Source organism: Macaca mulatta, chromosome 13, assembly GCF_049350105.2.
Source record: "Macaca mulatta isolate MMU2019108-1 chromosome 13, T2T-MMU8v2.0, whole genome shotgun sequence".
NCBI classification, from domain to species: domain Eukaryota; kingdom Metazoa; phylum Chordata; class Mammalia; order Primates; family Cercopithecidae; genus Macaca; species Macaca mulatta.
This window is the reverse complement of record NC_133418.1, coordinates 6545512-7118218: the sequence shown is the minus strand read 5'-3', so window position 1 is coordinate 7118218 and position 572707 is coordinate 6545512. Positions and strand designations below refer to the sequence as shown.

The 572707-nt window shown below is 45.1% G+C and overlaps 5 protein-coding genes, 2 long non-coding RNA genes, 2 other non-coding genes and 1 pseudogene across 66 annotated transcripts; 5 read left to right on the top strand and 5 right to left on the bottom strand.

The window, feature by feature from the left end:
* The first annotated feature begins 50375 nt into the window (after positions 1-50375).
* Positions 50376-197217, top strand: CRACDL (CRACD like). Of its 6 annotated transcripts, none has more exons than XM_077958833.1 (10): positions 50376-50632; positions 141922-142001; positions 151066-151234; positions 156652-156787; positions 157132-157296; positions 162460-162654; positions 166108-167959; positions 193479-193648; positions 194763-194907; positions 196392-197217. In XM_077958833.1, exons 2-10 carry the CDS (start codon positions 141932-141934, stop codon positions 196529-196531), a joined length of 3042 nt encoding a protein of 1013 aa, XP_077814959.1. In that variant the 5' UTR covers positions 50376-50632; positions 141922-141931; the 3' UTR covers positions 196532-197217. The 6 variants fall into 6 exon arrangements, with proteins under 6 accessions (XP_077814959.1, XP_028688038.2, XP_077814961.1 ...); XM_028832205.2 differs by having other exon boundaries at positions 196389-197217; XM_028832204.2 differs by lacking the exon at positions 50376-50632 and adding an exon at positions 120406-120739.
* Positions 148257-148318, top strand: LOC114672000 (U7 small nuclear RNA). Its single transcript, XR_003722203.1, has one exon. It is a non-coding gene; the product is annotated as a U7 small nuclear RNA (small nuclear RNA).
* Positions 197218-209193: 11976 nt separating the features above from the next.
* Positions 209194-209332, bottom strand: LOC114672068 (U4 spliceosomal RNA). The gene has a single exon (XR_003722258.1). It is a non-coding gene; the product is annotated as a U4 spliceosomal RNA (small nuclear RNA).
* A 3131-nt stretch (positions 209333-212463) lies between these two features.
* On the bottom strand, positions 212464-230685 carry LOC144333674 (uncharacterized). The gene is made up of 6 exons (XR_013402594.1): positions 230040-230685; positions 229361-229569; positions 224869-225522; positions 222641-224256; positions 216193-220614; positions 212464-212599 (listed from the first exon to the last, which is right to left on the bottom strand). It is a non-coding gene; the product is annotated as an uncharacterized LOC144333674 (long non-coding RNA).
* Positions 230686-261596: 30911 nt separating this feature from the next.
* Positions 261597-389936, top strand: MGAT4A (alpha-1,3-mannosyl-glycoprotein 4-beta-N-acetylglucosaminyltransferase A). 3 transcript variants are annotated; one of them, NM_001194224.2, is given in 17 exon segments: positions 265877-265992; positions 266140-266468; positions 315833-316000; positions 319409-319549; positions 331421-331554; positions 351853-351899; positions 353653-353766; positions 354608-354683; positions 365510-365624; positions 367004-367134; positions 371134-371241; positions 371361-371554; positions 374901-374979; positions 376210-376276; positions 383230-383342; positions 383473-384705; positions 386156-386405. In NM_001194224.2, coding segments are annotated over 15 exon segments (1608 nt in total). In that variant the 5' UTR covers positions 265877-265992; positions 266140-266374; the 3' UTR covers positions 383500-384705; positions 386156-386405.
* On the bottom strand, positions 346095-351147 carry LOC144333974 (DNA topoisomerase 2-alpha pseudogene; annotated as a pseudogene). The gene is made up of 2 exons (XR_013403114.1): positions 351130-351147; positions 346095-350804 (listed from the first exon to the last, which is right to left on the bottom strand). The product of XR_013403114.1 is annotated as a DNA topoisomerase 2-alpha pseudogene (transcript).
* Positions 389937-390760: 824 nt separating the features above from the next.
* Positions 390761-406381, bottom strand: UNC50 (unc-50 inner nuclear membrane RNA binding protein). Of its 2 annotated transcripts, XM_077958229.1 has the most exons (7): positions 406279-406379; positions 404971-405254; positions 404115-404235; positions 395510-395587; positions 392695-392834; positions 392508-392609; positions 391976-392151 (listed from the first exon to the last, which is right to left on the bottom strand). In XM_077958229.1, the coding sequence occupies exons 2-7, from the start codon at positions 405248-405250 to the stop codon at positions 392126-392128; spliced, it is 747 nt and encodes a 248-aa protein (XP_077814355.1). In that variant the 5' UTR covers positions 405251-405254; positions 406279-406379; the 3' UTR covers positions 391976-392125.
* A 124-nt stretch (positions 406382-406505) lies between these two features.
* COA5 (cytochrome c oxidase assembly factor 5) lies at positions 406506-413718 on the top strand. The gene is given in 3 exon segments (NM_001267542.1): positions 406506-406697; positions 411307-411390; positions 412468-413718. Coding segments are annotated over 3 exon segments (225 nt in total). The 5' UTR covers positions 406506-406598; the 3' UTR covers positions 412510-413718.
* INPP4A (inositol polyphosphate-4-phosphatase type I A) lies at positions 407865-572018 on the bottom strand. 49 transcript variants are annotated; one of them, XM_028831540.2, is made up of 26 exons: positions 571798-572018; positions 493519-493580; positions 492412-492602; positions 491816-491860; positions 477964-478082; positions 475456-475572; positions 475093-475172; positions 473328-473439; positions 472315-472405; positions 471623-471770; positions 467824-467954; positions 465773-465877; positions 465184-465292; positions 462884-462901; positions 458893-459076; positions 457367-457585; positions 456031-456286; positions 452415-452447; positions 447657-447829; positions 446623-446746; positions 445619-445745; positions 445213-445353; positions 442763-442860; positions 438513-438625; positions 434298-434452; positions 407865-408737 (listed from the first exon to the last, which is right to left on the bottom strand). In XM_028831540.2, exons 3-26 carry the CDS (start codon positions 492515-492517, stop codon positions 408584-408586), a joined length of 2958 nt encoding a protein of 985 aa, XP_028687373.2. In that variant the 5' UTR covers positions 492518-492602; positions 493519-493580; positions 571798-572018; the 3' UTR covers positions 407865-408583. The 49 variants fall into 49 exon arrangements, with proteins under 49 accessions (XP_028687373.2, XP_077814644.1, XP_077814635.1 ...); XM_077958518.1 differs by having other exon boundaries at positions 456148-456286; XM_028831535.2 differs by lacking the exon at positions 407865-408737 and adding an exon at positions 420943-424245.
* LOC144333673 (uncharacterized) lies at positions 428309-432285 on the top strand. The gene is made up of 2 exons (XR_013402593.1): positions 428309-428767; positions 428828-432285. It is a non-coding gene; the product is annotated as an uncharacterized LOC144333673 (long non-coding RNA).
* Positions 572019-572707: the final 689 nt, after the last annotated feature.

Here is a 572707-nt window from a genome sequence, read left to right as displayed (position 1 = left end):
GCAGGCGGATTTGAGCTCAGGAGTTCAAGACCAGCCTGGTCAACATGGTGAAACCCGATACTAAAAATACAAAAATCAACCAGGCGTGGTGGCAGGTGCCTGTAATCCCAGCTACTTGGGAGGCTGAGGCAGGAGAATGGCTTGAACCCAAGAGGTGAAGGTTGCAGTGAGCTGAGATCGTGCCACTGCACTCCAGCCTGGGCAACAGAACAAGACTCTGTCTCAAAAAAAAAAAGAGAAACTGGTAATTTTGTATTTTATAACAGTATAGATTATTTTTTTAAATTCTCCATTGTTTGCCTGATGTTTTGATTGGGAGTGAAAGGTATCCAGATTACTTGAAAAGTTACTTGAACTTGTTTTGCACTGTTGTTTTATGAGGCCTGTAAACTTTCTCCTCTTTTGATATGTTTGTTTATTCCTGTGTAACGTAGCACTGCTTTAAATTTCACTACCTGCTAATGAAAACAGCCTCAAAATGAAGCTGAAGATGTGATGTACATTGACTCACCCTAGTTTTTTTCTCAAGAATAGTTAAACTGACTTGAACATTTTTTATTGCAGTAGAATCATGAGTGGTTTGAAAGTTGTTCCTTGCCAAGAATCCTTAAAACTAGTGTATTAATAAAAAGCTCAGGATCCTAAACGACGAGAGAATTGTGAGTGACTGTCATTCACCAAAAATATCTCACATATGATATTAATAACACAGTCCAGGACTTCTGAATATTTTTTCCAGGTGAAAGTAGTAGTTTAAGATGTAATATTTACAAATCTTCATATACCCCCAAGTCAGTTTGAAATATATTTACCTAATTTGCATGATGTACATATCAGTCTGTGGCTGCTTTTAACTTTTGTGTTTAATGTCAAATATTTAAATTTTTTGAAATAAGTTCACAGCTTCTAAATCCAAGTGCTTAGAATGGTGCTAAGCACATAGTAAGTTTTCAATATATGCTAACATCCTTATAGTATCATTCCCTTACTTATTCTGTAGAGAAATTGAAAAGGACACAGAGAAGATCCATACCCCTTTTCATTAGTACTTTCTGATATTAAGACTATTTAAGGCCGGGCACAGTGGCTCACGCCTATAATCCCAGGCAGGTGGATCACTTGAGGTCAGGAGTTTGAGACCAGCCTGGCCAACATGGTGAAACCCCGTCTTTAATAAAAATACAAAAAATTAGCTGAGCATAGTGGCAGGCACTGGTAATCCCAGCTACTCGAAAGGCTGAGGCAGGAGGATCGCTTGAACCCGGGAGGTGGAGGTTGCGGTGAGCTGAGATCACACCACTGCACTCCAGACTGGGCAACAGAACAAGAATCAATCTCAAGAAAAAAAAAAAAAAGACTATTTAAAATTATTAAAATAATTAATTTACCAAGCACAGCAGGGCTGCAAATTCACTACTGTTAAGAATTCTAATATGTCTTAAATAGTATATTTTAAATCAGTTTAAATCTTTATGTGTGCTAAAATATAAATGCCTTCTCTTTATTTTTAGTGGACAACTGAATACCAGATTTTATTTTACTTTTTTCAACTTAACTTTAGGGGTATATGTGCAGGATGTGTAGGTTGGTTACACAGGTAAACATGTGCCATGGTGATTTACTACACAGGTCATCCCATCGCCCAAGTATTAAGCCCAGCGTCCACTGGCTATTCTTCCTGATGCTCTCCCTCCATCCCCAACAGGTGCCCAATGTGTACTGTTCCTCCCCATGTGTCCATGTGTTCTCATCAATCAACTCCCACTTGTAAGTGAGAAAATTCATTGTTTGGTTTTCTGTTCCTGCGTTAGTTTGCTGAGGATAGTGGCTTCCAACTCTATCCATGTCCCTGCAAAGGACAGGATCTCATTTCTTGTTATGGCTGCATAGTATTCTATGGTATATATATACCATATTTTCTTTATCTAGTCTATCATTGACAGACATTTAGGTTGATTCCTTTAGGCTGATGACTTTGCTATTGTTAATAGTGCCACAATGAACTTATGTGTGCATATATCTTTATAACAGATGGATTTATATTCGTTTGAGTATATACCCAGTATTGGGATTGCTGGGCCAAATGTATTTCTGCCTCTAGGTCTCTGAGGAATCACCACACTGTCTTTCACAATGGTTGAACTCATTTACACTCCCACCAGCAGTGTAAAAGTTGAACATCAGATTTTTAAAACCTTCAAATCTCTCACAGTAGAAAAGGCAATGATTTTGAGCAAAATTCTTATATATTAGTATTATCTCTTTACTGTGCTTATCCATATTTCTTGGCTCAGTACCACAGCATTTGTTGAGTGAGGGAGGTTCAGCCAGATTGATACTTGTAAGCACAACATGTGAAATATTATTTCCTGAAATGATATCGTCACTAAATGACATAATGCTGAAACTCAGACATTCTGAGAGGTAAGTCAGACTGTAGTGTGCTGTTTTAATATGGATTGACATTTTCTTCATAGCCCTGCTTTTTTAATAGTCTACTCATCACTTCCTTCTGTGCATTTTCTTATGTGGAATGGTTTGGTCTATTATTACTGAATCTGTACTTATTCTTCTGTATAAATTAAATAACTAAATAAATTATACCATGAAATTAATGTGTCCCTCTCAAAATCAGTACCATGCTGTCTCCAGATTGGAAGCATTTTGTTTAACATTTTCAGATACAATCCAGGGGCTTTGAGGCCAACTGAGAAGACAAGGGGAAATGAGTCCCAGTTGAATCCCAGAATCCTTTGCATTTATACCTTGGAAAGCGGAGAGGCTGGTTAGAGGAACCTGAAGAGAGGTTCCCCATGCATATGAGATAAGGAGTTTTTGGAGAACTAAGATGACTAATAATTATAGCTAACAGCAGGAATACATATATAATTATATTCACACACAATGTATATTTGTATGTACATATATATACACATCTATAAATATACATAAATACTCATTTTTGCTTTAAAGATATAGTATTTAAACTTATTCTTGTTTAGATATTTGCTCATCTTCAAATAATTAACAGAGGTTAACATTCAAAGTGAAAAATGACCTAGACATTCCAATAGATGACAAGTTAATAAAAGCCAGTACAAATGTGACTCCTTAAAAATTAATACCAAAAAAGTTAATACTATGGCTTATTAAAGTAGAAGTAAAATGCTCAGTTCAAGAATGGTTATAACTATGCTGTGATCAGTTAATCTCTCTGAAGACAATGGGGTCAAGCTACAATTATGCCAATTTTGTTGATATTTTGTAAGAACCGCCTTTTGCTTTTGTTGTTTTTCTCTACTATTGTTCTGTTCTCTATTTCATTTATTTCCACTGTGATCTTTATTAGTTCTTTCATTCTGCTTGCTTTGGATTTAATTTTCTCCTCCTTTTTACAGTTTCTTAAAATGTTATGTTATTTATTTAAGATTTTTTTTTACTTAAATGCCTGTAGCTATAAATTTTCCTCTACTAAATAAATTTTTTAAATTCCCTTTATTGCTTTAGCTCCATACCACAAATTTTAATATGTTGTATTTTTCTCTTACATTTATCTCAAAACATTGTCTGATTTCCCTTGTGATTTCTTCTTTGCCCTATTGATTCAGGAGTAATCAATAAATAATCTTATTTAATTTTTACATAGTTTTGAATTTCCTAAATTTCCTTCTGTTACCAATTTCTAATTTATTTTCATTTTGGCTGGAGAACATACTTTATAAAATTTAAATCTTTTAAAAATCTATCGAGGTTTGTGTCATAGCCCAACACTTTGTCTGTCCTGAATAATCTTCCATGTACACTTGAGAACACTGTGTACTAAACTGTTTTTGTGTGGAGTGTTCTGTAGATGTCAGTTATGTCTTGTTGATTTATAGTATTATTCATATTTTTGTGTTTCCTTGTCTACTGCCAATTGTTCTATCCATTATTGAAAGTGGAATATTGGTCTTCAACTATTATTATTACTGAATTGTGTATTTCTCACTCCAAATCCATCAGTTTTTGCCTTATGTATTTTAGGGCTCCATTGTTAGGTGGTGCATATATGTTTATAATTGTTATGTCTTCCTGATGTATTGATTCTTTCATAATTATAAAATGTCTCTCTTTGCCTCTGGTAGCATTTTTTATTTTAATTTGTATGTTTTCTGATACTTCATAGCCATTCAAGTTCTCTTATGGTTGCTGTTTGCATAGTATGTTTTTTCAGTCTTTTTGCCTTCAATCTTTTATATATATATATATATATATATCTTTTTATATATATATAAAAGATTGAGTGTGTGTGTGTGTGTGTGTGTGTATACTTTTTTTTTTTTGAGATGGAGTTTTGCTCTTGTTGCCCAGGCTGGAGTAAAATGGCATGATCTCACTGCAACATCTGCCTCCTGGGTTCACGCAAGTCTCCTGCCTCAACCTCCTGAGTAGCTGAGATTACAGGTGCCTGCCACCACACCCAGCTAAGTTTTTGTATTTTTGGTAGAGATGGGGTTTCACCATGTTGGCCAGGCTGGTCTCGAACTCCTGGCCTCAGGTGAGACACCTGCCTTGGCCTAATCTATTATATTTTTTAATCTAAAGTGTATTCAGTAGATAACATATAGTTGGATCATTTTTTCACATTCAGTCTCTCTCTGTTTTTTGATTGAATTGTTTGATCTATATTCACACTTAATATTATTATTGATATTGTTAGATTTACCTCTGCTATTTAATATTTTGTCTTCTATATATCTCATATTTTGTTTTCCCTGCGTTGTTCCTTGAGTATTTTTTTTGCATTAAGTGAATACTTTCTAGTTAACATGTTAATTGACCTAATTTTTACATGATATTTTAAAAGTTATTTCCTTAGTGGTTGCCCTAGGACTTACAGTACACATTTTAACTTATTAGAATCTACTTCAGGTTTTTACTAACCTAAGTCTAATGACTTATAGAAGTGTCACCCCTATATAACTCTTTGCCCTTCCCTCTGTGTATATATGTGTATATATAGTATTTATATGTTACAAACCCAGTAATACACAGTTATAATTCTTACTTCTTATAAGTTTATGTCTTTTAAATAAGCTCAAGGAAAAAAGAAAAGCACAAGTCTTATAGAGGGCTTTTAAAAATTAACCTTATTTTTTATTTTTGGTTCTCCTTATTTCTTCTTTTGACTTCAAATTACAAACTAGTGTTATTTCCTTATTCCAATAAAGTTCTGTTCCCACACACCTCTTTTGTGATATTACAGTAGTCCCTTGATATCTGCAATTTTGCTTTCTGTGGTTTGCTACCCATGGTTACCCATGGTCAAACACGGTCTGAAAATATTAAATGGAAAATTCCAGAAATAAGCAATTCATAAGCTTTAAGTTGCATGCCATTCTGAATAGTGTAATGAAAACTCACATCATTCCTTTGCCTAGCATATCCATGCTATGTAGGCAACCCACCCATTAGTCACTTAGTAGCCATCTTGGTTACCATGTCAAAAAAAACATGGTATATACGGTTTGGTACTGTGTCTGATTTCAGGCATCCACTGGTAGTCTTGGAATGTATCCCCTCCCTCCTGATATGGGAGGACTACTGTTTCTTCAAATAGATTATATTTCTGTATGTTATAAACCCAATAATGCAATTATGTACATATTGTTTTATTTATTTATTTATTTTTTGAGACGGAGTCTCGCTCTGTCGCCCAGGCTGGAGTGCAGTGGCCGGATCTCAGCTCACTGCAAGCTCCGCCTCCCGGGTTCACACCATTCTCCTGCCTCAGCCTCCCGAATAGCTGGGACCACAGGCGCCCGCCACCTCGCCCGGCTAGTTTTTTGTATTTCCTAATAGAGACGGGGTTTCACCGTGTTAGCCAGGATGGTCTCGATCTCCTGACCTCGTGATCCACCCGACTCGGCCTCCCAAAGTGCTGGGATTACAGGCTTGAGCCACCGCGCCCGGCCACATAATGCAATTATATACCTATTGTTTTATATAATTGCTTTATAAATCAGAGAAGGAAGGAGAAGAACTCTACAGTTATACCATCTTTTGTAATTAATTAATTACATAATTACTTTTACTGGAACTCTTTTTCTGTGTGATTTAAATTACTGTCTGGCATCACATTTTTTTCAGGGTAAAGAACTTCCTACAGTATCTCTTTTAAAGCTGGTTTGCCACCAACAAATTCTCTTCATTTTGGGGTAGCTGAAATGTATTTATTTCTCTTTCATTTTTGAGAGATAGTTTTCCTGGATATGGGAATCTTGTTTGTCAGGATTTTTTTTTCAGCATTTTGAATTTTTTATCTCACTGCCTTCTGGCTTCCATTACTTCTGACGAGAAATAAGCTATTAGTCTTTTGGGGCTTCCTATAATGGCCTAGGAGTCAACTGTTAATCTTATCAGAGTATGTAATGAGTAATTTTTCTTTTGCTGCTTTCAAGTTTTTCTTTTTGTATTTAGTTTGAATATTCTATGTTGTGTCTGGGTATGTATCTCTTTGTATTTATCTTTTAGTTGGTTGACATTATTGGATATATATAGATTAATGTTTTCCATCAAATTTTTTACTTTTCAGCTATTATTTCTTCAAATCTATTTTCTGCTTCTTTCTCTCCTGTTCTTTCTTGGCAGTCCCCTTACACATATGTTTTTGAGATTAATGGTGTCCCACATTTCTCTGAGATTTTGCTTACTTTTCTTCATTCTTTATTCACCCTACTCTTCAGATTGCATACTCTATTGATCTGTCTTTATGTTTACTGATTCTTTCTTCTGCCAGCTCAAATCTACCATTGAGTCCCTCTAGCAGTTTTTCATTGTGGTTATTGTAATTTTCAACACCAGAATTTCCAGTTAGTTCTTTTTTAAAAAATACAACTTCTACCTATTGTTGATATTCTTTATTTTGTGAAACATCGTCATCATACCTTATGTAAATTCTTTAAACATGATTTCATTTAGTTCTTTGAACATATTTTCAATAGCTGCTTTGAAGTCTTTGCCTTCTAAGTCCAACGTCTAGGAACCCTAAAAAGCTGTCTTATTGCCTGCTCTCCCCCACCCCCACGAAATGGTCAAGCTGCTCACACTCCCATTCTGGAAGTCCTGCCCCAATTATTTTTTAATTGGTTTTTTAAAGTCACCACTTTTTAGGACTTGGATTTAATAAACTCCCAGAGTATGTCAAAGTAGATTTTTCTCTTTTTTAAGAAAAGGATTGGCCGGGCGCGGTGGCTCAAGCCTGTAATCCCAGCACTTTGGGAGGCCGAGATGGGCGGATCACGAGGTCAGGAGATCGAGACCATCCTGGCTAACACAGTGAAACCCCGTCTCTACTAAAAATACAAAAAACTAGCCGGGCGAGGTGGTGGGCGCCTGTAGTCCCAGCTACTCAGGAGGCTGAGGCAGGAGAATGGCGTAAACCCGGGAGGCGGAGCTTGCAGTGAGCTGAGATCCGGCCACTGCACTCCAGCCTGGGCGACAGAGCGAGACTCCGTCTCAAAAAAAAAAAAAAAAAAAGAAAAGGATTGTATTTTATTCTTTTTGCTACAACTACTGATGAAAGTTGTGTGGGGGGGTTTGTTCGTTTGTTGCAGTTTTTTTTTTAAATGGTAGCAAGATGGCAGAATAGAAGATCCCTGGCATCATTACCCTCACAAAAATACAATTAGAAATTATTCAAAGATAAGAATGCCACTCTGAATTCACCAAAACTTAGGGGAGAAGTAGAGAAACCCCCTAGGCCTACATAATCTAGAGAAACCATGATCAGCAAGAGAAATAGTCATTTCAGACTGTGCCACCTCTTCCCCCAAACTGGCACAATGCCACTCACAGAGAATTTCCCTAGGCTCACAGTTTCTGAGATAAGAGGAGGGAATTGAAGGTGAACATTCACTATCCCCATCAGTCTGGGAATCTTCCAAGGAAACCCATCCTGGTCTCATTCCAAAGGAACCATTGGAAGTGTCAGAAGGGCTGAACCACCTGGTGTGAATTAGGAACACAGAGTGGGGCACTGACTGCAGTGACTGGGGCATTGATCTTGGTGGCTACTGTGTGCTTTGATCAGCAGGGATGCCACATTGAAGAGATTGGCTGATGTCATAGAGCTGCAGGGGGTACAAACTGTGGGAAGTCTTGAGTAGCTGGCCAGATTTTTCCACAAAGCTCAGGTGCTCATGTGGAGTTTCTAACTGACCTGGAAACAACTAAAAGGTGAGGATTCAGTTCTCATGCCCACTTAAGTCTGCCCCCAGACTGTGAAACAATGGCAAAGCAGCAATATAGTTCCTGGATAATTTTTAACTTCGGGCACTCACTGTAAGTCTTCCTCAGACCGGGAAACAATGGCAGGCAATGAGTTAGTTCTAGGGCAGTGTTTTAGTTCTGGAGCTCATTATAAGTCCTCCCCAGAATGTGAAGAAACACCAGGCTGGTATTTAAGTTCTGTTACTCGGTAGGAAAGGTCTGACATTACCAAAGAACACCTGCAAAAGCTGGAAGAGGTGGATGTCTTCTCAAATGTGCAGGCATCATGAAAGATTTTGAAGGGATCAAGACAGAAAGATTTTGAAAACTCAGGGAAATATGACCAAAAGACACCAACAAAGCTCCACCAATGGACCCAGAAGATTTGAAGATCTATGAAATGTCAGAGAATTCAGAATAATCCCCCTAAAGAAGTTAAGGGAATCACAAGCAAATATGAGGAGAAAACTAAATGAAATTTGCAAAACAATCCAGGAACAAAATGAGAAATTTGACAAAGAAATAGAAACAATTTAAAAACCAAGTAGAAATCCTACAAATAAAGAATGCAATAACTAAACTGAAAAACTCAGTAGAAAGCTTCGACAGCAGACTTGATCAAACAGAGGAAAGAATTAGTGAGTTTTATAACCCAATCAGAGGAGCAAAAATAAAAATAAAAAGAGTGAACAAGGCCTACAAGAATTATGATGCACTACCAAGCCAATTAATGTCTACCTAATAGGAATTTCTGAAGGCAATGAGAGAGAAAAATGCCTAGAAAGCATATTTAAGGAAATGATGGCTGAAAATTTCCTGAATCTGGAGAAAAATGACACCATTTAGGTACAGGAAGCTCAGATATTACCGATGAAATTCAACCCAAAGAGGAAATCTCGAAGGCATATTATTATCAAATTAGCGAAAGATAAAAGATGCATAATACTCAAACCAGCAAGAGAAAAGAAACATACCACATTCAATGGAGCCCTAATACAGCTTTCAGTGGATTTCTCAGTGGAAACCCTGCAGGCCAGGAGAAAATGGGATGCTATATTAAAAGTGCTGAAGGAAAAAAGGACTGCTAGCCAAGATTACTGTACCCAGCAAAGCAATCCTTTAAACATGAAGGAGCAATAAAGACTCTGCTTCTTAGTGAATTTATCAACACCATCCCTGTATTAGAGGAAGTGCTAAAAGGATTTCTTCAATCAATCTGAAAAGAAAGAATGCTAACATATAACAAGAACACATCTGAAGATATTAAACTCACTGGTAAAAGAAAGAAAATAGGCAAATTCAGAATACTCTAATACTGTGAGTAAACCATTTATATATTAAGTGTGAAGAATTAAAACTATTAAAAACAGTAACTACGATAATTAGTTAAGAGATAGGCAATACAGAGATATGTAACAAGGATAACCCATGCAAATAGAAACCAAAAGAGATCAGGAGTAGCTATACATATATCACTTAAAATGGACTTAAGAACAGTTTTAAAAAGACAGAGAAGGCAAGTATATAATGATAAAGAGGTCAATACAAAAAAAAAGGATATAACAATTGTAAATATATATGCACTCAACACCAGAGCACCCAAATATATAAAACAAATACTAATAGACCTAAAGGGAGATATTGTCTGGGATACAGTAATAGAAGGGGTCTTTAACATCCCATCTTCAACAATGAACACATCATCCAAACAAAAAATCAACGAAGAGACATTAAACTGCACTGTAGATCAAATGAAGCTAACAGATGCTTACAGAACATTCCATTCAACAGTGGCAGAATACACATTCTTCTCATCAGCACATAGAACAGTCTTCAGGATAGTCCATATGTTATGTCACAAAACAAGTCTTAATACATTTTTAAAAATTGAAATCAGGTATTCAAAGAACATACAGCTGAACAACAAATGGGTCAATGGAGAATTTTAAAAGAAAATTTAAAAATTCCTTGAGACAAATGAAAACGGAAACACAATATACCAAAACCTATGGGATAAAGCACAAGTAGTTCTAAGAGGGAATTTTATAAAAATAAATGCCTATGTCAAAAAAGTAGGAAGATCTCAAATAAACAACTTAGTGATACACCTCAAGGAACTAGAGAAACAAGAACAAACCCAACCCAAAAGTAGTAGAAGGAAACAAATAATAAAAACTAAAAATAATACAAAAGATCAATGAAAAGAAAGTTATTTTTTGAAAAATAAAATTGACAAAACTTTAGCAAGACAAAGAAAAAAAAAGAGAGAAGGCCCAAATAATTCAGAGATGAAAAAGGAGACATTAAAACTGATACCACATATACACAAAGGATCACTAGAGACTATTCTGAACAATTACATGCCAACAAATTGGTAAGCCTAGAATAAACAGAAAAATTCCTGTACACATACAACCTAGCAAGATTGAACCATGAAGAAATAGAAAACCAGAGCAGACCAATAAGTAACAAGATTGAAACAGTAATAAAATGTATCCTACCAAAGAAAAGCCCAGGATCTGACAGCTTCACTGCTGAATTCTCCCAAACATTTAAAGAACTAATATAAATTCTACTCAAAATATCCCAAAAAATTGAAGAGGAGAGAAAACTTCCAAACTCATTCTACAAGACCAGCATTACTATGGTACCAAAATCGGACAAGGACACACACACAAAAAGAAAACTACGGTTTTATATCCATGATGAACATAGATGCAAAAATCCCCAACAAAATACTAGCAAGTCAGATTCAACAACACATTAAAAAGATCATTCATTGTGATCAAATGGGATTCATCCCAGGAATGCAAGGATAGTTCCAAATACACAAATCAATAAACATGGTATATCATAGTAACAGAATCAAGAACAAAAACAAATTACCATTTCAATAGATGCTGAAAACCATTTGATAAAATTCAACATCCCTTTATGATAAAAAATTTCTTCAACAAACTGAGTATAGAAGGTACATACTTCAGAACAATAGAGGTCATATATGACAAATTCACAGCTAACATCATACTGAATTGGGAGAAATTGAAAGCCTTTCCTGTAAGATTGGGAACAACACAAGGATGCCCATTTTCACCAACTTTATTTAACACATTTTTGGAAGTTCTAGCCAGAACAATTATGCAAGAGATAGAAATAAAAGGCATCCAAATTGGAAAACAAGAAGTCACATTATCCTTGTTCACAGATGACATGATCATATATTTAGAAAAACCTAAAGACTCCATTAAAAAACTGTTAGATCTGATAAATTCAGTAAAGTTTCAGGATACAAAATCAACATACAAAAATTAGTAGCATTTCTTTACACCAACAGCAGATAACCTGAAAAAGAAATGAAGAAAGCAATCCCATTTATAATAGCTTGTAAAGAAAAAAAAAAACTGGAAATATACTTAACCAAAGAAGTGAAAAATTTATACAGTGAAAACTATAAAACACTGATGAAAGAAGTTAAAGAGGACACAAAAAATGGAAAAACATTTCATGGTCATCGATTGGAAAAATTAATATTGTTAAAATGTCTGTACTACCCATAGTGATCTACAGATTCAGTGCCACCGCTATCAAAATACCAATGACATTCTTCACAGAACTAGAAAAAGCAATTCTAAAATTAGTATGGAACCACAAAAGAGCCCAAATAGCCAAAACAATCCCAACCAAAAGTAACAAAGCTGGGGACATCAAACTATGTACTTCAAGATATACTACAAAGCTATAATAACCAAAACAGCATAGTATTGGCATAAAAACAGACACATAGAACAATGGATCAGAATAGAGAACCCAGAAATAAATCTATGCATTTACAGCCAACTCATTTTCAACAAAGACACCAAAAACATACACTGGGGAAAAGACAATCTCTTCAATAAATGGTGCTGGGAAAACTGGATATTCATATGCAGAAGAATGAAACTAGACCTTTGTCTCTCACTGTATACAAAAATGAATTAAAGTGAATTAAAGACTTAAACGTAAGACCTGAAACTATGAAACTACTAGGAGAAAACACTGGAGAAACACTTCAGGTCATTGGTCTGGGAAAATATTTTATTAAGACTTCAAAAGGTCTTATAAAATATAACACAAAAGTGCAAAAGTACAAATAGACAAATGGCATTACATCAAGTTACAAAGCTTTTACATGGCAAAGGAAACAATCAGCAGAGTGAAGAGACAACCTACAGAATGGGAGAAAATATTTGCAAACTATTCTTCTGATAAGGGATTAATAACCAGAATATATAGGGGAACTCATTAGCAAAAAAAAAAAAATTGATTAAAAAATGGGCAAATGATCTGAATACACATTTCACCAAGAAGACCTACAAATGACCAACAGAGATAGGAAAAAATGTTCATCTCTAAGTATCAGGAAAATGCAAATTGAAACCACGATGAGATATCATCTCACTGCAGTTAAACTGGCTATTATCAAAAAGACAAAAAATATGCCGGTGAGGATATGGAGAAAGGGAAACTCTTATACACTTGATAAAAAATAAAAAACTTCAGATAAATTTAACAGAGTTTAATTGAGCAAGAAAAAAAATGATTTACAAATCAGGCAGCCCCCAGAATCACAGCAGATTCAGAGGGACTCCAGGGATTCCTTATGGTCGGAACAAGTTTATAGACAAAAAAAGGAACATGATGTACAGAAGTTAGAAGTGAAGTACAGAAACACCTGGATTGGTTACCAGTTGGTGTTTGTCTTATTTGAACACAGTTTGAACCCTGAGCAGTATATGAGTGGTTGAAGTATGGCTGCTAGGATTGGCCAGGACTCAGCTATTGTTACAGGCACATACTGCTAAGTTAGGTTTTCAATCGTGTCTACCTACTAAATTACGTTACAGTTCATCCACAAGGACTCAAATATAGAAGTACATAGTCCTCAGACCATATTTAGTTTGCTTTAACATACTGTTGGTAGGAATGTAAATTAGTATGGCCACTATGGAAAACAATATGGAGGCTCCTCAAAAAAATGAAAAAAAAAAAAAAATAGCTCTACCATATGATCCAGCAGTCCCACTATTGGGTGTATATTCAAAAGAAAAGAAATCACTATGTGGAAGAGATGTCTGTGGAAGAGATATCCCTTGTTTATTGCAGCATTATTCACAGTAGCCAAGTTATGGAATCAACATTAAGTGTCCATCAGCAGATGAATGGATAAAGAAAGTGCAGTACTTATATACAGTGAAATATTATTCAGCCATAAAAAGTGATGAAATTCTGTCATTTGCAGCAACATGGATGGAACTAGAAGACATGTTAAGTGAAACAAGCCAGACACCAAAATACAAATATCACATGTTCTCACTTATATAGAAACTAAAAAAGTTGATCTCATGAAAGTAGAGAGTAGAATGGCAGTTACCAGAGGCTGGGAATGGTACAGGGGAAGAGGGAAAGAAGAGAGGTTGGTTAGTGAGTACAAAAACACAAACAGAAGGAACAAGTTATAGTGTTCAACAGCATAGCAGAGTGATTATAATTAACAATAATTTCTTGTATATCTCAAAATACCTGGAGAGGAAGATTTGGAATGTTCCCAACATCATGAAATGATAAATGTTTGACGTGTTGAATATACTAATTACCCTTAATTTGATCATTACACATTATATGGATGTATCAAAGTATAACATGTGCCCCCATAAATATGTACAATTATATATAAATTTAAAATGTCAAATACCAAAAACAAATATTCCATCTAATCATTACCAACAAAAAAGATAGAGATAAATCTAATAATGGTGAGAACAGGTTGCTGATGAGGAGTCAAAAGGATCAGGCAGCCTGCCTGTACCCTCCCTCCCCTGCAGCCATGCCATGCCACCTTTGCCTGTAAGTACTCACCCACAGCCACCCACCACATTGCTTTGCTGGTGCATGTGTGCACAGATGGACCTAGCCTTCCCTTCCCTGCCAGTGCGCCTGTGTGCACCATGCCATGCTATTGCTGCTAGTGTGAGTGCAGCCCGCCACACTGTCATTGTCATGGAAGCATTGGTGGGCATGGAATCCACCAGTCCCGGCCCACCAGCACCCCAGCCCTGCACCAGGGAGGCTGGCACAAAACTAGGCACAGAAAACAGCAGACCTGACCCCAGCTCTGAGCAGCCACTGCCGCAAAAGTGAACATGCACAGAAAGCGTACATAGGTCTGTGCTCACCAGCACTCCACCCCCATGCTAACACCACCATCAGTGCAAATGTGCACACAATTTCTGGCAGGGACTCCCATCCCCCTGAGCCATACTGGCACTATCACTGCTGCAAACGCCTGCACAGAGGCCAGCACCCACTGGCACCCTGCTGCAGCTGATGAGTGAGCACCCCAGTGTGCTGCTGCTGCCACTGCTGCTAGCACATGCAAACGAGGGCAGATCCTGCTGCCACTGCCCTGTGAAGTACTTTGGCTGGCACCAGCCATTGTAGTGTTGTGACCAGCCATCTGGGAGCACCTCTGCTCTCAGCACAGCACATTCCTAACCTCAAGGAGCCAGAGATCGGAGCCGAGGCCTAATACCAGTCCCGCAGAGTTAGAGCACACAGTCCAGAAGTCCTCAGCTAAGCCTTGGTCCCCTAAAGTCTTCTAGTAACAAAGCCAGTAGACTGAACTCACCTTATGTGATGATCAAACCCCCATGGTCATCAGATAAGATTAAAAAAAAAAAACCCATCCAAACAACAGCAACTTCAAAGATGGAGGGAACATCAGCCCACAAAGATAAGAAAGAACGAGCTCAAGAACTCTGATAACTCAAAAAGCCAGAGTTTCTTCTTTCCTTTAACTAACTGCACTAGTTCTCCAGCAAAGATTCTTAACTGCGCTAAGATGACTGAAATGACAAATAGAATTCAGAATATGGGTAGGAATGAAGATCATCAAGATCCAGGAGAACATTGAAACATAATCTAAGAAAGCTAAGAATCATAATAAAATGATATAGGAGCTGACAGACAAAATAGCCAATATAGAAAAGAATGTAACCGACCTGATAGAGCTAAAAAACACTCCTCAAGAATTTTGTAATGCAATCACAAGTATTAACAGAAGAATAGACCAAGCCAAGGAAAGAATCTCAGAGCTTTAAGACTGGCTTTCTGAAATAAGACAGTCAGTGAAGAATAAAGAAAAAAGAATGAAAAGGAACAAACAAAACCTCCAAGAAATATGGGATTATATAAAGAGACTAAATCTACAACTCATTAGCATCCCTGAAAGGGATGGAGAAAATGGAAGCAACTTGGAAAACATATTTCAGGATATCATCCATGAAAACTTCCCAATCTAGCTAGAGAGGCCAACATTCAAATTCAGGAAATGCAGAGAATCCCTGCAAAATACTTCACAAGAAGATAATCCCCAAGACCATAATCCTTTGGTAGGATACATTTTATTACTGTGATTATGGCAAAATACTTCACAAGAAGATAATCCCCAAGTCACATTATGGCCAAGACACATAATGACTGTGGGTGAGACACATAATCATCAGATTCTCCAAGGTCAAAATGAAAAAAAGCAGCTAGAGAGAAAGGATAAGTCACCTACAAAGGTAAGTCCATCGGACTAACAGTGGACCTCTCAGCAGAAACCCTACAAGCCAGAAGTGACTGGGAGCCTATGTTCAGCATTCTTAGAGAAAAGAAATTTCAACCAAGAATTTCATATCCAGCCAAACTAAGCTTCATAAGCAAAGAAGAAATGAAATCCTTTTCAGACAAGCAAATGTTGAGGGAATTTGTTGCCACCAGGCCTGCCTTACAAGAGCTCCTGAAAGAATCACTAAATATGGAAAGGAAAGATTGTTACCAGCCACTACAAAAACACACTCAAGTATACAGATCAGTGACACTATAAAGCAATCACACAAGCAAGTCAGCATAATGAACAGCTAACAACATGATGACAGGATCAAATACATACATATCAATACTAACTGTGAGTGTAAATGGGCTAAATACCCCAATTAAAAGGCACAGAGTGGCAAGCTGGGTAAAGAAGTAAGACCCAGTGGTATGCTATCTTCAAGAGACCCATCTCACATGCAGTGACACTCATGGACTCAAAATAAAAGGATGGAGAAAAATCTACCAAACAAAGGGAAAACAAAAAAGCAGGGGTTGCAATCCTTATTTCAGACAAAACAGACTTTAAACCAAAAAAGATTAAAAAAAAAAAAAAGACAAGGGCATTACATAATGGTAAAGGGTTCAATTGACAATGACAATGGGCACTTGACAGTTACAGTCCTTGTTTCCTCAACTGGTCACAGCATCGTAGCTAACTATCCTAAATATATATGCACCCAAGAGAGGAGCACTGAGATTCATAAAGCAAATTCTTAGAGACCTTCAAAGAGACTTAGACTCCCACACAATAATAGTGGGAGACTTCAACACCCCAATGACAGTATCAGATCATCAAGGCAGAAAATTAACAAAGATATTCAGGACCTAACTCAACACTGGACCAAATGGATCTGGTAGACATCTACAGAACTCTGCACCCAGAAGCAACAAAATATACATTTTTCTTATCTGCACATGACACATACTCTAAAATCAACCACACAATCGGACATAAACCAATCCTCAGCAAATGCAGAAGAACAGAAATCTTACCAACCACTCTCCCAGACCACAGCACAATAAAAATAGAATTCAAGACTAAGAAAATTGCCCAAAGCCATAAAATTATATGGAAATTAAACAACCTGCTCCTGAATGACTTTTGGGTAAATAATGAAATTAAGGCAGAAATCAAGAAGTTCCTTGAAACTAGTGAGAACAAAAATACAACAAACCAGAATCTCTGGGACACAGCTTAGGCAGCATTAAGAAGGAAATGTATAGCACTAAATGCCCGCATCAAAAAGTTACAAAGATCTCAAATTAACAACCTAATATCCTATCAAAAAGAACTAGATAAGCAAGAGCAAGCCAACCCCAAAGCTAACAGAAGGCAAGAAATAACAAAAATCAGAGCCGAAGTGAAGGAGATTAAGACAGGAAAAGCCATTCAAAACAGTGAAGCCAGGAGCTGATTTTGAAAAAATTAATAAGATAGCTAGACCACTAACTAGATTAATAAAGAAGAAAAGAGAGAAGATCCAAATAAACAATCAGAAATGACAAAGGGGATATTACCACTGACCCCACAAAAGTAGGAATAACCATCAGAGAATATTATGAACACCTCTATGCACACAAACTAGAAAATTTTGAAGAAATGGACATATTCCTGTAAACATACACTCTCCCAAAACTGAACCAGGAAGAAGCTGAATTCCTTAACAGACCAATAATGAGCTTTGAAATTGAAACAGTAATACATAGTCTACCAACCAAAAAAAGCCTTGGACCAGATGGATTCACAGCTGAATTTGCCAAATGTACAAAGAAGAGCTAGTACCATTCCTACTGAAACTCTTCCAAAAATTAAGGAGGAGGAATGCCTCCCCAACTTATTCTGTGAGGCTAGCATCATCCTGATACCCAAACCTGACAAAGACACAACAATAAAATAAACCAGGCCAATATCCTTGATGAACATTGATGCAAAAATCCTCAACAAAATACTAGCAAACTTAATCCAGCAGCATATCAAAAAGCTAATTCACCACAATCAGGTAGACTTTATCCCTGGGATGCAAGGTTGGTTATGCAAATCAATAGAAGTGATTCATCACATAAACAGAACTAAAGACAAAGCCACATTATCATTTCAATAGATGCAGAAAAGACTTTTAATAAAATTCAACATCCTTTCATGTTAAAAAAAAAAACTCTCAGCAAACTAGGTATTGAAGGAACATAGCTGAAAATAATAAGAGCCATCTATGACAGACCCACAGCCAATATCATACTATACTGAATGGGCCAAAGCTGGAAGCATTCCCCTTGAAAACCAGCACAAGACAAGGATGCCCTCTCTCACCACTCCTAGTCAACATAGTATTAGAAGTGCTGGCCAGAGCAGTCAGGCAAGGGAAAGAAATAAAGGGCACCCAAACCCATCCCCATTAAAAAGTGGGCAAAGGACACGAACAAACACTTTTCAAAAGAAGACATACGTGCGGCCAACAAGAATATGAAAAGAAATGCAAATCGAAACCACAATGAGACACCATCTCACAACAGTCAGAATGGCTATTACTAAAAAGTAAAAAAAAAAAAAAAAAAAAATTGCTGGTGAGGTTGCAAAGAAACTGGAACACTTATACACTGTTAGTGGGAGTGTAAATTTGTTCAACCAGGGTGGAAAGCAGTGCGATAATTCCTCAAAGAACTAAAAGCAGAGCTACCAGTCACCCTAGCAATCCTGTTACTGGTATGTACCCAAAGGAATATAAATTGTTCCATCATAAAGACACATGCATGTGAATGTTCATTGCAGCACTATATTCACAATAGCAAAGACATGGAATCAATCTAAATGCCCATAAATGGAAGACTGTATAAAGAAAATGTGGAACATACACACCACGGAATACTATGCAGCCATAAAAAAGAATGAGATTGTGTCCTCTGCAGGAACATGGAGGCAGCTGGAGACCATTACTCTTAGCAAACTAAAGCAGTAATAGAAAACCAAATACCGCATGTTCTCACTTATAAGTGGGAGCTAAATGATGAGAACACATGGACACATAGAGGGGAACGGCAGACACTGAGGCCTACTAGAGAGTGGGAGGAGGTAGAGAACCAGAAAAATAACTATTGGGTAATAGGCTTAGTACCTGGGTGTCAAAATAATCTGTACATCAAACCCCCATGACACGAGTTTACCTGTATAAAAAACCTGCACATGTACTCCTGAACCTAAAATAAAGCTTTTTAAAAAATGAAAAAGGATTAGGCCTTACAGAAATACATGTACTTGGTGGTCACACAAAGAAAAGATGCGAGTTCATGGACCCTAGGAGTTCCATGAACTTGGTTGGGCTGTGGTTGAGGAGCTCATGTTTATTGCTTTCAGTTGAAGTGGTCAGAGAGATGTGGCATGTGGAGTCAAACAAGGGGCCAGTGAAACTGCGGAGGGAACAGTTGACCCTTGAACAATGCAGGTGTTAGGGGCACTGACACTCTCCCTCCCCACCTCAGCCAAAAATCTGTGGATAACTCTTGAATAATGTTTGACTCTCCCCAAATTTATATATTAACTATTGTTGACCAGCGGCCTTACCAAGAGCATAAATAATCGATTAGCACATTTTGTATGCTGTGTGTATCATATAGTGTATTCTTACAATAAGTAAGCTAGAGAAAAGACAATGTTACTAAGGAAATCATAACAGAAAATATATTTACTATTAGGTAGAAGTGGATCATCTGAAAGATCTTTATCTCATCATCTTCACATTGAGCAGGCTGAGGAGGAGAAGGAAGAGTAGGAGTTGGTCTTACTGTCTCAGGGGTGTCAGAGGTAGGAGAGGTCACAGGAGAAGCAGGCACACTCCATGTAACTTTTATTGAAAAAAATCCACGTATAAGTGGATCTGCACAGTTCAAACCCATGTTGTTCAAGGTCCAAGGGTAATTCCAGAGGCCGCTGATGCAGGGAGGGGAGTTGGGAGAAGCTCTTCCTAGGAGAAAGGCCAGGTCTTCAGTTGGGAGACAAGCTCTTGTTATCCTTTCTGAGCCCCTTTTCCCTTTCTTAGTGTCGACTAAGAGTCTTTGATTTAGTGTTGGGGGAAAAGCCGCTTCCCTCTGTGTTTTAAAGTTCTTGCTGTACTTATGGGAAATTTTGTATCTTACACCCACACATTTAGTAAAACGAAGGCCAAATGAAGTTTTAACAAACAAGAAAAGATAAAATATATAAATACCCCACTCTTGTCTCTCAGGAAACAAAGAATTATTTTATGTTTATTTTTCTTTTGGAGTAATGGTAATTACATGTATGGTAATGCCGAGCTGGTATCTATTTAGGCAAGACAAATGTGATGTTATGTTCTTAAGATTTAAGAAAAACTCTGCATTCTGTTTGCCACCTACTTATATGTGCTTAGTTGAGCTCAATTTAAACAGTTTTGTCTGAGAATAAAACAGACGTTAAAACAATTATTAACACTGCATTATCTCTTAAACGGATGTAACAGAGATGCCATCTTGCAATATTCTGAAATAAAAGACTTCAGACTCTTTGATGGGACAGAAATCCCTCTGCTTCCTCAGTTTTCTTAACAGGCTGTGGGATCTCAGGGATTGGTATTAAAGGTCAGTTTCTTTAATGATGTTTCCATCAATGGGCAATTGGAGGTAAGCCTAGCTCAAGGGCAGCTAATTAACTCCATCTGTGCGCGTCTGTGATTCAAGATGACAGCCTTTAGACAAACAGAGCCATGGAATCAGGAACATGTCTCACGACCATCTTGTTCTTGACTTTATTATCAAAGAAAAATGTTTTCATCTGTATTTAAGTATAAACTTAAACTGACGTTTAGTTTTTATTTAGTATGTAGATCTTCCTGTTTTTCTTTCAGTGGACCATTGCAACATTTTTCACTAATTCATCCTCAAGTGCCAATACCTTTCATATAGAAGATATTCCATAAATACTTATTGAATGAACGTGTGAAACCAATTTTTTCACATTCATCTGGGTGAAAGGTTGGCCTTGACGCTTTTATGTAACCCTGAGAACTCACTGAAATTGCACTCTCATGCAGCCAGTCTTAGCATGTGTCTCTTTCTCTGCCAAATGACTGGTGAACTCCATGCCTGTCTATTGGCAGTGTCAACTGTGTGCTGCTGAGGGATTCCTTTTTCAATTACATTTACATTTTTGGAACATGGTGCACTTCTGTCTACCTTCCAAAACTTTCTTACTAAACAAAACATAGCTTTAGTAAGTCTATATAATGATTTATATAAGCATTTACTCAGATGAAAGCAGGCGGTGAGTCTCTGCAGGAGGGAGTTAAAGGCAGATCTGAAGAAAAATAGTCATGGGCAGAAAACAATTCAAGAACTTCCTTAGCATCCTAGAGTTGGAAAATTCAATAGTCAAGTTAACCGAATGATACAAGAGTCTCTTGGCCGGGCGCGGTGGCTCAAGCCTGTAATCCCAGCACTTTGGGAGGCCGAGACGGGCGGATCACGAGGTCAGGAGATCGAGACCATCCTGGCTAACACAGTGAAACCCCGTCTCTACTAAAAAATACAAAAAACTAGCCGGGCGAGGTGGCGGGCGCCTGTAGTCCCAGTTACTCGGGAGGCTGAGGCAGGAGAATGGCGTAGACCCGGGAGGCGGAGCTTGCAGTGAGCTGAGATCCGGCCACTGCACTCCAGCCTGGGCGACAGAGCGAGACTCCATCTCCAAAAAAAAAAAAAAAAAAAAAGAGTCTCTTAGACCATTTCAGGCCTTCTATTTGGAAGAAGGCCGTTAATCCTGGGTTTTGCAAGCATTAATAAATACATGGACTTGGTTATATCTATTGGAGGAAAAGCCATATCTAGTGCCTTTTTAAAAACACCCTTAATAACAATTACATAGGCTGGTGAAACTTTTTACAGGAGGTAATTGAAAGGTCTGGGTATATATATACACATACACACATATGTATAATTATATATACATGTAATATGTATATAATATGTAATATGTATATATAAATATACATGTGTATATATATGCTTAACAATTACATAGACTAGTGAAAACTTTTTACAGTAGATAATTGAAAGGTCTGGGTTTATATATATGTATATACACACATATATATACAGATGTATACTTATATATCCTATAATATGTCATGTGTATATAATATGTAATATGTATAAATATACGTGTGTGTGTGTGTATATATATATGTATACACCCTTAACAATTACATAGACTGGTGAAAACTTTTTGTAGTGGATAATTGAAAAGTCTGGGTTTATGTATATATACATACATATATTAATATGTATATATAAATATATCTCCATATATGTGTATGTGTATATATACACACACAGAGATAGAGATAAATAGTTGTGCATGTATATAGATCCACATATTTATATAGCATACATATTTATATAGTATATGTCCATAGAAAACTAGAATTTCAATTGCCTGTTACAAAAAGTTTTCATATGTTTTAGAAATTCTGAAATGTATCTGTGATCAGAACTTCATACTTTCTCTAGTGCAGGAAGAAAATATTTTTTTCTGTCCAATCCTGCACCTTGCATGAACTATGGCTATTCCTTTAATAGCTGATCTACTTACGAATATTGCAGCCCTTGTCACTTCTATCAAATCCTTCTGCTTTTTTACAAACCTCAGTTATTTGTGAAGGTGGATTGTTCAGAGACAAGGATTTTCAGCCAGTAGATCAAAAGATAAATGACTTCAGGTTTTCATTAAGCCCCTGCCTGGCAGTAGGTTAGCCTTCAGAGGTTTTGAAATAAATACCTTTGGCCGGGTGCCGTGGCACGGGTGCCGTGCTAATCCCAGCACTTTGGGAGGCCGAGGCAGGTAGATCATGAGGTCAGGAGTTCAAGACTAGCTGGGCCAACATAATGAAACCCTGTCTCTACTAAAAATACAAAAAAATTAGTCGGGTGTGGTGGCGGGAGGCTGAGGCAAGAGAATCACTTGAACCTGGGAGGCAGAGTTTGCAGTGAGCTGAGATCATGCCACTGCACTCCAGCCCAGGCGACAGTGTGAGACTCCATCTCAAAAAAAAAAAAAAAAAAAAGAAAAAGGAAAGAAAGCAAGAAATACCTTCACTGGGGCAAGTGGGTAATTCATTCATGAGTCAATAGAATAGTATCTCCTATTATAGCAATGAATGGCAGGTTTATAGATATTAATTCTTAGTGAGAAAGAGTGACTAGGAGTTGTCTATTTGAAGAGTTTGCACAGATCATCAAAGTCAGACAGAGCAGACTGTTGTCTCTTTGGCCACTTCTCTGTGCTGTCTATTCTGTTTGAGTACTGTTGCTCATTGTTTGAGAGCTCTCTGGGGTAAAACAACAAAGAGATCTCCAGATTCTACAATGGGAAGGAAGAGCTTTTGCCTGTTTGCTTTTTCCGAAAAATAATATCTTTGTGACCATGATCACATAGGATCATAGACCAGACATCAGATATGCCAGATAAATTGAGAAAGGCTAGAAAAAGTCACCTGTAAAGATGAGGGGGAAAGTATTTGATCCTAATTTTCTGTATATATTATTAGAAAAATCTAATAAGATAATAAAGTTTTAGTAATACTTTGTAGCATGCATTTGTATTGTAAAGTATTATAACCATACAGAAAAGTATACAATACAAATTTTTATGAGCTCAATAAATTATTGTGGGATAAATACCCATAAAATCATCACCTGAGCAAAAAGATGAATAAATCAAATCTCAGTGGTTTCCTTTGTACCCAGACTCAATCTCTATTCCTGTCTCCTCGAAATAACCAATGTCCTGATTTCTAAGACTTATAATTTAGTTGTATCTATTTGACAAAATAGTTTTGTACCTTGCATGAACTATGGCTATTGCTATAACTGATCTACTTTTGAAAATTGTAGCCCTCATCACGTCTATCAAATCTTTCTGCTTTTCTACAAACCTGTTATTTGTGAAGGTGGATTGTTCCGAGACAAGGATTGTCTCTGGAATCACAGAGTACTATTTTTCCTTCCTTTCATGCGATGTTTATGAGATTTACCCATATTGATAAATGTAACTATAGTTTCAGTATGTTCATTTTCATTGCTGTGTATTATTTGATTATACAAATGTGACACAATTTTTCATTCTGCTGGCAATGGACATTTGGGTTGTTTCCTGGTTTGGACTCTTACAAATGACGCTGCTGTGAACATTCATATGTATGTCTATTGGTGCACATGTGCACACATTTTTGGGGGGTGTACATCTAGAAGTGGAATTACTAGATTAAAGAGTATGCATCTGTTCCCCTTAGTAGATAATCCATATTGTTTTCCAAAGTAACTCTGCTAATTTGCACACCCCCCAGCAAGGGAGTTTATGTTGCTCCACCAGCTGGGCATTGTCAATCATTTGAATTTTTGTCTTGCTGGCAGGTGTAAAGTGGTGTCTCACTACAGTTATAATTTGCATCACACTAATAACTAACGGAGCTGAGCACCTTTTTAGGTGCTTATTTCCCAATCGGCGTATGTATTTTTGAAGTTCCTATTCATGTTTTTTACCTAGTTTTCTACTGGGTTTTCTCTTTTTCTTAAATTATAGTTGTTTTTAGGTAGTATTATGGATACAAGCTTGTTGCTGGTAACATGTGTTGCAAATAATCTTCCATTGTGGTTTGTTTTTTCACTCATTTAATGTTGTCTTTTAATAAACAAGTTTTTAATTTTAATAATGTCCAATTTATTAATAGTGTCCTTTAAGAATGTGGATTTTTTTCTGTTCTTCTAAGAAATCTTGTCCAAGTGCAGTGGCTCACCTCTGTAATCCTAGCACTTTGGGAAGCCAAGGCAGACGAATCATGAGGTCAGGAGTTCAAGACCAGCCTGCCCAATATGGTGAAACCCCATCTCTACTAAAAATACAAAAATTAGCCAGGCATGGCACACACGCCTGTAATCCCAGCTACTCAGGAGGCTGAGGCAGGAGACTCGTTTGAACCCAGGAGGTGGAGGTTGCAGTGAACCAAGATCGCACCATTGAACTCCAGCCTGGGTGACAGGGTGAGACGCCCTCTCAAAAAAAAAAAAAAAAAAAAAAAAAAAAAAAAGAAATCTTTCCCTACCTTAAGATCATAACTAAACTAAGCTCATATTATCTTTTATAAACTTTATTTTTTGCTTGTCAATTTTAGAGCTACAGTTCATCTGGAATTGATTTTTATGTGTGGTTTGCAACAGGTGTGGAAAATTTAAATATACAGATTTTGAGTTAACTCAGCATCATTTATTGAAAAGACCATCTTACCCCACTGCTCTGCATTACCATCTTGTCCTATCAAGGATGAATTATGTGTGGCTTTGTTTCTGGCATTCTATACTATTCTATTGGTCTGTTTGTCTATCTGACAAATACCTCATTGCTTTAATTAGTGTAACTTTACAATAAAGTCTTGATGTCCTTTAGCACAAGTCTTTTCATATTATGTTATTGTTCAAAAGTATCATGGCCATTTTTGCTTTTGCATTTCCATATGATTTGAAAATCACTTAGCGAAATGCCTTGTGAAACGTATTAAGATTTTTATGGTACCACATCAAATCTACAGGTCCATTTGAGAGGAATGAACATCTCAATGATATGGAGTCTTCCAGTCCCTGAACATATAGTCCTCCATTTATTTGATTTTTCTCAGTAATAATTTCATAGTTTTCTGTGTGGAGGTATTGTTCCATAAATTTTTAAATATGTTACTAAATACTTGAATTTTTGAGTGCTTTTATAAATATGTATCTTTAAATCTGTATATCTTAATTCTTGCTGACAATATTATTATGCCCTTTTAGTGGGTGCGAAGTGGCTTTGATTTGCATTTCCTGATAACTAATGATGTGGAGCATCTTTTAATGTATTTATTAGCCATTCATATGTCTTTGGAGATATCCATGTATGACTCTTTTGCCCACTTTTATATGGTTGTCTTTTTATTGTTTCGTTTATTTATTTTTTTGAGACAGAGTCTCACTCTGTCACCCAAGACTGGAGTGCAGTGGTGTGATTTCAGCTCACTGCAACCTCCGCCTCCCAGGTTCAAGCAATTCTCCTGCCTCAGCCTCCCCAGCAGCTTTGACTACAGGTGCGTGCCACCACGCCCGACTAGTTTTTTTGTATTTTTAATAGAGACGGGGTTTCACCGTGTTAGCCAGGATGGTCTCGGTCTCCTGACCTCATGATCCACCCACCTTGGCTTCCCAAAGTTCTAGGTTTACAGGTGTGAGCCACCACACCTGGCCCAGTTGTCTTTTTATTATAGAATTGCAAGAGTTCTTTACATATTCTGGATACAAGTTCCTTATAAAATGTATAATTTACAAATATTTTGGGTTTTTAAAAACTTTTTTGATGGTGTACTTTGAAAGACAAAATTTATGATTTTTACAAATGTTGACTTCTATCACTTGCACCTTTGGCATCAAACATGAGAAATCAATGCCTAACCCAAGTCAAAACTATTTATTCATGTGTTTTCTTCTAAGAGTTTTATAGTTTTATCTCTCGCATATATGTCTACAATCCACTGTAGATTATTTTGTGTGTGTGTGATGTGAGGAAAGGATCCTCATTCATTCTTTGGCATGCAGATTTCCAGTTGCTCCAGGAACATTTATTGAAAAGACTATTCCTTCCCCCACTGAATTGTCTTGGCATTGTTGTCAAACATTAATTAACCATAAATGTAAGGGTTTATTTCCATACTAGCAGTTCTGTTCCCTTGATATATATGTCTATCCTGTACCAGTACCAAATTGTCTTGGTTTCCGTAGCTTTGCAATAACTTTGAAACTGGAAAGTGTAAGTCTGCTATCTTTGTTATTTTGTAAGTCTGCTATTTTTGTTATTTTCAAGATTTTTGTTTTGGCTATTCTGGGTTTCTTGTATTTCCTTATGAATTTTAGGAACAGCTTATTAATTGCTGTAAAAAAAAAGTGGGCTGGGTTTTTGATAGGCATTACATTAACTCTGTAAATGAACTTGGAATGTATTGTCCTCTTAACAACATTAAGGTTTGTTTTTATTTTTTACAGATGGAGTCTTGCTCTCTCACCCAAGCTGGCGTGCAGTGCAGCAATCATGGCTCACTGCAGCCTCAACCTCCTGGGCTCAAACAATCCTCCCGTCTCAGACTTTTGAGTAGCTGAAACTACAGGCACATGCCACCATGCTCAGCTAATTTTTTGAATTATTTTGTAAAGATGGGGTATTATTATAGTGCTCAGACTGGTCTTAAACTCCTGGGCTCAACTGATTCTCCCACCTCAGCCTCCCAAAGTGCTGGGATTACAGGTGTGAACCACAGAGCCCAATATTGAGTTTCTTATCCATGATTATGGAATAACTATTCATTTACTTAGGTTTTCTTTAATTTCTTTCAATGTTTGGCAGTTTTAGTATGAGTCTTGTGCTTCTATTGTCAAATTTATGAATTTGACTTCTCTTGTATGTATTTTATTATTTTCATGCTATTCTAAATGGAACTGTTTTATTAATTTCAGATTGTTTATTGCTAGTGCATGAAAATGCAATTGATTTTTGTGTATTGATCTTTTGCCATTCAACCCTTATGAATTTGTCTATTAGTTCTAATAGTTTTGGTGAATTCCTTAGGATTTTCTATCTACAGCATCAAGTCGTCTGAAAATATAGTTTTACTTTTCCTTTCGAGTATGAATGCCTTGTATTTCTTTTAATTTCCAATTACTCACCACAGTTGAAGCTGCAGTAAGCCATGATTGTACCACTGCATGCCAGCCTGGGTGACACAGTGAGATCTTGTGTCAAAGAAGAAGAAGAAGAGGAGAAGGAGGGCGGGGTAGGGGAGCGGGAAGGAAGAAGATGTGATTTTTATTTATTTTTTCACATGCACCGACCTATCACTTAAATTTTTCCCTTACATTTGATTTTTTAAAATCTTATTTCTGAAAAAGAGAAACGTTTTAAATTCTTTTCACATTTATGAACATTATTCCATTACCATTTCCTATCATAGAATGGATATTATTCCATTGTTTTTTCCTATAATAGAATGTATGTACTTCTGTTCACCTACTGGAAACTGCTGTGCATTCACATGGACTTAAAACCAATATATCTAATTTTATGAAGAAATCAACAGAAGTTGGCCGGGCGCAGTGCCTCACGCCTGTAATCCCAGCACTTTGGGAGTCCAAGGCGGTGGATCACGAGGTCAGAAGATTGAGACCATCCTGGCTAACATGGTGAAACCCCATCTCTACTAAAAATACAAAAAAACTATCCGGGCATGGTGGCGGGCGCCGGTAGTCCCAGCTACTCGGAAGAGTTGAGAGAAGAAGGCTTCAGTCCATCAAACTTCTCAGAGCTAAAGGAGGAATTACGTACCCAGCACAAAGAAACTAAAAATCTTGAAAAAAGAATGGAAGAATGGATAAGTAGAATAATCAATGCAGAGAAGGCCATAAACAAACTGACAGAGATAAAAACCATGACACGAGAAATACGTGACAAATGCACAAGCTTCAGTAACCGACTTGATCAACTGGAAGAAAGAGTATCAGCGATTGAGGATCAAATGAATGAAATGAAGCGAGAAGAGAAGTCTAAAGAAAAAAGAGGAAAAAGAAACGAACAAAGCCTTCAAGAAGTATGGGATTATGTGAAAAGACCAAATCTATGTCTGATTGGGGTGCCTGAAAGTGAGGGGGAAATGGAACGAAGTTGATATCTCAGGATATCATCCAAGAGAACTTCCACAACCTAGTAAGGCAGGCCAACATTCAAATTCAGGAAATATGGAGAATGCCACAAAGATACTCCTCGAGAAGAGCAACTCCAAGACACATAATTGTCAGATTCTCTAAAGTTGAAATGAAGGAGAAACTGTTAAGGGCAGCCAGAGAGAAAGGTCGGGTTACCCACAAAGGCAAGCCCATCAGACTAACAGCAGATCCCTCGGCAGAAACTCTACACGCCAGAAGAGAGTAGGGGTCAATATTCAACATTCTTAAAGAAAAGAATTTTCAACCCAGAATTTCATATTCAGCCAAACTAAGTTTCATAAGTGAAGGAGAAATAAAATCCTTTACAGACAAGCAAATGCTTAGAGATTTTGTCACCACCAGACCTGCCCTACAAGAGCTCCTGAAGGAAGCACTAAACATGGAAAGGAACAACCGGTACCAGCCATTGCAAAAACATGCCAAAATGTAAAGACCATTTAGGCTAGGAAGAAACTGCATCAACTCATGAGCAAAATAACCAGCTAACATCATAATGACAGGATCAAGTTCACACATAACAGTATTAACCTTAAATGTAAATGGACTAAATGGTCCAATTAAAAGACACAGACTGGCAAACTGGATAAAGAGTCAAGACCCATCAGTTTGCTGTATTCAGGAGACCCATCTCACATGCAGAGACACACATAGGCTCAAAATAAAGGGATGGAGGAAGATCTACCAAGCAAATGGAGAACAAAAAAAGCAGGGGTTGCAATCCTAGTCTCTGATAAAACAGACTTTAAACCATCAAAGATCAAAAGAGACAAGGCCATTACATAATGATAAAGGGATCAATTCAACAGGAAGAGCTAACTATCCTAAATATATATGCACCCAATACAGGAGCACCCAGATTCATAAAGCAAGTCCTTAGAGATTTACAAAGAGACTTAGACTCCCATACAATAATAATGGGAGACTTCAACACCCCACTGTCAACATTAGACAGATCAACGAGACAGAAAGTTAACAAGGATATCCAGGAATTGAACTAAACTCTGCACCAAGCAGACCTAATAGACATCTACAGAACTCTCCACCCCAAATCAACAGAATATACATTCTTCTCAGCACCACATCACACTTATTCCAAAATTGACCACATAATTGGAAGTAAAGCACTCTTCAGCAAATGTACAAGAATGGAAATTATAACAAACTGTCTCTCAGACCACAGTGCAATCAAAGTAGAACTCAGGACTAAGAAACTCAATCAAAACTGCTCAACTACATGGAAACTGAACAACCTGCTCCTGAATAACTACTGGGTACATAACAAAATGAAGGCATAAATAAAGATGTTCTTTGAAACCAATGAGAACAAAGATACAACATACCAGAATCTCTGGGACACATTTAAAGCAGTGTGTAGAGGGAAATTTATAGCACTAAATGCCCACAAGAGAAAGCTGGAAAGATCTAAAATTGACACTCTAACATCACAATTAAAAGAACTAGAGAAGCAAGAGCAAACACATTCAAAAGTTAGCAGAAGGCAAGAAATAACTAAAATCAGAGCAGAACTGAAGGAGATAGAGACACAAAAAACCCTCCAAAAAATCAATGAATCCAGGAATTGGTTTTTTGAAAAGATCAACAAAATTGATAGACCGCTAGCAAGAATAATAAAGAAGAAAAGAGAGAAGAATCAAATAGATGCAATAAAAAATGATAAAGGGGATATCACCACCGACCCCACAGAAATACAAACTACCATCAGAGAATACTATAAACACCTCTACGCAAATAAACTAGAAAATCTAGAAGAAATGGATAATTTCCTGGACACTTACACTCTCCCAAGACTAAACCAGGAAGAAGTTGAATCCCTGAATAGACCAATAGCAGGCTCTGAAATTGAGGCAATAATTAATAGCCTACCAACCAAAAAAAGTCCAGGACCAGATGGATTCACAGCTGAATTCTACCAGAGGTACAAGGAGGAGCTGGTACCATTCCTCCTGAAACTATTCCAATCAATAGAAAAAGAGGGAATCCTCCCTAACTCATTTTATGAGGCCAACATCACCCTGATACTAAAGCCTGGCAGAGACACAACAAAAAAAGAAAACTTTGGACCAATATCACTGATGAACATCGATGCAAAAATCCTCAATAAAATACTGGTAAACCGAATCCAGCAGCACATCAAAAAGCTTATCCACCATGATCAAGTGGGCTTCATCCCTGGGATGCAAGGCTTGTTCAACATATGTAAATCAATAAACGTAATCCATCATATAAACAGAACCAAAGACAAAAACCACATGATTATCTCAATAGATGCAGAAAAGGCCTTTGACAAAATTCAACAGCCCTTCATGCTAAAAACTCTCAATAAATTTGGTATTGATAGAATGTATCTCAAAATAATAGGAGCTATTTATGACAAACCCACAGCCAATATCATACTGAATGGGCAAAAGCTGGAAGCATTCCCTTTGAAAACTAGCACAAGACAGGGATGCCCTCTGTCACCACTCCTATTCAACATAGTGTTGGAAGTTCTGGCTAGGGCAATCAGGCAAGAGAAAGAAATAAGGTATTCAGTTAGGAAAAGAAGAAGTCAAATTGTCCCTGTTTGCAGATGACATGATTGTATATTTAGAAAACCCCATCGTCTCAGCCCCAAATCTCCTTAAGCTGATAAGCAACTTCAGCAGTCTCAGGATACAAAATTAATGTGCAAAAATCACAAGCATTCTTATATGCCAGTAACAGACAAACAGAGGGCCAAATCATGAATGAACTTCCATTCACAATTGCTTCAAAGAGAATAAAATACCTAGGAATCCAACTTACAAGGGATGTAAAGGACCTCTTCAAGGAGCACTACAAACCACTGCTCAGTGAAATAAAAGAGGACATAAACAAATGGAAGAACATACCATGCTCATGGATAGAAAGAATCAATATCGTGAAAATGGCCATACTGCCCAAGGTAATTTATAGATTCAATGCCATCCCCATCAAGCTGCCAATGAGTTTCTTCACAGAATTGGAAAAAACTGCTTTAAAGTTCACATGGAACCAAAAAGAGCCCGCATTGCCAAGACAATCCTAAGTCAAAAGAGCAAAGCTGGAGGCATCACGCTATCTGACTTCAAACTATACTACAAGGCTACAGTAACCAAAACAGCATGGTACTGGTATGAAAACAGAGATATAGACTAATGGAACAGAACAGAGTCCTCAGAAATAATACCATACATCTACAGCCATCTGATCTTTGACAAACCTGAGAAAAACAAGAAATGGGGAAAAGATTCCCTATTTAATAAATGGTGCTGGGAAAATTGGCTAGCCCTAAGTAGAAAGCTGAAACTGGATCCTTTCCTTACTCCTTATACGGAAATTAATTCAAGATGGATTAGAGACTTAAATGTTAGACGTAATACCATAAAAACCCTAGAAGAAAACCTAGGTAATACCATTCAGGACATAGGCATGGGTAAGGACTTCATGTCTAAAACACCAAAAGCAATGGCAACAAAAGCCAAAATTGACAAATGGGATCCAATTAAACTAAAGAGCTTCTGCACAGCAAAAGAAACTACCATAAGAGTGAACAGGCAACCTACAGAATGGGAGAAAATTTTTGCAATCTACTCATCTGACAAAGAGCTAATATCCAGAACCTACAAAGAACTCAAACAAATTTACAAGAAAAAAACAAACAACCCCATCAAAAAGTGGGCAAGGGATATGAACAGACATTTCTCAAAACAAGACATGCATACAGCCAACAGACACATGAAAAAATGCTCGTCATCGCTGGCCATCAGAGACATGCAAATCAAAACCACAATGAGATACCATCTCACACCAGTTAGAATGGCAATCATTAAAACGTCAGGAAACAACAGGTGCTGGAGAGGATGTGGAGAAATAACACTTTTACACTGTTGGTGGGATTGTAAACTAGTTCAACCATTATGGAAAATGGTATGGCGATTCCTCAAGGACCTAGAACTAGAAGTACCATATGACCCAGCCATCCCATTACTGGGTATATACCCAAAGGATTATAAATCATGCTGCTATAAAGACACATGCACACGTATGTTCATTGTGGCACTATTCACAATAGCAAAGACTTGGAATCAACCCAAATGTCCATCAGTGACAGACTGGATTAAGAAAATGTGGCACATATACACCATGGAATACTATGCAGCCATAAAAAAGGATGAGTTTGTGTCCTTTGTAGGGACATGGATGCAGCTGGAAGCCATCATTCTCAGCAAACTGTCACAAGAACAGAAAGCCAAACACCGCATGTTCTCACTCATAGGTGGGAACTGAACAATGAGATCACTTGGACTCGGGAAGGGGAACATCACACACTGGGGCCTATTATGGTGAGCAGGGAGTGGGGAGAGATTGCACTGGGAGTTATACCTGATGTAAATGACGAGTTGATGGGTGCTGATGAGTTGATGGGTGCAGCACACCAACATGGCACAAGTATACATATGTAACAAACCTGCACGTTATGCACATGTACCCTAGAACTTAAAGTATAATAATAAAAAATTAAAAAAAAGAAATCAACAGAAGTTGAGTTTATTATGAAAATAAACCCCCTTTGATTTAAAACAGAAACAACTGAGTCATGTGGAGGAGGCCGGTGGTCGAAAGCATTGAGTTTGTAACCAGAAAGACCTAAATTTGCTTCCTGCCTGTTACACTTACATGCCTTTGTTAAGCTTTGATTCTTCAGATGTCAGTGCCAGTGAATAAGGAATAAAATGAGACAATACAGTTATAACATGCTTGGTACTGTGTATGGCACATTGTAAATGCACAGTAAAGGGGGCTGTTATTTTAACACAAATGCAGCTGAAAATTCAATGGCAATGCCAAATAACACTATATGTAATGTATAACTTTCAAAACATTGTTCATTGTCAATCTCTCATCTACCAAGAAAGAATGAAATCTAGCCTCTTTATCTTCTGCCAGAACTACTGAGTGTTGGAATTTGAAATCAGATACATTCTAAACAGGTTAATCTTTTCATTTTACCGATAGGAAAATTGAAGTTAACGAAGTTTCTGAAAATTGCCACAGGTAGACAATCACCTCAGGGCTGAATCAAGTCCAGAACCAGGCTTCTTTCCACCAATACTAACACCATTGACGTTTATGGTACCCTTCCCAGTTTAGGCAGCGCCCCCTTCCACTCCCTGGTTTTGTTGATGACACTCCCCTGCCCATCCTGTGGAGACCCTATGGCAGTAGGCATCTGCCCCTACTTTTCTTTGGGGAAGAATTGTGGAAGATTTTTGAATACTTGTCTCTCCAAACCCACCCGTGTTTCTGCAGCAACCTTAAGTCAAAAAAAAAAAAATGATAGGAAGGAAAGCACAGTGTATTTCCCTGCTTGTCCCACTGGAGGTCATACCTTGGTAGTCACACAAGAACAGCCTGTCTGAGAATGCTGGTGCTGCTGGTCACTTCAGCACTAAAATGACTCGGGCAGTGATTTTAATCTTTCAAGGGGCGTGGAGTTGTTAGTGGTCTACTCTTTTTAACAAGCCTCATTTTGAGAAAGAATGGCAAGGCTGGGCTAGCTATTCTTCTCGTGTGGTTTTGCAGTGAGTTTCAGAGTATGAAGGGTAAAACCAATCACTTCACCGCCCAGATTTTTTCCTTCCTATTACTTTTCTTTTTTGTCAGGTTCTCTTAAGGTATGTAGATTTAGATACTATAAAAGATAAGAGAGGTCATGTGAGGAAGGAAATTAACCAAAAAATTCAAAACCACACATTAATTAAAAATTAAAACTTGGAGATAGGAGGGCCGTGAATCAGTTATTTTGACACAGCTGTTACGTACAGCGCAACTGTCTGCAAAAATAAGAATTAAAAAGATCCCACACCAATTTAACTGTAGAATGAAACTGTAGTCTTGGATTTGCAGCTTTTCAAACCTTTAAAAATGGACTGATCATTGAATACCTTTTCCTGAATAGGCTAAGAATGATATGTCTAGTTTTGTTTTTTGTTTTTGTTTTTGTTTTTTGAGACGGAGTCTTGCTCTGTCGCTCAGGCTGGAGTGCAGTGGCGGGATCTCAGCTCACTGCAAACGCCGCCTCCCGGGTTCACGCCATTCTCCTGCCTCAGCCTCCCGAGTAGCTGGGACTACAGGCGCCCGCCACCTCGCTCGGCTAGTTTTTTGTATTTTTTAGTAGAGACGGGGTTTCACCGTGTTAGCCAGGATGGTCTCGATCTCCTGACCTCGTGATCCACCCGTCTCGGCCTCCCAAAGTGCTGGAATTACAGGCTTGAGCCACCGTGCCCGGCCTCTAGTTTGGTTTTTAATGCTTTAAACTGCTCTCTATCCAGCAGTTCATGGAGAGATACACTGTTGTGGCAGAATGCCCAGATTTTTCCAGTCCAAATTGAACATTTGAGCCCACTGGATGGAAAATACACCTGGTTTGCCTGTTTGGAGTCTGCCAGTTCAGTTGGTGCTGTAGGTCCCCAGTTCACCAGTTTAACCAGTGGTTAAAGATCTGGTTATGACACCACTCCCAAGGAAGACACAATGTCTCCAAACACTTAAAGTCTGTCTACAAGATCTTTAAAGAACTCTGTGAAAAAGTCCAACATCTCCTCTGCCAGTCTTTCACAGGGGTCTTATCTAGACAGACTTGATCACCTGAAATTTCTTCTTCTTTTTTTTTTTTTTTGAGTCGGAGTCTCGCTCTTGTCACCCAGGCTGGAGTCAAGTGGCATGATCTCGGCTCACTGCAACCTCTGACTCCTGAGTTCAAGTGATTCTCCTGCCTCAGTCTCCCAAGTAGCTGGGATTATAGGCGCCCACCACCACACCTGGCTAATTTTTTTGCACTTTTTAGTAGACGTGAGGTTTCGCCATGTTGAACAGGCTGGTCTCGAACTCCTGATCTCAAGTGATCTGCCCGCCTTGGCCTCCCAGAGTTGCTGGGATTACAAGCATGAGCCATCGCGCCTGGCCCTGAAGTTTCTATTGAACACGGAGTCATCAAGTGGACCTTCGGCTTTTTGACATTTAGAATCTCATTGTGGCAATGTGAGTGCAAACTGGTCTGGCTGAGGACACGGGGTCTCATAGAATGTGGCTTCGCCGACATTCCCCCACTGCCCATGCCCGCCATCTGCTTTTCGAGTTTTGTATATTAGTTTGCTAGGGTTCTCATGACAAAGTGCCACAAACCGAGTGGCTTGAACAACGGAAATGTGTTGTCTCACAGTGCTGGAAATCCTAGGTCAGGGTGATCGCAGGGTGGGTCTTTTCTGAGGGATGTGAGGGAGAATCTGTTCCAGGCCTGTCCTTTGGCTTCTGGGGCTTCCGGGCAGTCTTTGGTGTTTCTTGACTTCTAGACACATGATCCTGCTCTCTGCCTTCATGCTCATATGGCTTTTTTCCTGGTGTGTCTGTGTTCAAATCCCCCAACCCTTTTTTTTTTTTTTTTTTAAAGGCAGAGTTTCACTCTTGTTACCCAGGCTGGAGTGCAGTGGCATGGTCTCAGCTCACTGCAACCTCTGCCTCCCTGGTTCAAGCGATTCTCCTGCCCCAGCCTCTGAAGTAGCTGGGATTACAGGTGCCCGCCACCACGCCCGGCTAATTTTTGTATTTTTAGTAGACACCGGGTTTCACCATATTGGCCAGTCTGGTCTCGAAGTCTTGACCTCAGATGATCTGTCCATCTTGACCTTCCAAAGTGTTAGGATTACAGGCGTGAGCCACCACGCCCAGTCAAATTTCCCCTTTTTATAAGGACATCAGTCTCATTGCATTAGGGGCCCCGCCCAAAACAGTACGGGCTTATCTTAACTAATAACATCGGTAATGACCCTCTTCCAAATTAGGGCACATTCTGAGGTACTGGAGGTTAGGTCTTCAACATAGGAGTTTTGAGGGGACACAGTTTAAGCTCTTACACTTTGCTCAGGTAGGTCTAGAGGATGATTCATCCAGGGAAAATCCCACTACTAAGGTTTGTCTTCACCGAAGGAGCTGTGTAATCCCCAAGGACTCCCTGTTGGGGCTCACAAGCTGGTCAATGTTTGAATAAACCCCCATCTGTAGTAAGCACTGGGAACTGTTCAACCTACAGGTCCCTGTTTATCCTTTGCCCTGCCTTGTGGAGTTTCATTCTGTGCATTGCAGCCTCATTGTCAGCAGAGACTAGACCTCTGGAGTTCTTTTCCCCTGGCTTTTTCCTTTCCAGAACTCTGCCCTGCAAATTCCAGCTTCTTCAGCCTCCCTCAATTCTGATCTCAATTTTCTTAACTCAGTGAGGCTGCCAGACACTGAGTTCTTTCTGTTTGCCCACGCAGTCCAGAAATCACCTTCAGGCAGGAAGCCAAGGCGATCTTAGGATTCAACTTAATTTGTTTCCTTCTCAGGGCTCACAGTCCTGTGCTGCTAGCAGTTAAATGAACATAACTGTTTCATTTTTCCCCCCAGTTTTCTAGTTGTTAAAACTAGTCCTTCATACATCATTGTACCCAAGGTTAGAAGTTCAGAATAAACTTTTAAAAAATCTCTTGTTTTAAAAACTGAGCCATAAAGTCACTTGTGTTGATGTAAAATCCACAACTTTAATTGTCTGCAGAGCATTGAATACTGGGATGTGCTATTTTCACATCATGGCTTAGCTGAAAGAACTGCAGAGCCATCTTCCCAGAGGCTCACAAAGGCTGGCTAATGACATTAGTCACAGGTCCTCTCCTTTCCCAGCCAGCGCCCGTTTGTATGCGAGGAAGCAGGAATATGTTCGTTTAGCTAAATCTGTTCTCAGGCCACAGAAGGAAGGTAAGCCATGGGAGGCAAGAGGGCGGCATCCCTAAGCCACAGGCAATACCAGAAAAGCATGGGAGTCAGCTTAGCCATATGCAGCTCTCACAGCTTGCTGGTTTTATGGTTATGCCCCGTAGGTTAGAAGGAAAATACATTTAAGTTTCTACCAAGCATTTGAGTTCAGAACCACCAGATTATCTAAATCCATTTATCAGAATTTCCCCAAATTCTTCACAATAGAGAGGAAGAGTGGCGACTTCTGAGTGCCTATGCCTTAGACCTCATACTGAGTGCTTTGGGGTCAAACCCAGTTGGTTCTGAATTCTGGCTTCCCCACTCACTAGTTACTCAAACTTTGGGCAAGTTCCCTCTGAGTTTCCTGTTTCTTGGAATGGAGATAACATTTATCTCACAGGACTTTTATGAGGATTAAGCAGGAACATGTGTTGGCCAACAAAGCCTGCTATGCAATTGGTTTACCAACATGTTGGTTTACTAGCTGAGGTTTCTATGATGGGTATATTTGAATGAAGCCTGGAGGTGGGCAATAAAATAGGGCTTTGCCTGCAGAAGGTGGATCCAGGCATTTGCAGGATAGGTCTTTGAGCTGCAAGAGAACTCCAAGTGCACCACAAACAAGCTTCACCTGTATCACAATGTCACATAGGGTCACCACTCCTGGGTGATTTTGTATAGAATTAACACTGATCTGGCAATAGGCAACTGGATACAAAGACACAGTCAAAGAACACTTTCATATATACATAGAAGAAGTAAACCACAGAGTCCTAGACATTCAGAATGGGAGGAGATAATGGAGACGGTGGTAACATGATTAACAGTTGTTTAGAAAGTGATGTCAGCGCATGCCAGCCCACTTCTTTTCAGCAAGTCTCCCAATCTGCCTAAGGCCTCACAGGCACAGCCAGACAGTGGCTACATCTATTCCCACTTCCCTATTTTTCCATGGAAACAGTGAATAAATTATTCCACGTCTTACTTTCACTCCAGACACTATTTTTAGTGTTACCATTTGCTATAGAAACATTCGCTGAGTTCTTTTGCCTTAATGTCAGAGCATTTCCCTGACAGAGATAAGGAAGAGCTGCAGAAGCAGTTTTCACAGGAGGATATGTTTTGGGTACCAAACAACTGCTTCTGAACGTAATTTTGTTCATAACTCAGCCACAATTAAGGAACTCCCCACATGTTGACCTATCGTAACATCTTTATAATTTAAAAACCCCTACATTCCCTTTTTCCATGTACAATCCATGTCAGGCAAATAAGATGTTGCTTTCCTATCAAATTAATAAGAATGTTGCTAATTTGTTCTACTAAAAAGGTAAACTTGTCTGTCAAAATTGTGCTGGCAACTAGCAAAATAGCAGAGACTCGAGAAGCGGCAGAATCAGAGGAGAAATGGGAGAATCAGTTGGGAGAGGAGGTGGCAGGAGCTATATCTGCCGTCTTTTGGGTGCAGGTGTGAGGCAAGCTTAGCCATTTGTGGGTAACCTTGGGCCAGTCACTCTCCCGTCCTTCAGACAATGAAGCTGAAGAGCACGATCTGTAGGCTTCAGTGCGGATCGAACCTTCCAAATCTGAATTCCAGTCACGTAGCACATCGTGCTGGGGAGGTGAAACAAGCCCCAGGTAGCTTCATCTAAATGAAAATCGTGAACGCCATTGGGTATGCAGAAACACAGCAGTGTGTTCATTGGCAGAGACTGTCACTCTTATTCAGTGCCTCACATTTATACTCCCACATTTGTTCTCCTTGCTTCTAAATTAGTCTGTAAAGACTTTTTAAAAGATTAGCTGGTTTAAAGCCACATTTGCAAAGGGAGCTATGTGGGCCAGCACGCAAATCAGACACATGCTTGTTTTATCTCTCTGCCCAAAAGAAAAGCAGTGGTCTGGACTTTTTATTTATAACCATCATCAAAGTTCGTCTTTCTCTTGTCTAAAATATTGTTTCATACAAACATCAAATGAGCATCATTATGTGCACTGTTTCAAAATAATCTTTCAGATTCACCTACAGGCCAGGAAGCTGACACGGCCTTTGAATAAGAAAGTAGTAAGTGTCAGAAAGAGTAAGCGTTAAGCAGGAAAGTGCAGTTTCATGGAAAATAACATTGTTAATGTTAGAAACCAACAAAACTATGACTTTTAGATAGCATAGCACACCTTTTTTTTTTAAGAGGGAAGAATTAATAATAAATCCTGTAAAATTTGAACAAGTTAAAACTGAAAATGTTTTTGAGTTACCAGAAGATATTGTGATGGACATTGCCCACAGGCATTTAAATGGCTGCCCAAGACTCCAATCTCAGACTGTCAGCGTTTAGCATGTGTCAAAAAATAAAAATAAAAAAGGGGGGGTTCCTAGAAGAGCCTTAGCTTAGAGTCAGTCTAACTCCCATTAGAGCAGCATGAATGACAGCCCCCATTTAAAATATTATTATATTTGGCCAGGTTTCAGCCCAGGTGTGTCTACCATTAGACACCTCTGCTATATAGACTGTGCCAGTGAGTGGAATTGGAAAATGGGGTTACCAGCAATACAACTAGGGAAATTGAAAATAGATTCAGCATTAGTTTCTTACTGCTGTGATAACAAATTACCACAAACTTAGTGGCTTATGACAACACAGATTAATTACCCCACAGTTGTAGAGGCCAGAAGCCTGATAGTGGTCTCACTGGGCTAAAATAAAGGTGTCTGCAGGGTCACATTCCTTCTAGAGGTGCAAGAATCCATTCACTTGCCTTTTTGAGCTTTTAGAAGCTGTCCGCATTCCTTGGCCTGCGGCTCCTGCACCCTCGGAGCCCGCAGTGCTGAGCCAAGCCCTTTTCACACAACCTTCTCTCTGGTCCTCATCTGCCTCCCTCTTCCACTCTGAAACACCCTAATGATTACCTTGGGCCCACTTAGATAATCCAGGAAACTCTCCCCATTTTGGGGTCAGCTTATTCGTGAACTTATACTTGGTAACTTGAATGTTTCCTGTAGAAGGAAGCACAAACCATCCAGAGGAGGACACGGTGGGGACCAGGAACACACAGTGAATGACAGCAGTTAGGGCTAGTTTTGCTGTGGGGAATAGCACAGGGAGCTGTGCAGGGACACAGGAAAGAATGTGGTGTCATTCAGGCCCTAGAACCTTAGAAGCCTCCCCCGCTAGGACTGTCAGATGCTTCAGCCCATTCGTAGCATCTGCTCAGGAATTCCTCTCTGCCTCCTAAGGAAATAAATATAGGCAAAATAAGCGCAGACAAATTACATGCACAGATATTTGTCAAATAAATTATTATTATTATTTTTTTTTTGAGACAGAGTCTCGTTCTGTCGCCCAGGCTGGAGTGCAGTGGCACCACCTCGGCTCACTCCAAGCTCTGCCTCCCGGGTTCACGCTATTCTCCTGCCTCAGCCTCCAGAGTAGCTGGGACTACAGGCACGTCCAGCTAATTTTTTGTATTTTTAGTAGAGAGCTAACACCGTGTTAGCCAGGATGGTCTTGATCTCCTGACCTCGTGATCCGCCCGCCTCGGCCTCCCAAAGTGCTGGGATTTCAGGCGTGAGCCACCGCGCCCGGCCGATATTTGTCAAATAATTTCGTATAATACCCTCAAACTGAAAAGAAGGCAATAGAGAAATGATAAAACATAAATTATGATGTACCCACATAATGGAGTATTAGCCAGTTATTAAAACTTTATATTTATAAAAACTTTATCACATGGGAAGATACTTGTGTTACAACATACTTGCAAAAATCAAGACACAAAATTATGTATTTGTCTTAATCTCAACTATGTAGAAAACATTTAAGTTTGCAGGTCACCTCGAATGCCTTTTCTGTAAAAGAAAAACTGGAAGGAAAAACAATAAAATGGCAATAGTGATTCTTCTGTGGTTGGAATTCTCGATCTTTCCTTCTTTCTTTTTATGTACCATCCCATTTGTTTTTTTAGAGAATGATTAAATGTTTTAAGGCCCAAGTGAGGCTGGAGACCGTAAGGAGGCCGATGCCGGAGAGGCAGGCCACAGTCTGGGAGAAGGTATTTGCGCATTCTCTCTGTCTCCCTCCCTCCCTCCATGTATGTATGTATGTATCTACACATGCACACACATATATACACACAGACTTAAATACATAAATATATACAAATATAGATACATTTCCAATAAAGGAATGAAATCTGGAATATATAGAGTTCTGTCTGGCCAGGTGCGGTGGCTCACACCTGTAATCCTATCACCTATCACTTTGGGAAGCTGAAGCGGGTGGATAACCTGAAGTCAGGAGTTCGAGACCAGCCTGGCCAAATGGCGAAACCCCGTCTCTACTAAAAATACAAAAAATTAGCTGGGTGTGGTGTGGTGGGCGCCTATAATCCCAGCTACTTGGGAGGCTGAGGCAGGAGAATCACTTGAACCTGGGGGGCGGAGGTTACAGTGAGCCAAGATCATGCCACTTCACTCCAGCCTGGACAAAGAGCAAAACTCCATTTCAAAAAAAAAAAAAAAAAAAGTCCTATCTATCTATCTATCTATCTATCTATCTATCTATCTATCCAGTTATCTATCTTTCTATCATCTATCTCTATCATCTATCTATCTATCTATCTATCTATCTATCTATCCAATTATCTATCTTTCTATCATCTATCTCTATCATCTATCTATCTCTCTATCTATGTATCTATCTATCCAATTATCTATCTTTCTATCATCTATCTCTATCATCTATCTATCTAAAAGAAAAAAATAGCCCAATAAAATAGCAAAAGGCAAATAGGCACTTCACAAAAGAGGATATCAAAGTAGCCAATGGAAAGATACTCTTCATTAGTTATCAGAGAAATGAAGATTAAAACCACAATAAGACGTCACTACAGCACCCACTGAAATGACTACACTTAAAAAGAATGACAACATCGCATATGCAAGGATGTGGAGGATGTGAAACTTCTACATGAATGGTAGTAATGTAAACTAGTTCAATCACCCCCAGAAAAGTGTTTGGCAATACTTACCAAAGCTAAGCATACATATACCCTGACTTAGAATTCCACACCTGGATAATATTCCAGAAAATTGAGTGCTTGTGCCTACCAAAAACATCTTTAAGAATGTTCATAGCAGATTTATCATAATAGCACAAACCTGGAATCAACTCAAACGCCCAAGATGGTGCCCAAGGTAAATTGGTATATCCGTACAAGGGAATACTACACAGTGATAAATATTCAAAACATGGTTGAATCTCACAGACATAATGTTGGCTCACAGAAGTCAGACACCAAAGAAGACACACTGTGTCAGTCTACTTAGGCCTGTCTATCAGGTTTAACAACGGGCAAAATTGGTCTATGATAATAGAGGTTGGAATAGTGGTGAACCTGGGGTTGTCACGAATTGAAAAAGCACCCAAGAAGGCTTCCCGGGTGCTGGAAATAATCTAGATCATGATGTGGATGATGGTGGTAGGGGAGTAATTGTATGTAAAAGTTCAAGCCACACACTTAAGATGTGTGTCCTTTAGTTCAGACACACTCAGAAAGCAAAAACCAAACCAATCCTTCCCTGCACACAAACAAGAACAACAGCTACCAAGATTTACCCAACTGTAAAACAATGCAATTTTATGAAATTTATCAGCCATGATAAATTTCTAATAGAAATATAACCTCCCAGTCTCAGCCAACACTAAGCCAGAGCTGTTTAATGTTCACTAAACCTGAGGTACCTTCCGACAGATCAGTAAACTGGCCAGATCAGATGTATAGTATTTAAATTAGGAGAAACGTTCCAAAAGGGAAAATATAGAATGCCTTAAACTTGTTCTGACCTAAGTCTGCTTGATTTTGATTTTTTTTTTTTTTTAAACAGAGTCACTCTGTCGCCCAGGCTGGAGTGCAGTGGCATGATCTCGGCTCAATGCAATCTCTGTCTCCTGGGTTCAAGGAATTCTCCTGCCTCAGCCTCCCTAGTAGCTGGGACTACAGGCTTGAGCCACCACGTCTGGCTAATTTTTGTGTTTTTACTAGAGATGGGGTTTCGCCATGTTGGCCAGGCTGTTCTCAAACTCCTGACCTCAGGTGATCTGCCCACCTCGGCCTCCCAAAGAGCCAGGATTACAGGCATGAGCCACCATGCCTGGCCCCACTTGTTTTTTTAATCTGCCACCTATTTTACAAAAAATTCTGTAACAGGCTGGACGTGGTGGCTCACACCTGTAATACCAGCACTTTGGGAGGCTGAGGCGGGTGGATCACCTGAGGTCAGGAGTTTGAGACCAGCCTGGCCAACATGGTGAAACCCCATCTCTATTAAAAATACAAAAATTAGCTGGGTGTGTTGGCGTGCCCCTGGAATCCCAGCTACTCAGAAGGCTGAGGCAGGAGAATCACTTGAACCAGGGAGGTGGAGGTTGCAGTGAGCTAAGACCGTGCCACTGCACTCCAGCCTGGGTGACGGAGTGAGACTCTGTCTCAAAAAGAAAAAAAAAAAAAAAAAGCTGTAACAATTTGTGAGAAAACATTCAGAACCAGTGAAATAAAGGCGTGATAATAAATGCAGAACCTCAAGGCTGTTGGAGTTGTCCTGAAGATAGTTAATTGCTGGTTAGAGACAAAACGCATACTGCTGCCTGATTGTGTACACAAAAAATGTACCTGCCTGGGTGCTGTGGTGACAGATGACACAACATAAATGACAGGTAAGAAAGTAGGAAAAATAAAAGAGAGCAAACAGGCCCTCAATGCCTGTCTAAATGTTAACAGAATTTCATAGAATTAGAACAAAGCATCAACACTAAATGATGTGCGTAACAATCTATAATCCTCAGACCATATTTGCAAATTCATGTGAAAAATGGGACTATGATGTACCCCCTTTTCCAAGACAAATCTGGAGCAATGAAGCCTAAAACACAGGAAATGCCTAGAAATGCCACGCCGAAGTCAAGAGCTTTGGAGTCATGTATGGGGTGGGATACTTAGTCTCACTACGCCCTTTGGGCACATTCCACAAAAGCTCTGACCTTCATAGAATTCCCTCACGGACGTTCAAATGGGAATCTGTGAAAGCAAATAATGTAATTTTTTTTTTTTTGAGACGAAGTTTCACTCTTATTGCCCAGGCTGGAGTGCAATGACACGATCTCGACTGGCTGCAATCTCCGCCTCCCGGGTTCAAGTGATTCTCCTGCCTCAGCCTCGCGAGTAGCTGGGATTACAGGTGCCCGCCACCACGCTTGGCTAATTTTTGTATATTTAGTAGAGACGGTGTTTCACTATGTTGACCAGGCTGGTCTTAAACTCCTGACCTCAGGTGATCCACCTGCCTCGGCCTCCCAAGGTGCTGGGATTACAGGCGTGAGCCACTGCGCCCGGCCCTATGTCTTATATATTATAGGTACTAAATGAACAATGGATGTCATGATAATATTTGCAGATTGGAAAGATCCATCTTTGTGGGTGGTGCTCTTGGAGGAAGTGGGTGCAAGCCAGTCTTCCCTAAGAAAGATCTAAGTGGCAGGGAGATACTGTCTCATGTCTAGGATCAAAGATCAATGTTATTGGTCTGGGGGTGGATATGGGGCATTGAGAGAGTTCATACCCGTCATTAATGTTCTCCAAAGAAGAACACAAAGCCATCTGTTCAGCGGAGAACATGGTGCAGACCGGGAACACACAGTATGTGAGAGCAGTTAGGGCTACCTTTACTGTGGGCAATGGCAAAGTGAGCTGTGCAGGAACAAAGGAAATAATGTGGCGTATTTCAGGCCTTAGAACCTTAGTCGCCTTCCCACCCTGAGACTCAGAGCCTTCAGCTCGTTCATAGTCATCAGCTCAGGGATTCCTCTCTGAACGTCTCCTAAGGAAATAAATTAAATATAGGCAAAATAAATGCAGAAACATTATGCGTACAGACACTTTTTTTTTTTTTTTGATACGGAGTCTCACTCTGTCACCCAGGCTGGAGTGCAGTGGCATGATCTTGACTCACTGCAACCTCCACCTCCAGGGTTCAGGTGATTCTCCTGCCTCAGCCTCCCAAGTAGCTGGGACTACCGGCGCCTGCCACTACGCCCAGCTAATTTTTGTATTTTTAGTAGAGACAGGGTTTCACTATGTTGGTCAGGCTGGTCTCAAGCTTCTGATCTCAGGTGATCTGCCTGCCTCGGCCTCCCAAAGTGCTGGGATTACAGGCGTGAGCCACTGAGTCTGGCCGCCTACAGATCTTGTCAAAGAATTTTGTCGAATACTCCCAAGTTGAAAATAAGACAATAGAGAAATGGTTTAAAATAATAAATCATGATGTATCACATAATGGAATATCAGTTATTAAAAACTTATATTTATAAAAACCACATTATCACAAGGGAAGATACTTGTGTTAGAATGTAGCTGAAAAAATCAGGATACAATCTTGTGTATTTGCCTTAATCTCAACTATGTAAAAGCCATTTGAGTTTGCAGGCCAGCTTAAACCCCTTTTTTGGAAAAAGAAAAACTGGAAGAAAAACAATAAAATGCCAACAGTGATTACCTCTGCGGTTGGAATTATTGGTGATCTTTCCTTCTTTCCTATTTCATGTACCATCCTGTTTGTTTTTCAGAGAATGTTTAACCCGTTTATGCTGGAGGTTGCAATTTTTGTGTGTGAAAAATCAGACCTTGGCCATGACCTTGAGCAGTAGGATGTAAATAACTCCCACAAGCTTAGCATTCCAATAATGGAACACTAGGCATTAATGGGCTCAAGGTAGTAAGGCCCAAGTGTGGGTGGAGACTGTATTTTTGTGGTTTGGGTCTGCATGGTTCTGTGAATTTCCTTGGCAGCACAAAGGGCTTGTGTAGGAAGAGAGGAGGCTGGTGTACGGTTGGGGTTTCAACCAGGAAGGTGTGGTGGCGGGAGACCAAGGTATGAGGGCACTGGGGGTGCTGGTAAGAGAGCAGTCGGGGGATGACCATGAGGCTCAGGGTTAGGCAGGGTGGAGGCTGAAGAGAGATGACTCGTCAGAAATGAGCAGTTGGAGCAGAAGGTCCTTGGATGTGGGAGGAGCAGAAGTTCAGGAAACAACGGGAGCAAGACTAGGGTGGAAAAGAGTTGGGAAGAGAGAGTGGGTGCAGTCTCATGCATCTGAGGTACAGCAGTTTCAGGGTCATGATAGGTCATGGTGGAAGTTCATTGATTAATAAATACTGATCCAGCAGCTGCTGTAAACCAGCACCGTGCTAGGTGCTGGACACAGAGTCAGACCCTGCCCTCCTGGAGGTTGTGCGCTGGTGGGGGACTCCAGTATGGAATAAAAAATAAACCACTCCAAAGTGTAATATGTTCTCTAAAGAAGAGGAGCAGGAGGGAAATACAGGTCAGGAAAAAAGACCAAAGGAAATGTCATTGCAGCTAAAACCCGAAAAATTAGTGGGAGTCAGCCAGGTGAAGGGTGGGGGCAGCTTGGGCTGAGCCCCCAGGGCAGGAAGAAGCTTGGGGTGTTCACAGAACCGGAAGAAGGCCAGTGTGGCTGGAGTGGAGGGAGCAGAGCGTGGTACTGAAAGGAGGCCCAAGAGCTGTGGTCCCCTTAAGAAGTCTGGATTTCAACCTCACTGCAGAGAAGCCAGGGAAGGGTTTTGAAAGAGGGAAAGGACAGGGTCCAATCCCTACTGCTGGAGGAGGATGAGAGGGATGGTGGCTGGGATCTGGGTATTGCTGGACAGCCAGCCTGCAGAGAGCCCCTCAGGAGTAGGGTCCCTGTGGCCTCTGGCAGTGAGGCGGCTCAATTCGACCTCTGCCACCAAGGCTCACCTGGGAAATGGACCTGGTGAGACATCGTTTCTTCCTAATTGGTTCCTGGTTGGCCCTTGACTCCAATCCTCTCCCCAGTAGGGATGGATGTCTGTGCCTATGGGGCTGTATTTTCTGAATCCAGATGAAGACAAGCAGATCGAGTGTCTCAAGACCCAAAAGCAGAACCTGGGATGAATACTGTCCTGAAGGAGTGTCCCTGCTACCACCTGGGTTAGAAGCATATTGCCTTTGACTTCACCGTCTTCACCCCATTAATCACCAGCATCTGGTTTGACTAAGTGAAGACTCAGGACTGATGATTAGCAATGATGATGATGGTGCTGGGAATAACTGAGTGAAGAAGCAAATGTAAATACTTTTAAGGGTAAATATCAAAAGTGTAAATACTCTTGCTTTCTGAGATCCCAGAGTATGTCCTTCCCTGAGTGTGGGAAGGGCTGATATTCCTTTCTTTTCTAAACTGAAAAATATTTTCAGTATGCAGAGGTAGACATCATTTTCAGAAAGGCAGCCTTGCCCAGCCTTAACTGCAGATTAGGGGTTCAAACCCTGGCTCTGCCACTTACTATCTGCATGCCCTTGGGCACAGGTGCTTGCCCTTCTCACGCTAAGTCTCCTTATCTACCACATGGAGATAATAGCAGCATCTTGGTTGCAAAACCAGGGTAATGGCAGGTCTTAGTTCAGAGGGTCTGCTGGCAGGTGGATGATTTAAATGAGTGACTGTTTGTAAATGGCTTAGATCAGTGCCTAGTATTTGATAAAAGCGTGTTCCCAGTGAGGTGCAATATATTTAGAAGTAGCATGGTCTTCTTTCTTTTGGCTTGTCAATGAGGTTCTCCTTCTCTGAAAGGGATGTGTTCAAGGGCAGCTGAGAGATGTTCTGGAGCCTCAAAAACAACCAACCTCCTGCTCTTGGCTTTCCGGTTGTCCATGCAGGCTGCAAGAAAAGCTATCTGGGGTCTCTGTTTCTTTTGCAACTTTGACAAATCCTTACTTGAACATTTTAGTCATTTCTCAACCTGGCTTCGAGGCTTGATCCAAAAGGCATTAAGGAGGGGAAAAGCCTCCTTGACTGCCAGCCACTTGGCAGGGCCCTGGGAACCAGAGGTGAAAGTGCTAGGGGTAGGGGACGCGCACTCTTCCTTCCGACATTTGTAAAGCATGATGGTGAAGGTGCTTGCTCTACCAGGCTCCAGATAATTGTCCATTTTCCCAACCTATTCACAAAATTCCCCGCCAGTTTCTATTTTGAGTGTTGACACCATGTTCTCGGCCTTAAGTAATCACCAGGAACTTTAGTTTTTGTCTTCTGAAAACATCCAGGCACTTCAAAAGCCACCCACAGAACACAAATAAAGCCAGAGGTTTAAGATATTCTGGAGACGAATTTCTTCGGTAGAAAGGCAGTTTATGGAGTCCATAAATATTTAGTAGTTACGGCAACAAAAACTAACGTGATTTTGAAGAGCGAGGAGCAGAGGCTCAAGGTGGGAGAGGAGAGGGGAGTATAGCCTTTTTTTGGTAGTTGCTCAGTTTAGTTTGAAGATTTTGAAAAAAGCAAACACACAGGCACCCAACAAACTCGTTGTCTCCGATTGTCATGAGTCACCCGTTCATTGTGAATGCAGGTTATTAATTTGGGGGGCTAGAAGGCTGAATCACTATTTTTGTTCTTTTCATACAGGGAACTTAAAGCACTTAACCATCAAAAGAGGCTTTTAAGTGACTAGCTTGTGCCCAAGGGCTAACATTAAAAATTCAAAAAGGAAACTTCGTTTGATATGCCCAAGTAAGTGGGAATCTGTCTTGGGCCTCGTTTCCCTCGATTCTTCTATCTGGGATTTTGAGCCCGTTGAAAGCCACAGGTGGAGAGAGCTCCTTCCGGGGTCCAGGCCGGCTCTGCCTCCGACAGCGCAGCAGCGCGGCTTTTCCAGGCCTGCAGCGTGCGCGGCGCTCACCTCGGACCCAGCGTCCCGCGGAGGAGCGCGGTTCCCGCGTGACCCCCTCCAAACAGCGCGGACCTGGCCGCTCATTCTGGCGTCGGGTGACACCCAAGAGTCCCCGTCTGACGTTAGCATCACCTCTTCAAGCCCGGGCTGAAGGCGTCCCGTGCGGACTGGTAGCGGCCTGGGCTCCCCGCTGGGACGCAGCTCCCGCGCCTCTCGCCTGCCTGGCCCGGGGCGGGCACCGCCGGGGAAGAGGCCGCCGGGCTGCACCATCCGCAGACCCACGCCGCGGCTCGGGCTCCGGAGGAGATTCGCTGGGTGACCACCCAAGGCGCCTCCCTCGTGCGCGGTCTCCCTAAATGGACCAGCCCTGTCTTTACAAGAAAAAGCATTTTTTAAAAAAGAAGAAAGAAATAAAGAAAATAAAGAAAGGCGAGCGCAGCTGAGACGGCATCAGCTGTTTTTCTTCCCACACTCGCCAGTGTCACACCCATGAATCACCTCCAGACTGGGCGGCAGCTTCCCTAATTAGCCTGGAGACGCTCGGGCCCCACACGGTTATAAAACAACAACAATAACAAACTTTTACTTTTATTCAAATGCACACTTCCTTCCCCCGGCGCCCACGCCTGCCGCAGGCCACCGACTTCGAGGGCGCATCCGGAGGTGACCTGGAGTCCCGGGTCCCTCTCCCCGGCGCGCGCGGGTGCCCTGGGCCTGTCCCGGACTGACTTGACGCCCGCTGAGGGTCTCCGGTGCGTCCCGGCCCTCCTGGAGCCCCGACAGCGCCGCTGCGCGGACAAGCCGAGGCGGGTCGGGAGCGGCGCGGGCTCGGGAGGGAGCGCTGGGCAGCCGGGCCCGCACCCCGATCGCCCTCCCGCCTCCCGCGGGGCGGCCAAGGCCCAGGCCGGCGCCTGCACCCCCAGCCCCGAGGTCTCGGCCCCGCTCCGCCCGGCCGGCTGCGGAGGCGGCGTTGGGAGCGGCGCACCGCGGGGGAGGTGCGCGCGGCGGCCGGCGAGGGGAGCTGAGCGGCGTCCGCCCCCGCCGAGCCGAGCGGAGCCGAGCGGAGCCGGCGCGCCCGCAGCTGGGAGCTGGAAGCTGGGAGCGCGCCGGGCGCAGGGCCGGGCCGGCCGCGGGAGGGTAGTGTCAGCGCCCGTGTCCCGCTCTCCGGCCGCAGACCCGGGCTGTCTGGAGGCCGCGCGGCCACCTGCTGCGTCGGCGCAGCTTCGGGCGGGGGCCAGACGCGCACCGCGGCGGGAGCAGCCCCGGCTCGCCGCACTCCGCGAAAGGTGCCCTTCTCTGCGCGTCTCGCCGAGCCCGGGCCACGCTCCCGTGCCAGGTACCTCAAGGGGTTCGAAATCGCGTGGCCCAAGGCAGGCGTGGGTCGAAGACGGGGTGGGCGCGGAGGCACCGGGCGGGGGTGGCGCGGGCTGGGGCTAGGGGGTCGAGGGCAGAGACCGTGAGGCCAGGGGCCCCCTCGGACCGGGAGAGGCGCCACCCCCGCCGCCGAAGCCCTGGGCAGCTCCTGGGGCCGAGGGGGAGCCGGACGCTCTGGTGCGAGTGCCCAAAGTTTCCCTTTGCTCACTTTGCTGGACTCAACTTTCCATTATGAGGCAAAACCAGCAGTTTACGCGCCAGGAAAATGAAAGAGGAGGGAGAGAAGGTCCTGCTCGGTTGAAATTGTTAGCATGCAAGGTCTTTATGCCCACTGTCTCCACACGCCCTTGCAGGGGAAAGGAGTGCACACATTCACGAACTGCCTTGTGCTTTAGGTGATGGTTTATTTAACAGGTTTTAGGCTTTGATTACACGCCACCCGGGAGGGATTCTGGAGTTGATCTAGGAAGTGTTCACATTTTTAATCAACAAATATTTGTTGAACAGAACAAAGCTTTGGTATGAAGTTCACATGTGATCAGAGCATAATAGTCACTTGCTTTTAAATGCAAGTCAGAAGCAGTGCCACTGTGTGAATTTGACTCTGTGTAGGTGCAAGCCGCCTGCAGGCATTAGGTCCTGCTGACAGTTTTGAGCCAGGAAATCCAAGTGGAAGACAGGCAGCTGTGTTACCCTTTTAGAGCCAGCTCACACCTTCCCAAACTGGTCTTAAAGTATCCTACTCGGTTATTCGAGCCTGCAGCCTTCCTTCATTTGCATATACCATAGACTAGAATCAGTGTAGACCCCTGGTATTTTCCCTGGAGCTCGGTCCCACGGACGCACGCCTGGAATGATGGAGCACTGTGGTCATCCTAAGAACCTATTGAGGTTATAAAATTGTGAGGAGAAAGATATCTAGAGACAGTGTCGTGTGATGACATCAGGCGTCCCTGCTTTGGAGCTGGTGGAGAAGGTTGAGCTGGGCTGGTTTCTGGGCTCGGCTCCTGTGCTGTGCCATCTTGGAGCGTGAGGCAAGAGGAAAAATCAGGATCACCGATCCTGTCTTTTTTTTCAAAGTGTGAGATTTTGTACATTGTGGATTTCTGTATTTGTTTTGATGTTTTAAAATGTTGTAATAAGGCATTTATCTGACTGCATTTTTGGTACCCCCTTAAATTTTGTGCCTATGGTGAGTACTTCACTTACCTCACCCTAATTCTGGACCTGCTCTGAGAGTCAAGTTCTTAATCTCTAAGCATCTATTTCCTCACTTAGAAAATAAAGTGTACCATCCGTGGATGCTGCGCAGTTCAGCTACTGCAGAGGATCAGGCATATGAGGCTTACTAACAGGTGGCTGTCCTACTGGGATCACTGCTCTGCTTGGCCCTCTTGGGCTAGTTAAGGTGAATCTTGGCTGGGCGCGATGGCTCACACCTGCAATCCCAGCACTTTGGGAGGCCAAGCCAGGTGGATTGCCTGAGGTCAGGAGTTCCTGACCAATCTGGCTAATGTGGTGAAGCCCCGTCTCTACTAAAAATACAAAAAATTTAGCAGGAAATGGTGGCGTGCACCTGTAATCCCAGCTGCTCGGGAGGCTGAGGCAGGGGAATTGCTTGAACCAGGGAGGTAGAGGTTGCAGTGAGCTGAGATCACACCACTGCACTCCAGCCTGAGTAGCAGAGTGAGACTCAGTCTCAAAAAAAAAAAAAAAAAAAAAAAAACCATAACCAAAACAAAAAAACAAAAAAGAATCTTGACCAGTCTCATTGTGCTCCTCAGGGAAATGAGAGCAGTGATAGTGCTATGGTTTGAATGTTTGTGTCCCCCCCAAAAATTCATACGTTGATTCCTGATCCTCAAGGTGATGGTATTAAGAGATGAGGCCTTTGGGAAGTGATAGGTCATGAATGAGCTTGGTGCCCTTATAAAAGAAGCGCAAGGAGCTTGCTTGTCCCTTCCACCACGTGAGGACACGGCGAGGAGGCGCCTTCTGTGAGGAACAGGCCCCCACCAGACACCCGACCTGCCGGTGCCTTGATCTTGGACTTCCAGCCTCCAGAACTGTGAGGAATAAATGTTGTCTATGAGCTGCCCGGTTCATGGTATTTTGTTATAGCAGCTGAAATGGACTCAGCTGGCCAGCCCTCAGGGATGCTGTCGGTTAAATGAGAGAATAGATGTAAAGGTACCAGGCCTCCAGGAGGGCGGGTTTTCTCTGATGTGCTGGTGGGCCTGTATACCCACTTAGCTACCTTGACTTAGCTACCTTGCAGCCGCTAGCTCTTCCCCTGCAGGCTGGCCTCGTGCCTTGTCATGCAGCCGCTTGTTGTGCACATAAATACTGCTTGTGTTGCAGGCAGACTCTGGGTGGAAACCTGCCCCAGGTTTATTGCGGAAGGGTGCAAAATTTTGTGTAAGTGAGCTTGACTTTGCTGTCCCCAGTGAAGTCCCTTGGTTCCCTTTTTGGTATACTCAGTTCCCAGTGCATGGTTCCGCTTTTCCAGAGCCCAATCAATGGTATTATTTCAGTCGCTATTTAGCTTAAAGGTAGCTTTGTCCCTGGAGAGTCAGTCTCTCAGTCTCTCCAGGTTACTCCTCGGGGACTCCTTTTTGCTACAAGTCACCCCTGGGCACCAGGAGAGGGTTGTAGTCCCATCAGAGCTGGAGAGGAGCGGCCCTGGCTGGTCATCTGGTCCTTTTGCGGTGCCCCAGTGCGTCCCCTTCCCCTCCGCATGGAGCCTCCTGCTCATGTTTCCATCATTGTGCAGCTGGTGTTCCCAGGGTGAGCCACAGCGGGGACCTGGCTCTTGCATTGGCCCAGAGGTCCCCACACTCTGAATTCTCTTCTGGGCCCCTATTGGGCACCTGGGAGCCCGCCCAGGTTGTGCTGAGCCGTGTGGTTGTGCTGAGCCGTGTTAGGCCTCCATTTCTACTGTTCTGAGCTCGGCCTTCCCAGAGTCCCCGCAGGAAGTAGGACAGGAACGCCCCCTCAGCCCCACCCCTGCCCCTCCAGTGGGGGTGCACCGCGGTAGGTGCTCAGTGCCTGGGTTCCTGTCCCAGGCCCAGAGGGCATTTTTCTACCTGTGGGGCGGGGCTGTTTCTTAGGTTCTGTCTTCTGTCCTCTGCACATCATGGCTTTGGGAAGAGCTCTAGGCTCCAGCTTCCAGGCTTTGCCCTTGATACATCAAAGGAAGTTTAAAATATTTCTGTATTCATCACTGCCCTAGGTTAAGTGTGCTAGGCCTTTTTGTTACCTGAAAAAGACTGGGAGAGCCATCAGGGCTGCTGGAGACTTCAGTCAGGGCTGGGAGAAGGCGAGGAAGGAGTAGCTGGTGGCAGTGTTGGGGGGATCAAATGGCTTTCTGGGTATACAGGCCGGCCCACTCTCATGGGGATCGGCGTTTTCCAAGCCACCGTTCCTATTTATGCTGTTGCCGCCTCGTCATCCGAGCAACCCCCCGTGTGCTTGGCACTCACTACAAGCCGGAAAGGTCTGAGTCGTAATTGCTTCTTCTGGCGAATAAGATGAGCCCTTGTCAAGCCTGAGCCCTGGGTTTAGTTCACACTCAGTTCACAAAGGACTTGGAAGGGGAGTTTTGACAGATTACCTTGAAGATATTTGTATTGCATTTAAGGGAGTCTAACCCATAATCCTGAGCCAAGTGGATAATGAACAAGAGACGCTGTTGCTGGCGGTGCCCAGTGAATTTAGCAGTGAAATGATGAGAAACGGTAAGACAGGCGTGTGATGTAACAGAGCACTCCCTTAGCAGCGTCAGCCCTCGGCTTTTCACAGGCTCAGATACCATTCCAGAGGAGACTGCTGGTAGGAAGGATTCTTAGACATTTTTCTTATGATCTGGGTATCTGTGAAAGGAAATTATGGAAGATCGTTTCTAAAAGGTATTTATTTGCTCAGGCCTCCTCCTGGCTGTGGTGTGTTGGGCTGGTTTTTAACTATGTGTGTAGTTGAATAACTTCCAGAAGTATTTGCCTTAACCTCTGAGGTCCATACACTAGTCTGTCCTTGGTATCTACCCTTAAATTCTCATGTCTGTGGGAAGCACCAGAACCATCAGCTGCGGGGTGTGCAGTTCCCAAGACACTGCTGTCGGAAACGCTGCCCCATATGTGGGAGGGGAAAATGGCAGGGAGGTTGCCTTCTTTTTAAAGCAGTTGGTCCAGTCAAGGTCAGAAGAGTCAGGCTCTGGTGTCTTTTTTTTTTTTTTTTTTTTTTGAGACGGAGTCTTGCTCTGTCGCCCAGGCTAGAGTGCAGTGGCGTGATCTCTGCTCACTGCAACCTCTGCCTCTTGCGTTCAAGGGATTCTCTTGCCTCAGCCTCCTAAGTAGCTGGGATTACAGGTGCCTGTCACCATGCCTGGCTAATTTTTGTGTTTTTAGTAAAGACGAGGTTTCTCCATGTTAGCCAGGCTGGTCTCCAACTCCAAGTGATCCACCCACCATGGCCTCCCGAGGTGCTGGGATTACAGGCGTGAGCCACCATACCCAGCCCAGGCTCTGGTTTCTGCTGTGCCACTTAGAAGTTCTGCAACCTCAGTCACCCCTTAGATGGGGTGGGAGGTGGCAGACACACACACACACACACACACACACATGCACACACACACAAGAGCGTTACATGGAGTGCTGTGTGACAAACATAGAAAATGCTCCATAAATTATTTGTAGGTATTACTCTCTTATTGTCTTTCTTGTAAGAAGGTGAAAGGGCATTTGTTATAATTACCAATTAGGACCCCCACTAGTAACGCTCCCTAAAGCAATAAAGGGTCCTTCTACATCTGAGGTCTGATGGCATTTAAGGAAAATGAGCATAACTGCCATACGCAGTGCTCCTGAGCACAGCTGCCGGTGGAAGCTGTCATGTGGGGAGCAACCTTGATGCAATTTAGAACACACAGGGAGAAGTGAGGGGACAGGGGTGAGATAGAGATGGGGTAGGTGATATAGGTAGGATAGGGTGGGGACAGAGATGCAGTAGGGGACACAGGACAGAAGGTGGGGACGGGGATGGGGCAGGGACACAGGACAGAAGGTGGGGACGGGGATGGGGCAGGGACACAGGACAGAGGGTGGGGACAGGGATGGGGTAGGGACACAGGACAGAGGGTGGGGACGGAGATGGGGTAGGGGCACAGGACAGAGGGTGGGGACGGGGATGGGGCAGGGACACAGGACAGAGGGTGGGACAGGGATGCAGTAGGGGACACAGGACAGAGGGTGGGGAAAGGGATGGGGTAGGGGCACAGGACAGAGGGTGGGGACGGAGATGGGGTAGGGACACAGCACAGAGGGTGGGGACGGGGATGGGGCAGGGGACACAGGACAGAGGGTGGGGACGGGGATGGGGTAGGGACACAGGACAGAGGGTGGGGAAAGGGATGGGGTAGGGGCACAGGACAGAGGGTGGGGACGGGGATGGGGTAGGGACACAGGACAGAGGGTGGGGATGGGGATGAGGTAGGGGACACAGGACAGAGGGTGGGGACAGGGATGGGGTAGGGACACAGGACAGAGGGTGGGGACGGGGATGGGGCAGGGACACAGGACAGAGGGTGGGGACGGGGATGGGGCAGGGACACAGGACAGAGGGTGGGGACGGGGATGGGGTAGGGGCACAGGACAGAGGGTGGGGACGGGGATGGGGCAGGGGCACAGGACAGAGGGTGGGGACGGGGATGGGGCAGGGGCACAGGACAGAGGGTGGGGACGGGGATGGGGCAGGGACACAGGACAGAGGGTGGGGACGGGGATGGGGCAGAGACACAGGACAGAGGGTGGGGACGGGGATGGGGTAGGGGGCACAGGACAGAGGGTGGGGACAGGGATGGGGCAGGGACACAGGACAGAGGGTGGGGAAGGGGATGGGGCAGGGACACAGGACAGAAGGTGGGGACGGGGATGGGGCAGGGACATAGGACAGAGGGTGGGGACAGGGATGCAGTAGGGGACACAGGACAGAGGGTGGGGACAGGGATGGGGTAGGGACACAGGACAGAGGATGGGGACGGGGATGGGGCAGGGACACAGCACAGAGGGTGGGACAGGGATGCAGTAGGGGACACAGGACAGAGGGTGGGGACGGGGATGGGGCAGGGACACAGGACAGAAGGTGGGGACAGGGATGGGGTAGGGACACAGGACAGAGGGTGGGGAAAGGGATGGGGTAGGGACACAGGACAGAGGGTGGGACAGGGATGCAGTAGGGGACACAGGACAGAGGGTGGGGACGGGGATGGGGCAGGGGCACAGGACAGAGGGTGGGGACGGGGATGGGGTAGGGACATAGGACAGAGGGTGGGGACAGGGATGCAGTAGGGGACACAGGACAGAGGGTGGGGACGGGGATGGGGCAGGGACACAGCACAGAGGGTGGGGACGGGGATGGGGCAGGGACACAGGACAGAGGGTGGGGACGGGGATGGGGTAGCTGGAAAGTATCCGCGTGTCCCCTCTTGCTCTGCAGCATCTGCCCTCCCCACCAATGTGTGGGGAGAAGGATGTGACTTGAAGCCCTTGCATGGGGACCACAGATGGGAGCTGCCCTGGGCCAAGACATACGCCCCTGTCCTGTTGGAGAGACAGAGGGATGGTTCTGCCCTGCCATGTCTGGGCTCACTAGTGAGCGTGTTGAACAGCCTTGGATTCAGAGGACCAGAATTGGATCACCAGTGGGGAAGCGAATTTTGAGGGAATATCAGGTTCCTCTGGGTAATTGGTCCCGTGCATATGAATGTGTCGTGGTGTCGAACACCTTTTCCATGTCGAATGTATAGTGAGTCTTTGCTGCCCAGCTGCCTTGGGTCCATCTGGCACTTCATGAATACTAGGTGTCTTAGAGCTCGCATCTCCTCCTCTGTTTGATACACACCTGCTCTACTTACTATTTATCTCTACCTGACATATCCTGTGAGATTCGCCCACTGCATTTGTTGTTTTTTGCTTCAGAACTGAATGTTCCCAAACAATTTAACAAATGCCCCTTACAGAAGACACTAAACTCGTCCCTGGGAATGGGTTTTGAGATTGGGCATATTTTTGTGAAGCCATCATCCCGTCCAGATGGGGGAGCCTGCCATGCCTGGGGCATTCTGGGACCAGGCGGGGGTCTGTAGAGGTTCGTGAAGCTTTGCTTACACTCACTTCAGGTCCACAGACACTGAACTTTGTGCTCAGGGATAGTTTCTTCCCTTGGCTCCTCGGGATAGAGACATGACCAGGGAGGCAGCTCACCCATCCCACTGTAGAAGCTGCTTGGAGTCTGGGGCACACTGGGCTGTTCTCTGAGCTCTTGGTGTGATTACACCTCCGCGACTACACACAAGGTCTGCACCAGATAGGTAAGGGAGTAGGTGCAGTGGGCAGAGGGGCCACACCGGGTCCATGGACGTCGACCCAGACCCTGGCTCTCGGGTTCTGTCCCTTCTGCGCAGGTGGCGTGGGAAATACCGCAAGTGCTCTGAAGCCCCGTCTCCACTCTTCACCTCCTTTCTAACCTGGGTTTAACACCCCTCTCCTGGCTCCGGAGTTTCTATGATCTTGCTTTAGTACTTTAATTATTGACCATTCTTCCCCAGGGAGGGGTACCAAGAACTTTTTTGCGGATCTTTTCTGCATGGAAGATTTGTGACTTTGATTCTGCAGCACTAGCTTGTCCAGTGGAGGTGAGGAGGGAGAAGAAATGATGTGTTTTCAGGGGTCAGACCCACTCCCTTGAGGTCTGAGTCACACGGCCACACCTCTCCGTGGGGCTGGGCGATTCGGTCTCTGAGCTGTGATCATTTCTACAGGAACTGAATTCCATGTAGTTTTGGTCGATGGCTGGGTGTCAGCTACACGCACCATTGGAAATCACATTCTGAAGTTATCCAGTGTGTGTTAGTGCTTCCAGTATGCTCTCTGGTTGAAAAGGGCACTTTTATAGACAAACACAAGCATTTTGAAGGTTTGAGTCACTCGCTTGGTGAGACTTGGCCGGTGTTGTCTTGTTCTTTTCACAGCCTTTGTGAGCCAAGACAGGTCTTTGAGTGGAGGTGTGCTGGTGTGCAGGTCTTATGTGGTACCACACTCTAAAACAGAAATGACTGAATGAATTTTGTGGGCCTGCATCAGACTCTTGAGTATCTGGCCTCTCGGTAGGGGAGGAAGCCCCGTAGACCGGACGTGGCCAGGCCAGCCAGCAGGGAGGGCCCAGCAGGTAGCACGGAGAAGGCCAGTCAGCTGTCTGGGGCTCTGAATAGGCTTGAGATTTCCCTCACCTCGGTCAGGCTGCTCTTCGGCCACTGTGTTACGTGGCTTGAGGCCGGGTGCTGCAGTAACGGTCTCTATCGTCAAGCCTGGGAGCGGAACAGGAGTGAATCTCTTACAACATTTGGGGCATAGCCTTCCGAACTTCTGTCTATGCTAGAGTGACTATACATACATACGTATATGCACTAGAGTACATATTTACCCCAAAGAGGTAATGTCTGTATTGTTTTGTGAGCTGTCCTTTTTTTTTTTTTTGGAGAAGGAGTCTCTCTTTGTCGCCGAGGCTAGAATGCAGTGGCGCGATTTGTGATCACTGCAACCTCCGCCTCCCAGGTTCAAGAGATTCTTCTGCCTCTCGAGTAGCTGGGATTACAGGCACGCACCACCATACCTGGCTAGTTTTTTTTTTTTTTTTTTTTTTTGTATTTTTAGCAGAGACAGGGTTCCACCATGTTGGCCAGGCTGGTCTTGAATGCCTGACCTCAAGTGCTCCACTTGCCTCGGCCTCTCAAAGTGCTGGGATTACAGGCATGAGCCACTGCACCTGGCCATGAGCTCCCTTTTCAAAATGAATGGTACAAGTTGAGCCTCTTTTCCACAGTACTAGATTATTAGATATTCTTCATTTGCATCCATTCTCAGGGCTGCAAGAAATTCCATTGTAGGGATAGGTTCCAGTCTCCGAGCCCTGTCTGGGATGGATGTTTAATTAAGTCATTTTCAACCATTTGCCAGTTAGTAACATGACGATATACGTGCTTGTCCATTCGTCATTTAAAATTGTGATGTTTTGTCCATCATGGGTTTTGTATTTTTTGCGTGTTTGTCTGATCAGTGCCTTTGCGTACCGTCTCCTAAGTAGATTTCCAGTGTATATACCAGACTCCTCCTTTGATATGTCCTGCCTGAAATAATTTTTTCACACCAAGTTTTTTTTTTTTTTCCCCAAGAGATGAATCTTTACCAAGATTTCCTGAATCTTGGTTGGCAGCATCTGTGTTACTCAGGATTCACTCTCATTCGCTGAGGCAGAAGAGGATTTAGCGCAGGGAATTCAGGACCCACAGAATTGTTGCAAGCTTGGGCCTCAGCTTCATGTGCTGGAACCACCGCAGAGTGACACTGCAGAGCTGGCCGCCAGTAACTCCTGCCTCCAGCATGGCCAGGGAGTCATTGGTGGCTCCAGGTCGCACACCTCCCACCATCCACCCGCCCCAGGGAGAGTCCCACCTGCTGCTCTGCGTTAGTGGGGGAGGCTCTGTGACCTCCGCCTCCGTCCACAGGGGAAACCAGATACGTCCATAGTGGGGCCTCTTGACATGAGCCCTGAAGCCTCCCTCCCTGCTGTCTCTTGGAACTCAGATTGGACACTTCCCAGCCTGACTTTCAACGCAGGTGGAGAAATGAGGGGAAGCCGCAGGCAAATAGTTCCTGCAGATTTACCTTGCATACAAACCAAGTACTTAGAATCCCTGGGGACCCGCCCTAGCTGAGAGGGTGGGTGGGTTGTAAGGGGCTGTCTGGTGAGTCTATCTGGGCATTGGAGAACCTTTGCGCTCTCTTCCCCGTTCCTGGCCGTGTTGAGTCAATGCCGAGCAACCCTTCGCTGCAGGCGTGGGAAGGAGGCAGGAATTAACCCACTGCTAAGTTAATAGCCAATGTTTTTTCATGAGTCATAATTGATTCGCCTTCAGTTTATGAACAACATTTCTCTTTGCCTCTTCAAACAGGCCTTTGTGCGTAATTACTGTGAATTCAGGTGTCTGTAGAGTTCGAAGCCGCCCCTCTGAGTGGATCATTGTATTTTCTGTGTTCAGAGAGAACATTGCTGAGGAAGGGTTCCAGGAGACACATTGTCTTTAGCAACCCCAAGTGCAGCTGGGGGCCTGCAGAGGGTTGGAGACTGTGGGGGCAGCTACTGGCCTCATGGTGCATGCTCTTGGGAGCCAGCAGTAGGTGTCACCCCTGCAGAGATGGACTGTTTAAAGAGGCCTGGTGCTCCCTCCCCTGTAAGCTCCCAAAAGGATGGTGGGCGGAGATAGAAAGAAGGCGCCCAGCCCCCTCTAAGTTGAGGTGGAGGGAGACAGCCTTCCCCATTCTAATCCTGGGAGGGTACAGTGTCTCATGCTTCTAGCCCATCCAAGAATTAGGCCCGTCCAGGGAACCCATATTTTCTTTAAAAAGAGAAAATAATACTCATTTCACATGTACCAGATGAGTCACCTTAGGTTTCTATGGCACCTTCTCTTTGTGAATTAAAAATAGGATTTGATTTGTATGTAACAGCTGGTTTCCTTTAACTTTTGAGGGGTAAGCGTTGATTGTGTATTGTGAAGTAAATTGTAATAATTATTTTACCAGCTACAGCGGTTTTTCTTTCAATTCTTCTAACCATATTAAATGAGATCTTAAAAATTGTAAAAAAATACAATTTTTTGTAGCGTATAAATACTGGATAATGCAGGTTGCCAAATGCATAACCCCTCCCTCCTGCCCACCCCGTATTGTGATTTAAAATAATTAATAAAGTGTGTGTGTGTGTCCGTGTGTGCACGCACTTGTGTGCGTTTAGAAGAGAAGCCCTTTCCAGCTCAGAGATTTGATGCTGTTTTCCACCCGTCAAGCATTGCTCTGCCTTTTGGGTAGCTTCGCCTTTACCGTCGTATTTAATCCTCGCCGTCACCCTGTGTGTTTTTTTTTTTTGTTTTTTTTTTGTTTTTTTTTTTTTTTTTTTTTTTGAGACGGAGTCTTGCTCTGTTGCCCGGGCTGGAGTGCAGTGGCCGGATCTCAGCTCACTGCAAGTTCCGTCTCCCGGGTTCACGCCATTCTCCTGCCTCAGCCTCCTGAGTAGCTGGGACTACAGGCGCCCGCCACCACGCCCAGCTAGTTTTTTTGTATTTTTAGTAGAGATGGGGTTTCACCAGGTTAGCCAGGATGGTCTCCATCTCCTGACCTCGTGATCCCCCCGTCTCGGCCTCCCAAAGTGCTGGGATTACAGGCGTGAGCCACCGCATCCGGCCCCTGTGTATTTTATAAGTGGGAAGACCCAGGCTTAGCAAAGTGAAGTCAGTTTGGCAGGATTGCATAGCTGCTGAGCGAGAGCTGTGAGTCCACCTTTATCCCGCTTCCCTCAGGAGGCGCGCTCCCCGTGAATGCAGCCTTTTTTCCTCTGGGTGAACCTCGATGCCCTTGACCCTCTGCCCACGCGTGCTTTGTAGTTGTGGGTTTCAGTACTGTTGTGGCTATTCAGCTGACACACAGGCGCTGCCATGATTGCTTCCTCTCTCACTGTTTTTATCCCCACTTTACAGAGGAGCAAACTGAGGCACAGATGAGTTATGCAGGGATTTGAACCCAGGGTCCTTTCCTTGTCACCTTGTTTTTAACCTGTCTTGAGCCGAGAACTTGGAAACAGTGTCAGGACGTGTCCTGGTAACCCACCCAGGGTTTCACTTAATGCTAGTGAACACTCTTGGGCAAGTTCCTCCCCCAAGTGTGCCCAAGGCCTGGGGCTAAGCCTAGGTGAGGGAGGGAACCTTCATTCCCTGGTCAGCTCCTTCTTCCTTGAAGTCCCACCTGGGACTGGACCCTGGCTGGAGTCCAGCCAAGAGCCTCTTCTTTCCCTCCTCCTTCCCCTCTCCTTCCCTCCTGCCTCTCCCCAGCCCCTACTGGCAGCAGCTGCCACAGGAGAGAAAGGGAAGGAAAGGGACAGGCTGAGAGCTGGGTCGTCCTGGACCACACCCTGGTGGGGCCCGTGCTGTTTAGGTGGCCTCAGGTGCAGCCTTGGGCTGACTTTCCTCCTCTGCCCTCTGCGAGGTTGTGGCATCTGCCTCCTAGGGCTGTAGGGAGAAGGAAAGGCGAGCATTTGTGTGGAAATGGCAGATCTATTGTAACTGATGTCCAAGAAAGTTGGAAACAATATTTTTATTATAATGAGACCTCATTCAGCACCCCCTTTTTGGAGGGGTTAAGGCATTCTTGGTTAAAATGGAATAAGACCTGCTGGGTGGAGGTGCTGGACAGGGCCCCTGGGTCATGGGAGGTGGAGGAGTAGGAGGGAGGAGATGGGCCATGCCTGGGGGTGCTGTGCCCTGGGGGGTCCCTTAGGGGAGGTGTGTTTTGTGGAGCATACCTTGCTGGGCCCAGCATGAGCACATAATTAGCCCTGGCTGTTAAGTCCTTCTTCGCCTTCTGAAGGAGTAAACATAACTGGCTCCTTTCTGTGAGAATAAAAGCTGAGCAGAGGGAGATGGGAATGGCTCCATGGTTGGCTGAGCCCGAGCTGTGTTCCAAGCACTGTTAGGTACTTAAGGGATATATTATAGCCTTGCGTATTACCCCACTAATTAAAAGCAGAAATGATGTCTTTATTTTGAGGTGAAAGTGGCTTGCTTGTCCCCAGCCCAGGAGACCAAGGTGGGGCAGAGAGGGAGGTGGTCACTGAAGCCCCTGACGCGGTGGGCTGGGATCCCGAGCTGGCAGCTCTAGCCCAGGGTCTGCCAGGAGGATCCTAACTTGCACTTGGTCAGTGGTCACGTGGCACCAGAGTGGCTGCATCTGAGTCTTATGGCTCCCGGGGTGAACCTGAGTGAACTGCTCGCCATGTGCCACCATCATTAACTGAAGGAGCAGAGACTTCCCAAACATTGTCTGTTCTTGTTTCTCCCCAATTCCTAAATAAACACTTCTGTTGTAATAGCATGTTAATACTACAGCAGTTCTTTGCTCTTCTGATGGACACATGGTTTTTGGACAAACTTGTGGCTTAAGCTCTTCACTGTCAACTAAAGTGGAATTCCCATGAAATTCCCTCCAAGGATCAATATCCAAGATGGCCTGCCATGGTGTTTGCTTTTGTAAAGGCTGGAAACTCTGCCCTAAAGCCAGAGTTCCCAGTTTTTCTGAGTATGAAGTTCCCTTTGTAATATTGAACAATTTGAGAAACTTTTCATATGACAGTAACTATGTTTTCACAATTCATCAGTATGGAAAATGCATATCAGCAGAAAGACAGACACTGAATTTTGAGACTTGACTAGGTGTCATATTTAATTAATCACATCAACATCTGACACATATTGAGAAATAATAGCCTGTATAAATACGTGACCTAGTGTTGATTTCATTTCTAGATAATGCATGTACATCAGGGATTCATATATAAAGACATAAAAATCTGTGTTTGGATAATTAATATTTGTGGCCTCTCAAAGAAGTGGGTATGGCAGGCTATCCTTTCGCAATTTGCTTTTTCTTCTTGGGTACTTTGCTTGCAATTTGAGTAGGTTCCATTAGGGGGTGCCCTGGGACCACAGCGCTTCTGCAATTGGTGAGGCTTTCACTCCAGCTATGAGACAAAGTACCATTTTCCTCATGAATTTTAAAAAATAATATGAATTAGCAGAATGTAGTCTAAAAGAGATAACCAAATGTGATCACAATTTTTTTTTTTTTTTAAGATGGAGTCTCTCTCTGTCACTCAGGCTGGAGTGCAGTGGCTCGATCTCGGCTCACTGCAACTTCTGTCTCCGGGGTTCAAGTGATTCTCCAGCCTCAGGCTCCCAAGTAGCTGGGACTGCAGGTGCACACCACCATGCCTGGCTAATTTTTTGTATTTTAGTAGAGATGGGGTTTCATTGTAGCCCAGGCTGGTCTCGAACTCTTGAGCTCAGGCAATCCGCCCACCTCGGCCTCCCAAAGTGTTAGGATTATAGGCGTGAGCCACTGCACCCGGCCTACAAATTTAAAGGTGTAGTAGGCTCAGCTAACTCAACTCTCATAGTGAATTGCTACTCAGTTTTATCGAATTCTATATTTCATTTCTTTTTAGTTTCCAGGCATTAAAAGTAACCCTAAGCATCAGCTAGCCTGGTAAAGTTTTCAGCATTAGAAATATACAAGTTGTTTTGTCTGCTCAGGGATCATGAGACACCCCAGACCCCTGTCTCCTTCCTGGCCCCTCACAAGATGCTTTCGGATCCTTGCAGGCATGTGCTTCCCTCCGCGGCCCAGTCTTGCAGGGGACCTTGGCCTAGACTCCCCTGTGAGAGAGAGCTAGGTGTCAAGCTAATTGGAGCTGCATGACGTCATAGGCAGCTTGTGCTTGAGCTGGTCTTCCCTGGGGAGTGTTCTGGGCATCCTGCACTGCTCATGACGGGTCCAGGCTGGCCCACTGGGCATAGGTGGCACAGTGCCAAGGGCCCATTGTAATTTGAGAGACCTGTGAAAGTGTTTTAATTTCTTTTTGTCTTTTCTTTTTTTTTTTTGAGATGGAGTCTTGCTCTGTGCCAGGCTGGAGTGCAGGGGTGTGATCTCCGTTCGCTGAAACCCCTGCATCCCGGGTTCAAGAGATTCCCCTGCTTCAGCCTCCTGAGTAGCTGAGACTACAGGCACGCACCACCATGCCCTGTGCATGGGCATATTTTGTATTTTAGTAGAGACGGGGTTTCACCATGTTGGTCAGGCTGGTCTCGAACTCTTGACCTCATGATCCGCCCACCTCGGCCTCCCAAAGTGCTGAGATTGCAGGCATGAGCCACCGCTCCCAGCCATTTTAATTTCTTTAATCGGATGATAAACACTGAGCTGTGATGCCTTCTTCAAAAAAGAAAAGAAAAGAAATTAAAAAAGAAGAAAAACACAAACTTTAGGTCAAAGAAAATGTTTTAATATGTAATATTAATATATTCACCTTTGTACTGACACAATCGGAAAATATGCTTTTGTAATTGTTTTTTTAAGTGGAGCAAGGGGCACAGGAGGGTGAGCGTGCATGGGGCCCGAGAAAGTAATAATGTGGCCCTGGGTGGGAGTGGGACTCAGGGTCTCCACGACCTGGGGCAGAGTCACAGAGGCGGGAATGACTCAGTGCAGGAGGGGCTGGCCGGTGGCTTGGCGTAGCTGTGCACAGGTGCAGGAGGAGCTGCGGGAACGCAGAGAGACCCCACCTCAGACAGAGCCTGTTCTGTAAGGCAAGCAGCCCTGGCTTCTGAGCACGTCTCAGGATCAAGTGCTCAGGGGCCTCAGCCTTAGGGATTACCGAGAGATGGATATGTGGGGATTACCGAGAGACGGATACGTGGGGATTACCGAGAGACGGATACGTGGGGATTACCGAGAGACGGGTACGTGGGGATTACCGAGAGACGGGTACCTGGGGATTACCGAGAGACGGATACGTGGGGATTACAGAGAGATGGGTGTGTGGGGATTGCCGAGAGATGGATACGTGGGGATTGCCGAGAGACGGATACGTGGGGATTACCGAGAGACGGGTACCTGGGGATTACCGAGAGACGGATACGTGGGGATTACAGAGAGATGGGTGTGTGGGGATTGCCGAGAGATGGATACGTGGGGATTGCCGAGAGACGGATACGTGGGGATTACCGAGAGACGGGTACCTGGGGATTACCGAGAGACGGATACGTGGGGATTACAGAGAGACGGGTACGTGGGGATTGCCGAGAGACGGATACGTGGGGATTGCCGAGAGACGGATACGTGGGGATTGCCGAGAGACGGATACGTGGGGATTGCCGAGAGACGGATACGTGGGGATTGCCGAGAGACGGATACGTGGGGATTGCCGAGAGACGGATACGTGGGGATTGCCGAGAGATGGATACGTGGGGATTGCCGAGAGATGGATACGTGGGGATTGCCGAGAGATGGGTACGTGGGGATTGCCGAGAGATGGGTACGTGGGGATTGCCGAGAGGTGGGTACGTGGGGATTACTGAGAGATAGATATGTGGGTCTTTCAGGAACTTCGGAGTTTTAGCTAAGCAAAAAAAGGCTGGATTTCTCAAATGTAGGGGATTGGGGTTGGTCCTAGGCCCAGCCTGGTCACCCGGGGATGAGACTTACATTTTTGACTGTGTATCTTGATCTGTAAATGGGGACAAGCATTCACCCGGGTTCACTGAGGGAACACCATAGTACATGTCAAGAGCCTTCCGAGCCCAAGGCCTGCCTCTGGGCACTGCCCAATGTTGGTTTCCTCCTCCTTTGCCCATCTGGATCCTATTCAAGGAAGGCCAGGGAGATGGAGGCGCGCTCACCTGGGCTGCAGATTGGCCCGGTATTGGCACCACTTGTGGCTGCCCTGCCTACACCCTGCCAAGCTGACTCAGGAGGGCTGGGTGGGACCTTCTGGTGCTGAACAAGCTTTGCAGGCGAATCTGCTCTGTGACTGGGGCTGAGAACTTAGCCTTTGCCTGAGCATGTCTGGGCCATAGTGAGGCAGACTTGATTTCCAAGAACAGGCTCCCTCTCCCAAGGGAGAGCGGATTGGCTCCTCTGTTGTCGGAAAGGTTCTGGGACCTCGTTGGGACGGTTCTGGGAGTGCAGACTGAGCAGGGCTGGCCTGCACCCCCATCCACTCTGCAAAGGCATAAATGTTCCTTTGTCCTCAGCCTCCTGTCTTCCTGGAGTACTTCTTCCTTTTGGCTCAGGGAGTGAGCAGGGAGGAGCAGGTTCTCCACTCCTGAGGTTTCTTTGATCCAGTTTGTCAACATGCATTTGCTGCAGCTGTGGGCACAGTGCTGGATTTGTGGCAGGATGACTTAGGGCGGGGTGTGCTTTCACACCTCATAGGGGACACAGACACGTGGGTGATTCTTATCACAAAGTAGATTAAAATAAGCGCTACTGTGCAAGATGGACTTCCAGTGGGGATTCATGAATTTGGATTGTGGAGGTAGCATCGGAGTGAATCTAGAGGAGTGAGACCCGTTTCCACAGGCAGGGAAGTATGGGGAGGCTTTTCCAGCTGGGAGAGGGGTCCAGTGTGCATAAGTGTGCCGTGTCTGATGAGACTGGACAGGTGCTGGAGGGCTGGAGGGGACAAAGGAGTTTCAAAGTAAGCTGCAGCCAGACTGGGGAGGTCCTGTGTCCCGCAGGAAAGTGCTGGCACCCCTTGGTAGTGACAGCCCTGGGTGCCTGTGGGATGACTGCTCAGCGAAGGCTTTGGAACCAGCTGTGCCCCGTTTGTGAAAGCTGCAGAGACAGTGCCTACAGATGAGAAGTGTGCAGAGCGTAGTCCTCTGCCTGCAAGGTCAGCAGATGTGACAGGTGAGCAGTTCCACTCATGATAGAATCAAAAATGGAATACCCAGGAACGATACTCATGGGAAGTGTGTACAATCCGCATCATGAAATTGTACCAGGGACACAAAAGAGCCATTGTACAGGTAGAGATGTTCAGCATGTTCCAGCAGTGGGGGATCAATATCTTACATATTTCAGTTGTTTCCAAATTAACTTACTGATTTAATGCAACCCCTGGCCAGAATCTGGGTGGATAACCTACCAGATATTAAAACATATTAAAAAACATACCGTAGGCCAGGCACAGTGGCTCACACCTGTAGTCCCAACAATTTAGGAGGCTGAGGCAGGAGGATCGCTTGAGGCCAGGAGTTCAAGACAAACCTGAGCAACAGAGAGAGACCCCATCTCTGCAGAACCTTTTAAAAATCAGCCAGGTGTGGTAGTGCACACCTGCAGTCCCAGCTACTCAGAAGGCTGATGTGGGAGGATTGCTTAAGCCCAGGACTTCAAGGCTGCAGTGAGCTATGATTGCACCACTGCACTCCAGCCTGGACAACAGAGTGAGACCCTGTTTCAAAAAAATTTGTAAATTTATAATAATGTAAACAATTTGATATTGTGATGGTAATAGACAACATGCCCATGGAACAGACTAGAAAGGCTGGAATATAGAATTTAATACATCTGGTTAATATTTAACCACTTGGGAAACCATCAAGCCCCTTGCTCATATCAAACCCCCAAATATATTCCATGTGGATTAAAATTTAAATATAAAAATGAAATCATTGAGGTGCTAAAAATAATTTAGGTAAGTAAGAGTAAGTAGTTAAAGGATGAAAAACATCTTTCCACACATGATACCAGAGACAGAAAAAAAGTCTCCAACATAAATGACTAATGTATTATATAAACAACTTTAATAATGAATATGAACAACTCATTGTGAATGAACTTCTTAATAAGACAGTAGGTGAGAGATGTGAATTAGTTCACAAAAGGAAAAAATTATCCTAAAATTAATATGGAACCTAAAAAGAATCCAAAGAGCCAAAGCAGTCCTAAGCAAAAAGAACAAAGCCAAAGACATCACATTACCTGACTTCAAACTATACTAAAAGGCTAAAGTAACCAAAACAGCATGGCACTGGTATAAAAATGGATGCCCCTTTCAGTAAATGGTGCTGAGAAAATTGGATTGCCATATGGAGAAGAATGAAACTGGAACCCCTGTCTATCACCATATACAAAATCAACTCAAAATGGATTAAAGACTTAATTGTAAGACCTGAAACTATAAAAACACTAGAAGAAAACCTAGAGGAAACTCTTCTGATCATTGATCTAGGCAAAGTATTCATGTCTAAGACCTCAAAAGTACATCCAACAAAAACAAAAATAGACAAATGGGATTTAAATGAAAAAGCTTGTGCACAGCAAAAGAAGTAATCAACAGAGAGAACAGACAACCTGCAGAATGGAAGAAAATATTTACAAACTATGCATCCAACAGGGAACTAATATCAAGAATTTACTAGGAACTTAACAACTCAACAAACCCACAAATAATCCCATTAAAACGTGGGCAAAGGGTGTGAATAGACATTTTTTCAAAAGAAGACACACAAATGACCAGCAAGCATATGAAAAAATGCTCAGCATCACTAATCATCAGAGAAATGCAAATTAAAAGCACAGTGTGATATCATCTGATAGCAGAAAGGATGGCTATTATAAAAAAGACAAAAAATAACAGTTGGCATGGATGAGGAGAAAAGGGAACTCTTTTTTTTTTTTTAGACAACTGTGAGACACTCTGTTGCCCAGGCTGGAGTGCAATGGCGTGATCTTGGCTCCCTGCAACATCCACCTCCCAGGTTCAGGCAATTCTCAGCCTGGGCCTCAACTTCCGAAGAAGCTGGTATTACAGACATGCACTACCATGTCTGGCTAATTTTTGTATTTTTAGTAGAGTCCGGATTTTGCCATGTTGGCCAGGCTGGTCTCGAACTCCTGAACTCAAGCAATCCACCCCCCTTGGCCTCCCAAAGTGCTGGGATTACAGGTATGAGCCACCGCACCCAGCCACTTCTACACTGTTGGTGGGAATGTAAATTAGTACAAACTGTATGGAAAACAGTGTGGAGATTTCTCAAAGAACTAAAAATGGAACTACCATTCAATTCAGTAATCCTACTACTGGGTATCTACCCTAAGGAAAAGGAATCATTATTTTAAAAAGATACCTGCACTTTTATGTTTATTGCAGCACAGTTCATAATAGCAAAGATATGGAATCAACCTAAGTGTCCATTAATGGGTGATTGGACAAAGAAAATGTGATGTATGTACACAGTGGAATACTATTCAGCCATAACAAAGGATGAAAGCATATCTTTTGCAGCAACATGGATAGAACTGGAGGCCATTATCTTAAGTGAAATAACTTAGACAAAATACCCAATGTTCTCACTTATAAGTGACAGCAAAATAATGTGTATACATGGACATAGAGTGTGGAATGATAGACATTGACAACTGGGAAGGATTAAGGGGTGAGAGATGAGGCATAACCTACTGGGTACAATGTTGGGGTGATGGTTACACTAAAAGGCCAGACTTTACTATATAATATATCCATGTAACAAGATTTCGCTTGTACCCTTTAAATGTATACACATTTTAAAAAAGGAATTAGTTCATAAAAGGAGAAATAGAAATGTCAGCAAGTGTGAGAAAGTCAATCTGACATTAATCCGGTAGGTACCTGCCCTATTAAAGTAAGATACTATTTTTTGCTATTAAATTGACAAACTTGTGGTGTGCTTTGCTTTTGTTTGTTTGTTTTTGTGAACGATGGTACTCAATGCATGTGAAAGTGTTTGGCAAGGACTCTCATATGCCTTGGGAGAGGAAGCTGCAAGCTTTCTGCCAAGCAGTTTGGCAGGATGTCTCAAAACCTTTAAAAGAATTCCTCCCTTTATCCTGGGGATTCCATTTCTAGGAATTTATCCCAAGGAAACAATTAAATCTGCAGTCCAAAATTCCTATGCAAGGATGTTCATCACAATGTTATATATAAAGGTGAAGATTTGGAAGGAATTTGAACATCCAATGATGGGGAATGAGTCATTCCTCTGCAGGAGTGCAGTGAGGCCCTTGGGAACCTTTCTGAAGGATGCTTAGTCACAAGGGAATGAGGGAACTTCATGATCTAAGGCTAAATGAAGAAGGCAGGAAGGATAGTGGGCCGAGCTGGAGGGAGAAGAAGGCCCATGGGGAAGAGGCGGGGGCCAGTGCCAGAACAGGAGGCAGAAGGTGCAGGATGTGTTGGAGAGCAGGCTCAGCTTCATTTCATTCAGATTCCCTTTAGCAAATTCTGATTGAACAGATACTGGGTGCAAACTGCTGTCATTTAGGCTCCGTTTAGCAAAGGAGATGGTTTGGGTGAGGTATACCTAAGGACAGGTGCTGACCCCGGGCAGGCTCTTGCTTAGGGCACGAGGCAGATGCTCCGCCCTGTGTCCATGACCCCGCTCAGGGACTCGCTCCTCTCCCGGCTTCTCACCGCTTCTGTGGGAAGCTGCTATCTTCACCTCCTCTTCCCAGGGTGCATAGAACTTTTCACATTAAAAAGAAGAAAAAAAATCAGGATAATAAAACGTTTTCAAAAAGAGGTTGTATCCTACATAAAAAAATTGATATTTATGTGTGGGAATAGGGAAAAGACTGGAAGGAAACATATGAAAATGTGATTTCTGGTTAGCTGTTATAGAAGTATGGGATATTTCATATCTATATTTTTATAATCCATTTTTTTTAAAAAAAATCTTTATTGAGGTATCATTGAGATATAATCTGCACACATTTAAAGTGCACAATTTCATACGTCTTGATATGTGTGTATACCTGTGAAACCAACACCACGATCAAAATAGTGCACGTACCCATTGCCCCCAAAATTCCTCATGTGTGTCCATAATCCCTCCCTAGATCCCCTGCAGGGCAACCCCTGGTCCACTCTCTGTCCCTATTACTCAGTTCACACTGTTTCCTAAGATTTGCCTTAAATGGAATCATGCGCTTTTTTGGCTTCTTCCAGCCCGTGATTATTTTGTGATTCATCCATGTCGTTGTGTGTCAATGGTTTCTTCCTTTCTGTTGCTGAGAAGTATTCCATTGTGTGGGCATAGTAGAGTTTTTCTCATCCTTTGAATCACTTGATAATTGGGAAAGTCCCCCCCTTTTTGTAAGCATGCCCGGAGACTGGCTAGTGTCCTGGGAGTTTGGATCTCTGCCATCTGTCCATCTCTGGAACTTTGGGGCAGTTCCTCAGGCCTGGCCCAGTGACCCTGAGGGCAGCAGCCCCGCCAGCCCAGTGGGCACTTGGGCTGTCATTCGCCAAACACAAGGCTTGGCCACGCCTTGAAATGCTCAGGCTGCCTAGAAAGCATGTCCTCACGGTCAGAGCTTTGATTTGGGTGCCAGGAGGTTTAGTGGTGGTATCAGAGGTGCTTAATAGTTGCCTTTGTGCCTTGCCTCGGTGGGAGAGTCGGAGAAAGCCTGATGTCTTGTCGGAAGTTGGTGTTGCCTAACTTCCACATGTCACTCGTGCCCTTGCCTGCACCTACGTGTGGCTCACAGCTCTTTCCCCCAACCCCAGCAGGCAGCCCGCCCTCTCTGAAGAGCGGTGCCCTCTTCGCCTGCCCAGTGCAGCCCCCACCATCACTCTGTGGCTCTCGTCCTTCACCTGGCAGAGCTGATGGCTGTCCCTCTGTGATCTAGGTGACTCTCACGAGGTCTCCCTGTCTCTTGGATTAGCACAGACCCAGGCAGCTCCTCCAGGGCTCCAGAGAGAGTCATGCTACACCAGTCCCCAGGCATCCCCGGTCCCTGTGGTCCCGTGGCGTGCTGCCTATGCTATGCCTTGCCCCACTCATCTCTAAGGGTTCCAGGAGGTACCTTCCACGCGCTCAGGAAAGAGACTGCTATGATACTTGCTCTGGCCGGCTCCTGGCACTGCCACCAGGGCTGAAAGGGAGGACTTAGCCCATGCTGTTCCACGTAGAAAAGGGGCAGATGGCCAGCACCTCTCCAGCACTCTGTGCCCCCTTGTTCCTGAGCCTGAGTCTCCTAAGGTCTGGCACGTGATATCCTTTTCTGCCTTCTCTTATCACTCCAAGCATGAGTTGGACCCAGTCCTTTCCTGGTCGACCTTTCTCCCCTCATTATTTCTCTACCTTGAATGGCCTTTGCCAAACACCTCAAAACTACTCACATTGGCAGGGACCTGTGACTGTGAACAGGGGCTGGTGCGAAAAGCCTGGGTCTTCTAGATTCAGGGGGAACTCTGGACGGCACCTCTTTGCGCACTGGGCACCCTCCAACTGCAAACAGCATCTCCCAGGGCTGGGCCCCGCTCTGGGAGCGACCTTTCGCTCCTTCTCTCTCTAGGGCCTGAAGTCCTGGGGTGGTGCTGTCTCACCAGGCACAGGAGGAAGAGAGGCTGACCGCCCGGGGACTACCCCTGGAGGAGTGCTAGTGGACCTGTGCCCAAAGCTGCCCAGCTCAGGGCTCTGTCCGTGTCTCCACATTCCAGCAGAGACACTGACGGAGGAGTCTGTCGGCAGGAGAGCCCCAGTTGTGGGGCCAGTGTGAAGCTCCATGAGGTCACCAGCTGGTTCCCTGGAAGCAGGCAAAGGCTGGTGGGGGGCAGGGGGCAGGGCTCCTCTCTGCTCTGCGCAAGCTCCCGTCTTTAAAAAAGACTCCCTTGAAGAGGATGGAAGCTCACAGTAAACTGTCCTGGCCCGTATCCAGCCGTGTAAACCGTAGAGCCCCCCTCGGCGGGGACAGGACCCCATTTCTGTAACCTGATGTCTGGGTGAGGGCGGCAGGTTCTGCTGGAAGCAGCTGCAGGACTCCTCCTAGTGCTGTGGGCTCAGGCCTGGGCCCCAACCTTGGGGGGAGGGTGGAGGGAGTGAGGGGGTAGGGTCCAGCCCAGGAAACGAGCCTGTGAGGAGGTGGTGCTCCTTGATGTTGGGGACTGGGGGCTGGGCTGGCAGGACCCTGCGGGTTGCTCAAGGACCCCTTCCCATTTCTGCAATTACCGTTACTTCTGAAGTGAAGAGCTTCACCAATACAGTCACCTGGGCCTTTGGGGCTCCTGCCTCCTCCCCCTGCCTGGCTCCTGCCTTGGCTTCCTGGCTCCTGGGCATGAGAGGGGCATGGGCAGGCAGGCAGCCTCTTACTGGCCAGATGATGCTGAAAGCCTGCATTGCAGAGGTGGTTGCTTAGCCTTTCAACAGGGCACATACAACGCCCATTCTGGGCGGGAGGCAGCTAAGGCTTGGAGGCATCAGGTCCTCCCCAGGTCCTTGGGCTGCACGTAAAGCGTAAACCGTGGAGTTGGGTCTGAAGCTGGTTTTATATTCTCCCCGTCACATCCTGCTGCGTTGCTGCAGGATCACCTGCCCCAGGCCAGGCACTTTGCCAGGGCTCCCACATAGCTTAGCTGATTGCATCCTGAAAACAACACCGCAAGATAAGGATTGCCTGATTCTTCATTCTAACGACTGGGGAGGCTCAGAGCATGTAAGTCACTTGCACAGCCATGTACATTTGCCAGGGCTTTCTGCTCCCGAAGACCATGCTTTCCAAGACTCCTCAGATGCCCAGACCTGCTGTTGGGTGGGAGGTACGGTCCTGCGTGACTAAGGGACTCCTGGGTGAGTCCATTGGCGTGGCCCTCTGCCTGCACCCTCCAATCTATCTCCTCCCAGCCAGATCCATGGGTCCTTCCCAGTCTGACTACAGCATTTCTTGTGTCTGAGCCCTTCCCCACACTCCCCACAGGCTCCAGCCTTGTACTCTCTGTTCCCCAAGCACTCCCCTACCACAGGCCTCACACCTGTCTCCTCTCTGCCCAGGGACCTGCCCCACTGGCTGACTGCCCACAGACCACCCTGAGTAGCTTTGCCAGCTCTCTTCCCTTCCTCCACCCTGGGCAGAGGTGACCGTTCTCATGTGGTTTCCCTCTAGACAGCACTCCACACACTTCCTTTATGAGTGGGTTACGGACATGGCTGTCTGCCTCCTGCACAGACCGAGGATTCTCGAGGGTGGGGACGGCACCTTAGGTTCTGGCGTACTCAGAGGGAGAGCACATAGTAGGTCTTCAGGAAAAGGTTTTCAAATAAGATTGCGTTAAACTTCTGGAGGCAAATTATCTCCCTTCTTTTCTGATCAAATGCTTTTTATGTTTGAGAGATGTGGCAATAGTGTAAGAATTTACCACATGCTGAAATAGGTCTCAGTGATAAAGAATAACAGGTTTAATTTTTAATTCCAGGTTTTAACTGCATGATTGTGTGCTATGAGTATATATGGCTGCATGTCTCAAGAAATTCACTGGGTTTAAAATGTGGGCTTAGCTACTGCCAGTGTGATTTGATGAGAGCGGATAGAGGTCTCAGATCCACCCTCGGATTCCACTGTCAGGCCCAAGGACAGACCCCTGGCCATTGACTGATGCCAAGTGGGTGCCTGGCAGCAGCCTTCCTTCCCATCGCTGCTTCTGGACGCCTCAGCCGTGAGTCAGAGCATGTGCAGCGTGGGCTTGTGCGGGTGGCAGGGAGCCCAGAATTAGCTCAGCTGCGTTTCAGCAAAGGCTGCAGCGGGGAGGGGGAGGATGTGCCAGGCGGGGGCTGAGAGTCAGCACCCTCAACCACAGTGGGGGTCGGCTCTCAGGAGCTGTCATAGACCTCAGGGCATTCAGGGAAAGCCTGCTGTGAGCCGAGCACAAGCCCGATCATAGATGAGCAGAGGGTCACAGGACCGGGCCTTGCAAAGTCACAGCTGCTGTGACCCCAGCATGCCGGAGACAAACATGGGCCCTGAATGGGCGTGGCCAGGTCATGCCTGGGGAGCGAGTGGCAGACAGGTGTGAGCATCACCGAGCTCACTGCTCACGGTGCAGCAGGGACGGCCGGCTCGGCGCCTTCACCTACCCCCGGCACACCCAGGCAGGCAGAGGCAATACCAGACAATGCATCACCTCCTGTCTGGCCTTCCTTTACTCTTTGCAAACTGCCTTTTTGTTAAAAGGCAGAGAATTGTTGGCACAGGTACTTTAATATATTGCAAAATGTTTTATTTGCCCTTGCGCCGTTCCTGGTCATTCTAAACTCTGGCACGGGTATGCTGCCCAGGACGCCAGTGGTTGTCACACCAGAAAACAGGGAAGCTGCGCTTGTCACTCTTGGCTCATTAGGGCAGAATACAACGTGGGCTTTGTGCCTCCCAGGGGTGCAGAGGGGCCAGGTACTTGTGTCACCACCAAATGAGCCAGCTAGATGGAACAGTAAAATATGTAATCACGAGCGTGTCAGCATTGTTCTAGAACAACACGTCTTTAAAGGCTTTGGTACGTGGTATGGGCACACCATGTTACCTTTGTGGATTTCCTGTAGCCACATGGGAAAACACAGGCGGAGCAGGGATTGGTGTGTTTGCGGTTTCCATGGGTTTGATTTTATGAGCACCGCAGACTGGGAGGAAATCAAAACACCCTCAGGTGCTCAGGGTGGCCCAGCTTGGAGGCTCAACCAGATGGTTTCTACCCTGACCTGGCCTTGGTCACCAGCATTCGGGTTCACAGAACCAGGGTGAGCTGGCTGCAGAGCGTGGCCAAGGGGCCACCCACTGGCTCCTTCCAGTGGGCTTGGGAGCACACGGTCCTGCAGGTGCCTCCCTTCCTGGCACTGGCACCCCTCACTGAGATCTGGTCCTTCTGTTTGATCTTTGGACATCGCGTGTTGGATGACACCTGGGCCCGACACGAAGTGGGACATTCTCATCTGTGGGAGTCTGAGACCACAGACCTTGCTGCCATCAGCCTTGTCCCTGCAGAGTCTGATGTAATGGGCGGCCTGTGGAGGCCGCTTGCTAAGTGCTATGGACTCCCACCCTGTCCACGTCCCTCTGCTGGCACCAGTCCCGGAGGCATTGTGCAAAGGGTCTCACACATCTGGAGAAACCCTCCCACTGATGTAGCCTCTGTTCTTTGCAAGGCCCAGCGTGCACCCAGCAGTCTCGCTTGAGCCCCCATCCGCTATGAGTGGGCCAGGGCCAGAATTCATATGCCCCTTTTAAGGACGAGATACCTGAGGCCTAGAAAGCAGAAGGGGGGTGTGCCTGTGATGAGAGCAGAAGCACGGGCGTGGGGGTCTCCCGCCTCTCAGTTCAGCACCTCACCCAGGTACCTGCTGCTCCCCCGACGCTTGGCACTATCTTGCCAGGACGTGCTGCCAACAACTTCTCAGCCTCCCTTTAAAAATAAAAGGTGTCTTAGATTTTTCTGATTCTCTGTGCCCAGCAAACTCACTGGAAGCGAAGCCCAGAACAGCCCCTCTTTTACTGAGCGGTAATTCCCGGCAACCCTGGGCTCAACACCTTATTTACATCGCCTCATTTAATCCTCCTGTCACTCGTGAGAGGAGGCACCATTATTGGCTCCACTTTGTAGAAAAGGAAATGGGCTCTGTCAGAGCAAACCCTGGCCGAGGCCACCAGCAGGTGAATGGAGCCAGGCCTGGCGAATTGCAACACTGCGCTCTGACGGCAGGTGGGTGTGGAGGGAGGGAACGCTCCAACTCCAGCTCTCTCGGCTTTGAGGCTGCTCCTTGTTTTGTAGAAACGGTTGTCATTGTGAGCAGAGGAGACTCTGGTTCTGGGGGTTCCTCAAAGCAGTGGCTGGGAAACAAGGAACTTATTTATTTATTTATTTTGAGACAGAGTCTTGCTGTGTTGCCCAGGCTGGAGTGCTGTGGCGTGATCTTGGCTCACTGTAACCTCCACCTCCCAGGTTCAAGTGATTCTCCTGCTTCAACCTCCCAAGTAGCTGGGATTACAGGCACGTGCCACCACGTCCAGCTAATTTTTTGTATTTTTAGTACAGACAGAGTTTCACCATGTTGGTCAGGCTGGTCTCAAACTCCTGGCCTCAGGTGATTCACCCACCTTGGCCTCCCAAAGTGCTGGGATTACAGGCGTGAGCCACCGCACCTGGCCACAAGGAGCTTCTTAGACTACGTTTTCAGAGGTGAGACAGTCTCCTGTTCTCAACGGGGAAGTGGGAGGTCCTGCCTGAAGGTGCGTCCCAGCTCACAGCCCCCTTGGTAAGAGATCTCTGAAATCAGCTTCCTGCAGGTAGGAGCAGCTGGAGGAGGAGACAGAGCCAACCTTCTGAGGTGGGAAGTAGTGCGAAGTTATCGGGGAAGTGCGACGTGGGAGAGATGGCGTTACTGACTACTCATGATGTACTAATCCGGAGGGGTGGCAATTGGGGCAAAATGTAGCCATTTTCCGCTTCAGAATTAAGTTTCCCCTTTTTGAAAGCGGCCCAAGCCCCGCTACCCATTCCTTTTGTTGTTGGCTTCCATAGCGACTCCGCAGGCCCTCTGCCACGCTCACGGATGGGCTTTGTACCTCGGGACAGGCTCTGTGAGTTTACAGGTGGCAGAGGGACAAGATTCTCCTGCCTGTAAGGGAACCAGGGAAAAAGAGCAAAGTGGCCAGGTGGCTTGGGGTGTGCTAACAGATGGAGCTTTTGGTGCCAGGCCCGTTCCCTGGAGAGGCCGGCTGGTCTGGGCATCAGGTTTCAGTGGGCCTTAGAGCAGGCGGGTCAGCAGCAGGAAGGTGCTGGAGGGAGGAAATGCCATTTGCCTGGCCAGTGTTTGCTCGCATCCTGCAGCCTGACAGCTCAATTTGTTTGCACCCTCAGACTTCATGAGCAGTGGTTTGACGATGGTTGCTTGGGTCCAGATTACATGGAAACCTTTAGAACCTCCCCTGGGTTTGCATCCTGAGCTAATAATCATAACTGCTTTCTCAGATGTATAATAAGCGTTTTCCTGAACCTGCTCACCCCTTCTTATAAGTTACAGCAGTGACATCGCAGTTTTTACATGTAAACCAGAAGCAAGGTGAACCAAAATAAAGAAAGCAATTTTATGAACAAATACGTTCCCCTTGAGAAGCACCAGGAATCGAATGCAAATATCATAAGGGACAGTTAAGAATCTGCTGTTGCTATCTAGGGCTCATGAATCTCCTGATGTGCAGATAAACCATACATAGCAATTGCTTGGCAGCTTTCTGCCCATCTCTCCTGAATTTTCGCTGGAGAAACCTCCCCAGAGTCTCGGAGGAAGCAGAGCTGCTGAGATGCCGATTCTCTGTGTGAGGCTTAAACTCAGGACGCATTTATACATCCTGTACTCTCAGTGTTTGCACGAAGCTTTTAAACACAGGGCTGGGCGAGACACGTTTGGGGCAGTGGGCTTTTTCCGAGTGTAGACCTCTGAACCTTTAGGATTATTCTGGCTGTGCAAATTTACTGATACAAATAAATACAGGGACTCGGGCTAGGCTGAGAGAAAGTAGATGAGGTATGAATGAAATTTATTTCTGTACAGATGGACTTTTAGCAGAAATTGTGAGGCTCAGTCCACTTCCAAGTGTAGGTCCCAGCCTTCTGTGCCAGCCACTGGCAGCTCCTACTACAGAGTGGCTGGGCTGGGCCAGACTCTGAATGTTGCTGTGCCGCTGATAGAGGCAACAGCAGAGAGGGGAAGGTCACTGGACTATAAGCCACCTTGGAAACCTGAGTGTTGGTCTGTTGTCCAGGGCAAGTGGCAGCTTGTACCAGGGAAGGGAGGGGACAGAGCTTAATGGAGTTTATCTGCCTGATAGGCATTTGCAGCAATAGAGTGAGTTTGGCTTTGGGGTTTTGTTTGGGCTGATCAAATCTTTCTGTTCACTCCCAAGCCGTTGGGTTGACGGACTATCCACAGGCTGTGGGATGGGAGAAACTGTGGAGCCATCCAGCTGTGTGGCCAGGAAGGAGGGCTAGCCTCTCCCCTGCCAGACCACTCACTGCAGGGACAGGGTAGGCATTTGCCAGGTAAATGACTTGCTGGAGGGTTGACGTGGAACGGCGTCTGCAAGCGAGGCGGTGTGGGACCCATTCCTGTCCCACAGCTGAGATTTTGGAATTGTCTGGAAGAGACGCCCTACCTGAGGGTGACCTCAGAGCTGTCTAGGCTACACATTTAGGGTCTCCTGTTCTTGTGGCTTGCCTCCCAGATGAGACAGCCAGTCCGTCCACTGGTTACAGCTTTCAACACGAAAGGAGCTCCAGGGCACTGGCAGCTCCTACTACAGAGTGGCTGGGCTGGGCTGGGCCAGAAAAGCCATGAGGTGAGATCCCTCCCATTCCAGCTTCAGAACTGCATGTTCTACCTGACGTCGGAGATGAAAACTGGCCTTCTATTCCCATGGGTTTACTTGAAGGTACACGTTTTACTCCTGATGCCTTGCAAGATTTGCAGAGACGTTCAACATGTGCCGAAACATTAGGTTTTCTACTTCAAGAAATACTCCCTCATCATCCTTTTTCATCTGGTCTTAGTGTATGCAGTTCACCTGGCAGTCGCTTCTATGCAGCAACCAGAGTCACCTTTTAAAATGTAATCAGACTTCCAATCCCAGACATGATGGAACAATAAATATCAGACTGACTCTTCTTTCCCAAGCAATTGTGATATCGGATAGAATGCATGAAGGAACTGGTTTCAAGAATGGAACAACACTCAGTGCAGGTCTTTGATCCAACCGGAAGCTTGTGAGTCAAGCCCCACATTCATGCTGGCTTTCTGTCTGAGAGCGCCCTCAAAACCAAGGCGCAGGGAAGCAGAGGTCACCAGAGAGCCAAGCACAAGCAGCAGAGATCAGAGTACAGGCAGCTGGAACTTGCCGGGGAGGGTAGTGGAGAGGAGAGTTCTGAGCAGAGCAGGGACTTCAGATGTCCTCAAAGTGATCTTGAGTCTTGGCCAAATGCTAGGCTGCATTTGCACGGGGAACGAGTCTTTGAGGCTTGGCGGAGAACAACTACTGGGCAGGACGTTGCGGGGAGGATGGTGAGCTAAACACAACCTGGAAGTCACACAGTCACATTGTGCTGGGAGACTTAAGAGTTTTTGTTTTGTTTTATTTGTTTTTTGTTTTTTTTTTCCCCCTGAGATGGAGTTTCACTGTTGTCGCCTAGGCTGGAGTGCAGTGGCACGATCTTGACTCACTGCAACCTCCGCCTCCTGGGTTCAAGTGATTCTCCTGCCTCAGCCTCCCGAGTAGCTGGGATTATAGGTGCCCACAACCATGCCCAGCTAATTTTTGTATTTTTAGTAGAGAAGGGATTTCACCATGTTGGCCAGGCTGGTCTTGAACTCCTGACCTCAGATGATCAACCCGCCTCAGCCTCCCAAAGTGCTGGGATTACAGGCGTGAGCCACTGCACCCAGCCAAGACTTAGGGTTCCAATCTGCTAGAGTGAGGAGACCTTACTGAGCACCTTGAACGTTGAATCCGAGATCACAGAAAGGTCATACATTAGGAATAAGATTGCTCTAGCCCCAAGACCACGCTAAACTCTCCATAACAAAACCTAAAAATAAGCCTTGTTAGGATCCAGATGCTATGCCAGTCAACTAACTCTCTGCCAGAATAAAACTCAGCACTCTTCAAACAAATTATTATCTGCAATAGCCAGCATACAATTTAAAAAATCACTAGACAGGCAGGACAGGAGACTAATAACGAAGAGAAAAGATCAATAAATACCAACCCATACAAACATAGTGGGTGCACAAACAGGAATTTCAGCAGAGAAGTGGCAATTTAAGAAACAACTAAATGGTCATTCCCAAACTAGAACATATAATATCTCAAATGAAGAATTCACTGGATGGATGGCCAGGCGCGACGGCTCACACCTGTAATCCCAGCACTTTGGGAGGCCGAGGCAGGCAGATCACCTGAGGTCAGGAGTTTGAGACTAGCCTGGTCAACATGGCAAAACCCTGTCTGTACTAAAAATACAAAAATGAGCCTGATGTGGTGGTACACACCTGTAGTCCCAGCTACTCAGGAGGCTGAGGCAGGAGAATTGCTTGAACCCATGAGGTGAAGGTTGCAGTGAGCCAAGATTGTGCCACTGCACTCCAGCTTGGGTGACAGAGCGAGACTATCTCAAAAAAAAAAAAAAAAAAAAAAAAAAAAAAAAAAAAAAGAAAAAGGAAAAAGAAAAAGAATTCTCTGGATGGATCTAAGCGCAGTTTGGACACTGGCAGAAGAAAATGTCAGTGAGCTTGAAGACAGATCAATAAAAACCATTCAAACTGAGTCACAGAGTGACGAAACACCGAAAAGAAGTTAGCGGAGCCTCAGTGACATGTGAGAGATGATATGAAATAGCCCAACAAGTGCAATTGGAAGTTAGGAGATGAGAGAGAGATTGGGGCCAAAAAATATTTGAGGATATTTCCCCAAATTTGATGAAAACATATCAGCCTACAGATTCTAGAATTTCAGGGAACCCCTAGCAGGATAAACTTAAAAAAATCACACCTAGGCTGGGCGTGGTGACTCATGCCTGTAATCTCAGCACTTTGGTTGGCTGAAGAGGGCAGATCACCTGAGGTCAGGAGTTCGAGACCAGCCTGGCCAACATGGCAAAACCCTGTCTCTACTGAAAGTACAAAAAATTAGCTGGGCATGGTGGTGGGTGCCTATAATCCCAGCTACTCAGGAGGCTGAGGTAGGAGAATCACTTGAACCCAGGAGGCGGAGGTTGCAGTGAGCCAAGATGGTGCCACTGCCTGGGCGACAGAGCAAGACCCCATCTAAAAAAAAAAAAAGACAATCACACCTACGTACACTAGAATTAAATTGCTGAAAATCAGAAATAAAAATAAAATATTAAAGCAGTCAGAGGAACGAAGGCACATTATGTATAGGGGAACAAAAATATGGATATGTTTGATTTCTCATCAAAAACAGTTCAAACTCATAGACAATGGGAGGACATCTTTAAAGTTCTGGAAAAACTGTCTCAAAACTAAATGTGAAACAAAGGCATTCAGATTGACAAAATATGACCGAAACTGTTCTCTGCAGACTTTCATTATAAGAATCATTAAAGGAAAGTCTTGAGGCTGAAGAGTAATGTCCCCATATAGAATATGAACCCATATGAAGGAATGAAAAGTGCCAGAAATGGGAAATAATGTGATAAATATAAAAGAATTTCTGTCCGGGCGCAATGGCTCACACCTGTAATTCCAGCACTTTGGGAGGCCAAGGCAGGTGGATCACAAGGTCAGGAGTTCGAGACCAGTCTGGCCAACATGATGAAACCCCATCTCTACTAAAAATACAAAAATTAGCTGGGCGTGATGGCGGGCACCTGTAATCCCAGCTACTCGGGAGGCTGAGGCAGGAGAATAGCTTGAACCCGGGAAGCAGAGGTTGCAGTGAGCCAAGATCACGCCACTGCACTGCAGCCTGGGTGACAGAGCGAGACTCCATCTCAAAAAAAAAAAAAAAGAACTTGTTTTCTCATGTTAAAATTTTTTAAAAAGACAATTGGAGTTTAAAGCAAAAGTAAGAGTAATTTATTACAGAGTCTACATGGCAGGTCCTGAAATAATGTGTGTGGTTTCCTTCAACATTGTTGTTTCATTATAAGGTTGATGAGAGAAAAAAAATTGGTTTTGTTACATCTTTTCACTTAAAGTCACAGTTTCCAGGAACCTATTAGCAGTGCTGAGTGAGGACTTCCTGTATCAGGAATGAAAGAGGGCCTATTAATACAACTCTTATACATATTATAAGGATAATAATGGGATGTTAATAACTACTGCATGTCAATAAATTCAACAAATTAAATGAAAAAGGTAAATTCCTTGGAAGACAAATGATCAAATTTGACACAAGAAGAAAGTGAAAATATGAATGGCCCTAAGTTTGATTTTTTTTTTTAAGAAAATAAAATTTATAATTAAAAACTTATCCACAAGGAAAACTCCAGGACCAAATGGCTTCACTGGTGAATTTTAGAAAGCATTTTAAAAAGAGGTTGGGTGCAGTGGCTCATGCCTGTAATCCCAGCATTTTGGGAGGCCGAGGTGGGTGGATCACTTGAGGTCAGGAGTTCAAGACCAGCCTGGCCAACACGGTGAAACCCCATCTCTACTAAAAATACAAAAATTAGCTGGGCATGGTGGCATGTGCCTGTTATCCCAGCTACTTGGGGCGATGAGACAGGAGGATCGCTTGAATCCAGGAGATGGAAGCTATAGTGAGCAGAGATCACACCACTGCACTTTAGCCTGGGTGACAGAACGAGACTCTGTCTCAAAAAAAAAAAAAATGAGGTAACACCAGTCTTGCACTGAATCTTTCACAAAGGAGGGAGTAACACTTCCCAAATAATTTTGAGGTCAGCGTGTTAGTCCATTTGTGTTGTTATAAAAGAATACCTGTGACTGGGTAACTTATAAAGCAAAAAGAATTTTTAAAAGTTGTTATGAAAGAATATTTGAGACTTAGTAATTTATCAAGCAAAGAGGTTTATTTGACTCATGGTTCTGCAGACTATAGGGAGTGTGGTGTTGGCATCTACTTCTGGTGAGGGCCTCAGGAAGCTTCCAAGCATGGTGGAAGGCAGGGGGAGCCTGCCTGTCGCAAGGCAAGAGAGGCAGCAAGAGAGAGGGAGGTGAGGGCCCAGCCTCTCTTTAACAGCCATGTCTAGCGTGAACTCATTACTATGGGGAAGACACCAAAGCATTCAGGAGGGATCCACCCCCGCGACCAGAACGCTTCCCACCAGGCCCCATCTGCAACTTTGGGGGTCGCATTTCAACATGAGATTGGGTGGAGGACAAAATATCGAAATGGTATCAGCCAGTATAGCCATGATTTTTTTAAAAAGGAAAAGAAATGACAAACCAATATTCTTCATAAACATAGAGACACAAGAACACAAAGTGAGCAGTGAGGGGCCCATGTGGCTTAGTTCTTCTTGAATGAAATGAAATAAATTTAAAAAGGTGGCTTTGTTCTTCTTGAATGAAAATTGAGTCAATAAACACTCATGGGTCCGTTGTCACGTGGAAGGCTGGGCATTCAGGTGCAGTATCTAATTGGATCCTCAAACTGGACAGGAAAAAATGGCATCTTCATCTGCTCAGATGAAGAAGCAGGCTGAGAACAATCACGTGGGTTTCCCAAGGCCATTCCCATATGTGGTGGCTCATCTGGGACAAGCATCCAGGTCTTCAGACGGCAAGGCCGGTTCTCTGTGGGAGGGCTCCCATCGAGAGACTTTCTCTGCTGAATGAAGGGTGGGGGTGTGGCTGGGACAGAGAGTCGCCTGGCGACTGTGATGCCGTAGTAACCGCAGTGGGGAGTTTCCTGGAGATCTGTTCCCGAGGAAAGGACAGTGAGGGTGTACCTAAGTAAGGAAAGGGATTGCAATAGTTCAGTGGAGGGTGCGTGGAAAGGGGGCTCCCGTATCACACTGTTTTATGTTCGGCGTCTGACCTCTCAGTGTTCCTTCTGTTTTTATAACTCTCTAGGGATCATTTTACCCTGTCCTCACAGCATTTGAGGCTGATGGGCACTCCAAGTATCGATGACACCTGGGAGGAAAGCAGCTGAGGGCTCTCTTACATGAGGCTGTGTGCCTCTGTTTCGCAGATGTCTTTCTGGGCACGGAGCCGCTAGGGGACATGCCAGAGATCAGACGAAGTAGCGTCACCCAGACTAAGGGCCAGGAGAGCAGGACTGCTGAATGCGGCAGTGTTTCTCAATCGCAGAACCACACTCGCGTGTGCGCACGTGGACGCGTGCGTGTGTTGAAGGATGATCCTGCAAAGAACATCTTTCTCTTCATAATTTAGTGATGCATCTGACTTAAAAATGACTACTGAGACTGACTGCAAGAGCAATCAGAGGGGGAAGCTTGTGAGAATATCTACTGCATTCTCAGAGTTTGGGGTTAATCAGATGCAAATGGTTTCATCGTTGGTATATTGGCACGTTGGGGAAAAAAATTATTCCTTGATTTAAGTGTTTGCAGTAGTTGAAAGCATCTGTCTCCTCCACATGCCCACGGAGATGCGATTTCTTCCCCAAGGTGGAATTATTTAACAGAGTGAAGTGAAGGCGATGTCCGCTCTTACGCCTCACTGGGAGACAGTTAGAGGACCCCTTCATTTTTTTCTTAGATGAGATTTTTAGGCATTGGGGGGAAAACAAAATGGGTTTTGAAATGAGGGAGTTTTTACAAATGATGTATCTTGAAGGTGGGCTTTTGGCAAGTTTACGACAGCGGGTCCCTCAGCCCCCCGATCATGGTCCATATGCCCCCAGGGATGGAGCAGTGAGCCCACTCGGTGTGAGCCTTGCCGTGAGTCTGTGCAGCAGTGAGGGAAGCGGAGGCCTGGAGGGAGCTCCTTGTGGCTTCAGGCTGTTTTGATCAAGGTGCTGAATCTTCCAGTTCATGTGAAGCCCTGGGGCTGGGAGAAGTGAGATCTCCCCAGGCTTCTGCATCACTGAGGTCAGGTGTCCTCAGGAGTGGAGGCTGATCCCATCCCCACAGCAAATGGACAGGAGCACTCCGGTCCTAGGGGTGAGGGCCCCCTCACCTGCTGCTGCGTGGTTGGGAGAGTGTGCTCGCGCGGTCCTGGGGGTACACGCCAAGGGGAAGGCTGTTTTCATCTCAGGATGCGAAGCTTCCTGGCGGGAGTGGTAAAGCGGGTCGTAGGCTCTAGGACACTCTGTCCGTTTTCCTGAGTAGAGGCAGTAAACGTGGGGGCATGTGTTCTGGGGCTTCTTTGCTTACCTTGGGAGAGATGACCTGTGGGCCAGGATGTTTTCCGGATGAAGAGGTGACTTGAGCCCGGAACACTGAGATGGGGGGTGACTCAGGGTCCCGGAGGTCAGGGAGGCTGGGCCGTGGCAAGTTCTGAGAGTGTGCCCGGTGAGGAGAGGCCTAGTTAGCACAGGTCCCTCGGTCCTACAGACCCTTCCCTCCGGTTAGAGGGATGGTCAGGCTCTGGCAGCAGCCAGTGACCCCCATCCACGCTCATCTTAAATGCCTTTGAAAGCCAGACGCCTGGTTTATGAACTGGGAGAGGGGATACATCTGCTCTGAAGACCAGAACGCCCGTGCCCACTGCTCAGGAGCCCCTGACACCCACACAGTCAGGAGCCCCACACACTCGGGGAGCCCGCTTCATAGTCATCAGAGTGTTTGCTGGCGCGGCTGGAATCCTCAAGGGAAAGGTCTCGATCCCGTCTTCGCAGAAGGATTATGTTTCCTGGCTGAGAGGCAGGGTCATCACTTGCCTTCTCCGGAGGCCTGACTCGGGGCTGTGCAGGCAGAGCAGGAGCGAAGGCTGCCGGAGACTCCTTCAGCATAGAGCTGGCAGCCCTGAGAGAGGCGAGCCCGCTCGTGTCCGTGACTACACCTGTCCTGCCTCCTTTCACTGATGATGTTCTCCCCTTGTGCCGTATGGGCTGACCTGACCTCTACATCTCATTTGCAAGCTGTTTCCAAGTCACAGTTTAGGATCGGTCGGTGTCCAAGTCGCTAGCCCTGGTTGTTCCCTTTGCAGACCTTTGGAACTTTTTACAGCGGAGAATGGCCTTTTCTGACTGTCCTGACATGGGGGCCTCTTCCATCTGTGACATCCCACTTTCTCAGTTGGTGGCCAGACTTCATTGCGCCTGCCTTTGTTTGCAGCTTCTCTCGTGTTCCTGTCTTACTGCTTCGCCCAGCTCGCGAGTTCCTGGGGAAGGGTTGCATTTGATCCTGATGTGCAGCCAGCTGGGCGCAGTGTGTCCCCGGCAAGCTGTTGTTAATACTCACCAGCACCAGGTCACTTGTTAATACTCAGCAGCACCAGCTCATGTGATGCACACCCTGGTGGGGTTCACTCAGGTTTGCTCATTCTAACCCAGGATTCCGGACTCTAACAAAGAGGCCCTATCCCAGAGTATAAATTGGAGTCTCTAGACTGTGTCTCTTTTGTGATTCAGGACTTTGAGAAGACATAAGATTTCTTGAGAACTGCAGGCCCTGTGTGGTCTGATGTGACCTCTGTGTGTGGTCCCGTCACAGATCCAGGATAAGATGTCCTGTGGGCTGTGATGTCCACCTGTGGACCCCAGTTTGCTTGTTGGTTAGGCCCCAGGCCACGTGGGCTGGCCACCCAGGACGTCTGCTCCGCCCTTCAGGGCTCTGAGCTCTGGATGCGGGGATCCCTGGGACTGAGGTTTGTGCCATGCCCTGTGATCTGTATATAGATCAGGGTTCTCCCAAGGGCTGAGTTGGGAAGATCTTGGTGGGAACTAAAACCGGAGGTCCTATTGTGTCATGCTGGCAACTTTCCCACTGTGGCAGAGGCTCCGTGGACCGTCATGGTCAAAATGGTCACCATGTGTTGAGCCCTTTCTATGGCCAGGCTCTGTGCCAACACATCAGCATTTAACTCTCAACAACCCTGCAAAGAGGGACGAGCCCATTTCACAGATGAGCGGGGTTGCAGAACCTGTCCGAGGTCACGGTACGCTAAGTAGTGGAGCCAAGGGAAAAACTCAGGGCTGCAGAGCCACGTGCCTTTCAGGCCGGACCCTGTGTGCCAGCCCCATTGCTTGCAGAATGGCTCTCTGTCCTAAGTGAGGGGAAGGGCTCAGCGCTTCTTCCTCTGGAGCTTGACTTCCTTTACCTGCCTCCTGCACCATGATAGAAGGTGGAGCCGGGTGAGCTTCTCCTTCACAGCTGAGGCACCCTCTGCAGCCACACTGGAGTCTCTGTTTCCCGTGACTGATCTGCTCTGACTAACAAGGCTGTGGAGTGGAGGGGCCAGATCGCTCCCTGGCTGAGCTTGGACCCTTGTGTCATTTTCAGGGTGCCAGGTCAGGATGCAAGGAGGGTGCTTGGTGCTCTTGGGAGGCCTGCCTTCCTCCGTCCCCCTGCCTCTCCTCCCACTGAGCCTCCGTCCCCCTGCCTCTCCTCCCACTGAGCCTCCGTCCCCCTGCCTCTCCTCCCACTGAGCCTCCGTCCCCCTGCCTCCCTTCCCACTGAGCCTCCGTCCCCCTGCCTCCCCTCCCACTGAGCCTCCGTCCCCCAGCCTCCCCTCCCACTGAGCCTCCGTCCCCCTGCCTCCCCTCCCACTGAGCCTCCGTCCCCGTGCCTCCCCTCCCACTGAGCCTCCATCCCCGTGCCTCCCCTCCCACTGAGCCTCCGTCCCCCTGCCTCCCCTCCCACTGAGCCTCCGTCCCCCTGCCTCCCCTCCCACTGAGCCTCCGTCCCCCTGCCTCCCCTCCCACTGAGCCTCCGTCCCCCTGCCTCCCCTCCCACTGAGCCTCCGTCCCCCTGCCTCCCCTCCCACTGAGCCTCCGTCCCCCTGCCTCCCTTCCCACTGAGCCTCTGTCCCCCTGCCTCCCCTCCCACTGAGCCTCCGTCCCCCACCTCCCCTCCCACTGAGCCTCCGTCCCTGTGCCTCCCCTCCCACTGAGCCTCCGTCCCCCTGCCTCCCCTCCCACTGAGCCTCCGTCCCCCTGCCTTCCCTCCCACTGAGCCTCCGTCCCCCTGCCTTCCCTCCCACTGAGCCTCCATCCCACACCTCCCTTCCCACTGAGCCTCCATCCCACACCTCCCCTCCCACTGAGCCTCCGTCCCCCTGCTTTCCCTCCCACTGAGCCTCCATCCCCCTGCCTCTCCTCCCACTGAGCCTCCGTCCCTCGCCTCCCCTCCCACTGAGCCTCCGTCCCCCACCTCCCCTCCCACTGAGCCTCCGTCCCCCTGCCTCCCCTTCCCACTGAGCCTCCATCTCCCTGCCTCCCCTCCCACTGAGCCTCTGTCCACCTGCCTCCCCTCCCACTGAGCCTCTGTCCACCTGCCTCCCCACTGAGCTAAGACTTCTCAGACACATTTCTTACGGCGTCAGCCTTGGGCCTCCACCATCAGGCCGCCCTGGCCTTTCAACCCTTTTCTCTCATTTCCTTCATAGACGCCTTTTTTTTTTTCCATTCCAGTCTCTCTGGGTGCCTCTGACTACTGAGCACATTTTTCTCTTTGCCACCAGTGCCCCCTGCTTGGGCACTCCCCTTGCCTGTGGGGCCACCCCTGGCCATTCCCTTACTGTCCTTCAGGCTCAACTGCAGTCCCAGGTGTTCCACACACGGTGATCGTCCACTTGGCACCTGCTCCTGCACTGCCCTAAGAACATTCTTCTCTTTCTCATGGAGACTCCTTCGACTGTCTGTGTCTGCTCTCCCACTGACTACAAGGTCCTGTGAAGACTCTTGTATATCTTTGTCACTTGGGTGCTTATTACATATTTGTACATTTTTAAAAGGCTTAACGTCTGAGGTTAAGAGCTCTTGTGTCACCCATTCGTGTGGCCCAGCGGCCCCCAGGCTGGCAGGGGAGTGGCTGCAGGGGACTGCTTCACTGGAGTCTGGGGAATGGTCTGGTTTGCATGATGGCAGGTGAATTTCATGTTCCTGCTGCCACCCTGCCTTGGTGGGGTGGGAGGGGCACATCCCAGGCATATCAGCTTGCTTATGTTCAGGTCCCCGTTTGGTTTGACAAAGCAGAGGGTGTGTTGCTGGCGTCCTGACTTTGGGGAGGCCTAGTAGCCATGAACGATCACTGGGGATTTTTCAGTTACAACAAAAGGAGGCTGTGAATTGTGACTCCTGTCTGGATTTCAGCCCGTCTTCCCCCTTTTGGAAGAAGATTACCTTCTGGCAGAAATAAGTGCATTCGTCTTCTATTTAAGGAAAAACAATGTTGTCTTCTTTGAAATAGGCTCTTGCTGTTCTAGGCAGGAGAACAGGTCAGCCTTTGCGCTGCTTAAGCACAGCGGCAGCGGCGGCACTCACCTTTGAGGCACACAGTGACGGGACACGTGGCCTCCCTTCCTCATCCGCACAACGGCTCAGTTTTTCTTGGTGCTGTTAGGAAGACGTTCAGGGCCTCATGGGCCCTGCTGAGCTCTGGATGACATGGGAGCCACAGGCAGATGTTTTGGGTCTGGGCAGACAGCCAGGCTGAGGAGATCAGACTCAGCTCCAGCAAGCCCATCTGACTCCGGTGAACGTGCCCTGGCCCAGAGCACGCTCACTGTGACCAGGTAAGGGGACTGGAGGTGTGCCCTACCTGACTGCGATGCTAAGAGCCGGCTGGCCACCCTGGCCCTCCATTTTTTGAACTTCTGCGACATTTCTCTTCTAGGCCTCACATTTGTCACTCATCACATGACACCATGCTTCGATGCTTTTACTGTGGGCATGTCTTATCTCCCCACGCTCTTAGCGAGGTGACCTCTTTGAGGCCCCCACATTGCATACCAAGCTGGCTTGCCCATGGCTTGCAGATGAGTATTGATCACTGCTGTTTTTTCTCTTTTATGTGTGAAATACTGTCTGACAGTTAAGCCTCACATTCACATCCCAGTCAAGGACCAACAGAGAATTTTCCTTCAGCTGATTTCATCGTCTGTGCATCTTGACCTTTAGAGTTGCTGGAGCCTAATATAACCAACTCTTGATTCATTATTATGAATTCACCATTTTGCATTATATGTGACAACCTGTAAATCCCTCAGCAACCTCCCCAGCTGCCTTGAGGCTCCCTGACCCACCCACGGATGGTGAAGGCTTGGGGAGCATCAGGATTTTAATGGAACCTAAGCAAGATGCAGAGAGGACAGTAATAAGCTAGCCACGGAACCTCACAGTGGGCTCGGTGGCTGTGATCTCCTGGGACTGTCTGCCTGGAGGGCAGGGGCTGCACCCCTGTCTCTGTTTTTAGTACCATGCTGCGCACAGGCAGGCATTCAGTAAATGTTTGCTGGATACATTGTCAAACAAGGATATTATCCAAAGTTGCCTTCTAGCTCAAAAGTCTGTGAACAGCTGAACCCATGATTATATGCACCCCTAGTCCCCTCTTGTTTTTGTGGGAATGGTAAAGAAAAACAATAACTTGAGTCTTTATCTACCAAGTTAGGTTTGTAAATAATGAAAAGAAAGGTTACTTTTTCTCCTTTCATTGGATTATGTGGAACATCCCTACTTTAGGAATTTAAAGTGACCAGAAAAAGTTATGAAAGCTTCAAGGTTTTGGTGTTTTGCTAATCGGTTTCAGCAGAAGTCACTGATTTTCTTCATACTCCATGTTATGAAGTTGGTGTGCTGAGATTAGGACACCTGTGACTGAGATGATTTCTTTGGTATCCGTGCAAGATGAAAGGTGGGTGCTAAGAGGAGCAAGGCAAATATATATTTAGCAATGCTGTCAGTGCCTTCACGTTTAATACCAGAAGGGTAAAAGGAACAAACCACCGGTACATGCAACAGCTTGGATGAAGCTCAAAAGCATCACACTTTGTGAACGAAGCCAGTCTGAAAATGTTACATACTGTACGATTCCATTTTTGTGACATTCTCGAAGAGACAGAACGATCGTGATGGGGAACAGATCAGTGGTTGCCAGGGGGGAAGAGTGTGTGGCTGTAGGGGAGCAGCGTGGGGGAGGATTTTGGGGTGGGGGGCGGCGATGGGACAATTCTGCATCCTGACTGTGCTGGTGGCTACATGACTCTACATGTGTGTCAAAACCCGTGGACTCGTATGCCAAAACCAAGTCCGATTTATGGTGTGATCCTTCAGAAATAACGTAAAATAATTCCAGAAGGGTGAGCAACGCCTGCCAGGGGTGTCCAAGGGAGAGAGAGTACAGTCACGGGTTCCTAGTTTCTATTTCTGGCTGGGCTAGTAAAGCCCCTTCCTCATCCCTCTTTTCCACTTATCGCTGGAGACAGAAACTAACAACCATGGCTTCAGGCTGCTAAAAGCCTAAAAAAAACCCAAACAGAACAACACCAACAAAACAAGATAGGTTGGACAAGCTTGGTAGTCACTGACAACAGGCTCAGACCCCAGCCCTCCCTCCAGAGGCAAGGTGTTTGTTCTGTGCTGAGGTTTAAACACATCCCCAGCCCAGGGCTCACTTCCGTGTTGTGTCAATCATTCTGCCAACAGCAGCTCTCAGGACTCCCTGAAGGTCACAGTCTGGTTTCCTCTGCTACGTAAAAGATTGCAGTTTGCCGCTCTGCCCCAGACTTGCCCCTTAAGGTGAATGTAGGGCACAGGTTTGGGTGGATTTTTTGGGGTCACTCTCAGGATTTATTTCCTTTTGAGACTGTTTATATGAATGTATTTGTTTATGTGAAATTGATGAATTTAGAAGAGTTATTCCCGTTCAGCTCTTGATTTATTCCTCTGAAATGCTTTCTTGTCTGGGGTCGTGCACATGTCCAAAACTCTCCCCAGCACAGCCGTGTTTTGTCTCAGCGAGGGACTCCCCCGTCCACTTGCATGCTTGCATGTGAAACCTGGGTGCATGCTTGCCGTGTCTTCTCCTCACTTCCCGGCCCTTCTTCAGGCACCACATCCTGTGTATTCTGTCCTCAAATTGGCCTACTCCTCCTGTCCCATGCCACCAGCCAGCGCTCTTGCCACAGCCCCCCACTCCCGCTTCTGCCCTGACTTAGTCCATTTTAACTGGTGTAGCAAACTTCTGGAGAGTGGTTCCTTACAGTTCTGGAGGCCAAAGTCCTAGATCAAGATGCCAGCAGGTTCAGTGTCTGGTGAGAATCCACTTTTTGGTTTGTAGGTAGCACCTTCCTGCTGTGTCCTCTCATGGTGGAAGGGGCGAGCGAGCTCTCTCGGTTCTCTTTTATCTTATTCATGAGGGCCCCAGCCCCATGGCCTAATCACCTCTCAGAGACTCCACTACCTAATGCCATCAGCTTGGGATTAAGATTTCAATACAGGAATTTTGAGGGTACACGAACATTCAGACGTAGCAGCCCTGTAACCAAGGGGATGGATCTTCCTCACACTTGCATTTGATCATGAGATCCTCTGTCTGAAATCCTGCCATGCTGTAATCACCTTTAGAATAGAATCCAAACACCTTAGCATGGTGTAATGTTCTGGAATCATCTAGCCCCGTCTACTTAGTTCCCTTCCCCACCCCAATCCAGCTCTCAGAACTTCAGTGATATTGAATTTCTTCCAGGGCCTTGAGCAGGCTATGCTCCCCCCTGCCTCTGGGCCTTTACATCTGCCATCCCCTGGGCCTAGAATCCCGTCTTCCCTGTTCTTTCCCTCCTTGCCACGCACGATATTTGTCTGGCATGTTTTCCATTCACCTGTCCAACTTCAGCCTAGTTCTCACTTTCTTCCAAGCCGAGCGTCCGTCCTTCCTGCCCTCAAAACCACCAATCCTTCTATCCCAGCACCTTCCCCACTGTGTGTGTCATAATTCTAGATCTAGCCTGTAAGATCTTTGCCACCATGGCCCTCCCTCTGTTGTCACTGTTGTATCCTAGGCACCTAGCATGGGGATTGTAGCTAGAAGCTGCTGAGGACAAATTTTCTGTTGAATGGAGAGCGGCATCTATGAGAGCCCAGAGCCATCCACCAACAGGAATTATTATTATTATTTTTTTAAGACAGGGTCTCCTCTGTTGCCCAGGTTGGAGTGCAGTGGTGTGATCAAGGCCCACTGAAGCCTTAATCTCCCAGGCTCAAGTGATCCTCCCACCTCAGCTTCCTCAGTAGCTGAACCACGGGCGCATGTCACCACACCTGGCTAAATTTTTAATTTTTTTTTTTCTTTGTAAAGTTGAGATCTTGCTATGTTGCCAAGGCTGGTCCTGAACTCCTGAGCCCAGGTAATCCTCCCACCTCTGCCTCCCAATGTGCTGAGATTACAGACATGATCCACCATGCACAGCCACCAACAGGAATGTAATGGGTGAAATTTAGGTGCAGGTCCCTGTCTTTGGATTTGCTTACATTCTGCTTAGGGAGATCATAACTGTTGACATACTTGAAAATAAGTGTGTTAAACCATGGGACATCATCTCCAAATGCCATCCAGGGAGGAGAGGACAGAGGCTGAGGAGTTGAGGCTGTTGGAGAAGGTTCACAGAGCTTCTTTCCCCACACCGTTTCTTGCCTGTTTTCTCATTGCGTATATATAAATGTATTGGCCTCACTTCTCTCACTACACAGATTGCCACCCACTCACCAGTGCTGGGCCAGGAGGGCCCACCCGGCACCCCCCTGTGCGTGACTTCAGGTAACTCCGAGGATTTTCCGTCGTACCTTGGGAAATCACGTCTCCGGCTATTTTGTGTGGCCGCTCTGCCCAGCCTCTCAGGTTCACGCTGCTTTTATGTGTTGTGGTTGTGTTGTTGCTTCTGTGCGCTAATTCACATTGACACTCTTCCCCATGTGGCCTCTCCTGAGCCATCTCTCTCCTTCAGGGTGACTTCGCAGCCAAATCGTTTATGGAGATGTGATGGGAGGGGGTGTTCTCACCCTCTTCCCACTCTGCTTTCCCTCCCCCTATACCTAAAATATCGCTTTCTGCTTGGAAAGCAGTGTCTTGAATCCAAGCTTAAGCAGAAGCATTGCTGATTGGAACTATGTAGCCAGCGCCACTGGCGGAGGAAGAGGAAGTGGTGTGTAGGGGAGGTCGGTGCGGGCTCGGAGTAGCTGTCTGTGCTTTGGGCCTTTTTGGGAGGAGCAAGCCCAATGCTTCTGGCTGTCCCTCTGAATCTTCTGGGGAGCTTGAGCATAGCCTGATGCCCACGCCCATGCCCAGTGAATTCAGTCAGAGCTTCTGGGGGTGGCACCCAGGGTCTCCACTCTGCGGTGTACCGGCGTTCAGGTGGATGCGATCATAAGTATTTGCTGATTCTAATGCCCTGACTGGGCTACCCCTGATGGCATGGATTTCCTCAGTAAAAGACAACCTATTCAAAATGAGGCGGACAGAAATAGACCTGGGAGACTTTTTTTCTTTTTAACTACATGAGTAATTGGGGGGAAATACACTACAGAAGCAATAGAAGTAAAAAGGTATAATCCCTTCATCAGAGATAAAGCCGTCGTGTATCCTTCCAGATCTTTTTGGTACGTTTACACAGCAGGATGTGAAAATAGAGCTCCTTCAGGCTGGGCAGGCGCGGTGGCTCACACTTGTAATCCCAGCACTTGTGGAGGCCGAGGCAGGCAGATCACGAGGTCAGGAGATCGAGACCATCCTGGCTACCACGGTGAAACCCCGTCTCTACTAAAACATACAAAAAATTAGCTGGGCATGGTGGCGGGCACCTGTAGTTCCAGCTACTATGGAGACTGAGGCAGGAGAATGTCGTGAACCCGGGAGGTGGAGCTTGCCGTGAGCCAAGATAGCGCCACTGCACTCCAACCTGGGTGACAGAGCGAGATTCCATCCAAAAAAAAAGAAGAAAAAAAAAAAAGAAAATAGGGCTCCTCTGCTCTTGACTGAGGACAGTTTGGTGGCACCAGACAACTCCTTGTCCCATGGTGTGGTGAAGGCAGATTGGCTCCAGTGACCCCCAGCCTGCTACAGAGGTGCATCAGGTGGAGAGGATTACCTTGGAGAATGGTGCAGGGAGCCTGTTTCCCTCCCTGTACCCCACGCCCTGCTGCTGTGCCTGGAGGCTGAGGGCACCTGGGAAGGGCCTTTCTGAGCTGATGGTGCTCCTGCAAGGGTGATGTCAGGGTGTGGGCTCCCCACACGGGAGCTGGCCAGGGGTTTGTGAGCTGGTGGTGGAGAGGCCAGGCCCAGGTATCAGAGAGACCAAAAAAGTCTGTGGCTGAGGTCCCTGGGAGTGGCAGAGCAGGGCTACGGAGTGAGTTTAGTAAGAGTGTGAGGAACGGTGCTGTGGGTTTCTGCTTTCACTGTAAGGAGTCCAGCTGGGTCTATCACTGGCTACACTCACATATATGTAATATGCATATTAGGGTTTAGGGTTTTCTTGCAAAAATAAAATCATACCATATATGCATGTTTTCCTCAGATCATTTTAAAATTTTTTAAATTTTATTTCTTTTTTTTTTTTTTTTTTTTTTTGAGACTGAGCCTCACTCTTTCGCCCAGGCTGGAGTGCAGTCGTGTGATCTCGGCTCACTGCAACCTCTGCCTTCTGGGTTAAAGTGATTCTCCTGCCTCAGCCTCCAGAGTAGCTGGGACTACAGGTGCCCTCTGCCATGCCCAGCTAATTTTTTGTTTTTAGTAGAGATGGGGTCTCACTATGTTGACCGTGTGAACTCGAACTCCTGACCTCAAGGGATCCGCCCACCTCAGCCTCCTCAAGTGCTGGGATTACAGGCGTGAGCCACCATGCCCGGCCTCCTCAGATCATTTTTTTTTTAATTTACATTATATTTTATAGATACTTCTATGTCCATAAATAGATCTACCTCATTTCTTTTAGCTACCCTTTAGTAGCTAATCATTCTCCTACCAAGGAATATTTATGATATGTATAATTTTTTAATACAAACCTGACTGCAGGGAATATATTTATTCATTTATCTACATTTGCCTCTGTGAATATTTCTGTAGAATAAATTCCCAGAGGTGGAATTGCCTGGTCAAAGGATGAGTACATTTAAGATTTTGATAGAAATTGCCAAATGGCTGTCCTGGAAAGGTATATGATTTTTTTACTCCTACAAGCAGTATATTGGCATGCCTATTTCTCATACTCTGCCAGTTGAATAGTGTCTACCTTCTTAAATTTCCAGGAGTCTGGTTGTTACATTTAGTTTTCAGTAGGATTGCCCATTTTGTATTTGCTGTCATGTGAATTGATTTCACATGTCCTTTGCCTAATTTTCAATTGAATTTTTGCCATTTTTCATACTGCTTTCTAGGACCTCTTTATAAATCAAGGATGGATACAGACACACAGACACCCTTTACTGTATGTGTTATATATACGTCCTCCTAGTCTGACTCATGCCTTTCAACTTTATTGAAAGCTTTCCCAAGCTTTCAAGTAGAAAAGGTTTGAAATAATTAAAATAGAAAGTCACATACTTTTAGGACAAAAAATGTAAAGGGCTTATGATTTGTATACAGCCTTCCAAATTGTGTTCAACTTGACTGAATAACAAAGAAAGAAAATATCCAGGATTTACATTGTTATATCTGACTTGGATTGCTATTGTCTCATTTCCTCCTCCCTACTTTTAAAATAATTGAGATATAATTAACATATCCCCAAACAAGGTTGTGAACCATCAATACTATCTAATTCCAGAACATTTTCATTACCCCATAAAGAAGCCGTGTACCCATTACAGGTTGACCATCCCGATCCAAAATTCTGAAACCCAAAAATCTCCAAAGTTTGGATTTTTTTTTTTTTTTTTGAGATGGAGTCTCACTCTGTCACCCAAGCTGGAGTGCAGTAGCGTGATCTTGGCTCACTGCAGCCTCTGCCTCCTGGGTTCAAGCGATTCTCCTGCCTCAGCCTCCCCAGTGGTTAACAGGTGACCACCACCACGCCTGGCTAATTTTTGTATTTTTAGTAGAGACAGGGTTTCACCATGTTGGCCAGGCTGATGTTGAACTCCTGACCTCAAGTTATCCACCCACCTTGGCCTTCCAAAGTGCTGGGATGACAGGTGTGAGCCACTGTGTCCAGCCAAAGTTTAGAATCTTTTATTTATTTATTTATTTTTGAGATGGAGTCTTGCTCTTGTCGCACAGGCTGGAGTGGCACGATCTCAGCTCACTGCAAGCTCCACCTCATGGGTTCAAGCAATTCTCCTGCCTCAGCCTCCCAAGTAGCTGGGATTATAGGCACCCGCCACCATGCCCAGCTAGTTTTTGTATTTTTGGTAGAGATGGGGTTTCACCATGTTGGCCAGGCTGGTTTCGAACTCCTGACCTCAGGTGATCCGCCCACCTCGGCCTCCCAAAGTGCTGGGATTACAGGTGTGAGCCACTGCGCCCGGCCCCCAGAGTTTCAAATTTTTTGGGCATTGACATGTGGCTCAAATGAAATGCTCATTGTAGCATTTCAGATTTAGGATTTTTGGATTTGGAATGCTTACTTGGTATATATAATGTAAAATATTCAAAAATCTGGAAAACCCCCAACTCTGAAACATTTCTGATCCCAAGCATTTTGGATAAGGGATACATAATTTGTACTATTCTTTACACATTTGGTAGAATTTATCTGGTAGAAGCCACCTGGGCCTTGGCTTTTCTTTGAGGGAAGTTTAAAAAGTCTTAATTCAATCTCTTTAGTTGTTTTGATCTATTCATAATTTTTATTTCTTCTTCAGTCAGTTTTGGTAGTTTGTATCTTTCTAGAAATTTGACCATTTAGGTTATCTAGTTTGTTGGCATGCCATTGTTTGTATTATGTTCTTATCATCTTGATTTCTGTAATGTTGGTAGTGATGTCTCCTCTTTCATTCTTAATTTTTGTAATTTGAGCCTTCTATCCTTTCTTCTTGGTCAGTCTAACAGTTTGTTGATTTCATTGATCTTTTCAAAGAACTAACTTTTGATTTTGTTAGTTTTCTTTGTTTTTCTACTCTCAATTTCATTAATTTCTTCTCTAATCTTTATTATTGTTTTTCTCCTGTTTGTTTTCAGTTTCTCTTGCTCTTTTCTGATTCCTTGAAGTGGAAGTTTAGGTAATTGATTTGAAACTTTTCTTCTTTTTTAATATTGTCATTTACAGCTATAAATATTGTTGCAAGCATTGTTTTCGCTGCGTACCATAAATGTTGGTATGTGGTGGTTTTGTTTTTATTAATGTCAAAGTATTTTCCATTTCTCTTATGATTTCTTCTTTGATCCATAGGTTATTTAGGAGTGTGTTGTTTAATTTCAATCTATTTGTGAATTTCTCAAATTTCTCTTGTTATTGATTTCTAACTTAATTCTGTTGTGTTTGGAGAACATACCTTGTATGATTTAAATTTTCAAAAATTTGTTGAGACTTATTTTATGACCTAACAGATGGTCTATCCTGGATAATGTTCCATGTGCCTTTGAGAAAAATGTGAATTCTGCTATTATTGGATTGGTATTCTATAGATGTCTGCTAGGTCTAGTTGGCTTATCATGTTTTTCAAGTCTCCTATTTCTTTATTGTTCTTACATTTAATTTTTCTATTAATTATTGAAGGAGGGTATTGAAGATTCCAACTATTACTGCTGTCTTCCTTCAGTTTTGTCAGCTTTGCTTCATGTATTTTTGGCCTCTGATATTAGATGCACATATGTGTATGGTTGTTAAATCTTGATTCATTGGTACTTTTATCATTATACAATTTCCCCTTTTGTCTGCAGTAATTTTTATCTTAAACAGACAGTATTTTTTCTGTTATTAGTATAGCCACTCCAGCTCTGTTTTGGTTACTGTTTTATTTCTTTCTCCCCTTCCCCTTCTCTTCTCTTCTCTTCTCTTCTCTTCTCTTCTCTTCTCTTCTCTTCTCTTCTCTTCTCTTTTTTCTTTTCTTTTCTTTGACGGAGTCTTGCTCTGTTGCCAGGCTAGAGTGCAGTGGCATGATCTCGGCTCACTGCAACTTCCGTCTCCCGTGTTCAAGCGATTCCCTTGCCTCAGCCTCCTGAGTAGCTGGGACTATAGGCACATGCCACCATGCCTGGCTAATTTTTTGTATTTTAGTAGAGATGGGGTTTCACCATGTTGGCCAGGATGGTCTCAATCTCCTGACCTCATGATCCACCTGCCTCGGCCTCCAAAAGTGCTGGGATTACAGGCATGAGCCACCGCGCCCGGCCTGGTTACTGTTTTCATAGTATATCTTTTTTTCCATTCTTTTGCTTTCAACCTATTTGTGTCTTTGAATTTAAATGTGAATTTAAATGTGTCTGTTGTATACAGCATAGATGTAGATCTTTTTAAAATTGTATTCTATTAACGTCTGCCTTTTAACTGGAGTATTTGAATTATTTTTACTTAACATAATTTTTAATAAGGTGTGATTTACATCTGCCATTTTGCCCTTTGGTTTCTGTACATTTCATGTCACTTTATGTGTCTCTATTCCTCCATTGCTCCTTTGATGTTCAACAGATATTTTCTAGTATACCATTTTAATTCCCTTGTCATTTCTTCTACTATGTTTTTTGAGTTATTTTCTTAGTAGTTGCCCAGTGGATTTCAGATTGCATCTTAATTAATAACAATCTAGTTTGGATTATTACCAACTTAATTTCAATATTATATAAAAACTTTGCTCTTATGTATGTCTATTCCCTTCTCCCTTTTCTGTGCTGTTATTGTTATACACATTATGTCTTTATATGCTCATTAACTCAGATTTATAGCTATTGCTTTCCACAGTCTTCTTTTAAATTAGAAGGAAAAATTAGAAACAAAAGTGTATTTATACTACTTTTTATTTTTACCCATGTAATTGCCTTAACTAGTACTCTTTATTCTTTCATTTGGATTTGGATTACTGTTCAATGCTCATTTCATGTAGGACAGATTTGCTAGTGCTAATTTCTCTATAGTTTTTGTTTATCTTGGAAGTCTTAATTTTCCCGTCTTTTAAAAATTGAGATGAAATTCATGTAACATAAAATTAATCATTTTAAATTGAAAAATTTAGTGACAGTGCATTTACGATGTTGTGCAACCACCACATGTATCTACTTCCAAAACATTTTCTTCACCCCAAAAGAAAACTCTACACTCATTAAGCAATTTCTCCCCATTCCTTTTATTTTTGAGGGGTAGTTTTGCTGGATATAGTGTTCTTGGTCCACAGTCTTTCACTTTCAGCCTGAATAGTTCATCTCACTGTCTTCTGGCATCCATGACTTTTCGTGAGAAATTGGTTACTAATTTTATTTTATATGTGATAAGTCACTTCTCTCTTGCTGCTTTCAAGATTCTCTCTTTGTCTTTGGGTTTGACATTTTGATTATGATATGTCTAGGTGTCAGTCTCTTTGAGTTTACCCTCCTTGAAGGTCATTGAGCTTCTTGGATGGGTCATATTTTCCTCAGATTTTGGAAGTGTTCAGTTACTAGTTCTTTGAATGTTCTTTCTGCACCTTTCTCTTTCTTCCGTTTCTGAGTCTCTCAGTGTACACATTGTATGCTCAGTGATATCCTACCCCAAGGTCTTTGAGGCTCTGTTCATTTTTCTTTTTCTTTTTTTCTTTGTCACTCCGGCTGGAGTGCAGTGGCTTGATCATGGCTCATTGCACCCTTTACCTCCAGGGCCCAAGCAAATCCTCTGCCTCAGCCTCCTGAGTAGCTGGGACGACAGTGCACACAACATGTTTGGCCAATTTTTAAAATTTTTTTAATAGAGTTAGGACCTTGCTATGCTGCCCAAACTGATCTTGAACTCCTGACCTCAAGCAATTCTCCTGCCTCAGCTTCCCAAACTGCTGGGATTACAGGCATGAGCCACTGTGCCAAGCCATTTTTTCTTTGTTATTATTTTTTTGTATTCCTTAGATTGGCTAATCTCAATTGACCTGTCTTCAAGTTCACTGAATCTTTCTTCTTTTAGTTTAGATATGCCATTGAGCCCCTGTAGTGATTTTTAAATTTAAGTAATTGTACTTTTGAACTCCAGACTTTCTATTGGTTCTCTTTAAAAATTTTTCCTTATGTGTATTGTCTACTTGATGAAGCATCATTCTCATACTCTCCTTTATATATGTTTTTTGATTATTTGAAAATATTTTAAATAATTTATTTAAGTTATTTGTCTAGCAGATCTGACTGGGTTCCCTATATGTAGACCGTATTTTCTTGTTTCTTTTTGTAACTTGTAATTTTTTGCTGAAAATTTTAAAAATATAATGTGGCAGCTTGGAATATTAGATTCTTTCTGTCTCCCTAGGATTTGTTGTTGTTCTTTGTTTATTGACTTTTCTAAACTAATTCTGTAAGGTTTATATTTTTGTCATGTGTGGCCACTGAAGTCTCTGCTTCGTTGGCTTAGTGATCAGCTAATGATCAGACTGAGATTTTCTTAAACATTTGTAACTAGTAAACCTCCCAATATTTGCTGAAATCTCTGTGTGCATGTTGGGACACTCCTTTCAACACTCAACCAGGCAGTTGATGACTCTGTCTAAACCCTCTCTTCCTATTTGGGCAGAATCTCAAGATCAGTCTTGAGAGCTTAGTTGGGGCCTTCTCAGGCCTTCCCTGAGTATATGCACAGGTGATATTCTAGATACCCAGGGATATACTGAGCTTCCTTGCAAGCTTTTTAGTCAATCTGTTGTTTGCCCCAACTGTTATTCACTGCCTCAGGCAGCTGTGAAGTTAGATATTTGCCTGTAATTGTCTTCAGCAAGCACCTCAGTGGGAGAGAAAAGGCTTTTCACACTGGGTGACCTCTGCCTCAGGTCCGAGTGGGTTTTCCTTTTTGCAAGTGAGGTTTTCCAGGGAACCTCCAGCCAGGTCAGTTAATAACAAATCTCTGAGAATGAAGCTTTGAAGAATCTTCAACCCAGTTGTCCCCTTCCAGTGGCTGCCAGGCTGCTAGTTTACACAGTTATTGGGAAGCTGTTGGTTGTCAAGGCTGCCATCGAACTAGCGAGCAGGGTAGTGAAATATGGCAAATTAAAATGCTATAAAGCTCACTGTTTTTACTGAGATTTGGCTGTTTATCTCACATAAATGTTCCCTGAATTGTTGCATTAATTTCCAGAGTTCTGACAAAGTTCATTCTGACCTTTTTTTCTTTTTAACCAGTTTCCTCATTATTTTCATGGGAGAAAGAATTTTTGGAAATCCTTATTCTGTCATTTTTGCTGATGTCATTTGCTTTTGGTTTTATGATTTAAAGTGTTTTGAATCACACTGAATGTTTAGTATCATCATATTTGATTAAGCAAGAGAGATCAGTTTTGTCACTCATTCACTTTGTGTCCTGAGGCAAGTTACAGAACCTGTCAACCTCAGTTCCATTGCTTGAAAAATGTTTGGTTGGTTGCCAAGTGAGAGCTCCAGTTTTTACCACCTCTGAGATTCTGAGCCTCTGAAGACCATATTTTCATCTGCATTTTCTATTATTCCCTTGTGCAGTTTTATTGAGTTTATTTTTTTAAGTTCATACGACACCCTGTCAGTTGTATTTTCATGACAATTATTTCATTCTGAATTGTAAACATTAGCATCCAACAGCATCATTATGGCTTTTGGCTGTTATTTATTTCTGCTGAGAAACTTGAAAAATGGAGTTGCTATGTATTTTGCCACCATAACAAATTTGAAAAAGAAAAATGCAGTAGCTCTTCCCACCAACATCCTCCCCCTTGCTTTAGCAGCTCCTCGGCATAAGTTAAAAGAGAGACGTTGAAATCAGCCTAGAACAGGGTACTGATATGAAGTCAGGAGTTCCGATCCCGTATTATCCAAGCCTTGTGTCTCACGCACCCTTCGTAGTTGCTGAAGAATTGGCCCCAGCCACAGATTTCAGTCACTGTCTAGACTGGATCATCTCTATAAACCACAGCCCCTGTATTTGAACTTTGACTTCTTCTGATGGCCCCATGGTACAGATGCCTGATTGCCACAGACATACACCCTCCCACACTCCAATACCTTTCTGTGGCCTGCCCCCTCTTGCTACCTTCCTTTTGAGCTGAAGCTGACTTTGTGGTCACTTGTTCCAAGGTTTGAAGAAGTGGGCACAGGATCTGACTCCCCTCTCTGGAAGGCCCAAGTCTATCCTCCTGTTTTTCAGGTCCCTGCAGGTGGGGACAGGTCTCAGTCCTGTCGGGCTGCTCTAACAGAATACCATAAGATGGGTGGCTCACAAACAACAGCAGGGCCTTTCTCACAGTTCTGGGAGCCAAGAAGTTCAAGACGAAGGCGTTGGCAGGTTGGTGTCTGGCAAGAGTCCCCTTCCTGGTTCATGGACAGCTGTCTTCTCTCTCTGTTCTCACACAGCAGAAGGAGTGAGGGAACACTCTGGGGTCCCTTTTATAAGGCACAGATCCCATCTGTGAGGGCTCCACCCTCATTACCTAATCACCTGCCAAAGGCTCCACCTCGTAATACCATTGCACTGGGGATTAGGTTCAGCACGTGAATTTTAGGCAGGGGCCCCGACCATTTTGTGTAGATAGGATCATCCGTGCGATCCTCTGTCCGCTGGAATTGGGTCAGGTGGCAGTGATGGGCAGGGATGTCCTGCTGCCTGGCTCTGTCACTGTGGAGAGGGTGGGGTTCAGGTCCAGCCCCACCACCTTACTCGATTTGACCTGCTTCCAGCCCTGCATGTTTCTTCTCTGAAGACCTGTGCAGAGAGCGTGATAGGTCCCTGGCAATATCTGGCCATTGCCCTCCCTGTCCTTCCGTGTCGAGCCCTTTCTCCTGGCTCTGTGAGCTGTGCAGGCTTCTGAGTTATTTGGCCAGTATAGGCGATGTTGCCTGTGCTTCCAGGGCCTCCTTAGCACCAGGCTCTGCCATGCCACCCCCCTCATGCCCTCTACTGCCCCGTATCTCCAGGTGGGTGGGGTCTGCTGCCCCGCGCCCACCCCATCCCCCCAGCACACGCCGCTTCCCAGCCACCGATCAGCTCCTGTGGGCGGCACTATTTCTGAATCCCAGTGAGTTAGGACGGGACAGCCAGAGCAGGTCTGTCTGGAGGTGGTGTGGGTGGGTGCCCATGTGCTGCATTTTGAGAGATGCCAAAAATAACAGTGAGCAATAATCCGTGCCATTAGCTCCATCCCTCCTTTGTACATTACATCATCTCATTCGGTCCTAAACAGCAGCCTGGACGACAGGCCTTGTGGTCCCCTTTTGATAGGTGAGAAACTTACTAGGCCCAGGCTGTTAAACAACACCAGGACTCCAGTAAAGACAGAACTTGGAGTTACTTCTGTTCTGCCCAGAACAGAAGGGTTTATTCTCTGGATGGCAGAGGTTTGTCATCTCTGGTTTGTTGCACTGGCTGTGTTAGCTTTATACAAACGCGCTCTTCCCAAGGGGCCAGGGAACTAGTGGGAGCAAAATACGCTCCTGCCGCTTGCCGAGCACCTGATGTGTACACGACTCCAGGCTGAGCTTTCCAGGGCAGGTCTCAGGCCACCAGTGCAGGCGCCTGAGAACTTTCAGCCTCGTTTACGCTTTGAGCCCCCAGGGCTGCCTGCCCGCCCTCTTAATCCCACACAGCCTGGTGTTTCTTCCGGCCTCCAGCACCCGAGTTCTGGGAGGTAGATTGTGGTGCCTGGGCGTGTGGACGGGAGAACCACCACTGCTCCTCCATGCCAACAAGATCTCTATCCTCCCAGCTCTGTTCTACTCACCCTGGGTTGGCAGGGAGCCTTCTGTCTTGTGGTCTCTTTTGCTTTTGGTGACCTGCCCTAGGGCACCCCTGCCCCTGCTCCCAGTGGGCACAGAATACTGTATGGGACACCAAGGCGTCGTTTTCCAAACACCACTCACAGCTCTTTCTATCCAAGGACCTTGCTGCCACTACCTGGGTCTGCCTGTGTCTGTCTCACTCTAAGACCCTTCATCCTATGCTAGGTTCTTTCCTGCCTGGCAGAAGAAGCGCAGCCATCAGATCACACTGGGCATGTGCAGGGGACGGGCCAAAGCTTGGGTTTTGCTTATTCTGCTGGTCACTGAGCTGTTGAAAAGTCACCCTGATACAAAGGGGTCATCCCTCTACCCTGTGAATCCGCAACAAACAGACGCTGCTTCTACTGATATCCGCCTTAGAGGTTGCCTCAGCCTGTCCTGGCTGTCACTGAAAATCCTGAAAGTGCACCAAGCCCCTTTGTTCTACAGATCTAAAAAATGGAACCAAACAAAGCATTCCAGGTGGAACCAGGGGGATTCAAATGGTTTGACATCACTCAGCCAGCCCCTGTTTGCTCAGGGAATTAGTTGGGACTCTTTCTGTTGCAGGTAAGGCTTGTTTGGCTTTTGAAAAAACAGAGAGACAGGTTTTATGGCTCATCTGGAAAATCACAGCTAGCCAGCTTCAGGAATAGCTGGATCCAGGACTCCAGAGTCCCCAGAGGCTATTGCTTTTCTGTCTTTATCATGCGGTGCTTCCTTCCTTCATAGACTCTCATTTTCCCAGGCCCAACAGAAAAGAAATGTTCTGTTGCAACAGTTCTGAAAATCCATGAGCCTCACTCTCCTGGGCCTGAAACCAGTCCCATACCTGTCCCTGAAACAACCACTCTTGCCAGGGGATAGAACTACGTTGACTGGCTTAGGCCTGGGCCACGTCTGCAGTTTCTGTCTTGGGCCATACCGTGTATTAAGAGTCTGGCGAACTGAATCCCTGGGTGAACACAGCTTCTAGCCCTGCTGGAGGAGTGGTCCCCTCTGCTCAGTAGTGCCTGGAGCAGAGCTGCCGCCTCTCCACTGGTTTCAAGTGGAATGCAGCCTAAGTGGCCTTTAGTTGTCCAGATGAGTTCCCATTTCTAGGAGGCTGCAGTCCCTCCGTTCTCCTTTATTTGGCCTTCAGTGACTCAAAGGAAAACCTTTTATTCTGGAGACTGTAGTGTGGGATGTGGAACCAGGTGCCTCCCACACAGCACCCGCGTTGTGTTTTAGTCCCATTAACCCTGCTGTTCCCAGGTCCTCCCCCAGGATTAGAAAGCATCATGCCTCTTCCCAAGGAACCCCAGTTGTCCAGGCCTTCTGAGGGCAGCCTGACTGACTAGAGGCCGGGTCTTCCTGGGCTGCCTTAAGCCTGTGCTGGAAGAGGCACCTCTCAGAAGTAGACTGGATCAACTTCAGAGACCCCCGCCCCTCCCCGCCATGATGCTGTGTGCCTAGCTTCCACCACTGGGTCACAGACCAGGAAAACACTCATTAGCCATGAGTGGCTTCCGTCGCCTGGATGGTGCAGACACCAAGCTGGTGGCAGCTCCTTGCCCTTGTGGGTGAGCACCATGTGGGTATACATGGTGTCCCAGCTGAAGGCTCCCCTGATGACACGACAGTCACACTGAAAGGCCTTGATATGCCTCTAGAACGGTGGTTCTCTGCTCTGCCTGCATTCTCAAATCACCAGGGTGGGGCTTCACAAATTACACACCCTAGCCCCACTGCCAGCAGCTGGGCTGAGGCCTAACCCGAGTGTCAGGATTTGTCAGAGCTCCCAGGCAATTCTGATGTGCAGCCGGGGTTGAGAACGAGAGCTGTAAGGCGGTGCTTCTCAAGCTTGAATGTGCAGAGGAACCACCTGGGAACCTTGGCGAAGTGCAGATTCGGATTCACAGTCTGCGGGGAGCCTGAGCGTCTGCATCTCCGACCTGCTTCCAGGTGGGGCTGAGGCCGCTGGGCCCCAGGCTGCACTTGAGGGGCAAGGGCACCAGCGTTCCCTCCATGAGGCTTCTGAACATGCCCTGGCAGGTGGGCGCATCAGCCTATGACCATGCTCACCATCACGGACTCAGTCCTAAAGGGCTGCCTCCAGGCAGAAACCAAAGCCACAACCTCCCCAGACATAGAATTGTCCATCTGGTTTCAGGCAGGTGCCGAGCGCAGCCCATCTGACGTGTTGGCTCTGAAGGCACTAGGAGCCCTGCAGTGGCGCTGATAGCCATCCTGAGGGTGGAAGGGGTGAGGCCTCTCCAGGAGGGTTTAGCTCACAGCCCCTCAAGCTATTACAAAGGGTACTCCGCAAGTTCTCCTTCAGCCACGGCAGCCGAGGGGCCCATGGAGTAGGGGAGGCAAGGCTTCCCCCTTGCAGGGAGGTGGATGTGTCACACTTGTCCGAATGGTCACCTGTCACAATGGCCTGAAAGCCCCCCGGCTGGGGGCTCTCCCGACACCTGCCTTCCCTCTGGACCCGTTGGGGCCAGTCTGGGTTGAGTTTGGCTCCAGTGCCCTTGCCCTTGAAGCAACTAGGTACAGGTGTGGGAGGAGACCTTGTCAGCTCCTCTCCTGGCTTCGCGGCCACCTGACCCCGCCGCCAGAGAACTGGAAATCCTCTACTATCCCGGGGCAGACGCCCTGCAAACACCCCCCCAGAAACACACTCCATCCTGTCGTCTGTAGGACTCAGGACGCCCAGAGAAGGTGGGGCCCCACCTGCCCGCCATGCCATACTGATGCAGCGATGTCACTCACTGCCACCTGGTGACGTTACCTTTCAGTGACAACTCCGAGTTGCCTGGCTTGGTGCTCATAATACTCAATTCAGCTACCACGTAAGGAGTAAGCATGTATCAGCTACTTAGAACAGTGCCTAGTGCAGAGTAAGCGGTCGCCATCATCATGCCGTGGCTTCCTAAAACAGTAAAGTTGGAGAATTCTCCAGTGTCCTTCTTTGTTCACAGGATGTTGCCTGATCAGCACAGCCCGTCCTCTTCTGGTCACTCTTCCGTGCATCAGTCAACCAAGGAACGCAGGCAGATGTTCCCTTTGTGACTACAGTACCATGCCCAGTGCTGGGTCCAACATAGCTTGTACCAATAGGAGGATTACACAGTGTACATGTTGCACTGTATTAATAACTCTGCATTTATTAAACACCTACCCTGTACTCAGCACTGTAGGATATGCAGAACGTATCAAGTTTATTGGTACCGTGCACACGCACTTTACAGTCTGAGGAGGCCAGCTACGACCCATGAGACAATGTAGAAGTCATTATGTGCTAAATCGTGTGGGCCACCTGTGTACTCTGTCCACCCCCATGGAAATATTTAAGAAAATTAAGACTTCACTGCTTTTTAAAAGATCTTTGAAATACAGAGGTTGAGGCTGGGCACAGTGGCTCGTGCCTATAGTCCTAGCACTTTGGGAGGCCAGGGCGGGCGGATTGCCTGGGCTCAGGAGTTCGAGACCAGCCTGGGCAACACGGTGAAACCCCGTGTCTACTAAAATGTAAAAAATTAGCTGGGCATGCAGTGTGCACCTAGGACAGTAAATCAGGAGACTGAGGCAGGGGAATTGCTTGAACCTGGGAGGCAAAGGTTGCAGTAAGCCGAGATTGCACCACTGCAGTCCAGCCTGGGCAACAGAGCAAGACGCCATCTCTGAGAAACATGATAATAAATAAATAAAATACAGAGGCTAGAATGATTTGGAATATTAGATGTCTCATATAATGAGCCAAATGCATTTCCATATTGTTCTGTGTCCTCACTCTCTGAATGTATGTCTCAGAATTACAACCTAGGAAGATATTGATGTCAAATCAGGCCAACCTCATATCTGAATCACTCAGAGAATCCTATGAAACAGTTCAAAGAAAATCAACTATTTGTCATTTGTTTTTCTTAGAGATTCAGAAGAAATGCACACAGTGAAAGACCTTAGTAAAAGCAAGTGCAGGTTTGGTATCTGAGGAATTCTGCCCTTAGGTTTTCTAAGCACAGGTGGTGAGGCTCACTCATTCATAAAACATTTATCAAGCCCCCACTGTGCATATGTATTAGGGCTACGAAGATGAAAAGAACTGGTTTCTGCCCTCAGGGAGCTCAGAGTCCAGGAGGGAGATGTGTCAAACCAGGTGTGAGTGGGCAGCGGCTCGGAGGAAGGGAAGCCAGGGCAGCAGGAAGATTTCTCAGGGCCAGGGTGGTGGTAGTGGCTGTAGGTGAGGTGCACTGGGCCAGGCCAGAGGGACTTTCTGTGGTCATAGCATTCATTTTACTGGATCACACACAAGCCATATATTGAGAACGAAATTTTGAAAATATATTTTCAATACAGATGGTCCCTACCTTACTGTGGTTCAATTTAGGATTTTTCAGCTTCACGATGCTATGAAAGCCACATGCATTCAATAGAAACTGTACTTCTCTCGTGGATGCTGGGCGCCTCTCAGCCATGCGTTTGCTACTACAGTATTTTCAGCTTACGCTGGGTTTATCCGGACGTAACCCCTTAGTACATCGAGGAGCATCTGTACGTGTTGGTCTCAGCTCCTGTATCTGTTTCATATGTGGGTTAACGAAAACATCTTCACATAAAACTGAGTTTGTGCCAATTTTACAGACTTTTATTTTTCAAAAGTAAAATACAGTCATGGATCACTTAATAGCAGGAACATGGTCTGAGAAATGCATCCTTAGGTGATTTCATTGTGTGAACATCATGTAATAGGCTTACACAAACCTAGACAGTATAGCCTACTATGCAGTTGGGCTACATGTGACCTATTTCTTCTAGATGACAAACCTGCACAGTGTGTTACTATACTGAACACTGTAGGCAATTGTAATTCAATGTTAAGTTTGTGTGTATCTGAACGTATCTAAACATAGAAAAGAGACAGTAAAAAGATGACATAAAAGATTAAAAATGGGCCGGGCGCAGTGGCTCATGCCTGTAATGCTAGCACTTTGGAAGGCCGAAGCAGGTGGATCACCTGTGGTCAGGAGTTTGAGACCAGCCTGGCCAACATGGTGAAACCCCATCTCTACTGAAAATACAAGAATTAGCTGAGCGTGGGCCGGGCACAGTGGCTCGCGCCTGTAATCCCAACAGTTTGGGAGGCCGAGGTGGGCAGATCACAAGGTTAGGAGATCGAGACCATCCTGGCTGACACGGTGAAACCCTGTCTCTACTAAAAAATACAAAAAAATGAGCTGAGCGTGGTGGTGGATGCCTATAATCCTAGCTACTCAGGAGCCTGAGACAGGAGAATCACTTGAACCTGGGGGCAGAGGTTGCAGTGAACCGAGATCGCGCCACTTCACTCCAGCCCGGGCAAAGGAGTGAAACTCCATCTCAAAAAAAAAAAAAAAAAGGATTAAAAATGGTACACCTGTATAGTTACTTACTATGAATGGAGGTTGCAGGACTGGAGCTGCTCTGGGTGACTGAGTGAGTGGTGAGTGAATATGAAGGCCTAGGACATGACTGTACACTTACTGTAGACTTCATAAACACTGTGAACCTAGGATATAGTAAATTTATTTATTTATTTTAAATTTATTATTATTATTATTATTGTTATTGAGACAGAGTCCCACTCTGTTGCCCAGGCTGGAGTGCAGTGGCACGACTTCGGCTCACTGCAACCTCCTCCTCCCAAGTTCAAGCAATTCTCCTGTCTCAGCCTCCCTAGTTGCTGGGACTATAGGCGCCCACCACCACACCTGGCTAATTTTTTGTATTTTTCGTAGAGATGGGGTTTCACCGTATTGGTCAGGCTAGTCTCAAACTCCCGACCTCAGGTACTCCACCTGCCTCGGCCTCCCAAAATTCTGGGATTACAGGCATGAGCTACCGACTAAGTTTATTTTTAAAGCTAATTGCACTATGATGTTACAATGTCAATAGCATCACTAGGTGATAGGAATTTCCCAGCTTCATTATAATCTTCTAGGATCACTGTCATGTATGCTGTTCGTCATTGACTGAAACACCGTTACATGGTGTGTGACCATAATAGAATGTTAGATATCAGAGCCCAAACCACTTGGATCACAACTGAGGCCCAGAGAGGGAAGTGACTACTCACAAGTCACTCAGCTGCTTAGTAACTTGTTAGTGGTAAAGTCAAGAGTAGAACCTTGTATTTTTAGTAGAGATGGGGTTTCACCGTATTGGTCAGGCTAGATTCAAACTCCCGACCTCAGGTACTCCACCTGCCTTGGCCTCCCAAAGTGCTGGGATTATAGGCGTGAGCCACCAACTAAATTTATTTTTAAAACTAATTGCACTATGATGTATTCTACAGACTTATTGCTATTCCTACCAATAGAGGCAGCAAGCGTCTAGCCGAGTGCTGCCCTGAGCCACCGGCGGTAGCTGCCTGGAGTATATACTGTGCTGTGAGCAACCTGAGAATGACACTGTGATTGATTACTGATTTCTGCCAAGGGCAGGTGATGGGAGCTTGGCAATGGGTGTGCCAGTGGTGCCATTTTGCCTTATCTTTCCTTGTGGTGATGAAAAGAATGTATCTCTAAACGTGGAAGCTGTGGTTAGTAATCCCTTTAGAAAGTAGACTTACAATGCATTTATTTAAGTCTGTGACCGTTTACTGGGGCCTAACACATGCTGTCAGTGCTGGGAAGACAAAGCTGAATTCCACCTAGCCTGGCCCTTCACAAGGTCACAGGCTTAGGGCAAAAGCCTTGTTCAGTAGGGCACCTTCCTGAGATTTCAGCAACTTGTACAGAATGAGAAACTGAAAATCATGTAACAGTGGATTTAAACTCTCTAGGGCAGCGTTCCCCCATCTTTTTGGCACCAGGGGTCAGTTTCGTGGAAGACAATTCTTCCATGGACCAGGGAAGGGCAGGAGGATGGCTTTGGAATGAAATTGTTCCACCTCAGGCCATCAGGAATTAGGCAGATTCTCATAAGGAACGTGCAACCCAGATCCCTCACATGCGCCGTTCACAGTAGGGCTCACGCTCCTGTGAGAGTCTAACGCTGCTGCTGATCTGACAGGAGGTGGAGTTCGGGTGGTGATGTTTGCTCGCCTGCTACTTACCTCCTGCTGTGTGGCTGGGTTCCCACCAGGCCACGGTCTGGTACCAGGCCATGGCCCAAGGGGTTGGGGACCCCTACTCTAGAGCATTCGTGCTGATTATCTAAACTATTTTCAACTTAAATAAAAACTAAATTAATACCTTTTCAGTTACTCAACTTTCAAGGTGATTTTAGATCTGTAAAGGAATCTAAATATCACCTATATTTTTACTCTCGATTTAAGAAAATAAAGGCAAACAAATTCAGACATACAATTTGTTCTCAATAATTGTATAATTTCCTCATATCTACACCTCCAACTCCAAACCTGAATGTTCTCCCAGGCCAGGGAGATCACGGGAGCACACTGGCTTTTGCTCCCAAGTATAAGAAACCAGTCTGCAAGCTTGTGGCTTGGCTGGCTGATGGGAAACCTGAGAGTTGACCGAGAGGAAAGCAAGCAGGCCGGCAGGCCATGTTATGTGCCTACAGGCAATGTTCTACAGCCCCAGCGGGGCAAATCGTTGACATCTGTGGCCTCTATGTCGTCAGAGTTCCAGAGTGCCAGCCTACCAGGGGCAAATATGTCATCTCATTAGCTGACAGGTTCCTATCATGTTTATTTTTGTTTAATAAATGCAGATACCAGCTGTGTATGGAACATCTATTTCTGTCCTTCGTGCTGAAGCCTGTTTTCTTAGTCTCCGGTAATGGGTTATTTCCCAGTCATTCATGATGCCCGTGTGTTGAATCATTTATGTCTGCATGTCTTACGTGTCAGGCCACAAGGATCCTGAGTGCGGTTCTTCTGCTCAGACCACCAGCTGATAGAATGTTGGGTGACAGCCCAGTGTCCCAGGCTTGCTCTGTTCTCTCTTGCTGTCTGTCAGCTGGGACTTTGCTTCTTCCCTCTGTCAGAGATTGCAGTGGCCTGTCTCATCACACCCGTACAGAGCGACTGACAGGTGTGACAGATGTCAGTGAGGAGCACAGGGTCTGAGATGACACAGCCGGGAGGTGCTAATTTGCTGAGCGGACTAGCAGGGGCCTGCCTTGTGTGAAGAAGCACGGGGAAGTGGCAGTTAGGAGGCCAGGCATCTGGTTGTGCCTTTCCCGCTAGGTGACTGTGAAAACCTGAGCCGGCAGCCGAATCTCTCTCTGAGCTGTGTCTTCATGTGCTGAGTGAAGGGCCGGGCCGCACTCTCTTCTGTGACTCGTGGTGTGCGTGGGCGGGGAGCCACGCCGGCCCCTGACAGTGAGGCGCTTGACTTAGGCGGCTGTGCAGAGTGACGGCGCTTTGGGAGGTGAAGTTTGCAAGGCATTCCTGCGAATGTGGTTTGATCTCATAAGATGCTTATTACGCAAACTGTGTTTGCTCTGCACGCAGTACATGGGCTCCAGGTGGGAGGGAAGTGAAGAACAGATTGTGTAGCAGGCCTTGTACGGGGCATTGCTACAGTGGGGTTGTTTTGGGGAGGACATCTTGCTTTCCTTAGAGATGGCCAGAGGAACAGAATCGGAGTGAGCCTAGGTTGCCTTCATGAGCTGAGGGTCTGTGTTTGTGAAATCCCTCGGAAGCAGCATGAAGCAATCAGTAATGAGGATGGGTCTTTCTTTGTAGAAACACCAGCATTTGTCCCCTGTGCCTTGGGCTACCTCTAATGGTGGAGCGATGGGGTGACGGATGATGACAATATTGGGCTGGCCTAAGACCGGAACAGAAGGAACCACTGGTTCTGTCACCACCCCTTGCCCAGAAACCTTCCAGACATTCTGCAGTCCCTTGTTGTTCCACAGTGTGGATTTTCGGAGGCCGTGGAGGAGGTCACCACACAGGTCCCATCTTTAAGAACAAGTTCTCCAATGACTGTTCTTTGCCTCCCGGACATTGGGAGGGGTGCGTCCAGGCACGTGGAGGGAGACTGGCCCCACGAGGCGCAAGGTGCAGTGATTCTGCCCAGCAGCCTGTGCAGAGCCTCCTGACTCCCAGCTAGGGCACAGCCCTCGGGTTTCACTCTGGTGTTCCCACAGAGCCATGTCCACCTGGAGGGAGCCGTGAAAAATCATCAGGGTGGCAACATGAGCGGCAGCTGCAGTTTCCTGTTTTGATTTTGATCAGGGATCAATGCAATCCATGATGGCTGTTAGGTTCTATATAGCCTCACTTTGGGATATTAAGTGAGAAAAGAATATATATGTGGCAGGTGCCACTTACAAAAGTTTACCCTGAACATCACACAGCAAAGGGAAGATTCTAAAGTTACCTAACTCGTTTCTGACCATTGTAAACAACCGATCTAAGTAATTTGAGAGCTCAGTTGGGCTTTGGGGCTATAATTGGTTGACTGCCTTTGCAGCTGAAAAGAACTTACCAGTAGCAAACTTGTCTTGTGGAATTATTTCTTTCTTTCTTTTTTTTTTGAGACGAGTCTCACTCAGTCACCCAGGCTGGAGTGCAGTGGCACAATCTCAGCTCACTGTAACCTCTGCCTCCTGGGTTCAAGCGATTCTTGTGCCTCAGCCACCTGAGTAGCTGGGATTACAGGCATGTGCCACCATGCCCAAGTAATTTTTGTATTTTTAGTAGAGATGCGGTTTCTCCATGTTGGCCAGGCTGGTCTCGAATTCCTGACCTCAGGTGATCTGCCTGCCTTGGCTTCCCAAAGTGCTGGGATTCCAGGCATGAGCTACCGCGCCCAGCCCATTGTGGAGTTATTTCAACAGATGAGATGTTCAAAATGTTCCATGAGGAAAAGCACATCGTCATGTTTTTTAATCCCCATGAGTGAGTGAGGGTTCCTCTTAGAGGGGTGGCGGGCTAAGTGGCACATCGCGTGTGGGATCCTCTAGCCTGTGTCCTGGCAGGCCCAGAGAGACTCCAGTTCTGTGTCTCGGTCCCAGGCCAGTTCAGCAGTGCACCTGTTCCCAGCCTGGTGTCAGAGCTCAGCCACTGTGGTCCCTGTGTGTGGGTCATGCAATGGGTACATTAGAGGGAGTGGAGCCCAGCAGGGAAGCTGTGTTCTGGGGACAGAGGTTCCAGGCACCCGTGCTGACTTGCTTTGTGGCCTTGGGCAGCTCGGTTGCTCTCAAGTTCTACAGCGATAGCTTCTCCCCCAGCCTGTCACAGAGATGATGTGGAGACAAACAAGGGCGCCGGTGCAAAAGTACCTGGTGAAAATGACAGAAATTGCCCCTCATAGACACGAGATCTTGTTCCCAGCAGTGGAGAAGGCAGGTCCTGACATCGAGAGTCCCTTCTGTGTGCCAGGCACGGTGTAGAAACTTACCCATAGGATCTGCTTCAATTCTCACAATCGCTTAGGCATGAGGTTTCCAAGTTAGGAAACTGAGCCTCAGAGAGGGGAAGTAACTTAACTCCAAATCCTGGGCCCCAAATCCCAGTCTTTTTACATCACACTGCCTTGTCTCTAACAGAAACGATTGGAGCTTCTTCTCATTATGAACAAAATGCATGCAAAGTCAGAAAACTTAGGAAGCGTGGAAAAGCACAAGACAGTTTAAAATGAACATCGTTCCATGACCCGGAGATAACGTCAGTTCGCATCATTTTGTGATCCTTCCTTTATTTATTCTATGCACTAAGAGCTTCATAAAAATAAAAACGGGTTCTTACTGCATACATCATTTTGCACACGTGGTACTCATCAAAGGAAGGTCCACAGGCAGCATCGTCAGCATCACCTGGGAGCTTGTTAGAAATGCAGGCGTCTTGGGCTGAAGCCCAGGCTTACTGAAGCGGAATCCATGCTGAGCAAGCTCTTCAAATGACGGGGATACGTCCTCACTTTTATTTTATTTATTTTTAATTTTTTTACTCCAGGGATACAAGTGCAGGTTTTTTGCATGGATGTATTTTATAATATAATGGTGAGGTTTGGGCTTCTAGTGTACCCACCACCCAAATAGTCAATGTTGTACCAAATATATAATTTTTCCACCCTCCCCCTTTTGGAGTTCCCATTGTCTAATGCTTCCATCTTTATGTCCATGTGTACCCCCTTGTTTAGTTCACACTTATAAGTGAGAACATGTGATCTTTTCTTTTGTTTTTTTTTGTTTTTTTTTTTTTTGAGACAGAGTCTCACTCTGTCACCCAGACTGGAGTGCAGTGGTGCAATCTTGGCTCATTGCAACCTCTGCCTCCAGGGTTCAAGCAATTCTCTTGCCTCAGCCTCCCTAGTAGCTGGGATTACAGGCATGTGCCACCCCACCAAGCTAATTTTTGTATTTTTAGTAGAGATGGTGTTGGCCAGGCTGGTCTTGAACTCCTGACCTCAAGTGATCCGCCCACCTCAGCCTCCCAAAGTGCTGGGATTACAGGCATGAGCCACTGCATCTGGCCTGGTATTTGATTTTCTGATTCTGAGTTATTTCACTTAGGATCATGCCCCCAGCTCCATCTGTGTTGCTGGAAAGGACATGATTTCATTCCTTTTTTACAGCTGTGTAGTATTCCATGGTGTACATGCCCCCAGCTCCATCTGTGTTGCTGGAAAGGACATGATTTCCTTCCTTTTTTACGGCTGTGTAGTATTCCATGGTGTACATGCCCCCAGCTCCATCTGTGTTGCTGGAAAGGACATGATTTCCTTCCTTTTTTACAACTATGTAGTATTCCATGGTGTACACGCACCACCTTTTCTTTATTCAGTCATTTGTTGATGGACACTCAGGTTGATTCCCTGACTTTGCTACTGGATACTCTTAGGAGTCTGTCAGAGCTGATTTTGCCCCCATTGCAATGTGTGGTGGTATCGTCCCACGTCACTGAATATTTTCATATTTCATGAATAAATCATGATTTCTAGTGACTGGATAACATCCCTCCTATGACTGTGACCTGCTGCTGTGTCTGGCCTCCTGCCTATGTCTCCTACTGGTGGGCCTTTAGGATGTTTCCAGGACACTGTTAGAAGAATGCAGGGTTATCTCCTTAGGACAAATTCCCCAGAAGTGAAATTACTAGAGCAGCAGGTTTTGATACATGCTGTCAGATTCCAGCCCAGAAAGGATATAGCTTGCTTGGTCACTCAGACTCTTGGCCAGGGTTTCTTGGGAGGCAGCTGCCATCATGGGGAAGAGCTCACACGTGCGGGGCACAGGCCTTGATTTCAGGGTCGGATTCCACTGACTGCCTCAGTCATCTGGGACTGGTTGCTTAGCTGCTCAGACCCTCTATTTCCTCACCTGCGAAAAAAAGCGACGGACCATTTAACTCATAGCTGGTTGTGGGCCTTAAATGAGACCTGAGATGTGCTTAATAAATGTTCATTTCCTTCCCTCTGAATGAAATGAGCCTAGGGCCTGAGGAGGGCCTATCACAAAGTCCTTAGATGTCCTTGCATAAGGTATTTTCTGTTGCGGTTTATAAATTCCATTTTAATAGATGCACATGGGTGTCACTGACCTTTTCATTTGGTTCTCTGGTGTCTCAGGGAACGTATGGCTTGGGCACAGCAAAGAAGGGCAAAGAAAGAAAACTGACATTTTCTGCTCCTGAAATTTGAGCGGAGAGGTAACGTGCGCACCGTGCTGTGGAGAGCACGCTGGGAGGCGGTGGAGGGGCAGTGAGAGGAGGTGTCAAGGCCTGCAGGTGTGTGGCTACCCCTGCTCTTCAGCAAATCTCTCGGTCCCTGGGCATTCACACGATGTGGCAGCGCCTCCCTTTGGGGGCTTTGTCTCAGTGTGGAGTGGTGTCTTGTTGGGGCATTGGGCCACTCTGTGCTGGGCATGACCTGCATGCTGGGCTTCCATGGGGACAGAGTACTGAAGAGGCTCCTGAGGGGGCCTGCTGCTGACAGAGGGCAGGTCACATGCCCAGAGCAGGTGAAAGCTAGTGGCAGAGGCAAGCTGCAAGCTCAATCCGGCTCACTGAACGGGGTGGAATTGCCACCGTGGGCCTTGTGGGGTGTGGCCAGCTCGTGCTGCTGGGCAGAGAGTGCTGCTGGCTGGGACAGTCCTTAGAGACTTCAAGGGCCCAGTCCCTGTCCCTTTAGTAATCCACTCTGCTGCAGGGGCCCCTGCACCACCTCCCAGGACACAGGGGACTCTCCACCAGCTAATTGGTCCTCTCCCTGGGAGAAGGCCAAGGTGTTGGCAGGAGCACAGTGGGCTGCAGACTCTAATTGCACAAAGGGCAAATGTATGTAAACTACCTTCAGCGCGCTGCGTGATTATCATCTGACCTCTCCTCTGAACTCACTGCTTTCTTCTGTCATCATCAAATGTGTTTGTTGTGCTTTATTATTTAAACTGTAGGCCATTTGAGTAGAATTCTATATACAGTTGCCATTTGGAAAACAGAAAAGCAAACTAGGACTTCTTCAGAACCATCTTCAGAAGTCGCCCTTGCTGCTGCCTGTTCCTGGGTTTTAGCAACATAGAATCACACCTGCCACCCTGAGCCCTCCGTCAACACTCCAGATATTGCCTGGAAACTGCTGACTGTACCGGCCGCAGTTGGCAGCCATCAGACTTGGGAGGAGCTTGAGTCAGGTGGCATTGTGGTGCCGGTTGCAGGAGCCTATTATTTTGAAGTGGCAGCTGCAGGTAATCAGAGAGGAGCCACCGGGGCAAGTGGCTTTGTCACGTGGGGCGGCTGGGGAGCCGGCTGGGCAGGTTCAGTGGGTGATTTCTTCTGGGAAGGCGTGGCCCCTGCCCCTGCCAGGTGTGGGCTCCAGGGGGAAGGCTGGAAATCCCATCAGTGGGACAATGAGTGGGGCAAGCAGATCCCTGGTAAAGGAGCACTGGGACGGCCCCAGGAAAGCAGTTAATAAAGCATATCAAGGACCTGAGGTAACACGATGAGCCTTTAAGGAAAAGTGAAAAGAAAACTGAAACCGAGGAGCAAGTGTGCGGGGCAGAGACGCGCGTGCCTCCCACAGGGTCCCTCGCACCGAGATAGCAAGTGGACGTCAAGGCGAGGCAGGAGGGGCCGTGTGGCTTTGGTCCTGGAATGAGAGAGGAGAGCCCTGGGCCTGGGTGTGTCTGGCTCAGAAGCTGTTTCCGATTTTCTCAGCATTCTTCTTTCTTCCTGAGCCCTGCCCTTCCTCAGATGGGGAATGCAGCCTCACCTGCCATTGCCCTTTGCCTGCTACCATGGTGAGCACGATCAACAAAGCCCAAGCAACTCAGCGGGGATGCCAATCACAGGGAGGCAAGTCCAGCTCCCTACAGAGCCAGGCCACCCCCATCCCGGCCTTCAGGGCTTGGAGTGGAAGGCGGAAGTGCATGCGTTTCTTAGACGGCCTTTTCTGTTGTGTGCCTGTGCACCCGCCCAAGGAGCTCACGGGGCACAGGAGGGCTGGGCTTGGCAGAAGCCCCACTTCCTCCTGGCCCGTGGGTGCTTCTGTGAGAGATGGGGACAAGGGCTCTTGATCAGCAACCAGTGGTGACCCGTGGGCCCTAGACCACTCACAGGACAGGGAGGCCCACTCTTCTCCCTGCTGCTAGCTTCCAGGAGGATGAGAGAGCTGGAGACTCACAGCACACTCAGGAGGATGGCTGCCTTTTACCAGTGCATCAGGCCTGACCCCAGGTGGGCCCTCTGAGAGCAAAGAGGTGGTGGGGGAGAGACGCGAGGGAGGGGAGGCCAGGCCGTGACCACCAGGGCATGGGAGACCACCAGCCCCTGAGGCCTATGGATAAACCTGCAGCGTCTGTTACCTTATGTTCTAGAATGTTTATGACTTCCTTCCTTACATACTTTTTATCTCCTTGAGTTGTATAAATTCTGGAGCAAAATAAGGATTTTCCTTGTTTCCTTTATGACACACACACATATTCATAAAGAGAAAGGGAGAGGGAAAGGGAAAGGGAAGGAGGGCTGGCTGAGCAGAGTGTGCCATTCTTACCATACCACGCTTACAGTTGGGATCTCCATGGCATCGTTGATATGCTTTGAGTGGAGGGAAGGCAGCAGACGTCAAAGTTTACAGGTATTGTAATTATGCCACTACCTACAGCCCAGCACCAAAGGACTTGTGCTCAACGGATAGCCACAGCCTTGGGAGATGCTCTGCCTGAGCTCCTGCACAGCCAAAGCCGGAGCCCTGCGCAGAGATCCTGTCCTGCTGTAGGTGACCCTATCCCTGGAAGGTGTTTGGCTCTCAGTGCATTTAAAAATTTTTTTTTATTTTTTATTTTTTTTATTTTTTTTGAGATGGAGTCTCGCTCTGTTGCCCAGGCTGGAGTGCAGTGGTGCCATCTCCACTCACTGAAAGCTCCGCCGCCTCCCGGGTTCACGCCATTCTCCTGCCTCAGCCTCCCGAGAAGCTGGGACTACAGGTGCCCGCCACCTCGCCCGGCTAATTTTTTTTTTTTTTTGTATTTTTTAGTAGAGACGGGGTTTCACCGTGTTAGCCAGGATGGTCTCGATCTCCTGACCTTGTGATCTGCCCACCTCGGCCTCCCAAAGTGCTGGGATTACAGGCGTGAGCCCCCGCGCCCAGCCTCTCAGTGCGTTTTGACTCTGTGCACGGTGGTGCAGAGGGAAGTAGAGCTATGGCTTGATTAAAATTCATTTGCTTCGCATAAATAACCAGATTTGTGTTTCTCATACCCCACATGGAAAATTCCCAGTCGGGCAGTCTCTGTCAGTACAGGTGACTGTTACATCCGCACATCACTCGAGCTGGGTGAACGGTTTTGGGAAATTGTTGTTCCTTCTTTGGAAAGACCCACGCGCTGCCTGGCAGCAGGGGTTGGAGGGTGCTCGGGGAGTTGGGGCAGACAGTCCATCCTCAAAGCCTCACTTTCTTTGTTGCAAACGAGTAGTAACCCAACAACTCAAGGATTCCTTGTGAGGACAGGGCCTTGTACTGGGTAAAGCGCTGTGCATGTAAGTCATCAGCATTGTTACGGTTTCATAAAACTCTTTTTACTAATAGTGAAACCTCATTGCCGATTCCGCCCATTTTGTGTGGGCCAGGATAGAGTGGTGATGTTATGTCTTGGTAATAGGCTTTGGAGCGTTATTTCCTACTGAAAAACAAAAACAAAAATAAATTCAGCTCTGCGTCTGCTGTGCTGCAGAAACGTCAGTCACAAATGTAGGGTTCTAGATAAATGAAGCATTATTTGGGGGATATATGCATACAAAAATGGAGTATATTACCTTAATAAACTCATGAAGTTAAAAATAAGCCAGCCCTTGCAAAACTGTGCCCAGGGCTTCGGTGTCCTCATCGTCACATATGTGTGCAGCAGTCAGCACGAGTTACAGCTCTCACTGAGAGACTGAACGTTGCCAAGTTAGATGGCCTCTTTGTAAGACACTCCCCAGCGTTAGAGTGAATTTATATTGTATCTTACCAAGAATTATGCAAATAGAATTTCTAAAATAAGGTTATGAAGTCTGATGCTTAGCTATTTTTGAAATAATGGTTTTGTAAAAGTCTCTGATAGTTTTTTTTTTCACTCTAATAACCTGAAAATGTCTAAACTAATGTTTTTCAAATCTCCTATGAAAACATTCACTTCTGAATGAATGTGAAAACAGGTTGCTCTTATGAAAGCTGTCATGCATCGCGGTCTAAGACATGAATTGTATTCAGGGGTGTTCGTGCAGGATTAGGTGGCCCATGTGAACATAGGCTCATGTGTGCATATATATGAGTATACACGGTGTTGGATAGCTGTATGCATGCCTAGCTAAGTTACTTAATTTGTCCATTTATAGGGACTCTGAATACCACTAAATCAACTGTTATTTAGGTAGTTTCTAAAAAATAGTGCAGTTTATATAAGATACTATTTATATGCTTATAAACTATGCTGTTTATCTCATGGCTGACTGAGTGTTGGAATGAAGCTATGGTATTTTCTTGCAAAGAAGCAGCCCAGCAAGTTGTGGCCTGCCATTCTCTCTGGATGCCCTCACTGTCCCTGCCCTGCCCATGGCCGAGGGGAAGCCTGGGGAAGTAAACCAAGATGCTCACCAGGGACCTCCTCTGCTTCTATATTCCTTTACTCCCAAACCGAGGGGTCTGCAAAGCCCAGCAGCCTTCAGCTCGGTGTGGCTGTAGGGTAGATGGTGTTTATAGGAAGACACTAGGCAAGAAGAACTCAGGCTAAAGAGATGTGACATTGTCTACCTGAGCCATAGATTTTGAAGGAAGTCTGTCCTTGAGGCATTAATGTGCCGGGTGATCATTAAGAAGTGATTCTTTCTGCTGGGCACGGTGGCTCACGCCTGTAATCCCAGCACTTTGGGAGGCCAAGGCGGGGGATCATCTGAGGTCAGGAGTTCAAGACCAGCCTGGCCAACATGGTGACACCCCATCTCTACTAAAAAAAAAAAAAAAAAAAAAAACACACACACACACAAAATTAGCCGGCCGTGGTGGTGTGTGCCTGTAATCCCAGGTACTCGGGAGGCTGAGGCAGGAGAATCGCTTGAACCCAGGAGGAGGAGGTTGCAGTGAACCGAGATCATGCCATTGTACTCCAGCCTGGGCAATGAGAGTGAAACTCCATCTCAAAAAAAAAAAAAAAAAAGAAGAAGAAAAAAGAGAAATGATTCTTTCATCTAGCAGGTGTTACTGCTAAGTGCCTCAGGATGGTTTGCTCATTCATTCATTCATTTAACAATATTCATTGAGCACTTCCATGTAGCAGTTCCATGCTGGTGACATGTTATCTGTCCTCATGGAGTTAGTCTTCCAGTTTTACCTACTTAGCAAGAAAGAGGCTTTCTCTAGGCCAAGCCTTACTTTAGTTTAAAAATCAAATAAACATTAACTGCAGGACAATAAGAGACTTCAAATCTGACCAGCCAACTTCCTTTACTCACCCTTCTTGCTTCACTTAGAGCTCTGTCATTTAGCATCGGAATATTCTCTGACTTCAGCCCTTTGATTATGAGATTTCCTTGCTTGCCTTTCTCTCATATGTCAGAGCAGATCTGTCTCTCTGTCCTCACTGTCCTTTCTGACAAGTGGACAGAGAAGGTTTTGCACACAAGTGGATGACAGCTTCAAAGAGCAGGAGGTGGGAGGCCCGGGCGAATGGATCACCCGAGGTCGGTGGTGGGCGCCTGTAATCCCAGCTGCCCAGGAGGCTGAGGCAGGAGAATCACTTGAACCCGTGAGATGGAGGTTGTAGTGAGCTGCGGTTGCACTATTGCACTCTAGCCTGGGCAACAAGAGCCAAACTCCGTCTCAAAAAAAAAAAAAAAAAAAAAAAGAGCAGAAAGTTCTCTGACACCTTCAGGGAGAAAGGGCTGACTGCAGTGAGGTCCCGTCTTGACGCCCTGCCTCTCCGGGGTGGGTCCAGCTGTCAAGTTCCTCTGCTTTTGAGGATAATAATATCATTAAGCAGCAAGCTGGCACAATTTTTGAACAGAGATTTCTCACAGGAACTTTGCATGCATTTCACATTCCATTTGCTTCAGTAATGTGAAACTTATTTTTCTAAAAAAAGGTACAGGCAGATCTTGGCGTGACTCACTAGAGAACAATAGTTAAGTCATAATTTATTTTCATCTTTTTCCCCAGGAAAGGGAAAAATTGATTAAATGTATGGGGAATGTACCCAGGCGTGAATCTGTAAAGGAGAAATGGATCAAAGAATCACACAAACATGTATACGTGTAAAACACATAGGTTTTGTGAACAAAAGGCATAACCTCTCCCACAGTATGTTGCGGGAGGTCTTGACACATCCTGAAGGGAGAGATTGGTGTTGCTGGGGAAGTGGAATGAAAGCTGAAAGCTGAAGGATGAGTAGGAGTAAGACCAAAGTGGAATGTGAAGGCAGGGAACATCAAGTTCAAGCAGAGGGAACAACATCTGCAAAGGCCACGAGCTGGAAGGAAACGGAGTGCCATTGGTGGAGGGAGAGCAGGGCTGAGGCATGCATTCTGCCGGTGTGCACAGGGCTTGGGTTGGAGTCCAGCCCACCTCCACCTCTTGTGGACGTTTGTATCTATCCACGTTTGTGTTTTCCCCTATTCCTGCCTGCATCTCCAGTCTTCTCCACGAGATTGCATCCCTCTTCTTGTAACAGTTGTTTCAGTGTGAGTTTGCTGGAAACAAATTGTATCAACTTTTCTTTTCTAAAAATGTCTTTATTTCATCCTTTTTCAGCAGCTTTGATGACATATCCTTTACATATCATAAAGTTCACCCGTTTAAAGTGTTTAATCAAGCCAGGCACAGTGGTTCATGCCTGTAATCCTAGCACTTTGGGAGGCCAAGGCAGGTGGATCACCTGAGGTCAGGAGTTCAAAACCAGCTTGGCCAGCATGGCGAAACTCTGTCTCTACTAAAAATGCAAAAATTAGCCAGGTATGGTGGTGAGTGCCTGTAGTCCCAGCTACTCCGGACGCTAGGGCAGGAGAATTGCTTGAACCTAGGAGGCAGAGGTTGCAGTGAGCCGAGATCGTGCCACTGCACTCCAACCTGGGTGATGGAGTGAGACTCCGTCTCAAAAAAAAAAGAAAGTGTACAATCAATGGTTTTTTGTTAAAGAGTTGTGCATCAAGGAACACAATCTAATTTTAGAACATTTCCATCTTCCCAGAAAGAAACCTTGTGCCCATTAGTTGTCACTCCCATTCTACCTGCATTTCCCCAGCATCCCTCTCCCCACCTCTTTGCAACCACTAATCTACGCTGTGTCTCTGTGGATTTGCCTAGTCTGGACATTTTGTGTAAGTGGGATCATGCAGTATGTGGCCTTTTGCCGCCGTCGTCTTTCACTTAGGTTAATGTGTTCAAGATTCATCCAGATTGTGGCATATATCATTACTTTATTCCTTTTTCTTGATGGATAATTTTTCGTTACATGTATGTAACATGTTTTTTATTCTATCTATCCAGAGATGGATATTTGGGTTATTTCTCCTTTTTGATTATTATATAAATAATGCTGCTATGAACATTAGTGTACAGGTTTTTTTGTGCATGTTTTTTCATTTTTTAGTTGTGGTAAAATACACATAACATAAAAATTTCCATCTTAATAATTTTAAGTGGTATTAAGTGCATTCAGATTGTTGTGCTGTCATCATCAGTATCCACCTCCAGAACTCTTTTCGTCTTGCAAAATGGAAACACTGTACACATTTCAAAGTAACTTCCTAATCCCTTCTCCTTCAGCCTCTGGCAGCCACCATTTTACTTTCTGATGTTATGATTTTGACTACTCTGAGTACCTCATATAGGTGGAATCTAGTTTTGAGACTAATAATTGCAGATGCTTCTTGACTTACAGTGGGGTTATGTCCTGATATACCCATCATAAGTTGAAAATGTCATTAAGTTGAAAAGGTACAGCTGACTGGAGACTTGGTGCCACTGCCCAGCATTGCAAGAGATGGATGGTTTCTATCGACTGGGTATTACTTTTGCACCATTGTAAAGTCAAAAATCGTAAGTTGAACCATCATAAGTTGGTTTTAAAAGCCTGTACCTCTTTTTTTAAAAAAGTGCTAGTCTCTTAAATCACGTAAAATACAAAACAATGGAGTTACACACCATTTTTACAATAATAGTAGCTTTTATAATTCCCATGTATTTACCTTTATTGAGATCTTTATTTCTTTATATGCCTTCAAGTTAATATCTAGTGTCCTTTCACTTCAACCTGCAGGACTCTCTTTAGCATTTCTTGCAGGACAGCTGTAGTAGTAACAGACTCCCTCAGCTTTTATTTATTTGGGAATGTCTTAATTTCTCGCTCACTTTTCAAGGATACTTTTGCCAGATATAGGACTCATGCTTGACTTTTTTTTTTTTTTTTCACACTTTGAACATATCAGCCTACTACCTTCTGGCTTCCAAAGTTTCTGATGAAAAATCTACTGATAATCTTATTGCGGATCTGTCGTATGTCACAAGTGACATCTCTCTTGTTGCTTTCAAGATTTTCTGTCTTTGGCTTTCAACAGTTTGATTATAATGTGTCTTGGTGTGGGCTTAAGTTCATCCTACTTTGATTTCATTGAGCTAAATGGATGTTTTATACATACACACGCATAAACATATGTATGTTTAACATGTGTATGTATAAACACATAAATGAATAAATGTATAAATGTAAAATGTATGTATAGATATGTGTATGTATAAACGTATAAATGTATAAATATATAATGTATATTTCATCAAATTTGGGAAATTTACAGCCATTATTTTCTCAAATATTCTTCCTTCCCATTTCTCTCTCTCCTCTTTCTGGAACTCTTACAATGTGTATGTTGGTCCACTTCATGGTGTCTCACAGATCCCTTATTTTCTGTTCACTTTTCTTCAAATCTTTTTTTCTGTTCCTTAGACTTGATAATTTCCATTGTTATATCTTCAAGTTTGCAGATTCTTCTTCTGCCTGCTCAAATCTGCCTTTGAATTCTTCTAGTGAATTTTTCATTTCAGTTATTGTTCTTTTCACCTCCCAGATTTCTTTTTGATTTCAAGGTTTTAAAATCTCTTTAGTGATATTTCAATTTTGTTCAGACATCATTTTCTTGATTTTCTCCACATCTTCCTTTAGTTTGGTGAACATCTTTAAGATAGTTCTTTTAAAGTTTTTGTCTAGTAGATCCATCATCAGGTGTGTTTTGGAGATCGTTTCTGTTGGTTTTTTTTTCCTTTGATGGTCCATACTTTCCTGTTACTTTGTATGTCTTGTGATTTTTTGTTGTGGAAAACTGGATATTTGAGTCTAAGAGTATGGTAACTCTGGAAATTAGCTTCTCTCCTTGTCCCAGGGTTTGCTGGTTTGGAGTTTTGGGTTTTGTTTGTTCGTTTGTTTTAATTGTTGCAGGCAGTCTTAGTGCTGATGATGACCCTGAAGTGTAAACTTAAGGCCTTCCCAGATCTTTCCTGAGACTGAGCCTTTTTGCAGGCATGTATGGTGACTTTCTAAGTTCCTCTCATATGTAGTTGCTTTTGAGTGGCCTAGTCTTTGATATCTAGCTCTCAGAATGAGAAACAAGAAAAGTGAAAGAAGAAAAAGGGTACCAGCCCATTAAATCTGCAGGGAGTCACTTGGGGCTGGAGGGAGTCTTGCAACAATGGGGAGAGGTGCAACAACAATGGCTGCAACCTCTTTGTCTGCACCTCTGTTATCAGCAGCAACAACCAGAGGACAGATCCCCAGTATCTGGAGGACAGGGTTCTTTTTGCTCACTCTGGCTTTTGCAAGCTGCGTACAAGCTGTTCCTGGAACACATACATGGAGAAGTCGGGGGGATGGGTGGATGCTACGGTTCTAAGAACAAAAATGGACAGAAATCAACCACAACATACCCTCCGATCCTTCCCTTGGAAGTTGCAGGCCTTCAGTTGACTCCAGAGTTTCAAAATAGTTACATCAGATAGATTCTGCTAGTGCAATTGCACTAGCAGAAACAGTGGGGAAACAGATTCCTGGTGCTTTCTACACTACCATTTTCTCAGAATCTTCCATGGACATATGTTTCTATTTCCCTGAGGTAGACATCTAGGAATGTAATTGCTGGGCTGAATGGTAATTTTATGTTTCACATTTTGAGGAACTGCCAGGCTTTTCCAAAGTACCTACTACATTTTACATTTCCACCAGCAATGAATGAAGGTTCGGATTTCCTCACATCCTTGCAACACTTGTTATTATCTGTCTTTTATTACAGTCATTCTAGTGAGTATGAAGTAGTAACTCACTGTGGTTTTGTTGTTGTTGTTGTTGTTGTTTTTGAGACAGAGTCCTGCTCTGTCACCCAGGCTGGAGTGCAGTGGTGTGATCTCAGCTCACTGCAACCTCTGCCTCCCAGGTTCAAGCGATTCTCCTTCTTCAAGAGCCTCCCGAGTAGCCAGGATTACAAATATGCACCAGCACGCCAAGCTAATTTTTGTATTTTTAGTAGAGATGTTTTTTCACCATGTTGGCCAGGCTGGTCTCCTACTCCTGACCTCAAGTGATCCACCCGCCTTGGCCTCCCAAAGTGCTGGGATTACAGGCATGAGCCATCACTATGGTTTTGATTTACAATTTTATAATGACTAAAAGTGTTGAGCATCTTTTCATGCACTTATTAGCCATTCATTTGCCTTCTTTATGCCTTCTTTGTGCAAGTTATGTTCAAATCCTTTGTCTGTTTTTAAATGGGCTGTCTTTTTATTATTGAGTTATAAGAATTATTTTTATGTACTGCCTACCAGTCCTTTATCAGATAGACGATATACAAATATTTTCCCTAGTCTGTTGTCTTTGCAGTTTCTTGAGAGTCCTTTGAATTAAAAGCTTATAATGTTTAAGTCAAACTTATCTATCTACTCTTTTGATGCATTTGATGTCACATCTGAGTAATTATTGCCTAACCTAAAATGACGGGCTTACTCCTGTTTTCTCCTAACAGCTTTATAGTTTTAGCACTTACATTTAGATCTATGAGCCATTTTGGGGTAATTTTTATGTATAGTGTGAGGTAAGAGTACACATTATTTTTCACATGTCGATGTCTACTTGTTCCAGCCTGGTTTGTTGAAAAGATGATATCTCCCCATTGAATTGTCTTGACAACCTTATTGAAAATCAATTGGCCGTAAGAGTATGCATTTATTTCTGTTGAACTATATGTCTACCAATATGCCACTACAATGCAGTCCTGATTACTGTAGCTTTGTAGTAAGTTTTGAAACATGGAAAGTGTGAATGCTCCATCTTTATTATTTTTCAAGGTTATTTTGACTTTTCAACGTCCCTTGCATTTCCACATAAATTTTCAGATCAACTTGTTACTTTCTGCCCAAAATCCAGCTGAGATTTTGATAAAGGTTGCATTGATTCTGTAAATCAGTTTGGAGAATATTGCCATTTAATAATATTGTCTTCTGATTTATAAACACAGAATATCTTTCCATCTATTTATGTCTTCTTTAATTTTTTTTCAGCATTGTTGTTATTTTCCGTGTACAAGTGTTCTACCTCCTTGGTTAAACTTACTCCTGTTTTATTCTTTTGGATAGTATTTTAAATGCAATTGTTTATTTTCTTAATTTCATCTGTGGATCGTTCATTGCTAGTATGTAGAAATACAACTGGTTTTATTTTTGTATTGGTCTTAAATCCTGAAACCTTGCAAACTTTAGTTATGATAATGTTTTAATGGATCCCTCAACATTATCTATGTGCATGATCATGTCATCTACCAATATAAATAGTTTAACTTCTTCCCTTCCGATCTCAATGCTTTTTATTCTTTCTCTTAACTGCTTGCCCTGTCAAGAATGTCCAGTACAAAGTTGATTATCAGTGTGACAGTAGATGTCCTTGTCTTTTTTCTTACCTCAAGGGAAAAGCATTCAGTCTTTCACTACCTGAGTATGATGTAAGCTGTAGGTTTTTTATAGATGCCCTTTATCATGCTTAGGAAGCTTTTGTCAATTCCTAGTTTGAGTGTTTGTATCATGAAGAAATGTTGGATTTCATCAAGTGCTTTTTCTGTAGGTACTGAGATAATAATGTAATAGTTGTCAGTTTTCTGTTAATGTGATTTATTCCCTTGATTTTCATATGTTGAACCAACCTTGCATTCTTCAATAAATCCTACTTGGTCATGCTGTATAATCTCTTTTATATGTTGCTGGGTTAATTTTGCCAGTATTCTGTTGAGTTTTGCATCTTTATTTTTTATACCTCCATTAAAGTGATCATGTGATTTTTGTCCTTTATTTTATTAACATGGCTTTTGCATTAATTAGTTTTCATATGTTAAACCAACCTGTGTTCCTGAGATAAAACTCACTTTTATATCTTACTGGATTTAGTTTGCTAGTATTATGTTGAGAATTTTTGTGTTTCTATGCATAAGAGATACTGGTGTATAATTTTCTTTTATTGTGATGTCTTTGGGTTTGGTATTAGGGTAATACTAGTTTCACAATGAGCTGGAAGGTGTCACCTGTTCTTATATTTTTTAGAGGCGTTTGTGAAGGGAAAGGTGTCTGTTAATTCTTTAAGTATTTGATAGAATTTACCAGTGAAGACATTTGGAGCTGGATTCTTCTTTGTGGAAAGTTATTAAATTACTAATCTCTTTTCTTATTAAAAGTCTATTATTTTTATTATTGACTTAAATTCAGTAGTTTGTGTCTTTCTATGAATTTGTCTGTTTCATCTAGGATGTCTAATTTTTTGGCATACAGTAATACATAATATTCCCTTAAAATACATCTTTTTTATTTCTGTAAGGTTGGTAGTGATGGTCTCTTATTATTGGTTTTAGCAATTTGAATCTTCTCTCTTTTACTCTCCGTCAGTAGAGTGATAGGTCTGTTCATTTTATTGATTTTCTCAAAGAACCAACTTTTTGTTGCATTGATTATTTAAAATGTTTTTCTATTTTCTGTTTCATTACTTTTTGCTCAATATTTATTTTATCTTTTCTTCTGCTTTTCAGTTTAGATTGCCCTTCTTTTTCTAGTTTTATATAGTGGAAAGTTATGATAGCAATTTAAATTTTCTTTCTTTTTTTTTGAGACAGAGTCTCACTCTGTCACCCAGGCTGGAGTGCAGTGGTGCGATCTGGGCTCACTGCAACTTCCACCTCCCAGGTTCAAGAGATTATCATGCCTCAGCCTCCCAAGTAGCTGGGATTACAGGAATGGGCCACCACACCCAGCTATTTTTTTATTTTGAGTGGAGATGGGGTTTCACCATGTTGGCCAGGCTAGTCTCAAACTCCTGGCTTCATGTGATCCGCCTGCCTCAGCCTCCCAAAGTGTTGGGATTACAGGCAGGAGCCACTGCACCCAACTTTTTCTTCTTTTTTATATAGGTGTTTATAAGCACAACTTTTCTCCAAGCAGTGTTTTATCTGCATCACATATGTTTTAGTATGTTGTGGTTTTGTTTTTATTCATCTCAAAGGACTTTATAATTTTTCATGTAATTTATTCTTTGACTCATTTGTTATTTAGGGGTTCATCGCATAATTTCCACATATTTATGTACTTCCCAAAATTCTTTCTGTTTTTGATTTCTAATTTAATTCTGTTGTAGTTGGAGAATATATTTTGTATGAACTAAATTCTTTTAAATGTATTTTGTCTTGTTTTGTGGCTGAGCATATGGTATCATTGTTAATGTTCCATAGATAGATAAGGCAGATAGATATGCAAATATATATATACACATACACATACATACATACACACATCTTTGGTCTAGTTGTTCTATAGGGTTGTTCAAGTCTCTTATATCACTTGATTTTCTGCTTATTTGTTCTAATATTGATTATTTAAACCATTTGCATTTAATGTCATTGGCATGGTTACATCTACAAATTCCATTTTACTTTTTGTTTCCTATTTATATCAGAGTACTTTGTTCTTCTGTGACTTCTTTGCTACCTCCCTTTAAGTTTATATTGTCAGTCATACATTTTAATTTCTTATTGATTTTTAATTCTTGTTTCTTCTGTTATTTTTTAGTAGCTGATCTAGGCCTTATAATATACATCTTAATATATTGGAATCAATTGAAGATTTATACTAATTTAGTTCCAGTAAGATATAAAAACATTGCTCCTTAGTAGTTTTATTCTCTGCTCTATTTGTTGTACTATTATTGTTGTACATATTACATCTATATTTGTCATAGACCCAATAATTATATTTTTATATCATTTTCTTTCTTTTAAAGAAACTAATAGGAGAAAAAAACATATTTATAGGGTCTGTACAAAATATATTGAGCTTTTACCATTTTTGTTTTTCTTTCTTTTTTCTTGTGGATCATGTTACCATCTGATGTCATTTTCTTACTCCAATGTAGCTATGTTGTAAACGGGGTAATAAATTCCCCTTTTAGGGTGTTTAAGGATCATTCCACATGACTATGGAAATTGCACCTGGAGAGACAGATGCCATTAAAGGATTTGTTGTACTCACAGGTCCTAGAGAAGGAGGTGTGGCATGCCACACCATGCATGGGATCATATTGGGGGAGCTCCTAGGGAGCAGACTCAACAGAGCAGGTGGGGAGATAAGTAACAGTGTGGATCCCTGGGCAAGTGCTTTTATTAGGGATTAGGGTGGAGTACACTTGCAAGAATCATGAGAGGATCTTACTGGTTCATTTGAATGTCACTAGGTCATAGTCAGGGGACAAGAAGGGGAACTTGTTGCAGGGACCAGCCTTCTCACACTGGAACACCTGGTTGCCTAGGCATGCTGTTCACAGCCTGTTTGTGAGGATGTTGAGGCATCAGGAAAATACGAAGTTTTAAAATTTACAAAAATTTCATTTCCACCCACCTCCTTTTTGTTGTTATTGTCAAATATACTACATTGCTATATGTTATAGTCCCAACAGTGCAATTTTTAATACCATTTTGTGCCATTGCTTTTTGAATCAGCTATAAGAAAAAAGATGAGAAGAAATATTCAATTATACTGTCTTTTATAATTTCCTACAAAATTACCTTTATTGATGCCTCTGATTTTTTTGTGTCAATTCAAGTTACTGCTTGGTGTTGCTTTTGGCCAGAAGAACTTCCTTTAATATGTATTGTAAGACAGGTCTGCTAGCAAAAAATCATCTCAGTTTTTGTTTATCTTTAATATCTCTAGTTCATCTTCATTTCTGAAAGATAACTTTGTTGGATACAGAATTCTTGGTTGACAATTTTTTTCTTTTGGTACTTTGAATATGTCACCCTACTGTCTTCTGGCCTCCATTGTTTCTGATAAGAAATTAGCTATAAATTTTATGATGATTTTCATCTACATGATAAGTCTTTTTTTGTCTTGCTGCTTTCAAGTTTTTCTCCTTATCTTTAGCTTTCACATTTTTACTCTGTGTCTGGGAGCAGACCTCTGTGTTTATCTTACTTGAATATTTTTGAGCTACTTGGGTATGTAGGTTATTTTTCCTCAAATTTGGAAAGTTTTTGGCTATAATTTCAGATAATCATTTTTTTACATTTTTCTCTCTCCTCTCCTTTGGGACTCCCATTCTGAATATTGGTATAGTTAATGACGAATTTTTCTGAGCCTCTGTTCATTTTTTTCCTTCAAATTGCATTTTTAAAATTTGCTGATTTTTTTATTGTGCCAACTCAAATCTCCTGTTGAGCCTCTTCAGTGAATTTTTTCATTTCACTTATTATACTTTTCAACTCAAGAATTTTCAGTTTGTTATTTTTATAGTTTCTACCTCTATTTTAATAATCTCAATTTGATAAACTTGTAATCATCCCTTCCTTTAACTCTTTAAGCACATCTTCCTTTATTTCTTTGAGCATATCTATAATAGCTGCTTTGAAGGTTTTGTCTGAGGAGTTCAACACCTGTGCCCTCTTAAAGTAAGTTTCTATTGCCTGATTTTTTTCCCTGTGTATGAGTCAAACTTTTCACCAAATTCTTCACACTGCCGTTCTGAAATTAGTGCTTCTCTCTTTTTTTTTTTTTTTGGATAATTTTTGTGTAATTTTTTATTTGATATAATACCAAATTTACAGAAAAGTTACATAATGAAGGAATTTATCACATAATTTTTAGTCACATTTACCAATTTTTCACTTTGCCTCATTTGATATATCCTTATTTCTTTATATGTTTATATAAAGAATATATATATCTATAAGTTTATAACATTTTTTGGACTGGTAGTGAACTCAAAAAATCACATATGTACTTCCAAAGAACAAGAACTTTTTTATGTTTTTTCGTTTTGTTTTGTTTTTGTTTCTGTTTTTTGTTTTTTTTTGTTGTTGTTTTTGTTTTTGTTTTTTGAGATGAAGTCTTGCTCTGTATCCCAGGCTGGAGTGCAGTGGCATGATCTCAGCTCACTGCAACCTCTGCCTCCCAGGTCCCAATTCAAGCAATTCTCTTGCCTCAGCCTCCCAAGTAGCTGGGATTACAGGGATGTGCCACCATGCCCAGCTAATTTTTGTATTTTTAGTAGAGATGGGGTTTCACCATATTGGTCAGGCTGGTCTTGAAATTGTGATCCACCTGCCTTGGCCTCCCAAAGTGTTGGGATTACAGGTGTGAGCCACCACGCCCGGCTAAGAACATTCTTTTTAATAACTATAGTTACAGTCATAAAAATCAGCAAATTTTACATTGATGTGATGTTATTATGTAATCCACAGTCCATATGTAACCTTTGTCATTTGTCCCAATAGTGGCTTTTATAGCACTTCCTCATTTTCCAGTCCTGGATCATATATTGCTTCTATTCTGTAATAGTGTCTTGGCCTTCCTCCTGTCCTTGACATGTTTTTAATAGTACTGCAGAGTTACTTTACAGAATGTCTCCCATTTGGGTTTGTCTGATGTTTCCTTAATTATATTCTTTTTCATGTGACATTTCATTATTGTCTATTTGCCTGTATTTCAAATAATTTGCCCAAGTTTAAGGCAAGGGATTGTTTGCTTTTCATTTATTGGGTTCTAGGGATTCTTTATACATGCTAGATACAAGTGGTTTTATTTTTGTCAGATATTTTTTATGAATATTTTCTCTCTACCAGTCACTTACGTATTCATTTTTCTAACATTGTCTTCTGATGAGCAGAAGTATTTCATTTTGATGAAGTGCAAACTATACATTTTTTCTTTTATGGTTTTTTATTTTAGGCATGTGTAAGACATCGTTGCTTATCCCAACATCAAGTAGATAGGTTCTGATGATTTTTTAGAAGCTTTATATTTTTATTTAATATTGATCATTTTTCCACTTTTTAATGTATCCCATCTGGTTTTCTTTTTTTTTTTTTTTTTTGAGACAGAGTCTCACTCTGTCGCCAGGCTGTAGTACAATGGCATGATCTTGGCTCACTGCAACTTTTGCCTCCCAGGTTCAAGCAATTCTCCCGCCTCAGCAGCTAATAACTCCCAAGTAGCTGGGATTACAGGTGCCCACCACCATGCCCAGCTAATTTTTGTATTTTTAGTAGAGACGGGGTTTCTCCATGTTGGCCAGACTGGTCTTGAACTCCTGACCTCGTGATCCACCCGCCTTGGCCTCCCAAAGTGCTGGGATTACAGGTGTGAGCCACCGCGCCGGCTTGGTTTTGTTTTTGTTTCTCTGTTCTTCCCATTCTGCCTTCTTTGGGTTTATTGAATTTTTGGGTGTCCCATTATAAATTTTATTTTAGCTTTTTAGCTAAACTTCCTTACATTACATTTTTTAGTGTTTGCTCTAGGGATCACAGTATTAATTCTGAAGTTGTCACTGTCTGTTTAGCGTTAATCTTGTACCACTTCACATAAAACACCAGAACCTTGTGATAGTCTAGTCATATGTATAACTCCTACCTTTATGTTATAGTCACATATTACATCTACATACATTGTAAATTCATAATAGTTTTTTATAGTTGTTATATGCATTTAAATAAATTTAGAGAAGAAAAACATGTACTTTTTAATATTTACCCACATATTTACCACATTCGTTGTGCTTCATTCTTTCTATAGCTTTCAGTTTCAATCTGGTATCATTTTCCTTCATCCTAAAAAACTTTTTTTTTTGCATTTCCTGTAGTGCATATCTCCTGGAAACAGATTCTTGCACTTTTCTTTTTTTTTTTTTTTTTTTTTTTGAGACGGAGTCTCGCTCTGTCACCCGGGCTGGAGTGCAGTGGCCGGATCTCAGCTCACTATAAGCTCCACCTCCCGGGTTCACGCCATTCTCCTGCCTCAGCCTCCCGAATAGCTGGGACTACAGGCGCCCGCCAACTCACCCGGCTAGTTTTTTGTATTTTTTAGTAGAGATGGGGTTTCACTGTGTTAGCCAGGATGGTCTCGATCTCCTGACCTCGTGATCCACCCGTCTCGGCCTCCCAAAGTGCTGGGATTACAGGCTTGAGCCACCGCGCCCCGCCGCACTTTTCACTTATCTAAAAATGTCTATATTTTGCTGTCATTATTGAAGGATAATTTTTCTGGATATAGAATATCGGGTTGTTCTTTGTTTTCTATCAGCACTTTAAAGAGGCTATTCTGTTGCATTTTCTTATCATTGTTGGTCATTTATATTGTTTGCCTGTTTATGATGTGTCATTTTTCTCTGGCTGTTGTCAAGATTTCCTCTTCCTCTTTGGTTTTAGTACACTACGCTGTGTTCCACACTTCTTTGAGGTCTATGATGTGCCTTGTTGTGGTTTTCTTGGCGTTTGCTAAGATTCTCGGATCTGTAACATTATCTTTTCCACTATTTTGGAGAAATTATTATTCATAAGTTCTCCAAATATTTTTTCCTGCTTCCCTTCCCTTCCCTTCCCTTCCCTTCCCTTCCCTCCCCTCCCCTCCCCTCCCCTCCCCTCCCCTCCTCCCCCTCCCTCCCTCCCTTCCTCCCTCTCTCTCTCTCTCCACCCCCCACCCCTTCTCTCTACTTCTCTCTTCTCTCTCCTTTTCCCTCTTTCTCTCTCCTGCTTCCTCACTCCCCCCACTCCCTGCTTCTGGGGCTCAATTAAATATATGATAGACAGGTGGGAACTGAACAATGAGATCACTTAGACTCGGGAAGGGAAACATCACACACCAGGGCCTATCACGGGGAGGCGGGAGTGGGGAGGGATTGCATTGGGAGTTATACCTGATGTAAATGACGAGTTAATGGGTGCAGCACACCAACATGGCACAAGTATACATATGTAACAAACCTGCACGTTATGCACATGTACCCTAGAACTTAAAGTATAAAATATATATATATATATATATATATATATATATATATATATGAGATAGACAAATAAATACTGTACCATTGGTCACTGAGGCTGTGTTCACATTCACTTTTTTTCCTAGTCTTTTTTCTCTCTGTTCTTCAGATTGGATCTTTTCTATTGATCTTTCTTCAATTTGATTGATCCTTTCTTTTGATGTCTTCAATGTGCTGTTAAGCCCATTTAATAAATATTTTATTTTAGAAATTACAGTTTTCATCTGAATGTTTTCCATTTGTTCCTTCTTTATATCGTATGTTTCTAATTTGAAATTCTTTATCTTTTTATTCATTATGGCTACATTTTTGTTTTAAGTAGCTTCTTTAAAGTCTTTGTCTGCTATTTAAGAATTTTGATCACTCAGGATTATTCTCTCTTAGGTGTTTTATTGTCATGACTATGGGTCATATTTTCCTATTTCTTTACATGTTTTTTAAATTTTGATTATATGGTAGACATTGTAAATGATATTTCATAGGAACTCTGGAATCTGTTATGCTGTCCTGAAGATTACTGATTTTATTCTGGCAGGCTATTTGTTCCCTGTGAACTCTGTCTCTCCTGCAGTGAGCAGTAGAAAAATTTTAGTTCATTTCCCTCAACCTCCCAGCTGTTACCTTCTGCCTGGTTCCTTGGAGTCTCCCCAGTATGTGCAGAATTCAGGGGAGGGGAGCCAATAATTAGGAAGGGGCTTACATGTGGATTTTGGTGTCCCTGTCTCTGAAGTTTTTTCCTTCCTAAGATATTCTCCCTCAGTTTCCGTCTGCTCTGGCAGTCCTAAATTCCATTCTTGGATTCATCAAGCCAATAAGATTATGGCTTTCTATTTGAGCTCCAGCCACTCCACAATAAACATACCTGAGACCTTTTCCAGGCCAAAAGCCCTACACACATAAATCACTCCTACTGCAGTTTCCTTCTTTTAAGTGTTGATTCCAAAAATTAAAAATTAAAAAATAATAAAAAAGAAAAAAAGAGTTGATTCCACTTTAATTTCTGCTTTTGGTTGCTCATAACTGCCTTCAAATGATTGTTTTTAATCTTTTCACCATAGTTTATACTTATCATCAGTGGAAAGTTTTATTGTGGTGTCGGCTACTCTACCATTTGGAAGTCTAACCTACCTTTAAATTCGAAGGATGTTTTTCTGGAGTTTACAATCTTTGTTGGCAGTTACTTCCTTTCATTGGAGTTTTCTACTTAAAATAGTTACCTCTGAGAGGACATCACTGCTGATACTGACCTGCAAGAAGGTGACACAGGGTAGATGGCAGAACCCTGCCATGGGAAGAAAGTGAGGGAGAGCACTGTTGGAAAGGGAGGTGTAAAGACTGAATAAAGGTGGATGTTTTCCCTAATGCTGACCACAGGTAGATTAAATCACCTCCTCAAACTAACAAGGGAAAGGTGAACCAACAGTCACTCTTTCTGGGTCTTTCTACAGCTCTCTGAAGTTAAATGAATTGCTATTCCAAGATCTCATAGGATTCTAATACCCAGAAGCCCCTCTAGTTTGTCAGTTCTCTTGTTTCGTGTGCTCTGTTCAGTTCTTTGGTCGGGCACTGTCCTGGGTACTGGTAAAGGAGCAGTGAATGTAATAGGCATAGCACTCACCCCTCAAAACCCACAGCTGTGGGAGGAAGGGATGTTAGGCAGACACACCTCCCAAACAAGTTATTGATGACAACCTTGGTGAGCAATGTGAAAGAACGGTACTGGGAGGCAAGAAAGGATCCACAGGGGTCCAAACAGCCTGGAGGGTGGTGTGGGATTAGGGAATCTGTGGGGTGAACACTAAAGCTTTCATACATAATTATGTGCTCAGATGTATGGAGTCAGGGTACAGATATTTTTCTTTGCATTGTGTAGGTAAATATAATAGATTGAAATCTTTAAAATACCATATTAAAATCTGTTCTCATTCTTTATGTGAATTAACTTCTGTAGAAATATTTCAATAGAAGCTGAGACTAACGATGGAACTCTGCTCTAAGCTGGGAAGGAGCCGGTGGTCAGTTAGGGTGGAGGGAGAGGGAGTGGGGCAGCCTCCACATTAAGGGGTCTTTTTGAGAGGCAGGACTCCCCTGGATTCTGTGGGTGCCCAGATACACACTGACAAGGTGCTGTGCCCTGCAGCGGGGGCTGGAGGCTCAGCACTCTAGTGAGTTCATTAGAACCCATGAAGAGGCCGTGCCCGTCCGGATTTCGTTTAAAGAGTAAGTTTTCTTTGACTTGGATTTAGAGCTCTCAAAACTCCAAGAGTAGAAGGGTGGAGAGCAGGTGCTGGTTGAGGGGACACTGAGGTGGCCTGACTTGACCTTGGAGTTCCAGTGAGAAGCACTGTCTTCGTGTGAGGAGCAAAAGGAGGTCTGGGAGGGATGGGCATTTGCCACACTGCCTTTCTAAGTACGGTTTTACATCTGGCGTTTCCTTGAACTTTACTGCGGTTTGGGGAACGCGTGTTCAGAAAGACAAGTTACTTGGCCCAACAGAGCTGATGTTCCATTGTCACAGCTCTGGGGTGTCTCCACCTGGCATGTCACATGAAGGAAACGGTTCTCCACCTGTGCGGCCTGCGGTCTCTGGGCAGACATTCCTCTGCAACCCTGAACATGTTTTCATCAGTCACCTGGCAGTGGTTTGAGCCCATCGGGCGGTGGGGATCCGGAAGCACAGGGGTCAGCTGGGAAGCCGGGTGTTCGTCCCGTGACTGACAATGGCGACTTTGAAGGGAGCCATTTGCTTGGACGACCGGCGCTTACCTGCTGCCAGGCCGTGCCGGGCATGTGTGCTCTGGAAGCCTTTGTGCATAAACAGTAGCACGCGGCAGTGAGGAGTGGGCTGCGGGAACTGACAGCAGGGCTCAGCTTGTGCCTGCTGCATGCCGTGTCCTGGTCTCATTTCATCATAGTATCATCATCTTCCTTTTGCCTATGAGGATACTGAGGCCTGGCACTGGTAGGTGGTAGGTAAAGATGCCACCCCAGAACTGCTTAACATCCAAGTCTTTGCCCCTTTCCTCCACCCCATGTTATGCTCTTATCCGTGTGAAGATGCTTGGGATGTAAAACATGAGTAAGTTCTGAAACCTTCCATGCGACATGAGATCCATTTGTTGTCCCTTGGTCGGTGGGCAACCTTCGCCTCCTTGGAGGCAGAGCCTACTGTAACAGTCAGCTATGGAAGGCATGGACACCATTAGTCCAGTATTCTGTAGCAGGAATATTGACCAATAATCGTGTATTTGATTTCCATGAAGAGTGAGGGATTTTTTTATTCAGGAAGCAGCTGAATTTATAGGGATGAAATGATCATCGTGTCTGGGATGATTTGCTTAGAAATCACCTCCTAGGAGTGGGATGGGGTGTGGGGGTAAAAATGAAGCAAGATTAGCCGTATCTTGAGTTCATTGTATGTTCTTCACATTTTTGTATCTGTTTGAAATTTTTCATTGCATTCGAAAAAAAAGAATCTCAATGTAAATAAATGATGGTACAGTAGTATATCAAAATATTAGGTAGCCATTAAAATAACATGTGAAGAATTTTAATGATGTGGTATAAGTAAGACAATCAGGAAGTCAAGCTTCCTAATATGATATGTGTGCATGTGGACAAAATATTTGCGTAAAAAATTATTGGAAGGAAATGAAAACATTAACTGTAGTGATCCTTGCTTGGTTGGGTTATGGGTGATTTTCATTCTATTTTCCAAACTTCCTGTAGTAAACAAGAGAAAAAAAATCATTTCTTATAATTTGAGAAAAACTGTTTTGAAAGAAACCTAATCTGCATTGTGTAAATTAGTGAAGCATTTGTTTCAGTGATCTGTTTTCCATTAAATTGCCCCAGTCAGTGATTAAACACTGTTGCGGTTGCTGATCTTGTGGCTGTGGACGTGGTTTTGGCCTGTACTGCGCTGTACTCTGCCCTGGACTGTCTTTGCTGGGGTGTGTGCAGGCCAGATCATGGCAAATGCGGTCACGAACACCGTTTCACTCATGGGTAACTTCTGCTAACCACGTTTCTGTAACGTGAATTTCCATCTAATTTCAGCGAGCTCAACATGATTTCCACAAGGGTGATGGACATTAAGCTTCGGGAGACTGCAGAAGGCCTTGGGGAGGACAGCACAGGTAAGGCCCTGCTTCCCCTGCTCTGGGGAGGGCACTTGCTTTGTTGTGGGGCAGGGAGAGGGGCTGACAGAGGCAGGCCTTTGGGGCTCTCTGTATGAAAAGTGGGGGTTCAGTTCCCAGTGTGCTCAGATACCCCCAGGCCCTTCACACTGTGACTGAGGGCACATGCACATTATTTAAGGCTGCTTGGGGCACATTTCCTCTGCTTCTCTGTCAAGCACAGGGACCTTTTAGCTCATTTTCTTCCTTTCTGGAGGTAACCATGTCCCTGTGTTTGGTTGACATGAATGCAAAAGAAGAGGTACTAAATGGATTCATTCACCATCTAAGAATATCCAAAGGTATCAGTAGGAGGCTGAGCAAAGTACCTGGCAGCCTGATCATCTGTAAAAAAATAATTACATCAGGACTCTTTGATCCCTCTCCTTCATGACTTTTGTTCTGAAGGAGATCTTTACTATGTTCTCTGCTGAGCTGAATTCCAGGCCCATGAATCACCATCTCACAAGACATTCGAAGAGTTCTCCAATCATGTGATTGGTTTACTGTTATCCACATATTGCTATTTATGTCGACAGAGTTGTAAAATTGACATTAAAAAAGTAATCTCCCCACAATGTACCTTTTCCCTAGATTAGCCATTCATATACTCCCCTTATTTTGGTAACCAAGGCCTTCATCTCTCTCTTATTTACATTCAAAATGCCAGTAGCGATCTTCTTTGATACAGTTCAGGAGAAACAGCTCCCAATAATATTAAATCCTAGCTGCTAGCCACTAGCTTCGGATGCTAATATCAGCAAAGGCTCCATTTCAGATATTAAAGATAGATTTTTTCTTATTATTTCATATTAGAACCATTTTTCCTTTGTCACATTTCAATGGATACCAAATAAATCCAGATTTAACGTGAGGGTTTTTAGATGAGCCCTGAAGAAAAATTGAGTTTCAAATTTTCTCATATTATGGGACACTGAATTATTACTTGTTTTAAACAAGAAACGTTTGAATAAATATTTCATCAGCCTGAAATGACCAATAAGTGCTAGTTCTGAATACACACAGAGGTTACTGAAGAAAACGGACTAAGTTTTCCTTTTTTCAAATAGTGAGCTTAAGTTATTCAGACCAATCCTCTTCCACTTAAAATTTAAAATTCTAGATAAGAATATTCTTTAAAATATTTTTCACAGTAAGAAATAATAAAGCCAGAATTGAAAGGCAAATGGGCCAGGCACAGCAGCTTCCATCTGTAATCCCAGCACTCTGGGAGGCCGAGGTGGGAGGATTGCTTGAGCCCAGGAGTTCAAGACCAGCTTGGGCATAGTGAGACTCTGTCTCTACAAAAAAATTTTAAAATGGGCTGGACATGGTGGCACACAGCTGTAGTCCCATCTACTTGGGAGGCTGAGGTGGGAGGATTGTGTGAGCCCAGGAGGTTAATGCTTTAGTGGGCTATGATTACATCACTGCACTCCAGCCTGGGCAACAAGCAAGACCCTGCCTCCAAAAAAAAAAAAAAAAAATAGAAAAGGAAAATGGTAACCTGGAGAGACAACAGAGTATAAAAGCCACTTTTGCCCTTAGATCATTTACCAGTCTTGGAAATTTTCATGTCTTCATGGGGTGGAAGGTGAGAGCAAGGTCAAATATCAAACTACAAGGTCTGTGTAAGGTAGATGGTCTAATAGAAGATGCCCTCTACAATAAAGGGGAGCCAAGGAGCTACCAAATCTGAGTAGGTGTGAAGTAGGGGTAAGCCAACCCTTTTGTAGATTTGTAGCTTGAGTTTCCACCATTCGGGTAATTCAGAGAACCTCAACCCTTGAACTTGGTTCATACTGCTTCTAGACTGGATTCAAACCCAGGTACTTTGCAGAAACCAATAATATTCACTAAAGGAAGGCGCCTTCTATTTAGACTTCAAGTTATTACAGAAAACAATATTTTCAGTGTCATGACAACCACATAGTGATAACCAGGCATCAAAGGCAGCAGTATACTATGAATGAGAACGAACATGCTATGTGTTGAATGGTGCTCCCACCAAATCCGTATGTTGAAGTCTCCAGCATCTCCAAATGTGGCTTTGTTTGAAGACGGGGTTATTGCAGATGTAATTTGTTAAGATGAGAGCATATTGGAGTAGGGTTTCCTTATGAAAAGGGGAACTATGGACGGAGATATGCACACAAGGAGAACGCCATGCACACGTGAAGACAGACAAGAGAAACAGACACATGAAGGCATCAATATCAGAATTACCAAATACATCCTATAAAACAACTATGCATACTATGTTTGAAGATAATAAAAAAGTTTTAAAACATCCAGGGAAAAGTGGCATAGCACCCAGCCAGTGCAATAAAGCAAGAGAAAGGAATAAAAGACAGAGAGATGGAAGAAATAAAACTGTCTCTATTTATAGATGACATGATTATACAACATATACAGAAAAGCACTCAGAACTCTTACACAAATACACCAAGACTGCAGTGCAGTCTTTAAAAGTCAGTTATGGAAGACTGACACACAGTTAGCTCAATATTCTGTAGCAGGAATACTGACAAGTAATAATTTATTTGATTTCCATGAAGAGTCAGAGATTTTTTCATTTAGGAAAAAGCCAAGTCCACATAGATGAAATAATAATAGTGCCTGGGATGATTTTTTTTTTAAATAACCCATCAGAAATGGGGAGGAGGAGGGGTAAAGAGGAAGCAATCAAAATTCCTGCAGAACTTTTTGCAGATATTGGCAAACTGATTTGAAAATTTGTGTGAAAAAACAAAGAGCTAGAATAGGTAAAAACAATTTTGAAAAAACGTGAAGTTGAAAGCTTCATACTACCTGTTTTTAAGACTTGCTATAAAGCTGCAGTAACCAAGACAGTATGGTGTTGGCAAAAGGAAAGACACACAGAGACAGAAGGAAGTAGAGTTCAAAAACAGACCCATACAAATATGGTTAATCAGTTTTGACAAAATTGCAAAGGCAATTCATTGGAGAAAAGATAATATTTCAACAAATGGTGCTGGAACAATTGGACATTCATATGTAAATATACCTCACAGATTATACAAAAATTAACTCAAAATGTGTCATAAACCTAAATATAAAACTCTTAATGCCTTTAAAAGAAAGCATAGTAGAAGATATTTATGACCAAGGATTAGGCAAGGATTCTTAGATATAATACCTGAATCCATAAAAGGAAAAAATTTATAAATTGGACTTCATCAAAACTTTAAAATATGCTCTGAGAAAGACACTTTTAAGAAAATGAAAAGACAAGTCACAGACTAGAAGAAAATATTTGTAAATCACACTTGATAAAGGACTTATATCCAGCATATATTTGGAACTCTCAAAATTCAAAAATAAGAAAACAAATAACTCAGTTACAAAATGAGGAGCAGATTTTAAATGATGCTTTAACCTAAGAATATGTGCAGATGGCAAATAAGCATATGAAGAAATCTCAATATCTATAATCATTAGGTAATGCAGAGTAAAACTACAGTGAGATACCAGGACACACCTATTAAATGTCTGGAGAAAACCACCATAGCAAGAGGAGCTGATAAGGATACACTGAAGGGAGGAATGCAAAATGGCACAGCCACTTTGGAAAAACATTTTGGCAGCTCCTTGTGAAATTAAACATACACTTAGCCTATGACTCGGCAATCCAACTCCTAGGTATTTACTTGGCAGTGGAAACTTATGTTTACACACACACACACACACACACACGCGCGCGCGCGCACACAAACTATAGCAACTTATTTATAATTACTAAAAACTGAAAAGAACCCAGATGTCTTTCAGCAGGTTGAAATGGTTCAACAAACTGGTATATTCACACAATGGAGTTCTACTCAGCAATAAAAAGAAATAGACTATTGATTTGGTATAACATGAGTGAGCCTCTAATGTGTTGTGCTGAGTGAAAGAAGCCAGAATGAAAAAGAGACATAGTGTGTGACTTAATCTATATGACATTCTAGAAAAGGCAAAACTATAGGAACAGAAAAGTTATAAGTGGTTGCCAGAGGTTAAAGATAGCGGGGAACGTTGGACTACAAAAGGGCAGCATGAGGACAGTCCTGTATCTTGATTGTGGTGATAATTATACAACTCTATGTACACCAGAAAGAATGAATTTTACTGTGTGTAATTTACAAAATAAGTTTTTTTTTACAAGATGTGGCAGATTTGAAAAACAAAGGAATTTTTAGAAATAAATGTAATGATTAAAATGTTATTTTACATAAATTCATTTAAAATAAATGTAATTGGCCGGGCGCGGTGGCTCAAGCCTGTAATCCCAGCACTTTGGGAGGCCGAGATGGGCGGATCACGAGGTCAGGAGATGGAGACCATCCTGGCTAACACGGTGAAACCCCGTCTCTACTAAGAAATACAAAAAAAAAAATAGCCGGGCGAGGTGGCAGCGCCTGTAGTCCCAGCTACTCGGGAGGCTGAGGCCGGAGAATGGCGTGAACCCGGGAGGCGGAGCTTGCAGTGAGCTGAGATCCGGCCACTGCACTCCAGCCTGGGCTACAGAGCGAGACTCCGTCTCAAAAAAAAAAATAAAATAAAATAAAATAAATGTAATTATTAAAATTTTATCTTCAATTATATTTATGTAAAATAAATGTAATTATTAAAATGCATGGTTATAACAGCAGATTATATCAGATCAAGATAGATCGCAAGAAATTATACAAAATGTACCACAGAATGGTAAAAAGATGGAAAATACACAAAGGGGAACAAGGAGCGTAGAGAGTAAGTGAAAGGGTGTAATATCCATTTGAGCATAGTCTCAAGGGAGGAGAGAAGGACTGAGAATTTTCTGGATTTTATCAAAAAGATGACCCAACCCACAGGTTTAAGAAACCCAATGAGTCCCAAGAAGGATAAATCAAAGAAAAATCCACATGAGGTAAAACTGCAGAAAACCAAGGAGGATGAAAAATCTTAAAATGAGTCTGAGAAAAAGAGACAGATTACCTGGACAGGAGCAAAAAAATAACTAATGCCTAACTTCTCAACACAACAGAAGCCACAAAACAGGGAAATAATAGCCTAAATATCCTTAGGAAAAGTAACTGCCAAACTATTATGTTGGCACAAAAGTAATTGCTGTTTTTGCCATTAAATGTCATGGCAAGAGCTGCAATTACTTTTGCACCAGCTTAATAGAATGTTATACCTAGGAAAAATGTATTTCAGGAGTGATGGAGAAATGAAAGCATTTTCGGACAAACAAAAACTGGGTTGGTCCCAGTAAGCCCCCAGTAAACACAGATTCTGCACGAATGTGCCCTCAGGCCAAAGGAAAATCTTCCTAGTGCACAATCTGGAGTATGAGAAGCAATGAAGAACAAAGAAAACAATAAGCAAGTGGATACATCTATGTGAACATGAAATAACTTCGGGTTTTTTTTTTAACAATCAGAATTAAAACAATAGTGCCAAAAATGGAATTGAAGTATTCTAAGGTCCTTGTATTGACCTGTAATCAAATGTGTAGTATAATTTCTAGGGTAACCACTGAAAGAGGAAGCAAAAGATAAGGGTTATAAACTAGCAATGGAAGAAATGGAATGTTTTTTTTTTTTTTTGAAGATCAATGAAAAAACACATAAGATGATAGATTTGTTTTTATTAATATATCAGTAATTACAGTGAGTGTGAGTGGACTAGTTAGATTAATTAATTACATTAATTGTTCCATTTAAGAGTTAAAGATTATCAGATTAGATTCCAAAACTCTAAATGTATGAGTCTTAACTATAAAGGTTCAGAAAAGTAAGGATAGTAATAGGATACAAAAACCTGTACCTCGTGAGCGCTGGGTAGAGGAAGATGGTGTAGCTATACAGGTTGAATATCCCTTATCCAAAATGTTGGGATCAGGAGTGTTTCAGATTTCAGATTTTTTCAGATTTTGGAATACTTGCATTATACTTACCAGTTGAGTGTCTCAAATTTGAAAATCCAAAGTCTGAAATGCTCCAGTGAGCATTTCCTTTAAGCATCGGGTGGGAGCTCAAAAAGTTTCAGATTTTGCGGCATTTCAGATTTTCCGATTTGGTATAATCTACCTGTACTAAGAGCAGTCAAAATGAAATGTAAGGCAAAAAACATAACTAAACATAAAGAGGGCCTTTTCACAAAATGTTCAGTTCCTCAGCAAGAAAATAATTTTACATTTCTATACATTAACGTATTATAGAAAGTTGTAAGTATTACAGCTCTTTTAGAATTTGTCTAGCAGGCTTTCCGGTTTTTGCAGGAAAGCAACCTCCCCAACAAATAAAGTTGTAAAGTAGAAACTGACAACTAAAGATAAATAAGAAAATCTGTCATCAGAGTGGGGTTATTTTTAACACATCTCTCTCAGTAATTGCTAAAACAAACATTTTAAAAGTCAGTAAAGATATAAAATACTTGGACAACACAATTTTTTAAGAGAGATCTTCTAATTGACATATATAGAACACTGAAGAAAAAGCATTATTTTCAAGCACACCAAGAACATTTTTAAAAATTGTTCATGTGGTAAGCCATAAAGCACGTATCAACCGATTTGAATGGGTTCAAATCGTTCAGAGTATGTTACTGGACCACAGTGCAATTAATTGAGCTAGAAATCAATAACTAATTAGCTAGAAATCAATAACAATAATTATTAGAAATAATAATTAAGCTAGAAATAATTAATTAAGCTAGAAAATCCTCAACTGCTTGGAAATGAAGAAGACATACTTTCCTAAATAACCCACAAGTCTAAGAAGGTATCATAATAGAAGTTAGAAAATATTTTTGACCAAACAATAATGAAAATACTACGTTCTAAAATATGTAGATGCAGCTAAAACAGACTTAGAGGGAAAGGCATTGCCTTAAATATTATATTATAAAAGCAGGAAAGTCTAAAAAGTAATCAACCAAATGTTTATCTCAAGAAGTTTAAGAAAATAGTAAAGTAAACCTGCAGAAAGTAGGAAGGAAGGAATAAAGATAAGAACAGAAATTAATACAATATGAAATAGACATTCAACTGAAAGAATTAACAAAGCTAAACTTTTTTAAGGCAATTAAAATTGGTCAGCCTCTGGTGCCATTGATCAAGGAACAAAGAAGAGGCACATTTATGATAATTCATATCAGGGTAAGAAAAGAGGCATGAGTCACTATAGATGTTGTGAATGCTTGAAAGATATAAGGATATTATTAATAATTTTTGGCCAATACATTTGAGAATTTGGAAAAAAATACATTTTCAGAAAAATGTTACTAAAAAAACAGATTCAAGAAGTAGAAAACTGGACTAGTCCTGTAACCGTTAAAGAAATTGAACTACAAAGACTAGCAGAAGAAATATAACTTGAACAAATGGATGGCTGACTCAGCCCTGCCAGTGGAACAAAGGTGTACAGCAGTTATACTTGAGGTCTACCAGTTATACATGAGGACACCATTAATGCAGCATCTTTGATGGTTGTGATATTGAGGTTGTGTATCTATTCAGGCCTTCAAGGATGCATTCCAATTTGTTGACTAGGCAAAAGCCACAGGGTGTCCTGATGAAATGCAGAAAACTCTTAAGAGTCTTTCAAAATAATAAATGCTCACTGAGAACCATCTACTAACAACATAAACATTTTCTACGATTGTAAAGTTGAGAACACTTCCACACTAGGAGTTGAGAAAACTGTGCCGTAGAACTGATTTATCCTTGGAGAGTGATTTGTTCTACCTGTAATGATGTAGGAACTCCTACTAAAGTAATCCTAAGGAATTCTCCCCATGAGAGTAAGATCATGTAAACTTCCCAAGGAGACAGTAATATAAACACAACAGAAAGATCCTGGGTTTTTTAAGGAATTCAGTTTATTAAATTATTATAAAATCTAATGAATTGTTTTGCAAATTTTCAGGAGGTATTAGACAGCATCCTGGTAATCTACGATGCTACATCCCTCCACTGTCAGTTCTGTAACTATTCTGGAAAAGGAATGAACTTTGCTGAGCAGCTAATGTGAAATCATGGAAACCTGGGTATGATAGAATTTGTGGGAGAGAATGAAGTTGTCACCAGAGAAGCGATCACAAAATGTTGAAAAGTGTGGTGAATTCTAATAATCCAGGAAGCATGGCAGAGTTGGGCTCAGCCTGGCCACACCCCTCCCCTTTGGAGATGACCAGTCTCATTATTTTTCTCACCAAAGTCATTAGCTCATCATATAGTTGGTGCCCTAGAGAGCCACCTTCTTGCCCATGAGGTTGGGCCTCCTCTGTCCTTGATGCTGTATTCACACTAGACAAAGCATTTCAGAATTTTAAATATTTTTTTGAGAGAGAGGGTCTTGCTCCATCACTAAGGCTAGAGTGCAGTGGTACGGTCATAGCTCACTGCAGCCTCAAACTCCTGGGCTCAAGCAAACCTCCTACTTTAGCTTCCCTAGTAGCTGGGACTACAGGCATGTGCCACCATGCCCAACTTTTTTTGTTTTTGTTTTTGTTTTTTTTTGTAGTAAGAAGGTCTCACTATGTTGCCCAGGCTGGTCTTGAACTCCTGAGCTCAAGCAAACCTCCTGCCTCAGCCTCTCAAAGTGCTGGGATTACAGGTTGTGAGCCACCATGCCTGGCCAAGAATTATTTTCTAAATAGCTTGGGTTATCCCGTAACCTTTACCTCCTCAGGACTTTTGTAGTTGACTTACATATATTTTAGAAATTAGAACTTGGTTATAGATGAGAAGAAAGTGGCTAATTTTGATTCTGTGATCATCTTCCAAAGTGTTCTTGGCTCTTTTACTTAAATATCCTAAATAAAAGAAAACAAGATGTGTTTTCAGGTGTGCAAAACTGGTATACCATGTACTTCTGCACCATAAAAGGACTTTCCAGAAGCCGATAACTGATGCATGGATGGAAATCTTGCTTTCTCTCTTTTACGTGCCCATTGCATACATGCACATGAACACATACTGTAACACTCTTACTTATTATTACTAATTATTTGCTTTTTTCTCTCATCTGTATAGGAAAGAAAAAATCTAAATTCAAAACTTTTAAGAAGTTTTTTGGGAAGAAGAAGAGAAAAGAATCGCCATCGTCCACAGAAAGTAGCACCTGGAAACAGAGTCAGACGAGGAATGAGGTCATTGCCATCGAGTCTGGGCCAGTGGGCTACGACTCCGAGGATGAGCTGGAGTAAGTTGCATTTTACATCTCTCGGGCCAGGAGCACCCAAATACACTATTTCATTATCCTGGTGACTTGCTGGATTTCTGAGCCCCCTTTCCTCCTGGGTAATTCCATTAGAGGTTCTTCCATAGACGTTGTGTTTTCTGTCTTTTCAAACTTAGGGGTGGAGAACGCTGTGTGTGTTTAAGTCCACAATAACTGTGGGAGACGAGGTACTGTATGCCATTTTCTAAACGGACAAAATAAGCCCTAGATAAAATTTGGAACTTGCCCAGCATCCTACAGCTGAAAGTGACAGGATCGGGATAGGGTCCCTGGCTCAACTTGACTTAAAACTCTTTTGAGGACTAGATACTATACTAGAAAAATACATTTCTCTAAACTTGAACGTTGAATAATCTAATCAGAATATTTTCACTTGATGGGGGTGGGGAGGGGGTGCTTCTTGCTTTCTTAGAAAAAATCATCCAAAAATATCATTAAGAACAGACCCAAGAAGCACAAAAAACTAGGGAGGTCTAGTAAAGAAATCCTTATTTTTGTAACTTGTATTTCATTAAAATATACTTACAGTACATATGCTGCAGTTATTCTAGCAGTTATTTCTGTGACTAAGAGGAAACGAAACAGATTTGTTGCTACGCTAGCTTTTACCTTTTTTTTTTTAAGACAACACTGGCGCTTTAAGGGTAGAACTCTTCAGAAAACATAATATCCCTCAGGTTTGGGGTACAGACCACGCCGAGATGGGTTCCAGGCTTGAGCATCCGGATAATGGTGTCCTGTCCCCTCCCCTGCTCTCCCCTCCTCCCCAGCTTCCTCGCCTGTTTTTTAAAGGAGTAGAAACGTTACTGGCCACTTGGTGGCACCAGATGACTGGAAAGGAAAGATTGGAACTTTTTTTTTTTTTTTTTTTTTTTCCAGTTTTGGGTTTGTTTTTTGGTTTTGTTTGTTTTTGGTGCTAGCAGGGATTGTAATAGACTCACATCGCACCGTGTGAAGTGTGGAAGGGATACACTGTGCTTGCATTTTTTATTTTTATTTTTATTGAGACGGAGTCTCACGCTGTCGCCCAGGCTGGAGTGCAGTGGCGCGATCTCGGCTCACTGCAAGCTCCGCCTCCCGGGTTCCCGCCATTCTCCTGCCTCAGCCTCCCGAGCAGCTGGAACTACAGGCGCCCGCCACCACGCCCGGCTAATTTTTTGTATTTTTAGTAGAGACGGGGTTTCACCGTGTTAGCCAGGATGGTCTCGATCTCCTGACCTCGTGATCCGCCCACCCTGGCCTCCCAAAGTGCTGGGATTACAGGCATGAGCCACCGCGCCCAGCCGTGCATGCACTTTTTTAGGCGGTGCTCTGAACTCTTGGGGAACGAGATGTTATCACCGATAATATTGCTAATTATTCAATGTCATCACTTTGCAAGCCCCAGGGAAACTAACATCCACCCCCATCCACCCCGTCTGTTGACTGGAGCACACAGTTCTGGTGTTGGAGAGACAGGCCTGGGTGTGGCCCCTCTAACCACAGATGGGAGCCCAGCCAGAGGGGCAAGCTGGGATGAATTGTCCTGCCCACTTGCTGATGTCCTCCCTGCCACCGGGGTCCAGGGAAAGTGGAGACGGTGTGCTTTTTATCTTGATATTCCTAGCACCTTGCAGGGAGCTGGTGCTCAGTGACTGCTAACAGTTTGCTGGTTTTGATGCTAGGCAAGGAAGATTGGGGGTGGGGCATGAGGAGGCCTGGGAAGTGCAAATGACATTTTTAGACAGCAGCACAGAGGAAGAGGAAGGTACTGTTTGGTCTGTGGGAGAGTCTGCAGCAACTTCTCATCCATCACTGGGGGGAAAACAGCTCCATTTACTGAGGCACATTAGTGCGAGCAAACCACGTGGGACCCTGTGGGTTGAAGAAAGTGACGCCCATTCATCGCGTCTGTGTCTGTGCGGTTGTGCTTCTTAAATCTGTAACGATTTCCTTTTGCCCTCTCCCTTTGTTTCATGTCATTGATCTGAAGGCAAAGCAGGGCCACGTGTCCTGCAGAATGTCCCCTATTCTGGCTTTGCTTTCTCTTGGTGTGATTCAGCTCTTTCCTATATTCTCCCAATTCCCGGTACATCATTCGGTGGATCCAGATGCTGTCAGGTTCAAGCAGGTGCTGGATGTTGTCACATCCCGGGATGAGTCACATGCTTTCTGAGCAGTGGGTTCAGGGTGTGTCATTGTGGTCCCTCCACCAGCCTTCACCTGACAGTTTTAACACTTGGTGATGATTTGTTATTTTGTCACAAAGTGGTGGTATTTCTAATTCTGTCATTCATTGTACACTTGCTAACCGAAAATCCTTGATGAAGAACTTTCCTCCATCAATTGCTTGGTTGCTCTGAAATACAATCTAGAGGAAAGTCAAGATCATGCTTGGCTCTCCTTTCATTGATCCACCCTCAGAGTAATGACGTGGTCCCCTGGCAACTCTTGACAGTGGCCAGTGGGTTTTGTTTTTTCTTTTTTTTCCCAGATATCATTGGAATGCATTACTTTTTATATATTTGATTTGCTTTTTAATCCATGACAGTCTTTGTTCATGTAATGCTCAAGTTGTTCCATCTTAGGCTGTTGAGAGTCACTTGAAATTCGCTCTGTCTTTTGACATGATCCCATTCATCTTTGATGGCTTCCTTACTTTCTTGTCCAATGAGAAATCTCAGGTTTATTTAGTGTATTTTCTTCCCCTGACCTGGAATCAGCACTTTCTTCACAGGGCCCTGGCCCCCTCCTTGTGGTGTGAAATGGCTTTTAAAGACCTCAGTCTAGCTGCCAGGGGTGATAATTACTAATTGGCTGTCACTGATTCTAAACCTGTCCAGTGGATATAGCTAGGAAATGGTTTACTTTTCAAGAGAAAAATTCATCATCAATTTGCTGATATTTCCAATTCAAGTTTAGTAAGACATTTTTCCTTCTTTAATTCTTTGTATTCTCTTTTCTCTTACACTGGAAACCAGGGCTCCTTATGATATTAATGAAATGACTTATTTTCTTTAACCTATCATATACTCATAATAATTTCCTTATCCCTTTCCTACATGGAAGTTAAAGATACTATAAATACTTTTCTGCACACTGTCTTATAATCAGTGTTATTGCTAATAAAACTGTAGAGTGCAATTCAATATTTTTGGTTTTTTAATTATTATTACTACTCATAAGATTAGTGAGTGCAATTTGTTGTCTTTGGTTTTCTTGTTGTTTTTCTTAGAATGTATTCTATCTTGGATGTGGAGTCAAAGTCACTTGAAATTATTATATTCTCTGTGTGGTCATGCCAACAATCTGATATAAAATTAGATTTGTTTGTTTGTGTTTGTTTTCTAGTTTTAGTGATTTTTTTTTTTTTTTTTTTTTTTGAGACGGAGTCTCGCTCTGTCGCCCAGGCTGGAGTGCAGTGGCCGGATCTCAGCTCACTGCAAGCTCCGCCTCCCGGGTTTACGCCATTCTCCTGCCTCAGCCTCCCGAGTAGCTGGGACTACAGGCACCCGCCACCTCACCAGGCTAGTTTTTTGTATTTTTTTTTTTAGTAGAGACAGAGTTTCACCGTGTTAGCCAGGATGGTCTTGATCTCCTGACCTCGTGATCCGCCCGTCTCGGCCTCCCTCCCAAAGTGCTGGGATTACAGGCTTGAGCCACCGTGCCCGACCTTTTTAGTGATTTTTTAATTTCTCATTTTGCTTGGTTTCGTCTTTTAATTATATAAAACGTTTACATAGTTTCAAAGACAAAGTTGTAAATGTAGGTATCTTTGCACTATGTCTCCTCATCTAGTTATTTCTTTCCCCCTAAAGGAAACCACTTTTATTTACTTGTTATTTCTTCTTCTGTTTTCATTTTTTTAAATATAAGAAACACACACACATGTTCAGATAATATCCAGGCCCCCCTTTCCTATGCAGTGCTGACATACTGTGGACATTGTTCTGCAGTGGTTGTTATTTATTTCACTTAGTAGTATCTGGTGATGCCTGTATGCAGCGTGTGGAGACCCTCCTGCCCATCAGACCAGCTGTGGAGTCCTCCATTGTATGACATTCATGGTTGATTCAGTTAGATGCCTACTGAGGGGCACTGGGCGTTTCCCGTCTTTCAGTCTTCTGAATATTGCTGTAGTGAATGGCCTTGCACATGTGCCATTTTGTGTTTTTGCAGAGGCCTCTTCATGCTGCCTCCACTCCTCGTTACATCCAAAACGGAGGTGCTTGGGTGGTGGTTGTGGTTCCCAGAGAGTGTGGGCCATGGGCTGTCCCCTGGGGAGGGGAAATCCAAGTGTGTGTGCGACCTTTGGGTTAAGAGCTGCCCTGGGCAGGGAGGGCCCGATTCCTTCAGTTGGTGTGGTTCCCTCCCTGGCATGTGAGGACACGCACATCCTGGGAGCCATGGGTTCCCACTTGCAAGCTTACGGTTGCAGGCATGAGAGTTTAATGAGAAGGAAGCATTATTAACCAACACAGTTTGGTTGACAGTGGGACAGGGCCACACCTCAGAGTCCTTAATGCCCCACGGTGGACAGGATGCCCGGGGTAGGGGAGTGGCAGGAGGGGAGGACGTGGGGTGGTGCACATGAGATGTCCAGTGTGTGCAGAGGTAGGCTTTCCTTCCTTCATCACTGGGTCTCAGTCATCTCCTTCCACCTATTGTTCAGGCAGCCAGCGCTGCCAGGAAATTTTGACAGCTAATTCCCACATCCTTTTAGGACATTTTGTGAATGTCCTGTGGGTTCAGTACCAGATCAGATTCTTGAGCTCTGAGCTGAGGAAAGGACTGGGATGGCGACGACAGAAGGCCACCATCTCTGCTCCAGGATCTAGGCAGGCACAGAGGTTTTGGTCACACGGATGGTGCCAGGTCATAAAAAGAGGCCACGGCTTTGCAGATTAGTAGTTCTCATTTCATACCAGCCACGGATGTATGTCTTGGTTTGTCTTGTGAGGATGCGTTCATCAGGTAGGCCCTCAGCCTGCTGCACACATACAGCCTTCAGCCCATGGAGGGGCTGCGTGTTTGCCCACAAGGCGGGACCTCACCCTCCCCGGGGCAGCCGCGACATCCTCAGAAGCTGGCCGTGCCAGCCCCTCCCCTCTGCAGGCTTGCTGTCTTGCACCTCACACCTTGTCAAACCTTGGTTTTTTCATTAATAAAAATAATTCACGCAACCTTTAGATCTCCTAGGAAGATTCCTATCTCTGCAATGCTCCAAATAGTTGACAGTGTGTGGATGAACTGAAGTCAGGGACCCCTGAAATGTAAATGCAGCAGAGGGAGTGTCGTTTGATATTCTGTTAACCCACATCCCCCTTTCTCATTCTGAGTCCCCCGGGGGTCAGTAAGATGGAGGTGGGCAGAGTCTCACAGTGGCTCTTTTATCCTAGGGAGTCGAGGGGCACGCTGGGCAGCCGGGCCCTTTCTCACGACAGTATTTTCATTCCTGAGTCCGGACAGGACCCTACTCGGCCTGTGCGGGTGTTTTCCCAAGAAAATGTGTGTGATCGGATTAAAGCACTGCAGGTAAATGTTTCCTTGGTCATGTCACCTGGTGTGCAAGTCAAGTATCCACTGAGAAGTTTTTAAATGATTTCCGCTTGGTTTATTTGATATGCCGTAAAGTAGAATCACATGTACATGACAGCTCTCCCAGGAGACACCAAATGAGTTACAGTGGGATCTCAACTCATTCTTAGATGAACAAAGAAGAGATGGCAGTGGAAGAGCTGGTGGCAGATGCACGTTCAGTTCTCTGCACCACGCCAAGGCACTGAAGGCATTTCTAGCATGAATGAGTTAGAGCAGGAGGATCTGTTGATAAATATCATTGATGAAAATAAGAGCACATGTTCTTTATTCCAATCTAGTTAAAAATACAGTGTAATGTGAAAATGGGGCCACCACCTCCTCCAGGGGGGCTTCCTGCCAAGCGCGGAGAGGATGCTGGCATGAGCTCTGAGGATGATGGGCTGCCCAGGAGCCCCCCAGAGATGTCCCTGCTGCACGACGTGGGTCCCGGCACCACCATAAAGGCAAGTACGGCCTGAGCCACTGCACGTCTCCGTCCACACTTGCCCTGGAGGGCGCTGGAGCTCTGGGATCCCCTGTGTGTGCCCTTGAAATTTCCATGGATAGGTGAGGCTGTGCATGGTTTGTGGCCGACTGGGTCACTGGAGCCTACAGTCAGCCCTTGAGCTGTGTTTATTTTCGTTCTTTGAGTAGAAATTCAGGTCTGGTTAGGAGACGTGGTTTTGGTGACATTTGTTATGAGGGTGATAGGTTGATAGAATCAACCCAGAATCAACCCTGTGCCTTGACTTTCCTGTCTGAGCAGATGACCAGACCCAGAACCCCATTAGAAGTAGGGAAATACGTTGTGTCTGTTTTCTGTTGCCACGACATTTGGCCGGCGGGAGGGGCAAGTAGTGAGCACGTGATAGTCGAGGCTCTGATGGTTTCTGGTGCCTGAGTCTGTGACCTGAAGGCGGTGTCAGCATAGGGGTAGTCATGTGCTGTGTTGCTGGCAAACAGGGCAGCAGGGAAAGGTTGACAAGCAAGAGAGGAACTGATGACCTCAGCAGGGTGGAGGAACCAGTCCCAAACACCACCTTTCCCATTAGAGTCCAAGAGGGGGTCCCCGAGGAACTGAGCTCTTTCTCGCGTGTAAACAACACAGCTCGCGGTGCTGCCACATTTTAAACTATGTTATTGTGGTAAGAGCACTTAATGCCCATACACTGTACTTGCACATAAATGTTAAAAATAGGTGGTCATCGTTCCCATGTAGACAAGCCTGACTGTGGAGGATGGATAGAGTTGGAGTTATCTGTTAACGCTGACACCTGAAAAACAAATCAAGGCCAGAGTTATTTTTATAGCCACACACCTGCCCCTGTCACCTCTGGCCTGCTTGAGGGGCCATTCACAGTGAAGGGGGGCTTCGTTGTGACCCATTGCCTTGCAGATTCTGTGCTTCTCTGAATTCTGTTCAGTAGCCACTTCAATGTTGACACCTATAAACCCTGTCACACCAGATTTTTGTGTAGTTGTGAGTTCCCAGAACGTCACTGATGAAAAAGGCAGAAGGACTGTGGTGTGGCTGAGTGTGTGGGGTGGGGACTGACATGAAGTTGGCTACAGAATTATTCTCTCCAGAATTCTGCTCCAGGGCGAAGCTGTCCCTGCTCCTGGAATGAGCAGGGTCTGAGGACTGTGGGCTACCCAGGCCTTCTCTCCAGCCTCGAGCAGAAGGGAGAAAGGATGAGGAGGATGGTGTGGCCTATTTCGTAGACTTCACCAAGCCAACCCTGTACCCCTTTAACACCTCCAGATACTCCTGTGTGCAGTTTCAGCGTCCCCTTCTCAGGAGCAGATGTGACTTTGTGCATTTCTGAGCTCTGCAGTAGGAAGAGGTCTGTCGTGAGCTGCCTCGTTCCTCATCATAGATGGACTCCCCCTCCTCCCATCCCACAGGTCTCCGACTCTCACAGCATCCCAGTTCTCTGCCTTTAGCCAGGGTGGGCAGTAAGAGGAGAGGTAGTGAGGAACCCATCCATTGAAAAGCAAGCCTATCTCCAAACCTGTGTGACAGCATGAGGCACAAATTCCACAGCTGGCTTGGCTGGGCCAGCCTGACCTTATCTGTCACAGCACAACCACCTCCTGTGGTTGGTCCTTTATTTAAAAAAAAAAAAAAAAAAAAAAGCTCTGAGATTTTATCAATTATTGGGTAATATGGACAATCTACTAGCTTCACAGGAAACCAAAATTTGAGCCTTTAAGACTTAAAAACAAAAAGGTAATCTTAAGTGTCTTCATCGTTTTGAAGACACAATGATTGCATTTAGAGGCCTGAAAGTTTTTACGCATAATTGGTTGATTGAGAGGGAAAAACAACAGACCCTTTAAAATGGGCTTGTAGAATATGTGGTGTTTGATATAACGGTGCCTAAAGCCCCAAAACGATGGGCTGCAGGCTGTTTACACCTTACACAGGCCCACATGCTTACACACAGGCCCACACAGACAGAAAAATTTAAGATTATTATGGAAAAAAGAGTCTTTAGTAGCAAGTATTTGATGTTATAACCAAGGTGACATTTCCTGATAGAATAAGGTTTTCAGGAAATATATGGAATAATTTTTTCAAATTTTATTACCGAGTGTGATAACTGATGAAAGTTTTACCTGGTGGTTTTTAAGATAACATGGTGTCTCACTGGTCCTATTCTAGGTGTCCTGCTATGAAGCAGGACATGCCAGGTAGAGTGTGATAAACCGGCAAGGCGACTGAGTCATCTTACTCCTGGTGATGCGGGAAGGGAAGATGAGGAGGGAACACAGACCTGGTGTCAAATGAACAAATACGTGCCCCACAGCTCCAGAGGGAGGCCTCAGGCAGGCTTATCGCCTCTTAGAATCTCTGTCCTCAGAGGGTTTTGGCTCAGAGGGTTTTGGGGGGACAAGATGAGATTGGGTAGATCAGTACCTCTCCTTCCCAGCAGGACCAGCAGCTTCTTTTCACCCCTGGAACAGCCAGGCCCCCCTGCTTCCTGTCCAGTGGCCCTTCCTGCATGCACTGCCCCTGGCCCACTCCTCAGTGGCTGAGCCCCTCTTTTTGAGGACACACATCCTAAAGCACCTGTCACTCAGGGCCGCCCATGAAAAGCTTCTGACCCCAGGCTGTTTCCTCTGGGTCCTTTGGGCTGCCTTCCCTGCAACAAAGAGCCACATGCTAGACTTTTAAACCCTCTGCTTTCAGAATCATCCAGAAGCACAGATTTCAGGAAACACTGGGTGACTGGAAGCAAGCCATGCAGAGGTCAATGTTCTGGATGCTGCCAGCCCACTCATGAAGCCAGCTTCCCAGCCCTCACCTCCTCCGCACGGGCGCCAGCCCACCTCACGTAGTTACATCACTGATCAACAACAGGCACGATTCTCCTTGGGGTCTTTCCGGACCCCAAGATCTCTCAGAGCAACCGTGGAAACAGAAGTGAGAGTTCTGAAGCCAGAGGAGTTGAGTTCTTTAGTCAGGGAGAGCTTGTACCTGGGACACAGGTCAGGGAAGTTAAGCTCCATGCCAAGGTCCCCTAACCCAGGGGCCAGAGTGGGTCTGAACCCAAGACATCTGCCCACGCAGGACAGACACAGGGTGGCCCACAGGGAGGAGAGCCTGCTCTGCATCCTTCGGAGCCTTCAAGGTATTGGGCTTTATTCTATAAAGAGGAACCATCCGGGGTATTATTGTCACAGGCACCGTGATCATTCTCACTGCACTTGCAAAGCGGCTCCTCTCGTCTATTCTCATGAGTCCTAGGCAGTGAGATTTTCTTTTTAACCAAATGTTTATACATTGTTCCTCTAGACAAGGGTAAATATTACAGACTCTGTACGATTAATTTTAAATGTACACATCCTGTTGGTGACCTTTAAGGAAGGCTCTCTGGGAAAGGTATCAATTTCCCAATCTAAGGTGACTTCCTGAGTTGTCAGTGACCACAGTGAGAGCCAGAGCCACAGGCACAGATGTAGTTGTGATCAGGAGACTTGTGACTTATTTTTAACATAATTTTTCTTGCCTTATTCCCGTAAGTACCTGAGTAGCTAAAAGAGAATTCAAGTAGATTATGACCACTTTTAGCCTCTTCTCCCCCATTTTAGTAATTATCTCCTCCTCGTTTACACAGATAAACTTACACTTTTATTAATAGGAGAGAGCTTCACGTGAACAGGGAGAGGTTGTTCCTCCTGTATCGGAGCCCATCTCTCCAGTATGATCATCCTTATGGTTCCCTGTCCGGGTTAGCAAAGGCTGCTGGGCACCTGCTCTGTGTGGGGGTCCCAGGGTTATGGAAAAGAAACAGCAGATGTGCCCATGGCCCTAGGAGTTTGCCACTGGGGACGGCACTGGTGTGTTGTCTCACTGCTTCATTCACTGTTTTCATGAGGGCTTACTGAATCGTTGTGTGAATAAAATTCTAAAGTTAAATGGAAACTTGGCACTAATATTGCACACTGTGCTTGAATACAAAGCTTGTTTGAAGATCACAGAGTTATATGAAAAGCCTGCCACCTCCCATAGTCTCCCTGTGCACCTCGCCCCTCGTCTGGGCTGCATGTGCTCACAGGCGCTCCAAGTTGTATGCCAACTCGTGTCCACAGGGGAGCAAACTTCGACCTCACTCAGTGGTGGAGCTGGCCAAGTTCGGGGGGCAGGGATCTGTGGGTATTGCCCTCATTCTTCCACATGGCTGTCAGCATCCCTTTGTCCCAGGTGACATGTTTGCTATTTGCTATCAGTTCTTCCGTGCTGAAGTATAAATGAGTAAAATACCTGTAACTTAACAGATGGCAGTTTCCAGCCAGATTTCTTCAAAAGGACACATGAGCACACAGAGATCTTCTAGGTTGAACCAACAGGGCTCCAGTGACGGAATGCTAGGTGGTGGGCTTGGCACTTTCTGCGCCCCTGCTTCTAAAATCACACCTCTGAACCTTCCTCTCAGCTTCCAGAGACAGGACCAGGTGACTGTGCCCTTGGACAAATCGGGCTGGTGTGTTTTGACAGAGAAAGCTCTTGTCTGAAGTGCCTGTGCCAGCTGCCACAGAAGAGTGACACGGGAGCCTGAGACACAGGTTCTCTGCATGGTCTTGGGAAGGAGTGGCAGGTTTCCAGGAGCTGGCCCTGTACTTTAAACTCCCAGCCATTTACCTTTCTCCAGGAGGATCCTAGACCCCTCCTTGTTGAGAATCAAATTGAAAGTATTGGCCGGACATGGTGACTCATGCCCGTAATCACAGCACTTTGGGAGGCCGAGGCGGGCGGATCACCAGGTCAGGAGTTTGAGACCAGCCTGGCCAACATAGTGAGACTCCGTCTCTATGAAAAACTCAAAAATTAGCTGGGTGTGGTGGCGGGTGCCTGTAATCCCAGCTACTCAGCAGGAAAATTGCTTGAACTCAGGAGGCGGAGGTTGCAGTGAGCTGAGATCATGTCACTGCACTCCAGCCTGGGTGACAGAACAAGACTCCACCTTGAAAAAAAAATAAAGAAAGAAAGAATTTCCACACACATCAAGCCAGAGACAGTGTGAGAAGACTGAGCCTGGGCAGAAAAGGGCATTGTTGCTTTGGTCGTCCTTATTTCACATGGTGAGGTTCATGCTCTGTGTGTCTGTTCTCGTCCCATGAAGGTCTCTGTCGTGTCTCCAGACCACGTAAGCGACAGCACTGTCTCTGCCCGGACCTCAGACAGCAGCCTGGCACCAGTGGCCGACTTCAGTTACCCTCCAGAATCCTCCTCCTGCTTGGACAACTCTGCAGCTAAGCACAAGCTCCAGGTCAAGCCCCGCAACCAGCGGTCGAGTAAGATGAGGCGGCTTTCATCGGTAATTGGGTTTCCTTCTTCACACACAGGCAGGCCAGGCAGGCTTAACACACCCCCTGCAAACCCGCACAACCTACCTCACTCCCTCCCACAGGGTCTCGTGCCCCTCCGAGCACTCCCACAGTTGATGGAGCCATGCTGCAGAAGATGAAGTTGCTCACCATTTTAAACATAAACCAGATCTGTCTCTCCCTTGCAGAATCGCTCCATTCATTCATCCATCCATCCGTCTGTCCGTCATTCCTCACACACTCACTACTGAATGCTGGTTGCCTTCCCCGTGCACTCAGAGTAAAGTCCACACTCCAGGCCTGGTACATCAGGTCCTGCCTACCCCTCAGGCTTCTTACCTTTCTCACTCAGAACTCTGGCCACCTTTCTGCCTCTTGAGCTCCCGAGCTGCCTCTAGCCTCAGGCCTTGGTGCTGCTGTGTCCCAGCCTTGGGGCCTGAGAGTCCCCCAGAGAAACTCACCCTGCCCGTTCACTTCCTTCAGAGCACTCGCCTCATGCCAGAGTGACCTTTGTAAATGGATGTGCTCTTATTGCCAGTCTTCTTTGAGACCCTGTCCCGGCTGCACTTTCAGCCCTTAGAACATTTTGGGTCACAGAGTTGTTGAATGACAACAGTTGTTGGACGAACGATGGAACAAATGAATGAGTGAATTAACAAATGAGTGAATGAAAGAAGCCGAAACACTAGCGTGGACACCTGCCTTGGACGAGGGCCTACTCAGTAGCATGGGGAGAAAACAGACCCCTCTCCGGGTGTGCTGCCTTGGGGTGTCGTTACCTCCTAGTCCTAGAAGCTGAGAAACTGGTTCATGGAACACTTGGGCTTCATTTACTGGCAGGTTCGAGGTTCACACAGGGTTGTTCCCTCTCCCCTACCTGACGGGCACTGTAACGCCTCCCCCCTGGAGTGGGGGCCAGCCTGGTCACGGAGAATGACAGTGCTGATAAAGAGATGCTCATAGGCTAACATCCTGTGTCCTTCCCTGGCGACATGATTGGGGTGTGTTGGTGAAGTACCCAGGGCAAGCTGGGTGCCTCAGCTGGAGACAGTTGGGCTAGGCCAACTCAGGAGTTCAGCAACTCCCTGAAGAGAACGAGTTTTCCTTTGGGCATATGGAAGGTGCTCTTTAAACTCATGCCAGCAGAGATGACTTTTGAGGGGACTAATGCTGGAGAAAGAAGCAAGGTGAGTTACCTTCAGGCTGATGTGCCAGCTAGGGACCAGGATACTTGTGCCATAGGTGTGTGTGTCCAGTGCATGTACAGTTAGAGGCTGTGTGCTGTGTTGGCGTGACAAGGTCCAGTCACTGAAGACCTGCCTGTCCTCGTGCTGAATGAGACCACAGGGCCAGGGCCTGCTCCCTTCTGGTCAAGTCTGTGATTTATGACTCCCATGGGGATGTCTTTTGCTCTGGCCAGGGCATTTATAGACAGCCACAACCTGGCCAGGACTTGGTGACAGAGCGAAGCCCAGTGTCTATTCCAGGTGGAAACGCAGCCTCCCTTCTTGCTCCCATCTGGGCAGGGCTGTATCCTTCTTTGTTTACATTTGAACTTGACTTAGTTCTTGAATCCCACTTTGTAGAATAACAGAAAACCTGATGTAGCCAGTCTGCGCAAACAGGTAAACACAGCCTTTCCTTGATTTCAACTCTGTCACATCCATGGTCTTTCCCTCTTTTCCCCTTCCCTACTTGGTAAGAGCAGGCATGGGTATCTTTAAGTTCTCAGAGGTGTCCATATCTTCCTCCATCCACTGTTGTGGAACCTGTGATGCTGGGGGCCTCTGTCCTTCAGTGTCCATAGCACCCTTTGCCCTTTGGTCATGAGGTCCCTCTTCCCAACCATAAGGATCTTCCTTGTGGCCTGGCCCCTCTCAGGGATGAAGGTGCTTTCAGATGCTCCCTAAATGCTCCCAGGACGGGAAAGAACAGGCATGCCACCCCCTCTGCTGCCTTGTGTGGGCTCCGTGACTGATAGTTTTAAAAGGTGACCTCCATCCTAAAGAGGTTTCAACATCAGCAGTTTCCTGTAGTAGCAGAAGGTCATCAACATGGCAAAGTAAAGGACCTGCAACTTTTGAAAGTTCTTCTGTAGCTTTCTTTGTGCCTCTTCCTCTTCTTAAATCCAGAAGAATAGGATCGTGTATTTTGGTGCGAGTTTGCTTAGGTATTGTCACAGACATCCCAGGCATCCTGTATTCTATTAGCAAGCAGATGCCATGAAAAATGTTAAAATAATAACAAACAGCAAGAAGAAAAACCTATTGCAAACATACCCTGAGTGTCACATTTCCTGCTTTAGACAAAGGGAAGGAGAGAGCAATAGCCTGGGTGACTCTTAGTGTCTAAAATCACGAACTTTCTAAAAAGATCAGTCTCTACACAATCAACCTTTTGGTCATTTCCACATGTTACTTTTGAATGGTTCTTGGTTACCTGGAGCTCCTTTCCTTCCCCGGGAGAGCAGGAACTGACTCTGTGACAAAAGGAGGAAGTTGGACTGGAATCTGAATTCTAGAGATCTTTCAGAAGAATATCACAAGGCAGCATACGTTTGCCAAGCCAGTAGGGCTTCAGGAGGTTAGAGAAGGGGGGAATCTTAAACTGCAAAGAGTGGGAGAGTTTGAAGCAGTCCTTGGGGGTCCTGGTAGTATATCTTGGAGGTTGGGGGTAGGGGGGTGGGGGAGAGTGGGGAGGCGACAGTCACTCAGACCAAGTGTCTGGCGCAGTGTTGAGGGCTTGGTTTGACCTGAGTAGGGAGTGGAAGAAACAACTTAAGACCAGAGAATCTAGGACTGTAAATTTAGCTGAAAATTTTGGTTTTACCCTATATAGCTGTGGTTAGCTATTGGCATGATACGAGCCATCTTTTAGGAAAACCAGTCTGACTTTACTATGAGGGTGCACTCCTAAAGTGTTGACATGGGAGACTGGCTGGGATGAACACAGGGCCATAGAGCCCCAGCTGTTCAGCTCCGCCACCTGCTCGGCCAGGCTTGAACAAGGTATTGGCCTCTCTGAGCTCCTGGCTCTCAAGTGCAAAAAGTGACTCATCATCCCTTCCTCACTGGGATGAATGCAGGATTAAATGAAATAACAAGTGTGGAGCACAGAGCATGGCAGACGCTGGCTGCTGTTGGTCTCCTTCCCTTGGCGTTACTCTCTAGTCCACTGGTTTTGAGGCTCTGTCAGAGGAGCTGTAGACTTTTACTTGGGAGGCATATCTGCCATTGTCCTGATACACCTGTGAGCCCAAGTAGACCAGGAGGATACAAACTGAGAAAAGACACCCGTGGGTACATGCCTGCTTAAGTGCCAACTTTAGAGTGTTTCTATCACTGCTATCACTAAGCCATTACAAGCCTTGAAGAAAGTGGGGAGCTGACAGGCTTCCTGGAATTTGCTATAGTGACGATGCTTCTTATCTTTCTTTCTCTCAGCGCGCTCAGTCTGAATCCCTGAGCGACCTGACGTGCACCCCAGAGGAGGAGGAAAACGAGGAGAAGCCACTGCTGGAAGTCAGCCCAGAAGAGAGCCCCAGCTCTGGGCAGCAGGACGTGGCGCCAGAAAGAGGCCCTGAGCCTGGGCCACCGGCACCCTTGCCGCCACTCGGAGGGGTCCGTGCCAGACGCGCCCGCCTGCAGCACTGCTCGGCGCTCAGGGCCAGCTTGGAGGAGGAGGGCGCCCCCGGGGACGACCCCTCAGGCCGCCCGGCCACCCCGGAGCTCGCGGAGCCCGAGTCGGCCCCCATCCTCCGCGTGGAGCCCCCGTCCCCGCCGGAGGGCCCCCCGCATCCAGATCCCGACGGCGGAAAGCAGGAGGGGGAGGCGCCCCCTGCAGGCCCGTGTGCCCCGGCCGCGGACACGGCGGAGGAGGTGGTCTGTGCTCCCGAAGACGTCGCGAGCCCGCTTCCCACCGCCCTCCCTGAGGGGGACACGACGCCCCCCGAGACTGACCCCACCGCCACCTCGGAGGCGTCCTCTGCTCCCGACGGGCCAGACCGCAGTGTCCCGAAGGAAGCGGAGCCGACGCCGCCCGTGCTCCCGGACGAGGAGAAGGGGCCCCCAGGGCCGGCGCCCGAGCCCGAGAGAGGAGCAGAGACCGAGCCCGAGAGAGGAGCGGGGACCGAACCCGAGAGAGGGGCGGAGACCGAGCCCGAGAGAGGAGCGGGGACCGAACCCGAGAGAGGGGCGGAGACCGAGCCCGAGAGAGGAGCGGGGACCGAACCCAAGAGAGGGGCGGAGACCGAGCCCGAGAGAGGAGCGGGGACCGAACCCGAGAGAGGGGCGGAGACCAAGCCCGAGAGAGGAGCAGAGACCGAGCCCTCCGCGGCGCCCGCCCCGAGCCCGCCGGCGCCCAAGAGCTGCCTGAAGCACCGGCCCGCGGCCGCCAGCGAGGGCCCCGCCGCGTCCCCGACGCTTGCAGCCGCGGAGTCTCCCCCGGGGGAGCACGGCCCCGGTTCCCCCGACGCAGAGGCCGCCGCCCCGGAGCGCCCCAAGGCCGAGCGGGCCGAGGCGACACCGGCGGGCGCCGAAAGGGCGGCTCCAGAGCGGAAGGCGGAGAGGGGCGGCGCCGAGCTGCGAGGCGCGAAGAAGTTCTCGGTGTCCTCGTGCCGAGCACGGCCTCGCCCGGGCGCCTCCCGCCCGCTGGAACGCGCCAGCTGCCGCCTTCCCCTCGGGAGGAGCAGCCCGGCCTGGAGGAGCGAGGCGGCCCTTGACGACCTCCAGGGTCTCCCCGAGCCCCAGCACGCGAAACCCGGCCCTCGGAAGCCGGCGGAGTGCGGCCCTCAGGACTCGGGGGACAGGGCGGCCAGTCCGGCCGGGCCGCGCAGGAGCCCCCAGGAGGCGGCCGCCACGCCCGGCACGAGAGAGCCCTGCCCAGCCGCCCAGGAGCCGGCCCAGAGTGAGGACAGAAACCCCTTCCCCGTCAAGCTCCGGTCCACCTCCGTCTCGCTCAAATACAGGGATGGCGCCTCCCAGGAGACGAAGGGTGTGAAGAGGTACAGTGCGGAAGTCCGGTTAGAAAGGTCGCTGACCGTGCTCCCGAAGGAGGAGAAGTGTCCCCTCGGGACGGCCCCCGCCCTTCGAGGCGCCAGGGCCCCCAGCGACCAAGGAAAGGGGAAGGCCCGGCCCCCCGAGCCGCTCAGCTCCAAGCCGCCCCTGCCCCGGAAGCCGCTTCTGCAGAGCTTCACGCTGCCGCACCAGGCCGCGCCCCCCGACACCGGCCCGGGAGAACGCGACCCCAGGAAGGAGCCCAGGACGGCGGAGAAAAGGTCGCTGCGCAGGGGAGCTGGTAAGAGCGCGTCGAGGGTGCGGGAAGGGCAGGGCCTGGGGAGATCCACATCCGCTGGCACATCTTGCTGGACACTCGCTAACTGTGTAAATGCTCCTGGTACAAACGTTGTTGCAGGGGAGTTGGAAGGAGTCAGAATTCCCACTAACATCATGTCTGATCTAGAGCAAGCTTGTCCAACTCGCTGCCTGGGCCCGGGGTGGCTTTGAATGTGGCCCAACAGGAATTGGTAAACTTTCTTAAAACATTGAGACTTTCTGCGAATTTTTTTTTAAAGCTCATCAGTGGCCTTTTGTGTTGGTGTATTTTATGTGTGGCCCAAGACAATTCTTCTTCCAGTGTGGCTCAGGGAAGCCAAAAGATTGGACACCCCTAATCTAGAGTAAGGAATAGGCCGACCTCGGTAGCTCATGCCTGTAATTCCAGCACTTTGGGAGGCCAAGGCCTGCGGATAAGCCCAGGAGTTCAACACCAGCCTGGGCAACATAGCGAGACCTTGTTCTACAAAAAAATTTAAAACTAACCAAGCGTGGTGGTGCACGCCTGTAGTCCCAGCTACTTGGGAGGCTGAAATAGGATTGCTTGAGCCCAGGAGTTCAAGGCTGCAGTGAGCTCTGATGGTGCCATGCACTCCAGCCTGGGTGACAGAGTGAGACCCTGTCTCTTTTAAAAAGAGAGAGAAAATAAGGAATAAAGAGTAGAAAAGGGAAAATAAATACCAGGATTTTGTATAAGTACAGGGAATTCAGTGTGTAGAGATAAAGAGAAATGTAAAAACTGATTTTGATAGGACTCTCAGTGAATCTGTCAAATTCTCCCACTTTTCACCTGAGAAACTCAGCAAGGTCCAAATCCCAGGACATGCGTACTCATTTTGATGCAGGTTCTTTCAGGGCCTAAGCTATTTCTTGGCTATAAATGAAACATACTCCTCTATCAGGGTCCTTCTGACCTTTTCCTCTAAGAAAGAATTTCCTCCTGCTGTTCATAATCAGGTTCGCGTGGCCCAGCTGCACATGGAACGTATTCCATGTATTGGAATCACAAGTCTGTATAAAATGTAAGTCTCTCTCAAGAGGGTCAGCATTTACTTGCTGTCGTGAAAGGGAGATTGTGTTAAGATTGAGGCAGAACGTAGGAATCTTTGAAGGCAGCTGTCTTTTGAAATGAGCAAAGTAGATGACCTTTCTCTGTCTTTGACGTTTGTCACTTCTTATGGAAGTGAGGAAATGAGAAATCTGTTGAAAATGTGTGTTTGCAGCAGAGCTAAAGAATCTTTCATTGCTGGGTTTTTTTGTTTGTTTGTTGTTTGTTTTGAGACTCTGTCTCACTCTTGCCCAGGCTGGAATGTAGTGGTACAATCTTGGCTCACTGCAACCTCCACCTCCCAGGTTCAAGTGATTCTCCTGCCTCAGCTTCCCGAGTAGCTGGGATTACAGGCGCCCATCACTGCACCTGGCTAATTTTTTTTACAGTTTTGGTAGAGACGAGGTTTCACTATGTTGGCCAGGCTGGTTTCAAACTCCTGACCTCAAGTGATCCACCCGCCTCAGCCTCCCAAAGTGCTGGGATTACAGACGTGAGCTACCGCGCCTGGCCTGCTGGTTTTTTTAAAATTAATGGAAATCTGTGAGCCAGAAAACGACACTACACAAATAAGTTGTGTGTGCATGTGATGAGGGCCCTAGAGAGAAGTTTTCCATGGCGAATTTTGTTTTTTAAAAATGTTTTGGCCTGGCATGGTGGCTCACACTTGTAATCCCAGCACTCTGGGAGGCTGAGGCGGGCGGATCACAAGGTCAGGAGCTTGAGACCAGCCTGGCCAACATGGTGAAACCCCATTTCTACTAAAAATACAAAAATTAGCCAGGCGTGGTGGCGCGCACCTCTAATCCCAGCTACTCAGGAGGCTGAGGCAGGACAATCACTTGAACCCTGGAGGTGGAGGTTGCAGTGAGCCGAGATCATGCCACTGCACTCCAGCCTGGGTGACAGAGAGAGACTCCATCTCAAAAAAAAAAAAAAAAAAAAAGAATGTTTCAGGCTACTCAAGCACTGTATTGTAGGACAGAAGGGAAATAGAACCTGGTGGCTCTCTGAGGGAATCCTGTACCCTAAGAGGAAGATGCATACACAGGAAGAAAATTAGCTCATACAAAACAATGTGAAAACAGTTCCAAAATAGTCTAATCTTTTCTGGCTCTTTTACAGTACTTTAAATTGCTAAGGTGACACACAAGGATTCACAGTTCCAAAGAGCCCACACATGTGGCCTTCCCAATCTGAAGGCCCCTTGGCACAGCCGTGATTTTGAGTTGCTGCTGCCACTGCAGTAGGATAATCAGTGCGGGAATTTGGAGGAAGTTCAAGCCGTAGCTGACGATCCACTCTGCAGATTTCCATTGAGGTTATTGAAGCTATTGTAGAGTGATTAAAAAAGCCATTGAAGTAGCAAGGGAGGAAGGAGTCGCTCTCTGTGCACATGAAACCCTGACCTTCATGGCCCAGAATTGAAAATGTCTCTCAAGGGCTTGCTAAATGAATGGAACTTGAAAACAGAATATCAAGCTCATAGTCAAATCTGGGAAAGAAGCTTCAGAGGGCAATGCTTTGCCCATTATTTATATGTGAGTTCCTCAACCTAAGCCAGGTTTTCTTCACTATAAAATGCCTGGGATGGTCTGTAAAGACCTTGTGTATTTTTCTTTGATTTATAAAATGTAATAGAGTGTTTGTTTATTAACAGCTTTTCTTATGTAGTAGAAGAGAATTGTCTCGTCCATCTAAGTTTAATCACATTCACTAAAGCCATAGAAATGACAGAGTTAGATGAATTCCAAAGCGAAAGAAGAATCTAGGTTACTTTATGGGCATGAGTAATGATATTCATTTTACCACACAGAAAGGAGGGAAGGAATTACCTGCATTCTATAGGGAAGCAACTCTGGGGGCAGGGGCAGTGGTACTGGAAGGACAGGTACCAGGACAGGCTGGGCCTGCTGCCTGATCCTAGCTGGACCTTGAGGGACTATCTCATGCTGACCAGAGCAGAATCTCAGGGTCTGCACTGTCAGACCCCAGTAGTGAAGCTGCCCCCACACCTTCCCCAGATACCAAATCTGTTTGTGCTTTCATTGATTATTATCACTTCTACTATTATCATTCTCATTGCTCCCAAATTATGTTAGCTAGAAGCAATTCAGTTCATATAAAACATACAGGTAATGAAAGTTTTAATAACAATACCACTCTGCTTCCAGAAAGACCTAATATTTGCTGTTGTGGTAGCAAATACCTTGCCCAGAGCTCCCGAATAGTCTGCCACCTCCCCCGTCCTCCCTCCAGGGCATGTATAGTAAAGTTGGATGATTGACATGTTCCAGATGACTCAGCTTTGGGCACTCAAGCTGCTTGGTCCCCAGCACCTGGTTTATTCCTCCTTCTCCTCTTCCACACCTTGTTTTCCTTCTTTGAAGGAATGGAGGAACACTTCAGCAGAAGGAGTAGGGAAGGATGCAGTGGTGGTTGGTTGTGGTAAACAGGAGCCTGGCTTACCGAAGGGGCTGAGCCTCACAGGGGCTGTGCTGGAGTGGTTACTGCAGTCTTAGTACATGTCTGTGCTCCTCGAGGCAGAGGAGCCCTGTTTATAGGCCTGGTTCATAATTTGCTGATCTGTCCTAGGAAGTAAATGGCCCAGGGTTATCAGCCGTGTTCATTTGTGCAGAACATTTTACATCCTCCTGTTGGTTCAATCCATCCCAGAGTCTAAATTACAGGTCATAAAGCAGCTTCTGCACACAGGATTAGAATGAGAACAAAGGAGTTAGAGAATATTGGGTGGAAAAATTGGAAAACACAGAAAGTATGTAGAAAAAAAATCACTCCTAGGTTGACTCTCCTTCTAGTCTGTCTTGTTTCTGGGTATGAGATTTATTTTTTTTACAAAGTCATGGTCACAGGTTGGTGTTTTGGAAGGTAGCGTAAGAAACCACCCTTCTCACCTGGGGACCTCATTTGATAACCGGCGTTGGCTAATCTGAGCTGGATTCCTCCAGACAGGGTTGGTGACAGAGTAACACACTCCAGTCTCTGACCCTCTTTTTCTAGACTCCAGTACTCACTCATTCATGCATTCTTGTTTTCAACAAATATTCAATGTCCTCCTGCCATGCAAGCTCTTTCTTGGCCCCAAAAGATGGGAAGAGCACAGGGGACTGACGCGTGGAGTTTATTGCGTGGAGAAGGCAGGTGGTAGCTGGATGCCGGAGGAGTGTAGACAGCCATTTTCTGGCCCACCTTGTCTTTGGATGTCACAGCCATTTTCTGAAGGAAATGAACTGAAAGAGACTGTCACCCTTTTTAAATGACACAGTTCAGATATATTCAAATTCATTTGGGTTAGAATACAAGCTGTCAAGGGTTTTGTTGGCATCCTGCTAAAAATATATTCCTATCTCTTGAATTTTCAAAATTTCATTTTATTGTGATATGAACACCTAACATGAGATCGACCCTCTTAACAAATTTTAAAATGTACAATGCAGTATTGTTGTCTATAGGTACAATGTTGTAGAGCAGATCTTTAGAACGTATTTTTCTTGACATAACTGAAACTTTATAAACATTAATGAACAGCCCCCAATTTCCCTCTCCCCCTCCCAGCTCCTAATGACCACCTTTCCACTCTTCAATTGTATGAATTTGACTATTTTAGATTTCACATAGAAATGTGATCGTGTAATACTTGTCCTTCTGTGACTGGCTGATTTCACTTAGCATAACGTCTTCAAGGTTCATTCCTGTTGCTGCAAGTACAGAATTTCCTTCCTTTCTAAGGCTGGATAATATTCCATTGTAGGTATACACCACAGTTGCTTTATTCATTTGTTTGTCCAAACACGTTTAGGCTGTTTCCACATCTTGGCTGTTGTGAATAGTGCCTCAGTGAACAGGGAGTGTTAATATCTCCGAGATTCTGATTTCAGTTCTTTTGGATATATACCCACATATGTTTTGAATTCTTAAAGAAAACCAGCTTTGCTTACATTGGCATTTTTTTTAGTCTTGCCCTTCCCTTCACAGTCCCTTCTGAGCAAGTGTCATCAACACTGTAACCTCTGTTTCCCTGCCTTTCCTCTGCTCCTCAGCCATCTGTGTCTTATCCTTGCATGCCACCCAGTACAAAGCGACCTCTCCTCATTTTCCCTCGTGCAAGACTCATCACAGAATCCCACTCATTTCCTAGAGTTCTTGCTTCCCTTGACTTCTTGGGCCACAGCAACCAGCCACCTACCCATCTGATGAGCAGCCCTGACTTGACACTTCAGCATTCATAATTCCATTTATCGATACCACCTCCAGCACGGTTCTCTTTCCTTCTCAGTACTCCATCTACCCAGATACTCAAGCCAGAAACCTCAGCGTTATTACAAATATCTTGATATGAACAACCCTGAGAGGCCTAAAAATGATAGGAAAATCACCTTGTAATCCTACGGCTTTAAAAATGACATGAAAAGGGACTTGCTGTTCTGACCAAGATGGAATAAACACTTAAACCACCCCCTCTCTCCCACTGATACAACATCAAACCCTATGCAGAATGCATAAAGTGAGTATCAGAGGACTCTGAAAGGTAGATAAGAGGAGCTGGTAGCCTGAGGAGATAGATCAGGACCCAAGTGATGACTCCATGGCAAGTGTGAGTAGTGAAGGAGCACCTCTGTCACTGGTGGCATCAACAACTCCTGCAGGCCAGAGTTCCTGAGACTTTCCCAGCCTAGATCCCACTGCACACCCCCACCACCAGCCCCTATGGGACAGAGCTTGTTGGACAGCCTTGGCCCTACTCCAAGTGAACACCAGCAACGAAGCAGCAAATCCCTCTTAGCGGCAGCATCCCTGCAGGATGGAGTTCTTTCTGTTCTCTCATCCCTATGCCAGGCAAATGCCAACCACAAGCTGAAAACTGCTTGCCCTGGTGGCAGTGGCAGTGATGTCCCTAGTGAGGCACAACTCTTGATTCTTTCAGTCCTAATCTTGGCTCATCAGTGAAGTGGCCCACCCCTCACCCCTGCCGAAGATGATAGCAATACCCTCTGCAGGGCAACGGCCCTTTAGCCCTTCCAGCCCTGCTCCAAGTAAGCACCAGCCTAGAGCACTCCAGGTGAGCACCTGCCTCTCCCCACGGCAGCTCCTATGGGTCAGAGCTCTTTTGACTCTTTAGATACTACGCCCGGAGAAACCCAGTAATGAAGCTATACGCCCGTGTTAGCACAGACAGCAGCGACAGGTATGGTGGTTGGGGGTCCTGCAGGCTCCTTTCCCTTGCCACTCTGTCCTGAGGTGGTCCCAGTCACAAGAAGGTGCTACGGGGCAGAGAGGCTAAACCTTGGCTTTCTAGCCATAGAACCTTGAGGAGTGGAGATTACAGAAAGGAGACATCTGAGTTAGATATCCTTTAAATCTGTGTATGAAGTTCTGGGCTCATCCCTGAGCTGCACATGCATAAAACTGACTAGAATGAGCACAGCAAAACCTTTTGAGAATTTTAACAGGACCAAGTCTCAGCAGAATATTCAAAATATCTAGGATATGAACCAAAATTATCCAACATACAGAGAACCAGGAAAGCCTAAAAAATTCTCAAGGAAAAAGGCAATCAACAAATGCCAACCCTGAAAGGATTCAAATGTTGGAATTATTAGACAAGGACTTTAAAGCAACTATTATGCCACATTCTAAGAAGTAAAAATGAGTACTCTTGGAATTAATGGAAAGATAGAAATTCTCTGTAAAAAAATAGAAGCTATAAAGATAGAAATTTTAGAATTGGAAAAGCTGGAGTGGCTATATATTAATATCACACAAAGAAGACTTCAGAAAAAGGACAATTATTAGTGATAAAATGAAACATTATGTAATGATAATTTCAGCAATATTGGTCAATCAAGAATGCGTAACAGTGCTAAATGTGTGTGTCCCTAACAACAGAGCTTCAAAATACATGAAGCAAAAACTTGGTAGTACTGAAAGGAAAAATAGATAAATCCATAGTAAGATGTAGAGACTTTAGCACTCCTCTGTCAGTAGTCAAGAAAAGTAGCAAGTAGAAAATCAGGAAGGATATTTCAATTAGGTCAAGTTAGTTGAACATCATCATCAACCAACTTGACCTAATTGATATTTATAGAACAGCCCACCAGCCACAGCAGAATACATGTTCTTTTCAAGTGCACATGGGACATTCATGAAGATATACCATATTGTCACTAAACAGCCTGTATTAAATTTAAAAGAAATGAAATTATTCAAAGCTTGTTCTGTGCTTTTTCAGATGTGATAACATCTGAAAAATATCTGGAAAGAAATATGAAAAACATCATCAAATATTTGAAATTAAACCCTACACCATTATATAATCCATGGGTCAAAGAGGATGTCTCAAAGGAAATTAGAACACTGAATTAAAATGAAAATACAACATATCAAAATTTGTGGAATGCAGATAAAGTAGTACTTAGGGAAACTCAACATTAAATTATATTAGAAAGAAAAAATGTTTCAAAGCAGTAATTTAAGTTTCCACTTTAAGGAACTAGAAAAAGAAAAGCAAACTAAACCCAAAGCAAGAAGGAAAGAAATAATAAACATAAGAGCAAACAAATGAAAATATAAAAATAATAGAAAAAAATTAATGAAACCAAAAGATGGTTCTTCAAAATAGCCAATAAAGTTGATTTAAAAACGGAGGGAAAAAAGACACAAATTACAAACATTATGGAGTGCCACTACTGACCCCATAGACATTAAAATGATAATAAGGGAATACTATGAACAGTTCTACGCACATGAATTTTACAATGAGAAGAAAAGGGCCAATTCCTTGAAAGATACAAACTATCAAGCTTAAAAAGTAGCATGAATGGTCCTATATCTGTTAAAGTGATCAAATCTGTAGGTAAAAACCTTCCAGATAACTCCATTTTCACATGGTTTCCCTGGTGATTTCTACCAAGCATTTAAAGATGAAGTAACACCAATTATACAAAATCTCATGCAAAACTAAGGGGAAACACTTCCCAACCCATTTTATGAGGCCAGCGTGATCGTAATACTGGAATTAAAGACAATACAGAAAACTATAGACTCTTTGTATACTATACTAAATTCAGAGATACTGTATTTCCTCATATTTTTCTCTAAAAGTTTTATGGTTTTTATTTTACATTTAAGTCCATGACCCCTTTTGAGTTAATTTTGTATATGATATGAGACTTAGGTCAAGGTTCATACTTTTGCCTGTGAATGTTCCTATGCTTCAGGACCATTTGGTTGTGATGTACAATTTAGTATACTATGGTATCTCTGATTTAGATGCAAAAATCTTTCTTTCTTTCTTTTTTAAGACAGAGTCTTGCTCTTGTTGCCCGGGCTGGAGTGCAATGGCCATCTGCCGGCTTCAAGTGATTCTCCCTCAGCCTCCTGAGTAGCTGGGATTACAGACACCCACCACCACACCTGGCCAATTTTTTGTATTTTTAGTGGAGACAGGGTTTCACCATGTTGGTCAGGCTGGTCTCAAACTCCCAACCTCAGGTGATCCACCCATCTAGGCCTCCCAAAGTGCTGGGATTACAGGCATGAGCCACTGTGCCTGCCTAAATGCAAAATTCTTAACAAAATATTATCCAGTTGTACATCACAACCAAATGGTCCTGAAGCATAGGAACATTCATAGGCAAAAGTATGAACCTTGACCTAAGTCTCACATCATATACGAAATTAACTCAAAAGAGGTCATGGACTTAAATGTAAAATGAAAACTATAAAACTTTTAGAAAAAATGTGAGACAATATTTGGGGTATAGGGCTAGGCAAAGACATCTTAGACTTGTCATCAAAGCATCCAAAGTGGAAAATTTGATGAATTGGACATTATTAAAATTAATAACTTTTGCTTTGCCAAAGACCTAGTTAAGAGCCTGACAAGACAAACTACAAACTGTAAGAAAAGATAGGCAAACTGCATATCCAATAAAGGACCAGTATTTAGAATATATAAAGTCTTCTCTAAAGTCAATGGTTTAAAAAAAAAAAAAAAAAAAAAAAAAAGCAAACCAATTAGAAAATGGGCAAAAGACATGAACAGACATTTCACCAGAGAAAGTGTGCAGATGGCAAATAAGCCCCTGAAGATATGCTTACCATCATTAGCCATTAGGGAAACACAAAACCATAATGATATACAATTACAGAACTATTAAAATGACCAAAACGAAAAATATTGATAATACCATTGTGCTGATGAGGATGTAGAGAAAACGCAACTCTCATTAGAGTGTCATTTCTATGGCTGATGGGAATGCAAAATGGCACAGTCACTTTGGAAAACAGTTTGGCAATTTCTTATAAAATTAAAAATACACTTACGACCCAGCAATTCCACTTTAGGTATTTATCCTAGATAAATGGAAATGCACATTCCCACAAAAGTCATACATTAATGTCTACAATAGCATTATTCATAATCACCAAAAACTAGCCAGGTGCAGTGGCTCACACCTGTAATCCCAGCACCTTGGGAGGCCGAGGTAGGTGGATGACTTGAGTCCAGGAGTTCGAGACCAGCATGGCCAACATGGTGAAACCCATGTATACTAAAAATAAAAAATTAACTGGGGGTGGTGGTGCACACCTGTGGTCCCAGCAACTTGGGATGCTGAGGCAGGAGAATTGCTTGAACCCAGGAGGTGGAGGTTGCAGTGAGCAGAGATTGTGCCACTTGCACTCCAGCCTGGGTGACAGAGCAACACGGTCTCAAAAATAAAAATATAAATGACATAATCACCCAAAACTGGAAATAACCCACATGTACTTCAGCTGGTGAATGGGTAAACAAACTGTGGTACATCCATATGATGAAAAACTACTTAGCCATCAAAAGGAATGAACCCCCAATATGCACAGTAGCCTTAATTGTACATGCTCAGTGAATAAAGCCAGTCTTTCAAAATTGCAAACTGAATTATTCCATCTGTGACATTTGGAAGAGGCAAAAATATATGGACAGAGAACAAATACGTCAGTAGTTGCCAGGGGTTGGGAGTAGAAGGAGAGTCTAGTTACATAGGGGAAGGAAGAAGGAATTCTTCAGGGTGTTGATATTCCGTATCCTGTTTGTGATGGTTGTTATAAGAAGCTAAACGTGTTAAAACCCATGGAACTGTACAACGAAAGGGTGCATTTTACTATTATATAAATGTAAGAATAATTTTTTCTTTCTTTCTTCCTTTCCTTTCCTTTCCTTTTTCCTTTCCTTTTTCCTTTCCTTTCTCGGAGTCTGTTACTCTATCACCAGACTGCAGTGCAGTGGCGCAATCTCGGCTCACTGCAGTCTCCGCCTCCTGGGTTCAAGCAATTCTCCTGCCTCAACCTCCCGAGTAGCTGGGACTACAGGCGCGCGCTGCCATGCCTGGCTTTTTTTTTTTTTTTTTTTTTTTTTTTTTGTATTTTTAGGAGAGACAGGGTTTCACCATGTTGGCCAGGATGGTCTGTATCTCCCGACCTCGTGATCCACCCGCCTCAGCCTCCCAAAGTGCTGGGATTACAGGTGTGAGCCACCACGCCCGGCCAGAATAATTTTCAAATACAAAAAAAAGGGGTAGTGGCCTCCTGCCCACCCCTTTCTGAACCTCTTTAATCCCACTCCCCAGGGGGAACCACACTGCCAGATTCATCCTCTTTCCCTTGAACACCGCAGTCATAACCACAGCAAGATGGGCCTGCAGATCTAGGCATGTGGATCCTTTTATTTTAATCACTAAAATGCTGTACATCTTGGCTTGCGTTTGCACTCCACAGTACAGCATGGGCACCTTTTTTTTTTTTTTTTTTTTTTTTTAATCAGCGTGAACTGCCTCACCTCTTTCTGTTTAAGGGCTACGCTCTATGTGTTCTGTATTTTATGTCACTGTTCCCCTCCTAAGGGGCATTCCGCTTGTTTGAGCTTTTTTCCCTCTTGCTGACAGTGTCGCAGTAATCATTCTTGTTCATTTTAATCCCTATGTATTCACACTGTTGTTTTTCTATGATCGATTCCTAAAAGTGGATTTTCAGATTCTCAGATCATGTGCACTTTTAATAGACAACTTTAAATTACCCTCCGTAAAGGTTGTACAGGTTTACACTGCTTCCAGCAGAATAGAGACTATTTCTCCACCCCCTCATCAACACCAAATGTCGTCAGTGTTTTTTTTTCCTCCAATCTGATGGATGAAAAATGCCAGTCATGACGTTCGCCTTGGTCAGCAAGTTCTGGTCATCGCAATGTGCAGCGTCTTTATCCTCCCATGTCCCCATGCCAGCCTCTTCCTTAACCTGACACCTGCAGTGAGTGCCTCCTCCCTCCAACTCTCTTCTTCCCCTTTCTTCCCAGGTTGTCGGTGGAACCGTGGATCTTTCCTCTTTAAAAATTCTCAACGCCTTCCCATTATGTTTAGAATAAAATTCAAACTCCTGGAGAAGGCATTTAAGGCTTTTTAGATTCTGGCCAAAACAAACATTTCTGCCTCTCTCAGTTTGTCTGCCACTCCACTCCCCCCGACATCTCCTGCAGCCCCACCCCTGATGCCAGCTCCCTGGCACTCTGTACACACCCCTGCCCGTATTGAGCGTCCTTCACCTGACCCCTGAACTAGATCCTGAGCCCTTGAGAACTTCCAGGGTTTTTCTTCCTCGGTTGAGCACCCATACCGGTGCCCTGGGCTTCCCAGCCTGCAGTGAGTGGTCCTTGGACCAGGCTGTCTGCATGACCAGGTGCTGGGATGAGGGAGCAAGGCAGCAGCTGGGTGGTAAAACTGAAGAGTGTGGATCTGTGGGTTTTACTCTGAGGAGCACCTCTCGGGCTGTGGGATTCTGAGCAAGTTGAGTCTCTTAAACTCTGAGTCTTAATTTCCTCCTTTATATAATGAGGTTATTCGTAATAACAGCATATAGGGCAGCAAAGGCATTTTAACTGCAAAACGTGATACCGTTTCATACAGTACAGTCATACTTTCCTAAACATGTACTACAATATTCTCATCTCAGCTGCACAGAATGCTGTGTGAGAATGGGATTCTCCTTGTCCCAGTTTTGGTTAAGGCACCAATGCAGAGATGTAAGATACCAGAGAGCACGTGTGCAGGATCGGTGGAGTCACCAACCACTCACCACCCCCGTCCTTAGAACATACGGAGAGTGGGGAGGAATAAAGGGGATTTGCAAAACACTTTCTGTGGAGAGCACGCTGCAGTCTTGTGAGCCACCAGCACAACACGGGTGGAACTAGAGGAAACTTCCCTCATGCAGAGTCTGCAAGAGTGGCTTCCATGGGACTTCTTAGAAGCTGGACAGGTGTGCCCTGCAGTTGGGAGACGGAGGACTGCTGGACTCCGGCCACCTGTGGGCATGGGGCAGACAGGACTACCATATGACCCACCTGTGCTCCCAGAGCCTCACCTGAGGAGCCAGCCAAGAGCACAAGGGGACAGTGAGAAGCGGTCACAGCTAGAGTCCCAGTGGTGGCTGGGAATCCCCCAGTGTCAGTTTCAAGTGTCTGCAAGGCCCAGGCAGGACAAAACCTTGTAAGGCTCCAGAGAGCCCTGCTCATCTCCCCACTCTCCTTCTTCCCCAGCTCTCAGCCCTCGGGAAAGCCCTCTCAAACCCCAACTGAGACACCCTGCATTCAGGAGTCAAAACCTGACTTCGCCCAGAGGCTACACTTTTTAATTAGTGAATTAAAACTCATTATGGCCGGGCACGGGGGCTCCCGCCTGTAATCCCAGCACTGTGGGAGGCCGAGACGGGCAGATCACAAGGTCAGGAGATCCAGACCATCTTGGCTAACACGGTGAAACCCCATCTCTACTAAAAATACAAAAAATTAGCCTGGCGTGGTGGCGGGCGCCTGTAGTCCCAGCTACTCGGGAGGCTGAGGCAGGAGAATGGCATGAACCCGGGAGGCGGAGCTTGCAGTGAGCCGAGATGGTGCCACTGCGCTCCAGCCTGGGCGACAGAGCCAGACTCCGTCTCAACAAAACAAAACAAAAAACTGATAATAACAAAAGTGACCATGGTGACTGCTGGTACCTGAGAAGGACTGGGAAGGTGCTGGAAGTCTTACAGTCTCTACCTGGGATGGAGGACTGTGGAGACCAGGATCGGACAGTGCTTTTCCCTGTAGAGAACCTGCAGGTACAGCCCACATCCCAGGAGCCAATGAGCAGCGTCACCCATCGCCTGCAGCTGCAATGGTGCCATTTCAGAGGGACGGCTTCAGTGCTTTCTCCACGGCAGCCATTAACCTTATGTTGGGGGGGAGGTGCTGAGACCCTCTGTGCACTCTCCCCAGGGCTCAGGTATGGGTGCTCAAGACGTAGGTTTGAAGAAGAGAAGGCAGTGTCTTCATGACAAGTGGAAAGTGTCCGAGGCCCCTGTGAGCAGTGCCAAGGGTGTGGCAGGAGGTGAGGTCTGAGGTGGCAACAGTGTGGACCCGTAGTATGGGCAGCCCTGGGGGTCGATGTCCTGGGGACCAGGGGCACTGGCTGGTTAAAAGAAACATCTACCAGAGCCTGGGGGCAGGGGCAGATGTCAGCCCCGTTCTCAGGAACTGGGCCCTCTGGTCAGCGGGGCACTTGGTATTAGCCAGAAAGGGGACCACGTACTGTGAGCTCTCTCTTCAGGGTTTCTTTGGGCGGACGCTCAGAGCAGCATCAAGATCCGCGGTTGGCAATGCTGGCTGTGACTGGCGGTCACCTGGGGGTCCACCCCCACGAATTCGGTGGACCTGCCCAGGGTGAATCCCAGACAGTGGGAGTGTTAAAGGCTGCCCAGGTGGTTCTAATGTGTGGCCAATGTAGAGATCCTGGACTCTAGGACAGCAGCACTTCTCAAACTTAGGAGTATTTGTGAATCTGCTCAAAGTGATGCTTCCCACCCAGTCCATCTGGAATGGTGGCAGCACTGCTGGTCCACGGACCACACGTGGAGTGGTGAGGCTCCGGGTCTGCGCGCTCCAACACAGAGCCACTAGCTGCATGTGGCTGTTTAAATGTAAATGTAAGCCAAATTAAAATGCAGTTCCTCAGTCACAGCAGCCACATTTCAAGAGCCCAGGAGCCGTGTATGACTGGTGGACAGCACAGAGGGCATTTCCATCATTATACAAAGTTTTACTGGGCAGCACTCTTTCAGGGCTGTCACTAGCAAACAGCATCTTTCTGAGACCCCATAAGGGTTGTGCTCTTCCCAAAAATGGCTTGGGTGTCGAGGCACCGTAATACCTCACCTTTCTGCCTGTCTCCCTCTATCAGCTTCTCGAAGTCGGGGTCTGCAGCAGATTTACCCTCTCAGAAATGGGCAAATAATAACAATAGCTAACATACAGTGAGCACTTACTAAGTGCCGAGTATTATGTTAAACGCTTTATGCGTTAATTTTCAACAACAATCCTATTTAGCAAATAATAAAAGAAACTTCGGTTAAAGAACTTGCACGAAGGCATGTAGCTAGTAAACTGTGGAGGAGAGGTAGAGCCCGCATAGGCTCACTGCAGCCCGCGCTCCCCAGTGTGGTGCTGCACTGCAGTTCTCAGCTGGGGCAGGTGTGGGCCCCAGCAGACATTGGCAGTGCCTGGAGACGTATTTGATTGACACCACTGTGGTAGGGTGGGGAAGGGAGGTATACTAGCATCTGGCGGGTAGAGATGCTGAGCATCCTACGGTGTACAGGACTAATCCCCACAACAAAGACCTATCCAGCCCAAAATGTCAGCAGGGCCAAGGCTGAGTAACTGTTGTTTGCCACTCAGTGAATAAGTTAAAATGGGGAGGAAGTGGTTTTATAGGACAGTCATGAGGTCATACCTCTTAGTAAGAGATGGTATGTGATGTAGTGAAGGAAGATTAGAGATCAAGAGGTCTGTGTTCAAATCCCAGCTTTGTTACATATTGGCCAAGTGACCCTGGACAAGTCACTTTATTCTATAATACTCTGTGGTCCCATATCTAAAATGGGGATTGAAAATATTCTTACATTGCAAGGAGGGCTGTGAGGGTCATTATGAATATGACACTGCTCTGAAGACAAAGATGGAATAAACTTTAGCTGTGAACACTTCTTTGGTCGGGAGAAATTTCCCTACCTGGCTAGTGGTGGGTGAAGGAGGGCCCAGATGTAATAGAGAAAGGGAAATCTGAGCTCCAAGGACAATGGCTGTCCCTGGAATGGGTTAGTTACTCTTCTGTTGGCCACCCTAGACAGTTCTTGAAGAATTCCAGCAGTTCCTGGAGATCTGAGGTGGGGAAACAAGGAATCTAAGGTGAGGCGTTTGTGTACATTTCAAAGTGTAAGTCAAATAATTTTTCACCTTTTTCTCAATCATGTGTTCTAGCTCAAAGTCCTTTTTAAATAACTGTGCCTTTCCCTTCCCATGTCCTTGTGAGGTCCCAATTATATCAGCTGGTTGGGAGTGGAGACCAGCTGTCTCTGTGGAGGTGGACTGGTCATTGCCTCCTGCCGAGAGGCTGGCTTTAACCGCACAGACAGTGGCAGTTTAGCAATGTGCTTTCAGTCCAGCTCCTCCACTGACAATTCTGTGCCCTTGAGCCCGGCCCTGGCTCCCCGGGGTCTCCACTGTGGGACGTGGAGGTTGGATCAGGCCACCCTGGGATGTCTGCCAGCCTCGACATGCCAGGTGCTGGGCAGCTGTCCCAGAAGTCAGGAAAAGAGCCTGGTAAGTCATCTGTCCCTTGGGGTGTCCCCAATACCCATGGCTGGCCGGATTCCTGGCCTCACTGCACACACGCACACACAGATGTGACTCACGATTGTTTTTCTTTATGAATGCCTTCTCACACATGTTACCTGTGAGCAGCAGATCCCCAAAGCAGATGTAGTTGGGGCTCTGACAACAACCAAAGCGGACCCCGGGGCCCCGTTTGGGAAGAACTCACACTGGTTTCTACGGTGGGGACCTGAGCAAGCTCCTGCCCTGGGACGAGGACCGACACTCACCCCCACCCCGTGATGAACATGCTACCGGGTGAGGCCCTCGGAAATACGTGCTGCCACCGGGAGACTCTCTGACTCCCTCAGCCGTTTCACCGGGAGGACGGCGCCTCCGGGCCCTCACTGCCTCGCCTCTTAGGATAGAAGCATGCTCCTAGGGCTATTAAAGCAGCCGTGGCTTTTGTCTTTCTGCCATGTGGAGTTGAAGCTTGTGTGAAAAGAGATATGTAGGCCAGGAGAAGGCGGGTTTCTGAGCATCAGCTGGGAAATTCAAACCATAGAAAGCCTGGCCTGGGAAAGCAGGAGAGCCGGCTGAGGAGCCCTTGGCAGTGCCTCCTGACCTGGGAGTCACGTAAGGGATGAGGGCAGTTTGGCCCTGGCAGCCCCATGTGGGTGGCTGGGAAAGAAGCTCCCAGAAACAGTGTCCTTCTGTTTGCCCCTAGGCTGTAAAGTGAGTCTGTGTGGAGTCAGAGCCTCTGCACTGGCCGAGTGGTGCATTTCCACCTAGGAGAGGAGGTGGAGCAGGAGGGGGGGAGGCTCTGGAGGGTGGAGGGAAGAGGGAGATTGTGTGGATGAGGGGAGGCAGTGCTTACAAAAGGCAAAGCGGGTGAGGCCCTAGGGAGGGTGCCCTTGAGGCTGTGGGGTAGTGAAGCGGTGGAAAGGGTCCGCTGGTGAGGGCATCCGGGGCAGCTTGCTTAATGGCAGTGTGGAAAGAGCGCTGTGTGCAAACTTGCCTCACTCTGTACTTGCACAGGGAGCTAGGCTCTTCTTCCTGGTCACTCTCAAGCACCTAGTGACTCCTATCTTAGGGTGTTTTTTGTTATTTGTGTGCTTTTACTTCTAATTGAAGAATAATATGCATACAGAGAAGTGCACAGATCCTATGTGTGTAGCTCAGTGCATTTCCACTGAACACCCCAGACCAAGAAACAGAATGAGACCAGCACCCCCAGAGGCCCTGCCGTGTCCGCTTTCAGCAGGCTCTGGAACTCATTCCTGATTGTGGACCGTGGTAGCTGTCAGTGGATCCCTCTGGTCCTGATGGCTCTTGCAGGAGAGCCTGTCTCCATGCACTGGAGAGAACGATTCAAAAAATCCTTCCTGTCTAGACTTAGCACCTTCCCCAGGGCCTGGTACCTGGTGGGCACTCACCAGGTCCAGTCCGTTCTCATTGTCTAAGGAAGTTATGTTCTGAAAAGTTACCGCAAGCTAACTTAGCAAATACTGAGCCACTGTTCCTGGAGGAAATGCAAGGTTAGCTTCCTGTGTGCCTCCTGCCACAGCATCAATAGATCGACACATAACCTTGTTTTATGTGTAATTCTGTTTAAAGATGCTTTATTTAATATATATTTTTGATGCATTGACACTGAACACACCGCCAACAGCACTGTAATTCATGCCTGAATGAAGCTTATCTGACACACACATTGTCTCCGTCAGGCACATCACAGCCTCCTTGGGCTTAGGAACGCATGAGCCCTCCACTTGGGGGCCTAACCAGCAGAATCACAAGAAAACCTAGTGCCCAAAAATGTGGCCCTGAGTAGACTACAAAAAAAAATACTGTATACGGCGTAAGAGCTAAAACAGTAAGGCAGCGTGTCACTGCCTGACCTCAGCTGGGAACTTGCACCTTGGGAAACTCAAATTTTTTGCTGCCCTGCACGTGTCTGCCAATGACCATGCCAACACCATGTGTATTGATTTGGGGATTACAAATGTATTTTAGCGAGTAGGCGAATTCTCAAATACAGAGTCAGCGCACAGCGATGATTGACTCGATTTGTTGAATGAGGAGAGGAAGGAATGGCGGTAAGCGTAAGTTGAGGTGGAACTGGGACACAGCCCCGTCTCCTGTCATTAACAGTGGGGGCCTGCCCTGTGAAAAGCTCTTGCTCGGTCTCAAAATGCTCAGCACGGTCTTGAGAAGAAGCCTTGGGTGAGCATTACCACCCCGAGTTCCACAGTGGGATCACACAGCCTAGCTCTGGGACAGATGTGATGACGAGCGACTGTAGACTTTGCCAGCATGTATTGATCAGGAGCAGCCTGTGAGTCAAGACTGACAAAAGAATCAATAAATGGCTTATAAAAAAACAAAACCCCTCAAGTTGTTTATCTAGGAAGCCTGAGGAACCCTGCAGCGGTGGTGTGGCCCCATGTGTCCCCAGGGCCCGGGCCCACCTCTGCCCCAGAAGTCCTCTTAGCGTCTGTAGTCGGGTCCCATTTCCACCAGGCCAGCCACGGCCATGGCAGTGGAGCTGGAAGGCAGGCAGCACAGAGGACCGCGGCTCTATCTGTTGAGGCACCGAGGCACAGTGACTGTGCTAGCTTCAGCTGGCTGTGAGAAACGGCGACGATGCATCCACTTTAGATCCGAAATCTGAGCAAACTCAGACCTCTCTTCCACAGAGAACGTTGCGAAGACCTGGGAATGAGCTGTTGATGTGCATTTTTAGGATGGCAGCATAACGGAGAAAATTGGAAGCAGTGTATGCCAGAGTATGAAGTGTTCACATAGCTCCCTTGGGTGGTTGATTTATGGGAAGCTTTTTTCTCCTTTATACTTTTATCTACTTTCTAAATCTGTACAATATGCTCGTGTACTTCTATGAACAAGAAAGAAATGGTATGAAAAGAAAAAGTTTCTTAGAAATTGCTGCATCAGGCCAGGCACAGTGGCTCACACCCATAACCCCAGCACTTTGGGAGGCAGAGGTGAGAAGATCATTTGAGACCAGCCTGGGTGACACAGCGAGACCCCATCTCTACAATAATTAATTTTTAAAAAATTAGCCAGGCATGGCTGGGCGCAGTGGCTCATGCCTGTAATCCCAGCACTTTGGGAGGCCAAGGCAGGTGGATCACGAGGTCAGGAGATCCAGACCATCCTGGCTAACACGGTGAAACCTTGTCTCTCCTAAAACGTACAAAAAATTAGCCGGGCGAGGTGGCGGGCGCCTGTGGTCCCAGCTACTCAGGACACTGAGGCAAGGGAATAGCTTGAACCCGCGAGGTGGAGCTTGCAGTGAGCCGAGATTGCACCACTGCACTCCAGCCTGGGTGACAGAGAGCGATTCCATCTCAAAAAAAAAAAAAAAAAAAAATTAGCCAGGCATGTGGTTCGCACCCGTAGTCCCAGCTACTCGGGAGGCTGAAAAAATTGGTGCTTCAGAAAGGATACCATATACCAAATTTTTTAGAGGCCTGGAAACCCTGCTGCCTTACCTGAAGGCAGAGCCTCTGCTTTATATCGTTGGTCAAAAGGCAAGGAACCTGGGAATTTACACTGTACCACAGCTCGTTGCCTCTGGGGAGACTGTGTCCTTTGACAGCCCTCAGCTTCCAGACTTAACAGCTGCGTCCCTAGTGTCACACGGGGTGTGGTCCACCACGGGGGTCCCACCCTGGCCCCTCAACTGGTCATTACAGAAGTTTTTCTGAAGGAAAAAAACAGTACCTTAAGGCTGAATTTTAATAGGCACTAAAAGAACTAACCATCACCAATCAGAAAGTCAAAGTGAAGTGACAAAACGAACCTGTCCCACGTAGGTGTCGTTGAACATCTCTAGAAATGGTGTAACATTGAGGATTTTTGAAACGGTTCATTTTAAATCTTCCCGAATACAAATAGCTCAGTAATAATGCCAAATGTGGGTCTGAAAACTTTGTGGTTCTCTCGTACAGGGTATTTAGAGTTCTGTGTGAGGGGGTATTTTAAGAGTGATTCCTGAGAATGCAGATGAAAAGTGGGGTCTCATCTCGGGCAGTGTGTCCTGCATCCGGGATGGCCAGGCTCACCTAACACACAGCGTGTGCATGGAGGAGAGAGTGCTGCTGTGGATAGCGGGACTACGGTGCACACTGGTGTGGCTTGGGCCAGGCTCCCCCACGATGCAGCACCAACAGGGCAGCCCTGATCAGACCCACTGGCTCTCACACGCTGTGGCAGACGTGACCAGGATGAGGCACCTGCCCTTGCAGGGCTTGCAGGCAGACTGGCACACACACAGCATTAAGACGGTCTGCTAGAACCCATGGACGATGTTCTCAGGGAGCCAAGAGTCAGCCTGGCTGCCTGGCCCTGCAAGAGGCTGGGGTGCAACCCAGTGCTTGCTGTGCTTTTCTTATCACAAGAGCCACGAGGGCTCACTGTCATGGCAGAATGGCTCACTGGTCTGCATCAGCTCCGGGGTAAGGGTTGACCAAAATTCTCCACCCCTCCTCCAGCGGAAACAGTGATAACAACACTAGCAACAACCACATAACAACAGCAGCTATTGTGGCGGCAGCAGCTAACACCGGGTACCGCACTAACGGCTTTCCCTGGATTCTCACACAATCTTCACAGCCATGCTGGGAAGTGTAGACAGTGGATGTTCCACCTGACCTTCACAACCACACTGAGAGGTATAGACAGTGGCTGTTTCACTTCACAATCACACTGGGAGGCCTAGGTCGTAGATTATGTCATAGAATCTTCACACCACGCTGGCAAGTATAGATAGTGGGTTATGTCAAGAAATCTTCATAACCACAGCAGGAGGTGTAGACAGTGGGTTATCTCATGGAATCTTTACAGTCTGACTGGGAGGTGTAGAGACTTCTGTTTCTTCATATTACACCGAAATGAGTCTCAGGGAGCTCCTGGAATTTGCCCAAGAGCACTAGCCTGAGGCCCTAAACTAGCTCTGCGGGCCCCAGGGCCACATCGTTAGCAGCTCCGTTGCCCTGGCCCCAGGGAGGAAACCTTCATTAGCATAGCCCGTTGAGCCCAACCCCAAGAACAGGGGCCCTCAGAAGTTAGTGCTGGAGCAACGTCCTTTTCAGAATCGATCCTGGACTGCAGGGGGCATGTTAAGGAGAAGGAGGAATCTGGAGAGGAACAAGCTTACCACCTGCTCCTTTGAAGGAATCCTATTCTTAAATGACATCATACTATTTTCTCTGATCCAAAGTTGGTTTCCTATGAGTTAAACGGGAGGAGCTCTGTTGCCGTCCCGGCTTCCTGCACCCTCTGCACCATGCCTTCAGAGGAGTCCTGCTGCATCTGCCCTGCAGCAAACCAAACTTGCTACCCTTCCTCCCAGGGCAGCTGCACTGCACGGGGAATCTGGCCCTTCCACAATCCGCAAAGGCGCTCACACAGACACAGACCCGGAATTGCTGGGCCCTGGCCTGTGAGAAATGCTCCTGGGCTGTTTGCTGCAAACCCAGGCACACTTGACAGCTTAAACTCATTGCCAGTTGGAGAGGAGAAATCGAGATGTCAGAGTCTTTAGCCAAATCCCCGGGAGATTAACGTTGTCTGTGTATGGAGGCAGGAAGTGGTAAACAAAGGAGTGTTTTCAACTGATTTATCTGAGCTGAGGCCACGTCTGCATTATCCCGGGATTAATGACATTTTGAACATGTTTAATCTCAGAAGCTATTTTATGGTGCAGCCTCGACCCTGAATGTTCATGCTTGAGCAGCCACGTTGTAAGGTCTTTGGCCTCTGAAGCCTGCCTTTACCCCGCACATTGCCGGGGCTTCAGCCCCTTCTCCTGCCCTCCCCAGGTGGAGTATGGGGCAGATCCCAGAGCTCCTGCACTGCCAGTGTGGGTGCCAAGCACAGGAGGTGAGCATACGGTTCGGAGAGGCCTCCTAGGCCCCTCCCACAGAGCAGGGTGGCTCATCACACAGCTGCTCTGCCTGTGCTCACTGGGGACAAAGGCGCAGCGTCTCTGAGTCTCAGCACTGTGGAAGGTGATGCTCAGCCCATCACGCCTTTCTCAGCTTACCCACTGAGAGGCTCCAGGTGGAATCTCAGGCATCTGTGAACTACATTAGGGAGCTGGAGTGGGTTTTCTCCCTTTTTCCTGGTGTCTGGACCCCCATTTGCCATTCCTGCACTCCTCTGCCTATGAGGGTGGCCCTGGACAGTCCCTGTAACAAAGTCTGGAGATTACAAGGGTCTTGCATTCCTGACAAGGAAAAAGGTGAGAAAGAAGAGAATACAGAATAAAAGGAAAGACCAGCAGTTGCAGAGAAAGAGGCAGGAACCAAAAAGAGAAATGGTGGTGTGGTCATAAACTGGCCCACTGCTTGGTGATGCTGCTATTGCAGGTTGCCTTACCCCACAGCAGCACAGCCTGGCCCAGCCAGGGCACCAGCCCACTCCTGTGGGTCTGCACGTGAACACAGACACACGCGTAAACACACACACAGTACAGCTGGAAACATTCCTACCCCACAGACAGGCAGCAGCAGGTGACCTTTCTGTGGTCGGGATGGAATTCTGCCAGCATGCTCTTGATGTAAGGAAAAGAAAATTTACCTCTTGCCAAGCTCAGCGTTTAGAACTGTATCTGCACATAGTCTATGGCGTGTGTTTGTTCGGTAGTAAGAAATGCTTATGACCAAAGGTATACTTCAGTGGGGTAGATGCTCAGCTGGCAAATATGTCTAGTACCAAACACACTGAGGCAGTTTTCTCAAGAGGTTACAGAGGACTTAGGAGAGAGACTGACCGGAACAGACTTGATGGAGGAGGTAGTGTCTGGGGGCCCTGGTGAACCAGCAGGGAGGATTCTAGAACAGGATATCCAAGCCCTTGTCAACTCTCTTGAGCTGTGGCCACAGCCTCCCTCCTAGCTCCCCAGCCTCTCGTCCCTCCGCAGTCAGACTGATTCTCCACACAACCTCCAGAGTGAGCCCATGGTTTAAAACTCCCACAGCTCCCCCATGATGGACAGAAAACAAAAAAAAGACAGAAAAGACCCTTCCTTGGGACTGGTTTACACAACTCCTCCACCTGCCCCCATCCCCAGCCTGGAAGATTATTCTCCAGATCCCAACCCAGAAGCACCCCTACTCCCACTCACCAGTGGTAGGCCCTGTGTCCGCATAGCCCTTTGTAAATTTTAGCATTTTCCAGTTTCTACCACAGTTACTTGTTTGCATCTTGTCTCCCCAACTAGACTTTGAGCTTTTTGAAGGAACAATGTGTTGTTTATTTTCCCACCTCAAATATAAAGCAGTCCTTGCCCGTAGCAAACACTGAATGAATGGAAAGAAGAAAGAAAGGTGAAACAGGAGAATAGAGATGCTGGGCTCTGGCTGGGAATAGAAAGTAGGACTGGATTGTACACTAGGAAGTATTAGTAATTTCAGCAGTTCTGCCTGTTGGATCAGGAGTAGAAGAGAGAATGCTGGGAGGAAGCGATGACGGCTGAGGGTCAGGAGCAAGCAGGAGTTCCAGATTAGGAAAAAAACTCAGACGAGGACCTGGAGAAGGGCCTCAGAGGCTGGAGGGATGCCTCACGGGGACAGGCTCCCCCAGAGAGGATGTACAGATGTGCAGCCACGTCAGAGCTGCAGGGGTGAAGCAGGTTGAGGACCAGGTTTGACCTTGGGATTTGGGGTTTGTTGGTTGGGAGGATGCAAACAGTGGTGTCAGCTCATGGCTGGTGCAGGAAGTGGCTGACGAGACATAGGCAGAGGCCATTTGAGCTAAGGGTAGAGGAGAAGGGAGAACTGGGCCTTCAGGGGACAGTGAGGCTCCGTGGAGACTTCAAGCTATGGAAGCCCAAAGCATTCTGCAAAGCTGCAGAGGGAGAGACTGAAGAGTCAGGAAAGGGGTAGGATGAGTCCAAGAGATGGAGCAGGATTCCCAGGGGGCCAGTCCGGTGGAGGCCCCAGGGAGCAGCCAGAAAAAGGAGTGGGAGCCGTCCCTGGCTGCCAGGGCCAGGGGAGATCCTGGGTGTGTGAGGCTGAAGGCTCTTCTCACTCCCAGCAGGAGACTGTAGCTTGCAAAGCAGTGGCCACCCGTCCTTGTACCTCCTTGTTGACTAGGGCACTAAGGGAAAAGAATTCCAGCCTGAACTGGAAGTAGAAACAAAGACAAAGTGAGTAATATCCTCTGCACGCCAGAGCAAGGGGTGGAATACATCAGGCCACAGAGAACAGTGATGTTAACTCCTCCCGGACATCTGCATGTGTTGCTGTGAAACGGTGCTGTTGTCACCCGGCTGACTCAGGCGCACTGTGGAAGGGAACCGAGGAGAGGTGCCAGGTGGTTGGAGATCAGTTTCAGCCTTTGTTTTATCCTGTGGCAGGCAAACATCCAGAAGCAGGCTCACAGGGAACCTTGGGTTCTATGCTTTTGATGTACCTGTAGGAAGCCACTTATTGGCCAGGGGAGGCGGTTCAAGCCTGTAATTCCAGCACTTTGGGAACCTGAGGCAGGCGAATTGTTTGAGCTCAGGAATTCGAGACCAGCCTGGGCAACATGGTGAGACCCCATCTCTACAAAAAATTCACTGGGCGTGATGGTGCATGACTGTAGTCCCAGCTGCTGAGGAGGCCAAGGTGGGAGGAGCACTGGAGCCTGGTAGGTGGAGGTTGCAGTGAGCCTTGATCGCACCACTCTACTTCAGGCTGAGTGTCAGAATGAGACCCTGTCTCAAAAAAAAAAAAAAAAAAAAAAAAGAAAAGCCACTTATTTAATCCACAGATTTCCTTTTTCTATTGATGAAGGTAATAAATTCTTATTGTAGAAAATATGAAAATACAGAAGAGTTGAAATGTAAGAGGAGGGGAATGACCCACAGTTTCACCACCCAAAGATAAGCACAGTTAATACGGAAGGAGAGTCAACAAAACATATAGTGTCTTTTTTAGTTTTATTTTTATATTTGAGACAAAGTCTCACTCTTGTCCAGGCTGGAGTGCAGTGGCGTGATCTTGGCTCACTGCAGCCTCCACCTCCCAAGTTCAAGCGATTGTCCTGCCACAGTCTCCCAAGTAGGTGGGACTACAGGCACCCGCCACCACGCCCGGCTGATTTTTGTATTTTTAGTAGAGATGGGGTTCTGCCATGTTGACCAAGTTGGTCTGGAACTCCTGACCTCAGGTGATACGCCCGCCTTGGCCTCCCAGAGTGTTGGGATTACAGGTGTGAGCCACCGCACCTGGCCAACATATGGTTTCAAAGGCACTATTTCTTTTCTCTCTAGGACATTAAGGAAAGCAACTGTGAGCAGTCTTTGGTGTCACTCTCTCCACAAAGGGAAGGTTATGCTCACAGTTGTTAGAAGACAAGAGATTAATAGTGCGTCTACAACATTTGAGCAGGAATCGGGTAGTATGTCCACAATGACAGGATTATATTAAAGAAATTGTATCTATTTGTGTGCTATTTTTTATCTCCTTCCAGAAGGGATTCCCAAGAGGAAGTTGGCTTAAGTACACGCAGACCCTATAGAAGCAGTTGCATTTAATTTTTTATGACTCAGACTAGAGGAGCATAATCTCTCTGATGCATCTTTAATAAGAAAACAAAGTCCCCTAAAGAAAGTAATGCTCGCCCAGACCCCCTGCAACCCCGAACCAAAGCAGTAGTGTTCTCTGTGCGGCAGACACAAAGCGTGAAACCGAAGAGGGAACGGGACTGTTTCTATAATCTTGTGCCTTTACCCAACAGAAAAGAATCTGCCGCCTGCAGCAACAGGGCCTGGAGCTGATGGGCAGCCTGTGCCACCCTGGATCACCGTCACTAGGCAGAAGCGGCGAGGGACCTTGGACCAGCCACCCAACCAGGAAGACAAACCTGGGACACGGACCCTGAAGTGTGAACCAGGAAAGCAAGCCAAGGTGCCCGAGAGAGCCCCGTTGCTTAGAGCAGATGCTTTCCATTCTGTGGGTGCAGGAGGGAGCAGCCAGCTGGGGCTGGGGCGAGGACCCCATAAGGACCACACGTCCTGCATGGGCGTCACAGGGACCGTCACCTGTGATGCTTGTGGATGTGTGGTCGAGGGCCAATGAAGCAAAATAAATGACTTGCCAAATCCTAACCTCCATGGTGGAGCATTCTGCCTGCCTTTGCACATGCTGAGCTGTTGGGATACAGAGAAGCACGTGAGTCACTTCGGCGGTGCAGACAGCTCTCTACTCCCTGCCTCCTTGGCAACGCAGCAGCTCAGCATCTAGAAAAATGGAAGGAGGTTAAAATAACTTCTGAGTTAGACACACAGCAATGATGTCAACAGCTCCATCCCAGCTCATCATGCTGTGAGGAGTGAGCCCTGCTCTTTGCTGCTCCACTGGCCACATGCTGGAGCTCCTCATTCCTCACCTGCGGCTGCAGGGCTGGAACCTGTGGTTTCATTTTGTACTCTGAACGGAAGGCAGCTTTCACCAGCCCAAACAACTATGCCTAGAATCAGGCCGAGACTCGCAATTTTTGTATCCCCCAATAGCACCATGATAAATCTGTGTGTTTCAGCCATGTGGGGAAGAGAGCCTGAGCCTGCAGTAGGACCTGCTTCCCCTCGTTTTAACTAGAACCTCCACTATACCCAGACTCGAGGACCCTCATGCAGGCGTGGGGCATTTAGAAAACAAGTAGTAACCGGTTTGGGACATCTGTAACTATACCAACTGTCATAAAAATCACAAATCGATTCTAAACAAATCATCTTCACTGCCAAATGGGATCCCTGCCATCTGCCATCTGGCCCTAAAGCCAGGTGTGGGGACAGGAAGGAAGCCGTGATGCATGCGTGTGCCAGGATAAGGCCGCATGCCAGTCTGAGCACCAGCATCTGACCACTTGGTGTTAGTGAGCTGACACTAGGGTGCCCTCCCAAGAAAGTGCCAGCAGTGCAAGCGTCTTGGACGGGCAGCCTTGCAGCTCCTTCACTTTGGGTGTGTTTGCCCCTGTCTGAATCACTGGTGACTTGGCAGCGTGTGTCTTGTGTCCCAACAGGAGCCTGTGAAGCAAGCTGACTTTGTCCGCAGCAAGTCTTTCCTGATAACCCCTGTGAAGCCCGCTGTGGACCGGAAGCAGGGGGCAAAGCTCAACCTCAAGGAGGGGCTGCAAAGAGGAATCTCTTTGTCCCATCAGAACTTGGGTATGAAATCTGCAAACATGACCACATACTTTGAAATCATTTTCCTGGGTCGTTCCTGCAGTTTGGGTTTTGGTTTGGTTTGGTTTTTGCGAATTACTTGCCACCTTGAGTTTTCCACTCAGCTCTTACAGAGATATAATTTACGTGTCATAAAACTCATCCATTTTAAGTGTACAGTTCATTAAGTATAAGGTTGACCCTTGAACACACAAGTTTGAACTGTACAGGTCTACTTAAATGCTGACTGTTTTCCAGCCAAACTCAGATGGAAAATTACCTGTATCCTTAGGATGTGAAACCTGAGAAAACAGAGGGCCATCTTTTTGCATATGCGGGTTCCACGGGGCTGACTGCAGAACTTGAGTATTCATAGATTTTGGTGTATGCAGGTGGGAGCGGTCCTAGAACCAACCCCCAGCATACACCAGGGGATGACTGTATATTGACAGTGAGCAGGTATGTATTTACAGAGTCGCACAGCTATGATGACAATCTAATTTTACAATATTTCCCTCACACTAAAGAGAAACCTCATGCCCATTTACAGTCACGTCCCACTCCCACTCCTAGCTCTAGGCAACCACTAATCTACTCTGTCTCTATGGATTTGCCTTTTTTGGACATTTCTAATGAATAGAATCCTAACGTATGTGCCCTTTTTTATCTGGCATCTTTCACTGAACATAGCATCTTCAAGATATGCCTTTGTTGTTGCATGTATCGATATGTAAAAATTTTTAGGCCAGACGCCTTGGCTTACACCTATAATCCCAGCACTTTGGGAGGCCGAGTCGGGCGGATCACCTGAGGTCAAGAGTTCAAGACCAGCCTGACCAACATGCAAAACCCCATCTCTACTAAAAATAAAAAAATTAGACAGGCATGGTGGTGCATGTCTGTAATCCCAGCTACTTGGGAAACTGAGGCAGGAGAATCGCTTGAACCCGGGAGGCAGAGATTGCAGTGAACCGAGATTGCACCACTGCACCCCAGCCTGGGTAACACAGCAAGACTTCTGTCTCAAAAAATACATATGTATACACACATACATACATATATACACACAAATATACATATATATATACGAAAATGCATGTATATGGAAATTTTTATAGTTTTTTAATTGTGGTAAAGGCACATAACAGAATTTACCATCTTAGCCATTTTTAAGTGAACAGTTCAGTAGTGTTAAGTAGAGGGACACTGTTGTGCAGCCCATCTGTAGAGCTCCTGCCATTTTATTTCCAAAGTCTCTCTCACCTCATTGCATTGCCAGAATTGTTTGAACTTGTTCGTAAGTCTTTTTATCACATAAATGACATATTCTAGGCCCAAATCTTCCTTGCATGTTCACATATTATTGAATTTTCTGTTCGAGAACACAGTTAAGACCTCGATGTCTATTTCAAGAAACGCAAGAGGCTTAAGGGAAAATCCGAAGTCGCTGCTCATGTTTCTGTTTGTTTTGTCTCCCTTCCAAGCAGCTCAGTCTGCAGTGATGATGGAGAAGGAATTGCATCAGCTGAAGAGAGCCAGTTATGCCAGTACAGATCAGCCATCCTGGATGGAACTTGCCAGAAAGAAATCTCAAGCCTGGAGTGACATGCCCCAGATTATAAAATAGGTGGGCAGTGTGCTGATAAAGCATGTCCACTACCCTGACAAGCCACTTAGTTAAAAAACTGCCAGTATATTGTGGCAAACAGACCGTGAAACTTAAAGATTGATTTTATCATCAATTTATGACGAACTTGGGGAAGAGGAAGGAACCAGGCAAAACAAAGAGGATCAACACACAGCCATACTCCTGGGCCAGAGGGCCCAGAAACAAGAACAACACTGAAAGATCCAGGAACCAGTTCCTGTGCCCAAAGGTACGCGTGTGTCTTTTAGAATTCCCTTGATGAAGAAGCCTCAGACAAGAAAGAAAACAGAAATGAAGTTGGACGCGTAAGTAGGACACCCAGCAAAGGCCAGAAGAGAAGCCCTTCTAGGCGAAGGGACATCTGTGCTTCCAGCTGAGATCAGCCCATGTCTCTGGTCGCTGTCTTGCCTGTGGATCCTGTCTTCTCTCATGTTTACTACGAGGCATGACATTCATGGCAAAACAGAGATGCCGTTTCCAAGAGCAGCTATAAAACAATCTGTTTTCCTAAAGGCAGCCACTCTGAGAAGGAGATGAAGGAACATGGCAGGGTTCATCAATTCATAGACTGTTTCCCAAAATAATTTTTAAACTTTTCCACTAGGCATCTGTGTCTTTAACCACTGCACAATGCATTGCCTGTTTAATAAAAGGTTTCAAACATGCCTCTGTTCTAAGTGTAAATGTTATTTCTCCTCAGATTTAGAGAACATCCTCCAGCACTGAGTTTGCTTCATACATGCCTCATTTAAAATTCTGAATTGGGTTAATTGTGGAGTTTGAGTTTTTGAGGTTTTTTTTCCCCCCAGTGAGAATTTTGAAGACAGACAGTAATGTAGGGTTTTAACTCTTTTCATCTATTTAGTACGACATACTGAATATATAAAAATTCCTTAGAAGTTATCATTCTTGAGCATCTAATCAATGGAACCTGCATATTTCTGTTGAAAGCTGGGTTGCTAGTGCATCAGCCAGTCTGACCCCTGAATGTGGAATGTGGAAAAACCAGGCAGAAGGAAAACATATTTGAAATCTCAGAATTGTCTTGGTTATAGAATGCCTCTTTACTGTTTAAAACAGTTCCAATTTGTTCCTTTGAACAAGGTAGTCTCCATGGGAATACGTATAGCTGGGGGCATTTAGCCATCAGAATCAGTACAACTTCATGATATACTATAATTTGATTTTATATACCCTAGGGCCTTGCTACTTTTATTGTATTTTCCATCTTCATGAATATTATTTTTCTAGCTGTTAGTACTACACAAGTTGATTGAGCCTACCTTTATTGAGAAAGTCCTGGGTCAGTTTTTTTCCCAACCAAATTGATTTACTGATTGCATTCTCTTAGAGAACGTCAATACTGAATTCCATGGTGAATATGCTGTAACACAAGAACTCCATCCATCTAGCCTTGCTCCCAAAGCCAAGGCGTCTGTGAATTGTTTTAACTGGCAAAAATCATGTTGGCTATTATTAACCCCAAACCATCATTTCTCCTTAGCAGGTGATTTCAGATGAACCATTTTGAGGCAGCAGATTTCACTGCAAGATCAAAAGTATTTGGTTTGGTTTTGTTCAAGCAGATGCTGATATTCTCTGTGGATTTGAGGACTTGGTTTAATTCTCTCTGATGCCTGGTGAGTTAGAAGGGTGCCATTTTTAGGACACTGGGAGAATTCACTAGGTTGTGGCCCTGCAGTTGCCACTTTCAGCGTGGAGTTGGTGACCCTTCTGTCATAACCAGCTGAGACCTTCGCCGAAATTTGGCGATGTTGGGAAGTCCAGAGTGGCAGCAGAGATGATAAAAGCCTGCAAGGAATTACCAGCCCTAGTTTTCCTAAGAAGAAAGACGGGGGAGCAATTCCTGAGCCAGCCGCTGCTCTGTATTTCATATGTAGTTTAGAATCCTCTGCACAGTCCTTTGAGGGTAAGTATTTATATCCACTTTGCAGGTGAGGAAACTGAGGCACATTGAGGCTAAGATCCTATAGCAGGTATGAACCTGGAAAGTGACTCTAAGGCCCATGCTTTTAAACACTACCCTCGAGTAACATCCCCATTTTTATGTTTTATTTATTTTATTTTATTGACGGAGTCTCGCTCTGCCCCCAGGCTGGAGTGTGGTGGAGCAATCTCAGCTCACTGCAGCCTTTAGCTCTTGGGCTCAAGCGGTCCTCCCGCCTCAGCCTTCCAAGTAGCTGAGACAACAGATGTGATGTGCACCACACCTGGCTAATCTTCTGGTTTTTTTTTTTTAGAGACGGGGTCTCACTATGTTACCTAGGCTGGTCTTGAACTCCTGGGCTCAAGCGATCCTCCTGCCTCAGCCTCCCAGAGTGTGGGATTACAGGTATGAGCCACTCCACCCAGCCAATATCCCCATTTTTAAAAAGCATTGGTGCAGCAAATCACTTGAGGTTAAGAGTTCGAGACCAGCACGGTCAACATGGTGAAACCCCATCTCTACTAAAAATAAAAAAAAATTAGCTGGGCATGGTGGCACGCGCCTGTAATCCCAGCTACTCAGGAGGCTGAGGCAGGAGAATTGCTTGAACTCGGGAGGTGGAGGTTGCAGTGAGCCAAGGTCGCACCACTGCACTCCAGCCTGGGTGACAGAGCGAGACTCCATCTGAGAAAAAAAAATTTTTTTAATAAAAAGCACTGGTGCAGTGGCGAATCTGTGGCCTCAAAGACAACCCAGACATGAGAGCACTGAACTTGACCTTGGGGGCTTCTATGTCCTAGGGACACCTCTTCTTTTAATTCCTTAGACAGAGTGGAAAAGGGGAGGGCAGGCGTTTGTAATTTTTAATCGTGAGCATCTGCCTTAACTATGTGGTATTTTCATTCATTCCTTCACCTCATTCAGGTGACGCTTTAGTGCCTGCATTCTGTGAGGGCCTAGGGACAACTGATGAACAAACAAGTAACAGGCTAACCTTGTGCCACACCTGTCTTATTTGGGTATGGTGGGGGACAATAAATAAATATAAAACATACCAAAAAACCCGAAGTAAAAATAGCAGTAAGTTCAATGGCGAGCCTAAAACAGAAGGTCTTGGTCATGCCGGAAGGACTACGTGAGACTGGGTAGTTAGTGAAAGGTTTACTGGAGGTGATCTAATTATAAAAATGGTCATGGTGGCCTGGTCTAAGGTAATGCTGGAGGTGGAGAGAAGCAGATGGATTCAAACCACAATTTAAAGGTAGTGTCAGGCCAGGTGCGGTGGCTCATGCCTGTAATCCCAACACCTTGGGAGGCTGAGGAGGGTGGATCACCTGAGGTCAGGAGTTTGAGACCAGCCTGGCCAACATGGTAAAACCTTGTCTCTACTAAAAATACAAAAAAAAAAAAGAAAAAATTAGCCTGTTGTGGTGGTGCATGTCTATAATCCCAGCTACTAGGAAGGCTGAGGCAGGAGAATCACTTAAACCTGGGAGGTAGAGGTTACAGTGAACTGAGATCGCCCCACTGCACTCCAGCCTGGGCAACAGAATGAGACTCTCTCTCAAAAATAAAGTTAGCATCAAATCCAGCATGCAGTTGGGTTTGACATGGTTGGTGTGAGAAGGAAAGGGTGGAGGTAGAGATGATACCTAGATTTTTGGTTGGAGCTTCTGGGTGAGTCGTGGTAACACGGAAATGGATGTGGAGGGTGAGATTCACAGAAAGGAGTTCAATTTGGACATCTTAAATCTGAGATTCCCGTTAGACATCTCAGTGGAAATATCAAGTTGTACAATTGCAGGTCATCAGCATTTGGATAGGATGGGAAGTCAGGGGTCTAGACAAGGGAGAGCAGGGTGGCAGGATTGATCCTAGGACACTCCTGCACTAGGGATCTAGAGTTGTCAAAAGGGTCTGTGAAGGAAAAGGGAAAGCAAAAGTGAGGCGAGAAAAAGTGTTGGAAAGAAGAGGGAAGAATCAGCTGTGTAAGATGAACCCGCTGAGAGGGGGCTCCGCTGAGAGTGGAATCTGCTGAGAGTGAGATCCGCTGAGAGTGGGACCTGCTGAGTGGGACTCACTGAGATTTGGACCCGCTGAGAGTGGGATCTGCTGAGAGTGGAATCTGCTGAGAGCGAGATCAGCTGAAAGTGGGACCGGCTGAGTGGGACTCACTGAGATTTGGACCTGCTGAGAGTGGGACCCACTGAGAGTGGAATCTGCTGAGAGTGGAATCTGCTGAGAGTGAGATCAGCTGAGAGTGGGACCTGCTGAGTGGGACTCACTGAGATTTGGACCTGCTGAGATTTGGAACTGCTGAGAGTGGGATCTGCTGAGAGTGGGATCCGCTGAGAGTGGGATCTGCTGAGAGGGATCTGCTGAGAGTGGAATCTGCTGAGAGTGGGATCTGCTGAGATTTGGAACCGCTGAGAGTGGGATCCGCTGAGAGTGGGATCTGCTGAGAGTGGAATCTGCTGAGAGTGGGATCTGCTGAGTGGGACTCACTGAGATTTGGACCTGCTAAGAGTGGGGTCCACTGAGAGTGGGATCTGCTGAGAGTGGGATCCGCTGAGAGTGGGACCCGCTGAGAGTGGGATCCGCTGAGAGTGGGACCCGCTGAGAGTGGGACCCGCTGAGAGTGGGATCTGCTGAGAGTGGGATCTCCTGAGAGTGGGATCCGCTGAGAGTGGGATCCGCTGAGAGTGGGATCCGCTGCGAGTGGGACCTGCTGAGAGTGGGATCTCCTGAGAGTAGGATCTGCTGCGAGTGGGACCCGCTGAGAGTGGGATCTGCTGCGAGTGGGACCCACTGAAAGTGGGATCTGCTGCGAGTGGGATCTGCTGAGAATGGGATCTGCTGAGAGTGGAATCTGCTAAGAGTGGGACCTGCTGAGTGGGACTCACTGAGATTTGGACCTACTAAGAGTGGGACCCACTGAGGGTGGGATCTGCTGAGAGTGGGACCCGCTGAGAATCGGCTCTGCTGAGAGTGGGACCCGCTGAGAGTGGGATCTGCTGAGAGTGGGATCTGAGAGATCCAACCAGATGAGAACAAGAGCAGCCATTGGCTTGGGAACCCAAAAGTCACAGATGACTTGACAAGGGCCCTTCCCATGGACAAGTGGGGGTGGAGGTATAGGTATAGTAGGTCAAAGCTGGCCAGCCTGTAGCTACATCAGCTATAACCAACTTCCAAGAAATTTTACTCATACATGAATACAGGAGCAGAAGAAATGGCAGTAGCTGGGGGCAAGAGAAGGTTTTCCTATTCATTTGCTACAAGAGCAGGTTTACGTGTGAATAGGAATAGACTTGTAGGAGAGAAGGGAAAATTGCTGAATCAGGTCTTTCTGAAGCACGCCTTGCCGTCCAGAGATTCAGACAAGGAAGAAGCACCCACACTTGCAGGCTGCTTTTGTGGTTCCCGGCAATAGGAGCCCCACATTTTGATCCAGCTGATAAGGGGGAGCCACTGTAACGATGACATGGTCATGTGCTTGCCCTGGCTACATGGGGACACTGGCCCATTTTCCTTACCGTGGCTTGAGTGTTAGTGCTGAGCTTTGGTATTCAGGCAGAAGGGTGTGTGATGTTATTTGGGTGTACAGCGCTCTGACAGCCCATATGTATGATAGATACCCAGGAGTCTCCTTTCCCCTGAAGAGCAAGGTAAAATCAACTTGGATGCCAGCAGATTCTATGCTTGGGAAATGCAAAACTTTGCCCCTGGTTCCTGGGTCTTCTATTTCTACCGTCTCCTTTGCACTTGGGACTCGTGCGTTCTTGGAAGTTTTGCTCTCTTTTCCCAGAACTTGGCCCCTTCAGCAGTCTGCAGAAGAACTCCATGCATATCTGCATTCTGTGTCTTGGTCAGACCCATTAAATAATTGGGACTGGGGTCACAAGGAGGGGACACATCCTGAGGGACATGGCCCTCCCTAGCTTCCTAGTCCCACAGCTCCACCTCCCTAGCAGGACAAATTTCCCTTGGTTGTCTCAGGCACATCAGGCCTGCCTTGAGCTCTCCCTCGTACACCACGCCAAGCAGCTTAACAGAGAATGTCTTCAGAACAAAAGGAGTCATCCCACTGAGGAGAATGTCATGAGTAAAATGTTCTCCACCTCATTCAAGGCTATGCTTTGATAAGTGCTTAAAACCACTAGCCACAGGATCTGTGGTTCATGTGATTCCATCCATCCTGAGTTGCCATACTTCTCAAAAGAAAAAAAAAATCTGTCTTATAGGACTGACAATGCAAACAGCCCTGAAGAGAGTCCTCCTCCATACCCCATCCAGGTTTGGATAAGCTTCTCCCTGAGACCGTCACCGTTTCTGACTCGGGTGAGGCTGCCCACCTGAGGACAACCCAGGCGTCCTTGTGCACACGTCAGAGGGGATGCTCGTCTATTTCATAGGCAGAGAGTCATTGAGAAGAAGAAAAAACAGGGAGAAAATAGAGGTACCCCTGACATTTTGAGAAAAATGCAACCAGGGAGGTGGGCTCTAGATTCGCATCACTGTTAAATGGAAAACTGGGGAAGAAAAAAAATTCAAAGACAGCAATTATTATATTAGATTCTAGGGGAAAAAGACAGGAAAATAATTCCTATAGAGGAGGTTTGAAATGGAAATAGTTTAGGCATTTCAAAGTATGTCCCCACATGCTGTGGCAGTCCTCTGTTCAACGTGTGGAGTTAATTCCCCTTCCCTTGAGTGCGGGAGAGTGATGGGAAGATGTGTGCTGTCTGAAGCTAGGCCATGAAAGACACCGCTGCGTTTGCGTGCATGTTCTTGGACCATTCGCTCTGAAGGAAGTCAGTCCCTGGATCTCGAGGACACTCAGGCAGCCTGTGGAGATCCCCACACAGCTCCTTCCCATGGCCAGCAAGCTGGTGCTGGTGGCTGAGGCCTCCCGCCAGCCAAGTGGATGAACTGCCTTGGAATGGGCCCCACCAGCCCCTGTCAAGCCTTCAGAAGTCTGCAGCCCAGTTGACACACTGACAGCAGCCTCATGAGAAATCCCAGGTCAGACTGCCCGGCGAGGCTGCTCCCAAATCTTGACCCACTGAAACTGCATGTATTATTAAGTCAGCACGACTGGGGATAATTTGTTACACAACAGCAGGTTTTTCATATTATTTTTCTGTATTTTGAAGTGAAAAATCCCTACTTGTTTTAAAGTTAACATTTTAGCTGGGGTTAAGAATATAAGCGTAAGCACAGTGTGAGAAAATGTTATTTAACACCTCCCGAATGGCAGGCTGTCTCAGCCTGTGAGCAGAGATAGCTGGAGGCATACCTCGAACACCTGTGGTCCCCTCGCATGGTATGGAGTGGTTCTGGAAGCGGATGCCCAGTTGGGAACCGCATCGCCAGCCTCAGCCCCCTCCCACCCAACACACACATCTGCCTAGGCCTGCAATCAAGTCCTGGCTTGTGGAATGTAGGCGGAAGTGATACGCACCCCCCTACACAAATCCTTAACTTCCAGAGAGGGTTCGTGTGAGGACAACCAGGATGGCAGGCGAGAAAGTCTCCTGTGGGTGAGACTTCACAGAAGCGAGAGGCTTAGCTCAGAGAAACCAGGGGAGGGAGGAGAGGTTTTGACAGCAGCTGTTGGAAGGAAGGAGGAAGAGAAAGTGGACTCATTCTGTATAACGCCACAGGGAACAAACCAGGACCATAAATGAATGTTCGAGAGAAAGAAAAGTATTAACTATGAGAGCTGTTCAGCGCAGGACAGGATATCCGGTCAGGAGTGAGCTCTCTGGCACCTGAGGGGGCAGGCTGCAGGAGGACCTCACCCCTCCAGGATGCTGTATGGATCCTCGCCCTCAGAGGAAGTCTGAACTGAGCGGCGTCCCCAGCCTGGAGCCACTCTGCATCTAGAATGACAACAGGTACCATCTAAGGCAGGGGCATTTTACATAGTGCTCTTCTTACTATTCATTACCAAGAAGTAATCATTCAGAAAGTCCCCCAAGTAGGCTTTTATGTAGGATGTCATTGTCCAGAATGCTTTGACAGCTTTTTATTACCAGAAGGCAGCTCTTCTGGGCCCTGTACACATCGGCTCCCCCAGCCCCACCCCTGAGCCCTTCAGTTGGTTCTGTTGAACTCCTGTGCGGAGGGAAATATTTATCCCTTGATCAATGGAAATAATCTCTGGTGAACAGGTGTTTTGGGGTCAAATAGCAGAAACAATGCAGGCTGAACACATGTGTTGGGTGACAGCACAGGTGTGGTTGACATTTGCTTTCTATGCACTGTCTAGCTTCCTTCCATGCTTCTCTATTGGGAAATTATCCTTATTCGCATGGAAAGAAAAGAGAGATGTGTGTGATTTCCAGAAGGTGCATAGAAACAGCAGCGGCCAGGCTTGTGGTTAGGGTGTGCCCCAGGAGCCCAGCCTCTCCAGAGAGCACCCTGAAGGTGTGCAGGCAGGCCAGAGGCCTCCAGACCTGCAGGTCTTGTGGCCTGAGTGGCCCTCCCTGCCAAATGTCCAGTGTGACAGCTGCTATTCCACTTGCAGAAAAACTGAAATTCAACATTGAGCTCACGATCCAGAAAGAACAAGTTGCGCCTGAAAGATTTCCCATGGGAATAAGAATTCTGCCATCAGACTTAGGATAATGCAAAATTGCTGCAGAGACAAAGGAAACTGGAAGCAAATCACTAAGGAGTCCTTTAGACAAAATAAACCCAATCTTTCAGGAGCAGAAGCCTTTATATTTAGATTCTCCATCTCTCCCAAGGAGCGGGCGGAGGGATTGTTTTCATCACCACTTACCCCTGCCGCCCCACTTACCATCTCATCTATAAGGATCAGGTGCTTCCGCCAGTGCGGGCTGCCCAGGCTCCCACGAGGCAGAGCAGGAGGCAGTGGCTGGATGCCCGCCATAACGCTGGGTGTAGGGCCGCCCACCGGAGCCTCTGCCTCAAATTACCCTTTCCACTCAGAGCACTGTCCACCAGTGGTGCTGAAATGAGGAGTTTACAAAGGATATAGGGCTGGGCACTAAACTCTCAGTGGCCAAGATCAGAGCCGGCTTTCCTGGCACTGGCTAGAGACAGATGTGTCTTGGATCAATGGGGATCCTGAATGTGACTGCAGGGGACCTGGATCCCAGCAGTTGCTGCCCTTACAGGCAACAGTTCCGTGTATCCACTGGACACCTCTGCTCTGGCCATCGCAGGGTTTCAGAGCTTTCTTCTCTCTATGATCTCTTCCCATGGGATGCCGGGCTTCAGAGTTAAACTATAGGCTCAATTGGGTCCCTCAAAATTCATATGTGGAAGTTTTAAGCCTAATGCCTCAGAATTGGCTGTATTTGGAGATAGGGTCTTTAAAGAGGTAATCAAAGTAGAATGAAGTCACTAGTGTGGGCCCTAATCCAGTATGACTGGTGTACCAAGAAGAAAAGGAGATTAGGACACAGACACACACTGAAGGAAGACCAGATGAAGACAGAGATGGCCATCTACAAGCCAAGGAAAGGCCTCAGAAAAAACCAACCCTGCTGACACCTTGATTTTTGACTTTCAGCCTCTAGAATTATGAAAAAAATAATTTATCTTGTTTAAGCTGCCCAGTCTGGGATACTGTGTTATGGCAGTCCTGATAAACTAACGTACAAGTCTAGTGTGGTCTACATTTAGGATTGGGGTTGCCTCTCTAGGTCTGGGCTAGGAGAGGTGACTTCTTGGGCCCCACCAACTCTAAGCCTTTGTGGTCAGCCACAAATAAGGCCAGCTTATTTTTGATACTTAAGGCAGGTGGATCACGAGGTCAGGAGTTCCAGTTCAGCCTGGCCAACATGGCGAAACCTTGTCTCTACCAAAAATAAAACAATTAGCCGGCATGGTGGTGCATGCCTATAATCCCAGCTACTCCAGAGGCTGAGGCATGAGAATCTCTTGAACCTGGGAGGTGGAGATTGCAGTAAGCTGAGATCGTGCCACTGTACTCTAGCCTGGGTGACAGGGCGAGACTGTCTCCAAAAACAAAAAGGAAAGAAAGAGAAAGAATCATCTTCCATTTTTAGTTCTCTTCGCTCTCCCTAGTTTCCGATACCTTCAGTCCCTATGCCCCTCCCTCCTTCTCAGGACATTGCTTTGAGTCAGTCTGCAGAAGGCTACAGTCTTCATTTGCGAGGCACTCACCAGCCCCGGCAGTGCCATCTTTTACTTTACACCCAGTCAATCGCCAGTATGGTGGTGCACCTGGTACACAGTAGGTGTCTAGCTAACGTCTGTTGAAAGGATTAATAAACAAGGTAATTAGCTACATGAATGTTTCCATGCAGTATTTCTTAGTGGGAGTGGAAGAGCTGCAGAGATGGAAAGAAGGAGACAGGTAAAAGAAAAGAGGAACTTTGTTTCAAACTATCCAAACCTGCTCTTCTCGGCTACAGATCAGACCACAACTACCTGTTACATGGAATATTGCCTTTACATGGGCATTCTGTGGCCCAAAATATGGCAAATGTTCTTGGCTAATTAATGTTCCATGTACACTTGAGAAATGCTGTTGTTGGGCGAAAAGTCCTATAAATGTTAATCAGATCCAATTGGTTGGTCGTGTTGTTTGGGTCATTTGTATCCTTACTGATTTTTCTGCCTACTTGTTCCATCATTTACTGAAAGAGGAGTGTTGAACTCTCAGACTGCAGTTGTGGATTTCTCTATTTCTCCTTCCAAATCTGTTAGTTTTTGTCTTGTGTATTTTGAAGCCTCTGTGGTTAGGTGCGAACACGTAGAGAACTGTTATGTCTTCTTGGAGAATTGACCCTTTATTACTATATAATGCCTCTATTCCTGATTATCTTCCTTGTTCTTAAGTTTACTTTAAAATTAATACAGCTACTCCAACTTTCTTTTGGCTGGTGTTTGCATAGTGTACATTTCTCCAGCTATTTCCTTTTTTTATTTTTTACTTGTAAAGACGAGATTTTGCCATGTTGGCCAGGCTGGTCTCAAACTCCTGGCCTCAAGTGATCTGCCTGCCTTGGCCTCCCAAAGTGCTGGGATTACAGGCATGAGCCACCGTGCCCAGCCTCCATCCATTTACTTTTAATCTATGTATGTCTTATCTTTAAAGTGGGTTTATTGTAGACAGTATGAAGTTGAGGCATGCTTTTTTATTCAGTCATAGTCTTTTAATTGGCATGTTTAGATCATTCATATTTTAAATGGTTATTGATATGGTTAGATTTAAATTTACCATGTTACTAGTTGTTTTCTATTTGTTCTGTTTGTTGTTTGTTCCTTTTTTCTCTTTTACAACCTTCTCTGTGTTTATTTTTCTATTATTTTATTTTATTTTGAGAGTATCTCACTCTGCCATTTAATCTGGAGTGCAGTAGCTCAATCACAGCTCGCTGCAGCCTCAACCTCTGAGGCACAAGCAATCCTGCCACCTCAGCCTCTCAAACTACAGGTATGTACCATCATGCTAATTTTATTTTCATATGTAGAGTCTTCCTATGTTGCCCAGACCAGAAGTATATTTTATGATTCAATTTTATCACTTCTATTAATATATCAATATTGAATATCCCCTCTATTAAAGTATTTCTATCACTCCATTTTATCTCATTTATACTTTAAAAACAGTTTTAGTGGTTGCTCTAGCATTTAAAATATACATTTTAAAATAATCTGAGTATGCCTTCAAATAACATTATGCAATTCCACAGTTATTGTAAGGGTTTTATAAAAATATATTTCCAATTCTTCCTTCCCGTTTCTTGTGCCTTGTTTGCCATACATTTCACTTTTCCGTATGTTATAAACACATATTCTATTGTTACTGTGTTTGCTTTTAACAGTTATCTTTTAGAGGAAATATAAATAAAGAAAAAATGTTTTACTTTGCTTTTATTTATTTCATTTCTGATGCTCTTTTGACTTTTATCATATTCCTTCTCCCTAAAGATCTACCTTTATTTTTATTTATTTATTTATTTTTTTGAGATAGAATCTTGCTCTGTCACCCAGGCTGGAGTGCGGTCATGCGATCTCTGCTCACTGCAAGCCCTCCTGGGTTCACGCCATTCTCCTGCCTCAGCCTCCCAAGTAGCTGGGACTACAGGCACCTGCCACCAGGCCCAGCTAATTTTTTTTGTATTTTTAGTACAGACAGAGTTTCACTATGTTAGCCAGGATGGTCTCAATCTCCTGACATTGTGATCTGCCCGTCTTGGCCTCCCAAAGTGCTGGGATTACAGGCGTGAGCCACTGCACCTGGCCTAAAGATCTACCTTTAATATTTATGGTAGGGTAGGTTTACTGGCAATGAATTTCCTCAATCTCTGTCTGCCTGAGAAGGTTTTCACTTCTCATATCTTTTTAAGGATATTCTAAGTAGGTATAGAAGTTTGGATTGCCAGCCTTTTTTTTTTTTTTTTTCACTTAGTACTTTAAAGATGTTAATCCATTGTCTTCTGGTTTGCATGGTTTCTGACAGAAGTCTGTTGTAATTCTTATCCTTGTTCCTCAATAGATAGCATGTTTAGTTTCTCTGATCACCTTCAAGAGTTTCTCTTTGTCTTTGAGTTGCAGCAATTTACACATGATATGTCTAGGTATGTTTGTTTCTTTGTTTTTGGTATTTATCCTGCTGGTGTGCTCTGGTATTCTTAGATCTTTGATTCTGTGTCTCTAGCTAAGTTTTTAACTATAAAGTTCAGTGTCTGTACAGACTGTCAAAAATTGCCAGTGCTGACTGTATTTCAAGTCATCATGGTGGAGTATTAGGAAAAGTTTTCAGTTAGCAATAATCACACCTCAGATAAACCTCATTGGCTATGATACTGCCACTGCATAAAGCTCTGTCACTAATTTTCAAAAGTTTCCAGCCACTATTTTTCTCAGATATGTTTTCTGCCCAATTTTCTCTTTCTTCTTCTTCTGGAATTCCAGTTATGCTTATATTAGACTGTCTGATATTTCTGATATTGTTCTACAGTTCTTGGATTATCTGTACTGTCTTGAGATTTTTTTTGCTTTATTCCCCTTTGCATTTTATTTTGGGTAATATGTTTAAGTTTACTTATTCTTTACTCAGCTCTATCAATTATACTGATGGGCCCGTCAAAAGCACATCTCATCTCCATTACTGTGTTTTGTTTCTAGTATTTCCATTTGATTCTTTATAATGGTTTCCATTTCTCTGCTGAAATTGCCTATCTGGTCTTGCATGCTGTCTACCTTTTCCTTTAGGTCCTTTAACATATTAATCATAATTAATGTCTGATAGCTCCAACATCTGTGTCATATGTGGTCTGGTCCCAATGGTTGCTTCATCTCTTTAGACTGTGTTTTTCATGGTTTTTTGTATGCCACATTTTTGTTGTTGCTATTGAGAGCTGGAAATATTAGATAAAACAATATGGTGAATATTCCAGTTCCAGGATCAAATGCATGTGACTAGAGACAATTTAGGAATGAAAAGAAGTTATGTGGAGGTTTCTATAACCTAGAGTTCAAGTCTACAGTGGTTTGGAAATGGGCTTTGAAAAGTGGGCAGTTTAGACTTTCCCCCACTTTAATTTTTTTTTTAAATCAGCATAAAGCATACATATGGGTTTGTTTGTTTGTTTGTTTAATCCTAGTCTATAGCAAAGGTCAGCAAATTTTTTCTTAAAAGGCCAAATGACAAATATTTAAGCTATGTGGTCTCTGTCACAACTACTCAACTCTGCCATTATCAACACAAAGTCATTCATACACTCATACATCCACATATTTATACAAATGAGTGTGACTATGTTCCAATAAAACTTTATTTACAAAAGAGGCAGCCAGCCTGTGCGTCATAGTTAACTGATTCCTGAGCTATAGAATAATATTAAATGAGCAAAGCCTTGCTCTCCATGAAGCAGTCCCGCTCTCCAGGATAATCACATTTAACTATTTTCTGTATTCTTTGGGTGGATGCACATATTATCTAGGTAATACAGGCTTATAACTCTATTTCTTGATATATTAATCTATTGACACCCCCTCACCCAACCATGAAACATGAGAAAATTTCCTCCCAGCACTTTGGGAGCCTGAAGCAGGCAGATCACTTGAGGTCAGGAGTTTGAGATCAGCCTGGCCAACATGGTGAAATGCCATCTCCAGTAAAAATACAAACATTAGCCGGGCATGGTGGCAGGTGCCTGTAATTCCCAGAGACTCAGGAGGCTGAGGCAGGAGAATCGCTTGAACCTGGGAGGTGGGGGTTGCAGTGAGCCAAGATCATGCCACAATACTCCAGCCTCAGCAACAGAGCAAGACTCCATCTCAAAAAATAAAAAACTAAAAATTAAAAAACTTTTTTTTTAATAAAATTTCCTGTCTTACCTCTTTTTTCTGTGGTAAGCAGGTAAGCCTACCCCCAGAGGCCAAAGGAACTGAGAGGAAGAAGAAAGAGGTTAACAAATTCCAGTTTCTCAGAAAGAAACATTTAGGCTGGGCATGGTGGCTCATGCCTGTAATTCCAGCACTTTGTGGGGACCGAGGCAGATACATCCCTTGAACCCAGGAGTTTGAGACCAGCCTGGGCAACATAGTGAGACTCTATCTCCACCAAAAATACAAAAATTAGCTGGGCATGGTAGTGTATGCCTATAGTCCCAGCTACTTAGGAGACTGATGTGGATCACTTGAGCCTGGAAGGTGGAGGCTGCAGTGAGCCATGATCATGCCACTGCACTCCAGCCTGAACAACAGTCATGCCCTGTCTCAAAAAAAAAAAAAAAAAAAAAAAAAGTCACTCTGTTGCCCAGGCTGGAGTGCAATGGCACGATCTCACCTCACTGCGGCCTCTGCCTCCTGGGTTCAAGTGATTCTCCTGCCTCAGCCTCCCAAGTAGCTGGGATTACAGGTGTACGCCACCACACTGGACTAATTTTTGTATTTTTAGTAGAGATGGGGTTTCACCATGTTGGCCAGGCTGGTCTTAAACTCCTGACCTCAGGTGACACTCGCCTGCTTTGGCCTCCCATAGTGCTGGGATTACAGGCATGAGCCGCCGCACCTGGCTAAGAAAGAAAGAAACATTTAAAAGGAACTAACAAGCAGAAGCAATATCTCTGGTGGCCGAGAGACAGTTGATTCCTGTACTTGCCCTCCAGAAAGTAGTCTTTATATAGCGAACTGCTTTTGGTAAAACATGGACAGTTGGTCACGTCTCAGACCCTCCTGCAAAATTCGTGACCACTGGGGAAGTTAGATAAGCATTTTTATAACAGTTGTCTACGCTACAGGCATTGTTTATTGGCCTGACTGTGGGAATACCTTGGTATTCAGGAGTCAAACATCAATCCTGATGGTGATTTCACCTCAGGTGGCGTTACTCTTGCCTTGCAACAGGCTGTTTTCTTACACTCTTTCCTCTGCGACCCTCCAAGACTTGTCTTTTATCAACATATATATTAATAGTTTCTCCCATTGGTTTGTTTCCCTTTATAACTTTGCTGTTTCTTTTTCCATTAAGAGACCATTCCTCTTGAGCCTCCCCTTGGCAACATGAGGATCTTGCTATTCCTTCCTCACCCTGCCCTTCTCCCCATCTTTGCCCGACTGCTGTTAATGCTACTGTAACTTTCACGGCACCCATCTTATAATGTTTGCGTTCTGTTTTGTAAATTAACTAGGTCTTTGGTGCTCTGCCAGAAGTTGATTCTAAAAATTGCAAGCCAAGAAACGATATTTACGTTATTTTAATTATATAAATATTAGTCATTGCAGAACTAAGTAGTGTGATTGGAGAAATAAATATAATTCACTGGTACTAAATCAGTTGCAACCATCAAAGTCACACGGATTCTTTTTTCTTATACTCCAGTAAATACTCAAAATCATGTCACATTTCAGTTTTCAGTCTAACCAATAATCTTCAAGAACTCTTGTTCTCTGCACCTTTTCTGGGTCAACCAACTGCTGTTTCATGGAAGCAATGCGCTCACATGGCGCTCTGAGACATCCACATCTTGAATCCTCTCTGCTTTCCCTGGGAACCAACCTTGGGCCACTTATCTTGGTTCTTCTCCTTGAAGCTGTTAGTTTTCCTAAAGGATATCTTGAGGAAAGCTTCAGTTCTTCGTATTCTAGGGGATATTCAAAAGAACATGATTAATCCATTAGGCCGAACTGTTTTCTCCTTTCTCCCTGTGTATTGATATGATTGATATTTTAACAGCCTGGAAAGCTAAGAGTGACGTCAACAGCCTCAGCTGCACTGAGAGTGAGGTGAATCACTCCAGGAGAGTTCTGAGCCCAAACACACACCGGCTTGAGTGGTCCTGGGCTTGCTGTTCCCAACAAAGGCTCTTAGAACTCTCTTTAAGCCTCAGTCAGCATTTGGTGATCCAGTGGGTGTTTTCCAAGCCAGGCTGTCAGCTTGAAGAGTTCTCCCTTGGGGCAAAGTCCTTTTAGCATCTCAATTCAGGTGATGAGTTCCCTTTAAAATGCTGAAGGAACATGATGTGGTGGCTCACGCCTGTAATCCCAGCACTTTGGGAGGATGAGGCGGGCGGATCACTTGAGGCCAGGAGTTTGAGACCAACCCTGCCCAACATGGTGAACTGCTGTCTCCACTAAAAATACAAAAATTATCTGGGTGTGGTGGTGGGCGCCTGTAACTCCCAGCTCCTCAGGCGGCTGAGGCAGGAGAGTCACTTGAAGCCTGGAGGCGGAGGTGGCAGTGAGCCGAGACCACGCCACTGTACTCCAGCCTGGGCAACAGAGCGAGACTCAAATAAATAAATAAATATATAAATAAATAAGTAAAATGCTGAACAGGTTAATCCCTTGACCTTCTAAAATGGGGAAAGATGGGTTCCAGGGGCCGAGCACAATGCACAGAAAGAAACGACATGAGTCATTGGTTCCAGGAATTCAATACTCTCAGCCAGGGGCCCTCAGAGCAGCGAGTGCCAGTGGAAGCATCTCTAAATTAATTGGGTGTCTTTGTAAATCCAAAGGATAAATTAAGTAAATGAATTGTCTGAGGCCAATTGATTTGTAGTTCACATTTCCTCTGCAAAGGCTTGACTACAGATTTATTCACGCATTTCTGAAGCCACATGATTTAGTGCTGAGGCCTTCTTGGGCCTTTGATAACTGCCATGATTATTAAGGCCTTGGAGGATATAAAGTGTGTTTTTCCACAATATTTACTTATATCTTCTGTACAAAATGCATAAATATGTTACCAAGAATGTTACTAAAAACAGAAAAGAAAAGTCATGTTGTTCTTTCCCCCCCCCCGACCCCGCCCAAGGCACTGCTTAAATATCATCTGCAAATTGTTAATTGTTCAGCTTGCACTTTTATGACAGGGTTGGACCTGGGGAATGAAAAGCAGCTCCCGGTGCTGACACGGGGACACACCTGGCTGGCAGCTTTGTTTTCAAAATGCCAAAGAGTGTAGGCTTCATTCCCTCATTCTGTAAGAGGGTACAATGGGCATTGTCTAACTTTTATTTCAGCTACTTAGAGGAAAAAAAGCTACCATGACACCTGTGATAGTTAATTTTATGTTTCAACTTGACTGGGTCACTGGTTGCCCAGATAGCTGGTTAAACATTATTTCTGGATTTGTCTGTGTAGGTGTTTCTGGAAGAGATGACCATTTGGATTAGTGGGCTGAGTAAAGCAGATCGCCATCAGTAATACAGGCGGGCATTGCCCAATCTACTGAAGACCCAAACAGAACAAAACTGGAGCAGGAGGGAGGATTTGCCATCTCTCTGTCCGATGCTTGCCACCTTCCCCCAGTGCCCCTGCTTTTCAGGCCTTCAGACTCAATCTACACCACTGGCCCTCCAGCTCTTGAGCCTCTGAACTGACCCCCAGCTTTCCTGAGTCTCCAGCTCTTGAGCCTCTGAACTGACCCCCAGCTTTCCTGAGTCTCCAGCTCTTGAGCTTCTGAACTGACCCCCAGCTTTCCTGAGTCTCCAGCTTGCAAACAGCAGATCGTGGGCCTTCCCAGCCTCCGTACTCAGGGGAACCAATGCCTTATAATAAATTTCTTCACGTGCAGTCTTGCATTGCTTCACAGTGAGGATACATTCTGAAACATGCGTTGTTAGGCAATTAAGTCATTGTGTGGACATCATAGAATGCACTTAAACAAGCCTATAGGCTCTATGGTATAGCCTGTTGCTCCTAGAATACAAACCTATACAGCATGATACTGTACTGGGTACTCCAGGCCATGTAACACATGGTAAGTATTCGTGTATCTAAACATAGAAAAGGCACAGTAAGGCTGGGTGCGGTGGCTCATGCCTGTAATCCCAGCACTTGAGGTTGGGAGTTTGAGACCAGCCTGGCGAAAATGGGGAAACCCCATCTCTTCTAAAAATACAAAAATTAACTGGATGTGGTGGTGCATTCTGGTAGTCGCAGCTACTCAGGAGGCTGAGGCAAAAGAATCGCTTGAACCCAGGAGGCGGAGGTTGCAGTGAGCTGAGATCACCCCACTGCACTCCAGCCAGGGGAACAGAGAGACTCCATCTCAAAAAAAAAAAAAAAAAAAAAAGAGAGAGAGAAAAGGCATGGTAAAAATACTGTTGTATGTGTGGCCTGTCATTCACCAAAACGTTGTTATATGGTACATAACTATATATCTATATGCTATTGGTTCTGTTTCTCTGAGAACCTGGACGAATATACCACCTAATGGTGATCTCTAATGTTGCAAGGACAATAACTGTCTTACCTGTCCTCACACATTTTATTGTGAAGTGACACTGTGTGTTGTCCGGACTGAGAATTTACCAGCTATAACTTCCCCCCGCTTCAGAAACAGATTGGAAAATCGTAATCAACAAAAAGTGTGTTCACTGAGAGAAGTCACCCACTGTTCAGACACAGAAGCGAGACTCTAGGGGCAGGAGGGCATCCAGGAGAAATGTACAGTGACTTTCCCTTTAAACACAGAAGCTGGAACAAGGCTCCGGGTTTATTTTGACTTGGAATTGCCTCTGTGGTTCTCAACCATCTCTGAGGAAGGTAAGAACCCACCCTCGCCTGTTCAAGGCTGGCTTCCAGCTCAGGAGGAAGGCTGGGGGGTGGGAATTAGGAATCCCTCCCCACCCCGCCCAAAACACACACACATGCACGCACACACAAACACACATGTCCAAAGCTGACTGTTATTCTCTGGGGTTGTATTTCAAGGCCTCTGAAGTCACCAAAGTCTCTAAAACACAGGTGGTCATGGAGCTTTTCATGATACACTTTTGGAATCTTCTACCCCCATTAGAACCAAACCATGGTTCCACAGGGCTTCTCCAAGAGCCAGCCCCATGGGACCCAAGTCCACGATGGCTTCCTCCATTCACAGTGAGCCGCCTGCAGGGACCCCAAGTGTGACCCGGGGTGGGGCTGGAGGGCAGGCCAGGCACTCTCGGCCTCCCGAGACCTTTCTCATGCCTGGGGTGCTCCACAGGCACCTTGATGCCTAGTGAGCGAGGAATCCAGCTTAGCAAAGAACGGGCATAGACATTTCCTGTTTGATTAATACTCGGTTCTGGGAACCTGACAAGCTCTGCTCCGCTTGGCACCTAGCACAGTCCCAGATGGTAAATCTTCCATGTCACCACTGTGGTAACTCCCTAGAGGGGTCCTGGAATTGCTCCAGGAGGCCTTGTGCCAACTGCTAAGTCCCAATGTCCCCTCCTCGTCGTCTCACCAGCGCAGTTCACAGTCCAAGAGCCTCGATGCTTCCATGAAGAGGCAGATCGGCACCTTGTTGCCTGTAGCCAAACCATACACGGGTGCACAATACAAAAATGACGACAGATTCGAGCTCAGTGGGTGAGAGGCAGCAGCTGTGTGTTTACTCAAGGTGAGGTCTGGAAAAGCTACATGGCTTTGGAGACTTGTTTGAAATGTGGCCGGAAAAGGGGAGGCTGACGTGGGCACGTGTCCCTGGCATCCGCTGCAAGTCCTCCTGCCTCCCCGAGAACACAGTGTACAGCATCCGGGAGACACTGGCCAGGACTTGGTGTTCAGTTACCTCCAACACCAATGACAGTTGGACTTGCATTCCCTGAGGCCAGCTCACAAGCCTCAGAGAGCTCACAGCATAACATCTTCTTCTGATACATGCTCATTGAACAACCACCATGAGCCAGGCACTGGGTAAGCACTGAGGAAACACGGGGAGAGTGACAAGGATGTCCCCGCCCCCAGTGGGCTCTCAGCTCACTGGGCAGAGGAGTTGGCCAAGTCCTAGGGCAGACACAGAACAGCCCTTCCATTCAGGGCACGTGGCGGTCACCGCAGCCAGAGGATCTGCTGGAGCAAGCAGGAGAAGCCTTGCTGCGGTCTGGATGTTGGTGTCCCCCGCACATTCCTATGTTGAAGCGTAACCCCTGTATGCTGGTGTTAGGAGGTGGGGCCTTTGAGAGCTGGTTAGGTCATGAGGGTGGGGCCCTGATGAATGGGATAGGTTCCTATAAGAAGAGGCCCCAGGGAGCCCCCTCACCCCTTCCACCATGGGAGGACACAGACAGAAGGCACCATCTATGAACCATTAATTGGGCCCTCACCAGACACTGAATCTGCCCCTTGATCATGAACTTCCCAACCTCCAGAACTGTGAAAAATAAGCGTGTTGTTTAGAGGCCACTCATTCTATGGTATTTTGGTATTGCAGCCCGAACCACCCAAGGCAGGCATGGTATTCACTCTCTTGCAGGAAGTGGAAGAAGGGGTGGGGCAGGGACGGGTGGAGGAGGGGAGCCGGCGCTGAGACCCAAACCAAGAGCTAGGGAAAGCTGAGGGGCGGAGGTATTGTGGGAGACCATGCCTAGGCATTTAGAATTTATTCTAAAATCCATGAAAACTTGCTGAAAATGTTTGCTTTCATCTATGTGACATTCTTTTTTTTTTTTTTAATTATTATACTTTAAGTTCTAGGGTACATGTGCATAACATGCAGGTTTGTTACATATGTATACTTGTGCCATGTTGGTGTGCTGCACCCATCAACTCGTCAGCACCCATCAACTCGTCATTTACATCAGGTATAACTCCCAGTGCAATCCCTCCCCCCCTCCCCTCCCCATGATAGGCCCCGGTGTGTGATGTTCCCCTTCCCGAGTCCAAGTGATCTCATTGTTCAGTTCCCACCTATGAGTGAGAACATGTGGTGTTTGGCTTTCTGTTCTTGTGATAGTTTGCTGAGAATGATGGTTTCCAGCTGCATCCGTGTCCCTACAAAGGACACAAACTCATCCTTTTTTATGGCTGCATAGTATTCCATGGTGTATATGTGCCACATTTTCTTAATCCAGTCTGTCACTGATGGACATTTGGGTTGATTCCAAGTCTTTGCTATTGTGAATAGTGCCGCAATAAACATACGTGTGCATGTGTCTTTATAGCAGCATGATTTATAATCCTTTGGGTATATACCCAGTAATGGGATGACTGGGTCATATGGTACATCTAGTTCTAGATCCTTGAGGAATCGCCATACTGTTTTCCATAATGGTTGAACTAGTTTACAATCCCACCAACAGTGTAAAAGTGTTCCTATTTCTCCACATCCTCTCCAGCACCTGTTGTTTCCTGACTTTTTAATGATCGCCATTCTAACTGGTGTGATATGGTATCTCATTGTGGTTTTGATTTGCATTTCTCTGATGGCCAGTGATGATGAGCATTTTTTCATGTGTCTGTTGGCTGTATGAATGTCCTCTTTTGAGAAATGTCTGTTCATCTATGTGACATTCTTATCATCTGTATGCTGACAACTCCCACCTTTACTTCCTCCCAGACCTCTGTTCTGAACACCACGTGCCCCTCTTGGTCTCTGGAAGTCCAGTAGGCACCTGTACACCTAGACACCTCCCCTGCACACAGATCTGCTCTTCCTGTGACAGTCCTTGTGACATTGTCATATCATAAGAGATATATTTGATTCTCCACCCTGGTTCTGGCACAAGAACTCTACAAGCCTTGGGATTTCCTAAGAAATAGGGGTGAGAGGAATGTCTTCTGTTATTCAAGATGGGCCCCCTCTAACCATACCTGAGCTTATGGTGGGCTCCGAGAGAGCCTCAGTTGGGAGTGGTTGCCACAGGAACCAACCTTGTGACTACAGGGTTAGCACTTTCAGCTACCCCATCTCCTCTCCAAGGAGATGAGAAGGACTGGAGGTTGAAGTACACAACAATGCCCAGTGTTTTAATCTACCATGCCTAAGGGATGTAACCTCCACAAAACCCTTCAGCGACAGGGCTGGAGAGCTTCCGGGCTGGTGAGCACAGCGAGGTGCTGGGATGGTGGCACGTCCAGAGAGAGCCTGGACACTCCGCAGCAACCACGGCAATGTCTCACCCAGGGCAGTCCTTTCATCTGCTGTCCCCGAGTTGCATCCTAATCATAAACCAGTAAGTGTAAGTAAAATGTTTCCTGAGTTCTGTGAGCTGTTCTAAACCTGAGAAGGAGTTTGTGGGAACCACCAGTTTATAGTCCATTGGTCAGACGTATGGGAGGCCCAGGCCTTGCGACTGGCCTCTGATGTGGGGGCAGCCTTGCGGGACAGAGCTCTTAACCTGTAGGACCTGACGCTGATGGATAGTGTCAAAACTGAATTGAATCGTAGGACACCCAGTTGGTGTCGGGAGAGTTGGAGAACTGGTTAGTGGGAGGTAAAAACCCACGCACTTGGCGTCAGAAGTTAGAGCAGAAATGGTTCGAAGTCCCTGTTTCAGTGAATGGTTTGTCTGCCCCTGGATGTCTATGCCAGGCACCCACGAGTCACCACCCACCCTCCACATTCGGTGGGTGCCCTTGTCTGTGGCTTCCACTCCACAAGCCACCACGAATGTATCCAGGTCTGTGCATCTCTGCTCTCGCCAGCCTGGCCCCAGCCTGGCCTCCCTGAGCCACTGCAGCAGTCTGCCAGAGGCTCGAAAGCAGTGCTTAAGACTTGCATTTGAGAAAGATGGGTTTTGGATAAATGTGGAGGATGGACTGGGGGCCAGTGAGAAGGGGACAAGGGATAGTTTCAACGACGCGTTCCTTCATGTGTTCACTGAAGCCATGATGCTCCGTGAGCACCTGCTGTGGGCCAAAGCCTGGGAGAGGGCTGGGCTGGGGATAGAGAATGGAGTGTCACCCACAGAGAGAAGAGGATCATGGGGCGGGGAGATGGCCGAAGTGGCCCAGAGAGAGTTCAAAGGGAGCCAGGGCTGAGGCCAGAAACCCTGAGGGACAGACCGAGGAGAGGAATTGAGGAAGGACAGAGAGCAGGAGTATACGGGCAGAGGAGAGGCAGAAGCCGGGTGCTGCAGGACTGTGGAAGCTGGAGGAGTAGGTGGTCCCAGAGTCCCACACCCCTGGGGATCCAGGAAGGTAAGAAGGAAGTCAGCAACAAGGAGGTAGAAGAGGTTCCTTGGCATGTAGGGTAGAAACCAGACTGTGGTGACGGAGAACTGTGTGGGGGTGGAAAAGTGACTGCAAGGCATGACCACAGGTGGGAGAGCTGATTGTGAAATCTGCAGGAATTTTCTGAGCCAGGCACCAAATGCAGCCAGTGTTAAAAATTAAATGATGAAAACTTACAGTTAAATAGGTTACATTAGAAACAAAGCAATAAATACTGAAAACTCATCTCTTCCTAGTTTGCTACCTTCTACCAATGGCTATTCCCCTGAGATAATGTCCATCCATTGTGTCCCTATGGCGAGAATGCTATATAATCACTCATGTCTATGCATCTCTTCCAACTCTGCGTGTAGTGTTATCTCATTGGTGGCTTGCAGTTGGCTGTGATGGGAGTATTTACACCACAGAAACCAGCAATCTCTTCAGATCAGACCTTTTTATTCCCAGAGAGCCAGGTGTGAAACGTTTACCAGCACCACTGGAGGAGTGAGATCAGAGCACTTTCAGAAAGACAGCAGTGGCACAATAGCAAATGGAAGGGAGAAAAAGACAGCAGCAAACGTGGACAGGTTTGTGGGCTTCGTGGCAGGGAAGTGAGCGCATTGCCTCTGATGACTTTCATTTCTCTCGGTTATGCTGAGGTCAGGTCACCTGCTCTGTGTGTGGGAGCCAGAGAAGAAAGCAGCCACAGAACAGATGCAAACCAAGGAGGCTGGAAGATAAGAGCAGAGCCATCAGGACCGGCGCTCCTGTGGGTATGAAACAGGAGTCGTGGGAGCAAATTAGTAGGTGCACTGCATGGAGGGACGGAAGGGTCAGGAAGGAGCATCTGAATGTGAGATTTCAGAGAAGCGCATTTTGTCAGCGTTTCAGAGCTTCCTGTGTGCAGCATGGATCTAAAGCTGGTGGATGCAGGGGGGTGAACCATCTTCACTTCCTGTATGCTGATGGCGGAAGCAAGACATCAGTGAAGAAACATCACCAAATCATGATGAACGAATGCCATTGAGGAAACAAAGGACACTGTGGCACCAAGGAAGGAAGGGAGATTACTTTTCACAGTGGCTGTAAATAGAACTGAAGACTGAAAAAGAGCTGTTAAAATGGCTTATTTGAAGGTGAATGAGAGCATATAATTCAAAGTAATTCTCCCTCCCATCCCCAATGCCAGCTTCCACGTTTCTCTCCCCAGAAGCAGCCATGGTTCATCACATCCATTTCCAGAGGTGTCCTAGAAGCAAGCTGTTTGAGGAGCCGGGAAAAGAGGAGCACGTGCAAAGGCCCTGGGGTGGAAAGGGGCCTGCTGTGCTCTGAGCTGCAGCAGAGCTTCTCAAGCCTTAATCTGCATTTGAATCACCCAGGGATCTTGCTGAAATCCTGATTCCTGATTCAGTAGGTCTGGAGAGGGCTTGAGATTTCTAACGAGCTCCAGGTGATGCTGAGGAGCCTGATCTGGATCTCACTTAGAGTATTAAATGAAGTCCTAGGGGATCATTAGCGATCCAGCCAGCCAGAAATGTCAGAGGAGAGCGAAGAACAGTCAAGACAGGGCTGCCCAGATAGGTGGGGCGGCTTAGTCAGGGTCTCTGTGCAGTAAGAAGCTTGGGTATTCTTCTTCTTTCTTTTTTTTTTTTTTTTTTGAGACGGAGTCTCACTCTGTCGCCCAGGCTGCAGTACAGTGGCGCCATCTCGGCTCACTGCAAGCTCCACCTCCTGGGTTCATGCCATTCTCCTGCCTCAGCCTCCCGAGTAGCTGAGGCTACAGGCTCCCACCACCACGCCCGGCTAATTTTTTTTTTTTTTTTTTTTTTTTTTTTTGTATTTTTAGTAGAGACAGGCTTTCACCGTGTTAACCAGGATGGTCTCGATCTCCTGACCTCGTGATCCGCCCGCCTCCGCCTCCCAAAGGGCTGGGATTACAGGTGTGAGCCACTGTGCCTGGCCCCCAGGGGTATTTTTAAGGTAGAACCGAAAGAACTCATGGACGGGTTGGATATGGGGAGTGATGGAAAAGGAAGCATCAAGGATGCCTCGCCGGGCGCGGTGGCTCACGCCTGTAATCCCAGCACTTTGGGAGGCCGAGGCGGGCGGATCACAAGGTCAGGAGATCGAGACCACGGTGAAACCCCGTCTCTACTAAAAATACAAAAAATTAGCCGGGCGCGGTTGTGGGCGCCTGTAGTGCCAGCTACTCGGGAGGCTGAGGCAGGAGAATGGCGTGAACCCGGGAGGTGGAGCTTGCAGTGAGCCGAGATGGCGCCACTGCACTCCAGCGACAGAGCCAGACTCCGTCTCAAAAAAAAAAAAAAAAAAAAAAAAAAAAGATGCCTCTTGGGGTTGTGTCTCAAGCAGGTGAGCGGCCTGGGCCAGCATTTACTGAGGCAGAGGAAGGAGCAGGGAGATTGAGAAGCCTGCATGTCACCAAGCGGAGATGTCAAGGAGACGAGGGGATGGGATGTGTGAGGCGTGGTGGGATGTGTGAGGCTGGGGCTCCGAGGAAGGTCTTGGCACGGAATGTAAGTTGGGAGTTGTCAGTGGAGGCATTTTCCAAGGCTGTGAGAACGGGCTATAGAGAAGAGCAGGAGCTCTAGGATGAACCCTGATGGGCATGATCTCTAGGGACTGGGTAGGAGAACAAGCGACCAGAGGGGCACAGAGGCAGGCTACAGGCGGCATTGCCAGCAGGATTTGAAATGAGGAGATTTTAGCAGGGCTAACTCAAAGGGTTTGCATTTCACCTTTTGCCCCCTCTTGCGTTCATGGCGTCATTTGAAAAGACGAGACGGGAAGGAGGGGGAGCCAGGAACACAGGCAAAGCCTGCCCCGTTCCGGTGAGACCCACCCAGCCACTGTCAAGTCATCACGGCTCAGTAACACCTGCTGGAAGGACAAAGGAGAGAGCTGCTGGCATCGAGTCACGTGTCCACACAAACCACAGAGCGAGCTGTAGATGCCAACCCCTTCCCCTTCCCGCCCTGTGCCTGTTCTTCATGTTAATCTATTACTCTAATCATTTATTCATTGTGTAGCAAATGATCGTTTTTCCTATCATTTGTTTATTACTATTTTTACTTTCATTATCACATTAGATTTTCACACATGGGAGCATATGGGGGACATATTTGTTTATTAGTTGATAACCTAAAATGAATATTTAATACAGGAACATTTTAAACAGAGGCAGAAAAACCCTTAACCCAATTTTATCTTATGCTAAAATTTCATTATCACCAATTCTCAGGCCTCCAAGCACTGTACAAACAATCCTTGAGGAATGAGTGTTATCAATTATTAATAACTATTAAATTAGCGTGGAGTTTGATTTTCCCCTAAGTATGTTTCATAACTGCAGAGCAGAGAAAGAGCCTCTGCTCCCTCCTGGATCTCCTGTTCAAATAAACCTGAACCCGGCCCAGGCACCCAGGAATCTTGGAGTGGCCAGCTGTGAGCCCACAGCTGTGCTGCTGCCCTGCGGGGCTCCCCGGGCCAGGACATCCTCCGGGGTAGAAGGATGCACCCTTCTCCCGGGGGCTTTCTGGCAGGTGCCTGTGATCTTGATATTCTCTGCAAGTGGCAGAAGGAGCCTGTCCCCCTCACCATCTGTTATGGGCTGAATTCTGTCCCCCCAAGATTCAAATGTTGAAACCCCAACCTCCAGACATCCAGAATGTGACTGCATTTGGAAATAGGGTCATTAAAGGTGACTACATTAAAATGGACTGGTCCTTACTTCAGTATGACTGCTGTCCTTGTAGGAAAAAATTTGGACGCAGACACACACGGAGGGATGACCACGTGGAGACGCAGGGAGAGGATGGCAGCTACAGGCCAGGGACAGAGGCCTTAGAGGAAATCAGCCCTGCTGACTCTTTGAACTCAGACTTCCAGCCTCCTGAATTGTGAGAAAAAAAACTTCTGTTTTAAATCATGTGGTCTGTGGTATTTGCTTTGGCAGCCAACACAAACTAATATGCCATCTGCTCCCTTCCCTCCCACCGTGTCTGATGTCCTTAGGAACCACTGTCTTCCTTTATTCCAGTATGTCTGGAAGGAAGAATATGTCCCTTTTCTAGCACTGAGAGGCCACCAACATTGAATAACCACACTGGGGTAGACACAGAGGGGAAAAGATTCCTGCTGTTCCCATCACAGCAGCCTTGGAGATGAGGAGACAGAGGGATCTGACCGGAGTGAGTCCCAGCCCGACCTTCTCCCACACACTCCACACATCAGCTATCAAGACTGAGCCAGGCTTGCGAGGGCAGAGTGGGAGGGAGATGAGGCCCAAGGTTCTCAGAGTTCAACTGGCCTCATCAGGAACTTCAAGATCTTCCTCTCTTCTCTGCTACCAACACTGTATGAGGGAGAAAAAAGCCAGGGTAAGATTAGAAATTCAGCCACCCACATCCTTGCAGTGGCTAACAGCTGTTAAGGGACATTTTATTTGTATTTTGTTTTGTTTTGAGACAGAGTCTCCCCCTGTCATCCAGGCTGGAGTTCAGTGGTGCAATCTCAGCTCACTGCAACCTCCACCTCCTGGGTTTAAGTAATTCTCCTGCCTCAGCCTCCCGAATAGCTGGGATTACAGGCGTCAGCCACCCCATCTGGCTTATTTTTGTATTTTTGGCAGAGACGGGGTTTCACCATGTTGGCCAGGCTGGTCTCGAACTCCTGACCTTGTGATCCACCTGCCTCAGCCTCCCAAAGGGCTGGGATTATAGGCATAAGCCACTGCTCCCAGCCTCCCCCTTCTACTATTTTAAGGAACACTGGTGCTTCAGTTAACATCTCATCTGGCAGGAACATTCATTGATACCAACATCCTTAACATCTGACCGAGTTGAGTAGCCAGAGTAACTGCCTCCAGCGTCATGCTCTGAGGATTCCAGCTTTATCTGTAGTGAAACTTTCCCTGACAGCCTGCTGAGTTCCCCTTCCCAGATACAAAATCCTTTTGATCACTTACTATGAGTCAGACACGTTCTGCGCTTTATCTCCTTTAATCCTCACCATAACACCATAAGATAGATATCATCATTCCTGTTTTATAGATGAGAAAAGTGGGGCTTAAAAAGGTTAAAAAAAAAAAAAACCCAGCACTTTGGGAGGCCAAGGCGAGTGGATCACCTGAGGTCAGGAGTTCGAGACCAGCCTGGCCAACATGGGGAAACCCCATCTCTACTAAAAATACAAAAAATTAGCCGGACGTGGTGGGAGCCTGTAATCCCAGCTACTCGGCAGGCCGAGGCAGGAGAATTGATTGAATCTGGGAGGCGGAGGTTGCAGTGAGCCAAGGTTGCACCACTGCACTCCAGCCTGGGCAACAAGAGCAAAACTTCGTCTCCAAAAAAAAAAAAAAAAAAAAAAAAAAAGAAAGAAAGAAAAATGGTTTAAAAACTTGTCCAAGGTCACATTGCTGGTACAGGTCACACCCCTGTCATAAAACCGGGGGCTTTGCGACTCCCAAGTCCAGCCTTGAACCTCTGTGGTTTTCAGAACCAGAGTGGATGGGGAGCAGCTGATGCCATCGAAGCTGTCACAGGCAGGCATGGGGACAGGAGGGAGAGCAGACGGTGGAGCAGCAGAGTGTCCCAAGCTAGTCCAGGAGGGGCAAAAGATCCTACGGAGACAAAGAGGGACTGATCATCATTCTGACCCAGCCCCGCCCACTGTGCTCCCTTCCTCGTCCTTGTTCAGGTGCTGTCTCTTTGTTTTCCGAACATTGCCAACATCTCTTTTAAAAAGCAGGCTTTATTGAGATATATTTCGCACACAGTACAAGTCGCCCATTTACAGTGTACCGTGCAGTCGCTTTTTAATATATTCACCGTCGCGTATCCACCACCGCAATCAGCAGGGCATTATCGTTGCCCCAGATGTCATTAGAACATCGTCATCACTCCACACTAGCCACTGCGCCCCAGTCCCCCCAGCCCCAAGCAGTCACTAATCTACTTTCTGTCTTTACAGACTTGCCTATTCTGGGCATTTCATATAAATGGAATGATACAAATGGATGGTCCTTTGGGACTGACGTCTTTCACTTAGCATAATGTTTTCAAAGCCTAGTTTTAAAGTAAATTAAAAAATGGCTAAAGGTCAATGTGTAGTACTTGGCACGAAGTAGAGAGGCTCAGTAAATGCTTACTGAATTGAAATACAATTTTTTTTTTCTTTTTTTGAGATGGTGTTTCACTCTGTCACCCAGGTTGGAATGCAGTGGTGCAATCTTGGCTCACTGCAGCCTCCACCTCCTGTGTTCAAGCCATTCTCCTGCCTTAGCCTCTTGAGTGATCCGACCGCTTTGGCCTCCCAAAGTGCTGGGATTACAGACGGAAATGCAATTTTTGATCATAAGTGATTGCCCCGAGTCATCAAGAGAAGGCTACATTATATTTGTCACATTCTTTTTTTTTTTTTTTTTTTGAGACAAGATCTCACTTTGATATGCAGGCTATAGTACAGAGGTGCCAGCTTGGCTCACTGCAGCCTCAACCCCCTGGGCTCAAGCAATCCTCCTGCTTCGGCACCCCAAGTAGCTGGGACCACAGGTGTGTATCACCTTGTCTGGCTAATTTTTGTATTTTTTGTAGAGATAGAGGTTCACCATGTTGCCCAGGCTGGTCTCAACCTCCTGAGCTCAAGGGATCCGCCTGCCTTGGCCTCTCAAAGTTTTGGAATTACAGGCATGAGCCACTGTGCCGGGCCCGTCACTTTTTTTTTTTTGAGATGGAGTTTTGCTATTGCTGCCCAGGCTGGAGTGCAGTGGCATAATCAGCTCACTGCAACCTCCGCTTCCCAGGCTCAAGCAAGTCTCCTGCCTCAGCCTCCCAAGTAGCTGGGATTACAGGCATGCGCCACCACACCTGGCTAATTTTGTATTTTTGGTAGAGACTGTGTTTCACCATGTTGGTCAGGCTGGTCTCAAATTCCTGACCTCAGGTGATACACCTGCCTTGGCCTCCCAAACTGCTGGGATTACAGGCATGAGCCACCACACCTGGCCCATCACATTCTTTAAAAAGCGGAGAACTGATTGACACATTCTTGAAAATGTGGAGCAAATGTTGCATGACCAAGTGTTTCTTAATCAGTTTCCTGAAATTGCAGCTGTCTTCTTTCAATTCCCATAAAAGTGCTGTAACATTTTTTATACTAACACTGTAGTTCTTCAAATTTTGCCTTCTGAGCACCAATAAGGAAATGTGGAGAGAAGGGACCTTGTTACACAGTTGCTAGGAATGGAAATTAGTATAACTATTATGGAAAACAGGATGGAGCTTCCTCAAAAAATTAAAAATTGAACTACCATATATATCCAAAGGAAATGAAGTCGGTGTATCGATTGAGGGTGCTGGCTCAGACCTGTCATCCCAGCACTTTGGGAAGCTGAGGTAGGAGGATCCCTGTGTTGCCTGCACAACATAGGGAGACCTCATTTCTACTAACAATTTAAAAATTAGCTGAGTGTGGTGGTGCACACCTGTGGTCTCAACTACTCTGAAGGCTGAGGCAGGAGAATCACCTGAACTTGGGAGGTCGAGGCTGCAGTGAGCCCTCAACAGGCCACTGCACTCAGCCTGGGTAACAGAATGAGATCCTGTTTCAAAAAGAAAAAAGAAAACTAAAGAAAAGAAAAGAAAAATCGGCATGGCAAAGAGTTATCTGCATTTACGTGTTCACTGCAGCATTATTCACAATAGCCAAGATATAAAATCAACCTAAGTGTGTATCAATGGATAAATGGATTTTTAAAATGTGGTATATAAATGTAATGAAATGTGATTCAGCCTTAGAAAACAAGGGAATCCTGTCATTTACAACACCGTGGATGAACCTGGGGATATTTTGCTAAGTGAAATAAGCTAGGCACAGAAGGACAAATACCACATTATTTCATTCATAAGAGAAACCTAAAAACGTCAAACTCATAACAGCAAAGTAGAATGGTGGTTAGCAGGGACTCAGAGCAGAGGTGACGGGGAATGCCTTTAATGGCCGAAAAATACCAATTTTCAGTTAGACACAAGTTCAAGAGGTCTATTATACAGCGTGGTGTCCATAGTTAGCAACAATGTATTGTATACTTGAAATGTGCTAAGAGAGTAGATTGCATATGTTAATTAGTGTGATTTAGTTATTTCACAATGTAAACATATATCAAAACACCATGTAGTACATCATAAATATATATAATTTCTATTTGTCAATTGAAAAACAGTCATCTGGACCTGCTTCCTGTCACGGAAGTCGATTTGCATCTGTTTTTGTTTTTTGAGACCAGGTCTCCCTCTGTTGCGCAGGTTGGAGTGCAGTGGTACCATCCAGGCTCACCGCAGCCTTGAGCTCCTGGCCTCAGATGATCCTCTGGCCTCAGCCTTTCCTGTGACTGGGACCACATGTATGCACCACCACACCTGGCTAATTTTTAAAGTTTTTGTAGAGCTGGGTCTCTCGTGAGTGGCCCAGGCTGGCCTCAAACTCCTGGGCTCAAGCAATCCTCCTGCCTCAGCCTCCCAAAGCCCTGGGATTACTGGTGTGAGCTGCCACACCTGGCCTAATCTGTGTCTTTATCAATGCTATAGGGAAAAAGAAAAAGAAAAAACAAGAACCAAACAAACTACCTCTTAGACTCAAATAGCCAATTACCGAAACTGAATTTGACTTACAGATTCTGGTGACTCATGCAGAGATAGCCCAGGTTTCTTTGGGACCCCAGGGCTTGTCATCAAAGACAAAGTATCTAGTTGAATGGGCCACAACATTAGGAGTCAGTGGCACTTTTTACAAGACAAGCCCCAGAAAAGAAAGTGTCCCACAGGTGGCAGGCACATGGGGAGGTGGGTAGGAGCTCAGTAACGCCTGGCAGAGGATGTATGGAGGTGGGTCCGGCACGCCTGCAACTGCTCCACCGCTGCCTTACAACAAAGGAGAGACCTTCCGGACCCTCAGCTGGCGTCCTTCCCCTCTTCTCTCCTGAGCCCTGACATTCCGGCAATGCTTCGGCCACACAGAAGATAAAGCACAGAGAGGGAGACTCAGCCACGTTTTCTTACAGATGAGGGTGTGTGGCTGGAAAGGGGCCGTTAACGACTCCTGTTCTTGCTTCCCCTCCTCTCGGAGTCTGGAGAACTTCGAGAAAAAAGGAGGAGGACACAAAAGGAAATAACTAAAAAGATGCGCCTGGAGCAACTATGAGGATGGTAAATTGGTGTCTAATTCTGAAAATCATAATTGGTGTAAACGCCATGCCACTGTGGAAGGAGGGATGAAGGGTAGAGGGAATACAAAAGAACATGAAGTTAGAATCCTCGGCGTGAAAGCCTGCCATTTATACAAGCAGACAAACAAGATCAGAGACGATCAACTGGCTGGCTGAATGGGACCAATGGGCAGGTTTACGCAGCCCCACGCTTCAAAAATCGGGAGATCGCCACATTAAAATCTGGGAATCTGACCTTTTGTAACAGATCAGAGGATTTGCAACACCAAGAGCATCATCACAGGTGACACCCGGCTTGGATGGGCAGCGGCTGCCCCTGCAGAAGGGTCAGGAGCTCTTCCGATGGGCACAGTCTCCACCGCTCCCTGCTGCTTAGTCCCTCCTCCTTGCTCCTCATCAGCATCACCGTTTGGGCCTTGTAGCATATGCATTTGTCACTCCCTCCTAGGACATCCACAACACGAAATGAGAGACCAATTTGGTAAATTCAACAAAAGGCCACTTACATTACACAGCCACCGTACATTCTTTGTGGAAAGAGAAGTGGCATAAATCAATTCATAAATTATCTCGAGGTGTTTCCTCCGGAGTCCTGGGCTGGCTGCTGGATGAATTCATCTGTCTTCTGGCAGATGGACAAGAAAATTGAATTGTAGTGGCCAATTAGGTGTCGATCACAGCCTCTGGGCCCACGTGGGTGAGCCCTCACCACAGAGAGAATGAGAGCTGGCTCTGGGACGGGGTGTTGACCTGGGCACAGCTGTCCAGGAAAGGGTCTAGGGAGAGGAGCTATGGGCCCTGCACTGACATCAGCCTTGAACATGAGGCTGGCGTGGCGGGGGAGGTGGGGGGACATGAATAATTCATATCGCAACCAGACTGATGCTCAGCGAGCTTCTATAGGAATGAATTACCTTGTGTGCATTTCCTGCCGAAATGTCAGTGTATCTTCTCACAAGCGCCTGGGACGGGTTTATGAATAGGTGCATTCTCCAGTGCCTCTGCTTTAGGCAAGGCAGTTTCAGAATCTTGGCTGAGTTTCCAACTTCTGACTTGCTATTTACAAACTGTAATCATAAGATTTCAAATGACACATGACTAAAAAAAAAAAAAAAAAAAAAAAAAAAAAAACCCTGACTCAGGAGAAATCCGGATGGAAATGGAACAATGGTTTTGAATGGATCTGGATCACGCAAATGAAAGTCAGGAGGCTTGGGTGTTGTGGTGAGAAAAAGTGATGTGGGAAGAACATAAACATGTATAGGACATTTACTGTCTTGGGAACTTTATGGGTGTTCTCATTGTTAACATCATTTAACAGATGAGAAAAACGGAGTTCTGAGACATTGCTGCTAATAGAAATTCAATGCGAGTCACATTTGTAATTTAAGATTTCCTAGTAACCACGTTAAAAAAGAAAAAAAAAAAAGAGACTGAAATTAATTTTAATGGTGTATTTTATTTAACTCAGTATATCCAAAATGAACATTTCAATATGCCATTGATATAAAAATTACGGATGAGATATTATGCATCCTTTTTCAAAACACATCTTGGAAGTCCAGGGCATAATTCACTCTCAGAACACATCTCATTTCAGACAGTCACATTGTAAGTCCTCCAAAGCCTGCCAGGCACGGTGGTTCATGCCTGTAATCCCAGCCCTTTGGGAGGCCGAGGCGGGCAGATCATCTGAGGTCAGGAGTTCGAGACCAGCCTGGCCAACAGGGTGAAATCCCGTCTCTACTAAAAATACAAATATTAGCCAGGCATGGTGGCGGGCGCCTGTAATCCCAGCTACTCGAGAAGCTGAGGCAGAATTACTTGAACCTCAGGAGGCGGAGTTGCAGTGAGCCGAGATTGCGCCATTGCACTCCAGCCTGGGCGACGAGAGGGAAACTCCGTCTCAAAAAAAAAAAAAAAAAAAAAAAACATGCAGCAGCAGCTCTGATGCATGCACTTAAAGCTGCATGGCCTTGGGCAAATTGCTTAACTTCTCTGGTCCCCATTTCCTTATCATAAAAGGTGAGGAATGATACGTCTTCTCAGTTCCTCCTGGGTCACAGGGTAACAGACAAACACGGCACAGTGGCCATTGTCACATAGCAGCAGTGGATCTGCGGGGGCAGGCAAGTGGCAAGATGACATAGGTGACATGTTAAAGTGTATTTCAGATCCAGGCGACAAGGATTGTTAAAGGCTGTCTGCATAACCATATTCAATTTGGGGTGATGCAGAAGGGGTATTCCAGGTCTGGTCAGCTCCCACGGGAGGCTTCCTACAACCTGCCAGGGCTTTACCTGGTCAGGCAGAATGCTAATGCCACCAGCTGGGAGGATGTTCTCAGAAGGACAGAGGAGATGGCAGCTTCTCCAACTGATCCCCCGAAACCATGACTTCTCCAAAATTTGTGTATCAGGCACTCGTTTGCAATGACTACTGTAGCAAAATGACGAGACACATGCAAAAATGCTGCATCCAGCTTGTTTGAACAATTGCAGTTGTTCAGTTTCATTCAGACCAATTAGGCTATATTTTTAGTACGATTATTCAAAGCGTTGGTACTACTTAGACAAAATCTCAGCTAACAAAAGTTAGCTGGAATGACAGTTTTACAGAAAGTAGAATATCTTTGTTACCAAACAGAAGTTTATTTTGATAAAATGAAAAAGCCCAGGTACAAAATACGATGCAACTTCAAACTATCATGAGTGGGACACTGTAGAAGCAAGAAGATTCCTTTGGGGCCAGTGGACCTGCATTCCCATTTTATTTTTGCCACCCTTTTCTTTGGTGACTTTATTACCTTTAAAATGGGAAAGATACACATGTACTTTCCAAGTTATAAGAAGGATTTACATTCTTGGCACCATAAATATTAGTTCCTTTTTTCTCTACATCAGTGAGAAAGGATGTGGTAAAACGGGGGGCGGGGGGGGGGAACAGCCAAGGCCTTTGTGTTTTTGCTTTTTTTGTCGTCTAATTTCTTTTAACAAATAATTGTTTTTCTGATTAGGAAACTGACACATTCATTGTGGAACACTTGGAATATACAGAAAAAAAAATGTATTTTTCAAAAATCACCAGTAATTCTACCACCAGAGATAAATACTATGAATGTTTTTGTGTTTGCCCTAAGCATGCCTATGTGATTGGGATAATATTATTACCTAAAGTGTTATGTTCCATTGTTCATGCATGTGCTCTTTCTAAATTCTATTTTATTTTGAGACAGGATCTCACTCTGTCACCCAGGCTGGAGTGCAGTGGCAGAATCACAGCTCACTGTGGCCTCAAACTCCTGGGCTCAAGCAATCCTCCCATCTCAGCCTCCCAAGTAGCTGGGACCACAGGTGTGCCCCAACACACCTGGTTAATTTTTTGTATTTTTTGTAGAGGTGGGGTCTCACTGTGTTGCCCAGGCTGGTCTCCAGCTCCTGGCCTCAAGTGATCCACTTGCCTTGGCCTCCCAGAGTACTGGGATTGTAAGTGTGCACCACTGTGCCTGGCCTGTCCTCTCATTTTTAAAAAGACTCTTCAAAAATGTTGGAATTTTCCTTATTTTATAAATAACTGTTGAAGAACATAACTTAATGGTTATATAATATTTCACTATATTGCTGTACCATGTTTAATTTAGTCCTATTTTTGGACAGCAAGGCTGCCTCCAAATTCTCTCAATACAGAAATTCTACATAATATTCTTGCACACAAATTTTGGTCCACATCTGTGGATGTCTTTAGGATAAGTTCCTAAGAGTGGAATGAGCAACTCTAAGGGTTTTTTAAGTGGTCCTGACTTACATCACTAAATTACTTTTCTGAAAGATTATTGTAGTTGGCGGCCCTACCATGAGTGAATGGTAATTTTTGTACCATCTGGTCTCAGAACCGAACCATCAGCTACATTTTAAAAATAATGAATCGAGAACGGATGAATTGTAGGCACACACGGGAGTTCTATTTCTCTTTCTATGGGACTCTAGATACGATTTTCCCATTTCTGTGATTAGGATGTAGGGCTCCAGGAAACTGAGAGCGAGCCAGAGAGTTTCTGGAGAAGTCAACTGTACCGAGGCCAGGAAACACTAGCATCCCTGAGGGTCAAACAGTTATGTACTAAGAATGAGGAAGTCCCACACAAAGTGGCAAGATGCTGGGCTGGCCCACAGTCTTAAGAGGGAAGCCTGTTCCAGACGTGACTTCCGCCCTAGGCAGATGAGGCTTCTGGTTTCCTGCCAATTATAACTAGCTAGAAACAGCATCACAGAGAAACAGTAAACCAACAGCAAGGTGGCAGCTGGAGACTCAGGCGTGAGGCCCAAGGCCAAGAGAGAAGCAGGGGGTGGGAAAAGCCTGGGGAAGGAGGGGCCGGGTCTAGACCAGCTAGCAATCCCACCGCAGCCAACAGCCCAGCCTGCTGGGGATGAGAGTTCTAGAAATGCAAAGGTTTTCGCATGCAACCACGAAAGCAGTTCGTGGGAGTTCCTGGCACTGTCAGGAGGAAGTCGGGATCACACAGAGTGCACCTGGAAGGCAGCTCCCCTCCCCAACTTCGACCTGGGCTAGCAGCTGCTATTGCCAGGTGGGCTCTGGGTTTTATGAAGCTGCAACAACAGAAACAGGAATTTGGGGAAGATAAAATAGAAACAGAGAAAGTATTTATGTTTATTTAGATGAGAGATGTGCACAAACCACGAGCCCTGGAGATGCAGGGCGTCTAAACCATTGCCATTGTTTCAGTAGCTTTAGGAGAATTCGCAAGGTAGCTAAAGATAAGAAAGGGGAGAAAGTCATTCTCCAGCCCTTACAAAGGAAAATGTCTGATCCGAGCACCTGTGGCCGCCTCACTACTTAACCCCTCCAAGGAATTAACGTGAAGTACTCTTCAGTATGGCTATGGGAAGAGCACATTCTGTTGCAGTAGGAACATTTAACTACTGAGTCTAAGTTTGATTAATCAAACGTTGTCATTTACATGATACATCTTAACTTCAGGAAGAGGTTTAAACTCATCCCACATAAATCACTCAACAACCAGAAAAATATGGTCCCAATGTTGGCACAAGAGAACACACAAGGAGTGTTTTCAAAGGCTGATCTTGGGCCAGTATAGCTTAAATTTTCATCAGTGATGACAGAGGAGGGTGCAAGAATAAATGAATAAATTTTCATCAGTGATGACAGAGGAGGGTGCAAGAGTAAATGAATAAAAGACATAACCCAGTGTGGGGTTAAAACAGTAACTAGCCATCAAAGACAGGGGGAAGTGGGGGGTAAGTCAACAGAAATCAGTAGTATAGACATAGAATGAAGTCTGATAGCATCGCGTGCCTTTAAAGATGAACACAAATGAAGCAAATAACAAATGGAGTGAACACACAACCTGGTAAAACATTTACTGCCTGGAGTCTCCAAGAATAGGCCACCCTGGGAAGCGAAGTTTCCAGCATCCAAGACGCCTTAAACAACTGCTCTTAGGGTTCATCCATTCGGAATGGAAAATTTTCAAGAATGTGTCACTCAGTTCTCTGCTTTTTAAAGAATGTGATGGGCGGGCTGTGGTGGCTCGTGCCTGTAATCCCAGCAGTTTGGGAGGCCGAGGTGGGTGGATCACCTGAGGTTAGGAGTTCGAGACCAGCCTAACCAACATGGTGAAATCCGGTCTCTACTAAAAATATAAAATTAGCTGGGCATAGCATAGTGGCACATGCCTGTAATCCCAGTTACTCGGGAGGCTGAAACAGGAGACTTGCTTGAACCCAGGAGGTGGACGTTGCAGTGAGCCGAGATTTTCCACGGAGTAAACTTGCTCCATAACTTGTATACAAGAATGATCTAGGGTGCCTGTGGGTTCAGGCAAGTGAGTAGCTAGATTTAAAGTATGCCATACTTTAAGAGTTACATCGGGAGTGTCTAGTAATAAAGCCTGATATTTTAATAAGAGTTCCCCTGTCATCCACTGGTGTCTTTTGGTTTCTAGGACTCCTTCTACTTGGTGTGGGGTTAAAACCTCCAGATGTTGTCTTAAAGCCAGTTTATTGGTTTCATCGACTAAGGCAGTTGCTGCAACTGCCCTGAGGTATCCAGGCCATCTTGAAGTGACACGGTCTAGTTGTGTAGAAAAATATGTCACTGGTCAGGGAATATCTCCCAGTTTCTGGACAAGGACACCTAGGGCGGTGCTTTGTTTTTCAGTCATATAAAGGAAAATGGCTTATCAAGATTAGGGATCCCTAGGGCTGGAGTTTACCCCAACTTCTCCTTGAGAGTATTAAAAACTTGTTCACAATTACTATTCCAAAGGGATCTGCTCCTTTCAGCGTCTCATAAAAAGGCTTGGCTATATGCCCAAATCCAGGTGCCCAGAAACAGCAGAATCCTGCCATCCCTAGGGGAGTCCACAGGTGTTTTCGCGTTCGGGGTTTTGGAACGTCCAGGATAGTTTCCCTTCATTCTGGTGTTATTGTCTGGGTGTCGGGGTTTGGGACTTATTCTGAGTATTTAACCTCTGGAGTTGAAATCTGGGCTTTGTGTGGCCAAGACCCTATACTTACTAGCTCCCAGAGAGTTTAGTAACTGAATGGTATTTTTTGTCCAAGTTTCTTCTAGTTGAGCTAGAAACCAACAAGTCACCCACCTATTGGATATTAGTGTTTTTATTTAATTGTACCATCTTTAATTCTCTAGTCAGTGCATTTTTAAACAGATGAGGGTTGTCCCTAGACCCCTGGGGAAGAACTGTCCAAGTTAATTAAGAAGCTACATGACTATCAGGATCAGTCTATTCAAAAGTAAACATGAATTGTGAATCAGGGTGTACTGGAATGCAAAAAAAAAAAAAAAAAAAAAAAACAACAACAACAAAGTCCCTGGGCTAACAGTGTGTGGGGATTGGGAACTAAAGTATGCATGGGAATGACAGTGTCATTGACAGCTCGAAGATCTTGAACAAATCTGTCGTCTCCATTTGGCTTTTTAACTGGCAACATTGGTGTATGACAAGGAGACTCACAGGGCCTTAACAACCCAAACTGCAAAAACTTAGCTATTAATGGTTGGATCCCTCTTTGTGTCTCTGGCTTTAAGGGGTATCGTCTCTTCCAGGGATATGGGACACCAGGCTTAAGTTGGATGCAAACTGGGGGAAGATGTAACATTTTGCCTGTAACGTTAGTGACCCATACTATAGGATTACTTGGGAGGTTACTTCAACAGGTAAAGTAGATCAGTCCCCTGTTGACTCTTCTCCTTTATCACCGGAAAGGAGAAGCAGCAACCCCTAGTCTGTCTTTTGATTTCTAAAAGATACTACTGTTCGCAGTTGAGTTAACAAATCCCTTCCCAACAAGGGGGTGGAGCATTCAGGCATGATAAGAAAGGCATGTGAGAAAACCAAAGTCCCTGAAGCGTAGTTAAAGGATAGAGAAGGACGGGCGCGGTGGCTCAAGCCTGTAATCCCAGCACTTTGGGAGGCCGAGGCAGGCGGATCACGAGGTCAGGAGATCGAGACCATCCTGGCTAACACGGTGAAACCCCGTCTCTACTAAAAATACAAAAAATTAGCTGGGGGTGGTGGCGGCGCCTGTAGTCCCAGCTACTCAGAGGCTGAGGCAGGAGAATGGTGTAAACCCGGGAGGCGGAGCTTGCAGTGAACCGAGATGGTGCCACCGCACTCCAGCCTGGGCGACAGAGGGAGACTCCGTCTCAAAAAAAAAAAAAAAGGATAGGTAAAATGGCATTTATGGGCTTGTCTATCCCCATGACCATACAGTTTTGGGGTGACAGAGTCCCATTATAATGGGGTCAAAACAGAGCAAGCAGCCCCCATGTCCAAAAGGAAGTTAATAGTCTTACCTGCCATGTTGAGGGTTACCCGAGGCCCCTTTGGAGATATGGCTAGGTGTCCAGTGGGAGTTGTGGTGGAAGGTCCCAGGCCCTGTCACTCTTGGGCTTGCCTGGCTTTCTTGGCCATCATTAATTTGGGTGCTGATGGCCCCCTTTGGAAGCTGGGCAGTCCCCCTTCCAATGGCTAGTTTTCTTATAGTGTGTACACTGATTTATGTCCAAGGCATGGAGATGCAGATACCCAGCTTTGGGCTTTTCATCTTTCTGCTTTCCTTGTTCAGACAAAGAGTCAGGAGGGCAACCCCGCGTGGGAGGTGAGATTAAGGCTGCAGTGAAGAGCTGCACCTTGCGGGAGGTCCTTCTTGTTCTTTACGTTTCCTCTGTTTTTCCTTGTTATTAAAAACTGAAAATGCCACATCACATCCAGAACTTTTTCCACAGAAGTCTGGGGACCCAGAGTTGATTTTTATAGTTTTCTACAGATATCATGGGTTGACTGGATTATGAAATGTACTCCCAAAAGGGTCTGTCCTTCCCTTGAGGCGGAATCAGTGTTACTGTATTTCCAAATTGCCTCAAATAAACGCCCTTGAAACAAAGCTGGATTCTCATCTTTGCCCTGAGAAACTTCTTTAACCTCTTCATAGTGAACAGACTTTTTCACATATTTCTTCATCCCTTCCAACACACAAGTGACTGTATGGTGTCTTTTCTCCACGTCCTCACAGCCCCTTTGATTGTTCCATTCTGGATCTTGATCTGGAACCGTTACACCTCCTGCCTGATATATATTATGGTTAGGGTTATGAGCTAATACCTCATCTGTATAGGTCCTAGTTGTCCCCAAAATGTGGTGTTTCTCTCCCACACAGAGACAATAAAACGTGCAGATCCTGCAGCATTAAACTATAGGTCAGAGCTAATTTCTCAAACTCATCTATGAATTTTCCTGCCCCTTTAAAGAAATGACCAAACTAGGCCGGGCACGGTGGCTCAAGCCTGTAATCCCAGCACTGTGGGAGGCCGAGACGGGCGGATCACAAGGTCAGGAGATGGAGGCCATCCTGGCTAACACGGTGAAACCCCGTCTCTACTAAAAATACAAAAACCTAGCCGGGCGTGGTGGCGGGCGCCTGTAGTCGCAGCTACTTGGGAGGCTGAGGCAGGAGAATGGCGTGAACCCGGGAGGCGGAGCTTGCAGTGAGCTGAGATCCGGCCACTGCACTCCAGCCTGGGCCACAGAGCGAGACTCCGTCTCAAAAAAAAAAAAAAAAAAAAAAAGAAATGACCAAACTTCTCTTTACATAGAGCCAAATCAGACATAGAAAAGGGGACATATAGTCTTGCAGTTACTTCTTCCCCATTTGCCACCTGTCTAAGTGGCCAAAGATTTCCCTTTGGAGGTTGATAAGAGGCTCTGCTCTAAGCAGTACCTGCAGGGCTAAGTTCCTCAGGGAGTGGTGGGTATACAGTAGGACTAGACAGGTAAGGAGGAGTGGATGAAGGGATCTCAATAGAACTTTCAGGTGGACTAGAGGGAGAAAGGGCTGACACATCTGAACCTTCAGAGCTGACAGAAGGAGGTTCTGCTCCACCCAAAGATGTCCACTGAACTGGGGGCGCAGTACCAAGGGATCATCTAGTATGTCTGGTTTTTTTCTTCCTTTTCTCTCGTCAAACATGCACATGTCTGCTGCAGTGTTTATTCTGACCGAGCAGCAAAACACTTGAACATATGGTATTCCACCCCATTTTCCTTCCTGCTTACAAAACAAATCGAGCTGAAGTATAGTATTAAAGGCCACAGTTCCAGTAGGAGGCCATTTCTCTTGTTTTTCTAAATAATACCAAGGCCGAACAGTATTACATAGAAACACCGGTTTTCTCTTCTTACGGCCGTTTAGTTTAAACTGGTCCCAGTGTTTGAGAATACAACTCAGTGGTGAGTCTTTTGGGATTGACGCCGTGATTCCCACGAAGGAGGCAGGTGATATTGTCAAACTTGCGAGATTAGATTGTCAATGGCCACACTCACTAAAAAGGATAAGAGAGGATTTTAAGGCCAGTTACATTAATGAGGGGATCTTTGCCAAAAATTGGATTCACTTATTCAGACTATCTAAGTAATAAAATGAGATGAATCATGAATCTTAGATAATACACAACATGGACTCTAACAAAAGAAATGTCAAATGAGGCAAAGGAAATGCAGAAGATGTAGATGATGATATATTTTGGCTGTGTCCCCACCCAAATCTCATCTTGAATTGGAGCTCCCATAATTCCCACATGTCATGGGAGGGACCTGGAGGGAGGTAACTGAATCATGCAGTGGGTCTTTCCTATGCTGTTCTTGTGATGGTGAATAAGTCTCATGAGATCTGATAGTTTTATAAAAGGGAGTTCCCCTGCACACACTCTGTCTGCAGCCATGTAAGACGTAACTTTGCTCCTCCTTTGTCTTCCGCCATGATTGTGACACGTCCTCAGCCATGTGGAACTGTGAGTGAATTAAATCTCTTCCTTGTATAAATTACCCAGTCTTGGGTATGTCTTTATTGGCAATGTGAGAACAGACCAGCAAAGATGGGAATGATCACAGCAAGCAGGTTCTGGGCAATAGTGGCATGTGGATTAGACAGGAAAAGCCAGTTTGCCTGAATCCAAGAAAGGAAAGAAGTGTTTGTTTAGTGTGCACAATAAAACAAAACAGCAAGGAGAAAAGTTCCCTGATTTCCATCCTAGTGCTTCTCAATCACAGCTAGTGGGCATAGCAGCAACAAAACACAACCACATCTATCTAATCTTATTGCTCATAGCTGTTAAATACCACATCTCAATCAGCAGTTTTAGAGACAGAGCCTTCATCGCTTTTTTGTTCCCAATATTTCACAAGTAACTGGACGGAAATCAGGAGGCGCACAGGGGAAGAGTAAGTTAAAATCCCTAGAACCAGTTAAATGAAGTCTCCTGAAAATGACAGTGAAACAGAGGCAGCAACCAAGAAATTGATTCATGCAGCAAAGAAGACAAGGCAGATTAATACAAAAATCATAGCAGCTAACATCCCATGGTGCCAAACCATTCTTAGCCGAAAGGGACTTATACTAGAATCATCTGGAAGATATTAAAAACCAAATGGCTGGGCCGCACCCCATATCAATTACGTAAGAACCTTTTGAGGTGAGATCCAGGCAGCAATAATTTTTAGAGCTTCTCTGGTGAGAAAACTGGGAACCACTGATTAGGGATTTTACATAACAAGAAATCTGGAGTTAGGCAGTTCAGGGCTGATGTGGCAGCTTCTCCAAGCATTGGCAACCCAGGCTTTTCCTGACTCTCAGCTCTACTATCTCTGGGGGTGAGGTCTTTGTCCTCACAGTCATAAAATCACTACCAAAGCCCCAGACATCACGTTCATTATCCACACAACAGGAAGGAGGAAGGGCCAATATAAAAGCCTCACCTCACAACTTCTGCTTAGTTATCAATGACAGGAATTTTATCACATTGTCACCCATATCTTCAAGAGAGACTGGAAAGGTATTTATTTGGTTGGGTACATCGTCATGCCCCCCGTCCCACCCAAATCAGGATTCTATTAGTAAAGAAGAGTGAAGAATTGATATTGGACAGGCAAGTATGAGGACCAAGGCCCTTGGCCCCCTAAAGTTTCACTAAAAATCACTGACTGAAGCAGACTGATTAATAGAAGGAAAGGCATAGCTGTTTATTTATCATGTATACATGCAAGCCTTCCAAATGAAGACCCAGCTTCTCCGTGAGGTTACAGAAAGAACGGAGGATTGGATCCTGGTGAAACAGGTGATGAGAAGGAGGAGAAGAGGAATTCTGTGGAGGGGACTGCTGCAGAGAATGAATGACTCCAGTAACAGAGATTAACTTGTAGATAGTTCTCTTTGGAATCTGAACAGCCCTTGGAGACATCAGGATACTTGGAAAAGGATCTTCTCAGGTGTGCTTACATCTTGGTCTCCTTTCCTGCAATAAATAATGACAACAGGGAGGGAAAAAGAATAATTCTTCTCCTTGGTGGGTCTGGATGTTAGGTGGGTAAAGGAACTCCAGATTCCGTGGGAGAGACAGTGTGGGTGGGGGAGTCAGAGAGATCCCAGTTTAGCATGTCAAAACACCATCTTTGGGGAATATTGATATCTGAGCCCCAACACAGCTATCTATTTCTGCCACGAAAATGCTTATTAAACAAAATATAACAAATACCCACTGGGGAGCTCCTTTCTCTGTTGATCCACTTGACTATAAAATACCAAAGACGGCTACAATAAAATGCTGAGATGGGATCATTCCCTTGACCCCCTCTCGGGACTTGCGATAGGGGTGTGGCTCATTAACTCAGCCTCCCCATGCTCAATCCTCTTGCAAGAGGGAGCAAGCGAGTGAGCAAGTGTGGGAACCAGAGTGAACCAACGCTGGAACTGGCCGGTCGCTCCTCTCTGGTGGGAGCAGGCTACGTGCAGGCCCTGCATCGGCGGCCAACCGAGGCTCTTTGAGTTCTGCCGTCCTGGGACAGCCAAGCGCCAACCAGCTCAGTGGAGGGTTAGGGTGGCAGCCCTTGCCCTCTTGGCACCCAGGTTCTTGTCCGGCCTCCAGGAAGAATCAGGTCTCACGAATGGCTTGAAGGGCAGTGTCTGTGGAGGATTTTACCGGGCAATGGAAGGGGCTCTCAGCGGGATGGGGAGTTGGAAAGAAGATGGTGCCCAAAGAAGGTGATCTTTCCCTGAAGGCTGGCTGTTTCCAGCCAGGCCCCTCTCCAAAGCTGCACCGGCTGAAGTTAGCCATATCTATCCACAGTCTCTGATGTTCAGTTGCTTCTTTGCTTGCCATTCAATCGCTTGAATCCCTGACGCTTAGCAGCTTGTACCCCTGATGCTCAGCTGCTTGTCTCCTCACTGCTCAGCCGTGTGTATCCCCAGCACTCAGCCACTTGTGTTGCTCTGCCAGCTGAAGTCTTTTTATGGGCACAGGATGAGGCATGGAAGGCCAAAAAGGCATCATTTGGGTGGAAAAACAGGGTCAGCTGTTTTCACTTAGGGCTGCCGTTCCAGGCTTAAGGGTGGGGTTTAGTCGGGAGCCCAGTCCTTCTGTATCAACACCAAAGACTGCCATAATGGAAGTACCAAAAACCGCTATAGTAAAATACCAAAGACTGGATGGCTCATAACCGACATTTATTTCTCACAGTTCTAGAGGCTGGGAAGTCCAAGGTGCTGGCAGGTGCAGTGCTTGGTGAGGGCCAGCTTCCTGGTTCAGACTTGGTTCAGGTTTTTGGTTTGTCCTCATATAATGGAAGAGGTAAGGGATCCACCCTCATGATCTAATCACCTCCCAAAGGCCCCATCACCTTGGGGGTTAGAATTTCAACACCAGAATTTGGTGGTACATTCAGACCGTAGCACCTTCATATCTTTGAGACTCCATCAATATACAGTGGAACAAACTTCTATGCCATACCACCTAGTTTATAGGTTACATAACAGTGCATTTTCTAAAAAGTCAAGCTGTAAGTTTTACTTTACTTATGTCTTACTGAAAATGAGACCTTCGTCTTATTAGATATATTTCTTTTCTTAGACATTTTTATTTCATAAGGTCCTTTATAATTTAAAATCATATTTTTGAATGACATGAGGAAAAAGAAGCATGAATGTTCATGGTGTATGAGACCTTCATCTTAATGAGATATATTTCTTTTCTTAGACATTTTTATTTCATAATGCCCCTTACAATTTAAAATCATATTTTTGAATGACATGAAGAAAAAGAAGCACGAATGTTCGTGGTGTTTTTGAGGAGAAACGTTCAAGAGGTGCCGTTGGTAGGAAACCACATGGCCAGGGCGGGCTTTGAGTGCCAGGCTGAGGGGTTTGGAACTCTTCCTTTACAGAAAATCAACCGTCCCCGCTTCTCCTACCTCCCAATCCTTCCCTCCAATAGAGTCTAATGCCTTATTCCTGGATGCTCTGCGGCTTCTGGTTCCAGTTCCCGGTTTCTGTCCCTCACAGTGCCCAGATGTACTCCCTGTTTATGTTTAAGCGAGATTGCAAGGGCTTCCACAACACTTACCAGACAGCTGAGGTCATGAGGCTTAGTGCTAATGAAGAGACAGGAGAAATGAGACAAGATGCATGTACCCAAGGCTGCTGACAACAGGCAGCCAGATGGGAGTTGGTAGCTGAGTCAGAAGCGCACAGGGGCAGGGGGAGAGACAGGCGGGGAGCAAAGGCTGAGTCTGAGATTTGAGCCTCAGTCATGTGTGAGCAAGAGGATGCTGTACCCAGAATGGAGAAGTTGGGGGGAGAAGATGTATTTTGGAGAAAGATGATGAGTTTGGTTTCAAAAGGGAAAGCACTTCTCATTTACTGAGAGAGAGCCCACTCCGGGCTGGTTCTATGTTACACACTCTACAGTGTGGGACAATCAAATAAAGTTGCAGCAAGCGGCGGTGATTCAGGACGGTGGCATGAGGGCAGGGGCGGGCGTGGAGGCCTGCCGGGGTAGACAGGATGAGTACACTCACAGAGAAAGAGGGCACGGGGGCCTCGGGCTGAGGACCTGACCTCCAGCTCCATCTCCGTGGCATCTCCAGGGAGGCATAGAGTGCCGAGGAAACAAGGAAGATGCAGCAGCCTCAACACCAGGAGTGGGCGGGTGGCTCACACCTGTAATCCAAGTGCTTTGGGAGGCCGAGGTGGGAGGATTGCTTGAGCCTAGGAGTTTGAGACCAGCATGAGCAACGTAGGGAGACCCCCATCTCTACAAAAAATAAAAAACAATTAGCCAAGTGTGGCGGTGCATGCCTGTAGTCCCACCTTCCGGAGAGCGGAGGCAGGAGGATCACTTGAGCCCAGAACTTTGAGACTGCAGTGAGCTATGACGGCACCACTGCCCTCCAGCCTGGGTGACAGACAAAAAACAAAACTCAGCCACAAAAAACAAAACTAGGTGGGGCACAGCCCAGCAAAGTCTCGTTTCTCCTGTCTTCTTCTAAAATACCAAAGACTGGATGGCTTAGCACAGCCTAGCACCAGCAGAAAGGATTTCACAAGGGACCCAGCAGAGCTCAAGGCTGCCGAGTGGGGTGGAAAATCCAAACAGAGAAGAGCATCAGCCTGGGGAGCTCATAGGTTCTGGGAAAAGCGATCCTCCCTCCCACCCACGTTTTGGGGTACTCCACACAGGAGGTTTTTCGTTCCTACAGACATCTATTTTTCTTTTTACAAAGTTAAAATTGTGCTTTACACATTGCAAACTGCTTTTGTTAAACCGAGCATGCTGCTATCTCTACGGCGTCTGGACAGGTCTGGTCTAAGGCAGACACCAAGGGAGGCAAGACAGCCGCACGGGCCCGAGGCTGCCAAGCACAGTGCGGGGCGCCACCTTCCTGGGCTGACCGGGGCCACTTCCTGCCCTGGCCCCTCCCTGCCACCAGCACCCTTTCCCATTCATCACCTGTTCCATCTTAAAGAGTGAACACTTCTGGAAAGGAAGGGGGGTTACATTAAGACGCACAAAAGCGCACAGTCATGAAAACCAGAGACAAGGGCTGAAGATAAGGAAACAGGCCCAGTTTCCAGCATTCCCTTCTGTGGCTGCTCCAGAATTTCCCTGTGTTCATCAGTTCCCAATCCCATTCCCATCTGCCTTACCCTGGCTTTAAAAGTAAGCTTTTTCACAAACTATCAAACCTAAAGGGACCCAGGTTTCAAGCAGCTCCCCTAGAACGTTCAATCCAAATGGAAAAGAATTCGTGCCACAAACACAACAGCCCTGCCAGGTGGCTGAGGTCATATTTATTTTACAGATGCATTCAGTTGGTGGTTGGGATAAACAAAAACATAAAATGAAATAAAAGTATCTTACAGATGCAAAACTGGGCTTCTACAATCCCGTAATATTAATAGCTGATATAGCATATAATGTGTAACATTAATATGCAACACATATATTCATAAAGTACAGTCATGTACCTCATAATGACATTTCAGTCAAGGATGGTCCACATAGACAATGAGGGTCCCAAAAGATTACAATGGAACTGAAAAATTTCTATTGCCTAGTGACATCATAGCCATCGTAATGTCATAGAACAATTATGTTTTGTTTTTATAAATTTGGTGTAGCCTAAGTGTATAGTTTTATTTGTTGTTGTTGTTGTTGTTTCTTTTTGTTTTTTTGAGATAGAGTCTCACTCTGTCACCCAGGCTGGAGTGCAGTGGCGCAATCTCGGCTCACTGCTACTTCTGCCTTCCAGGCTCAAGAGATTCTCCTGCCTTAGCCTCCCGAGTAGCTGGGACTACAGGCATGCGCCACCATGCTGAGCTAATTTTTTGTATTTTTGGTAGAGATGCGGTTTCACCATGTTGCCCAGGCTGGTCTCGGACTCCTGACCTCAGGTGATCCTCCTGCCTCAGCCTCCCAAAGTGCTGGGATTACAGGCGTGAGCCACTGTGCCCAGCCGGTGTATAGTGTTTTTAAAGGCTACAGTGGTGTGCAGTAATGTCCTAGGCCTTCACATTCACTCACCACTCACTCACTGACTCACCCAGAGCAGCTTCCGGGCCTTCCCTATACAAGTGTATATTTTTGGTAAGTGGCCTATACAGGTATACCATTTTATATCCTTTATACTGTAATTTTCCTGTACTTTTTCTACATTTAGATATGTTTAGACACACACATACTTAACATTATGCTACAACCGCTTACAGTATTCACTGCAGTGACTTGCTGTCCAGGTTTGTAACCTAGGAGCAATGGGCCATACCACAGAGCCCAGGTGTGTAGTAGGCTCTGCCATCTAGGTTTGTGGACGCAAACTCTCTAACGTTCACACAGTGATGAAATCACCTAATGATGCCTTTCTCAGAATGTGTCCCTGTCACTAAATGAGACATAACTGTATATACCATATATTCATTTATATATAACACAGATATTGAATGGAAAGTTTAGGATTCAAGCCGAGTGCGGTGGCTCACGCCTGTAATCCCAGCACTCTGGGAGGCCGAGGCGGGCGGATCATGAGGTCAGGAGATCGAGACCATCCTGGCTGACATGGTGAAACCCCGTCTCTACTAAAGAATATAAAAAGTTAGCCGGGTGTGGTGGTGGCGCCTGTAGTCCCAGCTAATCAGGAGGCTGAGGCAGGAGAATGGCGTGAACCCGGGAGGTAGGGCTTGCAGTGAGCCAATATCGCACCACTTCACTCCAGCCTGGGCGACAGAGCGAGACTCCGTCTCAAAAAAAAAAAAAAAAAGACAGGAAGTTTAGGATTCGGGCTAGCTCGAAAGATCCTACCTGGCCAGGTGCAGTGGCGCACGCCCGTAATCCTAGCACTTTGGGAGGCTAAAGTGGGCAGATCACTTGAGCCCAGGAGTTTGAGACCAGCCTAGGAAACATAGTGAGACCCTGTCTCTATAAAACATTTAAAAAAAATTAGCTGAGCCTGGTTGCCTGTGGTCCCAGCTACTTGGGAGGCTGAGGTGGGAGGCTCACTTGAGCCCAGGAGGTCAAGGCTGCAGTGCGCCATGATTTTGCCACTGCAGTCCAGATTGTGTGATGAAGAAAGACTCCGTGCCAAGGGGGAAAAAGAAATCCTATCCATTGGTTACATTAAAGACAACAATAAGTGAGAGGGTTTCACGGAGATTGGAAGCTGAGGCCCACACGCTAGATATGGCCAGAAAACGTGTTCTGTGTAGTCCCTCAACTACTTTAAACTGGGAAAATTAACATTAGGCTCAGAACTTCAATTGCTTCTGAAAAAAGCAGATGCGACTGCTCTGGGCTTCCATCCCAGGAGGTGAGAATTTGGCCAGAGCTGTGTAGCAGCTGCTCATCCATCACTCACCTCCACGACTCCCTACTGCCTGACTGACCTGGGGACTAAACTGAGTTGTCATTTGCCATTGTGATCAAGCTGGCAATGTCCTTACCCCAGCTCTCCTCGCTTGTCTTGATGACCTGTCTGCACCCACAGGCCTTTATCAACCTTGATGAAATGCAACGTGCTTTCCAGGAGCCTTCATTCTTGAACAACTGGAAAATCTTCCACTGAAGTAACAAAGCCGTAAACAAAATGCTAAGGGTCAGACATCAGTGAATCCTCAAGGAAACTAATTTTTTTCTGGGGTTGCCCTAGTGTTCCTAATCGAATCCATGTAAATAACTGCCTATTCAGCATACTCTAAAATTCAACCCAAAAACTAGGCATATTTTTGATGTGGAAAGTAAATGTGTTTGTATTCTCTTTAAGTCATTTAACTTAAGGCAAATGCAGAAGGTGATCCTTGGATAGTAAAAACTTCTCCTTCTCCTGCTTACAAGTTTCAGAACCACCCAAAAAGCTGTAACAGTTTTGGGAGAGGTGGTTATTTTGCAAAATGTGCTTTTTGTTTCTTGGCCTATGTGTAGGGCCATTTAGGGAGAAGCCATGTTTGCACAGTAAGTTTTTGTGTGTGTGTGGAAAGTTGTTTTTGCAAAAGACACACGTTCAGTGTTTTCACATTACTGCATCCCTGTTGACAACAAGATGAAATGTCATTAAAAGGTGAAGGTTACCAACTGCAACTGACAAGCTGGGAGCTTCGATGTTGAAGTGGACAAATCTTAAAAAAGACTAGTATGAACGTCGCACGGTTCAAGTTACTGCTACAGACAGCGTCTTTTTCTTCTGCAAGATTCAAGAAGATTCTACTGAAGCTATTTTTCCTCTTCCCTGGCAGATGAAGGGGAGATCTGGGGAACTACTTTTCCTCTCCATTTCTCCTTTGATCATTCACTCATGTACAGATACATTAGTTAATTTTAAAACATTAATTAGGCACTAATGGGTCAGGCCTCAACAACACTTTGTTCTGGGCATAGATAGCGTAAGACACAGGAGGAGAGGAAAAGGAAATGAGTCGTGTGAAATGGCTGAAAAGTAACATGCAAATTCCGAGCCACCTCTCAGTAGAGGCCTGACATGGGCTGTAGCCTGTGGGCAGGCCCGTGCCATGCAGCCCGCACCCTGGACTGGGCCCTAGGCGCAGCCTCACCTCAGCTGCTTCCTTCCTCCCTCACTGCACCCATCTCCCTGTCTCCTCCACCTCCAGGCCCTTTGGGTGCAGTGGAAAAACTTGGGACATTGAGTTCCAGTCTCTGCTGGCTCTTAGCCACGACGTGACCTTGGCCAGGTCACTCTACTGGCCTGGATGGTGGTTTCTTTTTATGTGAAAAAAGGCACTTGACTCTAGATGCTTTCGGATCCCTCCTGTGTCTGAGTCCTAAATCATAGGCTTATGGTGCTGGTAGATTTTTCAGCTCTGATGTTGAATTTAGTTTGTGGCACTCTCTAAAAGGAGCTGGCATATTAAAAAATTAATATTGAAAGCTTTCTACAATTTCGTTTAGTTTCTGTAAAGCTCCTAGAACTCCTTTTATACTTTTTTTGAGACAGGGTCTTGCTCTGTTGCCCAGGGTGGAGTGCAGTGGCGTGATCATGGCTCACTGCAGCTTTGACCTCCTAGGCTCAAGCAATCCTCCCACCTCAACCTCCCAAGTAGCTGAGACCACAGGCTCATGCCACCATGCCTGGCTAATTTTAAATTTTTTTGTAGGAGTGGGGTCTCACTACGTTGCCCAGGCTGATCTTGAACCCCTGGGCTCAAGCAATCTGCCTCCCTAGGCCTCCCAAAGGGCTGGGATTACAGATGTGAGCCACCATGCCCTGCCTTCCTTTCTACCTTTGCAGTGGTTGGAGGGTGGCCAGCATCTTAATTAAGTGCATAGACTTCAGCACATTTCCTGGGCTGACTCCCAGCTCAGCTACTTCCTAGTTGTGTGAACTTCAGTAAGTTATTTAATTTCTCTTGCCTCATTTTCCTCACCTATAAAACAGGCAAAATGAGAGTCCCAACTTCTCAGGGCTGTAGGGAAGATCAAATTAATTAATATGTATTAATATTCTTAGTGTGATGCCTGGTAGAGTATACATGCTTTGGAAATACTAGCTGCTTTTACTATTATATCATTCTTATCTATAATTATAGAAAAATAGCAGAGGTGTCAAGAGTGGTTAGGAATACTAAGCTGGCCAAGACAAAGGGATGCTCAGTGGGAAGTAGCCAGTTATGGGGAAGACCATAATTTACGATTTATCCATTAGACCCCTTTTTCTTTTCTTTCTTTTCTTTTCTTTTTTTTTTTTTTTTTTTTGGCAAAGTCTTTCTCTGGCATCCAGGCTGGAGTTGGAGTGCAATGGCACGATCACAGTTCACTGCAGCCTCTACCTTCTGGGCTCAAGCAGGGCTCCTCCACCTCAGCCTCCCAAGTATCTGGAACCACAGGTATGTGCCACCACGCCCAGCTAATATTTTTCTTTTTATGTAAAGTTGGGGGTCTCCCTATATTTCCCAAACTGGTCTGGAATTCTTGGGCTCAAGTGATCCTCCTGCCTCAGGTTCCCAAAGTGCTGGGCTTACAGGCACGAGTCACTGTGCCCAGCCCCAGCGTTTCTTAAAAACAAAACCAGAGAGCCTTAGTCCTCCCTGCAAATGCATAGCCCAAGCCCATCCCCACACATTCAACCTTGACAAACGGCCATGTGGCCTTTAGCCAATACTGTTCCACTGAAATGACTCTCAGGGAAGTGACCAGTGGCCGAGTTGGTAAACGCCATGGCTTCTGCTCAGCCATCATCTCTCTCCATCTTGCTGGTGCCCGCTGATTCCCTCAAGTTCTGGGGCTCACTGCCCACTCCTGCCAGAGGGCAGCATCCCCGTGTCTCTTACCAACACAGATTCAGCAGAGCCAGCACTGAAGTAGCCGAGCTCCCAAGCATCTTCGCCTCAATCCCTGCTCTGGCTTGGAATCTACCATCAGCCCCACCTGCGCTCCCAACCGCAGTGCCTCCGGTGGCCTCCTCCTCTCACCATCCTCTCAGCAGCCCCAAGTCAGGACTGATTCGCTCTTGCTCAGAGGACCCACCCTTCCTCCCCTGCCCACTGTTCGTGCTGTCGCCAGGAAGATCTCCTGACCCAGCTCTGACCAAGTTACACTAAAACATGCCCCCTGCCACCACCGCATCCATTAAAGGCAGGCCACACTTTCTATGCTTGTGCTTGTGCTTCCCACCTCCCCCCTCAAAAAAACAAAACAAACTGAGCCCAATCCCAGCCTTTCTGTTTTTATTAGAAAAATCTGGCATATAAACCTCGTTTCTTGCGTATCTACCTGCCCTTACCGTTCACCCCAGACACAATGAAGAGCCGTGTTCAGCTGTGGGCACCACACAGTGTCGGTGCCCGGCACAAGGAAGGCACTCAGAAAATATTTAACAGGAAAGGAATATGATGTATAATCAAATAGTGACTATGGGAAGTACTAAAATCTATGAGGAAAAAGCTTCCCAAATATTTGTTCTTCTCTGCAGAGGCCGAGGTGATGGTTTTTCCTTTAGTGCTTAGAAGATGAAGAAATTGGCATATGTACTTTCATTGCAAGATTGAAGCTTCCATTTGAAATGAGAAATTATTTCAGGTTGCTGGACAGAGGATACTTTCATAATTATGAAAACATTTGAGAGATACTCGAGTGGAATGTCCTTTTATAGGAGGACGATGAAACAGTAACACAGACCATTAGATGATGGGGGGAGCTAATGTTCTTTTTTTTACTCTTATCAGATTTTTCTAATAAAAACCCAATTCTCATTTAAGGACAGTTCTTTTGGGTACTTTCCCAATACAATTCCAATTTATTTTTCCATTAGCTGGGAGCAGCTTTTATATATTTTTTCATTACAAGCCCATGATGGCAAATTCACATCTGGCTGGAAGTTTCAGAGTCCAACTCTTCAATACTTCTTAATATCACCTTCTTTGTTAATGCTGAATGGCAACATAAATGTGGCCAGTGAGATAGGATTCAGGTTAGAAAATTAGAAAAATGATTAAAACATAGTATCACACAGGTAGTGCCAGTGAATTCTGAAATTAGTAGTGCCAGTGAATTCTGAAATTAAAGAGGATTTGTGTGATTTTGGTCATTTGGTAGTATTTTGGCTTTTGGTAAAATAAATGGAACAGAAAAATTAGAATCATGATTACTAGAAGGAAATCATTTTTGTCCTCTACATGATGATTTTAGAATCTGTATGGAAAAGTCAGTCACGCATTTATCCTTACTGGATCTCTTGCTGCCTTCATGAGATCTGGAAGTTTGTTTATTCAAACTTCCATCCATGCCCAGTTGTCTTAAACGAAAATAAGTCTAATTACCTTCTACTTTCTTCAACTTAGAGTGACAGGAGAAGGAATAACAGAGCCTATAACATAAACCATGGATAATGTGAAAAGCACATGTATGTCTTTTATTCTAGAATGTTTGATTGTTTGCATTTGAATTCACATATATGATATTGTTAAGTGGTCACAGTCCTTCATAAAAAACAAGAGTCTTGTTTTGAGGATGTGACACTCCTCCTCAACTCCCTGGCCCCTCTGCTCTGCCCTGTCCACGGTGTTATATGATGGTAAGTCCAGACAAGCAGGAATCCAAGCAGGAAGGTCCTGCAGCCTCATGGCTGAATTCCAGTCTGTCCATCCTTCCCGCCAGCAGTGGACACTCCCACTGTCCCACAGAAACTGCCTCCCTGGTGTCTCATCCCCTCAGTTGGCTTCTCCGTCTCTGCTACTTCTGCCTGTTCACTGACTCACGCATTCTCCCTCCACTTTCCTCTCTGCCTTTTGGCTTCCTCTTGGTTTACTCCTGGCTCCTGCCTGCTCCATCTTCTGTGTTTCTGCTTCTACCTTGGATGAGGTAGAATGAGACTGCATGCCTCTATGTAAAAGGCCTTCCAAGAAGAGATTTGAAGAGTTCTTTTGGTCTCAGTCCCTGAAATCATCCCTGTGGGGCAGGGCCCAAGTGCTAGGGCCCTGGGTTCCAGCTAGCCCTCTTTGTGCTAGCATCCCATTTGTGTGAATCAAACTTCTGATTGCCTGTTTGTGTATAATTCAGTTAGTATCAGGAAAATGATACTCAAATGTGCTTGTCTTGTGTGCAAAAGCTTCAGCTAACATGGAGTCCTTATGAAGAAGACCAGCAGGACAAAGGTGTTCGGTGATACAGCAACGGTTCAATTGCTGGAGGAAGTCAACACTGAGGAAAGCCTACGGGCTGGCTGGAAGATGGCCCAAGGCTATGAGCCATCCTGGGGGCCCAGAGGAGAAGGAATGGAAGTGCTCCTGGCTCAAGACTTGAGTTCCTCTAGAGTGAGGGCTGTGGGGTGTAACTCAACTGTGTGTTCAGCTTTCTTGCACCTCTCTTAACTTTGTTCTCTTGCTCCCTCACCTGGGAAGACCCTGCTGACATCCCCCTCATCTCCAGGATAAGATATGAATGTTGCTCTTCCATTCCATTCTGTACAGAACCAGAGGCAACTTACTTCCATAACATGTATCTTTAATAAGCATTTGTTAAGTACACAAAACAAATGGCTGGCAAAAAGTTTTTAAGGAATTTTTGAGGCCGGGCACAGTGGCTCACGCCTGCAATTCCAGCACTTTGGGAGGCTGAGGCAGGTGGATTGCTTGAGCTCAGGAATTTCAGACCAGCCTGGGCAACATGGTGAAACCTCGTCACTACTAAAATGTAAAATAAAAATTAGCCAGGTATGGTGGCAAGCATCTGTAGTCTCAGCTCCTTGGTGGGGCAGGAGGATCGCTTGAGCCCAAGAAGTTGAGGTTGCACTGAGGCCCGATTGTGCCACTGCACTCCAGCCTGGGTGACTGAGCGAGACCCTGTTTCAAAAAAAGAAAAAGAAGGCCGGGCGCGGTGGCTCAAGCCTGTAATTCCAGCACTTTGAGAGGCCGAGACGGGCGGATCACGAGGTCAGGAGATCGAGACCATCCTGGCTAACACGGTGAAACCCCGTCTCTACTAAAAATAAAAAAAAATAAAAAATAAAAAAAACTAGCCGGGCGACGTGGCGGGCGCCTATACTCCCAGCTACTCGGGAGGCTGAGGCAGGAGAATGGCGTAAACCCAGGAGGCGGAGCTTGCAGTGAGCTGAGATCCGGCCACTGCACTCCAGCCTGGGCGGCAGAGCGAGACTCCGTCTCAAAAAAAAAAAAAAAAAAAAAGAAAAAGAAAAGAAAAAGAATTTGTTAAAATTAGGTTTTCAGTGTTACAGTGCACTTTGTGGATATGATCTTGGAATGTGTTATTGATGCTTCCATGAATGAATATTTTATTTTTGGAAGGCATTGTTGATTTTTGATTTCTTATGCTGTCTCTGTCTTCCCAGAGAGATGCTTCCCTTATATAGATGCTGACTTGAACAAGTCTATTGAATGGAGGCTTCAGAATTCCAGAAGGTTCTTTTCTCTAAAGAGACACCTTAGTTTTTACTATAGTCCATTTCTGAAGCAACATGGCATTTTCAATTGCCTCTGAGACACTAATACTAGCACATTTGGTCATGTATTGAAGACAGCTCTCTTTCCCTGCTCTCCTTTATCCCATCTTAAGCCTTATGAATTTAATCCTAGACCAATGTACAATTTCAGGTAGGAAGCAAAACCAAGGCAAGGAGCAAATATTTACTAAGGGTCTCTAGTAGAGGTATGTAGACTGGGTATATCGTAGCAGCTCAGGATTTTTTTTTTTTTTTTTTTTTTTGAGGCAGTCTCTCTCTGTCACCTAGGCTAGAGTGTAATGGCACGATCTCAGCTCACTGCAACTGCCACCTCCCGGGTTCAAGTGATTCTCCTGCCAAAGCCTCCTGAGTAGCTGGGATTATAGGCACCTGCCATCATGCCCAGCTAATTTTTGTATTTTTGTAGAGACAGGGTTTCACCATGTTGGCCAGGCTGGTCTTGAACTCCTGACCTCTGCCTCAGCCTCCCAAAGTGCTGGGATTACAGGTGTGAGCCACCATGCCCGGCCCATCAATAAATATTTTTTTGATGATCACAAGACCCATTGTTTTTTTCATTCAGGTGAAAATATTACACAGCAACTCCCTAGCCGCTGTCAGTGACATCAGACTTCCTCTGCTCAATTTGTCCTTTTTTCAGACTCATCTTTGAATATTTTTGTTATATGTTGCTTCTCCGTTCAGAAATGTTCAGTGCTTTCCTCTTATCCAAGCCTGAGGCGCAAACCCTACTGCACAGCTTCCATGGTGTGACACATTTCCCATGATGCCTCTGTTCACACCGTCCGTCTTGGTCAGGCTATCCTGCCCAGGTGCCAGGAACACTAAGTGTGCACCACCCTGTTTGTGACCTTGCAGGTGTGATCCTTCTGTTATCATGTGTATTTCCTTTTTCTCTGCACATGTCCAAATCCGACATCTGTTCTTCAAGGCTCTGATCAAGTCTGTTCTCTCCCACAAAGTCCTCCTCCATTCTATCAATGACCATTTGCAGAATGGCTCCCAGGTGCCTGGGATATATTGATGGCTAAGACAGTCTCTGCCCTCAAGAGCTGGGTGAATGAGGCAAATACATTAGCAGATGATGACAGTGGTGCTGCCAAGCCTTTTTCACTTAATAAAACACAGAGAAAATGAAAATATTCACCATGGCACCCTGGGCTGCTTGTAGCTGGCTCCAGGTCCCACTCAGCACCCAGACACTCCAAAGGCTGAGAAGCTCTCAGGCTTGCCTTCCTCTAACCTACTTGTGGCAGACCGGCTTGGGAACTCAGAGTGAGTGAGGCTACATGCTCTGATAGGAGTAGGGACAGTGCAGCTGGTGGCTTTCCCAGGCATGTGGGTAAGGGGAGGCTTCCTAGGCAGGTGGCTTCCAGCTGAGTCTTGAAGGATGTTAGCTAGCCAAGGAGGCAGTGGGATGGACATGGGAGTGGGTCTGCCAGAGGCAGCTGCGTGCCTCACGGTATGGAAGGGGGAATGGCTCAGCTTGAGGGCCAGAGGTTAGAGGCGAGCAGGCATGAGAAGAGGCAGGTCTTGGGTGTTCCTCCAACCAGAGTGTGAACTCCCTGAGGGCCAAGACCACATTTTACAATTCTATGTCTTTCAGACAGCTGATCACGTGATGGGAGCTCAACACAGAGGCACTGTTTGATAGAGCAGTCTCTCTTTACCAGTGACACTGTCCTCATGGCTGCCATGAGACACATGAACAGTCTCTTAAGAACAATGTAAATAAGAGAGGTATAAATCCCACTTGACCTGAAAGATCTGAGAGGCTTATAGTTCTTGATTCCCTCATGTTTCCAGGTCTAGCTTCTGGTTTGGCTTGAAATGATGCCTAATATGTTTTTGTTTTTTTGAGACAGAATTTTGCTCTTGTTGCCCAGGCTGGAGTGCAATGGTGCAATCTTGGCTCACTGCAGCTTCCACCTCCCAGGTTCAAACGATTCTCTTGACTCAGCCTCCTGAGTAGCTGGGATTACAGGCGCGTGCCACCACGCCCAGTTAATTATGTCTTTTTAGTAGAGATGGGGTTTCACCACGTTGGCCAGGCTGTTCTCAAACTCCTGACCTCAAGTGACCTGCCTGCCTTAGCCTCCCAGAGTGCTGGGATTACAGGCATGGGCCACTGTGCCTGGCTCCCTCCACCTTTTTTTCTTGACTGGACTCTGGCTTGTAGGGATATGGTCAGTTGCCCTAAAAGAGGATAAAGAAACATCCGAGGCCATGACAAGGTAGCATACACTCTGTTGTCCAGATACCCGTAACTCCAACAATTGGCAGTCATGGTACTGGACGTCTGATGTGAATCAAGATTTTTATTCTCTTTGAAACGTATTGATAGAGTAGCACAGCTGAATTGCTCGAATTGGTTTTATGCATGGGTGGATTTCAGATACAGGGCTATTCATCCAGTATCTTTTACAAGTACCAAATTTATAAAAGAAGAAAAAGAAAAGAAAAAAAATCTCCAAAGCTCTGTAATTGTCTGGCACACAATTCTCTTCCACTGTGTCTTCTGAGTATACATCGAATATAATGAAAATAAGTGAGTCAGCTTGAACGGTGTAGCTACATCCCTTACAAAGTAGGGGTGATCCCTTCAAGCTTTCTAAACCATCTTGACAGAGACTTTTGCTGCCACTCTGCATTGTGGTTTGTTCTAACAATGCATGCAGGGGAGACTGTCCCCCACTAAGACAGGTTGGATCCTCTAGAGTTTTCTGTAAAAATTCTAGGAATGCCTTGTGTACATTATGTAAATACCAACAGCCACAACACTTAAGCATGGTAAAGACTTACAATTTCATAATTATGTAGCCACACAACCTGACATTTGTATGAGTCACTTGATAGATCTTCCCCAGGGGTGTGAAAGTGAAATAGAAGAGGTATCTTTCAAGGGTTCTCTCTTTGAGCAAAGGTTTTGGGGGAAGAATAAAAATTTAAAAATAAGAATAATTTTGCTGGGCACAGTGGCTCACACCTGTAATCTCAGCACTCTGGGAGGCCAAGGTGGGCATACCACTTGAACTCAGGAGTTCAAGACAAGCCTGGGCAACGTGACAAAACCCCATCTTTACAAAAAATACAACAGTTAGCTGAGCATGGTGGTGTGTGCCTGTAGTCCCAGCTACTTGGGAGGCTGAGGCAAGAGAATCACTGAACCTGGGATGTGGAGATTGCAGTGAGCCGAGATCACACCACTGCACTCCAGCCTGGGTGATGGGAGTGAAACCCTGTCTCAAAATAAATAAATAAATAAATAAATAAAATAAAATAAATAATAATAATTCAGTTCTGTTAGAAATCTAAGGTCTTTCATCTGGATGAAACTTAACATCCACCTAGAGTTGAATATTAAACACAGTATTTGCATTTTCTCTCCTTAATTTCTTGGGCCTCCCTGATTATACAACAGAAATAGTTTGTATGCTGTGTCTGAAACACTCTGCATCTAACAAAGAGTTAATAGATTCTATACTGTTCACCCTGGTCCAGTTTATCTAGTTTCTAGTGATTGAGTGTGCTGTTGATCGATTACAATTGAGAGTTCTCCTACCATTTGTGCATATACCATTTTAAAAAGCCAGGGAGGTCCGGGCGCAGTGGCTCACACCATAATCTCATCACTTTGGGAGGCCGAAGTAGGCAGATCACCTGAGGTCGGGAGTTTGAGACCAGCCTGACCAACATGGAGAAACCCCATCTCGACTAAAAGTACAAAATTAGCTGGACATGGTGGTGCATGCCTGTAATCCCAGCTACTTGGGAGGCTGAGGCAGGAGAATCGCTTGAACCCGGGAGGCAGAGGTTGCAGTGAGCTGAGACTGTGCCATTGCACTCCAGCCCGGGCAACAGGAGCAAAACTCCATCTCAAAAAAACATGATAAATAAAAATAAAAAAATTTTAAAAGCCAGGGAGAGCCTCCTGATGTGATGATTCCTCTAGAAGGTCGGGGGAAGAATCTCACTAGAGCTAGTGGCCAAGAAGCCAGAAAACACAATCTTTATAAATATTCATAAATAATGCAAGCTTGATTGTTAATGCATGGAGGGGGCTGGGGTAGAAAAGAAAACTAGAGATTATGTGCTTGAATTCTTAGAAGCTGACTGCTATAGGCATGGCCCCGCCAACAGCCATTTACCATGAAAGAGATAAAAGGAAAAGATTCACTTCCTGTACTCTGCTTTTAGCACAGATATCACTTCCAGGAAGCCTTCCTTGCCCCGAGATGGCTCAATCCTATCAAGTGTCCCAGCACTGTGTGTCTGCAGCACTGTACTGTGGTTTAATTACTTAGCCACTTCTTTCACCGTGAGCACTCTGTGGTTAGATAACAGCTGCCTCTGTAATCATAGGCACTCAGAAAAAGTTTGTGGAACAGTGAAAATGTGTGTGGAAAGGAAAACAGCCTCAAGGTAGAAGCTTTGTTGGGGACAGACTATAAAATGGTCAAGTTCTGGCAGAACCTCTTGGGTACAATTCCACTGAGTATTCAATAAAGGCAGAAACAGAAACTGTAGAAGTAGAGAAGAAATAAAAAGGAAGTGATAGAGGAGGAGAATCATCATCCACAATATTAAAAAGAGAAAAAGACATGGAATGGGATTCAGTGGGGTTTGGATGGATTGTCTTTGATTATTAATTAACAGATACTATGGACTAGTTGGAAAATCCAAGATCATAAATTGTGCAAAGTTAACATGAATCATCCACCAATTCTCCCCTATACCTTGGAATCACATATTCTATAGCATTCCAGTTTCTTGGGACAACTCACTGAAACCCAGACTTTCCTGAGCTACAATGTATATGGTTTGAGATAAGTGTAACTGTATCCTCCAAAACCTGCCCTTTTGCTGCCAGTTGAAGCAGCAACAAAGTATCAAAAAAGTCTCCCAGTGAAAGCAGTTGTGTTTTTCCTGTATACTTTTCGTCTTCTGCTGTGTTTCCTCCACTACCCAGAGTCCAGGGGGAATTCCTGCTTTTTATCTGAGTAAGCCCATGGAGTCCATAACTGAAGCTTGTCCTTCCCCCCTTTCCTTTCTCCTCTGGCATATGCCTCTGCTTACAGAATGTCTGTAAATGCTTTCATTTCCTTCCTTCACTAAGAGAAAAAAACTGGAGAAGGTGGAGATAAACATCTTTTTTTTTTTTTTTTGATGGAGTTTCACTCTTACTGGCCATGCTGGAGTGCAATGGTGCCATCTTGGCTCACTGCAACCTCCGCCTCCTGGGTTCAAGAGATTCTCCTGCCTCAGCCTCCCAAATAGCTGGGATGATAGGCATGCACCACCATGCCCAGCTAATTTTTCTATTTTTAGTAGAGACAGGGTTTCACCCTGTTGGTCAGGCTGGTCTTGGAGTCCTGGACTTCAGGTGATCTGCCTGCCCGCCTCAGCCTCCCAAAGTGCTGGGATTACAGGAGTAAGCCACCACCACACCTGGCTTTTTTTTTTTTTTTTTTTTTTTTTGAGAGAGAGAGAGAGAGAGAGAGGGTCTCACTCTGTCACCCAGGCTACAGTGCAGTGGCATGATCATATTTCATTGCAGCCTGGAACTCCTGGGCTCAAGTGATCCTCCCGCCATAGCCTTCCCAGTAGCTGGGACTACAGGTGCATACACACCTGGCTAATTTTTAATTTTTATTTTTTTAAAGACATGGGTCTCACTATGTTTCCCAGGCCAGTCTCAAACTCCAGGGCTCAAGCAATCCTCCTACCTCTGCCTCCCAAAGTGCTGGGATTATGGGCATGAACCACTGTGCCCAGCTGGGAAATATATGTAAAAATATTCATCCACTCAACAAAATTTTGTAACTTGCTGAAGATGTGAGCAGAGAGGTAGTCTGGAGGGGTAATGTAGGGGCTCTAGAGTTAAACAGACCTGGATTTGAACTCTGATTCAAACATTTACTAATAGCCTAAATTACTGGTTGTATCTGTCAAATATCTTAATTTCTCAGGGCCTCAGTTTCTTCCTGAATAAAATAAGGATAACAGCTCCTGTTCCATTTGGTCTTTGGGGTAACTCATGAAAATGGCTTGGGGAGCATTCTCCATGATGTTATCAAATGGCAGTCCTTTCTTCCTCTGTAAGAAGTAGTGTGCTTGTCTGTCATTAAGAGCACCGTAACAGCAAGGCCTAGAATCATCTATTCCTAGGAGATATGTTAGGCAAGTTATAGCCAACAATGTATTAAAAGCTTTACCTTGGAATGGTCTCAGTCTTTACCTCTGTTTACACATCTGGTCATGAATCAAATTGCCAGCTTGCTACTTGGCAATGGCTTTGTCATGGAATACAGGAAACCTGGCTTTCAGGTCCCCAACGTGTGTGTCCATTTTCATGCTGCTGATAAAGACATACCCAAGAGTGGGCAATGTACAGAGGAGGTTCAATGGAGTTACAGTTCCACACGGCCGGCGAGGCCTCACAATCGTGGCGGAAGGCGAGGAGGAACAAGTCACTTCTTACATGAATGGCGGCAGGCAAAGAGAGAGCATCGGTGCAGCAAAACTCTCTTTTTAAAAACCATCAGATTTTGTGAGACGTATTCACTATCACGAGAACAGCACGGGAAAGACCCTCCCCATGATTCAATTACCTCCCACCAGGGTCCTCCCAGGACACATGGGAATTGTGGGATTTACAATTCGAGATGAGAGTTGGGTGAGGACACAGCCAAACTGGAAGTAGAGAGAAAACACCCGAAGTAGAGAGAAGAGCTGGCGTTGGATATCATGGCTGTGATCCCCTAAGTTGTGTCCACAGCGCTGGGCGATGGACAGATCTTTTGGTATGGTTCTCCCCTAAAGGAGTAAGAGACCATGGCAGCAGGAATGTCACATGTTTCTTCCTGAGGTTTTAAATTAGCCGTCATGGAGAAACCTCACCATGGGAAAGGTGATAACTCCATGCATGTTCTAGCTGATTATTAATTGTTGTTATCTTGAGATAAAAATAAAGGAATATATCGGAGGTGGGGAGGGGCCCCCGTTCTGACTGATGCCTTTTAGAGTTTTCAGTTATTGAAATCACTGTTTTCTGAAAAGAATCTACTTATTCCTTTGGGAGCTTGATAGGAACAAGGCTGCCTTCTTGATCTTTGGCCCCTCAATTCCCTCACATGTCACCCGGGAGGATTGCTGTAAGGATTATTGCAGCAATAAAGTTAACACATCCCTTGTTTTTGAACCGTTACCTGCGGTGTGACCTTGGGCAAGTCCTTTCACCTCTCAGAGTTTCCTCTTATGAAAAATGGAGAATAACTCTAAAACATGAGATATGCAACGAACGATCTAACACCCATACCTGCTATACGGTTAAGTATTCAAAAGAGGATGTGCCCAGGGGTAGTTACTGTTAGCACAAGTCCCAGGCATACTATGAAAAACAGGGGCAGACCACCCAGGCTTTCTACAAATGAGTCAATGTTTTGCCTTTGAAGTCAATCTCTAACCTTGTGAAACGGTGACAGATAAGGACATGGGGTTCGGGAGAACGGGGCATGGTGGAAAATCAGGGGCATCAGCACCCAACGATGTGCGCTGAAACCCTAGTTGTTGTTGTTCTTCCCCGTTGCTGAAGTCAGCCCTTCGGGCCGATTCGCGGGGTTCTCACCGGGAAGTTGGGGCTGTCGCGACCGTCCGCGGGGCCTCAGGAGCTCCTGCGGGGCCGGGCCCGGGGCCTGTCCCCGGGGAGGCCGCCCAGTTAGGGCGGTCGGGAGCGGGGCGCGCCGCTGGGAAGGGGCCGGGTCGAGGCAGGCTGGGAGCTGGGGCAGCCCGGGTGGTCGGGTCGCGCGCGAGGCGCAGGCCGAGGGCCTTTGTTGGCCGCCGGAGCGGCCCCTGCACGCGCCGGGAGGTTCCAGCCAGATGCGGCGGCGGGCGGCGGGGAGCAGGCCGGCGCCCAGACCGGGGACCCGAGACCGCGGCTCCGCTCCGGACCTCGCCGGGACCCCGCTGGCCGGGCCGGCCTCCCGAACGCTAAGCAGGCTGCGCGGCGGCGCCCCTAAGTGACAGTCGCGCGGGCCACTGGCGGGGCGCGGGGCGCGGGGCGCGGGGCCGGCGGCGGGCGGCCAATGGCTGGCGGGGTCGGGGCGGCCCGGCGGGGCGGGGCGGGCGCTCCAGCGGCGGAGGCGGAGCCGGTGGGGCGGGCGGGGCGGCCGGCAGCGCCAGCGGCAGCGGTGGCCACAGCAGCTCCGCCGGCAGCCGCGGGAGCACGGAGACGCCAGCGGCGGGTGAGGGGCTCGCGGCGGCAGCGGCGGCGCGCGGGGGCGGGAGGGGCGCGGGGCGGCTGCGCGGAGGGCGCGGGAGCGGGGGGCGGCGCCGGCGGCCCCGGGCTGCGGGAGATCCACCTGCTGGTAACGGAGCCGACTGCGCCGCGGCCCGGCCGGAGCTCTGTGCGGGGAGCTGTCGGCGCCTCTGGGCGCGGGGCCGGCTCGGGGCGCGGCTGGGCCTCGGGGGCGGGCGGCGGGGCGCGGGCGGGGGCGTCCTCCCAGCGTCCCTGCCCCGCGCCGCGCACCCCTCGGGGCCGCGCGCCCTCCCTGCGGCCGGCCCGGCGCCTGGTGCGTCCCCGGCGTGGCGGGGCTCGGCGACTTTGGGGAAAAGTGGAGCAAAGTGCGGATCCGGGGGGTGCGGAAGGGGAGGGACAGCTGCCTGCGGGACCCGGGGGCTGCGCGGGAGTCGGCGCCTTCGCGGGGCCGCGGGGCAGGTGGGCGGGGGCCGGACGGTCCGGGGCGCAGGGGCAGGGGCTGCTCCCGGAGGGGACCGGCCGTGAAGCCTTCGCAGGGAATTGTCACACAAAGTGAAGGGCTGCGGGGCCCGCGTGGAAGAGCACCCCGCGTTTCCCCAGGCCTCAACTCCCTGCGTGTCGAGGAAGCCGCAGTAGGACCCTGAGGCTGGGTCTCGGGGACTCCGCCAAGTGTGCCAGGTGACATCTCGGAGGCGAGCTTTTCTGCACACCCGCCTTTATTCCTCGCAACGGTGCGTTTCTCTGGAGCGGTTTCGTTGCCTACATTCCGCATTGGAAAATAGAAGCAGTCACAATGTATGCTTGGAATGCTTTCCGTGTATTTTGCTGTTGTGCTTTTGCTGTTGGACGAATTATTTGATAAAAGATAATGACAGAGTCGTTCGTTGGAACGTAGACTGTAAATTTAGAATGAAAATATGCGTTCTGTGGTTTATGTTTCTTTTTCTAAATGTTTAAAAAATAGTTTGATGAACAGGTTATCTTGACATAGATTTCCGTAACCCACACGTGTAAATCCGAAAACGCGCTGGACGATGACATTATGTAAGCTGTATTAAAGAAAACGGACTCGTTTATAAATGGCAAATAAATGAACTTTGCCATAATTGTGGTGTGTAAAGTTATATAGGCTTACGTCATGGATTTTATTGATTCCGGGTATCAGGGATTATTGTGCCTTTCATTCTTAAGGCACCTCTCCCCTGTCAGTGGGATGCTGATTAAGGAATATGCCAAACGTTCAGCAAAGTGTTCTCAGCCATGCACTATATTGAGTATTTCAGAGAACACTTTAAAATAAGTAAAGGTTTTGTGTCCAGTAATAAAATGAAGACTGAAGGCCTTAAAGGATTGCTAACAAAACAGTCTGGTGTCTAGAGTTGAAAGTTCCGTTCACCTTTGGGAGGGTGGAGAAATGACTAGCAATTTTAGCCACTACCTTTTTGTTGTTGTTAAAGATTCAAACGTGTTAGGTTATAGTCTCCGAGAATGTTAAGGGGCTAGATTAAAATTTTTGCAAATGTGGACACTAATAAAAATGTGGGTCACCTGTGCCTTACAAGCCAGCCTGTGAATTATGTCTTATGATTGAAGAGCGAGTAGATCCTTGTTTTTTTACTGTCCGAAGAGTTTCTTCACTTGTGCTGTGCAGTTAAACTTATTAGCTGGGAAACCTAATTAAAAATGTATGACTACATTCTTACTGAGTAAAACACTCATATTTTTCTTGCAAAACTTCAGGGCGTATTTGCTAGTAGAATTCATTGTAGGTATCTTCTTCAGAGTTTCATAACTTCCTGGATCCAGTATTTTTTAATTTTTTCCTATATTAGGGGTAGTATATCAATAGTTTACTTTGGTTTCAGAGTTCATTTACTTTTACTTGTCTCTATGCATGTCTACAGATTTTTTTTTACGAGTTTTATTTGTATTTAGTAAAACTTTTAAAATATCCTTTACCATATGATGGGCTCTTTACCTCTCCCATTATGAATTGAGTGCTTACTCTAATAACCTGTATGGTTTTTAGATCTTTTACTAGAACAAAATTCTTTCTGAAGTGAAACAAGGCTAAGTAGATAGCAGCTGAAAGTTATAAGTATTTTAATATAATGCCACACAGGGATTAACGTTCCAAGTTATATAATTCATAGAATTATCACCCCTGTTTTTATAATCAGAATTCATTATTGGGTGCTTATTGATTTAAGACAATTAGAGGAGACTTGATATGAAGTTGTTTTTTTGTTTTTTGTTTTTTGTTTTGAGATGAGTCTTGCTCTGTTGCCCAGGCTGGAGTGCCGTGGCGTGATCTCAGCTCACTGCAACCTCTGCCTCCCAGGTTCAAGTAATTCTGCTGCCTCAGCCTCCCGAGTAAGCTGGGATTACATGGTGGCACCTGCCACCATGCCCGGCTAATTTTTGTATTTTTAGTAGAGACAGGGTTTTGTCATGGTGGCCAGGCTGGCCTTGAACTCCTGACCTCAGGTAATCTGCCTGCCTCGGCCTCCCAAAGTGCTGGGATTACAGGCATGAGCCACCGCACCTGGCCACTGTGAAGATTTTAATATTAAACTGTAGATGTGGTCATGTTTGATGTTAACTTGTCTTAATTGTAGAAGGTGAATAAGTTCAGTCTTAGAGAACAATGATAACTTCTACTTGAGAATATTTTTAGAGCTCTTTGTCTTCAGGTAGTAAAAGAGGTTAGGTGCTTCTAGAATATTATATGGAAGATAGAGCTGCTGTCTGAGGAGGGTTAACAGGCATAGTTTGGTGGAGGGTGGTGGTGAGGTATTAGCCAAAAGCTACAGGAAGTGGAGATTTGTTTAAAGTTGCATGTTTAGACTTTGAAATTTTCCATGAATTTTGCAACTTACTCCATAGTAGATCAGTGTGTGTTACATAATTTTTTTTTAAATTTACACTTACAGTTGGGTATAATTAATACTCTGGGAAGATTCTGCAGTTTAACGTGATGCTTGGAGTATCCCTAGCACTTAGCTTCATATTGCCAGGTGCAGGTGCCTCGTTTGAGAGGGAAAGTGTAGTAGATGAGAGCTTGGACTTTGGAGTCAAACAAATTCGCGTTATTTCTCTGGATTCATTTCCTTATGTGTAGAACAGGGTTAATAATGCCTGCCTCATAGGATTTTGTGAAGATTTAAACCATATGGTAGATCAGGCACATAGGAAACATTTCGTAAGTTGTAGTGGCTATCATTATTAGTACTATGCCCCTGTGATCTTTCTTTACTGGGGGAATTTCTAGTAATGTTCAGTGTTAAGAAGCAGTGGTGGTGGCAAGTTCTGAATTGTCTGCTTTAATCAGTTATGCTCTTCCCTGGAGAGAATTCTCCCTTGGGACTGCTGGCCGTGTTTGGAGGTACATTAACTCCCCCACTACAGTGTCAGTATATTACCAGGTGCATCCTGTGGCACCCCCTGAGGCTACCAGGAGTCTGTACACAACTTGGAGGGCCTGACGTGCCTCCAGGGATTGAGACTGACCATGCATAGAGTGGACTGGAACCAGTAGCTGGCTGGTTTTGTTGTTGTTGTTGTTCAATTAACCAAAAAAGTTTGGTTTTTAGTACAGTTAACATTTTTTGAGAACCTGTTATATGCTGAATGCTGTGCTTAAGACCATTTCGTTCCCTTTTCCCAACAGTTTTGTTCGTTCAGTGGTGATTTCCCAGATTTCTTGAGTTAAAGCAATGCAGAGTGATAGGGCCTAAGGCATACCGTATCCTGGTTGGATTGCCGCATTTTCTAAATGCTTAAATATTTCCAGTTTATTTACACCCTGGGAGTGGGTTAGTCACTGGAAAAACGACATTTATTTTATGACCGTGATAAATAGCAGTAATAACTGTAACCTTTTTATAATTTATGACAATATGTGAAAGAGGACACAGGACAGATTGTTTCCTCATTTTATGAATGAAACCTTGAGACCTAGATAAGTGGCATGCCCCGAATCATGTAAGTAATGACAGAGCTGGGTCAAGGGCCCACGTCTTTTGACCCTTATATGTTATATTCTGTCAATTTTCTTATTTAAAAAAATTTCCTATTATTGTGCAATAGGAAAACTGGGGAGAGTGAAGTTTATGTTACTCAGGAACCATTGTGTGATCGTTAGAGTTCTCATCTTGGAATCTGTGAGCTCCGTTTCTCCCTTTAAAATCAGTAGCCATCACTTTTCTTTTTACAGACCAAACAAAACCAATGAGCAGGGAATATAGTTTGAAGCTGTTTTGTATTCTTTTTCCAGGAGGAGAAGGACCAGATAATTCTAGTATGTTAAATGAGTAGTTTCGATGTAGGGATAATCTTTATAGATACAATTTAGCCAAAAGTCTGTTTATAATGACGGATAGTGAATGAAGAAACTTACATTTTGCATTAGTGAATGAGCTTGTCTTTCTCTTTTCCCCCCGAATAGGAAGCGAAAAGGCCGAGGCATCAGCGTATGAAGACCGCAAAGACAATCCCGCATACAGTTGTGAACGGCATCCCTGCTAGGCTCCTCCTGAAGATCATCTGAAATGAACCTCTCTTATTGATTTTTGTTGGCCTAGAGCCAGGAGGACTGCATTCGGTTGACTTTCAGGGTGAAACGAAAACAGTCCTGGGTGTTGTCATCGTACACATATGGACCAGTGTGATGGTGAAATGAGATGAGGCTCCGCAATGGAACTGTAGCCACTGCGTTAGCATTTATCACTTCCTTCCTTACTTTGTCTTGGTATACTACATGGCAAAATGGGAAAGGTAAGGAAAATGACTCAGAAAGTGTGCATGACATGTACCAGACTTTTTGGTTGGTTAAGGTGCCTAAATGCTTAGGTCAAATACCCTGGCATCCTGCATGTTCCATGCTATCTGCTGGCAGTTTCTTACTGATAGAAAAATGAAACAGTATTCTTGGACAGAGGAGACAGAATTTCTAATTCCAGTGGGGTTTGTTTTGTTTTCAGTTTCTTATAATTGTACTTGGAGAAACAGATACTGATCAGTGGTTTTTATTATACATGACAGCCGAGTTGAATAATAAAGACTTTTGTTTTGGCATTTTGTTCTTTTTACTAAACATAATAAGTGTTTAATAAGCTTCCTTGTACTGAGTGTTGCATAAAACACTTAAAAGGACACAATTAGTGCCTTCGTGAAATTTACATGCTAATTATGCTAATGATTGGGTGCTATGTAGTTAATGATTTAAACTGCGTGCATTGACAGATTACTCCTTAGGCAAAAGTATTTAAGCAGGGATGAGTAGAAATTCTGATCGGAATATTAAAACATTTTAAAAAATTAATTACGTTTAGGCTGTTGAACCGTGTTTTAAAGAGAAGCTATCTGTTCATTGCTTGGAATTCTATAATTTAAGGATAATGTATTTATTTGCCTTTTTTTTTTTAAGAGAAACTACTTGAAGTAAATTCCTACCCATACTTCTTACTTGTCTTCTTTCCTTTGATTAAGGAATGTTGATGATGAGAAGAAAGATGGAAATGTTGAGGTGGTTGCATATTTGGTTTGTTACAGTAGCTGTCATCACCTGGGCTATTTAAGCTGCTGTTGCTGATGTTGTTTTATTGACTCATATGAAGACAACAGAAAAGATTGCTTTGTGACCTTATTTTTTTCTGATGTGTGTTTACATCCGTGTCTATATATACATATTGCATATGTATATATCTGTGCATGTATATGTTAAAAAAAGCTGATATAAGTAAAAACATGCTCTGTGCCTTGAGCAAGTAGAGTCTTTTCCCATTCTTTGTCTTTCTCTGAGTTGGACTCTAATTTTGGGGGGAACTCTTGGGGGACGTTGAATGAAAAACTTGCTAAAGGCCTTTTTTCTTTGTGTACAAATACGTACGTTTTAGAATTCATGTTTTTATTGTACCAAAGGAGAAGGCTTAGTCAGGAAGTGCTTTGTTTTTGTTTCTGAGACACAGTTTCACTCTATCACCTAGGCTAGAGTGCAGTGGCAAGACCTCTGCTCCCTGCAACCTCTGCCCCTGGGTTCAGGCAATTCTTGTGCCTCGGAGGAGTACCTGGGACTACAGGCGCAGGCCACCACGCCCAGCCAATCAAGAAGTAGTTTGAATAGTTAATCAAACTATTGATTGTCCCTGACATGAGCAAAAAATATATATATATAAAAAAATATATATATATATATATATTTTTTTTTTTTAGGAAACTTATCTATTCAGAGAATTATAGTAGTGGAGAAACTTGACCCTTCTTACTGTGCCTTATTTGAAAGCTAAGAAGTCTTGGAATCTCCGTTTTATTTTTCTTGTTTCTTATGTAAAGGCCTTATAATAAGCATCATTATTTTTATTAAGCTGTCTTTTGAATGAAAATGAATTTAAAAGCTAAGGATGCTTTCATCACGCAGTGTTAGATGCACACACACAGTCTGTTCTCTTTGATCTTCATTCTCTGAATAACTCCATAATTCCTCTTTGCAAACTTCTGCTCTGATTTTCTACTTAGTGTTTTTTCCAGACTCTTCCAGGTATCAACACAGGTTTCTGGCTATGGTTACATAAAATCTTCTGTGTTAAATGTTATCGTTTCTGTAACCGCTAAAACTGTTGGGCATTTGGATTCTTTCTAGATAGTTCTGGCAGTCAGACAGCCTGGATTTTCCAGAGAAGTCCCGCTTTGAGAGACTCAATTCTAATGCACCCATAAACCACGTGCTCTGATTTTTATTTTGAAAGTGTGGTTTCTATAACCTTTGACATTGCTAGACTAGTGGTTTTTTTTTTTTCATTCATTCATGGGTCCCTTACATGTGCAAATCTTGCGCCTAGCCCTATATTATATGCTATTAATTTTTATGCCTTTGAGCAGCTCAGGGACTGGTCAGGGAAAGATGCATGTAAACAAATATACCATCAAATGGAATTAGATAGAAACAATAACAGTGCTTGCCTGTAAGTGTATTATATGTATTTTGATCCTCATAACAACCATGGGAGATATTATCCCCTTTCTGTAAATGGAGAAACCAAGGCAGAGTGACTGAGAAACTTACCAAGGTCATATGTTAAGTAGTGGCGTTGAAGTTTGAATTCAGGCAGCCTCATCCAAGAGCTTATGCTCTTAGCTCTTGGTCTGTTGCTCGGAACAGCAGAGGCAGAGGCTCCTAATTCTTCAGGTGCATTACCCAGGAGGTAGAATGTGAAGGATGAATGTGAAGGCCAAGCCAGGCAGAGTGGGGAACACTGGGCATATCAGGTACCGGGAGCTGTATGTGCAGCTACAAGTTCTGAAGGGGAGTAGAGTATTCATGCTTTGGAACTGTGAGATGCTCGTTAATACCAGCACATAGGACTCTTAGGTGCTCTCAGTGTTGTCGCTGGTAATCACAGTACTGCAAGGTTCTTGTATCGGTTCAAACCCCGAGAGCGTGCTAACAGACAACATAACAGACAACGTGACAGACAACACGAGGCGGTGTGGAGCAACATGCTGTTTTAATGAGCAGGCGGGCTGAGGCCTAAAATGGTGTCAGCCCTAAGTGAGGATGGGGCAAGGGTTTTATAGTCTCCTGTAAATAGGAAGTGTCCTAGTCTGACCTAACTGCTACCTTGTACCCACATGGCCCCTTTCTCAATCTTTAGGGGTGCGTGTCTTTGGGCCAGCTCTCTTGCTGCCTCCGCTGTCTTGCTGCGGCACGCTGCTGGCGCAAGTTGCACCTTGGGACTGGGCCTGAGAAGGGAGGAGTTATTCATCTCCTTAAGCTTTCAGGCCCCCGGGAGAATCTTACAAGTACAGGTTCTAGAAGTACTGGTTTGACATAGTCCTCATTCAGCACTGGAAAGAAAACATGAGCTGGTGCATGGGATTGGCATAGGTTGGGGAGTATTTCAGGAATCCTGCCAGGGAAGCTGTGGTGCAAGACAGAGTAACAGTTTCAGCGGGGTATACTGGATTCCCACGTAGAAATGAGGCAGATTTCCAATTATGTGGATTGGACAAACTGGGACGGTTGTAGGTGGGTGTTGTGAGAGTGGGGCAGGAGTAGTTACATGTCTGTCTTGCTGGGAGGAGCAGGGCTCCTGATGGAACCTCCTGCTGGTCAGGCGCAATCTAGACCCTGGGCGAGATTGACGAAGCAGTCATAGGTCCCTGTCCATGGGGACAGAGACTGGTATTATTTTTGCAGTGCCTGATCCAGTAGTGCTTAGTAAACATGTAATAAGCATTTGTTAGATAAATGATTGATTCCTTCAGCAAAAATGTTTTTAAACAGTTTTAAACAGCTTGAGATACAATTTACATACTACACAATTCATCCATTTAAAGTGTACAGTGAATCGGTTTTTGGTATATTCACAGATATATATCCATCACCACAGTCAATTTTAGAGCATTTTTATCACCTCAAAAAGAAATCCTATACCCTTTAGCTATTACTGTCCTAATCCCCACCTCCCTCCCCTCCCCTCCTAGGGGTTAGGCAACCACTAATTTTTCCATCTCTCCAGATTTCCCTGTTCCGGATTTTCAGATCAATGTAATCCTATAGTATGTGGTCTTTTGTGACTGGCTTCTTTGACTTAGTTTAATCTTTTCAACGTTCACCCATGTAGTGGCAGATCACCTCACAGTGGGGTTACTGCACAGTATACAGAGAGGATGTGCGCTTTGCCCCTTTTTACAGCTGAATAATGGTCCGCTGTATGGACATACCACACTGTTTATCCACCCATCCGCTGGTGAACTTTGGGTTGTTTCTAACTTTTGGCTAATTATGAATAATGCTGCTATAAACATTCAGGTACATGTTTCTGTGTGGACATGTGTTTTTATTTCTCTTGGGTATTTACCAAGGAGTGGAATTGCTGGGTCCTATCGTAACTCTATTATGTGTAATCATTTGAGGAATTACCAGACTTTTTCAAAGTGATGGGACCTGTACATATTCTTATTCTTTTACTTCAATCCGTTTATCTTTGAATTTACTGTGTGTCTTCTGTAGACAACATATAGTTGGATCATGCCTTTTAAAATCCAGTCTGACACGCTCTGCGTTTTGATTGGGTTGTATATTCATGCATACTTAATGCTATTATTAATATAACTGGATTCATTCCTGTCATCTGACTTTTTGTTTTTCCTGTGCCTCGTGTCTTTTTTTGTTCCTGTGTTCCTACCTTATTGCTTTTTTTGCATTGATTGAATTCTAGTATAGCATTTTAATTTCATCAATGACTTTTTCACTGCTTTTGAGTATTTTTAGTAGTCTCTCAACAGAATCAGCTTTAGATTTATACTAGCTTAATTTTAGTAATATATAGGAGTGTTTCTCCTATGTAGGTCTGTTCCTTTTTACCCTTTTGGGGGGTATTGTTATACATATTACATCTGTTAATGTTGCAAACTAAACAATATATTGTTATAATTATTATTTTTATGTGTTATTATTTCCTTAGCCCATTACAGTTTTATTTCCACCTACCTCTTCTGTGCTGTTACTGGCAATTGTATTACTGATATATTTCCACATGTTATAGACCCAGCAATGAATTATATAAATATTTTATACAATTGACTTTTTAAATCAGTTAACAGAAAGAAGAAAAAAATACATTAATAGTGTATATTCTAATTTCATAATTATTGCTGCTTTTTGTGTGGATTTGAACCACCATCTGGGGTCACTTCCTTTCAGCCTGAAGAATTTCCCTTAGTGTTTCTTATAAGGCATGTCTGCTAACAATGAATGCCCTCAGTTTTTGTTTATTTTCATGTCTTTATTTCACCTTTATTTTTGAAAGATAGTTTTTCTGGACATAGGATTCTTGGTTAACAAGGGCTTTTGTTGTTTTTGAACACTGGGTGTCGTTGCATTGCCTTTGTCCTCTATTTAATTTCTGCTGAGAAGTCAGCTATTAATCTTAATGGAAGTTCTCTTGTAAGTCATGTCATTTTTCTCGTGCAGCTTTCAAGATTTTCTTGTGTTTGACTTTTTTCATTTCCACCATGTGTTTGTGGGTCTCTTTTATTGACCCTGTTTGGAGTCTGTTGAGCTTCCTGGATGAATAACTTATTGTTCCTCAGTAAATTTGGGAAATATTAAGTCATTATTTCTTTGAATGTTTTTTCTTCTCCTTTCTCTCTCCTTTGCTTCTGGTATTCCCATTATACATGTGGTGGTGTGCTTATTGGTGTTCCACCTTTGTCTGAGGCTGTGTTCATTTTTCTTCATTTTTTTTTCTCCCTCTTGAGCTTACATAATCTCTACCAACCTGTCTTCAAGTTTGCTAATTCTTTCTCCATTGTGTTCAAATCTATTGTTGAGGTGTGTATTAGTTAGGGTTCATCAGAGAAACAGAACACATACACACACACACACACACACAAACCTGTGCACATACACACAAGAAGATTTATTATAGGAACTGACACATGTGATTATGGAGGCTGAGAGGTCCTAGTATCTGCCATCCGCAAGCTGGAGAACCAGGAAAGCTGGTAGTGTAATTCAGTCTCAGTCCAAAGGCCTGGAGATAAGGGAGCCAATGACGAAAGTCCCAGTTCAAGTTCAAAGGCCCAAGGACCAGGCGAGCTGTTGTCTGAGGGCGGGATATCCTAGCTCAGACCAGAAACAAATTTGCACTTCCTCCACCTTTTTGATCTACTCAGGCTCTTAATAGATTGGACGATACCCACCCACACTGGTGAGGGTCATCTTTCCTCAGTCTACAGATTCAAATGCTAATCTCCTCTAGAAATACCTTCACAGATATATCCAGAAATAATGTTTTACCAGCTGACTGGGCATTCCTTAGCCCCATGAAATTGACACATAAAATTAACCATCACAAGGTCTTCTAGTGAATTTTTACTTCTATTGTACTTTCCAACTCCAGAATTTCCATTTGGTTCTTTCTTAAAATTTCTGTCTTCTTATTGATAGTTTATATTTGATGCCACTTTGTCATACCTTCTTTTACTTCTTCAATTAAATTTTCTTTTAGTTCTGTGAGTTTATTTATAATGGCTGATTTGAAATCCTTTTAAAAATAAATCCTGGCCGGGCATGGTGACTCATGCCTGTAATCCCAGCACTTTGGGAGGCTTGAAGCAGGTAGGTCACCTAAGGTCAGGAGTTTGAGACCAGCCTGGCCAATATGGCAAAACCCCATCTCTATTAAAAATATAAAAATTAGCTGGGCGTGGTGGTAGGCACCTGTAATCCCAGCTACTAGGGAGGCTGAGGCAGGGAGAATTGCTTGAACCTAGGAGGCAGAGGTTGCAGTGAGCCGAGATCACCTCACTGCACTCCAGCCTGGGTGACAGAGTTAGAGTCCGTCTCAAAAAATAAATAAAAATAAATAAAAAAATCCAACATCTAGTTCGTCTAGCTGTACTCACAGGCAGTTTCTGTTACCTGCTTGGTTTTTTTTTCCCCGTTTGGTGTATTGGTTGTATTTTTCTGTTTCTTTGTACATCTCAATTTTTATTGGAAACTGGACATTTTAGAGAAATGTATTTTAGCAACCCTGGGTACTAAGGTCCCCTTTACCTGTTATTATTTGCTGGTTTATTTGTTTAGTGGCTGGCTGGAGCTTCAGCTCTTGGTTTGCCCACACTCACCCTGGGATGCCCCTTTACTCTTTCTGAGACTCCTAGACTAATTGCCAGCTGATTGTTTTATTGTTTACACCAATGCCCTGGGGCATACGTTCTGCTACAAACTACATTTTGGTTCCTTTTTTTTTTTTTTTGACCTATGATATGTTCTATGATAAAAATCGTGATTCCTTTGAAGAAATAGTTTCTGAGGACAGTGTCTGATATTTTTCTGACCCCAGGAGGACTCCTCCTTTCCACCTCTTTTGCAGGTTGTCTCCTGCAAGCTAGTCTCCACACTCCAGGCTGTATCTTCACTAGATCCACAGTTGTCCCCATTCTCTCACCACAACTTTCACTGTTTTTGAGAGGGCTCTTAGGCCCAAACTTCTCCAGGAGCTGTTGCAAATGAAGCTCCTTCTTTGGGAAGCGATCAGGAGCTGTTCTGTGGCTCCAGACAAGATTTCTGTGTCTTGAGGTGGGACTGAGGATAATGACAGGTTTTTCTCTGAGTGGCAGCCCCGCTCTAGGAGCTGAGCACTAAGTGAAGAGGCCAGGAGGTTGAGGTTCTTGTGGCTCTGCTTTTCCAGATGTGGAACCACTACCTTACAAGCCCCAGAAAGGGCTGTCAGGGCCCTCATATTCTCAGGACACTGCACGCAAGGTAGAGCCTCCGTTCCATCAGCAGGGGTTGTGTAGAATAAGAGACCCCCCACATCTCAATTGCACTTGCCTGGGACTTTTTTTTTTTTTTGAGACAGAGTCTCGCTCTGTCACCCAGGCTGGAGTGCAGTGGCCGGATCTCAGCTCACTGCAAGCTCCGCCTCCCGGGTTTAGACCATTCTCCTGCCTCAGCCTCCCGAGTAGCTGGGACTACAGGCGCCCGCCACCTCGCCCGGCTAGTTTTTTGTATTTTTTAGTAGAGACGGGGCCGTGTTAGCCAGGATGGTCTCGATCTCCTGACCTCGTGATCCGCCCGTCTCAGCCTCCCAAAGTGCTGGGATTACAGGCTTGAGCCACCGCGCCCGGCCTACTTGCCTGGGACTTAACCTTAGCTACAGGCAGCTGGGGGCAGCAGGAGAAAAGTTGAAGTCCCGATTCTCCCAGGATGAAATCCCACAGCTTGGAACTGGAGAGCAAAGGGAGCCCTGTGTTCTTGGCTGCTGTAGTCTGGAGTGAGGTCTCCACCTCACTGGCTGAGGAGAGGAGAGCGGGGAATGATCTTGGTTCGAATACTGTGCTCTCACTTTTCTCACTGAATTTTTATAGGTTTTCTCATATAGGTATTTCTTCATTTGCTGTTTGTCCTTGAGGCAATTTTCAGGTCCTCTTAAGAGGTTTTTAAAACAATAGTTGTCACTAGTTTCACTTCACAGGGGATCAGCAGAGCTTATTCTGTTGCGTTGGAAGTGGAGCTCCAAAAATATTTTGAAAATGCTTTATTCATTACCAGATTTCATCAAATTTAATACACTATTAGATGCACCGTGATTGTAAAGTACTGCTAAGCAGGAAAAGCAACTGCTGATTAAACTATGACATGCCATCACGTGTAAGAGTCCCCTTGATTTCAGATGTTGAAATATGGGAGAAAATGTGTATCTCTGAATCAGTAGACTGCAGTATATTCTGAGAAAACACTTACTGTAAGAAAAGATCAGATTCATATCCTGTTAGCTATAACAGAAACACCAGACAAAGCATTTTTATGGAAAACTATGATTCTTCTTTGTAAACAGTGAATCAAAGTTTTTAGATTTGTTTGTCTTTAGAGAATAAGCAAAGCTGCTTTCAAATACGATATAAGGAAAATTAATACTAAGTCTAGGATTTGGAATATGCTGTCATCATTCTAGCTTACCGAAATTGTCGACCTGTGTTTTTTGAGTGCCTTCTGTGTGCCAGGCACTGTTTGTGATCTGGAATACATTAGCATTCGAACATGTCAGAGGAATATCCTTGCTACAGTGTAGGAGAGGAGGGAGGAGAGAGCCGCAAAACAGTAAAACAGTAAATTAAACAGTAAGTTGAACAGCAGTAAATGTTTTAAAAAACTTTATTATGAAATACTTTTAGATGTACAATAAATGTACAAAAATAGTACACAGATTTTCCCTTACACCTAGCCTTCCCCAATATTAGCAACTTACATATAATCAGAGTAGAATAATTTTCTAAACCAAAAAATTAATTTTGATTTAAAATTGTTAACTAATCTACAAACCTTATTTGAATTTCACCCGAGTTCCCACTAACGTCCTTCTGTGCCAGAGTCCAGTCTAGAATCCCACAGTGCATTTAGTTGTCATGTCCTCTTACTTTCTTCCAGTATGGAAAATTTCTTCCATCTTTTTTTTTTTTTTTTTTTTTTTGAGATGGAGTCTGGCTATGTTGCCCAGGCTGCAGTGCAGTGGCACGACCTCGGTTGCAGTGCAGTGGCATGACCTCAGCTCACTGCAACCTCCACCCCCCGTGTTCAAGCCATTCTCCTATCTCAGCCTCATTAGTAGCTGAGATTACAGGTGCTCTCTACCATACCTGGCTAATTTTGTATTTTTAGTAGAGATGGGGTTTCACCATGTTGGCCAGGCTGTTCTCGAACTCCTGACCTCAGGTGATCTGTCAGCCTCGGCTTCCCAAAGTGCTGGGATTACAGGTGTGAGCCACTGTGCCTGGCCTTTTCTTTGTCTTTTATGTCCTCGACATTTTTGTGGAATGCCCCTTAATTTGAATTTGCCTGCTGATTTATCTGGTTAGATTGAGGCACAGTCGTATACTTATATAGTTGAATAAGTATATATGGTTGAATCTCTGTATACACAGAGTCAACCAACCACAGATGGAAAATGTAGTTAGGTCTTCAGCGTTTGTGTCTGTCCTGAAACATGTACAAACTTTTTTTGGTCATTATTCTCTAAAAAACACAGTATAATAACTATTTATATAGCATTTACATTGTATTAGATATTATAATATTATAAGTAATCTAGAGATGATTTAAAGTATGCAAGAGGCTGTGTGTAGGTCACATGTAAATACTGTGTCATATATCAGAGACCTGAACGTCTGCAGATTTTGGTATACTCAGAGATACTGGAACCTATCCCCCATGGATATCAAGGGACAACTCTAATGCATTTCTGACAGGAATACCACAGAAATGATGTTGATGTTCTGTCCTTTTTTTTGAGATGGAGTTTCACTCTGTAGCCCAGGCTGGAGTGCAGAGGTGCAATCTCGGCTCACTGCAACCTCTGCCCCCCGGGTTCAAGCAATTCTCCTGCCTTAGCCTCCTGAGCAGCTGGGATTCCAGGTGCCTGCCACCACACCCAGCTAAGTTTTGTATTTTTAGTAGAGATGGAGTTTCTCTATGTTGTCCAGGCTGGTCTCAAACTCCTGACCTCTCAGGTGATCTACCTGCCTTGGCCTCCCAAAGTGTTAGGATTACAGGCGTGAACCACCACGCCCAACTACCTTTTTTTGTTTTTTTTTGAAACGGGGTTTCACTCTGTCACACAGGGTGGAGCGAAGTAGTGTGATCATGGTTCACTGCAGCCCTGACTTCCTGGGCCTAATCAGTCTCCTCACCTCAGCTTCCAAAGTTGAGGGAAGGACCGCAGGCGTGCACTACAATGCCTGGCTAATTTTTACAATTTTTTGTAGAGACAGGGACTCACTGTGTTGTCCAGGCTGGTCTCGAACTCCTGGGCTTAAGCAATCCTCCTGTCTCAGCCTCCCAGACTGCTAGAATTATAGGCATGAGCCACTGCACTCTGGCTGTGTCCTTCAGTTACCACGTTATATCAGGAGGTGTGTAATGTTGATGCGTCTTGTTACTGGTGATGTTTGCTTCGATCACTTGGTTGAAGTGGTGTCTGATAGGCTTTTCCAATGTAAAATTACTATTTTTCTATTGTAATTAATAAGCATTTTGTGGAAGCCAATATCCTGTTTCTCATCATACTTTTACCTACAAATGTTAACATCCTTTGATGATTTTTGCCTGCAGCAGTTTTTTCAAACTTTTATTTTAAGTTCAAGGGTACAAATGCAGATGTGTTGCATAGGTAAACTTGTGTCATGGGGTTTGTTGTAAAGATTATTTCATTACCCAGGTATTACACCCATTAGTTATTTTTTTCTGATCCTCTCCCTCCTCACACCCTCCACCCTCCTGAAGGCCCCAGTGTCTGTTGTTTCCCTCTACGTGTCCACGTGTTCTCGTTTAGCTGCCACTTAGGAGAACAGGGCGTATTTGGTTTTCTGTTCCTGCCTCCAGCCCCATCCATGTCCCTGCAGAGGACATAATCTCATTCTTTTTTTATGGCTGCCTACAGCAATTCTTACTGTGGTGTTTTCCAAATGTAACTTTCTGTTTCCATCATGCTTGCTGTACTTATCAATTAACTGGAATTCCACTGTAACGAAGAGATGGGATGTCTCTTCTCCTTCATTTTTCTTTTTTCTCTCTTTTTTTTTTCCGAGATGAAGTCTAGCTCTGTCGCCCAGGCTGGAACACAGTGACACAATCTCGGCTCACTGCACCCTCTGCCTCTCGGATTCTCGGATTCAGGTGATTCTTGTACCTCCACCGCCTGAGTAGCTGAGATTACAGGTGTGTGCCACCACGTCCAGCTACTTTTTTTTTTGTATTTTTAGTAGAGACAGGTTTCACCATGTTGGCCAGGCTGGCCTTGAACTCTTGACCTCAGGTGATCCACCTGCCTCAGCCTTCCAAAGTGCTGGGATCACAGGCTTGAGTCACCACGCCCAGCACTCCTTCATTTATTTCTTTACATAAATATGAACTCATGGATATTTAATTCTGTGGGTTATGATCCTTTATTACAGTAACTTATTTTGTCGTTGACATTGTCTCAGAGGTGGCCATTAGGAGCTTCCTCAAGTTGGCTTCTGAGCCTTTTGTTGTGCCCCTATCATTTTATTCAAATTTATCGAGGTGAAATTAACATAACAAAATTAACCCTTTTAAAATAAACAATTTAGTACATTCACATTGTTGTGCAACTACCACCTCTATCTAGTCTCCATCATTTTTAGAGCCATTTTTTCCTATCTGGTACCGTAGCATGCGCCAGGCTTGTCCTGTATTTTCTCTACTCCAGTCCTGGAAGCAATCATCTTTCCAAGGAGCCTCTAGTTCCTTTGGAGAATGGAGTCTCGCTGGGCTCATTCCTACTGTGGCACCATCTTTCCAGTCCCTCTCAGTGCACAGAGCGAGGGGATACATGTGTGCATGCATAGCATCCGCAGCTATTGCCACGTCCACCTGCATTTCTTAAAACTAAACACCATGAATTCATAGTGATCCCTTGGATTTTAATCGAATACTGTAGTGTCCATGCTAGTCTCCTCTTTTCCTTATTTGTAAGTCCTGTCTCTGATGGTAAAAAAAAATATGGCTCTGGCAGGGTGTGGTGGCTCATGCCTGTAATCCCAGCACTTTGGGAGGCTGAGGCAGGTGGCTCACTTGAGGTCAGGAGTTTGACACCAGCCTGGCCAACATGGTGAAACCCCGTTCCTACTAAAAATACAAAGAATTAGCCGGGCTGGTGGGCGCGCCTGTAGTCCAACTGTTCAGGAGGCTGAGATACTAGAATAGCTTGAACCTGGGAGGTGGAGGTTGCAGTGAGCTGAGATCGCACCGCTGAGATCGCACCACTGCACTCCAGCCTGGGTGACAGAGTGAGACTCTGTCTCAAAGAAAAAAAAGATATGACTCTTACTATCCCGGTAGAATTGCTTATGCTCAATCCCACTATATACAAACAGTAGTTTCAGACTTCTAACCCATACACAAGTGAAAATTAAATTTACTAGGGTACAATGTTTGTGCATAGTTCTTCTTGTATTTAGTCTTGTAATATACAGATGCTGTTTTCTAAAGTTACTTAGCTTATATTTTAGTCACTTCCTCTTCTGTGTGGTTATGTTATTCATTTATAATCTGTTTAGGTCCCTATATTACTGTTTGTATTCTGTTTTGGGTTTCTCCCATGTCCTGCTAATTGCAGTCATTTACATTTTGGATATGTGAAACATCTTGATTCTGAGTCAGAACAGGAAAAAAGGTATGCTGAGAGATGTGTCTCTTCTCATTCCTTCTGTCCCATTTCTGTTCCTTCTTTCTACCCAGTTCCCATCCCAATACCTTGTAGGTATTCAATCTCACTATCTTCTGGTTTATCCTTCCTGGATTTCTTTTGTGTTTTTAGTGTAGACAGGGTTTCACCATGTTGGCCAGGCTGGTCTGGAACTCCTGACCTCAAGTGATCCACCTGCCTCAGCCTCCCAGAGTGCTGGGATTACAGGTGTGAGCCACTGTGCCTGGCCTACAGGTTTTTTGTTTTTTGTTTCTGTTTATTTTTTAGATTAGATTTAGCCTCAATTTTTTTATTCAAACCACGGTAAATCAAGAATTTAGTTTTTGGGAGAAAACTCTAGTTGCCAATTATGTTGTAAACATGAAAGTCTGGGGATAGAGTTGATTTGATTAACATTTAGATTTAAATAACTTATTTGGGAAAAGTGGATTCTGTATCTTTTTTTGCTGAAGTATATTTTGCATGTCTATTAATATTTACTTTTCAAAACCTAAAGATAAAAGGCCATTTTTTTTTTTTTGAGACATCGTCTTGCCCTGTTGCCCAGGCTGGAGTGCCGTGGTGCGATCTCAGCCCACTGCAGCCTCCATCTCCAGGCTCACTGCAGCCTCTGGGCTCAAGAAATCCTCCCACCTTAACCTCTTGAGTAGCTGGGACTACAGGTGTGTACCACCACACCTGGCTAATTTTTAAAAAATTTATTTTTAGTAGAGATGAGGTCTCACAGTGTTGCCACGGCTGGTCTCAAACCCCTGAGCTCAAGCAATCCTCACACCTTGGCTTCCTAAAGTGCTGGGATTACAGGCATGAGCCACTGTGTCTGGCCCAAAAGGGCATTTTTTTTTTAAGAAGCTCTGTTCTGTGTATTTCCAATAGGAAGCTAGAAAGTAACTTAAAGCAAATTATAGTCAGTATTCATTTGGCAAAGTTTGTTTCCAGCTTAAATAATCATATATGTTCACATGTCAGGGTTTTGTCTTCCCTCCACAGTTGAGATGAGATGACATGATTTTCTAACCAAGAAGATGAAGGGTTGGCATGGGAATGCATCTTCATTTCGGCAGGTTTACATATTTATTGCATTCAGAGCAGTTTCTCTTCTTTAAGCAATGTTGAAAGTATAAGAAAGATCTAAAAAGTGCACAAATCGTAAGTGTACAGTTCTGTGAGTTGTCACAAAGGGTCACCCCTGTGTAACAAACTCCAGAAAGCACATTTGGCATTTACCTGTCTTTCCTGTATTTTGGTGCACACGTTGGTCCACAGCTATTTCAGTCGTCAGGTCAGCAGCTTTTTAAAAAGCAGTCTTTCTCACAGTGCGTCTCTGAAGGACCCAGACAAGTGATGAGAATCGGTAGTGTTACTCATGCGTTCATGGGGGTGTGAACACAGTGCTGTGATAGCACTGGGGTAGAAACAGCACATTCAGATGAGGGATTCTGGAAAGGCTTCTCACAAGAAGCGGTGCTGGAGTTGGTCTGAAAAGAAGACAGGCGTTTAATGGGGGAGAAAGGTATTTCCTGTGTTAATAGCGAAGGTGGATGTTGGATTGAACCCAGGAGTGGGCACGTGGTAGTGTTTGGTCTGATGGATACGGGTCCAGATGCACAAAGGATGGAGAAGAGTGGAGGAGACTGAGGGAATGAGGAGGGGACAGGGACTGTTAGAGCTGGGAGCAGGGATGGTAGCAGTAAAGGTGACAAGAGATCTGAAGGGCTCAGCAGGAATTTGTGGTGAAGAGTGTCATTATGTTACTACTTTATCCTAAATTTTACTTGCTATAAAATATCCTGCTGTGTGTTTTGACTCATGCCCATAATCCCAACACTTTGGGAGGTTGAGTCAGGAGGATCCCTTGAGATGAGCCCAGGCAACAAAGTCAGACTCCATCTCCACAAAAAAATGTAAAACTTAGCCGAGTGTGGTGGCTTTTGTCTGTGGTCCCAGCTACTCAGGAGGCTGAGGCAGGAGGATTGCTTGAGGACTGGGATGTCGAGGCTGCAGTGAGCCATGATTGATGCTAGCATGGTACTTATGCATGTGTGAACACATGTCTTTTTTTCTCCTGTAAGTTACTTAAGCAGATAGCTGATTTTTTTTTCTGAACTTCAAACACCTCCATCAATATAAGAAATAAGTACAAATATTGGAAAACTACCATATCTATATTTAAACGTATTATTATCAATACTATGGGCTTTTTCATTAATTTCTTCATTTTGAAACCTTCCTAAGGTTAATAGTAATTCTTATTTTTATACCTGTCTGGGATTTTAGAAATCTTACCAAGCTGGAAAATAAAAAAGTGAACGTCTTCTGGGACGATGCGTGTCAAATGTGATCAGGATTATTGACTGAGCATTGAGTGGGCGCCAGGAACCTGGTTGCTTCCCTGACATAATTTAAATCTAGGTTTCTTGTTGTCTGGGTCCTTTTTTTTTTTTTTTTTTTTTCAAATTAACTTGTTAGTTTAATGAGGACTTTTGAGCTCAGATTTATCATATAGATTTTAGTTTTTCCCAGGCTGGTGTTTCCCCTATGGAATAGCGTTCCTTACCAACCACTTGTGGTGATATCGACTTAGTAGAGAGATTGCAAACTTAAGCATTTCTTGTTGGAATCTTCTGATCGGAAGGCCGCTTAGAGTTTTTTTCTCCTTCTCAGACAAGAGATCTAGTCTAGCATCTTGGTTATTTTACGATAGATGACTGATTTTTTTTTTAACCCAACTTCTTTTTGTGACCACTGTGCTTATCTTCCTCCCCACCCCCTGTTCTTCTTATACTTCTTCGTTTGCTCCAAAACTGTGGGTTTGCACAGAACTTCCTTTTTCCTTCCATCATTATTGCACACACAGATAGACAAAAGTTTCTATGTAAGCAGACATACTTATTAGATGAAGGAAATAACAAATCTATGACTGTCTTCTACTTATTCAAACAGAAAAAATTGCTGGGCACAGTGGCTCACGCCTGTAACCCCAACACTTTGGTAGATCACGTGAGTTCAGGAGGTCAAGACCAGCCTGGGCAACATGGTGAAACTGCCACCCTCTCCCCTCCACTCCCCGTCTGTACTAAAAATACAAAAATTAACCAGGCATGGTGGTGCGTGCCTGTAGTTCCACCTACGCAGGAGACTGAGGCAGGAGAATCACTTCAACCGGGGAGGTGAAGGTTGCAGTGAGCCGAGTTCGGGCCACTGCACTCCAGCCTAGGTGATGGAGTGAGACTCTTGTCTCAAAACAAAAACAAAACAACAACAACCCAAATTGACACAAAATTAATCATATTCCTTGTCTTTATCTTTTTGCATTTCAACTTTTTTTTTTTTTTTTTTTTTTTTGGAGACGGAGTCTCGCTCTGTCGCCCAGGCTGGAGTACAGTGGCTGGATCTCAGCTCACTGCAAGCTCCGCCTCCCGGGTTTACGCCATTCTCCTGCCTCAGCCTCCCGAGTAGCTGGGACTACAGGCGCCCGCCACCTCGCCCGGCTAGTTTTTTGTATTTTTAGTAGAGACGGGGTTTCACCATATTAGCCAGGATGGTCTCGATCTCCTGACCTCGTGATCCGCCCGTCTCGGCCTCCCAAAGTGCTGGGATTACAGGCTTGAGCCACCGCGCCCGGCCCATTTCAACTTTTTTGGAATAAGTTTTTTTTTTTTTTCAAATGTATATCCACTAAATATAATTTGTTTTCTCTTAATGTCTACATTGTCACAGCCTGGCTCCTGGGTACCGTGTTAGGCTGTTTTCTTTGCCTTTTCTGCATTCTCCCCTGACATCCTTGAAAGCACTCTTGCGTTCTCACCCTGTTTCCATGCTTGCAGACCCATCCTGGTTTTTATTTTCCTGTTTGATGATGTGGAATTAGCTATGTCTTAAGAGTCCTAGTTCCTTTCACGAGGAATTGTTTTAGAGACTGCAGAATTTGGGTGTCTGTGAGGGTTAGTGATGGACAAAAGTGTTCCTGTTGTTTTTGGGAAATGGGAAATGGTCATTTTTTGTTTTTTTCCGATTTATCCAGTCATGTTGCTGTACTCTCCTTTTCAGTGAGATTTCACTGATGGCTAAGACTTCGCTGTGTGGGGGTGAACTCCAGCTCACTAAAGTGAAGTTCTAAGAGGACTGGAGTTTTGTAGGGACACTGGGTAGCCTGAACCTCTTACTTAAAGGAGAACGTGAAAAGTGTTGTGGGCTAGGGAAAGAGTTTGCCAACTAGTTTATCTCTTGCTTTATGCTGTGGCAGATGGCCAGTCATGGCTTGAATTTGCCCCTTTGTTTGTCCTGGCAAGCTTCTGTGTAGGGAGGCTTCTGTTGGCAGCTTGGTTGCTGTTTCAAAGTACCAAAAATTTTGAAAAACATTCTTCCCAAACCCTGTGTGTGAGTTATGGAAAAAGGAGGTAAATGTTCCAGGAAATCTCATACTCCTAAACTGGATGTCCAGCGGTTGGCTACCATGTTAGGTTTTTCCCTTCTACTGGGCTGTTCTTTCCTTAAGTTGGTGTCAGTTAAACTTAAAAACTCGAACGTCAAGACTTGTAAAATGTCTTATTTTTGTTGCGCCTCATAATATGCATTTATCTCAAGTTGCCTCTTTTGTAATTCTGCAACATTCTCCCTAAAATAGACAAAATCTATCTGTTGTCCATTCCTGTTTTTCCCTTTTTAAATTGGTAATAAAGTCCCATTTGTTTGCAGACAGTTGTGCAGAGAAATAATAGGACCGATCGGACCTCCATTCTTGCCGTATGCTGTTGTCATTTCAGGGGAAATAAGCCTGTAGCTTCTAAACTGAAAACAAGCTCAGGGTTGGTGCTTGGGAGCGTGAAGAGCACCCTTTGTAGACCGCATTTTTCTCTGTGGTCTCATTTAGTCCACACTACAGCTACAGGGAAGGAAGTGAGTATTAATATCCCTGTTTGACATGAAGACACGCAGGCAGTTAGCAAAGTACTTAATCCAGCTGTATGAGATGACTAGAAAGTGATAGAAAGAAGGTCTGACCCTAGGTGTGTCTGGTTCCGTGGGGTGTACAGCCAGAATCGGCTCTCAGGGCAGTAGAGCAGTGTATTCTGGATGGACCCTCCACAGATGAGCTTCTGGAATGCTCAGTCACCCAATGTGATTGCTTTGGATACTTTTCACAAAACTGTATCTTCTTAGCTAGTATTTAATTATATTCTCACCCTATTGTTTATATTGCATTTCTTTTTAAGTACACAGTTTCCATTTAAGAAAGTTGGCAAAAAACTAGTTTGGCTTGATTGTGAAACAACCAGTTTAACTGTTGTTTTAGGTTAAAAAATCAGTTCACGCCGCCATTTGTTAAAGGATACCTCAATCATGCAAACATCTGTTGTTCACTCCAGCAGACTTCCCTTTAAGTGGAAACCTCTACATTACTGGTTGCTGGTATTTCTGGAAGAGGCACATGTTAACTGGAGTGAGGCAGTGGATCTTTGTTTTGTTACTAAATGTAACTGCTGAAGTGTCTTCCTAGCAAAATGTGTGCCAAAGTTTAAGGCAGGTATAACCTTTTTTTTTCTAGAAATAATTACACATAATGTTAGACTTTAGGATTTCAGGTTTATTGTTTTGATGCAGAGGAGGGTACTTATAAATCTCATGGCTTTTCATTAAAATAAAACACATAATCAGTGCGTATATCTAATTAGTAAATCTCATTAATCTTATAATATTTTCTTTTTATCATGGACCTGAAAAGCAGCTTGTGGTCAGCTGTGCTCACTGGCGGGGTGCAGTGACTCACACCTGTAATCCCAGCACTTTGGGAGGGCAAGGTGGGAGGATCTCATAAGACCATGAGTTCGAGACCAGCCTGGGCAACATAGTGAGACCCCATCTCTTAAAAAAAAACTGTGCTCACTAAAATACCCCTGACATTGACCGCATCACAGGGGAGGATGTCGTAGGCTTAACCTATATATTTTGGTCTATTACAGTTGATTAAAGTAAACTTGAGGCAACTGACAAAAAATTATTATAAATAGCCAGAAAATGTAGATTCACAGTGTGGAACTTAGGTTACTTTGAAACCATTTTGTAAAAGCAAGTCCTACTGAGGGTTAGGTATGTTGTGGAATGGTGGAATTTTTGACTCCAAACAGATGTCTCACTGTTTGGATTAAGTCACAGAGAAGATCCAGAAAGAACTCCGGAGATTACACGTGAGCAGCCTTGCTCTGGAATGGTAGGATTTGGTACCTTCTCAGAAGGGACAGGCAGGGTGGTTGCGGAAGTCGTTGACCTCTCCAGATGCTGTTCATGGTTTTCTTTTCCTGAGGAATAATGGCTGTGCTATCACTGGGGAGTCTGGAGACCTTGGTTCTCTTGTAGTTTGCTCTTTCATCTTGCAAGGGTCATTTTAGCTCTCATGAGACTGCTATGATTTCTTTTTCCCCCTCTCATTCCACTGTTGATCGGAGAGGAGCTGTAAGATCGGGAGAAGTGCTAGGAGGTAAAATAAAGGCAGATACCATTATTACTGTTATTAAAGGATGAGAAAGTGGCTACCGCAGATTGCAGAGCTTGACATCTGCGGACAGATATTCATTGGGTGCTTTGTGAGCATAAACACTTATAAAAAGAAGCAGTGATTGCTAGCAGCCAGCAAAAATAAACTAGGCTGAAGTCTAAACAATGAGCTTCTTAAGGAGGCAGAGGCCATGCCTGCACACCACCCTACCCCATTTAAATTTTAAAAATTATACAGAAAAGTATCGTAAATGATACAGAAACACCTATGTTACTATTACTCAGATTTTTCATTTTTAATAAAAATGGAGACAGGGTCTCTCTCTGTTGCCCAGGCTGGAATGCAATGGCGTGATCTCAGCTCACTGTACCTCTCTCTGCCTCCCAGGTCCAAGTGATTCACATGCCTCAGCCTTCCAAGTAGCTGGGACTACAGGCGCCCGCCACCACACCCAGCTAATTTTTGTATTTTTAGTAGAGGCGGAGTTTTACCATGTTGGCCAGGATGGTCTCAAACTTCTGAGCTCAAGCGATCTGCCTGCCTTGGCCTCCCAAAGTGCTGGGATAACAGGCATGAGCCACCGTGCCTGGCCCAGATTTTTAATATTTACTTCTAGTCTTCTTTTGTTTTTTCATTTTTAATGAAGAAAGCATGGCAGATCTCCCTAAAGTCTCCCACCCAGTTTCCATCTCTGCCACCCTGCCTAGACTGGGGCAAACCACATCATGTTGTGTACTCCTGTAGTACATTTTTATGTGTTGATTTATGGATGTGAATATTCACTTTTTATGTATGTGTATATGTACATATAATTTTAGTATCTAAAAACTTCACACAGGTAGTATTATGCCATGTATATTCTACATCTTTTTTTTTTTTTTTTTTTTTTTTTAATTCACATGAGGCCAGGCACAGTGGCTCATGCCTGTAATCCCAGCACTTTGGGAGGCCGAGGCAGGTGGATCACGAGGTCAAGAGATCGAGACCATCCTGGCCAACATGGTGAAACCCTGTCTCTACTAAAAATACAAAAATTAGCTGGGCATGGTGGCGTGCGCCTGTAATCCCAGCTACTCGGGAGGCTGAGGCAGGAGAGTCACTTGAACCTGGAGGCAGAGGTTGCAGTGAGCTGAGATCGTAAAAATAAAAATCAAAAATCAAAAAACTCACGTCAGTTTGATAATTCTGGGGAGGGACACACCTCGGTAGTCCCTCCTCTACCATTTTTGCTGATGTCACTCTGAAGCCACTTCTTACACCATTCTGTTCTCTAGTTCCTAGCAAGATTCTCGTCCAAATTCATCCAAACTGGCTATTGTCTAGAATTTTCATTCTTCTTCACTCAAAAGCTTAACTTTTAGGGTTTAGGTCATGACATAAAAGAGTAGAAGTAGCTTTTTTGTGCCTACATACATGGTGGATAGCATTTAGGGCACCATATCAAAACTTCTGTGTTATTATTTTTATAAATCTGTTCAACGTCTGCATTGGTTTTCTCATTTTCAGGGTTTGGGCACACTGAGGTCTTTGTGTTCAATAATGGGAATTTTACTGTTAGTTGATTTTCATTAAGTTTGGACTACTCCACAATCACCTAATCAATTGTTCCACTATAGATACTTTTAAAATGGATAATAGTTATCTCCTCTGTAGCTAGGGTGATCATATGATTTACTGTCCAGAGCAGGGCACTTGAAAGTAAAGGGAGTACTGTTGACAGTCGTGCTGGGGTGACAGTTGTCAGTTGGAACCATCCTAGGCAAAGATAGCATGCCGTCACCCTGTTCATGAAGTGAGAGGCGGTGGTAGAGAACAACTGGCCACGATCAAGTGGAACAAGGAGCCTGGATGCTGCTGCTGAACTCGCTTAGGTATGCGGGGGGATGAAGCTCCCTGCTATTTAGAACCATCATTCAAGATCATTATGAACCTCCACACCTGAGAGAGTCCACGAGCCAATGAATTAATCACACCTGTGAAATCTGCGCAGCATTGCAATCTGTGCTTAAAATGGGGGGAGGGCAAGCATTGCCGGAGGTGGGGGCAAGCGTTTTGCTGGGGCAGTAATGAAAGGTGATCTTTCAGTGTGCTGATCAGATCTAGAAGCTCAGTAAACCCTCTTCTCAGGGGAGCTTCTTGGAATCAAGGTAAGTAACTTGGGTTTCCTTATCAGAAAGCGAGGGTTAACGATCAGGTAGAAATGCAGCACTCCGGAGGTCCTCCTGTCACCTGCCTTAAGGGATGTTTGTTCCCACAGGTGAGTTGTGCCTCCGGGGTACTCTCCAGAAGCCTATTTGCTCAGCTATGGAGGAGTAAGTGAACAATGACCTTATTGGTCTCAGCACATAAACTACTGCAATAACAGATTTGATCCTGAGGGCAATTTGCTAATCCTAGTTATGGGATATTAGTGTTTTATTGGCATAATACTTTTTTTTTTTTTTAATTGAGACAGGATCTGGCTCTGTTGCCCAGGCTATAGTGCAGTGGTGTAATCATGGTTCACTGCAACCTCTGCCTCCTGGGTTCAAGCCATCCTCCCACCTTAGCCTCCCAACTAGCTGGGACTACAGGTACCTGCCACCATGCCTGGCTATTTTTTTTTTTTTAAGACAGGGTGTCGCTCTGTTGCCCAAGCTGGAGGACAGTGGTATGATCGCTGCTTACTGCAACCTCGGGCTCCTGAGCTCAAGCAGTCCTCCCACTTCAGTTTCCCAAATAGCTGGGACCACAGGTGCATGCCACCGTACCCTGCTACGTTTTGTATTTTTTGGAGGGTAGAGATGGGGCCATGCTATGTTGCCCAGGCTGAATGGCTAATTTTTGTATTGTTTGTAGATACAGGGTTTTGCCATGTTGCTCAGGCTGGTCTCAAACTCCTGAGTTCAAGCAGTCCACCTGCCTCGGCCTCCCCAGCTGCTGGGATTACAGATGTAAGCGACTGCTTACATAGTGCTTTTACACTTTTTACATAGGCCAGCATAGTGATTTTGATCTTAAGTAGCTTTCTTCATATTGCTGCTTTTTCTCTCTTCAGCTCAGTTAATTTATTCATTCACTTAGTGTTTATTGAGCATGTACTAGGTGGCGACCCACTAGGCACTGGCAATTTCATGGTAAACAAGATAGGTAATGTCCTTGCTATATAGAGCCTACTTACAGAGAGGCTCAGTGCGGGGACATTACACAGTCATAGTTGAGCAACTGGGCAGACTGAGTTATTTCAGAGAGGGATGAATACTGACAACCAAACAAGCTGAGGCGATGGCAAGTGACTGAGGTGGGAATGACGGCTGTTTAGATGCCAGTGGTCAGAGAATGCCTCTTTGAGAAGGTAACAGTTGAACTGAGACCTAAATCGTAAGGAGCCAGACAGTTGGAGTGAAGAGGGGTCCCGGCAGTATCACAGCAAGTACAAAAGTCCTGAGGCCAGAGTGAGTGTGGCACCTTAGGAGAGTGTAAAAGAAAGCTAGTGTGGCGACATATGTATACTTGTGCCATGTTGCTGTGCTGCACCCATCAACTCGTCAGCACCCATCAACTCGTCATTTATATCAGGTATAACTCCCAATGCAATCCCTCCCCCCTTACCCCTCCCCATGATAGGCCCTGGTGTGTGATGTTCCCCTTCCCGAGTCCAAGTGATCTCATTGTTCAGTTCTCACCTATGAGTGAGAACATGCGGTGTTTGGTTTTCTGTTCTTGCGATAGTTTGCTGAGAACGATGGTTTCGTGCTGCATCCATGTCCCTACAAAGGACACAAACTCATCCTTTTTTATGGCTGCATAGTATTCCATGGTGTATATGTGCCACATTTTCTTAATCCAGTCTGTCACTGAACCTGCACGTTATGCACATGTACCCTAGAACTTAAAGTATAATAATAATAAAGCTAGTGTGGTGAAAGCATTGTTAGGGGTAGCGAGTGTCGGGGGTGTGGTGGGAGATAAAGCTGGAAAAGCAGGCAGGGGCCAGGTCACACTGGACACTGAGGCCACAGTGACACCTTTGGATTTCATTCCTCAGTGGGAGGCTTTATGCCGAGGGTGCACCATGGTCTGACTGACATTTTTCAAAGACTCCTCTGCCTTCAAGAAGGTGTTCTTTATCCAGTTGAGGAAGTTTCCCTCTGTTCCTAGTTTGTAGAAAGTCATTACTTTTTCCTATATTTTTTTTTCTCCTACTTTTTCTCTATTTCCTTCTGTGCACACTTGGGGGTATCCTATACTGTAAGGCCTCTCTGTTCAGTCTGTTCAGTTTTCCTCAATCTGTTTTCCCTCTGTTCTTCAGACTTGATAATTTCTATTAACCTGACATCAAGTTCACTGATTCTTCTCTTCTTCTGCCATCTGAAATCTGCTGCCGAGCCGCTCTAGTGAATTTTAATTTTAGTTGCTGTAACAACTAAATTCCATTTTGTTTTATATTTCCTGTCTCTTTATGTTCTCTCTTCGTTGAGTCAGTTTCCTCAGATGGTCCTTTAGTTCTTTCAACTTGGCTTTATTAGTTCTTTTAGCTTATTTATAGTAACTGTTTTGAAGTCTTCATCTGCTAAATCCCCCATCTGGGAATACTCACAGACCATTTCCATCGACTGCTGGAATTTTTTTTTTCCCCCCGACTATGGGTCCTGGTTTTTTTCTTTGCTGTCCTGTGAGTTTTTGTTGACTGCCCTATATTTTAAGTAATACATTGATGCAGTTCTGGATTCTTTACATTTTTAACTCAAATGGATGGTGATTGTTTTATTTGCCCATTTGTTTAAGTAACTGGACTGGACTAAATCTCAAGTCTGACTCTCCGGCTGTGTCTGACTCTGGATGTCTCTGTACTTCCGTTTTGATTAGTTTTTATTTTTAAGCCTGGTTTCCTAGAGAGCTTGCCCCTGTGTCTGCATAGCATGGCGTTCAGCAAAGCTTGGTCAGTGGTTGTAGTAGTCAGACACCTCGAGCGGGTAGGGCTCCCTTCCCTGCTCAGGACCTGTTGGACTGTGGAGCACAGGGCACTGCAAGCTATTTGCGAGTGCACCCCAGCTGTACTTTGCCCTGGTCTCCTTTTACAGCTTCTCCGTGTGTGCACGCATCGGCTCTAATGACCAGGTGTGCGTGGATGGTGTGGGCCTACACTGCTGTCTGCTGCGCATGCTCAGAGCCTCTTGTCCACCTGGGATGCGTGAAGAGCTTTTTAAGCTCCTTACAGCCGTCTCGCTTTCAAGGCCTCCTTGTTGAGTCTCCAGCTGGTGCGCCGGTCCGTTGCTTGTCCCAGGTAGAGCAGCAGCCTCATGGCTGCAGGCCTCTGGCCCTCCGTGCTGCTCGCCTGCCTCTGGGCTTGCTGCTGTCACTGAGGACGCTCTGAATCCACTGAGTCCCTGCCAGCAGCGACAGTGAGTATGCTAGTTTTCAAGGCCTGCCCCAGGCTTGTTAACGTCTGAATTGACAGAGCTGGGGGGAGGAGAGATGAGGGCAGCTCCTGGCTGGAGAAGTCACAGACTTGTGCTGTTCCCACCTGAAGTCCGGTGGTTTTCATGAATAAACACGTCTCAGGTTGTTGAATGTCCTGGTTCGTTTCCAGAGCACCAACTAGGCTGTTTTTGACTCTTGACCAGCTTTATAGTTGCTTTGTGGGAAGGCTCATAACAGAGCCCTCTCACTCTGTTAGGCTAGAAGTTAGACATCCCCCTGGGAAGGGCTTGAACGTGCCCGCAGGTGATTCTGATTGGCAGCCAGGGTTCGTCACCAGCACACCTGGGACTCTTTAAGCTGTAAATATACACACACAGTATCAGGGCATAAGAAAGTTTTTGCCATATTGACTTTCTAAAAAGAAGAGTCTTGAATGTCTCAGGTGTTATAAATAAGGACCTAATTTTAAAACAGGACCTAACGAGGGTCTAGAATGTAGACCTAGCCTCTGCCACATTGGTCAGCAGTCTCTCTTGCTGGTGTGTTAAAGTTGGCCAGTGTAGACCTTGCACTTGGCATGGTATTATTTTATGTTCAGCTTCGTTGGCTAGCATCCATTTCCTGAAACAGACTCCTAACCTAATTTTTCCAGGTTGGAAAGCTTCTTAAGCAGTACATGTGCTGTGCTCAGAGGCTGTCTGCAATCTGTGTTTGATATATTCTTAACTCTGAAAGGATATTATTCATGGCTGACATATTAGAGGGGACTAAATTGAGAACATTGGGTTATTACAGGACATTAACTGATCTTTTTGTGCTGCTTCAGAAGCATTACTAATCAGGTTTTGGGGTTGTGAGTAATTGTCCAGTTCTAGACCCATTGTACAATGGATACAGTGGATAAAGTTGTACTGGACTCTGAAACCAGTAGTGGACAAGAATGGCATAAAAAAGAGACTAATAGATCAGCCTTACCTAATAGGATGCAAACGCATAGAAATCTTAAATAAAGTACCAGTGAACTGAATCTTTAGAGCAGTGTTAACATTTTTGGTATATTTTCTTTCATTTTTCTGGACTAGTGGTTCTGAACATGTGATCCAAGGACCTGTGGGGATCCCTAGACCCTTTCAGGAGGTTCATGAAGTGGAGACCATTTTTATAAAGGCCTTTTCCACTCTCATAAGAAATAGCTGAAGCAGATGAGAACTCAGCTATATTCTGTTCAGCTGAATTAAGGAGATGTGAGCAAATGTCACTCTTTTCACTAATTTTTTTAAGAAAACAATTATTTTTAATAAAATACGTTATTTATGCTAACATGTAATGGAATTTTTTTTTTTTTTTTTTTTTGAGACAGAGTCTTGCTTTTGTTCCCCAGGCTGGAGTACAGTGGCACGATCTCAGCTCACTGCAACCTCCGCCTCCCGGGTTCCAGTGATTCTCCTGCCTCAGCCTCCTGAGTAGCTGGGATTACAGGCACCTGTCACCACGCCTGGCTAATTTTTGTACTTTTAGTAGAGATGGGGTTTTGCCATGTTGGCCAGGCTGGTCTCGAACTCCTGACCTCAGGTAATCTGCCTGCCTCGGCCTTCCAAAGTGCTGGGATTACAGGCATGAGCCACTGCGCCCGGCCATCATTCAAATTTAAATGAATTTTAAATACGTCTTCTAAAAGTTTATTGGTTTTAATTTGCAATATGGTAAATGTTGATTGATATAATTCACATAAACAAAAGGTCTTTGGGGTCATCTAATTTTGAAGAGAGTGTAAAGGGGTTCTAAGACCTACCTTATAGATAGATAGATAGATAATGCAACATATACTAATATAATATAGAGTATTAATATATAGTAAATACTTATATACTTACATACGAATATAATATTATATGTAGTATATATTATATATATAGTCAACTAAAGAAAAAATCAAGCTTTTAAAGAATTAAAGTTAATTTTATTCAGAAGTCTTGCTAAGGACTATAGCCTGAGGCCAGTAGCCCAGGAGTGGTCCTTTGGAGAGGTCTCATGAGATGGCTGTGGCACAGCGTTTCAGCCACTGCTTATATGCAGGTAGTGCGGGTCCATTCCAGGTAAAATCATATCGCACTTGCTCAGAAAGTTCCATAAAAGTGGAATCACAAGGTTTGGGTGTCAGAGGACATCTGGTTATAGCTTGCAGAAGCATACTCACTAACCCCGTCAGAGGTTATCTCACGTGCAGAAAAAGGCAAGGGTGGGTCATTCATCCTGTAAGAAACATCATGACTCAGGCAAGAGTTGTGGTGGGCCATGTGCTCTACCCTATTTGTCTTCAAAGCATTCTTCCAGGGAGCGTTTTGTCACAAACTCAGGGGTTCAAGCGGAGATGGCAAACACGGCTTCCTACATTTGCTAATTGGTCTCACAGTACTGCATATCTGTCTCCCTCAAAAAATGGGATTGCCCTTATGCTGCGCGTATTGTATAATGTACATTTTTTGCTTCATATATCACAAATGTTTCCCATACCAAGAACTGTAGTGGGTCCATAATATTCCATTTTACAATTACTGTAATTAGCTTAATCTTATAAGTAATGGTTTAACGAATTTTGTGCATATTATGGATCAATTTTTTAATATTTTTTTTTAGTTTAAGAGGATTTGCCTCAGTTCACTGACATTGTTACTTGTTGCTCGGCATTCTGTAAGGCAATGGCATTTAGGGGAAAAAAGGACGAAACTATGATTCCTGCTGTGCAGAAAAGAGTTAACGTGGCAAATCTGAGACTGCTAGTTGTCAGAAAGGCCGTCTTGAAAGGCTGGTCCTTGGCTGGCCTCTGGGAACTTGGCTGATAAACCCTGATAATAATCTTTGCCTACATGAGAAGAGTGGCTCATTGCGCCGAAACTGTTTGTACAAGTTGTGTGGTTATGCTGAACACCTGGTTTCCTTATTGGAGTCTGAAATTTTGGTATGTACTAGGCAGCGGGTGCCTATGGGACCAGCCCGCAGTAACACTCTTCGACATTGAGTCTCCAATGAGCTTCCCTGGTAGACAACACGTTGCACACGTTGTCAGCACTCGCTACTGGGGGAAGTGCGTCCTGTGTCCCTGCATACCTGGTTTCTTCCAAACTTCTCTCCGTGTGTCTTTTCCCTGTGCTGCAACTCAACGCTGAGTCCTGTGAGTCCGTCAAGTGAATCACTGAACCTGGGGATAGTCTTAGGAACTCCTGACAAACCTGCTGTCAAGGAACTCACAGCTGAGAAGGGAAAAAGAGATAAGTATGTAATTATAGTACAGTTTGTGTTGATATAAAATAGTGTAGTTAACAAGATAAAAAGGAGCTAAAGAGAGGATAGAGATCAGAGAAAACTTCACAGGAAGACAACGAAAGAGTATTTTGAAGGATGCATGGAATTTTTTTCCAATAAAGAAAGAGAAGGTGGGTCTGGTAGGCAGACAGCATGAACGTAGAGCAATGAAACTCAGTGGGTGGGCTTGGAGCACTCCAGGCAGCTTGCTAATACCGAAGCAAGAAAGATCCTGGGCAACGTGAGGAGATCATCTTGGAGAGTTAAGCAGGTAGTCATTGAAGGGTTTCCAGTTAGAAATGTAAGGTGCAAAGGATAATGAAGGGGAAAAGGAAAAGGCATGGAGAACAGTTTTGTGCTCCTGGCCAGGAGATGAATAAAAGGAGGGCTGATACTGGGGTTTGTGTAAAGAAGAGAGGATTAATGAGCATTAATGTAAGCAAATGTGAGGAGATTTCAGAGTATATTTATTTATTTTTAATTAATTTTATTTTTTGAGATGGAGTCTTGCTCTGTTGCCCAGGCTGCAGTGCAGTGATGCAATCTCAGGTCACTGCAACCTTTGCCTCCTGAGTTCAAGTGGTTTTTTTTTGCCTCAGCCTCCCAAGTAGCTGGGATTACAGGCGCCCATCACCACACCTGGCTCATTTCTGTATTTTTAGTAGAGACGGGTTTTCACCATGTTGGCCAGGCTGGTCTTGAGACTCTTGGCCTCAAATGATCTGCCTGTCTTGGCCTCCCAAAGTGCTGGAATTATAGGCAGGAGCCACCGCACCCAGCCAGCTTATCGCTACTTCTAGTTCTTCTGCACTCGAATCATCAAATGCAAATGGCAGTTTTTGCAAACTGACAGCTAACAATTTTGAAAAGAGAATGGCCATCTTTTCAGTTGTAAAACATTTTTATTATTAGGTTTATAAACAGCAATTAGAATGATCAATGAAACATTTTTTAACATTCTCTCTCTTTCTAATCACTTTCGTGTGTACATCAGCCTTTAGCATTTGTCTTCTTAAGAACCCATCCAGTTAAATCTTGTCGTGCAAATACACAGTAGACAAAAGAGTACTGTTACACATCCCCTTAGTAAGGCAGTGTTCTGGGCTCCTCTGACAAACCTTGTGGTGAAGTCCTTTCAGTTGAATGACCCACTGGATGAACATGCCCTATTTTCTTTTTGCCCTTAATAATTATTATTCGATCATTGATTCTTGTCTGCTTTGCTTTTTAAAAAATCTATTTAAAAATAATTGTGGAACTAAAGGAAGCTGCAAAGACAGAGCGATACAGTGCAGCCTTCACCCGTCTTTCCCTGACAGTTACTTCTTGAGATAACTTAGGTGTATATAATGTACAATATCAAAATCAGGAAATTGACATTGGTATTTTGAGTGTAGATAGTTCTGTGTCCTTTTATCACATCTAGATTCTTGTAACCACCACTATAGAACAATTCTATCACCACAAAGATCTCCCCTGTGGTGTTGATAGTCACACCAACCCCTGCATCCCCCATCATCCCTAACCCCTGGGAACCTAGTCTACTATCCTTCAGTATGATTTTGTCATTTTGGAAATGTTGTATAAATGGAATCGTACAGTGTGTGAGAGATTGGAATTTTTTATTCTGCATGATGCCCATGAGGCCCATCCAAGTTGCTGGGTGTTTGAGTAGTTTGCTCTGTTATCTTGCTGAGGAGGATTCCATGGCATGGATGCCATCCTTTTACATGGCATTTAATTGGATCATAGTTTAAAATCCACTCTCCCTTTTAATTGGTGCATTTAGACTATTTATATTATTTTTAGTTTTAAAATGTCCACTTTATTCCTTATAACACTTCACCAGAGATCATTTACATCTGAGGAAGAGATGGCCCATGAAATTGATCGGTAGTAAAACACTCTCAGAAATGCAGTCCAATTCTGTACATTTCCAGGCACCTCTAAAAAAGTGGATCACAATGCAGAAATATAGGCATCATGACTACAATTTACATAAGATAAAAGGGAGATATCAATAAACCTTAGAAAGTAATAAATTCACCCATTTCTTAAGTATGGGTAGGCAGTTGTTACAAAGCCATAGTAAATGGTTTATAAAATGAGACTTTATTTTGTGTTCCTCTGCTGTTTCATAGGGCATAGCATTTTTACAAGGCTCTTTTGGGACTACAGCCAGTGATTAGCGGCACATAGTCGTGGTCCAGCTCTAAAGAACAATCACTAGACAGGCTGGATACCCTCTGTCACATGTGCACAAATCTGCATGGAAAAGGACTAAACTTTTAGACTTGGACGTGTGTACTTATTTCCCCTTTCTAGTGTATTAAGAGATGACATGCGTTTTAATTTGCCAAAAGCAATGCTTGTATTCTGGCGGCAGCAAGCTACTTCTATTACATAGTAAAGTGAATACCAGAACTGCAAAGGCAGGTGGTGTAAGTGAATTCGTATTGGGAAGAGACGTCAGCGTAGACAACAGCAAATGAAGAGTGAATAGGAAAACTCCCTGTTGCCACAGATGTACATGACCTCTGTAATATGTGATATAAGAGGCATTTCAAATTTATGGCCTCCAGCCCAGAGATGGCAAGTGCTTTTCCATTCAGTCTAATACTTCTGCATTTTAGTAGGAACTAAAAAGGAATATATTAACAGCATAGAAAAATTGCTTACTGAAAGGAAATCCTAAAGAGCAAGGGAGGGAATGTAGAAATTAGGAAGTTGGCTGGGTGTGGTAGCTCCTGTCTGTAATCCCAGCACTTTGGTAGGCTGAGGTGGGCAGATCACCTGAGGTCAGGAGTTCCAGACCAGCCTGGGCAACAAAGTGAGACCCCATCTCTACAAAAAACAGAAAAATTAGCCAGGCATGGTGGTGCATGCCTGTAGTCCCAGCTACTTGGGAGGCTGAGGCGGAAGGAGAATCTCTTGAGCCTGGGAGGCGGAGGTTGCAGTGAGCCAAGATTGTGCCACTAGACTCCAGCCTGGGTGACAGAATCAGACTCTGTCTCTCAAAAAAAAAAAAAAAATTCTGTGGAACACTCTTCAAATTGTAATTAACTACATTTTCATATCTTTACAGTAATACAAAACACAGTCACTTGCAGAACTGGTTAAGATTACTTAAATACCAGATACAAATATGTCCTCTACATCGGTTTCTTCAAGTTCCTTTCATTTATATGGAATGAAGCCGTGAATACTTTTCTACAGGAGTAAGTGCACACCAGGAAGGCCAAGACAAACACAAATCAGGCAATCAGGTTTTCTCAAAGCTGCAGTGTGGAAATACTGTAAACAGCTGGTTCCATACACATGAATAGGTTTCTTTGCTATAGGAAATCCAAGTTTCATAAGGAATGGACATGGTAAAAAAGGCTGCTTGAAGGGAAGAAGGATAACACCCTGCATGCATTTAGTGTTCAGCCCCTTCTGCTGCATCACGTTCTTTTCTTGCACTGTGTGATGTCCACGGTGTTGTTAGGTTGTCTCTCAGAAACTGCATGATGAGGGGCTGTCTTTGAGTCTTCAGAGTATCAAGTTCTGCAGTGGCTTCATCGAAGGCTGTTTTAGGGCTAGGTGCAGTGGCTTATGTCTGTAATCCCAACATTTTGGGAGATAAAGGCAGGTGGATGGATCACTTGAGGCCAGGATTTCGAGATCAGGCAGGCCAGCATGGTGAAACCCCACGTCTACTAAAAATACAAAAAATTAGCCTGGCATGATGGCGAGCACATGTAGTCCCAACCACTCGGGAGACTGAGGCACAAGAATCACTTGAACCCAGGAGGCGGAGTTTGCAGTGAGCTGAAATCACACCACTGCACTCCAGCCTGGGAGACAGAGCAAGACTCTGTCTCCAACAAAAAACAAAAAATGCCATTTTAGCCAGTGGGCAGGTGAGCTCAGGGTTGTTAAGGCTCTCACAGTAAAATGTAGAAAAGAGCCAGCCCCAAGCAGATTGGAAGTGGGGATTTCATCTCTCTCTTGCATATCAAATTATCTAATGCCTCTTGGTAAGCTCCTGGGAATTATCTGTCATCTGTGTTTTTTGTTGTTGGTTTGTTTTGTTTTGTTTTTTTATTTTGAGATGGAGTCTTGCTCTGTCATCCAGGCTAGAGTGCAGTGGTGCCATCTCAGCTCACTCAACTTCCACCTCCTGGGGTCAAGTGATTCTCCTACCTCAGCCTCCCGAGTAGCTGAGATTACAGGTACACACCACCACATCCAGCTAATTTTTGTATTTTTGGTAGATAGGGGATTTCGCCATGTTGGCCAGGCTGTTCTTGAACTCCTGTCCTCAGTGATTCACCTGCCTTGGCCTCCCAAAGTGCCAGGATTTCAGGCATGAGCCACTGCACCTGACGTACCATCTGTTTTTGGTCATTACCGCATGCAACTTCAGCAAGATATTGAAAGTAATTCCCCTTTACTTTCAGATAGAAGACAGTTGTCTCTGGATGAGTTGAATTGGCTATTGAATATATAGAAAATATATAGAAAAAATATATAGAATATATAGAAATATATAGAATTATATAGAAATATATAGAAAATTCCAAGACCATGGTGTATCCAAAAATTCCAAGACCATGGTGCAGGTGGATCTCAGCTCAGACTCCACTTTCTCCCCATAGTACTTAATCAGCAGCAACTTCATATCGGAGGTGTCAGTTTCCTGCTCAGTGCTCGAGATGTCCTTCCAGGTGGACCTGTAGTCCCTGACCCCATACTTGTAGGCCACTGAGACTTGTAGGCCACTGAGAGCAGATTGTGCTCCTCGCTGGACAGCTGGGTGCCCCGCTTGGTCATGGCCTTCGTGTAGGTGGCCATGTTGTCATAGTGCCTGGCCTTCTGGGCCAGCTCTGCCTTCTCCATGGTGGGTGGGTGGCTGGGGCTGGGGCTGGGGTGGAGGACAAATCTGAAAGAGTCTTCCCCAAGAGCTCTAGACCATTTACGTTTAGTGTGATTATTGTTATGTTAAGCTTAATCAAGTCTACCATTTTATCTTTCTTTATAGTTTGTTCCTTCTGTGATTTAATTTTCTTTTTCCTGACTTCTTGTGTGTTCCTGAAACAGTTTTCAAAATTCCATTTTGATGTATCTGTAGTGTTTTTTGAGTGTATTCCTTTGTATAGATATTTGAGTGGTTGCTCTAGGTATTTCAATATACATATATAACTTAGGGTCTACTGGGGTTGATGTTTTATCAGTTTGAGTGAAGTATAGAAACTTTGTTTCCTTTGAAGTCCTTTGCTCTCCCCAGTTGATATATCAACTTTTTTTTTTTTTTTTTTAAGAGAAGGCCTCACTCTGTCACAGCTCACTGCAGCCTTGACCTCTAAGGCTCAAGCAATTCTCCCACCTGAGCCCTGCAAATATGTGGGACCACAGATGTGTGCCACCACACCCAGCTAACTCTTTAATTTGTCTATAGAAATGGGGTCTCGCTTGGTTGCCTAGCCTGGTTATAATTGTTTTAAATATTTCTTTCACATTGAGAACCACATCAGACAATGTTACGCGTTTTGCCTCAACCATCAAACGTAAGTTAGAAAACTCAAGGAGAAAAGGAATGTCTCCTTGCATTTTTTTCTTTTTTTCAGTTCTTCCTTTTTGATGCTGCAAGATTCCTTGCTTTATCATCTCCTTTATTTTTTAAGAACTTCCTTTAGCCATTCTTTTCAGATAGGTTTGCTGATGGCAAATTCTATCAGTTTTCTTTTTTATAAGAATATCTTGATTTTTCGTTTATTCCTTACGGATAATTTTCCATAGATGGAATTTGAGGTTGACAGTTGTTTTCTTTTAGTGCTTAAAAAATGTGCCATTTCCTTCTGGCCTCCATGGTTTCTGATGAGAAATTTGCTGTAATTCAGAATCTTTTCTCCAGTAGGTCATATGTGTTTTCCCTCTGGTTGATTTCAAGATTTCTTCTTTGTCTCTAGTTGTCTTTTTTTTTTTTTTGAGATGGAGTCTCGCTCTGTCGCCCAGGCTGGAGTGCAGTGGCATGATCTTAGCTCACTGCAAGCTCCGCCTCCTGGGTTCACGCCATTCTCCTGCCTCAGCCTCCTGAGTAGCTGGGACTACAGGCGCCCGCCACCTCGCCCGGCTAGTTTTTTGTATTTTTAGTAGAGATGGGGTTTCACCGTGTTAGCCAGGATGGTCTCCATCTCCTGACCTTGTGATCCGCCCGTCTCAAAGTGCTGGGATTACAGGCTTGAGCCACTGCGCCCGGCCTTGTCTCTAGTTCTCTAAAGTTCAGTTGTGGTGTTTCTTTTCATGAGTTTCTTTGGGTTTATCCTGTGGGTTTTGCTCAACTTCTTGAATCTTTATGTAGGTTTATGTCTTTTACCAAATTTGGGAAATTCTAGCTATTATTTCTCCAAGTACAGTCATGTGTCACTTAATGATGGGGATGTGTTCTGAGAAATGCGCCGTTAGGTCGTTTTGTTGTGTGAACATCATGGGGTCTACTTACACAAACCTAGATGGTACAGCCCACTACACACCTATGTCCTGCTCCTAGCCTGCAAACCTGTATAGCATGTTACCATACTGAATACAGTAGGCAGTTACCACACAATGGTATTTGTGTATCTAAATATATTTAAACATAGAAAAGATAAACGGAAAATACAGTATAAAAGGTGAAACAGTGCACCCGTAGAGGGCCCTCACCATGAATGGAGCTTGCTGGAGTAGAAGTTGCTCTAGATACCAGCGAGTCAGTGGGGAATGAATGTGAAGGTCTAAGACATTCCTGTACAGTCCTGTAGACTGCTGTAGCCTTCACAAATACCGAACTAAGGATACATTCAGTTTATAAAAATATTAGTCTTTCTTCAAAAAGAAATTAACCTGGCTGGGGGTAGTGGCTCACACGTGGAATCCTAGCACTTTGGGAGGCTGAGGTGCGAGGATCACTTGAGCTCAGGAGTTCAAGACCAGCCTGGGCAATAGAGTGAGACCCTGTCTCTACAAAAAGCACAAAAATTCGCTGAGCATAGTGGCACGTACCTGTACTTCCAACTACTCTGGAGGCTGAGGTGAGAGGATCACTTGAGCCAAGAAGGTTGAGGCTGCGGTCAGCCTTGACTGGGCCACTGCACTCTAGCCCAGGTGACCAAACGAGACCCTGTCTCAAAAAATATTAATAATTGATTCATCTTAGCATATTGTAACTTTTTAACTTAAAAAAGTTTTAGCTGACTCCTTTGTAATAATACTAAGCATAAAACACAAACATATTGTATAACCGCATAAAATATTTTATTTTTTATATTCGTATTCTATAAGCTTTTTCTATTTAAAAATTATTATTTTTTTACTTCTTAAACTTTGTTGTTAAAAATGAAGAGACATACACATTAACCTAGGCCTACAAAGCATCAGGATCATTAGTCTCCCTGTCTTCCACCTCCACATCTTGTCCCACTGGAAGGCCTTCAGGGGCGGTAACACACATGAAGCTGTCATCTCCTATGAGAATAGTGCCTCCTTCTAGGATACCTCCTGAAGGACCTGTCTGAGGCTGTTTTCCAGGTAACTTTTTTTCCTATGAGCAGAAGAAGTATACTCTAAAAGAACAATAAAAAGTATAGTAGGCCGGGCGTGGTGGCTCAAGCCTGTAATCCCAGCACTTTGGGAGGCCGAGACGGGCGGATCACTAGGTCAGGAGATCGAGACCATCCTGGCTAACACAGTGAAACCCCGTCTCTACTAAAAAATACAAAAAAAAAACTAGCCGGGCGAGGTGGCGGGCGCCTGTAGTCCCAGCTACTCAGGAGGCTGAGACAGGAGAATGGCCCGAACCCGGGAGGCGGAGCTTGCAGTGAGCTGAGATCCGGCCACTGCACTCCAGCCTGGGCGACAGAGCGAGACTCCGTCTCAAAAAAAAAAAAAAAAAAAGTATAGTAAAGTATAGTATAGTAAATACAAAACCCAGTAACAGTTTATTGTCATTATCAAGTATGTACTGTACATAATTGTATGTGCTAGACTGTTATATGATTGGCAGTGCAGTAGGTTTATTTACACCAACATCACCACATCCATGTGAGTCATGCATTGTGTTATCCCGTTACAATGGCTACAGTGTCGCTAGGCGATAGGAATTTTTCAGCTCCATTATAATCTTTTTTTTTTTTTTTTTTTGAGACAGGGCTTGCTCTGATGTCCAGGCTGGAGTGCAGTAGTGTGAGCATGGCTCACTTTACCATCAGTCTTCTAGGCTCCAGTGATCCTCCCGCCTCAGCTCCTTAGTAGCTGGGACTACATTTACCCAGTTAATTTTTATATTTTTTGTAGAGATGGGGTTTCACTGTGTTGCTCGGGCTGGTCTTGAACTTCTGGCGTCAAGCGATCCTCCTGCCTCCACCTTCCAAAGTGCTGGGATTACAGGTGTGAGCCACTGCGCCCAGCCTCCATTATAATCTTACAGGACCCCTGGACATATATGTGGCATGACTGTACTTTTCCCACCCCACCCTCTTTCTCCATCCCTTCTGTGATGCTGACGATAGCAGTGTTAGATCTCAGATCTTTTGTTACAGTTCCAAAGGTTCCTGAGGCTCTGTTAATTTTTTCCTTAGTCTGTTTTCTCTCTTCTGCCTAGATTGGGTAATTGCTGTTGTCTTTCTTCAGGATCACTGATTCTCTCCATCTGCTCTTGAGCTCACCCATTAGGTTTTTTTTGTTTCAATTATTATGTTTTATATTCTATTTGTTTTTTGTTTATTTTTTATTTATAAAAACTTCTATTGTTTATTTATATTTTCTATTTCTTTGCTTAGGGTTTCAGTTTTTAAAAATTTGTTTAATGTACCCATTGAAGCATTTTTATGATGGCTGCTTTAAAATCCTTAGAAGATAATTTCAGCATCTGCATCATCTTGGTGTTAGCACCTGTTCATAGTTTGTTCTCACTGATGTTGAGATTTTCCTGGTTCTTAATATTATGAGTGATTTTTCAGTTGTGTTCAGGGCATTTTGGGTGTTTGTTATAAGACTGGCTTTTATTTACATTGTCTGTCATAGCTGGCCTTTTCTGACATCATTTTGGGAGGGTGCGGGGCTGTGCCACCTCATTCTGCTGGTGGGAATGGGATGAAAGTCCAAAGCATCCATCAGAAGCAGGGAGGGATTCCTCCTTCCAGCTGTGCAGGGTTGGGAGGTCAGTTTCCCATAAGGCCTGTGCTGACGCCACCCTTACTAAGAGGGGAGAAGGAGTGCTGCTACTGCTTCCCCTGTGGCCTCCACTCATGCCTCACTGGGAGGCTCATTACTGGTGGAGGGTAGTGAAAGTCCCAGCTCCCTCCCTCAGTCTTTCCTGACCTCATCCACATATTATGGGTGTGAGGGGGCCTTTTAACAGGTGGGCAAGGGTGGAAGTCTAGGCTCCCTGCCTGGCCATTGCTGATAGGGTGGGGAGGGGACCATGTGTTTTCATGGTGTATGGCTGGAGTAGAGTGGTGATTGTCTGACGTTTTCTGTCCTGCTAGGTTGCCCCTCATTGAGTCCTTTGCATAGAGTTAGCAGGCTTTTCTTAGTCCTTTTGTGTGTGTGTGTGTGTGTGTGTGTGTGTGTGTGCTCCTGTTGGTGTTTTCAGGTTGCTGACGTTTCTAGTTCCCATTCTAGGATATATGAGGCAGAAAGAAAACTCAGAACTCACTGCTGTGTTGTTTCTTGGGTCCTAGTGACTCTGCCCTTTCCGCCTTATGCTTTCCACCTTTCAGAGTCTTCTTATTTTTAATTTTTTGTGGTGGTTGTTGAAACAGGGTCTCACTATGTTGCCCAGGCTGGAGTGCACCGGCACAAACTCAGTTCACTGCAACCTCTGCCTCCTATGCTCAAGCCATCCTCCCACCTCAGCTTCCCGAGTAGCTTGGACTGCAGGTGCCTGCCACCACACCTGGCTAATTTTTGTATTTTTTGTAGAGACAGGGTTTCCCCATGGTGCTGAGGCTGGTCTTGAACTCCTGAGCTCAAGTGATCCACCCGCTTCAGCCTGCAAAGTGTTGGGATTACGGATGTGAGCTATGGTGTCCAGCCTCCTTATTTATACTATCTGGATTTATAATTGTGTTTAGCAGGATGCATAGAGAGAAGTGTGTCTATTTCATCTTGGTCTGGACTGGAAGTGTCATCTTGAACTAGAGAAAGTTCTTCAAGGATATTGTCACCTGAAGACTCATAGTCTGAGATTTTGCTTTTATGATCAGTTTTACCAACATTATTAGAGCCTGTGGTGATACTACCCGTCTTTCTACATTCATTTTCTGATTTGTCCTACAGTTGTGAGGTATCTTTGCTGTGACTTTTCTTCTTTTTGCCATTTTGGGTACAAAAAGGAAAAATCCTAGATTCTCAGTTGTTTTCAGCAAAGGTTACAGAAGACTACAAAGTAGTGTTTTTGAACTTCTTTTATACCGTCCTGAAAGATGATGCCAATAGTCTTAGCAACGCAATAAGAAAACTAAAAGATAATATAATAGTGGTGATTTACGTCACTGTGTACCATCCTCCAGGTGATTCTATCATTCTTCCATTTTATTTAGTTTTTTTAAGCGTGATTAGGAATGATTGATGAGTAATTGTAAAATTGTAAAATACTTCTTAGAAAAATGAAATAGCAAAAAGGTTTAAGATACAGAAAAAATAGGCTCACTGATCTCCTATATCTGTATTAGTTATCTATTTATGCACAATAAATTACCTCAAGTTTAGTGGTTTAAAATGACATACAGTTATTATCTCTCGTTTTCTGTGGGCTGGGAAACGGCCTGGCTTAGCTGAGCCCTCTACCTGGGCTCTCAGAAGGATGCATTGAGGTGTCAGCTGGACCTCAGTATCATCTTGAGACCTGACTTGGAACGAATACGCTCCCGAGCTTACCCAGATTGTTGGCAGAAGCCATTTCCTTGTGGCTGTAGGACTGAGGGCCCAGGCTTGTTGCTGGCTCTTTTCTGGGAAGCGGCGCTAAGCCCTTTGTGACATGCGCTTTTCAGTTCAGTTGTTTACTTCTTCAGAGCCAGCTAGGAAGTCTGTAGACACCATATATTATACTCTACACTATAGATGTTTGATATATGATGGAGTCCTATATAATATAACCTAATCCCGGAAGTGACGTCTATCACCGTTGCCATTTTCTGTTCATTAGAAGCAAGTCATTGCTCCTGCCTGCACTCAAGGGGCAGAGGTTATGGAAGTCTGTGAATACCAGAAGGACGAGGGTCACTGGGGTCACTGCAGAGTCCACTCGCCACCGTGTCTTAGATTTATAAAACAGTCTGAGGGACACATACGGTCATTGCTAGACAGAATGAGTTATATTCTTTTTTTTTTTGTTTAAAAAAAAGCCCAGATGTTCCCTTTATCCTGTGGAAGGTTTCTAAGAAAGACTAAAAGCCATGAAATTTCAGTCCTTAAACATAGAAGATTTCAAAAAAGAAACTATAGCTAAATGTGGGTGCAGTGGACCTTGGTGACATACTGGGGGTTAAGGAGGAATGAGATGGGATGGGAAGATAAAATCTTGATAACCTGTATCCTCACCTGTCTCATCATCAGTGGACTATTGGAAGAGTCAGACAAGGGTGGAGTAGGCTGTAGCTCACATTCTCCCTGCTGCCTCACCTGTAGTGAGGCAGATTCATTTGTTTTTTTCTTTTTCAGTCTGAGGCATCTTCTGGTTCACTAGGCCCCTTTCACAAGACCACAGGGTGGGTCTGTCAAGTTCCCATAGTTAAAGTAGTAGTGCCACAGCCTAGAAGCACTAGCTGGTATAGGAAATGGTGTCAACTGTGATTTTGGTCTGGGCCTGCAGGGCAAGCGAGTAGACTGTTTAAACCGTTCACTTGGAGAAAAAAAGTCCTCAGTAATTTGAAACAAAGAAAAAGGAGGCAGGGCTATTGTGGGTTGGGTGTGGGGAGCATGAATAACATGAAAGAGGTGAGAGCAGTAAAGTTTGATTGAAAATGTAAAGTCCAGAAAAGAAACACAGAAGAATTTGAAAAAGACTTTGCAGAAGAATATTAGGAGGGGGAAGGTGGAAATGAACAAACAAGAAGAAAGTGAGAAGAGGGAAGAAGGAGAAAGCATGAAATAGGTCATACAAGGAATAACCAGATCTAGCTAGGGACATGCAGTAAGAGGACACGCTTGTTAATAGAGCTACTCCATAGTGTGTGACTGGTTAATTATCAGTACCCTGCTTTTTAGTTAAAGATAGTTCTAATGTAGATCTATCTACATAGTACACTTAGCTATATGTTTATAACAGTTACAACTATCTACATAGTTCTACATTAGATAACTATGTAGTTATCTTTGTAGTCCTAATGTAGAACTACATTAGAATTCTAATGCTGTGTCTTGGGAATTCTTCATAGGAAAATACAGGGCATTATAGCTTTCAGAATACAAAATATTTTTAATTTTCCTTTTAGAATGAAATATACCTCTATGAAGAAGTGTCTCCCAGTAACTTTAAAGTACTTAAGGAAAATAGTTTATAATCATCTTATAATTTTTATTCCAAGCTCCTTGTGGTTGTTGAATTTTAAAAAGGTTGAATACAATCATTGTTAATATATTTAGAAGAGCTGTTATAAACATATAACTAAGTGTACTCTAATGAATGTTATCATGAGGTATGAATTTTTATAGTTCCTCATTTTATTATGATAAGGGAATTTGGGACTTTATGATGAACTTACTAAAAAGAGATTGCCCTTTCCCAAGGGAAATCAAGGAAAATTATTACATCTATTTAGGTTTGGGAGGCCGAGGCGGGCAGATCACTTGAGGTCAGGAGTTCAGGACCAGCCTGGGCAACACGGTGAAACCCCATGTCTACTAAAATATAAAAACTTAGCCGAGTGTGGCAGTGTGCACCTGTAATCCCAGCTCTTTGGGAGGCTGAGGCAGGAGAACTGCTTGAACCCAAGAGGCGGAGGTTGCAGTGAGCCGAGATCGCACCACTGCACTCCAGCCTGGGTGACAGAGCGAGACTCTGTCTCCAAAAAAAAAAAAAAAAAAAAAAAAGTGTGTTATAGGTACTTGCAGCATTGTTTGTTTGTCTTAAGGTGTTATGTTTATTAGGTTAGGGGATAGATTTTAACTTATTAAACCTCTACCTGGAAGTTTGTTTTGAATGACATTGTTAATGATTATATTACTTAGCCGACAGCTTAGAGAAATAGTGGTTGCATTCCAGAAAATATTTCAACCATAGCCAATTTGGTATTCACTAGTCACTGATTTGTAAGTATACTGAAAACATCTTGTAAGGGAATAAATGAATTATATACATTATTTTAATTTAAATAAAGTGTATGATCCTGTATATCTATGAGCCCCATTTTCCCTTTTGAATTTAGAAGGGTGCAGCTGTTTTCAGAATCCATGCATATGTGTTGGATCCTGACTGGAGTACTCCAAAACCAGAATAATCTTGACAATGCCATGTAAGAGACCTTTGAAACTGGTGTTCACTGGATACTTGGAAACCCCTTTCTGCTCCAAGTTAATCTTCAGGATTATGGCCCCAAACATTTTAATGAGCACCCCCTGTCCCTGGAACCCTTAACCCGTGGGCCAGAGGAAAGGAGAGGAAAAGGAACTGGTACACTAGAACTACATCAACTTCTAGGCTGCTCGAGTCTAGAACTACCCTGAGGATAACGCTGGCTGCCTCTGGGCTTCACAGCTCATGGACCTGGGACTGGCACATCAGCGTCACCTGGGAGCTTAGGCCGGGCGCGGTGGCTCACGCCTGTAATCCCAGCGCTTTGGGAGGCCGAGGCGGGCAGATCATGAGGTCAGGAGATTGAGACCATCCTGGCTAACATGATGATACCCCGTCTCTACTAAAAATACAAAAAATTAGCCGGGCGGGGTGGCGGGCGCCTGTACTTCCAGCTACTTGGGAGGCTGAGGCAGGAGGATGGCGTGAACCCAGGAGGTGGTGCTTGCAGTGAGCTGAGACCTCACCGCTGCACTCCAGCCTGGGCGACAGAGCCAGACTCCGTCTCAAAAAAAAACAAAACAAAAAAACATTCTCAGGCCCCACCTCAGACCTATGGAATCAGGATCCCTGGAAGTGAAGTCCAGAACTCTGTGTTTTAATGAACCCTTTTGCTTTTAGGTGGTTCTTATGCATGATAAATTCAGGAAACAGTGAGATACTTGGTCTCGTTTGTAAGTTTTGGCCATCCATTCTATTTAGAATTGTCTGTTCAAGTTCTGTTCTTTCAGCCTATTTCATTTGGACTCCTGTTCACTGTGTCTTTTGGCTTTTTATGGCATTAGTTCTCCTAAACCACCCTCTGAATCCAGTTCTTTTATTTTTTTTCTTTATGCTTAAGAGGTTTATAAGTGGGAAATTTTCTGCAATTTCATCTAGGCCATCTTCTTTCTAATTTAAAATGGTTGTGTAAGAGTGATACATGTGAAATCTTTAAAAAGTGAAATAAAACTTTTTTCAAAGGCAGTGGCTTCCTGAGAAGTAAAGATTGTTAAATTTTGGAATCTTACTAAAAACGTTCCTCATTCATATTTAAATTTTATCTGTGGAAAGAATTGTATCAGTTCAATGTGGTACTGAAGTTGAACCAGATGACTACTTTTTTTTTTTTTTTTTTTTTTTTTTTTTTAAGAGATAGGGTCTTGCTCTGTCGCCCAGACTGGAGTGCGATGGTACATTTGCCACTCACTGCAGCCTCAAACCCCTGGGCTCAAGGGATCCTCCCACTTCAGCCTCCTGAGTAGCTGGGGCTACAAGCATGCAGTACCACACTGGCTAATTTTTAAATATTTGTTGTAGAGACAATGTCTCCCTATTTTGCCCAGGCTGGTCTCAAACTTTTGGGTTCAAGCAATCCTCCTGCCCTGGCCTCCCAAAGCACTGGGATTTCAGGTGTGAGCCACCGTGCCCAGCCCAGATTTTTTTTTCAGTGCCAGAATTTTATTATCTAATAAATATTAAAATGTTTTAATTTAAGAAATAAAGAGTGGGTTTAACTTTTGGTAGTTTTTATTTCAATACAAAAAGCCAGTTTTTAATGTTAGCTCTGAATTTAGTAGTGTCTTGTACATCTTGCTGATAAGAAGTTACTATTCTTTTAAAAATAAAGTTCTCTGGTCTGTTTTTATTCACCACACATTAGATGTGACTTCTTGGTGCTTTTTGTTTATGTTAATCATTCATTTATACTGTTGAACAATTTCATATGAAATTACCATTTTTGCCAAAAAGGATCAAATACCAGCAATTTTATACGGTTTAGCCTAGTAAGTCTTTGAAAGTCCAAAGTTACCCTTTTCACTGGAAAACTGACCTAAATATTTGAGTTGAAGAATCAAAGTGGTTTCTCTGGAAATTTTGTTTTAGAATCTTGGGTTCACAAAACATGATTTGTACAAAACATAATTTGTACTTTCGTTGCCTAGGCTGGACATATAATTTTCTACAATTAAAAAAGTTAGATTTTGTCTACAGTAAAAACAAAACAACAAACAAAACCTGGCACTTCCCAGTAAGATGGTAGTATGAGAGTTCCCTCAGTTTCCCGCCATAACCCTCCCTACAAACCGATTGAAATGATTCAAAGAAAAGCAAAAATAAGAATTTTGCTACTAATGTTGACAATAGGGAATTATCAAATGTATTAATTTGGAGGAATTTTTTCATCTGTTATGTTAAAGTGAACTGAATGCTGGAAGCAGATAAACAGCTCTCTTCCTCAAGAAAGCTGTGTAGTATTATGGGAACTATAAATGGAGAAAATTCTAGGGAAAATTCTAGAAAGTTCTAGAAAACTGAGTTAGCTTTTTAGATGGAATATGACGGTGCCCTGTTGTTGTGGAGAACTCTTTCAATATGGCAGAATGGAGTCAGAAACAAAGGATGGATGTGAGAGAGATCAAAAATGGCCCCTCTGGAGCCTTTTCATAGCTGTGGGCCTTGGACTAAGAACAGCAATAGCATCCGGGCTAGAAACTAAATATCTATGATATTATCCAATAGCCCATGGGCCCCCAGGGACTTTTTCTAAGCTAACTTTCCAAAAGCATGGACAGTTCCCCTCAAAGCAGGGAAGCATTTTAGAATTAGGGGTGGGGCATTTCTCTACTGGGACTGCTTATTCTGCCTACTTGGTGAAGCTGGTCTCTGAGAGGGTGATTTCAAAACATAACAAGAAAATGCATGTGGAAATGGAGACTGCCCTCAGACTCCTATCCCTTTCTGCCACTCAAGAGCTAATGAAAGACTGAGCCTGTATCTGCCATTCAGTCTCCTGCTTACTTTAAATAATCTTTGTATTAAAAAAAAATGATGAAATGAAGGGTAGTACAAATAACTTCTCTATACATTTCACCTATTGTGAACATTTTGCCTCTATCATCTTCCTTTCTACAGATATTTGTTTCTTTTCAGAACCATTTCAGAGTAAATTGCAGAAATCATGCACCTTTACACCTAAATAATTTTATGTTTATTTTCTAAGAACCAGGACATTCTCTTACCTTACCACAGTTCAAGTGTCAAATTCAGGAAATTTAACACTGGCACAATCATACCCATTCTGCAGTCTGTGTTCTGTTACTTTTCCAGTAATGTTCTTGACAGCATTTATTTCTTCTGGTCCAGGATCCAGTCCAGGACAGTGCTTTGCATTTAGTCTCTCCTTACCCTTGGTCATTTCTTCAGCCTTTGTCTTTGATGACCTTGACGTGTCTTAAAGTGGAACCATTTGTTTTATACATAATCCCCCTATTTGAATGTGTCCGACGTTTCCTTGAGATTAGAATCAGATTATGCATTTTTGGCAGGAATTCCACGTAATGAGGGGGATCCTCTGGGGTTCACTTCACGAGGCACATGATGTCTGTCCCATTATTGCCAACTTTAACCTTGACCACTTGATGAAGGTGGTGTCAGGTTTTTCCACTGTGATATTATCATTTCCTTCTTTGTAAAGTAATGAGTACTTTGTGGGGAGGTATTTTGAGATGCTATAAATACCTGTTTCTCATCAGACTTTTACCGGTTAGTTTTAGCATGCATTTTTGATGCTTGCCTGAGTCAGTTATTGCTATGATGGTTGCAAAATCGTGTTTTTGTTTTTGTTTGTTTGTTGAGACAGAGTTCAGCTCTTGTTGCCCAGGCTGGAGTGGTGATCTTGGCTCACCGCAACCTCTGCCTCCCAGGTTCAAGCTATTCTCCCCCCTCAGCCTCCCAAGTAGCTGGGATTACAGGCATGCATCACCACGTTCAGCTAATTTTGTATTTTTAATAGAGACGGGATTTCTCCTTGTTGGTCAGGCTGGTCTTGAACTCCCGACCTCAGGTGATCCGCCCACCTCGGCCTCCCAAAGTGCTGGGATTACAGGTGTGAGCCACCGTGCCCGGCCCAAAATGGTGGTTTTTCTAATGTTCATTATTTCTTCTACATTTAGTAATTGGCCTTCTGTAAGAAACACTTTCCCCTCGTCCACTCATTTTTATTTATTTATTGTTCATATGGACTCATGGATTCTTTTTTTTTATTTTTATTTTTTGTCGAGACGGAGTCTCCACCTGTCACCCAGGCTGGAGTGCAGTGGCGCGATCTCAGCTCACTGCAAGCTCCGCCTCCCGGGTTCGTGCCATTTTCCTGCCTCAGCCTCCCAACGGACTCACGGATTCTTATTTTATTCAATGGGTTATAATCCTTTACCATCAATATTTATTTTGGTACTTAAATTGCTCCCCATTTGGCCAATGGGGGCCTCTCGACTGCCCTTCTGTGCCCTTTGGCTAGGTCATTTTTTTCTTTTGATAGTACTTTCTTGCTGGCAGAATATTCTAGGTTTATCTTAAAGTTATTTCTCTAAAGAGTTCTTTAAAAAATTTTTTAAAATAGAGTCGGAGTCTTGCTGCGTTGCCCAGGGTGGTCTCAAACTCCTGGGCTCACGGGATCCTCTCACCATGGCTTCCCAAAGTGCTGGGATTATAGGGGTGAGCTACCATGCCCGGCCTCCAAAGAGTTCTAATTTATTTTAGTGGCAAATGGTGTTGAGAAACCAGTATCTAGGCACTGCTTAAGTCTTAAGGGTAGGATTCGAATGTTGTTCACATAAAAAGGGAAGAACTCAAAGATCTGTTCTGGACACATGCTGTGTTTGGACACTGTGTTTATACTGATCTGCCCTTGTCCACACCCTCTGGACTGGCAGTTCATACTCTTTTAGTTTCTGTAACCGTATAACATATTCTGATCTCAGAGCAAGTTCCCCCATATTATCTTCTAGATTTTTCTTGGCCCTTTAAAAACATTAATTCTTCTAGATAAATATTAGAATTATACATCAGTTCAAAAAATTTGTTATTTTGAAAGATACTGAATTGGGCCAGGCGCGGTGACTCACACCTGTAATCCCAGCACTTTGGGAGGCCGAGGTGGGCAGATCACAGGAGATCGAGACCGTCCTGGCTAACACGATGAAACCCCGTCTCTACTAAAAATACAAAAAATTAGCCGGGCGAGGTGGCAGGCGCCTGTAATCCCAGCTACTCGGGAGGCTGAGGCAGGAGAATGGCGTGAACCCGGGAGGTGGTGGAGCTTGCAGTGAGCCGAGATCGCACCACTGCACTCCAGCCTGGGCGACAGAGCGAGACTCCGTCTCAAATAAAAAAAAAAAGAAAGATACTCAATTGAATTTCTTTTGCTTAGGGTAGAATTAATCCTTTTCTAAGACCGAGTGTTCCTATTTAGGAATAAGAGATAATTTTATTGATTCTATTATAGGCTTCAGTAAAAGGCTTGTACTTTTCTTCACATACATCTTATGTGTCTCTTCTTATAATTGTTTAATATAATCGTTCATAGTTTTGTGTTTGGGAATAGTATCTCTTTCACATGTCTTATATTGTGAATTTACACATGCAGAAAATGCCTAAACCATGAATGACTTTCACTAAACTGCCACCCAGATCGAGAAACAGAACGTAGCTGGCACCCTGGAGCTCCCTGTATGCCCTTTCCCCATCACAGCCTTCTCCGTCCTACCTCTTCTCCTTTCCTTCCGAGCAAATTAAGGCAAATACGGTGACATACGTGCTTCTGTTATTCCATGCGGTGAAGCATGGCAGTTAAGCCAGAGATATTTTTTTTCTGCTATGGAATCTTAAGAGGTGTTTACTGTAAGGATCTTTATGTAAGGGACAAGGAACAGTATACTTGAGTGTTACTAAGACTGCAGATTCATTTTTCATAAGTCTGTTTTTATTGCTTCTATCCATGATTAAAGCAGAAATTATAATGTTAAATTAAAAACAAGACTTTCTGGCTGGGCGTAGTGGCTCACGCCTGTAATCCCAGTACTTTCAGACGCCGAGGCAGGCGGATCAGCTGAGGTCAGGAGTTCGAGACCAACCAGACCAACATGGTGAAACCCTGTCTCTACTAAAAATACGGAAATTATCTGGGTGTGGTGGCGTGCACCTGTAATCCCAGCTACTCGGGAGGCTGAGGTGGGAGAATTGTCTGAATCCAGGAGGTGGAGGTTGCAGCGGTGAGCCAAGATCATACCACTGTACTCAAGCCTGGGCGACAGAGTGAGACTCATCTCAGGAAAAAAAAAAAAAAAAAAGGCCTTTTTAAGGTTTGTTTAGGTGTCAAAGTAGTAGCTTTAGCTTCCTATAGAAGTTGGAAGCACGCTTGTGGTTTATCCTAATTTAATGAGGTTGCGGACATTGTGCATAACATTCTCACAGCTTCCACTACGACTCAGTACCACCGAGCAAGTAAATGAATGTCCTCTTGTCTTCCACCCTCTCTCAGGTGTTGGTGTCCAGTTCTGTCCTTGAGCCTCTTCTACTGTGTGCTTTGTCTCTGTGCTGTTTCATTTCTACTCGTTGTGTCAAAGCTTACATTTATCCTCATCAAAGTCCACTTTCATTTCCTAGACCAGGTTTTTTTGTCCTGTGATGCTCTTAAATTATTAAAATGAATAACTTTTAACAAGGGTCATTGTACATCTAGCTCAGTGGATTTTTATTTTATTGTTTTTTAAGACAAGGTCTCACTCTGCTGCCCAGGCTGGGGTGCAGTAGTGTGATCATAGCTCACTGTAGCCGCCAACACTTGGGCTCTAGCAATCCTCCCACCTCAGCCTCTTGAGTAGCTGTGACTACAGGCGCACACCACCATGCCTAGCTAATTTTTTTTTTTTCTTTTTGAGATGGAGTCTTGCTCTGTCACCCAGGCTGGAGTGCAGTGGTGCGATCTCGGCTCACTGCAAGCTCCACCTCCCGGGTTCATGCCATTCTCCTGCCTCAGCCTCCTGAGTAGCTGGGACTACAGGCATCCACCACCATGGCTGGCTAATTTTTTGTATTTTTAGTAGAGACGAGGTTTCACCATGTTAGCCAGGCTGGTCTCGATCTCCTGACCTTGTGATCTGCCCGCCTGGGCCTCCCAAAGTGCTGGGATTACAGGCGTGAGCCACCACTCCCGGCCGCGAATTTTTTATTGTTTTGTAGAGATGGGGTCTTGCTGTGTTGCCTAGGCTGGTCTTGGACTCCTGGGCTCAAGCCATCCTCCACCTTGGCCTCCTAGAGTGCTGGGATTACAGGTGTGAGCCACCACGCCTGGCCACTCACTGGGTTTTTAGAGATCAAGAATTTGACTGATGTCTGGCCTAGGGAAATCTTTGAGGACTAGGAAGTTCAGAGGGAAAGTTTGGTCTATGGAAATTAATGATTATGCTACAAATTATGTTATATTCATTATACTATTATATATATTACCATCAGTTTCTGCCTCATCTCTCTATCTGGTTGATGTGAATACGGTATTTATAGTTGTTTGTACCCTTTGACAGATGATGTTAGTATGATGCTTTAAAGTGTTTATTCTAAACCTTTTATTGTTTTATCCGTCTTTAATTATATGAAGTGCTGGAGACTGCTCACATTTTTACAAATAATAAGAGCATAATAATAAGCATTAAGAGCATTCTTACAAATAATAAGAGCATGTAAGTTTTGTTATGTAACAAGTCAGAGCCCTTTTTTTTCTGTTATGTATCAATGAATAAATATTTTCTTCTGAAAAACTCAACTTTAAACTTTGTAATTTTACAGTTCTGTTTAGATTATGTTGTTTGTTTTAAGACATATACTATAACTGTTTTGGTTTTGTTTCTAGAAAAACTGATTGCTTATCAACGAGAATTCCTTGCTTTGAAAGAACGTCTTCGAATAGCTGAACATAGAATCTCACAGCGCTCTTCTGAATTAAATACCATTGTGCAACAGTTCAAGCGTGTAGGAGCAGAAACAAATGGAAGTAAGGATGCATTGAATAAGTTTTCAGGTACAAACAGTATTTTTTGTATTAAATATATATATATTTTTGTTTGTTTTGTTTGTTTTTTGTTTTTTTGTTTTTTTAAGACGGAGTCTCGCTCTGTCGCCCAGGCTGGAGTGCAGTGGAGCGATCTCGGCTCCCTACAAGCTCTGCCTCCCGGGTTCCCGCCATTCTCCTGCCTCAGCCTCCCAAGTAGCTGGGACTACAGGTGCCGCCACCACGCCCGGCTAATTTTTTTGTATTTTTAGTAGAGAGGGGATTTCACTGTGTTAGCCAGGGTGGTCTGGATCTCCTGACCTCATGATCTGCCTGCCTCGGCCTCCCAAAGTGCTGGGATGACAGGCGTGAGCCACCACACCCGGCCGAAAAAGATTATATTTTCAAAGGGGCATGTGGAATATTTTTTTTGAAAGTCATGTAGAATAGTTTATCAGCCAGCATCTGTTACCCTTTTCAGAGAGAAAAACCACCACACAAAACTTTCTCTTCTAGTAAATTACAAAAAAAAAAAAAAAAAAAAAATTTATTACCTGCTAAATTTGATTTCAAGAGAGTCATGTTAAGTTAAATTGTCTGGGCACAGTGGCTCACGCCTATAATCCCAGCACTCTGGGAGACCGAGGTGGGCAGATCTTTTGCGGTCAGGAGTTCAAGACCAGGCTGGCCAACATGGTGAAACCTCATCCCTACTAAAAATACAATAATTAGCCGGGCGTGGTGGCGCGTGCCTGTAGTGCCAGCTACTCGGGAGGCTGAGGCAGGAGAATCACTTGAACCCTGGCGGCGGAAGTTGCAGTGAGCTGTGATCACGCCACGGCACTCCAGCTCTGCACTCCAGAACGAGACTCCATCTCAGAAACAAAAAAAGTTAAATTACAGTGGAATAAATTTCATTGGCAGTAGTGAAGAACGTGCATCTTCTGAAAACATACTCAAAATGAGATTACAATTTAACTTTCTGTGTATCCGTGTTTCTGTGATGACTTATGTGTGGACTTCAGATGGACTCTGGAGAAATCTTTGAACTATTTGAAGCAATTAGTGCTCTTAAACCTGATTTATAATGAAGAACACGCATAGTTTTCTAGTGGATACTTTAGGAGTATCTGGCCTGTTTCTTCTCTGAGAAATCCTGGTCAGAGTAAGATGAGGTCAAATGATCTCTCTTTCTGCGCTCTTCTTTATCTGATAATGAAATCGACATACGTATCTAATTGATTGCCTCCAAATTTGCATAATCTTTCTAGATTAGCATACTTTTTCATTTAGCTTCACCTGTTTTCATTTAGCTTCATCTGGATCTCCAGATCCACTGCCTGCCCTTATTTGTAAAGTTGCATACTCCTCCTCCTCCTGCTGATAAACTTCACATTATGTCCCCCTGATGTCGAAACTCATGGACTGGTGTAGATAAAACATAAATCACCCATAAGCCTGATTCCCAGTGATTTCTACTAACACTTTTTGTTTCCTTCTAGTATTTTTTCCATGACTATTTTTCTTCAAAGTTGTTATTGTGTATGATGACCTGATTTTCACTCTTGAAATTATACTATGAGTGGGCTGGGCGCGGTGGCTCAAGCCTGTAATCCCAGCACTTTGGGAGGCCGAGACGGGCGGATCACGAGGTCAGGAGATCGAGACCATCCTGGTTAACACGGTGAAACCCCGTCTCTACTAAAAATTACAAAAAACTAGCCGGGCGAGGTGGCGGGCGCCTGTAGTCCCAGCTACTCTGGAGGCTGAGGCAGGAGAATGGCGTGAACCCGGGAGGCGGAGCTTGCAGTGAGCTGAGATCCGGCCACTGCACTCCAGCCTGGGCGACAGAGCGAGACTCCGTCTCAAAAAAAAAAAAAAAAAAGAAAAAAAAAGAAATTATACTATGAGCATTTTAAAACTATGTCGTTAAATAATCTTCGAAATGTTATTTTTAGTGGCTGTGAATATGCCAGCTATAGATACCATAATATATTAAACATTTTTTCTCAGTTATTCAGATGGGTTTTTCTGGGGGGTTTTTCCCCTGTAGTTTATAACTCTGGTGAACATATTTGTATATAAATCAATCATATTTCTAGTAACCTTTAAGTTATTTTCATTGGATTATGACTTCCTTAGAAATAGGATCTGTGTTTTGGTGACTATTGATTTTTGAACACATGGTACATTTGCTGGAATAAAATAGATAATCACTAAATATTTGTTGAATGCATAGAAGCTAAATTCTTCAAAGGGAAATTACTGAGTAATAGGACAGAAATGTTTTAGGGTTTTTGATGCTGCTTTGAATAGTTGGAACGTTTATCTTGTTATCACCAGTATTTAATATTATTAATCTACTGATTTCATAGGTGGAAATTGATAGATATATTATAATTTGTAATTGTTTCTTCACTCATGAGATTAAACTTCAATTTTACATATGACAGTCATTTGCATTTCTTTTGTGAATTTTTGGTTCTTCTCATTTTTAATGAAGTTGAGGTAACAAATTCGTACTGCTAACTTCCTTGTTTCTAAGGTTAAATTATAATTTAATGAAATTTTAAAACAATATTATTTATACTACCAAGGAGTGAGAAAATAAATGAAACTCTCTGAAAGTTGTGATCTGTGCTGGACATTCCCAGCTCATGCTGTTTATATTATTTTACTTGAAGTTTTCAGAAAAAAATTCCTTCCATGTGAAATTTTGATAACATGTAATGCATAAAGAAAGTGAATGGCTGGGCATGGTGGCTCATGCCTGTAATCTTAGCACTTTGGGAGGTCAAGGTAGGATTGCTTGAGCCAGGAGTTTGAGACCAGCCTGGGCGACATAGTGAGACTCCAGTCTTTAAAAAAAAAAAAAAAAAAATTTTTTTTTAATTAACCATTGTGGTAGCATGTGCCTGCTGTCCCAGGTACTCAGGAGGCTGAGGCGGGGAGGATTTCTTGAGCCTGGGAGGTCAAGGCGACAGTAAACCGTGATTGTGCCAGTGGACACCAGCCTGGGCTACAGAGCAAGACCCTGTCTCAAAAAAAAAAAAAAAGAAAAAAGAAAAAGTGATTGATAGTCAATGTACTTATTATTATTTATTACGTTTTCATAAACTGACAGCATATTTAGAGTCCGCTTGGCAAACTTGAGTTCTAACACATTATATAGGTGAGCCCTTAGCATCCCACCTTCTTATGGTCCTCTAGCTGGCCATTTTGGTTTCCTTCAGCCAGTTTTATCAACATCATGACCTGTGAGACTCTGGCTTTGAAAGTGTCCTTTTCATCTTAAATGGAGATCTCATTTACCAGAGTGTGAAACTAGGAAAGAAAATTCTTTAGTTCTAGTTCTCATTAATTTTTACTGCTGGTTTTATAAAATCAGCAATTTCTGTAAGGTAATTCTTGTGTATTAATTATACTTCTGTGTTTCAGATAATACCCTAAAGCTGTTAAAGGAGTTAACAAGCAAAAAATCTCTTCAAGTGCCAAGTATTTATTATCATTTGCCTCATTTATTGAAAAATGAAGGAAGTCTTCGACCTGCTGTGCAGATTGGCAATGGAAGAACAGGAGGTAGGTTTATTTTGTTTCTTACTGCAGTTGTACTACTGCTGTTAATTGTGTTTTGGACTCTTATGTTCACCATCAGAAGTCTGGGAGGTCAAAAAATAAAAGTTCTTTCTTTATCTGTGCACATCAGGTTGGGTCTCATTCTAAACCCCATGTTGAAAGGAGTTGGACATTTCCTTTGTAGACCAAAGTAATATAGCCGAAAGGGACCATGTGAAATCTAGTTGAGGCCCCATCCTAGGCAGACAAATGTTGACACCTTGGTCATTTTTCTGTTTTAGAGATTTGGGAAGTAGAGAGATGACATTTTCTCCTTGTATCTTATTTCAAAATTAACAGCTCTTTTGGTCACGTCACAGAGGTTTTTCTTACGTCTGCCTCATTTTCGTACAGAGATGTAAGTAGATAGTAACTTTCGTGTAACTTTTTATGCAGTAGTAGAAATACTTTGATTTACTTCTTCCTAATTTATTCAAAAGATACTATATAGCTTATTTTTCTCTTCTTGTCAGAGCCAACAGAACTTCCTCAATTTTCCATATAGAAACTATTTACCACTCTTTTTTTTTTTTTTGAAGCAACGTAGGCACAAATTTATTGAAATCGAAGTACACTCCGCCGAGTGGAAGTGGGCTTGAGCAAGCCAGCCCAAGAGCCGTTTACCACTCATACTTTTTATTCCGCCGTGTCGACTTTGTTAATCTTTTCTTCGTAGATTTTAAAATGCAGAGGGCAGAATATTATTTTGTTCTTCTGTAAGTTTTTAACAAGTGATGAAACGATTACTTCATAGATACCAAAATTCATTTTTGGGTTAGTGTTTTTGAAAAGCTGAGTCTACTTTTGATTCAATGGGATTCTTAAGTATTTTGCTGTCTTTTTGGGGGAATCACATCTTCTCACTGATCTATAAATGTAAACTTTTACATTCATCTTGTTTTAGTTCTGCTGTCTATTTCATTAATCAGTTGAAATAATATACCACCTTCCTTCTTAAGGAGGTAGAAACTCTTAAAATAGCATGTTGAAACAAACTCCTTCTTTCCTTTCTCTAATGATTCAAAAAATATTTATTGAAGCCAGGCATTTTGCAGGTGCCAGGTATACAGAGACTAACAAGGTATGTGTGGTACTTTGTTTCTTTGTTTGTTTGTTTTAGAATGTTGATTGTTAATTATTTTTGAAGCTGATATCATGTCTCCCTTTAATAACCACTCTTTGGATAAGATGTCTTAAGTAATTGTGGGTTTGTTTGTTTAGACTATTTCTTCATTCATAAGAGTATCAAATGAAAAGAAATTAGAAGTGATTTTAAAGTCATTTAAAACTTCCAAGGTCTCTATTAGGTTTTTATTTTATAAATGTGACATTCTCTTTTCTTTTGAAGCTAGGTATTCCATCCCATTTGTTTACATGACTTTATCCATTATAAATAGAATAAAATCTTGGTCAACCAGCTTTCCAATAGTTAACATTCTTATAAAGCTGCAACTATTTTTGAAAGGTAGAAAAAACAGCTCGGTAGAAAAAACGGATAGGCAAATAACCCATATTTACTACCTTAAACATCTTCCTTCCTAAATCGTTGGGGAACAGCTCTTAATATTTTTAGTTACAGGACCCTTTGGATATTCTAGGAAAGCTGTCAATCTCTACTTTGGAAAATGCCCATAGAAGATATAATTTTGTTTGTAATTTCTGGAATTTTATGGAAGCCCAGAACTTATCTAGGGTTTCATATTCAGAACTTCTGCTTCTTAGATGAAGAAAAACAGCTTCTTGCTAGAAATTCTGTTTTTCAGTGTTCAGGCTGATTAATTAGGGAACAGCACTTAGAACAGCTAAGCCATCGTAAGGCTGAAGAGGAAGGACAGTGCTGCCGGTGGCTGCTGACCCCAGGGGAGTGGCTGGGATTCTCACACCCAGAACAGAAAACGGCCGGCCCACCACCCAGCACCACATCTGTATCCTCCCACCACATTTGCCAAGGCAGGCTGCGGCAAACAGACCCAGAGACTGCAAACGGGCGCAAGGCGACTTCAGCAACGAGGGGTTGCCGAATCATTTAAGAAAATTAGTACCATGGATGACTTAATACTAAAGAAAATTGAGTTTGCAGAACAAACAGAACGAATATGATTTAAAAATAAAACATCAACATATTTCTAGAAATGAGGGATGACAACTTGCCCATAATACAATAACTGACCATTATCAAAGGATCCATTAGAAATCTTTGTACTTATGATTTCAATGATTATATTTAAAAATCCCATATCGAGGGACCGATACGGAATTTTAGCTAGACATAGCTAAAGATCAAATTAGTGATCAGAAAGACCGAACTCTGTATTTCTTCTAGAATGCAGCATAAACGCATAAAGAATGGAAGTAGACAGAAGTTTTAATGGTCATCTGGTAGTAATTTCAGAAGGAGTGAACAAAGAGAGTGAAAAGAGGGAATTACCAGCTTATAGGAGTGAATTTCTTTGAGTTGAAGAAACATTCAGGTCTTCAGGTTGAAGGGGCCATTTAGGGCAGAGCAAGAGAGCTGAGAAAAGACTTTTACTGGGTTATCTAGTGAAATGGCACTACTGCTTGGTGGTGGATAACAGATAATTCTTGGAGTATTTGCTGCAATAAAAGTCCACAAGCAATTGCTATGGGCCAGGCACCTTGCCAGATACTTTGGTACACAAAATTAGATGTGGTTCTGAGTCTTGTGGAGCTTCAGCCCAGTAAAGAAGACACGAATTAGTCACGTAGTCAATTATACAAACAACTGTATAATTACAACTGTAATTACCAGTGTAAAGGATGCTTTGAGAATGTGTAAGAAGGACTTTTGGCCTAATTAGGGAGTTTAAGGAACTCTGAGAAATTGCATTTGGCCTGAGGCTGATAGAATCTGTCATTTACTGGTGAAGATGGGTGCGTTGGTGTCCTATTGCTGCTGTAACAAATGGACACAAAATCACTGTGTTTAAACCACAACACAGATTTTTCATCTTACAGTTTGGGAAGGCAGAGGTCCTAGAACCAGATTGTCAAGAGGGGTGTGTTCCTTCTGGAATCTCTAGGGAAGGATCCTTTTTATTTATTTATTTATTTTTTGCCTTTTCCACATTACTTTGTGGCCTCTTCCTTTATCTTCAAAGTACAGTATCTTCAAATCTCTCTGACCATGACCCTCTTGATGCTGTTGTTCCATCTCCTTCTTTTGCTGTGACCCTCCCTCCTTCCTTTCATAAAGACCCTTGTGTTTATATTGGGCCCACCAGGTAATCCAGAATAATTACCCCATCTCAAGAACTTTCATCACATCTGCAAAGTCTGTTTTGCCATGTAAGGTAACATATTCACAGGCTCCAGGAATTATGGCATGGACATCTTTGGGATACTGTTATTCTCTCCATCACAATGGAAAAGAATATTCCGGAAGATGGAAAGAGCACTACAAAAGTCCTGTTATGGAAGGGAGTGTGGAATGTTCTAGAGAATGAAAGAAGGTCACTGTAGTTTAAGTGTAGAGTGAGGAGGTGTGTGGAACAAGATGAGGCTAGAGATGTAAGTTGAGGCCAGACCATGTAGGGCCTCCTAGACCATTTATGGGATTTTGGTTTCTATCCTAAGAGCAGTAGGAAGCCATTGAAGGGTTTTCAACAGTACTTATTAATAATGACTTGGTAAGATTTAAATTTTACAGAGATCAGATTTGCTGCAATTGGAAGGATGATTGAGGATGTGGGAAGAAGAATAGATATGAAGAACCAGATAAGCTGTTTCAGTAATCCACTGGAGAGAGGGTCAACTTGGACAAGGTAGCAGTGGTAGTAGTAGAGATGGGAAGTAGAAGACGGACCTAGAGTTGTTTGGAACGTATGGGAATGTATCAGGGAAGACATAGTGTTCTGGATTTGTGGACTGAGGTAGAGGAGTGGTCAGGAATGAGCCCAGGGTTTCCGGATTGAGTGGCTGGATGCGTGGCGGGCCATTCAGTGAGATAGAGGACAGTAGACACTGTTTTGCATCACTGGTTTGCAAGAGAAATTTATAAATTAAATTTGGATATGATAATTTGGAGGTGATTTTGAGATATCACAGTGGAGATGTTGGAGTAGGCAGTTGGATATTTAGATCTGGGACTCAAAGGAGAGATCTGAGTTAGATTTAATTTTATGAGTCATTGTTTGGGAGTAAGTGATTGAAGACACAGAAATGGATGAGATCTCCTAGGGCCTAGGACTCAGACTTGAAGGTTTTCTACCAGTTAATTTCCAGGGAAAGAGGAAGATGAACACAAGGAAGACAGAGGCAGAGAAAGGGCAATGAGGCAGTAGAAGAAAAAAAAAATATTGTCATGATATATAAGGAAAGAAATGAGGAATAAATGACTAAAGTCAAACCATAAGGAAACATGATAGGCTAAAAATATTTGGCTAGCAATGAACATTTTTAAGGGGACATAATTTAGTTATAACTGAAGGTAGATTGAGTTACTGAAGATTGAGAATGCCAAGATTTTTCCTAATTCTTTTTTTACTTTAAAAGAAATACAAATTAGAATTGGAAAACTTCCCAGGAAAGTGGAAGCAAATGAAATAATCACAGTTGATAGTTCTGTCAAATTATAAATACCATGAGGTAGGGGGCTTACCTATCTCATGGCTGTATTTCAGACTGTCTAGTACACAATAGATGTATTATATATGCACAGTTACTACTTGAATTGGAAATACTAGGTGGTTAATCAATGGAACTCTTGCACTCAGAATTAAAACAAAATCAGTGATCCCAGTACCTAGCCAAACCCATTGGCTCTATTTCTGTTTGGTTTCCTTGGTCCATATTGCTCCTCCCTAAAAGGATGATATGACCATATTCTTCACTTTGCTGACATATTTCTTCTGAACTCTAACTCAGTAGAATACTTACATTTTCCGGTTTGTAAACGGTAGAAGAACATGGTATCAGATAGGACAGGCTGGGTTATGTTGTGGTAACTAACAACACCAGAGTCTCAGTGATTGAGATAACACATGTGTATTTTTTTTTTTTTTTTTTGCTCATAGTACATGTCCACCAAGGTTGACCAGTCATGCAGGGATCCAGGCTGACAGAGCAGTTGCCATCTTGAATGTTTCTGGCTGCTCTGCCAAAAAGAACAGGCAACTCAAGGATTTCACACTGCAGTTATCAGTGCTCAGCCCACAGATTACACATGTCGATGACTCATGGGCTATTAATAATTATATCCCTTTGGCCCCACAGTCCCCAACCATAAGGGGACTAAGAAGTGCAGCCCTTCCATGGGCTCAGAAGGCCAAGGAAACTACCGTTTTTTGGTGGTAATTTTACAAATTACCATAAGCACGGTTACTCTAATTTTGTAGGTTGGGCTGAAATTAAAAGTTTCATTTTTAGTGCTTTTGAAGTCTTTGAATACCCTGGTTTAAGCTAAATAATTTAAATTTTAACTCTAAAATAGTGTATTAGGGGTAAAATGGTTTATTCTCTAAACACGCTGTATTAGTCCATTTTCACGCTGCCAATAAAGACACACCTGAGACTGGGCCATTTACAAAAGAAAGAGGTTTAATTGGACTTAGAGTTCCACACGACTGGGGAAGCCTCACAATCATGGCCTAAGGCAAGGAGGAGCAAGTCACATCTTACATGGATGGCAGCAAGCAAAGAGAGAGCGAGCTTGTGCAAGGAAGCTTCTCTTTTTAAAACCATCAGATCTCGTGAGGCTTATTCACTGTCATGAGAACAGCACAGGAAAGACTTGCCCCCATGATTCAATTACCTCTCATTGGGTCCCTCCCACAACACACAGGAATTCAAGATGAGATTTGGGTGGGGACACAGCCAAACCATATCATTCCGCCCCGGCCCCTCCCAAATCTCACATCCTCACATTTCAAAACCAATCATGCCTTCCCAACCATTCCCTGAAGTCTTAACTCATTTCAACATTAACTCAAAAGTCCACAGTCCAATGCCTCATCTGAGATGAGGCAAGTCCATTCCACCTATGAGCCTGTAAAATCAAAAGCAAGCCAGTTACTTCCTAGATACAATGGGGTCCCAGCATTGGGTAAATACAGCCATTCCAAATGGGAAAAATTGGCCAAAACAAAGGGGCTATAGGCCCTATGCAAGTCCAAAATCCAGCAGGGCAGTCAAATCTTTAAACTCCAAAATGATTTCCTTTGACTCCATGTCTCACATCCAGGTCACACTGATGCAAGAGATGGGTTCCCTTGGTCTTGGGCAGCTCTGCCCCTGTGGCTCTGCAGGTTACAGCCTCCTTCCTGGCTGCTTTCATGGGCTTGTGTTGAGTGCAGCTTTTCCAGGCACGTGGTGAAAGCCATGGGTGGATCTACCATTGTGGGGTCTGGAGGACGGTGGTCCTCTTCTCACAGCTACACTAGGTGGTGCCCCAATAGGGACTCTGTCAGGGGGTCTCTGACCCCACATGTCCCTTCCGCACTGCACTAGCAGAGGTTCTCCATGAGAGCACCACCCCTACAGCAAACTTTTGCCTGAGCATCCAGGCGTATCCATTCATCCTCTGGAATCTAGGTGGAAGTTCCCAATTCCTGACTTGCACCTGCAGGCTCAACACCACACGGAAGCTGCCAAGGCTTGGGACTTGCACCCTCTGAAGCCACGGCCTGAGCAGTACCTTGGCCCCTTTTAGTCAAGGCTGGAGTGGCTGGGACACAGGTCACCAAGTCCCTAGACTGCACACAGCAGAGGGACCCTGGGCCCGGCCCAGGAAACCGTGTTTCCCTCCTAAATCTCTGGGCCTGTGATGGGAGGGGTTGCCACAAAGGTCTCTGACATGCCTTGGAGACATTTTCCCCATTGAGCTTAACCATTCAGCTCCTCATTACTTATGCAAATTTCTGCAACTGGCTTGAATTTCACCTCAGAAAATGAGATTTTTCTTTTCTATCACATTGTCAGGCTGCAAATTTTCAAAACTTTTATGCTCTTTCCCTTTTAAAACTGAATGCTGGCCAGGTGTGGTGGCTCATGCCTATAATCCCAGCACTTTGGGAGGCCAAGGCGGGTGGATCACGAGGTCAGGAGTTCGAGACCAGTGTAACCAACGTGGTGAAACCCTGTCTCTACTAAAAATACAAAACAGCACAGGAAATCTGGCCATGGTGGCGGGCACCTGTAATCCCAGCTACTTGGGAGGCTGAGGCAGGAGAATTGTTTGAAGCTGGGAGGTGGAGATTGCAGTTAGCCGAGATCATGCCATTGCACTCCAGCCTGTGCCACAAGAGTGAAACTCTGTCTCAAAGCAACAACAACAACCAAAAACAAACAAACAAACAAAAACCAAAAAAACTGAATGCCTTTAACAGCACCCAAATTACCTCTTGAATGCTTTGCTGCTTAGAAGTTTCTTCCACCAGATACCATAAATCATCTCTCTCAAGTTCAAAGTTCCACAAATCTCTAGGGCAGGGGCAAAATGCTGCCAGTCTCTTTGCTAAAACATAACGAGTCACCTTTACTCCAGTTCCCAACAAGTTCCTCATCTCCATCTGAGACCACCTCAGCCTAGATTTCATTGTCCATATCATTATCAGCATTTTGGTCAAAGCCATTCAACATGTCTCTAGGGAGCTCCAGACTTTCCTATATTTTCCTGCCTTCTGAGCCCTCCAAACTGTTCGGCCTCTGCCTGTTACCCAGTTCCAAAGTCGCTTCCACATTTTCGGGTATCTTTTCAGCAGCGCCCCACTCTACTGGTACCAGTTTACTGTATTAGTCTATTTTCATGCTGCTGATAAAGACATACCTGAGACTGGGCAATTTACAAAAGAGATTTAATTGAACTTACATTTCCAAGTGGCTGGGGAAGCCTCACAATCGTGGCAGAAGGCAAGGAGGAGCAAGTCACATCTTACATGGATGGCAGCAGGCAAAGAGAGAGCAACCTTGTGCAGGGGAACTCCTCTTTTTAAAACCATCAGATCTCGTAAGACTTACTCACTATCACGAGAACAGTATGGGAAAGATTTTCCCCCATGATTCCATTAACTCCCACCAGGTCCTTCCCACAATACGTAGGAATTCAAGATGAGATTTGGGTAGGGACACAGCCAAACCATATCACGTACCATCTAAACTTCAGCAAAGCAAAGCAGAAACCAGAAATCCCCAAGAGTGTGGTAGGGATAGAGAATTTGCGTTGTGACTTTATGCCATTTTTGTTTGCACACTGTGGATCACCATGGGTTTTGCTTTCATCATAAGTGCAGTCTTTGTACTCCATATGAGTTAGCATTTTCTAAGAATGCTCCTCATCCTAGTTGTTACGCTTGTAATTTTTTTTTGTTTTTTTGAGACAGGGTCTCGCTCTGTTGCCCGGGCTGGAGTACAGTGGTGTGATCACAGCTCACTGCAGCCTCCACCTCCCAGGCTTAAGTGATCCTCCCACCTCAGCCTCCCAAGTAGCTAGGACTACAGGCATGCTCCACTATGCCCAGCTAAGTTTTTTATTTTTTTTAGAGACAGGGTCTTGCCACGTTGCTCAGGCTGGTCTCGAACTCCTGGGCTCAAGTGATCCTCCTGCCTCAGCCTCCTGAAGTGCCGGGATTAAAGGCATCAGCCACCACACCCGGCCTTAAATTCTGAGGTAGATTATTCTGTGTAATTTTGCTTCCATTGTAACTCATCCTGTCTTTTGGCATCTCAGAGTAACTTGGTCAGAACAGAAACCTGGATTGGGGGCCCTCTCCTCAAGTATGTTGTTCTGAGTGAAAGTTGCCCCGTCCACTTACTCAAGTCATCCTTGATTCCTCCCCTTCTCTTGTCTGCCAGCTGAAGCCCCATTGGTGAGGGTCTCCATCATCCACTCATCTCCACCTCTTCAAACACCCTACAGCCTCATTTAAACCACCATCTTTCTTTAGTTAATACAGTAACTTCCTAACTGATCTCCCAAAGTGCTTTTACTTTTTGTGAAATTTGATAATCTCTTAAAATTACAAATTGGATAATGTCACTCCCCTGCTTACAACCTTACAATGGCTTTCTCTTGCACTCAGCATTAAAACAAACTTTGTTATATGCAATGTGACCCCCGGCTGATTTTCTCAATCTGGGCTTATTCTGCTTTCGATCCAGCCTGCTCTTGGTATTTCTTGACTATGTCAAAATCATTCTGTCTTCAGGGCCTTGTTGCTTCCTCTTCTGCAGTGTTCTTCATCAGCTCTTTCTCATGGTTACCAGCTCAACTGGTATCAGAGAGGCCTTCCGTGACCACATGACCTATAGGGGTACCCCCTCCCCATTCATCACTTTGACAGTATCAACCTATATATATCATCCTGTAAGATACATATATTTTAAATCTTTTTCCCCTTTCTAGAATGTGCGTTCCATGAGGGCAGGGACCTTATCTATGTTATTTACCATTGTATGCCTGACACCTAGAATAATGCCTTGCAGTAAATATGTGCAAAACAAATAGAGCAAATATCTTTTTTTGGAGGTGGGGGACGGAGTCTTGTAGAGCAAATATGTTTTTGAGTGCTTGAAAACTCTTCTTACCTAAAATGTAATAGAGGAATGTGGCATGAGACCTTGGGGCAGTCCCTTAAACCTTTCACATCTTAGTATTCTTACCTCAAGAATCGTGGTGGTAGATCCATGGTCTTTATGCTTCCTTCTGGCATTAGAATTCTTTTGTTTGTTTTTGAGATGGAGTCTCACTGTGTCGCCCAGGCTGGAGTGCAGTGGCACGATCTTGGCTCACTGCAACCTCCACTTCCTGGATTCAAGCTATTCTCCTGCCTCAGCCTCCTGAATAGCTGGGACTACAGGTGCCCGCTACCATGCCTGGCTAATTTTTTGTGTTTTTAGTAGAGACAGGGTTTCACCATGTTAGCCAGGATGGTCTCGATCTCCTGACCTCGTGATCCGCCCGCTTCGGCCTTCCAAAGTGCTGAGATTACAGGCGTGAGCCACTGCACCCAGCCGCTGGCATTAGAATTCTGTGAATTATAAGTATTTTTTAGTATCTCCAAAAACTTGTTGCATGATTAAGACTAAGTTGTTTTTAACATATTCAAAATACTTCTCTATTGATACATACTTAGTATACTAAGACTTTAAGGCATAATTTTAAAAAACTTACTTTGAAATACCTCTATAATGCAATATGTTCCTAAAAAATCACTGTGGTATGAAAATGGTGCAAAAAAATGAGAGCAAGGGGGTTAGGATCACAACACTCAAAAAACTTTGTCAGTTACACATAAAAAAGGATAAGAACCTAATAATAATGGTGGCACATTTTTTTACAGGTTAAATGATTGAGAAATACATAGATGTGGCACTCTATCTTGAAAAAGCCCTGAGATTTGCTTGTTAAAGTGGGTTGCTGAAGGTTGCAGCTTTTAAGTTATTGTGAAGGGCTGTGAGGTAGGTTATTTGAAATCTGATGGAAGGTTGCAACACCCAGTGTAGATGGGTGTGGTTGATAGCTGTGGTGAACTGAGACAGCTGGTAGGTATTTTGAGGTGTGTGCATTTTGTATGCAGTATTTCTGCACAGTTCGGTTCAATTTTCTGAACTCAGATCAGCTGGGTACAATTTTCTGTTGCTGACCTGGTGTTTGTTTCAGAAGACAAATTGCACGTAAGCTAATGTGAACTTTACGTGTTATGCCCCAATTTTTCCCTAATATGTTAATCATGTAGAAACAAATTTGTGTTGAAAACAAGCATTACAGGAACATTGACTGTAATTTTAGACTTTAAAAATGTTGCACAAATAGTACACAAAGTTTTCTTTTCTTTTCTTTTCTTTTTTTTTTGAGATGGAATCTTGCTTTGTCACCCAGGCTGCAGTGCAAGAGCACAATCTCAGCTCACTGCATCCTCTGCCTCCCAGGTGATTCTTGTGCCTCCGCCTCCCAAGTAGCTGGGATTATAGGTGCACGCCCCCATGCCCAGATAATTTTTGTATTTTTAGTCGAGACTGGGTTTCACCATGTTGGCCAGGCTGGTCTGAAACTCCTGAGCTCAAGTAGTCCACCACCTGTGCCTCCCAAAGTGCTGGGATTACAGGCATGAGCCACTGTGCCCGGTCAAAAAGTTTTCATATGCCTTTACTCAGTGTCCCTACATGACCATTAGTACAGTGATCAAAAGCCAGGAAGTTAACGTCGATGCTACAGTGTTAACTAACCTTAGCTCTTATTCCAATTTTGTCATGTGTTTCATTGTTGTTATTTTTCTCTTCCAGGATCCAACTCAACATCCCATATTTCACTTAGTTGTCATGGTTCCTAAGTCTTTTCCAATCGGGGACAGTTCATTACTCTGTCTTTCATGACCATAACACTTTAAAGAGTACTGTTATTTTGTGGAGCATTGCCCCAGTTTGGATTTCTCTGATGTTCTTTTGTGGTTAAGTTGAGGTTATGCATTGTTGGCAAGAACAACCACACAATTGATGTTGTGCTCTTCTTGGCATGTCTTATGCTTGAAGTCAATAGATAAGACGTTAATTTTTAAGATATGTTTAGTATTTTTAAGTTTTAGTTGTATAATACAGTTTGCTGTTTATACTTTACAGCCATTCATTTTTAGTGTGAGGTTTAATGTCTTTCATTTTTATCAGTTCCCTTTTTCTTATGGTTAAGCTATGTGAAAATGAATTACAGTCATTATAGGTATGCCCGCATATTCTTTATTTTTCTTTCTGAAACTTAATATATTTTGATCCATCAATTATTCCTATCCATTTGAGAGGATATAATACTTTTGAAATGGAAGTGTTTTTCTGTATTGTCCTTGTACAATTTTTTAATATAATTACGGTTTGTTTTTTTTTTTTCAGTTTCCATAGTCATGGGCATTCCCACAGTGAAAAGAGAAGTTAAATCTTACCTCATAGAAACTCTTCATTCCCTTATTGATAATCTGTATCCTGAAGAGAAGTTGGACTGTGTGATAGTAGTCTTCATAGGAGAGGTAATTATTTAATTGTTGTTATGTTTTTACCATATATAGCCTATAAGAGTTGAAACCCTAATTGAATATTTGAATATGCTTTTAAAAGCACTTTTAAAAAATGTGATGAGTAAAGCTTAGGTAATATATTCTATCTGACAGTTTAATGTAAATCTAACTTATATTTGCCTTTACTTCTCTCCTGCAGTTACAAACCAGGAATAGTAATCTTTGTTGTCAATAGAATGATATACCCATAGATCTTTAAGAACGTGTCCCCTATGAGTGAGAACATGCGGTGTTTGGTTTTCTGTCCTTGTGATAGTTTGCTCAGAATGATGGTTTCCAGCTTCATCCATGTCCCTACAAAGGACATGAACTCATCGTTTTTTATGGCTGCATAGTGTTCCATGGTGTATATGTGCCACATTTTCTTAATCCAGTCTGTCATTGATGGACATTTGGGTTGGTTCTCACTTGTAGGTGGAAATTGAACAATGAGAACACTTGGACACAGGATGGGGAACATCACACACCGGGGCCTGTCGGTGGGTGAGGGGAAGGGAGGGGGGAGGGATAGCATTAGGGGATATACCTAATGTAAATGATGAGTTAATGGGTGCAGCATACTAACATGGCACATGTATACATATGCAACAAACCTGCACGTTGTGCACACGTACCCTAGAACTTAAAGTATAATAAAAAAAAAAGAAAAATATGTAAAAAAAAAAAAAAAAAAAAAGACATGTCCCCGTTTCTAGCTCTAAGACTTAAATTTGGACATTTGCACTGATGATCTTTGGGAGTCCTGAAACCTGAAAAAGGTTTAGTCTCAGCTGGAGTTTCATCATCCTTTTATTCTCTCCATCCGTTCTCTGTACTCCTAAGAAATCGTGTGAATGAGAAATACCACACTTCTTGTATTTTAGTATCCTCAAAAGATTTAGAGAAAGAATAAATCTCGAAAAAGTTATTTTTAAATCATGAGGAAGAAGACCCTAGAGTAAATATTTTCTTAATTATTGTGTAGAGTTTCAGAATGGGAAAGGATTTAGGACATAGTATAGTTCTGGCCCACTAATTCGTAACTTTTTAGAGTACCCCATGTCTTTTTAGATGAATATGGTCTTGATGATTTCCTTATTAGAGAAGTAAACAAATGCATGCTGTTCAAAACAATTACATAAATGTATAATGAAAAATTACCTGTTACTCCTCTATATAAATATAGCTATTTCAAAATATATGTTAAGGGTTTTTTTCCTGTGGCTTGTACAGCTATATATGAATGGGACCATTCTATATATATTTTAATGTAGTGGACATTTTTCCATGCTAACAAGAATAAATATCACAACATCATTCTTTGTGGCTATAAAATATTTCATTATGTGGTTTTAGCACAATTTATTTAATGTGTGATTGATAGACATTTAGGCTGTTTCCTAACTGATACAGGTTGTCTCTTGTTCAAAAACACCTGAATTCTTTGTAATTGTTGCAAAATGGAACAGGAAATCATATGTATGCGGAGGTGATGGCTAAATGAAGCGGTTAGAAAGAGACAGAAGGAGTTTTTGAGGTGGGTTTCAGGCAGAATATTGCCTAAACCAGAACAACCAAATGATGCTGGTGGTAACCATGAAGAGGACTTTGTATTGAATGAATATATATGTATATATTTTGTGACAGGATCTCACTCTGTCACCCAGGCTGGAGTGCAGTGGTGCAGTTTTGGCTCACTGCAGCCTCGACCTCCCAGGCTCAAGCAATCCTCCTATATCAGCCTCCCGAGTAGCTGGGACTACAGGTGTGCACCACCATGCCCAGCTAATTTTTTGTATTGTGTGTGTGTGTGTGTGTGTGTGTATGTTTGTCAAGACGGGATTTCACTATGTTGCCCAGGTTGTCTCCTGAGCTCAAGTGATTCTCCTACTGCAGCCTCCCAAAGTTCTGGGATTACAGGTGTGCACCACCACACCCAGCCTAAGATATTTTTTTATATTACCTTGTTTATTCACATTGTTTCAGCAATTTGCCCAGCAGCATTCCAAATACCTTACATAAAAACTATAGGATTTGAATTTAGATTCTATAAGGAAATAACAAATTCATCAAGTTGGACGAGCACCTACTGTTCAACTTTGAAAAATTGAGTTTCTAGAATTTTCAGGTTCGTGGAGTATTTAGTATACAGTATGAAAACAATGTTGGTTTTTTTTTTAATTCAGTGTTCTTTTTTTTAAAATTATTATTATACTTTAAGTTCTAGGGTACATGCGCACAACGTGCAGGTTTGTTACATATGTATACTTGTGCCATGTTGGTGTGCTGCACCCATCAACTCGTCAGCACCCATCAACTTGTCATTTACATCAGGTATAACTCCCAGTGCCATCCCTCCCCCTCCCCTCTCCCCATAATAGGCCCTGGTGTGTGATGTTCCCCTTCCCGAGTCCAAGCGCTCATTGTTCAGTTCCCACCTATGAGTGAGAACATGCAGTGTTTGGCTTTCTGTTCTTGCGATAGTTTGCTGAGAATGATGGCTTCCAGCTTCATCCATGTCCCTACAAAGGACACAAACTCATCCTTTTTTATGGCTGCATAGTATTCCATGGTGTATATGTGCCACATTTTCTTAATCCAGTCTGTCACTGATGGACACTTGGGTTGATTCCAAGTCTTTGCTATTGTGAATAGTGCTGCAATGAATATATGTGTACATGTGTCTTTATAGCAGCATGATTTAAAATACTTTCGGTATATACCCAGTAATGGGATGGCTGGGTCATATGGTACTTCTAGTTCTAGATCCTTGAGGAATTGCCGTACTGTTTTCCATAATGGTTGAACTAGTTTACAATCCCACCAACAGTGTAAAAGTGTTCCTATTTCTCCACATCTTCTCCAGCACCTGTTATTTCCTGACTTTTTAATGATTGCCATTCTAACTGGTGTGAGATGCTATCTCATTGTGGTTTTGATTTGCATTTCTCTGATGGCCAGTGATGATGAGCATTTTTTCGTGTGTCTGTTGGCTGTATGCATGTCTTCTTTTGAGAACTGTCTGTTCATATCCTTTGCCCACTTTTTGATGGGGTGTTTGTTTTTTTCTTGTAAATTTATTTGAGTTCTTTGTAGGTTCTGGATATTAGTCCTTTGTCAGATGAGTAGATTGCAAAAATTTTCTCCCATTCTGTAGGTTGCCTGTTCACTCTGATGGTAGTTTCTTTTGCTGTGCAGAAGCTCTTTAGTTTAATTAGATCCCATTTGTCAATTTTGGCTTTTGTTGCTGTTGCTTTTGGTGTTTTAGACATGAAGTCCTTACCCATGCCTATGTCCTGAATGGTATTACCTAGGTTTTCTTCTGGGGTTTTTATGGTATTACGTCTAACATTTAAGTCTCTAATCCATCTTGAATTAATTTTCGTATAAGGAGTAAGGAAAGGATCCAGTTTCAGCTTTCTACTTATGGCTAGCCAATTTTCCCAGCACCATTTATTAAATAGGGAATCCTTTCCCCATTTCTTGTTTTTCTCAGGTTTGTCAAAGATCAGATGGCTGTAGATGTGTGGTATTATTTCTGAGGATTCTGTTCTGTTCCACTGGTCTGTATCTCAGTACCATGCTGTTTTGGTTACTGTAGCCTTGTAGTATAGTTTGAAGTCAGGTAGCGTGATGCCTCCAGCTTTGTTCTTTTGACTTAGGATTGTCTTGGCAATGCGGGCTCTTTTTTGGTTCCATATGAACCTTAAAGCAGTTTTTTCCAATTCTGTGAAGAAACTCATCGTTAGCTTGATGGGGATGGCATTGAATCTATAAATTACCTTGGGCAGTATGGCCATTTTCACGATATTGATTCTTCCTATCCATGAGCATGGTATGTTCTTCCATTTGTTTGTGTCCTCTTTTATTTCACTGAGCACTGGTTTGTAGTTCTCCTTGAAGAGGTCCTTTACATCCCTTGTAAGTTGTATTCCTAGGTATTTTATTATCTTTGAAGCAATTGTGAATGGAAGTTCATTCATGATTTGGCTCTCTGTTTGTCTGTTACTGGTGTATAAGAATGCTTGTGATTTTTGCGTGTTAATTTTGTATCCTGAGACTTTGCTAAAGTTGCTTATCAGCTTAAGGAGATTTTGGGCTGAGATAATGGGGTTTTCTAAATATACAATCATGTCATCTGCAAACAGGGACAATGTGACTTCTTCTTTTCCTAACTGAATACCCTTGATTTCTTTCTCTTGCCTGATTGCCCTAGCCAGAACTTCCAACACTATGTTGAATAGGAGTGGTGAAAGAGGGCATCCCTGTCTTGTGCCAGTTTTCAAAGGGAATGCTTCCAGTTTTACCCGTTCAGTATGATATTGGCTGTGGGTTTGTCATAAATAGCTCTTATTATTTTGAGATACGTTCCATCAATACCTAGTTATTTAGAGTTTTTAGCATGAAGGGCTGTTGAGTTTTGTCAAAGGCCTTTTCTGCATCTCTTGAGATAATCATGTGGTTTTTGTCTTTGGTTCTGTTTATATGCTGGATTACGTTTATTGATTTGCGTATGTTGAACCAGCCTTGCATCCCAGGGATGAAGCCCACTTGATCATGGTGGATAAGCTTTTTGATGTGCTGCTGGATCCGGTTTGCCAGTATTTTATTGAGGATTTTTGCATCGATGTTCATCAGGGATATTGGTCTAAAAATTCTCTTTTTTTGTTGTGTCTCTGCCAGGCTTTGGTATCAGGATGATGTTGGCCTCATAAAATGAGTTAGGGAGGATTCCCTCTTTTTCTATTGATTGGAATAGTTTCAGAAGGAATGGTACCAACTCCTCCTTGGACCTCTGGTAGAATTCAGCTGTGAATCCATCTGGTCCTGGACTTTTTTTGGTTGGTAGGCTGTTAATTATTACCTCAATTTCAGAGCCTGCTATTGGTCTATTCACAGATTCAACTTCTTCCTGGTTTAGTCTTGGGAGAGAGTACGTGTCCAGGAAATTATCCATTTCTTCTAGATTTTCTAGTTTATTTGCATAGAGGTGTTTATAGTATTCTCTGATGGTAGTTTGTATTTCTGTGGGCTCAGTGGTGATATTCCCTTTATCATTTTTTATTGTGTCTCTTTGATCTCTCTTTTCTTCTTTATTAGTCTTGCTAGCAGTCTATCCATTTTGTTGATCTTTTCAAAAAACCAGCTTCTGGATTCATTGATTTTTTGGAGGGTTTTTTGTGTCTCTATCTCCTTCAGTTCTGCTCTGATCTTAGTTATTTCTTGCCTTCTGCTAGCTTTTGAATGTGTTTGCTCTTGCTTCTCTAGTTCTTCTAATTGTGATGTTAGGGTGTCAATTTTAGATGTTTCCAGCTTTCTCTTGTGGGCATTTAGTGCTATAAATTTCCCTCTACACACTGCTTTAAATGTGTCCCAGAGATTCTGGTATGTTGTATCTTTATTCTCATTGGTTTCAAAGAACATCTTTATTTCTGCCTTCATTTTGTTATGTACCCAGTAGTCATTCAGGAGCAGGTTGTTCAGTTTCCATGTAGTTGAGCGGTTTTGATTGAGTTTCTTAGTCCTGAGTTCTAGTTTGATTGCACTGTGGTCTGAGAGACAGTTTGTTATAATTTCTGTTCTTGTACATTTGCTGAGGAGTGCTTTACTTCCAATTATGTGGTCAATTTTGGAATAAGTGTGACGTGTTGCTGAGAAGAATGTATATTCTGTTGATTTGGGGTGGAGAGTTCTGTAGGTGTCTATTAGGTCCCTTTGGGGCAGTTTAGTTCAATTCCTGGATATCCTTGTTAACTTTCTGTCTCGTTGATCTGTCTAATGTTGACAGTGGGGTGTTGAAGTCTCCCATTATTATTGTGTGGGAGTCTAAGTCTCTTTGTAAGTCTCTAAGGACTTGCTTTATGAATCTGGGTGCTCCTGTATTGGGTGCATATATATTTAGGATAGTTAGCTCTTCCTGTTGAATTGATCCCTTTACCATTATGTAATGGCCTTCTTTGTCTCTTTTGATCTTTGATGGTTTAAAGTCTGTTTTATCAGAGACTAGGATTGCAACCCCTGCTTTTTTTTTGTTCTCCATTTGCTTGGTAGATCTTCCTCCATGCATTTATTTTGAGCCTATGTGTGTCTCTGCATGTGAGATGGGTCTTGACTCTTTATCCAATTTGCCAGTCTGTGTCTTTTAATTGGACCATTTAGTACATTTACATTTAAGGTTAATATTGTTATGTGTGAACTTCATCCTGCCATTATGATATTAGCTGGTTATTTTGCTCGTTAGTTGATGCAGTTTCTTCCTAGCCTCGATGGTCTTTACATTTTGGCATGTTTTTGCAATGGCTGGTACCGGTTGTTCCTTTCCATGTTTAGTGCTTCCTTCAGGGTCTCTTGTAGGGCAGGCCTGGTGGTGACAACATCTCTAAGCATTTGCTTGTCTGTAAAGGATTTTATTTCTCCTTCACTTATGAATCTTAGTTTGGCTGGATATGAAATTCTGGGTTTAAAATTCATTTCTTTAAGAATGTTGAATATTGGCCCCCACTCTCTTCTGGCTTGTAGAGTTTCTGCCGAGAGATGTGCTGTTAGTCTAATGGGCTTCCCTTTGTGGGTAACCCGACCTTTCTCTCTGGCTGCCCTTAACAGTTTTTCCTTCATTTCAACTTTGGAGAATCTGACAATTATGTGTCTTGGAGTTGCTCTTCTCAAGGAGTATCTTTGTGGCGTTCTCTGTATTTCCTGAATTTGAATGTTGGCCTGCTTTACTAGGTTGGGGAAGTTCTCCTGGATGATATCCTGAAGAGTGTTTTCCAACTTGGTTCCATTTTCCCCCTCACTTTCAGGCACCCCAATCAGATGTAGATTTGGTCTTTTCACATAATCCCATACTTCTTGAAGGCTTTATTCATTTCTTTTTCCTCTTTTTTCTTTAGACTTCTCTTCTCGCTTCATTTCATTCATTTGATCCTCAATCGCTGATACTCTTTCTTCCAGTTGATCGAGTCGGTTACTGAAGCTTGTGCATTTGTCATGTATTTCTCGTGTCATGGTTTTTATCTCTGTCAGTTCGTTTATGGCCTTCTCTGCATTGATTATTCTACTTATCCATTCTTCCATTCTTTTTTCAAGATTTTTAGTTTGCGCTGGGTACGTAATTCCTCCTTTAGCTCTGAGAAATTTGATGGACTGAAACCTTCTCTCAACTTGTGAAAGTCATTCTCCATCCAGCTTTGATCCGTTACTGGCGATGAGCTGCGTTCCTTTGGAGGGGGAGATGTGCTCTTATTTTTTGAATTTCCAACTTTTCTGCCCTGCTTTTTCCCCATCTTTGTGGTTTTATCTGCCTATGGTCTTTGATGATGGTGACGAACTTATGGGGTTTTGGTGTGGGTGTCCTTCCTGTTTGTTAGTTTTCCTTCTAACAGTCAGGACCCTCAGCTGTAGGTCTGTTTGAGATTGCTTGAAGTCCACTCCAGACCCTGTTTGCCTGGGTATCAGCAGCAGAGGCTGCAGAAGATAGAATATTGCTGAACAGCGAGTGTACCTGTCTGATTCTTGCTTTGGAAGCTTCATCTCAGGGGTGTACCCCGCCGTGTGAGGTGTGGGGTGTCGGTCTGCCCCTAGTGGGGGATGTCTCCCAGTTAGGCTACTCAGGGGTCAGGGGCCCACTTGAGCAGACAGTCTGTCTGTTCTCAGATCTCAACCTCCGTGTTGGGAGATCCACTGCTCTCTTCAAAGCTGTCAGACAGAGTCGTTTGCATCTGCAAAGGTTTCTGCTGCTTTTTGTTTAGCTGTGCCCTGTCCCCAGAGGTGGAGTCTACAGAGACAGGCAGGCCTCCTTGAGCTGCTGTGGGCTCCACCCAGTTGGAGCTTCCCAGCAGCCTTGTTTACCTACTTAAGCCTCAGCAATGGAGGGCGACCCTCTGCTAGCCTTGCTACAGACTGCTGTGCTAGCAATGAGGGAGGCTCCATGGGCGTGGGTCCCTCCCGGCCAGGTGTGGGATAAAATCTCCTGGTGTGCCGTTTGCTAAGACCCTTGGTAAAGCGCAGTATTGGGGTAGGAGTTACCCGATTTTCCAGGTGTTATGTGTCTCAGTTCCCCTGGCTAGGAAAAGGGATTCCCTTCCCCCTTGTGCTTCCCAGGTGAGGCGATGCCTTGCCCTGCTTCAGCTCTTGCTGGTCAGGCTGCAGCAGCTGACCAGCACCGATTGTCCGGCACTCCCTAGTGAGGTGAACCCGCTACCTCAGTTGAAAATACAGAAATCACCCATCTTCTGTGTCGCTCACGCTGGGAGCTGGAGACTGGAGCTGTTCCTGTTCGGCCATCTTGCTGAGCCCTCTCCAGTGTTCTTATTTTACTATAGTACACATTCTGGTTTGCTTCACAGGAAGAGTGCCCGAGACCTTTATTATGGTCTTTAAAGGTTTAAAGTAAACTCTTTCACGTAAGCTGATTTAACAGGGCTAGTTAGTTTGCCTAGGGTCAGAAATTTGCACAGTAGAGGCCGGGCGCAGTGGCTCACTCCTGTAATTCCAACACTTTGGGAGGCTGAGATGGGCGGATCATAAGGTCAAGAGATCGAGACCATCCTGGCCAACTTGGTGAAACCCCATCTCTACTGAAAATACAAAAATTAACTGGGCATGGTGGCACACGCCTGTAGTCCCAGCTACTCGGGAGGCTAAGGCAGGAGAGTCGCTTGAACCCAGGAGGCAGATGTTGGAGTGAGCCAAGATCGCACCACTGCACTCCAGCCTGGGCGACAGAGTGAGACTCTGTTTAAAAAAAAAAAAGAAAAGAAAAAGAAAAGGAAAGAAAAAAGGAATTTGCATAGCAGGAATATAGAAATTGAATAACCAGAGAGTATTTATTAAATTGCTGTGGCATTTTTGGTTTTTATTTTTATTTTCTGTCATGCATTTCATTTATACTAATAAATATTATTTCTTTTGTGTTTTAATTCATTTTTTGATAAAAATATAATCACATGGTTTTTAAAATCTCCGTGTGTGTTGTGTACACTGAACAGTGTTCCTTCCAATACTGTGTTTTAGACACTTGGTTTACCGTGATGACTGTTGATAGCTGTACCCATTCAGAGACATGTAATGGCCCTAATTCTGTACAGATAGTATAAGGTTAATGTTCATATTAGAGCATAAACAGCTATTTAGATTTCCTTCTGATTTTGATAAAATATTTTCCTGGAAAATTATCCATTTTATCCAACTTTTAAACTTTGCTTTAGGCAGAGGTGGGAAATGCAGGCTCCTGTTCTTTTTGCGATGCTTCCCTCCGATTGCTTTGTGCACGCGTGTGTATTTGTGACTGGCTAGTTAACGGATCTGTTTTCATTTATGATGTTCTAAAAACCTTCTTGGGTGTATTTATTATTTCCTTTTTTGTTTGTTTTCTGATCCATTGATGTCTGCTTTTAACATTATTAATTTTTTCTTCTATTTTAGTTCCATTTTTTACTTTTCAAACATGTTCACCCAAATGCTAACTTATTTTCATTATTTATTTTTTAGATATCGGAATTAATATGCATTTTGCTGCCTGGTGGTAACTGCTTTAATTGGGAGCTTTTCGTTGTTTTAAATGAATGGTGAAATGTTTGGTCATAATTTTTCAGCTGGTGTGTGTGTTTGTGCATGTGCATACATGTTTATACACACATAGATACATATAGTTTTTGTTCTGCAGAATTTCCCCTTTTTGTCTTATTACTTTGGTTAGTTATTGTGCTGGTTCATCTTTAAGGATCATCATTGGAGATGAAGTTTTCCCTAGGCTGCTGGTTTACAGGAGGATGAGGTGACAGAGTAGTGTTCCAGACGACTCTGCCTTTCCTTCTGCCACGCAGTTGGGCCGCTTCCTGCAAATACTGCTAGCCTGTGCAGCTCTTCATGTTGCCTCTGGTTATTACGACTAAACTGGATCCCTTTGGAGTTTAAGAATTTGGGCTATTAATACCTTAAAATAAAGTTTGCAGTTTTTGCATCAGGTTCTCATTGATAATTGTAAATGATTTCCAGGAGGGAAAGTGGGAAGTACTCTCAGTGCTGTGTTCCCACCCAAACTCTGTGTAAGTAGCTGAGTCTGTTCTAGTTAAGACAGCTTAGTCTGCCTTCAACCAAGGTTTAGTTACCTGATGTTTTTGAACTCTTTTTCTGTCCCAAAGCACCTGAAGAGTACAACAGCCATAGAAACAATACAAACTCTTTTAGTTGCCTGTTAATCATATTTTTTTTTAAAGGCAAAAGGGTACATTTCATTTTAAGTATTCTTTTACTTACTGAACAAGTGTCCATTGAAGTACCAAAATGAGGAAGGTACTGGAAGAGACTAAAACTCTTTAAAGGCCAGACACGGTGACTCCTGCCTGTAATCCCAATGACATGGGAGGCTGAGGCAGGAGGATCACTTGAATCCAGGAGTTGTAGACCAGCCTGCGCAACAGAGCAAGACTCTATCTCTAAAAAAATGTTTTTTAATTATCCAGGCATTGTGGTATATACCTATAGTCCCAGCTACTCAGGAGGTTGAGGTGGGAGGATCACTTCAGCTCAGAAGTTCAAGGCTTCAGTGAGCTGTGATCAAGCTACTGCATCCAGTTTGGGTGACAGAGACCTTATCTCAAAAAAAAAAAATCTTTAAAAACCCATTAAGTAATAAATTTTGGCCCCAAATTAAAGTCTAGCAGTACACTAGAATGTTAATATTTAATGCCATTAGCTTTATTTTTCTGCTTTTTGAAAAAAAAATTATTAGTTATACATGTACATGGCTACAGTGTCCAATAGTTCTACAAAGCTGGTTAAAATAGTCTCCTGTTTTCATTCCCCCACCCATTCCCCAGCCCCTATTTTCTTTGCTTTCCCTTCTCCATTTCCTCGTCTTCTGGGTCCTTTTAGGTAGCAAGTAAAGTAAAAAAAACTCTCTGTGACTTTCTCTATCGTTTTTCTGCATTCTATTTTATTAGTTTTTCACTCTAATCTTATTAGCTTTATTCTGCTGCTTTTAGTTTGGCTTACTCTTCTTTTTCTGGATTTTTAAGGTGATTGGGTAGATTATTGGTTGGAAGGCTTTCTTCTTTTCTAATATAGCCAGTTTAAAGCTATAACTTTGCCTCTAAGTACCACTTTGGCTGCATCCCATAAATTTTGATCTGTCATGTTTTCATTTTCATTCAGATCAAAATACTTTCTGATCCTCTTATAATCTCTTCTTTGACCCATGAGTTATTTAGAAAAGTGTTTAAATTTTTTTTACCCGTTTGAGGATTTCCAAAATTTTCTTCATTGGTTTGTAATTTAACTACTTCATAGTCAGAGAATACATACTTTGCATGATTTCAGTCCTTTAAAATTTATCAATACTTGTTTCTGACCTAGTGTATGGGCTGTCCTGGACAGTGTTTCATGTGTTCTTAAAAAGAATGAATTCTGCTGTTATCCAGTAAAGTGCCTTCCCTCCCTTCCTCCCTCCTATCTTCCCTTCTCTTCCCTTCTCTTCCCTTCCCTTCCCTTCCCTCCCTTTCCTTCCCTTTTCTTTCCTTTCCTTTCTTTTTTCCTTTCTTCCTTCCTTCCTTCTTTCCTTCCACAATCATCTATCTAATCTATCATTTGTCTGTCTAATCTATCTGTCCATCTAATCTATTTATTATTTTAGAGATGGAATCTTGCTCTGTCACCCAGGCTAGAGTACAGTGTTGTGATCATAACTCACTGTAGCCTTGAGCTCCTGGGCTCAAGCAGTTCTCCCACCTTGACCTCCCAAAGCACTGAAATTACAGGCATGAGCCACCATGCCTTTCCATGGCTAATTGTTTTAGTTTTAGTTTTTAATTTTTGTCTCACTATGTGGCAGTGGCCGGTCTTGAACTCCTGAGCTCAAGCAATCTTCCTGCCCTGGCCTCCTGAGTAGCTAGAAGTGTCTTTCTATAGATATATATTAGATCAAGTTGGTTGATAGTGTTCAGGTGTTCTATATACTTGCTAATTATCTGTCTAGTTTTTTAATCTGTCTAGCTTCTATTCTTGATTTTAAATGCTAGATTTATTGTATTGGTATATCAGTAGTATTTTGGCCTGTAATTTTTCAGCAGCTAGATTTAAAAATGTTTATGCATTGGTTGTAAATCATACAAACTGGCTGGGCATGGTGGCTCATGCCTCTAATCCCAGTACTTTGGGAGACTTGAGTGGGAGGATTGCTTAAGCCCAGGAGCTTGGGATCAGCCCGGGCAACATAGCAAGACCTCATCTGTACACAAAATAAAAATGTAGCCAGGCATGGTGGTGCACACCTGTGGTCCCAACTACTTGGGAGGCTGAGGTGGGAGGATCACTTGAGCCCAGGAATTCCAGGCTGCAGTGAACTATGATCACTCATGCCACTGCACTCCAACCTGGGTGACAGAGCAAGACTATGTTTCTTAAAAAAAGAAAAATCATACAAACTACTATAGGAAAGAAATTGTGTGTGTGTGTGTGTGTGTGTGTGTGTGTGTATGAACAATATTCCGTAAAGTTTGCTTGTAATTCAATAAACATTTACAAGCAAATAATTTGCTTGTAATTCAATACATATTTTTACAAGCCTCTGCCCACTGAAACTTATGTAGAAGGACAAGAAAGAAAACCCCGAAATATGTAATATGTTAGGTGAATGTTAGATGATAATGAGTGCTGTGGAGGATAAATCAGTACATAAGAAAAGAGGCTTTGAGTTGCCCAGGGAGGGTAGACAGGACATTTGGGCAAAAGCCTGAGGGATTTAAGAGTTGGACAATCCAAGCAGAGGAACTGTATGTGCAAAGGCCCTGTGGCAAGAGCATTGCTTGGCACCTTTTGCCAAACAGCAAGCCTATATGTCTTGAATAGAGAAGGTGGGGGGCTCAGTAGCAGGAGGCAGAGAAGGGTGGAGTGGGCCAGATCACATAGGATGCTACAGGCCATTGCAAGAACTTGGCTTTTACTCTAAGTCATTAGGGCTGGCAAACTTTTTTTAAAGGACCAATAATAAATATTTTAGGCTTTGGGAGTCGTACAGTCTCTATTGGAACTATTCAGCTTTGCCATTTTAGCTTGAAAACAGCCATACACAATACATGAACGAGTGGGGTTGAGTTTCAATAACATTTTACTGTAGGATAACAGGCAGCGGATCTGTTTTGCCAATCCTGACCCTAATTTAGATGGAAAGTCATTTGAGAGTTTTTAATAGAAAAGACACTTTACTAACCCTTTTTTTTAAAAAAGAAAAAAAGTATTTAAAACGACTTTTTATTCTGAAATAATTTTAGATTTATAGAAAGTTGCAAAAATTATAGAGGGTATCTCCTTCACTCAGCTTGCTCTGATGTTAACAACTTACATAGCCATATCATAGTTATCAAAACCAGGAAATTAACACTGGTATAATACTCAACCAAACTATAGAATTTACCTGAGTTTCACGTTTTTCCGCCTGGGTTTGCCTTTCTGTTCCAGCATGCACTACGGAACACCACACTGCAGTTAGTGGTTCTCATGCCTTAGCTTCCTGCTGTCCATGACAACTTCTCAGTATGTTTGCGTCTTTCATGAACTTGGACAAATTTGTTGGGTACTGGTCAGTTATTTTGTAAAATGTCTCAGTTTGGATTTATCTGCTATTTTCTCATGATTCTATTTTGGCTATGCATTTTTGGCAAGAATAATATGAGTTAACCTTTTGAAAAAGGATCCTACCATCTGCTTTGGTAAGGGCAAAAGAAAGGAGACTAGTTAGAAAGCTGTTGCCATAATCGAGGTGAGGCCTGGACTGAGAGACTGTTCATGGAGGTGATCAGAGATGGGTAGATGATGAACATCTTTTGAACTAAATGGTTTCTTATAAAAAGTGAGAACCACTGCTATAGCATCAACATACTATTAAGGACAAAGCTCCAATTAAAAAACTTAAAATAGCCATTTTAATGTTTTCTGTTTAGTTTTGTACATTTGAATAGAAATATATATCAAATTTAGGCTTAAATGTTAAATCTTCAGACAGATTTTCTCTGAATGTAATGTTGAAATAGATCATCTCTGTGTTTCCTCTATTATTGCATTCTATTTTTGTAACACAATATTCAGTTATATATATACATCCATATGTGTACATATTTTTGTTTGCTTATGAACTGCTTCTCTCACCAGTTTTAAGTTCTACAAGCAGAAATCTTCTTTATATACCAACCTATACTCAGAGCTTGATAATATGGATATGGTAGATCCATGTGTGTATCCCGCATGGATACAGTGTATATAGCCATCCATTTCTTTTCTCCACATTCTTCCTAATACTTGTTATCTCTTGTCTTTTTGACAGTTAGCCATCCTGACAGATGTGATGATATCTGATTGTGGTTTTAATTTGCATTTCCTTAATGATTAGCAGTGTTGAGCATTTTTCATATATCTGTTGGCCATTTGTATGTCTTCTTTTGGGAAATGTCTATTCAGATCCCTTGCCTATTTTTCCAGTGTTTTTTCTTACTCTTGAGCTGTTTGAGTTCCTTACATACTTTGGATATTAACTTCTTATCAGATGTGCAGCATGCAGATATTTTCTCCTAACCCACAGGTTATCAGGCATGCTGTTAATTATCTGCTTTGCCATGTAGAAGAGTGTTAGTTAGATGTGATCCTATTTGTCTATATTTGTTCTTGTTGCCTGAGCTTTTGGGGTCATATCCAAAAAACCATTGCCCAGGCCAGTGTCGTGTAGTTTTTCTCCTATGTTTTCTTCTGGTAGTTTGAGAGTCTTCTTTTGTTTTCATTCCATTTTGAGTTGATTTGTATATTTGGTGTGAGTTGAAGGTCCACTTTCATTCATCTGTATGTGGATATCCAGTTTTCTCAGCACCATTTACTAAAGAAACTTTTTTCATTGCGTGTTCTTGGCACCTTTGCCAAAAATCAACTGACCATTCATACATGGGTTCATTTCTAGGCTCTATATTCTATTCCATTGGCCAGTGTGTCTGTTTTTAAAAAATCAATACCATACTGTTTACATTACTGTAGCTTCATAGTATAGTTTGAAATTAATAAGGTGTGTTGCCATCAGCTTTATTGTTTTTCCTCATGATTAACTTGGCTATTCTTTGTGTGTGTGTGTGTGTGTGTGTGTGTGTGTGGTTATATATGAATTTTAGGATTTTTTCCCATTTCTGAGAAAAATGTCATTAAATTTTTTGATAGGGATTACATTGAATCTGTAGATCACTTTGGGTAATATGGACATTTAAATGATATTAATTCTTCCAATCCATGAACACAAGATATCTTTCTATTTATTTGTGTGTTCTTCAAATTATTTCATCAACATTTTATAATTTTTGGTGTCTACTTCTTTCACTTCCTTGGTTAAATTTTTTCCTAAGTATTTTTTTTGGTAGCTATACTAAATGGGATTATTCTCTTGATTTCTTTTTCAGATAGTTCATTGTTAGTATATAGAAATGTTACTGATGTTTGTGTATTGATTTTGTATCCACAACTTTACTGTATTTATTACTTCTAACAGTTTTTTAGTGGAAACGTTAGGGTTTTCTCTAAGTGTGAGTTGATCATGTCATCAGCAAACAGTGACTTCAGCAAACACTTCTTCTTTTTCTATTTAGATGCCTTTTATTTCTTTCTCCTGGCTAATTAGTGTGTCAGGGACCTCTAGTATTATGTTGAATAGAAGTGTTGAGAGTGTGCTTCCCTGTCTTATTCCAGATATTCAAGGAAAAGCTTTAATTTTTTACCATGCAGTGTAACATTAGTTGTTGGTCTTTCATATATATGGCTTTCTTGTGTTGAAGTGCATTCCTTCTGTACCTAGGTTGGTGAGAACTTTTTCATAATGAAAGCATGTTGAATTTTGTCCAGTGTATTTTCTGCATCTAATGAGATGATCGTATGGTTTCTGTCCTTTATTTTGTTAATGTGAGTTATCACATTCATTGATTTGTATATGTTGGACCATTCTTGGATCCCAGGGATAAGTCCCACTTGATCATGGTGAATGATCCTTTTAATGTGTAGCTGAATGCTAGTATTTTGTTGAGGATTTTTGCGTGTATGTTCACCACAAATATTGGCCTATAATTTTCTTATAATGTCTTCATATGGCTTTGGTGTCAGAGTGGCACTGGCCTCATTAAGAAGAGTTTGGAAGTATTCCCTCCTCTTCCACATTTTTGAAATAGTTTGAGAAGGATTGTTATTTGTTCTTCTTCCCTCCTAGAACTGCTTTTGTTAAATTTGTAATTTGTGTAAAGTGACACAAATTACAGTTGTTTAAGTGAATCTTTTACTGCATACATTAACTAGAAGGCAACATAGGATTTTGTGTAGTAGTACACATGGATTACTTTGTTTTGTAAATTTTATTACACATTACGTAACAAATCTAAGTTCACATAAGTTTATTCTTCTTAGTTCCCCTCTTGGACAGCCTGCCAGAGACCTGGAACTGGTGTTATTCACCTTTGTATTCCTGTTTCCTTAGGTGGACAAATTATTGTCCTTCATTAAATGCTTATCGAATTGAATTTCAGGTTGTTAAACACAGTGAAGTTCGTAAAAACCATGCTTGTTCATATTCTTCAAAGTTATAGATTAATGAGTACTCACTGGTCAAATTTGTGAATGATAATTTATTTAAAAAGAAATCACTAATGTTTGGACTTCTATAGAGGAAGTACAAAGAGCTTTGAGCTATATTCCAATTGTGTCTCCATAGTTTGTTAAGAGTTTGAAGGATGTGGTCTCATGAAACTATCTTACTCATGAGTTGTTAGACTGAACAACAAAAATTAGAATTACTTTCAATTACAGAAATTAAAATACTTTTTTCAGAAAACCTGTTATAAAAACTTTTTCTAATCTGATGGTTTTATAATTTCCAGGATTAAGCTATACCTTTTTTGTTTGTTTTTCTCAAGTATTAAGTATTTTGACAGTCTTTATAAGATAGATGATATTTTATATATCATTGAGTCTTTTAACAATTGAGCATTTTTATGAGTTATTGCTGTATTTAAAATGGATAGGTAGGTGTATTAGTCCATTTTCACGCTGCTGATAAAGACATACCCAAGACTGGGTAATTTATAAAGAAAAATGGACTCACAGTTCCGCATGGCTGGGAAGGCGTCACAATCATGGCAGACGGCAAAAGGCATGTCTTCCATGGCAACAGACAAGAGAGAAAATGAGAATCAAGTGAAAGGGGAAACCTCTTACAAAAACCATCAGATCTTGTAAGACTTACTATCACAAGAACAGTGTGGGGGAAGCCGCCCCCATGATTCAGCTGTCTCCACAGGGTCCCGCCCACAACACATGGGAATTATGGAAGCTACAATTCAAGATGAGACTTGGGTAGGGGCACAGCCAAACCAGATCAGTAGGGCTTTGGCTGGCTCAAAAATATGGCCATGGCCCTGCAACCCAGCCTGCCATGTCCCTGGCCTAGTTGTCCCTTGGGCTTCCTGGGGTCCTTGAAGGGGCAAGGATCTGGAGTTAGGAGGAGGATGGTGTCTGGACACACACACTGGAGAAATAATGCTTATAATTATTTACATTTGCCCATCACCTGCGCTCCACCCTGTTAATCAGTCTTTTTTTTTTTTTTTTTTGCAATGTTTAGAACATTTTATTAAAGTACAAAATTGTTGGAATTTAGCTAATAGAAAAACATAGTAAATATTTACAAAAACACTGATAACATCACTCAAGTCACACACATGTAACAATGTAGACAGGTCTTAACAAAGTTTACAAATTGAAATTATGGAGATTTCCCAAAATAAATCTAATAGCTCATTGCTGAGCATGGTTATCAATATAACATTTAAGATCTTGGAGCAAATGTTGTCCCCAAGTCTTCTGTAGTCCAGTGCCCCTTAAAATTGGTTTCTCTCTTTGGGAGATTCAGACTGAGAGGCAGCCAGAGGGGACAGGTCAAGAGCTGAAATAATCACCTAACTAGTCTAATTTTCTTCATTCTATTGACTGTGTCAAGTTATAGACACAGACAAACTGTTTTCCTTCAGCCTCTGATGATTTGAGAAGATGAAGAACGTGAGCAATTTCTCATTGCTTAAAGAAAAACTTAGCACATGAGAGGCTGAGTGTAGAGTATCTATACTAGAACCATAAAGTTCTGTCTGATGGTAAATTATGTATAAAACTAAGATAAAACAGAATTATGCTCTATCTCATATTTACTGAAAGTAGGAAAGGAGGAAGAGTGACACTTTTAAATCAAACTGCTCTAGTTTTAGCACAGTGGATGGTTAATAAACACACTGCTTTATGCTGAAGTGACCAGATAACTATTTCTACAGTTCAGAATAACTTAAAATCAGGTTTTAAAGACCAAAGAAAGCAGACTCAAAACACTGACAAAGCAGAGAAGAAAACAATGCCCATGAGATGGTCACTATTTAGACAGTATTATAAAAAGCTAAAGAACACTTGGGCTTTACTTCACTTTCATGGTCTTGTACTAAAAACACCTTCCCCAAACTAAATTCAGAGGGGAGGAAGTTAAGAGCTTCAGGTAACTTTAAAACCCGTCTTGGGCTCAGTAAGATAATTACTTAAAATAATCACCTCACGTTTTAAAACAGATCATCTTCATCTGACTCTTCCAGGTACTTTATAGGTTTCTTTGCCCGCACAGATTTTGCCCGAGAAGCCACAGCTGAGTCAAAGTCCATATGGAAGTCATCACTCTCCCCCCTGGATTTCTTGCTTGTGACTGCTTTCGAAACAATTTTCTCAAAATTAGAGTCAGAATCATCAGAAGTGGATGGCTTCCTTTTGCGGCAAATCTTGGTTTTGGCAGGATCAGGCTTTTGAGAGATACCAGAATTCAAGGCTGGTTCCCTTTTAGCTCCTTTAGGGGCAGCCCTTTTTTTGGCACCGGTAGTGGAGGTGGAAGACTGACTTTTTGCTGCTGTCTTCTTCACTGTCACATTCTTTTTAGGAACTGTGTTTGTAATTTCAGTTTCATTTGGGAAATGTGTAGCAGGAGGGCTTGAAGACAGTGGTACACTGCCCGTAGCATCATCAGCTTCAAGCTCTGACATAGCACTTTTCTGTGGTTTCAGATCTTTGTTAGTAAGTTTTGGGGAAGTTTTGGTCTTGGGTGGACTAGCATCTGATACAGCTATCCTAGAAAGCGGTTTCTCCTGTCTTCTCGAATTTACCAGGGAACTGAGGCCCAGAGAGGCCTAGCAGCTCTCCCAAGGCTGTCCAGCTGGTAAGAGGCAAAGCTGGAATTTTCACTTTGGCCCAATTCCATGGTCTTTGACATAGCATCAGAGACAGACTCAGTTTACCTCTTAGAAGAGAAGAGCTAATGGTGTTTATCTCTGTTAGACCCCTGGGAGCCAGAGCCCTGGAACAAGCCAATTCTTGCTGTTGAATGTCACCTCTTCCAGGCAGCCTCTTCTGATGCTTCTACCCTCCAGGCTGGGTTAGGTCTGAACTTGGTTGAAATTGTCTGTTTAAAACATACTTGCCATGCTTAGACTTGTTCACTGCAGTGGTTCCAGCCTGGCCTAGAGTAGGCATTCGATAAATGTTTGTGAAATGTGAATATGTGATTCATTAAAAGAATAAATAAAGTAAATTTAATAAGTATTAGAATTTTGACTTGTTCATAATTTAAAAATACACAGATCTGATAAATGTTTATTTCTAACTGAAGTGCTCTTGATTCAGTTCTCAGTGTCAGTGTAATAATATATATATAGTGTAATAACAGCAGCTTTTTATTACATAGTTTTATCACTTAATCTCATAATCTCTAAGATGTTTCCTTTTTTAATAGAATAGGAAATTGAAACTCAGAGAAATGACTTACTTTAGAGCACACAGTTAAGTAGCTACAGAGGCAAATCTTGAATCTAGGGTTTATGATTCCAAGTTAGAAAAATCTTTCTTCATATCATGCAGCATCTGTCACTAATACTGTTCACTATAGTTTGGATGTTTTGTTAGAAGTAGAAATAGTTTTTGTGCTCAGTTTTCGTAGTGAATGCAACACAGACAATTAAAAATAAGAACGTCAATATCTGCTTATTTTATCAGCAAGTGCTCAATGACATTCCATAATACAATAGAACAATGCAGAAATGCAAATATAATCAATTGTCTAAAAATTTAATATATGTTTTTAATGAATGTTTTTATCATTCATTTAATTTTGAGTTCAGTATAAACAGTTAAATAAAAACATAAAAACTTGAATGTAGATACATTTTTTTTCTTTCCCAGACAGATACTGATTATGTACATGGTGTTGTAGCCAACCTGGAGAAAGAGTAAGTTCTTCTTAATTATAAACATAAGAATATTTTGGTTACTGTTATCTCTTGGGTTTCTTGCTAAAAGAAAATGCCTTCCCTGATAGTTCATTTCTCTGTGGAGTTCATTGTTTACTAGATCACCTCTGATTGGTATTTTATATTGTCATAAAGTAGGTGCATATATATCCAGTTATGTGATGGGATAAATTGGTGTATTTCATTATAGAAAAGACTTGAATGACCTATGTATGTAACACTATTAAATAACAGTCTTTAATCTTGAAGACAATGAATACACAGAGAGTCATATAAGATTAAATCTTTCACACTGTATCTACCAGGCAAGATTTTTCTGCTCTCAGGGTAGATATTTATGTAGTCATTTCAGACCTCAATTTTAAACTATGTCTTAATCTGTTCTCTTCTGCAAAGATTGAGTAGCAGTTCACTATGAGCAAGGCACATGGTAGGTAACAGAGGGGAAGCTTAGTAAGTTTCAGATATTATTTTTTATAATATTGCCTTAATTATGTAATAAAATTAATCTTGCTATGAATTTCTTCATTAAATTGTATCTGTTTTTTGACCCTAAAAGACATACCTTCTACTTAAAAAGAAAAGACCAAAAAGAAGCAACAATCATTTGCTAACCCTACATTTAATATAATGTGACTCCTTGTCCATCAAAATGTTAAAATTGAATATTTTTAAAAATTATGCGTAGTTCAGGATTAAATTGCTATTTGTTTGATTTTCCTGAAGTACTGAGTTTCTTGGAAGTCCTCATAGAAACACAATTTGGCGTAGACTTCTTAAGTAAAGGAACAGAGCAGTGATGATTGGCCCCCTTTCCCACTGACCTCAGGGGCAAGTCTGGGCTTATGCAAGGATTCTATTGATTTACATCTTCCTCAGTGTGTAGAAAACCAAGCTCAGACAAAAAGCACAGTTAAACACTAAGAACATTTGTGCAAAGGCAGGCAGTCGCACTAGCATTTTGTGGAGATTTGCAAAAATGAATCAAGGGAGAATGCAAATGCAAAATAAATTACCATTCGGTCAGTACAGACTAATTAAAAAACTTTAGAAAGGGTTCTGAACCTCAGCGCAGTGAACATTTTGGGCCAGATGATTTTTTGTTGTGGGGGCTGCCCTGTGCATTGTAGAATGTGGGACAGGATCCCTAGTGTCCACCCACCAGGCGTCAGTAGTGCTGATCACAGCTGTAGCAATCAGAACGTCTTCAGACACTGCTAAATGTCCTCCCAGAGGCAGAGTCACCCCCAGTTGAGAAACGCTGGTTGAGAATGATATGTGGTCTCTAACCCACGAGCAAAGCTTCTCGAAGATGTCAGAACTTCGGTTTTTGCATAAATATATGTATTTAAAGATACATACTTACTTGTTTTTCTTCAATTTTCTATTTTCTGTGAGACCTTGATTTGTTGTTTTAATTCAGATGCATTTTAGGAATGTTAATGCCTGCAGTTGGCTTAGGATTTCTATGCTACTTTAATAAGAGCAGTATTTTATAGTTTTTAAAGCATTACTTTAAAAAAAAAAAAAAAACTTTTGCTATTAGAAAAAACTGTATTTTCTGTAAAGGAAATCAATCATGAGATGCTCCATTGAACACCTTGTGGCCATAACATTATACATTGCTACAAATGATTACTGATGTGTTTTATGTTAAACACAGTGTATTGAGCTTTGAGATAAATAAAATCCTACAGAACTTAAGTAACTCAGCTAACCTTTCTCATAATAGATTTTCCAAAGAAATCAGTTCTGGCTTGGTGGAAGTCATATCACCCCCTGAAAGCTACTATCCGGACTTGACAAACCTAAAGGAGACATTTGGAGACTCCAAAGAAAGAGTAAGGTGAGCACGTGCCGTTTAAAACCTTCCGCACTTGTGAGCGTAAACATCTAATACATGTAGTTTTTATTTATCGAAGCTGAAAACATTTTAGAGTTGAATTTGGTAAAATATTCTAGGTCAGTCTCGTTAAGTCCAGGACACTTGTGAAATAATGTGGAGTTTTCTTAGCATATGTAAAAACTTCACATCAGCTTTTATTTTACTGTGTTTTCTTAAACTAGCTTTTAGATCCACTTCTCTTATTTAACTTTCATCAGAGTGTTTCTGTAGGCTACCAGGAATTCAGTGACAGGGTTTAATACTGTAAATTTAAATATGAATTTTTTAAGCATTCAGTAGATATTTATGAACTTTTATCTGCGTGCAAACAGTCCTAGGCACTAGAGCAGGGATCCTAAAAGTGCAATTTTTGAAGCACTCGTTTGATGAAACATTAAGATGTTACTGAAAAAAGGGTCTGTGGTCAAGGAAGTTTGGAAAAAATATGTATTAAGAAATTTTTTTCCAATAAATGTCTTTACTGCTGGATATTTTCATGCCTCTTATAAACTAATATGTTTCTAGAAGGGGAATATGTATACAGACTTACTTGATAATTAGACTCCTTTTTTCCTCAGGACAGCTTGAGGATTAGTGTTCTTGGGAATACATTTTGATAAAGGCTTCATTAGAGGAAAGTGAATTTTCTTTGACTCTTTGTCCTGAGTGAGTGTGTGTGTGTATGTGTGTGTGTGTACATATACATAGATGACATATAGACACTTGAGGTTTATACATTTAATCTTATTTTACTAAGTTTGAGTCTGATTCCTAACTTACTTTTTGCAAATGTTTATTTCAGATGGAGAACAAAGCAAAACCTAGATTACTGTTTTCTAATGATGTATGCTCAAGAAAAGGGCATATATTACATTCAGGTAAGTGGGGTTTTTCCTTTAATGTTTTTCACACTTGTAAAGAAAAAGTGTTATCAAGGGTATGTTTTCATTAAAACAGGAAGTTTTGGAAGTGCAAACCCTCTGAGATCTGACAAATCATAACTCTCTCAGAGCAGAGGGGTCTCCATGGTAACCAAGCATGTGGGCTCTGACGTTTCTCCACTGAGTAGGGACACCTTACCTTTTTCCTGTTTTTCTCCCATTCCCCCATCTTCTCTCCCCTCTTCCCTCTCTTCGCTGTCTAGAAGAACTAAGATGTCATTATGTGGCAGATTTTAAAGAGGAATTTTCTTACAATTTTTCTTTAGTGGGCTTACAATGAAATAATTTTTTTTTGTAGGCCACAATACTGTTACCACTATTTTGAAGATAATAAAATTGACATTTAATTCTAACAGTCCAATTTTTTTAGCAGCACAACAGTCCAGCTTTTACCAAGAACACAATATGTCGTGGGATTGTAGACATGAGCTGCTGCGCCTGACATGTAGCATGTTTTAAAATTAGGAAGTATGAGGCCTCCAATTGTGTTCTCTTTTTTTCAAGACTATTTTGACAGTTTAGGGTCACTTGAGACTCCTTGAGATTCCATGTAAATTTTAGGAGGATTTTTTTCTATTTCTGTAAAAAATGCCTTGGGGATTTTGGTAGGGATTGTATTGAATCTATCGATCGCTTTAGCTAGTGTGGACATTTTAATATTATTAAGTCTCCCAATACATGAGCACAGGATGTCTTTCCATTTATTTGTATCTTCTTTGAGTTCTTTTAGAAATGTTTTGTAGAAAAATTTTCCACCTCCCCGGTTAGGTTTATTCCTAAGTATTTGATCTTTTCTGATGCTATAGTAAATGGGATTGTTTTCTTATTTATTTTTATTTTTTTGGATTGGTCATTGTTAGTATACAAAAATACAACTATTTTTGTGTGTTGACTTTGGATCCTGAAACTTTGCTGAAATCATTTATTATTTGTAGTTTTTGGTGGATTCTTCAGTTTTTTCTACATATAAGATCATTTCATCTGCAAATAATGATAATTTTACTTCTTCTCCAGTTTGGGTACCTTTTACTTTTTTGCCTGTTTAACAGCTCTGGTTAGGATTTCCAGCACTGTGTTGACTAGTAGTGGTGAAAGTGGGACTCCCTGCCTTGCTCCTAATCTTAGAGGGAAAGCTTTCAGTTGTTTGCTGCCAAGTGTGATATTACCAATGGGTTTTTCATATATTACCTTTATTTTGCTGAAGAAGTTTTTTTTTTTTTCTATTTCTAGTTTGTCATATTTTTTTAATCAAGAAAGTGTCTTGAATTTTGTCACCTGCTTTTCCATATCAATTGAGATGATCATGTGTTTTTTTCTCCATTTTCTTAATGTAGTATATATTACACTAATTGATTTTTGTGTGTTGAATGATCCCTGTATTGCAGGTATAAATCCCACTTGGTTATGGTATACCTAATTCTTTTAATGTGCAGTTTAATTCCATTTGCTAGTGTTCTGCTGAGGATTTTTGCATCAGGGATATTGGTCTGTCGTTTTCTTGTGTCTTTGGTTTTGGTGTCAGAGAAATGCTGGCCTCATAGAATGTGTTTGAAAAGTGTTTCCTCTGTTTCAGTTCTTTGGAAGAGAGCTGTTTGAGGGGGACTGATGTTCATTCTCCTTTAAGTATTCAGCGGAATTCTCCAGTGAAGTCCTCTGGTCCTGGGCTTTTCTTTGCTGAGAGGTTTCTGATTACTGCTTTAGTCCCCTTAGTTCTTATGAGTGTGTTCCAAGTTTTTATTTCTCCATAATTCACCCGTGGAAAGTTGTATGTTTTTAGAGGTTTATCCATTTCTTGTAGATTATTCAATTTGCACATAATTGTTCCTAGGAGTCACTTGTAATTCTTCTATTTCTGTGATATCAGTTGTTATATTCCCTCTTTCATTTCTACTTTTAGTTATTTGAATCTTCTTTCTTTTTTTCTTAGCTAATCTAGCTAAGGGTTTATTCATTGATCTTTTCAAAAACCAACTCTAGGTTTCTTTGTTTTTTTTCTGCTTTTTTTTCTATTTATCTGATCTAATCTTTATTTTTTTTTCTTCCTTCTGCTAATTTTGGGTTTAGTTTGTTTTCTTTTTTTTCAATTTCCTTGAGGTATAAAGTTAGGTTGCTGATTTTTGAGATTTTTTTTTTTTTAATGTAAATGTTTACTGGTATAAACTTCCCTCTTTGTATGACTTTTGCTACATATCATACGTTTTAGTATTTTGTTGTTGTTGTTGTTTTCATTTGTTTCTGGATTTTTTTCTCAATTCCCTTATGATTTCTTCTTTGACCCGTTGGTTGTTTAGGGATGAGTTGTTTAATTTCCACACATTTGTGTACTTTCTGAGTTTAGTTTTCTGCTATTGACTTCTAGTTTCATTTTGTTGTAGTCAGAGAAGATACATTGCATAGTTTTAGTCTTCTTTAATCTGTTGGCAGGCGGCATTGGCTCACACCTGTAATCCCAACACTTTGGGAGGCTGAGGTGGGCAGGTCACTTGAGTTCAGGAGTTCAAGAGTTCAAGACCAGTCTGGGCAACATGACGAAATCATGTCTCTACTAAAAATACAAAAAAATCACTGGGCATTGTGGTGCATACCTGTAGTTCCACCTACTTGGGAGTCTGAGGTGGGAGGATCAGTTGAGCCCAGGAGATTGAGACTACAGTGAGCTTTGTGCCACTGCTCTCCAGCCTGGGTGCCAGAGTGAAAACCTGTCTTAAAAAAAAAAAAAATTGGTGGCTGGGTGCGGTGGCTCAAGCCTGTAATCCCAGCACTTTGGGAGGCCGAGACAGGCGGATCACGAGGTCAGGAGATCAAGACCATCCTGGCTAACACGGTGAAACCCCGTCTCTACTAAAAAATACAAAAAACTAGCCGGGCGAGGTGGCGGGCGCCTGTAGTCCCAGCTACTCGGGAGGCTGAGGCAGGAGAATGGCGTGAACCCGGGAGGTGGAGCTTGCAGTGAGCCGAGATCGTGCCACTGCACTCCAGCCTGGGCGACAGAGCGAGACTCCGTCTCAAAAAAAAAAAATTGTTGAGACATTATGGGGCCTAACATGTCGTCTGTCTTGGAGAATGTTCCATTGCTCCTGAGAAGAATGTGTATTCTGCTGCTGTTGGGATCAGTGTTCTTTATGTCCGTTGGGTCCATTTGATGATAGTGTCGTTTGAGTCCAGTGTTTCCTTATTGATCTTCTGTCTGATCTATACATAACTGAAAGTGGAAAATTGAAATCCCTACTATTACTGTGGTGGTGTTTGTTTCTTCTTTCAGTTCTGTCAGTGTTGACTTCTTATATCTGATACCTCTATTATTAGGTGCATCTTTATTTAGAATTGTTAGGTCTTTTCAGATATTTGCCTGACCCTTTTATTATTATATAATGTCCTTCTTTGTCTCTTGTGACAGTTTTTGTCTTAAAGTCTTATTTTGTCTAAGTATGGCCACCCTTGTTTTCGGTTCTGGATTGCATGAATTTTTTTTTTCCATTCTTTCACTTTTAACCCATGTGTGTCTTTTGATGTAAAGTAAATTTCTTGTAGATAGTATATTAATTGATCTCATTAAAAATTTTCATTTGGCCTGTGTCTTTTAATTGGGATGTTTGACCCATTTACATTTTTAGTGATTACTAATACAGAAGGACTTATTATTGCCATTTACTTTATTTTTTGTGTGTCTTGGAACTTTTTGTCTATCTTTTCCTCTCTTGCTGCTTTCTTTTGTATTTTGTTGATTTTTTTAAAATAGTGACGTATTTTGATTCCCTTTCTGTTTCCCTTTGTGTATATCCAATAGATATTCATTTTGTAGTTACCATTGCAATGACATAAGATATCTTAAAGTTATAACAATCTATTTGAAGCTGATTTCTTCAATGACAAATAAATCTCTACCGTTTTACATCTCTGTATCCCGTGCACTCTGTTTTACCAATGACGCCAGTGACCTCTTTTTATATTGCATATACATTAACTTAGATTTATAATTATTGTTTGTGCTTTTGGCCTTTAAGAAGTGATTTTAATGTGATTAAAAGATTTAAAAGGGGTACCAGATTTTAAAGTGATTCATGCACCTGCATTACCTTACTACATCCATATTTATCTTTATATTTACCTTTACCAGGGAGTTTTATATTTTTATATAGTGCTTTATTACTGCTTGTTGACCTTTCACTTCACTTGAAAGTGTTCCCTCAGCAATAGGGCAGGTCTAGTGGTGATGAACCCACTCAGCTTTTTTTTATCTGGGAAAGTCTTAATTTCTTCTTTCTTTCTTTTTTCTTTTTTTCTTTTTCTTTTTTTTTTTTTTTGAGATGGAGTCTTGCTCTGTTCTCCAGGCTGGAGTGCAGTAGTGGCATGATCTTAGCTCACTGCAACCTCCACCTTGCTGCACCCAACCTGAACATTCTTAATATAATCACATTTGCCCAAATTACGCCTCAGGAAAGAGGGAGTTATTTTATATTCAGGTCTTCACATTAGCTTATTATGTGGAATTCTTTCAGTGAGTTCGTTGTCATCTACAAAGTATTAGTGGGAAAAACATATTAGCCTAAAAAGTTCTCAGTTAATGGTAGTTTTAAAGGTTTATACAGGATAGATTTTACCTGGGACATTTTGTTGAAGACTAAGATGAGAGGTGATGTGGCAAAGGAATTTATTCCAGCCTTCGTAATTATCCCCTTGAGATATGACTCCAGGGTTGCATGGTTTGGGAATGTATCACACCCATGACTCTTAAAGAATGCTTTCTGGCCGAGGCGGGCGGATCACGAGGTCAGGAGATCGAGACAATCCTGGCTAACATGGTGAAACCCCGTCTCTACTAAAAATACAAAAAAAAAAAAAAAAAAAAATAGCCGGGTGTGGTGGCAGGCACCTACAGTCCCAGCTGCTGGGGAGGCTGAGGCAGGAGAATGGCATGAACCTGGGAGGCGGAGCTTGGAGTGAGCTGAGATCGCACCACTGCACTCCAGCCTGGGTGATAGAGCAAGACTCCCATCTCAAAAAAAAAAAAAAAAAAAAAAAAAAAAAAGAATGCTTTCCAAAAGACAATAGAGTCGAGTCAGGGGTTACAGGCGCCTGCCGCTATGCCTGGCTAATTTTTTGTATTTTTAGTGAGTTCAAGTGATTCTCCTGCCTCAGCCTCCTGAGTAGCTGGGATTACAGGTGTCCGCCACTACACTCAGCTAATTTTTGTAGTTTTAGTAGAGATGGGAGTTTCACCATGTTGTTCAGGCTGGTCTCAAACTCCTGACCTCAGGTGATCCACCTGCCTCTGCCTCCCAAAGTGCTGAAATTACAGGTGTGAGCCACCGCGCCCAGCCTTCTTTACTTTTCAATTACAATTTTGTCAGATATAATATTCCTGGCTGGCCGGTTTTTGTTTAGTATGTTTTAGCACTTTGAACATATCATTCCACTCTCTTCCAGCCTATAAAGTTTCTGCTGGGAAATCTGCTCATCATCTAATAGATGTTATCTTGTATTTGTTGGGTCACTTTCCTCTTACGGGTTTCAAGATCCTTTCTTTGTGACTTTTGACAACTTCATTATGATACTTCTTGATGTAGATCGATTTTTTGTAGTTGGGGTTCTTTGAACTTTTTGAATTTGTGTGCCCATTTCTATCCTCATATTTGGGAAGTTGAAATTGGCTCTGTTCTCCTTGTAGAACTCTCATAATGTGTATGTTGTTTCGCCTTATGCTGTCTGTAGGTCCCTTAGGGTATAATTATTTTTCTTTTCTTCTTTTTTCTTTTTGCTCCTGTGCCTCAGTAATTTCAAAAGTCCTATCGTTAAGTTCACTGATTCTTCTGCCTGCTCAGGTCTGCTGTTTAGTCCTTCTAGTGAAATTTTCACTTCAGGTTTTGTATTCTTCAGTTTTAGAATTTCTGTTTGGCTCTTTGTAGTTTCTATCTCTGTTGATATTCTCATTTTGTTCATGCATCATATTCCCGATTTCATTTAGTTGTCTATCTCTGCTCTTTTTTAATTTACTGAGCAATCTTATGACAGTTATTTTGAATTACTGGGCAATTCATATGTCTTCATTTCTTTGGAGTTGGTTTCTGGAGTTTTAACTTGTTCCTTTTATGCCGTATTTTTGTTTATTTGTGTATCTTGTTTTTGTTGTTGGGATCTTGGCGTTTGAAAAATCAGCCACCTCTCCCAGTCTTTGCAGTCTGGTTTTGTAGTGGAAGGATTTTCTTCAGTCAGCCTAGTTAAAGACTCTGGAGCCCTTTGAGCCTTTTCTGGGGCCATGTCCTCTCCCCTTGTGGGTGTAATCTCGTAACTGAAGTTCACTGACTTCTACCCACGAGCTCTGCGGGACTGTGGCCTTGTTGGTATTGTAGTAAGCTGCAGTACTGGAGCTCCACCTAGTTTCTGTCTCTGGTACTGCAACGTCTGGTGCCAAGTGATGGCCTTTGTTCTTAGCTCCCAACCTGGTGCCCTGTTCCTGTCACTACTTTGATTTAGATGAGACAGAAATCATTCCCTCTGGCTGCACTTGAAAAAGTCAAAAACACTGGGCGTACACCAACTTCTTTCTGTCCTCAGGGAGAAGTCGGAAATTGAGAGTTTCCTCACGGTGCACGGTGCCCGAGAGAGGGCCTCTGGCTGTCGAATGCTCAGATTTTAAATCTGTGTCTCGTGTGGGGAATGTGTCTTGTGTGTCTGGGTTTCCTGTTTCTGTCTTGCTGATGTCACTCTCACACAGCCCTCTTTTACAATGGAGGATCATGCTGTATGTACTGTCTGATAACCTCTTTCACTGTCACTTACCGTATTGTTGGTACGTACCTCTATATGCCAGTGAATATAGATTGGTGTGATTTTTAATCCCTTCTTGAAGTCCTGTTATTCAGCTATCATAATCAACCTTGTTGTTGGTCATTTATTGTTTCTAATTGTTCAGCTGTTTCAAAGTCACATTCAGTGAACGTTCTTTTGTTTTTCAGAGACAGAGTCTGACTGTCACACAGGCTGGAGCGCAGTGGCACAGTCATAGCTCATGGCAGCCTCAAACACCTGGGCTCACGTGATCCTCCTGTTTTAGCCTCCCAGGAAGCTGGGACTACAGGCATGCACCATCATACCAGGCTAATTTTTGTATTTCTTTTTGGTAGAGACGGGGGTATTGCTATGTTGCCTAGGCGGGTCTTGAACTCCTGGCCTCAAATGATCCTGCTGCCTCTGCCTTCCAATGAGCAGGGGTTACAGATGCGAGCCACTGGCGTCAATGAGCTTTTTTTTTTTTTTTTTTTGAGACAGCGTCTTCCTCTGTTGCCCAGGCTGGAGTGCAGTGGTGCAAACACAGTTCACGGCTCGCTGCAGCCTTGACCTGGGTCATGTGATCCTCCCGCCTTAGCCTCCTATGTGGTTGGGGCCACAGGCATGCACCACCATGCCTGGCTATTTTTTTTTTTTTTTTTTTTTTTACTTTTTGTAAAAAACAGGGTCTCACTTTGTTGCCCAGGCTTGAACATTCTTCTTTTTGTTTGTTTGTTTGAGACATGATCTCCTTCTAGCCCAGGCTGGACTGCAATGGTGTGATCTCTGCTCATTGCAACCTCCGCCTCCCAGGTTCAAGTGATTCTCCTGCCTCAGCCTCCCAAGTAGCTGGGATTACAGGCACTTGCCACCACGCCTGGCTAATTTTTTGTATTTTTAGTGGAGACAGGGTTTCATCATGTTGGCCAGGCTGGTCTCAAACTCCTGACCTCAAGTGATCCACCCATCTCAGCCTCACAAAGTGCTGGGATTACAGGCATGAGCCACTGCACCCAGCCTGAACATTCTTAAAATAATCACATTTGCCCAAAAATTATGCCTCAGGAAAGAGTGAGTTGCTTTATATTCAAGTCTTCACATATGCTTATTATGTGCAGTTCTCTCAGTGAGTTCATTGTCATCTACAAAGTATTAGTGGGAAAAACATACTAGCCTAAAAAGTTCTCAGTTAATGATAGTTTTAAATGGTCATACATAGATTTTACCTGGGACATTTTTTTGAAGACAGATGAGAGGTGATGTGGCAAAGGAATTTATTCCACACTTCATAATTATCCCCTCGGGATATGACTCCAGGGTTGCATGGTTTAGCAATGTATCACACCCATGACTTTTTTTTTTTTTGAGACGGAGTCTCGCTCTGTCGCCCAGGCTGGGGTGCAGTGGCCGGATCTCAGCTCACTGCAAGCTCCGCCTCCCGGGTTTACGCCATTCTCCTGCCTCAGCCTCCTGAGTAGCTGGGACTACAGGCGCCCGCCACCTCATCCGGCTAGTTTTTTGTATTTTTTTTTAGTAGAGACGGGGTTTCACCGTGTTAGCCAGGATGGTCTCGATCTCCTGACCTCGTGATCCACCCATCTCGGCCTCCCAAAGTGCTGGGATTACAGGCTTGAGCCACCGCGCCCAGCCCACACCCATGACTCTTAAAGAATGCTTTCCAAAAGGCAGTGGAGTCAGGAGTTACTTTGTGATTGTCACAGACATACACCTCAGGGGAAAGGGAGATGCTGTGGCTTAGAATGGAGTTTCCACGGACAGCATCACACAGTTTCATAAAGTGGTTTATTGCAAAGAACTCTGAGTTGAACACAGTGCCTTCTGGAAAACTGACAGCTGATGCAGGCACTTCACAGGTGGTACTGAGTAATTCTTATGGTAGCGCATAAGAAAGCATGTTACGGGCCGGGCGCCGTGGCTCACGCCTGTAATCCCAACACTTTGGGAGGCCGAGGCAGGCGGATCACCTGAGGTCAAGGGTTTGAGACCAGCCTGGCCAACATGGTGAAACCTCGTCTGTATTAAAAATACAAAAAAATTAGCTAGGCGTGGTGGTGTGTGCCTGTAATCCCAGCTACTCAGAGAGGCTGAGGCAGGAGAATCACTTGAACCCAGGAGGCAGAGGTTACAGTAAGCCGACATCGCACCACTGCACTCTAGTGTAGGCGACAGAGGGAAACTCCATCTCAAAAATAAAAAAAATAAAAAAAGAAAGCACGTTACCTCAGGCAGTCCCACCTGCAGTGATGCTGAGAGTAATCAGTGGGTTCCGTCTGCCCGCCTCATTGCTACATTATGAACTTAGCTCTCCCGTAGCTGTTCCACTTAAGGCTTCAGCATCCATTGATTCTTCTTCCCTAGATCAATTATTTCATTAGCGGTTTCCAAGTGGTGCTTTCCTAATTCTGTAATTGCTGATGCTCTTAGCTTAGTTCTAAATGCTATGTTGAGTTCTTCTAATAAAGAATTTTTCTTCCCTTTATTAGATTACCTTGAAAAATAGTTCTTAAAGAAAAGCTGGAGTAAATGCTTGATTTCATTCTCAATTTTTAAAGTTGGTGCCTTAGCAATCTCCAGTGGTAGCTGTTTTTAAAGTATCATTATGTTACCTATTGGGTACTATGTTCACTATTTGGGTGGCGGGTACCGTAGAAGCCGAAACCTCAGCATTGTGCAATCTATCCATGTAACAGACCTGCACATGTATCCCCTTAAAACAATGTATCATTATGAACTCATGGATATTTAAAATACATTTGATTTGCCCCAGTCCATTACAATCATTATTCTTATTGATGCTTTCATTGGTACATCATAATCCAGTGGGAACCCCTTCAAATTGGCTTTTGTATCCTTTATAAGTCCAGCAATCTTTTGGGGGTGCTCAAGTGATCCTCCTGCTTCAGCCTTCCAAGTAGCTGGGATTACAGGTACCCATCCCCGTGCCCGGCTAATTTTTTTATTTTTTGTAGAGATGAGGTCTTGCTCTGTTGCCTAGGCTCATCTTGAACTCCTGGGCAACTCAAGCCATCCACCTGCTTTGGCCCCCCGAAGTGCCGGGATGACAGGCGTGAGCCACGGCGCCTGGCCTCAGTAATCGTGATTGCTTCTTTGATGATTTCCTATCCCAGATCTAGAACGGATCATTTCTCCGAACAGATCTCTGAACGGATCTGTTCCTCTTCAGGGTGTGTGGTATATAGAAACACAATCTGGGCGCTTAAAGGTGCCCATTGCTATTGTTTTTGCTTCTAGGACTTTCAGCAAGAAAAAGTGTATTTTATTTTACAGAGGAAAAAAATCACAAGTTTGTATTGATAGTTCCAATTCAAACTAGATTAAGATGTAAGATTTCAGGGTTATAATAAAATTATAGGGCTTGTACTTAGCTTTTCAAATGTTTACATGTATTTATTTTCTTTTATATTAAAAGCCTTGGTTTTTAATAATATCCTAATAATATCAATTTTTATTCTATAATATACCTAAAATAGCTTCAAAATACCAATACCATTATCACTACTAACAGGAAGACTACTAAATGCAGTATAAACTTTCTTTGTGCTTTCTCCCCCATAGAATGTATCCTGATATCCTCCTTCTCTCTCTTTTCCCCCTCTGTCCCCATAATTTCTGCTGTGATAAGACCTTTATCTTGTTCTCTCTCTGCCCCGTCCACTCACATGTCAGCATCATTCCAGCTGTCTTACTTGGAAAGGATGTCCTCATTTTCCTCATTGTTATTTCCCATAGAAAGGAGTGGCTTAGTTGACTTAGACGATGTGTTTCTTCCATTTTATTTTCTTCACTTTCTTTTAATAATCTCTAGCTTTATATTTTTATTGTTTTTACCATTGTTTTCTTGATTTTCATGATAAAAGTATGCTTGTATTTTTCCATAATAATGTCCTTCTCTCAATACCTTTCCTTCTTTTTTTTTTTTGATGTTATTAATATGGTTGTTCAATTTTCTCTAGCTTGAAGATGATATTATTGTCAAACAAAATTATTTTAATACCATAAAAAATTTTGCACTTCAACTTTCTTCTGAGGAATGGATGATTCTAGAGTTTTCCCAGCTGGGCTTCATTGGTAAGAAAAGTGTCACACTTACCTACTTTTCAGAAATGACTGCGACTCTCAGAATCTAAAACCAAATGCTTACTTGTCCTAATGTTGTCTTTTTTCCTATAGAAATGGGTTGTTTTTGAGAAAACTTAAGTTAGGTAAACCTCTTTGTATGACATGATGAAAGTCAACCCAAGATAATTTGGAGACTTCTCAGATGGTTGTGTTTCCTCTAGAGTTCTCCGCAATGCCAACCGTGGTCCTGGTGAACATGTTTGATTTTTTCTTCTCTGGCATTTCCAGCTCCTTTGTTAACATAAGATTGCGGTTCTTTTAAAAAGAGGACCACAAAGAGTTTTCTCATATGAATTCCTAGTATTTTCATGTAATGCATGAAGTCCTCATTCGGTGATTAATTTTTATTCGTTTTTCTCTTAACTAGTTGGGGCACTCATTTCTAAATGTTTTTTGGCTGCTGTTTCAAAATTAGCCAGCTATAAAGAATATGTTTGAAGTTGGCCAGGCGCAGTGGCTCATGCCTGTAATCCCAGCACTTTGGGAGGCCGAGGCGTGTGGATCAGCTGAGGTCAGTTCAAGACCAGCCTGGCCAACATGGTGAAATCCTGTCTCTACTAAAAATACAAAAATTAGCCTGGCGTGGTGGCAGGTGCATGTAATCCTAGCTACCTGGGAGGCTGAGGCAAGAGAATTGCTTGAACGGGGGAGGTGGAGGTTGTAGTGAGCTGAGATCATGCCACTGCTCTCCAGCCTTGGGGACAAGAGCGAGACTCTATCTAAAAAAAAAAAAAAAAATACATATATATGTTTCAAGTTGAAGAATTAAAGGAAATTTACAGGGTTCAAATAATACTCAGAGGATAACATTTCATCTCCTATGGTACTTTTTAACACTTTGAGCATTAGAGGCTGGACCTTTGACCTTCTTGATCATTTAACTCAAAACTTAAGACTCAAAAACCATCTTTACTTGTGAATGCTTCAGTGAAAACAAAATTAGGAGTCCTTGTTGTTTGGATTTATTGATTTGGATGAAAATTTTTTACCTAAACCTCTCAGTGTTTAACGGAAGAATCTTAGTAACACAGGAAGGGAAAATATCTGACTTGCCTTTTGAATGCTTTGGGCCGTTAGGTATACGATAGATTATTAAAATAACATCAGGAATTTACTACGTCTGTTTACACCCAGGTGACAGCTCATGAAAAAGTTTAGCCGAAGCAACTTTGTTTAATTTTGATAATACAAGTGGAGAAATTGTTTGTGATGATTTTGTAGTTGAATGCACAAGCTTCAGCGTAGGTCGTGGACAAGAGTTCACGAATGTCAGCCAGTTTGGTGCTTGGTTTCTGTATTGCAGCTACTGACTGGGAATATCTTTTCAGGTAAAATGTTTCAAGCGCCGGATCTTACTCTGATTGTAGAATTCATATTCATGTTTTACAAGGAGAAACCCATTGACTGGCTCTTGGACCATATTCTCTGGGTGAAAGTCTGCAACCCTGAAAAAGATGCAGTAAGTTAATTCCTCACCAGAGTGGAGGGAGTTTCTTTTCTGTATTTCGTGAAAGTGACTTTTAGAGATTTTGCAAATAAATAGTTAAATAGGTAGGTGATATAAAACTTCTTTCCTGAGCTGATACAAAGTTTCTATAGTAGAAGAACTTTTAGATAGCAGTGGAAAATCCTGTAAAGCAGGAAGCTGTTGCAAGATGATGGACGTCCTTTAAATTGCTGATAAACGTTTCTAGTGTTTGTAAGCCCTGGCAGTTCGCTAACTATTGGCTATAGATGTTGGTCATATCCGTTTTTGCGTGCGATGCCATTGCAGTTTGTTTTCTTCATATTTCCTGTTCACTCTCTTTTTCCATGTATACTGCGGACTTTATTAGACCCTAACACGTCTGTACATGAGGAATAAAATAGAAGTAATATTTTATACCAAAACAATGACACGTTAAAGTACCTTTCAGTGTTACTCACAACAAGCCAGTGTTCATAATAATATGATTACCTTTGGGGTGATGATTGCAGTCAAGTAAGTGAATAATAATTTTTGCTTTGATCATTCAGATAGCACGTTATTACCATAGAGATCTTATTGTCAAGAGTAATTAGGCTGGGCGCAGTGGCTCACGCATGTAATCCCAGTGCTTTGGGGGGGCCGAGGCGAGTGAATCACGAGGTCAGGAAATCGAGACCATCCTGGCTAACACGGTGAAATCCCGTCTGTACTAAAAATACAAAAAAAAAAAAAAAAAAAAATTAGCTGGGCGTGGTGGCAGGCACCTATAGTCCCAGCTACTCGGGAGGCTGAGGCAGGAGAATGGCGTGAACCTGGGAAGTGGAGCTTGCAGTGAGCCGAGATCACACCACTGCACTCCAGCCTGGGCAACAGACCAAGACTCCATCTCAAAAAAAAAAAAAAAAAAAAAAAGTAATTAGGCCAGGTGCAGTGGCTCGCACCTGTAATCCCAGCACCTTGGGAGGCCAAGACTGGAGGATCACTTGAGCCCAGAAGTTCAGGACAAGCCTGGGCAACATATCAAGACCCATCTCTACCAAAAAAAACAGTAATTTTTTTAAAAAAGAGTAATTAGGTATGTTTTCCTTGTCCAATTTGAATTGTATCTCTGAAAAAATACAGCTTTTAATTTATCTGGTGTAAGCATAAACAAAATATAGAAGTACAAATTCTTAAAAAGGTCCATTTTGATGTGTAATGATAAGTATTATTGTAAGAAAATGTCATCATAGAGTTGTCTTACCGTTCATTGTAACAAATAAGCATTAGTGTGACTTCATGACCTTCTGCTCCCTAGAATAGTTGAATCCTCATACCTGCTAGTTTTTAAGATACTACCCTCTGGTGTCTGTAGGCTACCATTGCATTTTGTTTTTAAAAAAAAACAAAAAAAAAAACCACACAATTAAAAAAAAAAAACACATTCTTAGAGGAAATCATGGAATATAGCAAAATGGCAGAGTTATCTGTTTTCCGACAATTAGCTGAACATATAAATTGTTTTAAACAATTCATTTTTTAGAGATCTCAGTCCTTACATGTATTTTCACTGTGACTTACAGAAATTTTTATTGTAGGACACAAAAAAGTTAGTGTCATCTTTAACCTCCTACAATATGCTTGCATTTCATTCGTCCTGTGCAATTTTATTTAATATGTGGTTCTAAAATGAGCCTGTGAGGTGAAAAAATCTATAGTAAAAATTAAAACCACAGAAACCCTCTAAATCATCCATAAATTTGGGTACATGAACTTTTGGATGATTTCATCCATTCCTTCACCCTTCTGTAGTCCATGTTTTTCTGTGGCCTGTAATTCTTCAGTTGCTTCCCCTAGAATGTCGAGGGTGCTGTCACCACATGCTTGACAGTGGCCCGGGAAACCCTGCGAATCATTCACACATTCTCCCAAAGGGTTATCAGCCTCCTTGGGCCCTTGAGTCCTTCCATTGCCACTGGAGTGACAGGCTGAGTTCCAGACACTGCCTTGGTGGTTTCGCTGTCTCCTCAACCTCGCACTCCTCTCCCGCCCTTTGCCCTTCCCTGTGACTCTTCCTCCCTTTCTTTTTCCTTCCACTTGAGTATTTGTGCAAAGAAAATACCCTATTTCACCTGTATCATAGTGACAGTAATGATGCCAGTGAAGTGAAACCTCTTGAGAAATAGGCATTTTAGGACCCAGTATATTATTAGAAGTCTTCTCAAGTGTAAATTTCTTTCTTTTCTTTTCTTTTTCTTTTTTCTTTTTTTTTTTTTTTTGAGACAGCATTTCACTCTTGTCACCCAGACTGGAGTGCAATGGTGCAATCTCGGCTCACTGCAGCCTCTGCCCCCCCGGGTTCAAGCGATTCTCCTGCTTCTCAGCCTCCCAAGCAGCAGGGACTACAGGCATGCGCTACCATGCCTGGCGAATTTTTATATTTTTTAGTAGAGACCAGGTTTCACCGTGTTGGCCAGGATGGTCTCGATCTCCTGCCCTCATGATCGCCCCCGCCTCAGCCTCCCAAAGTGCTAGGATTACAGATGTGAGCCACCAGGCCCGGCTGCTAATTTTTGTATTTTTAGTAGAGATGGGGTTTCACCACGTTAGCCAGACTGGTCTCAAACTCCTGACCTCAGATGATCCATCCACCTTGGCTTCCCAAAGTGCTGGGATTACAGGCATGAGCCACCATGCCCAGCCAAGTGTAAATTTCTTATAAATATGTGGTTTTTTTGGTTTTTTTTGGCCCCAAACTTGTATAAGTTATTGAAAATGAAAAGTCTAAAAATATCTGTCCAGGGGGCCCTTGGTGTTGCACAGCCTTCACACACGGGCCCACGCATGAGGACAGGTTGAGATGGAACATCTAGACCATGGGGCACTGTTGAGTTGAAACATAGGTGGCCGGGCGCGGTGGCTCACGCCTGTAATCCCAGCACTTTGGGAGGCCGAGGCGGGCAGATCACAAGGTCAGGAGATCGAGACCACGGTGAAACCCCATCTCTACTAAAAATACAAAAAATCAGCCGGGCGTGGTGGCGGGCGCCTGTAGTCCCAGCTACTCGGGAGGCTGAGGCAGAAGAATGGCATAAACCCGGGAGGCAGAGCTTGCAGTGAGCCGAGATCATGCCACTGCCCTCCAGCCTGGGCAACAGAGCGAGACTCCGTCTCAAAAAAAAAAAAAAAAGAAACATAGGTGTCCCTCCCTGTGTTGACAGAGACTGTCTGTGGAATTTTTCATATCATTTACTTGCTTCTAAGCAAATGATTGCCTCACATTTTCAAGTTGCTTTCATGCAACAAAATGCGCCATTTATAATTTGCAAATTCTTCATTATATTATTCAATCAAAAATATTTCATATATTTGAACCAACCCCCGAGTCTATAGTTTGTGCATTTTTAATGTTAAAAGTCAAATCTTTGTTGACATGTGTTGAAGGATGGTTGAAATTAGACCCTTCATTCTTCCCTTAACTATGCTTATTTTAAATTTCTGGATCATGACTGTCTATCAAGTAAGCAGCAAATCTAAATCTAATGTTTTCTCAAAGACTAGAAAAAAACATGACTTGTAATTATGACTTGATATTGTTTTCTTTTTAATTTTTTTTTTTTTTTTTTTTTTTGGTGACAGAGTTTTACTCTGTCACCCAGGCTGGAGTGCAGTGGCACGATCTCGGCTCACTGCAGCCTCCACCTCCTGGGTTCAAGTGATTCTCCTGCTTCAGCCTCCCGAGTAACTGGAATTATAGGCGTGCACACCTGGCTGATTTTTGTATTTTTAGGAGAGACGGGGTTTCACCATGTTGGCCACGCTGCTCTCAAACTCCTGACCTCAGGTGATCCACCTGCCTCGGCCTCTCAACATGCTGGGATTACCAGGGATGACCCACCCATGCCCTGCCCTTCTTTTCAATATTTTAATAAAGGACTTCTCATTTTCCCGGTGAGGGCAAGATTTCACTTTATTATGCAACACTAACATGATTTTTTTTTTAATATTTAGAAACACTGTGATAGACAGAAAGCAAATCTGCGAATTCGCTTCAGACCTTCCCTTTTCCAACACGTTGGTCTGCACTCATCACTATCAGGAAAAATCCAAAAACTCACGGTTGGTGACTTAATTTTATTTTCTCATGAACATACAACTTGTTATTTAAGGTGTAATTATTGTTTTTCTTCTTAAATAAGCTGTATATTATTTAATAGCATATATGTCTTTGCTCCCAGGATAAAGATTACATGAAACCGTTACTTCTTAAAATCCATGTAAACCCACCTGCAGAGGTGTCTACTTCCTTGAAGGTCTACCAAGGGCATACACTGGAGAAGACTTACATGGGAGAGGATTTTTTCTGGGCTATCACGCCGATAGCTGGAGACTACATCTTGTTTAAATTTGATAAACCAGTCAATGTAGAAAGGTTGGTGATTACTGAAATGTATGTGATCTTACAATTCAGACCTCTTATTCATAATGTGATTTACAATAGATTTGTGTGTGTGTGTGCATGACAGATGTGGGGACACAGTGGGCTCCAAAATGTTGGGCTTTAAATTACATGTAAAACAACTCCATAATAAAATGAGTGTGTTGTGTTCAGATGTAACATCGACATTAGACATGTTTGGTGAACTTCGTTGGTATTTCTGGACTTCCATCTAGTATAATTTTTTTAATACTTTTATGCGCAACTCTCAAAAATCTCAAATTAGTGTTTATGTCTTTATCCTGGCATGTCCCTTGAAGATGGATCTGGACCTACTTGATTAGCCCAGTAATTTGGTTGAAATGACAGATTTGACAGAGTATGACTATTCTTAGTCAATGGTTTTACAAATGCTAGGTTATTTTCGGTACACCAGGGAGAAATTTACAGCTGTTTTATGTTTTCGAGCATTTATATTCATTTTACAAAATTTAGGACTTTCTTTTTTTTTTTTTTTTTTTGAGACAGAGTCTCGCTCTGTTGCCCGGGCTGGAGTGCAGTGGTGCGATGTAGCTCATTGCAACCTCCACCTCCCGGGTTCAAGAGATTCTCCTGCCTCAGCCTCCCAAGTAACTGGGATTACAGGTGCCTGCCACACCTGGCTAATTTTTTTGTATTTTTAGTGGAGATGGGGTTTCACCATGTTGACCAGGCTAGTCTCAAACTCCTGACCTCAAGTGATCCACCTGCCTCGGCCACCCAAAGTGCTGGGATTACAGGCGTGAGCCACTGCATCTGGCCTATTTTTAATTTAATAGTCATGATTCCTTCAGTCTTTCTTCAGGTTTGGGTGTGTTCCCCAGATTGGCCGCGGTAGACTTAAAAGAACATAGTGCCCCACTCGGTGGTATTTCATTCTGTGTGTCCAGATGGGAGGGCCAATTTTATTTCTAGAACCCACCAGAAGTCATTGTCAGTAATTCTATTTAAGGTGGTCAGAAACAGTTTAGAGCTGTGATATGATGTGAATAATCTTCTTTTGTTACTCTCAACTGATTCCAAAGAGGAATTCAAGTTGTAAAAATGTTTTAAGCAATGGGAATACTACTGGAAGAACATACAGAAATAGTTTTGAATAATATTTAGCACTTGCATGAGCATTTATTTGTTTTGCTGTTAAAGTTCATTTTTATACTATTAGTAATATTCTGCACTTTGAGATACTGTTTACCACTCAGAGAGCCAGCATGGAATTAGAAAGAACATAGATATCCGTTAGCATGTGTTTGGTTAAATAAAATGATATTGCCACTCAGTGGAATGCTGTAAACAGTCATCAAAAATAATGACATAGATTAATATGTATTGGCATGAAAACTTTTTTAGATATGCACTAAGTGGGGTAAAAAGCAAATTTTATAACTTTATAGAATATCGTTATCATTTTATAGATTATAGCATTCTATGTGTATAGGATTCTAGAATATATAGCATTCTATAGAGAGAGTATAGACTTATAGATTATAGAAGGATTTTTTGAAATAATAAAAGCAATATTTTACATATGTACATAGAACAAATCTGTAAAATATCTATTAAACTGTTAATAGAGGTGAGATAACAGGGACAATTTCATTTGACTTGATACATTTATTTTGTGTGCTTTTTCCCTCAACAATCAATTTATTTTTCTTTTTTTTTTTTTTTTTTTTTTTAGTAGAGATGGGGTTTCCCCATGTTGGTCAGGCTGGTCTTGAACTCCCGACCTCAGGTGATCCGCCCACCTCGGCCTCCCAAAGTGCTGGGATTACAGGCGTGAGCCACCATGCCTGGCCAACAATCAATTTCTTAGTTTTTGACTTTTGAGAAAGTGTAGATTCACATGCAGCTATAAGAAGTAAAACTGAGACGTCCTGTGTATCTATCACCCCACTTGCCCAAGGGTAGCGTCTTGCAGACTGTGGTTTTGACACCACTGTATCAAGATAAGGACCGTTTCTATCACCCCAAGAATTCCCATGTTACCCTTTTACAGCCACATCTCCCGTCCCGCGGCTGTAACTGTATCGTAACCACGCTGTGACTGGCTGAGCATTTTGAATGTTCAGGGGACTTTTTGTCAGTTCTCCTGAGCTGATTGGAGCAGTCGTCTGAGGTAGATGGGACTATCTGCATTACAGAAGAAACTCAGGTGCAGAAAGCTGAGGAAACTCGTGAAAGGTGAAAATTCTAGTAAGTGAGAGACCCAGGATTTGGACCCAGGTCTTTCTGACTCCTAAGCCTAAACTTTTAACCATGCAACTGAACTCAAGTTAGGTTTAGATTCAGACATACTTTGCACGTCTTACCTAGTTTCCACCCTTCCCCACACACTGACACGTACGCATACTTACTAGTTTGTTTTCAGAGTATCAAAACAGTATTATACTCATACCCACAGAGTATTTTAGATCTGTCACCATATATTGATAGTCATTCTTCAAATGTTTTAATATTGATATTCAGATATTTTAAGAGGTTAATTTACTTTTAGTATATTTATATTAAAGTTATTTGTATTGGGTAGAACTAGTCTTTGTTTCTTTTATTATTATTATTTATTACTATTATTATTATTATTTAGAAATGAGTTCTTGCTCTGTTACCTAGGCTGGAGTGCAGTGGCACAGTCATGGCTCACAGTAGCCTAGACCTTCTGGGCTAAGCTCAAGCAATCCTCTCACCTTAGCTTCCTGAGTAGCTGGGACTGCAGGTACATACCACCATGCCTGGCTAATTTTTTTTTTTGTAGTGACGAGGTCTCACTATGTTGCCCAGGCTGATCTTGAACCCCTGGCCTCAAGTGATCCTCCTGTCTCGGCCTCCCAAAGTGCTGGGATTACAGGTGTAAGCCACCACGCCCAGCCTAGAACTGGTCTTTGGACATGTCATGACTACCGGTTGTTCTGGTAAAGTTGTTTTCTGATACAAGATACAATAGTATTATATAGGTGTTATAATTTTGACTCTTCCTGGGAAGAGGTTTAAATATTTAAAGCATTATAGACAGTGACATAAAACTGTCATCCTTTTTGAAAATGTCTAGGTACATTATTAGGTTAGGCAGCAAACATAATTGTTTCTGACAGAAGGAATGAACTAGGGGTCATGCTCTTAAGTCTTTAAGTTCCCTACAACCTTTCAGAACACATACTGTGCAGTTACTGCAAGCTCTATCATTGTCAACTTTGCTTGCTTAGAGTCTTGTCCAGAAAAGTTGACTCTAAGGTAAGCTTATTTTCTTGAATCTTTGTAGAATCTAGCCCAACTTGTGTTTTTATCTGGATGTTTGTATTTTCAGTTATTTGTTCCATAGCGGCAACCAAGAACATCCTGGAGACATTCTGCTAAACACAACTGTGGAAGTTTTGCCTTTTAAGGTATGACTGCTTTTTCCTCTTACCTTTCCCTAACAACTATACTAGTAGACTTAGCTTGAAGCTTTTCTTGTTTTTAAGGGGAAAGAAAATTCTCATGATTTGCAGGACTCAATGGTGAATAATATTAATTTTTTTGAAATATGAAGCACTTGTATATTTGATGAGTGCATTTGACCCATTTGTAGAAAGAGCCTTCATTTTATCTTGGAAAATAACAGGCCGACCTGGTGGCTCACGTCTGTAATCCCAGTACTTTGGGAGGCTGAGACGGGTGGATCACTTGAGGTCAAGAGTTCAAAACCAGTCTGGCCAACATGGCAAAACCCATCTCTGCTAAAAATACAAAACTTAGGCAGGCATGGTGGCAGTCGCCTGTAGTCCCAGCTACTCGGGAGGCTGAGGCGTGAGAATCACTTGAACCTGGGAGGTGGAGGTTGTAAATAATATGAACGTTTCTACTAGGAAAAGAAATGAATCGTTTTTTTGTTTTTTTTTTGTTTTGTTTTGTTTTGTTTTTTGTTTTTTTCTTAGATAGAGTCTCACTCTGTCGCCAGGCTGGAGTACAGTGGTGTAATATTGGCTCACTGCAACCTCCACCTCCCGGGTTCAAGTGATTCTCCTGCCTCAGCCTCCCAAGTAGCTGGGATTACAGGCACATGCCACTACACCCAGCTAATTTTTGCATTTTTAGTAGAGATTGGGTTTCACCATGTTGGCCAGGATAGTCTCGATCTCCTGACCTCATGATCCACCTGCCTCGGCCTCCCAAAGTGCTGGGATTACAGGCGTGAGCCACTGCGCCTGGCCTGAATCATTGTTTTCTTTAGTGTTTGCTTGCTATTTGTATTTTGAGTCCCAAATTCTATGTGTTTTTAATGCCTGTTAATTAATACACAATTTAATTTATTGGTCTCTATGGAATCCTTAGATTTCTTCCAAGTTAACTACACAGTTCTTCTATAGTTTTAATAGAAAATACTGTTCTATTTAATTGATTTAATGTTTCATTTCCAACCACCAATATATTATATATAGATTCAAATGATGGCTTAGGAAAACACCTTTTATTATTAATATAATACGTTTTTTAAAGTTCAAGACTGAGATGATATTTCTCTTTTTAGGGATAGCTGTGTTACAAATGCCACTTCATCTATATTAAGATATATTGATAACTTAGGTTAAATAGAAAGAATTATTTTTGAAATTAATGCTTTTGTTTTATTGTAGAGTGAAGGTTTGGAAATAAGCAAAGAAACCAAAGACAAACGACTAGAAGATGGCTATTTCAGAATAGGTAATATCTACTTTAGTAAAATGGCCTTTATTTTTGTGGATTTACTCCTGAAGTACTTTTAAGTTCTTTTCAGATGTTCAGCAACTTGAGGATTACAATTACCAGTGTCCTCCAGGGTTTTATGTGTGCTGTGTTGTAGTACTTGCTTTTATTATTTGACCCAAGTAGGATTTCATATCACAGATTGGTTCACTTCCTGGTCTTTCTCGCTCCTTCTGCCATGCTCTTGTTGATGCTGATAGTCTGCCTGTACTGCCTCCTACTGGACGGGCTTAGCTCCTCTCCGGTCTCAGCTCACATGACAGGCCAGAATCCGTGCTTCGGGCCCCTTCCCCCTTCTCCAGCGTCACACCTGTGTTGAGATGTCCACTGACATAGCCTTATACCTGCCGGCCACAAGCCGCCTACCACAAGCGTCTGTAACACCCCCATTTCTTTATTGGTCACCAGTTTTTGCTGTCCCTATCCATCTGGTCACCTAAGCCTAACCTTGGGAGTCACCCTGAAGACCGCCCTCTTCTTACTGTCCATTAGCACAAATCTGTCAGTTTTTCATCTGAAAGCCTTGAGTCGCCCTGTCTGTGAGGGGCAGTCTGCCCCGTGTCTCCGATTGACAGCCAAGGGAGGGACTGCGTCCTGCTGTGGCTTTCCTGTGGCTTTCTAGAGCCACTGCAGTTACTCTTCCAAAACGTAACTAGAATCTTGAGACCTTTTCGTTATCCGATCCCTTAGCTCCCACCCACCTTCACGTCTGTGACTTTCTCTCGCTCTTTCTCTCCAGCCCTGAGACTGTTGTTCCTCTGATGAAGGCCCCACACTCTCCGGGCAGCCACATCTCTAGCCATTTTCTCTGCCTGAAATGTTTGGTCGATTATTTTTCCTTCTAATAAATGGTTTTTCACCTTTAATCTGCCCATTTAGTGGCCCCTCTTCCCTGTTCTTCAGACCCCCCATGTGCGCCTTTGCTGTGTGATTGTGTCGTTCCATAGCTCCGTTCTGTGCGCTCCCCCCGGAGAGGGAGGGGCTGTGTCTCCCCTGCATGTCCTGTAGTTAACAGGGCCTGTCACTTGGTAGACACAGACTCAATAAATAACTGTACATTTCCTTTTGCTTAAAACAAACGAATGCTTCTCTTAGTATTAGGCAAGAGCGAATATTGGTAACTTGATATTGTAGGTCTATAGCATAGATAACATTTTTAAGCCCTTTCTAGAGCGGTTCTACCTTTGGCAGGTGTCATTCAGCCGTTGCTAAGAGGCTTGCACAATAACCCTGGCTACTTTCTTTATCGTTTTGGTGGATGAATGATTTTTACATTTGGGCTGTATCTTAGCCCATCTCTAGAAATATACACAAAATCAGCCGAGTATCCAAGACATTTATTACCCCATTACCTGTCACTTATTAAATTTCTGAGAATGGTATGTTCTAGATTACAAAAGTAGCATAGGAAATGGAGACATCTATATTAAATATCTCTATAGTAATTTGAAGAAAATGACCATCTAAAATATCAACTCATGTTCTTAGAACGAGAAGAGAACTTCTGGATCATCAGCCTAGGACCTTGTGTAATCAAACAGAACAGAACTCAAGAGCAGCTGATCTTTTTTCAACTGAATGTAGAAAATTCTGCTTCCTTTAGAAGTCTTTAATGGAATTGTGTGTGAGGAGCTTCCTTGACCCTCTCGGTAGCAAAACAGTTATAACTGGTGAAAATTTTTTTGAGAAACTATTTTAAATCTGTGAAGATTGTCCTAAGGGCTTGCAGCAAATGGAGGAACATTTATTCATGAGAATCTCCCAGATCTCGGGGAGGGAACCAGGACCAGCCTCGTCACCCACACCACCCCAGCTCAGGGGGACAGAGCTCTGCCCTGTGCCGGTACAGCCTGGACTGTATCTGGACTCTCCTGCCAGCTTCTAGGCTAGGGCTGTGGCATCTCCCCAGGAAGGTCAGGCTGCCAGCATCTCTCCTTACCCCCAGTTCTGTTGCAGAAGCTCTGTTCCAGACAAGAGCAGCTGATGCATCTGGGCAGAAGTGTGCCCCAGGCACAGCAGGGTGAGAATACTTGGCCCTGATCACCGCTGCCCCAGCTCGCTGCCCCAGTCCAGTAGCAGAAACCAGCCGAGAAAACCAAGGGCTTGGCTGGGCACGGTGGTTCACGCCTGTAATCTCAGCACTTTGGGAGGCCGAGGTAGGCGGATTACCAGCTCAAGAGTTCGAGACCGGCCTGGCCAACATGGTGAAACCCTATCTCTAGTTAAAAATACAAAACTTAGCCAGGTGTGGTGGTGCATGCCTGTAGTTCCAGCTACTTGGTAGGCTGAGGCTGGAGAATCGCTTGAACCCAACCCAGGAGGTGGAGGTTCTCTTCTCCTTCAATACCTGAATTTTATGGTTACCATTTCCATTTTTACTACTTGTGGAATATATTCCTAAGCAATGCACAGTGGGATTTTGCCTGTTTTCACATTTGATATAAATATCTTTCTGTAGTCTACAATTTGGTTTCTTCCCCCTCACAATTGTGAGATTCATCCATGTGGGGGTGTGGATTTACGACTCATTCTTTTTCACTCCTGTATGGATGGATTCTGTGGATAGCACAATCTGTTCTCTGTTTGGTCATAAAGTTTGTGTCCATGTTTTTGCTGTAATAAACATGGCTGCTTTGAACACTTATGCACATGTATGAGAGTTTCTCAACAATATAGACTTAAGAAGAGAAGCAAATCTTCAACTGCATTATCTTCAACTGTTACTTCATTATTTTATTTATTTATTTATTTAGAGATGGAGTCTCGCTCTGTCGCCCAGGATGGAGTGCAGTGGCACAATCTTGGCTGACTGCATCCTCTGCCTCCCGGGTTCAAGCATTTCTCTCCACCTCAGCCTCCCGAGTAGCTGGGATTACAGGCGCAAGCCACCATGCCTGGCTTAATTTTTGTATTTTTAGTAGCGACGGGGTTTCACCGTGTTGGCCAGGCTGGTCTCGAACTCCTGACCTCAGATAATCCACCTGCCTCAGCCTCCCAAAGTGCCGGGATTACAGGTGTGAGCTACTGTGCCTGGCTTATTCTTTTTATTTTTTCTTCAGTCATTTAATTGGCTGCCTAGAATTCCCTTGTATCAGCATATTGTAATATATTTGGCCAGACTCCTAGTGATGGATACCTAGGTTGTTTGCAATCTTTTGCTGAAGTATATATCCTGTTCTTATACATGGGAGAGGACAAATTGCTGGGTGACAGTGTTTTGATGAAGCTAGTTATCATTTGGTAATTATTTTTCTAATTAAATGAACTCATCAGGTGACAGTATTCAGTGTCACATTGGTTAAAATGTTCCAAGTTTTGCAATAGTTTTAAGCTCTGAATCCCCTGTCCAATTCAATATTCAATAATAATTTTTGGTAGCACCTACCTGCTACCCCAGTACAGCACCAAGTATGGACAAACTTCTATGAAATAAGTTTATTAATGATTTTTGAATAAAAGCATTACTTTGGAAGCTCTAGGTTCAACATTTACAATACAAATTAGTACAAGCCTGCTCCGCTGTGGTTTTTCAATCTGAATGTACCTTATCTTATGATTAATCTAATTACTATGTTGTGAGACTGGACGATGGATCGCATAATGTAACAGCATGCGATCAGCAGACTATAGCCCATGGGGCACATCTGGCCCTCCACCTGTTTTTGAATACTCTGTGATCTAAAAACATTTTTTAAGTCTTTTTCTTTTTTTATTTTTAAATGGTTAAAAAAGTAAAAAGAATACATTGTGATATGTGAAAATTATATAAAATTCAAATGTCTGTGTCCATAAATAGTTTTTTTTGGAAGAGAGCCATGCTCATTTTCTAATGTAGTGTGTGTGTGCTTCTACTCTCCAACAGCAGAGATGAGTGAGTAGGTGCAGTAGAGATCAAAGTCATGCTCTCCTGGCTTCGCACTGCTGCACAATGATGCATTTATAATTGGACAGTATTTTGAGAGCCACACATATCATGGCGCTGTGACTTAAAAAAATTACAAGTACTTATCCATCCTCAAAGCAAGAAAAGTAGATTTTGAGCATTGTGGCTTTTAACACAGTAGAATGTGGGTTATTTTACAAAATTGTTGGCAAGTTATTATAGTTATTGTGCAGTTACGTGAGAGCTGTATGTTATTAGGCTAAATACAACGATATTCCCAACTCACAGGAAAGCAGTGGTCAGAAAAGTTAGGAAGTCTAGAATGGAATATCTCATCACAGCAGAATTTCTTCACTAAAAACACAAATGAGGCTGTTCCCAAAGTGATATTTCAAGTGGCTCATTTTTTAGCTAAGCAAGAAAAACCACTTACCAATCATGAGTTAATTAAGTCATGTTTAGGAGCAGCAGCTGAGAAAGTAAACTTATTTAAGGATAGGAGGCTTTCAGCAATAACAATTGCTTGAAGACTTAAGGACATTGGGAGCAATATCAGTAGTCAAAAAGCAAAGCAGATTATTTTGAGTGTTTTTCTTGGCTCCTGAGGAATTGATGGAGTTGTCACTGGTACTGCTCAATTGTTACTTAGAATCAATGCCAAGGCTGAAGAGACTGAAGAGTTGGTCCCCATAAATAGTCAGTTTGGAACAACTACAGAGAAGAGTATTTTCACACAGGCTGAGAAAACACAAATTCAGTAAAACCTGAAGTAGAATCTGCTAAGATGTGCTACAACAAATGGTGGTTAAAAAAAAAAAATGTGTGGAGAAGATGGCTTAGTTGCATTAATTTATAAAGCTTGAGAAAATGTAAGGTATTTAAAGCCTATCGTTATTTATTTTATTATTCATCAGCCAGGTACTTTGCAGAAAAGATGTGAATGTGTCATATGTCATTGAACCAAAGTGTCAACAGTGAACCTTATTCACTCTCATGGACTTAGCCATCACAGATGCTGTGAATTTTTGTCAGAAATAGGACCTGAATATCCTGACTTGCCCTGCCACACAGCAGTTCAGTGGCTTAGCAGTGGTAAAGATTTACTGCAGTTTTTTTGAGTTCAGGACCAAGATTGAAATTTTCCCAAATGAGAACTTCCCTCAACAACTATTACCACTTTGAAAATTCATTTTTGCTAGACTGGGCATGGTGGCTAACGCCTGTGATCCCAGCACTTTGGGAGGCCGAGGCAGGTGGATCACTTGAGGTCACAGGTCCAAGACCAGCCTGGCCAGCATGGTGAAACCCCATCGCTAAAAAAGATACAAAAATTAGCCAGGTGTAGTGGCACATGCCTGTAATCCCAGCTCCGGAGGCTGAGGTGGGAGGATCACTTGAACCTGGGAAGTGGAGGTTGCAGTAAGCCGAGATTGTGCCATCACACTCCAGCTTGGGTGACAGAGTGAGACTCTATCTCAAAGAAAAAAAGAAAATTAGTTTTTGCTGCATACTTAATACTGTTTCTTAATGAATTCAACCTAAAATTACAAGACAAAATGGTGCTTATATGCAAAACTTACATTGCAGTCAAATCATTGTAATGACAGTTAGTTAACATTGGACTTGAAGTACCATCAAGCTTTTTATACATTTTTCATGCTGTCAAAACAGGAAGCAAGATCTCCATCCCACACAAATTTACGGCAGATGCACTTTCCAAGCTCAAACTATGGTCCCAGCAGTGGTTTTGGACCTCAATACAAATGAAAGAGAAATTTCCATATCTCAAAATCCATTGAATTGAGGAACTTCGCCTAAATCTCAATTGGAAATGATTCATCTGCAGTGTAATAATATACCAGAAGGCTAAAAATATACCAAAAGGAAAATCAAATCGAATTCCATAAATGCCTCCCAAGGGATGCGTGTGCCCCAGTAAAATCGTGTGTTTGTGGATTGATATCAGTATTAGGCAGCACCTAGGCTGTGTGAAAGAATGTTTCAAAGATGTATATAAAATATCATTATAAATCAGCAATAACAAGGGAACATTTGCAGTCAGTTTTGATTATAGGGAACATTAACTTTGAACCCCAATTAAGTGAAATGTTATACTCCTGAAAGGAATTATGTTCTCCTTGGTATACCTAGATTACCAAAAACTATATATTGTATTCAGTTATCATTATATATTGAATTTCCACCTCAGATTTGTGAAAATTTGTTTTCTCTCTTCCTGTATATATTACCCTACATAGTAATCTCAAACTTCCTCTTGGCCCACAAGGACTGTCCTTTATAGAAAAAGTTTACCAACCGTTGGCTTAAAGGAATTTGGCCCACGATGAACCGTTTTCTTGTCACTTTTCTGACAACATTTTTTGATTTTGTTTTAAGATGGATATTATTCCTTATATAAAGAAAGGTGGTACAGAGTACGTTACCTTGTCTGGTTCTTGGTCTTTATTTTTATAGGAGAGCCTATTTTAGCTTATTATAATGGAGTTTTATATTGAACTGTGTAGAGAGGCGTTATTTCTTAATTCCTTCTAAATGTGCCTTTGGAAAGAATACACTTGTATTGAGTCCTTGCTCAAGGTGAACAACTGTGTGCATATTTAATTCACAAATCAAAATTTGTTATTAACATTCAAAGCAATCAGAGTGCATAATGGTACAGATTATATTTTGGTAAGATTTAGGTAAATCACAATTTACAAAAAAACCTATAGGTTAAAACATTGTTGATGTAAGAACAAATGTATTTTTGTTTTTTAATTTGTAGTGAGAAAAAGTATAGCTCTGCCTAATTAAGTAAATCGCCTGTGAAGTTTTTAAATATGCACTTCTTCATGAAAAATATAAAAGCTGAACAAAAGTAGAAAGAAGGGGGAAGGAAATTACCCATGCCCTGTCAAAAGACATCGACTAGAAATATTTTGGTGTATTCCTTTCCTGCCTTAACTCAGTGATATTTTATGTTTGCTTATCTCAGTGTGTCCAACAAGTATTGATTTTTATTTTGAAGGAAAATTTGAGAATGGTGTTGCAGAAGGAATGGTGGATCCAAGCCTCAATCCCATTTCAGCCTTTCGACTTTCAGTTATTCAGAATTCTGCTGTTTGGGCCATTCTTAATGAGGTAAGCATATATCAAATCAGTGAAACAGCTTAGAAACTACATTTTTATTATGTTTTTATTTTGTATTTAAGGCCTTTTTGGAATTGAGAATTAACAGCTTTATCATACCTTTTATGATTTTGTATTTCAGATTCATATTAAAAAAGCCACCAAGTGATCATCTGCTGAGAAACCAACACATTTTTTCCTGTGAATTTGTTAATTAAAGATAGTCAAGCATGTATCTTTTTTTTTTATTTCTACTTGAACACTACCTCTTGTGAAATCTACTGTAGATAAGACAATTGTCATTTCCACTTGGAAAGTGAATCTCCCATAATAATTGTATTCGTTTGAAACTAAGCTGTCCTCCGATTTTAACTTGACTCAAACATTTTTCAATTATGACAGCCTGTTAATATGACTTGTACTATTTTGGTATTATACTAATACATAAGAGTTGTACATATTGTTACATTCCTTAAATTTGAGAAAAACTAATGTTGCATACATTTTATGAAGGGGGTACTTTTGAGGTTCACTTATTTTACTATTATAGACCCTCTTTTATAGATTATCAGGGATTATATATATAAATATATAAATATACATAAAAATGTTATGGAATTAATTTATTAGAAACACTTAAGTACATATTTTTGTGCAGTAGATTTTTGAATCGATACTTTTTTTGAAAACCAGTTACCTTGCTTTTTTAAGTTCTTTCTATATTTTTCTTTGGAAATGCAAACATTACAAATCAATGCCATTTTTCAAATACACTGCCATTTAAGATTGATTATAGATGGATTTCTTAACTGAAGTACTTTTATAATCACAGTGACTGAACAAAATATTTTCAAAGACATTTGTCATTCCTTAAAAGCCAAGGTTTTAAAGACTAATGTCCTTCCTGAGGGTTACTTTACTATACTGTGTATGGTGTATAGCCACAGAAAGTCAGTCTGATAAATTTTCAATGTGTAAGTGTGATGCATTCAACCCAGATTATTGTAGACTTAACTTATTATATTTCCTCTGATGTGTAAAATGACAAACTCTTCTTTTGTTTTTAATCTTTGTCTTTAATCCATGAATTAGGTGCATTATCTCCTGTTGATTCTTTTATATCTGCACTCATTTTATGAGTTCTGACAAATGTTTTCTAGGTGTTGCTATTGTATGAGTCATAATTGGTATAATTTTAAAGAAAAATTGTAATATTGGTTTTTGGCGAAATATATTAGTAGTAGTATATTTTCCAAAATGATTTTATTGTAGTATGAACTGCTAAGTGAGTCCCGTGTCCAGGAGAGTGTATTTATTACTCTTAAACATGCAATTCCAAATGATATTACTGCTACAAACAAAGAATATTACCGGTCTCCGCAATCAGTGATCTTTATAAAAGTAGTTTTAAAAAATGATGAATTGTCGGCCAGGCGCGGGGGCTCACGCCTGTAATTCCAGCACTTTGGGAGGCTGAGGGGGGCAGATCACGAGGTCAGGAGATGGAGACCATCCTGGCTAACACGGTGAAACCCCGTCTCTACTAAAAATACAAAACAAAAAAAACTAGCCGGGCGAGGTGGCGGGCGCCTGTAGTCCCAGCTACTCAGGAGGCTGAGGCAGGAGAATGGCGTGAACCCGGGAGGCGGAGCTGGCAGTGAGCACAGATTGCGCCACTGCACTCCAGCCTGGGCGACAGAGCAAGACTCCATTTCAAAAAAAAAAAAAAGATGAATGATCAACATCAGTTCCCAGCCAGTCTGCTGGACACACTGGGGTGGCACAAGTGGGTTGCAGGTTGGTTGCAGATGGGCAGAGATGGATTCACTGAGCTTTCAGAGTGGCCGCCGGCTGGGGCCTAGTGTTGGGGCAAGGTTCCAGCTGGCGGCCTCTAACCTGGAGGAACTTCATCTAGTTACCCAATGTGCTGAACCAACTGCATCAAATAGCTTCATTTCCTGTGCAGTGTTAGGAAGTGCAAACGTTTGGAAACACTGATACAGTACAATTATTTCCATCACTCCATGTTGCTACAATTTTTAGCTACTTTTCTTGATTGAAAAGTCAATCACGTTGCCAAAAATGATTTTTATGTCAGTTAAAGGCCAGTTGAAATTTTTTTATTAGGATGTTTTAAATTTACTTTTCACTTTCTTGAATTTTTTTCTTCTCAAATTTCCTTGGCCCAGTGCCCACAAGCAAATTTCATTCAAAAACAGGAATAACCTTTCATCATAAAATTTTGCCACCAGCTTAGCATACTAAATGACCGCAAAAATAACTGAGTAACCAGAGGTAAAAATCTGTGCAGGTGGGCTTAGGAGTCCCCTTGGGTCCCTGGTTCCTCAGTTGCCAACTCTGGTTTCATGAAGAAAGACCATGCGCTGGAAATCTAGGGAGGAGAAAGTTAGTGCAGCACCTGGTGTGATCTGTTACAACTTCTTTAAAGCTAGTCTGCCTGGCTCGCTTTTCCCTGTTTTCATGCAGTTTCCCCTCCCAGCATCAGCCTACCTGTTCCTAAGAAACTCATTCTTGTTCCCAAGACTCCTTTTAGTCAAATCTTTCCTATCATTCCAGGACTTTGTTGTACTTCCCTCCCCATGAATCTACCAGTGCCTAGGGTGTGCCAGGCACAAGGCAGGTGGCCAGTCAGCATCTGGATGTGGGACCAGTTTTTCCAGCTGCCCTCCTTTCTCTCTTTTTTTTAATTATTATTTTGTATTATTTTTGAGACAGGGTCTCGCTTTGTTGCCCAGGCTGGAGTGCAGTGGTGCTCTCAATACCTCACTGCAGCCTCGACCTCCAGTCTCAAGCAGTCCTCCTGCCTCGGGCTCCCAAAGTGCTGGGATTATAGGTATATGCCACCATGCCCAGCCCACTTTCTCTCTCTTAACTCCCTCTCCCTGCTGTTGTTGCCATACTCTTGCATACACAATCAGCTGTCTAGTTTTGGACTGTTTGTGGATAAGTTTGTGTGTATGGTGTGTGTTGTCTCTCTCACCAGATTTCAGGTTCCTGAGGCGAGCCTGCAGCTCATACTGCTCATCTGTCCTCTCCTGTGATGGGTGCTCAGGGCCTCTCACTGCTGGTTACTCCCTCCGTTCTGCCCAGTTCTGCACTCAACTAGTAGAAGCAGCCATGCTTTCCCCAGCAAGAAATTGTAGTGGTCGCCCTTAAGAGCAGTGTGAGGGCAGAAGATTAAGGGAGGGGAAGAGTCCCTGGAACTGGAAGAAGGTAAATACTCTGCCTTGAGAGGGCACTGAACCATTTTACCAAAATAGGAAATGGAAAAAGTGTCAAAGGTTGGGACTAGTTTTAAAAACACATACAGCCAGTAGACACATGGGGGCTGTTAAAATAGTTTTTTTTTACCCGGTTCTGCCATCACACGCACTAGTGACATTCCAAGTATTTAGTGGCCATGTGGGGCTAGTGGCCACCACACTGGACACCACGGACGCAGAACTTTTCCATCGCCGCAGAGAGCTCTGTTGACCAGTACTGTGTCCAGAGTGCTCATTATGAACAGTTTAGAAACCACGATTAATACATTCTCCTTATGAGGTTAAAAGCAGACATGGGAATAGAACATAACGCAAATGAGGATGAGTATTTTGGGTGAGAAGAGAAAGCCGAGGACCCATTTCTAGAATTCTAAGATGTAAGATTTAAGTTCTTTATCTTAGTCTCGTGCATTCTCCACATCATGCACTGTACCATACTGTGTACCATGCTGTGTAGTCAGAACAGACAATGTGATTGAAAAGCTTTGGAAAAAGTGAACACAAAGGATTATTTAGCACACAGGCTTGTAGATACGTATGTGTGTATTTATTCAAGCATTGGAGATGGCTGAATACCTTTGAACAAAGTGTATAGCTTCTCAAATCAGTGGTTGCACTAGTAAATAATTAGAAGGTGTTATTTTTAAAACTATAAGCAAAATTATGAAGGCCTTTAAAAAATCGATCATAATAATGAAAAAGAGGTTGTCTCCCAACAGTGCTGTCCCTCAAAGAAAAGATTGGTTATGTGGAAACAGCACATTTGGAGATTGTTCTAGTGAATAGCAGTGTATATTTGTGGTGCGCCAATTTCTAAGAATGACCCCTACTGACACCCCTGCCAATGACCTTGTACAATATCCTCCCCTTCTGAGCATGGGTGGAACCTGTTTGATCCATGATTATATCATGTTATGTAGCAAAAGGAAGACTGTCTAGGGGTGGCTAATCAAATCTTGTGACTCCTTTAGAAGCAGAGAGTTTCCTCGGGCTGGTAGCAGAAGTCAGAGACAAAGCAGAAGGACCCCAGGCACCATTGCTGTTTTAAGGTAGGGGGCTGCGTGAGAAAGAATGCACGGGGCTTTAAGGAGCTGAGAGAGGCCTTGGCTAATAGCCCAGGGAGCTGGGAACTGCAGTCCTACAGCCACGGGAACTGAATTCAGCTCATTCATGGGCTTGGAAAGGCATTCATCTCCAGTCTCCAGGTAAGACCAAGCCTGGCCAACACTTTGAGTCCAGCCTTGTGAGACCCTAAGCCAAGAACTCAGTTAAGCCTGCTTGGACTTCTGACCTACAGAACTATGAGAGAATAAATCAGTGGTGTTTTAAGCTGCTAAATTTGTGGCAAATATGTTATGTCGGAATAGGAAATGAATACAGTATTTTAAAAGAGGTAAAGAGGAACTCTTCGTACTTGATTCCCTGTAGTATGCTGGATCTTTCTTGGTAAATGCATGAATAAAGTCTTCAGTAGCAAGTCATGTACCTGGACCTCGGTGGGGATGTTCTCTTGCCAGAGATCTCAGTTCGTCTTCGTTGGACGTTTGTTGGCAAAGTTGCAGCATCTTACTGAGTAGCGTTTTGTAAAGGAACTGCTAGAATGAGACTATAGGAATAGGACTGAAACAGTGTATAATGAATCTTTTTTATTTCTAGAAGAGGTGTTACTTTATGCTGATTTAGACTGCTCTGAGCCTGTCAGAAGTAAATTCAAGAATGATTAACAGTGGTATTTTAGATACAACATTAAGAGCAAAAACAACCTTGGCCTTGTAGAGATCAGATAATCTACTGTTTATCGAGGGACTTAATTTTTTTTAACCAAAACTTAGTTTCTCTTTTTACCATCTAGAACAGATCAAATCCTGTATGGGCCAGCCAAATGTTTGCAGTTTGAGAATGTTTTGCAAATACCTCTCTGCTTCCAAGCCATTAATTGCTAATGAAGTTTTATTTTGTCCATTAATTTTTGTGCTTTTTACTGTATTGCCATGGCCTTGATACAAGACAAGTAGAACTAAAAGAAAATGAGAGGTTAAGACTGTCAAAAGTTAAGAAATGTGAGTCATAATCATACCTTAATGTTTTAAGGGAACTTTATCCAATCCAATCCCTTTATAGAAAAGGAACTTTTCCAAGCTATGTTGCAATATTTATAGTGTGTAAAATTTTGACTTTGGTAGTTGTGCATTTTAAATTATTGATCTTATATGCTACGATAACTAGTATGCTTACTTTCTTTAGTGCATGTGATCATACAATGCTAAAAAGATATTTTTTAAAGACCCAACCAAACTGAGGATTTTGTTATACATATCTGTATCAACACCTATATATAAACTCCTCTCTTCTTACCTGAAACACTCCTTCACCGGTTTGGGCACTAACTAGATCCTTTTCAAAGGAACAGACGGGAGTGAGCAAGCTGGCACTCCAGAGTGCGTCTGAGCTGAGAATTTAGAAGACCTTATTCAAGAAAGTAAACTGAGCATTGACGGGAAGGCACTTTGCGCGAAGTATCATTCCCACTGTTAACATTGCAGTAAAAATTGTGGAAAAAAAAATAGTGGTGCTAACATTGTTCTTAAATGAAGATTGTTTTTGTTGTGGGGAATATTTTAATACTCTTGACTTTAGGGAGGCTATTTTATGTGTCACTTGCTCCTAGCTGTTTCATTGTGTTAGTAATTAGCAAACTGTCCTGGATCCAAGGGTTTGGTACTTTTGCTTGATTAGCATTCCATTATTTATTTGAAATGCTCAGTGTGTGCTCAAATTTGGTGAAAATATCTTTTGAAGACATATTCTCTGAGCCTTAAAAATGGCTGCTATCGACAGTACTGTAAGATGCACTGCCAGTAGATTTGATACTTTTCATTTCAGTGTAGGCAGTAATGTTTTCTAAGAAAGATTTAGAAATCAGCATAGTATAACAACTGTGTTTCATTTATGGAATGAAAAAACTGAAGTGTCCCATTCAGAACACTTTGGAAAGGTTGTCTTTGCATTAGGGGATGTTTCTGGAAGCATCCCTTAGAGAAGCTGCCTGAGGAATCTCCTTGCCAGGTTGTACCAGATTTTTTTTTTTTTCCTTAAATGTATTGTATAGATTTTCCTTAAAATGTCTTCATTGGCTGAATGATTCGTATCTGTAGTAATATTTTAGGTACTTGTTGGATTTTTAAAGGAAGATTATTTATTTTCAGATTTGCTGCTATAATTGAAAACCTAGTAACTGGTCCTGTTGATTGTGCCTTTCATCACTGTTTTTCTGTGCCACAACCGTTCATGTGTATTTGAAATAAAGAAGTTTAAAAAGCCATGTTGAATTCAAGATTCCTTCTAATAAAAACAGGTGAAACTTAATGAGTAGTATTTTATTATTAATTTTGTTTAACACTGATACATACTAGTTACCCATTTTCAGTTAGAAAAGAGAGTGGATTCTTTATTTGGGTTTTGTAAAGTCTTTAAAGGGGGAAAAAAGGCCTTACTGTGAAGACAGTGATGACGAATATTATGCTGATGTTCACTTTATTATATGCACTATACAGTTCCTAAAATAAGAGTAGCTACCTGGGCCTCTTTGATCTAAAATATTTAGGGGCTAGTAAGTTTTTAATGTAGAAAATGCTACTAATGATGCTTAGGGCCTGAAGTACAGTGACCCCCGTTTGAGGGATACTACAGGTTAAAGAGGATTCTGAAGGTTAGAAGGGATCATGTGGCTTATCTAAATATTTAAAATACAGCTCATTAGAAATGGAGATTATGCATTTTTGTCAACAGGAGAGAGATGGGGCTGGATGATTATTCCCTTGTTCTCCAACTAGATACTCTTTCAAAAATACTTAATTCATGTTGTTTTACATGTTTTCCCCATGCCCTTAGCATTTTACATGTAGCTCTTAGGTTTGCAAATATTAGAGTGAACACACATGCTTTAGTTTAAAAAATATTTATTACAGAAATGTACATTTAATTAGTTTTAAGGAATGTACCTGACCACAGTGTTTATATTTCTTCAAATTTGCAAACTTTACACCTTTAAGATATCTACAAAGATAGTTTATTTACAAGTTTTACAAGAAATGATCACTTCACAATACTGTTGACACAGTTATGATTGAATATTCTCACTTTTTTTTATTTCACTCTGTACTTATAGAAAGAACACAGAGTATGGGTGAAGTTCCATCCCAGTGCCAGGGACAGCCCGTAGAGCAGAATCAGAGGTGCAAATGGATACAGAAGAATTACTGTATTTTTCAAAAATGGCAATGCTGGAAAAGAAAGGAATCCAAACTGATTTTTTAAAAAAAATTATGACTAATAAATGAACATTTTGAAAGACAGCTTACTTCAACATGTGGGGTGGAAGGGAATCCATCTTTTGAATCAGTAAGATTATGCTATTTATACCCAGAACTAGACTACTCCTCCCAACCCCTCTGTGCTGTTTCCTTCTTGTCTAGGGCTGGGAAGAAACCTAGGAGAGGAATTATTTCAGCACAGAGACTGAGTGGGACATACACTGGACCAAGAGAGGTTAACAGGGAGAAATATCACAAATATTCATGAAAACAGTGGTGAATTTAAACTTGTGACTGCCTCAGAAGCCTCTAGGAGTCCAACTTCAACTACAGAGATGGATGATACAGGAAAATATCTTTTAGCTATTTGAGATTTTCCAGTGTAAAGCATTATACCCTCACTTGAAGAAGGTGTGAGCTCAACTAGTAGCCCAGGCTTCAGAAAAGAACTGAAACTAAAAAAATCTGGCTCCAAATACTGATGTTTCTTGGTCACTGGTTAGTTGGCGGGCCTACCCCATGCATCCTGACCTGAGTATTTCTCATACAGGAAGGTCTTAAACAGAAACTGAGCTGTACTCCAACTATTCTAAGTGGTATAGGAGTTAGGAGCAGTGTTCAAATAACCACTTAGAGAAACCACAGTGCTGCAGTGTTCTCATCACAAAACACTTTCAAAATTCATTAGAAATGGCACAAACATCTCCCCTGGACTAGAGAAAGCACTCCCCAAACAAAGCATTACAATGAAGGCGTTAAGTGTTCCCTGGCCAACCAGCCGAAGGGGGAGAGAATGGGGGTGGGAACAACTCTGGAGCCAGGCACAGTCAAAGCCATCTGTATTTACAGTTAGGCCCTAACCATCCACAGTAACAGGAAAGGAAGGGCTAAGAAACATACAGTGCAGTCTCTAGATTTTATTTGGCTTTATTTAATGGAGATCATTTCTTAACATAAATGAAAAATAATGTTCCTCATTCATATTAAGAAAAATGAACTGACAACAGGATTTAAGAGTAAATCTGCAAACATGTCCTGAGGACAATAAATGCTGGGCCCGATCTTCTGTGATCGTCTACAGAACCATACGGTAATCAAGAAAACTAAAAAGGGGGCGAGAAGTATGACTCCAAAGGCTTTAGAGAACTTCAGTTCATAGACCTGTGTAACAAGATTCTGGGTCCCACCTTTCTTCGCTCTACCCTGCGGCTGGTAACCCACAACCTGAAAGCATGGGAGAAGAGGAGCGAATGGTCTTGGATTCCTGCAAGTCATTTGGAGATAACCAGTATGGTTTAACATGGCTCCTTCAAAGTATAAAATCTGTTCTATACCAGCTAGGCCATTTTCTAGCTGCATGACCATGGGTAAGCTGCTTAATCTCTGTGCCTCAGTTTCCTCATTTGAAAACCAGAAACAAGTAAACCTGTGTAATTATGAAGATTAAATGAGATAATGCACATAAAATATTTAGGACAGTGCCTGTAAGTGTTCCATAAAAGCAAGCTCTTAGTATTACTGTTACAACTTTCCCCCTCTTCCTATGTTCTCACCCAAAAACATTTTAAAAAATTACTTACCACTGTATCCCAGGAAAGTGACATAGATATAATAGCCAACTGCAACCAACCATAAGGTGTTTCCAACTAAATATCCAATAAATGTGTCTGTCAGGATAACATCTGCCAGAAGAGATGCAGACCATGAGTCCCTTCACCAATGCATGCAGTGAAGACTTGGATAATATTCTAAGTAACTGCTACTTACGGTTGATGAAAAAAAGCTGGATAAAATGCAAAATGACCAGGAGTGGATAAAAAGCATTGAGATGCACATCAAAAGCATAGCCCCATTCCACATCATAGTCTCTGCTCTGTCGTTTCACTAAATACTTGTTAGAGATGAACCTAAGAGCAAAATTAAAATTTCTTTCATAATAAAATTGATTCTGTAAATGTTTACTTACTATGTGGCAGACATTCTAAATTCTAGAGCTATACCAGTAGACAAAACAGACAAAAATCCCTACCTTCCACCTAGGAAGACTGACCATGGATAAATATGTTAGATGGTACTATGGAAAGAGAGAGAGCAGTAGAGAAATGTGGAGAATACAAACCTGAGATGCAATTTTACATATGAGGGTTATAAAGTAACATTTGGGTAAAGACCCAAGGACAGTGATGGTGCCTGGCAGGTCTGAGGAATGGTAAAAAGACCAATGTGCTGAAAGAAAAGCAAGAAATGAAGTCAGAGAAGAAACAGGGTTGGGTCCAACATCAGGTCACACAGGATCCATGTTTGACTCCATGTTTCATGGAGCCTGTGGCCATTTTACAATCTTTGGCTTTTATTCCTGGTGAAATGAGAAGCCTTATTTGACTTAAATGCCTTGACAGAGCCTCCCTGGTGGCTGATCTGAGAACACACTCGAGAGACAACACTGGAAGCAGAGGCCAGTTAGAAGGCTACAGCAAGGAAGAGATGAGCAGAGGGACTGGTGGCAGTGGAGGTGCTAAGATGTGGCACACATGATACTCGGAAGGTAGACCCCCGACATTATTGGATGTGCAGTATGAGAAAAAAAGACTCAAGGATGACTGAGAGATTTCTGCCTTGAACAAATGGAAGATGGAGATGGAGCCGCCTTCAATTGAGGTGGGGCTGGCTGTGAGAAGAGTGGTTCTGAGGTGGGAAGGAGTGTGCGGAAGTTTGAATTTGGACCTGTTATGTTGAAGATGCCAACTAGTATGGAGTAAGAAGTTGTATACCATGTCTAGAGTTTAGAGGACAAGTCCAAACTGGAGATATAAACTCATCAGTGTGTAGATGATATTAATATTTAAAGCCACGGGCCTGAATCATGTCACCAAAAAAATGTGGATAATGAACAGGCCCAAGGCCCAAGACCCCTATTAAGAGGAGGATGAAATAGTAAGAAGCAGTTAGGAAGAGTGACACATCCAGCCGTAAGAACAATTACTCAAGCGTATGTCACTGTTCTGCAACATGGCCTACTAGTTTTTCAGTTCAATGATGAATAAAAAGTAAAATATCCAAGTAATAGAAAAGTAGATCTTCAAACAACAAAAGTTGTATTATAAACATATATTGGAAATTCAATGTACTTTTTAATGTATCACTTCATTTCATCTCAAGGATACAATTAAGAATATACTATTCTGACACTGGGGATAAAAATGAAAAATAAACAGATGAAAAACATGGTACAATACTAATGGTAACAGTTCCTGCATTTAGTTATCTGAAAATGCCAAAACAATACTGAACAAACTAGAGCTTACCAAGACAGTTTCCTTTTTAGCCAAGAATGTGTGCCATTCAAATTGTATGGACTCAACATGTAGCTCACTCCCCAAGAGCACCCTCTATGAAAGCAGAAGTTCTCTGCTGCCCCTATTCCCCTGCTTATCCCAAATGGGCACTTTCCAAGCTTCTGGCCTCAGTGAGAGTCTTTCCTCTAGAAGACAGATGTGCCTTCTGAGAGCACTCCAAGGCACTGTGGTTTTCACCTCCCAGCTCCATATTAACGCCAGTCAGAGGCTCATCATGGCCCAGACTCTTGCCTCTAGGTCTAGAGTCATCAACCTCAGTGTCTACTGACCTTTTCCACTCTTCAACAAGTTCCCTGAACTCAACAGGCCATCAAGGGCTGCTTCATCTGCACCTGCTGCTTCCTCAGTCCTCCAAGGCCAAACCTTGCAGGCCATCCCAAAGGAGCCTCCCACCTACTCCCCCTTCCTGATCCTCCTCATACCTTGTTATCTCAGGAAGCTCTCGAATCCATCTCTCCTCTCTATTCCCATCACCACCATACTATCTGGGCCGCCTCTACTCCTACGCAGACCTCTGCAAGTGTATCCAGCCTTGCCCACTCACTACTCCAACTTTTGCCTCCTCCACTGCCATGGAAAAGATTTTTCCTAAAGTGTGAGTTTGACATTATTTCCTTACTTCAAAGCCTCAAACCTCCCCACCTCCTTCTGCCCCCAACCCAAACATGCAGTCTATGAGATAAAGTCCAATTTTTTTCCTGAATGGCATTAAGGCCAATTTCTGTAGTCACATCTCTTCCCCAGTCACTCGGTGTCACCCTATGCTCCCAGACCTAGCATGCTGTTCCACACCTCTATGCCTCTGCACTTGCAATTCCTGGTGCCAGGAGTCAACTATTCCCCATCTCCACAAACCACCTCCTTATGCTGGCTTCAGTAATACATCTGTGATGGTCATCATTACATGCAGTCATTTCTCCTTCTAGTTCCTCACACAACATAGGTTCTCAAAACTACACTGAATCCCTTTCTATTTAATTCGAACTATGATACAGACTCACATGAAAAGTGCTAACTCCAGGTTGATTTGGTTTCTGTGGCTGATATGGTTTGGCTGTGTCCCCAACCCAAAATCTCATCTTGAACAGTGATCTCCGAAATTCCCGTATGTCAAGGGTGGGGCCAGATGGACATAACTTCCCCCATGCTGTTCTTGTGATAGTCAGTGAGTCTCACAAGATCCGATGGTTTTATAAGCATTTGGCATTTCCCCCATTTGTACTCACTCCATCCTGCCACCTTGTGAGGAAGGTGGCTGCTTCTCCTTTGCCTTCCGCCATGATTGTAAGTTTCCTGAGGCCTCCCTAGCAATGCAGAACTGTGAGTCAATTAAACCTCTTTCCTTTATAAATTACCCAGTCTCAGATATTTCTTTATAGCAGCGCTGAGAACAGACTAAGACAGTGGCCTCCAGAATTACTGTATTCATGGCAGAATGCTTATTATGAAACTATTCCTTTGAAAGTCTTATTTATTGAAATTTCAAAATACACCATTTGTTTTTCATGAATTTCTTGGTAATGAATATGTGACTTACATTAGTATTAATTCTAGGCCAGATTTTAGAATTTATGTTAACAGTGCACAGCATTTATTGGCTAACTAGCATATACAAAAGTTCTGCTGTACTAGTCAGAAGTTACAAAGAAAAATACAGGCATATATCATTTTATCACACTGCACTGTACCGCACCTCAGAGATACAGTAGTTTTTTCATTTTTACATATTGAAGGTTTGTGGCAACTACGTCCAGCAAGTCTTCCTGTGCCATTTTTCCAGCAACATATGCTCACTTCACGTCTCTGTGTCAGCATTTTCTAGCAATAAAGCATTTTAAAGTCTGTACATTGCTTTATAGAGCCATAGTGCTACTGTACACTTAAGACTACAGTACAGTGTAAATATGATTTTAATATGCACTGGGAACCAACACATCTCTGTGACTCAGTTTACTGCGATATTTGCTTTACTGAAGTAGTCTGGCATGGAACTAGCATATCTGAGCTACGCCTGTAAAAGGGTGGTATTGGCCAGGCGTGGTGGCTCACACCTGTAATGCCAGCATTTTGGGAGGCCGAGGTGGGAGGATCACCTGAGGTCAGGAGTTCGAGACCAGCCTGGCCAACATGGCAAAACCCCGTCTCTACTAAAAGTACAAAAATTAGCCGGGTGTGGTGGTAGTATGCCTGTAATCCCAGCTACTCAGGGACGCTGCAGCAGATTTGCTTGAACCCGGGAGGTGGAGGTTGCAGCGAGCTGAGATTGCACCATTGCACTCCAGCCTGGGTGACAGAGTGAGACTTCATCTCAAAAAAAAAAAAAGGCTGGTATCATCAGAAGTTATAGTTGCAGAGTTTTGCTTAAAATATTAGTAACTACCAAATATTGAACACTTAACTATGTGTCAGGTACTTTTCATAACATAATTCTCTCAAAAATTGGACAAAATAGTTAACTCAATTTTACAAAATAAAGAGACTGGGACTAAGAGTTTCACAGATGGCGAGCGACACAGAAGACAGGTGATTTCTGCATTTTCAACTGAGACTCCACCTCTGGGGACAGGGCACAGCTAAACAACAACAACAACAACAAAAAGCAGCTGAAACCTCTGCAGACGCGAACGACTCTGTCTGACAGCTTTGAAGAGAGCAGTGGATCTCCCAACACGGAGGCTGAGATCTGAGAACGGACAGACTGCCTGCTCAAGTGGGTCCCTGACCCCTGAGTAGCCTAACTGGGAGACATCCCCATTAGGGCAGACCAACACCCCACACCTCACACAGTGGAGTACAACCCTGAGAGGAAGCTTCCAAAGCAAGAATCAGACAAGTACACTCGCTGTTCAGCAATATTCTATCTTCTGCAGCCTCTGCTGCTGATACCCAGGCAACCAGGGTCTGGAGTGGACCTCAAGCAATCTCCAACAGACCTACAGCTGAGGTTCCTGACTGTTAGAAGGAAAACTAACAAACAAGAAGGACACCCACACCAAAACCCCATCAGTACGTCACCATCATCAAAGACCACAGGCAGATAAAACCACAAAGATGGGGAAAAAGCAGGGCAGAAAAGTTGGAAATTCAAAAAATAAGAGCGCATCGCCCCCTGCAAAGGAACGCAGCTCATCGCCAGCAACGGATCAAAGCTGGACAGAGAATGACTTTGACGAGATGAGAGAAGAAGGCTCCAGTCCATCAAACTTCTCAGAGCTAAAGGAGGAATTACATACCCAGCGCAAAGAAACTAAAAATCTTGAAAAAAGAGTAGAAGAATTGATAACTAGAATAATTAATGCGGAGAAGGCCATAAACGAATTGACAGAGATGAAAACCATGACACGAGAAATACATGACAAATGCACAAGCTTCAGTAACCGACTTGATCAACTGGAAGAAAGAGTATCAGCGATTGAGGATCAAATGAATGAAATGAAGCGAGAAGAGAAATCTAAAGAAAAAAGAAGAAAAAGAAATGAACAAAGCCTGCAAGAAGTATGGGATTATGTAAAAAGACCAAATCTACGTCTGATGGGGTGCCTGAAAGTGAGGGGGAAAATGGAACCAAGTTGGAAAACACTCTTCAGGATATCATCCAGGAGAACTTCCCCAACCTAGTAGGGCAGGCCAACATTCAAATTCAGGAAATACAGAGAACGCCACAAAGATACTCCTCGAGAAGAGCAACTCCAAGACACATAATTGCCAGATTCACCAAAGTTGCAATGAAGGAAAAACTGTTAAGGGCAGCCAGGGAGAAAGGTCGGGTTACCCACAAAGGGAAGCCTATCAGACTAACAGCAGATCTCTCGGCAGAAACTCTACACCCAGAAGAGAGTGGGGGCCAATATTCAACATTCTTAAAAAAAAGAATTTTCAACCCAGAATTTCATATCCAGCCAAACTAAGTTTCATAAGTGAAGGAGAAATAAAATCCTTTACAGATAAGCAAATGCTTAGAGATGTTGTCACCACCAGGCCTGCCCTACAAGAGACCCTGAAGGAAGCACTAAACATGGAAAGGAACAACCGGTACCAGCCATTGCAAAAACATGCCAAAATGTAAAGACCATTGAGGCTAGGAAGAAACTGCATCAACTAATGAGCAAAATAACCAGTTAATATCATAATAGCAGGATGAAGTTCACACATAACAATATTAACCTTAAATGTAGATGGACTAAATCCTACAATTAAAAGACACAAACTGGCAAACTAGATAAAGAGTCAAGACCCATCAGTTTGCTGTATTCAGGAGACCCATCTCACATGCAGAGACATACACAGACTCAAAATAAAGGGATGGAGGAAGATCTACCAATCAAATGGAGAACAAAAAAAAGCAGGGGTTGCAATCCTAGTCTCTGATAAAACAGACTTTAAACCATCAAAGATCAAAAGAGACAAAGAAGGCCATTACATAATGGTAAAGGGATCAATTCAACAGGAAGAGCTAACTATCCTCAATATATATGCACCCAATACAGGAGCACCCAGATTCATAAAGCAAGTCCTTAGAGACTTACAAAGAGACTTAGACTCCCATACAATAATAACAGGAGACTTCAACACCCCACTGTCAACATTAGACAGATCAACAAGACAGAAAGTTAACAAGGATATCCAGGAATTGAACTCATCTCTGCAGCAAGCAGACCTAATAGACATCAACAGAACTCTCCACCCCAAATCAACAGAATATACATTCTACTCAGCACCACGTCACACTTATTCCAAAATTGACCACATAATTGGAAGTAAAGCACTCCTCAGCAAATGTACAAGAACAGAAATTATAACAAACTGTCTCTCAGACCAAAGTGCTATCAAACTAGAACTCAGGACTAAGAAACTCAATCAAAACCGCTCAACTACATGGAAACTGAACAACCTGCTCCTGAATGACTACTGGGTACATAACAAAATGAAGGCAGAAATAAAGATGTTCTTTGAAACCAATGAGAACAAAGATACAACATACCAGAATCTCTGGGACACATTTAAAGCAGTGTGTAGAGGGAAATTTATAGCACTAAATGCCCACAAGAGAAAGCTGGAAAGATCTAAAATTGACACTCCAACATCACAATTAAAAGAACTAGAGAAGCAAGAGCAAACACATTCAAAAGCTAGCAGAAGGCAAGAAATAACTAAAATCAGAGCAGAACTGAAGGAGATAGAGACACAAAAAAACCCTCCAAACAATCAATGAATCCCGGAGTTGGTTTTTTGAAAAGATCAACAAAATGGATAGACCGCTAGCAAGACTAATAAAGAAGAAAAGAGAGAAGAATCAAATAGACGCAATAAAAAAGGATAAAGGGGATATCACCAACGACCCCACAGAAATACAAACTACCATCAGAGAATACTATAAACACCTCTATGCAAATAAACTAGAAAATCTAGAAGAAATAGATAATTTCCTGGACACTTACAATCTCCCAAGACTAAACCAGGAAGAAGCGGAATTCCTGAATAGACCAATAGCAGGCTCTGAAATTGAGGTAATAATTAATAGCCTACCAATGAAAAAAAGTCCAGGACCAGATGGATTCACAGCTGATTTCTACCAGAGGTACAAGGAGGAGCTGATACCATTCCTTCTGAAACTATTCCAATCAACAGAAAAAGAGGGAATCCTCCCTAACTCATTTTATGAGGCCAACATCATCCTGATACCAAAGCCTGGCAGAGACACAACAAAAAAAGAGAATTTTAGACCAATATCCCTGATGAACATCGATGCAAAAATCCTCAATAAAATACTGGCAAACCGGATCCAGCAGCACATCAAAAAGCTTATCCACCATGATCAAGTGGGCTTCATCCCTGGGATGCAAGGCTGGTTCAACATACGCAAATCAATAAACGTAATCCAGCATATAAACAGAACCAAAGACAAAAACCACATGATTATCTCAAGAGATGCAGAAAAGGCCTTTGACAAAATTCAACAGCCCTTCATGCTAAAATCTCTCAATAAATTCGGTATTGATGGAACGTATCTCAAAATAATAAGAGCTATTTATAACAAACCCACAGCCAATATCATACTGAATGGGCAAAAACTGGAAAAATTCCCTTTGAAAACTGGCACAAGACAGGGATGCCCTCTCTCACCACTCCTATTCAACATAGTGTTGGAAGTTCTGGCTAGGGCAATCAGGCAAGAGAAAGAAATCAAGGGTATTCAGTTAGGAAAAGAAGAAGTCAAATTGTCCCCGTTTGCAGATGACATGATTGTATATTTAGAAAACCCCATTGTCTCAGCCCAAAATCTCCTTAAGCTGATAAGAAACTTCAGCAAAGTCTCAGGATACAAAATTAATGTGCAAAAATCACAAGCATTCTTATACACCAGTAACAGACAAACAGAGAGCCAAATCATGAATGAACTTCCATTCACAATTGCTTCAAAGAGAATAAAATACCTAGGAATACAACTTACAAGGGATGTAAAGGACCTCTTCAAGGAGAATTACAAACCACTGCTCAGTGAAATAAAAGAGGACACAAACAAATGGAAGAACATACCATGCTCATGGATAGGAAGAATCAGTATCGTGAAAATGGCCATACTGCCCAAAGTAATTTATAGATTCAATGCCATCCCCATCAAGCTACCAATGAATTTCTTCATAGAATTGGAAAAAACTGCTTTAAAGTTCATATGGAACCAAAAAAGAGCCCGCATTGCCAAGACAATCCTAAGTCAAAAGAACAAAGCTGGAGGCATCACGTTACCTGACTTCAAACTATACTACAAGGCTACAGTAACCAAAACAGCATGGTACTGGTACCAAAACAGAGATATAGACCAATGGAACAGAACAGAGTCCTCAGAAATAATACCACACATCTACAGCCATCTGATCTTTGACAAACCTGAGAAAAACAAGAAATGGGGAAAGGATTCCCTATTTAATAAATGGTGCTGGGAAAATTGGCTAGCCATAAGTAGAAAGCTGAAACTGGATCCTTTCCTTACTCCTTATATGAAAATTAATTCAAGATGGATTAGAGACTTAAATGTTAGACCTAATACCATAAAAACCCTAGAAGAAAACCTAAGTAATACCATTCAGGACATAGGCATGGGCAAGGACTTCATATCTAAAACACCAAAAGCAACGGCAACAAAAGCCAAAATTGACAAATGGGATCTAATTAAACTAAAGAGCTTCTGCACAGCAAAAGAAACTACCATCAGAGTGAACAGGCAACCTACAGAATGGGAGAAAATTTTTGCAATCTACTCATCTGACAAAGGGCTAATATCCAGAACCTACAAAGAACTCAAACAAATTTACAAGAAAAAAACAAACAACCCCATCAAAAAGTGGGCAAAGGATATGAACAGACAGTTCTCAAAAGAAGACATTTATGCAGCCAACAGACACACGAAAAAATGCTCATCATCACTGGCCATCAGAGAAATGCAAATCAAAACCACAATGAGATAGCATCTCACACCAGTTAGAATGGCAATCATTAAAAAGTCAGGAAACAACAGGTGCTGGAGAGGATGTGGAGAAATAGGAACACTTTTACACTGTTGGTGGGATTGTAAACTAGTTCAACCATTATGGAAAACGGTATGGCAATTCCTCAAGGATCTAGAACTAGAAGTACCATATGACCCAGCCATCCCATTACTGGGTATATACCCAAAGGATTATAAATCATGCTGCTATAAAGACACATGCACACGTATGTTTACTGCGGCACTATTCACAATAGCAAAGACTTGGAATCAACCCAAATGTCCATCAGTGACAGACTGGATTAAGAAAATGTGGCACATATACACCATGGAATACTATGCAGCCATAAAAAAGGATGAGTTTGTGTCCTTTGTAGGGACATGGATGCAGCTGGAAACCATCATTCTCAGCAAACTATCGCAAGAACAGAAAACCAAACACCGCATGTTCTCACTCATAGGTGGGAACTGAACAATGAGATCACTTGGACTCGGGAAGGGGAACATCATACACCAGGGCCTATCATGGGGAGGGGGGAGGGGGGAGGGATTGCATTGGGAGTTATACCTGATGTAAATGACGAGTTGATGGGTGCTGACGAGTTGATGGGTGCAGCACGCCAACATGGCACAAGTATACATATGTAACAAACCTGCACGTTACGCACATGTACCCTAGAACTTAAAGTATAATAATAAAGAAAAAAAAAGGGGGGTTTCACAGATAACTAAGTTGGCATTTGGACCCAGGTCTCTCTGTAACTGAAATGTTCACTACAATGACCACCACGCCCACTCAACCACTGGTCCTCCACTGAGATCACTGGCCACATCCCCTGCCCTTCATCCAGCATGCCAACCACACAGAAGGATTTAAACACCAGATTTGTCCTCAGTACACTGCTGTTGTTAAATCAACCAAAGTCAGACTGAGAACCCTTTTGACAAAGCCTGTGTGTGTGTGTGTGTGTGTGTGTGTGTGTGTGACAGAGAGACAGAGGGGGGTGAGGGTTAAAGAGTTTTATTCTCAGTAGGAAGGCATGAGAAGTTTAAAAAAAATCCTTCTTTTTCAAGTATACTTCATTTAATGCAAAGATTCAAAGTAAGATTCCACAAAATAACCCTTTAGATCGAAATGGATTTAAACGCAATGAATATCAAGAAGTGGTCCCTCCTGACAAATGCAGAAAACCATGCTATCATCCAGACAACTTAAGCAGAACTGGCTCAATCTGTAACATTTTTGCAAAACCAGGGATTTTGTTAGTATGTGAAAAATAAATCTCGGGACCCCAAAATCACTAAGCCAAAGGGAAAAGTCAAGCTGGGAACCGTGTCAGGCAAACTTGCCTCCTATTTTATTCCTAAGATAGCTTATCTTTACAGGTGTGGGACAGAAAGTCCTCCTTCTGCTCACCCGAGACAAGTGTTTATCTGATTGCTTCCTCTGCCCCATTGTTCATCTAAAAATGCAGACTCACTGAGCCAGACTAAGGCATAAATGACTATTCCTGTACTTGCCTCTCACAAGTAAGTTGTGTGTTCAGTGAAAGGCTGATCAAAGACTCAAAAGGATGCAACCATTTGTCTCTGATCTAACTATAACCTGCTTTCCCCACTTTCATTTTTTTTTCTTTTTTTTTTTTTTGAGACGGAGTCTGGCTCTGTCGTCCAGGCTGGAGTGCAGTGGCCAGATCTCAGCTCACTGCAAGCTCCGCCTCCCGGGTTTACGCCACTCTCCTGCCTCAGCCTCCCGAGTAGCTGGGACTACAGGCGCCTGCCACCTCACCCGGCTAGTTTTTTGTATTTTTTAGTAGAGACGGGGTTTCACTGTGTTAGCCAGGATGGTTTCGATCTCCTGACCTCGTGATTCGCCCGTCTCGGCCTCCCAAAGTGCTGGGATTACAGGCTTGAGCCACCGTGCCCGGCTAACAATGTACTTCTTACACATGGTGACTGATATCTCAAGTCTCCCTAAAATGTGTAAGAGCAAGCTGTGCCCCGACCACCTTGGGCACATGTCCTCAGGACCTCCTGAGGCTGTGTCACCGGCGTGTCCTTAAACTTGGCAAACTAAACTTTCTAAATTGAGACCTATCTCAGATATTTTGGGTTCAAAACATAATTATTTCAATTATTTGCTATATTTGACAATATAAACCAGTCTTTATTTTCTGATCTAGGTGGCAACCCAGGAGGGCAAATTGTAATAATCTTGGCAGTCAAAATCGATCATTCAGTGACTCTACCTTGGTTTCAATTTCCATCTGCTGCCATTGTAGCTCTGAAGCAAACAAATGGAGATGCTACAACAGTATCTGAAAAACCAAAGTTATGGTACTTACCACATTAAAGTTGCTATCAGAAGACCAACGCCTACACAATCTATGAATACAACCCAAAGGAGAAGCTTTATTGTCTCAAAGAATCCCATGTCCAGCACAAAGCCAAATCCTATAGTGGACACTGAAAGAAAGATTCACAAGATTCATTTAGGGACTCGGCTAGGTTCTGGAAATACAGAACACATCCCTTGCCCTCCAGATGCCCAGGCTAGTGGGAGAGACAGGTCTGTACACAAAACTCCCAAGATGTGTGAACACCACCTTGGAACAAAGCGTGGCCACTGAGAGAGTTGGAAGTTTCCTGAGGTGGGCCCCTGCCAGGCTGATTCACCACGGTGGCCTCAGTATTTAGAACGCCAGTCTAGAGAAGGCACTAACATACCTTAAGTCCAGTTAAGGTGCAAAACACCCTGTAAACTTCAATATCTTACCCACCTCAACACCCTACAGGTAAATGAGACCCTTGCATTATGGAAATGGAGAACTTCAGTTTCTCAGGTTCACATCAATACTTTTACAATTCTCACTCTGGATTTGCCTGACTGAAATGCAATTTCCAGTTTCATATTCCTTTTCACAGTCAGCTGCATACTGGTTCACAGTAGTTGAAAAGATATGGAGTGAATTTCGTCCCCTGCTTTTCAATGTCCTAGGGTAACAGTTTACTCTGGTATCTGCTTGGGACCTGTAGAACCAAGACTACGACTTTCTTTCCTGTGAGATTTTTGAGGCTTCAGTAAAAAGGAGAAATAGTTTCCACTATTTCCAGATTCTGACCCACAACACATTTATAACAAATAAAAAGTCTAATCAGAAACGCTAAGCGTTCAATTCTGTCTCAGACAAACACACTTACCACAGAGCCAGATACTTAACAGGACCAAGAAAGCAGGGTCATCTCTGGCCCACTGGTCCTTCGTCTGTTTTCGATAATGAAAATTTCTGTAAACTCTCTGTGGGGATGTGAACAGGTAGAGCATCTGCCAGGCAGCAAATTCAAAGTCCATCTGCCGAAAGCGGAAAAGCCTTCTCAGATATTTGTAGCGTTTCGCTCCGGCTGTGTGTCTTGCTGCATCCCTGGAATTCAAGACTCCGTTCCCCTGCACTGAGGAATTCACTGAAGTACTCGGTAACATCTTCCTAGATGGAAGAAAAACATTTCTTTTACACGTATGCTGAAGAAACTTTTGGCTACGGGCACCCCTCTTCTGAGTTACTTGGCAGGGAGGTCACTTTCCATGTTCTTCCCAACCCTAGAGAAAGGCCAGGAGTCAAAAGCAAATGCAGCTGGTTCTGAGGCGGGGCTTGGGGCTTGGGAACCGCAGCCTGCAACCTCAGGCAAGGGCAACAGCTCACCCTTCTCAATCACTTAGTAACACATATCCAGGGGCAGCTACCATTACAGAGACGGGGATGATGTGACAGCCCCATGACTCCAAGAAGAGTGATAGAGCCAAGATTCCAAATCTGTCTCGAAATTCCGTGCTCTTAACCACCAAGCTTTTAAGAAAATGCCTAAGAAAGCAATGTTTCAGCCGGTTAGAACAGTGTTACCGAAAAGGTAAAACAAATGGCCTATTCACATAGTTCCATCAGCGCACTGCCAGCAAGCTCCTCGGTCACTAGAATGAGATTAAAAACCAAGCAAAACTCCGATCCCTAGTGTTTTACATCCGGAATAGGTCAGCAGAGGGAGCGGTAGCGTCGGAGTCCAGTCCAACCGGTCCGAGCTCCGGGGAGCGCCGGCCACTGCCCGGCTGCCCGTCTCCCCTCCACTTCGCAGGCCCCCGGGACGCCGGCAGCGCCTGACCGGGCCCAGCTGCTCCCTCCCTGCCCGGGGCCGCGGATACGGCCGCCAGGTTTAGCAAATAAAAACAGAATGCCCAGCTCCGTGTGGAGTTCAGACAGGCCACGAATAAGGTTTTAGTACGCCTACATCCCACGCAACATTTCGGACATGCTAATACTAAATGCTCTTTATCTATGATGCAAAGGTAACTGGGCGTCCTTTCATTTTATCCGCAACTCTATCGCCGGCCGAGGGGCCGGACGCCGACATGGTCACTGTCAGGCCGCAGTGATATCAGGTCGCAAGCTGTCGGGATTAAATGGCCCCCGGCGCGAACCCGGGCTGCGGGAGGACAGAGCGGTCCTCAGGCCTCACCTGGAATCCCGCTACAGCCTCGACCCGCGTCCGAACCAGCTCACCACCTCCTCCCAGCAGCCGAGCCCAGCCGCCACAGGGCGGGCTTCCCTTCCCGCAACGTAGCGGGCGCTTCCGGCGCGCCCCGTCACGCGCACCCACTTCCGTCGCGCACGCGCCACCTCTCGGCCCCTTAGTCCTCGGCCCGACCGCCGCGGCCCGCCGGAAGTTATTGCCGCTGGCTTCCGGCCCGCTGAGACTGGGGCCTCGCTTGCTCCGGATCCGGTCGCCACCGTTGCAGTGGAAGAAAGTAGAGTCCGCAGCGGACGGGAAGCGCCGTCATGCCCAAGTATTACGAGGACAAGCCGGAGGGCGGCGTGTGCGCGGGCCTGAAGGAGGACCTGGGCGAGTGTCTGCTGCAGTCGGACTGTGTGGTCCAGGTAGCGCGGCCGGGCGCTCCCGGTGGTGACGACGCCTGCCCCGGGGAGGCCCGGCTCGGCGGAGGGCAGCGGGTCGCCCGCGGCGGCGGTTGGAGTTAACCATCCCGGGCGGAGGTCACAGCTCGGGCTCACTGAACGTGCGCAGATCCGCTGAGCTAGTTCCCCGTGGGGTTAAATCGGAGATAACGATAAACCCACCCTGTCGGGTTTTTGCAAAGATTAACCCATTTCAGTTTACGAAGCGTGTATTGCATGCTAGCACTCTGCCGGGTTCTGGAGACATAAAGGAGAATAAGCCAGGTTTCTTGCCTGCCTAGAAATGATGATCTGCAGAATTAATGATTCCAGAGAGTTGCGTAAACCTGGTACACTGCCCTGGCCAGTCGTGTCCCCTGCCCGTTCAGTTGTGACTGAATGTGTGCTCAGTTTGCCTTGTGTTGATATGAATTTGTTTCTGAGTTACAGTTCTCTGCATTCTTGGATGTTAAGTTGTAAAAATAAAGCAACTCCATATTTTCACGATTTGGTATCTTGCTTCCCCTACGCTCTTACTTCACTCCCCTACTACAGACACAGGTCTCCTCAGCACCCTCTCGGAATGCACTGAGGCATGTAGTGAGGTTCAGAGTGGACCTGGGTTCTGGTTTTAGAGCTCAAATAAACCACAAGTGCCTTTTCCAATTACAGAGGCCCGACCAGAGGGCATTCAATTGTGTGCGGTTATCTTTGCATTGGGAGATGTAGTTCCAGAAAGTTGCTGTTATTTCAGAGAAAAGATTACCCCCAAATGGACATCCACTATAGGGCCGTATTAGTGTTTCTGCCGAGTCACAATTTTATGTTTGGTTCACTGATTTTAGCAGTCGGCCATTCTCGCCTCCCAAGGTCTAGTAAAACTTGAGTTATTATAAATTTAAGAGATTATCTCGCCCAACTTCCTTATATAAATGAGGAAACTGAGGTACCGCTGTTTTCAGGCTCCCCTGTCCGGGGCTGTGTCCCCTCTGCCCCGTATTCACTGGTGCTGCCATTCAGCCAGCTCCTGGTAAATGCCTCTTAAGTGGTAGGCATGGTGCCTGACACTGGTTATAACGAAGATGAATCAGTTGCAGTCACTATCCATGTAAGCTTGGTGTCATGGGAGAAATAGACATCTAAGAGTCTAAATTCCTGCCATAATACTGTAAGCATTTATTAAACGTGTTTAATGACTAGATCTTGAGGAAAAAAGTGCCTTAGCCCAATGGAGAGCATCTGATTTTGCTTCAGAATTTGGAATCTTCTGAGGTGACATTTGAGCTGAGTCTTAAAAGTTGAATAGCAGTTTATCAAGTAAAGAAGTGGGAACTGTTGTGATTGTGGGGAAGATCTGAAAGAACAGCAAGTGCAGAGGCAGGGAGACGTGGGAGGGCCCAGAGGAGCTAGCGTCCTGCAATACGGGAATGCGAGAGAAGCCTGAGGGGAAGGTTGCAGCCAGGTGTGAAGGCCTGCGCGTGTGTCAGAGTGAGGAGACTGGATTTTATCTAGACGTTCAGCACGGAAGGCCACGTTGATTAGTCAAGGGAAGAAAGTACACCGAATAGGACTAAGGAAAGAAAGTCCAAGCGGAAGACAATAGCAGCAGCACAGAGAAGTCCAAGCTGGCTTTCTGCAGCGGTTGATACAGCAAACATGTATGGAGTGCCAGGCTCCGGCTCAGGGAACAAACACTGACGAATGGGACATGGCCTCTGCAGTGTAGAAAGCGGGGCCGTTTGGCTGGAATGCTGTAGGTAGAGATTGTGGTCGCGACAGCTGGTACAGACTTTGCTTTTCCCGCCATTGAATGTGGCCTTACCAGTGCTCAGTTTGGTCAGCCAGAAAATGTGATGCTTATAAACAGTTCTTTAGATGGAAGTTCGTTTACAGGTTGTGTTAAATTCATTCTGAATGGTGACTTCAGCTGGAGTGTAAAAGGGCAAAAGTGAAGAGGTTTGCAGGTCCAGAACCATCTCCTCCAGTCTGTTGGCAGCTGCTGCCGACCGCTCCTCACTGGGGACTCTGAAAGACCAAGGAAAGCTCTGCTGAGGTCTTTGCTTGCTCTGTATGGCAACCTTATTTATGATGGAAATTTCTGATTTCTTAAGTTCTTGAATAAAAAGGTTAATCTGATCTTAGGGCAGGTTGGTGCTGTAGTCTCTTCTTGCCAGTCCACCTGAAACCTGCAGCACCTCACTCTAGGGAGAAATTCAACATAAACATGTATTTAGTTCTAGATGCTGCTTTGGGAGATTGTCAAGGAGTTAGAGGGCCTCAGAGAAACTCAGGGTAATGGTAAGGATGTAAATTCCAGTGGGCCTGGAGGGAAGCAGGGAAAAAGCAGATTCAAAAGGCATCTCTTGAAGAGACTTCTTAGGATTTAATGACTCCTGGATGATCAGGACAATGAAATTCTGCCAGAGGAACTTCACTCATCACACGATATCTTCTTTGTCTCCACTAACAGCTTCCAGACCTGCTGACTCTTCATCAGAATCACCTAGAAGTGGCGTGGCTTTTTTTTTTTTTTTTTGAGACGGAGTCTCGCTCTGTCGCCCAGGCTGGAGTGCAGTGGCCGGATCTCAGCTCACTGCAAGCTCCGCCTCCCGGGTTCGGGCCATTCTCCTGTCTCAGCCTCCTGAGTAGCTGGGACTACAGGCGCCCGCCACCTCGCCCGGCTAGTTTTTTGTATTTTTTAGTAGAGACGGGGTTTCACCGTGTTAGCCAGGATGGTCTCGATCTCCTGACCTAGTGATCCGCCCGTCTCGGCCTCCCAAAGTGCTGGGATTACAGGCTTGAGCCACCGCGCCCGGCCTGAAGTGGCATGGCTTTTTAAAAGTACAGATTCCACTGCTGCCCTCACCCCACCCCCAATAAGTTAAAAGTTTCTTTCCTAGGTTGGTTCTTGGTCACAGCCATGTTTGAGAGCACTGACTAATCTTGACCTCAGAAGGCAAAAAAGCTTGGGAGTGTATTAGTTAAAATACAGATTCAAGCACATGTTACAGAGACCCAGAATAATAGTGGCTTAAATAAGATAGAGAACTTTCTCTTTTGTTCTTGTGCCTATAATCAGGGCCTGGTCATTTCCCTCAATCTCCCATGGACACAGACACTGTTACTCTTGTGACTCTGTGCTGTGAAAATAGGAAAATATAGGAAATAGGGTGTTGCTCTCATATTCATGGTCCAAGACTGCAGTCATCAGGCCCGGCAACCTTATGGAGTGAAGTGAGGAAGGGGGCAAGCCTCTTTAAAGACCAACCCAGAAGTTCTACGCCTGTTTCCCACACATTCCAGTGGCTAGAACTTAGTCACATGACCACAGCTAAATGCAAGGGTGTCCAGGAGATTCTCACCCAGTCATATGCTGGATAAAAAGGAAGAGCAGACAGCTAGCAGTCTGTTATTTGGGGTGGAGTGGATGATGAATGACTGTCTCTTAGCTTTAGTGTATCTAGATGGATTTTTACCCCAGGCAGTTGGCAATATAGGTTGAAAGCTTTTGAAAAAGGTAGCTTCTTAGATACAGTTTGAAGAGGCATCAGCTTATAAACTATAGTTACAACCTTTTGTATGGTTAGTCTGTTGTCTGCCTCCACATTGTTCATGTGGGCAAGGCATCCCGCCAGCAGAATTGCAGAGTTTGGAGAGGAAGGAAATTTGCGACTCTGATCCACTTTTGAGAGTCACTGGTGTAGATGACATTTGATATCTAGGACCCAGGCAGACATACAGACTGGAAGGTGGCCAGGATCCTGGAGGACAGGAATACCACAGACATACTACCCTGTAGCTTTTCATAGTAAAAACTAGCGGAGTGTGCCTGGCACTTGGAACATAAATGTTCTGGGGAGTGGCTGCAGTGATGAGGTTGCAGAGTCAAAATCTGCTTGAGGGAAAATCCCTGATTATGCAGAGCATATGAGCTTTGGGTTACATTTTTCCTGGTGCATGAATGGGCCACATTTCTATTTAAGTAGTATTCTAGCCCGCCTCATACACTTTAGCTATGTAAAGTGTTTCGTACTGACACTAAAAATATTCTGATTTTAAGGTACCCAGTTCACACATTTCACCCATAAGGAAATGAAGGTATCCTTTTCTAGATATTAATATAAACAATTTAAGGAAAAGTGTCCCATGGAAACCAGTGTTTTCAAGAATTCAACAGTGTCCTTAAAGTTCCCAAGTTACATTTTTTTTTCATTCTTTAGGCACCAACAGCCCAAATAGATTTTTTTGTTTGTTTTTTTGAGACGGAATCTCACTCTGTCACCCAGGCTGGAGTGCAGTGGCCAGATCTCAGCTCACTGCAAGCTCTGCCTCCCGGGTTTACACCATTCTCCTGCCTCAGCCTCCCGAGTAGCTGGGACTACAGGCGCCTGCCACCTCGCCTGGCTAGTTTTTTGTATTTTTTAGTAGAGACGGGGTTTCACCGTGTTAGCCAGGATGGTCAAGAACTGTTTCTTACATAACTCTCTATTTTCCTCTTTTAACACTTTAAAAAAGGACTGTTTTCAGGACAAGTATTTTGTACGTTGTGAGAAAATTTCCAAGGTGTTTATATTGTTTTATGTGTCTGTCATAGGAAGGAAAATCCCCTCGGCAGTGTTTGAAGGAAGGACACTGCAGCGCTTTAAAATATGCATTTTTTGAGTGTAGAAGATCAATGGTAAGTGGTTAAAGATTTTTAAAAGCTTATGCTAAAAATTAGCTATATGGAGGTTAAATATATGAATGACTTAATAGTTATAGATGAGTTGCAGTGATATGGTTTGGAAAAAAGGATGTAGATAATAGTTCTTACTCCAGTGGGTTAATGTTAGGTAGCATTCAGGAAAACCCACAGCTCATTTTTATGTTCTTCTGTCACCGTGCTAGCCACAGCTGCTGAACTTCATGCATTTCCGAAAGGGTGAGAATGAAGTCTCAGCAGGTATATATGGGTAAAAGTTCCTGTTGGCCACTCTCGAGTTCAGCTCTGTTGGCAAGTGTCCACAAACCTCTCGTGTGGAGCTCTAAGCTGTATACACTTGTGCCTTATGTGACTAAGAGAAAATGCCCGTATCTGTGTTTGAATTTTGGAGGGATGGATTGTAGAAATAGGGCCTAAAAAGATATTACAAATCTCTGGGGTTCTTTCTGACTTTCTTTGATTTGGAAGATCTACGGAGATCTTTGGAATGGAAACTGAGACCCTTTTCTTGGAGAAAAGTACAAAACCAGAAATAAGATCATCCCATTAAAGGAAGAAAGCACTTTGACCTAAGGATGCTGTTTTTTTTTTTTTTTTTGAGACAGAGTCTCACTCTGTTGCCCAGGCTGGAGTACAATGGTGCGACGTTGGCTCACTGCAAGCTCTGCCTCCTGGGTTCAAGAGATTCTCCTGCCTCAGCCTCCTGAGTAGCTGGGATTACAGGCGCCTGCCACGATGCCCAGCTAATTTTTGTATTTTTTTTAGTAGAGATGGGATTTCACCGTGTTGGCCAGGCTGGTCTTGAACTCCTGACCTCAGGTGATCTGCTTGCCTCGGCTTCCCAAGGTGCTGGGATCACAGGAGTGAGCCACCGCGCCCTGTCAGTGCCATCTTCATTACTGTGGTTTTTCTTGGTAGTTCTGATGTCATTGCCTTTTTGATTTTGCTAATAACTGGTTTATTTCTCTCATACAGTGATACCCTTACCAAAGTAAGGGGTGTTTAATTAATTATATTGTACCAAATTTGATTTAATTGTATATTTATTTTCAGTTGGATAACAGAGCAAGATTCAGAGGAAGAAAAGGATATTGATACATTACGTTGAAGCCAAGATGGAAGACAACAGATATTTTCTCTGGTCATTAACACAAATAAGCCAAAACAGGAAACATACTTTTTACCATATCTGTTTGGTTGGACCAGATTTCCCTTCCATGGAACGCTGACGAAAATGGATGAGTTCTGTTTTTGAATATGTATAAAGTAAATGATTCTCTTGATCCAAGTTATTTTTAGAAGAAAAACCTAATTGAACAGTTACGGGTTGGCAGCATAATAAATGTGTTTTGAGAATTGTTCTAAAGCACAGAGAATGGAAAGACTGTTATTTGCAAACTTGACTCTTCAATCGAATTACACAATTTGTACAGGCCACTGATGTGACTGACAGAGCTGATAACATGGAGCCCATCCAGATGTCTGTTGGGAAAGTTTAGGATGAACTTTTTCTTTATTCAGTCTTTTCCTGTCTAGTTCGAAAATACATTGTGTTTGATTCCTTAGAGAAGAAATACTTCATGTGTGCTGTGATTCACTGAAGTAATAACCTCAGCACCTCAACAGAATCCACAGGCGTAGCTGGCGCTCGGCCCCACATTGTGGTGCCCAGGCTCTTTACCATCATCTTCGGACTGCTTTTGTTTCCTGGTTCCATTTTCAGGCTGGCCCTCTCTACATAATGGGCCAGTGTGAGCTCCAAGCCCACATCTTTACGATCCATGATTCAAAAGGGAGAGAGAGAACTTCCTTTTTCAGGGTTCACAAATCAAATCCTATAAAAGGACTCTGGTCTTCCCAGGATCACCTGCCCTTGCATTGGACCAGTCCCTATGGAAAAGGGGATGGGGGCCTGTGATCTTGGCCAGGCCTGGGCTATCTGCGCTGTCATTGCTGACTCCTGTCAGAATCACATGGATGAGCAGTGAGCTGAATCCCAAAAGGAAAGGGGTTTAGAGCAAGTGGAAACAACAGATGTTCACTATAGAAAGCAAGAATGAAAACCATGAAGTGGTTGAAAATTAGCCTTAATTTTATTCTGATCACTTAATACAGTAGAGTCAAACAGGAATCCAAGTTTCCAACTTTACTTTTGGCATTGAAGAATCACAAACAACCCTAGCGTCTTTATACCTCCATGGTTCACTGGAGTTAAAGCAGTCAGGGTGTTGTACAGCTCACTTGAGTTTGTAAAGGTTCTACTAAAAAGTGAGAATTCCACCCCAGCATGGGTCATTGTTGCAGAATATCACAAAGGTCTGTTGAGTGTACTCCTTTTCACTGGGAAAGGGATAGTCATGGTTTTTTTCACTGTATACATATTTAAGTGATATAACTTTTTATTAATAAAAGTAAACAACTCAAAAATGTATATTATAAAGCCCTCTCATCTTTATTAACAGCTTTATTGAGCTTTATTTGGAGAAATACACATACCATCAGATTCACCCTGAAACTTATCAGTTCAGTGGTTTTTATACTGTATCTACAGAGCTACCATCACCACTAATTCCAGAACATTTGCATCACTACAAAGAGCAACCTGTACCCATTAGCAGTCACTTCCCTTCCCCCTCAGCCTCTAAAAGCCACTAATCCACTTTTTATATAACATGTAGCCTTTTGTGACTGGCTTCACTTACCATGTTTTCAAGGCTCATCCCCATGTAGAATCTATCTGTACTTCATTACCTTTTATTTTTGAATAATACTCCACAGTATAGATGTACCACATTTTATGTATCCATTCATCAGTTGGCACACTTTGGTCTGTTTCCACTTTGGGCTATTATGACTAATGCTATGAACAATGGTGAACAAATTTTGCATGAGCATATGTTTCCGTAAGAGCAGAATTACAGGGTCATATAATTCCAACTTTTTTTTTTTTTTTTTTTTTTTTTTGAGACAGGGTCTCTGCTGTTGCCCAGAATGCAGTGGCATGATTGCAGCTCACTGCAGTCTCACCCAGGCTCCTCCTAACTCAGCCTCCTGAGTAGCTGGGACCACAGTCACGTGCTATCACGCCTGGCTAATTTTTTTGTATTTTTGTGGAGACAGGGTCTCCCCATGTTGCCCAGGCTGGTCTCAAACTCTTGGCTCAGGTGATCCTCCCACCTCGGCCTCCCAAAGTGCTGGGATTACAGGCGTGGGCCACTGTTCCTGGCCAACTTTAACATTTGGTGAACTGCCAAAATTTTTCACAGAAGCTGTAGCATTTTACATTTCCACCAACCATCTTTGAGGGTTCCAATTTCTCCACATCACCAGCAGTTATAATTCATGTTTTGATTATAGCCATTCTACTGGGTATGAAGTGCTATCCACTTGAGATTCTGACTTTCATTTCTCTAATGGCTAATGATGTTTGAGCATGTTTTCATGCGCTTATTGGCCATTTGTATGTCTTTGGAGAAACATCTATTCAAGTCCTTAGTCCAGTTTTCAGTTCAGTTCTTTTTACTGTTGTAACAGTTTTTTGTATGTTGTAGATATGAGTCGCCTAAAGATAAGTGATTCACAGATTCTCCCAATTTGTGGTTTGTCTCCTCACTTTCTTTTTTTTTTTTTTTTTTTTTTGAGACGGAGTCTTGCTCTGTCACCCAGGCTGGAGTGCAGTGGCCGGATCTCAGCTCACTGCAAGCTCCGCCTCCCGGGTTTACGCCATTCTCCTGCCTCAGCCTCCCGAGTAGCTGGGACTACAGGCGCCCGCCACCGCACCCGGCTAGTTTTTTGTATTTTTTTAGTAGAGACGGGGTTTCACCGTGTTAGCCGGGATCGTCTCTCGATCTCCTGACCTCGTGATCCGCCCGTCTCGGCCTCCCAAAGTGCTTGGGATTACGTGCCCGGCCGTCTCCTCACTTTCTTAATGGTATCCTTTGAAGTATAATTTCTAATTTTGGTGAATTACAATTTATTTTTTCTTTTGGTGTATCTAAGAAACCATTGCCTAATCTAAGCTGATGGAAATTTATTCTGTTCATTTAAGAGTTTTACAGTTTTACCTCTTCCGTGTAAGTCTGTGATTCATTTTAAAAATAATTTTTCAGGCCTTTATTTGCAATCTATTTTTAAAATTTTAATTGTGGTAAAATACATATAACATTTACTATCTTAGCCATTTTTAAGTGTACAGTTCAACAGAGTTGAGTGCGTTCACAATTATGCAACCAATCTCCACAACTCCCCTTTCACTCCACCACCCCTCCACCTCTCTACCCTGACAGTCACCATTCCACCTTATGTCTTTATGAACTTTACTACAGTAAGTGCCTCGTGTGGACTCATACCACATTTGTCTTTGACTGGCATATTTCACTTAGCATTATGTCCTCAAGGTTCATCCATGTTGTAGTACATATCAAAATTTCCTTCCTTTTTAAGGCCAAATAATATTCCATTGTACGTACATAGCACATTGTTTTGTTTACTCATCTGTCAGTGGACACTTCGGTTGCTTGTGCCTTTGGGTAACTGTGAATAATGCTGTGTGAATATGGGTATACAGATATCTGAGACCCTGCTTTCAGTTCTTGTGGGTATATACCCACAAGTGGAATTGCTGGAGCACATATTCTATTTTTAAATTTTTTCAGGATCAGCCGTATTGTTTTCCACAGCAGCCGTAGTAGTCTACAGTAACAGCACACAAGGATTTCAACTTTTCCACATTCTTGCCTATACTTGTTTTTTTTTTTTTTTTTTTTTTTTTTTAAACAGTGGCCATCCTAATAGGTGTGAAGTATCTCAATGTGGTTTTAATTTGCATCTCCCTAATGATTAGTGGTGAACATAATTTCATGTACTTCGAGGCCATTTGTATATCTCTTTGGAGAGATGTCTCAAGTCATTTTGAATGGGTTAAATCATTCAAATGGGTTAAATCATTTTCAGTCCCTTAAAATGGTTAAGGTGGTAGATGGGTATTAAAAAAATAGGTTGTTTGTTCTTTTGTAGTTGAGTTGAAGTTCCTTCTATATTCTAGATGTTAACCTCTTATCAGATGCATGATTTGCAAGTATTTTCTCCCATTCTGTAGGCTGCCTTTTCTTTTTTTTTTTTTTTTAATGCACGGGGGTTTTGCATTTTGGTGTAGTCTAGTTTATTTTTACTTTTGTTGCCTGTGCTTTTCGTGTCATACCCAAGTCACCGCCGACTCCAATGAAGCTGCTCCCGTGTTTTCTTCTAGGAGTTAAGAGTTTTAGCTTTTAAATTATGTCTTTGATCTATTTTGAATTAACTTTTGTATATGGTGTGAATGTCCAGCTTCATTTTTTTGCCTAAGGATAGCTGGTTTTCCCAACACCATTTGTTGAAAAGATGTTCTTTCCCCATCGAATGGTCTTGGCGTCCTGTGGAAAATCATTTGACCATATATGCCAGGGTTTATTTCTGGGCATGCTATTCTCTTTTGCACTTCTGTCTGTACGTATTTATGCCAGTGCCACATTATTTTGATTACTGTAGCTCTGTAATAATAAGCTTTGAAATCAAGAAGTATGTGACCTCCAGCTTTGTTCTTTTTCAGGATTGTTTTGGCTACTTAGGATTCCTTGAGATTCGATGTAAATCTTAGGATGGATTTTTCTATTTCCACACACAAAAAAATCAGTTGGGAATTTGATGAGGGGGGTACATTGAATCTGTAGCTCACTTTTGACAGTACTGTCATCTTAACAATATTAGGTCTTTCAATCCATGTGCACAAGATGTCTTTCCATTTATTGGAGTCCTTAATTTCTTTGCAGCAAAATTTTGTAGTTTCCAGTATACAAGACTTTTGTCTCCTTGGTTGTTTATTCCTGAGAATTTTCTTTGTGATGCTACTGTACATAGAACTGTTTCCTTAATTTCCTTTGGAGATTGTTCAAAAATGGTGGGTTTTTAACATTTAATTTTTACTGTTAAACATAACCAGTATACTGAAAAGTGAATAGGATGTTCGTATGTTAAGAACAAAGTAATCTCTCATGTAACTGGCCATCCAGATCAAGATAACATTGCCTGAACCCCCTGTAATTTTAGCCTTTTTTAGAGACCCTCTCACTAGCCCCTTTACCACACTCTGCCATTTGCCTTCTCCTTTGACCTTCTGAATTTGGCTCCTTGGGATGCATTTAGCATAACTGATTACATAGAGAGAAAAACAGTGTGGTCCAGTGCTAAAATAGGAAAGATTTCAGTTGACCACCACAAAACCACCATCTGTTCATCTGTTTATTCAACAAACTTTAGGTCCTTCACGGCAGGCATTACACTTGCTCTTGTGAATACAGAGGGGACTGACAGTGGACAGCATATGCATGATAGAGTCGTCACAGTCAACACTGAAGGAGAGGAACTTTTTCTGAAAGGGCCAACTTCATTTGTGGGGAGAAATCACCATAGAGGAAGGCAGACCTAAGACCAGCCTTACAGGAGGGGTGAGGATGCTCAGGAGAGGTCCAGATCCGAGGAGACATAGACCAGGCCTGGGGGTGCATGGATGGAAATTATGGGATGGTTCTCAAGAGATACAGGTCTCAGTGGCTGATGGGATGTGGAGGAGAAAATGACCCCAAGATCATCTATTAGAGGGAGATCAGCCAGCTTGGAGGAGGAGGGGCATGAGCACACTGTGTTTGAGATGACTGTGACACAGGCAAAGTGACAGGCACAGTGCTTGCAAGTATAGGTAATCTGGACCTTGGGGGAGAGTCTGGGATGGACCTACAAGTTTAGGCGTCACTAGCATATAAGTGACCATTTGTTCAACAGGAATGTGTAAGATTTTTCAGGAAGAACATCTTAAGTGAGAAAGTTATGGACGGAACCCAGGAGAACACCACGCCATTACTGGCAGGTGGTGAGCGACAGCAAATCTGAGAGTGAGGAGGGACGGTCAGAGACGTAGGACCACCAGGAGAGAGTCAGGCCACAGACACCAAGGGAGGGCCGGGTGGCGAGGAGGAGGAGGCAGTGAAGTGCTGTGTCTGTCTCCATCCATCTAACACAGCATCCTCCTCGGAGCCATGGGGACAGAAGTATGTTTCCTACCCTGTCTACTCAGCTTTTTCTGCTATGTGGGACAACAGAGTGTGGAAGACCTGCCTGGACTGGCTTGCAAGGCGCATGGTGCCTGGTGCAGGAAGAAGTCATGGCAAAGACACGGGCGCGGTGGAGGGATCTAGAGAGTATGGGCATTCTGAGGCTGCACCCTGGGAGCCCTGTCATAGCCTGGAGAGCCATAGCTAATAAAAACAAGACCAAGCTACTCTCCGTCTGCCTGCTGTTGGCACAGGATGGGGGTGGAATTGTACGGAGGGCGCAGCCTCAGGCTGAAGAAGCTTCCCTGGTGTACCTGGCAGGGGAGGGAGTGCCTGTGCAGGCCAGCTCACAGATCCCACTACACTGCAGAGCACGGTGAAGCCCCCACCAGTTTTCCCCACTTAAAAGTCACCATTTGGCCTCCAGACAAATCGTAGACTGATCCTGGGGCCGATGTCCACTGTGCTGGTTGGTACCCACAGTTAGCGTCAGTGAGGCATCAGGAGGTCAGTGGCGGCCAGGGCCCCTATTGGGAGCAGACAGGCTGCCAAACACAAGTTTCCATCTCTACAACCCAGCTCTCCTCTCTCTGCCAGAGGCTGCGCTGCCTGGTGTTCACAGGAATGAAAGATCTTTTTGGTCAGCATATACCTCTCAGAAAGAGATGCTATTTTGCTTTTTTTTTTTCTGTCTTCCTGATTTCAAATACTGGATTTTATCCACTGTAAATTTGATTACTTCCTACTTTTGGAAATAACCAGGGCCTCTGAGAAGAGGGCACTTTTAAAAATGTAAAAACCATCACGGATCCCGATAAGCCAGCTCCGCCCCTCTCCGGAGGCCCTCATGGGCAGCCGGGGGCCAGGTCAGGCAGCCTGAGCTGTTTTCTGCTGCCCACTCCTCTCCAACCTTCCTTGACCCCCTTGGTTCTGTCATCACTGCCATCCCTGCAGGTTCCACAGGGAGCTTGTGCTTCTGGGCCGGGGTTCCTCCTGTGCATAGCACAGCAGTGCCCTCACTACAACTTACGGAAAACCAGCTCTTAAGAGGGGCTTGTACAGAAGGACATTTTGGGGTGCAAGTGACAAGACAGTTTGTCCATCTCCAAATGCAGAGTTCTGTGAGGGCCTGCCTGCCAGGAAGAAGTGCTGGTCTTAGAAGAGCCATCCCAGGAGCACGATGGGACATGAGGCCAGTTCCTTCTGTCCATGTGTTCCCAACACCCCTACACACAGAACAGCTCTTCTCCCCCAGGCGTGAGAAAAGAGAAAGGCTGGCAGCCCTTCAGAGTGACCAGAGATCTGCTGCTCGTTACTACAACACGAGGAGCACTCAGTACTGCTGAGGACACTGTGAGAAGCCTCTATTCAAAAATGGTGCCAACCTGCGGGTTGATGCTGGTAGAGAACAGAGGGCGGTTACCCAGTAGAACAACATATAACGAAGTAACCGCCCCCCATGGCTAATCATTTCTGTTCTCGGAAAAATCACAGATCGGGAAGCTCCAACCTCCAGCTCCTCTTACCTTCCTCCAGTGCAAAGCCTCCCTGGGACAGCTCCCCTAGATCTGGGCAGCCAGACTGTGCCAAGTCATGTACTAAGCAGAGACTCAACAGGAAACCAAAGCGGGGAATGGCATGGGGAGGGAGGGCAGGAAGCAGCTCACGGTGGCTGATGTCTGGGCGTCCTGACATGTCTTCTCCTTGGCTTAACTTTAAAGAGAAGCAAAATTAGGCCTGGCCTTGAGGGATTCCCTCTGACTTTAGCATACTCGAAGCACAACACAGGACTGACACCAAGATGATTCCAGATGGAGTAATCTAAATGCAGAACTGAAACCATAAACATCCTAGAAATAAGAACAGGTAAATGCTGAAAAATCATCCTGGGACACGACAGTGAAGGTAGAAACTATTAATAATATTAAACTGAGCACGGCCCACGCACCAAGCAAGGTGCCAGTGAGCACTTTAGTCCAGCCCCTCGTCGTGGGCACGCAGCCACACCACCGTGCCCACAAGGACATGGCTGCCCCATATGTCCCACCTTCCATGGTGAAGCCAGGACTCCAATTCAGAACAAGCATCAAAATGAAAGACAGGTATATGTGACTATATAAACCATTTAAAATATTGTATAACCCCCTACCACAGACCAAAAGACAGCTGACAAATAGGTTAAAAAGTGTGCAACATATGACTGGGGTTAATACATTGTATATTACAAACAATCTATATGAAATAGGCCAACACTCCAATGAAGTCACAAAAATAGAAATACCATAAAGGTATAAAAGATGTTCAGTGTTCACAGTAATCAACGCAATGGACATTGAAACGAGGTGCACTGCTACCATCAGTGAGAATAAAGGGAAAAGGCACATGTTATTTTTGGTGGTAGCTTAAATTTCTAGGAGTCTGGTAATACTAAAAACTCCAAGAGTTAAACATTTCAATCATTCTTTAATTGTACATTTCCAGTGAGAGGAATTTTTCCAAGGGAGATAACGGGTCGTGTGTGCCTAGAAGATGGCACGGTGGTGCAAGATGCAGTCCTGGTGGCGATGAACAGGGTCACTATCAATACAAGTGGAACTGCATTTTGACAAGTCACACAACAAGGACTGGGTTACCCACGGAGGTGATGTGGTCCATGTTCACGGACGGAAAGGTAACAACAATGGCTGCCATTTACGAGCACCTGCTTCCGCGGTGCGCTGCACGTTCCTCATGAGGACGGTACCGTTGTTGTCCACACTTTGCACACGAGGACACGGAGGCTTGGAGAGGTCAAGCAGCTTGCTCAGAGTCACCAGCCAGTGAGGGGCAGAACCTGGACTGGGACCTGGTCTGGCCGCTCCCAAAGTCCTCGACCCTGTTGCCCCTCTGCTTCAGATTAGGCAGAAACAAGCTTATAAAATGGAAGTCTCCCACGGTCCCATGTTTACAAACATATGTACTCAGCACCCGAGCTCTCAACGCAATGCCCAACAACAACGGTCCCGTCACAGGCTGGTCACGTAGAACTAGTCCTCCCAATAGGATCAATCAGGCAAGACCACATTTAATATCTTGTCAGTTATTTATTATGTGTCATTCTAAAGACTAGCACATTTACAGCATACATGGCTTTGAATGACCTAAGAATATATAAAACAGTAACTGTATGTTTATATATATATATATTAATACTGCCCAAAACAAATAAATAAAGGTATCATAATGCACTAAGCTTGGCAAATACAATTGCGTAGGGACAAAACTGTATTATACAATATTTTTACATCTTTAAAGGAAACTAAAGGCAACTGTGCTCTGTAGAAGCTCTGACAGAATCCACATGACATTCCCGGTTTTCCACAGATCTCTTTTCTTTTTAAATGGGGAGGCATTGTAAGGAACACTGGATGGAATAGACGGAACCTCTATTTTATGGTAACCTGTAAAACTGCCTTCCCTGCACCTCTGAAAACTCGAAACTTCTAGAGAAGAGAGGAGCTGCTGGCCTCCAGGGCTGTGCAACACACACCCTTGCAGGTGCCGGACGCCCAGGAACGATGCCTTCAGAAAGATCCTGAAACCCGAACCTTTTCTACAGCATTTGCCAAGTCTTACAGTTTTATGGTGACCCATTACAGAAAGCGAAAATTGGGAAAATAATTCGTATAAAGGTGCCACATGCAAAACTGCTGACAGATGATCAACATCTGCTATATTCCCTTTGATAAGTGCAGATATTTAATGCTCTTCGGACAAAAAAGATCTGAAAACTATGTGAGTAATACTTGTATTTTTTAAAAGCAAGGAGATTTTTTTTTTAAAGTTCAAATGAGAAAAGATGGAACTAAAAATTTACCAATTAAATGAGATGGTGGGGAGGTGAAAGGGTAAATCAGCCATATTGAAACGAACTGTCTGTGAACAGAAACTGACACTTAAAAAGGAGACTGACACCAGCAGCAGCCACCTGAGCAGTGGGTTTGGCGGGAGGAGTTTCTCGGCCTCCTGCCTGCCACAGTGAACCCAGCTTCGAGGGAGCGGCAGAGAGCTTCATCCTTCATTAAAGTGTCCTCCACAGACATTTTCCTCCCTGCAAGCATCGGGAGACAGCAGGCTCTGCCTGCGCGCTGACTTCTGAGTAGGAGCGGGTCTGGAAGGTCATCCAGTTCCACCCCTACCTGATGCCCTCCCCCTCTGTGTTCCTGCCAAGAAGCAGTCCTCCCCGTGCCTCAGCACCCCTGGCCCAAGTCTGTTACATGTTTCTAAAGGAACCAGAAGAATCTCTAGGTTTTTAGACATAAGAATTTCTAGGAGGTTCACAAATCATTAGGATCAGCATCATTAATATGTGCCATATATATTTCTTTGACAACCTTTTCAAGAACATGTAAACATCATAAACAGAATCAATAAAACATATAAACTCCTAAGAAAAAAAGTCTGCTATGTGCAGATAAGACTCATCATCATCTTATAAAAGATGACCAGACACAATTTTCTATGAAATTCCTAAGTTTTATGGCCCATAAATCCCTTTCAAAATCTCATTTGAGGAGAATAATTTCAACTGTTTCTCAATTGTCATCTTACATAAGAATGAGAATAAGAAAGTAACAATTATTGCAAACCTAAAAATAAGACACTTTTATCAGACGTTCAAACACGATTGTACTGTCTTTTCGAAGATGAATTGGAAATCCTGCAAAAAAAAATTTTTCCGAAAATATTTAGGTTTCTACTATCTCTATGGTCATAAATTCCCCATGGGAGTGTTGACATGCCACATCTGAAGCCCTAGATTAACATCTAGAGAAGAAGGGGAGATGTGTCCTCTGGGCATGGGGAAGCCTAGGCAGGGAGCTTCAGAGAACAGGAGACAGGCTAAAGGGACCTTACTGCTGGCTTTGTGTCTCCAGCAGACTCCCTGTTCTGTAACTCATGAGGGACAGAAAAAAGAGTGGCCCCAACTGTGTGGGGTGCCTTGCAGATGTTACCTTCTAACCAAGTCTTATCTCCCGTTGATTTATCAATCTTTCTTTCAACTTCTTCAGGTGGTGGTGTAGATAGGATAATTCACTAGAACCCGTTATTCTCACTACATGAGATGGTGCTAGCTTCTTTCCCCAAATCACATTTATTGGTCTGCCTACGATCCAATTATTTAATTTATTATTTACTGTTTTACATTCAGATTTTTACAAAGTGGATTGTAATTCAATGGTCACTTTTGAGTTACTCTGTAGAAAAATAAGTGAGCAAGTAGGCGTCTGAAAAAGTCTTCTAGCATTTCGGACAAACCTAGCTTGATTCATGTAGGTAACTATTGATGAGATCTGTGTAGTTACAGCCAAAGGCTATTGAAATGGGCAGTTGTTACTGTCCACACTATTGAGCCAAACATTACCTCCTATTGATTCCAATGGGAAAAAAAAAACCCAAAAAACAAAAAACATGCTCCAGAAACTCTTTAGTGAAATGTTTCTTTTTAAAAAAAAAAAAAAAAAACCACAAAAAATAAAAACCAATCCTTCGGGTCTTCTTGAAGAATTCATATATGACACTAGAGGGTACCCACATTTATTATGTAACAGCTAATTAGAGGAAACCGTGTGTTCACGTTTCAACTTTTCCGTAAGTCCCTTCGGGAGGCCTGTAATGCTTGGGGAAAGCCTTCAGCTGCAGGGAATTAAATGCATATTTGCGACTTCCAACATTCTTCATTGTATTTTCTCTTCGACAACCCTCACTGGGGAAAAAAACAAGCACAAGAAATGACAGCAGTAAAAAAGGAAAAAAGAAAAGACTTAAACTAAGATGAAATGAACTGATTATTTTCATAACATTAAAAAAAAGATTAATTTAAATGGGTGCCGGACTCATTTACAACAAATACATACGTAAGATGGCAGGTTTCTGAACAAGGCAACTAAGAAGCACAGAGACGGACACATGCTGCATGGGGCTGTGAGTTGTGCGTTCCTAAAAGCAGCACTGTAGCTAAGTGGAAGCAAACGTTTTCCAAGTGAATGGCTTCATGTAGCTCATGTCTGAGTCATCTGGGGTTCTACCATAACTTGTGGTTCCAAGATTCTCTTACACAGCAAATGAAGTGGAAAGAGAAATACTACTACTCTTACTAAAGTTGCACTTCAGAGCTTTAAAGAGCTGCACTTTTCTATATTAGCAAGAGCTGCAGTCACATCGAATTCAAAATGCGGACTTTCTTTGCAGAATTCAACAGGTAGCAAAGCCAGCTGGCTAGGGAGGCTGTTCTGGTCTGCTGTCTCCCGGAGGACAGTTGTTCTGGGTGCCAGGTAATCCAGTGGGTTCATGCACTGTCTGCAGAGCAGCCTGGCAATCAGGGCTGGAATGTTATGAGGGAGGGATCTCACCGAGTTCTGGTAGCAGCCAGTCACCCTTCCACAGGTGGGCTGCCCCCACGTATTCCCTCTTGCACAGGTGCCACTGAGCCAGTGAGAGCCCACAGGTACCCTTCCCTAGAGAACTCACTACCAGCATCATCCCCAGCTGCATTTGATGGAGGGTTGCCATGGCAATCCAGGGGACAAAAACAAACATTGCGTGAGGTGGCCTCACCTGCTCAGTGAGCGCATCCGGGGAGTTCTCTGGGAAATGTTCAGGTGTAGACATAAAACTAACTGGCAAAAGCGATTTTAAACATAAATGACTTCCCACAGCACAGTATAACTTCATAGCTTTATACTGTTCTAAGACTAGCAGTGAAATCAACTAGTTATCAAATTTAGTACAAAATTCCCCTTATGAGATGTAAAATTTGCAGTTACCAAGAAACAGTGATTTTTTTAAAAAACTTCAAATTGTGTGAAGACCATTATGTCATGCATTTAAAAAAAAACATTAGTGGCAATTGCTCAAGCCTTTTAAAGTGAAAATGACAGTCTCATTATCAAGAACATGTAAAATACTTTTGGTAAGACAGTAATTTTTATTCAAAAGCTAAGCTCCGATAGTTTAGAAAAGTATCCACCTGGTTGTTATAACTAATTTGGTAACTTGGATATGCTTTCTTGTCACAGAGCCTCAAGGTCTCAGCTAGATGTGTGTCATCTGAGCTGAACACCTAGGCCACAGGAGCAGGCCCCCTGGAGCAAGGAACAATCATGTTTGCCTAACATTCATTCAGTAATCAAAAACGTACTTCCACTTAAAGCAGAAGCTATAGGTTCTTATATACAGTTAATCTCCTTTAATCTTTGGAAACTCTTACATTAATGAACTACTTCAGATATGGCTTCTCCATTTATATAGAAACGTACAAACTGCTTAAAAACCACCTATCACTAGTAAACACTAAACTGCCGTGAGGCGCGAGGCAGAATAATTTGTGAACTTTGACGTTATCTTTTATTTACATGCTAAAGGAGCTAGTGCCTAGTTTAGCTGGCTGAACACATCAGACGTGAAATTATAATAAAGATTATACTTTCATTTCAATGTAGTTTTCAAATCAAATTGTATTTACTTTCCCCCAGATGTCTGAATTTGCAAAATCCGGCTGATGTGGCTGATCTACAAGCCGACAGTCATTCCGCCACCTGCCTGTGCGGATGAGCTGGCAAGAGGGCCCGGGGCGAGGTGTGTAGAGGTGGCGAGGGCAGCCTGTGCTAACTGGGGCTTCCTGCTGCAGAGGCCAAGCTGCTGCCCTAAGGCAGGACACCTCCACTGATTACATTGGCTGCATACTTTTTAGGAATCAATGGTACATGTTGAGGTGGTCTTAGATAGATTTTAGCAAGAGGGACTTAATTATTTCAAAGCTCCACGATTATTTTATTATATCAACAAATTATTTCTTTCCAAGGGCATCCATTTTTGAAATGAAAATTAAAATGGACACCCCATATGACAGGTAATTTTAGGGAATCCTCTATTTTCCGGTTCCAGTGGGGTCTTCTACTTGAGAACTCATCTGCAGTCATCAGGATCTTAGTGATTCTATGGCCAAGCATGGCGTGGCTGCTACACCTGCCACTTTGTGGGGGAACAGGCCATCGTGTTAAAATCTCTGCTGGAACCAAGCCATAGGTGTAAATGGTGACTGTCACCTTAGTTGAAAAAACTTACACAACAATTTTATAAGACCAACCAAAGAGAGCCACTCCTGATCATGGTTTCCCTGGACACCAGGAGCTGGTTGACATTGACAGTGCCTCAGCACTACTACTGTATAAGCAACTAAAAACCATCACTAAATGTCAGTGACCCCTTTCTTGAATCATCTCCCCATCTTTGTTTCATCCTATTTCTCACTAAAGCAAGTAAGATTTTGAATATGTATTTGGCCTGATTTCATGAGTTAAAAGGCCTTAGTGACATTAAAATTCAGCATAAAGGGAGAGCAACGGAGTTTCTTTTCTCAAATACTTTAAGTTGTAAAAAGCCAACACCAGCCCACTGCCTACGCTAATCTCATGGTGTCCTTCTGGTAGCTCTCCAAGCGCACAGGCGGCATACTGATGTTCACCCAGCCCCTGGTGGAGAGAAACCAAGAACCTTATCTCGCTCCCTTTGGTCTCATTTCTCTCAGCCCAAGGGCCAAGCCCACATGGGCGAAAAGGTGTGGTGACAATCAAGGATCAGGCCGTGGTGTCCTTGAGGCCCCCTGGGAGGGGCTCCTCGGCCTGGGCACAGCTTCTCTGTGCTGTGGGGCAGGGGCCTGGGAGGGGCCCCTAGAGGATGCCACAGAAGCATCCCTGAACCCTGGGAGAGGGAGGGGTGCTGTCTGCAGTCAGAGGGCCCCCTCTGTGCATGGGCTCTGCCCTGCCACTAGCCCTGCTGTGGAGGTGGGAGTGCGCGTGAGTCACCACTGCAGGCACTGGAACCACATTACCAGGAGCAGGACCAGGAAGCTGTGAAATGGGACCTGGAGGAGGCTGTGGACTCTGTTTCTTGCTTTCAAATAATGCAAACAAGATGGTCTCAGGTGAAGTGCACGGCTCAATGTGAAAGAGGGAAAGAGGCAAACATGCCTTTCAAATAATCACAGGCTGGACAGGACGCTGCCCAGGGACTGCTGTCATGCTACCAGAGCTTACACCACCCAGGAGCTGGCGTTTGGTGAGAGACTCCCTACTGAAGGCTGCCAGGAGCTACGCCACAACAGCCACCTCATTTATTTTAGAAGAGACAAGTGAACACGCTGCACTTGGAGAAGCGTGGATTCACTTACGGGGTGACACACAGGGGACACCTGCCCTGGGGAGCCTGCAGTGCTCAGGATGGTCTTACGCTTTAGAATGTAAAGTGTCGAGTCTAGCATTTGCCATTCATTGCTAACCGCTTCTATGACTCCTAGGACCCAGACTCTGAGCTGAGACCGAATGAGAGAAAGCCCGGGGTAAGGTCTGGGAGTCCTGGAGAGAGGACTTTTGTGGTCGACTGGATTTCTGGGCATGCGTGGGTGTCAAGTTTCTGGAAAAGCAAACTTCTCTAAATTCATTCCCATTTTTCTGGCCTGGTTAAAGAAAATTGTCTTCATCAACTACAGTGTATGGGGAACTAGCTGGAGATAGGAAGTGGGGGCACAACGTAATATGAACTGGAAAACAGAGAAGCCGCTGCCTGTCCTGCACAGGGTGTGGGGAGTTCTTCCTGATCTATTTGGTCACCTTTACAGGTGTACAGTTACCCTCTGCCCCACATGGGTGTTAAGGTTACACGTCATCGCGTTGCAGGGAATGCCGCGTGAGGACTGAGGGGCACCGGCAGAAACCAGAGCGCCTGCCGCTCTCACGGCTCCATCCACCGCAACTGCCCACAAGTCAGGGATCTTTTTTTTTGGCAATTTTTCTTTGATTTGATTTGATTATCAATCATATTTGATTAGTAAGAGAGAAAAGATGTTGGAACTTTAATCTGCAATTAAAGATATCATTTTTAAATGAAAAATACTGCTTTAAAATAAATAAAAGTATATAACTTTAACAGCCTTTGGTGACTATATGCATTAATTCCTCGAACCAGCTGAATGATCCTTACATGGTGAAGAGTAAATCTAATGTCATATGCAGTAGGTGCTCTTTCTGTGTCTGGCGTATGCAGTAGGTGCTCTTTCTGTGTCTGGTGTATGCAGTGGGTGATCTTTCTGTGTCTGGCGTATGCAGTACGTGATCTTTCTGTGTCTGGCGTATGTAGTGGGTGATCTTTCTATCTGGCGTATGCAGTAGGTGCTCTTTCTGTGTCTGGCGTATGTAGTGGGTGATCTTTCTGTCTGGCGTATGCAGTAGGTGCTCTTTCTGTGTCTGGCGTATGTAGTGGGTGATCTTTCTATCTGGCGTATGCAGTAGGTGCTCTTTCTGTGTCTGGCGTATGTAGTGGGTGCTCTTTCTGTGTCTGGCATATGCAGTAGGTGATCTTTCTGTGGCGTATGCAGTAGGTGCTCTTTCTGTGTCTGGCGTATGCAGTGGCTGATCTTTCTGTGTCTGGCGTATGCAGTAGGTGCTCTTTCTGTGTCTGGCGTATGCAGTAGGTGATCTTTCTGTGTCTGACTGTGCCTGGCTCTTGCTACAGTGTACTACTGTATTCACAGCTTTGTGTCATCCTTAATTGGAAATAATAAACATAAGCAAGGAAATGGTAGGACTCTGCAAACTGTTTGCGACTGTAATTCAGGGACTACGCTTGGAAATGAAAGCAGAAAGTACATGTCCTATTAGATAGGTTTTTCTAGATGGGCCGGTTATAAAGCATCTGTCTTTTTCTTTTTGTTTGTCATTGAAAGGAAAGGAAGGGTTAGCAGTCCACTTAAAGAATAGTATCAAATATACAAATTCTCTTCAAACAGAACTAGTTTCTCTTGGAAACAGGGCACATGAGAGGTACAGGTGACAGATAGTTGTACATCAGAAGGTAGAGACGTGGCACAAGGAATTCCAGGCCAGCTAAACAGTGCAGTGACAGGGTACCGTAAGAACATGTTACAAGCACTGAAGATGCTACAGGAGCTAAACAAACAAGTCTTCTTGGTGAAATAATTTGGCAGATATTTACAGTTCAGAAGAACAAAACGTCAAAATGTAAGGCATGAAATATTTCTTGGCAGACCACGCTTTGACACATTCCTTCTGTCCAGTTAGGTACACGGTGGCTGGACATGTTCTGGCACTTTTGTTTTTCTTGTGACTTATTAATTTTTCAGAATGATACTCATTTGCAACGCAATTTGGTCACCAGGTATGCTATGCTCAGAAAGAGCCACACAATCAGTAAATTGGGGCTCAGAGCCAATAAAGGAATGGAACAGAGGAGGCTGGGGTCTAGCCTTAAGTCTCGGATGGGCACCAGGCCGCTCAAGTTCTTCTGGGTGACTACCTCCCGTGTTCCAATGCTGTGAAAAGGAAAAAGTTTGGGAGAAAGAAAAACGAAAAATGAAAGAAAATAAAGAAAGAAAGAAGACACATGCGATGGGTTTTATCAAAAAGGATGGGATAAAGAAGAGAACCAAAAGATAAGGTTAAACAAAAATGAAATGAAGTCACAAGAGAAAGAAAAGATGGAATGCAGAAACGGGTATGAGAGGAAGACCAAAACAAAACCAGCACAGTTACAGGAAAAAAAAAGGAGAGAAAGAGAAGTGAAAATAAGAAAAAATACTGCAATCTACTGAAAATAAACACATGTAGGTTGAACGAATGGTTTTCCATGTTCACTCTCTCGGCTGGCCAAGCCCAACTCCATGCCGCCCGGCCATGCTCCCACATGCTGCACACACAGGGACTTCTGAGAAGCAAGCTGAACATGAAGAACCATTGGGGGTTTGACCTTCTCACAGATGCCTGAGCAGGGGGTGGTACAAAGGATTTGGCCAAAGCTGCCTCTTGATCAACCACGCAAACGAAAACCATTTACCTCAGGTACCAACCAACCAAGCGCAGAGCCCCCGCCAGCCCCGCCTCGGGTTCCAGGCTCAGCCGTGCAGGCACGAGCGAACTGCTGTTTCCATCTTTGCAAGTTAGGGTTCTACAAGCATCCCCAAGGGTGGAATCCAGCCAATACCACACTGGAAATTTGGGGCTTCTCTCCCCTTTTGGTGCTACAGAAGAACTGCACTGAGGTGAGATGGTACCTAGCACCACACGACTCTGGGAGCACATTTATGTCTGCCAAGTGGCAGCAGTGACACAGAATCAGAGGCCTGAGGACACAGCAGGCAGCTTGTGAAGGCTCCACTGGGAGATGGGGCGGCAGGAGGCCCAGGGTTCCTCTTCACACAGGGCCCTCCCCAGCTCTCCCAGAGGAGCCCAAAGGCCCCGTGGCCCTGCTGGAATGTGCCGTTCTGCGAGGGCGCGATTCCCAAGCCGCGGAACACTGGCCCGCTGCCACACTCCCTGCCAGGACAGGCTGGTGGGGGGCCCTGTGGCTACCCTCAGGAAGGCCTACTTCGAGGGCGTCAGCCCCAGGACTGGGGGCAGGGGCGCCCCAGTGGCCAAATGTGTGACTCTCTTCCCAACTCCATGTTCAGTGGTGCCACATTGGGAGCCTGAAACGGGCCCTGGCAGAAGCATTTATGCCACAGAAATGGCCAACATGACAGATCAGGGCTCTTGGGGAGAGGGCTGGTGGCTGAACATTGACAGCACAGCCCTGGCCACCAGTCACCCTGGGCCTCCAGGAGAAAAGCCTGGGTGCCACCTTGGCCCCCACCGCCTCCACCCCACCTGCATGCTCTACTCTTCCGTCTGATAAGATGCAAGCCAGAAAGCCATGAACCAAAACGTCCCCGTCCACCCACGGGCAGGGTGGAAGTTTACGCTGCCTTCTGGGGCTCTCCGCTAAACTGCAGGTCCTCGGCACCCCAGCGGCCAGAGCTGCTAGCTTGTGACCCAGCCACCTCGGCTTGCAGCCGTCTGAACAGGTACATGTCTTCCCCTCATGGGATTGTACCAAAGACAGAAGTCCCCTTAAAACCAATGCTTGTGACAAGAGCCTCAGACCTGCAAGGGTCGGCTCAAGGTGGCAGCGAGCCGTGTCCCCAGGGCTGGTGTGAGAATTCCGGGGCAGGCACAGGTAAAGTAAGATGCGGCTTTGTTTTGTTTTTATAACTTCTTAAAAAACTATTAAGAGTAATACATGTTCACTGTAGAGATTTCAGAAAACCAATAAATAAGCAAGTTAAGAAGACATCCATGATTGGAGGCAGGGGGGTGCTGAGAGAGGAAGAGGGCGAGGTAGAGGGAATGCTGCCTGTTCCCCAGGAGGAAGGGCCTTCCTTCCCTTTGCCAGGCCCCAGGGCCCTTACCGCTAACGCGGAGAAACAACAGCCCTTACAGCTTCAGAAGCCTCACGAGAGTGACAGGACAGATAGCGCCCGGCACGGGTAGTGTCCTGTGCACTCTGGGACACCGGGCACGAGAGCGGCTACTGTGGGGACCATTTGATGATCTGTACTAAAATTATGCAAAAGCCTTACAAACATGTATACTTTTTAACCTAAGGCAATGTGGCTAGGAGAATGTATAATGATATTCACTGTGCCTTTGATTAAAATGCTGGAAAACCATATACAGCTTTTAAATATTAAACGACAGCAAATTGGATAAATTATAGTGTGTGGAAAGTGGCTGGGTGTGCTGGCTCACAACTGTAATCCCAGCACTATGGGAGGCCAAGGTGGATGGATCACCTGAGGTCAGGAATTTGAGAACAGCCTGGCCAACATGGCGAAACCCCATCTCTACTAAAAATACAAAAAATTAGCCAGGTGTGGTGGCTGGTGCCTGTAATCCCAGCTACTCAGGAGGCTGAGGCAGGAGAATTGCTTAAAATCTGGAGGCAGAGGATGCAGTGAGCCAAGATTGCATCGCTGCACTCCAGCCTGGGTGACAAAGCAAGATTCCACCTCAAAAAAAAAAAAGAGAGAGAGAAGGTCTACATTTATTAACCTAAAAAATGCTCACAAGACTGTTAACTGCAAATATAATTACACTTGTTTGTGCATGTGGGTGTTTCTGCTTGGTGTAATGCAGGGACTGGTTAGCCCCCGTGTACGTCCTCACACCCAGATGCAGGCACACACGTCTCTTATCTCAGAATCTATCCAAATGTCAGCAGCGCTACCTGTTCACAGTACGAAACCGGGGGATTCTTTGTGGGGAGGGTTCTGAAGAACTAGTGTGGGTGTTTATCTGTATTTTCTAATTTTCCTACAAGGATTTTCAATTCCTTATGTGATTAAAAGTTATAAAAAGTGCTTTGTGCACTGTGCATCCTAACAGTTGTAACTGTAGCAGCTGTCCTGAGCATACAACCCAAGTAGGCTGGGGCAGGCGGACAGGGCCCTTGCGGGTCTGGGCTCAGTGGCAGGCCAGCCATCGCACTGTGGCTCTCCCTGGGGCCACTTTGTCACTGGTCTCCTGGGGTCTCTGTTCAGAGGTGGTCAGAATGAATGGTTTTTGCTGAACTTGTTTGAGAGCCCAAGAACTGAGTAGAGGTCTCCGCGTGGACTGTGTGCCTAACTTGGGGCGCCGGCTCCTGACTCGCCCTGATCCTGCTCCTTGCTGCCACCACCACAGGGATCCCTGTCCGCTTCGTTCTCCTTTCTTTACTGGCGGAGGTCTGCAGCTCACCAGAACGTCCCCTCCCACCCCCGTGCAGCTAATGGGCACAGGCGCAGCCGCCGTCCCTCAGCACCAGGGTCACACTGGACATCAGGCCTGAAGGGCACCGAGGCTCCTGGGGAGCAGACCAGGGAATTAAAATTTTAAAAAGGCGCCCCGGAGCAGGGGTCTTTGAGTCTCCACTGCTTCCCTGAGCCTGGGCAGAGGGATGGCGAGCTTTCACAGAGAGGTTGGGATGAACTTGGAAAGACAACACAGGACAAAACGATTCCATTTCTACAAAATGCGCTTATCAAGAGGCAGGGACTCGCGCGCTGCTTTTGTGCATTGTTGTGAGAAGGTCAAATGGCAGAAACATACAGAAAGGATAAGAGAATTGAACACTTTAAATAATTTGGTGAGAGGACAAATGATACAGAACATTTAGTAGAAGTGACCGTTGGAAACGAGACTTTAACAGCATTGGTGACTACATCGAAGGAGACGGGAAACCAGGTTTCTTATCCTTTCTTTTGGTATGTGAGGTAGGGGGCTGCCCAGCAGTGCTTGAAACAAGGCATCGATCAACAGGAGACACTTTTAGTTCCGGGTTTCATTCTGCAAACACGCCTGCTGCCTCAGAATCAGAACATCATTAGGGTGAGGTCGCCAGGGCACACGGACAGCTCTCATGATAAAACACTCATGTGACACTTGGCTCGTGAGAGCCAACTGTGTTGACTGCTAGAGAAGCAGCGGAGCAGACCGGTGCAACCTGCAGACGCGTTGCTTCGCTCGAGTTTGGAAATGTGCGGATATCAATATGTACACGACGACAACAGCAGATGCCTGCTGAGAAAGCACTGGCCTGAAGTCACACCCACGGCCAGGCAGGTAGCCAGCAGGGCACTGCACGTCACGGCTGCATCCCAGCTTCCCGTTTAGCTGCCTGACCCCTGGCTGGCCCACCAGTCTACCGGTTTTCCGGGCAGTCCTGCTCAGAAAGTCCTGCTAGCTCTTTCCCCTCACCTTTCCTTACAAGAGCACCCTGTCTGAATTTGATTGTGCCAATAGTTTGACTGGTTTGTCAAACTCAAGTGTGACGGCTGGAGTCAAGGGGCTCATGCAGGGTAGGCCCCGCGGGCAGGAGCAGGGCACCAGCTCATCTGCAGTTTACACGGGCCGGGGCAGGCGGGGCGCACGGCCTGGCTGCAGCACTCACCTGCGCATGCACTCCAGGGCCTGGGTGAAGACCTGCGGGGCCATGCCATGCTCGTGCTGCAGGATCAGGCACTGCTCCAGCGTCACCGACATGGCTGTACGGTCCTTCGCGCTCTTGCAGCTGGTGAACCGGACCCCATTGAGGCGACGGCAGATCTGCCAACAGAAACATGGGCCGTGCTTAGGAGGCGAGGCTCCGCAGAAAGGCAGCACCTTTCACACCCAAGAGAGGCTCCCAAGCAGCCCAGCAAGGGCAGGGACAGAAACTCAGCACCCAGGCCTGGCCAGATGCTCCCATTCTGTTCCCCAACTCCACGCCCTGCCAGAGCTGGTAACAGAAACCAAGTCACTTACAGACACCAGCCCTTTGGGGAGCATGCTGCCTGTGGGCCTGCCGTCATCCCTGCCATCCCTCATGTGGCCTGTCTTCTCCCACAGGACACTCTTTTGCAGTGTGCTGTCCCCTTCCAAACCATGCCTGGGCCCTCTTGTCACGTTCAGCCCTTCACTGCTGATCCCTCAGGGAAAGAGAGCGGCAAAGATGACCCACTGGGGAAGCCAGAGCCACTCTCAGGATGCCCATAGTCCCGGGCCAGGTCTCCAGATCTCCTGGAAGGTAAGGAACAGACCTACTCTCTCGACTCTCCTCTCTCACCTGCACAGACGGGAGCAGCTGAGAAGTTGCACTGCCCTTTGGCCACCTCCTGACCACCAGCCCCACAGGCCTCCTCCCGCCATCCTTTCCCGGTCGCGGAGTTAATGCCAGCACACTTCCCTCCTCACAACAGAATGGCTCACAGAGTAGGGGGCAGGGCAGACTCCGGACTGGGAAAAGGCCACTTGAGTGCACCTCCTCTCCCCACGGGGAGATTTCAGGGCATTTTCCCTGCACCACTAGATACAATACTAGGCACACAGTCACCAAATCCAGCAAGCTCTGAAACAAGGTGATTTTTTTCTTGTACATCTGTGGCAATCTCATTTGGCAGCACAACCAGACCTGAGCTGATACAAGACCACTTACAATCTTTACTTATCTAATGTTATGTAAATATTCATACTTTTCAGTGTGGCAATAATATGATTGCAGAGTGCTGTCTCAGGCTCCCTCGGGGATGTTAAATCCTGTATGTATACCATGGTACACACATGCGATGTGCACCATGTTACTTACATAAACAAACACCAACTGTGCACCACAGGACTTTCCACAATCTGAAAACCTGTGCGTTCCAAAACATCTGGCCACAGGGGCTTCAGGTAAAGGGCCATGCACCCTATCAGACACTGCACTATGACGCCAAGGCTGGTATCTAATGAAACATCATCCAAGTGATGTGATGGCGGGCTCCAGGTATCTGTTGTACGCCAGAAAAATATCAGTGTCTCGTCAACTCCTGAAGATGGCACAACACCTGCCTGGCAGGCCAGCAAAGCCAGAGAGCATGCCAGTCACTGCCAGGATCATCGCTAGACACGAACATGGCACACGTGGCACAGTGCTAAGAGCCTTGTCTAGGGAAAGGCAAAACAGAATAGACTCAGTGTTCAGGCAAGACAATCAGAAGGAGGACAGGCTTCTTCTGAGAACAGACCGACAAAAAGAAGGAAAGAAAAAAGAAAAACTAACAGGCTCTAAGCAGATAAGCAGACCTTAAGCTAATGAAGAGTAAATTAATCACATTTGTGAAGTTGTAACTGACAAAGCAAGAGTGAGCCTGGTGTGTGCACTAAATCCTATGGGCTGTAGAGTTCAGGACCCAAACACATGATGGAAGCTGGCACTACAGGTTTCAAAAAGCTTTAAATTCATGGATGCTGTATCCAGAGCTAACGTAAGGTTCTGGAAGGCAGGCAGGGGTGGCCGTGATGCATCCTTGCCCGAGAGGGCGCTGCAGTGCCAGGCTCCCATCCCAGATGGCCATCAGCCACTTCTGGTGCCCTGCTGGGTCTCCCCATCCATGAGATACGGGCTGAGACCTGACTAAAGGGATTCCAGCTATTTAGCCAGGGACCCTTTGTTCATACACACAAACGAAAAGAAATAAGAGCCTGAAAAAGAGAGCAGCTCTGGTCAGACTGAGGATGGGAGGACTCAGTACCTGAGTGGCTGGCACTGCTGCCCCACAACCCCTTATCCCCAGGGGATGCCTGGGGTTCGGTGGGCAACGTGAGAACACATGCAACTGGGGGTCTCTGAGAGCCTGCCACCTCTACACTCATGCTTGTACACCCTGAGGCCTCTACAGGAACAAGAAATACAGGACTTGATGCACTGCTTTTCTGTTCTGGTGACAGGGGATGGTCAGTTGTCCCTATACTTAAGGATTTTTCTATTACATGGCAATAGACAGGTAGGACCACAGTTCCCAAACAAGGCATGCACAAGGTCTCTGCACCGCTTGTCTGTAAAGCTGCCTGTGTGTGTATTCTAAGGAGAACGAATCAGTGAGTGCACGTCCCCCAGTCCCCCACCACTGTTCAGACACCTAGCTGTGTCACCCTCTGCATTCTTGTTTTTTTTTTTTTTTTTTTGAGATGTAATCTCACTCTGTCACCCAGGCTGGAGTGCAGTAGCGTGATCTCGGCTCACTACAACCTCCGCCTGCCAGGTTCAAGCAATTCTCCTGCCTCAGCCTCCCGAGTAGCTGGGATTACAGGCATGCGTCACCACGCCTGGCTAATTTTTGTATTTTTAGTACAGATGGGGTTTCACTATGTTGGCCGGGCTGGTCTCGAACCCCTGACCTCAGGTAACTCATCGGCCTCGGCCTCCCAAAGTGCTGGGATTACAGGCGTGAGCCACCGAGCCCGGCCACCCTCTGTATTCTTCGTGTCCTGTGGGAAAGGCTTGCTCTTCACACAAAATCTCTTAAGGTGCTTAGGTAAGAGGCTGTCACAGCCTGGCCAGGGGGGTTTAGCAACCCCCCAGAAAAAACACAGTAGGGAGCCCCCTCTGCCCTGCTGCAGAGACCCCCGCAGCCAGTGTGTTCCCTGCCCTACACCTCACTTGCTGGGCCTGTCCTGAGCAAGCAATGCCAGATGAGGCCCCAAAACCAAGAGGATACCTGAAAAATGAGGCCTGAGAAACCTGCCGAACTTCCCGTCACTTTGTTTCAAAATGTGTTCTGTTAGAAGGAAAAGATTTAGAGGGCAGCCTGGCCCAGAGAGTGGAGATCTGCAGACTGACCCACCCCCTGCTTCCCACAAGGATAAAGTCTGACCAGTTGAGGCACTCAGCAGATGGAGGGGAATGTTCACTCTTTAAAGCTGAATTCAACGGAATGGTATCAGCAGCCACGACTGTTAACAAACCCAGAATGTACAGCACGTTCACAAAGTGCGGCTTCATGAAGCCCGGTTTGAACACAGGACTAATAACCAACCTGAAGCGGCGGCCACGCACCGTGAGCAGCTGAGACCGTCTGCTGCTGTGGAAGAGACCCGGGGCTGAGAGAAGCACCTTCCTGACAAGACGGAGCGGCACACTTCAGAGTGAGCTGCTCGGGGAAGCCGTGGAGGGCGGGACCCCCTGCTGCTCGAGCTCTATGACAAGGTGTGGTGGCTGAGGTGTGGTGGGCAGTGCAGTGCCACCTCCCTCCTGGGCTCACCCTCCCTTTCCTCAGGCCCAGGCAGGGAGCGGCAATGCCACTGGAGGCCACGTGTGCCCGGGTCCCAGCGCTGGGCAGGTTATGCTGCTGTGGAGAAGAATTAACCTCACCCCTCATCGAGGGTGAATGAATGACCAGCTACGAAATTGCTCTGATACCCAGGCTCAGAGCAGTGGCTTGGAATTCCACAAACAAACTTAGAAAAAACTACGAGCAGGGTAAGTGCTTGGGAAAATGAGGAGCTCAGAAGCACAATGGACGATAAAGATGGTTTAAAGAGACCTGAAAGGTCACATGGCCTCCTTCTGACCCTATTAAATGATGCAGTAAGACAGTGGTTTCAGCTGGTATCGATCGCCAGGCTTCTGAGGGTGACAATTGTCATCAGCCTGGCTAGTAAATGCCCAAGAGATGGGCTGTCAGGTTTATCAGAATTCAGGCAGCCCCAAAGGAACGGACCCGTGAACTGAACGTTCTCAGTGACTCCCTCTTCTCCCCGTGTGGAGAGCTCTGCTCTCCTCGGAGATTCTGCTTTGTAACGTTTCTGTCATGACGTTCGGTAACGGGCACCGCGATAGCCTCCTTTTCTTCTCTATAACCAGTACCTCAGCGGCTTGCCAGAGAATGTCCACGTTCTTATTCTTCCGGGCGTGCACATTCTGACCCAGGAACCGCAGCAGCTCTGGCAGGCACGTCTGACTGCGAGACCGAGGCAGGCCTGGAAGAGAAAAGGAGTCCGTGGGAGTGGGTGCCGCACCCAGGAACACCCCCGGCAGAGGGAGCCCACCCAAGTGAGCTGCCGTAAAACGATGAGGTCCCAGTTGAAGAAGGGATGGAGGTGTTTGGGGATAGGACATGGCTGCTGGTGTGGTGAGCACTTAATTTCTTTTACAGCCACCTTCAAAGGACATTTCCTTCACCTCCCTTCAGTTCTTCTGAGGGGCTGGGAATGGCCACCGAACCACCTACAGGACTCCTTGTAACTACCCATGCCTCCTGCACCCCTCCCAGATGAGGGAGTTAGCAGGGAGTCGGAGGGGGGATCCACCTGGTCTTCAAACCTTCCCCAGGGTGGAAGAAACTGGGGCAGTGGGTCTGGGCCACTGAGCAGGCCTGGAAACCTGAGGAGGGATCAGGAAAGCATAGCCCCCGCCAGGAGTCCCTTGGCCCCTGCCAGGAGAACACACCTCTGCAGGACCCAGGGAGGCCCCTGCTGCCACATCCTAACAGCTCCTCCTCCACTCTGGCAATCTCCAGGTCCTTCCAGGACCCCTTGGGCCTGAAGATCCATCAGGTCACCTTACCAAGAAGCCCCAGACAAAACTGAGGGAAACATCAACCACTCCCGAAAGGTACTCTGGAATTTTCAAACACTGGGATTATTAAAGACAAAGAGAAGAGCCTCAAGGTCATGGCTAAAGAAAACAGACACAGCGCCGGAATGCCCAAAGCCAAACCAAGTACATGGCAGCATCTGGGATCTAACTGCACACCTGGTTTCCACCACACAGCCTTGCCCTGGTGTACACAGGTTCTGTGCTAATTACTTCACGTTGCTGCTGAGTGCTCCGCACCACGCCGGTCAGGGGACAGGCCAGAGACAGAGATGGAAAGCTGGCATCAGCTGAGATGGAAGCTGTGGGAGCCCAGAGGAGGGGAGCTTAGCCGGGTCAGGATATATGCCCCCGGCGTAGACCATCTCACCTCCCAGGATGCACTCTGGCTTCTCGCTGGCTGCCCCTGCAGCCCCTACTTTAATGAATACCTGTCCACTGAGGAACCACGCAAAGTTTGGGGATATTCAACTGGTGGGCTCCATCTCCTCAGCCTCAGAGACCAGCCATCCTCCTGCGGGGAGGGGTACCTGGGCCGCATCTGCCCCAGCTTCCTGGGTCACGGTCCAGTCGGCTCGTTCCTGCCTGCGTGGTCCAGCCTGGCTGCTCGGCTTCCAGAGGCCTCGCTCACCCTGGGCCTTCACTGCCTGTGGTAACGGCTCCCCGAGCCCTGGGGACTGGGCGCTAGGAACAAATTCCCGCTTCCTACTTCCTGCAGCCGCTCAGCACTCCCGCTCCTCCCGGCCTCAGCGCGCCCCTGCTCCCTCCCTGCTCACCTTCGTGGCTCCCTGGCTGGCCCTGCGGGTGGGCCCATCCTCTCCCCTACAGCAGTCAGAAGACGCTGCCTGGGCTTGGCCCAGCTCCTGGGGAGACTCGCTCTCCATGCCTCAGTTTCCTCATCTGCCAAGTGGGTGTGAAACCGGTGCCCATTTCCCAGGGCTGCTGTGGGGATCAGACTAGAGAATCCACATAAAGTAGGTAGCAGGGGGCCCGGCTTGTGGCGAGTGTGTGATAAGTCTGCTGTCTGAACTCCAACCCCTGCTAAAGAGCATGAGGACGCCTTCTAACAGCTCCCACGCCCACGGCACTGATGGCCTGCAGCTGCCAAATCCTTGCAGGACCTCGACTTCATGTTATATTTACCACCCTGGCTGTGGCACACAGGGACCACCTGGGGAGTTTCTGAAACCCTAATGCCCAGGCCCTGCCCACTTACCACACTCTGGGGTGGGGCCCGGGCATCTGTATTTTTCCAGGCTCTCTGGCTCCAATGGCATCTGTGCCAGTCACCTTCACTCCCCTCAAGGCCCCAGTTCTGTGCTCACCTCTCTCATGTTGAGTTGGACAAGAACACCTGTTTTACTGGGGAGACTGAGGCCGCCCAGCCTGAGCAAACTTCCTCCATTCGTGTCCCTACCTTCTCTCCTCCCTCCTTCCCTCCCTGCAAGGGCACCCTCCGCCTGCCCGCTCCAGGGCCTCGCCTGGGACTCTGCAGTCCTCTTGCATCTTCCAGCCCTGTGTGTTCTCCTTCCTCAGGCCTCTGAGCACTCCCATGGCCCCTGCAGCTCCAGGGTGTGTCCCACCTGCCCACAGCCCCATCCCTCAAGTCGCTGACAGTCTTCGGGACAAAGTGGGCCCTTCCAAGGCAGCACCATTTTGTCACCCCTTGATCCCTGGCCCAGCCCTCGCCACAGTGAGACTGTCTGGGAGAGATCACCGGCAGCTCCTTGTCCACACATCCGGAGTCCAGCAGTGCCCCACACCCTCCTGGCTCCTATCTTCTTCCTGCTAGCCTGTGATGCTCCCTCTGGCCTTCTGTTGAGTCCCTTCTTCCCTGCTGTCCCCCTGGGGGCGGGGGCCCCTCCAGATGCTGTTCCAGCCCCTTCTCGTCTTGCCACTCAGTGGCCTCAACCACGAAAGGGCTCCGCTCTGTGGCTCCACATCTGCACTCCCCACAGGTCACTTGCCCATGTCATCAGCTCAGCTGGGCCAGTGCTGCGCTCGCTCTCCCCTATAGCCCTGTGCCTCTCTCATCGGCGGGGCAGCCCCTGCTGCTGCCGCCAACTCCAGCGTCCTTGCCCAGCGCCAGGTCTGTCAGCTCTCCCGGCAGGCACAGCCCTCACCTCCCCAGCGCCAGCTGCACGTGGCCGCTTAGGAGCGCATCCTCAGCCCAGACCCTCCTAATACCTCATCCCTCTCTCCACGCTCACTGTCACTACCCGGCTGTGGTCAGAGCGAAGCAACATCTCATCTGAAGTGTCATCTGAAGTTCACAGCCTCACGCTGGCCATCAGCGGCTTGCCTCCCCTCTTCCGGCCCCGCCACACGCTCTTGCTAGATGAATCTGTGAAGAGGCAGCTTTTTTCCCACTGCTTCCCTGCTGCAGCCACAACTTCCTGGCCTGGCCCCGAGTGTTCTGTGTCAGTGTCTCCTAGCAGGACGGCTTCGGCCACAATCCAAGCACACGGGCTTCAGAGCCAGGCGCCCCTTTCTTCATCTGGACATGGATCCTATTACCGACCCATGGGCTGCTATGGATTCGGCGAGTAAATGTATGTAGAGCCCAGCCCAGTGCCTGGCGCACCCGTGACCTGTGAAGGTTCACCAGCAGTACCGTTTGACTATCTCTAAACTCTAAGGTCTACCATACCGTCCAAAAGTCTGCAGATGAAGCCTGCCCAATTTAAAGCCCAGCCGACGTGGGTTCCCTCTTTGGAAACCCCCAGCAGAGGACATTCGTGTAAGGCAGTGGGGATGACACCTTCTGCTGTGTGGCGCCCCCTAGTGACTGTGGCAGTGCCTGCAGAGAGGGGCCGGCACTCTGGGACCAGCTCTCCTTCCAAGGCAGGGTCCACCCCTCATTTGCCATCGGATCCTCTAGCACTTTACACTCAGCAGGTCTGCAGGGAATATTCACTGGGTTGAATTCAAGAGGGAATTCTACTCGTAGGCAGTGCTGTGCAGCCCTCGGTTCCTCCCTGAGTTCTGTGGCCGCAGAGCCCTAGCTGCAGCATCTTCACTGGAGGACACGCAGAGAGATGACTGTCAGCATCTCCACGGCCTCCAGGAGACGCCGAGATGGGGCCATCTTGCTCCCAAACACCCAGCAATGTTGGCCCCGCATCTTCCTCTCTAAGCACCACAAAGGGAGGTGTGTGGGCCGCTCACCTGGCCGAGGGTGGGTCCTGCCTCTGGGATTCCCCCAAGCCCTACCAGCAGGTACACAATGCGTGCCACCAAACGCATCGAGTGTCAGTGACTACGACAGCGTGGGAAGGAGCCATGTCTCACAGGCTAGTAGAGAATCAACAGCAAAGAGATGGATGAGGGCCGCGGCCAAGGGAAGCCTCTCTCTCTCTCTCTCTCTCTCTCTCTCTTTCTCTCTCTCTCTCTCTCTGCATGTGTGTGTTTAGGGAGAGAAGGAACATGAACTAATAGAGGCAGGGCAAGCCAGAGCTCAGACATCTAAACTGATAAAAAGACGAGTAAGTGAAACCTACCGTGACTGAAGAAATACTTACAATCCTCAGGCAAAACTTCCTTAAACTGCTCAAAGTAGGAATTTAACCGCACCAAACTCTCCACGTTGATGACTTCTTGTAAAGACGTATCACCAAACCTTGGGAGATTATAGGGGATGCCATTAGTTGGGTAATGTCACTTTCTTCCAACACGAACACAACTTTATGGAAACTAACTATGCTGATTCTCTCAAACAGTTCCTATGCATATCTAAATTCTAAGCCACTTTCCTTCTTCCGAGCAGAAAGGCATCTCTTCAGTGTTGCTGATCATTTAAATGCATTGCATTGGCAGGAATCATGTATCACTGTTACAGGCGTGCCGAGAGATGATCAGAACATGATCTGGTACAGGCCCTGTGCGGCACACCTGAGGCACTTAGGAGGGGGGACGGCAGTGAGGTACGCTGGGAGGTGAGGCTGCAGCCCTGTACTCCAATCTGAAGTCACTCTGTGTGTGCAGAATGCACATGCCTGACTGCCAGCTCCTCCAGGACTGACCATGAAGCCCTTGCCCTTTCCTCATCATGCAGGTTCACCCCGATTACACTCCGTGTGCTGCAAGGAGCATGTGCCAAATGCCTAAGAAACAAGGCCATAAAATGCCACCTGCAAACAAGGCACAAGGTGGTCATTAGAAAATGCAGGCTCTGAAGTCCAGGTCCTGGGCCCCAGTGCAGTCCCACAAGTCCCTGCTGAGGGGCCTTCTGAGCATCAGTTTCTTTGCGGCCCTAGAGCATCCCTCAGAGGGCACGACTCCCTCCTACGCGTCCCAGCCCATCCACCCCGGTGCCCACAATGGCCTTTTCTCTAGGCACCTGCTCCCTTGGGGGCCATCCCTGACCCTGGGCCTGTGGTCTCCCCTCTGAGGGCTCTCCCCTCAGCTTATAAACAAGCACAGCTCACCAGTGACTGCAGGGCCAATAAAGGAACAAAGCCAAGAACCTGCTCTTCCCAAGTCCTCTCTGTCCTCAGCGTTGCATCCTCCACCCTCCCCTCTACTCAATGCACCTGGCCCTGGCTCAGTCCTCTCCAGAAACTGCTCCTGCAAGCCCGTGGGATCCGCAGCTACCGGATGCAGGCACCATCCTTCTCCCTTCCCTGGGCCACCTCCCTGCTGGGGCTCCAGTGAGGCTGTGCCTCTCCCTGGCATAGGCGCCTCCAGCTCTGCTCACACCTTTGGGGCTTTGCTTCCTGGGCTGGTGCCCTCAGCCCAAACCCAGCTCACCACCTGCCTCTGGACACGACTCTCCTGCCAGTTTATGAGCTCAGTGGGTGGGTCTGTCTGGTGTACTCTCCTCCCGCTCAGCCCCAGCCCCACTAAAGACTAAACCCTTCCACTGACCACTTAAACAGTTCCCCAGCCTACCCCTCTGCAGAACACCAACACTCCCCCGGCCCTGATCCAGGTTCCCACCTCTGGCCTGGACTCCTCCCAGCAGTTTCCTCCTCACACCTGTCCCCTTTATCTCCTCCCAGCACGTGCCAGTGAAACAACCTACTTGAAATGTAAATCGGATTGCGTCCTGGCCCACTGAAAGTTCTTCATTGTCTCCCAGCAACAACACCGTATTTCCTAAGTTGGGGTGACCCTACACCTGGGCGTCAATGGACATCAACCACTGGGGCTGGACATGAGAAGGCCCAGCAGCAACATGGCATACTGTTCTGGAAACCAAATTTCCTTCACAGCAAGTACTTGAAGATATCTGTTTAGACTAGTCTACACACATCACATGAAGATCACTGACAACACAGGACTCATTCTCATGTAGTGGAAGGCCAGTACAGGGTACATATACCCCATCTACCCTATCTCCTCACACACATGTGCACACACAGGCACATGTGCACACACAGGCACACACAACTCCCCTCCACGGAGTGGCAAGTGACCCTGGAGGGCAGTTTACAAGGTGTAAGCCTTTAGGTTCAGGCATGAGTGTCAGCCTGGCACACAGAGCCTGTCTACCCCTACCTGCCAATCCCTGCCTGGAACCTGTTGCCCCTGAACTACGTGCTGTTTCTCCCCACCAGACCTTTCCTCAGTCTTCTTAATCTGACACGTCTCCCCTCCACCTAATCATCCAACTCCTACTCACACTTCAAAGCCTCATCCCCTGCAACTCCAAGAAGCCTCTACAGACCCCCTTAGACCTTGCTGGGTGCCCTACTCGGGATCCCACAATGCCCTGTATCTGTCTTCATCGTTGCATCCATGTCTCTCTCTCCCACCTGCTGAGTCTCTGAGGACAGAGACCACCTTTGGGTCACCCTGTGTCCCTAGCACCAAAGACAGTGAGGTGCACGGCCATGACGAAAATGTTGGCCAAAGGAGGGAAAGATAATGACGTCTGTCCAGCACTTGGAGCCTGAAGAGTGGTAAGTATGTTTTCTGTGTCATCTCCAAGGCCGCCGCACTCCCGCAGCCCCGAAGGGCCGGCACACACCTCTCGGCCAGTGTCTGTTGCTCATTGATGCCCACATTGAAGAGGACGGGTTGCACTCGCAGCAGCATGCCGCTCTGGATCTCCCGGGGCAGGGCGTCAAACAGTGGACCCGGCAGAGGGACCCGCACGTTAAACCCGTCGCTGGAGAAAGGCGGAGAGAGGGAGAGCAGTGTGAGGCCAGAGGGCCACCGAGCAGACGGCAGTGCCCAGGCTGGCCCTCTGGCTCAGTGATGGCCAAGCGGCCAACCACAGACCTTTAAGGGAGTGGTACTAACCTAGGGGCTGTAATCAGAGCATTTAACAAAATGAAATAGGATAAAAAATTCAGAAGGAAGAGTAGATTCCCTGAAATAAACAAATACGAACACTGCTCTCTGGCTCAGAGAATTTTAAACCAACACTCTACCGATTTCCTGTGATGACGGGCAGCATGTCTGCGGAGGCGCTGGAAGTGGCCTGAGTGACTTTGAAGGTCACGTTCCTCAAGTCCATGATCCCAAGGCTCATGTCCTCCAGCATTGCCAGCTCCTCCCCTGGACACGAGAGAGGGGCGGGGCTGTCAGGCAGAGGGCCCTGCCGCTCTCCCCAGTCTCAGCAGAAGGCAGCCGAGCTCGGGCCTGGCTGTGACAGGAGTGGTGCAGGTGTGGCTCTGGGGGAGGGGGAGTTTCTGAGCCTCTTCCCCTGCAACCCACTCCTCTGTCAGTCAACAATGCCTCTGAAATCCCACAGCCACATCAGAACATGCAGCCGGTGGAAACACGCGCCATCCTTTCCTGTTCTTTCTTGGGCAAGCGCAGGATAGCAGGGAGGGAAACAAATACATAAACTCAGAAAGCAAAGCCAGCTCTTGAAACACGAAATGAGAGATGCTAAAGCAGCTTTGCTGAGGCCAGACCCTCCCGTTACACAGGGCTTGATATCTATTCGATGTCCTCGGTTTCCAAAGATTAACAAATGCTTTCTATCACCTTCTCAGAAGAAATAAATAATAAACAAGGGTAGGAAGAAGAGAGCCTTTTTGGAAAGCAACTTGGAAATATCTATTAAATTTAAAAATATTCCTACCCTCTGACCCAGTAACTCTCCTTCTAGTCATTCAGGAGCCGTAGAAACAGGCCCACAAGTGTCTCGTGCACAGAGGCCACTGCTGCACTGGTGTTTCAGGAACAACCCGAAGTCCAACAGGAAGTTACTGGTTAAGTGATGAACATCCATCCTCAACCAGAAACAACAACAAACCAAGGCGTGTGCCTGTGTAACTGCCAGGACTGCCATCTGGTCTGCTGTTATGTATTTTGGATTTATTCTAATCAGCACGCATTACTGGTACAGTGAGAAAAATACCTAGCCAGAAAAGATGGAAACCACACACGCAAGTAGGGCTCCCAATCCTGGCCCGGGGCGCCTCACCGTAGGTGCTCAGCAGGCTCTCGAACTGGGCCAGCAGCCCGATGGTGTAGAGCTGGCGCAGGAAGCCGTCGTCATGCAGGCAGTTCCTCAGCTTAATGATGAAGCCGCAGATGAGGGCAGTCAGCTGTGGGGGCGTGGGGTGAAGCGGTTCAGGGTCACATGCCTGCCCACCAAATGGCAGTCAGATCATGCCCAGCCCCCCACCGCCCCCTTCCCCTGTTGCCACTACTCAAAGGGGCTTCAGCAGCACCTCCTGTCCCTCAAGAAGCCCAGGTGGGGCACGCCCTGGCCATGGGAAGACGCCCAACAGTGGGCTTGCTATTCCTGTCACTCACAACGTAGGTTTGGTTTTGGCCCGGCTTCTGACCTGACCTGTACCTGGCATTATTCCTAGGCTGGAACCTTCTGGAAGCCCATAATTAATTACTCACAGTGAAAGGGTCTATCTGCTCATAGAGCCACGCCACCCTGGCTGGAAACTCAGCCCCAGCAAAAAACAGAAGTGAGAGACAACATGGTCACTCAAAAGTTTCCTCAGTGGGAGATTTTCTGTGGAATGAAACAGGACTCTCCAGGATGGGTGAGGGAACTCGGAGAGAACCAGCCCAACCCCAAAGCACTGTTCACTTTACTAATTTGGTTACTGGCAACTATTAAACTTGTTACGTTCATTTCAAGGCTTCACTTCTCTCAACAATAAGAGAGTCCTGCAACAAGCTGCAGACCTAAGGCACCTACTGTTATATCAGCAATGTCTGCACTGACCGCAAATACCTGTGTTGTTGCCCTCACTCAACTCCTGTGCAGCTAAAAAAAAAAAACAAACATAACAAAGAGGCTTGCGCCACCCACGCCCTCACTACCTCCTGGGTACAGAATCAGCAGACTTTGCAGGTGCAAAGTTAGGGTTAGGGTTAGGGTTAGGGTTAGCGTGCTCACTTTACAAGTGAAGTGAGAGGCAAGGGCTTCCTAAGCCTGTCTTTTCCGAGCTGGGAGGTGCCCGCTGCCTCCCTCGGGGTGCTCCCGGGGCCTACCGTCTGGCAGAAGACCACGTCACGGCGGTACTGCAGGCTCAGGTAGGTGGCTATGGTGGGCGCGCTGTCCTGCATGAGCAGGAATACCATGGCCTTCTTGGCCTTGTCACTCATCATGGCCACGCAGTCGGTGAGAGTGGTCAGCAGCGGGTAAAGGGCCTCACTCCATTCACCTGCGGCACAAGCGAGGGGGTCATCACAATGAGAGAGATGTATTTGAAGAATTAGGTTCTGGCAATTTAACAAGTCACCTGGCCCCTAACCACTGCAGTCCTCCCACTCGCCCATCTCCACCCTATCTTCTAGCTCTGTCTAGAACCAACCCAGTCCCTAGCCCTCGAGCCCCAGCTCTTTCCAGCAACCTCAAACATCAGTTCTACTCCGGTACCTCCAACACATGCCTGGTCTCCTGAACCTGTTGGGGACCCTAGACAGAAATACTTCAGACAATGCCTTTGGGGGAGAACAACAAAAAAACTTCTGCAAGTCATGACGAGGCCAGAAAATGCTCTGTCCGCAGAGGCTCATCTCCTTCCACGCACGGTAGCACCTCCACGCGAAGAGGAAGGACCCCAGAAAGGTTCTCTGTGCTCCCCCTTCTCTTGACCTGGGTATGAAGTTAAGTCAGAGACTCCTCTGCCCTTGCCAAGCCTTGTATGCAACTGTGTTCAATTCTCACCCTGCACACCTGGAGGGGGACCATTCCTCACAGCTCCAGAGCTTTCAGCCCTCAGAATGGCCCCACCTTGCACTCACTTCCTTCCCCACCCCCACCTTCCTTCCCCAGTACTATTTCTAGCTCAGTTTTCTTTTAGGAATATATGGAAACTTTGACCCTATACCAAAACAACTTTTTAAAAATAGAGCCTCAAGGGAGAAAAACAGGGTGAAAGATATTTTGGGTTTTGACTCTTTTTTTTCCTTCCTATTTAGAAGACATTTAAAAGGGAAGACAGGCCCTCATTAAGGTTCTATTTGTAACAGGTCACTAAGACCAGAAATAGGCATCTGGCCATCACCACTTGGTGAATCCACCACACCAAACATGGTGAGAAGTTGCGGAGTGAAGCCCGGGCAGTGCAGGCCCCTTAGGGTGAGGGTTCGAGCCACAGAATGCACCAGGCCATGTCCCGGCACGGCACTCAGGGAAGGCCCCGGGCTGTGGGAGCTGTGCGGCTGCCAGAGGGTAACCTCTGTCTCAGATAAACAGAATCTCAGAGACCGAGAGAAGGGCGGCTTGGCCCTGTCCTCTCAAGCTGGATGGTTAGCACGTCACTGAGAAACCAACCTAAAGAAATATTGAAACATGCCTAAGAATTCCCTACACTCAGTGTTTGGTTAATGGAAATGTTTAAGTATCTGTAGCAGCTCAAAAGTTGGAGGTGGCCTAATTGCACATGCAGGCACACTAACTGTTTGTGGACAGCGTTTGTATCTGTAACGGAAAAAGCAGGCTTAAATTTAGAAAGTCCACAGCAGACAGGTCTTAGCAAAGGAACCCCAGTGACGAAGAACACTGAACTGAGAGGTGGAAAATGTTGAGTCCCGGCCCCGGCCACTGCTGAGCAGAAGTGACCACAGGCCAGGCCCTTGACCCCTCAGCCACGTGGGACCTTTTTCATAAAATGAGAGGCACTAGATAATATCCGAGTCTCTTTCCTCCACTGAAGTTCTCAGAGACCATGTTTTTGTTTCTTTGAAGAATTCTGTTGAATGTATGCCGATTACATGAAGTGCCTATCAAAAATGCCAATGGCAAACAGGTTTTTCTAGCCAAACAGTCTGGGGAAAGGTAGGCAGTAGACTATCCTTCTCTAAGAAGTACATGCTCTTAAAGAAAATGTTGCCAGTTTTACTTTGCTCTTCTACCTATCATGCATATCGTGAAAATCATGATTATTTTAATCTGAAAATGATCAAACTATACAACCGGTCTTACAACTTTTTCACTTTGCCTATTTCCCTTTCAACTAAATTCCCATGAGAACGATTGCTTTGCTATATTAGGAAAAAAATGGGAAAAAAAAATTGTAGTATAGAAAGAATGGCTAAAAAGCACTAAGACGTGTGTCCTGGAAAAGAGGAGATATGGAACTTGGTAGAAGGTGAGTGTGGTTATCTGCCCAGAGAAGGGCTCAGACATGTCTGGAACAATTTTTTAAAACTTCAACCAAAATGAGTTTCTTGGGCAGTAACATGATTTCTACCCAGGATCTAGTGACGTAAAGGCACCTGGGTCACCGGGATCGCTGAAGGGTTTATACTCTGCTTCCTTCACTAGAAAGCCGAGTTATGAAAAAACATCAGCTCAATGAAACAATGTCCTGAGTGACGTCGCCGACCCGTGTTTTTGTAGAAAGCTCCTTATTTAGTTCCTAACCCGTAATGTTTGCAGACCGGTAGTGAATCCATGGGCCATACTAACTTAGGTAACTTTGAAGAGCACTTTCAAATCCGGACTTTGCTTCTGCATTTTCCCCTCATTAGTAGGGGAGGGAGAAAGGGAGAGTGTGTGTGCCTTTATAAGTGTGTATATTTTTAGCCCAGATTAAATGCAGTTCTCCAGGAAAAGCCAAAAGAACTCCTTGCAGGGACCATCTTAGTCCATCAGCATCAACTGTGAAAAAGCCATCAGTGCTTCTGGGAATGTCCCAGCTGACGCACAACCAGGAGGGCTCTACAGGCCAGGCATTGTCCGTGGGCTGCCCGGGGACCCACGAGACTTCCCATTAGTTCTGCAACCCTCAGAAGCCCAGAATTGAGAAGACCCCCGAGCTTCTGTGGGAGCAGATGCACACGCCACCAGCCCTCTCCTGGCCCTAACGGCTGGGTACGGCCCCAGGCTTCAGCACCACTGAGGCTCAGGCGACAGCTCGGTCTGAAGGCACTGGCTTGCCATGGAGGTCAGCTGAGGCATGGGCCCAGGGGAGGACATGGAGGAGGAGACCAAGGCCAACTATTCGTACATCTACCAAGGCCTCAATAACCTTCAGGGTCCAAGGGGGTGGGGCCCAAGGCCTGCTCAAGGTGACACTGACTTTTGGGGAAAGAGAAACTATGAAGGGGCTGAAAGCAAACTAGGAGAGTCCCTATGAGGTGTCCAATCAGATTAACCCGCCGACGGGCTAACTTCTAAGAGCGTCCTGGGGTTGCTGCCAGGAGCCACCACACTACGCTGACTCACGGGGCTGTATGGGTGGACAGGCTTCACTAGCAATGCACAGGAATAGCCGTTAGCCTGGTAAATCCCACAGTCATGGACTCGTTACATTCTAGAAATCAACAAAGTATCCTGCTCTCTTACGTGTATAACCAGTCAGAAATACGCAAGCGATAGACTGACCATGCAGCTGATTTTTGGAATGTAAGAAAAAGAACATCAAATCATATTTATTATTTGGGGGACTCATGCTCAAAACCACAAGCAATACCCAGGAAACTCAATATGAACTAGATCAGGGGTCAGCACACATTTTCTTTTTCTTTTTTTTATTTTTTTATTTTTTTTGAGATGGAGCCTTGCTCTGTCACCCAGGCTGGAGTGCAGTGGTGCGATCTCGGCTGACTGCAAGCTCTGCCTCCCGGGTTCATGCCATTCTCCTGCCTCAGCCTCCCGAGTAGCTGGGACTATAGGCGCCCGCCACCACGCCCGGCTCCTTTTTTTTTTTTGTATTTTTAGTAGAGACGAGGTCTCACATTGTTAGCCAGGACGGTCTCGATCTCCTGACCTCGTGATCCGCCCGCCTCGGCCTCCCAAAGTGCTGGGATTACAGGCGGGAGCCACTGTGCCCGGCCGAGCACACATTTTCTGTAAAGAGCTAGACAGTAAATATTTTAGGCTTTGAAGGCCACGGGTTCTCTGCTGCAATGAACTCTGGCACTGCTGCACAAAAGCAGCTGTAGACAATCCATGAACAAGTGGGCAAGGTTGGTTTCCAACAAAACATTATTATTATTATTATTATTTTTTTTTTTTTGAGACGGAGTCTCGCTCTGTCACCCAGGCTGGAGTGCGGTGGCCGGATCTCAGCTCACTGCAAGCTCCGCCTCCCGGGTTCACGCCATTCTCCTGCCTCAGCCTCCCGAGTAGCTGGGACTACAGGCGCCTGCCACCTCGCCCGGCTAAGTTTTTGTATTTTTAGTAGAGACGGGGTTTCACTGTGTTAGCCAGGATGGTCTCGATCTCCTGACCTCGTGATCCGCCCGTCTCGGCCTCCCAAAGTGCTGGGATTACAGGCTTGAGCCACCGCGCCCGGCCCAAAACATTATTTATAAGAGCAGGCTGTGGACAAGATTTAGCTCAGTGCTGTAGCTTGCCAACCCCTGAACTAGAACCATAAACATTGGTTTCTACATGCAAATGCAGCAAAGAGATTACATTTCTGGCACTAACTCCAACTGAGGCCCATAGCGATGTCTGGTAAGAATTCTAAAACCGCACCCAGAAAGTCCAAAATGTGTACCTCCCTACCTCAGGTCACCCACGTCAGGTAGCCCAACGCGCTCATCTGAAAAGACTTTAGAATGTAAGAGTAAAACAAAGACATGTGGTAGTCTGCCTCAGGTCACAATTTCCTCCGCTCAGCTGGTCCCTCACCAAACCTGCGAAAAGTGTTTCATGCCTCACAACGAAGGTGGTCCTGGAATACTTTCCCGACTCTGGGATCATAAGGCAATCTTTGGTAATTTAGCTACAAAACACTACCTGAGTGTTAAGTAAGAGGGCGTCAGCAGGAGCCTTGAACGGAAACCACGTACCTGGGCTGGACTCTTCAGGAGGGGGGCTGCAATCTGCACAGAAATGGAGGGCGACATGGATGATTAAGGAGCAGCACACAGTTCAAACCAAGCAACTCAAACTCAGAGCAGCTGCGTCAGCAGCTTGCAGTAACGTGGCTAACAAACAGAGAAGAGGTCTTGGTGCCTGGCTGCCTCTTCCCCAAGAAGGCTCACCAAAGTACTCCGGCAGCAAGCCCTCTCAGTGGTAAACAATGAGATTCCCCGGCTTAAACATTCATGTTGCCAATACTTCAACATACAATGCTCTTCGGGATGTGCGATCCAGCTTATTACAATGTGATAAATGCTGCAGGAAACAGCACCCACATAAATCACATTGTAGTGGCGGAGCCCTGCGTTGGCTTGCGGCATCTGGAAGCAACTTGTAAGGAGAGAGACTGACCAGCACACGGAGCGTTCCCCGGTCAGGCCCACTGCTCTGATTCACCGGGGAAGCCTGGGCTCAGGATTGACTGCTGAGATCCAAAGTGTTAAGATCCAGGAATGAAACCAGTATACCAAAAAAAAAAAAAAACGATGCCAATCTTCCACATTTAAACCAAATGCTAAGTTTTGTGATTTAGGGGTAGTCTCCAATTAGAATGTCCCTTCAGGTCCTCAAAGAATACCAATTTTGATTCCATTCAACCTTATTTCAATTTCATATTTCCCTTAAAAACTAAACTTTCCAGTTAACTGGGTGCACCATCTAAGAGAAAACGAGTTTGAAAAGGAATCATGGGAGAAAACATATATGTTAATTTATGTCTGAGCATTTCAGTTCAAAGAATGTCTTCAGGATGCGGAAATGAGGTGGCCTCGGATCCCGGATCCCGAAGACCAGCCAGAACAGCTTGATGGGGATTTTACAACCTAGGTTGTAAAGAAGGGCAAAGCATCCTTCCTCTCTCATCGTCTTTGGAAGTGACTTTTCAAACTGGCAAAGGGGAAAGAGAATACAAAGGCATCTGTAAGGTCAAGAGTTCAACCTCTTCGTTAACCCAGATACCCTGAGACCATGTTGCTAACAAAGGTAGAAACCCACAGTGATTCGCAACTGTGGCTCTTACATATTGATCTGCTCATCAGGTTATGCGAGGCCTTGAAAAAATACAGATTTTTGCCTCCCCATAACCCATCTTCTAGGATTCTGAGTTCATGAATGAGGAGGAAGGTCTAGGAGCCTGTTCCCCAACAGCTGGGTTGGGACCGTTGCTGTGAAGGCATCAGGGATTAAACCCGATTTGCTAAATTCATCTTTCAATCAAAGGGGAGAAAGAGGGGGTCTTCCCTGGTACTCCTGGAATAATGGTTTGTAACTTGCCTTGGGTCATGCAGTTGGGAACAGATGACCACTCTGGACTTCCTCTCTATACACACGCAGATTCCAGCACATAATCTCAGGGGTACAAGAACCTGTGGGTACCCACAGACCCCAGACTAAGAAAAACTTGGTCTAAGGGTCTCTTTGGGTATGAGGAGAGTGACAGAGTGTACAGGAGGAAGGCGGTGGAAGCCACTAAATCCTAGTGGGGCAACAGTGGCACACCTTGGCAGGTGGGGGTAGAGGGGCACGGGAGACTTTTGGAGAGATGAGAAGAAGGGAAGTTTGAGGAGCCTCTGTGGTTTTGGCTGGCAGATACTTGTCAGTGGGTCCCCCACAAAGCCTTGGCCCTGGGTGACCCTCACCTGCCAGACAGGGCTCTCTGATCAGGGCAGGGCAGCTCTGAGGCAGGGCAGCTCCCTGGTGAAAAATAAAAACCAAGGACCTAGGACAGGGCATAGCACTGGAATGAAAAGTGATGATGCCTTTCAGAGCAGTACAGAGTTATTTTCATACAATAAATATGTTGGTGTGAACACACCTGCTCATTAAGCCAAAACAATGGCTCCAGTAACTTGGAATGATATAAAAAGCCACGACAGAGCCAAGCCGTGGCACTGTGGACAAGACTCACCGAAATAAATACCTCACAGACTGCTTATTTCTGATCCTCCTGCTTACACTGAGGACTGAACAGCTTCCTGGCTGTGCTAAAAATGTTTAAATTAAGGACCATCCACAGATAATTTGGTGGCATATGGTTTCATACATTTCTTTGAGTACTGATCAGCAGAGTTAGACTCTCTCAAATGTAAGTAAGCTTCACATTCCCATTATTATAACAGCTGATTTTTATGGCACACGCAAGCCAAACCCTAAATAGCATAAATGCTCATTTAAATAACTTTAAAACTGAATAAAAATGTATCTATATTTAAACAATACAGGATGTGCCTAGAAAAAAAATGACACTTAAGTTAGGGATATAATCCCATCTGATGAAATAAACTAGCTCCCACATTTAAAACAGCCAATAAATTACTCTTTTCATTATCTGTAGAAAAACTTAAAATCACAAGATAATAAAGTGGAAAGAAATAAACAATGAACTTTCAGAAAGTTTTCAAAAGGAACACGATTTACATAAAAAAGAGAACATGAATAAAGATAAAATAGTTCCATGAACCAATCACAGGTGTGGGGAAGTGAAACTACAAACCCCCAGAGATGGAGAGATGGGTGACGGGACAACGGTCGAGACAGAGGCTCAAGTGAGACAGTGCCCTGGAAACAGACTGCAGGCGGAGTAAATAGGCAAAGGGCGTCTGACAACCTGAAGGGGGATTTGCCCAGAGGCTCTGACCAAGAAGCACGCTGACACCTTGAATGGAAGTTCCCCAATTCAGAATATAAAAGCCCTCATCACAGGAAGCCTAATCCCAGCACATCTAGGCCTTTCCTACTATGGCTTAAAACTCCCGCAGGAGAACAAAAAGGAGGCAGAAGCTAGGTCTGTGGGCAATCTCAGCCACCTAGCTTGTAACTCTCCGGCTCTTACAGGAAAAGACGGGAGGCACCTCAGTTGCAGGGACCGTTTCCCAGCTTTAAGGCTCTCTGCAGGACAGTGTCCTGGCGTGCCGTGTCTCTGCGGACAGGAGACTGTTGTGAAGCGTGCTGCTTCATGCCAATGTCCTACCAAACCACTCGACTCAGACCACAAGAAGCCCAGGAACAGGGGCCCACTCTCTGTTACCAAGCCCCAAGGCAACATGCCTCTGCTGCGTCAGAGAGTGCCCAGCCAATGCCAACCAGCTTTCAGACGTGTCCACTGGACCTGCCAATCTCTCTCATCCAGCTGTGTCCCTGCACAATTCCCCTTTCCCCTTTCACTCAACCAATTCCTAATGCCATAGACAATCACATCAGAAAGGCGTCTGCATCCTGGCCTCCTTCAGGTTCTCAGACTGCTTTACAAACCTGAAAAGCCCAGGAGCCCAACCCTTAGAGCCAGGATGGTGTATCCCAAGAGGACCCTGAGATTCTGACTGGCAGAGATGCAGAATCACACATGGGCTCCAGTTACATGGAAAGGCAACCGGAGACTCCGCTCTCACCGCCCGCTGCTCCGTGCACTGGGACGCCCCCGCTCCACCTGGCGGCCCTCCCTGCAGTCTGCGTGGGGGAGGAGTGCATGGATCAGAGACACAGACAAACGGAAGCAACACAAGGTGAAGTGGAGGCAGCGTGTGGGAAGCATGGATGCATACGCACGTGTGGTCAGATGAGGATGGCATGCAGCGGAGGGCATGGTGGAGGGGCATGGTGAGGAGGGGACATCACAGAAGGGGTCTTCTGGTCTGATCCAGTAGGCGTGGCTGTCCGGGTTACCTTTCTTGCTGGTGCAGCTGCCTGCACAGGGGAAGACGTCCTCACAGCCCTCGCCGTGCAGCCGCTCCCTCTGCAGCAGCTTGTCCACACGCTGAATGATGCATTCTAGGCTCTTGTCCACGTTCAGCCACACTTTCTCCTTCCAAATCAAAGGGGCCCGTGTGGGTCAGCTCTCCCGAACAGAAACACAAACAGAACACAAACCAAATCGCCCTCCACCGATCCCCTGCCCTGGGCTTCCACACTTGTTAAAATACCTCAAAGTTTAGAAATATAAAGATGATTCCTAATTCCCCATTAAAGTTTGCATTTGCTTTTCAATGATGTATCGATCTCCTGTGGCCATTGTTTCTAGAGTTTGGGAAAGGTTTGCTAGTAACTCTTCTGGAGGCCAGGTGGCCCTCCAGTGCTGCCTGAAGGGCCACAGGGCACTGTCCCATCTCCTCCTCCTGCCACTGAAGACTTCCTACAACCGTCACACACAGACAAGATGGAGGTCTCCTTTGGATGGAAGGGAACGGAAATTTGGATAGAGGAGGTGGGGAGGAGGTGAGGGAGGTCTGGGAGTGATGTGCAGAAACACACACAGCATATAGGATGCTACTTTGCTGCTGATTAATAGTTCAGGGCTTGCAGAACAATGCCTCTAAGCGGTAGTCTCAATCAATGGCAAAAACAAGTTGTACAATATGTCACTCCCTCAAGAAACACAGATCCTGCTCCCGGCGCCAATTCTCTGAGGAACAATAATGTGATGCAATGTCAGGGCGGCCGCTCCAAAATCCACAACTACTTGCCCCAGCACCAGAGCTCCCACATCCCCACATACACATAGCCCTGGAAAATCTAACAGCAAACAGAGCACTGAGGAAGTAGGAGAGGCCTGACTGGTCTCAAGCATCCCAGGGCCACAGAAGGCACAGGCGGCAGGGGAAGGAGAGACCTCCAACAGGGGAGGACAGCCCACTTCTCTTCCTCTTCATCCAGGCCTGAGGCTGGCCCAGGCCCCAGCACAGCTCTACCCCTATCTGGACACCAGGTTTCCAAAATAGTCTCCCTCCCTGCATCAGGAGCCAAGGAGCCATCCAGGAAGGAAACCTGGAGCTTGTTCCCAGCAGTCAAACCTTGAGGCACTTCGGAGGGACAGAGACTGGCAACAGGCTTTGCGGTTTTCGGCCCAAGTCCAGCAGTGGGATGACAGCCACGGCAGCAGACTCACCCACTCCTCCTCGTGCCAGTCCACCTGCAGGGAAGATCGGCTGTTTCTCCCTGTCCACCGGGCCATGAGGGTGTCCTGGTCATTTCTAAGCATCACCTGCTCCTCCTCAGTCGAAGTGGGAGAAGCCTTGGAGGCAATGTAGTCAGGCCGCGCGGCGTTCAGCCCATGGATGGAGTTGGCCAGGAGCTTGCAGTCGCAGACCGTGACCAGCTGCCGTGTCTGCAGGTGCACACAAACCAAGGCTGCTGAGCCCAGGCCAGGGGTTGGGGAGGCCCCTGCCTTATCTGAGAAATGGAGAATGGGCTTAAAGCCCAGTACTGCACCCCTCTGCCTTTCTCCACAGTGCAAAGCAACTGAAGGGCTACATCCCTCAAGATGTCTGAATACGAAGACGGCCCTGTGGCCCGCTGGGGCTGAATCTTAACAAGAATTTCCCACCAAGCAAGAGGAAAAGAGGGTGAGAAATCTCTGACATTCTCTGATCCCTGCCTGCCTCTGACCTGTGATTGCTAGGGGAGGGGCCTGCAGAGACAGCCCACTGCCCCAGCCTTGACAGACTTCCTGGTCTGTCCTCCACCTTCCAGCGAACAAGTGTCCAGGGGTCAGGTCTTACTTTGGTTCAATTGTGGAAGTCTTATCTTTCGTTCCTCAGCATCTAATACATCAAGTTCTGGGTCTGGGTAGCTGGCCTCCTGGCACAACATGTCTGGTTTAGGAGAATTCTGCACGCATCACGGGTTCTGTGGTTCATAATGTTACTGCTGACAACTACATCTTTCTTTTCCAGTGGATCTAATCCCCACCTCACACTCTTTATGCTGTGTGAACACACGTGAAGGGTATTACACATTCTGATCAGGAAAAGCAGTTCAATAGCACAGTGAGTGTGACTGCAGAGGTGCAGTCAGAATCTGTGTGTGTTTGTGTGTGACTGTGTGTGTGTGTGTGCGCACTGAGAGGGAGACTGAGTGATGGGAAAAAGCATCATCCATCAAAAGGGTCTGATAATAGCCACTTCCTCAGTTGGGATTAATACTTACATATTTTTAAATCAGGATCAAGTTATGGCTAAGTAGAAGCTGGTGTACTGACTGTATGTAAGCCAATAAAATTATATTGTTCTTATCTTATGTCTGTATAATAGCTCAGTTTCTGTTTTCAAATTCAACTACAATAGAAATGTGGCAAAAAAAAAAAAAAAAGTGCTGGTTAGGCTGTTACTGAGAAAGAGGTGGAACTGTATTAGCCTCAACAAAATGAGCCCCACAGACTTACTGAAGGGCACACGTGCCTGAGGCTGCACCTAAGAGTCATGAGCCCTGGGCTCTGCCCTTTGTCTGTCCGGCTCTGCGGACGAATCATGAAACCGCCCTGGTTTTTGTGGGAAATGGACCTCAGGTAGACCTTCAAAGTCTTCCCAATGTCACGCTCTTTGTGGACCACCTTAGGCACACCTGGGCTGCCCGGCGGCCCCCAGAAACCCAAGGAAACTCCCCAGCCCACATGCAGCAGGGCACCCCTCCTACCTTGTCTGCCAAGATGGCGAGTGTCCTCTCAAGGCCAGTGGCAGACCTGTCCTTGGCTGCCCTTGACAGCCGCTCTGCATAGTAGCTGACTTGGGTTTTCAGGGTGTTGATCTGGGCGATGATCTCCTTGGCTCTGACAACGTCCTGCGGTATGTAGATTATGGACTGGCAGCCAGATGATGTACTGGAAAGGATAAGAACAGATTCTAAGGGATTCTCCAGAATCTGTAAAGGACGACAGCATCATGCCAGCCCCAGTCACATTAACCCTAAGATGACTCAGGGCTGTTCTCCTAGGCTACTCTAGTTGTTGATGAGCAAAGTATATCTTAGTGGATTCTTCCTGTCTATATGGCAGAAGCTTGAAATATTAAACTATGACTCAGTCTTTCATCTGTATTTGCATGTATCTGTATTTTCACTTGTGTATGTAAATGTGTGAACAGGTATTGAACAATCATATCCCGTAATCACCCAAATGATCATAATCTTTCACCTCACAACCTCATCTATTAACTTGTAAGCAGTACTTCAGTGGAGACGTGGAGACCATCTACAGAAGAAGGGGTCAGGTTATCACAGTGTAGCAGAGACTGCAGTGGGTGTTGGACTTTGTCCCCAAGCAACCAAAACCTATTTTTTTTCACTTGGCCAATCAGGAATTCAAGCTCCCTGTGAACACACCCACAGTCATCCTTCCTCTCATGTCTGACCCCAACAAGTCCCTAGAAAATTGGGTTTCCTTTCCCTTTCCTTCACTCCAGGACTTCCCTAATTTGAGAACTAATGTTTCATCAAATGAAGAGAAAGTGGAGAACATGCCAAGCCACAGGCAAAGCCGGACTCCTCAGCGGCTGTGAAACCCTGGCTCTCCCTCCTTCCCACCTCTTCGCCACCAAGCAGCGTGTGTGTCTAGGGGTCTGATGCCAAGCCTACAGCCTACAGCCTGGCCCCTCCCAGCACAATCAGGAGGCTCTGAAGGACCAACTTCACGTCCCCCCGCTATAGGGGCCTGGCCAGCGTGTTGGGTCCAACTACATGGTGATGATGAATTGCGTGTCTCTTAGCCTGGATCCCAATCAATGCAATATTATACATTTATTTTTCAGACCATCTGAGGAAGCTGAGGAAAGCAGAGAAGTACAAGCCACCAGTGCAGAGGGTCTCCTCCTAAAATTTGAAATTGTGAGCTCTGGGTAGAACTGGTGTCCCTTCACACATAGGATGAGGGGTCCTGACTGGTCCCTATAAAGAGTGACCCTTTGAATTCTGGGGAACAGCGAGAAAGAGGAGGAGCGAGGGCACCTCTCACCACATCCTCCATCACTTCCCCTGGAGATGACGGTCACCTTGCTCAGGGCTGAGAATCTTCTCCCATTGGCCCCTTCCCAGGGAAGTCCCAAAGTGGGTCATCAAGAAACCACCACTACCCCTTCCCTTGCTGGATTATGCGGCAAACATGCAAAAACCGAAAACCAAAGCACCCCAGAAAGAAACACCACCACCACAAGCCCACACGCCACAGTAAAAAACAATGGATGTGCCAGAAGCTCATGCAGCAGACCGCACTCAAGCTCGCGGGGCACAACAGGAGTCATTCCACAGCACGATGTGCACACGACTACTTTCCAATCTGCAATCACTCTTCCAAATGAATAGCTGCCTTCTAGGATCATTTCGTCTTAAAAACACAATCTCAAAATAGGGTGTTAAAAAATCAATTCAGCCAAGCATGGTGGCCTATAATCCTAGCACTTTGGTAGGCCAAGGTGGGAGGACTGCTTGAGCCCGGGAGTTCAAGACCAGCCTGGGCAACATCGGGAGACCCCATCTTTTAAAAAAATGTAAAAATTAGTTAGGCATGGTGGCTTGTGCTTGTGGTTCTGGCTACTTAGGAGGCTGAGGCAGGAGGGTCAACTGAGCCCAAGAGTTTGAGGCTGCAGTGAGTTTTGATGGTGCCAGTGCACTCCAGTCTGGGGGACAGAGCAAGACCCTGACTCCAAAAATGGTGAAAAAAAATGGATTCTTCCCAGACCCCCAATATTTAGAGTAAATATATTAAATGTGCTGTATGCAGATCTACTTCTGTGCAAGGAGGTGGCCGTGTGCCCTTCAACAAATATATACCCTCTGCCCAGGCCAAGAGAAAAGCACTGCCCTCTACTTGCCCTGTGTTCTCACAAGTCATGTTTTGACGATGGTACCTGGGACTTATGCACGGGATATACATGGCAGAGGCAAGAAAAGGCAAATTCCAAAGAAGTGCTGTTTAGGATGATGAGGAAAATAGAAGCATGTGTGCTCAACTACCTAGTTTTAAAAACCAGGCGGCCACATGAAGGCGGCAGGATGGAGGTGTAGACATGAAGCCCAGGGGCAGCCCCAGGAGGCAGTATCCTAGGTATGGCCCTTGGACTTTGCATTAGGACCCCACCCCAGACCCGGACCTACCCAGAGCTGGGGTCATGGGCTAAACTGAAGATGCCACGAGAGCATAAGGGTGGAGTCTTGTGGCCCTGGCCAGGAACTGCTGGTAACTGCTGAGCAACAGTCACTCTGGACATGAGAAGAGCAGGATCACCTCTGCAGAGGCTGAGCCCCCATGGAGCTGGGTTCTGCAAGGGTAGGAGGATGGGGAGGCTGGGTCCTCTCCGCCTGGGATTTAGCCCCTCACAGTCTCCAGGCAGGGACCCTCCTTCTGCCTATAACCCTCCCCACTCCATCCCCTCCCCGCTTCGGGGACAGTCTTGTATACGGGGAGCAGGGAGCAGAGGGGGAAGGGGTGACCAGGCCCAGACTGGGCAATGGAGGGTCCTCAGAGGGAACCCAGGAACTCAGAAAGTTCCCCAGTAACAAGGTTCAACCCAAAACACCTGGGTTGGGATTTACCCAGGAGCAGGCCTTGGTGGCAGCTGGGCCTTTGGCACTCTCCTCCCATTCCTCTTCCCCTGCACCCCTAGACTCAACCCCTAAGTACTTTACTTGTCCCCTATGGGAAAGATCAGGCCTTGAAAGAGGCCCCAGTAGAGAAAAGGCAGGGAGGGGAGGCTGGGAGCCACTTCCACAGAAGTAGCGTGGGTCTCCTCCGTTAGGGAGGCGGGAGCAGCAGCGACCGTGCCTAGATGCCCTCCTCCCTCCCTTGTACCTGAAGTACCCTTAGGGAAAAGGACCCCAGGGGGAAGCTGAGAGGCCTCAGCCTGGACATGGAGGAATGTCCTCAGTGCTCCCTGCTGTCAGATGCCCCCAGCAGAGCCTGACACCTCCCGCAGGGCCCAGCCATAGCCCCTGAGCCCCATGGGTCACAGGCTCTGAGGCAGCAGCATTTCTTGAGGGGCTGCAGGTGCCTCTGAATGAAGCACCACTGCAGAGCCTCTGTTATGAGCCTGGGGCAGCAGGAGGGAAGCCCAGGCAGCAGACACTGTGGATTCTAACTGTCAACTAATTATCTGGTGGCAAAAGCCACTCAGTTGTATTAAATCTTGGTTTGCACCCACCCCCAGGAGTAAAACTGACCCTGGTAACAGTGTTATTAACATCAGCATAAATTAATAAGTATCATGAAGAGGTAGGCTGGCTTCATTTGTATAAGAGGTAATAGTGAAGTGAAAACTGAAAAGCCACAAGATTCCTGTTTAAGACAGAAAGGGGTTCCCAGCTGCACCCAGGGGCTGACACGAGAACTCGGCACCTAGAGGCTTCCCAGGTTGGGCCCTTCCTCCTCCTGGGAGAAACAGAACGAGGACCTTTCTCAGAGCGAGCACGGCAATACGCGGCTGCCAAGTTTGAAAGGTAAAACAGCAGACTGAAGATTGGCTATTCATTATTAAAGAACATTGCAGTTGGAAGGGAGAACTGTCTACGAGGTGCGTGACTAGGAACCATGGCAGCACCGCGGGGGAAGCCCACACGAGGAGGGGTGGGGATGGCACAAGCTTTCTCTGCGTGAGGACGAGACCCAAACAGACACTCTCTCCACAGACAGAAAACTCACCAACACTCCTCAAAACTGCTAAAGAAAAGAACCAAAATGAAATATTAGCAGTTTGTTAGCAAATACCAAATGCAAAAACAAAAAAATTAAAAAGCCAACTTATTTTTTGACAAAATACTTAAAATTATGTGTTGAGGTCCCAACTACAGGGATGACTACAATTATGAGCCCGACGTGCTTATTCCTCAGGGCAGCCTCACTCCCTGTGCTCGAGCCCCAGGGAGACACCCCACCTCAGGCCAAGTTACCTCTGCATTGGAAGGAAAGTTCAGATCATGAATACCGTATCCATAAGTGGCTTGATGGCATTAGTAGGAAATTAAATAGAAACTTATCTATTTGAAAAATACTAAAGAGGTATTTTGAGAAATAAATTCTAAAGTTAACATGCAGAGTTATCAAGAATTAACACCCCAAGCCGCCTGGGATGACGACCCCCAGGAGGCCCCCTTCTCGACTGGCCACACAGAGTTCCTACGCGTTCTCCTTCAAGGCCCCACCCCATCTCAAGCTGCACGCTCACACTCTCCACAGGGCAACATGCAATGGAGCGACAGACACGCTTTCTGGCTGGCTGTGCAGAGCTGCGGTGGCCACAGGAAGCTGCGTCTTCTTCCTATTTCCCAAAGGGACGCTGGAGTCAGCGAATCCTAAGGCAGGTCCGGTTACCTGGTTTGTCTTAGGGAAGCACCCTTGGGAATGAATCGAGGTCAAGTAGGTTGTCTGGGGGCCTGAATTCCCCTTCCCTGTTTCTCCTCCCGTCTCCAGGACTCACTGGGCTCTGGGCTGGCCCAGGCAGCCCGTGCATGTATCTGAACGTGACTTCTCACAGGGCACGCTCTTCCGTTCCCTGCTCAGCCTTGCCCCTGAGCAGTGATGCCCCTAGCTGCCTCCCTGACCCCCTCAGCCACGGATCTGACCTTTTACCTCCTTCCAGCTCCAGCCTAGAGTCCGTTTTCTCAGGTCATGTCCTGACTCCCAGCCGTGGCAGCACAGTCAGGTGCCACCCACCAGCTCCGTGGCCTGTGCCAGAGTTCTTCACCTGACCGTCCAGGGGATTCTTGTGACGCTCCCTGGGCCTTTGCTCACCTTCCCTCACACTGTTCCATGCTCGCTTGCTGAGTCTGACCCTCCCCAGCCCACATGCCGCAGAGGCTGTCCATGGATGCCTCCGCTTGCTCCTTCCCACCTCAAACACCTCTCTGCAGCGCCCCCTCTTCTCCTGGCCCTTCTGACGAACGCCTGCTCTTGCCTCTTTCCATCCTGTGAGAACCCTGCTCCAACACTGTTTTCTTCTCATTCACCTTACCTCATCCACTTCTGTCTTTCCCTATCGGCCCAAACACATGCTAAGTCATAATTATTCTCCCTCAACCAAACACCTCATGCTACTTCCTCTATTTTACGGTCACAGTCCAAGGACCTTACCGGTCATCGACACACATCACCCCCACTTCCTGAGCTGCTGAAATCTTCACAGGTGACGTTCTGGAAGATCATCAATGCCTCCCGCACATCTAACACAACAGCTTGGGTTTATTTCTGGCTCTCTCCCTCCCACCCCTGGGGGCTGGGTGGATGCCCTGCTCCATGCACCCGAAACAGCATGCTTGTTTCGGGCATTGGTCACGCCAAATGGCGCTTGCTGACTTGTCTACTCCCAGGCAAGGCCCTGAGCTCCTGGAACCAAGCCTAGATCTGCTGGGCACTGTACCTCTGGTCACAGAGCAGGCTGGCAGCAAGGCCAGCCCTCTTAGCTCTCCGCCGCCGGCACTGCGCACCCGGCCACATTTCGCCACGTGCACTGCTTCTGCCACGTCTTTGCCTGACATGCCCTTCACCACCCGCCCTACCTGGAAATTTCCTGCTCAGGACAGGAGCTCTGTACGGCCCCCCAAATCTTTCAGAAACTGGGAATGTTTACCACTGCTGCACTCTAGGAAACAACATGCTTCAGGCTCAGTGCCTGTGGTGCTCAACTGACTGGCCAGGGACTCTAAAGGATGCCGAGCCAGCAGAGTCCGCACAGGGTGGCTGCCTGGAGCACCACTTCTGAGGTGGGATCACAATCTGCTCCTCATTTTGCAGGACAGGACCATCGATCCAGTGCCCTCATCACCCACCCAGCTCAGTCACACGCCAACAGAGCAGCACAGGCTCCAAGAGGCAGATCCTCCCGCCACGCAGAGGCAGATCAGACGGCTGGATGTTCTTGTGGTCATACTTTGATTTTATTTTAAACGGAGAAAAGAAGCATCAGAAAACTGTACAAGGACCACAAGCTCTCTCTGGCTACTTACTGTTTCTTGGTCTCTTCAAATTTGTGCAGCTTTTTGCGGAGACCTCCTGACTTAAAACCTTGGCAGTGTGCTGCTGGCGCCCCGATGGTGACGATATCGTAGTTCTGATCTGAATGACAGAAAGCTCTCCTCCATTACTCTGGGCTCAGGCCTGTGGACAAGCCAGCTATAGGGATATGCACACAAGTCTGGGGTCCTGACCCTCCCTCCCACAGCCCTGGCCGCCCAAGGGTCTCCTGGAGCCCAGTGCCATCACCTCAGCAAAAAGGGGTTCAAAACATTTCAAGTGGAGCCACACGGGCTGCAAAAAGCCACCCTGTAACTCCTGTTTGCATCCCTCCTTGGGAAGAATGGCCTACAGGCAACTTTCTACTGCAGAAATGCAAAGGGAAGCTAGAGCGAGGAGAGACAAAAGGAAGGGGTGTGGGCTCTTAACAGAGACCTTCTGAAGGTCTTTGTGACAAATCTCTCCTCCCAGCCGCCCAGAGCACACAGGGAAATGGGCAGATGTGGGGCACTCAGGGACCAAGTACCTAGAGAGAAAAGCAGCAAAATGTGATTCAACGAGAGGGGGCAGAAAAATAGGTACCTGATCCTCCATCGTCTTGAACTCTCATCCTTTGTATGTGCAAGTTTGTGGGAACAAATTCTAACTTTTTATCTGCTTTCAAACTGCTTGCTTTAAACGAGGGCCCTAAGAAATGGAACAGGAGAAGATAAAGGCCATCAGCACGCATGCTGCGTTCACGAGCTGCAAGTAGAACATGGAATTCAGAGGATGCTGTGGCATATATGCAGGTATGTGTCAGCAGTGGCCTAGAAGGTTCTGAGTTGCCATGAGCACATTTCATTTGCAGGTGGCAGGTGGGTGAGACGCCAAGGGCAGCCCGCTGGTCGGGAGAGCTGGTTCTGGGTGCTCAGGGAATGAATGGCGCCAGGGAGAACTGGCTTCAAAAAGCTATGGTAACGATGCTGCGTCTTCCAAGACCCGGCTCTCTACTGAGAGATCTGATACAAAAAATGTCATTCTGTGCAGCACGATGTCAGCACTACTGGAATAAGCAAAGGGGTCCATGCCAGAGACTGCCAGTTCTGACTCCAGAGACCGCCATCATCAAACAGCTAAGAATTTGGTTTGGCTAGAGCAATACATCTCAACTCTCAAAATTGATGAAGAGGCCTTCTCAACCCTTCAGGCCCATCAAGATGAACAAATGCAATACAGCATTGATTCCAGCCTTCTGACACACGAACTTCGATGTTTCCCTGTTCACGTCTGTTGGTTAAGGAGCCTGGACACTATTTTATAACAAATATCCACAATCTTGTTTCTACAATCAGAATCCATAACTAATTAGAGAATCACATGCCTACAAAATAAAGGGATTGCAAATTAAACTGACAACCACAAGAGTAGAAGAAAAAAAACGTTTCATCTAATGAAAAATATCAACTGATACTGCCAGCATACGAACCGCAGACCAGCCACTGTGTGCCTCCAGTTTGCCACAGGAGATGGCTCTCTGAGGCCTGATACTTAGGGTGCAGTCCACAGACCGCAGCATGAGCGTCCGAGAGCCTATGAGAAAGGCACAATCCCGGATCGCCACTTCAACACAGTTCTCAAGGAATCCGGGTGCACACTGACATTTGAGAGGCTCTGCTCTAGAACACTCAAGGCTGGGTGGGTTTCACACTTTCCCAGGTAAGAGGCGGCAGGCATGGGTGAGTCCCTCGGTTCCTTCCTGGGCAAATGCTGCCGTTTCTCCTGGTGACATACTCAGACCCTCTCTTCAGACTCACGCCAAGCCTAAGCAACACCTCCTTGTCAGTTCTGCATTTGGCTTCTTCTCATCCAAGTTTACGGACGGGTTCATAGGTTCTGTGTCAAAACCATATTAAGGGCTTATGGTTTTCCTTAAACCCTGAAATTCCATTATGTAGAGGAATCAAAGGGAAGAATCTAAAAATAGAGAATAATTCAAAATGCTAAAGTAATACATAGAGTAATGAAAAACCAAAAAATGCATTCCACTTGGAATAAAAAAGGAGCAAGAACAGATTTCTAAATCTGCCCTGAGAGTGTTTTGAAAATCAAATGGCATCTTTCAAGGAGAAACAGTGAGGTGTTCATTCACACTCCACTTTGCTTTCTGTGCCTTAAAATACAGAGTTCCCCCTTAACAATTTATATGTTTAACAGAAGTTACCCCTGACTCTTTAAATCGCGAAATCAAGAAAACCTGCTTTGTTTCCAGGCGAGTGACCTACATCCTTTCGGTCACTGTACTGACATTAGTCCAAGATGAAGAAATAACATGAACCAGTAATAGCCCGAGATTTCGCCTCCCCTAAATTTCATTCCACAGTGACTGTTTTGGTAGATGACACCATAGGAGGACTCTTCACTGCAATTCACAGATTGGTCTTTTTAATTAAGATCTGAAAAACCCATATTTGAAAGAATTCACACCTACATGAGAAGTTATTTTTAAAAATGCATTAAAGGGTCTGTCAGTGGGAATGTGTAAGTGGCCCTGTCTTCCAGATCTCTGGCTGGGAAAGCAGGGTGAGTGACAGTGAGTGAGAGTGTGTGTGTGTGCCTGTGTGTGTGTGGGGACAGCATGGGGGTGCGCCCACCTTTGTACTGATGGAGGTCGGTCAGGTTCTCCTGGTATGTGAGGATGATGGTCTGGTACTGGGTGACAATTTGACGCCGGAGGCTCTCCCAGCAAGGGGACAGCTCTCCCAGCTCCTCCAGCTCACACACTCTGAAAGCAAGACACAGATGCATCAGGCTGCAGGCTAACTGGTTTCCCCAGAGAGGCCCAGGAGGCCTACCCAGGACAACAGCATTTGCAGGGCAAGAATCACGGATGCCCAGGGTGGGCCAGGACAATGGTTACACTACCTGTCTAAAAGGCAACTAGCTACATGAAAGGCAGACCACTGACCACACGGGAATGTATCCAGAGTAGCTTTTCACGGGAACTTAGTCAAATGTTCAAGGGAAACTAAGTGCAGGTGGGGAGAAGGAGGCAGGGCTGCCGGGGAGACGCTTTACCTTAATGACCTGCAGGCACCCTCAGGCACAGGCTCAAACCACAGCCCACCTGAGTCTGGGCAAACCACGTGTGATCCTCCCGGAACAGAGAGGACTGCAGGCTGTGAGTAACCGCCCCGAGCCATCTCCTGCTTGTCTCATCATCTCCCCTAGGAGGCTATCAGGACGGCGTTTCTCATCGCCTCCCAGGTTCTCCTGAGGTGTGGGCCTTCTGCCCTCCCCCTGATAAGGGAGCTGCAGAATCTAAAACCGCTCAGCTGCAGCCTAGAGTTGGCTCCTCAGCAGCGGAGTTCCACAGATCGCGCTGCCGTCACAAGCCCTTCTGTCTCACTGCCATCCTTTCTGGGTATGGGACGAGGACCATGGGAGCTGGGACCTCTGGCTATTCTTCCTTCCGTGTCTATGTGAGAGAGGAGCCGTCTGAACCTAAAAGTGGCCCGCTGTGTCACTGTGGATGAAATCAGGCCAGATCTTGTCTTTATGTGTGTGCTCGACAGAGGCACAGGGTAACAGAAGGGGGAAGGGGGAAGAGGAGGGAGGAGAGAAGAAAAAGAGGAATTGTCATCTCCAAAAAAATAAAAGCTGTATAAGAACTGAAATATAAATTCCTTAGCTCAGCAATGAAGAACAGCTACACAATCATAACAGCAAAATCACAAGATGGATTTAAAAACAAAAACGATAACCAAATTAGGAAAATGGGGACTGGGAAGGTATAAAAGGCCAAACCCTCAGCATAGAAAATCAGTAGCTAATCCCTGAAATTGATTAATGAATTTATTGATTAATGAAGAGAACACTTTACACATATATTTAGAAATACATCAGTAAACACTAAAACTCTCAAAAAGTGATTGTTTCTGGGAAGCAGATCAGAAAGTAGAGCCCCAAGAGTTGTTTTTAGTTAAAACCTTTCTGCGCTATTTGTTTTTTTTATACTGCACTCATGTTTTCCTTTGAGAAAGAAAAAAAGCTAAATTTTATATAAGGTCTTAGGAAATCTGACTTGTCTAAATTGTTTTTAAAAGCTGTGCCATTTTATTATTATTAAAATAGCAAAATTAATATAAAAGGACACCCAGAGCAGGTAGGGCTACATGGCCAGCCGCCCCATGACCTCAGGTCGCTCTGAGCACAGCAGCTCTGTCTGCCAGGCCACTGCTAGTTTCTCTCTCTGGAATGTGTCTGCCGTGTTCATGTGACTGCTTCCTAGGCTTTAGGTGTTAGTTTAATGTCATCATCTCACAGAGGCCTGCCCTGAGCACCCTCTTTCTTCTCACAGTTCCCTTTTCAGTCCCAGCACACGCGGACACATCTGGAGTTCCTGTGTGAGGTTCCCAGTTCTGCTTCCAACCAACCCCCACACTGAGCTCACCAAGAAGCCTCCCACACCGAGAACAGTGCCTGACATGTGGTTGTTGCTGAAAACAACAACAAAACCCTTGAACTAAAGCACTTGTTAAGTGAATGAACTCTTGGCCAGGAATGGTGGGTCACGCCTGGAATCCCAGCTTTCCGGGAGGCCAAGATGGGAGGAGTGCTTGAGGCCAGGAGTTGGGGACCAGCCTCGGCAACATAGCAAGACCCTGTCTCTACAACAAATGAAAAAATTAGCTGGGCATAGTGGTGTGTGCTTGTAGTTCTATCTGTCCAGGAAGCTGAGGTAAGAGGATGGCTTGAGCCCAGGAGTTTCAGGCTGCAGTGAGCTCTGATGGCGCCACTGCACTCCAGCCTGGGTAACAGAGCAATACCCTGTCTCAAATAAAAAATGAATAAACTCTTTAAAGTTATAATACACCATGTAATGGGAAATTTAAACATAAAAACCGAAAATACATGGAAAAATAGATTGTCACTATGTAAATACACAAAAATATGGACAAAGCTTAATGAAAATTTGTAAAATTAAAATTACTAAAATATGTGCATACATGGAGAAAGCAATTGGCAAAATATTAACAATTGGTGATTCTAGGTGAAAGGTATCTAGGTGCTCATTGCATTATTCTTGCCCTTCATCTTTAAGTGTGATGTTTTTTCCAGATAAAAAATGTAAACAAAATAGCTCTTTGAAAACAGCAGGATTCTGGCTACCTTGCTTTCTTTCATGCTTCTGTTATATTGTGTTTATAATTAACATCATTTGAGGACAAGGAGGAGAAATGACAGTCTGAGACTATCCCGCAAAGTTCCTATGTTGGAAACTTTATCCTGAATGCCACAGTTTTGAGAAGTAGGACCTTTAAGAGATGATGTGGTCATGAGGGCTCTGCCCGCATGAATGGATTGATGTCATTATGGTGGGAATGGGTTGGTTATTGCAACAGTGGGTTTGTCATAAAAGCAAGTTTGGCCTTCTCTCAAGAGCGCTCTTGCTGTGTGATGCCTTCTACCACAGGATGATGCAGCATGAAGGCCCTCACCAGATGCCAGCACCATGCTTTTGGACTTCCCAGTTTCCAGAACCATGAGTCAAACACTTTTCTGATCATTATAAATTACTCAGTCTCTGGCATTCTGTTACACCAGCACAAAACTGAAAGAGAGAGAGACAGGGGACATAATCTGCACGGCCTGGGCCACCTGTTGGGCTTCTCCTCACCTTAGGACTGACAAAATATGCCCTGGGTTGAGAGATGCAGAAGGGTTAAGACCCTTATGGGACCACAGTGAGCTGACAGGTCATACTCAGTCTTCTGGAGCCCTTATCTATGACCCTAACCTAGAAAACTACTGCTGGGCAGCTAGGATCAAACAATTACCAGTTATTTCTAACTTTCTGAAGGACTAGTGAGAGGGGAAAGAAAAGAAGAGAAGGCAGGCCGGGCATGGTGGCTCACACCTGTAATCCCAGCACTTTGGGAGGCAGAGGTGGGTGGATCACCTGAGGTCAGTAGTTCGAGACCAGCCTAATCAACATGGTGAAACGCCATCTCTACTAAAAATACAAAAATTAGCCAGTCCTGGTGGCGCACACCTGTAATCCCAGCTACTTCAGAGGCTGAGGCAGCAGAATTACTTGAACCTGGGAGACGGGGGCTGCGTTGAGCTGAGATTGCACTACTGCACTCCAGCCTGAGCAACAGAGCAAGACTCTGTGTCAAAAAAAAGAGGAAAGAGGAGAAGGGAGGAGGTTCTGAGTACAGGACACACATCTGGGTTCAAGCACACTGTCTTACAAAATCCCTGCACAGGAATCCATAATCCCAATGAGCACACTGAGGCTTAGGCAAGCCAAGGCCACAGAGTTGCAGGGGAGAGGCTGTGTCTGCAGTCCGGTCTATCTGATGCCCGTGCTCTGCCCGCTATATCTCAGAAAGGAAGGGGCACATGATATGGGTATGATGGACAGTCAGTCCTTCCGCGTGGCCTCACCTGGCTGCATCTTCCTCTAGTAGGAGCTTCACGAACTGCCGGGGCACGTGCAGGGAGAGCACGCTCTCTGCCATCTGCTCCAGGATCCGCAGGTGGTTACCGTCGGTGGTTGGAAACCGGTACATGCGGCAGATGGCGCCGCCAAACACTGAGGTGGGATGACGGGAGACAGGCTGCATGTGAACTGGCTGCAGACCTGCCTCGTGGGTTCTTCGCTCCTGGCCCTCGGGGATGGTGACAACTCAAGTCCTCTCACTGTTCATCTCACGGGAATTAAAACGCTTACACCAAAAACCCACCAAGTGACTAGGTCTGAACGCTTCTTCCCAGCAACATGCAATCTTCCTCTCCCAGAACATGTAACTAACTCTAAAGCGCGAGCAGCTGGGGGCAGGGAGGCTGTCGCCAGTCACCAACCCCGATGTGAAACAGGAAAGAGTGAGATGAAGTATGACTTCCTTGGAGTATTACTGACTCTTTTTTATTTTTTAATCCTCTTTAAAGGAAAATTATTATTGTTTTTTGTAGTAACTCTTTATATGCTGCAAAAAGAACACGAGGATAAGCAGCAGAGAGGTGACAATGAGGGTGCATGGCTGGGACAATCGCAGCAGGTGGGGAGCAAAGGGGACTGCGGGCCCAAGTGGATACTCACAAGAGAGGCAAGAATACCAAAGGAGGAAGCTGTTTACCCGATTTCAGCAAAGTGTCCTTTCGCAACGAAGCATATTTGGATCGGATTCCTAATGCCTCCGTCAAGCTCTCATCGACGGGAAGAACCATCTGATAATGTGTAAGGAAATGCACAAGAAAACTGTGAGATTCAGATGACTCCAGAACACTCAGCAGAAACAGTGGCCTAAATACATCACAACAGAACTCTTAAGATGAATATCCACCATGAACTCTACAATAAAGATGCTGCCCAAGCCACAAAGTAATTCACCTCCCAGTGTGTTGAACCACTTCATGCACACACAAGTCTCTAGGCAGGCGTGGTTTCTCAGCCACTTCACCTTGTGGTTCAGTGTTCTGATGTATAAAACGGAAGGAAGAGAATAGATGATGCCAAGGGATATTTCCAGAACTAACATTCTGGGCTTATTTTGGGTGAAATGAGACATCTCTGTATTGTACAACAATGACTACTTACCAGCGTTGGGGCTCTGAAATTAGAATTTTTCTTTGAGTGTCTGTGTGAGAGACTGTGCATGAGAGTGGGGGCAGGAGGGTGTAGCTGGAGAGGCGGAGGAGGATCGGGGAAGAGGGGAGCATATGAAAAGGTGAAGGTATGTACCAGGAGACTGCAGGGCATGCATGTGTCTGGGAGAGGAAGATATTAACAAAACAGGACAGATGACCTGGGTCCTAAATGCCTCTTCACTTGCCCTCCACACCCCCTAAGTTGCCCCCTGACTGCAGTTCTTCCAGCAGGGCTCTTTCCTGCTTACTCTTGCCCTCTAGATGTGGCCAGTATAGCACCCAGAACACAGGCAGGCTCCAGGGCAGCAGGGCTTTACGGGCGGGGGCCCTGTTTCCTGCTTCAAGGTGTGCCTAAGGAGGACCGGAGTGTCCATGGGGAGCGGCATCAAGCAGCAGGCCCTGCCCGTTGCTGAGCACAAAGGCTAAGTCCACGAGAGCCGCATTTTTACCGATTAATTCCCTTGCTCTTTCTAAAGGAGAGGAGGAAAGTGGCGTAACTCACCCTCCCATTGACAGTGTCCACAGACCGGGTCACAGGGGGCCGTTGGTCTGACTTCTCCTCCATCTGCCAGCCAATCACGGTGATGTTACCCACACGGTCACTCTCTGCAGACCTGTGATGTACAACATGCTCTAATGAGTGGTGCTGCAACTGTGCTTCTTTTCTGCTGAAATGCAAAGTCCTGGCCATACTGGGTCATCAGGGCCCTGGGGGCAGCAGGGCCGAGCTGACTGACCAGTCGGTCAGCATTCGCTGTGTACACAGGGCTCGTCCCCAGCGAGACAGACGAGGAAACCATGGGGCACAGCGGAGGGCTGTGTCTGAACGGACAACGCACCACAGGGAAGTGTGGACGTGCAGGTGAAGTCAGAGGGGGCCTCCTTGAGGAGGAGCCAATGCTGTTCTCGAGCTGCTGCCAGTGCCTGGGTTCACCCCTGCCCAGAGGGTGAGGGGGACACGTGCCAGATTGAGGACTAGAGAACACCTTGTTCTGGCCCTGGGCCCTTTTCTGTTCCTTCCCACCCCACCCTCAGGTTTATATTAGCCCAAGGCCCTTGAATCCTGAGATGACAGAGCTGATGCTACCCCAGCCTCAGTCAGCTTTGCCCTGACACCTTTTCCTTACACGATCCCTCTAATTTTACCTAGGTGGCTGATGGTGGCCTGGGCTCATCTGATCCATCCAGGGAGCCTGGGGACACCCTGGAACTTCAGGCTTTCTATTTACAAGGTCTCACTTAACCAGGTTCTAAATTTTTGTCTGGTCCCATCTACTGACCATTTCCTTTGTGATTTCCTCGCCCTGTCCTCGTGCCTGTGAAGTCCTTTCCTGCTCTATCTGTTCAATGATCAGTCGCCTTTAGCTCCTTTAAAAAGAATGGTGTCCATTTTGTACATTTAACTCTAACCCAACCAGAGTTAACTCTGACGCATGATGTAACTAAATATTTTTCTCAAAGTCCTTTTCCTTACATGATCCCTCTCATTTTACCTAAGATTTTTCCTTTTTCCTTTTTCCTGAATGAAGTTCTCTAAACAAACTATGTTTAGACGATGCTGCAGGGTTCTCATCCTGTCCACTGATTAGATAGTCAACGTCTGCAATACTGTCTTTACTTTACTTACAGTAACTTCAGAATGTCTCAACATTGCAGGGACTTAATTTTTTGTCAAATTTTCCTAGCTTTTTTGGATTATTTTCCCAGATCATAGTTCTCACAATTTTTACATTATTCTGAAAAAAGAACACCATGTCAGAGTTTTTGGTGGGAAGTGCCCCTAAAATGATTTGGAAGGATTGACATCCTGATATCTTTCATCTTTTCATCCTGGGACACGGTGGGTGTTTCTCTTTCATTCACTCATTCCTTCCACAAACATTTATTGGGCACCAGACACTATTTTAAGTGTCTGGGAAATAGTAGTGAAGCAAAGCAGACAGAACTCCCTGCTGTCTGGGAGATTATATTTTACTGGGGAGGGGCTAAATAACAGAGAAACACACTCAGTATTATTAGATATGTATCCAGGCCTTCCTTTAGGGCTCGGAACAGCTGTGCTCATATCTCCTATGGATGCTAAAAGTTTCCATTCCCTGATAGGCTAAGTAATTTGTTTCGCCTCAGGAGACAACACAGTGTCGCCACACAGACTGCTTCTGGGAAGGGAAGGGTGCTCTCTCAGTATAGGAAGTGGGTCCTTTCCCCACCTGTCCCTGGACCTCATCATTCCAGATCCTTCCAAGGGAATAAAACTGAACACCAACCTTAGTGTTAAATGCAACCTATGATGCCTGTCCTGCAGCAGATCTTTGACAATGAACGTTCCAGAGCCCAGTAAATACATCTGAGGAAGAGAAGGAAGAGAGGCAGCATTGGTGTACTTGCTTTGCTTCTGATGCAATTACCATGGCCCCAGAGAGTCCAGCTGACTGCCTCCCACAGCACCTCTTACTCTGATGTCAGAAGCCCGATGGGAAAGCTTAAAAATTTGCAAAGACAAATGTATTTAGACATGAGCTAACTTGTGAGCCAGTAGTGAAGTGAATCTGTGTTCACCTCTCATTCAAATGATTACATAATTTTTTCAAAGGGAAGAAAATCCCACGAACTACAACACATTACTTAACTGTTCCCTGAGATCTATCTTTGACATCATACACGGAGAGTTTGACTTGTGTCATCTGATTGATAAGAGAGTCTTGAAAGAAGGCAATACTGCTTAGAAATATAGGATTGTTGGTTCCCTAGAACAGAAAAGGAAATAATCAGAACACAGGGTTGGGTTTTAAAAATGTAATTGCTTTTGAAATACATCAACATTTTCAGAATGAGAAACTAACATTCTCACTGTCTTGAATCAACACGAATGCTAAAGGCAGCTCAAATAAATACATAAAACAAACAAACAAACAAAACCCTCTGCTTTTTAAAAGAGGAAAAGGAAGTCTGACAGACCATGACAGATCCACACACAATAAATCAGCCCATGAAACAAGCTCGGCCTGAGGACTCATTTCATGGGTTTCACACTCAGAGGGAGGAATTTCTAAAAACTGAAACAAGTTGGATGTCCACACGCACTCTTAGTTTTATGACTTAAAGTGTAATGTGTATTTAGACCTACGACTCTGGGTTATTCCTTTAAGAGGTACAAACAAGCAGATGAAAGAGAGAAAATGAATGGCTTAAGTGGTTTATTATATACTTCTAGAAGCCTGTGTCTGGGATAATTAAAGCCTGACTTTTTAAAAGCTATCCTTTTTTTTTAGGATCAACTACTAGTTTTTAGATCATAGGTGACTATTTCCCGGCAGCTTAGCCGTGTCCTCCAAAGCCCCGTAATACCATACTCTCCAGGTACCAGGTAATTATCACAGCCACCGTTCCCTGGGCCTCTGGCTCTGTTTTCTCTCTGCAGATCCAGATCCAGGCGGTCAAGCTGACTGGACAGCTCCACCTGAGTGGGCTGCTAGGGCCTCGACCAACTCATCTCTCCCTCTACCCGCCCTTGGCTAAGGCCGCCCTTGGCTAAGGCCACCTCTGACTCCCTTTCCAAGCAGGCTAAAAGCCTGGGCATGCACTTTGGTGCCTTCTTCTCTGTTGTTCTCAACCACCCAGTGATCATTCATTCACTCATTCCTTCCACAAACATTTATTGGGCACCAGGCACTATTCTAAGTGTCTGGGAAACAGTAGTGAAGCAAAGCAGACAAAACTCCCTGCTGTCTGGGAGATGCTATTCTCTTGCAACTCCCCTTGCAAGGTTCACCTTCAAAGTCTCTGTCACACACTCCTTTCTTTCCACTCCCTCCCACTCTCGCTCCTCCAAATGACTGTCCTATACAAGTTAGGACATCTGGTCAGGTGACTCCCCTTGCCCAGAAGCCTACACTGGCTCACTACCATGTGCTGATTAACACCACGGCCTTCAAGGCTTTCGTTCCTTGCTCTCCTACGTGTGCCTTTCACACACCGACCAGGATACAGTTAGACCCCAAACCCGCATGATCCTTCCCTGTGGTCACACATCTGCATAACCACAACAGAACTTTGGCGGGCTCTTCACATGGAGTCCCCCGAATGGCTACCTGGGCATCACTTGGGAGCTTGCGAGAAATGCACTTGGGAGAAATGCACTTGGGAGCTTGCAAGAAATGCTTGCGAGAAATGCAGACGTACTGAAGCAGAATTTCATGAAGCCCCACCCTAGGAAGCCTGTTCTGAGAGTCAGATAGGATCCCAGCCTCCTGGTGCTCTCCTCACCTTCCTACTCCAATACTTCCCATACTCGCTGTGCACAGGGGCAGCCATATTCATTTCTGCCTCCCCATCCACCAGCTGGTCAGTTCCTCGGGGCAGGGACTGTGCCCTGGTGGGCTCTGTATCATCCACAGTGCCTGGCACTATGCTTAGATGTGTAGGTAGCACTCGACAAATGCTTAGAAAGCAGAATTGTTGACGTGAACTTGGAAATAAGTTCCTAAGAGACTGAAAGGGTGGGCTAGCTTCCAAAATGCACAACTGGTGAAGAAGAAGAAATGCAGTTTAAGTTTGATAATTCTTCACTTTACAACTGCAGAATCTCATGCCACCAACTCCTACACTTAGTGTTACGTAATGTGCTCAATGATCTAAAAGGATTTTGCAAAATTCCCTCCATAAATGTTTATCATGTAACTTAGTGGAAAACGTAAACATGTGACACAAAACTCAAAAGGCTGTAAAAACAAAAACCAACAAAAATAGGGGTATGTCTGGACAAGAGAGTGGTTAATAGTTAATACTCTTCTAAGCTTTGATTAACGAGCACAACTCTTCCAAAGTAACAGCCAACTGGAGGTGACAAGAAGGAATTAGGTCTTACCTCTTACAAGGCAATAAAGCTTACAGGATCATTGTTCAAAAACAAGCTGCCAATAGTTAATCAATAACTGTAAAGGATATGGCAACATAAATGCTACCCAGATGAGTAAATGTGATGAACAATATCAATGTACTGAAAACCCACGGGAAAATAGCAACAACTCACGTAAATACGGCTTCAGCTACAGATGCACGAGTAACTGAACATCAGGACAAGACACACCACTAGAGAATGTCCCACAGCACCTCAGGGAGGGACCACCAGCACCCACCTCAATGATCTCCGTCTGTGCATGCTTCGTCCAGAATGCCTGAGGAGGGGTGGTGACACTCACCGCAACAAAACTATTTGGCTTTCGATCTAGCGATGGAGTATGCAGCTCACTGCAAGCTACAGAATCAAGATGGGAAAGAAATGAATCCTTTAAAACCAGACTCTCATCAGTTCTCTGTTCCAAATACACTCAAAGAAAGCACAAAGAGTAAACGACATTCAAAGAGGTGAGACGATCACATCGTCAGTTGTCACAGGGAGGTGATTTTTAAAATTTGAAACAATCTCTTTATACGCCCCCTCCCCAGCACCCTCCAAGACAGCAATGCCATAACTTCAGTGAAAGGCTGCGCTGACGGGGGCTTCCCATGTCCATGGAGTGGAACACAAAGCCAGAAACCTCATACAGGTCCAACCCTTCAAGTCTGACCTCGGTAACTATTCCAACTCTAAGCAATCGAGCAAAGGAACCACGGAGTCTATGAAATCTAAGACAGAGCTACCCGTGCTTGCATCCTGTGACTGCTGTGGCTGACTCTGAGCATATGGTGCCCCACGTGTCCTGGCAGGTGGATGGATGGATGCTGGAAGAAAATTAGAATTCTATGGCAAAGTAAACAAAGCTCTTCTTTTTTTTTTTTTTAAGTGAGCCACTGTTCATTTACAATCAATGATAAACCACATACATGACAGTGGTCTCACAGATTACAACGAAGCTGAAAAATTCCTATTGTCTAGTGATGTCACAGCCATCCTAACACCCCAGTACAAACACATTCCCTTTTCTATGTTTAGATACACAACTGCCTGTAATATTTAGTACAGTAACATGCTGTCCAGGTTGGAAGCCTAGGAGTAACAGGCTATACCATGGACATAGTAACAGGCTAGGAGTAACAGGCTATACCATGGACATAGTAACAGGTTAGGAGTAACAGGCTATACCATGGATATAGTAACAGGCTAGGAGTAACAGGCTATACCATGGATATAGTAACAGGTTAGGAGTAACAGGCTATACCATGGATATAGCAACAGGCTAGGAGTAACAGGCTATACCATGGATATAGTAACAGGCTAGGAGTAACAGGCTATACCATGGACATAGTAACAGGCTAGGAGTAACAGGCTATACCATGGATATAGTAACAGGTTAGGAGTAACAGGCTATACCATGGATATAGTAACAGGCTAGGAGTAACAGGCTATATCATGGATATACTAACAGGCTAGGAGTAACAGGCTATACCACGAACACAGTAATAGGCTAGGAGTAACAGGCTATACCACAGATATAGTAACAGGTTAGGAGTAACAGGCTATACCACAAACACAGTAATAGGCTAGGAGTAACAGGCTATACCATGGATATAGCAACAGGCTAGGAGTAACAGGCTATACCATGGATATAGTAACAGGCTAGGAGTAACAGGCTATACCATGGACATAGTAACAGGCCAGGAGTAACAGGCTATACCATGGATATAGTAACAGGCTAGAAGTAACAGGCTATTCCATGGAAACAGTAACAGGTTAGGAGTAACAGGCTATACCATGGATATAGTAACAGGCTACGAGTAACAGGCTATACCATGGATATAGCAACAGGCTAGGAGTAACAGGCTATACCATGGACATAGTAACAGGCTAGGAGTAACAGGCTATACCATGGACATAGTAACAGGCCAGGAGTAACAGGCTATACCATGGATGTAGTAACAGGCTAGGAGTAACAGGCTATACCATGGACATAGTAACAGGTTAGGAGTAACAGGCTATACCATGGATATAGTAACAGGTTAGGAGTAACAGGCTATACCATGGATATAGTAACAGGTTAGGAGTAACAGGCTATACCATGGACATAGTAACAGGCTAGGAGTAACAGGCTATACCATGGACATAGTAACAGGCTAGGAGTAACAGGCTATACCATGGACATAGTAACAGGCTAGGAGTAACAGGCTATACCATGGACATAGTAACAGGCTAGGAGTAACAGGCTATACCATGGATATAGTAACAGGCTAGGAGTAACAGGCTATACCATGGATATAGTAACAGGCCAGGAGTAACAGGCTATACCATGGATATAGTAACAGGCTAGGAGTAACAGGCTATACCATGGATATAGTAACAGGTTAGGAGTAACAGGCTATACCATGGACACAGTAACAGGCCCGGAGTAACAGGCTATACCATGGATATAGTAACAGGCTAGGAGTGACAGGCCAGGAGTAACAGGCTATACCATGGATATAGTAACAGGCCAGGAGTAACAGGCTCTACCATGGACACAGTAACAGACTAGGAGTAACAGGCTATACCATGGACATAGTCTAATAGGCTAGGAGTGACAGGCTATACTTAGGAGCCTAGGAAGCTGCACCATCTGGGATCCTGTTAGTACACTCTGTCATGTTCACAAAAGGACAACATCGCCTAATGACACATTTGACAGAATGTATCCTCACCATTAAGTGATACATGACTATACTTAACGCCACCGAACTGTATACTTAAAAATGGTTAAAATAATACATTTTGTGTACATTTTATTGCAATTTTAAAATAAAATAGAAAAAACATATGAACTCCTATTTAAAAATATATTATTGTGTCCACAACAGGTGAGACAAATGCACACAAAATTCAGGGAGAGGAGGAGTGATGGGATGAAGGAAGACATTAATAAAAATGAAAGAAAGAACAGGGAGAAAAAAGGAGAGATTAAAAGACAGAAAAATACAAAGAGGGAAGGAAGAGATATGACTCTGGAAGGGTGGGGGAGAGCAATAGCTTGACATGCTTTGAGGAGAGTTTAGTTGGGAAGATATCTTTGTTCATTTGTAAGTTACTGGCTATCTCCGTCCTTTGAAAGGACCCGTGGTGACCTAACTAACCACTGTTCACAGCTCGATCTACTCTTCGGGTTCTAATTACACTTTTTCTGACATTAAGATTGCCATACCAGCTCTTTCTTTTGTTAGCACACACATTTGTGTGTGTGTGCATGTTTTTCTATAGTTGCTATTTGTGCAGCTATAACCCAGATGTTGACCCCTAATCTCATGTCTTGGAATTTTCAGTGCTTTCTCTATTGGTGAACGCCCATCTGGAATCATCGGCCTTCTACTGAGGAACATCTCTTAGCATTGTTTATTCTGTAAGTGTGGTGTTGGCATGCTTTCAGCTTTCAAGGTTTAAAAAATGTCTTTATTCCACCTTACTTCTTGAAGGAAATGTTTTCTAAGCAGTTATTTTCTCTAAGCCCTTTAAATATATTGTCTCTAGGCCTCTATGTTTTCTGTTATGAAGTCAGCTGTCAGTCTAGTTGTTGCTACTTTAAGATTGTGTTTTGTGACAGGTTTTATAATTTTCCCACTGACTGCGGCTTTCAGTAGTTTCATTATGATGTGCCGAGGTACGTTTGTTTGTATTTATTTGGTGAAACTGTTGTATTCATTTGGGAGAAATGCTCACCTATAAATATTGCTTCGGACCCTTTTCTGTGTTCCTTCTTAAAGATACAGAATAAATGTAATGTTAGACCTCTCACTATGCTGTTTTTACTCTCCTCTGAGCTTTTTTCCCATTATTTTTATGGCTCTGGCTTCATTTTGTAAATTTTCTTCTTGAAATTTTTCTTTGAATTCTAAAATATGTATGTGGTTCTTTTCATGGCTTCTAGTTCTCTGAAAATGTTCAATGTCGTCTTTTTTCTTCTTTACCATAGTGTTATGACTGAAAGTTTGTGTCCCCCTAAAGTTTCTTGAAGTAGGTCTGTCCTCTGACACAAACATCAAAACTTATGTGTTGAAATCTTATATCCCAATGTGATGGTATTAGGGGTGGGGCCTTTCAGAGGTGATTAGGTCACGAGGGTAGACTCTTCATGAATGGGATTAGTGCCTTTAAAAGAAGAGACAAAAGAGCTTGCTCCCTCTGCTCTGCTCTCTGCCATGTGAGAACACAGCAAGACTACGTCCATCTGCAAACCAGGAAGCTGGCCCTCATCAGACAACAGATATCCTAGCATCTCAATCTTGCACTGCTCAGGTTCCAGAACTGTGAGCAATAAACTTCTATTTTTTAAGCCACCCAGTCTACAATATTCTGTTATAGCAGCCCCTATTAACTAAGACATATAGTCAATAACGGTTATTTTAGTGTTTGTCTCTTAACTCTAATATACACGGCCCCTTTGGGTCTATTTCTATGCTTATTGTTTCTGTTCATATTTCTTATTTCCTGTTTCCGAGAAATCATGATTTTATGCTGAATACTACAAGAATTGCTTGTAGAAGTGATTTGAGGCCTAGGATGGTGCTGTCTTTCTCCAGACAAGATTTGTAACTACTTCTGCAAATCTTGGTTCTAGGGAGGACTAGCACTCTGAAATGTTTTCATTTACTTGCAGTAACTTAATGAACCTGTAGTCCCTATGAACACCTGCTTCTGGTTCCCCTTACTCTAGAGGTTTAGATTTAGCCTTCTGGATTCTAGATCAAAGTGAGAGGGGTTTCGTCAAGTATCCTTCCCCTAACAGACCCTAGAAAGCAATCCCTGTCACTTCTGCACTGAGACACTGTCTAAAGCACTGCACAGCCTCTGGACCTCTTGGCCTTCCTCTTGGGAACCACTGTAAGCCCTCAAAGGAATAAGTGGGCCTCTGCTCTCAGATTCTTTGCGGTCCTATCAGTTCTCTGGTCACATGGACCAGATAGTTCAGATTTTTTTTTTCATTTTTTCTAGTTGTCCTTAATGGTAGATTTGATTTTTGTTTGTTATTTATCTAGAAAAAGATTTTCTTTCTCCTTAGAATGTGTTAGTCTCACAAGGAGATGCCTGGCAGTTGGAATATTCTTGAGTCTTAAGTCCATTCTTCCCTCTGGAAAGAATTCTTCTGTTGCTTCTGGCTCGCTGCTACTCCTCTCTCCGGCTCTCTGCTTCTAGGTCTCCTATTGATCAAATACCAGAACTCCCAAACCTGTCATATCTCTTCACCAACAATCTCTGTCTTGATATTTTTTCCTTGAACTGTGAGATGGTTCCTTCATTTACCTTCACAGATTTGTAACAGCTTTCAGCAGTGTTGCTTTGATTTTTACTACGTTTCTTTTAAGATATGATTTACATATCATAAAGTTCACCCTCTTAAAGTACACAATTCTCTGTTTTGTTTCGTTTTGTTTTGAGATGGAGTCTCACTCTGTTGCCCAGGCTGGAGTGTGGTGGCGTGATCTCAGCTTACTGCAAGCTCCGCCTCCCGGGTTCACGCCATTCTCCTGCCTCAGCCTCCCGAGTAGCTGGGACTACAGGCGCCCGCCACCACGCCCGGCTAATTTTTTATAATTTTAGTAGAGATGGGGTTTCACCATATTAGCCAGGATGGTCTCGATCTCCTGACCTTGTGATCCGCCTGCCTTGGCCTCCCAAAGTGCTGGGATTACAGGCATGAGCTACACACCCGGCCCAATTCTGTGGTTTTTAAAGGCATTCAGAGTTGTGCAACCATCACCACAAATTCCTTAACATCTTAACATTCTCATCAACCCAAAAACAACAACAAACCAAACCCATTACCCCATTCACTGGTCCCCCATGAAACCACTAATCTACTTTCTATCTATATAGATTTGTCTATTCCAGACATTTCATATAAGTGGAATCACACAATAGGTGGCTTTTGTATCTGGCTTCTTCAATTAGAATATTATAAAGGTTTATCCATACTCTAGCAAATATCCATACTTCGTTCCTTTTCACTGATGAGTAACATTCAGTTGTATAAACATACCACATATGGCTTATTCATTTATGAAGGACATTTTTGATGAATAGAAAATTCTTGGTTGTCTTTTTCTTTCAGCAGTTTGCATACATCATCCCACCACCTTCCTGACCTCCATGGTTTCTGATGAGAAATCAGCTGTTACTCTTATTGATGATCCCTTATACACGATAGATCACTTCTTTCTTGCCGCTTTAAAGATCCTGTCTTTGGCTTTCAGTGGTTTGAGTATGATGTATCAAGTGTGGATCTCTTTTGAGTTTATCCTACGTGGAGTTCATTGGGCTTCCTGGATGTGTAGATTCATGTTTTCTATCAAACATGGGAAGTTTTGGTCATTATTTATTGAAACATTTTTATCTTCCCCCTTCTCGATTTACTCTTCTTCTAGTACTCCTATTATACATATATTGGTGCACTTGATTGTGTCCCACAGGTATCTGAGGCTCTGTTCATTTTTCTTCATTCTTTTTTCCTTTCTGTTCCTCAGACTGGATAATCTCAACTGACCTGTCTTCAGGTTTGCTGATTCTTTCTTCTGCCTTCTCAAGTCTACAGTTGAGCTTCTCTTAATGAATTTTTCATTTCAGTTATTATAATTTTGAACTCCAGAATTTCTATTTAGATATCTTTATAGTTTCTATCTCTTCAAGTCTCTATTTGGTGAGACATTGTTCTCACACTTTCCTCAGTTCTTTGGACATAGTCTCCTTCAGTTATCTCAACATACTTAAAATAGCTGATTTATAAATCTTTGTCTACTAAGTTCAACATTTGTGCTTCCTACGGATGGTTTCTACCAACTGTATGGGTTTTTTTCCCTTTGTGTATGAGCCATACTTTGTTATCTGCAATGTCTCATAACTTCTTGTTGGCAACTACACATTTTAAATAATACAATGTGGGATCTCTGGAATTAGATTCTCCCCCTTCCCCAGGCTTTGTTGTTGCTGCTCTTTTGTGTGGCTGTTTCTTCAGTGCCTTTTCTGATTGAATTCTGTAAAGTAATACTCTTTGTCATGTGTGGCCATTGAAGTGACTGCTTCATTAGGTTAGTAGTCAGATAATGGTTGGACAGATGTTTCTGTAAATACCAGAATCACAGACCTTTGCTATAGCTTTAGCTAACAGTCCCTGTGTGTATACTGGGGTGCATTTTCATCGTTCAGGCAGTCAGTTTATAACTCTGTCTTAGACTTCATGTGCTGCTTGCATAGAACCTCAGGGTCAATCTCAGGTACTTGCTTAGGGCCTTCTCAAGTCTCCTGAGTATGCACACAGCTCTGGACACATGCACAGCCCTTCACGGGCCTTTGAGGTTCCCAGGAATATGAAAGAGCTTTTCAAATCTCCCTGTGAATATCTCATTCCCCAGCTTCCCCTTTTAAGGTTTTTTTGCTTAGCTTTTTGTTTGCTCCAACTGTTATCACTACCTCAGGCAGCTGTAATGTCAAAAAATGGACAGTGATTGTTTTTGACAAACATTCTCAGGGAAAAAACTGTTCCCACTGATTCTGAGTTAAGCCAAATAAAGGCAGGTACAGGATGTGGGGTTTTCCAGGGAACTGCCAGACAGGACAAATAATGACAACTCTCTAAGAAAGGGGCTTTTTGTAGGATCTCCAACCCCATTCTGTCCCCTTCAGTGACCTTTAGGCGAGATGCTGGCTTTCAAGGCTACCTGGAGCTAGGGAGAGGACGATAATGGGGCAAGTTAAAACATCATAAAGCTCTCTGTTCTAACTAAGAAGCCATTTGATATTATTTGGATGTTCTGTTCCCTCCAAATCTCATGTTGAAATGTAATCCCCAATATTGGAGGTGGGGCCTGGTGGAAGGTGTTTGGATCATGGGGGACAAATCCCTCATGAATGGCTTAGCGCCATCCCCTTGGTGATGAGTGAGTTTTAGCTCTGAGTTTACGTGAGACCTGGTTGTTTAAAAGTGTGCAGCACCTCCTCCCTCTCTCACCATGTAAGATGCTCGCTCTTGCTTTTCCTTCTGCTGTAAATAAAAGATCCCGGAGGGCTCACCAGAAGCTGAGAAGCCACTGGTGCCATGCTTGAACAGCCTGCAGAACCATAAGCCTCATAAGAGAAAAGAAACCTCTTTTCTTTATAAATTACTCAGCCTCAGGTATTTCTTTATAGCACTGCAAGAACAGACTAATACACCATTTTTCTTAAATAAATGCTCCCCAGAGTACTGTAGGCCTCTGTTAATTTTCAGAGTTCTGAAACAATTTTGACCATTTTTGTACACTCATTGCCTTTATAGAAGAGAAGATTTTTGGAAGTCTTCACTCTGCCATATCTGCCCTCATCATTCTTATTTTATTTTTTAAATGTCAACTAGTGGTTTAAAATTAGTAAACTGATTTTTATTTCCAAAAATTAATTTTCATTCTCTGTAATATCTTCTCATATATCTTCATGAACCTTCATTATTTACTGGATACAATAAAATACAAAGAGCTTAGGTTTTTCTGATCAATGAGTTTTGACAACCATAAACACCCATGTAAGCACCATCAAAACAAGATAGTACAACTTTTTCGTCAGACTAGAAAGTTCCCTCTTGTACAAATCTCCTAGTTTTGCAATCATTTTCTGATTTCCATCACTATTCTTTTGTCTGTTCTTGAATTTCATACACACGGAATGTTTTCGAGACTCATCTATGTTATTACATGTATTGACAATTCATTCTTTTTTAAAAAAAGAGTCCTATTCCACTGTACAATTTATTCATTCTACTGTTAATAGACATTTGGGTTGTTTTCAGCTTTGAACTATTAAATAAAGGTGACATAAATGTTGTTGTTCATGTCTTTTTGTGAACACTTTTTCATTTCTTCTGCATAATTACAAACGACTGAAATCTATTTAACGTTACGAGAAACTAACAGTTTCCAAATGTGTTTGTATCATTTTCCACTCCCACCAGCAATATACAAAAGTTCCAGTTGGGTACAGTTAGTGTTTTTGTTGTTGTTGTTAATTTTACCCATTCTAATGGATGTGTTTTAATTTACGGTTACATGACGACTAACGATGTTAAGCATCATTTTATCGTTTATTGTTCATTTGTATAACTTATTTTGTCTAGCGTCTGCTCAAGTCTTTTGCTTCTTTTAAAAATTGGGTTGTTTACTTTTTCACTATTTATTTGTCCTTTGTGAAGTATATGTGTTGTGAATGTTTTTTTCCAGTCTGTGGTTCATCTATTCATTTTCTTAGTGATGTCTCTTATGGACAGCAATTTCTTATTTTGATGAAATTCAATGTATCCCTTTTAAATTTTAGGGAGTGGTAGGCAGAGAAGCCCCTCCCTGACAACAAGTATCTATGTCCTAATCCTCAGAAACTACGAATCGATGGCATTACATGGCAAAAGAGACTTTACAGATGTGATTATGGGATCTTCAGATGGATCATGCGGATGGGCTCAATCTATCACAGAGGCCCTTGAAAGTAGAAGACGAAGGCCTTAGGGTGAATCATAAAGATATAACAATGGAAGAAGAGGCAGGAGAGATTCAAAGCATGGAAGGCCACTAGACCTGCCACTGCCAGCTTTGAAGATGGAGGCAGAGGGCTATAAGCCCACAAGAGGAATGTGAGTGGTCTCTATGAGCTGGGAGCGGGCCTTAACTGATAGCTAGCAAAAAACTGGGGTCCTAAAATTTAAAACCACTAGCAACTGAATTCTGTCAACGACGTGAATGAGCAAGGAAATTGATAGGAACAGGCCCTAGAGGCCTTCTAAATAAATCCAGCCCTGCTAACGCTGATTTTGGTGTTGTGAGACTCTACGCAAAGACCCAGTGAGTACACTGGATTTCTAATCTAAGGGAACTGTAAGATCACATATTTGTATTGCTTTAACATGCTAAATTTGTGGTAATTTGTTATGGCAGCAGTAGCAAACTAAAACAAAGTGCTTTTTGTGCTCTGTCCAAATCTATGCCTACCCTGAGTTTGAAAGTTCTCCTATTTTTCTTCTAGAGGCTTCAAGGTTTTATTACTATTTTAAGTTCTCTGTTTCTTCCATTACATCTGCCTCAACAGGAATCCCCTAATTTGACTGATCTACTTGTCTCTCCTTTAAGTTACAAAGTACCCTTAAGTGACCTGTGGCTTCTCTCTACTTGCCCTTTTATCAGGTGTGAGTTTTCTTGACACCTATGCAAGGTAGGAATATTCAGGTCTTTCAGGCAGTAACGATGGCAGATGGACTAAGGTACAGCAGGTGACCAAAGGCTGAGAAGACTGAGATTACCTTAAGGGCTGATGGTCCCATGGCCACCTTCAGAACATGCCTTCCTACAAGGGACATTCTCTCCTGGCCTCCTCCCACAACCCAGCCTATCTAAATTTCAACCAGGGTTTGATTCCTGGCTCAAGTTCCATAGCTTCCATTATAAGTTTTCTCTGAGCAGCCTGCAGGCTCACTTATGTCACTCATTTGGCATATTTCCATAGAAACCACACACCTCTGATGTGTAAGCCTTGTCTCTCCAACCTGATCATCTGTAATCCCAGCTGACTAAACGCTAAATAAATGCTGTTGAGGTAAACTGCATACATTTGATTCGACAATGCTATATTCAAGAGTATATCCTAAGGAAATAATCAGCAAAATGTATGAAAGATCTATACATAAATACGTTCACTGTGATGGTGTTTATAATGGCAAATTGGGAAGAACCTGAAAGTCGAACAGCTGGCTAAAGTAAGTATGGCACAGCGCTATTAGAGACTCTATGAAGGCATTTAAAATGATGAAGCAGACCCCATACATATTTAAAAAGATGTTTTGCTACATGAAAAAAGAATGTCAAGAGCACTATGACGACATGTTTGGAAATAATTCCATCACTTCCACAACCAAAAATCATGAAAAATCTCCATACAGTACTCTGTGAGGGTCAAACATATATACTTGGAAGGATATATACCAAAGTGATAACTGACTACCTCGCTGCAATAAAGTTTGCTTTTTCTTCAACATTTTCTGTATTGAAAGTTTTACAATGAACATACATTTTTTAAATTTAAAATTTTTATTTTAAAAGTCAACATATTTGTCCATTCAATAATTCAGCTCCTGCTCCTTTTTTTTTTTGAGATGGAGTCTTGCTCTGTCGCCCAGGCTGGAGTGCAGTGGCGCCACCTCGGCTCACTGCAAGCTCCACCTCCCAGGTTCACGCCATTCTCCTGCCTCAGCCTCCCGAGTAGCTGGGACTACAGGCGCCGCCACCTCGCCCGGCTAATTTTTTTTGTATTTTTAGTAGAGATGGGGTTTCACCGTGTTAGCCAGGATGGTCTCAATCTCCTGACCTTGTGATCCACCCGCCTCGGCCTCCCACAGTGCTGGGATTACAGGCATGAGCCACCGCACCTGGCTCCTCCCTTTTTAAAAAACTGGGGTAAAATTCACTTTACATAAAACTCATCCTTACTTTTTAAAGCAGTTTCTTCCTCCATGTGCCCAATTAACATGACTATATTACTGTTTTCCGTTCACCAGATTCAGAAATGTCCTGATTTCTTTTAGAGGGGATGAGGATTTTTAACTCAATTATACCAACTGTCATCCTCTCTCCATATGCAATCATTTTAGCTCAATTTTGTTAAATCCACATTGTCATGATGAAAGTTAAGCACGTATTACTCATTAAAAACCATGTGGGATTCCTTCCACCTCCCTCTTGTGATGACCCTGTTTCCTGGATCCCATGACTTCTTTGCTTAGTGTGGTCCCTCTTTAGGATGGGAACACATCCTCCACTAGCTTCCGGAGAAAAGAATGCAGGGGAAGTAAATTTTTGCTGTACAACTCTGTGCAGCTGAAACAAGTTCCTTCCTACCCTCACATTTGACTGATAGTCTGGTTGGGCAGAGAATTCTGGGTTGAAAATATAATTAAAGGTGTTGTCTCACTGTCTTCCAGTTTCCAGTGTCCCTGAGACATTCCATGCCAGTTTTATTCCTGATCCTTGGGTATGATCTGTTTTATTTTCTTCCTGGAACTTTTTAGGATCTTCATTTTATTCTCTATGATCTGAAATTTCACCACAGCATATCTTGCTATGGGTCTCTCTCATCGTTGTGCTGGGCCTTGGTAGACATTTTTAACCTACAGACACATTCTTCAGTTCTCGGAGATTTCCTCTTTCTTTGCATTTCCTCCCTTACATTCTCTTCTGTTTTTTCTTCTAAATATTGGGCCTTCTGGATTTACTCTCAAAATTTCCATTTCTATTTCTTACCCATTTTCTATTTTGTTTTTAAAATCTTACTTTCTGGAAGAATTCCTTGACCAACTTCCAAACTTTACAGAATTTTTTAAATTTTGTCTATCATATTTTAAATATCTAAGATTGTTCTTGTTCTTCAATTGTTCTTTTTACCTTTATAGTGTCCTGGTTTTGTTTTATAGATATACTATGTTTTCTTGAGTATATAAATTATAATTCTTTTTTTTTTTTTTTTTCGAGACAGAGTTTCGCTCTGTTGCCCAGGCTGGAGTGCAATGGTGCAATCTCGGCTCACTGCAACCTCCACCTCCTGGCTTCAAGCTATTCCCGTGCCTAAGCCTCCTGAGTAGCTGGGATTACAGGCACCCGCCATCATGCCTGCCTAATTTTTGTATTTTTGTAGACACAGGGTTTCACCATGTTGGCCAGGCTGGTCTTGAACTCCTGACCTCAGGTGATCCGCCCACCTCGGCCTCCCAAACTGCTGGGATTACAGGAGTGAGCCACCACACCTGGCCAACATAAATTATAATTTCTTTGGAACTTTCTGCAATGTCTCAGTTTCTTCCAAATTCTATTTTTTGTTTCTTTTTCATTATTATTTTTTAGAGACAGGGCATCCCTCTGTGACCCAATCATAACTCGCTGTAGTCTCAAACTCCTAGGCACAAGGGCGCCCTCCACCTCAGCCTCCTCAGTAGCTGGGAATACAGGTGTGTGCCACCACAGCCAGGTACGTTTTTTTTTTTTTTCTTTTTTTTTAGAAACAGGGTCTTGCTATGTTGCCCAGGCTGCTCTCAAACTCCTGGCCTCAAGCAGTCCTCCTGGCTTAGCCTCTCAAAGTGCTAGGATTACAGATGTGAGCTCCTGTACCCGGCCAGTAGTGTACTTACACTTTAAAGGGTTTTGCAATTTGTCCAAGTCTTTTGGGGCTGGGGGGTGCTTAACCACCTTGATCTTCTTTGTCTCTCAAACAAGCAGTAGAATCCTCATGTAGCACAGGAGGAAACTGTTCCAGCAAGGTCGAGTGGCAGGCTCAAGGCCACGTGGTTAGCCTGGCATGGTCAAGGCTGGAATCCAGGTCATCTGACTCCCCAGGAGGTGCCTCTTTTATGTCACATCACCTCTTGGACATTGGTGCCAGGCCACCAACTCATGTTGACTAAGGAATGGGAAAAGGGGAGCGGAGTGCTGGGTAGCACTGGGCTCTGATGGAGAGGCGTCTCAGGCCTCTGGGTAAGCACAGGGATGCCACGCATCACTGACCCCAGACTCAGCACATTCTGATCCACTTTTCAGTATATTCTTATTTGATCCTGAGAAAGACAGCACGCAGGTGCCAGTGCTGCCTTTTATACAACAGGGAACTGAGGGCTGGAGAGTGAAACTCAGCCAACACAAGGCCTTGCAGCCGGGGGCAACAAAGCTGAACTCTACGTCCGGTTTGGCCAGCCCCTCCTTCCCTTTCTCCCATTGGGGTGGGGGTAGGGAGGGCCCTGTTGACAGCTCTAGGTGGGCTCACCTCCCTGTCCCCAGCCCCCTGTGCAGAGCACACCCCCAAGGGAGCGGGCCCCACGCTGAGGAGCCAGGAACCTGTGGGCACAGAGCCTCCGAGGTGCCTTCCCGTCCACAGAAGTTGACAGCTGTGAGGGCCCCGCCGTCTCAGAAACACTGCGGCAGTGGCGGCGGCAGCAGCAAGCTCTCTGAGACGAGCCCATGCGCTGGTGGTCGTGTTTTTGTGTTCATTTTTAAGTAAAATATTTTTTGAGACAAAAAACAATGAAAGATACCTACCTAAGCTAAATTCTAAAATGGGCTCATCTGGGTCCTGTATATTTCCTGAATAGAAGAGAAATGACAGAAAAATCACCCTTAATAAACTTTTCCCTGTTTTCAGATTAAATGCACAAATAACCCTCTACTTACCCCCAACAACAACAACAACAACAACAACAACAACAAAAACTGCCATGCAAGACAATTTCTTTATTTTAAAAATACTTTGTTTTTGAGATTGCTAAGAAGCCCCTGACCCCACAGCCAAACCCCTGCTTCTCCTGGGATCTACACATCCACAACAGGGAGGGCTTTTACCTCTGCCTGGGCGTGAGCCAGCCAGACACTTGGACATTCCCACACTACCCTGCTGGTGCCCCCCACCACACTGGAAAACGAATGTAGTCAGGCTCCAGCAGAAGCGGTTCACAGGAAGAGGGCTGATGCCCCCCTTCCCTATTTCCTCATTCAACCAAAAGGATGCCAAACCAGGGTACCCTGTAGTCTAGGGTAGTCGTGGGGACTCATTGGGTCCCTCCCAGCACTGCCACAGTGTGGAGCCCACGCGCTGTGAGCTCATACCTGGAGCCCGGTGCAGGCCCTGTGAGGCTCACCTGCCAGAGAGAGGCCCAGCATGTCGGCCGCCACGTCGATGGTGGAAGCCCGCTGCACCGCACGGGCCCTGGCGCCATGGCGAGGGCTGTGCTCTCTTGCTGTCATGATGTCATTGATCCTGGATCAGACCACGCCTGATTACCCGGGAAGCCTTGGCACCGAGCCCTAGTCCGCTAAAGTGGCAGTAGCCCTGAGAAAAGGAGCACTGGTAAGAAATCAGGGGGATGGTGACGAGAGAAACCATGCTCTCATTTAGAAAGAACGTGACCTAACAGGGGCAAGGTACAGGGACAGGGTTCCCCAGCATGTGAGGAACCGGGGTGGACCGTCCGCTGCTCCCCGCCCCTTCCGGTCACTTCTTCCTCCCCACTTCCCAACACAGGGTGTCCATGGGATCGCTTGAGGATGTCCTGTCCTCTTCAATGGAGATATGCCACAGTGAATGACGGTTTTCATATAATCATAAAATATGGCTTTTGAGATTTTCTTGTTCTCTTTATTATGCTCTTCTGTTGGCAAGTCTTGTAGAACCTTTAAAAATTTAAATCAATTCAACACAGCCTCTGTGACAAGGGTAAGGGCTGCAGAAGAGTCTGCTGCCCACGGGCTACATAGAGGTGGCAAAACACTAGCGGGACGAAGCTCAAAACTCTAGCCTGCTGGCTTTCTTCCCGGAGCTGCATAAACTTCACGTGTCTGGGTCTCAGGCTTTGCTTCCCGCAAAGCACGTAATCTAGGCCTAAGCGAAGTGGGGGGTGCTGTGCTGTGGAAAGGGAGGGTTCTGGGTAAAACACTGCCACAGGCTGAGTCAGACGCTTCACATGGCTCCGAGCTCCAGAGCTCACACTCTGCTCTCAGAACTAGGTTAAGCAGCAAGAAGGGAGTTTCAGGTTTTTCCAACCCTATGTGCTACAACTCCTGCTGTCTCTAGAAAGAACCAACCTTTAGAAGTTAAGATAATTAGACTGAGCAATAAGCCTGGTTTAAACACTGTCTCAGGGGTCTTCCTATTTCCAGAGACAGCCCTGCCTTCTCAAACAGTGTCCACGCCCTGTGCCTGAAGGACCTGGGCGCCTGTCCTTGGGTTAATTCACCAAACAACTTACTGGACATGTTTGCTCTCGGACCATGTGGCATTTCTTCATGGAAGCACGTCCAAATCCATCATCTAAAAATAAGAAAGCGAAAACTTAACAAGCTGCTCAAACATGAAGTTCCTGAGACTGCAATGCCTGGAAACGTGGAGAGGCCAAGAGCTAATCCACGTTTGTTTGAGCTCCACATCCCAATCCAACCTTCTGGCTCAGAAATACAAGTTTTGCCCAAACCCAAAATGAATGAGAAAGAGAAAGCACATCTGCCTCTCCCCTGCAGGGCTGATCTGTTGGGGGAGTCTGGGCCTGTCCTAAAGAGCCAAGTGGGCAGCTGGGTGTGGTTTAGGGAGATGAGGAGATGAGAATCTGAGACCAGTTTCCCCACTCACAAACTACAGGCCCTGGGAGAAGCAGCAGGGCTCTCTAAGGCCCTGCCCTTCGGGATGGATGGGCTGCACCCATCTCATGGGGCTGCAATGAAAACCAATGTGCATGAACAGGAGAGGGCTCTGCAAACTCCACTAGGCTCCCACAATACTGCTGCTGCTGGGCCCCCAGGCCCCAGCCAGCCTCAGCACCACAGGGGCTGTTAGGCAGGCCTCAGGGCTTGGCTCATGAGCCATCCCTCTCAAAGCACCAGGGTCGGGGAATCAGATGACAGCAAGAGCAGAGTGCTTAGCCCAAGGCCGACTCAGTGTCTCTTGCAGGCTGTGCTCCTATCCCTCCCATTAGGGGTGCCCAGGGACCTTCAGCCTGGGCATCTCTGCAGGCAGGGCAGTGTCCTGGTGGGGGAGCCACAATAAAAATCGCCAAGGGGAAGATTTGCTGGTGAACGTCAAAGGCACACAAGTGAAGCAATATGCAATGTGACTGGTAAAACAGGAAAGTGCTTACCATACTAACATCTGCTTTTTACAGTAATGCTTGTACACATTAACAAAACACTCACCAAAATGCAAGTGGCAAAAGGTAGGAATTCATAAATGAGGAACACACGTGGTAAACATTTTGAAAAAGTGACCAAACTCATTTAAGTAACACAATGCTAAATATGCTTTCCTTCACCTAAATTAGTCCTCCTAAAGAGTTTTGTTTGTTCTTTAATGAGAATACACATTGCTGGAGGACCTGGGGGAAGCTGTCTAGGACTCTCCTACATTGTTAGTCCATCTTAGAGTACTTCAAACATTCAGAAAGCCATCTGGCATTAATGATCAAAATGTGTAAATGATAACAAAACTCTTGCCAATAGTCTAGAACACGGAAAAGACTACTGGGTAAAAATGCTTATTGTAGCATTACTTATAATAATAAAGCAATCCAAATGTCCAGCTACAGGTAAGAAAAGAATGTTCTGGAACATCCATAAGACACACTATTATCTGGCTATCAAAACGATCATAATATAGCCAATAGACACATAAAAAGTTATTCAACCCCATGCGTCATGAGAGAAATGCAAACTGAAACCATGAGATACCTCTGCACAAGCACTAGAACAGCAAAAATGACACAGACCAACAATACCAAGTGTTGATGAGGATGTGAAGTAACTGGAAGTGACACTCTACTGGTAGAGCGTAAGTAGTCACCCAGGCTGGAAAACTGGCCGTCTCTACTTAAGTTGAACATACACCTACCCTGTGACCTGGCATACAACTCAGACTGGCAGCTGCGAACAGAAACGCACACTTATGCTCACCAAAAGCCTGTAGAGAAGGTTTGGAGCAGCAACGTTCACAGGAGTAAGATACTAGAGACAACCTAAATGTTCGTCAACAGAACAGATGAAACAATGGGATGAGTCTCAGAAACAACGTCAAGGGGAAAAGTTAAGACCGTTCCAGGCAAATCCATTCATATGAAGTTCAAGCACAGGCCAAACGAATCTGTGGCGTTTGGAGTATGGAGAGTGGTCTCCTGAAGGGGTGGATACTGACTGGGGAGAGTGAGAGGGCTTCTGGGGCTCTGGAAATGATCTGGGTGTGACTTACACACAGACTTTACTGTGTGAAATTCACTGAGCTCTACGCAGGTGATTTTTATACCCCAATACAAAGTGTATACAAGACAGCATAGCAAAAAAAAAAAAAAAACAAAAACAAAAAACAAAAAACCACTTACGTCAGTTCTGCATCATGTGTTTTTAAAGAAATAGCCCACCTTTGCTCTGTTTGCAGCCGTTTAAAGAGATACTGTACAGAGGGGAGAGCCAGCAGGAGGCTGCATCAAGACGACAGCCATGCTGGGGGTGTGATCATGGGGAACTGTCTTCCTCCTTCTCTAACGGCCGTCCTCTTGTGTCACTGAAGATTGCAACCCATGCTGGCCAGAGGCAGGGCAGCATCCCAGGCATGATTTCAGCTAGAAGAAAGGGCTCCTCTCTTCTGAACCTCTTTCCAGTGTCTCCAGCCTTCCATTGCCTGCCTTGCCGCCCAGCTCAGCCTGCTAGTGAAGGTGTCCGTCACCCCCTTCAGTTGCGACAGTGGAGACAGGCCACCTAACAGAGGGACACATCTGTACCCCAACATCCTGCCAGCCCACCCCTTTCCACCCTTCCCCGCAGGGTCCCTGCCCACTCTACCTGCCTGCTCTGCCCTTAGGAGGGTGGTTTGTATCTTAGGCGCGGTGAGGTTTCTGGAGATAGAAATACTTCACGGGGTACATCTACAAACCAATTTTACACCTGAGAGAGTTCACAGGCCACAGAAACTTTTAGGTCAAAAAGACCTTAGAAGCACTTCGTAATTATTTGGGGACATTTAATTAGAATCTGCAATTTAAGTCATCAAGGCCCAGAACGCAAAGCTAATTTGCTCAGCTGAACGTGATTTCTCTTCTTGGTCTCATTAATATAAGGAAATTCACCAAGGATTCTTCTATTCCCAAGGTCCTTGTTTTGCCTCCCAGCTCCATTTGAAGACCAGAGCTCATGAAGAGGAAAAACTGCACTTAAGTAGAAGAGGAGACAGACTGTGTGGGAGCTGCCTACGGGGTTGGAATTTTTTCTTGGTGTCAAGAAAAAAAAAAGGAATAATCCAAGAAGTGAGCAGCTCCCATTCCTCACGCTGTGCGGTCACGTGACCCCTCCAACAAGCGGCAGCGGGGCATCAAGTGGACAGCAAACCCTGAGGTTCTATTCCACTTCCCATGATGTCCGTTCCAGCCACGGGGGGCAGGGAAAGGGGTGGTGGAGAGGGCACTGGCAGGACGGGAGGGGTGTTAGGATTCACACAGGACCAGTGAAGTGGCAAGGCCTTCAGCAGCAGCCCTGGGAAAGGTTTGCCAGAGGCCTAGAGGGAGGACTGCAGGCCCCTCCGCCCCAGGAACCTCTCAGGCTCCCCTGAGCTGGAGTTGAGGGGCGAGGATTAACACGTCAGAGCTCCACTTTTGCTTATTCATTGGGGTTCTTCTAACAATAATTTTTAAAAGGAGTTGCACAGATGAGGTCACGGAGCTCAGACAGAGTGATTTTTTTCAAAGTTGCATGGAGATGAAGGATGAACTATCGTTATCAACCCAAAGAAAAAGCCCAGGTGCAATGGGGCCCCTCTCCCTGCCCTACCCACCGGACCCTGTCCTACCCCACCCCGTCCTACCCACCACAGCCTACTGCTGTCACCGCAGCAGCAAATGGGCTGAGAAGCTTCACTGTGCCTCTACTCTCCAAACACAGGCAGCACGAGAGAAAGTAAAATGAAAGGCTGGCATGAAGCTGACCATGAGTCAGGAGTCCCTAAAAAAGAGGCTACTTTACAGGGGCAGAAAGAGGAAAGACTTACTCTCAGAAACCCCAAATCCAGGACAGCTAAAATCATAGACCAGTGAGGTGTCACACCATTCACTGGCACTGAAAGTTACTATTAATAATAACCTCAGAGAGACAAATATCACCTTCCTGCAGACAGACGGGAAGGATACTGCAAAGGATGCGGACGAACCTCCAGCCGGAAGAGGTGCATAGGGCAAGGCATGTGGGAAGGGCGTGGAGCTGCCCTGCCTGCCCTGTGTGCCACTCCCCAGGAACCTCTGCATGCTCAGCTATCCAAAAGCTCCCAGAACTCAGTCCTTTGGAGGTTTGGGGTTTTGTACTTTTTTTCCCCCTTCAGCTTTTAGAGACAGGGTCTTGCTCTGTCTCCTAGGCTGGAGTGCAATGATGTAAGGCTTACTGTAGCCTCGAACTCCTGGGCTCAAGCCATCCACCCATCTCAGCCTCCTGAGCAGCTAGGACTACACGTGTGTGCCACCAAATCTGGATAATAATTAATTTTTTAAAATTACAGATGGGGTCTATGTTGTCCAGGCTGGTCTCAAACTCCTGACCTCAAGCAATAATCCCACCCTGACCTCCCAAAGTGGTGGGATTACAGGTGTGAGCCCTAACACCTGGCCTCCTTTGGGGTCTTTCATGAAAGCTTCATTATAGACATAATTGACTAAATCACTGGCCATTGATCTACAGGCTCAACCTTCAGCCTCTCTCCCCTCCCCAGAGGTGGGAGGGTGGAAGACTGTAAATTCCAGCCCTCTAATCATGGGATTGGTTACCCTGGCAACCAGCCAATCCTAGAGCAATCTAAGAGCCCCCAGCCACCAGTCATCTCACTAGCATACAAAGACACTCCTATCACTCCAGAGATTCTAAGAATACCTCAGGAAAAGAGGGAGGAAGACCAAATACAGATTTCACAATGCCACCCCCCCCAACTCCTGGTGGGGCTCAGGACACCCGGAACACATCCCCTGATCCTCCCCTACTCCCAGTGTTCCCGAGGCCAGCCTTGGACCTCACCACTCTGGACACTCTATGGTGTGAGATGGCTTTAATGTCAAGATGATGGGTTCACTGAAGTGGCTCTACTAGAGCTGCTAATCCAACCTAGAGAGAAAATGTGACCCAATCTCAACCACAGTGTCCCAGACCAGCTCTGTTTCCATAGGTCCCCTAGAGCCAGGTGGAAACTGAGCCTACCCAGAGCTCTACTCAGACCTTGTTTACACCTAACAGGGGTCCTGAGACCCTTGGGGACTTCAGGGCCACCAATTCTTGAAGCCCAGCAAATAAGAGAATGGGCATCTAGGAGGATTTTCTATGACATAGGCACAAACATGGGGATGGGCACAGGGTAACTAAAGTGCAGCCACTGATGATACAAACTGAATGGGCCAGAGCCAGAATGACTGCAGTGACAGGGGTGGGCAGCAGGGACAGGGCAAGACCAACAGAGAGAACAGGAGCAGTAACTCCAGAATGGCCAAGCCCAAGGTGACCAGCAACCTGGAGGCTCCACTCCAAAGACAAGGCAGCACCAGCCTGTGTGTGGGCTTGGCACACCCACTGCCACAACAGCTCATATTCTGCTCCCAAGCATCCACTCAGGTCCGTCACCAGCCGAGGTACATGCTGCACACAGCAAGGACCAGGAAGGCCTGCTTCCAAGTATTCCACAGCAATAGCCAATGGCAACAGAAACTTCCTCTGATTTATATTTGAAATGAATGAGTGAGTGAGTGAATGAATGAATGAATGCCTCTACATAACAAATGAGAACGTTAAGTGCTATGAATCTACTTTTAATGCAAAGCAAATGATAAAACGGGTATGAGAAGAGGAGTGTGTGAACACGGAGTGAGAAGAACACATGAAAACTCATTCTTCCTTAAATATGGCCAACTTGAGGGGGCTGCCCCGGAAGAAGAAGAGAATGGTGAACACTGGAGAAAACTGCCATCTGATGGCAAATGGGAAGGGGTTGTGGCGTGGGCATGGGTCATAAAAGCAAAAGGACTGATTCTGGGAGGTGATGCAGGAGGAGTGAGGCCTAGGATACAGCAGTTGGGGTCCTGGATTCTAATCTGCCCACTATGGAGACTCCTCCAGCGCTGCATGTCCTTCCCCATCCTACGGTGCAAGGGAATAGTGGAAGCAAGCAGGTCTTCCTTTTTTTTTCTTTCAAACAAAAGCCAACTGCTTAGGAAGATCTTCACCTTTTAAACAAAGTAAAGTATGCTTCTCTAGCATAAAACACACACACACACACACACACACACACACACACACACACAAATGCTGTCTCAAAGGCCCAGGTATTAACTAGGATGGAAAGGCCAGATGCTGCAGGAACCAGGACAAGAGTGGAGGGTACCTGGGAGGCCTTCCTCATGCCTCTCCTGAGCTCTGGCTCCCAGCCCACCAGGTCCCCAGCACCCTGGTCCACAGAAGGCTCTTGATACAGTTTGAATGTGTTCTCCTAAAGTTCCTGTGTTGAAAACTTGTCGTCGTAACAGCAGTGGGAGGTGGGGCCTTTAAGAGGTGATTAGGCCATTTGAGGACTCTGTCCTCATGAAGGGATTAATGCTGTTTCTGTAGGAGTGAGCGGAGTGGGTTCCCCATAAACCGGGAGTTTAGCCCAGTTTCCTCTCCCTATCTCTCGTGCTGGCTTCTACCTTCCGCTCTTCCACCATGGGAAGACCCTCACCAGATGCTGGCACCATGCTCCTGGACTTCCCAGTCTCCAGACTGTAAGAAATAAGTTGCTTTTCTTTACAGACTACCCAGGCTGTGGTACGTTGTTAGAGTAGCAGAAAATGGATTCAGACAGGTGTCGACACCTGCCCTTCCGCAAACTAAACCCTTGGATCAACCTGTGAGGCCCAGAGTGGGGCCTCAGGAATCCAACCACTTGCTCAGCTAATCCCACTTCAGATCCCTCCTCCCCGATAGGTGCAAGAGCCGCCAAGCTTCTCCCAGCCTCAGCTTCTGTATAATGGAAATAACACTGGTCTCACTGGGACACAGAGGAGCAAGCACGTATGTGAAGAAACACAGAAAACATTGCACAGAGCTCGGGGCATGCGCTGTCGGCCATGCGAGGTTCTTGCCTTGGCTTTTCCTAACCTCCCCTGAGGCTGGCCCCCACAGCGCTTGTACTGGGGCCATCTGTGAGCCTGGAAGCCCTTTCTCTATAGCTAAGTCTATCTGAATTTTACCCAACTTTCCTACTTTCTCCAGTTCCTCCAACCAGAACTTTTCACCGGTACTTTGCTTGCGGTGCAGTTTACAATCACCAAAAATTAGGCCCAAAAGTTGCTATTGGAAAGGAACATGAGCGCGCAGGCCTGTTCTTGAGGCAATACGGCTTGGTGGCATGGGGGAGGGGAGCCCAGGCAGTGGCATCAGACCTAGTGAGGCACCATGAAGCGTGTGACCTTCCACAGGGTCCCATCTCTGTGCATCAGTTTCCTCACCTGCCCAATGAAGGTACGACCACTGTTGGAAGGAATTCACAGTCCCCCACTCAGAGGAGTGTGAGCGGACCCCGGACGCCTAGGGAAGTGAGGCAGGTGCTCTGTCCCTCCAGGATACAACATCCACGTTCTCAAGGGAAGTGAGGCAGGGGCTCTGTCCCTCTAGGATAGAACATCCATGTTCTCAAGGGAAGTGAGGCAGGGGCTCTGTCCCTCTAGGATAGAACATCCATGTTCTCAAGGGAAGTGAGGCAGGGGCTCTGTCCCTCTAGGATAGAACATCCATGTTCTCAAGGGAAGTGAGGCAGGGGCTCTGTCCCTCTAGGATACAACATCCATGTTCTCAAGGGAAGTGAGGCAGGTGCTCTGTCCCTCCAGGATAGAACATCCATGTTCTCCAGGGGCCGCATCACAGTCCTCTTACACTGGAGAGGTCTTCCTCCTCCTCCCCTCAGAGCTGGGGCCCAGCCCTCTCCCACCTCCCTGGACCTGCACAGGGCAGGAGAGGGTCACTGTGAGGAAAGCTCTGACTCAAAGGACACTTAACACACAAGCATGCTGCAAAACGTCCATGCAGTGCTGCTAGGGCTTAAACACAGGAAAGCAATGTGCTTTAGAAAATCAAGCACAGGGGCCGGGTCATCCCAGCACTTTGGGAGGCCGAGGAGGGCAGATCGCAAGGTCAGGAGATCGAGACCATCTTGGCCAACATGGGGAAATCCCGTCACTACTAAAAATACAAAAACTTAGCCGGGCGTGCTAGCACATGCCTGTAGTCCCAGCTACTAGGAAGGCTGAGGCAGAAGAATCACTTGAACCCGGGAGGCGGAGGTTGCAGAGATCACGCCACTGCACTCCAGTCTGGGCAACACAGTGAGACTCCATCTCAAAAAAAAAAAAAAAAACCAAATTAAATCAAGCACAGGAAGAGAAGTAACATGCTGGCAATGCACATCCCTTCTCACCTGCAGACACAAATGACCTGACTCAGGGCCCCCGAGCTTGTGCTCACTGGGAGATGTTCATTTATCTCTGGCTTCCCATTTCCCAAGCCTTCTGTCTGCCAGTGAAGATGGACAGGTAGCACTGGCAACGAGTTAACTTCGTTTACTTAACTGACATGCCTCATTAGTTTAATAAATGTGTTGACTATTATAATACAGGGCCTGAACCAGAATACATACGCACATCCCAGACTCCGATGGAGGGAGTCAGTCACTGTGCTACAGTCTGAACGTATCCCCCAGAATTCCTATGTTGAAATGTAGCCATCAATGTGATAGTATTAAGAAGCGGGGCCTTTGGGAGGTGATTAGACCCTGAGGGCTCTGGCCTCATGGGTGGGGTTAGTGCTGAAGGAAAGGGCTGGAGGGAACTCGGTGGGCCCTTTTCACCCTTCACCTTTTGTCATGTGAGGACACGGCAAGAAGGCCCTCAGCTGACCCTAAATGCCAGTGCCTTCCCAACATCCACAGGTCTAAGAAATACATTTCTGTTGTTTACCAGTCTCAGTTTTGTTATAGCAGCCTGAACTGACTGAGATACCTGGAAACAAAAGGGCAGACGAGGATGCTCCAGGAGCAAAATAAGCCCAGACCGTTCCAGCCTTCCTCTTCCACCTCACCAGCCCCTCAAGGGTTCCCATCTCAGTAGATGGAGTTCTGTCCCTCCAATTGCTCCAGGCAAGAAATCAAATCCAGGCCTCCTCCTTCTCTCACATGCCACGTCCAATCCATCGACAATTCTATCAGCTCTATCTTCCCCATAAGTACAACTTCAACTCCCTCAGTATCCCAGCTCCCACACCCTGGGAATTTGACCAGTGTCCTTCCCATAGTCCTCAGAGTCTGTGTCCAACAGCAATGATGGGGCCCGTGAATCTCCTAGCAGTGTCTTCACCCTGCGCTTGCCCTGGCCTCTTTGCTGTTTAGACTTTATCTGGTGTGGCCTTTGCATCAGCCACCCTGTCTGGGACTGTCCTTCCTCAGATAACAAGGCAGGCAACTCCCTCACTTCTTTGATGTCCTTCTTGGTTCCCAGCTTCTCCTGGAGGTCTCTGAGACAGCCCAGTTTAGAACTGCAGCTCAGCTCCTTGTGGTTCACCCACACACCATGAAGCTTCAGGGGACTTTCTGTAAGAAGCAGTTTGAAAATAAGTTGCCCTGAAGAAAGTGCTTTAAAATGTTTGTGCTGAGCAAAACAGGTGCTCACAATCTGGGAGATGAGGGAGATGTGTCAATCATCAAAAGCGCAATGTCTGGAAGGTGCCAGGAGCAGCCTGGGGCTGGCGGAGGTCTGCTGGCCGCCTCCCACACCACACACTTCAGCCACTCTTTCCTCAGCACCTCCAATTTCTTGCTTCTGCACCTCATGCTGTTTCTTCTCTGTCAACTGGCAATGTCTTTAACACGGCGGTGCCCAACCTTTTTGGCACCAGGGACTGGTTTTGTGGAAGACAATTTTGGGGGGCTGGTCAAAGGGAGTGGTTTCGGGACCAAACTGTTCCACCTCAGATCATCAGGCATTAGATTCTCTTAAGGAGCACGCAACCCAGATCCCTTGCATGTGCAGTTCACAACAGGGTTTGGCTCCTGTGAGAACCTAACGTCGCCGCTGACTGACAAGAGGTGGAGCTCAGGCAGTAATGTCTGCCACGCAGACCAGTTCCTAACAGGCCACAGGCCAGTACTGGTCTGCAGCCCGGGGACTGTGGACCCCTGCTTTAACAAACAGGTGAGGGTCTATTACGGAGCAGGCCTTAGGGATACAAAGATGATGGGAGGGTTGGTCTAGAGCTACATCACAAAGTGTAACAAAGATAAATGGTGGACAACCTGAGGGCCACAATGGTGGGGACCAAACCTCTTCTGCAGCCTTCCCTTGGGTGAGGGGCTGGCTTGCTACTCTGTCCTTTCCAGGCAGGGGCACCCCTGCGTGCTGCAGCCAGGGATTCTGGGGTTTTTTCTTGAGTTAAATCAACCCAGTGTTCCCACACATGACCCCTCTCACTCCCGCACACCAGGCCTCATTGGTCATTTGATTACCACATCAATTTCCCAATACCACGGACAAAGACGACAGGAACACTGCACATGGCGGTCTGCTGTCAGAGCTGCCTGGTTAGGACTGCAGTCAGCGTGCACCAGGGGCAGCGCGGCTCTCTCTCCTACACCAGGCAAGGACTTTGACAAGTCTCATTTCTTACTCCACGCTCACTTGAAACCACTTGAAGCCCTCACACGATTAACTGAAAGTTTGCCCATCTGTTGTCCAGGAAGGCCTTCCAGCAGTGCCACACAAATTTCTAAATAAGTGTATGAAAGGACCGAGGAAAGCATCCAGTGTTTCAACCCCCTCATCAAAGGAGACATGCTGCTCCAAGAGGGCCAAGAACTGAACAGATAAGGACACGGGCTTCCTGTGATCTGTGGGTTGGGCTTATCTCTGAGTGTGGGTCCACAATAAGGGAGGTATCATCACTCACCCGGGGTTGTTACTCAAAGGTTGGTTCCAGGAGACGCAGCTGGAAGACTGTGGAGCATGAACCCAGTCTGGCTCCTCTATGGTGGAGGCCGGGTGCGGGAGGCTCCAAACCCCAAAGCAGGCTGGGTGTGCCTTATTCATTGCCTAAGATGGTGGTTTCTCTTCCCTTTTCTTCTTCCACCCAAACACAAGGCTGTCAGGCCTGGCCTGGTGCCTGCTCCTGCTTCCCTTGCTCAGAGCTGGCCACCTGGAAGCTGGACCCTGACTTGCCCCAGCCTCTAGAACAGTCTCTAACCCAAGCTCTGCTTCTCTCCTTCTTCCCTTCCGGGAGGGGTGTGGCTACAGCTGCTCATGGCTTCTCACCACAGAATGCAAAGTGGGCAGCCCACATCCCAGCCACTGCAATGTCCTTTGCTTGCCTTACAGTGTTTTGCATTCACCCCATGCCCTCACCATCCACGCCCTCAACCCCGGGGATGCAGTGACAATGCCATCATGGTGAGAACAGTCATGGGAACTCCTTCTAGCCTGACTAAGACACCATAGAGAACAGCCAGGACACTGCGGGGGGGAGCTCAGGCAGGACACTGCGGGGGCGGGGGGAGCTCAGGCAGGACACTGCGGGGGGGAGCTCAGGCAGGACACTGCGGGGGGGTAGCTCAGGCAGGACACTGCGGCGGGGGGAGCTCAGGCAGGACACTGCGGCGGGGGGAGCTCAGGCAGGACACTGCGGCGGGGGGAGCTCAGGCAGGACACTGCGGGGGCGGGGGGAGCTCAGGCAGGACACTGCGGGGGCGGGGGGAGCTCAGGCAGGACACTGCGGTGGGGGAGCTCAGGCAGGACACTGCAGGGGGGGGGAGCTCAGGCAGGACACTGCCGGGGGGGGAGCTCAGGCAGGACACTGCCGGTGGGGGGGAGCTCAGGCAGAAAGGCGTATGTGTCTTGGGAGTCTGGGCTGAGCTAAACACCTCAGCAGGAACATGGCTGAGCTGGCCCACTGACTCCAAGGCTGGCAGCACATGTGGCCCTTCCCCTCCGCTTACCCATGTCCATCATCCTCCCACTCTGCAAATGAGCCAGTCCACACGGTGGGGGCTGCGGCAGCCCCCAACTTTAAACCCTCCAGCTCCAGCCACCAGAGGCCGCCTGCATGTGTGCTCTCCCAGTTCTCTCCAGCTTGAGCCAGGCCCCCCAGGCAGGGGTGGGGGTCACGTTGTAGCATGGGGGCTTCAACACTACCCATGAGCTTGGGTGGGAGACAGCGCCCACAAAGGCGTGGAGCACCACCACCCTTCAATCCATCACAACTTTCAGCAGCCAAACGGAGATTCCCCTACAGCAGGTGTTGCTTCAACTTTAAAAGGAACGGTCAAATAACTCTCATGTTAACTAGATGGCTTTACATTGTAGCAGACACACAACAGAAACACATAATTAGTTATAAACTCTTTTGTTTAGAACATTTAAACTATTGGAAAACTAAAAGTGATCTATAAATTAACACAAGCAAACCCCAACACAAGGATCAGTCACGCACAACCTTGACACTACAGAGGCATAACCAGAAGCCTCTACATCCTCTCCTCTACCGTTGCCCAGCCTGAGGCCAGAAATGGCCAGAATGGCCCCTTCAGGGTCTACCCAGCTATCTGGTCAAAACAGCAGCGGCCAGCGGCCACCATTCCCCAAGAAAGTGAGTTGCCAAGCAGGGCAGAGGAGGCGAATGCGGCCACACCTCCCTGGACTGTGAACGAGGATCAAAGCACCCCAGACCGCAGACTCTCCAAAACGTCGTTTTCCTCCTCTGGATGAAATCAAGATCGCTTCAGGAAACAAACGCAGCTTCAGGGCTTGCTGTGTGAAAACGCAGCCCTGAAAATGCTGAGTTCCTTTCCTTGACTCTCCCTCCCCGTCATAGGGAAGGGCCCGCCTTGTGGGCCACTCCCGGAGGCAAAGTCCAAATGTGCCCAGGACCCCTTCCTCTTGCGAGGAGCAGCCACCATTCCTCCCCTCCGTCTGTTCACAGCATTGCGTTCTCCCAGGACTTCAACAGGATCTGCTGCCAATGCATGCAAGGGATGTGGTTTCTCACAATGCTTCCAAACCACAGAAGAGGGTCAAGACAGGACGAGACCAAGAACTTCTCAGGCCAAGGTGCCTTCCGCCCGCTCACCTGCCTCATCTGGTCTCCATGGGAGGAAATACCTTCTCTAGAGGTCTCTGTAGGTCAAAAACCTCAAGGGGGAAGAAATTTGTCAGTGCGAGCAACAACAACGCGGCTTGCAAATGCTGCCCACGGTTTTTGACGCGCCTGGTCCTCACACCACACCGCTGGGCTGGGAGAGACGGCTGTTCTAGTTTGATGCCTGGGAGCCAGGCACACCATGGTAGAGGGGCTCCCTCAAGGTCAGGAGCAGCAGTCAGGACCTAAAAGCAGGCCTTACTAGTCCAGTGCTCTTTCTGATATGCAGGACAGTGCACAGCACGTTCATTGGACTGCTACCAAATGCTAAGAAAAGGCGTCATCTGTTTCAGCTGTAGAGTTCCTCATTATTTCCCACCCTGTCCCCACCCCTGTCTTCATAAGCATCCCCTGGGGTTACTCAGTCTCTGACTCCATCTCCAGCTTTTCCCATCAAGCAACACCAAACTCCAGTCAGGAAATGGGGCTTCCTGGAGAAGCGAAAGGCAGAACTTTAAGATGAGAGAAGATTATTTTTTGTATCATTCATGTCTGATTTTCTTTTCTTTTTTTTTTTTTTTCTCTGAGACGGAGTCTCGCTCTGTCGCCCAGGCTGGAGTGCAGTGGCCGGATCTCAGCTCACTGCAAGCTCTGCCTCCCGGGTTTACTCCATTCTCCTGCCTCAGCCTCCGGAGTAGCTGGGACTACAGGCGCCCGCCACCTCTCCCGGCTAGTTTTTTGTATTTTTAGTAGAGACGGGGTTTCACCGTGTTAGCCAGGATGGTCTCGATCTCCTGACCTCGTGATCCGGCCGCCTCGGCCTCCCAAAGTCCTGGGATTACAGGCTTGAGCCTGATTTTCTTTTCTTAAATTAAGCTGAAATTAAACCCCTTGAAGAAATATTGTTAATGTTTCTGTCAAAAATAGTTAAAAAATAAATTTAAAAAAACACAAAAATTTGTGAACAGGGTAAACAGACAAAACCTAGCCCACAATATCAACTAATAGTAAAGTAAAAAAGCAAAACTCTTCTGTATTTCTAATGGTGGAGACAGGGGTTCCATAAATATTGTACAGAAATAATATACTTCAATGGGGAAGTGGAAGGGGAAACGCACCCTCCTGCGGAATCGGTCAGACACAACTCAAGCCTCGGTGTCTGCAGTGACGGCTGGCTCTGCGAGCGGGGCTTCTCTGCTCTGCTTGTCTGAAGACTGTTTTATTTGTAACTGCCTTCTCTTTACTATTACCGACAGGCTTTACTCATTCCTGATTTGGTCAGGGAAGAGTGTGCAAGGTGTTTAGAGAAACAGTCGCCGCTGTCTCCAGTTCTCTCTGGTGACACACGCCCCACAGTTTAAGAATAAAGCATGTGTCCTCCTTCTCCTACAAAAGCTCCCCTGTCCTCTCTTTCAGGTTCAACAAGGAAGCGCTGCAGGGAAAGTGAACCAGCTCATCCCTCCGGCTGGACACATAAAACGTCAGGCCTCACGTGGGAAACGCAGGCCTCCACCAAGGTCAGCCCACTCATGAGGCACAACAGTCCCAAAGACGCGCCCAGTACTTTTCCCCGAACCTAAAGGCGAAGTGCACCCTTGGAAGGAGAGCTGGGCATCCATGGCGCCTCCTAGAGGGTTGGGCAGATCCCAGCAGGAGGCTGCCTGAACCTTTTCTAAATGAGAAGCTTCATGTTCTAGTTTATGCCAGGTCAGTGAGCAACCATGAAGCCAACTTTTGGTCTTGTTTACTAGAAAACAAGTTATTAGAATAGTACACTTTAATATCCAGGCAACTTTCAAAAGTCCATGCTAACAGAGCTTTGGGAAAACGAAGACAAGACAGAGAGCTTACAGTGAATCTGGTAAGACGGGCTCAAGCTTGCTCAATCCCATGGTGCAGAATGTCAAGGCCAGCCAAAGCTGTGGACCCCCTCGCCATTACCAGTCCTGCACCTTCAGCAGGATGGCACGTGGCCCTGATGAGGTACTGAAGATGAACACCAGACACATCATTTCCTTGTAGAGCACCACGTTAAGAGCAGAACTGATAATAAGTTGAAAGTTAATAATAACATGTTTCAGACAAGTGGAGTCAGGCGGGCTCTGTGTATTTTTATAAGCACTAGGAAAGCCCGCTTTCTAATTCGCAAGTGTCAAAATTGGCTTCACAAGAAAATAAAAAATTTTCTGAGTAGCAACAAAATTCCATAAAGGGCTATAAATGTGAAGCCACCACCACAGATCAATGAAATGCCGGGAAGACAATGCTATTTTAGAAACCGGGCAGTACGCCAGGAGACTGGGGACGACCGGCCCGAGGCCTCCGAGTGGCAGCGCCAACGTTACAATGCTGTTTCTAGCTTCCTCATCAACAAACTGAAATCCGGCAGAGAGATCGTGGTCCTCTAGGTCCCACGAAACAAAGTGGTCACACAGTCAGCAACCTTACTACATGCAGATCTCTGGCAAACTGATGTATCACCTGTTTATTCTAGCTGTGAAAATGGAATCCTGTTTGAAACATTCAGTGTTGGGGCGAACACTTAGCGAAGACACAAAAGGACTTCAGTCTTCCACATTCTCATTAAAACAAATCAAAAGGGCAGCAAGCAGTCCTCATCTTCATATAGGACCTTCCTGGAGAGAGGGTTCTACGGCTTCAGCTACTCGGCTGTGTTGCTGTTGTTCAGCGTTCAATGTTTGGTGAGGGAGGACCCCCCACTGGCAGCCCTCCAGGGGCCTCTTCCACAGTGGCCTGACCACAGCTCTTTATTGCAAAGCTGACAGCGGCTGGAATCAAGAAACCTCAAAAAGAAGTGCAGTTTTTAAAAGAGTGCAACCAGCTGTGCCTCTGAGGCCCGTGCCCTTCCTTGGGCAGTGCTCTGTAGCTACCCACCACAGCTGTGGTTGAGTAAGTTCAACCACGTAGGGACAGGTGCCAACCGACACGCAGCACCTTCGCGCTCAACAGCAACATCTGCCTTCTTCTCACGTGGCACCTCTTCTCAACCACCAGCAAAGATCAGGCTGACAGGGGAGGGACCAGGGCAGAAGACAGACAGCAGCCCTGCCTGCAGAAGGAGGAGTCTCTGTCATCCTGTCAAGCAAGCCTGGCTTGATGGTCTGAAATGCCTTCTGAGGCGAGTGTCCAGAGAAGTCTGTAATCTGGAACTGTCCATTCGTCTGTTCAACAAGGACTGAGCTAGGCACTTAGAGTGAACACACAAGTGAGTCAGAAGCGATCTCTGCCTGCAAGAATCCAACAGTTTAATGATGGAGTAAGACATTCAGATAACACAACTCCAAGACAAAATGAGATGCATGCCCCATGCTGCAAGGGAGGCAAGGAGGAAGCTTGAAAGCTGGCAAGAGATGATCCAGACGAGGTGAGAACTGATCTGACTTCAAAAGCAACAGGCACAGGGGCATCCAGCAACAAGCATTCATTCAGGAAACAGGAAAGTCTTGTGTATTAAGGAAAGAGAGAACGGGGCTGGAGAGCCAGGACGAGGTCAATTGTGGAGATCCTCTAACACCAGACCACAGAGCTGGGTTTTAGCTTGCAGGCAGTGAAGAACTCCCTAGGATCTCAATTGTTCAAACCAATCTGAAAAGTCCTGGTATTCTCTTGGACTCTCCTACTGGGCTTTTGAAGATAAATCTCTTTCTCACTTGGGACAAACCAGGGAGGAACCTGCCCACAAGAATTGCAATGAGCATCCCTTCTCACCAGCAAAGACAGATCCCTGCTCAGACCTGGTAAAGCTGGGTCATGATGGCACCCACCACCAAACGAACAGGCAACATTCACAACCAACACATAAAGGGCAACTCGTTTGTCCCAGGAGGTCTCCAGGGGTTCCAAAGGTCAGTTTGTCATCAGCACGACTAAACCTAGTCAGTCGAAACTCACTATCTCTGAAGGAAGCACTGATTCTGCAAATATAAAACAAAATCCAACAACATCAAAAACAACAAAAGAAACTAAAACCACTTGGGTAATTCAAGAGGGCAAAGCAATTTCAGGTCTATTAGGAAAACCCTTAGAGCAGGGTCATCTTTTGCCTTTGAGCTGGGTCTCCCAGGTGACCCCACCCATAAACAGTGCAGTAGTGAGACTGCTCACAAAAGTCACAAGAACTATCTTCCCTCTGTTCCAGAAAGATTCCTAATCTGGTTGTGGTGCTGTTTCCAAAGAAAATGCTAACAAGTAGGAATATCAATGCAAAAATAAGAAAATGTTGAGGTACTTTCACCATTATCTCTTTCTCCAAACTTTATTTACATCTGAGTTCTGAGAGGGAGAGAATGCATTGAGAACAAAGGCCCTCACAAAGTGTCTCCCTGTCATATATTATATGTAAAATTACCACCACCAAGAGCAGTGACAGTGAAAGCTCATTACAATTTCTACGTGTGCTTTTACATTTTTTAAAACACTCTTAGTAGCTGGAAAATAAAGAGATCAGGGGAAAATGTGCCTTTGGAATTCATTTTTTAGAAGTAATCCCATGTCCCACTGGAAGAAACCTATAGAAAAACTAAAAACTGTAAACCAACATGTAGCAGGTACAGCCTCCAAGCCACCTCAAGCCCCTACTTACCAACAATAACTTCAGGCCCTGCCTCCGTACGTGCAAACCAGGACACTGACGGTGGAGCCACTGTGGGCAGGCCTCTGGCAGAAGGAATGCCCTGTCTCATCTGGAGAACGTGGCCAGCCCAGGAGAACACAGGTACCACCTAATGCCTTCAGGACTATCATCTGGCCCCAAAACCAGGGTTCCGTGAGGACTAGACTCTTGCATGGCCAGATGCACGCCCACTAGCAAGGTGTGAACACATTCACATCATTCCAGAACAGTGTACCCAGGAGCAGGTGGGCACTGATGTAGGAAGATAACTGAGGTCACAGATACCGAAAGGATCAGTCAGAGAAACCTGCACAGGCCAAGACTAACAGTAACGCCGCTGAACGCTTCACAGCATTGCTCAGCTCAGCCGTGCATGGGCCCGACATGTTCTTCAACCACTAGTGAGAGGCAGATAAACATGATGCAAATGCAACTGATATAGACTTGGAGCCCCTGGGCTCTCAACCTGGTCCAGGTTTGAATTTAACTATCAAATTCCAGGGAAATCACAAACTAGGCACTTCAGTGTCCCCCTGCCAGATGTGGTCCCTTTCCCCAGCCCTCACCTCCCTCCCCCAGGCTAGGATTCTAAGCTGCTGGAGGGCCCAAAGCGGTATCAGTGGTGTTTCTTCTGTTTGTCATGTGCTCCTCACAACAAGGCCTGCTTCACCACAGGGAAATCATGACTCCCTGCCTCAGTGAGGACATCAGGGTTCAGAGAATGGGGGGCTGGGGTGATTCTTGCCCTCCACATTCTGTGTACAACCAGCAAGGCTGGAAAGAGCGCAGGACTTGGGACTTCCACGGTCACCTCCTGAAGTTAGCATGGATACTACAGTATTTCCTGAACTACTGGCACTCAGGAAATCATTGCTTCTACCATGACCTTGTACTGTGGTCCATAGGTTTTTCTTTAAATACATTTTCTTGTTGAGACGAAGTCTTGCTGTGTTGCCCAGGCTGGAGTGCAGCGGCGCAATCCTGACTCACTGCAACCTCCATCTCCCAAGTTCAAGCAATTCTCCTGCCTCAAATTCTCCTGCCTCAGCCTCCCAAGCAGCTGTGACCACAGGCACGTGCCACCGCACCCAGCTAATTTTTGTATTTTTAGTAGAGACGAGGTTTCACCATGTTGGCCAGGGTGGTCTCAAACCCCCAATCAAGTGATCCACCCGCCCCAGCCTCCCAAAAAACTCCCAGTGCTGGGATTATAGGTATGAGCCACTGCACCTGGCCTAAACACATTTTTTAACTTAAATTTACTACACGGAATATTTTAAACTAGCTAAGTATTTAAGGATTTATAAAACAAATTTAAAGCTCTTCAAATAGAAGGCTTGCAGCCATTCCACCAGTGGCAGTAACAAAGATTTTCTGCTTAGCCAAACTTGAGTCAGGTTCCTGAACCTTCCAGGCCCATCTGTGCACTTCCCTGTAAAACCCAGTTTTAGCAAAGAACCCTGCCGAGCCAGTTTAGCAAAAACCTCCCCTCCTCAATATCTGATTAGGCTCCTCTACCACCATTCCCTAGGTGATGTCTGATTGTCCTGGCCAGTCTTTAGCAAGAATCCTGTTAGGTGGGTTTAGCCAGAATCCACTTTACTCTTAATGTTTCCTCTTAGTAAGTTCTCATCCGCTGACCTCCTACCCTGTTCCTAGGCTATAAATTCCCACTTGCCTGTGCTGTATTGGGAGTTGAGCCCAATCCCGCTCCTCTGCAAGCCCCTGTTGCTGTGGTCCCCATACCTATCGTGATGGTCCTGGATAAAGTCTTCCTTTATTCACATGCTTTCACAAGTCTCACTGAATGACTTTTTTCTGGAACAGCAGACATCCCCTTTGGGAGACAGTGGACCTGCGGCAGGGTGCATGGAGGACAGCATGCCATCTCCATCCACAGCTGGATTTTGATTTCCTCCCTATTTTCCCCCCTCAAACAGTGCTGGTGGATCATCAAACAGACACCAATCAGCTGCTGGCTGTTGGAGAATCTGGCTCTCAGCTCACACCCAATGTCATAAAGTGGGGACAATACTCCCACCTTAGAGGTTCGCTGAAATCTCAAGTAAGAAAACATGCGTGGGGGCTTTGTAGACCACAAGTTACTAAGTTAAACGACACTAGACCTTGCTGAGGATCAAATGAGATATACAGGAAAAACTACCTTAAAAAGGTAGGAGTTAGGATTTCAATCTTTAAATGACACACTCTCTCTGGAGAACAACACGGCCCAAGGTTGTGACCACCGGAAAGGCTTCCCCTGGAATTAGATATGGGTCTGCCATTGACATTTCATATGGCTCCACCAGACCCACAGACACAAGTACACTCTGCTGGGTCCTGGGCTCAGGTTCACTCAAGCCGCAGGCTGAGCAGTTAGCCAGACACTTGCACCCTCCCCCATCCATCACTGAAGGCCATTAATCTAGCCAAGAAACTTACTACTTCTCCATAAAGGGGAATACTATCCTTTTGTCCTTGAAAGTTACAATGGCCCAATTAAAAGACTTTATGTGTGAAGATAAGGGATATATAGGAACTCTCTGTACTTTCCACTCAATTTTTCTGTGAACTAAAACTGCTCTAAAAATTTTTAAGTTTATTAATTTTTAAAAAGGGACTTTCTGACATTAATTCCAAGGGGATTTTTTAGCTGCCCTGCCCTATAAGGTTTCGAATAAAGGGAGAAAATAAGTCAGTCCCCAAACACACCAGTAGTTCAGCCTTTTAAGGCTTAAATTTTGGAGTTCTGCATTCAGATTACTTGGAGCAACAATCAGAAAAGCCTTGAAATCTCAAATAAAGTTAAATAAATATAGCATTCTGTAGATCTTAAACAAGGCTAGATGAGAGGATTAAACCATGTAGTGAGGAAAGGTTTCTACAGGGAAGCTGCAAGGCAGTTCTAAAAATACTGTTTGAGGGGAGAAAACAGGGAGGAAATCAAAATCTGAAGCAAACCTGGCATTTCTGGGATAATTGCTGACATGCGATTCTGTTCCCCTGTATCACCGCGCTCACAACCAGACCCCACAGCAGGCTGACAGATGGCTTCTGTCACCAGGCTGGTCAGCAAACAGATACGAAGAAGGGTAGAAAGAAAACAATCTCCAAAACAGTCTTTTTTATTTGTCATCATCATTCATGCTTGCGCTTTGATAATTGTGAGTGGGACTGCTTTCCTAGTTCCTCAGGGGGGCAGAACTTGGCAAAAAGAGCACTGAGATTCCACATTAGACATGTGGATCAGTCTGCTCAGGTTGCCATAACAAAATCCCACAGACGAGGGGGCTTAAACAATAGATATTGATTTTCTTACAGTCCTGGAGGCTGGGAAGTCCAAGGTCAAGGTGACAGCTGATTCAGTTGCTGGTGAGGCCACTCCCTCTGGCTTACAGATAGTCACCTTTGAGCTGTGTCCTCACATGGCCTTTTCTCTGTGCACCTCTTTCATGAGTTCTTTTCTTATAAGGACACCAGTTCTATGAGATTAGGGTTCTACTTTTATGACCTAATTTAACCTTAATTATCTGTTTACAGATGCCATCTCCAAATACAGTCACATTGGGGGTTAGTACTTCAACATATGGATCTGAGGGTGGGACACAATTCAGTCCTTAACACAGTGCTTTATGGATTGTATCTGCATTTTCCATCTTATCACCACCCAATCCAGCACCTGAATTAGTGAGTATTGCCAGTGAGAGGCCAAGAGCCAGAAGAGCCAGCTTCTGCTTGCGGAGGGTGCACAGTTGTAATAGTTCATTTTCATGCTGCTGATAAAGACATACCTGAGACTGGGTAATTTACAATAAAAAAGAGATTTAATGGACTCACAGTTCCACGTGGCTGGGGAGGCCTCACAATCATAGCAGAAGGCAAAAGGCACATCTTACATCACAGAAAGCAAGAGAGAATGAGAAGCAAGTGAAACAAGTTTCCCTTCATCAAACCATCAGATCTCGTGAGACTTATTATCATGAGAACAGTATGGGAGAAACCACCCCCCATGATTCAATTCTCTCCCACCAGGCCCCCCGCACAACACATGGGAATTATGGGAGTACAATTCAAGATGAGACTTGGGTGGGAACACAGAGCCACACCATATCACTCCACCCCTGGCCCCTGACAAATCCCATGTCCTCACATTTCAAAACCAATCATGCCTTCCCAACAGCTCCTCAAAGTCTTAACTCATTTCAGCATTAACTCAAAAGTCCACAGTCCAAAGTCTTATCTGAGACAAGGCAAGTTCCTTCTGCCTACGAGCCTGTAAAATCAAAAGTAAGTTAGTTACTTCCTGGATACAATGGGGGTACAAGTATTGGGTAAATACAGCCATTCCAAATGGGAGAAATTGGCCAAAATAAAGGGGCTACTGGTCCCAGGCAAGTCTGAAATCCAAAGGGGCAGTCAAACCTTAAGGCTCCAGAACGATCTCCTTTGACTCTATGTCTCATATCCAGGTCATGCTGATGCAAGAGGTGGGCTTCCACAGCCTTGGGCAGTTGCGCCCAAGTTCTGCACAGCAAAGCAAACAATCAACAGAGTGAAAAGACAAAATCGGGATAGAAGAAAATATTTGCAAACTATGCATTAGACAAGGGGTTAACTTCAGAAACATACAAGGAACTCAAACAACTCAACAGCAGAAAACAACTAATCCAATTTAAAAATGGGCAAAAGATCTGAATAGACATTTCCCAAAAGAAGACATGCAAATAGCCAACAGGGTATAGACCCCCTCCTGGCTCCTTTCATGGGCTGGCATTGAGTGTCTGTGGCTTTTCCAGGTGTGCGCAGTGAAAGCTGTCAGTGGAGCTACCATTCTGGGCTCTGGAGGACAGTGGCCCTCTTCTCACAGCTCCACTAGGCAGTGACCCACTAGGGACTCTTTGTGGGGGCTCCCACCCCACATTTCCCTTCTGCACTGCCCTAGCAGAAATTCTCCACGAGGGCCCCACCTGTGCAGCAAACTTCTGCCTGGACATCCAGGAGTTTCCTTACATCCTGAAATCTAGGCAGTGGTTCCCAAACCCCAATTCTTGACTTCTGTGCACTGGCAGGCTCAACACCATGTGGAAGCTGCCAAGGTTGAGGCTTGCACCCTCTGAAGCCACAGGTTGAGCTCTACCTTGGCTGCTTTCAGCCACAGTTAGAGCGGCTGGGACACAGGGCACCAAGTCCATATCAACAGCGAAGCAGAGAAACCTAACTCCCTCTCTCTCCTCCCCATATCTGACCTGCTGAGAGTAGGGTGGAAAAGACCTTCCATCAAGCACTTCCCAGTGATAATTTCCTGAGTGCTCAGGGCCACACATGAAACCCAGAGTCGGAGAGGGAAAAGCAACCAGCTCAAGGTCATAAAGCAGATAGCAGTAGAACCAGGACACTCCAACCCCAGACTATAAACTCCAGGCCCCAAGCTTCTTCCTCACTTTACAGCTGTTTCCTTAATTTGCATTTCCCTGATGATTAGTGATGTTGAGCATTTCTTCCTATACCTGTTGGCCATTTGTATGTCTTTTTCTGGGAAGTGTCTATTCAGGTCTTTTGCCCATTTTTAAATTGGATTATTTGTTTTCTGCAATTGAGCTGTTTGAGTTCCTTGTATGTTTCTGATGTTAACCCCTTGTCTAATGTATAGTTTGCAAATATTTTCTTCAATCCTGTAGTTTGTCTTTTCACTCTGTCAATTGTTTCCTCTGCTGTGCAGAAGCATTTTAGTTTAATGTAATGCCATTTTTCTATTTTTGCTTTTGTTGCCTGTGCTTTTGAGATCTTATTCAAAAAGCCTTGCCCATACCAATGTCCTGAAGCACTTCACCTATGTTTTCTTCAGCAGTCTCATAGTGTCAGGTCTCATATTTAAGTATTTAATTGATTTTGAGTTAATTTTTGTATATGGTAAGAAATAAGGGTCTAATTTCATTCTTTTGTAGGTGGATATCCCATTTTCTCAACAGCATTTATTGGAGACTATAAGACAAAAATGTAATTCTAAGCCCCTTAAGCATCTGAACTGGACCCCTCCTCTTGGCCAAGAGCATTTCAGAGTAAACCCGAAAATCTAGTTAAGGCTATGATGGGAAGAGGAGGTTGGATATGTCTCATTTATACCCTCCTCCCTTTGAAATTTAGGCACAACTGACTAGCATTAACACTAAAACAGAGGTCTTAAGACTGATAAAACAGAGATCTTAAGACTGACTCTCTGTAGTAATAAGACACCAGATTCCAGCCTGACGCCAGTATACCATCACATGATAGATGGCAGGCCCTGAAAGAAATAAAAATATTTTACTCCAAAATATATTTATTTGACATATTATGAAGTAGCCCTGCAAAGCTGTCTCTTGTGGGGGAAAATCTACGTTCTGTAGAAAATCCCCTTCCCTTTCCAGGTCTTTTGCCTAACCCAGGAGAGAATTAACTAAGCATCTGGCACCATTTTAGGTCCTATAAGAGCTCTAAAGCCTACTACCTGGAAGCTTCATCTGCATGATAAAGCCCTGGTCTCCACAACCCCTTATCTTAACCCAAACAATCCCTTCTAAGATTCCAGGTCTTTAGGTAGTAACTTAACACTTTCAACCAACTGTCAATCATAAAATCTTTGAATCCACCTATAAGATGAAGTCCCACCAATTCGAGTTGTCCCGGACCAAACCAATATACATCTTACATGTACTGATTGATATCTTATGTCTCCCTAAAACATATAAAACTAAGCTGTAGCCTGACCACCTTGGGCACATGTTCTCAGGATCTCCTGGGGCTGGTCACTTATATTTGGCTCAGAATAAATCTCTTCAAATATTTTACAGAGTTTGGCTCTTCATTAACAACACTGTCCTTTACCCATTGCCTGTTCTTGGCACCTTTGTCAAAAATAAGTTGGCTACAAATGTCTAAATTTATTTCTGGGCACCAGTAAGGTACTAGTATAAAAATAGACAAGTAGACCAGTGGAACAAATACAATAGCAGTTTTAAAGTCTTTGTTAAGCCCAACATCTGTATCCTCTCCCAGGCAGCTTCTGTTGCCTGCTTTTTTTCTGTCATACCCATTTTTCTGTCATTGTCTATTTCTTTGCATATAATTTTGTGTTGAAAATGACATCTTAGCTAAAATATTGTAGCAACTCTGGATACTACAAGCCCCTCTATCCCAGGGCTTGTTTTTGTTTGCTTATTTTTTCAATGACTTGGCTGGACTCCTGTGGTGAAGTATATTCCCCTCCCCACCCAACCTTTGATTTTGCTCCTCAGGGGGGCACAGTCTTGAGTGTATACACATTCTCTCCGGGATGACAATCATTTTATCAGGGCTGTCTGTATCTACCCTAATCTCTTCGTGAAGCTGTCTGCCTCTGGTGTTTTCATACCCAGCTGTTAGATCTCACTAATTGCTGCCTGATTGCTCTATTGTTTTTGACCACTGCCTAGGGCATAAATTGTTCTACATTTTATCTAATTAAAAGGAGACCTTTCACAGGGATAGTTTTTGATGTCAGGGTTTGAGGTTTGTTCTGACCCCAGATGACTCTTTACTGTCTCTTTCCTGGTCTCTGGCCCAAGTTTTTGTCTGTTGCTTATCAGCCTCTTATTAATTACCACCAAAATCTCCATTTTTTTTTTTTTTTTTTTAGAACACCCTTAGGATTGAACTTTCCCTACACTTTTATAAACAAAGTCAGTATCTTTCAGAGAGCTTCAGAGCTTTCTGTTATTATATCCTACCTCTCCTACTTGGGAAAATGGAGTCGCTGTTCTAGAGCTGGGAGCACAGACAGTGTCCCACTTCTCTCGGAGTGACGCTTCCACTTTATGAACAGGGTGCTGGATGGGGGCAGTAGCCTTTGCTCTTCTTGGCTTGATTCTCCTAGGATGGAACCTCTGTCCTACAAACTAGCTGGACTGACAAAGGGCAACTGGGGACCCAGTATTCTCGGCCTCAGGTAGAATCTCTGCCCTATGAGTAGGGGCAACAACAGTCTCCTGGAATTTAGCCTCTGCAACATGGAACCTTGCCAGAGATAGGAGGATGCTGATAGCCTGCTCTCCTGGGGAGATGCCATAGCCCTTGAGGGGAACTTGGGGAAAAGGGAGCCCAGTCTTCTTGGTCACTCTTGATAGCTTCTCATGCTGAGCTGGGCAGTGGATGGGAAAACGGAAGGAGGGAGCAGGTCCTGGCTCGAGTGCCACAGACATCTGCTATTCTTACTGAGATCTAGCAGATTTTCTTGAATAAATGTTTCTTCATTTGCTGTATGCCCTTAGGACATACGGCAAGTTTCCAAGTTTGGCTGTTTTCTTAAAATAATTTTTATCGGTTATTGTTTCACTGAGCAACAGGTCCACACAGCCCCTAATACCACTATTCCAGAAGCGAATCCCAATAAAATTTAATCTTAATTTCTTTATTCTTAATCCACAAAATGTTATACTCAAAAGTTCCTCCCTGCTTAATATGCCATGTTAGGGAAGCTGGCATTAACCTGGAGAATATGAACTCTACACTCTATGTAGAGTTCTGCCTCGCCAGATAGAATTAAACCATGCTTTTAAAAAGACATTATTTTGGGGCTGAGGCTGTAATCCTAGCACTTTGGGAAGCCAAGGCAGGCAGATTGCTTGAGCTCATAAGTTTAAGACCAGCCTGGGCAACACAGTGAAACCCTGTGTCTACAAAAATTAGCCAGGCGTGGAGGTGCACACACCTGTAGTCCCAGCTACTCGGGGGGCTGAGGTGAGTGGACCTCTGGAGCCTGGAAGGTTGAGGCTGCAGGAAGCCAAGACTGTACCACTGCACTCCAGCGTGGATGACAGAGTGAAACCCTGTCTCAAAAAAAAAAAAATAAAAACAGAAAAATAACAGTCACCCCGACATATATCCTCATTAGTAAATAAGTTGAAAATAAGAGGAAAATTTAGTATCATGAGAGGTGTGTGATCACCAGTCACCAGGAAGTCAGGGTAGGCAGACAAGCCACATCTCCCTCAGAGTAGCTCCCTGGATACGTAGGGGGCACAGTTCCCACTCACAACCAACATCCAAAGAAAGAGCTCATGCTTTCCAAAAAACACAGGGCTCAGGGAACCCAGCACAGGGGCAAAGGGAGTCACCAACACGTTCCTGGAAGTCCCCAACTGTTGTCCAATCTTCAAGGACAGAAGACTGTTCTCAGAATCCACATTAAGGAGGGAATGTGACGCCACCAGCCAACCACGTCCACCTGATGGGCAGCTGGTGGAGGGTCTTTCAGGCTGAAGCTCCAGGATAAGACCATTGCCCATGATATCAGGGGAGAAGCCAGAGCCGCTGGCTCCAATGCTTGCTCTGCCATGTAGGAGGTGCTGCAGAACTGAACTGGACTCCAGGACCCCTCTGGCCCCAGGCTCCTTGTCTATTAAATGGGAATTCTCAATAGCCTGCAAGATCCAAAGTCAGTACTTGGCAAACCACAGCTGCTATTACTCTGGACAGGGGTCCTGGCTAGGCTCTGTTTTCCCAGTGAGTCCCTCAGATATCAAACTGATACCAGACAGTCCAAGAGTTATGCTTCCTGTACAGGCCCCACGGGAACCCTTTCCAGAGCTGGCTCCTGCCTTCATCTCCCCCTGGGACCTGAGTGTGCTCACCTTCATGATCACACCAATCCAGTCATCCCTAACGGGCTCCCAGGTCTCTACAGCCTTGCCCTCTCACCCCTTTGAGATCTCCTCCTAGCCAGCTGAAGGCAGGATCGATTCTCTGAGTAAGACAGGAATGAGTAAAGGCCTAATGCATTGGCCCTCCCAGGGGCAGCACGTCAATAGAACCAACCCTTTCAGACAAGAGAGATGTTACAGCAGGAAAATCTCCAGCAGCAGCTCCTGGCCAGTGAGATACAACTTGGGTGGAAATTTTATAAAAAGCAAACCATGCTAGGAGAAAATTTTTCTATCATGTACTACAGACAGTCCCCAACTTACAAGAGTTCAATGATTTTTCGACTTGAGGATGGTGTGAAATCCACTCAGTATGCTTCTCAACTTACAATGGTGTCACATCCCAATAAACTCATCATAAGACCAAAACATCAGAAGTAAAAAATGCAGCTGTCGGTGGCTCACACCAGTAATCCCAGCACTTTGGGAGGTTGAGGCGGGCGGATCACTTGAGGTCAGTGTTCGAGATCAGCCTGGCCAACATGGTGAAACCCCATCACTACTGAAAATACAAAAAGTAGCCGGGCATGGTGGTTCATACCTATAATCCTAGCTATTGGAGAGGCTGAGGCATGAGAATCGCTTGAGCCCAGGGGGTAGAGGCTGAGGTGAGCTGAGATCTAGCCCGGGTGACAGAGCAAGATTCTGTCAAAAAAAAAAAAAAAATGCACTTGTGCCATATGATATTTTCAACTTATGGGTTTGTGGGAATGCAGCCCCATCGTAAGTTGAGGAGCATCTGTATATTCTTCCCCGATTTTAAAGACTATTCTGAACTAGAGAATCATAACACAGTTAAAATGCTGTACAGATCCAATCCTGTTCATGACTGTGTGCCCCAAAGGGTCATTTCCCTGGTGCTCCACCGTCTGCTCATCTCTGACACGGGGATGAAAAGGAACATGACTCAGGTAGGTGATTGGTGTGCAAAGTGCCTTCTCTTGGGATGCACAGGACCGCAGATCGTATTAAATGCACCTGGCTTGCTGCACCTTTCCAGGTGTCACGTCTACTCATCGTGATGGGCTCACCTTCCTCACCTGCCACCAGGTTATCAGCTTTCGATACTCCTGTCAAGGGAAACACGTGCGGCGTCTTCCTGGCTGGAGGCTTGGAAACCAAATCATCCAGATGACAGCAGGAGTCAATGCTTTAAAAAGAACAGCCGATGGTGGGGGCCTGGGGGTGTAAGTGGGGACTCAGGGCACTCGGCTGACTTTCTGCTCCCCAGGCCCTACGTGGGGCTGCGTCCAGGATGGCTGCTCATGAGACCCTCGGGTCAGAGAGCAGCATGCTTTCAGCAAAGTGGTTGCTCAAAATAGAAACTTGAATCCAAACAGAAAAATCTGCCGTCTGACGATGTTACTACCCGCGATGGGAAAATCCCAAGGAAGTGCACGAAGCTCCTCCCCCGCCCCCTTTCTGGAAATACAGTTTGTTTCTGACGGAGACTCTGCTGCACGCGGACACAGGCAGGACTTGTTGTTCCTACTATTGTCTGTCTGACCCAGTTTGGGTTTTGAATTTTTTTCTCTGTCAACATAAAAAAAAAGTAACCTCATTTTATTTTTTTCCCTACTGTAATTTTTTTAATTAAAATGCTATCATTAAAATGCTTATTTTCTTTGCAAAGGGTTTTCATTTTGTTTCCAAAGCAGAAAGAGTCCAGATGTTATAAAACAATAATTTTGGAAAACGCACAAAAGCCCCTCGTGACTTGTTATGACGCCCAAAGGACTGATGGTTTAAATAAACTCAAGCTGTTGTTTGGCCGGAGGCAGGCAGAGGACCTCCATCCACACCAGCTGCAGGTGACTGTTGGAGATTCTGGCCTCATCTACTTGGAGGCCCTGGCATCACAGGTGGCTGGCAATTCTAGGGCAAGATGTGGAGCCCTAGTTTCAAACAGAAGGAGAGAGGAAGTATCCCCACGAGGACAATAAAGGGGTCAGGACTGAACCAGGTCGCAAATACCTCTGGAGTATGTCACATATGAACCAGTGAAGTGTCAAACTCCCTCACCAGAAACCCCGGGCTCCACCTCCATATACAGCCATGATAGCACAGGTGCAGGGACTTGAGGTACCTCTGTGAGGCCCAACGGAGGAGACCACTGAGGGATGGGCACAGCTCCTCCCACAGGGCACCTTCATCTTCACACAAGATGACTTTCTCCAGGGCCAAGTGCTGTTTCTGAAACCACCTTCTCCTCCTCTGCTTGTAGAGATTCCCATGTGATATGCAGCATGGCCAGAAAAAGGAAACCAGATGAAACACCCAGCCCTTCAAGTGATGCCCAATTTTCCAGGATGCTCGCTGTTGCTGTGTCCAGCCTGCTCTGCCCCGGTCTTCTCCATCTCAGCAATGGCACTGCCATTCTCCAAGTAAGTGGCCGTGCCAAACACGTGGAATCTTCGTGCTTCCTGTCAGTCAGTCTCTCCCTCCCTCATGCCCAAGCCATCTATAAGACTTAGAGGCACACCCAGACCTGGAGCACCTCTCACCATGGTCACAGCCCCAACCTCAGTGCCAGCCACCGCACCTTAAGAGGTTACAAGGAGTTCCGCAGTAGCTTCCATCGCCCTAGGCCTTTCTAGACTGTCCTCCCCACTCCACAAGCACTTGAATCCTACAAGGATGTCGATCCCATAGGGAAGGAAAAGAAAAGGCAGATAGAATCTTGCAGCTGCATGGGGTGGGTGGGGGGGTGTATAAATATAAACCCTATGTGTAATTCCATGTCATTCAAGGACAAAAACTCAGATCAAATCGTTAAAGGTGACCTATTTCGTTTACCTCCCAGAAACAAATTACCTGTCCATAGTTACAGACTAGAGGAAACATTTCTGTGCACCCTATCCAGAAGAGGAGGCCGAGTTTGCTATGCCGAAGAGGAAGCATTAGGGCCAAATTTCCCCTCAGAATGGGACTGTCATAGTACATGCGCACCTCAGGGTTCCATCACAGAGGCTCAGAATCTCCAAGATAAAAGACCCTATACTGCTTGGTACCAACGGTATCCATAGACAGTGTGTAAATGACAGCCCCCACTTGGTGCTTCAGCATCCCAGGCCCCTCTGAGTCATTCGACATGACAGGGAATCTCTGCTTCCCAACATCAAGGGACAGGGACAAGTTCAAGCCAGGGTTGGGCATTGGTATATCCTTCCACTCTGCAGCCTTGTCAATTTTATCCACTAAGGCCATCCAGGAGATGATGTCAAAACCCCTCTCGCCCTGGCCCTAACGACTCTCCTAAGGCCCAGTCCTGCATTTCCAAGTTACCCACCTCTGAACTCCTGGTATCCACTGAGACCCGAGACCACATTCCCTTCAGAACTGGCTCCTCCTGATTTCTCTCCCTTCCAGATACCACCATTCTTGGGAGCTCAGATGTATCTGACACCTCTTTCCAACCATCAACCAAACTGGTCAGTCACTGAGTTCTGTCCCCTCTTTGAGACTCTCTGCTTTTGCCACCCTCTTTTTCACTATTCCCATCATCCCCCCACAGAGCTAAGGCAACAGGCTCCAAACCAGCCTCCTAGTGAAGCTGACAGCCAACAAACTACACCATTTCCACACACACACACACACACACACACACACACACACACACACACACACGCAGTGCATGTATTCAAAAGCAAGAATCCAAAGTCCTTAGGTTGCGTTGTGAGGCTTCCATTCAGTCCTCTGCACTTGAAGCTTTCACAACACTCCCCACCCCACCCCCTCCAGCCCGCAAGAACCAGTACCAACCCAGTCTCCTGGTCCTTTCCCTGAACTCCAGTCTCAAGCAACTCCCCTCTCCAAGGAGCTCCCACTTGCTTCCTGTCTACACAGCTTCTCGTGTGTCCAAACTATTTTCCCCTCTGGTTTTTTCCAGATTTTACTGCTTTTGACCTAGAGCCACTACAGGACTCAGAGAGGAACTAGCAGAATTCATTCATTCAAGATCTGCTTACTGCATCTCTACCACGAGCTGGTGAGAGGGTGAGTGACTTCAGAGTAAGAGTGAGTGCCTGTGCATAAAGACATCACCACGACAGAGACAATTTCAGGTACAGAACTCTGAATGAGGTGCACAGCAGGTCTGCAACTAGAAAACTGTGTGGGTAGAGCCCAAGAAGGAAACACAGAACTGGCAAATGGGGAGAAATCCTCAGGTAGTTCTTGCTGCCACTGCCATTTGGATGCTTTGCTTTTGCTCAGCTGAGTACACATAAATTGAGATCACAATAACTTTAGCCACTTGGCACCCACATCTTGATTTCTAAGACTACACTCCAATAAAAGGGATGAGGGTTCTCTGGAGAAATGGGTGATTCTAGGGCTCGGACAGGAGATACACAAGATGAGCCTGGAGTATCTTGCAGTGCCAATAAGGAAGTACTCAAAATCAAACAACCCACAGTAATGGAGGTGTGTCAGAGGAACACCAGCTAACTGGAAGAGCCCCCAGTGGCCAAAGCTGGAACAATCTGAGCAACACAATGAATACCCTAGTACTGGATTACACTGGTCATATGGATTGGGTTATTCCTGTCATATCCAACTAAAATAGAATCGAGAAGCCAAGGCGGGACAGAGCACCCTGGGCACGTAACATTGCCACAGGAAGGTAATTCTCTACAAGTCCAGCTGCTGAAACTGCCTGCTGTGACCTGAAACCGGTTTTTATCTAATAGCTGCCGAAACAACCTGCTGTAACTCTAAGAATAGCTTTATCCACTGCCATCACTCACCAATCAGAGCTTGCCAGCTCCTCGAAACATTACTAGTACCAATGAACTGTCTTTCAAAATAATGGGTAACGTGTCTGCTTTTTCTAAAACCTCCAACCTTCTCTTTGTTCTTCAGACATACGGAAGACCATCCAGTCTGTGTATACACCCGAAACTACAATTCTTGCTTCCTAAATAAAACAGAGAATTGTCTCTATATTTTACTCAACTTTGACAATTATAACCCAAACAACAACAACAAAAAACCATGAGTCCATATTGATATAAATGACTAAATAAATAAGAGACAGGCCAGGCATGGTGGCTCAGGCCTGAAATCCCAGCACTTTGGGAGGCTGAGGCAGGCTAATTGCTTAAGTCCAAGAGTTTGAGACCAACGTAGGCGACATAGCAAGACCTTGTCTCAAAAAAAAATAAATAAATAAAATAAAAATTGATTCTGTCTCTAAACACCGTCAAGGTCATTAAAAACAAGGAAATTCTGAGAAACTCACAACCACAAGGAGCCTAGGGAGATATGACAAATACACATAACCTGGTATCCTGGATAGAATCCTAGGACAGAAAAAGATGATTAGGTTAAAAACTAGGGAAACGTGAATAAAACATGGAATTTGGTGAATAATGTATCAATTTTGGTTACAACTAATGCACTACAATGTACCATGGTGATTAACATGTTAACAACAGGGAAGCTGGCAGGAGGTATGATATGGGAGAACCTCGGGCACTCTTGGCAACTTTTCTGTAAATCTAAAACTATTCCAAAATTTAAAAGTTTATTTAACAAACAACCTTAGCTCTGAATCAACTAGTCTTTGCTTTTTTCCCCCTTTTTTCTTTTTTTTTTTTTTTTTTTTGAGACGGAGTCTTGCTCTGTCGCCTGGGCTGGAGTGCGGTGGCCGGATCTCAGCTCACTGCAAGCTCCGCCTCCCGGGTTCACGCCATTCTCCTGCCTCAGCCTCCCGAGTAGCTGGGACTACAGGCACTCGCCACCTCGCCCGGCTAGAATTTTTTGTATTTTTTTAGTAGAGACAGGGTTTCACCGTGTTAGCCAGGATGGTCTCGATTTCCTGACCTGATGATCCGCCCGTCTCGGCCTCCCAAAGTGCTGGGATTACAGGCTTGAGCTACCGCGCCCGGCTCCCCGCCTTTTTCCTTTTAAGAGCAAGGATGGTACGCCACATTTTATCTCTCCACAGTACTTAGCTATCCCTGACCTCCGTAGGTACTCATCACTGCACATTTGTGGGCTGGTATTTGCTTCCAGACTCAGCCTCGCCCACCCCTGTCACTGGCTGAGGCCACTGTGCAGCATTCCAGGTCAGGGCCCACAGATGCCTCCCCAATCAGCTCCCTCCAGGCTGAGGCCATGAGACGAGTACAGTCAGACACTCGAGAGGCGGTTGGTGTTTGCAGACCCCTCTTTGCCTTGCCTTTCATGTAATTTGGCCTTCTAAGAATTAATTTTACTCCTGGACTCCTTCTGATGTAACCTGTATGCAAAAATCCAGTCCCACACCCTAAAAGCTCTTTGACCTGAACCAGGTGTTCCTCACCCCAGACCTCAGGCCCTGTGGGCACCTGAGGAACTTCTGCCAGATCAGGAACCCCTGGGTTTCCATGCCTTTTTAGGCCATTCAGATGCATCGCTGCTTTGGGGAAAGGGAGGGTCAGGAAGGTGTGGAAAAGTAAAGTCTCATCTTTCAGAAGATAACCAAAAGCAAGGAAAGGAGAAAGAGGAAGCAAAGCGAACAGAGAGGACAGGGAAGCACAGGCCTGGACAAGGAGGAGGATTTTCCAAACTTCCTACACTTTCGGGATCCCAGAGAGTTCACAGTAGCTCTGCTGCTTCACACAGCATCTTCAACCAGCATATATCTGATTCTTAGACTTCAATATTTGTGCATTCCATAGAAATGGGCCTAATTAATGAGCGAGACTCCAGGAAAGAGCATCAATCAGTCAACACAATTACAGTACCCCATCAAGTATCCAGAAAAAAACCTAGAAATCCAACTTTCCATTACAGAGAGGTGAAACCTCCTCCCAGAGACTCAAGGAAACAGGAGCCTATGGCCTACTGCGTGGGACTCTGGCAAATCTCCCACTGAAGTTCCTGACTCAAAACTTTCAAGCAGACCTGCCTCTAGTTTAACATTTTCATCTGGAGGTGCCCTCCCCTTATTTTAATAAGCAGTAAAGAAGACTGTCTGGAAATCACAGCAACTCTTTCAATCAAACTTAATGTTTACGAAGAAAAATACTCAATTTAAGTGGTTATCAACCAGCAATATTTTAGTACTTTAGACAAGATATTTCAAATAGATCTCTCTTTTCTCAGTCACAGATTTACCTCAGGAAAGTTTTGTATTATAAAAACAAAACTCTGTAACCATTCCAAGGGTGATGAATCAAAAAAGTTCCCACACGTCTCATTTAAAAATCAAAATATTTTCAAATATTTAAATACTTACACCCTGAAATCAACAAAATAAAGGAACCCTCCGCTGGGTTCTCACCACCAGAAGAGCTGCATTCATGTTCCCGAAGCGAGAGTGAGCCCTGAGCCTCGAAGGGGCAACCAGACACCCGCGCCCAGCCCTAGGGGCTTTCGAGAAATCTGACTGTGGCCAACGTAGGGCAGTAAGACGGAAAGGTTAAAAAGAAAGATGGATGCCATAGTTCTGTTACTGCAGGCTTGGAAAACAGAGAGAGGGAAACCCCACCTCCTGCAGATACCTTAATTAAAATCAGTTCTGACTTGGATATTCTACACAGATAAGCTCAGCAAGTACACAAGATATGGCATCCTGCCTTTTCACCTGAATCTTAGCCTGTGAACACATTTCATGCTGCAACCAGACCGCATGATTATCACAGGTTTTCATTTCCATCTAAAATATTTCTTACAAAGAAGTAACATTTCTTCAGCTCTTCAGCAGCCACAGGCCTGCAAGCAGCAAGGACCCTGCGTGATCAGGACGGTCTCCACTACCACAAAAGCTGAGGTCACACTCATTTAGACCCCAGCCACTCTACCAAGCAGATGTGCAGAGCTGGAGTTTACTCAGCTACCAGGACACACACACTCTCTGTTCGCTACAAGAGGCCAGCCAAGTGGGAGAAAAGCCCCTGACTGGAAGACTGAAGCCAGTACTCTCAGTAGGATCTCAGACAAGGATGCTCACTGCAGCATTACTTGTACCATAAAGGATCTGACACCATAAACTGCAAGATTTAATAGCAGCCTATAAGCCTGTCAGGGAAATGGTAAATAATGGCTTCATCATATGTGAAATACCATACAGACATTTGAAATGGAAATCGGTTTTATGACAACTTGGCAAGCGAAAAAGTCAGATTCTAAGTAAGACCTACCAGTATGAAGACACAGAAGCACTCGCGCAGAGCGGGAGACAGGAAAAGAACACATACAAAAATGTTAGCACTGGGAGATGGACACATCATGCTTTTCTGGTTTGCTTCCTCTAGACTATGTTTTACTAAACCCTCTACAAGAAGTATGCAAAATTTTAGTAACTGGGGAACTGTACCATCCTCAGGTTGTTTAGCGCCTCTCCGGGGCTAAATTCCTCTCGGCTGGAAGGGCTCTCCTTCCAGAGGCTGCCTCAAATCCCTCACACCCTCTCAGGGCCCTGTGCACGGCTCCCCGCCCCGGTCACATGACTGCGTTCTGAACTTTGAGCTCATCAGGACAGTAACTGGGGCTTGGTCTGCACTGACTGCAGGGTCAAGGTAAACGAAGATCCAGTGAGCCTGGCAGACAGGGAGGAGACGGAGCCAGAACAGGCCACGCAGGAGGAGCGGAGATGGGAGTTCAGAAGGCTGGTGGGCAACTGGGTGGGGCGGGCAGCCTCAGGAATGACCATGGGAGAGGAAGCCGAAGGCCAGGGGCTCAGTGAACAACAGACTCGTCCCCGCAGACAGAGTCATCAGAAGGTGATGGGACCTCAGAGACCTCTGGGGCTGGGGGTAACCCGGAGTGACACAGGGCAGGGACAGGAGTGGAGGGGATGGCACAGTCATGGATGGAAGCGAAAGACATTCCAAGCCCCCCTCTGGAGAGAGACAGGACATGCAGAGAAAGGACCTCACTCCATTTAGAGGCCTCTGGCTCTTCTGGGAGAACCAGCCATGTTTCGGTTACGTGAAGAGGTGGCGTGTGGAGAGGGGCATCTGCAAGGAGGGATGGGGTGCAGGAGCTTCTTTATGCAAAGGCGGAGGCTCAGGCAAGAGGGTGGAGAGGAAGCGCGGACTTCACTAGACCGACTACAATGCAGTCCATCTGTTGCAGGCAGCCAATGTGCAACTTTGGATAGCCACAAAGAGGGTCTCCCTCTCAACCGTCCATGGGAGCAGAGTAGCCAACAGGAAGGTAGGGTAGGCCCAGGAAGAGAAAGGGCTGAGAGCTGGTCCATGCTGCTACGTGTAGGCAGGGTTCAGAAACAATACTAATGACGAGGTGTTTGAGGCATGGACCACAGGGACATTCAGTGGCAGGGTGAACCTGCCTGAAGGAAGCCAACTCTGCAACAAAGATGGACACAGACTAGCCTGCCCTTCCCACTGGCAGTGGGGACAGACCCCACATGCAGCGAGACAGCAGAAAGACAAGACCAGGGGGAACATGATCCATCAGGACTTGGCCCCACAGCAGCCCCACCTTGCACTTGACCATCTCTGCCCGCCTGGGGCAGCCCTGCAGCCACAAGCCCAGTTTCAAGCAATACCTGTTTCTGACCACAAGCATCACAAGAGTGAAGCTAAGCAATGCTTGCTTCCTGTCTCCCAGCGTGAAAACTAGGAAGACTGACTGGGTCACAAAACAAAAAGAATGTGATGAATGGAAAAAATGAAAAGCAAATTCGGGGTAATGGTAACCCAGAGAGAAGGTGGGAAGGCATATGTAGTTTCAAGTGTATTGGTCATCAAAATGTCTAAAGCTGAGTGGTGATTCACTGTATTGTTCTTCCTATCATTTTTCACACAAACGACTGCCTAATAAACATTTTATTATTATAGAGTACAAAAAGGTACCTGCCAAAATCATTATTAGAACAGGTTGAGTATCCCTTATCTGAAATGCTTGACATCAGGAGTGGTTAGGGTTTGGAATTTTTTTTAAGATTTTGAAATGTTTGCATTATATACTTACAGATTCAGTATACCTAATCCAAAAATCTGAAATCCAAAATGCTCCAATAAGCATTTCCTCTGAAGGTCATGTCAGTGCTAAAGAAGTGTCAGGTTTGGAAGTACTTCAAATTTTGAATTTTCAGATCAGGGATATTCAACCTATCTTATGTTTTCACTTATTTTCAAAAAAGCAATGTAAGTATAAAATTTTTTTCAAGTGTAAGCTTAGAGCAAAAGCTCTGCACTTCTCTTAAATGCAAGAGTACACATATATCTTTTTGGATCACATCCCAGGGTCGTTCAGAGGCTCATCCCTGGATGTCAACCACACTTGCCTACCGTCAGCGCTGACTGGCTGGTCACTGGCCTCCCCGTGACAGGCCCACGGGGGAGACACCTCCATTCTGGCAGGTGTGACCACTGGAGGGCCCCTGCACAGAGGCCCACAGCTGCCCCTCTCTGCTTTCCAGGACAGCCAGTTGCACTTGCCTCTAGGTGCCCACCTTTCTGTTGGCTGCTTTCGTTTTTAATCCCACTCTTCTTCAGACTGCACTCTTTGCAGGGCCTCGTACTCTGAACCAGGTGCAACCAGTCCCAATATCCCTCGAGGCCCTGCTCTGACTGGCACCAATAAGCTAAACCACAGCTGGCCAAGACAGGAAAAGCGATTTAACCTGCTGTCCCTCTAGGATGGGATTTTACCCAGATCTCCAGAGTCTCAGCCCCAAAATATGATACTGTGGGAACCACAGGTGTAAAGGCAATGAGGAAAAAAGCAGGATACAGAAAACATTTTACAGCAAGGTGGCCCAGTAGGGTCCCTCACATCACCTGCCATGCCACTTTCTTTAACATGGCTTCTGCTTCAACTCCAAGTTTTAAAAAGTTATATTTATTTTAGAGACAGGATCTTACTCTGTCACCCAAACTGGTCTCAAATTCCTTGCCTCAAGTGATCCCCCCACTGCAGCTTCCCAAAGCACTGGGATTACAGGCGTGAGTCTAAACTTCGAGCTTTTAACATACACAATGTTGAGCTGTTAAGCCAGGACAAGACATCAAACAATCCAGTTCCAACATGGCAAACTCGTCATGAAGGAAGGAGGAGAGGCAAAGGTGCTGCTGAGGAAACCTTTCACTAGAGAACAGAACGCCCAGCCAGAGGCGGTGCCATGGACAGGGAGCACCCTGAAGACCAGCAAGCTAGCTGACACTCAAGGCCAGCCGAGCATCACATGTACAGGCTGTCACAGCCTCCCTGTCTTCCTGGGATTCTGCAAAACACCATTCCCCAGGGAGGACAAGCACTTAGAATTCTCCCCTGGCACAAAGCCTGCTTGCTCACACTGGATCACTTGGAAACATAATAAATCCTTCCGTCCCCATTAATCTGTTACTGAGGCTCACTGTGATATAATCATTTTATATAGAGAACTCTGTCACTGAATCTTTGTATCTAAACCCACTTAGACAGCTAAAACACAGGCCAGCCTTAAGCCAAATGCAGCTCCCTAAAGAAACCAGCACCCCGAAGAGACCACAGGATTATCTAAGAGCCACAGGCAACCGGAAGGAGAAGGAGCGAGGGTTCTGGCTGCCAAGAGTGGTCAATGTATGCGTGCCGAGGGACCAAGCCGCCACTGGTACAGGAAATGCACACCGTCTCTTTCCCTCCAGAGGATTTTCAGAGGAAGACGTCTTTGCTCCACTCAGGATCACACCAGGTTCACGTTCCTCCAAGTCTCCTGTTCATTTCCTGATCTCTCTGTGGGGTGAGGGATTACAATGGACAGCAGGTAGTAACACCCTCCACCTTGAGATGGACGTGTCAGTTGCAGGAAAAGTTCACGGTGCTCTGATTAAATTCTGTTTTGTTAGGACACCCCCTCCCCCGTGTTGGCATTGAAAGGTAACTAGCAGGAGAACTTGCAGCACACCTGTTTAACTCAAGGTCAATCCCCAGGTGCTGCTTTGCTCTCTCTGGGCCTCGGTTTCCGAAACTGCACACTGGTAATGCACGGCCTGCAGCCTGAGAAGCATGTCGGAACGGAGAACGTGCGGCACCACAACCCCTTCCTGGGGTTGGAAGGGTCCGGGGCGTGCAGTGCCCTGCCCCCAACTCACCCTTCACAGGCCAGCACAGGGGGAGTTTGGCTGGGGAGATGGACGCACGGGCCCCGGGGCTACAGCTGGCAAGAAGACAGGCTGGCGGAAGGTGCTCTGGGGTCTGAGGCTGCCAGCAATGCAAGGGACTGGAGATGGGCACATTCTGCCTGGCAAGGGATGCTGGCCAGGAGTGAGGGACCATGGGTGCAAATCAAAGGAGCTAGCTGGCCACCTGGGTCATTTACTCCTTCAGTGCACAGAGGGCCACCAAGGCCTGGGGCCAAGTGAGAGGGCAGACACCCATAGGAGAAAGAGCCCAGACTCAGCCCTTGATGTCCAGAATGACAGTGAAGGGGAACCACAGTCAGTGATGATGTTCCTAACACAGGTAAAATGACGACAGTCCTTTCCACAGCAAAAAGCTGCCCTGTGTCACGAGAGCATATGATAGGGCACCAAATTAAAGTCACTCCACCTCTCTCTGAGCATCCCTTCCCTCCTCTGCGAAATGAAAATGAATAATAATTACCTCATCAGGTAGCTGGGGATTAATAAACTGATCCTAGACAGACATCTGGCCCAAAGCCCAGCATATGGTAAATGCTCAGCGAGCCAACCTCTCAGGGCTGAGTTCCCCACCCACCCAAGACAGTCAGAACCAGGAGCCCCTGGCAAGGCTCCACCCACTGCCCTACAGAAACAGAAAAAAGCTTCAGTTTCAGCAGAGGCTGAGAGGGCAGGCCTCTGGGGCTGGCAGGGAGGGCGTCAGCCAGAGGCTCCGTGTCTGGCGGGCAGCAGAGGAGGCACTGGAAGGACAGCGAGCTGGCTGGAAGCCCTGACTGCAGGAAACAGACCTCAAGCAGCACTCCTGGGGGCAGGACCCTGCCCCTCTGGGCTGTCTGGGGGCAGTTTCTACAGCCTTAAGAAAATAGCTCCCTGCCACAGGCTTTCTAGGAAGTCACAAACTAGGTGTCTGGGAGGCAGTTCTAGAGAAGTGCACAGCCCAAGGGAGAGCTGACCCATGGACCAGACAGAGACCCTGAGGGAAGGGCCAGCCCAGAGTCAGGCACAAAGGGTTCCAGCTCAATCCAAGTCGGTCAAAGGGATAAAGGAGACAGCTTTCTTCAAGGAGAGGAAGAAATCTGTTGTCCTGTGTGCCCCGAATTCCATTTGCAACCATTATTTGTTTCAGAAAAGCTGGTGCATGTCAGATGTTTTATCTGTGAGACAATGATTTCCCAGCACCTGGCCACACTTTCTGTGTCGCAGAAACTGTGGGCTGCAGGTTACACGTGGGTTCTGTGCCTCCTGGCACACCTGGGAAGATCCTGATGCAGCCCACACTGTCAGTTCATACATAGTAGGGTCAAAACTCTGTTTCCCAGGGCTGGAGCAAGCTGCTTCAAACCAGCTATCCCCATGCAGAGATGCCACTGACTATGTATTTATCTCGAACTGGCTTGTAATTATGATAGAGCAGTCAGCGCCTGGCTTCTAAGACACCTTGCTCAACTCATCAAAGTAGGGTAGCCTTGGGATACCTCACGACGCACACACAGGAGGAGCTCCCACCCAAGGCACAGCAGATACCCCCCATCGGCACCACTGCAGCCAAATGGGGACAGGAGCACCTCCCACTCCTAAAATTAAAAGGGCCATCAATTAGCACCAAAATAAGTAGCCTAGTTTGGGGAAAGTGATAAAAAATCAGTGAATAATATCTTTAGTGGGGAGTGGAACAGGACAAGCACTCTCTGGCAACTGGAAGTGTGTTCTGTGAACTGGCAGCAGCAGTACCCCCGGGAGCTGGGAGGGAGTGCCCATCTATGAAGCCTGACTCCCTGCGGGTAGGGCCCAGCATCTGCATTGAACACGTACGTCTTCCAGGTGACCGCTAGGCATTCAAGCTGGAGTAGCCATCTCTAGCCTGCCATCTTTGAAAGATGCCTGAAGACTTAACATGATTATTTCCAGTTAAGTCCTAACAATCTACAAAAACACTAGACCTCTCTCTTTTCAAAAAACAGAAACATCGCACCACCACGGAAAGCCATGGGTGTGGGCTGCATTCACGCTCAGCTAGAACTGAATGCAGAGTAAGTCAGGACAGAATGGGACAGACACACACCTGCAGGCTTCTCGGAAATCCATCACACCCTTCTACCCTCACCCCCTCACCCTTCCTACCCCCGTTCACCCGTCCTCCCCAGCTGGGGCAGGGACCCTCTTCACAGCCACACCGGTAACCACTGAAAAGGTCCAAAGAGATCACCATGATTTGTTGCAAAGGAAGTCAGGGGAGGGAGACTTGACACGTGCCCAGAGTTAACTCCACTAACTAGGGATCGGGGTGTGCTCTGCCACTCCTACCCCCACCGCCTGCCTCGCCTTCACTCTAACTGCAGCGCAGGTCTGGTGGAGAGGCACTCAGCTGGACTGCAAGGCTGGCTCAGCTTCTCACACCCCGGACCTCGGATCAGCAGACAAGCCATCCAGGAACAGAGCCTCGTAACAGCTCCCTGGACTTGGAGGAGTCCTGGTCCCAAGCGACAGGAATCCTCCTCCCTGGTGGCCACCTCCCTCGTCATGACGAGGCCTCCACCGAGAGCAGGGCCCGCCTGAGGCTGTGCCCCTGGGTGGGAGGGAGGACACTGTGACTTAAACACAGTGTGGCTGAGAAAGAAAAAGGAAACACCCGCAAATTAAAGTGCGCTCTATTTTAGCTTTAAACACACACTCCTCCCACCTACAGCAGTGTCCAAAATAGCACATCCTATTTTAGGGAGCTCAGAGGCAGTTCCTGAACAGGCCACAAAATAGACCTGGAGTTTGGAGACCAGCACTGCACAGAGACAGAAGGTTGCAGGCCGCAGGGACTGCACTCGCACTGGATCCGTCTCCCACTCCAGTCCCATTTTAAAGGTCAGAAGACTGAGGCCGCTGGTGGTCCTCCTGACTCAAATTCCACGAGCACCCAGAGAACAGGGAACAGTTACAACAGCAAACGAGGCCGTGATGAAGGTTAATTATCTGTTAAAAGTGCAAACTTAACCCACTATCGTCACAGGCCAGGAAGAGAGCGGGCGGGAGGGTCCCATGAGAATTTCTGGAAGACAGGAAGGGAGGCAAGGCTCTCGTGGCCATTCCCAGGTGATGGTGAATGAGGGAAAGCGCTGCGGAAACCATGAGCTCAGAGGGAGGCCGGCCCTGCTGGATCCGCTTCGGAACGTCCATCACTGCCCTCTGAGCCCGGAGAGGTCTCCGGGGGCACCACCCCTCCCCCGAGCAGGGCTCCTCCCCACACGCACCCCAGGGCTGGGTCCCAGCACCCCAGCTGAGAGCCTCCCCGACTGTGGCTGGAGACTGGATACCTAAGCGGGGCTTGGTGGAGGAGAGCTCGTCCCCAGAACAAGGAGAAGTCCCTGCTCTGAGCTCCTGGGTGTGAACCCTTCCGAGGGACAGCAAACAGGGCCATTACTGCTCAGACGTGGAGCTTAGCATGTCTTAGTTTGAATGGGCATCCAGCCATGCGTTACTTTAATATATAACCCTAAAGCTTAGTCAAACTAGCACTGGCTCGTGTGTCCTGGCAACACCTGTCCCTGAAACTGGGCATCACCTGGCACCAAAAAAGGAAACTTAAAATTCCAGGAACAATTGAAACTCAACATTTAAAAGTTTCTACAATGTGAATCTTCATTATCCTATGTACCCATTCTAATTAAATTCTTCAAAAAGTTTTGAGATGGCAGAAATTTCATGTGGCAAATCTGACTCATTAAGGAAAAAAACAAGGGCAAGATATCATTGCAAAGACTTGTTACCACAAAACTATTTGGAGTTGATGTCAGTAAAGTTCTGCCATCAAATCTGGATTACCTGTGGGTGGATTAAACATTTGTGGATTAGCCTTGGTAAACAAATGAGAAGATAGTGCATTTGTGGAAAAAGTTTTAAAATAAAAACCATTATAACTGCATTCCACACAGCGATTACTGGCAGGCAAGATGGACACGCAGGGCCCCCTACAGAGGCCCGTCCCTCCCCATCACAGGTAGTACTGCTCCCCTCCTCCCAAAACCCCCACCCCAGGTGAGGAAAGCAGGTAGAAGGGAGAGGGTGGCTGAGCCCAGTCCTGCCCACACAGCCCAGTATGCCCCAGCAAACAGCAGGAGACTACAACCACTGTTGGTCATGCAATGTAATATTGATGCCTAAAGCAAAAAAACTAAGTATCTGTAAACGTTCAATGTCCTGCTAAATTTTACAAGGAATTCCAGCCAGATTAAATGTATTTCACACCATATTCTGACTCCTGTATTACCCATAGTTTTGCTTGCCTCCAAGGCCTATGCTCCCTCTCCTACCTCACCTGTCATCCCGGTTGGTCAAGAGTTGAGTTTAAATAGCTGAGAAAGAAAGATGACCTCAGAACTTCAAACACCACCCATGGGGTTTGAGAGGTCTCTCTTAATTTGTAAATCGAATGGGCTAACTCCCTGGCTTAAATCTCCTCTGTGGCTCTCAGCACACACAGAACGCAGCATGAGGTTGCACCCAGGGTAGATCTCCCGCCCTCCTCCGTCTCCCAAGCTTCCTAAGTACCACACTCACAAGCTGCTCCCGACAGCATCTCACAAGGGCCCTCTCCATGCCTTTGCTCAGCCGTTCGCTCCCACCTGGAGTGCCCCTCCTGTTCCTGTCTGCTTGGCAATTCATACTGATGTTACACGACCAATTTAAACAGCAATTCCGCTGTGAAGTTTCCCTCACTTCCAGGCAGAAGGAAATACCCTCTGCTTATTGTGACATGGCCCTTTCTGTTGCCACAAAGAAAAAAAACCTCTGATACAGTGGACATCCTTGTCTCCTCTAGCTCCTTAGGGGAAGGGCCTAAGTCATCTTTAACTCTTCATCTTTAACAAAGCTGAGTCACTGCAGGAGCCCCAAATAAGCTTTTATCAAATGATTAATAAAAAATAACTTTTGGATCCCCCAGGGCCCCACATGGGTTTGGTACACAAGAAAACTTATTTGAAGATGCTTTTTATTCATGAAATAGAATTTAAAAAAAAAAAAACAGGCCGGGCGCGGTGGCTCAAGCCTGTAATCCCAGCACTTTGGGAGGCCGAGACGGGCGAATCACGAGTTCAGGAGATCGAGACCATCCTGGCTAACACGGTGAAACCCCGTGTCTACTAAAAATACAAAAAAAAATTAGCCGGGCGAGGTGGCGGGCGCCTGTACTCCCAGCTACTCGGGAGGCTGAGGCAGGAGAATGGCGTGAACCCGGGAGGCGGGGCTTGCAGTGAGCTGAGATCCGGCCACTGCACTCCAGCCTGGGCAACAGAGCCAGACTCCGTCTCAAAAAAAAAAAAAAAAAAAACACAAAAAAAAAACACAAAAAAAAAACCAAAAAAAAACAAAAAACCCAAGTGTAACTATGAAATTCCTGCACCTCACTTAGGCTGATGCTAATGGCAATCTGCAAAGAAAGGCTGCCAAATGTCGGAGTGATGGCACTCGGGTGAGATGGGTCTGCCGCCTCCCAGGACATCGGGGTACACCAAAGGCCCAGAGCAAGGGCCAGAAGCCCGGTTTGGGTCTTGTCTGTCACTCACCAAGCAGGAGGACCCCGAGAGGACATTCGCCTGATCTGGCTCTCCCCATAATGCCTGTGGGGTAAGCGGCCATGCGGTGCCAGCGTGGGCTCGTCCCACCCAGGGCTCTTCGGAGCACAGGTGGAACTGGATCTCTAAGGAGTTTTCCACGTTACAGAGAAGACAACACAACGCAGCAAAAAGCAAGCTCCCAACCCCAACTATTTCAGAGGATGTCCTTTTGTGTACAAATCCTGCTTCAAAAAGCAAAATCCACTCTCGGGTCTCGCCAAGCACTGGGAGGGCTGGGGGTGGCCGTCGCCCACGGCACCGTGGACACCAAAACCCACCCACACAGGCTGCTCTTGAGGCTGCCACGGTGATAGTAGATACCACACATGCAGAAAGGGGAAGAATGGGAGGCTGAAATCAAAACCAAAAGTGACTTCACAACCCGCATATACGGCTTTCCAAACAAGCTGCTCAAACGAATGCACACTTCAGAAGAAAGGGTATGGAAACATCCGTGTCTGTATATGGCAGACTGCTCCCGAAGGCCTCACAAAAATGCTGGGCACACTGCTTGCCTCTGGGGAGAGGAACTGGAAGACAAGGTGGGAGAGGTGATTCTTCTCGATATGCCGTTTTGTAATTTTTGAATGAGACCAGAGGTAATACCTTCACAGTGTGTAACCATGTGAGATACATAATGCCCCGAAACAAAACTTATGAAAATGTCCTCCTGTAAATAAACTTATCTTCCCCAATCACATGTATTACCTTTCCAACATGTTTTCATTCAACCACCTGGTGAAGCAGAAAATCAAGATACTTTAAGGCCTGGATCCACTTTTTAATGCTGTGTGACCCTGGGTGCCATCCACCCACCCACCAAGACTCCAAAGGTAGCAACTAGCTCATGGTCACCATCCGGCCCAGGTGAGGCCATTCACTGAGTGGCACCTCCTGGGAGGCCCTGACCACACTGCAGTCCATCACGGCCCATGCCCAGAGTAAGGAGGGGAAGCAGGTGGCCCACGACACGGCGTCAGCCCCTCTACACTGCACCTACACTGCCCTCCTCACTCTTCACTACACCCACACTGCCCTCCACACTCTCCACTATCCCCACACTGCCCCCCACACTCTCCACTGTCTCCACACTGCCCCCCACATTCTCCACTACACCCACACTGCCCTCCACACTGCTCCCCACACTCTCCACTGCACCTACACTGACCTCCTCACTCTCCACTACACCCACACTGCCCTCCACACTGCTCCCCACACTCTCCACTGTCCTCACACTGCCCCCCACACTCTCCACTGTCCTCACACTGCCCTCCTCACTCTCCACTGTCCCCACACTGCCCTCCTAACTCTCCACTGTCCCGACATTGCCTCCCACACTCTCCACTGTCCCCACACTGCCCTCCACACTCTCCACTGTCCTCACACTGCCCTCCACACTCTCCACTGCACCCACACTGCTCTCCACATTCTCCACTGTCTCCACACTGCCCTCCTCTCTCTCCACTGCACCCACACTGCCCTCCTCACTCTCCACTGTCCCCACACTGCCCTCCTAACTCTCCACTGTCCCGACATTGCCTCCCACACTCTCCACTGTCCCCACACTGCCCCCCACACTCTCCACTGTCCCCACACTGCCCCCCACACTCTCCACTGTCCCCACACTGCCCCCCACACTCTCCACTGTCCCCACACTGCCCCCCACACTCTCCACTGTCCCCACACTGCCCTCCACACTCTCCACTGTCCCCACACTGCCCTCCACACTCTCCACTGTCCTCACACTGCCCTCCACACTCTCCACTGCACCCACACTGACCTCCTCACTCTACACTGTCCCCACACTGCCCTCCTAACTCTCCACTGTCCCGACACTGCCTCCCACACTCTCCACTGTCCCCACACTGCCCCCCACACTCTCCACTGTCCTCACACTGCCCCCCACACTCTCCACTGTCCTCACACTGCCCCCCACACTCTCCACTGTCCCCACACTGCCCTCTCTCCACTGTCCCCACACTGCCCTCCTCTCTCCACTGTCCCCACACTGCCCTCCTCTCTCCACTGTCCCCACACTGCCCTCCACACTCCACACTCCTACCACACTGCCCTCCTCACTCTCCACTGTCCCCACACTGCCCTCCTCTCTCCACTGTCCCCACACTGCCCCCCACACTCTCCACTGTCCCCACACTGCCCTCCACATTCTCCACTACACCCACACTGCCCTCCACACTGCCCTCCACACTCTCCACTGTCCTCACACTGCTCCCCACACTCTCCACTGCACCTACACTGACCTCCTCACTCTCCACTACACCCACACTGCCCTCCACACTGCTCCCCACACTCTCCACTGTCCTCACACTGCCCCCCACACTCTCCACTGTCCTCACACTGCCCTCCACACTCTCCACTGCACCCACACTGCTCTCCACATTCTCCACTGTCTCCACACTGCCCTCCTCTCTCTCCACTGCACCCACACTGCCCTCCTCACTCTCCACTGTCCCCACACTGCCCTCCTAACTCTCCACTGTCCCGACATTGCCTCCCACACTCTCCACTGTCCCCACACTGCCCCCCACACTCTCCACTGTCCCCACACTGCCCTCCACACTCTCCACTGTCCCCACACTGCCCCCCACACTCTCCACTGCACCTACACTGACCTCCACACTCTCCACTACACCCACACTGCCCTCCACACTGCTCCCCACACTCTCCACTGTCCTCACACTGCCGCCCACACTCTCCACTGCACCCACACTGCCCTCCACACTCTCCACTATCCCCACACTGCCCCCCACGCTCTCCACTGTCTCCACACTGCCCCCCACGCTCTCCACTGTCTCCACACTGCCCCCCACACTCCCCACTACACCCACACTGCCCTCCACACTGCCCTCCACACTCTCCACTGTCCTCACACTGCCCCCCACACTCTCCACTGCACCCACACTGCTCTCCACATTCTCCACTGTCTCCACACTGCCCTCCTCTCTCTCCACTGCACCCACACTGCCCCCCACACTCTCCACTGTCCCCATACTGCCCCCCACACTCTCCACTGTCCTCACACTGCCCCCCACACTCTCCACTGCACCCACACTGCCCCCCACACTCTCCACTGTCCTCACACTGCCCCCCACACTCTCCACTGTCCCCACACTGCCCTCCACACTTCACACTCCTACCACACTGCCCCCCACACTCTCCACTGTCCCCACACTGACCTCCACACTCTCCACTGCACCCATACTGCCCCCCACACTCCACACTCCTACCACACTGCCCTCCTCTCTCGACACTGCACCTATGATACCTGCCCAGGGCACCACACGGTGGCAAGCGGAAGCGCAGCTCAGAGCCACAGGAAGGAGCACCTCGCGGAGAGGAGGCCTGGAGCCTGGACTCCAGAGCCAGCCATGCCCCAGCTAAGCTGCCAGACTCTAGGCATGCCACTGCCCTTTCTGGGCCCCAGTGCCCTCTTCTGTGAGAGGAGAATCTCAGGTTCTCAATCCTCACTGCCCCGTCCTGCAGATGCTTCCTGCTGAGAATGCACAGATTTGAATACCCACTGCAGACCCTCACTAGCTCTGGGCTTGGGCTAGGGAGGGGACACAGACGTGTCTGCTGTGGCCTCTCCCTCAGAAAGTCATCGTCCAGAGGACAGAGGACACGCGGAGAACAGCCGCATGAGGGAGAAAGCACTTCAGCAGAAAGGGACAGAAGCCTGCACCACCGGCCTGGTTCCCTGGACACCCGCCACAGAGCGCGTCTGTCCACATCAGGTCGGCTTCTCCATGGACGGTGCTCTCCCCAGCAGAGTTTCATCCTGACTCCATCCAGGGCAGCCAAGAGAATCTGCTGGAGGACTCGAGTCTGTGCACACTGCCGTGGGTGTGCTCACAGCACAGACCCTTCTGCTCGGGGCACACTCTGAGGCAACTCCCAGGAGAAGGGCTGGGTCAAGCCCAGCTGTGTACCTCGTGCCCTTCCCCCAACCCCGGACCCTAACAGGGGCTCAAGCTCATCATTCCCAAGGCCCAGCCCTCCTTGGCCCCTGAAGGTCTCCACCCACGTGGACCACACGGCTGCTCCGGGGCGGCAGAGACAGGCCCGGCCACAGGAGAGAACGAGAAAATGGAGTCACATGGGAGACCAAAAAGAGGCCTTGTTGGAGCCGACCAGCGCCCAGCTGAAACTCTTGATCCCCACACCCTCCTTGCGGGGTACAAAAAGAGGGGCGGGGACAGGTGGCCTCCAGCACACTCCCAGTACCAACATCACATCAACGGCACCTCCCAGAGCTTTTCAAAGTCATCCAAGATTGTTACTTCTTCAATCAGTCCTCACCCCAGACCACACACCCCTGGCAGTTTGCTTGGCCTGTGGCAGAATTCCAGAGCTACAGTCCCGAACTCCACGGCGCTGTCTGTGACTTCAGCCCCCACAGGGGTTCTCAGGCACTCCTGGCAGCTGGGGGGGCTGCGGCAAACTTACTAACAGGGTCGGCAACATCGTGGGAGGCTTCGACATTTAGAGATTATTAAATGAAGAAATGTTTTAAAAGCTTGCAGACCGCCAGACTAAGCACTCCGAATCTACACAGTCCACTTGCGGCCAGCACACACTGGGCGTCGACCTTGGTTCCTCAGCGCTCAGCCTCTGAGCAGCAGCAGCACGGCAAACCTTCTGCTCAAAAGCAACCTTACTTCCATCCACCAGAGCTTAAAATTCTCAGATGGTCTAACAGAAATATTCCACACACGATGAGATACCATAGAAACCTTAAGTGTAAGTTAAAAAACCATACTCCCACCTGCTATATATTTTAATTCTACATTTTCTCCTGATAGCTTTGCGAGACTGCCAAGTATAAAGGGAAAAAAGCTTTGCGAAACTCAATGTTTTAACCCAACAGGGTCATTCGTCCTTTTCTCCTGTGTGGAATGACTGAGAAGTAACTCAACAGTGCTTCTCACAGGACTCAGGTCAGGTCGTCATTCACGCCGGCCATCTACAGTGAAGCCACAGACACACACATGCATGCACTGCACACCACATACACGCACACTCACGTACACAGGAGGCACCTCCAACACCCACAGCTAGCACTATTTTAGTGTGATCTCAAAACAAAAGCTTGGGCCAAACCATTCTGGTTTCTGAAACTACAAATCAACAAGGTTGTAACAAACATAAAACCACACTGAAACCTATTTAGAGAGGGACAGTGATGGGTTCTTTAGAAATGTCTTCCAGCAGCCGGGTGTGGTGGCTCACACCTGTAATCCCAGCACTTTGGGAGGCCGAGGTGGGTGGATCACCAGGTCAGGAGTTTGAGACCAGCCTGGCCAATATGGTGAAATCCTGTCTCCACTAAAAATACAAAAATTAGCCGGGCGTGGTGGTGCGCGCCTGTAGTCCCAGCTGCTCAGGAGGCTGAGGCAGGAGGATTGCTTAAACCCAGGAGGCAGAGGTTGCAATGAGCCGAGATCGCGCCATTGCACTCCAGCCTGGCAACAGAGCAAGATTCCATCTCAAAAAAAAAAAAAAGAAAGAAAAGTCTTCCAGCTCCTCCTGCAGCATGGCCCTGAATCACGTCTAACCAGAGGCCACACCAAGCAAGTGACCACCCAACTCAGCACCACTTCTTCCTGTGGTTCTGGCATCATGCTTCCCTTCCTGCTCCTTCAGTGCCTGGCTGAGAAGGGGAAAGGCCCCACCAGGCCTCCTTGCGGGGGCCAAAGCCCAGCGAGCCATGCCTCCCGGCGAAGGGAAGGGACAGACCACTAAAGAGCAAGGACTCAGAGCTCAGAAGCAGCGCCGAGTGAGTCTCATGCCCCTTGTGAGGCGGAGTCCAACCAGGGGAGCTCCAGGTGGAGCTGCACCTGCACTGGGTCAGCCTCCCAGTGGCCTCCCTGGCCAGGTCTCCCCACCTGCACCACTGGGTCCAGAACTCTTTAAAATCCAGGGGCCGCTCCCCAGCCTAGGACCACAGGGAAACACTCCGAATGCCAAGCACGTCCAACGGCTCACTGGAGCTCTGAGACCATGAATTTAGAGACTCACCAACATGTCATGTGTTCTTCTCCAGCCACAGGCCACTGTGCTGAGAAGTGGCCAGAGCCAGGACTATGGTTTTACCAAGTGAGATGTGTAAGGAGAGGGGTGGGAGGTCACGTGCTGCTGGCCCTTTCACATCAGTCATGACTAAGCCTCTATGGCCGTGGAATCCTCCATGGTGCACAGCAGAACACACTGCCACTATGCACATCACACATCACACATCACACATCACACGTCACACATCACAGTTCACACATCACACATCACACATCACACATCACAGTTCACACATCACACATCACACATCACACATCACAGTTCACACATCACACATCACACATCACAGTTCACACATCACACATCACACATCACAGTTCACACATCACACATCACAGTTCACACATCACACATCACACATCACACGTCACACATCACAGTTCACACGTCACACATCACAGTTCACACGTCACACATCACAGTTCACACATCACACATCACAGTTCACACATCACACATCACACATCACAGTTCACACATCACACATCACAGTTCACACATCACACATCACACATCACACGTCACACATCACAGTTCACACATCACACATCACAGTTCACACATCACACATCACACATCACAGTTCACACATCACACATCACACATCACACATCACAGTTCACACATCACACATCACACATCACACGTCACACATCACAGTTCACACATCACACATCACACGTCACAGTTCACACATCACACATCACACATCACACATCACAGTTCACACATCACACATCACACATCACACATCACAGTTCACACATCACACATCACACATCACAGTTCACACATCACACATCACAGTTCACACATCACAGTTCACACATCACACATCACACATCACAGTTCACACATCACACATCACAGTTCACACATCACACATCACACATCACAGTTCACACATCACACATCACACATCACACATCACAGTTCACACATCACACATCACACATCACACGTCACACATCACAGTTCACACATCACACATCACAGTTCACACATCACACATCACACATCACACATCACAGTTCACACATCACACATCACACATCACACGTCACACATCACAGTTCACACATCACACATCACACATCACACGTCACAGTTCACACATCACACATCACACATCACACGTCACAGTTCACACATCACACATCACACATCACACGTCACAGTTCACACATCACACATCACACATCACAGTTCACACATCACACATCACACATCACACATCACACATCACAGTTCACACATCACACATCACACGTCACACGTCACACATCACAGTTCACACATCACACATCACACATCACAGTTCACACATCACACATCACAGTTCACACATCACACATCACACATCACAGTTCACACATCACACATCACAGTTCACACATCACACATCACAGTTCACACATCACACATCACACATCACACATCACAGTTCACACATCACACATCACACATCACACATCACACATCACAGTTCACCTTCACAGCCTGAGAGATGGAGGGGACTGAGGCTCGGCATCTAAGGGACTGGCTCAATACCGGTATGAGGGGATTTGAAATAGGTGGGCCTATTTCATCAGGAGACCACGTACTTTTTTTTTTTTTGAGACGGAATTTCGTTCTTGTTGCCCAGGCTGGAGTGCAATGGTGCAATCTCAGCTCATCGCAACCTCCATCTCCCAGGTTTAAGCAATTCTGCCTCAGCCTCCCGAGTAGCTGGGATTACAGGGATGCGCCCCCACGCACAGCTAAATTTTGTATTTTTAGTAGACACAGGGTTTCTCCATGTTGGTCAGGCTGGTCTTGAACTCCCGACCTCAGGTGATCCGCCCACCTCGGCCTCTCAAAGTGCTGAGATTACAAGCCTGAGCCACTGTACCCGGCCCAAGTTATTTATTTTTTTTTTTTGAGACGGAGTCTTGCTCTGTCACCCAGGCTGGAGTACAGTGGAGCAATCTCTGCTCACTGCAACCTCCGCCTCCCAGGTTCAAGCAATTCCTTGCCTCAGCCTCCCGAGAAGCTGGGACTACAGGCGCGCGCCACCACACCCGACTAATTTTTGTATTTTTAGTAGAGATGGGGTTTCACCATCTTGGCCAGGCTGGTCTTGAACTCCTGACCTTGTGATCTACCCACCTCGGCCTCCCAAAGTGCTGGAATTACAGGCGTGAGCCACTGTGCCCAGCCAGGAGGCCAAGTTCTGAACCTCTAAGGCCCACTGCTCTCCACCCCAGCTGCACCTCAGAATCACCTCATGGGAAAGGTGGCAAATGTCATGTTGGCTGCACCCGGGATTACGCTAATTAGCATAGCGTGGGAGGGGGCGGGACGCCATGTTTTTCAAAAGCCCCCAGGTGATGGTAAGGTACAGCCAGGACGGGGAAAGTTGCAACACTATTCCAATTCCCTTTACCTCCGACCCCCACAACCCCTTTTCCCAGCCGTTCACTTTGTCCTGCCATGGTTGGCTCATCTCTGCTCTGCTCAAAACCATCTCAGCAACCACCCTGGGAGGCGGCCACCGTACCTCCTAGGCTGGAAGTACCAGTGTGGGTGTGATGTAGAGACTTTGGGTCTCTCTGGCTCTCAATCTCAGCCCTGAGCTTTGCATCTGGTCTCAGCTGGACTCATGGTCCTGCAGTGAACCAGGAGGAGTTATCAACTTCGAGCACCATCCTTCACAAACTGCAGTCTCACTGGTTTCAGGATCAACAGAACCAACAAAAAGAAATGCCACGGTTCTTAGAATCCGAAATGCGACCCACCCACCAGCCACACACCACACAGCACTTATTTTGGTTTCGATTTTATTCCCCTTCCTTCATTACCCTCCCCTAGTGGCACCTTATAAATGTTCTGTTTTCAGCCACACATGGTGGCTCATGCTTGAAATCCTAGCACTTTGGGAGGCCAAGGTGAGAGGATCATTTGAGGCCAGGGGTTCAAGACCAGCATGGGTAACACAGCGAGACCCCCATCCCTACAAAAAAATAAAAAATAAAATTTAGGCATGGTAGCGCATTTCTGTAGTCCCAGCTACCCAGAACCCTGAGGTGGGAGGATCACTTGAGTCCAGGAGTTCAAGGCTGCAGTGAGCTATGATTACATGGCTGTACTCCAGACTAGGCAACAGAGCAAGACCCTGTCTCAATCAACCAATAAAATTGTTTTCTTTACTGAGACATTAAAATTGGTGTGTCTAAGGATCTCTCTGACTGTAAAACCTCCAAGTTTTAATATTATTTCACTAAGATTTACTCAGGGTTATTACAAGTTCAGTCAGGACATGGTCTCACTGAGTTGGAAAGTATGCTAAGCACTATCATTCATAAATAATTGTAAAACTTAGTTGTGGAACTCTACAAAGATGAGGCTGAACTTACGGCCTGTTCAACCAACAGGCTGTACTCTAAAAGCCCATTTATAAGTTATCTGGAACCCAGAGAACATTTCATTTCATGTAAAATTACCACTAAGTTGGTACTTAAGTTCCAAAGAAATAGATTACTATTAGATAGTTAATAATACATAACTATTAGATAATAGAGAACTAGATAATAGACAATTAGATAATAGATAATTATCTATAACTAATAGGTAACTATTCAACTCATTTGCCCTTTTCTGATTTAAAATCAGAAAAACGTTATGATGCAAGAAAATCAAGTGTGTGTTGTGTGTGCATATATAGACAAGAAACTTAAATGCAAGTGTATGTGTGGGGTGTATATGCAAAAACTCTAACTTAAGGAAAAGAAGCTTCACATCAAGAACACAGAATTTAAATCCATGGAGGTTGAGAAGATAATTTCTGCTCCATTCCAAGAGCAAAGGACGCTAATGATACTAGGTTCACTGTACCTGTCGCCCCCACATGTGGGCGGTGTCGCTAACACTGCTGACAGCTTCGCAGTCCTAACAGTAACATAGTAGGGGGAAAGGAGAAAGGGTTTAAATGGATGGAGAAACCAAGTTAACAGCGTGATGAATAATCAGCAGATGAGGGGGACGGAGGGGCAGGTGTGGCACAGGCACAAGAGGACAAGGTTTTTCCCCTCCAAACACTGAAATTTAATCCTGAATGTTAGAAGTGGGGCCTAATGGGAAGTATTTGGGTCATGGGAGTGGATCCCCCATGTATACATTAATGCCCTCCCCCAACCCCCCACTCCTTGGGAGTGCATGAGTTCTCACTCCGTTGGTTCCCATAAGAGCTGGCTGTGAAAAGAGCCTGGGACACCACTACCACCACACCGCTCCCTTCCTTCCTCTCTCGCCATGCGAGCTCAGCACACGCCAGCTCCCCTTCACTTTCCACCACGCGGGGAAGCAGCCTGAGGCCTCACCAGATGCAGATGTCCAGTCTTGAACCTTCCAGCCATCAGAATTGTGAGCCAAGTAAACCTCCTTTCTTTAAAAACTACCCAGCTTCAGGTATTCTTTTATAGCAGCACAAACCAGACCAAGAGAACATCTAAGAGGAAAAGACAAAGGCCCTTTCCCGGCTACTCTAAGAAACTCAGCCTTCGGAAGCCTGCTGTAGTTATTTAGGGGCTGCCCAAAACACACACAAGTGTGAGACAAGTATTAATAAAGAAAAAGAAGAAGAGATGGAAATAAAACTGTGGGTCCCCACCAGAAAGAAGACAGACAGACATCACCACCTGTCAGTGCCCTCCTCTCTCTCCTGTGAGTTTGGCAATGGGTCTACCCCCTTCCAGGCCTACCTGGCATAACCGCAAGTGAGGGTTTCATGCACAGAAAGACCTCTGAAACCTCTGCCACCAACCAGCTGGGCGACAACTTCTCTGAGCTGCAATTCTCTCACTGGTAAAATGGCATGACAGACACTTATCATCTAATCCCAGAGGATTACGTGAAGTGCTGCATGTACAGCAACAACACAGTAAAGAGAGGAGTACATGAAGTGCTGCATGCACAGCAACACAGTAAAGAGAGGATTACATGAAGTGCTGCATCCACAGCGACAACACAGTAAAGAGAGGATTACATGAAGTGCTGCATGTACAACAACACAGTAAAGAGAGGATTACATGAAGTGCTGCATGTACAGCAACAACACAGTAAAGAGAGGAGTACATGAAGTGCTGCATGCACAGCAACACAGTAAAGAGAGGATTACATGAAGTGCTGCATGCACAGCAACAACACAGTAAAGAGAGGATTACATGAAGTGCTGCATGCACAGCAACAACACAGTAAAGAGAGGATTACATGAAGTGCTGCATGCACAACAACACAGTAATGAGGATTACATGAAGTGCTGCATGTACAGCAACAACACAGTAAACTTCCAAAAATGCCGGTGACTCATCGTAATCTGTGATAGGCAATGTCTGTCACCCCCTTCAGCCAGCAGGTGCTGGTGCACAGTGAGTGCTCTATAGGGTTAGCTTAAAAAAACATAACAAGGCCGGGCACGGTGGCTCACGCCTACAATCCCAGCATTTCGGAAGGCCGAGGCAAGCAGATTGCTTGAGGTTGGGAGTTGGAGACCAACCTGAACAACATGGTGAAACCCTATCTATACTAAAAATACAAAAATTAGCCGGGCGTGGTAGTGGGCGCCTGTAGTCCCAGCTACTCAGGAGGCTGAGGCAGGAGAATTGCTTGAATCCGGGAGACAGAGCTTGCAGTGAGCAGAAATCGCGCCACTGCACTCCAGCCTGGCCAACAGAGTGAGACTCCATCACAAAAAATAAAAATAAAAATAACAAGAAGGTCCCTTCCTCAGCAACCGGGGGGAGGGGTGGCGTGAGACTTGTGGCAGACAGAGCAGAGAGGAAGGGGGAGAGCGCCAGAGTGAGACCCAAGCCACTGTCTGCTCAAGCACTGCACTGAAGCCAGGGTGGAGCCGGGAGGAGAAACCACAGGCCCTCACGGGAACAGGGGCTCAGCCAGAGAGAGCTGAAAAACTCTTTTTCAAACCCATGTAACAACATAGTAAAACGACAGGGGATTATCTGTTCACCAAGTGAGTGCCCAGCAACACGACAAAATGACCCCAGAGTCAGCTACCCCAGAGTCTGGGAGAGGAAAGGACCACGGCCACCCCCAGGCCTCCCCAAGCCTCAGCTTCCTCATCAAGCCCACTGTATGTGGGACAGTACAGTCCTCATCAGGCTGCTGTGAGGTGTGGCAGGTCAAATCATGCCCTCTGCAAAAGAGGTTCACGTTCAAATCCTCGGAACCTATTACTGTTACTTCACACGGCAAAGGATTTGCAGGCTCATTAAGTTTTGAATCTTGAGATGAGATTATCCTGGATCACGCTGGTAGGCCCCAAATGCCATCACAAATGTCCTTACAGGAAGGTAGCAGATTTTGGAGAGAAGAGAAGGCCGTGTGACAGAAGCAGAGAGAAGTGGAGTCATGGAGAGAAGATGCCACCGTGCTGGTGTGAAGACGGAGGAAGGGGCCGGCAGTCGAGGCACGCCAGCAGCCACAGAATGGATTCTGCCCTAAGTTACTGGAGAGAACATGGCCTTGCCCACAGCTTGACTCAGCCCAGTGATGCTGATTCTGGACTCTGGCCTCCAGAACAGTGGGAGAATAAGTTCCTGTTGCTTTAAGCCACCGAGTTTGTCACAGCAACCACGGGAAGCTAATACAAGGGATTAAAAGGGAAGTGGATACAAAGCCATAAGCACGCTACCTGGCACGTGGTAGGAATTCCAGGATCCCCATTAGTGAAAGACAGTTCCTGACATCCTCCCTGGACCACCAACCCATCCTCAAAAGCTGTGTGAAAAGCTACAACCTTGTGCTGCAATAGTGAGTTCTGTACCCCGCTCACAAAAGCTCCTGCGTGCGTATCGTCTCACTTGATTCTGTCCTAAAAAGGAGTTTCCAAGGTTGTCCAAGGACTCGCAGCTTGTTCCATATAAATATAACTTTGCCACAGGCCTTGTCTTCAACACTCAGTTCAGTTAGTGAAAATATTTCACAGGATGGCCTCTGCTCATACCTCGTGGAGCGGACCTCCCGGATCCGAGGCATCATGAGCTGCGATCAGGGCCATCTAACCTTTGCAGAAACACAGCACAAGTACTTCTCTCAGCCACAGGACTTGCAACCGTCAAAGGAGAAGCTGCTGCTGAGTCTGACGTGGGAACTGAGAACTCTGCCCCTGTCAGGCAGACACGGCAGAAGGAGGAGCTGGGCAGGCAAAAGAAGACACTGGCTAACACTTGACCCTCCAAAGTGCTTTTCAGCTTGACTCATGCAAAGAGGTTTCTCTCTCCCCTAAACCCCCGCTTTTTGTTTCTTCACCCCTGCTCCGTGCACCCCCACTCTCGATTTTCCTCCTTCAGGGGTGAGACTCAAGTGTCGAAACACACCATGTGCAATAATTCCACTTCCTCCGTCGAGCTCGGCCTCCGCCATGCAGACCCTGGGCCTCAGCTTCCCCTGAGTTCCTGCGAGGATCAGGCCCTGAGAATCTAACAGCTCTCCTGCCCTCCCCTCTGCCCCATTTTGTTTGAGAGTCAGGGCTGTGCTGTCCCAACCTTCCCCAGCCTGTGCAAGATTTGAAGACTGTGCCCTTCACCAAGCCACAGCAACCCTCAGACACAAAGAGCTCAGGGTGGAACCTCAAAACCTCAAGAGTATGTTAAAGAAAAAGTGAAGAAAAAGAAGAAGCCTATTCACTTCCTAAAAGCGGCCATCTGCAGGCCCTCTGAGCTATCTTCTTTGCACCCATTCTTCTATGAGCTTCTGCCAGCGCCCGGTTCACTGGGTAGAGACCGTGTACCCTGAGCCAACTGACCACTGACGGCTATCAGGCAGGAGACAAGGGCTGTGCACGGAGCGAGCAGAGACCGGAGGAAGAGCTGCCTCCGCATTCCTCGGCCCCTGGCACTACAGCACGCAGCAGACTCTAGGGCTAACAGCTCACACCCACCAGACCTTCACTTGTCCACGGAGGCTCATGGCTCTGATCTGCCCTAAATCCCACACGAGGGCTTGTAAGCAGTCTCGAAAGCACATGCCTGTGAGCCCTCTGCGGGTGGCTACTACTTCCTGCTCTCCTACGGACCCCAGGGCCAGCTCCACAAGTCATTTCCTTTGTGCCTGAAAATGACCTGCTGCATGAGTGAAATGAGAAGGGGCAGGTGTGCTCCCACTCGGTAACTTCGCATCACCCCACCTGTGACGAACGACCATGCCATATCGCAGATTCAGAAACTGAAGACCGCCAACCAACGCGACTCCAGAATGTATGGGCAATGCCCTGCCCAGGCCGTTCCCTTCCCTCTAAGATGCAGGGCACCTTGGCTGGGACAGCTGAAACGCCGGGAGGGCGTGGCCAGAACCAGCCTCAGCGAGACACCATCACAGCTGAAATGTAGACTTCCACACAAGCACTGGATGTTCCTGGGCCTGGCTGTCACTAAGGTCCCTTCAGAACCATCTGCCTTTGCACCTGCAGCTTGAGTTGGCCCCTTGATAGGCCAGGCGGAGGAAAGCCCAACAGAGCCAGTGTACCTGAAACTGGGGCCAAAAGCGGCCTTGACAAGCCTCACTGTACGATGCTACAGGTTAGTTTAAAATGTCTGTGTGGGCCGGGCATGGTGGCTCATGTCTGTAATCCCAGCACTTTTGGAGGTGGAGGCGGGCAGATCATCTGAGGTCAGGAGTTCGAGATCCTTTAGTAGAAACGAGACCGTTTCTACTAAAAATACAAAAATGAGCCGGGCATGATGGCACACGCCTGTAATCCCAGCCACCTGGGAGGCTGAGGCAGGAGAATGGCTTGAACCTGGGAGGTGGAGGTTGCAGTAAGCCAAGATTGCGACAGAATAAGATTCTGTCACCAATAAAAATTTTTAAAAATTAAAAATTAAAAATTAATTAAAAATTAAATGTCTGTGTGTTGGCCGGGCATGGTGGATCACACCAGTAATCTCAGCAGTTTGAAAGGCTGACGCAGGTGGATTGCTTGAGCCCAGGAGTTCAATACCAGCCTAGGCAACATGGCCAAACCCCCTACCTACAAAAAAAAATTAAAAATTAGCCAGGCATGGTGGCGTATACCTGTAGTCCCAGCTACTCAGGAGGCTGCAGTGGGAAGATCACTAGGGCCTGGAAGGCAGAGACTGCAGTGAGCCATGATCCCGCCACTACACTCTAGCCTGGATGACAGTCTGTCTCAAAAAAAAAAAAAAAAAATTAAAATTAAAATTAAAAAAATAAAAGGTCTGTGTGTTAACTAGAAGGTAATATTTTATTTTATTTTTATCTATTTATTCATTTACTTTGAGACAGAGCCTCCCTCTGTCGCCCAGGCTGGAGTGCTGTGGTGCGATCTGGGCTCACTGCAACCTCTGCCTCCTGGGTTCACGCCATTCTCCTGCCTCAGACTTCTGAGTAGCTGGGACTACAGGCGCCCACCACCTCGTCTGGCTATTTTTTTGCATTTTTAGTAGAGATGGGGTTTCACCGTGTTAGCCAGGATGGTCTCAATCTCCTGACCTCGTGATCCACCCGCCTTGGCCTTCCAAAGTGCTGGGATTACAGCTGCGAGTAACCAACGCCCGGCCACTAGAAGGCAATCTTTTAAAGGCACACGCCTTACAAATACTATCTAACCATTAACTGCCCATTTCCCAAAGAAAACCCTACAGGCCAGGTCATAATTAAAATAAATGGGCAGAAGCTTAAAAACGTCATCTATCCCCACCCTCTTTTTCCAGCTAGAGTGATACGCAATCCAGCCAGAGCCTAGGCCCAGACCTCACAGCAAGGGGGGTGCAACTTCTTTCACTAACGTATTAGTGCCAAGCACAGGTTGGAAAGAGGCTCACAGGCATCCAGAGAGCACTGGTTGAAGAATCTGCAGCACAGCGCGGCAGTAGGCCAGCATGCAGCTGGACAAAGCAACACAAAACTCCTGTGGGCCAGTGAAACCGTCAGGAGAAGGGGCGCAGAGCGAGCACGCAGCATGGCACCGGGGTGTGGAAAACTGTCTCATGTCTGCACACGCAGGCCTGCTGGCATATACACAGCGTAACTTCAGGAAAACACCCCACAAGCATATGGCATTGGTGTCTTAACGGAGGGGACACGGATGGCTAGAGGGTACGGTAGGAAGCAGGTTTCACCACATATCCTGCTATATTTTACAATTTTTAAGCCATGAAAATGTTTGCCTATTAAAAAACAAAATATAAAATGTTATCAAACGCCTCAAACCAAGTTAAGTACACGGAGGTTTTGAGAAGCCTCTCCAAGAGACATTAGTGCACAGCTAATAAGGGGATGGAAGATTTCAAGGGGCCCTGCTCTGGGGCAGTCACCCCCGCAGGTGACAGAATCGAAGCCAGGCCCACGACTGTTGCTGGCAGTGACTGCCACGGCCTTGGCAGTGAGCGTCCTTCCTTCTTCTCTGACTTGTCTCCTTCTACCCTGTTTGCCTCCTCTGCCACGTCACTACATCGTGTGGCACAGTGAAGTCTATATTCCATGTCAGAGTCCCAGGATCTTAGAGATGGAGGGTGGGGTGGCAGAACCACGAGCCAACCCCGTCCCTGTAATCGTCTCTCACTACCAGACCACCCCTCGCCAGCTACTGGCTGGCAGGCTTGACTGGGTCTTTTTGCGCTGCACCCACTGCGCAGACACCCCGTGAGGTCACGGGAAGAGCACGGCTACGGAGAAGATGGAGCCTGCTGCAGCTGCCCAGTCAGCTATTTCACACTGTAGGGAGAGCCCCTGGGACAATTAATACCGTTTCTAGAAACCAGTATTTCCGGGTTTCTTTACACCCCAATGCTTCCTCTTCCTCATGGTGTTTCAGCACAGTGCTTCATAGGTGGCTTACAGGGGGTGCAGACGATTCTTCCCCATTGCCGGGTTTCATTTCTGTCATTTCACAGATAACAGCTCCACCCCTGACCCCGTGGAGGCCAGGGACACCCTGCCCTGTGGTCCGCACTGTGGACATCCTGCAGCAGGACCCACTGCCACGCGGCACTCGGTGAGCTGTGGCATCCGCAACTGTACAGGCAACAGGGAGCGGAGACAAGGAAGCCAAGTCGCGGCCCACCATCCCCCGAAACTGGTGGTGAGAGCACTGGCACCGTTGTAAGAATTACTGTGATCCAAGCAAGGTCTCCCCAATCCACGAAAATGACTATGGAACTGCTTCTGTCATTTAAAGTAATGATACAAACAAAAAGAATGGAAGAGTCTTAAAAAGAGTCTGACACCCTCCAGTGTGGGATGAATGAATTCCCAAACTTTACGAAAGGCCTGAAGGGGCGCAAGCCCCTGGGTGATCTGGCCCTGCCTCTCCGGAGCCTCCTTCCTGATGCACTGCCCCAGTCCCTCCTCATTTATCTCTGAAGGCCCCTGGCTTGAGCCACTGCCCTCCCTTGACACATAACTCACCCTTCCCTGAGGCCCTGTGATGCTCCCCAAAACCCATGAGAGGAAGAGGTCACCTTTCCTGGGTGCCCCTACCCTACTAGGCTTCTCTGCACCCTTTAGCACCTATAATACCACACTTGCATATGTGTGTACATGTACATGCGTATGGGGAAAACTTTGACTTTTAAACACACACACACACACACACACACACACACACACGATGACCAAACCCGAAGGTGTGGCACCTTCTCACCCAGAGGAGCGGAAGCAGCCCTAGGTTCCAGCCACCTGGACAAAAGGGCTTGTGTGCCAAGGACAAAAAAGGTCACTGCTGAGAACAGGCTTCTGCCTTTGACAAGCACAGGGAGACAAACTGACCGTTCCGGTTTCTCCCCGAGAACTTACTGGGGCAGCAGCTGTGCAGTGGCTTCTGGTCTCACCTCCTTCTCCTCAGTGAGACTGAACCTCAACTTGACCTCAGGGAAGCAGGCTGTCTTCCCAAGACAGGCTGAGGCTTCTCTTGCTACTTTTGAGAAGGACAGACTAGCTTTGTTCATTCATTCACTCAACAAACATTGATTATATGCCTATTTTGTGCCAGGCACAGTGGGGCACTCTGGAGATACAAAGAAAACTGAGCTATTGTCCCTGCCCTGAAGGACACTTAAGTCTTATGACAACCCAGATCCATGATGTTCGCAGGGTGTGTCCATAGAGAACTCTGGCAATCATCACACTGTGAATGCCACTGTGGGACACAATGCCCCTGAAGCATGCAGTAAAGTGGAATCTAACACTTGAGCAACTTCTCCAGATCCTCAAGGAATTACTATTAACCAGTTGCACACCAAGGAGGAGAGGGTAAGAGGGCCTCCCACACACGGACGCAGGGGAGTCGGCCCCTCAGCACTCTGCACGCCAGCGCTCCTGGGTGTCCTGGTAGATTTTCTTACTTCTATGTTGTTTTTCCTTTTGGCTACTTAGCAGTGACCCCCTTCCTCCTAACAGCTCCCTGAACTCTACCCTCTCTTAGGCCACTCAACTAGGGTAGGGAGGGGTGGGCGGGAAACAGGTGAGGCCATCAGAGTGCCGATTTTCCCAGGTGCAGGGACCACTGGTTTAGGGGCAAGCCCCTGGCCCAGGTCTACTCAGTGTCACTCCCTCCCCTGGGCCAGTCCAGACCTGAACCATCCATCTTGTCTCACAAGTGAGCGGCGTTCCCGAAGGACAAAACTCTGCCTGAGTACTACGCGGTCCTGACCTGGTACCATATTCCGTGCCCCACGAATGCTCCAATCACACCGGTGGCAAATGTGGTAAAACTCAGTCAAAATCAAGCACTTCGGGTGCCTTCGGGCGTGTGGTGGCTGCCATCCTGACAGGTGTTAGCAGGGTCACAAGGGGTGTGCTGAAAGCCACCTTTCACAGTCGGTCACGCTTTGAGACCTTCACCTCTGCTGTGCTTCTCTCCCTGCCGTGCTCCACTGAGTGCCTTCCCCCTTAAGGTCCAGAGAGACGCAATGTGGAAATCAGAACCACTTCCCCCTGGCCACGCCTCACTCTGCATGCTCGGAGGTCCCAACACCTTCTGTTTCTCCTGGAAAAAAAAAAAAATGTGTGGCATCCCATTCATTGGGCCAGAGGCTCACCCAGGATACCAGCAGAATGGGAAAGCAAGCCCCGAAAACCACACAGACCAGCACAGCCATGACGGGGCAGGAAGGCATTTCTATGAAGTTCGGTGGTCAGCTTCCTTAAGTAAAACATTTCACTCTCAAAGAGGAAAAAAAATCTGAGTGTTTTTACGGAGAAAGAACTGGCTAGCAAAACACTCTGGAAGATAATCACTAGGCTCAGGCGTCACAGGCAGCAAAGACTCATCTTGGGTACCAGGAAACGTGTTGTGTTCATTTGTTGCCTGTCCGCAGCCACTCCCAGGGTAGAGAAGGTGAGAAAGGGCTATTTGATGATTTTTTTTTTTTTCCGAGGCAGGGGCAAGCCCCTGTCACCAAGACGTTGTGCAGCGGTACAATCATAGCTCACTGCAACTTTGAACTCCTGGGCTGAAGCCATCCTCCTGCCACAACCTCCTGAGCAGCTGGGACTACAGATACGTGTGCACCACATAATTGTGTGCACCCAGCTAATTTTTTAATTTTTAGTAAAGATGAAGCTTCACTATGTTGCCCAGGCTCAAGCCTTTTTTAAATGTGAAGTCAGGCAGGGTGTGATGGCTCATGATTGCAATCCAAGCACTTTGGGAGGTTGAGTCAGGAGGATCACTTGAGGCCGGGAGTTCCAGACCAGCCTGGGCCACAGAAAAAGACTTTATTTCTAAAAAAATAAAATAAAATAAAAATTGTTTAATTAGCTGGGCACAGTAGCATGTGCCTGTAGTCCTTGCTAATTGGGAGGCTGAGGTGGGAGAACCACTTGAGCCCCAGATTTTGAGGCTGCAGCGAACTATGGCTGTCTACTGCACTCCAGCCTGGGCAACACAGTGAGACCCTGTCTCTAAAATAAAAACAAAACAAAAATAAGAATTTCTCCCTAATAGAGTCAACATTTATATAATCCTAAAAAAGCTAGCCAATCCTATTTCTAGGCCTGCCTGAGTAGCAAGTTCAAACAGCTTTAATAAACCAAACTCCTGTTTATTGTCTCAAATGTTTAATTTGCAGACGAATCTAGGTTATGAGGTAAAAATAGCACCTGTCTGTATTCATGACAGTAGTCCATTAAGTTAGGTTCACTGTCTACACCACAGGCTGCTAGCTGCCATGAGAAACACTGGTATAGTCCTAATAGTTTACAAAAGAGCCAACCTATCATATGAAACACTGGTCAAACCCTGGGATGCCCAGTTCCCAAAGAATAACACAGCAGTTACTGCCCTGGAATTTAGTCATAGCTCACGGAATCCTGTTGTTTGTTTGTTTGCTTGAGACAGGCTGGTCTCAAACTCCTGGGCTCAAGCAGTCCTCCGGCCCCAGTCTCCCAAGTAGCTGGGACTACAGCCTCACCAGGTGCATGCCACTATGCTCACCCGGCTAGATCTAATCCTACTTGAAATGAGTTATATCCACTACTGCTTAAAATTCTCTTCGCTCCAGAGGGGGCTGAGGCAGGGTGGCCAGTACCCTGAGTGTCTGGGCTGGGACACACCCAGGGACATGGCCCAACAGTCAAATCCCCAGTGAGAAAGGCCAATGTTGTCCCCCAGGAGAAACTGAGTGAGGCTAACTTTAAAACCTGAATGTTCCTCACCATGCAAGTTGGTACGAAGTTGTTTCCGGTGACACTGCTGTCACTGAGGTATCCTTCCCTTTGAGCCACACGAAAACCCACCCATACAAAAAGTCCCTCACCACTTCACAACCCATCCACTGGCTTTCTTCTCTCTTTGACAAAAGATATGAATTATCTAGCTTGGTAAAGACACTACACTAATTAAAGAATGATTAAATAATTAAGTTGACTCAAAACACAAAGATCTTCCTCCCTCCAGTGGAGTTACTTAACATACCATACAGTTCAAAGGCATCCTACAATAATAGTCACAAAACACATGTTTTGGGCAATTGATGGTGGAACACTATTTGTAAGACTATTTGCACTATGGAGTAAGACAAGCTCCTATTCTCATGGTCTCTGTGGTGTTTCCAGAAGAAACGGATGAGAACGAAAAACGTGAAAGTGGCTGGGTACAGTGGCTCATGCCCTGTTATCTCAGCAATTTGGGAGGCTGAGGCAGGAGGACTGCCTGAGGCCAGGAGTTTAAGACCAGCCTGGGCAACACAACAAGATCCAGTCTCCAGAAAAAATTAAAATTAAAAATTAGCCAAGTGTGGTGGCACACGCATGTAGTCATTGCTACTTGGGAGGTTGAGGCAGGAGGATGCTTGAGCCCAGGAGTTCAAGGCTGCAGTGAGCTATGATCACACCACTACACTCCAACCTGGGCAACACAGCAAGACTCTGTCTCTAAAAATAAATAAATAAATAATGTAAAAGCTTTTAGCAATGGCAACCTCCCTGTAACGTGTTCAGAGCTTCTTCTACAACTTATACAGTTGTATCCATTTGACATTTGAAGCCCTTTTTTTCTTTTTAATCATTTTCTGCTTTAACTGGTAATTTCAAGTCCATGTATCCTTTTTGAAACAAGTCAGGAATGGCTAAGAGGAAAGAAAGTTGCCAGAAAGACAGTTCAGATCTGAAACAGAAGATAAGTGTGCATACAGCATGCTAGAGTCAAGTGGTCTCCATCAGTCAAGGGGAAAACGACAAGGGCTGGTCTTACAAAAATGCTGTAGTTGCACTGGGGGACTGTCTGCAAAGGGCCTCAGAAGCAGTGATGGAGAGAGGCTGGAAAAACCAAGGAAAGGCACGGGACGCTCTAGCTGGACCAGGAAGAATGTGGCCTGCGTGACACACAGGCAGCTTCCCTCTCCACTGACATATCCTTGGTATTCCAGGGTCTCTGACACTATGTAGTTTCTTCTTCTCTAGAAAGCTACTGCTGAATCACTGCAGAGGGAAGAGAAAGTGAAAGAATAAAAAGGCAGTATTTCCAAGGAAACAGACTAAAGAACAACTTCCCTAAATAGACACTTGTATGCGTGTGTGTCTTAGTCCAATGCTAACTAAATCAAGAACACACCACACTTCACCCATGTAGCCCCTGGGCACTACCACCACTCCATTCCGCCATCAGGGAGGATGCCACGGGGGAGGAACAAAGGAAATCACCTTCGCTAGATGAACAAGAAAAGAGGAGGGTGAGATTCAGGCATGACTTCACCAAGTCACTGGCAAGTTGGAGACAAACTACACATGAGACTGCTAGCCCTTCCCGTCTACCCGAGGTGGGCACAGTCTACCAGCAAGGTGCCGTCCCTAAGGCCAATCCATTTATTCACTCCCCTCTTCCAAACCATAAGGGTAACAATATTTGGAAGATTCTGGGGTATCTCTTTTTTTTTTCTTTTTTTATAGAGACAGGGCCTCACTCTGTTACCCAGGCTGGAGTGCACTGGTGCGATCGTAGCTCGCTGCAGCCTCAACCTCCTGAATTCAAGTGATCCTCCCGCCTCAGCTTCCCAAGAAGCTGGGAATATAGGTGTGCACTACTACACCTGGCTAATTTTTTAATTTTTAGTAGAGACGGGGTCTTGCTTTGTTGCTCAGGCTGGTCTGAATTCCTGGGCTCAAGCGATCCTCCTACCTTGGCCTCCCAAAGTGCTGGGATCACTGGCCTGAGACACCTTACCCAGCCTATCTTGACATTTCTTGGCACGTAGCCCTATTTTAAAATATTGGGCTCTGTGAAACATACCATTTTATTGCCATTTGATTATCACCCAATTATGTAATGTGATCATTTCATTTAACATTTGCATACACTGAGAACAAAGAATGAATAAGAAATGTGAAAATACTCAACATTTCAGCTCGTACAATCATTAGTCCTTCCATTCCTTATAAAACCAGTGTCAGTAGAAGGCTCAGTTGGGACAGTGACCAGCTGACTGAGAGTTTAGGGAGTGCCAGCCCTCCACTTCCTCCTCCCACCCCCCTACCCCAACACCCTTCTCCTCTGAACTTCGCTGGACGTCCCTGCCTCTCAGCACCTCCTTCTTCTGTGACATTTCCCCTGGACGGTGCCCTGAGCAGGAGTCAACAATAGGGTATACTCCAGCCCTTTGAGCACACGTGAAAAATAACAGTGCTGTGGGGAAAACAGAGTTACCAAGACTGTGAGGTGGAGCGGGGGTGGAAACATTCGTGTCTGGACTGATCCAGTGCACTGCGGTTCACAGCCCTCTCCCATGTATATTATCATTCCCCGCCACCCTCCTGTGAGACCAGCACCCTCCCCACTTTACAGATGAGAAAGCTGACTTGGATTCACATCCAGCACTTTCTACCTACAATCCAACTTGCCCCTTCCCCAAAACAACAAGTACAAACATGCCAAAGCCATCACTACACAAGCTTTGTGATACAAACCAGACTACAGCCTGCATTAAATAATGGGGATCATGGCTGACCCGAAGCCAGTCTTGGGAACTGTCCTGACAGTGTCAAGGCACAAAGGATTCCAGCGGGGAGTCACAAGCAGCAATGCCTTCACTGGGGCCAGCCCCAAACAAGGAGACTCTCTCTTATGAAGAAATATGCGGATCCACCTGATAGGTAAAGGACCCATCTGGCAACCAGAGTTAATTTTTTTTTTTTTTGAGAGGGAGTTTTGCCCTGTCACCCAGCCTAGAGGGAAGTGGTGTGATCTCAGCTCACTGCAACCTCCACCTCCTGGGTTCAGGTGATTCTCCTGCCTCAGCCTCCCAAGTAGCTGGGACTACAGGTATGCACCACCATACCCAGCTAATTTTTGTATTTTTAGTAGAGACGGGTTTTCACTATGTTGGCCAGGCTGGTCTTGAACTCCTGACCTCAGGTGATCAACACACTCCCTGCCACCATCTCCGCTGTCTTTCAGGGTGGCCGTGCAGAGGCCTCCTCATCAGGAGGATCTGGCCCAGATGGCTTAATGCCATGGACAATACGCCACAGCAGGAGCAGGCCCAGGGCTTTGTACCTGCTCCTCATGCCCCCAGCTCCACTCCCACTGGCCCACACCACTGAAAGTCTCCTCTGCTTTTAGGTCAGTGGTTCTCGATCTATGGCGAGTCACAGACCACCAGGTTCTGACAAAAGCCACAGGCCCAGGAAAAGACCCCAAGTGTACACATATCCAGCATAGGCCCCGCCTTCCTACAGGTTGGGACCCACTGCACTCAGCCCTAGGGTTTGACACATCTTTACCAAAACCCACTGTAAGAAACAGTCACGCCATCACAATACCCCAAATACACTGCATGTGAATAACTAGATATTTCACCAAAAAAGGGTTATGCTTCCCATAGGAAATGTACTTGGATATCTGATATTTCAAAAAAGTTTTTAATGCTAGTTACAGCCTCAAATTGATTTCATGAACCATTGCATTTTGAAACGTGCTGTGTGGACCCTTCTCTAGCCTGTTTCCTCCTCAGGTGCCCTTCCTTCCTCAATAATTAGTGCAAATGTGGTTAGAGCTCAGCGCAAGACTACCCTTAAACGTTATTTTTATGTATTAAGATGAATCTTTAAAGCTGAAAGTCCAGAAATATCTCAACTCTTTAGTTTCAGGAAAAATTCAGAAAAGTGGGTCATTGTGATCTCACAAATTACACCATGGAGGTGGCTATTTATTTCACCCAAACATTAAGTTGGAGTTGTACTTGCAAAACCGGGGACAGAACACAGGCAAAAACCACCACTGAAAGTAATCACTTGGGCTGTCTCCAGGCCAATTCCCTAAATATTTCTCAGGCACCTACTAACTGCACTGCTCTTTTTTTCTAGCCAAGCAAGGAGCAGCAGCGTAGGCAGCCCCTACACAAATGAACACGCTTCAGGAACGGCTTCAGAAGATGAGTCATAATAGCCCATGGGGACTCTCAGCACCAGCCCAGTGGACACCATCCCTGCTAGGCCAGAGACGGACCTGGAGCTGGGGTGTTACTGAGGTTGCTTCCTTTAGCACCGAGTCATACAGGGAGAGTACAGGCCACACTTGGAGGAACTGAAGAAGCTTCACGCAAGGGGGCTGAGAAACTTATATGGGTGGACAAGCCGGCGAATGGGGGGGCAGGGGAAGGACTCAGGAGAGCAAAGTGGCCCTCAGGGCCTTAAACACTGGCTAGTTCACACGGTGGGCCAGCCACCCACCATCCACTCTTCCTTCTTGCTATTCTAGGACCTGACCTCCTCCCCAGTCCTCAGGAAGTCAGCTCTGTCTCCAACTGGGGAGTGGGGAAAGTCTTGATTAAACTAAAAGAGCTGCTCTCCAATGTTACCTTGCATCAGAATCACCTGGAAGTCTTCTCAAAGCACAGCTTTCTGGGCCCCATCCCAGAGTTTCCGATTCAGTGGGTGGGATGGGATCCATGAATCTCCAGTTCTAACAAGTTCTCAGGTGATGCTGCCGCTACTGGTCTGAGGACTGCACCTGGAGGACCACCAGCCTAAGCCAATCAGCACACAGCACTCTCAACAGCCTCAAGTTGCTGGTCCAGGGAAGGCCCCGTGACCCTTTGCTCTCACAGGCCAGAGGGAAGGACTGGTAGACGCTGGCTGGGGAATCAGCTGGTTGGTCTCGTTCCCTGCTCCTGCTGGACAGGAACAAGGAAGTATGCAGTCCTACTGCCCCTAATGACCATCTCAGAATCACGAGGAGACTGACCCGCTAGGATGAAACCGGCAGTGATGGCTGCACAGAGGAGCAGAATCAAGGTCCTTGATGAAACTGTGACGTGCTGATGGAGACTCCAGTTCTCTGAGATAATAAATGTCACTGCTGGCAGCCAAAAGTATCCCAACTGACACACCCCATAATCCAGGGAAAAGCTTGAACTGGGCATCCCTGTTTCCTCGTAGGACCCTGTTCCCCCAGAAACAACCATCTGCCTAAACACTTCCTTCACATTTCCAGAGTTCACACACTCAGGTCATCCTTCTTGAAAATTCAAATTAATTGGTTTGAGAATACACCATTTAGAAATGCAAGCAACACGAGAGAGGGAAAGAGGGGTGTTCAATATACTAGGGTGAATTAATAATAGACAGCTTTCATAATAGCAGCTGAGGCCACCTGCGTGAGGGCTATGGGAGGCGCAGGAAAGGGGTAGGGGGAGACATCAGAATACCACCTGGTGAGGTGCAACAAGAGGGGCGCTGCAGCAACCGGAGGTCAGAACTACCAGGTGTCTCAGGGAAGGGCTCTAGGAGGATCCCAGGACCGGAGCTGGGAGCAGGTAAACACTTTCCTCTTCCAGTGGTCCCCACCCTTCCTCCTGGACATCAGAGGACATCCCTGTCTTCCTGCCCCTATTCCAGAAAATGGACCTGACCAGAGCATGATCCCCGCCACCGCCCCCACCGTATACATCTGCTTACTGTGCCTAAGTCCTTCACCAGGTGAGCCTCACTGAACAAGTTCCATATTAAAAACCAGCAGTCTTACACATACTCCAGGTTAGGGCTGTGGGCAAACACCAGAGGCCAGCTGGGCTGGCTGGCAGGCATGGGCCTGCGAGCCTCACAAGGCACGACAAAGGGACGTGCAAAGACCAGAAAGAGGAGACATGCACACCGCACCCAGGACCCTGGCTTTCCAATACCAGACAGGCTATGATGCAAGGGACAGCTAAGTCTGGATGTAGTGGCTCACACCTGTAATCCCAGCACTTTGGAAGGCTGAAGCAGGTGGATCACCTGAGGTGAGGAGCTCGAGACCAGCCTGGCCAACATGGTGAAACCCTGTCTCTACTAAAAATACAAAATTAGTCAGGCGTGGTGGTGTATGCCTGTAACCTCAGCTACTCGGGAGGGTGAGGCAGGAGGATTGCTTGAACCCACGGGGCGGAAGTTGCAATGAGCCAAGATGGTGCCACTGCACTCTAGCCTGGGCAACAGAGTGAGACTCTATCTCAAAAAAAGAGAGATAACTAAGAGCTTAAATCCACAGAGGAAAGGCTGATCTAATTCCAAGCTCCGCCAACCACCCACACTCTGTATATGAACCCATTGTACCACTTCCGTTCTGCACACTTCTGAGGCACCAGGATTAACTGTTAATTCATTTAATCCCCCAACAGGCCTCTGGGACCGCTACTACCATCAGCCCAGTTTTGTGGACGAGATAACTGAGGCACAGAAAGATTAAGCCCCTTGCCCAAAGTCACACAGCTAGCTGGATGCTCACAGAAAGTGCAGCGCCAGAGTCCACAATAGTTCTAGGGATAAAATAAAGGGTTTTGAAAGACATGCATGTGTGTATGCTCAGCAAAAAGGACTGTGTAAAAGAAAGTCCTGATTTATAAACCAAAATACTGAAAATAGAAAATTGTTGATACCGGCAAGTCCAGGTAATCAATTTTTATCCCTACATTGAAAAGCATTTATTTTTTAATCCTGTGAAGGAAGTTAGGTGATATAACTGGGTTTTAGTCCCAGTTGAGCCTCTTTTAACTACCCTCAGGAGGGTGTCCTAACCACTCCTCAACACCACAGCTCACCTTCGGACAGAACCTCCCACAGGATGTCCAGGGAGGCCTGACATGCAGGGGGTACTCAGAAAAGCTGGGGTTCCTTGGCATTTAGGACTTTAAAAAAAAAAAAAAAGCATCACACTTTAAAAAGCATTCTAAAGCTGCCAAGAATAAAATTCAAAGTTACAGTAACTTCCACAATCTAGTAAGATAAGGAAAAACAGCCCGATAAGAAAAAATGAACAAAGGATATTAAAAGGTAATTCATCAGAAGTTAAAATATACATTAACAAGAAAAGGTATCCGATATTTTTGGGAATTTGGGAAATGTAATTAAAATAATAATGTCTTCCTTGCCCATTAGATTGGCAAAATTGACAAGACTTATTCTCTTAAATGGTGGCCGAATTAAAGGGAAACACAGTTTCACAGCCTAATGGAAGGAGTACCAAGCCACAGAAAATTATGTGTAATGTGACTACATTTATGTTTACAATGAGAGCATCCATCCCCTGAGAAGGTCTAGAATCGGTGACACCTCAGTAGCAACGGGCAGGCTTAGTGCCTATATCTCGGGGGTTTTTTGTTGTTGTTTATTTTAATTTTTTTTTTTTTTTTTTTTTTTTTTTTTTGAGACGGAGTCTCGCTCTGTCTCCCAGGCTGGAGTGCGGTGGCGCGATCTTGGCTCACTGCAAGCTCCGCCACCCCAGTTCATGCCATTCTCCTGCCTCAGCCTCCTGAGTAGCTGGGACTACAGGCACCCCCCACTCCCGGCTAAGTTTTTGTATTTTTAGTAGAGACGGGGTTTTACCATGTTAACCAGGATGGTCTCGATCTCCTGATCTCGTGATCCGCCCGCCTCAGCCTCCAAAAATGCTGGGATTACAGGCGTGAGCCACCGCGCCCGGCCATCTCGGTTTTTAATACCGTTCTCCACTAAAGGAAACCAGGACTCTTTGGAGAAACGGCTGATTCCAGGGCTGGGACAAGGAAAGTAGAGGCTGAGTCTTGAAGATTTTGTGCCAGGAAGAAAAGTCCTCAAACAATGATGAGCATTTGTCAAAAGGACACAAAAGCCAGATTGAAGGGACTCCCACTGGCCAAATCTAGGATAATTTGAGCAATAAAATACATGATTGGAGCAATGGACTATAATCTATTGAATAAAGCAAGAATTCATGAGTCCAGCGATACAAATCAAAAAATAAATAATAGAGAAAGGAAGGTTCTTCCTTTCAGTACAATTCCAACTAATAAATATAGAAGGAACTATGAAACTAGAAAATCATCATCTGCCAACTATGTTAATAATTGACTCAGGTAAGAAACATCAATGGGCCGGGCGCGGTGGCTCAAGCCTGTAATCCCAGCACTTTGGGAGGCCGAGGCGGGTGGATCACGAGGTCAGGAGATCGAGACCATCCTGGCTAACAGGGTGAAACCCTGTCTCTACTAAAAATACAAAAACTAGCCGGGCGCGGTGGCGGGCGCCTGTAGTCCCAGCTACTCGGAGGCTGAGGCAGGAGAATGGCGTGAACCCGGGAGGCGGAGCTTGCAGTGAGCCGAGATCGCGCCACTGCACTCCAGCCTGGGTGACAGAGTGAGACTCCGTCTCAAAAAAAAAAAAAAAAAAAAAGAAACATCAATGGATTCTGAAACTAGTCAGTAACTGTATGAGAAGTAACAGTATATTTACATAGTGTCAAATTCTCTCCCTTTGAGACACAGATTAACTACAAAGGGAAAAATGGTAACTTTTTTATGAGATAGATACCACCTTAATTCAAGTGATCAAAGTTAACAGGGCCAGAGAAGGGGAAAATCACAGCATATGCCTCCTGCTGGGGCACACTAAGAAGGCTGCAGCATCACTCGGGCACAGTGGCTCATATCTGTAAACTCGGCACTGTGGTAGGCCAACGCAGGAGGATGGCGAGACTAGGAGTCTGAGACCAGCCTGAGCAACACAGTGTGAGATCCTGTCCCTGTAAAATATTTAAAAATTGGCCAGGTGCAATGGCACACACCTATAGTCCCAGCTACTCAGGAGGTTGAGGCAGAAGGATCACTGAGTGGAGGGGGTCCAAGCTGTAGTGAGCTACGATGGCACCACTGCACTCCAGCCTGGGCAACCAAGGGAGATCTTCTCTCTTTAAGAAAAAAAAAGAGAGAGAGAGAGAGAAGAGAAGACTGCGACTGCTTCAACCCTGTGCTACTCCCACCAGAAGTGCAAAACCTGAATCTAATCATGAAACCACAGGAAACCCAATTGAGGGCATTATCTTAAAAAGTCAGTAGTCTTCAAATATGTCTATGCTGTGAAATACAAAAGAAAGACTTGATAACTGTTTCAGATTAAAGGACACTATAGAGACAGAAAAACCTAATGCAAAACAGATGATCTAGGATTTTCTTTTGCTATAAAGGGCATTATAGAAGCAATTGACAAAATCTAAATACGACCTCTACACTAAATAGTGTTGTATCAACCTTAATTTCCTGATTTTTTTTTCTTTTTTTGAGACAGAGTCTCACTCTGTTGCCCAGGTTAGAGTGCAGTGGCATGATCTCGGCTCACTGCAACCTCCACCTCCTGAGTTCATGCCTTAGCCTCCCAAGTAGCTGGGACTGTCACTATACCCCGCTAATTTTTGTATTTTTAGTAGAGACAGGATTTTGTCATGTTGGCCAGGCTGTTCTCACAATCCTGACCTCAAGTGATCCTCCTGCCTCAGCCTCCCAAATTGCTGGGATTACAGGCATGAGCCACTGCGCCCAGCCATGATTTTTTTTTTTTTTTTTTGGAGATGGAGTCTCACTCTGTTGCCCGCGCTGGAGTGCAGTGGTGCAATCTCTGCTCACTACAAGCTCCGCCTCCTGGTTCACACCATTCTCCTGCCTCAGCCTCCCAAGTAGCTGGGACTACAGGCGCCTGCCACCACGCCCAGCTAATTTTTTGTATTTTTAGTAGAGACGGGGTTTCACTATGTTAGCCAGGATGGTCTCGATCTCCTGACTTTGTGATCCGCCTGCCTCAGCCTCCCAAAGTGCTGGGATTACTGTTGTTATGAATATCCTTGTTTTTTGGGACATACACAGTGAAGCATTTAGAGGTAAAAGGGCCTCAAGCCTGCAACTTACTATTAAGTAGTTCAGAAAAAAGTAATACATAGGAATACAAGAGAATGATAAAGCAGTGTAACAGAATGTCCACATTTGGAGAATCTGAGAAACCTTTGGTTTATTCTTGCAACTTTTCTGTAAGTCTAAAACTATATCAAAATACTAAAAAAAAAAAAAAAAATTAGAGAACATGTGCATATGAATAGAAATATAGGTAAATTCCCTGGGATTAGCTTCCTGATGGCATTTTCCTTAAAACAGAGAGAGAAAATGAAGCAAGCATGCATGGGCATTAATATTGGTCTCCTGGAAATATGTTTTCCTCACAGAGCTTCTGTTTTAGGACACTGAAAAAAAAAAAAAAAAAAAAAAAGCCATTTCGAAGGCTCTCTCAAGACCAGCTCATTAATCAAGTTCTACAGAAGCGCCAACATAATCAAGCCTTTTTCACTGCAGATTTGTGCTATTTTCTTCTCAGTGAAAGTCAAAGCCTCCTGACACCATGAGCGGTTGATGATGTTGCGGCAACCTTTCTGGATTACTAAGCTAAAAAGGAGCTTTTCATTTAAAAACGAAAACAGGATGAAACAGTCTTGGTGGGAAGCCTCCCCCTCCACTCTGCCTCACTGAACTCTTGAGATGTTAAGCCCTGGGCTGGGGATCAGTGGGTCTGTTGGTCCCACACCGCCTTCAGGTCCATTCCTGTGTGCATTTGAAGAGATGCTGGCTGAGAACGCTCCCTCTTAGGCAGGCAGCTAGTTAAAGGGACTTGCAGGGCTGATAGTTCTCTGTCACACACATCCCATTTTTCTAGTGCTCTACAGTTTACAAAAAGCTCTCATGTGTATTATTTCATCCTTTCCTTAAAGTGATTAAAAAAAAAAAAAAAGCTAATATTCGGTTCAACAGCAATAGTACAAAATATCCAGTTTTCAAAACAGGGACGCACTGTAACATCTGCCCTTGGTTCTGAATCTAGTTAGGAAACAAGACTTACCTAAGCAGATAAACACCCTGCGACAGAAAACTCTAAATGCAAAAAGTTGCTACATGATGAGTAAGGTGGCCAGGTAAGTGGACTAATTCTATAAGGAGCTCAGTAGAAATACAATGTTTCTTTCTCTTTGAATTTGTCCACATCCACTTCTTTAAGCCTTATCTTCAAGCCAGACTCTACCAAGTAGCTCTGGCTTCACAGGCGTGTTTACAAGACATCACAGGGAATGAGGCACTGGGAGGCCCGTTCACATGCAACGCCACCCCTGGGACAGACAGCATCAAGGTCTCCTGGCACCACTCCTCCAACAGACCAACCACACTGTGCTTCTCACATGGGCCCCATCATTCTTTCTTCAAAGACAACAGTAAATTAGCAGTTGACACTTCAGCAAAGAACCCCCGAAACAAATGCCCTAGCCCAGATCCAAAAACAAAATTTTCGTTAAAGAAAGCGTGTTTTCAACCAAAGAAAAATTAGCAATTCTACGTGCACCGGCCAACGCCAACAGCAGCTAGATTCCAAAACAAACAGCAAAAAAAAGCTCTGCTCTCACCTTTTAGAGACAAGAACCAGAGTCAGCAAGCGGCAGAACCATGATTCACACCGTAGTCAACCCACTCTGTCCTCAACCCCACTGGCTTCCCCACGGTCCACACAACCCACTGTGAACGGATGAACCAGGCAGAATTTCTTTGCAACACCCAAATCGCCACCCCACCCCCATTCCCTTGGTTTAAATGTCCTGAGGGGCAGGTGACAAATCAAATTCCACTCTTAGGCAGCTTCCCGGCAGAAGACACATTCCGTGGCAAAGCCAAAGAGAAGATGGGCTCTACCAGCTATAGGTCTTTCACCCAGAGGAACATTTTCATGGTCTGTCATTATGGATGAACTCGGGGCAGGAAGGCCCCATCATTATGTAATGTCAGAGGGCAGGCAACAGGGGGAGGGAAGCGAGACCATCAACACGCCCTTCCTTCGCCCACAAAGACACAAATTTACCTCTGACATTTTGAATGTCTGTCTTCTGGGGCCTACCCATTCCTGGCTGGCTTTTCAAGAGACTGCCACAGATCCCTGCACATTTCTCAGGCCTCAATTAATTGACTAGCAAAGCCAGGGAGAAATAAAATAACAGAAAGCAAAGATGCCAGAAATGTTGTCGGGGTCTAAGGGCGGGCAGAAAAGGGAGGAGTTTCGAGGATAGAGACCAGATTTCCTACACGGAGATGCATGTTTACTTTCACCCGGTGATGTTTTCACCCAAAACACGGCAAGGCCTTCAGCGTCAGGAGCCCGGAGACCCAGCCCTGGAGCCGCACCGGGCAGGCGCCGCGTCTGCATCCCGCGGCCCCGCGCCCGCTCGGCACCCGGCACCCGGCCCCCTGCCGGGGCGGCCGCATCTTCACGGGGCTCGGGGTCGGCCGGGCTCGGATTGTTCTCAAAAGACGCCACCGCAGGTGGACCGCTGGCACCGCTAGGCAGTGCAATTTCCATGAAAACCGCGGGCGCCGTCTCCGTCCGGCCCAGCAGGGACCCGGACGCGCCCCCGCGCCCGCTGTCAGTCCCCGGCCCCGGCCCCCGCGGCGGCCGCGTCGCCTCCCGCCCGGCCCGATCCACCTACCTGGCGTTCCCCGGCCCCCGGCGCCAGCCGCCCCGCTGTCCCGCCGGGTCGCGCGCCGGAGCCCCGCAGCAGCAGCGCCGCCGCCTGGTTGTGAAGTCGCGGGCGGCGGGCCCGGCCTCAGGTGCTGGTCCTCCCGCCCCGGCCCGCGGAGCCCGACCAGGCGGCGCACCAGCCGCGAACCCTCCACGCTCGCCGCAGCCCCAGCCGCCGCCGCTCTAGTCGCCGGGCGCAGCCCCGCCCTGACCCCGCCCCCTCGCCGCGCATGCGCGCTGAGGCCGGCCCGCGCCCTCGACCCCCGCCCCGCGACCAGTCCGAGCTGGGGCCGCCCCCTGAGGCCGCAGGGTCGGTGGCCGAGCTGCCCGCGCCAATTCCTACTGCTGGGTTCCCACATGATCCCACCCTAGCCTGTGACTGCTTCACCTGCAAGGAGTTCTTGAACTTCTGGACTTGACTGAACGGTGGCAACTTCACTGAGGCTTCTGAGGCCCTGACGGATCCCCCAGGGAAGGTTTCCTGGAGGAGCCGCGACCCGGGGGTGCGCTCCCAACCTTTTGGGACAAGAGCACTTCCCGAAGTGCAGACGTGCTCGCTTCCCAGGAGATGTTCAGGAAACTGAACATTCCAACCAGAGACAAGCAAAAAAACTAAAATCTTAATTCTTTGAAAATACAGACTTGCAGAAAGAAGAAAATTGCTAACTTCTAAGTGTATGTCCTTCTAGACCTGTTGCGGCCTGTGTGCGTTAAGTGTGCACTCACAGACTTGCAGCAGCATCAGTCCTTACGCTTGGCCCCAAGTTTCTATTTTGCCATAGACAAAAAGAGGAATCAGAAGTTTTGGGAAAAAAATTTCACTTTGACTTTAAAACAACATTTCTCCTTGAGCAAGGGCAAATATTGGACTAAACGTA

Excerpts from the sequence above, each read along its gene's own strand:
- UNC50 (XM_077958229.1), bottom strand. The coding sequence starts at position 405,250 with ATGTTACCGAGTACTTCAGTGAATTCCTCAGTGCAGGGGAACGGAGTC. Across the intron at positions 395,588-404,114 it reads CTGATAGCAACTTTAATGTG|GGAGGCCTCAGGAAACTTAC; the intron begins GTAAGTACCATA and ends CTGCATTGCTAG. Across the intron at positions 392,835-395,509 it reads TCACAAGGTGGCAGGATGGA|GTTCATCTCTAACAAGTATT; the intron begins GTGAGTACAAAT and ends TTTTGCTCTTAG.
- INPP4A (XM_028831532.2), bottom strand. The coding sequence starts at position 492,517 with ATGACAGCAAGAGAGCACAGCCCTCGCCATGGCGCCAGGGCCCGTGCG. Across the intron at positions 478,083-491,815 it reads CATTTTAGAATTTAGCTTAG|CTTGCAGTGAGCTGCATACT; the intron begins GTAGGTATCTTT and ends TTGATTCTGTAG. Across the intron at positions 472,406-473,327 it reads TGGACACTGTCAATGGGAGG|ATGGTTCTTCCCGTCGATGA; the intron begins GTGAGTTACGCC and ends ACACATTATCAG.
- MGAT4A (XM_015112905.3), top strand. The coding sequence starts at position 266,375 with ATGAGGCTCCGCAATGGAACTGTAGCCACTGCGTTAGCATTTATCACT. Across the intron at positions 354,684-365,509 it reads AGGGCATATATTACATTCAG|CTTGAAGATGATATTATTGT; the intron begins GTAAGTGGGGTT and ends AATTTTCTCTAG. Across the intron at positions 365,625-367,003 it reads TTCCCAGCTGGGCTTCATTG|GTAAAATGTTTCAAGCGCCG; the intron begins GTAAGAAAAGTG and ends ATATCTTTTCAG.
- CRACDL (XM_028832203.2), top strand. The coding sequence starts at position 120,666 with ATGAGAGAGCTGGAGACTCACAGCACACTCAGGAGGATGGCTGCCTTT. Across the intron at positions 156,788-157,131 it reads ATCGGATTAAAGCACTGCAG|TTAAAAATACAGTGTAATGT; the intron begins GTAAATGTTTCC and ends ATTCCAATCTAG. Across the intron at positions 162,655-166,107 it reads AGATGAGGCGGCTTTCATCG|CGCGCTCAGTCTGAATCCCT; the intron begins GTAATTGGGTTT and ends TCTTTCTCTCAG.